The 576716-nt window shown below is 47.5% G+C and overlaps 2 protein-coding genes, 1 long non-coding RNA gene and 1 pseudogene across 3 annotated transcripts; 3 read left to right on the forward strand and 1 right to left on the reverse strand.

Moving 5' to 3' along the window:
- Positions 1 to 31034: 31034 nt before the first annotated feature.
- On the forward strand, positions 31035 to 274858 carry LOC142567777 (uncharacterized). Its single transcript, XM_075677938.1, has 7 exons — positions 31035 to 31124; positions 65284 to 65370; positions 109755 to 109921; positions 127719 to 127972; positions 192047 to 192114; positions 273059 to 273115; positions 274712 to 274858. Exons 2-7 carry the CDS (start codon positions 65356 to 65358, stop codon positions 274856 to 274858), a joined length of 708 nt encoding a protein of 235 aa, XP_075534053.1. The 5' UTR covers positions 31035 to 31124; positions 65284 to 65355.
- Positions 188475 to 190302, reverse strand: LOC142567654 (uncharacterized; annotated as a pseudogene).
- Positions 274859 to 476816: 201958 nt separating the features above from the next.
- On the forward strand, positions 476817 to 482015 carry LOC142567720 (uncharacterized). The gene is made up of 3 exons (XR_012825224.1): positions 476817 to 476884; positions 480955 to 481067; positions 481833 to 482015. It is a non-coding gene; the product is annotated as an uncharacterized LOC142567720 (long non-coding RNA).
- Positions 482016 to 492373: 10358 nt separating this feature from the next.
- LOC142567682 (uncharacterized) lies at positions 492374 to 494546 on the forward strand. The gene has a single exon (XM_075677854.1). It carries the CDS (start codon positions 492556 to 492558, stop codon positions 493267 to 493269), a length of 714 nt encoding a protein of 237 aa, XP_075533969.1. The 5' UTR covers positions 492374 to 492555; the 3' UTR covers positions 493270 to 494546.
- Positions 494547 to 576716: the final 82170 nt, after the last annotated feature.

Genomic DNA, 576716 nt, shown 5'->3' on the forward strand with positions numbered 1-576716 from the left:
GCACGCACTTCTATGGGATCACGGACCATCACGTGCTCTGCTGGCTTTCCTCAATCAAAGATCCTACCGGCAGGCTTGGTCACTGGGCTGTGCGGCTGCAAGAATATTCCGATGCAGTACATAGTGTACAAGTCACGCTATCCAGTGGACCAACTACCCGCCGACCCTGACCACGATGCAGACGCTTGCGTTTTCTCCGTTTCTCAGCTGCTACAGTTTGCCGACGAGCAACGCCGTGATGCCACATTGCGCGTCATCATTGATCGCTTGGAATCTTCGTATTCCAATTTGTCCCTTCACCTGTTTGTTCTCCGGAATGGTGTATTATACGGCCACAATGCACGCCCCAACGGTCCTCCCCTCTGGGGGCACGCCCCAACGGTCGCTCTGGCGACCGATTCAGTTCAGTTCAATTTAGTCTTTATTTTCTGTTGGACAGAGAAGGAGACAGGACTAAAAGCTCGTAAGCTTGACAGGGGTCCTGCCCCCTTTATCAACTTCGCAGTACAGTACACAGGCGGAGATTTTCAATTTTCCAAGCAAACGGTGAAACAAAACAAGAAAACACTTTGTAAGAAGCAGTGCTATGCATTGCAGCACGAACATAGGTATTAGAAAAAGAAATAACCGTCATGGGGAAACGAAAAATATAATAACGGGTATAGCTTTAAACTGAGTGCAATATTACGTAATATTGCTAAGAAAAAAATGGCTGTGGCTTAGCTAAGGTTAAGCCCAGGATGCGAAGCATACTAGCCTTTATTTTAGTTGTTGAACCACTGTTTAGCCTGGTGAACTGCTGTTGCTTGGCTATGTTTGGTTCGGCTAGACGAAGAAACAACTCATGCGTTATTCTGCTTCGCCTTCAAGAGTGGAACGCGACAGCGTTCCCGTCGACCCGCCAAGGGGTGTAAGACAATGGGCTACGGCGCAGCGACTACGCGCCCCGCATTGGACGCGGTGAGCGTCGAGCAACGCAGCGTTCGGCGCGTCAACGAAATGTGCGCCTGAGCAAGCGACGCACGTTTCTAAGGCAACACCGCATTCACTAGAGGCGCTTTTGTACCGCTTTGAAGCATCGTACTCGTGGCTCAGTGGTAGCGTCTCCGTCTCACCCTGGTTCGATTCCCACCCAGCCCATCTTGCAAGAGTTGAGCCAAAGCCACCTTAGAAACAAGCGCAGCTGCTTATATACCGCCGCGAGCGACGGCGCGAGTTGGAGCCCCGTTTCTCCTCTGTCGTGACGTCACGGTGTCACGTGGAATTGAAGGCGACACCGCCGCGCCTGAGGAGCTGGGTTGAGCTCTAGTAATATGCTTCGCATAAAATTGCTTAATAGCATCACTTGAATGCTGCAAGGGGTCAAACAATTCTTTGTTTAATTTATTTAATAATACTGGAAGAGTATAAGAAAGAGACTGCTCGGTATAATATGCCCTAGGCGTCGGCACTAACCAAATTTCTTTATGTCTAGTCTGCAGGATATGCGTGTTTTTCTCAACTTTTGCCTGATAACAAATGTAATGTTCATCACTTTGTGAAGAGCGTTTATAGATAATTCAAAGTATGACTATAATTGTATGAACTATAGATTGGCAGGATGTCATATTTAAAAAAAAATCATGCGTGGGGGAACAATGAGGAAGACCCGCAATGCATCTTACAGCTCTTTTTTGAAAAAAATTGAAGCTTGGAAAATTTGTGCCACCCGTAGTGCCCCAAACGGTACACCAATATTGCAAAAGAGAGAGAACTAGTGAGCTGTATAGCAAAAGCCTAACCTTGACAGGAAGAATACCGCGCAGGCGCAACATGACACCGACAGCTGAAGACACTTCTGATCTGCTATAGTCAACATGATCATACCAAGTCAAATGCTTTGAAAATATAACGCCAGGGATTTTAGCAGAATCTACAATTTCAAAAGTATCAGAGCTTAAGAACACGTTCAACGGCCTAGAAATAATCTTTTCTTTTGGAAACTACAGATTTACTTTTGTCTTTTTAGAATTAGTCTTCAAACAATTTGATTTTGCCCATGTATTTAATGCATTCAGTGTTTTGATTGCTTTCTCTTCAATGTCACATTCTGATCTCCCGCTTATGAACACCGAAGTGTCATCAGCGTAGGATACAATCTTTCCATGAGTTATACATTGCTCAATATCATTTATATGGATTAAAAATAAGAGCGGCCCCAAAATGCTTCCTTGTGGGACTCCTGCACAAATATTTCGTATTGAAGACAACAAATTTTTAATGTCTACACATTGTGTTCTGTTCGACAAATAAGATTTCTTAAGATCGTGAGCTTTTCCTCGGACGCCATAGTTAGCCAGTTTATGTAGTAAAATTCTGTGGTTTGTCAAGTCAAAGCGATGGGAGACCTTGTTATCCAGCCCCGCCCTACCGATTCAGCTCGCGCTGAAGGACAGGGGCCAGGAGCTGCTGGAGACATATGGGTCCCGTAACTAGGGAACCACCCCGTTTGGTGCCTGCGTGCATCACCGATTTATTTCGGGCCCAGTAAATGTTGCTTCATCATCATCAAGTCAAAAGTCTTAGTAAAATCTATATATAGGGCTGCACCTTTTTCGTTATTTTGAAACTTATCTATTACGATTTCTTTTTGAGTCAGTAATGCTGTTTCAGTGGATCGATTCATTTGAAACCCGTGCTGAAGGTCAAGGAGCAGGTTATGTTTTTCAAATAAAGATAGTATCCTACGATGCATTAATTTTTTATACCCTTCGAGAACACCGGCAGTGTGGAAATTGGCTGATAGTTACTAATCAAATTCATGACGCCGCTTTTAAAAACCGGTATCACTCGAGTCATTTGCAGTGCCTTTGAAAATACAGCGGTAGATAATATGAGATTGTAAATGTGAGTAACAGCGGGGCATGCTAGGTGAGGAACATGTTTAATGGGTGCTATTTGGGGACCAGTTGCATCCACTGACTTGCTATTGTTAATACTACTAATGCACGAGAAAACTTCTGTGCAATTCGTGGGCGCAACGAAAAGGGATAATGGAAAGCTGCTTCCCTTCATGGATTCATGTTATTTTGGCTGCACTCTGCCTCAATCTGACATGCCTATAAACTAAAGGAATATTTGAAAGCATCGGCTAAACAGGTCCCATGAATTCGTTTTCCTTCATGCTGAAAGTTTTCGGAAGTATCACGGGTATTTTGTTGCAATAAGCCATTCAGTTTTCGCCAGATTACATCCGATCGCTGTTCTTCAGGGCTCCAAAATACATTTGTGAAATAGGCGTCTCCAGTCATTTTTACTTTTGATGTTACATTGTTTCTGTACTTTTTGAATTGCCGAAGCAACTCCTCATCTTTTGATTGTACAAACTGTGCGTACAATCGGTTCTTATGCTTGATCATTTGTAGAAGGTCGGACGTCATCCAGGGTTTCCGTGCTTTTGATGGCGTGGCTGTCTTTGTTAGTAAAAATGTGCATCATATATAGCCTTCAATGTAGTGATGAAGTTAAGGTAAGCGGTATCACTACTATCTGCCTCGAAAACGTGGTTCCAGGTCTGTTGGCTAATCGCAGAAAGTATTTAAGATTTTTTTCGTTATAAATTGTTTGCCTTTTGTAATTAACATGAACAGCCTTATCAGCTATAATGACGATTCCAAGATGACCACTGATAGCGGTATAAACTACGTTTGCAGTTCCTAAATTACTGTCAACATTTGTAATGAATACATCTAATAAAATTTCACTTTCTAAGGCCACTCGCGTCGGCTTTGCTATTACACTAAAAAAACCATTAGCTGGAGTTAAATACTGGAGTTCTTTTTGGTATTGACTCATAGAAAGCATACTTATGTTAATATCGCCACCTAGAACCATATCTATAGATTGATCAGATGTGTAGCCAAAAATTGTTTCAAGAAATTCAAAGGAATTAATGGCACCAATGGTGCCCTGTAAATAACACAGAAAAGTTTGTTGGAATTTCGTAGAGTGAGCACTTCGTAATCAGCAGTTACGCCACGTGCTACGCCATCACCAGAGCTCTTCCGAGGAGCTGCGCCACAGATGTCGCCGATTTTCTTTTACGCGACGTGATTCTGCAGCATGGCCCTCCACAGTAACTACTCATTGACCGTGGTCGGACATTTCTTTTTAAAGTCAACGCCGACATCCTGCAGTCCTGCTCAACGAATAACAAGCTGACTACGTCTTACAATCCACAGACTAATGGTCTGACGGAGCGTCTGAATTGTACCCTAACAGACATGCTTGAAAACTGTCTCGTCCCATCATACTGATTGGGACCTTGCCCTACGCTCTGTCACTTTTACATATAATTCTTCGCGTCACGACACTTCCGGTTATTCTCTATTGTTTCTGTTGTTCGGCCGAGAACCTACATTGCCACTTGACGCATCCCTTCCATCCGCCGCAACCGAGACCAGCGAGTATGCACTTGACGCCAGCACCAGCGCAGCCCAAGCACGTGAAATTGTCAGCGCTCGCCTCCTGACCTCGCAAGAAAGCAACGGCGTTTGTACGATCGCCCTTTTCGCCTGGACCTCTGGTACCCCTGTGGTCCCCGACTCATCATGTTGGCCTCTCAGAAACACCCCTGTCTCGGTATACACGCTCATATCGAGTGCTGCGTGCTGTGACTCCAGTTACGTACGAAATTGCCCTGGTCAGTACCAGTGACTCACCTGCCCCGAATTCCACTGACGTTGTGCATGTGGCTCGCCTCAAGCCGTATTACCCTCCTGTTATCACCGATATTTAGACGCACCGGGATGGTGCTTCCGCCGCCGGGGATAATGATACATGCATGTTCTGTGTTTCGTGTGGATTAGGCACCCCGATGAAGACGACGACCGCTCTCCGCCTCTCGAGCTGTCGGCTGAACTGGCCAGCGCTGCATTTTCCTTTGTAAATATACTTTGTAAATAGTCTCCAGTTCGTAATCCTTCGTTCGCGTAACAGTATCAAGTCTTATTTATTGGTTCTTCTTGCTTCTGAAGATTTTATTAAAATCATATTGAAAGCGCTTTTCAGCTTTTCACAGTAGTTATCTGCAGCGGCAAGCATTACTGGTACGACACAACGCAATGTCCAGATAGCTATAAACTCACAAACTTATTATTTCCTTGCTTTGTGTGACGTGTTCAAATTGTCATATCGGAGAGTTGTGAAATGAAGCTTCGTTAGCAGAAATACTAAGACGCATGAATTTGACATCTGGTTCTGCGCAATGTGGTACAAATATATTTCTATTTCTGTTAATATATCTAATACGGAGCTCGGTGTTGTGAACGGTAGCGCCGATGTTGGTGCATATTTTGGCGCATTGTGGGGACGGGCACGACAAAAGAGGTGTTAGTATCAGGATTCTTGCTAGGTAGATATGTATTCACTTAGCCTCGGTTTCAATTTTGCGTCTCGACCTGTCAATAAGCGAATAAAAATTTATTATTGCCCCTTTTGAATTAGTGCAAGACTTCATTATTATGTCGTAAGCGTAGTATGAGCCTCTTCCCATAATACACCTGTCAGACCCAGTTATATTATTTTCTACGGGTGATGTTCAGGAAATACATTGGAACTAAAAAAATGGTAGGCGGCCCTAAGTGTTCTTTAGTGGCAGTCGCACATCGGCGTTGGTGTTCTTTAGGTGAAGCGAGCGAACTTCTTTCTCCTGGCACGATATGCCGGCGGGGAGGGAGGAAATGTGAGGATGGATGTTATGAGCGTCCCGTTTGCAACGGGGTGGCATATTTCGCCAGCAAGCTCTTTTTTGTTATACTGCGCAATATCCTACCTAGGTGAAAAAAAGAGAAAGAAACGCATGAATTCGCATAACCAGATCTCCTGACCCCCTTTTGTGAACTTTGTTTTGTACGTCTCCTATTTTTTTGTTGTTTCCCTACTTTTCTTCCACCAATCTTGCAATCGCCTATTACTAATCCGCATTGCCGACTTGTTTACTTTCCCCCTGCTCTCGCTGAACCAATGGCTTCAAGCAGTCCATTGGTGCCTAAATCGACCGCTGGGCAGATATCTTCATATTCTAATAACAGGTGCTCCATCGTTTCCCCAGCTTTACCGCAGCAAGCGCATGCTCGTTCTTCCTTCTTATATCTCGCTTTATAGGTGCGTGTTCTCAGTAATCCTGATCTCGCTTCAAGCAGTAATGGGCTTCCCTTTGAGTTATGGTAAATTGTTTCTTTCCTGATTTAGCTTTTTCCTCTTATGTGGTTACTCATGGCAGGTTTCTTATGTATTGCCGCGACCCATGAGATTATTTCAGCTTCTCTGACTTTCCGTTTGACGTTCTTTGTTACTGTGTTGCTCATCCTACAGGCCGCATACTTCCTGGTAAGCTTCCTAGTTTTTTACCTCCACTGTGAATCAATGTCTTTCCTGCACAGATGCCTCAACGCTCTCCCAGCCCGTTTACTGTCTTCCATATTCCTCAGTCGTTCTTCATAGTCAATTTTACTGTGAGCTTCCCTCACATCAAAACTTGTCCAGCCCATATTAGCCTGCAGAGCTTCATTTGTAGACTTCCCGTGAGCGCCCAATGCGAGGCGTCCCACTGACCTTTGCTTGCTATCGAGCGTTGATTGTACCCCTCATTTCAAGCAAACAACTGCATTTCCAAAAGTCCTGGAACCGTTACACCTTTCGACATTTCTTAGCAGAGGAAACGCAGCGCGCGCCGCCTGGTGGGACTTAGCCCCTGAGAGTTCGGCTCAAGAAGCGCACCTTACGCGCCCTCCTTGGTGCCCACGTCACAGCAGAAAACGAGCGTGCGCGCGCAGCTGTTGCGAGCAAGCGAGCACGTGCACGGGGGGATAGGAGAAGCGAGAGAGGAGGAGGTGACGTGACATCCGCTTTCCTAGGCAGATGTTCAGTCTGTGTTAGGCAAATGTTTGCATTAATTAGCCGGTTAAATATGTCTTCCTTTGGTGTGTGACGTCATTGGTGATTTCTTTACTTCCGCTTTCTGCTTGGGAATTTCCTGGAATTTCGCCAAAATCGTGCTCACGTGGCGCGTCTCTAAAGTCTACGATTCAGTGCTTTGGTATGCGGTAACCAGTGTTTTCTAATTAATTGTAGTTATTCCGCACACTTCTGTAACTGAACTTTCGTTGTGATATTTCTATAATGAAGCGGATGATATTTGTACTGTACTATATTTTTCTGGCTTATATTGAATTTCGTCCCCGCTCGTCTCAGGAGGTGAACCGGAACTGCTGCACAAGATTGTCATTCAAAGCTTGAGTCACTAAAACAAATAACAATAAAGATAGCGTGTGGTACCGCCTTGCAGCGAAATTGGCATATCGCTCGATATGGCGCTGCAAATTATCGCACACGAGTAACAAAAAGTTGGAGGACGTTTAAGCTTCGCCTTTAAGAGTGGAAAGCGATAGCATTCAACGATACCCGACTGCTTGCCACGCTTTCAGGGAACTGGAGCTTATGTAACCGCAAAGTTTACCGTAAACTGTTGCCGCGAACGCTATGCACGAAGGCGGACTATTTGGTAGAAGCGTGGCGTGGGCCGCGATGCGGTGGAAGTGAGCAATAGCTGGATGCATTGCAAGGAACCGGGTGCGCTGCTCCGTGGCGCCGGCGATTTGTACGGAAATGGCGGACGCGGCGGCCGGTCGGCCAGTTGTAGAGACGCTGGGAAAGGTTGAGTTTTCGCGTAACAGAACGATTTTTCTCGTAGAGTCAAATTACACTACTAGAGGTATCATGTTTCCAGGTTGTGTGTAAGTCATAGTTTACGATTTTTCCACGTATTTTCCCCGCAGGGGCGTCTGCGTAAGCAGGCGTTTGGTGTGTTGGGACACCACGTACCCGAGCGCACGAGGGTTGGCCCCTCCCGCGGGTAGCCGTGCGCGGCTTAGCCCTGTCTGGGGAAAGGGGGATCCTGGGGGTTGAGCCGATGCTGGGTGTTTCGACCTTTAAGGCCCCCCGACGGAGGCAATACACCCCTTTGGCCTCTGCTTCCCACAGACGGCACCCCCGGACTGACCCACCTGGGGGAAATCGGCAGTCGCCTTTTCCTGTCCCATTCTTCAATATTTTTCTGTCTATCTCACTATCTATCTTTCCTATCTTCTACTCACTTATTCTTACTTCCGTATTTCACGGCGGCAAGGGTTAACCGTGTGTCATATATTCATCCTTGGGTATATACATTAGGTTATAGTGGCGGTGTATAGCTGGCTTCTGCAGGTTTCTTGGAACCTGCAGCGTCCCCTTGTTGGACTCGGTGGTGGGTGACTACCACCGCTGCCGAATTTTCAAACCATCCAATGGCAGAAGCGTTCCCGCGACTTTTAGATCGGCCTTTGAAAAGAGGTCGCACCGAAGCAACTTTTTTTTGGAAAACTCATTTCCAAAATACCACGTTCCTCACAGTGAAGGCAACACAACCGTAAGAAAACTGTCGCCATTCATAGTTTCGAAATGCCTAGCAAACAATTGGAGCTGGTTGCAAAGCCTCGAAGATGGCCAGCGGAGACCGGCTCCTTGAACTGACCAAAAAAGATCAACTAGCAAAATTCGTCGAACTCACCACTATCGGTGACATCAAAGTGACAATCTCTCCACACCGCTCACTGAACACAAGCAAAGGAGTTATGTCAGAAGAAGACTTCCTGAACCTCAGTGATGAAGAGCTCCACGAAGTATTTCAGGAGCAAAACGTAATTAAGGTGCAGAGAATCACACACGATGCAATGACTAACAGATTCTGCCGAAACATGTGATATTGACATTTGGTAGCAGCACAGTCCCTAGTTCACTCGTCGCAGGATATTTGAAATTCAACGTGAGCCCGTACATACCGAACCCGAGGCGGTGTTTCAAGTGCCAGAGGTTCGGGCATGGATCACAATCATGCAGAAGCAAAGAAACATGTGCGAAATGTAGTGCCAATGACCAGACCATCCTTCTGATAACTGCAATGCTCCCGCGCAATGTGTAAATTCCAAGGGCGATCATCCAGTATACTGAGTTGCCCTTGCTGGAAAAGAGAAAAAGAAATAATTGCAATAACTGTAAAGGAAAAGATTTCATTCCATGAAGCGAGGAAAAGGCTAGCGCACTTACCTCAAGTAAGCTATGCCAGTGTGACGCGGCAGGGGGCAGCGCCACACCGGTGTCAGAAATCTACAGGGTCCACGTCCGGTACCCCTGTACAGACCCCAACCGCCCCCTTGGTGTATGCAGCCAGTGCTGCTCCATCAGAAACGAAGACGGGCCGGCAGACTACACTGTCGCAGGGCCTGACGTTGAACCGTACCCCACGGCCCAAGACGCGCGTCTCGGCGCCTGGCTCGCGATCGTCCAGTGCCTCGGAAAAGGCGATGGAAGTCGATCCTAAAACCCCGGCGTCATTGACGCCAAAAGACCGACGCTCCTTGAAGCGCTTACAGAAGGAGAAACATATTGTAACTCCAGTGAGAAAGGGAAAGGTAACCTGAATGGTTACCGCCCTTTAAAAGGGTAATCCGCTTTTTCAAAACACGTCACCTACAGCTTGTAAGCTCACGCACATAAGTAATTTTTTTTCCAATTCCAATAAGATGGCTTTTATCATTCATTGGAATTGCAGCGGCCTAATCTACAATCTAGGTGACATCAAAGATATTATAAATATGTTATCACCAGTGGCATTCTGCCTCCAAAAAATAAACTTAGGGCCCAAACATACATTTTCTTAAAGGTTTTACTGTCGTAACAAAAGACCGCGAGCATTCCAGTCGTTTATCAGGAGATGTCGCTATTGTCGTCCAAAGCGGCATTCCTGCACGGAACGTTTTATTAAATACTCCGTACGAGGCAGTAGTTGTCGCCGTTTTGTCATTTAAGACTGTCACCATCTGTTCATTGTACGTTCCTACCCATAGCCATTTCAAAACTCAAGATTTGGAAGATTTAATTGACCAGCTGCCGCAGCCTTTTGTTTTAGTTGGAGATTTTAATGCTCACTGCACTCTTTGGGGTAGCGATAAGAATGGCCAAAGAGGACAACTTATCGGAGATTTTATTTTGACTAATAACATCTGTCTTAAATTTAGGTGCGCCAACTCATTTTTCACCAAGTTCACGTACTTTTAGCTGCATTGATATAGCATTCTGCTCTCCCAACATTTTTACCGATTTTAAATGGGATGTACTGGAGACATCATGTGGCAGTGATCATTTACCTGCTATAATCAACCTCACCTCAAGGCTACCCCTTATATCTCACAAACCGCGCCATCGGAAACTACAAATGGCAGACTGGTCTGTTTTCACAGAAATTGCCTGCCTGGAGGAGCTTAGAACGACAGAAAGCTGAGCTAGTTGGTAAGGATTCATTATGCAAAAAAAAGAAGTGAGGCGTGCAGACAGGACACAAGAGTAGAGAAGTGGACAACACGAACGCCGACTATGAACTGAAGGGAGCACTGAGGCGAAAAAGGAAAGTTTTGTGTCTACTTTCGTTTTTCGCCTCAAAGCTCCCTTCAGTTGATAGTCGGCGTTCGTGCTGTCCACTTCTCTACTCTTGTGTCCTGTCTGCACGCCTCACTTCTTTTTTGCATAATGGATGAGCTTACTTTAACAGACTTAAGCATTGACGAAATTAATGAAAAATTTACTTATTGTATCATTTCTGCAGCTGAAAAAGCCATTCTGCAATCTTCTGGCGTTGTTTGGAAAAAGCTTAATCCTTGGTGGTCACATGAATGCACCGTAGCAAAAAAGCAGCAAAATAAGGCCTGGGGAATCTTACGCAGGTACCGAACATATAACAACCTTCTAGATTTTCAACCAGCCAAAGCGAAAGCTCGATATATCCGGAGACAGGCAGAAAAATCTTCCTGGCAAAAATATGTATCTACAATTAATAGCACCGTCGCATCCAAAAGGATGTGGGAACAGGTCAGGAACAAGTCAGGGGGACTACTCATCATACACGATACCCATGCTTACACCTTCAGGCACTCAAACAACACTACAAGAACAAGCGAATATACTTGGGAACATTTTTATAACATCTCTAGCTCGGCTAATTATCCAAACACGTTTTTAATATACAAACTGTCAACAGAAAAGGAGAAGCTACCAACTGCTTGTATGTCAAGGGATGAATACAACGCTTCATTCACGGTACAAGAACCAGGGTGTCTACCAACCGGGAAAACCTGGAAAACCGGTAATTTTCAGGGATTTTGGGTAGTCTGGAAAAACTCAGGGAAAACTCAGGGAATTTGTGCCTCTATAAGGGAAAATTAGCTGCGATTGTATTGAAGGGGTCGAAAGCCACGGTAATGCTGGCTCGAGCAACAGACAGTAATCGTATTGAATTGTCTTTGACGCCCTGTCGTTGGCTGGAGGAGTTGCCAGTGTATAGTCAACGACCGACTTTCCGGATGCCCGATAATTTCGACGGCTTCACGGCACGACCACGTACCCCATAGAGTCAATATATCAGAACGTCTCAAATTTCGGACGCAAGAAACGTTCCCCGTCCGATTTTCTGGACTTTTTGCTGTGACCGCAGGTCCGAAACGGCTTTAATCAAAGCCACCACCGCTGCCGTTTTGATTACCTCGCCGCCTCGAATCGGCGCTCTCGCACGCAGATCCGCTGGCAGCCAGCCACCACTGCGGCAACGCTAGACCTAGCTGCTTCTATGTTCACTATTTACCTTCTTGCCGTTGGGTGCCGTGTTTTTCTTTGAAAGAATTCGCTGCTGTCAGCAATGGCACCGACTCCATCTTTGTGGCCCTCACGATTGGCTTAGAAGCTTGGAAAGCACGGCCGGTTGCATAATGCTGGTTCCCGAAAGTCAGCTTCGCCTTTGTATAGGAATGTTACTTGGTGAAGCATGCTTAAAAGTATTGCAGTGAAGCATAACAAGCGTTAGAAGGGGCTACTGCCACGGGACACAGTATATATTCCTTAATTATACATGCGCGCACCCGGTATCTCTTGTGACAGAACGACAACAGATATGCCTAATACATGTACCTACATGCCTTCAGAGCGTTTTCGAATGTGCCTGTGGCGGCTTGAGCGCTTAAGGGCAGTAAATGACATGCATTTATTTTTTTCCAACTGGCCGATTTTTCGGACGTTTTCGCGACCCCTAGGGAGTTAGAAAAAATCGCAGGTGGATTGTGCAACTGACCAAGAAGATGCTTCAAATGTTCCGTGGGGCGAACGAGTGGCGGGAGGAGGACAAGAACAGTAACGACCTACGCATTGAGGATTGAACGGGAAAGGAAGCGTGCTGCCGCCGTTTTCAAGGCGCTTGAGCTGAAGAAACAGTGTTGGCTGATGCCGAGGTGCAGGTGTCCCTCATCAAAACTAAAATAAACTCTTTAAAGCAGTGAAACACAACACTGAGGCGTCGTGCATGGGCTAAGAGTATGTCAGGACAGTGGAAGTTGACTTACGAACTGTAGAGAGAGCATCTCAATTGTGAAAAAGTTCGGGCCTCCTACCACTGCGCTCGCTATCAGTTGATAGAAATGGCTCATATTCGAAAATATTAGCTTATGTATACATCTCCTTTTCATTCGTATTTGAGAACGTCCGACTCGATTGGCAATTTTTTTCGAAGGCATTTTATTTGCTGCAGATTTTACTAACCTCTCCCTTTTATTCTCTTTTTGAATGACATAAACACTTCTCCTTAGTATTCAAATTGGATTTAATAGTTTTTTTCCTAAATTTTTTATATGTTTACTAGAGAGTGACAGCATCGGGCGATATGGATTCAGCCCATCTTGACAAAAAACATAGTTGTGCATCACTCAGGGAACTTTGCGAAAGCACTCAGGGAAAATCTGGAAAACCCGGGGAATTTAGAAATGTCAACTTGGTAGACACCCTGAATAACTTAACAGGGTCCTCTGTGCTGGCAAAAAACTGCAGTAGGTCCTGACCGGATCGGTTATTCCATACTTGCAAACCTGTCCCAAGCATCCGCAGAGGCTCTCAAATTTTTTAACAATGTATTTGAATCTCGAAGCATGCCATAGAGTTGGAAAAACGCAATAGTTGTGCCTTTTTTAAAAACAGGTAAATGCCCCGCATCCCCAAGCAGCTTTCGACCCATGGCCCGGACAAGCTGTTCGGCTTAATCGTACGAAAGTGTCGTAAATGCGTGATTAACTTTGACGCTTGATACACGGAACTCCATTGATTTTCACCAGTGCAGCTATAAAAAAGGGTGTTCAACGACAGGCCACCTCGTCCGACTTGAACACGAAATACGTGAAGCATTCTTACACAAACAGCACTGCCTCGCAGTGTTCTTCGACCTAGAAAAAGCGCATGACACCACGTGGAGACTTGGAATCTTACGTGACCTCGCCGCGTTAGCAATCCATGGCAAAATGCTAAACCTTCTCGCTGATTTTATGTCCAACAGAACATTCCAAATACGTCTAGGCACTGGGCTCTCGCGCAAAATTATCCAAGAAAACGGCGTGCCGCAAGGTTTCGTTCTTAGCACAACGCTCTGTATAGTAAAAATGAACTCTGTCCACAACGTCATTCCCATCTCTGTTATGCACTCCATATACGTCGATGATGTGGAAATAGCGTGCCGCGCCTCAAACTTACTGACATGTGTAAGGCAGCTCCAGATAACAATAAATAAACTAATGGAGTGGGCTGAGAAAAATGGCTTCTGCTTCTCTACTGAGAAAACCGTTAGAGTGCTTTTTTCGCAAAAACGAGGGTTGTACTTAGACGCGAATGTAAAATTGTATGATGTCGCGCTGCCGGTAAAACAAGAATATAAATTCTTGGGAGTAATCTTTGGCAAAAAACTAAACTTCCTAGCCCACATTAAAACAATAAAGATTAAGGCAAATAAAGCGTTGAATATCCTGAAAGTTTTATCTCATAAGCACTGGGGTTCCAACCGAACGTGTCTTTTACGTATTTACTGGTCTCTTGTTCGTAGCCTTTTAGACTACGGCTCCATTGTTTACGGTTCAGCCAGACAGTACTACATCCATCGACTTGATCCAGTACATAACCTTGGACTGCGACTGGCAAGTGGTGCCTATAGAACCCCACCTATTCAAAGTTTATACGTCGAGTGTAATGAACCCTCATTACAGCAGCGCAGAGCACTACTCACATTCTCTTACATGCTCAGAATTCAGTCATCACCGAAACACATATGCTACAACATCCTCACACAATGCAACTCACGCCTACACTATACAAATAACCCGAACATGATTAAACCGCTTGTCCTGCGATATGAGGAATATGTTCGGGATTATGACATTCCTTGCGAAGTCTTCCAGGTTGCCAGAAAGTCACAGCGTCTGCCCCCGTGGCATGATTTTGTACCGTTATGTGACTGGACATTGACACATTTAAAGAAGAAAGACACCACACGCGAACACATTACACGACAATTTCCTGTTCTTCAGGACAAATATCAAAATCACGGGGAATTCTACACTGATGGCTCAAACTAAAGAACACGTGGTTGTGGGGGTCGTAACGGAAAATGTGGAAACAAGTATTCGATTGCCACAACACGCCTCTGTTTTAACGGCCGAAGTTTTCGCTATATGGGTTGTTGTCAAAAAGATTATGGCTGATAAGCACAAAAATGCAGTCATATACACAGATTCTTTAAGCACTCTACATCTGAAATCTAAGTGCGAACCCCTGATTGGAGACATTTTAAACATAGTGGCTTTTTACAAATACGGAAGGTCAATTCGTTTCTGCTGGGCCCCAAGCGATGTTGGGATACCGGGTAATGAAGCAGCTGATATGCATTGACGGCAGCGCACAAAGACATTGCAAACACAACACTCCCATATAAAGTAGCATCCGTGCAATTAGAAAAGCCTTAACGGTAAAATGGGACCGCGAATGGGACCGTTGTGCCGACAACAAGCTACATCTCACGAAACCTATAGTTGGCGAGTGGAAGTCATGTTATCATCAGGAGCGGTTCATCGAAGTAGTTTTATGCCGACTACGCATTGGGCACACACACCTCACACACAATTACTTACGAAAGAAGATACACCAACATGCGAGAAGTGTCAGCAGCCACTAACAGTTATGCACATATTACTCACATGTACGCAGATTGAAACACACAGACGAACACTTTTGCACAAATTATATCAACTACACATACCTTTACACCCTGCTCTAATTTTAGGTGATGATCCGCTAGTCCCATTATCTGATGTCCGTAAATTTCTAGACGACACTGGATTTTTCCATAAAATATAGAGTATTAACACAGCCTTTTTCTTCATAAACTGGATTTTAAAACACCTCGTGTTTGGCGCAGCATAGCTTTAGCCGCTTTTGCGCGTATAAACCCCCATTTAACTAACTAACTTTTCCACGTATTTTGGCTGGGGCGATTCAATTAGTACGGTTCATTTCTTGCGTCACATGGATGGCCGGGGTTTCTTTTTATCAGCTTGTTTCACAAGCTACTAGGCTATCGCACAATACGCCAAATATGCTTGACCTTATCTTAACGAACTGTCCTGATATGGTCTCTGATTTATCGTATGTGCCAGGTATTAGCGACCATTTAGCGCTCCGTTTCGAAGTAAAATTTTGTCAGTCAATAAACCGGAGAGTCAAAAATTCCCTGCGTAATCACAGCAAAGCCAGCCTAGAAGCTATTAATAACGAACTGTCTACCTTTCTTAACGTTTTCTTAGATGATTTTGAAAGCCGTACTACCGAAATTAACTGGCATATGTTTACGACAAAAGTACGTGAACTAATTGACAGGCACGTACCTATGCACACTATTTCTTCGCACGCAGAAGCACTTTAGTATAACTTGCATTTAAAATGACTTCGTAACAACAAAGGAAAAAAACGGCTCTGCAGCTCAGCCAAGCATTATCGCTCCGAGCAGCGGTCGGATGCATATGTGAACGCGAACTATGCTTATGTCTCCGCACTGAAATGTTGTCGTAATAATTTCCTACAATATACTTTACCAACTATGCTCAGTAATGATCCAAAAAAGTTTTGACGAACTATTTAGCCCGACCGTAACAGCGAAATCAGGTTACTTGACTCTTCTGGTGAAGCAATTCCAGTTTTCAACTGCTCTGTGGTGTTAAATGATGTATTTTGCCTTAATTTTCTTACAACCTCTTCTACAACATTTCTCAACGTGCAGTGCTTTGATTCTTTAACCATGGATCCAGTAATTAATCAACCCCTTGACATCGAAAAAAATTATCGAATCATTGAAAGTGTCCTCAAGCCCAAGAATTCACCTTATCAATGCTAAATTCTTAGAAAGTACCAAAATATATTCTAGTACTATGATATCGAAGATATTTCAACAATCGATTGATGAATCCAGACTACCATCCGACTGGAAAGTCGGAAAGGTGGTTCTAGTTCGTAAATGTGGAAGTAAAAATTCACCCCTAAATTACCGCTCGATTTGACTAACTTGTATTCCGTGTAAAATCCTCGAACATGTCCTTTACACAAACATTGTTATTTCGTTGATGCTAACTCGTTCTTTTCGACGGCCCAACATGGTTTCCGCCGATCTCTCTCCTGCGAAACAAGTTGGCTTTCTTTACACATAAGCTACATACAATTCTTGATCGTCGTTCTATAGCTGACAGTGTGTTCCTAGATTTCGTAAAAGCTTTTGAAAGTTTGCCACAGTTTATTTCTTTTTAAATTAAGAAAATTGAACATTCATAGAAAACTTCTCTCGTGGATCCAATATTTTCTAACTGGACGCTCGCAATTCGTGTCTGCTTACATATTTAATTCCCCCTTGTGGCCAGTTCCTTCTGGCGCGCCCCAAGGTTCAGTGCTCGGCGCTTTCCTGTTCCTCATTTATATTATTGACTTACCGCAATGCTGACCTCATTATTCGCCGACGATTGCGTAGTCTTCCGAGAAATTATTGATCAAAATGACGTTACGATCCTTCAAAACGATATCAACTGTATATCTAACTGGTGTAAAGTCTTGCTGACGGAACTCAACACAACGAAATGTAAGATATTACGTATCTCTCGTACAACTTCTTGCTCCACTTCGTACTTGCTCGAGAATTCTGCTCTCGAATCAGTAACATCCTATTGCTACTTAGGTGTCCACATAACTTCCTCTCTTTCTTGGTCTTTTCACATTAGAAAACTAATTAGCAATGCGAACCGCTCGTTATGTTACCTCCGGCGCAATTTTTCATTTGCCCCTGTTTCTTTAAAACTCCTATTTCACAAATCTTTAGTGCGAAATAAACTCGAATATGCATCTTCCATCTGGGACCCCAGCACTGATATATTAACCTCTGCCCTCGAGATTGTCCAAGATAACTCTGTCCACTTTATTCTAGGAAACTACAGTCGTACTGCCAGTATCACTTCAATGAAAGAGTCTACAACTTGCGTCACTCGCCTGTCGCGGCAAGTTTTCGTGCCTATGTCTGTTCCACAATATATACCAGTCGCGTCCTACACAACGACCTTATTCTTCCTCCATCATACGATTCCCATCGTTTCGATCATGCACAAACGGTGGGAATAATGTCGTGCTTAACGCAAACATGTTATCAATCATTTGTACCACGCACCTCACAGGACTGGAACCACCTTCCGGGATCAGTCACGTCCACTGCCCACTATTCCCAGTTTCATAATGTTTTAAACACAAGTGTATTGCAATGTAACTAACCAAGTATGTAATCATATTTGTTATCGGTCAATTGCTTGCGTTTTTGTTGCTTCCCGCTTTTATCTAATTATTTTACCTAACATTGTATTAAGAAAAACCTGTATCGTGTCGTTTTTTTTCCGTATGTTCCACTCGCCTCTATAGTACCTCTAGCCCTGAGGGTAATAGTAATAAATAAATAAATAAATAAATAAATAAATAAATAAATAAATAAATAAATAAATAAATAAATAAATGAGTGGTTCGAAAATTATTTTACCGAAACTATGTCCGACCTCGGACGCCGGGCGCCGACGCCGGATTTTCTGCGACATACGCTCCTTAATGCTCTCGCGTTAATATCACGTGATAGCACTTAAAGTATTCACATAACCGCTCCTCGAGATTCCGTGAAATCACAGCACTGATATATTAGTTGCTGTTTTGCAGACAGCTTATATATCTGATTGCTTTTTTTCCTTAAAGAAAGAAGAACGAAGACACGACTTGATGGACTCCGTTGCGACAGCCTAATGCCGTGGCGGCGTCTTGTATTATATGAAAGCACGCTACGTGCAAAGCGTTCTGTTTAACAGCACGATGAACTGGGCAACTTGGTGTACGTTGATTATTCTAGCGCCACGTACTGACACACTAACGGGGACCAGATGACCACCCACTGTGAAGAACAGACGATTTGACATGAAAATGAGGGAACATAGCGAAAGAACAACGAAAGCGTTTGTATTTGCCGTTTGCCCAGGAGCAGTCATTTGCAAGTGAGAAATGCACTATGAAGGCGCGCGATGGCAGTCAAACTACTAGGAGCGCGCTGGTTTATCGTACTCATACTACGTTAGCGGCGTATTCCTGAAACATTGCGCGACCGCTTGTCCTGGCGTTCAATAGCTGTCGCAGAAGTCCGTATTCTTCGCGCGGGCTATGCCTTGGCATCTAAGGACCAATTCGCCAAGCAACAAGCTTTGCTAGATGTTTTTCCACACACCTGCATTATTATCACTTACAGCGCGCACAAGGGCGAATAAGAGAGACGATACACGGGCGCTGACTCACGACTAAAAGTTTATTGCATTTACATATACCTGCATGGTGGTGCAGTGAGATGCCACTGAGGTGCTTTCTTGGCATTAAAACTCCCAAAATAGTTCTGTTTAAAAGCCACAACGAATCGCAGGGCGAAGTGTTTTTAACAAGAATTTATGAGGTAAGCTTCTTGGGTGTGTTCGCACATGTTCCTGAAGATTAGGATCTAGGGAAAACACGGGGAAGGTGGGCGATGAAAGTTCAACACGATGAGCAAAACGAGAATAAGTTTAAAGAATGAGCCATCGTTTCGATAAGTAGAGAAGTCGCCTTGGAGAAGACAAGTCCACTTGTCGAAAGGTTGGCTACTGCTTTGACCTTGTTCTCGTTTTGCTCATCGTCTTGAAGATGAGGATGCTGCAGTAAAGAAAAATAAATATAAAGAGGAGATAAAGTCTAACTGGCATTTAGGGTTCTGAGAAACGTAATTAACCACTGCAGTGCAGCGATGCCTTATGCGTCAAACGCGTAGCAATTAGGGGGAGTTGGCGTGTCATAACTTTTTAGGCTTGGAGCGCAGCTCAGAACAAGCACAAAGGAAGGTGGAATGGGTAATGAAAAGGAACGGAGTACAGGGTGAGCGCACTGGTTTCAACTAGTTGCTTATTTCGAGACTCATAAGGCTACTTATACGGTCAGCGAACAATGTCATATAGCTTGTCTTCTCCGTTCCTTTTCACTACCCCTCCCACCTTCCTTTTTGCTCGTTCTGAGCTGCGCTTCAAGCCTAAAAAAGTCGTGCCTTATGCGATTGCCTTATGCGATGCAAAAGTACGGAACTCTAGAATACATTGCTGCCATTGTCGTTTCAATGTGATAACAATTATGCGGACACTACAGGCGAATTTCTACCGTCGTCGTCGGCGTTTGCGTCATGTTCCGTATTAAGTCCAAGTTCGATAAAATCGTCGCCGCGCGCCTTATGCAGTATGTGTGAGTGGAAGCATGCGAGTGTTAGCCGACAATAGTGGCTGAATCACGCGCGCGCAAGGGATGAAACAGGGGAGCTGGCCCGCCGTATTGTTCCATCGCGTGCAAGGCTCCGAGGTGGTGGAGGGAGGTTGACTTGTGGCTGCGTTATACTCCCGCGGCGGCTGCGTATGGCGCGGCCGCGAGGGTCCTATCTTGAAAGCGATCTGCGATGGGGACAAATTGCCCCGAGTTCTGATAGCGTCGTCTGAACTTTGTTCACGCCGCTTAGTTCACGGTGAAGTAGGAGGCAGCACGAAGGACAATTCGCTCGCTGTTGTTGCCGCGCTTCCTCACTCCAGCGTTTCGACAGTGAGTGTGCTCGGTCATCGTGTCAGATATGTTCATGTTTACTTGTGCTTGTGCGAAACCACGCATGCTAATTTAGTCCAGCGAATTTTTACAAGTTTATATGGCCGATAAAACTACTATAGCTACTTCGTAGTAGCGGTCTACTAATTTGCTATCGCAATCGATGATTCGCCTTTTGGCCGAAACTTGTACTTTGTTTATGTTTAGGTGGTCAGCGGCTGCCCTGGAACCGTCGTCGAAGTGGTGGAATCAGTACGGACCGTTAGGTAAGTGCAGTAGAAGTCGGGCGAGAGCGCACTGGCTTTACTGTCATTTGTGTACATATTTGCATTTGAACTCTAATCTACACTGGCTTTTGGGCGATGGCAGAGTGACCTAACTATAATCACTATTTCGGTAGGCGCCACCTTCTGCGATTTTTCGACTTCGATAAATATTAGCGCAGGTGAAGCTTCAAATAAGGGCTCCGTGAACATTGGGCCGGTACGCTATCGCAGTTCTTATTAGGCTTCATGGTTAGTTGAGAATACAATAGAGGGGGGGGGATGCTCTCGGAAAGGATGCTCGTTGGATTGCACAAGTTGTTTATTCGTTTCGACGGTTTCATTATGACTCAACGAAGGCTTTGGCTGGCGTAATCTCAACTTAAGCTAGCGCTTCAGCTACATGATTTGTGCATCAGTGTATCTCGACAGTCCGACGAGAAAGTGCGCTTGGTAAAGCGCGATAGCTTCTTATACCGTAGAAAGCAATTACGGGAGAGATGTTTCAGTGTTGCGAGGATCCTTGTTTGAAGTGCTCTCGCGCTGGTCCTCAAAGCATAGTAACAGAAGAAGAATCTGTTCACTATCTTCTGGGTAAATTATACAACATCGAAAGATCTGACGAAACACGAAAACTGAGACAACTGTACCAAAGGAATGTGGTAATACATATGAGTAAGACCTTTCACAAATGTAGAAGTAGACAATATTTTTGAGCCTTAAACGACATATAGCACAATTACCTGGTGATTTAATAACAAGCTAAGTTCAAGAACTGTATGATGTACATAGACAATCTTTTTGTTAAAATATTAGACAGTTGCATAAAACTAAGTCATTATTCGAAAGTATGGAAGTCTTCACGGAACAATTTGATTCCGAAAAATAACATATAGGTAACCAGGGGTCCGATAACATTAAACTATTCAAATATGTCTTTATTGCAATCTCCTGACGTCAAATTTCCGTAACCTTCGACGTAAGCATCGGGCGGTGACCCGCAGGGTTTTCTGAACAGACCAGTGAAACGCTCTCGTCGTTCATATGAGGTCAATTTTGTTTGTTTTAAAAACGAATAAGATTGCTACATTGAGCGGCTTGTCTTATTCTTATTTGATTCGCTGACAAGAGGCGACGGGCACGGCTTAAGTGGAGAGGGATCCAATGGGGCCGAGCGAGTGCACTGAAAATCGATAACCGGATGAAGAGGGTGTTGGCGGCGTCTAAGATTGGTCCACTTTCCCTTACTTAGCTTGCGGTGGCTGGTCACAAATCGCGGCGGAATGCGACGGAATGCTAAGGATGCCGCTAAAACGGATCCCCAGCAAAAAGAGTTGGCAGAGCGAGGTGGGAAACGTGCCAAAAAGTTCTCGAAAACGTTACACTACTATCCAAATGCTTTATTGTACGCAAATAAACCCCAGCTCTCTGGCAGGTGCGAGTAGCCAGTGCCGGCGGGAGCCATCTTTTATTCCTTTCGGAACGGGGCAGCCTGCGGCTATTCAGTATAAAATTCAGTTTTGTTTGGCATAGGTATGCATCTTTAACGCATGCAAGTCACTTTGACGCGGTGAACTTTCGCGGTTGTGTGACGCCGCGTGACGCAGATGAAGTGGGTGCAGCCCGAAAGCTTTTGACCAATAGCCCAGGTCTAATGGTGAAAAGGCGTCGAATCAGAAATAACTATTTTTATTTTGTTCGGTCCTGTCATGCATAATCGGTGTATACACGCCATATCAGACGGAGAGTTATCGCGTTTTTCGTGACGTCGCGTGACAGACAAGCGAAATGGGGGTGGTCTAAAAAAGGTTTTGACCCATCGCGGAGGGCTCATTGCAGAATTGGAATATAAAAGTTTGGAATAGCTTTGCGTTATAGCGCCCCAGAAGTGTCATATTGTCCCATAGCAATAGATTCATTATTAGTAAATCTTAGAAAAATTTAGTAGTGAAGTACCTGTTCCCACAAGATCTGTATTGCTTGAAACTTGGAACTTCCACAATTATTCTACTGGGTCATATTAAAGAAGTAGTCAATAAGCTAAGACAAGCTGCAGTGCTTAATTTGATTACATATTGTTACGGAACAGTGTTTACAATGACGAAGAGGCGAGCAGTGAGAAGACGACGACGAAGATTGGAGGCTAGCGCGGGCTCTTGCCTCTTGTCCAAAAGCGGCGTATTCCCTTGTAAATATGCTTGTATATAGCTTTTCGTCTGCGCCTTCCTACGTAGCATATCTGGTGCAGGTGGACATTCCCTGTACCTCGTCAGGGAGCTTCGCAGTGGACGGTACGTCGAGCCTTCCTTCATGGTTCCCGGCGATGACAACTGGACTCAGCAGCCTCCGACACCTGCTGCCACTTCGACGACCTACATCCCTCTCCCCGCGCCCCGTGATCCTGGCGTATTCTCGGGCAAAGATGGGGAAGACGTCGAAGACTGGATCAGCCTGTATGAACACGTCAGCCGCAATAACCGGTGGGACGCTACTATCACGCTCGCCAACGTAGTCTTTTTACCTCGGTGGCACACCTCAAGTTTGGTTCCGGAGGCATGAAGATTAGCCCACCAGTTGTGATTCGCTTAAGCAAAAGCTCCGAGACTTGTTCGGCAACCCATACGGTCACCAACTTGCCGCGCAGAAGGCGTTATCCGGCCGCGTGCAGGCGTCAACGGAGCCCTACGTCACGTACATTCAGGACGTCTTGGCTCTGTGCCGCAAAGTTGAAGCACACATCACTGAGTCCGACAAGGTCTCCCACAACCTCAAAGGCATTGTCGATGACATCTTCAACTGGCTCGTTTTCTACAGCGTGGCGACGGTGGATGCAGTTATAAAATGGTAACGCCGCCTGGAGCTCGCTAAAGGACGACGTATTGACCAGCAGTTTGCCCGTCTGCCTAACACCCCAGCGACATCTGCTTGTACCGACCCAACTCGTCCCACCAACACTGGCGATGTTACCCGGATCGTCTGCCGTGAGATCGAGGCCGCCTATCCGTCTGCCTTCGACTCCAGCTCCTCCAACCCACCCGCAGTCACGGTTTCCCTGATCCAGGCAGTTGTCCTCCAGGAACAAGCAAACATGGGTCTTCACACCATCTGCTTGGCCCATCGTCCTGATAACCACCCGGCTTCATCGATTCCGCCCCGTCCCGCATCCTATTACCCACCATGTTTCCGCAACCCATCTGAATGGCGCACTGCTGACAAGCCCATTTGTTTTCACTGCCGTCGAATCGGGCACATTTCTCGGCGCTGTCGCAGTTGCTGGAGTTCCCCGACCCGGTCTACTTAGATTGGCTACTCTCACCCCTCAGGTGGCCCTTCTCGCCCCTATATCGCACGCTCCGATAATGCCGCCACTAATTCTTCTGCGCCGAACCGCCCCTATTCTCGTTCGCCCCAAGGACGGCAATCTCCTCTCCCCAGCCCCGTCGCTCCTTTTCGCCGACTCACTTCGGACGCCGCTCCCAGCCAAAAAACTAGACGATGCAGCGCCTCGAGGTGATGCTGCATTGCTCCCTACGCCGCCAAATCCTCTACTGATGTTGCCCACTCATCTGAACCTTCTTGACGTGCAAGTCGACGGTGTTTCTGCATCTGCTCTTATAGACACTAGGGCTAATTTTTCGGTAATGAGCGCTGACCTTCGCAACCGCCTGAAGAAAATAATCACGCCCGCCACGACGCCTGTTGTCCGTGTCGCCGATGGCGGAACAGCCCCCGTAATTAGTATGTGTGTTAGCCGATCGCACCACTATCGTGCTATTTACAGTCATCGCCCACTGTCCCCACGACATCATCCTCGGCTTACACTTCGTCTCCGCACATTTTGCTCTTATCGATTCTTCCGTCAGTACTCTCCGCCTTGCCCTGCCCGTTCTGGATCCCGCTGAACCACACCCCAGTCACCTCAGTTCCGTAGACTTCGTTCGCTTGCCACCGTTGGCACTTGCTTACGTTAACTTTGTGTCATCCCCACAAGTACCCGACGGTCACTACATCGCGGCACCTATGCAAGCCTTCCTACTTACACACGAGATCACAGTACCTTATACAGTTTTATCTATTACGGCGAAATGCGTCTGCCTGCCAGTGGTCAATTTTCGCTTGACGACACAAGCGCTGCCACGTGGGATGTCTCTGGCCCAGCTTTGCTTATTCGAGGCTCAGTCAGTAGCATCTATTGCAGTATACGACAATTCAGCTGATCCTCCTCTACCATCACAGTCGGCATTTGTACTATCGCCGACTTGCAGAAAATGATTGCGCCCGACATGCCATCAGAGCACGCTCGCGAGCTCTACCGCGTTATGTTTTCCTACCACAATATTTTTTACTTTAACGATCGTCATTTGGCCCAAACTGCAGCTATTAAACATCGCATTAATACCGGCGATGCCCCTCCTATTAATCGTCGCCCGTATCAAGTGTCACCGGTTGAGCGTCAAGTTATCCAGGCAGAAGTTCGCAAAATGCTTGTCAAGAAGATTATTGAACTGTCCTGGAGTCCATGGGCGTCACCTGTTGTACTGGTAAAAAAGAAGGATGGCTTATGGCGCTTCTGCGTGGATTATGGGCACCTTAACAGGGTTACCAAAATGGACGTGCACTCCCTACATCGGGTTGATGACGCCCTTGACTTCCTCCACGGTGCTCGCTATTTCTCGTCTATTGACAATCTACTGGCAGATTGCCGTGGACGATCTCGAACGCGAGAAGACTGTTTTTGTAACACCAGACGGTCTTTATCAATTCAAAGTGATGTCGTTCGGTTTATGTAACGCTCCTGCCACTTTTGAACGCATGATGTACTCCCTTCTTCACGGTTTCAAATGGTCCACGTGCCTGTGCTACTTGGCCGACCTTATAGTATTCTCCCCAACGTTCTCTATGCACCTCGAGCGCCTCTCCGCAGTCCTGGACGTTTTTCGTCGAGCCCGTCTGTAACTTATCGCATCGAAGTGCCGATTCGGCCGTCGCCAGATTACTGTCGTTGGGCATCTCGTTGACGCGAACGGAGTGCAACCGGTCCCAGGCAAGATCCATGCTGTTACGCACTTCCCTGTTCCGAAGTGTGTCAAGGATGTGCGCAGCTTCATAATCATCATCATCAGCCTGGTTACGCCCACTGCAGGGCAAATGCCTCTCCCATACTTCTCCAACAACACCCGTCATGTACTAATTGTGGACATGTCGTCCCTGCAAACTTCTTAATCTCATCCGCCCACCTACCTTTCTGCCGTCTCCTGCTACGCTCCCCTTCTCTTGTAATCCACTCCGCGACCCTTAATGACCATCGGTTGTCTTTCTCATTACATGTCCTGGCATTGCCCCCATTTCCTTTTCTTGATTTCAACTAAGATGTCATTAATTCGCGTTTGTTCCCTCACCCAATCTGCTCTTTTATTATCTCTTAACGTTACACCTATCTATCTTCTTTCCATAGCTCATTGCGTCGTCCTCAATTTAAGTAGAACCCTTTTCGTAAGCCTCCAGGTTCCTGCCCCGTACGTGAGGACTGGTAAGACACAGCTGGTTATACACTTTTCTCTTGAGGGATAATGCTACCTGCTGTTCTTGATCTGAGAATGCCTGCCAAACGCACTCTAGCCCATTCTTATTCTTATTATTTCAGTCTCGTAATCCGGAACCGCAGTCACTACCGGTCCTAAGTAGATATATTCTATTAACACTTCAAGTGCCTCGCTACCTATCGTAAACTGCTGTTCTCTTTCGTGACTGTTAAACATTACTTTAGTTTTCTGCATATTAATTTTTAGACCCACCATTCTGCTTTGTTTCTGCAGGGCAGTGAGCATGTATTGCAGTTGGTCCCCTGAGTTACTAAGCAAGGCAATACCATCAGCGAATCGCAAGTTACTAAGGTATTCTCCATTAACTTTTATCCCCAATTCTTCCCAATCCAGGTCTCTGAATGCCTCTTGTAAACACACTGTGAATAGCAGTGGAGAGATCGTTCTCTCTGCTTGACGTCTTTCTTTATTGGGATTTCGTTGCTTTCCTTATGGAAGACTACGGTGGCTGTGGTGCCGCTATAGAGATCTTTCAGTATTTTTACAAACGGTTCGTCTACACCCTGATTCCGTAATGCCTCCGTGACTGCTGAGGTTTCGACAGAATCAAACGCTTTCTCGTATTCAATGAAAGCTATGTATATAAGGGTTGCTTATATTGCGCACATTTCTTTAGCAGCTGATTGATAGTGTGAATATGGTCTATTGTTGAGTAGCTTTTACGGAATCCTGCCTGGTCCTTTGCTTGACAGAAGTCTAAGGTGTTCCTGATTCTATTTGGTATTACCTTTGTAAATAGTTCGTAGGCAACTGACAGTAAGCTGATCGGTCTATAATTTTTCAAGTCTTTGGCGTCCCCTTTCTTATGCATTAGGATTATGTTAGCATTCTTCCAAGATTCCGGTACGCTCGAGGTCATGAGGCATTGCGTATACAGGGTGTCCAGTTTCTCTAGAACAATCTGCCCACCCTCCTTCAACAAATCTGCTGTTACCTGATCCTCCCCAGCTGCCTTGCCGCTTTCCATATCTCCGAAGGCTTTCTTTACTTCTTCCGGCGTTACCTTTGGGATTTACAATTCCTCTAGACTATTCTCTCTTCTATTATCGTCGTGGGTGCTACTGGTACTGTATCAATCTCTATAGAACTCCTCAGCCACTTAACCTATCTCGTCCACATTAGTAATGATATTGCCGGCTTTGTCTCTTAATGCATACAGCTGAATCTTGCCAATTCCTAGTTTATCCTTCACTGCTTTTAGGCGTCCTCCATTGCTGAGAGCATGTTCAATTCTATCCATATTATACAGCCTTATGTCAGCCGTCTGACGCTTGTTGATTAACTTCGAAAGTTCTGCCAGTTCTATTCTAGCTGTAGGGTTAGAGGCTGTCATACACTAGCGTTTCTTGATCAGATCTTTCGTCTCCTGCGATAGCTTACTGGTATGGCGTCTAACGGAATTACCACCGACGTCTATTGCACACTCCTTAATGATGCTCACAATATTGTCGTTCATTGCTTCAACACTAAGGTCCTCCTCCTGAGTTAAAGGCGAATACCTGTTTTGTAGCTTAATCTGGAATTCCTCTATTTTCCCTCTTACCGCTAACTCATTGATCGGCTTCTTATGTGCCAATTTCCGTTCCCTCCTCAGGTCTAGGCAAATTCGAGTACTTACCGTTCTATGGTCACTGCAGCGCACCTTGCTGAGCACGTCCACATCTTGTATGATGCCAGGGATAGCGGAAAGTATGAAGTCTATTTAATTTCTAGTCTCGCCGTTCGAGCTCCTCCACGGCCACTTCCGTCTATCCCGCTTGCGGAGAAAGGTATTCATTATCCGCATATTATTCTGTTCTGCAAACTCTACTAATAACTCTCCCCTGCTATTCCTAGAGCCTATGCCGTATTCCCCCACTGACTTGTCTGCTGCCTGCTTCTTGCGTACTCTGGCATTGAAGTGGCCCATCAGTATAGTGTATTTTGTTTTGACTTTACCACTCGCCGATTCCACGTCTTCATTGAAGCTTTCTACTTCCTGGTCATCATGACTGGATGTAGGGGCGTAGACCTGTACGACCTTCAATTTGTAAGTCTTATTAAGTTTCACAACAAGAACGGTTTGGGTACGGGCTAATTCGCACTCCATGGTATCAGTCGTCACTTACAGCGCACACATAGACGAGGGACAAAAAAGGACGACGAGGGCAGCACTTCTTCGTCGTCCTTTTTTGTCCCTCTTCTATGTATGCGCTGTAAGTGTCGATTGGTTCACAAGACCTGCCACCCTCTCATTAATGCTGTAGAATGCCTGTATGTTACCAGCTATATCCTTATTGATCAGAAATCCCACTCCTAGTTCTCGTCTCTTCGCTCAGCTCCGGTAGCACAAGATGTGCCCGCTTTTTAGCACTGTATATGCTTCTTTTGTCGTCCTAACCTCAGTGAGCCCTATTATTTCCCATTTACTGCCCGCTAATTCCTCCAATAGCACTGCTGGACTCGCCTCACTAGACAACATTCTAGCGTTAAACGTTGCCAGGTTGAGATTCCAATGGCGGCCTGTCCGCACCCAGGGATTCTTCGCACCCTCTACTGCGTCAAAGGGCTGACCGCCGCCGTGGTCAGTTGCTTCGCAGCTGCTTGGAACTGAGCGCCGGGGTTTGACTGTTTTATTCACATAGGAGATTGTGGCCAACTACTGCACCAGGGTGGCCAATCCTGATCTGGTGAGGCAGTGCATTACCGGTTCTGGTCACTGGGATCAGGCCCCACTCCAGGCCTGTTTTTGCAATTTTATCAACACGCGGACGTTTTTTTTAATCCGGTGGAAAATTGTGCGGCACCGGCATCCTAACCACGGTCTTCTTGCATGCGAGGCGGATTCTCTACACCTACACCACCGCTGAGACAAAATTTCCTTAATACGTGTGAGTGCGTCGTAGAGAACGGAATAAACACAACCGAAAAAAGACTTCGGTTATCATCCTCATTCTCGAAAAAGAAAGATAAACCGGCTAACGCCGCAGTATGACCTCGCATAGTGATGCCTCACAACGTTTACAGATCTATAAACGTTGATGCCCCTAGCTTGAATCGTGCGCTACAGAGAACAAAGATATCTGTAATCCTGCACATAGTACCACTGCTTAGGATGCTCGCACAGTTCGTAAACGATCGCTTGGAGGACAAGTATTGTTCACAGTGTAATTTATACTGTTACTACCAACCAAGAATATTTTACCCATGGGTGGAAACCTCATGCACAGAACTAAATAGACACGCAATATAATCTGCAGCTAACAGTTGGAACGCTTGTCAAAGTGTAACAGCACAGTTCTTGGCTATCGTAGCAAAACGGTACCCACGATGTTGCGATCGTCGCGTATGTTTGATTGCTCCTAAACCGCAGCTTAGAACTACAGGATAATACTGTAATAAAGCCACATTAGTCTATGGAACTTTCAAGAATGCACAATTGATCTCCGAGGCTAATTGTAGGCTGAATCATGCGCGCACGCATCGCGTAAAGTGCTCAATCCGCCTCAACGCCAGCAGAAAGTCCGGCCATACCTCCTTAAACCATTTCAGTACCTCTCACAGAACCGTTTTCCACGTTGAAGACGCCACGCCATACTAAACACGCCGCACGAGCGCGGCAACAAACGCCAGAAAGTACCGCCGAGCGTATACCTGCCATGCAAAACGGAGCGCTCGTCCAAGCCGGCATACTGAGTGCCCCTAGATGGCGCGACTGCGTAGTAATATGGTGACGCCCTTGAGAAAACTGTTTATAAATGGCAAGCGCGAGTAAGAGCGGAAAGGCGACGGGAGACACTCGTTTTCACCCCACCTCGTCGAATTTGCACAATGCCCTCTGGAGCTCCCTGGCCGTTGCCACTTGAGCCGCTTGACAGCTGTAACTATCCGTGACTCCCCTCAGAAGTATTGCAGAAACTGCAGCGCTTCCCTTGAAAGCAATACTTTCAACCTAGGAGGCTAGAGGGGACGCCGCTAGACCTGTAGAGAGGGAGCAGAAGAGGCAGTTCCCACATAACAAAAGGTGGAAAGGTGGCGTGATGACGCAAGGAAACCCCTCTACTATGCAACAGCGGTTGCAGGGAAACAGGATAAGCTTAAGTTAGAGGTATGGTAGAGTACGTTGCTGTTATTTCTTCAAAAATAAACGCCATGCAAATATGTCAAGCGCCCAACTTACGCAGGGCGTGCAGAAGTAGAGCCGCATTAATTAAAGCGCACCGCAGGGTCCAGAAGACACTTCGGAAGCGGTCGACCTTCAAATCAACACTTCTGTGCCCGCCGCGTTAGCTTTGCGACTATAGCATTTCCAGAGGTCGTGGATTCGTTCCCAAACGCGGCAGCCGCATTTCGGCGAGGGGGAAATGGAAAATGCACATGCACTTAGATTTTGGGACATGTTAAAGAACATCACGGTGTCAAAATTAATCCGGAGTCAGCCACTACAGCGTGTCTCATATTCCGATTGTGCTCTTGGAACGTACAGCGCCCCATAATCTAATTTAAGTTTATTACTTCTGCCACGATGCGATGTGCCATGTGAGGAAATGACAACGCTCAATCTTCTCAGAGGTTATAAAATATGGCGCAGAACAACGCCTCAAGCAAACACTTCTCCCTGTGTGTTCTGTGTACTATGCAGACAAACTGCAATGGTGCACTCAAGGTAACGTTTAACATCAACTCACCACTCTCCTCTTAGCCTAAACGTTGAAGGAATTAAGCTTTAGCCGTCAACATCACCGCTAATTATCGTCAAAGTATTCATCACGGAATGCTTCGCTTACATGGATTCCCACAGTACGTGGGATCTGCATATCTTGTTCGTTTTAAGTCAATAATTAAATAAACGCCACTGATTTCTTTTTCAGCTCTCTTGGTTGGGTTTTTGGCCGGATAGTAACACCCCCTTTTCATTTTGATGTTTTTGTGTTATATTTACTCATTTTTCCTCGCATTACACTTAATGGTTCGGGAAGGGGATACTTTATTTTCTTTTATTTCTTTTTCTATTTTTGCTGCACTTTATGAAATGTCAATTGACAGCTTGTAAAGCAGGGATGCCATAACTTGCAGGTATATTGCCGTGGAAACCTGCCTTGAGAATTGGCCGCCACCTTTGGAGGAAGTGGCCTTCTCTCTCCCACTTTTACCTACTGATGAAGCGCTTGAACCCATAGAAGTAAGTGACGTAGACAATGTACTGATTCTTTGATAGTGTTATTTTGGAACTTATCAGTTTGTCAGAAACAAATACTTAGGGTGCAAAAGCCGGACGGCTCAAGATTTTGATTTCTTTAGCATCCTGTCAAAGTGCATAGAAACGTGCTGTGCTCATATCGATGTAAGAATGGCCGACAGTAGAGAACAAGTACAGAAATTCGGCAACATTTCAAAAACGATAAACATATATCCATTCTAAATGTGTTGCAAAAGGCAAGTGTGTAAACAAAGTCACGTGAACAAAAGAAATATCACAAACGACCATCAATATTTAAAAGCTTAGAGTAAATGGGAGTGGCCATTCTAGCCATTTTTAACCTAACTAAATGTTCACCGTAACCGATTGGTGGCATTCGCATTAATGAAAATCTGCCTCTTGGGCTGGCTCGCTGAGTGGATCAATATCTGTCGGTGCTATGAATATATGGCAACGGCGTGAAGAGCCCGTGCACGGTGAGCTCTTGCAGGCACCGTTGCTGTGAGCCCGTGCTTGTCTGGAAACTGCGCGCTGACAATGTCGAAGTCTGTAGAAATATTACGAGAAGTAATAAACTTCAATGTCAACCCGCATAAGTACGAGCACATCTGTGTGCGGCGGGCAGTACAACACGCGGTATTCGGTCATTCCAGCGACTATAGGCGGCGCGACGGTAGGTCAAAATGGCTGCCGAGACGGTGATTAGGCGATTTCGCAAGCGTATGCATCTCGATCAGCACAGCACGTCAGGCCCTCTAGTTTCACTGCAAACTGTACTTTTTCTCTCGCTAAAGACACTCAAAGTGTGTAAATGAAGGCGACGCTACGTTCAACGCTACTCACATCATTTGCTGCGGCATCAAGACCATTAGAGACGATTTTTTCAAAGGGGAGCACCGAAGCGTCGCGGAAATATGAGACGTGGACAGGAAAGACGCTCACTTGCGACTAAGAATATGTTTAGCGACAAACCAACAGGAACGCCATTGCACATGCGCTGTCTCATCGAGAACTGTAAAAAATATTTGCTTTATAGAAAGTTCGTAATTTCGTAACGCTTGACAGAGTTGGGTACCTTAAATGCTTCTACGGCCGCAGTCTTTTGTGGATCTGGTCTGATGCCTTCTTTAGCTACCAGATGTCCTAGCACAAGTGTTTGTTGTTTCCCAAAACGGCATTTTTTTTTTCAATTCAGCACGGGACCCGCTTTCTCCAAGCAGTTCAAGACCAAGTCGAAACGTTTGTTTTTCTCGCTAAACGTTCGCCTGATGATCACAACGTCGTCTAAGTAGCACACGCAAACTTCCCGTCCATGAAACCTTTCGAACGTTGCGGGCGCGTTACACAACCCGAAAGGCATCGCGTTAATTTCAAATGATCCGTCGGGCGTTAGGAATGCTGTCTTTTCTCTGTCGTCCTTGTGTATAGGAATCTGCCAGCAACCTGACCGTAAATCAATTGAGGAAAAGTAAGATGCCGCGAAGAGACAGTTGATGGCGTCTTCAATTTGTGGGAGCGGATATACATCTTTCTTAGTAACGGCGTATAGGCGACGATAATCAACGCAGAACCGCCACGTACCGTCTTCTTTCTTCACCAAATCACGAGGGCTGCCCAAGGACTAGAATGATTCTCGTATGAAGCTTTGCATTGCATTTCTTAGGCCTGATCTCTGATTATCTTGCGTTCTGACGGAGACACACGATAGGGTTCTTGTCGGATTAGCTGGGCGGCTCCTGTGTTGATGAGGTGGCGATTTCTGCACGCAGGCATCGGTGGCGGGTAATCGTGCTGCGCAAAGTCGAATACCGAGGTGTGTTTCGTAAGCAGGGCCATCAACACTCGACGCTCGTGATCACTGAGTGATTTATCGATCATGGATAGTATCTTCGAGCTGCTGGGGCTCGAGTCACTGGTTGCTCCTCCATCGGGTAACTTTGTAAGTACTGCCAGCGATACGGGTGAGTCTTCCTAAAACGTGGCAATCTTTAGGCTTCGAAGTAGCACTGCCCCTTCAGTGGAACAGTTTAGCGCCCACAGACCCGCGCATCCATTGGTGACTGAGACCACGCAGTACGGAACTAACACGTTTTTCTTGAGGCATTTCCGATGTACAGGTTCCACTGCAGCATCGAACGAGATAGGAGTCGGAGATGAACAGGCGACGGCAACACGCATCGCGGATAAGGCGGGCACAACTGTGTCATTATACACGCACAACACACTCTCCGGGCAAGCTGCGCCTTCAAAGAGCACAGGCGAAACACTGGTGTCGACACTGAGTTCTCCCGTCCGGCAGTCAACATTGGCACGACGTAATTGCAAAAAGCCAATCCCTAGAATCACGTCATGCGCGGAGCGAGGAATAACAGTAAGCTCTGCATTAAAAGCTTTCCCACCCAAAGACACATCCACGTTACACACACCAACCGGATATAATGACCCACCATTGACTCCACGGAAACTTGTGCACTGGTCCCAGCGAAACATAACCTGGCGTCCAAGAAGGCCTTTAAGCCCCACACTCATAACCGAGACATTTGCTCCCGTGTCCAATAAAGCCATTGTAGAGACCCAATAAATCAGTACATGAAACTTATTCTTCAGCATGAAAATAGTTGGAGGCAATTGAGTCGGCAGCGCACATTTTCCAGCGACCTCACCCCTATCGGCCGCGCTGGCTAGTTTCCCGGCGGGGGCGACTCGAAACGGCACTGAGGCGATGGTGACGTGAATCGCGGCCGAGGGGATGGTGATCGGGAGGCTCGTAAGGCTGGTGGTGGCGTCAGAGTACGGTCGGAGGCAGGAGAGCGGTAGCGGTTGCGCGTTCTTTCTTCTCCAAACTAAGTGTTCTGGGCGATGCATTGGCCCTCTCGGAAGTGGCTTCCTGAAGTGGAGTCTTCTGGCCACTGAGTGCGCAGTGCACGACCGCTAGACTGCATAGTCGGCGCTGACGGTCCGTAGTTTGATGCTCGCCGTCGGCTACAGTACTTAGCTATATGGCCAGGCATGCCGCAGAAGTAACAAACTGGCAAAGGGCGAACTTCCGAAAGCGGATTGAAGTATTCTGCCGAAGACATCGGTTGATGGTAACGAGCCTCTTCCCTTTGAAAGTCGTAGGTAGCGGCAAGTCTTCGTGGACGAAAGTTGCGTGGGCGTAGATGAAAACGTTGAAGGGGCGAATCATTGCGTGGTGGTTCGGTCGTACCGTAATATGGTTCGTCTCTGGAGCCGTTAAGATCCGCGACGTACGCCGAGTGGTTCCAAGTAGCCGAAGGGGGTTCCCAAGGAGTGTCTCGGAAAACGGAGGAGCTGCAACGTGGCACCGCATAGCGTGCCTGTTCGTCATGCCGCTGGAACTCCTCGCGGACTATCTGGCGGATGGCGGACGAAAGGTCTGTGTGCGGAGGATTTGTGTCAACACGTGCTACAGTCGTTACATTGGCCAGACGTCCAAACTTTCGTGTAATTCGGCGATTCTTCAGCGCCTCGAACATACGGCAGTGCCGTATCAGTTATGATACAGTGTTCAAGTTCTCTTTACCAATGAGGAAATTGTAAACATCTTCCGCTATTCCTTTTACGACGTGCCCCACTTTATCTTCCTCTGTCATTTCCAGGTTGACGGTTCGGCAAAGCTTCAAAATTTCTTTGATATAGGTAGTGCAAGTCTCGCCGGGTACCTGAGCTCTCTGGGCTAGTGTGAATTCCGCACGTTTCCTTTTTGCGTACGAGTCACCGAAACACTTCTTGATCTCTTGAACGAAGCCTTTCCATGTAGTTAGCATATCCGCGTGGTTGTCATACGATACCAACGCCGTGCCGGCCAAGAAGAAAACAACGTTCCTAAGCTGACTGGCAGCGTTGTAGTTATTGCACTGGCTTACCCTTTCGTAATACGTTAGTCACTCATCCACATCGTCCTCTGCCTTCGCTGAGAACGTGCATGGCTCTCGGTAGTGCTGGAACTGGCTCGCCAAGGCACTGCTGGTGCGGGTATTTTGCTCTGTGGCCATGACTGAGCGCGACGGCGAAAGTCCGTCGAGGCGACGGCTTCGGTGTAGTTCTTGCGTTGATGGCTCCGTTGTAGGTCGTGGGAGTTACCCCGCACAGCTCCACCAAATGTTACACATGAGGTGTTTCACGCAGAATAACATGAATCTGGTTGATAGCCGCGTTTCCAACAGTCCCGAAGCAGCTTGGCCAACGTCGTTCTCTTCTTTTTTACACCTGGTTGTCTGCGCGGCAGCCGTGGTGCATGACAGAGCTCCTGACACACACACACACACACACACGCACACATATATATATATATATATATATATATATATATATATATATATATTGTTTGATTGTTGTATTCATATGGGAGGTTGTGGCCAAGTACTGCGCCAGGGTGGCCAATCCTGCTCTGGTGACGGAGTGCTTTACCGGTTCTGGTCACCGGGATCAGGCCGCACTCCAGGCCTGTTTACGCAATTTTGTCGACACGCGAATTTTTTAAAAATCCGGTGGAAAATTGCGCCGCACGGGGATTCGAACCACGGTCCTCTTGCACGCGAGGCGGATGTTCTACCTCTACGCCACCGCTGCACCGCTCACACGGTCCAACGTGTGAGGTGGGTGGGTGGGGCTACCCGCTTGCACCCTCTCTTCTTTAGAATAACCCCACCTATACATACTGCGGCGAGGAAAGCATATTGCGCCTTGAAGAAGTCCACTTGTCGAAACGTTGGCTCCTGCTTTCATCTTGTTCTCATTTTGCTCATCGTCTTGAATTTCGATCCTTCCTTGTGTTTTCCCTAGCTGTAGTGTACCCGATAGCAACAACGGCACGTGCAAGTGGCCTGGCAAACGTGATTCCAAAAACGTTCGGGGAGAGAGTGACAGAGGAGGTGGCACAGAAACTTCAGCCGAATGCGAGGAAAGTAAATTCCTTACCCATCAGATGCACTGACGGAGCACGAGCGTGAATCTGGCCTGCCTCGAGCATTTCCCTTTCGGGTGTGCCTTTGGATCTGCTTTTAATCTCGGTTTTATCGAAAAGGGGCTTACAGCCACAATCCCTGCAGTGAGCAGGAAGGTGCGCGGAGTTGCTCAGGGCCTTTAAAATTCTCTTAGCCTGTCATTTGGACAGCGCCCGCGTCTGCCAATGTAAAGAATCCCACAGTCGACTGGTATCTTATATATTATTTCGGTAGCACAGGAGGCGAGCGGTTTCGTGTGTTTCTTTCCACAGGTCTTCTGTTTGTGCCCGTTTTGCAAAGGCGCACAACCGAGAAAGCTTGAGGGGAGCTGTGAAGTCGAGGTCAACGTCATGTTTCTTCCCGATTCTTTTTAGGTTGCGTGAAATCGCTTTGTCTCTAAAAATATCATTAGTTGCAAGTGAGCATCCTTCCTCTGGACGTTTCTTTGGCAACGCTTCTGCACTCCCCTTTGTAAAAATCATGTCTAAGCATCTAGCCCAACAACTTACTACTCTATTAGGGAAACAGAGGTCAGCGTCGAATCGCTGTGCCTGCATACAAGTGCAATCAAGGGCCTCTCCCTGCAATATCCAATTACACCTGTCCTGCGTCAACCGATTCCATCGAGGGCCGGCGAGTTTCCTAATTTTATCGTACCACCTGATCTTCTGCCGTGGTCGACTGCCCTTGCCTTCTCTTGGCACCCATTCTGTAACGCTAATCGTCCACCGGTTATCTAACCTGCGTGTTACTTGACCTGTCCCACTCCATTTTTTTCTTTCAATGTCAATTAGAATATCGGATATAGCCGTTCGCTCTCTGATCCAAACCGCGCTGTTTCTGGCTCTTCACCTTATGCCTAGCATTCTTCGCAAGTTAAGGACCGCGCAAAGAGCGGTGGAACGACGAGTTCCATCGCTCGTTGCGCGGTCCTTAACTTGTTCTGGAGCTTCTTTGTCAGTCTCCAAGTTTCTGCGCTATATGCCAGCACCGGTAAAATGCACAGATTTTACACCTTACTTTTCATTGATAATGGTACGCTTCCATTCCGGAGCTGGCAATATCTGCGTATGCGCTGTAACCCATTTTTTTCTATGGATTTCCTTCTCATGGTCATATCATGCATAACATAATCATCGTTATAAGTAGTCTTACAGGAGATTGCAGCGGCGATTCACCTTAAGATGCAGTGAATTGCTTTCAGATTATGCAGAGCTGCGAAACTGTTTACAGTCACGTCATGTTAAACAATTCATTCGCTTAAGCTCATATACACCAGTTTAAATAAGAACAAGCTTGAAGAAAATAGCAATATACACAAAAATTCACTCACCAATCTTAAAGGGCCCCTGAAACGGTTCGGACAAATTTTGTAGACGCGTAGGGTACAGCTTAAGTAGAACATTCGCACCACAATTTAAGTGAAGCGTTACGTATTAATGGAGCTACAAGCGATTAGAAGCTACCCTCCTCGCTAGCCATGCTTTTCCTCCTCAACTCGTTCGCCGAGCGAGTGGGGCTAAGCTCCGCCTTCACTGGTTCAGCGTCACGATGCGACGTCACATCGTCCACTTCCGGTTGTTTTGGAGCCCGCCCCCGCCCGCGCGAGACCGCTCCGCTAGCCGCTTGGCCGTCGACCCCAAGCGAGAGCTATCGAAGCAGCGTGCGTTGCGAGCATTCTGTCGTAGCGCCGAACGTGTCTTGTATTCCGGTAACCACAGGCAAGCTGGTCATTTCGGCAAATGACTGTAGGCATAAACTCAAGCTGATGAAGGAACTTTAGCGTAGACATACGTGAGCGGCCTGATCGGTCAGCACGGTCCATACACTTGTTGGTGCAGCGTTTAACCAGCCAAACAAAGCGCTAATATTGCTCTAACCAAGTGTAAAACATTTTAAACATTTATAAAAACAACGTGTTCATGATTACACTCCTGCGAAAAATACACACCAGCAGCAAAGAAGAATACACTTCGTTGCTGCTACTGTGTATGGTTGAGCTCTGTGCCACCAGGTGGCTGCACCATGCAGAGCATTCGCATTTGCCCTTCTGCTCATCTCATGGCTCATCCCGTTACGGCAAAGTCAAGCGGCCAGACTCTGTCCCCTTGCGCTTGCGTTTTCCCTAATACCGGACTCGGGAAACGCTATTGCGTTAGTAATCTTCCGGTGTAAAGTGACGGCCACAAACGCGCAAATCCTGGCGCGGATCGGATAGCGGCAGTCCGATGCGCAGCAGCCAGTTCGCTCGTACGCTGCCTTGCAGAGGGACACGATGTCGCAGCTTGACATATTGCCAGTCGCTACGTTTGCAGTCCACAAGGCAACAAAGTCGAATCATAGTGCTCGCGAAAAGACTGAGACCGGCTCTGACCGCGGAGCTCTCTTCAAAATGGAGTACGTTGTAACACAAGCAGACGACACATGCTGTGTGCCGGAAGTGCTTAAGTGTACTGAAAAATTATTCTTGTGCATTCTCTTTATGTTACTTTCTTTTCATAAAAACAAATTAACTAACATTCCAACTATTACGAAGATCATTTGTTTACCATAAAGTTGGAAAAATTATCGATCACGCGCCCTTGTCAGCCAATCGGATAGCTCGCCCCACTGACGTCGTATGGGTGATTTCGGTCATATGGGTAGGGGCGGCTTAAAATTCCGCCGAGCAGTGCGCTGCGATCGGCAGCGATGTGCATATTTAAAACCTTATAATAAATTACACGCTTTACACGGAGAACTTAGATGTGTCAATTAATGAGCAGAAGGACCTACTCTAACGACTCAATACGTTTGTAGAAAAACGTCAAAAGCGTTTCAGGGTCCCTTTAAGCCAGTGGTAGATATTATCAGTGAATATTGTAAGACAGCATATCTTCAAATATCATTCCTAAATACTAAATAGTGTGCGAAAGGGTGATTGGAGAACAGAAAGCTGTGGTAAGTACTTATAGTTTGCTAACTGGAAACGAAGTAAAAGTTGTCATGAGGGCAGCCGAAATAGACGAGCGTTGTTTTGGACGTACGTATGATGTTTTCTACAAACCAACCAAGAAAGTGGTACATTGCTGATTGGAATTTCCTAGTAGTCTCAATAATGGTAGAATAAGATAATGCAAGTGTCGTGTCATCCTCATATAAAGAGAGTTCAGATTTTATCGGCGGCTTTGAAACGTCGTCAACGTAAATGTCGAATAAAAGAGGACCCCATGTTGATCCCTACAGCACTTAGGAGTTTATCATGATTGGTAGACTAAATCTTTTATAAAGCCCATACCCAGCTACTGAAGTAGTAATGCCTGGGGTTCGGTTGTTTCAAATGTTTTCTAATCAAGAAACAAGGCAAGGATGGCATTATTTTTATCCAGTTCGAGACAGATGAAGTCGTCAGCTTGTTCTGAAAGGTGAGCTGGGCTTAAGCGCTTCCAGAAACCTGATGCTGTAGTTGTCAAGTCAAATTGGTCACAAAATGCGATCAAGTTCAATGGGCTACCTTTTTTGCAACGCAGATAATGGAGCACACAATCGCAATAGATCTTTAATTGCCATAATCTCTTTTCGATGCTTTTTTCATGTAGTGGTTTCTGTACACTTCATTAAGGTTTTCATGAATTCGGCCCGATTTATTGTTTAATTTATAATATGCAGGGTGTTACAACTGTCATGCAGCAATATTTTTAAAGAGAGCAATTGCGTTACTCGAAGAAAACCTAGTGCATATTGCTTCCAGTACAGAGGAATGGCCGCCAGTAATATATTGTTTTCTGAGATTTAAATAGGTAATTGTAGTTACTACCCGCCGTGGTTGCTCAGTGGCTATGGTGTTGGGCTGCTGAGCACGAGGTCGCGGGATCGAATCCCGGTCACGGCGGCCACATTTCGATGGAGGCGAAATGCGAAAACACCCGTGTACTTAGATTTAGGTGCACGTTAAAGATCCCCAGGTGGTCGAAATTTCCTGAGCCCTCCACTACGGCATGCCTCATAATCAGAAAGTGGCTTTGGCACGTAAAACCCCATAATTTTAATTGTAGTTACTATCCAACTCGAGAAGTACTGTTCTAATTATCAAATTGTCAATGGGGCATTTGTAGGCAACCCCAAATGACGCATAAGTGCAGTATTTTCAGCGACGTACTAATAGGCGGGCTTATTTTTTCGGATTGCTGAAGCCAACGAAATATGAGAAATACCGCGTGACTGCGCGTCCAGCCGCGTAATAAAGCAGCCTCCTTATATAAGCTAATTGAAGGCAACTGCTTTCTCTACCTCAAACCAAAAGAGAACGCATCACTTTGATAACTGTACAGAAAGCGCACCAAAAGCAGGTTTCGCGGCACCGCGGTATTGCTTCTTGTCTACGTCGCGATTATCCGTCTGTCAAGGCTGGCTGGTCACAGATAAGAGAAGCCCCTCAAAAACGCGACAGAAGCGCCGTTCTGCCCGCGGACGAAACGCGAAAAGCAATGGGATCGGCGTGGAATCCTTCAATGTACCGGCTCTGCTCGCACAGCAGGGAAAGAGTGCTGGCGCAGCTATAATTCGCGCCATAAACTTGCTTCGCACCAAAGACAAATTAAAATGATGGTTTTATTTTTTATGACAGTGTATGCGTGCTGCAAGAACAGACTCGTGTAAAAAAATAAAATCGAAATAAATAGACCGGCAAGCGACCCACGAGTAGAGAAAAGACTAAACCCATGCGTTCAAGAAAGGAAGCGAACCACTTTCGCATCTGCCAAATTAGGAATCTGGACATCAGCACAAAACAAAAAAAAAGTATCAGATTTCAGTGTGACCCTACTTTCTGTGCATTTGTAAGCGCTGTTTAACACCAGCTACCGCTTAGGGGACACGTCCGAATAGGTCCCCTTCTGCAGTTCCGCAGTACTGAGTCCGCTTTATCACACTTGAGTGGCTTTGACTGATGACCGATGCTGGACTGCTGCTGCAGACATCCGTTATCGTTGCCTTGAGCTCATCTGACGTCGTCGTCCCGATCATGTAAACAGGCTCTATCACATAAACCGAAAGGATTGAGTGGAGACAGGATAGGCGACCTAGCCGGCCAATGCGTTGCGCGTGAAAAGGTGCATCTAACGAGTTTCGTGATCAGCTGCTGCCGTGTGCTGTGTGTGTAAGGCGTGACAGCGAGACGTCGCTGGAGAAACTTCCTTCCAGGAATAACTCCACGTAACGCTGTTCAGTCTTTCTGTGAGCGAAGTTGGGACCAATTATAGCACTGACGTAAATTCCGCACCACACATTCAATGACAAATGCTCCTATCGCCGAGGGCCCTTTACACAATTTGGATTGGACCCACACCAATAGTGCGCATTATGCAAATCTAACGGGGGGTTCTGTAAAAATTGACATCTTTCCTCATGATGTTGCTGAAACTCGATGACTCATCGGCTTTTGTGGGGACCAAATTCGAGAAATCTAGACGATTTTGCAGGTCCGTCTTCCAGGCACTGGTGGAAGTTAAGGTGCTACGGGGAAAAGAGGGAGTTATCTACTCATCACCATCAGCAGCAGCCTGTTTTATGTCCACGGCAGGACGAAGGCGTCTCCCTACGATCTCCAAGTACCCCTGTCCTGCGCCAACCGATTCCAACTAGCGCACGCCAATTTCCTAATTTCATCGCACCACCTAATATTCTGGTGTCCTTGACTGCGTTTCCCTTCTCCTGGTACAGGGTCGGCCACTCTTAGAATGCCGCTCCGGGCTGACGGCGCTCCGCGGGGCGCCTCTGTCGTGCGCCGGAGAAACTATTGCGCAGGTGCAGTGAGAGCCGCAGGCGGGGCTTCGCGCGTCGTCTGCTACAGTGCGCCCTGTATTGCGGTGAAGCAGGCTTCAAATTTGCACTGCCTCCGCAGAACGCCGATCGGAGAAACGTTTCTGAATAAACAAAAGACTGCTGAGAAGCCTATCAGCTGCTTTTTTCCTGTTGCAGCAACCGTAGCAAAGTTTCCTGCGTGCCTGGTAAAGTTGAAACACTCAAATAAGCATACCGGGGAGAAAATGCGCGCCGCGTAATATTCGAAGCTTTATACTACGGCTGCAGCACTACGATCCGCCAATATATTTAATTTTTGGCGTCTTGCTGATTAGCTGGTAGTAAGCGTTAGCAGACGACTACTGTTTTCTGCTGAAATCTCGGCGCAAGGAAAATTAATCGGAGTGGAATAGTAATAGTGGAGGTGGAGCTACATTTTCAGTCTCCTATTTTACCTTCCCACAGATAGAGGTAGACGGCCAGGTAGACTCATCAGCGTTTGAAAACAATCCCTAAGGTTTACCAGGACCTCAGTCCTCAGATTTGCATGGCTTTAAGTAGTTGCTGAGAGGATACTTATTAAGGCGATAGCGTTTAATTGTTCCTACTAGCGTCTGTCCGTTACATTTTAGGTCACGTGACCTTAATATCACGTGACATCACGGTGCAGCGTGTCGTGATGTCACATGATCCGTCTGCCACGCTTGCGTCAGCTGCTCTTCTCATCTGTCACGAAATGTATTCAAGCGCGGCAAATTAAACTCAGTGTAATGAGTCGCAAAGGGCTTTCGCCTTCCGGCAGTTAATAAACATTTAAATGCCTCCAATGAATTTTACAGTTCACCGGTGGCCGTAGCAAAATAAGCCGTACTGTGTTCCCGCTAAGTTCCAAGTATGTGGCTGGCGTATTGAAGCAGGACATCTTGAATCAGGTATGTGGACAATTTAGTCACCCGCCTTTCAATCTGCCTCTATCACTTCCATCAGGGCTTTTGGATGAGCGCTAAAAGCATAATCTTTCCTTCGGTTTACCGTGACACTCCAACTTCCCGGTTGCGAAATTTCTATAACGAAGGTTATCTAAAGACGTAAACCGTCAAGTCACCGAACTTTCTGCCGCCGAGTGCAACTGCTTTCGCGAGTCATTCGGCGATTAAGACTACAAGAACGTTGCCGTATCACCACTGCGGCCCAAAATGCGATTCCCGCCTGTATAGACCGAGAGCGCAGGCGCGTCTGGTCGCTTCAATGTTTTCTGCTTGTGGGCCGCAATAAACCGAAATGTCGAGGGTGCCGGAGGACGAAAGGCGGCTAATTGTGGACTTAAGTCTCAGGTGCTATTCGCAGAAACGAATTGCAGCAGAAACCAATCGTGCAATTCACACAGTGAATAGAATAATTAATGCATACCGGAATGAAGGCAGGCTTCAGGATGCCCCTAGGCAGCCTCGTCACAGAGTGACAACAGATCAAGATAGACAGCTAGTAGCTGCTGTGGTGGATAACCCAAAGACGTCTGTACGACAGCTGCAAGTGGAGCTGGGTTTGAAAAATATTTCTGCCACTACAATCAAGCGCCGCCTTCACGACGCTGGCCTTAAGAGCACAACTGCCGCACAGAAGCCGCTGCTGCGTGCTCAAAACAAGGCGAAACGCCTGCAGGTTGCCCAAGACCAGGCGGATTGGTCGGTTGAGAACTGGAAGAGCGTCGTCTTCTCAGACGAGTCTACTTTTTCTACTAGATGGGACCAAGGAGCTCGAGTCTGGCGCCCGATCAACACGAGGTATGTGGCTTTGTTTCTAAACCTTTCTTACAAATTAATGGGTGGAGACTTTGAAAAACGTTTTAGGAGGATTATTGAGCTTGCAATTTAGCGTTCTGATGAATGTGTATACTTTGCGTAATATAGTTTTCAATTGCGCCGCAGCTCATTTCTTGTAACCGCATCAGGCAAATACTGATCGATGTGTGCGGCTTAGGTGTATATGTATAAAGTTAGTAAAAACAAGCTTGAATTCATAACTTAAAGCTTGAATACAGTTGCGCGCAACCCGTTCCGATTTTGACCACTGTCTTATCAACAAGCGTTGATTGCGGGCAGCGTAAAAATATTTGTGTTGTGCATTGTGCACTGCTTGGAGGGCAATGCTTTTCCGTGCACAAGGTGCTCACGCTAAACTACCGGTCAAAAATGCATATGTGCAGGTTAAAGCGTGTAGGCAGCATTCAGAATTGACATTTGCCAAGTTTCCTAATGACACTTTCAATAAAATAACTGTTTAAATGCACGTCAATTCTCAATGTTTTTTTCATTGTTTCTCAGCCACATGTCAGCGCAGCCGATTGACGCAAAGACGGTGTCGCTAAAAAAGCAGCCAAGCCCTTATTTTTTTCAGTTGCTTGTGGTAATTGTGTTCGCTGGTAGGAATACAAGATCCGTTTGCAGACTGAACAAAATTAATACATAGTATGCCTTCAGAAGCATCCCTTCCTTGGAAATCGCTTCGGATGGCTGGTGTATATATTTCCTTACCAAATGTATGCATATAACAAATTTGTATGCTATAACATGAAACAAGTGCGTTGTAGGAAAAGACAATTACTTCTTCTACGACACTAGAACACAGTGTTTTCTTCATGGCAAGAAAGCAAACAAAAATATGGTACCTGCACTCCATCGTTCTTGCAGGTATATGCCGGAATTCATAAAACGAGTTGCCGCAAGTGGAAGGAGTTCTGTGACTGTATGGGGCGCCGTGACGAAGGATGACCTTGGACCTCTAGTCCGAATACCCGGACGATTCACATCGAAGGGCCACTGCTCTATGCTGGATGACGTGGCTTTGCCATTTCTGTTAGACGGCCCGTTCCCTGACATGGACTTCGTTCTTCAACACGACCACTCCCCAGTGCACACATCCAAGGAGGCTGCCTCGTCTTTGCAGAACCGGGGAATTGCCGTGATGGATTGGCCTCCACAATCACCAGACCTCAACCTCATCGAGAACTTGTGGGGGAACATTAAAGTTGCGTTGTTGGGTCAAAACCTGCATGGTTCGTCGGCAGACCGATTGTGGAGAGCAGTCCAAGGGCATTGGGAAACATTAAGGGCCAATGTTGACATCTGCACGTCGCTCTACAACTCTCTTCCTGGCCGGATGAGAGCTGTCGTAGATGCCGGCGGTGATGTTACGCGCTGCTAGGCCGTGAAGGGTACGATTTAGCGTCGCGCTTCCGTCGAGACGGGTTGCAAGGTTGCGCGCCTCGCTTGACCGTCGGTTCGAGACTGCCTTATTTATGTTGCTCTTTTTTTGCTATTCCTTTTTCTTAGGTAACAAGAGAACTGTATTCGGGAACTTGTTTCTTTTTCATGTTCTGAATAAGCTTCTTATGTTGTTGCTTTTTGCGCATATCTGCGAAGTAAAGCATACTGGTATTTACTTTTGCCTCTTTTTGTTTTTGTAATTGCGCGAGTACCTTGCTACAGTGTTCATATTAGACTCACACAATATCTCCGCAGTTTTTTATGCCTATTCAGCGTCGATATTCAGTCCCCCGAGATCACACAAGATGAGAGCATTCGTTTAACAATGGTGAATATTAGTTGCCCATTCAATAGAATAGACGTTTTAAAATGTTCCGGAAGGGTCGTTGTTGAGTAGAGTCGAAGACTCGTTGCAGAGTAGTCGTAGCTGCAGTACTACACATATCTTCTTCACCGCAGTGAGCATTCTCTGACACAGAAATCTACAGGTCTTTCGTCCTCCGGCACCCTCGGCATTTCGGTTTAGTGCGGCCCACAAGCAGAAAACATCGAAGCGACCAGACGCGCCTGCGCTCTCGGTCTAGACATGCAGGAATCACATTTTGGGCCGCAGTGGTGATACGGCAACGTTCTTGTAGTCGCAATCGCCGAATGACTCGCGAAACCAGTTGCACTCGGCGGCAGAAAGTTGGGTGACTTGACGGTTTACGTCTTTAGATAACCTTCGTCACAGAAATTTCGCAACCGCGAAGTTGGAGTGTCACGGTAAACCGAAGGAAAGGTTATGCTTTTAGCGCTCATCCGAAAGCCCTGATAGAAATGTCAGAGCAAGATTGAAAGGCGGCTCACTTAAGTTGTCCACATACCCGATTCAAGATGTCCTGCTTCAATACGCCAGCCACATACTTGTAACTTAGCGGGAATACAGTGCGGCATATTTTCCTACCGCCACCTGCGAACTGTAAAATTCGTTGGAGGCACATAGATGTTTATTAACTGCGGGAATGCGAAAGCCGTTTGCGACTGATTCCACTGAGTTGAATTTGCCGCGCTTGAATTCCTTTCGTGACAGATGAGAAGAACAGCTGGCGCAAGCGAGGCAGAGGGATCATGTGACGTCACGACGCGCTGCACCGTGATGTCGTGTGATATTAAGGTCACGTGACCAAAATGTAACGGACGGACGCTAGTAGGAACAATTAAACGATATCGCCTTAATAAATATCCTCTCAGCAACTACTTAAAGCCATGCAAAGCTGAGGAGTGAGGTCCTGGTAAACCTTAGGGATTGTTTTCAAACGCTGATGAGTCTACCTGGCCGTCTACCTCTATCTGTGGGAAGGTAAAATAGGAGGCTAAAAATGTAGCTCCACCTCCACTATTACTATTCCGCTCCGAATAATTTTCGTTGCGCCGAGATTTTAGCAGACAACAGCAGTCATCTGCTAACACTTATTACTAGCTAGTCAGCAAGACGCCAAAAATCAAAAATATTGGCGGATCGTAGTGCTGCAGCAGTAGTATAAAGCTTCGAATATTACGCGGCGCGCATTTTCTGCCCGGTATGCTTATTTGTGTGTTTCAACTTCACCGGGCACGCAGGAGACTTTGCTATGGTTGCTTCAACGAGATAAAATCAGCTGATAGGCTTCTCAGCAGTCTTGTGTATTCAGAAACGTTTCTCCGATCGGCGTTCTGCGGAGGCAGTGCAAATTTGAAGCCCGCTTCACCGCAATACAGGGCTCACTGTAACAGACGCCGCGCGAAGCCCCGCCTGCGGCTCTCACGGCACCTGCGCAATAGTTTCTCCGGCGCCCGACAGAGGCGCCCCGCGGAGCGCCGGCAGCCCGGAGCGGCATTCTAAGAATGGACGACCCTGTACCTATTTCTAATGGTTCAATGGTTACCTAACCGGTGCATTACATGACCTGACCAGCTCTATTTCTTTCTCTTGATGTCAATTGTATTAGCGTCTATACCCGTTTGCTCTCTGATCCAAACCGCTGTCTTTCTGTCTCAACGTAATGCATAGTTATGGTTATCTATATCACCAGGCAATGGACAACTCTTCGGTGTATTGGTAGTTGGCCTGCAGAACTGCATTCCCGCGCCAGATGAGAGTGATTACTTCAGCACAATTTCTTGCCGGGCTAGTTGGTGCGAATCCATAATTACTAAAACAACAGACACAAGAGATACTGCAGGACAAGGCGCTGCTCTTAACTGACATTTTTTTGCGTCACTCCTTCATGGAGAGCAGAATCTAGAAGAACATGCGCAGTGAGTACCATGTGCACGAACCACCAACATCCGTTCACCAGAGCGCACTCATGTGACAGAATCTAAAGATCCACATGCAGCGCTGTAAAAAATTAAAGAAGGCACCAATATTCTTAGCTAATTTTTCTTTGATACTAAGTAGAGCTGCTTCTGTAGATTTCTTTTTTGCGCAAGCCGAATTGTTGCTCGACAATCAATGCATGTTCATCAAGAAACTTGGTTAGTCTAGTTTTTGTTATGTGCTCTAAAACCTTTGAGAATAAGGGTAACACCGACATCGGTCGATAATTGTTAAGAATATCGATAGAACCACCTTTGTGCAGGACCGCAACCCTAGCTGTTTTCATATTAACTGGAAAAGTGCCTGTTTATAATGTTTTGTTACAAATATGTTGCAAAGGTGCTGAGAAAAGGTTACCAACGAAAATAATTGGAGTAGCTTTAATGTCATCATTACCGGCAGGAGTATTTTTAGTTTGCTTCTTAAGAAATGTGTTTATCTCTAATTCACTGCAAGGAGACAAATATAGAATTCATAGTTGATTTATTTTTATTTTATTTTACAATACTGCTGCTCTCAGCCGAGAGCCTAGCAGACGTGCACGAACCCTTTCTTTTCCGTACATAAATACACGTGCGAGCTACACAAAGAATAAAAAAGCAACGATATTCAACAAAATACAAAAGATACGGTAGATAAGGTATACAATATAACACTAAACAAAGCAGAATAAGATGAACAACAACCGGTGCACATCATAGAGAAAGCAAAAGCGTGAAATATTTGGAAACAAACACGTGTATACAATTTTTTAAGAACAGTCAGTTTAACATAAAGAGAACAGGGAACACACATTTAGAAGTCATTAATAATCTCTTGTAATGAGCTCCAGGTGAGAAACGAACAGGGATAAAGAGTTTGTCGTTGTTAATGACGAGTTAAGTTCATTCCATTCTCTGATTACCCGAGGAACGCAAGAAGATTATATATATATATATATATATATATATATATATATATATATATATATATATATATATGCATCTAGTTGAGTGCTGGAATATGAATATGCGCCTAAAGATAAAAAGTGGGAATTCAATTTATCTGATAAAGTTCTTTACTGTATTCGACACCAGCAGTAATTAGTGTACCAAGGAGGCAGTTCTGGTTTTGACCATTAAGCAATCGTACTGTGTTCCAAAGTTATTTGGGGTCATCAGAAACCGCCAATAAACCTATTCTGATATTCACATCGAGCTTTCTTGAGATCAGAGTTTAACTTGTTTCGAATTTCCTTATGTTCAATTAGAAGAGATGTATCGTTCAGATTAATAAATTGACGGTACATGATATCACGGGCTTTTATTCTCTGAAATAACTATTTTGTTACCCATTGTTTTCTATATTTTTATGTGCTTTTTTGCATAATGCAAAGGAAAAGCTTCTTCATAGCAACCTTTAACTTTTTCTAGAAAGAAGTTGTACGAAATGCTTGAGTTTTCTTCTACATAAACAGCCGACCAGTTGACACACTCGATCATCGAGTGAAAAGCAGAGACTCATTTGATTAAAACTAAGATAAGGAGCTGGGGAAATGCAAACGGGGGGTACTTAGTTTTTAAACAGGAAAGACGCAGAATACAGGAAAGTGGTCACTCAGATCGACTGAAACAATGCCTAGAATAAGATCCCTTTTATCATGACTAATTACACACAGATCAATCAGAATTTCACTAATCCCCTTATTTTCGTCGACGAACGTATAACATATATACAAGATAATGAATCAGTTATGTCTAAAAATTGTTCAGATTGTGAAGTGTCTGTCAGTAAGTCAATGTTAAAATGGCCAACCAGTACAATAGGTTTCAATAGATTAAGCGCCAAAAATGACAGCACACAAGAAGAAATACAGACAGGACAAGGCGCTTCATGTCTGTATTTCGGAAAGGAGGATGAACGGGTATGTGAAGCGAGGCTTCATGATACGACAATCATGTATAAAAGTAAAGATTCTGTTGTGCGTGAATTGTTGGAGGCCAACGAGATTAAGAAAAGAGGGGACAACTGTGTCAGTACCCAGTCTGAATATATACTCGAATGAAGGCATGTTTTTAGATAAGTGTTATATTTAGATTAAGCGTGATTCCCTTTATCTTCAGTGTTCTCGCACGTGCGCTTACACATATTCAGTGTCCCTCTTTTTTCGTTCTCTCCTTATGGCTATATAATCAGCCACCTGTCATTTCAATAAACAGTTGCAAGTAGCGCCTTGTCCTGTCTGTATTTCTTCTTGTGTGCTGTCATTTTTGGCGCTTAATCTATTGAAAGCTATGCACCAACTAGCCCCACAGCGTGTTTTACTGCAGTACAATAGGAAGCACTGCAGAGGACACATATTCAAGAACGGACGTGATATATTCAGGGAATGCTCTAGCTTCACCAGAAGGTTGGCCATAAATTGAAGCAATGACTGTTCCAGCACCCTTAACTACGATTGATTCATAATGCGCGGTAATACCAGAAAACTCCGACAAGACATCATAGGCAATGTTATCCTTAATATACAATGAAAGTTCCTCCACCTCTACGACCTGATCTATAAACACCCTCAGACCTATGGCCTGATAAGTGTGCATCTTGAAGATTCTGAAACCATGTTTGCGTAAATGCTATGAAGTTAAAATTGTAAGGAAGGGATTCAAGAAAATTCCCGTTTCACGTTGCCTGTTTCTCGAGTTTCTTGTATTGGCTTGGAAAACTGACATGTTATCGCTTTTTATGCGCAGGGTATGTACTAGGGATTTAAAAGAAGAAACATCGCTATACATAGCTTTAGTGAAGCCAGCCATCGAAAGCAGCAATCGTAACAAGGAAAATTATAAGCGGTGCAATCTTGTGGCCGCTCAACGAACCTTATCAACGTCAGCTTCGCAAATGACGTTCACTGTTGGCTGGCCAGATGCCTTGCGTTGAAAAGCTTTCCATCCTTTTGCCATGCGAATTGGTATTGCATTTCCCGAGCCTTTGCGTCTGGCATCTACAGAAGTTTCTTATTCTGCGGTGCCAAATTGTGTCTGAAATGTATCGCCAATTGAGCACCAGTAAGCTCGTTTGTCTTTGCCATCCATTCATCGAGCGTGACACGTGATGTGAAATGAACTAATATTACCGAGGTTTTGCCAGTCTTGGCAGGCACTCTGTGTAAGGCCTCAAAGTCGGTACGGGCCAACTCACGAACGTTAAGTTTATTTGCCAGTTTATTCACCCTAGCGAGCAGATTCTCGTTTTCAACATCTCGCAGTCCCTGAATTTCTAGATTCTGTCTTCTACTGTACTATTAGAGGTTGGTGACCTGTTCTTTTTTGATTCAGTCACTTCCTAACGGTTGTCAGAGGATTCCACCATATCGATGCTTTTCCCAGGGCTTGTGATTTCTGCAGATTGTTTTTCATTTCTGCAAGTACCATGTCGTACTGTTCAAACAGATGCTCAATTAAGTGTTCCATTGTGTCCACCGTTTGCTTAATTGAAAAAAGGGCATCCACCCTACTCTGAATTGCAGCTAACAGTCAATTTTCGATTAATTTCAATAAACACCTTCTCCAGGGCTTTTTCATCCCGCAAGTTACCACTTGCACATTGAATGCTACCGGCAGCTAAGACAAGACATGTTTGGAATTTCCATGTTCTTTTTGACGTGCCATCTTTAGCTTTGAAGGCAGTTTTGCTTATGCCGAGCATGTTCCCAAATGGGCACAGTAGTTACATTCAGAACACGGTTTCGCACAATTATCTGGGAGCAGTTCATCACCGTCCAAACACAACTCCGACTTTCGGTTCACAGCACAAAAGCTACAAACACTTCAGCGCCAAATGCAAAGGAAGTATACGCAGGTGTGGTGGTGGCAGAAGCAACAAAGTATGTCACAAATAGTGAGAAACAAAATTAAACCAACCTGCAAACGCGAAAGCAGAGGATAGCGATCACTGTAGAGCCGTCCCGTCCGTTGCCATCACCCCTGAGCAAATGCGCTTGACGAAGGCTTGCCGTCGTCTTTAATTCAGGGCGGCAGTTACCTGGCTCCTGACGTACAGCTGTAGCTGACACGTGATAGTGGCCGCTATCGGGAAGCTGCAGCCGGCAAGCGGTGAAGACAGTGAAGAGTTCCAACGCCGTAACTGCAAAAGCAGAAGATAGCGATCACTGTAGGGCCATTCAGTCCGTTGCCACGAGCACTGAGCAAATGTTGTGTTGTTGGTGGGATGTGCGGGCTGAATCAAAAGAGGCCAGAACGGGGATTGCTGGCACGGGGCCATATACGCATGCGTAAGCTTGCCGAGCAGTAGAGGGTTATTTCAGGCTCCTAATTTGGTGTTGTCCTGTGTCCAGCAGCGCCTGATGCAAAGACGTAGTCGAGCATTCATGCAAACTTTTACTGTGGGCTTAATCATTGACATAGGGTCAAAAATGATTGGCTGCCTGTCTCCAGTGGATGCGTTTCCAAACGAATATTTTTTCCCTTGCTACTTTTGTGAGTGCACCATATCACCGTTTGTCTTGTCTAAATGGCTGCCGTTACGTCACATGTAGTGTGTATTCGTTTCATTGCTCTTGTAGAGTGCCCGCCTCAGCTGCGCGAGATTGTGGGTTCAATTCCTATTGCCGCCGGACACCCACTGGTTGGACGCAAGCGTAACCGGGCTTGGCCTTCGGCGTTCGTCAGGCGTGATACGTTTGAGAATGGAACCTGTCCTCTTAATTGCACTCAAAACGCTTGTGAGCACGAAAAAGAAAGTGGGTTTGGGCCACCCCAATGGTGGCAATTTCTCATGTGACGTGTAAGGGTTGAGCAGGACGTCGGGATGAAAAACTAGAGGTTTATTTACAGTGAGAGTACAAAAATTAACAGTCATAAAAGTCATTACGGGCCGGCAGCAACTTGGACGCTGCGGCCCGTGGCAAGAAGCTCGAAAGAGATGAATGAAGGAATGCTCTAGGAATGCTTTCGGTCTGTGTCTCTTAAGCCCTTCGGTGTCTCGAAGTGACGTCACGTTCGGCCGATGGGTGAGCCCGCTCAGGTGATGCCATTTTCGGCCAATGGTAGGCGCCCGTGCGATTGTGTCGCACCCAGCGGAGAGGGTCGCTCCTTGGTCCCCAATTGTCCGAGTGCTTACTTCTGTCTGCGGTCTTGCCTTCCGTGTCTGCAACTACCGTGACAAAGGCGGACGGGGGGGATTGCTGCCAGGGCTTCACGGTGCATTACACCCGTCTTGCCTCTTGGACCCACGTTACCTGGAACAGTGCCAGGCTCTCGCTTCACTTTCGGGAAGAGTCAAATAGTGAATAGCTGCAGATGCGGCGTACGAGGTGGGGGCCGCCAACTTGCTTGCACGTGCCACACTCGGGAATGTGGTATACGTGCTTCTGCGCTCCTTAATTAGCTGTGGCGCGATTCGATGTGGTCTGGTGAATTTGAAGGAGGCTCAGGAATAGGTCCCGTATCTAACAGGTGTCCCAAATACACCTAGTTAGGTGGCGATGTCTTCATATTGGAGACAAACACCCCTTTTCAAGCGTTCATTTGCCATAATGGCCGAGCACCAGGCAGGGAGCGCGCTTGTATTTTACAGGTTGGCACTCCTTGACAGCACTTTCCTTCCACAGCCGCAGTGGATGCTCTTCAACAAGGCCGTCGATGGTTAGCCAAGGGGCGCGCAGACACCACGCATGCAATCTCCATTCGGCCCGTTACGACATGTGAACCCGTCAACAGCTGAAAACCAGGCCAGGGAACATCTCTACAATTAGAAACGGATGGTTTCTTGCGGTAAAGGAGTTTAACTCTGTACCTCCCCCATGCGAGGCAGATCGGTACACCACCGCTGTAGTATATGCATCCAGTTTCAATGTTCAGTGACGGCGATCTGGCGACGCTTTAGCATCCAAGAACTCCGAAAGTTGGGCAAGCTGGCACACTTATTCATGGTTGCACTGTTGAAAGGTTGAAAGCAGCATAGAAATGCGGAAAGGAGCACCTGCACTGTCTTGTTCATTTCTTTGTCCCTCAGACTGGACTTGTTTTTGAACTACTTTAAACATTCTAACATCTTTAGCTGTGACAGCATTGTTTTAATTGTTGACCTATTGCGGCACATGGCGTAAACTTTTTGCAGCGTGAAGCACCGAAGTGCGAAAAGAAAGGTTAAAAGAAACCAGCTTGCCCACATCACCATCCGCATTCTATAGCAGCACCTTGCGTTGCGATATAGCAGAGCATTACTAGCATAGGAGTGCCTACTTGCTATAATTGCCATGTTAGAATACTTCACAACACAAAAATTTCTCCTCTCAGAAAAGACTAAGACGAGCGTCTACAGCTCCAACAGTATCTCATATTATTAACGTTATTGTGCACTTATCTTCAAGAAACCTATTGAGCAATTGATAGGATACTAAGTTTTCATTTCGCGTATTGAGAACTTTACTAAATGCATTAGGAACAAGTTTCAGTTTTTTTTAGGCCGCAGCACGATATTCCTCACTAATAAGCGGCAATGAGAATAAAGCATTGTTGCTGATATTCTGTAACGGTGACTTACGCTGTTTCTTGTCGCATACATGAGGAGACAGTTCCTTTTCTATTTGCTTTTTAGTTTCGTACGTTTCACTTCAACTGTAGCACTGTAATGCCTATAAGATTGAGAGAAGACACAATGGAGCATGCTTGGAGTCACAGTTACCTTATTGAGGAGTGCTTAGATTCTGATGGAGACTGTTGCGGCTCTATGTAGCTTTTGGGCCAGGAATCCACGAAGCCCACTGACATCCGGTAGAGGTAATAAAGGAAAAAGGGCTTATTTTCCATCTACACTAGCTCCAGATACGAAATCCCCCTACATCTAGGAGTATATCAAACGTCTGAGTTCACATCAGGGGACGTCAGCACCACCACTGCACCATAGGTGGACGCTTTTAATCCCGTCGTGTTCCGTAGGCGACTGGACATGGGAATCTGATGACTGTATCGCGGCCAGTCACAATCGCCGAATCTGTCGCAATATCCCGCCCATGATATCGCACCTTTCCGCTGAACTCCGGCTCGTGTGTTGCTCACTGGCGCCGCATATCGCGCAAGCGCATAGCTAAGTGGAAATCTGAAGTCGAGGCCCTTATCACCGTAGCATTCGACGTTGGACCTTTTGAACATTAGTTCAAGTTGTCAGGTTCAGGTAGGGCGCCTTTTACTTACCCGTGAACAGGCGGCGTCAACGCTGCATCGACTTCTAAATAGGCGCTGATGCATAGAGGTGTTGCCTCGTGGTAAACGTCGAAAGAATGCTCAACGCCGAATTGAGGCGAAACAAGGTGTATGAAGCTATGCATATACTAAACATACTATAACATACTTGGTACCATGCTAAACAAACAAGACGATACTGAAAAACTGTTCCTTGCCTTGATACCCAGCAATTAACAGCGTGCTTTACATGCATCAATGATGCAGAATGTAACCAACAATTCTACTACGTTGTTGCCTCAAAATGAAGGGACTTCTTTGTGAACTATCCAAAGCTTCGTGAGAGGAAGGAAAAAGCCAACCTCCGCCTACAGGGGCTAGTAAGGTTGCAGCTAAGCCCGTCACGCGCACAATGAAAAGAGTGCAACATATGAATTAGTTAATTTGCTTCGTTAGGGCAAGGGCCGTACAACGCGTAACACAGCGTGCCAATAAACCAAGTACAACAGCCGCATCCCCTGCCGCGATGGGTGCTACAGCTATTACAAATGACATGCCAAACATTTATAACGATACCGACATGGCCATCCTAGCCATGCTGCTCGGCGTAAGTGGCTGAACGTCCTGCTGCAACAGCTCGGAATTCAAAACAATGCCATCACTCTGGAAGATAAATTGGCGTCAGGTCTCTTATCTCCAAACATGCGAACGGGTGAGTATGGTCTCAACAGAAGCACTAGCGCTGTAGCTTCGGGGGCGAACAAAGGAATGCGCACAGATTAAGAAGCAGGAGCCGGTTCGCAAAACAGAATTGGCTGCTTGCTTCGTGTATCGAGGCAAAAATTAGCCACCGAAAAATTATCGTTCAGTGAAGACAGACAGATGGAATATTGTCCGCGTGGGAACGATCGAGCCGGCAGCACAAGATTGCATTTAATACTCGACCAGTTCCCTTGCCTCAGGTGATGCTGGACGCAGTGCCAACGACCTGAAGTACCCCGAGAAAACCAGCATACTTGATTCGCAGTTAGAACAGAAAACGAACTTACTTAATTAGTTCTGCTTTCTTGTTTTTGCTCCAATATATACTCCTTCCAAGTCATCCTTATAGGCGGAGGATGTGCCCCAACCTACCTTGTGCTTAGGATATACTGGTGGGCTAGTTGGTTAATCATGATGGATGGAATATGGCAGACACGGGACAGAGGGACGACAACACAGGGTGGTACTTGCAAGTGAATTTTTATGAAGAACAGCATTGCTCTTAAGGAAGATGGCATGTGTAACTCAACAACCAATAGTAACCAGGATGAAGTCAAAAACTAAAAGAATTTTTAGGATAGCAGAATCTTCTCGGAAGGTTAAAACGACCGCATAAACGTGGAAGTGAGAAAGCTGAAAGTGAGCAACACAAAAATGAAATTAATAACACATAAACGTGAGGCAATACAATAGTAATAAATAACGCATGAAAAATATAACAACCGACGATCAGAAGCCAGAAAGTCGACAAAGCCGCTCATTCGTGAAAAAGACTGTACAAGAAGCCATACATAGAAGAATGCAACAAAGGACTCGCATGGCAAGAAACCCCAGTTCTTTTCGCAAGACAAAAATGAAGGGAGCTAACGCATTCATTCGTTTGTGAACGTAAGATAGCGATTGCCTCTGCAATCTCTCTTTCTAGCAGACCCTTCCTTCTTGCTATAATCTGTGTATTGCTGAACCGAGGAACGCACTTACAACTACGACAGTGAACGGCCAGATTTGAACCCCCAGCCTCATCTATGGAACCAGCCATGCTGTTTTTCAATAAAAATCTGTTGCAATAATAATAATATTTGGGGTTTTACGTGCCAAAACCACTTTCTGATTTTGAGGCACGCCGTAGTGGAGGACTCCGGGAACTTTGACCACCTGGGGTTCTTTAACGTGCACCTAAATCTAAGCACACGGGTGTTTTCGCATTTCGCCCCCATCGAAATGCGGCCGCCGTGGCCGGGATTTGATCCCGCGACCTCGTGCTCAGCAGCCCAACACCATAGCCACTGAGCAACCACGGCGGGTAATCTGTTGCAAGTACCGCCCTGTGTTGTCATGTCCCTCCCTCGTGGGTCTGTAGCGGTCTTATTCACAATATCTCACCAGCTGGCCTTGCTAAAATATGGCAGCGCACTTCGATACGAAGTCGTAACACAGTGGACAAACTGTGTTAGCATGGAGCACCATGGAGCACTTCAGCGAAGAGAACGACACAGATATTGGAACACTCATACAAGCGAATAGCAATCATGGTGCAAGAAAGCCCATACTTGACAAGCCTGCATACTGCACGCACAGAAAAGAAAGGAAAAAGAAAGCCAGTGGAACATGCCATCTGATATTGCTACTTTCAGATCCTTAAAAACGTTTTTATTTATCAATTGAGGCACCGAAGCGAAACTGATGCACTATTCCTTTCGCGTTGAAATCTCAGATGCTTCTTTAATTTTGAGTGTCAGCTTGTTTTTTCCTTGCACACCACTTTCGTTTCTTTCAGTTCCAGCACGCAGCCACAATCTCTACAAGAGAAGGCAAGGTGACCGGTACCTTTTCTAGAGCAGAGGTAGTTGTGCTCTATGAGCCCTGTCTTCAGACATCTACCTGTCTGCCCAACGTACAGGTTATCACACGTCAGCGAAATCGAATGAATAACCCGCTCCGTGCAGGTGACGTACGCTTGCTTGTGCTTGATTGCGCAGACATCCGTCGGTACCTTCTGGGTGTTTACATTTTACAGTATGCGGACAACCGCACAGCCGTTGAGAATGCAACGTTGACAGGAGCCTATCAACGTGATTTACTAAAGTTGTGCGAATAGGTGGCCATGTAGGGAATGAACTTTGGTCTTTGAATGAGTGTGCCATGGTCCGATGTTATTTGGTTGCTCTTGGAACAATTCAGCAGAGCTTCCGCTTCTTAGGCAAGAAGTGTTTTTGTCGCAATTTAAAACACACAAAAAGAAGACACAGAAGACAACACGGGCGGCTTCTGTGTCTTCTTTTTTGTGTTTTTTTAATTTGTGGCAACAAACATGTCTTTAGTAAGCACCAACTAGGCCAACGACCAGTTCTGTAGGCAAAAAGTGCCAAAGGATTCCCAGTGTTCTCAAGGCGCCCTGCCTGTTAGAAGTAGCTACCGGCACATCGGTGTATACAAGGCTTCACAGGCAAGTTATGAAAGCATGAGCATGCTATCACTATTCACTAGCTTCGGGCTCGAATGAAAAGGAAGGACAGGTTTGTTTTGTCTTGGTTCGTAATTCCAACAGACATCGTTCGCATAGCGAAACAGAGGAAGTTTTAAAAATGTATTAAGGTTGTTCCTTGGGACCCCATGTGTCGCAACAAGATCGAGGCAAACACCTATGAATAATCGTAGTACTCTTGGACCCTCTTGGAACATCCGTTCTTCTTTTCTGTAGGGGTAGCGTCGTGCAGGCGGTGTGTGACAAATCGAACAGCTTTCTTTAACTTCAGAAATCAATTCCACATGAAGGAAGATTAGAACAACCTGATCGCCGTTCTTTCTCATACAATCACGAAAAAAAAAACAACAATGAAAAAACTAAACCTTCTTTGAGGTACATATGACCTATAAAAATATTTCCGAATTAATTTGCTGAGCTATCCACAACTGCAACTCTGTTACGGCATGTCATAAATAGTATATTGAATCAGAAGTTCAGTTTCTGATATGTAGAGGAACATTTTCAGCTATTCAGCTCAGCATATCAAAGTTCATATGTAGGCCTTAGGGGGGGGGTAGATAAATGTCTACAATTTCGGTGATCAAGTCCACCATATGATATGGGCCACGTGACAGCAACACAAAAGCATGCAAATAAGCGTTTGACATACTCAATGCCTTAAAAAATGGTCACGAACTTTCTATTTTTGTTGCTTATATTAATAACTATGGAAGCTTGGAAACCATCCTGTCTATCGGCGTGACCCTTGCATCTTTTTATATATTCTTAGAACGACAGAAAGCTGAGCTGGTTGGTACGGATTCATAATGCAAAAAAGGGGTAAGGCGTGCAGACACGGACATAAGAGAAGTGAACAACAAGAGCGCCGACTATCAACTAAAGGCAGCGTTCGTGTTGTCCACTTCTCTTGTGTCCGTGTCTGCACGCCTTACCCTTTTTTCGCATTATGTTTTTATGTATTCACCTGGCAACATAAGTATTTGTTTATATAATTATTATTTCAATCCACTCGAAAGCACTTGGTACTAAATGTAGTTTTTAGAAATGGTTCTAGGCGCGAAAAGTAAGACACGGACAACAGAATAACAGACACGCACAGGCGCACATTCGCAACTATCTTTATTTTCTCTACGCTTCACTTATATTCCGTCTGGCATGCGAACAGGACCATACACAAGTGAGTTCACATGAGATCAAAACAAATGATATCCTACCAGCCAGGAAACTAAACTCATTATCGTGAACAGACAACGATGGACCGCTGATACAGTGGTCACCAAGCTTTCTGATATGCATCGCCTCTTCTAGTTCCCATGCCGCCGTATCCTTACTCTTCCATAGTACGCTTGTGTTTTCCAGCAAAGGTTCTCACGCGCACACTTTGCAGTAATACGACAAATGCGAGCCTGTCCCATTATTGATTGATAGAGCAGGCGATCATTTCCACAACGCCCAGTTTGGCCGGTGTTTACCCTGCAGCAGTCTAAAGGAATCTTATACATGACACCTGCCGAAATATAAAAAAAGACACTTTACCTGGCTCTTTACACATTCGGGCCTTTTTACGGAAGACAGACGCGCACAAATGCGAGAAAGCTTCAGGTGAACCGAAAATACCACCAGTACATCGTACCTAGAAGCAAAATTCTTTAACGAACGAGCAACTCTGCGTATATAGGGACTGGTACCAGGATTGTTCGCATTGTTCGCATTCGTGTGAACAATTGTTAGGCTCCCGCCGAAATTTCTTCAACAAAGCTTCGTTCACCGAAACTAACAAAGCAGGTAAGCCGCCGAGCCATGTCTAGGCACCTGCAAATTAAAGCTTTCCTGAATAAGGTGGTGGAAGACCTAGTTAGAGCCAACTGTAAGCTAAATGGCGATAGCTCGTTTTACCGTTTTCGAATGGGCGGATCGAAACTGCAAGAATTATTCTGTGGACGGGGGCGGTACATCCAATAAAAATGGTGTTCAAGAAGGGTGATATGACGGTCCCGAAATTGAAGCTTTTCAAAAGTAGGAAACTCACAGGTAAACTGGAGCCCTTGTCTAAGCACATTTAAAGTGGCTAATTCGTCCTTAACGAGAAGAAAGGGGGTTAACGGCGGAGCCCGAACCCCCTTCTCGTTCACTACATAACGAAGGTCTCGAATCCGGAAACATTGATGCCTTCAGGTAGCATGTGTGGGTTTATTGAATGGTTGCCAACACCCAAAAAGATCACGTTCTCGTGACGCCGACGGCAGAAAGGATGTTCCACATCCGCCGCCAAGGTTTGTGAGTGGTGGCGTTGGCTAACACTCCTAGGGTTCTACAAGGAAACATAAATGCCCAAGAAATTGGACAGGGAAACGGCGCCGCGGTAGCGGAATTGGCAGAGCATCGCAAGCGAAATGCCAAGGTTGTGGCATCGTTACCGATCTGCGGCAATTTGCGTTTTTGATCCTCTTTCATTTCCATTAATTTATCTTTTTTATTTCATTTCTTAAGCACAAGTAATTACACCTATGTTGTCCTTAGTGTCAGTGTTTGTTGGCTTTCATTTTCGTTTCATTTCATATTTGGGCCCATTTACAAGCAAATGGAGAGGGCCAAGGTAAAAGCTGCTTATTGGCAGCTTGAGTGGTCCCTAGCCCTTATGACGGCTTCTTATGATATGACTAATAAAATTTAGTAAAGCAGTGAATGGGATTAGTTGGTGAACGTTCATGGTTATATTGAGCTTAGTTTTACAGTGACGATATTAAGCGAAGGACAGGACGTAGACGTACGTAGTGCAAACTACCAATTGTTTAATACTGTTAGAGAACGAGCTTATATACAAGGAGATATGGCGCGGAGGGGGGGAAGGATATAAAGATATGACAAGCGGACGACATGTGATCATAGTTCGGGCAACGCATACATCGTTCACTTGCGCCCGTTCGCCCTGGCAAACTCGACCTCAGCTTCGATAAGGGCGATGGACGGAGTGCTTACGCACATCTCTTTTTCTTTAGCTATCGCAAGCGCCTCCCATATTTCTGGCTCCGTTTTTGTTTTTGATGTGCCGATGACTTTGGTGCTTTCTGTCCATCACCCTTATCGAAGCTGAGGTCGAGTTTGCTAGGGCGAACGGGTGCAAGTGAACGATGTATGCGTTGCCCGAACTATGATCATATGTCGTCACCTTGTCATATCTTTTTATATATCCTCCGCGCCATATCTTCTTGTATATAAGCGCCTTCTTTAAGAGTATTTAACGGTTGGTAGTTTGCGCTACGTACGCCCGCGTCCTGTCCTTCACTAATATCCTCACTTTAAAACTAAGCGCAATATAACCATGACTAATAAAAATCGGGTCCCTCGGTTAACGCCCTTTCTTTTCGTTTATTACAGAACGAGGGTCTCGAATCCGGCAACATTGATGCCTTCAGGTAGCATGTGTGGGATTATTGACCGGTTACCTCCTCCGAAAAAGACCACGTTCTCGTGACGCCTGTGGCAGAAAAGATGTTCCACGTGCGCCGCCAAGCTCTGTGAGTGGTGGCGCTGGCTAGCACTCCCAGCGTTCTACAAGGAAACAAATGCCCAAGAAAGTGGATGGCGAAACGGCGCCGCCGTCGCTGAATTGATAGAGCATCGCAAGCGAAATGCGCAGGTTGTGAGATCGTTCCCCACCTGCGGCAAGTGGTTTGTTCATCCACTTTCATTTCCATTAATGTCGCGTTATTCATTTGATTTATTTAGCCGAAAAAAGGTTTCCCCTATGTGGTCGTTGGTGTGAGTGTTAGTTGGCTTCTAATGCTAATACGTCCTTACCATACACTGTAGGCGCGGTCCTGTTGCTTGTTCAAAACAATGAAAAGTCATCTACAAACTTCAAGATATGCATAACCTTGTGCTTTATTAAAGCGGTTTTGATGTGATGGTCAGTGTTTGGAAGAAAAATTTCGCATGCACAGGTGCCACACACGAACCTATACATATATCATACTTTTGCACAAACAGCCCATCTTCTAAGGAAGTGAACGTTGCCCTAAGATGAAACGCCCAGAAACTAAAAAAATTTTCTGCCGGAACTTGAGCACTGCTTTGAAAGGGCACATCCCCATTTTTTTCAATACATGACTGCACAGCCGAAAAAAAGCTACCTGTGAAGTATAGAGTAAGACATCTCGTCAACAGCAATAGAGAAAAAATACCCATCAAAGAGGTTCTCCTCAAAGAACGTATGTACGTATGTATGTCAAAATAACGTTTTACTAAAAACGGGTCGTCTAGTGCAAGACTGTTAAACTGCTAAACTGACTGTTAACTGGGAGTGTTAGCCAGTGCCACCACTCACAAACCTTGGCCGTGGATGTAATGTGTTTAATAACGTCTCAACGCATAGTATCTTGCGGCTTTTATGCAGCACTTCTTGCTGTTCTTATGCAGTGCATATCTGATCACTCCATTTTCTGCTTTTTCTTCTTTTTTTGACACGTTTCGATAAATATGCATATTTCATCGGTTTTTGCCATTATTGGAATCCTTTTATGCATGGATATGTTTTTACCGATTGTATTTTGTGGTCAATTGTGCCATATGCCCTCCTTATCCTATGCCTCCTCGTAGGCGTGTGAGATCTTTTGAAACAAAACAAATAAACATGATCGATAAAACGCTGAAACATTTGGGCCGCACCACGCAAACTAAATGGCATAAGCGAAAGCTCGGGAAGATCAAACGGGGTAGTGATAGGAGGTGTGGGAACATCAGGCAGTTGAACCGTGATCGGGTGATAAACCTTGACGAGGGGTATCTTCGAATGTATGCTAGTCTCTGCTAAAAAGGGAGGCCAGCCCTGAATGTTGGATAGGTGGTAGCGGTCAGGGACACAGACCGCATTCGGACTACGGTAGTCCCCATATGGCTGCCAATCGTTGTTTCCTTTAGGCACCATGTGAAGCGCCAGCAACCACGAGCTTGATTACGTACGAATAATTTTTAGCTGCAAGATATGCTGGAACTCTTTGCGAGCAACACGAAGTTTGTCAGGGCTGAGTCGGTGTGGGCGGCAGTGCAGAGGTTCGCCTGTGGTCAGACTGGTGACAATACAATGCGTCACGGTGTCTTTAGGAGCCTTCTCCATCAGAGGCTGTGCATTGATTTAAGGAAACTCAGTGAGAAGAGCCGTGTACTCGGAGGCAGGCTTTTTAGGAAAGTTTGGTTTAGAGTCATAGCGGCCGTCAGAAAACAATTGACATTCAAACCAGTGATGCTATCAACCATGTGACGGTGCTTCATCTCCACGACCAAGGTCTCAAGGAATGGGCTCCTACAATTGCATAGCGCAAATCTGCTATCCAGAATAGCTATTGAAACCGTCGTTTCAGGCCGGGGTCAATGATGAGAGATTTCTGGGCGTAGGTTACGACGACCAAAGACGGTTGACTGCGCGGACGCGGCGATCAGCCCGAGAGGAATAATGGTGCATCGATCTTAACAAGCAAGCGCAAACCGCTGGTACCGTCGGTGATATATAAAAATTTACTGAGGTACTTAAGCCAACTTACGTGCATCCAATGCGGAAGCATTCCGACTCTTCCTCACGATATTTTTGTATTGGTTATGAGCTCGAATTGGGCAAAGTCACTTTTGAGAATGGGCCACCGAAATTTTTTGGATGGGCGAGGTCAATTTTGGGAGTGGGTGAGGCCGGTTTTGAACGTGGGTCAATTCAATTTTTGTATTGGGCAAAGGCAATTTTCGGCGTGGCCAGCCCATGTTTTGGTGATGGGCCAACTAAATCTTGTGAATGGGCGAAATGGAGTGTGTCGAGTGTGGTTCCACTCAATTTTCAAATTGAGTAGTAAATTTTGGCGATTGACCACCGAAATGTTGGGTGCGGGCTAAGTCAATCTTGAGAGTTTGATACAGAGGTACGCACATGGACAAGTAGCAGCACCAAAACGGCGGTGGTTGTACCACAGGTTCTGCGGTGAAAAACTGCGTGAAACTTGCGGAAGCGACCAAATGCGGAAGGCGGCATGGGAGGATGATAAGTCTACAGAATTGGCGGTTACAGCTGCTAGTGTCTCGAAGCTCCTGGTGCATGTTGATTACTTAAAACGCGAGGCTTTCTACTGTTCCCTGGAACGAATCGACTTCGGACACCGGAGCCCCACGGGCAGCATTCGTGGCTACAGCCGCCATGTCCGTCATGTAGTCGGCCAGCTCGGCATGTTCAGACCGAGAAAGTGTGAGCTCCGACGAGAATCAATCGTACTTTCTCCGGAAGGCGCTGCAAGAACAGCTGACGTAGTACGGCTGTGACGAGGGGATATACCTTGTCGCCGAGCACGTGCAGAAGCTGATGCAGAAACTGGGTCCGACGTTTCTCACTGAGCTCCTCGGTACTCAGTATCTGTGGATATGGCGATGTGCACGGGGTATGAGGCAGCGTAAAACAGATCCTTTAATTATCGTGTGCGGAGTTGCGGTCAGCGGCAGAACAAGGATGTCAGTTAACTCGGTCATGGCCTGTGGTGGCAGCACTTCAAAGAGCAGCTCTTACTTGCTAACTTACAAGGTGATGTGACACATGCGTAAATTGTTATCAGCTTGGCAAAATCAGTTCTGCGGAATCCCGCAAGGGGGAGGAAGCCTCATGAAAGGAAAGATTGCCATCCACCCGAATGTAACACGAAGCTACACAGGAAACCCACGTGGGCTTCTCTAAAATAACGCTTTGCAGTGGAGGAAAACTTATTCCTCTAATGCGAAGCGTTTGTTCAGAGAAACCCGCGTGGGTTTCCTTTGTGGCTTCGTGCTGCATTCGGGTGGATGACAGTTTTTCCCCTTCACGTTCTGAGCTTAAGTGCCGCATAACGGTTGATCGGCCGTTCACGACTGCGGTAGGCTGATGTTAGCTCTAGCTCCTATCACACTTGCGGAAAGTCCAGAAATGGTTTTAGAGATGGTACACTGGGGGTTGCTGGTGTTTGTGGTCCCCCGCGAATCCATTGTAGGTGTTGCTCGAGTCCTAGACACCAATAATAGTGGCCTACTGAGCACAGTTAAAGACTTCGCGACTTTCTTTCTGTGGTTGCGAGAGACGCAACTGCTGATGTAGATGTTGATCCTTGGCAAAACTGGTACCCACACGGCCCACCGTCCATACCTCCTCCTCGTCGTTCTCTGGACAGTCTTCGCACCAGCTCACGTGGTTCGCCAGACGGCGCCAGAGAAGAAAGTCATGCCACAGCATTAAACGTACTTAGCTTCATTTTGGGCGTGGAAGCTGCGCTTCGCTCTGAGAAGTGCTGCGTGATTTTTACGGAACAGAATAGACTGTGATTCGGCTGTTCATGTACTCTCTCTTTGCGCAGGTGGAGATCGCGTATCAAAGCTGCTTCAAGACAAGAGGACGTTTTGACACAAGAGGGCAGGATAAGCTCCGGATGGAGCTTTTTGAGGTGTGTGCATCTTCGCCCATTGAGCCTATTCACTACAATAATTCTATCACGTCCGATACGGCATTACCATGCAGATAAATAAATAGTTAAAACATGATAATGCCAGAAAATTAGCATGTGAGAGCACAGGCGTGGCTGCTTAACTGCAGCGCACTTTATCAAATGACATGAAGTTTCACGTATCACGCAGTTTTCACATTTTTTTTTGTGAATCACAGATATACCCATGCACGCATACTTGCCTTTTCGGCATCGTAGCTGAGCAGCAGTGCCCGCTTATCAAAGGATGTCCTTAGGATGAAAGTGTAGGAATCGCTGAGCAGTTAGAACAAGATTAGGAAGCAAAAGAAAGGTATGTCTCATAGCTTCAAATAGAATCATCAGTTTCTAGCAGGGCGAAATAAAACATATGCGCAAAGAAAGCGACACACGGGGACAAGCGCTAACTTCGAACTATTTGATCTTGTTTATTAGCCAAATTTTTATATACAAAGGAAAAAAAAATTCTGAAAACAAAACAGAAAACAAAACCACGAAATCATCTAGGTTCGCATGCCTGTGCATTGTAGAATGAATAAATATTTTGCTGACAATGCCACAGAAGGTCTACTGACAATTACCTTCCTGTGCCGCGCGCGCGCAGTTCTGAGCGATAGTGCGAGCACATTCGTCCTTGTGTCTACTTACCACGCGGTAACACTCGAACTTCACGATCATGGCAATGGAGAGCCATGAACCCTTCTCTTGAACTTCTTCACATTGTTACAATTTCGCGCATGCGTTCATTCAAGCAGCTATCTGTTTGGCCTACGTTACATGCACTGAAGCAAGGTTTGGGTACGGGCTAGTTGGTATTACATGGTACCAATCGTCACTTACAGCGCATACATAGACGTACTTTTTTGTCCCTCGTCTATGTAGGCGCTGTAAGTGACGATTGATACCATGGTTACATGCACGTCAAGAGGGGTATTCTGTAGATAACCTGACTCACGCAGTCTAACACACGATGCAATGATTTACCTTGCATGGACGTGTTTTTATTCTGACTAGTCGGCTAGTTCCAGCAAGTATGGACAGCTGGGCTAGTTGGTTATGATTAGCATTGTGAAACATCGTTCCAGCGGACAATTGAACACGGACGAGAAGAGAAAGACAACACGAACGCCGGCGTTCGTGTTGTCTTTTTCTTCTCGTCCGTCTACAATTGTGCGCTGGAACGATGTTTCATAATGCTAGTTCCAGCAAATTGTGCGGTGCTGAATATACTACCTGCACGCCTGATCGCTGACCCACTTTCTTCGAGGGATGCTATATACAGTTGCTGCAAGGAATACACGCCTCTTTGTAACGTCTATGGTAGTGCGGATTGGATGCATTGTCACTCGTAGAACGACGACGTTTCCTTTTTCTTTGAGGAGACTCTGGCACCGGTACAAGCAGCGGTTCAGGCTTCCCCGCGGCATGAAGTCGCTTGGCCTTTGCGTTGAAGCTATCCGTTATACTGTGCTGAGATGACTAGTTTAACGCGCTCTGGAATACCGAATCGCGATGCCCCTCTCAAAGACCTTGCTGTGCGCCGACTGGTATGGTGAGGGGTTTCAGTGCTCGGGGTTCGTATTGCCAACACATGTGGCTCCGAACAAGGCACAATCTAAGGTCCAAAAATCCGATCGATTTCCTCTGGGGTAACTCAGCATTTAAAATACGGGGAAGCATGCACTCTTTGAGCATGGACAACGTGTGCTCTATCTTAGACATATGGTTGTTAGATCATTGCGCATTAGCACTAGATAGTGCTGAACGAATCTGAAGACGTTCGTTACACGTGTGCTCTCAGTGCCCGTCGGCAGCATGCTGTCTAGCTTCGCTATAAAGCAATTGCTCCGGTAAGGCGCAATATATGAGCCGAGTGGCACACCTTCCTTATGAATGTAAATGCCGTTCCACTCAACAAAAGTTGACCTCAAAGGAAACGAAAGGAGGTCCAGAAACCCGCTCATACCAATTCCCACCTGATTCTGCTAGTGAATCCCTCATTCCTATATGTGCTTTTCAATGCAAGCGAGCTGTTGTGAGGAATATAGTACAGATCTTTGATGTCAATTGAGAAAGCCGTAAGAACGGTATTTGAATGTTCGTTCAAAAACCCATGACATCAGTCGTGTCCTGGATCACGAAATGATCACTCATTCTTAGAAGCGTCAGCTTATCGTGCAAGAACAATGCAAGTGATTTTTGCCCGGATAATTTTTCAGAAACAATGGCGCGGAATGGTACATCTGTTTTGTGCGTTTTCGCAGAGCAGAACAAGTCCAAACTAAGTATATCACACTTGCCTACTGTACGAGTCTGTGTTTCCAAGCCGAAGTCACTACAGAGTTCCTTGGCCCTTGTGTTGATCTTCTCCTGGAAGGTAGCGGATCGGCAGTGGAAGACTGAGTCGATGGCTTCGCAGCCTCTTGCTGAAAACACGCTGTGGCGTCACGTCGAAGCCATCCTCTTTATCCCAAGTCAGCACACAGAGTTTCTTTTCACTAGCTAGGCGAATACTTTTCTCAATGGCAATTCAGCTGAAGCAGGCTTACCCCTCCGCAGCATATCGACGCCTTCGGACACGCGATCTTCCGTTGTTGTGAGACTGGAGACTTTCCGCAGCAGGTCAGGCGGTAAATCTCGTCTCCGCCAGCGACGTTCGGTCCAAGCCCCTGCGTGTGACGTACGACTTCCGGGAGGTGTACGTCACCGAGTGCGAGGACCACTACCAAGGAGGAACGCCCCGCTGGCCTGTCTGCCAGGAGCTTGTTGAACACGTTTTTATACATACTGTTACGGTGCATTTGGACAGGACCGTGCGCGCAAGAGGGAGACGATAGGAAGTGGTAGGCTCTGTCCTGGATCTGTGGCTTTTGTCCCAGCCTGAGAAATTACCACGAACTTTTGCCCTTGTAAATAGCTTTAAATACATTTGTGCACTAAGCTTCGTCTTCGTAACATTTGTTGAAAGTGCGGGGTAACGACTGAGAACGGAGCCTCGCAGTGGCCGCCGCTTCCCTTCTTCTCCGATGGCGTAGGTGACGGTGCCCAGTTCGGCAACGCCTGCATCGACTGTTGTACTCACGCATCCGCGTCATCCAGGGACCTTTTACGGCACCAATGGCGCCGGCGTCGACGACTGGCTGGAGCTGTATGAGCGGGTGAGCAGCCATAACAAATGGGCTCCCACAGTAATGCTGACAAACGTATTGTTTTACTTGGCGGGAACTGCGCGAGTGTGGTTTAAAAACCAAGAACTCCTTAACTGGAATACATGTAAGCACAAGGTGGAGATGTCTTCAGAAAACCACTGGCTCGGAAGGTCGTCTCCGAGAAAAAGTTGGCATCACGAGTTCGGGCGTCCACCGAAGACTACGTCGCCTATATACAAGACGTGATGGCACTCTGCTGTAATGCCGATGTTGAAATTCCCGAGTCTGAGTGGGGCATGTCTTAAAAGGTATCGTCGACGATGCCTTCAGTTTACTCATCTGTAAGAACTGTACTTCGGTTAATGGCATGGTCACGGAGTGCAAGCGTTTCGAGCAGGCGAAAAGCCGTTGTACTTTCCAATACGGCTGCAACATCGTCTTCTGAACACCGCCAGGACTCTCCTTCGCGGCAGCAGGAGCTTTCACAACAGCTGACGAACATCGTGCGCCTTGAGCTGGAATCATGTGTCATCCATCTGTCAAGGATACACGCGCTTCTATGTTTCTTCTTGTTCAGGTTAATGTGCGCAAAGAACTCGCCAATGCAGGCTTGCAGTCAGTTTGCACCGTGCCCAGTTCCTCGTCAACCGAACGTCCTTCGCTACTGCCTATTCTAAATGAAAGGATCCCCGAGGTTCTCGCAACATGGCCAAGGGGTGAACACCAGATGACCGACCTATTTGCTTCAGTTGTCGCCTCTTTCGTCACGTGGCCCGATATTCTCGCAACCCCTGGCCCTCGATGCCGTTCTCGAAGAGCCCTCGTCCAGACGGCAGTTTTTGCCATATCCAGCTGCAAGCCGAGCCAAACCTGCACGCGACTGACGCTATGACCGCATGGCGCCGTCGATCAGCGTAGCCGAGGAGTAACCAGTCCCGTTCGCCGCGAAGTCGTCGCCCGTCGTCTAGGTCACCCCAGTTACGTCGCCTTCGCGTCATTCCGAACTGGGTGCATACCGTCGGGAAACTAAAAGATGCAGCTCCGGGAGGTGACACTGCAGTATCGACGCCTCCGCCAGAGGCTCTCACCCTGCCGACCAGACGCAATATATTCGGCTTAGAACGATCTATTTGTCCCAGCACTTGTTCATGCTGGAGCGCATATATCGGTGATGAGCAACCGTCTTCGTTGCCGCTTGAAGAAAGTCCTTATACGGGCCGCATCTCGTGCTATCCGGGTCGCTGATGAAGCAATGCCCGTTATTCTTGGCATGTGCACTGCCTCAATAACTGCCGCTGGTTTCAACACTTCCGTTTTAGTTGCTGTTCTGGAACGGTGTCCCCATGACTTCATTTTCGGCCTCGACTTTTTATCACACTATTCAGCACTAATTGACTGTGCTGCTGGCCTTCTACAAATCGAGCTGCCTTATTTACTGCTTTCCTCAAAAATCTGCTGAGCCTCGTTTAAGTTCTCTGGACCTCGCACGATTGCCGCCTCAAGCCTCCATGTATATGCATTTGACATGCTTGCCATCAGTTCCCATGACTACTTCCTGATTCCTAATAAAAATGTTCTCAATCTGCGCACAGTTGCCGTTATTCATACCATAGTGACAATCGTCAATAACCGTGTATTTCTTCGTGTTTTAAATTTGTTTTAAGTACGCAAATTATCCTGAAAGGCATGTCGCTCGGCAACGCTTCTCCCATCGACGGTCCCGCCATCTCTGTATTAGATGTTTCGCAGCCAGCTGCTGTCCGAAAGTCCGATCTCGGCACTTCTTCCAAGATGACTGCTCAAGACCTGCTTTCCAAGCAGGCTGCGAATATCTCTCGCGTCCTAGTCTCTTATCGCCGCGTCTTTGACTTTGAGCATCGCTTTCTGAGAGAGAATTCTGTTGTGACTCATAAGATTGACACGGGTGATGCTAGTCCTATCCGCCAACGACCTTATCGCGTGTCTCACGTAGAACGCCACGTTATCCAAGGTGAAGTAGACAAGATGCTAACCAAAAGTGTAATTGAGCCCTCTTCGTGTCTTGGGCGTCGTCGGTTGTCTTCGCCAAAACGAAGTATGACAGCTGGCGATCTTGTGTCCACTACGGTCAACTGAACCAGCTCATGAAAAAGGATGTGTACCTGCTCCCGCGGATTCTTGATGGTCTCGACTTCTTGCGCGGATCTAAATTCTTCTCTTCAATCGACATCCAATGCGGTTAATGGCAGATTTTCGTTGATGAACTCGACTGTGGGAATACCGCTTTCGTTTCACACCGAATGCCCTTGACCATGTTAAAGCTATGCCTTTCGGACTCTTAATGCTCCAGCAACTTCAGAGTGAATGATGGACTCTCTCCTTTGGGGCTAAAAGTGGTCTACCTGCTTATGTTATCTGGACGATGTCATCGTATTTTCCCCTAAGTTTAACAGCTACCTCAGTCGCTTGGCCTCCTGCAGGGGCATCTGCGTCAGCAGGCGTTTAGTGTGTTGCAACACCACGTACCCGAACACAGGAGAGTTGGACCCTGCCTCGCGTAACCGTGCACGGCTTTGTCGTGTGCGTGGAAAATGGGGCCTTGGATGTTGAGCCGATGCTGAGTGTTAGGGTCTTCAAGGCCCCTCGGTGGAGGGGCCTTTGGCCTCGGCTAAGAGCGGCGAGACTCGCGATCGCTCCAAAAAAGACAAACCTCGCGTTACGGCCTCTGGAAAGGGCCTGTGAGCTCACCTCCGTCGGCTAAAACACGCAGCACAAAACACATTTATCGTAATGGAAGCACAAATTCTGCAGTGGAATGTTAGAGGACTTCATTACCTTGACGATATTAGAGAACTCCTACACATACATAATCCAAAGTTGCTGTGTGTTCAAGAGACACATCTGAAACATACAAACACAAAATTTTTTCGCCATTACACCATCTTCAGAAAAGACCGGGACGAGGATGAGCCTCCGGCGGTGTAGCAATAGTTGCAGACAAGTCTGTAACTTGTCAATGCGTCGCCCTTTACACGCCGGTTGAGGCAGTGCCACTTAGGCAATCCTTTTAATTAAACTTGTCACTGCGTGTTCTGTATACATACCTCTTAACTATTGACACGTGTACTTATCTTTATCGGGCAACCACGTTTCGCCGCCTAACAAATGTAATCGCACAGCGTCGGACACGCCTACATGTATCCGAAGTTTCTGGCAAGTTATCGATGCTTCTATCCGTTGTCTGTTGTCGCCGAACCTTATGTTATCTGATTTCATCACCTGACGCGAATGGTGTAGAACTTTGTGGAAGGCACGCGGGTCCGAACGATTAGTCTGGAACATTCGACGACTGCTCTATAAAAGCCGACAAGCTTGACCCGCTGATCAGATTTTCGACGATCGCCGACTGTGTTCGCCGCTCTCGTTGTGCTTTAAGTGTAGCCTGTTTTGTGGGCACAGGTTCGCCCAATAAAAGCTAGTTTTGGCTTTCACAGTATTGCTACTTTGTTCTTTGACATCACGATCACGTGACATCTGGTGGAGGTGCTTTTCGTCCATGTACCGGACGCCCCCCACAAGCCGTGATCCAAGCCCCGAACGTAAAGAGAGCACCAACGTAGTCACGGACCATCGAGAAAGCCGTCGTCTACAACACCTGCCCCCGGAGCACGGACTTCTATCAGAGAAGACCAAGAAGATTGTGGCCAAGACAACCACAATGGCTGCCCCAGTCTCACCCATCGTACTTCAACAACCCAGAGAGCCCCCTACCTTCCGTGGAGCTACGTCGGAGGGTCCTGAAACCTGGCTTGAATCCTTCGAAAGGATCTCGACCTCCAATAACTGGACCTCTGAGGATAAGCTACGACACGTGTACTTCACCTTGGAAGATGCCGCGAGGACATGGTTCCAGAACCGGGAGTCCACTCTAGCAACATGGGACCTGTTCCGCAGTAACTTCCTGAGGACGTTCACGAGCGTTGTCCGAAAAGAAAGCGCCGAAGTTCTGCGGGAAACCCGAGGCCAACTACCCAATGAGACCATCGCCATCTTCACAGAAGAGATGACCCGCCTTTTCCGGCACGCCGACCCGGAAATGTCCGAAGAGAAAAAAGTGCGTTTCTTGATGCGAGGCGTCAAGCAAGAGCTTTTCGCCGGACTAATCCGAAACCCACCGAAGACGGTAGCTGAGTTCCTGACAGAGGCTACGACGATTGAGAAAACGTTAGAAATACGCACTACGCAATATAACCGCCAAGTGCTCACGCCTCAGTGCGCCATCCAAGCGCTGGGCTCCGTTGATCTCCAAGAGACCATAAGGGCCATTGTGCGCGAAGAACTCCGCAAGGTCTTGCCTTCGTCGCAACCTCAAGTAGCCTCGATCGCTGACATCGTGAAAGATGAGGTTCAGCGATCGCTGGGAGCTCCTGAGGTGCAACCTCAATTACCGCAGCCCCAGGCAGAAGCGATGACCTACGCCGCCGTCGCACCCGTCAAGGTCCCCCTCCGCGACTACGCCAGGGCTCTGTCACGCCGCAGTACCGTCGTCCGCCGCCGCCGCCGCCGCCACCACGACCACCCGTCGCCCAGCGCACCTACGCGAGGAAGACGGATATTTGGCGCGCCCCCGACCACCGCCCGCTCTGCTACCACTGCGGCGAAGCCGGCCACGGGTACCGACGATGCCTATACCGGGAGATGGGACTGCGAGGTTTCGCCGTCAACGCTACGCCCCCGCAGCAAGGCCAACGCCCTCGCGATATCGCCGACTACCTCGCCGCTACTCAGTGAAGCCCTCGACGACTGTCCCGTTCGCCGTCACCAGGCCGCTACCTGTCGCCGCAGCGCCGACCATACACCGGCCCAGCCCGGGGCCGCTCTGCGAGCCCATATCCGGAAAACTAAAAGCAGCAACTGATGGAGGTGCGGTTGCTGTTCGTCGAACTGACGAAGATCCTCCGCCGCCGACGAAGACGACGAAGAGGCCATATCGACGACATAAGGACACGACGCCGTCCCGACGAAGTCAGGAAGCGAAGACTGCACCGAAGAAAGACGACTCGACCACTCGACGTTCCAGCTTCAGTTGAGCACGACGCAGCCGTGATCCGACGCCAAGACCTAACTGCAACGCCAGACAAATAACCACCGACCTCGACGTGCTTCTCGACGGCCACACAGTTACCGCCTTAGTGGACACAGGGGCTGATTACTCCGTCATGAGTGGACACATCGCCGCCCAGTTAAAGAAAGTTAAGACCGCATGGGAAGCCCCTCAAATTCAAACCGCTGGAGGACACCTCATAACGCCGACTGGAATCTGCACGGCAAGAATTACCATTCATGACCGGGCTTACACTGCCACCTTTGTTATCCTGCAGCAGTGTTCACGAGACGTCATTCTCGGCATGGACTTCCTGAACCAACACGGCGCAATCATCAACCTGAAGTCGAACTTAATAACGCTGTCGGAAGATCAAGCGATACCGCCGGAGAGCCCTCGTAGACACCACGCCTTGAGTGTGCTCGAAGATCAAGTGAACATCCCGCCTCGCTCCAGCATTGTTATCTCGGTTGACACCGAAACGCCCGCTGACGTAGAAGGCGTCATCGAAGGCGACCAACGTCGACTGCTCTACCGTGAAATATGCGTCGCAAGAGGGATCGCTCGACTGCACGGAGGAAACACGAAAGTGTTACTGACAAACTTCATCCAGGAGTTCGAGCACATCAACAAGGGCACGACGATCGCATACAACGGGGTAATTCTGGAAACGAGCAATGCGTTTGTCCTCTCGGATTCTGTCGCATCTACCCCGACGACCGTAGTTCCAGAGCCAGATTTCGACATAAATCCAAGTCTCCCCGTGATTAAGCAGCAGCAGCTCAGAAGTCTGCTTCGACGATACAAAGACTGCTTTTCGACGTCATCGAAGATTCGACAAACACCAGTCGCAAAGCATCGCATAATAATCGAAGAGTGTGCTCGACCACTCCGCCAGAGCCCTTACCGAGTTTCGACGCGAGAACGCGAAGCTATAAGACAAGTCAACGAAATGCTGCGCGACGACATCATCCAGCCGTCGAAAAGCCCGTGGGCGTCTCCAGTTGTTGTAGTGAAGAAAAAGGACGGAACCCTACATTTCTGCGTCGATTATCGTCGACTGAACAAATCACGAAGAAAGACGTATACCCCCTCCCACGGATAGGCGACGCATTGGATCGGCTCTGCAATGCTAAATACTTCTCATCGAAGGACCTCAAGCCTGGCTACTGGCAAATAGAAGGCGGCGAAAGGGATCGCGAAAACACCGCCTTCATCACGCCAGATGGCCTCTATGAATTCAAGGTTATGTCATTTGGACTGTGCTCGGCACCTGCAACGTTCCAGCTAGTGATGGACATGGTCTCAGCAGGATTGAAGTGGCAGACCTGTGTTGTTTACTTGGATGACGTCGTCGTCTTCGCCGGAAATTTCGACGATCACCTTAAGCGGCTTGCGACAGTATTAGAGGCCATCAAGTCATCTGGGCTCACTCTGAAGCCGGAAAAGTGTCGCTTCGCTTACCATGAGCTTCTATTCCTAGGCCACGTCATCAGCAAATCTGGGGTATGCCCAGACCCGCAGAAGACAGCTGCCATCGCAAAGTTCCCGCAGCCAATCGAGAAGAAGGCAGTGCGCAGGTTCTTTGGCATGTGTGCCTACTATAGGCGCTTTGTCAAGGACTTTTCACGCATCGCGGAGCCGCTAACACATCTAGCGAAATGTGATGTCTAGTTCTAGTGGGAAACTCCACAGGCCGACGCATTTCAAGAACTCAAACGACGCATGCAGTCGCCGCCGGTGCTTGCACACATCGACGAGGACGCCGATACTGAAATCCACATTGACGCCAGTAGCCTAGGTCTCGGTGCCGTCCTAGTCCAGAGGAAAGACGGACTTAAACGGGTTATATCTTATGCTAGCCGGTCACTGTCAAAAGCGGAAGGCAATTACTCTACGACTGAAAAGGAATGCCTCGCCATCATTTGGACTACATCGAAATTCCGCCCTTACCTCTATGGCAGGCCATTCAAAGTCGTCAGCGACCATCACGCGTTGTGTTCGCTCGCTAACTTAAAGGACCCTTCAGGACGGCTGGCGCGGTGGAGCCTCAGACTGCAAGAATAGGACGGCACCGTAATATACAAGTCCGGCAGAAAACACTCTGACCGCGACTGCCTATCACGCGCCCCCATCGATCCCCCGCCGCAAGACGACGAGGACGACGACGCCTTCCTTGGAATAGTAAGCACGGGCGACTTCACTAAACAGCAGCGAGCAGACCCGGAGCTAAAAGGCGTTGTCAAGTATTTGGAAGGGAACACCGACGTTGTCCCTAGGGCATTTAAGCGCGGGTTGTCTTCGTTCACGCTACAAAACAACCTGCTTGTGAAGAAGAACTTCTCACCAGTCCGCGCCAGCTACCTTCTTGTTGTACCGTCAGCGCTGCGTCCAGAAGTACTGCACGCCTTACACGACGATCCCACCGCTTGGTACCTCGTATTCTCCCGGACGCTGTCGAGGATACAGGAAAGGTATTACTGGCCGCGTCTGAGCGCCCACGTCGCCCGTTACGTCAAGTCATGCCGAGACTGTCAACGACGGAAGACACCACCGACAAGGCCAGCAGGACTACTACAGCCGATCGAACCTCCTCATCGACCATTCGAGCAGATTGGGATGAATTTGTTGGGGCCGTTTCCGACGTCAACATCCTGGAATAAGTGGATCATCGTGGCGACGGACTATCTCACCCGCTTCGCTGAAACTAAAGCTTTATCAAAAGGCAGCGCAGCCGAAGTGGCGAAATTTTTCGTCGAAAACATCCTGCAGCGACATGGCGCCCCACAAATCCTCATCACCGACAGAGGAACGGCTTTTACAGCAGAGCTCACCCAAGCCATTCTGCAATATAGCCAGAGAAGCCACAGGAGGACAACTGCCTACCATCCGCAAACGAATGGTCTCACGGAGCGCCTGAACAAGACCCTCGCCGACATGCTAGCGATGTACGTCGACGTTGAACACAAGACGTGGGACGCGGTCCTGCCGTATGTAACATTCGCCTACAACACGGCGGCGCAAGAAACAACACAGATCACGCCGTTCAAGTTGGTTTACGGCAGGAACCCGACGACGACGCTCGACGCCATGCTGCCGCACGTCACTGACGAGGAGAATCTTGACGTCGCTACCTATCTCCAGCGCGCCGTAGAAGCCAGACAGCTCGCCCGCCTGCGAATCAAGAACTAGCAGAGGACCGACAGCCGACACTACAACCTCCGACGACGCTTCATCGAGTACCAGCCCGGTGCCCGTGTTTGGGTTTGGACCCCTATACGCCGACGAGGACTGAGCAAGAAGCTTTTTCGGACCGTACAAGATTATCCGACGTATTGGCGCACTGGACTATGAGGTCGTGCCAGACGGCATTTCGCTATCACAGCGGCGCCGCTCACGACCTGAATTAGTCCACGTTGTGCGACTCAAGCCGTACTACCAGCGTTAATGAACTTTGGGAGTTCGCGTAACTGACCTTTATACTTTGTTTCTTTTCGTTGTTTTGTTACTTATGTTTAATAAGTGTCCTTTTGTGTTTCGGTCTCATATTTGTAGCATCGGGACGATGCTTTTTAGGGGGGGGCGGGTATTCACACGTGTATTTATCTTTGTCGGGCAACCACGTTTCGCCGCCTAAGATATGTAATCGCACAGTGTCGGACGCGCCTGCATGTATCCGAAGTTTCTGGAAAGTTATCGATGCTTCTATCTGTTGTCTGTTGTCGCCGAACCTTATGTTATCTGATTTCATCACCTGACGCCAATGGTGTAGAACTTTGTGGAAGGCGCGCGGGTCCGAACGATTAGTCTTGAACATCCGACGACTGCTCTATAAAAGCCGACGCACTTGACCCGCTGACCAGATTTTCGACGATCGCCGACTGTGTTCGCCGCTCTTGTTGTGCTTTAAGTGTAGCTTGTTCTGTGGGCACAGGTTCGCCCAATAAAAGCTAGTTTTGCCTTTCACAGTATTGCTACTGTGTTCTTTGACGTCACGACCACGTGACACTATGATCTCAAAAAGCGATTTCTCTAACTTCTTTAGTCAGCTTCTTGACCCCTACATAATCATGGGAGATTTTAACGCCCACAACACGATGTGGGGGAGACTCACGATATCACGCGAGTGATTGAAAATTTTCTTCTCACCTCTAGTCAGTGCCTGTTTATTAGGAAGGAGCCGAAGTATTACAGTTTCCAACTTAACCTGTATTCAGCGATAGACCTCGCAATTGGCTCCCCTTCTCTTCTGTCTCACATAGAATAGAACATCAAAAGCTTTTTCGATGTGACCACTTTATTGTAAATTGAAACCTGATAACTCTGCATGAGAGCCATACGCATATAATTAGCATCGGTGGACTTAGAGCATTTTAAAAAATCAACTTCTCTACCACGAGATTTTATAAATGATTTTACTATAGATGATGCCATTGCATATTTTACCTGTTTTATTATTGATGCAGCCGAAAAGTTTATCCAGCAGACGAATGGTGGTACAATTACAAGACTTGCTCCCTGGTTGAATGAAGTCTGCAGAGAGGCGCAAAAGAAGCAGAATAAGGGTCGTGGCGTATTGGGTTGCTGGCCAAATACAGGAAATCTAATTCAATTAAAAAAAAATCTCATCACAGGGAAGGCGGACACGGCGTCAGGCAAAGAGAAAACGCTGGGTGAGGTTCCTCTCGGGTATAAATTCCCTCACACGTGAGGCAAAAGTGGGCAATGACTTCATCATCATCGTCATCATCATCATCAACCTATTTTATGTCCACTGCAGGACGAAGGCATCTATCTACCTGCCATCTCCAATTAACCCTATCCGGCGCCAACCGATTCCAACTAGCACCCGCGAATTTCCTTATTTCATCGCACCACTTAGTCTTTTGCCGTCCCCTACTGCGCTTCCCTTCTCTTGGTATCCGTTCTGTAACCCTAATGGTCCAACGGTTATCTAACCTGCGCATTACATGACGTGCCCAGGGCCATTTTTTTCTCTTGATGTCAATCAGAATATCGTATATACCTGTTGCTCTCTGATCCAAAGCGCTGTCTTTCTGTCTCTTAACGTTATGCCTAGCAATATTCGTTCCACCGCTCTTTGCGCGGTCCTTAACATGTTCTCAAGCTTGTTAGTGAGTCTCCAAGTCGCTGCCCCATATGTCAGCAGTGGTTAAATGCACTGATTGTACACTTTCCATTACAATGATAATGGTAAGCTTCCAGTCAGGAGCTGACGATGTGTGCCGTATGCTAACAACCCGTTTTTTATTCTTCTGTGAATTTCCGTCTCAAGATCAGGGTTCCCTGTGATTCCATTGACCTGGATAAACGTACTCCCTCACAGACTCTAGAGGCTTAGTGGTGATCTTTAACTCTTGTTTCTTTGCCCGGGCATTCATCATTGTCTTTGTCTTCTGCATATTAATATTCAACCCCACACTTACACTCTCTGTTAGGGTCCTCAATCATTTGTTGTAACTTGTCTGCGGTGCAGCTGAATACAACAATGTCATCGGCAAACCGAAGGTTGCTGAGGCATTCGCCGCCGATCCTTACTCCAAGAAAGGAAGCCGCACTAGTTTAATAGCTTGAATATTCCTACCAGGCACGCAGTGAATAGCATTGGAGAGATTGTGTCTCCCTGTCTGACCCCTTTGTTTATAGGTGTGCTCCTACTTGTATGGAATTAAGGTAGCTGTGGAATCTCTGTAGATATTTTCCAGGATATCTAAGTAAGCGGTCTGTACTGCTTGATTACGAAATCCCTCTGTGACTGCTCGTATCCCTGCTGAATCAAATGCCTTTTGGTAATCTATGAAAGCCATATATAGAGGCTGATTGTACTCTGCGGATTTATCGCTTACCTGATTGATGACGTGGATGTGATACATCGCAGAGTATCCGTTCCTGAAACCTGCCTGTTCCCTTGGTTGACTAGAGTCCAGTGTTGCCCTTTCTGTATTGGAGATTATCTTGATGAATATTTTATACAATATGGGAGTAAAGCTGATGGGTATATAATTTTTCTATCCCTTTAACGGCTCCTTTTTTCTGGATTAGTATAATGTTTGTATTCTTCCCGTTTTTTGGGACCTTTGCATTGGATAGACACTTTGTAGAGAGAGCCGCCAGTCATTCGTGTATTATGTGTTCTCCATCTTTTACAAATTGACTACTATTCCATATTCTCTTGCCGCTCTTCTCCTTTTCATGTCTTGCAAAGCCCTTCTTATCTCATCGCTAGTTATAGGAGGAGTTTTTGTATCCTGTTCGTTACTGTTTCAAATGGGGTAATCCTGAGCCCTCAGGGTGCTGTAGAGGTCAGTATAGAATTCTTCCGTTGTTTTTCTATACGTGCGGGATTGCTAACGATATTACCCTGCTTATCTTTCAGTGCATACATCTTGGAGTGTTCTATGCCAAGTTTCCTTCTCACTGATTTCTGGGTGCGTCCATTACCTAAGGCTTCTTCACTTCACTTTATGACCTTAGAGGCCCCCAGGATTGGGGGTGTTACATAAGGGGTGGGTAGCAATGAAAATAAATTAAACACACAAGGAAAAGATGTTTAGGTACAAATATGCTCGCTGTTAAATATGTTAATTATACAGTTCAAAAACGTGGATGGGCAGGTGATTGCGGCGATGTCGTGTGGAAAGCTGTTCCAATGTGAGGCTGAGCGTGGAAAGAATCATGAGGCAAAAGTCGTAGTGTGCGCACTTCGCAGGGGGACTAGATGGTGATGACCAATGCGGAATGAGATGCGTGCAGGAGGATTGATGTAGGGTGGTCGATGAAATGAGCTGAAAAACCCCTATGGAATAAGTACATAGTGTGATATGATGCCGACAAGCAAGGGTTCTTTGGCCGGATTCTGCTTTTAATGATGATCCATTGGCATTATATGAATAGCATGAATAAATGAATATTTTGGCACCGTTCTGTACTTATTCTAGACAGTTTGTTTGATAGTTTTGGTTAAGGTACCCTGATGGCAGAGGCATATTCCAGGTTAGAGTGTACGAATGAATTGTAGCCAAGTAATTTTAGATTTTGTGGCGCTTGACGTAGATGACGTTTTAAGAATCGAAGGCTTCTGTTAGCATATGATATCACTCTAGCGGCATGCGCGTTCCAGGTTAGATTGTTGGACAAAGTTACGTCTAGGTAATTATAATACTGTACAATGCTATCGTGACGCTCGACATTGTATAAGAGAACACGAGTGGATTGCGGTTTCGATGAAATGACATGAGTTTGCATTTATTGGTGTTTAGTTCCATGAGCCATTCGTTACACTAATTCTGGACGCAATTTAAATAACTTTGGAAGGTTAGTTAATGAGAGGGGTTAGTGACTGTGAGACAGATAACACATTCATGGGCAAGGATACAGACGTTACAGGAGACGTGTTGGGAGGTCGCTAATATATAATAAAAATGCAGGGGACCAAGGACTGACCCTTGCGGGACGCCTCAGGTTGCTGGAAGAGACCTAGAAGCTTGGTTATTAACGTGAACAAATTGTGTACGGTATTCCAGAAATTCTTTTATCATCTGCAGTATGTTATGATGTAAATTTAACCAAGAAAGTTTAGTCGCAAGTACTTTTAGGAACCTTGTCGAAGACTTTCGCGAAATTGAGGAAGATTGCGTCAGTTTGCAGGTTAGAACCAAGGGGCATGTGTAAGTCATGGACAAAATAGCGAATTGTGTTTCGCAAGATAGGTCCTTACGGAATCCGTGTTGAGATGGATGGAAGAAATTAACAACCTAGAAAATTCATTATGCGAGAATAGAGTACATGTTCCATGATCTTGCATGTCACACTTGTTAAACAGATAGGGCGGTAATTAAGGGGTGATTCATTTTTAGCTGATTTGAAGACCCGAACGCCCTTCCCCACCTTCCGATCTCTCGGTAAGCTACCTGTGGAAAGTGATTGCGCCAACAGTAACGATAAATACACTGAAGAAGCAGGCCCAGTGTTTTTTTAGGAGTATGCTGGTGATTTCTTGAGTACCTGCAGAAGATTACATCTTAATATTTTCAATGATTCAGGTGACGCCGTGTGCAGCGAATGTGGCTGGCGGCATGAGCGATTTTGGTTGGCCAGTTGGGAACACCGGTGGCATATCAGTTTCGTTTATGAAGACAGGTCAGAATTCAGTGTTAAAGATATTTGCATATTGAACGTCGTTCACTTCCTCGCCAAGTGTGTTGGTAAGTGCGATGATAAGCGCATGCTCTGGGATTCGAACTTGTCAGAACTTTCCGAGGTTATTGTTTAGGATCTATCGCAGGCGAGTTTGAAAAATGCGCGTTTGGCATTATAAAGGAACTGTAAATATGTTGACTCGGCCTCGTAGTATTTTTTTCATGCGCCTGCGCTCGGATTTCGTTTTTCTGCTCGGAAAAGTCGTTTCTTCATGTTCTCAATTGTTTTCAAGGACTTTTTGAACCATGGTTTATTATGATTGGCACAAAATGTAATGGTGGGAATGAACTTGGTTGTTAGTTCGGTGATTTTGGCTTTAGAAGTAAGCCAGTTGTCCTCAATTGATCGCTCGTGGAAACCTGTTTCGAAGTCCGGAAAAAAGTGATAATCGTTTGTTGATTTTATTGTAATTGCTTTTGTATTAAAGGGACCCTGAAACGCTTTTGACGATTTTCTACAAACGTACTGAGTCGTTAGAGTAGGTCCTTCTGATCATTAATTGACACATCTAAGTGCTCTGCGTAAAGCGTGTAATTTATTATAAGGTTTTAAAAATGCACATCGCTGCCGATCGCGGCGCACTGCTCGGCGGAATTTTAAGCCGCCCCTACCCATATGACCAAAATCACCCGTATGACGTCAGTGGGGCGAGCTATCCGATTGGCTGACCAGGGCGCGTGATCGATAATTTTTCCAACTTTATGGTAAACAAATGATCTTCGTAATAGTTGGAATGTTAGTTAATTTGTCTTTATGATAAGAAAGTAGCATAAAGAGAATGCACAAGAACAATTTTTCAGTACATTAAGCACTTCCGGCACACAGCAAGTGTCGTCTGCTTGTGTTACAACGTACTCCATTTTGACGAGAGCTCTGCGGTCACAGTTGGTCTCAGTCTTTTCGCGAGCACTATGATTCGACTTTGTTGCCTTGTGGACTGCAAACGTAGCGACTGGAAATATGTCAAGCTGCGACATCGTGTCCCTCTGCAAGGCAGGGTACTTGCGAACTGGCTGCTGCGCATCGGACTGCCGCTATCCGATCGGCGCCAGGATTTGCGCGTTTGTGGCCGTCACTTTACACCGGAAGATTACTAACGCAACAGCGTTTCGCGAGTCCCGTTAGGGCAAACGTAAGCGCAAGGGGACAGGGTCTGGCCGCTTGACTGTGCCGTAACGGGATGAGCCGAGATGAGCAGAAGGGCAAATGTGAATGGTCTGCACGGTGCAGCCACCTGGTGGCATAGAGCGCAACCATGCACAGTAGCAGCAACGAAGCGTATTCTTCTTTGCTGCTAGTGCGTATTTTTCGCAGGAGTGTAATCATCGACACGTTGTTTTTATAAATGTTTAAAATGTTTTACACTTGGTTAGAGCAATATTAGCGCTTTGTTTGGCTGGTTAAGCGCTGCGCCAACAAGTGTCTGGACCGTGTAGACCGATCAGGCCGCTCACGTACGTCTCCGCCAAAGTTCCTTCATCAGCTTGAGTTTATGCCTCCAGTGATTTGCCGAAATGACCAGCTTGCCTGTGGTTAACGGAATACCAGACACGTTCGGCGCTACGACAGAATGCTCGCAACGCACGCTGCTTCGATAGCCCTCGCTTGGGGTCGACAGCCAAGCGGCTAGCGGAGAGGTCTCGCGCGGGCGGGGGCGGGCTCCAAAACAACCGGAAGTGGACGATGTGACGTCGCATCGTGACGCAGGACCAGTGAAGGCGGAGCGCAGCCCCGCTCGCTCGGCGAACGAGTTGAGGAGGAAAAGCGTGGATGCGGAGGAGGGTAACTTCTAATCGCTTGTAGCTCCATTAATACGTGACGCTTTACTTAAATTGTGGTGCGAATGTTCTACTTAAGCTGTACCCTACGCGTCTACAAAATTTGTCCGAACCGTTTCAGGGGCCCTTTAAAGGCATATCGTTTTGGAGAACGTTTGGCGCGATTCCGTGATGAAGGTGAAAGTCCCATTTAGAATTTTGTGCCCGCTAACTTTGTGTTGATAAGTAAGATATGATAAACTTTCAAGGTGATTACTTATTATAAGGTCCAAGATGTTTGACGAGTCACGTACGGGGCGTGTAGGTTCTTTTACTAACTGGGTGGGATTGAAATTTAGACAGATGTCAAAGGAGTTAATTACTTCTTTATTGCTTGTTGGTGTTAGGTTCTGCCGGTCAATTGACGCGAAATTAAAATCGCCAAAAAGAAGAATGCGCGCGTTAGGATGTGTAGCAGTAAGTGGATTTAGGCTATATTTAGGTTATAGGAAAAACTTGGATTGCTTTAGGTGGCTGTGTAGCAGCCACCTAGTATTACGGTTTGAAGTGCGGAACGGCAGATTACCCATAGCATTTCATGCTCTGATTCGATCTTAACAGAATAAGGCAATTGCTGGTTAGTGGTAATTAGAACTACCCCTCCTCTGGAGCCCTTGCGGTCCTTGCAGAAAACATTTAATTTATGTATATCGGGAAGAACTTCCGTATGAATGTCGTCATCTGTTAGCCACGTTTCAGTTAGTATAAGTATTTTGCTGGCAGATTATGAAGCAAGATTACATATGTATTCGCGCTTGGGGAGGAAACTGCTTAAGTTAAAATAATAGAAAAAGAAATATTTGGAAGCTTACCACGAGGGCTGCTAAAGGAAAGTTTAGTTACATGCCAATGAACCGTATGCTATGAGATTTCTTTTACTGTACTCGATGACTTGTCGAATGCGTGCCGCTTAGGACCGATGAACAAGAGGCCGTTCTAAAAGGTGTCCGCCGTTCGCGGCTAGTGTCTTTCTTCATCAGTCTTGGCTTTTTCATCCTGTTGTGCTGGTTCGCTCGGTGACGAAGCAATTCATGCTAAGGAAACCCCTGAAACCGAATTTTCAGTGTCAGTGTGCGCTGATGTTGTTCTGCCCGTTGGACCAACGCAAATGGACTATTCCTTTCCAAAGCAACAAAATAGATAACTGCTAATTTTAAAGAGGTGGTGGTACACAAGCCGTAATATTGCTACGGAACAGTATTTGCAAAGGCCAAGAGGCGAACAGTGAGAAGACGACGACGACGATTGGAGGCTAGAGCGGGCTGTCGCCTCTTGGCCAAGTGCAGCGTATTCCTTTGTAATTATACTTTTATATACCTTTTCGTCTGCGTCTTCCTACGTAACATATCTGGTGGAGGTGGGCGTTCCTTATACCTCGTTACGGAGCTTTGCAGTGGACGGTATGTTGAGCCTTCCTTCATGGCTCCCGGTGATGAGAACTCGACTCAGCCGCCTCCGACACCTGCTGCCACTTCGACGACCTACATCCCTCTCCCCGCTGCCCGTGATCCTGGCATATTCTCGGGAAAGATGGGGAAGACGTCGAGGACTGGATCAGCCTGTACGAATACGTCAGCTGCAATAAACAGTGCGACCCTACTATCATGCTCACCAACGTAGTCTTCTACCTCGGCGCCACACCTAGAGTTTGGTTTCGGACGCACGAAGATGAGCTCAGCAGTTGGGTTTCGGTTAAGCAAAAGCTCCCAGAGTTGTTCGGCAACATATACGGTCGCCAACTTGCCGCTATCAAGCCGTGTGCAGAAGTCAACGGGGCCCTACGTCACGTACATTCAGGACGTCTTCACTCTGTGCCGCAAAGTTGACGTTCACATGACTGAGTCCGACAAGGTTGCCCACATCCTCAAAGGCATTGTCGATGACGCCTTGAACTTGCTCGTTCTTAACAACGTGGTGACGGTGGCTGCATCTTTAAGAGTGCCGCCGCCTGGAACTCGCTAAAAGCCGACCTATCGACTAGCAGTGTGCCCGTCTGCCCAACACCCCAGTGACATCTTCCTGTGCCAACGCTTCTTGTCCCAACAACACTGGTGATGTTACCAGGATCGTCCGTCGTGAGATCGAGGTTGCCTTCGACTCCAGCTCCTCCAACGCACCTGCAGTCACGGTTTCCCTGCTCCAGGCAATTATCCGCCAGGAATTCGCAAACGGGGGTCTTCACACCATCTGCTCGGCCCATCGCCCTGATACCCACCCGGCTTATTCGACTCCGCCCCGTCCCGCATCTTATTACCCACCACGTTTCCGCGACCCATCTGAATGGCGCAATGCTGACGACAAGCCCATTTGTTTTCACTGCCGTCGAATCGGGCACACATCTCGGCACGGTCGCAGTCGCAGTCGCTGAACCGGTCTACTTATACTGACTACTCTCGCCCCCCAGGTGGCCCTTCTCGTCCCTATGCTGCCCGCTCCGATAATGCCACCACAGATTCTCCGGCGCCGAACCGCCGCTATTCTCGTTGGCCTTCGCCCCAACGACGACAATGTTGCTCCCCCCAGCCCCGTCGCTCCTATTCGCCGACTCCCTTCGGACGCCACTCCCAGCCGGAAAACTAAACGATGCAGCTCCTCTAGGTGACGCTGCATTGCTCCCTACGCCGCCAACTCCTCTACTGACGTTGCCCACTCATCTGAACTTTCTTGACGTGCAAGTCGACGGTGTTTCTGTATCTGCGATTATACACACTGGGGCGCATTTATCGGTAATGAGCGCTGACCCTCGTTACCGGTTGAAGAAAATAATCACGCCTGCCACGACGCCTGTTGTCCGTGTCGCCGATGGCGTAACAGCCCCCGTAATTGGTATGTGTGCCGCCCGCGTCTCCGTCGCCGATCGCTCCACTATCGTGCTATTCACAGTCATCGCCCACTGTACCCACGACTTCACCCTCGGCTTAGACTTCCTCTCCGCACATTCTGCTTTCATCGATTGTTCCGCCAGTACTCTCCGCCTTGACCTGCCTGTTCCGGATTCCGCTGAACCACATTCCATTCGCCTCAGTTCCATCGACTTTGTTCCCTTGCCACCTTCGGCACCGGCTTACGTTAACTTAGTGTCATCCCCACCAGTGTCCGACGGTCATTACATCGCGGCTCCTATGCAAGACGTCCTACTTACACACGGGATCACAGTACCTCATACCGTTTTATCCATTACGGCAAATTGCGTCTGCCCGCCAGTGGTCAATTTTGGCTTGAAGACACAAATGCTGCCACGCGGGATGTCTCTGGCCCAGCTTTGCTCATTCAAGGAACAATCAGTAGCATCTATTGCAGTAGACGACAATTCAGCCGATCCTCCTCTACCATCGCAGCGGGCAACTTGTACCATCGCCGACTTACACAAAAGCATTGCGCCTGCCATGCCATCTGAGCACGCTCGTGAGCTCTACCGCGTTCTGTTTTCCTACGGTGATATTTCTTACTTTAACGATCTTCCTTTGGCCCAAACTACAGCTGTGAAACATCGCATTAATACCGGCCATGCCCCTCCTATTAATGGCCGCCCGTATCAAGTGTCACCGGTTGAGCGTCAAGGTATCCATGCAGAAGTTCGCAAAATGCTTGTCAAGAAGATTATTGAACTGTCGTGGAGTCCATGGGCGTCACCTGTTGTACTAGCAAAAAAGAAGGATGGCTTATGGCGCTTCTGCGTGGATTATGGGCACCTTAACAGGGTTACCAAAATGGACGTGTACTTCCTACATCGGGTTCCTACTTCCTCCACGGTGCTCGCTACTTATCCTCTATTAACACTCGCTCCGGTTACTGGCAGATTGCCGTTGAATATCTGGACTGCGAGAAGACTGCTTTTGTAATACCCGACGGTCTTTATCAATTTAAAATGATGCCGTTTGGTCTATGTAACGCTCCTGACAGTTTTGAATGTATGATGGACTCCCGTCTTCACGGTCTCAAATGGTCCACGTGCCTGTGCTACTTGGACGACGTTATGGTGTTCTCGCCAACGTTCGCTACGCACCTCGAGCGCCTCTCAGCATTCCTGGATGTTTTTCGTCGAGCCGGTCTGCAACTCAACGCATCGAAGCGCCAGTTGGGCCGTTGCCAGATTACCGTCCTTGAATTTAATTGATTTATGGGATTTCACGTGCCAAAACCACTCTCTCGTTATGAGGCACGCCGTAGTGGAGGACTACGGAAATTTAGACCACCTGGGGTTCTTTAACGTGCACCTAAATCTAAGCACGCGGGTGTTTCCGCATTTTGCCCCCATCAAAATGCTGCCGCCGTGGCCAGGATTCGATCCCGCGACCTTGTGCTCAGCAGCCCACTGAGCAACCACGCCGGGTATTACCGTCCACGGGCATCTCGTCGACGCGAATGGAGTGCAACCGGACCCAGGCAAGATCCATGCTGTTACGCATTTCCCTGTTCCGAAGTGTGTCAAGCATGGGCGCAGCTTCATCGGCCTTTGTTTGTAATTCCGCCGTTTCGTGAAAAATTTCGTGGCCATAGCACGACCACTAATCGAGCTTTTGAAAAAAGACTCCCCTTTCCAGTGGGGCGATAATGCGGCTTCTGCTTTCTCGCATATAATCGACCTTCTCACAACGCCTCCCGTTCTGGCCCATTTCGATCCTTCTGCACCTACCGAAGTCCGTACTGATGCCAGCGTTCACGGAATTGGCGCAGTACTGGCACAATGCCAGCGCCGCAACGACCGTGTTATCGCTTACGCCAACAGGCTCCTCTCATCCTCGGAACGCATCTCTTCCATCACTGAGCGTGAGTGTCTTGCCCTAGTTTGGGCGGTTGCGAAGTTACGCTCATACTTATATTGCCGACCGTTTTCCTTTGTCACAGACCATCCAGCGCTTTGCTGGTTATGCTCACCGAAAGATCCTTCAGGAAGGCTTGGTCGCTGGGCCTTACGCCTCCATCAATATTCGTGTACTGTCACCTACAAATCTGGCTGACGACACAAGGACGTTGCCTGCATCTCGCTACCCGGTAGACGAGCCTGACGACGGCGACAGTAGTACCGCCAATGGCATTTTCTCTGTGGCTGCTTTCGCTTACATCGCCGATGAGCAGTACCGAGACCTATCGCTACGAGCACTCATCCAGCGTCTGCGCTCTACACTTACCGACGCATCCGTTCGCCGATATGTCCTTAAGGGCGGCATTCTGTACCGAAGGATCTACCTCCCTGACGAATCTGATCTTCCTTTTGTCGTGCCAAAACATCTACGAAAGACTGTGCTTTTGCAGATGCATGACGCACCCACTGCAGGAAATCTTCTGAAGAAAGGAGCGGGTAAAAGGCAAAAAACGAACAGATATTTGTCCAGTGAAGCACAAGAAGTACAACAGTTTTACTGACTGTCGTATGGGTTTGGTGTATAAAATTCCCCTTAGCTGTGGCCAGTTCTACGTAGGGCAAACGGGACGGTGTTTCAATCAGAGGCTAATGGAACATAAAAGGCCGTTAACCGGTGGGTCGCCTTCTAATCTTTCGCTACATTGCCGAGATTGTAACTGCACGCCAGAGTTCGATGAATGCGCGATATTGTACAGGCATAAGAGTGAAGATACGCGTCTTATGGTAGAGGCACGGCATATCTTTAATGGTGGAAATGCGTGCGTGAGTCAGCCTTCGATTACTGCACATAAGGAAGAGATTAAGTGTCTTAACAGTTATCTCTCACGTAGACCGGCACGTGTACCCGACTGACACGTGGTGTTACCATTCCTCAGCATGCGCAGATGAGTTTTGTGTCTTCTTCTTTTTTCGCCTCAGTGCTCCCTTCAGTTGATAGTCGGCGTTCGTGTTGTCCACTTCTCTACTTTGTGTCCTGTCTGCACGCCTCACTTCTTTTTTGCATAATGAATCCTTACCAACTAGCTCAGCTTTCTGTCGTTCTAAGCTTCGTTTCTAGTACTGTGAGCCCTTTTCCATGTTCCCCTACTTATCTGCACAATCCTGCTTCGTTAGCTTCCTTAATTGCGATATGTATGCTCCGCGCTAGAACCATGTCGTGGTTTAGTCGTAATCGTGTCGTCCCATTGGAAGTTCAAATGATGTGCGGCTTCCTTCAACCATCAACTGGGCATGCCAGGAGAATTGGAGCTATTCTTTCGGCTGAATCATGGCGCCAAGTTAGGTTCTACGAGGAGTGTCTAAGGGTCCGTTGCGCGGCTCTGGGAGACGGTCGCCATTGGAACCGGCCCTATGCCGAGTGGAATAAGTTAGCCGTGCAACACGCGGACTTCCTCTGGACGATGAAACTTCCGGAGTTTCAACAAAGTAAGAGGAAACACCTTTCTAATAATTCACCGTCTAATAACGTACTGGTTCTTGGAGACGTCATGGTATGTGATAACCATAGAAAAACCCTTGCTTTAGGTCTTAAGCACTGTTTTAAGCTTACCGCGCTGCATAACCAGGTTCGTCCCGGAAGAAGAACGCTCACGCTGTATTTCGGATTGCATTGCTAGCATTAAACAATCAAATGCTCATTGTAAGACTCCTGACCCTGTCCGACCGTTAGTTGATTACCTTGTGGAGCATAAACTTACACCAGTAATATCTGACAAGGAAGGTTATTTTGTAATTATGGCAGATGACATGTTTTCATAAAAAGCGATTACAGCCATAGAAAAGAATTTACAGCCAGTAAAACTCAAGCCTTCGGTAGTTAAGCAACGTGCGGTTGACCTCTTGTCAAGACATAATCTTGATAGGCTTGTCTGTAATGTTAAGAAAGCTAAATCCCTCACCTTATAACTGTTTTTCTCGGCCAAGACCCATAAATAAGATATTCCTTTTCGTGCTATAGTGTCAGAGAAAGGGACGTGCCAGGTTTGTGTCGCCAGTTACCTACAGAACTGCTTAGCTTCACTAGTTTTTTCAGACCACTTTTCCTTACGTAATTCTCAGGCACTAGTTCAGTATTTGAGAGAGGAAAATCCTGGTGGTTGTACAGCTTTTAGTATGGATATCGAAGACCTGTATTATTCCTTCCCGCATGACGGATTACTAAATTCCGTAAATGAGTGCATTGAAGAACAAGTGCAAGAATCGGCTTTTATTGACAGGTGCGGTGTTTCCACGGCAGCTTTTCTAGAAATTCTTTCAATGTACTTGAAGTCGACGGTGATTGGATGGAGAGATGGCGTTTTTGTGCAGAAATCAGGCATTTGTATTGGCTCAAAGGTTGTCCTATTCTTTTCAACATTTACCTGAGTAAGGTTGACAACTGCTTAGAGAAAGCCGTAGGTGATAGCGTTATCAAGATATTTCGGTACGTTGATCATTACCTGATTTTCTGCAATAGGGAAGAATTCGATTCCGCTGCTACCTCAGTAAGTGATCAATTTAAACTTTATGGGGCAGGATTAAAGTTTACAAGCAATTTTCTCAGCGACGCGTAATTCAGTTTCTTGACATTTCCTTGATCTTCGAACAAAACCATGTTTGTTGGCAGTACTGCCCAAGATCTTCGAAGCCGTTGCTAAACTTTCAATCCAAGCATTCTAAATTAGTAAAAAACAGAATTGCCATATCGTGCCTTAAGTCTTCCCTCACCAGATCCTGAATGCACAAAATGAGCGCCAGTTTTAATGCGCAGGTCCGGCGCCTATTAGAAGCAGGTTGCCCTAGTGTAGCGGTGGCCACTGTGGCTGAGCGCCTAAAGAAGTCGGTTTCGAGAGGGACGGACGTGATTACAGAAAGGAGTAGTAGCAAAAAAAGAGTAGTGGCTATTCCGTATATTCATTCAGTGTCGCACAGGCTTAAAAAGTTGCAAGTAGGTATGATGTTAATGTTGCTTTCACTGCACCCAATAAGCTAGGTAAGATATGTGCTGCCGTACAGAATAAGAAGGAGCGGGTAAAAGGTGAAAAACGAACAGATATTTGTCCAGTGAAGCACAATAAGAACAACAGTTTTACTGACTGTCGTATGGGTTTGGTGTATAAAATTCCCCTTAGCTGTGGCCAGTTCTACGTAGGGCAAACGGGACGGTGTATCAATCAGAGGCTAATGGAACATAAAAGGTCGTTAACCGGTGGGTCGCCTTCTAATCTTTCGCTACATTGCCGAGATTGTAACTACACGCCAGAGTTAGATGAATGCGCGATATTGTACAGGCGTAAGAATGAAGATACGCGTCTTATGGTAGAGGCATGGCATATCTTTACTGGTGGAAGTGCGTGCGTGAGGCAGCCGTCGATTACTTTACATAAGGAAGAGATTAAGTGTCTTAACAGTTATCTCTCACGTAGACCGGCACGTGTACCCGACTGACACGTGGTGTTACCATTCCTGAGCATGCGCAGATGAGTTTTGTGTCTTCTTTTTTCGCCTCAGTGCCCCCTTCAGTTGATAGTCGGCGTTCGTGTTGTCCACTTCTCTACTCTTGTGTCCTGTCTGCACGCCTCACTTCTTTTTTGCATAATAAATCGCCCTGTCGTCACGTTGGACTTTCAGAAAAGCTCCTTTTACGTTACACAGGGCCCTACCGCGTGCTGTGCCAGGTGACGCCTGTGACGTTCGAAATTTCTGCTGTGAATTCAACCTCGTCCTCTACTCTGGCATCTAGGGATGTCGTGCACGTCAGTAGGCTTAAGGCCTACTACTCTTTTTACCAGTGTGGCCTTTAGTGGCTCCGGGACGACGCTTATGCCGCCGGGGATAGTGCTACGGAACAGTATTTGCAATACGAAGAGGCGAGCAGTGACATGACGAGGACGACGAACGGAGGCTAGCGCGGGCTGTTGCCTCTAGGCCAAGTGCGGCCTAGTCCCTTGTAAATATACTTGTATATAGCTTTTCGTCTGCGTCTTCCTACGTAACAATGTACTTACATATATGCACTGGAACATAATGACTGTAGTGAAGAGGACTCGCCAAGCTCGAGCTCTAGTTGCTGTTGGTGCCAAGAGCTACGACTGTTGGTTTTCCGCGGATCTCTCTCGCCTGCCGACTGCTACCGAAACGCCCCTTAATATTTGGTGAAGTTGCAGGGTAGCTTTCAATCCGTGTGACCTTAGGATTCGTATTCTGTGTCAGAATTAAGAAGTCGTCTGTATACGCAAACAGATGCTTACCAATATACTAGGTAACGATTGAGTTCCATGCCAAATTGCTATGAAAAATATTTCAAAAACTGGCCTGACTAATGAACCGATGCATATTACCGAATGCCGAACTTCTATCTCGTCTCTCCAAGACACAAAAAATTCACCGCAAATAAAATGACTGTAATCTAGGAAGGCCGGGCAGGCCGTCATTGGAATCTGAACCTGGCAACGTTTAACGCTAGAACGTTATGTAGTGAGGTGTGTCTGGCAGTGCAAATGGAGGAATTAGAGGGCAGTAAATGTGATATAATTGGGCTCAGTGGAGTTACGAGGACGAAAGAAGCATATACAGTGCTAGAAAGTGCGCACGTCCTGTTCTATCGGGGCTTAGCGGAGAGACGAGGACTAGCAGTCGATTCCTGATTATTAAGGATATAGCTGGTAACCTACAGGAATTCTATAGCATTAACGAGACTGTGGCCAGTGGCGTAGCTAGGTCGTCTGGCACCCGGGGCCCATAGGTCTTCTGTCACCCCCCCCCCCCCCCCGGCTGTAGTTGAGGAAGGCGAGGATATCGACAATTTCCGGGTTTCAGCAACCAGTACAGCCGCCTCGGATACCGCGCACGTCCCCCGGGTCCCCCTATTCTTCGCTTTCTTTCCCAGAGATCACCAATGCGGCAGGTATTGGGGCCTCGCTGGCGTAGTATGAGGGATCACGCGGCGTGCTCCTCGTAGGTTTTGCTGTCAGCGCTCACTGAAAAAACCACGCGGGAGCTCTCCCGGACATTTCTGTAAGTACTTTCGAAACGAAAGAAGGTTTTTACTGTCTAAATTATAGTCTTGGGCAAACTGAAAGCACAGAATCGTTTACAGACGCCATCTCTTTACCGAATACGTACAGTGAACGCCACTGTGCGCGGTCGCCGCGATGGAGTCTCCCGAACCGGCTTCTTGCGTGAAAGGGAGGCAAACGCTGAGAGTAAACTATGTGAAATATGTAGTTAGAGTGGGCTGTCTGTATAACCAAATGGGGCATAACAGAATGAAGCCTCAATGCAGTGATCGCACAGCTTCGCAGCGACCGACTGCGCGTCTGCATGCTTGTCCGCGCACTGTTTCGCTTTCGCCGCGTGCGCGTTTTCGCACCGTGCCATGAGCTTTTGGGCCGCAGAATATGAGCATTTCACAGTATGCGAGCAACCATTGTTGCGTGGGCGCTATCAGAGTCGTTCAAAAATAATTTCATTTTAGAGACTTCGACGCCTACGGGGACTGTGAAGTGCCGACGCGACGATTCAATCTTTTTTTCTTCTAAATTCTTGGACGTTTCAATATTATTTCTCGAGTTGCGTCGCACTATATGTTTATCGGTTTTCTCAGCGTGCGATTTCCCGCTGCTTCTTTCTTTGTAATCCAGTGCATTATTTCATAACACAAACATGACCATATGCCAGGCTTTTTTTTAATGTGCTTCTTACCGCTCCCTTTCCACTCCAGTGAACTTGCCAGTATCTATAGCATCGACATGTTCATAGACCAAACCGTCATGACATTAGTCGGGCAGCGGACTCGGGCGAGAGTCTCAGTGGGCGTTTTTCGAACATCGCAGACCCGGCGCCGTAGCAGAAATCTTCCTCGCGTCTGTGATTGCTGCATACCCGAGTTGTAGCCGATGACTGTTTGCCGGTTTTATGTTTCGCGAGCCAAGCTTCACGCAGCTTCTTGTCCTGCGGCTACGTATGAATAAGGCTGACACCGGGCTCCGTTGCGTACGTCCTGCATTGCGGCACCGAGCAGTAGCCTACCATGTTGCGCGCCTGCAAAGGCAGCCACTACGTATTGTAGTGCTTTCAATCGTGTTAAAGGAGACACTCGAACCGGGAAAAGCTCGCCACTAAATGAGGACCGCAGCGTACGAGGGAACTTGAACTCTCATCTCCAGCTCGCTTCGGCGCTCCCGAAGCAGCCGACGCGGCCGCTATGTCCACGTGATCCATCCTAGCACGTCACGCCGACGGTGGCGCCAGCTTTTCCCATGGTGGAGCTCGAGGCCAATACACGCTGTTTTTTCTGCGCCAAATAACACAGGGTGCTGCACTGATAACTTGTGATAAGCGCATGTGCACATCTTCTGTCAGACTGTAAGGCTTGGCAACCAATACAAATGCGGCATCGTGGCAAATACGGCTGACGTCACAAGTTAAAAAGAATTTTTTATAATGTTTTAATTACCAATTTTAGCGGCAACATTGCATTTGCAAAATTGAAGGCCGACATTCATATCTTGCCCAACAACAACTTCACAAAAATCGTCGTGGATACTACTGCCCGCAGTATTTTGGTTGTGGGCAGCCCTAAACGAAAATGAAATTGTGTCTCAGTGACGCTGATCTCCCCACCAAATTAGAAAAACGGAAAACGCCACCTGCCTCGCTGCTGCACGGGCGCCAATGCTATGACGATTACGAGTTCTCTTCATTCTAATCAATAAAGCCTTGTTTTTATTTGCTGCTATACGGTCAAACGTGATTATTCGAGCTGCGGTACCACCAAAAGATTGGGAACAGAATAGAGCACGCTTCGCGTCGATTCTTGGCGTCACCATAAAAAAAAAAAGAAGACCGCGATGAAGCCCGTGCCAGCGAAACCTGTTGGTCTGCACTCGCAATGGAGAGGGTTGAGAGATCAACGTCACTGGTCCACTATTTCATATTTCTTTCGCTACTGCCATACTGGGCGCCGCCCGCCGTGCCAAAGTACCGTAGGTTGTAGCACCCAAAACGATTTTGTTTAAGAAGTTTTTGTTCAGTTAATAATATTACTTTGAGTCCTCAATTCTTGGAATTGAAGTGCTTCCTCTATAAGTACTAATTAAGGAATTATTAAGAATATGGTTATTACCTATCTGCCATATTTTTCACGCTACCGAGTTCCTAGCAATCACAAAGACACGTAACTTCATAGAATATCGGGAAGTATACTTACAAAATTCATGTTTTTTTTTGTAAAATTCTATGCAGCTGACACAGACACTGTACTTGTGACAAGAAGTCACACAATAATAACAGTTTTCTGAAACTTTCGAGGGTAGGAAGGAAAGCGTGAAACATACCGCCATGTTTCGCAGCGGCTTCTCGGAGCGAGCGGGAGAGGGGAAGTAAAAGCGAGCTGAACATCGCAACACCCGCGACTATATGCAGCCTGTCAAGTCATACGCCGCCAAACTGTTCGGCCGCACCTAGTCTGAAGACGATCCAGAGAATCCGATTCGCGACTTTTGACGCCCGCACTTATGCAACGTCGCTCTCAACGAACGCTTCGCCGTAAACGCGAGCGCCGGGTGCGCTGGTTGAACGCCCTCTTTCTGCTGTCTTTGCTCGTCTTCGCTGCGCGTTCTGAAGGGAAGAGGGACTCAAGAGCCTCAACGCCTTACTACGCCTCACTGCATGTTTAGCGACTCCTGCTCCCAGCATCAACACACGGTACGAGCGCACCCCACATGAAACGTTCCGCTAAGGCGAGTAGATTAGCGACCATTTCGCGAAATAAATTTTTTAGCCCGCACATTCGTGCAATTATTTAGTGGGGTGTTTATAGAGCTGCAGCCGACAATTCTGCAGCGCAACGCATCGGGTACATGAGCTCGGGCTTCTGGAGCATTCTTTGCCATTTGCGGCCAGTCAAGCCGGCGGAAAGAGGGGTGTCTTCAGGCGTATGACCCCCCCCCCCCTCCTCTGACCCCTTGCACCCGGGGCCCACGGCCCCCCGGCCCCCCCTGTTGCTACGCCACTGACTGTGGCCGCTCTTGTGAAATTTAATAAGAGGTACAAGTTGAAGGTCGTACAGGTCGTACAGCCTACTTCTTGCCAGGGTTGGCAAGAAGCAGGCTGGAGACATGTGAGTGGGCGAATATGACATAGGCTCTAGGAATAGCCGGGGAGAGTTCTTAGTAGAGTTTGCAGAACAGAATAATTTTCGGATAATGAACACCTTTAACCGCAAGCGGAATAGCCGTAAGTGGACGTGGAGAAGCCCGAATGGCGAGACTACAAACGAAATTGACTTTATACTTGGCGCTAACCCTGGCATCATACAAGATGTGGACGTGCTCGGCAAAGTGCGCTGCAGTGACCATAGGATGGTAAGAACTAGAATTTGCCTAGACTTGAGGAGGGAATGGAAGAAACTCGTACATAAAAAGCCGATCAATGTGTTGGCGGTAAGAGAGAAAATAGAGGAATTCCGGATCAAGCTACAGAACAGGTAATCGACCTTAACTCAGGAAGAGGACCTTAGTGTTGAAGATATGAACGACAATCTTATCGGCATAATTAACGAATGTGCAATAGAAGTCGGTGGTAATTCCGTTAGACAGGACGCCAGTAAGCTATTGCAGGAGACGAAAGATCTGATCAAGAAACGCCAGTGTATGAAAGCCTCTAACCCTACAGCTAGAATAGAACTGGCAGAACTTTCCAAGTTAATCAACAAGCGTAAGACATCTGACATAAAGAAGTATAATGTTGCTACGGAACAGCCGCCACATTGTGGCTGCACTGAGGAGGAGGAAAACGACTTGGGCCCGCTTGATATAGCGTCGCCATTTTGGCCTTTCGTAAGCGTCCCTGTAAATAAAGTGTATATAGGAATGGGCTTCAGCTACACGTAACATTAATTTGGTGGAGGTGGACGTACGCCGTACCCGTCATGGAGCTTCGCAGCGGTCGCAACGGCGACAGTGCAACTTCGGCTCCTGCTGGCGGCACTTCATCTACACAAACGTCTCCGCCTGCAGCCTCGACCTACGTCGCCGTTTCCCCCCCCCCCCCCCTTGATATCCTGGTATTTTCAGTGGAGTCGGCAGTCCTGATGTTGACGACTGGCTCCGCTTATACGAACGTGTCATCACCAGTCAGAGGTTGGATCCGACTATTATGCTTGCGAACGTTCTTTTTTACCTCGACGGAGCTCCACTTGTCCCAGACTCACGAAGAGATCTCGAGCTGGGATCTCTTCAAAGAGAAGCTCCGCGACCTTTTTGGCAATCCGTTCGGCCCTTTCCACACGTGTACAGACGTCGACCGACTCCTACGTGTCGTACATTCTCGACGTCTTGGCCCTTTGTGCCAAGGCTGACCCGACCATGTCTGAGGACGATAAGGCTAATCGCGTCCTCAAAGGCACTGCTGACGACGCCTTCAATTTACTGGTATTTACGAACGTCACCAGCATCGATACGATCCTCAAGGAGTGCCGCCGTCTTGAGCATGCTAAATGCCGCCGGGTATCCCAGCACATCACGCGACTTCCCAACACAGCTGCTACAGCATTCTGTGAGGGCCTTTTCCACCAGCCGCCGCGATGTGACAACTTGACTCGCATCATTCGTCGTGGGGTTGAAGCGGCACAACCGGCGGCCCCTTCATTGCCGTCACCTGATCATTCTCCGGTGAAAATCACCTTGATCCAGGCCGTCGTCCGTCAAGAGTTGTCCAACGTCGGCCTGCACTCCATTCGTTCCGTATGCTCGGAACCTCTCTCTCCACGCACGGCCCCACCGCGCCCTTCTTACTTTTATGGACAGCGCAACCACTCCGAATAGCGAACCGTGGACGACAAGCCGATCTGTTTTAACTGCCGACGCATTGGACATGTCGCTCGCCACTGCCGCAGACGCTGGACTTCTCCGACACGCTAGTCTCCTTATTACCGCCGTCGCCCCTCTAGCGCATCCTTTTCCTTCGCCCCTTCTATGCCCGCTCCATCATCTGACCTTGCGACACCTTTGACACGACCCCGCTACTCCCGCTCGCCTTCTCCCTCCCGTCGTCAATCTCGTTCGCCGCCGTCTCGCCGTACTCCTTCTCCGACCTACTCGCCGCACCCCCGACCGGAAAACTAGACAGCGCAGCTTCTGGAGGTAAAGCTGCAACGACGATATTAGCACGAAATCCTCGCTTCACATTACCCACGAACAAGACTTTTGGACGTTCTCGTCGACAATGTTCCTGTGTGCGCGTTGATTGACACCGGGGCGCATGTGTCCATTATGAATGCTGCTCTTCGCCGTTGGCTCAAAAAAGTTCTGATGCCCGCCCCGAAGCGAGTTGTACAAGTCGCCGACGGAGGGACTGTCGCTATTGTTGGCATGTGCTCTGCCGGACTCACCATTGCTGACACACCTTCGTTCTCTTCACCGTCACCGAGTATTGCCCTCACGAACTCATTCTCGGTCTAGATTTCCTTGCCAATTGTTCGGCCCTCATTGACTGTTCCGGCGGCTCCCTTCGCCTTGACTAGCCTCTTGCCGGCCCAGTGGGCCCGCCTCCCAGCCGTTTGAGCTGCATGGATTTTATTCGCCTACCGCTTCACTCTGGGACACACGTCGACTTGTCCTCACCTGCTGTGCCTGACGGTAATTACGTGGTCGCACCAATTCCGGCAGTTATACTTACACATGGTGTTACCGTGCCGCACACTGTGCTGACAATTACTGGCAACCGCACCTGCCTTACCCTTGTCAATTTCGCGCTATCCACGCAAGTACAACCTCAGGGGATTTCATTGGCTATAATTAGCGCTTTGCAAGATGATGAGATCGAGCCATTCACAGTAGAAGATCGTCACAGCTCAGCCCATACCGTGACGTCATCGCGCGGTACTGACGTCGACATTGAGAAGATGGTTTCCTCTGACATTACACCTTCTCAAGCTGAAGCTCTTTGCCGCGTTCTTGAAGGCTATCGTGACATTTATGCCTTTGACAATCGACCCTTAGGTCAAACGTCCGTCGTGACCCATCGCATAAACACTGGCGATACGAACCCTATTCACCGACGTCCATATCGTGTTTCTGCGTCAGAAGGAGCTGTTATCCATCAGGAAGTCAAAAAGATGCTTGCAAAGGGCATTATCGAGCCTTCTTGTAGTCCCTGGGCTTCTCCCGTCGTACTTGTCAAAAACAAGGACGGAACGTGGCGTTCTTGTGTAGATTATCGCCTCCTGAACAAAATCACAAAAAAGGACGTGTACCCTTTGCCACGTATTTCATTTCATTTCATTTATTTTTCCCTTAAAGGCCCGAAGGCATTACATAAGGGGGGGGAGCAAAATCAAGGTCAAAGAGAAAGAATAAATTGACAAAAGAGAACAATAACAAAAAAAGAGTATGTAACAGTTAAATGTTCTTGTCACGCGTATACAATGCAAAGTAAAATTCACGGGATTGAAACACGAGAAAAAAAGAATATAGATATATATATGAAACACTCAATTATTACACGAGAAAAATACAGTGAAACAGGCAACACACGGGAAACAAGTCAAAATAAAAAATAATCAGCTGTTCAGAGTGCCGAATTGAATATGACAGGAACCTTTTGCCCTCATGAAAAATGGTCATTTAGTTTATCCCATTGATGACGTTCTAGACTGCCTGTACGGTGCCATCTATTTTTCTTCTATGGACTTACGGTCCGGCTACTGGCAGATATCCGTCGACGACATGGACAGAGAGAAGACTGCATTTGATACCCCTGACGGCCATAATCAGTTCGTCAACGTTTATTCGCCCACATTTGACACGCATCTAGACCGTCTTTCAGCGATTCTTGACGTGTTCCGCCGCGACGGTCTCCATCTATACTCGTCAAAATGTCACTTCGCTCGCCGCCAAATCACCGTCCTTGGACACCTCGTGGACGCCAGAGGCGTGAGACCTGATCCGGACAAAATTCGCGCTCTTACGAACTTTCCTGTTCCGAAGTCTACCAAGGACGTTCGCAGTTTCATCGGGCTGTGCTCCTATTTCCGACGCTTTGTGAAGGATTTTGCGACCATCGCACGGCCCCTTACCGACCTCTATAAGAAAGACGCCCCATATTTTTGGGGACCGGACCATGCCGCATCTTTTTCGCAGCTCACTACTCTCCTTACCACGCCTCCAATTCTGGCCCACTTTTACCCGTCTGCCTCAACGGAAGTTCGAACTGAGGCCCGTGGTCACGGCATAGGAGCAGTGTTAGCACAACGCCAGCATGGACATGATCGCGTTATAGCTTATGCCAGCCGACTTCTATCGCCCGCTGAGCGCAATTATTTAATCACACAGCGCGAGTGCCTCGCTCTTGTGTGGGGTGTTGCGAAGTTTCGTCCATACTTGTACGGACGCCCCTTCTGTGTCACCACTGATCACCACGCGCTCTGCTGGCCATCCTCGCTCAAGGACCCCACGGGACGACTCGCTCCCTGGGCGTTACGCCTGCGAGAATATACTTTCTCCGTGCTATATAAGACTGGACGCTTGCACCAGGATGACGATTGTTTGTCCCGCTACCCCGTCGACGAACCAACTGATGCGGATGCCATCGCTCGCGTTTTCTCTGTGTCCCAGTTGCTTGAAATCGGCAACGAGCAACGCCGCGATCCTTCATTGGAGTCAATGACTGGCGTCTCCTCTCTCCGGATGTTTCTCCTTAATGAGGAGACGTTATACCGCCGCAATCTCGATCCACACGGCCTTGACATTCTACTCGTAATTCCATCGCAGCTGCGTTCAACTGTCCTCCAACAACTTCAAGACGCTCCCTTGGATGGACACTTGGGCGTCTCGCGCACATACGGCCGTGTACGATGTCGATTCTTTTAGCCGGGTCTCGCCCGCTCCGTGCGGCGCTAGGTTGCCGCTTGTGAGCCCTCTCAACGCCGGAGGAAGCCCTCCACACCTCCAGCTTGATGTGTCCAGCCGATCGACATACCACCGGAACCCATTTTTCGTGTTGGCCTAGACCTGCTTGGACCGTTTCCTCTCTCGGGCTGCGGAAGTAAATGGGTCGCCTTCGCTACTGATTATGCTACGCGGTACGCAATCACCAGAGCCCTCCAGACAAGTTGCGCTACTGACGTTGCCGACTTTTTGCTCTATGACATCATTTTAGTGCACGGTGCTCCGCGCCAATTACTTACTGACCGTGGCCGCAGCTTTCTGTCGGCAGCCGTCGAGTACATCCTCCGCTCCTGCTCGACAAAGCACAAGTTCAGCACGTCCTACCACCCACAGACCAACGTCCTCACTGAGCGCCTCAACCATCACCGACATGCTTTCGAAGTACGTCGCGACCGACCACCACGACTGGAATGTTCACTTACCAAATGTGACGTTCGCGTATAATTCATCGCGTCACGACACCGCCGCCTATTCACCATTCTATCTTCTATATGGTCGAGAACCCGCGTTGCCTTAAGACACTTTGTTGCCTTCGGCCAAGCGTTCAGCCACTGAATACGCCCGCGACGCGATCGCACACGCCGACCACGCGCGCCACCTCGCCCGCACCCGTGTCAAGTCTTCACAGGAGCATCAGAGACGCCTCTATGATTGCCACCATCGCGACGGCCACTTTACTCCGGATTCTCTGGTGCTTCTCTGGTCACCCATTCGACGTGTGGGCCTTTCCGAAAAGCTGCATTAGCGCTACACTAGTCCATACCGTGTGGTGCGACAAGTGACCGATTACACGTATGAAGTTATCCCCGCCGACCTGTCAGCGTCATCGTCGGCTGCAAGTGACATCGTTCACGTGGCGAGACTGAAGCCATACCACACACCTTTAACCGCGGATGTGCAGATTAAGCACCGGGACGGTGCTTCTACTGCCAGGCGTGATGCTACGTAATAGCAGCCACAGTGTGGCTGCACTGAGGAGGAGGAAGACCACGTGGGCCCGCTTGATATAGCGTCGCCATTTTGGCCTTCCGTTAGCGTCCCTGTAAATAAAGTGAATATAGCATTGGGCTTCAGCTACACATAACAATATGGATAGAATTGAACGTGCTCTCAGGAAGGGAGGAAGCCTAAACGCAGTGAAGTATAAACTAGGAATAGGCACGAATCAGATGTATGCGTTAAGAGACAAAGCCGGCACTATCATTACTTATATGGATGAGATCATTCAAGTGGCTGAGGAGTTATATAGAGATTTATACAGTACCAGTGGCACCCGCGACTATAATGGAAGAGAGAATACTCTAGAGGAATTTCAAATCCCACAAGTAACGCTTGCAGAAGTAAAGAAAGCCTTGGGAGCTATGCAAAGGGGGAACGCAGCTGGGAAGGATGAGGTAACAGCAGATTTGTTGAAGGATGGTGGGCAGATTGTTCTATAAAAACTGGCCCTCCTGTATACGCAATGCCTCATGACTTCGAGCGTACCAGAGTCTTGGAAGAACGCTAACATAATCCTAATGCGTTACTGTCCGCTTACTGTCCGTTGCCTGCGAAGTATTTACTAAAATAATATCAAATAGAATCAGGAACACCTTAGACTTTCGTCAACCAAAGGACCAGGCAGGATTCCGTAAAGGCTACCCAACAAAAGAACATATTCACACTATCAATCAGGTGATAGAGAAATGTTCGGAATATAACGAACCCTTATATATAGCTTTCATTAATTGCCATAAAGCGTCTGATTCAGTCGAAACCTCAGCAGTCAAGGAGGCATTATGGAATCAGGGTGTAGACGAGCCGTATGTAAAAATAATGAATGATCTATAGCGGCACCACAGTCACCGTAGGCCGCCATAAAGAACGCTAGAACAAAATCCCAATAAATAAAGGCGTCAGGCAGAAAGATACGATCTGTCCAACGCTATTCAGAGCGTGTGTACCGGAGGTATTCAGAGACCTGGATTGGGAAGAATTGGGGACAAGAGTTAATGGAGAATACCTTAGTAACTTCCGATTCGCTGATGATATTGCCTTGCTTAGTAACTCAGGGGACCAAGTGCAATGCATGTTCACTGACCTGGAGAGGCTGTGGTGAACACAAATACGCCGCGGATAAGCCGCGGTGCCGCCAGCGCGGAACAGAGCCGACCGCAGTCGACCGTAGCCAGCCGGCCTCCGAGAGAGGGCCGGCGTACAAAGAATAAATATTAGTTGGCGCCGAGACTCCAAGCCCCACGCCTCGTCTCTGCTTTCCTCGCGCGTGCCAATAATTGGTGACCCGGAGCAGCCAAGCGACGCCGACAGCCCCACGGTAGCCGTACTTGATGTCAAGCTACCTCCGTTTTGGACTGGCGACCCGCAACTTTGGTTCGTGCAAGTTGAGTCACAGTTCGCTGCACGCCGCATTACTGCTGACAGCACCAAATACCACCACGTTGTGGGCAGCCTCCCGCCTGCGACGGCCAGCGAGGTGCGGGAGCTACTGCTAACGCCTACCAGACAATAAAAGAGACACTGATTCGCCGTGTCACACCTACAGAGCCGGAGCGTCTCCAACAGCTACTGCGGGAGGCCGAACTTGGCGACCGCCGACCCAGCCAGTTGCTACGCCACATGCAACAACTGGCCGGCGACGCGACAGCAAGCGACGGTCGTTTAGTGCGGGAACTGTTCCTACAAAGGCTTCCCACAAGTGTACGGATAGGCCTCACGGCGTCGGGCGAGACAGACCTTGCCAAGATGGCCGAACTCGCCGACAAACTCATGGCTGTCGCCGTGCCCACAATCGCGTCGGTGCACGCAGACGCCCCGAACGCCAATTTCTTGCAAGAGATGCGAGAGGAAATTTCTCGCCTCGCAGACACCGTCGCAGCGCTGCACTCGAGCGGAAACCAGCGACCACGACAGCGTACCGCATCACAACCACAACAACGTAGGGTGTGCTGGTACCACCGCAAATTCGTCAACGCTGCACGGAACTGTGTGTCGCCCTGTGAAAATTCGGGAAACGCCCCGTGCCAGCACTGAGGGTGACCAGTGCCCCCGCCCCGTCGGATAGTCGCCCATCGGTTTGCTTCCTGACCGATCGCGAAAGAGGTGCTCGTTTCCTAGTCGACAGAGGGGCGGAAGTTAGTGTCGTGCTGGCGTCGCCAGCCGACCGCAAACGACCGTGCACAGCACCATTGCAAGCTGTCAACAATACGACGATACCGACGTACGGGCAACGCTCCCTCTCGCTGGACCTGGGCCTCAAGAGGGCGTTTCGGTGGATTTTCGTCGTGGCTGACGTAAAATTTGCCATCCTGGGAGCGGACTTTTTGCGCAACTTCGGGCTTCTTGTCGATGTCCGCAACCGGCGTTTACAGGACCCCCTGTCACAAGCAGAAGTGCGCGGGAAGCCATCCAGGCACCCACCCCTCAGCCCCACGCTCGTAGCACCGCCTGGCGCTACGCGATTCACTGGCATCCTCGGCGATTTCCCCGAACTGACGCGGCCACCACAGGCCAGCGCGGCCGTCAAACACAATGTATGCCACCACATTGTCACCACAGGCCCACCAGTTTACGTACGCCCACGTCGCCTGTCCCCGCAAAAGCTGCAAGTGGCTCGACAGGAATTCGACCACATGCTCGAGCTCGGCATAATCCGCCTGTCCGCTAGTCCGTGGGCGTCTCCACTGCACATGGTGCCGAAGTCTACACCAGGAGACTGGCGACCCTGCGGCGACTATCGCGCCCTCAATCGAGCAACCGTGCCCGACCGCTATCCGGTACCTCACATTCATGACGTCACGTCCAGCCTACATGGTGCGGCGATTTTCTCCAAGGTCGACCTCGTGCGGGCGTACCATCAGATCCCCGTGGCTCTAGAGGATGTATCGTAGACGGCGATAGCCACGCCCTTCGGCCTGTTCGAGTTTCTACGCATGCCGTTCGGCCTGTGATACTCCGGACAGACATTCCAGCGTTTTATCAACGGCGTTTTGCATGGCCTCGAGTTGTGCCATGCATACCTCGACGACCTACTCATCGCAAGCACTTCACCGGACGAGCATGAGGCGCATCTGCGATCCGTGTTTCAACGCCTGGCTGAGCATGGCATCCTGGTGAACTCGGACAAGTGCGAGCTGGGTGCCGAGGAGCTGGCTTTTCTTGGCCATGTTGTTTCAAGCTCTGGCATTCAACCTCATCCAGACAAGGTTAAAGCTGTGGAGAAGTTTACACGACCCACCACTAAGCGCCAGCTCCGCGAGTTCCTTGGCCTTGTAAATTACTACCGACGTTTCGTACCTCAGTGCGCGGCCGTTCTACACCCTCTCCACCTCCTGCTGTCGACACACGAAGGGGCTTCTAGGGAGCTGCTCTGGACTGACGACGCCGAAGCGGCTTTTCAAGAGATCAAGAGACACTTCGCCGACGCCACACTTCTCGCCTACCCGCAACCGGGAGTCCCACAGTGCGTCATGGTTGACGCCTCGGACGCAGCCGTGGGTGCTGTATTTCAACAACTCAACAAAAGAGTATGGCAACCGATCGCTTTCTTTTCTCTGAAATTGACACCCACCCGAGCAGCATTACAGCACTTTCGGACGCGAGCTGTTGGCCGTCTACGCAGCAATCCGGCACTTTCGTCATTACTTAGAAGGAACGGAATTCTTTGTAATGACTGATCACAAGCCTCTCACCTACGCCTTACGCTCCCTCAAATCTGATGGCGGCACGCACACAGCCCGCGAGCTGCGGTAGATGTCCTACATATCGGAATTCACCACGGACATTCGCTACATAAAAGGAATAGACAACGCTGTCGCCGATGCTCTGTCGCGCAGCCCAGTAAATACCATCGCTCACACGGGAATAGACCTCGCAAAAGTGGCGGCAGCTCAACGCGACGATGACGAACTGCGCCGTTTGCAGGAAACATCGACGTCACTCATCCTACAGTGGTTTCCTTTGCCCGGAGCAGGAGACATGTGTTGCGATACATCTACAAGTAGCCCTCGACCATTCGTGCCTGCTGGCCTCCGTCGGGAGGTATACACTTCGTTACACGAGCTTTCACACCCAGGAATCCGGGCGACCCGGAAGCTGCTCACGGCACGTTTAGTATGGCCTGGCATGAACCGCGATTCCCGACAGTGGACTCGCGAGTGTCTTAGGTGTCAACGGTCCAAGGTTCAGCGTCACACGGTGACACCGTTGGAGACTTTCCCAGGGCCAGATGCTCGATTCGACCACATCCATATGGACATAGTCGGACCATTGACACCTTGCCAGGGCCAAACGTACTTGCTCACTTTGGTCGACCGTCTCACGCGGTGGGCAGAAGCTATCCCGATTCGCGACATTACAGCCGAAACTGTTGCTCGCGCTTTTGTCAACCACTATGTCGTTTTGGTGTACCTTCCTCCATTACAACGGACAGAGGAAGCCAGTTTGAGTCTGCCTTGTTCGCCAGTCTGACGAAACTCATCAGCGCCTCGCACATCAGGACTACGGCCTACCACCTGATGAGCAATGGAATGGTCTAGAGGTTTCACCGGCAGCTGAAAGCAGCACTTATGGCAAGTGAACATGACGCTTGGGTGGAAACATTGCCTATCGTGCTCTTGGGCATACGAACAGCGTGCAAGGCAGATTTCGGCTCCAGCGCTGCGGAACTTGTCTGCGGCACGACGCTACGTCTGCCCGGTGATTTCTTTGCATCTGGCCAACAGCAAGCTCGCATATCCGCCAGCGACTACGCATCTCGCCTCCGTGACATCATGAACAAGCTTCGAGCTCCACCTCCGCGACAACCGACAGAGAGGAGGACACACGTGAGCAACGAGCTTGAGTCATGTAGTCACGTCTTTCTGCGGAACGACGCTGTACGACGACCACTACAAGCACCGTACGATGGACCATTCAAGGTTCTCCGTCGTGGGCGGACGACGTTCACTATCGAAATGCGGGGGCGGCGGGAAGTTGTCTCGTTGCACAGACTTAAACTTGCGTACATGGAAACGCAGTCCATGACACCCACCTCCAACCCGTCGCCTGGAACCCATAAAATAGTGCCTCGTCCCAGGGCAGCGGTTTCAACCAGGGCGGAAAATGCAGCCACGCCTGATACTCGCACCTACCACACGCGCAATGGCAGACGTCTAAATGCGCCAAATCGCCTCAACCTCTAATCACACGAGTGTTTTGACGTGTTGGTTCCGTTCGTGTTCTCACATGGGGGGGGGGGGGGAATGCTGTGGTGAACACAAATATGCCGCGGATAAGCCGCGGTGCTGCCAGCGCGGAACAGAACCGACCGCAGTCGACCGTAGCCACCCGGCCGCCGAGAGAGGGCCGGCGTACAAAGAATAAAGATTAGTTGGCACCGAGACTCCAAGCCCCACGCCTCGTCTCTGCTTTCCTCGCGCGTGCCCATAAGGCAAAGCAGAAGGGTGGGCATAAATATTAATCTGCAGAAAACTAAAGTAATGTTTAACAGTTTCGGAAGAGAACAGCAGGTTACGATAGGTCACGAGGCAATGGATGTGGTAAGTGAACACGTCTACTTAGGATAGGTAGTGACAGCGGATCCGGATCATGAGACTGAAATAATCAGAAGAATAAGAATGGGCTGGTGTGCATTTGGCACGCATTCTCAGATTATGTAAAGCAGGTTGCCATTATCCCTGAAGAGGAAAGTGTACAACTGCTGTGTCTTACCAGTGCTCACGTACGGGCTACAAACTTGGCGGCTTACTAACAGGGTTCTACTTAAATTGAGGACGACGCAACGAGCTATGGAAAGAAGAATGATGGCTGTAACGTTAAGGGATAAGAAAAGAGCAGATTTGGTGAGGGAACCATCGCGAGTTGATGACACCTTAGTTGAAATTAAGAAAAAGAAATGGGGCATGGGCAGGACACGTAAGGAGGAGGGAAGATAACTGATGGTCTTTAAGGGTTACGGACTGGATTCCAAGGGAAGGGAAGCGTAGCAGGGGGTGGCAGAAAGTTAGGTGGGCGGATGAGAATACGTTTGCAGGGACAACAAGGCCACAATTACTACATGACCGGGGCAGTTGGACAAGTATGGGAGAGGCCTTTGCCCTGCAGTGGGCGTAACCAGGGGAGGTATTCTGTAAGAGTCCACCTAGTGGACTGTCCATTTCGGCCGCCGCTGATTGGCTAGGGCCGCTCCTCTCCTTCTCTCTCGTACAGCTGCATCCAATCAGCAGCGGCCGAAATGGACAGTCCACTCGGTGGACTCTCACAGAATACCCCCCAGGCTTATGATGATGATGAATCTAGGAATTCTTTCACATTAACGTGGTTTATTTCGCTAAATTTCGTTTCATAATTTGCCATAGTTAGGCATTGTTTTACACTGGCCTTCGACTTTTAATGCGGAATCAAATAATATGCATCTTTAATGTCGACGCTGAAGCATAAGTATGACGAAGATTACATTCCAATAAATATCCTCCTCGCATTCGAATTCGTGGCGCGAAAGTATCTACAAATGTAAGCCTTTCTAACTTTTGTTGCACGTTCCTTGATGCTACAGTTTAGAACACGCCCAACTTTGCCGGTGCGCTTGAAGACCTTCTGAACATGATTAAAGGTCTTGCCTGTGTGGGGGTTAAGAATTACACGAAATTGTACCTTCCATAAATAAAGATAATTTCAATTATACATGTCGCACTTATTTGCACATAACATTTCATTAAATGGTTCATGAAAGCTTCCACATCGATTGCAACATGCACGTTGAATTGGCAAATTTTTTTTGCTGCTTTATCTTCTGTTATAACGCTGGGGGATTTCTCTCGTCTTGATAGCAAGTTGTAGTGAAAGAGGAAATCGGTGATTAGCTCCTGAGCAGCTCGTTTTTGTGTTTGGATCTCGTGAGGACGTCGCATCATCCAGAGTGTGACATCATCCCCATATTTCCGAAATTCCTATTCTTCAAGGTACTAGTGGCACGTACGAGAAGTTCTCTTTGGCGGATAGGTTCAAGCCTTTTCTGAGTTATCATGGTGAGTTGGGAATGGGAATTTGTGTTGGTAGTTTATAACCAGCAATGTGATGTCTATTACTTAAATGATATTGCGCGACAAAAAAAAAACGACATGGACGTGAGAGAAGACGACACACCAAGCGCTTGGTGTGTCGTGTTCTCTCACGTCCGTGTCGTTTTTTTGTCGCGCATTATCATTTAGGTATTGGATTACCAACTTGCCCGGAATGATCCTCTCATAAAATATGTTGTAGACGAGTTCATTGTGCATGCAGGAGCTGTTGAATGAAGGTCTGGAGCAGCTAGCCTCCGATGTGGCAGGACTTATGGTTGGAACTGAACGGCGCCAGGCGATGGAACTTGCCGAACGCAGAGCGCCACATGGAATTTTGACTGCACATCTAAAGCAGCTTTTGTCCAGTGTCGGCGACAATAGTCCTAGGTGAGTAGGTGGAATGTGTAAATTTTACATTCCGTGGCAGAATGCGCCGATCCCCAGGTAATCCCTTACCTTGCAATGTTGATCTAGACTCTTAACGGTAGTGGCTCATGGAATGGCAGAAAATTGTCAAAGACCTTTCTCGCTTCGACAAGTTAAACGTGCTCGAAATAGACAAAGCTACATTCAGCTCACGTTATGGTGTAAGAAAACACGATTAGAAACAAATGTTTAGATAACTTGAAAAATCAGATTAAATTTCATTGTCACTGTAGAATTAATAGGCTGTGACAACAGGTACTATTGCTGAAAGCTATGCAAGCTGGTTACTGGCAATGAGTAATCTTTATGAAGTCGAGGGCTCGATGGAAGCCTGTCTAGTCGAGATGAAGCACGAAGCAATAAAACGACGGACACCAGTTGGTAGTTTGCGCTACGTACGTCCACGTCCTGTCCTTCACTTAATATCGTCAGTGTAGCACTAGGCGCAATATAATCGTGAGCGTCCACCAATTGCTTTACCGACCCAAAAAAGTATTAAAAAAGGAATAAATCTAAATGACATTTCGGCTTCCCTTGTTCACAACTGTGAAGAAGGCTTCCGAAGGGAAGCTGAAATGTCTTCTTGATTTACTCCTTTTTTTAGTACTCTTGGTCGGTGTCCTTCGTTTTATTGCTTCAATATTCCTTATAGCTCTAAGAAAGACGTAGGCATAAACAGGCGAAATACACGTGATCGCTGGTGTGCGAAATCCCGTATTGAGCCAGTCAGGATGCCCGAATGTCCCTAGCTTTTGCTTTTTCTACTAAGTGACAATCAATAAATGAGATTTACTTTTTATAATGCCTGACAGCTCGGCTGCACATAGTACTATTTTGTGTTCTGTCTCATGGTCCTAAACTGCACATAGTACTCTTTTATGTCCTGCGTCATTGTCCTGAACGTAAGGCGTTTTCGTGTTAATGCGTTAGCGTGCTTTTGGTACTTCGCGCACTTTTCGGGGGCTGTATTTATATATGTTTGTATTTCTGCATTTATGCATACTTGTATTTAACAGTTCTGACGCCTAGCCGGGTAACTGGGCAGTCTGTGGTCGAATGATCAACGCATCGGGCTGCTGTGCTGAGGTAACAGGGTTCGAACAGAACCATAGCACCAATTTGGGCGACTCTGTCTGTGCTAGCCTAGAATTAACCTCTTTATATCCAACTTGGGTCACTGGGGATGTGTCAGTAGGTGTGTGCCTCTCTTAGCGCCTTTGAGGCCAACTTCGCTTGCCAGGTATGTGTCACTGGGAATTTGCCGCTCTACAATGGCGGTCAAGCTCTCTTAAATTTATGTGATGCTGAGCGGAGTGAAACCTGCGTCACGCGAACTTCTCACGGACATCAACACGACAATTTATGATGGTGCGCCACAATTTCACTCTGTAGGTGTCGTTTTCCTTGAACGGCTTGCACGACAACGCGCTAATGAGCTGAGCCGCGAACACAGTTGGTAAATGCCGCTCGTCAATGAAACTGTCGACAACTCAGGTCAGTGAATATGCGCCACTGAGTGTGCGGCAAGCGAGGCAACAATTCTCATTGTTCAGAGGCACATGCGCGCCACGATTATCCTCTGGGAAGCCACGCGCGAACTTCTTCGCAGTGCCACTAGATGGCATAGCGTGTCCAGAAAGAAGCGCGAGAGAGGAGCGCCGTTGCCGGTATGACGCGTTTCTCGGCGGTGGCAAGCACCGACGCGCCATGCATTTCGGAGGCCCCGCACACGCTTCTTAGCGGCGGCGCTACTTGGTTTGTTACACAGGGAGCTTGAATAACGAGATGGGTGTCATCGCTGTTTTTTCGTGCTGCCAGTTCGTTTGTAGACGCACACACTTCACTGTACCTCTATCTCCACTGGTAGCCGTGTTAGCCTTGCGGCTATTGAACATTTCTTGAATGTGGCAACACAGCAAGGCTTAGTGCGCCAAGTTAGTCCTATGGTTGGTTTCGCGCTGTGTTACCTCACCACAGCCGCCCGACGCGCTAACCATCCGACCAAGTGATCCCCACTGATCCACGTAGGCGAGAAAGCCGTTAGATACAAGGGGGGAGGCCACATAGGGATGTATGTATACAGACATACATAGCCTCCGGAAAGTACGCCAAGTATCTTAAGAATGAAGACTTTTTAAGACTTTTTAATTGACTGCAGCAATGCAGTCTACTAAAACCAGCTTTCTCTTCTAATCCAGGTCGGTAAATTTCATTTCTGTCAGTTTAAAAAATCTGATAACCTATGCCTGCTGCTTGTACCATGCTCAAGTGTTCTTTACTTATTTGTGTGTGTTTTCACGTTGTTTAACTATTGCTCATGAGCGGGGATGTAGAATCTAATCCGTATCCCAGTGTTCTTCCCGAAGAGCTGGATAAAGTTGCTAAAGCAATTACCGCGCACATAGACGCAGACCATAAAGAATTAAAACATGTTCTTGATGAGGTGAAGTCAAGTCACGCGATGTTGTAACAAACTGTCTCAGATAGTAACTTAAGATGAGTAGCTTAGAAGCTCGCGTTAATTCTTTGGATAAAACGCTACCAACTGATCTGAAACCAACTATATCTGATGCTCCTCGGGGGTGAATGCCGAACTGTCTTCATGCATCGATGATTTTGAGGATAGATCATGACGGGAAAACCTTTTTTTTTTCGGAATAACTGATGCCGAAGCCGGGAAACTTAGTCGCAGTCTGAAGATAAGGTCCGCTCGTTTATCTCAATTATAGGTATCGAGCTACCGCCTGATGACGACAGACTTGGTTCGTACGCGAGTAAGAAGTGCCGACCTGTAATTGTAAGGCTTTCTACCTTTACGATAAAACAAAGAATTGTTGAAGAGAAGGCCAAATTAAAAGGTATCGCGGTCAGTTTAAGTGAAGATTTTTCTAAAGAAAACGCGCAAGAAACAGCATATGTACGGAAACTCGATTGACCAGCAAAATGCAGTACATTACAAAAAACTATTTATTTAAAAAAATGCTTCTTTACGGTAGTCAGACTGACATCGTATCTGAACTTAACCATGATTTTGCGTCATCGCCCTCTCCTTCAGGTGCGAATAATTTAAACAGTTCTGGAGTCACTTCCTAGCAATCCCAGCCTACTATAATTGTCACAGAATGAAAGCCAGTTTCTGGCTTTTTTTTAAATATTATAAGCGTATTAAATAGACGTGATTAATTATCTTCCTGGACTGACGACTGCTCTGCAGACATCATGGTACTAACTGAAACCTGGTTGTCGAATAAAGTGCACGATACGTAAAGTTTACACTGCAGAAACAATTACAAGTTCTGCAGGTCTGATCGAATAACAAGGACAGGTGGTAGTGATCTCATAGCAATATCGGATAAATTTCACTCTCAAATAATTCGTACTGCTTCGCCACTTGAACGTACTTGTATGCGCATGTGTTCGGCTATCAAGATGATGTTCTGCTTGCTAGCTACCGTCCGCCTCACTGCTCCTTAAACTTTTGCTAGAACTCGCGTGACTGTTTGTACGCAGTATCTGTCCGATAACCAAATTCGCAAAAATTTTAATGGACGATTTTAAGTTTTCAGACATGGAGCTGTGGGAAAGGAACAGCTGTCTGTGGCACGGTGAAAAGCAACATTTTAGAAATTTGTGCAATGATATTAGTTTAAACCAAGTAATCTTTGAACCCACGTGCATCACAGTATTGTAATACACTTGATTTGGTTTTCATAACTAATCATACGGTCATTCCATCGATTGATTACTTACCTGGCCTTGGTGACTGTCGCATTGTACACTTGTGCAGTTCAGCCGCAGCGTCCTCTGCGTGCAAGTTGTAAAAGATTGTCAGAGCTGTTCTTGTATATATATGTGCGGGATTAGAAGTTTTCACTGAAGAACACAAGGAATGCGCTTCAGATCACTCTGTGCAAGAGAAATGGATATTGCTCAAAGATAAGATAAAGTTAGCTTACTAATGTGCGAACTGTTCCCGTGCGAACTGTTCGAGCGGTGCTGTAGAATAAGAGACGGAGAACATTTACTTATGGAAGCATGACAGGACATCCGTTCGCTTCGAGCGCGTCAAGACGACTCATTTATTTTTGACTAGAAGGTACGGGAAAGGCGAGAGAATAGAGAGAAAATAAAATACATTACACTGTGTCAAACAGGCTTTCTTGCACCCCGCACGTGCAAGCAACCCGCTCCAAACCTGAAAGGCACAACCGCACCGCCCGTCGCTGTTCACAGAACGCGCCCGCCAATAATTTTCACGCAGTTTGAGGGGTGTCAAGTGTCCGGCGCTTCTGCCACAGCAACCTTAACAATGCCGTCTTAGGTGGGGGCGTCCTCCTCGCCACATCGTTCGCGGCCCTTCAGCGCGGGGTTGCTTTGGCTCCAGAATGGAGGATATAAAGCTTCCCCCGGATGAGCCAACTAGTATTGAGCTCATTGCTCCGCAATCTCTAAGAGAACAGCAGCTGTATCGGTTCCTTCACCTATGTTCCCCCACTTAATAACAATTTGCTGCACCGCGCCCTGGCTTAATTCTGGTGGTCTTCCCTTTCTTCAGGTCACTAGATGTCGTTGGCCGGCCCATATGTGCCGATCTGAGCTCCAATAAGTACTATTGCCTCCACCGTCTCCCGAAACCATCGGCTATGGCAGTCCGGTACTTCCAGCGTCGTGAAAGATGCATGCCATCGCCAGGAATTTCGTCCGGCAGCAAGTGGGGAGGAAGGGTTCTCAACTTCCTTCCGAGAAGTAAGTGCGCCGGTGACAGTGGTTCTCACTCTTGAGCGTGATTATATATGATAATCAAAGAGCGTCAGTTGATCTCGGCCTCCACCTCATAGAGAACGATGCTGAGTTTTTCGAAACTCAAACTGCTCCGACCGAACAACTTTCACAATGCTACTTTCACAAATCGCACCATCCGCTCCCAGAAGCCGCCCCAGCAAGCTGCCTGTTCAACAATAAACTTCCGTCTGATCTGCTTTACGGCGAAGTATGACTGCAATTGCTCGACGTGCAACAGCATCAACATGGCCTTTAGGTCCCTGGCTGCACGCTTGAATGTGAGCGCGTTGTTCGAATACACCATCCAGCAGATTCCACAGCGTGCCACAAAACGTTTAAAGGCCAACTGGAAGGCTGTAGCCGACAGGTCGCTGACGAGCTCAAGGTGGACGGCACCTCTCACAGCACAGGGGAAAATAGCGATGTAGCATTTTTTGCTGTCGCGTGACTGTTGACAAATCAAGGGCTCTGCGAAATTGATGCCAACAATGTCGAACGGGTTTCCTTTTGTCACTCTGTCAGCTGGAAGTGGGGCTACTGGTTCCGTAGCTGAAGGGCAACTTCGTTTGTGACAGACGAGGCACCGCTTGGAAACTTTCTTTACGGCCTGACGTCTTCTGATAACCCAACACGATTCTCGCAGCTCTACTAGAGTATTGCGTACGTCCGTGTGCAGCATTCTCAAGTGTTGCTTCCGTATGAGCATTGACGCAAGGGGGTGATTGCCAGGGAGAACGATGGGTTGCTTAGTCTCATCTTTGCTATAACTGAATGGGGAGTGTTCACCAACTCGCATGAGGCCATTTTTGTTGAAGTACCGGTTGAAAGGCAAAGCAGGAGAGCTCTTGTGCAGTGGTCTTCGATTCTTCAGGTTTGAAATGTCGTCGTTAAACGAATCTCCTTGAGCTTTAGCCAACCAGTATCTTTCGGCGCCGATTGCTTCTACAACTCGTAATGGGCCGATTGTCTTGCCTTTGTTGTCACTGTTGTCGACAAAGCGGCGGGCCCACGCGTTTACTCGTACGACTTTGCTAAATGAACTATAATTTTCAACATTGAGAATTGCCATGGATGACGATACTATGAGCATCACCGTCACCTTTCGCTCTTCCATCTGGCACTCTGCAACCTTCGAGCTCGGCTCACTTATCGTTGGTCAATGCGTGTCATCCTCCTAAAGCCAACGGTGTCCTCTCCACCACAATTTGCTTTCCCGCAGGGCTGATGGGTGAATGCCGCGGGTGATTATGTCAGCGGGGTTGTCTGAACCTTGACAGTGTTCGCAATCCTTGGGATCTGTTAGCGCTTGTAACTCAGACTCGATTTGCTACGAAGGGCTTCCATCTGGCAGCGTTTCCCTTGATTCAGTACGTATCCGTTGTAGAGTCAGTCCAGAGGATGGTAGCAACGTTCTTTAGATCCGAGGCCTTGGTAACGTAGTGCCGTAGTCGAGCGCCAACAAGGGCTCCCATCAGCTCCGATTGGGGTAGCCAGAGGCGTTTCAAAGGGGCCACTCTTGATTCAGCCATGACCAAGCTTACATTTATTAGTCCGAACGGAGACTTAGTCACGATATATGCGACATCACCATGAGCCTTCGAGCTTGCGTAACAGAAAATATGCACCATTTTCTCCGTATCATCGTTTCTGAAGTCTGCCGTTATCAGTTTTGGAATAGACACTCCTTCTATGCAGCTCCTTACACCATGAGTCCCACTCAGGCTGCAACGTTTCAGGCAAGGGATCAACCCAACTAACCCCCACGACACTTGGAACATTAAATTTACGCATAATGCTGTGGCAGAAATAAATTCAAAAGAGTCGAAAATTCTTGCCGAGACCTGCAGCACAAATCGCTTGTGGGCTTTTGTGGAGAGGAAGTCGATGAGTGAAGTTAGGTTGTATTCAAAGTGGTCAGTCTGAGCATTCCGGCCAACTCCCAATACCTTCGTAGCTGCAGCATATCCAGCATCAGCGTTCCTTCTTTCCACATTGCCATTCTCTAAGAAGTTGACGAGATCGCCGTCGTTCGACATCCACTTGTGTAGCCGCATCCCTGCTTGAGACAATATATCTTTTAATTCCTGGCACGAGACTTTGCCCTTGTGAAGGCTGTCAACTCGAGTTACAAGGTCGTCAACGTCAAGCTTCTTGCGCAGGATACTCGCAGTCTCAGCATACTGTTCCCGCAGGCCTTCAAGATGATGTTGCAATGTTGCAGCCAAGAGAATGGGCTCGACGTGACAACGAACTGCACGCGAGTCATCCGATAGGTTACCAGAGCTGGAACTTATTTCCCTTTATTGGCGTCATAGCGTACCAGAGGAACTGCACAGTGTTCCGGTCGCCCTCTGGCAGGGATATTTGGAGAAAGGCCTTTTCAATATCCGCAGCGATGGCAGTGTTGTAAGTGCGGAAATTGATCAGCAGATCAATGAGCTCTGGGTTTTCATTTGGGCCATTTTCCAAAACTATTCAGTGAGAGGCGATTTTTGGCACTTGATGCATGGAATACTACCGTCAGTTTTGTCGTCTGGCTTTCGTGACGAACTGCTTGATGTGTCATATAGTACACCGCACCTTCAGAGGTGCCGTAATCCTTGCTGGCTGGCTCTGCATAGCCCTTTTCTGTGTAGTCTCTTATGCAGGCGTCGTATTCCCTAATCAACGAATCTTCTTTGAAGAGGCGCGTTGTCTGTGCATTAAGAAGCTTTGCAGCGCACTTGTAGTTGTCAAGTTCGTAAACCATCGAATTCCAAGGGAACGACAACTTATAGCGGCCATTCTCAATGTTGGCGGTTTCCTTATAGTGCTGAAGGACCGCGCCCTGGTGACGAACTGGCTCATGTTCTTTGATACCTATGTGCTCAAGTTCCCAGAAAGACATTATCTGTGCTGATATTTCCTTGTCAAGTTGTTCATTCACTCCTATTCGCATCACGCCAGCAGCCAAGGAGCAGACTCCGGTTGGCTTTCTTGTGCCCGCCTGGCCCTGGACAGTCCATCCGAATACAGCCTCCACTGCCATAAATTTGGAGCTGAGACGCTTAGTGGACCCCGTGACAGTTTCCCCCATAAGGATCAGCGCCTATGAAAAGGTGAATATTTTCACTTTCGCCGCCCTGCGAGGAGTCTGCGACTTGGAAGTGAAATCTTGAAAGTTGAAGTAGAACAGAATTTGATGGAGTAGCCACGATATCTGCACAGATGCAAGGTACTTCCAGTGCTCCCACTCGCACCCCTTTTACGTCGTGCTGGCTTCTGAGTCACAGCTCCACACGACGGATTTTTTTGCTTGTTATAGCTGATTGTTAACCAAAGGCAAATATTTTAAGCTTCTCTTCCTCAAAGACCTTTACCTCAAGTTTTTCGAATAGGTTGCGATAGATGAAGATTCCCTGACTGCCACGATCGAGGAGAAGACTGACAATTGTACATTCATGTGGACCCTCTGTCCAAGCTCGCGCTTTCTGTGGGAGAAACTGCTGCTCTCCAGTGCACATTATCTGCCGTGCCTAATGAGGACTTCGACGCCCTGGTTTGCTCAGTCACTGGTGACGAAGATGTATCCCCTTCATCAGCGTCGCGGTGTCTTCTAAAGTCAGGGTCGCCCATTGTCGTTAAGTGTCTGCCGTTGCAATGCTCACACCTGAGCCACTTAGCTTTACGGCATTCTCTTTCCGCGCACCCCTTTGTTGTGCACCGGAAACACCGATTGTCAGGCTTCAGCACCTCTGTCATCCGCCACAGACATCTTTGCGTTACAGTTGCCGGTCTGATGGCCGTTCGAATTACAAAATAGACATCCTGTGCTGTCCTTGATAGTGGTGCGCAGTGCCGCTGCAGCAGGCATGTTCGCTGCTTTAATGTTGCCGGTGCTCCTTTCCTTTTCGAATTCGGCACACTTGTCTTTCGGCGCTTCGGGCCGCGTCGCAACCTCCTTTCTCAGAAAACGCAGGAGCACGTGCAGCTCGCTTCCCTCGTTCGTAGCCTCGTTTTCTCGTTGGTACACCAGACGAAGGTCGGCAGGCACCCTTTCTGTATTACGGTTAGTAACAAAGTTCCATAAATGCCGACACACGCCTAAAGAAGTGAGGCTGCGTACACCTGTCTCTACGTTTTCGTCGAGGCTGCGTGGTTTAGCGAGATTCCGTTAATCCGGCACTGGCTTGGTCTTCTATAATTACTTCCTTTCTGCCGAGCCTCCCCTTTAATAGCGAGCGAGTAACATCGTAGTTGCCTTCCGACAAGTCAGGTCCTGCTACCGCAGCCGCCGCCTTTCCTGTCAAGTAGCTGTTCAGGTACTTGAGTTTGTCTGCGTTTGAGAGGTTCTGCGCTGATAGTCGACTCAGAGTGACTTCCGAACTATTGCCACTTTCGAAGCTCTCCGTTCAATTTGTTGATTTCGAGCTTTGGCAGCTTTACGGTGGGGCGATCCTGCGAATCGTTTGCGCTAGATTCTCTTTGATCTGAGGAATTTAGTGTGCGAACTGATTAAGCAATTGTGCAGCTAAAGTCACGCAGCATGCTTTGTACCTTTGTTTTCCCCACGCTGATCTTTTCTCTGTACATTTCGGAGCATGCAACTTCCGTTTCAAAAGCTTCATCTTCAACGCCTTTTGCTATCTCCCGATCTAGCTCTTTCAGTGAGTCCTCTTTAACAGAAAGAAGGCTTATCTTTTCTTCTAGCTCACCTATTGATGCGCTGCCGTCCATGGTGGATACTTCGTTGAGCAGCTTGGTTATAGACGTTCGCACCACTGCCCTTCTTCGCCTGATTCTGTCGATATCCATCTTTTGACGTCCCTGCTCCCAAGTGTTGGCACCAAAATGTCGAATACGAGACGGAGAACCTTTAACTTGTAGAAAAATGACAGACGTCCGTTCGCTTCGAGTGCATCACGGATACTCATTTATTTTTGACTAGAAGGTACGGTAAAGGGAAGACAGTAGAGAGGAAGGCAGTCACAAAACACTGTGCTAAACATTCTTGCACCCCGCACGTGCAAGGAACCCGCTCCAAACCTGAAAGGCACCACCGCACCGCCCTTCGCTGTTCGTAGAACGCGCCCGCCAGTAATTTCAACGCAGTTTGAGGGGTGTCAAGTGTCCGGCGCTTCTGCCACAGCGACCTCAGTAGTGCCATTTTAGGTGGGGGAGTCATCATCGCCGCATCGTCGGCGGCATCCAGCGCGGGGGGGCATTGGCTCCACAATGGAGGATATACAACAAGCGGCGTTCCGCTCTCAGTAGTTTACATCACCCCATCTTCGCTTACGTAATAACAAAAGCGATTGCACGGCATTCTATGTGATCTGATACCACGAAGAGATGGGCGGCCTTTTACAGCGTAACGCTAAGTGCAAAGAAGCATATGCAATTGCTAAACATATTTTCCTTGGCGATACACTTCCTTCTCTTTTACAGTCCAACCCTCGTAAGCGTTGGAGCATTGTTAAGGGACCGAAAAATAAAAACAATAAACTTTGTAAAGATATTGTTTCAGCGATTGCAAGTGGCAGGTGCTGTGAAGCCTTGCAGGACGTCTTCATAAACACATTTTCCACAGACAACTATAACGATTTACCTATTCTAGCTGATGCTCGCCTTCCTTGAGTGGAACTTATCATCATTGATCAATTAGTGTTTGTTGTCTTCTAAGTGTATCTGTAGTCTCGAGTTTATCATTTTCTGGTACACCTTGCTTAGACAGAACGTGAGCGAGAAGGGTCTGAGGTTTTCAACGGCGAATTTCTTGCCCGGTTTGGGGATCATGATAATTCGTGCGTGCTTCCACATCGCCGGCACCGTACATTGCTCCCAGTGTTGCTTGAGAAAGGGCGTGAGCGCGGAGACGGACTTGCCCCTGAGGTTTCCAATCATGCAGTTCGTGATGCGGGTCGTGCCCGCCGCTGTGTTAGAGTTGGTGGCTGCGATGGCCGCTCTGATCTCATCTTTTAAGATAGGTTCGTCCATCAGTGGTTTGGGCTGTCCTGTGTAGGGTGTTCTCCATGGTTGTGTGGGAGCAGGATCTTCATAGCACTTGGTTTTGATGGCGTCGATGCGGTCTTGTTGGCTACCTGGGTAGGTGCGCAGTAACCGCTCCAAGGCCTTGTGTTCTTCTCCTTTGATTTTGGTTGGGTTCTGGATGACATTAAGTATGTGCCATGTGGTCGTATCCAGGGTGCCACCGAAGGAGTCGCAGAATCTATAGCAGTTCGCAGAGGCGAGTTGCATAGCATATCATTCTGCAACCACTGGTTTGTGAATAAAACGTAACGCCCTCTGCTGCCTTGCTACCTGCGCATTGCTTTTTTTCGTTGTGAGCCAAACGTCACGCCCTTTCCCGCATGACCCTAATGGCCCACAACTCCTCGCTTGTAAACGAAACATAACACACTCTCCAGCATGTTGTCCAGCGCACCAACACTCGTCGCTTTTAAATCCAACCTTATGGACTCTCCAGCGTACACCTGAGCGTCCCGCAACCGCTGGTTTGGGATCCAAAGCTAAAGTCCTCTTCTGCCTGCCTACCTACCTGCGCATTGCGATTCTTCGCTTGTGAGCCAAACGTCACGCCCTCTTCCGCGTGTTCTTAATGGCCCGCAACTCCTCCCTTGTAAACGTAACATAAGACCCTCTCCAGCATTTTCTCCAGCGCACCGACACTCTTCGCTTTTAAACCGAACCCAATAGGCTCTCCAGCGTGCGCCTGAGCGACCCGCAACCACTCGTTTGTGACCCAAACCTAACGCCCTCTCTGCCTGACTACGTGCGCATTGCCTTTTGTCGCTTATGAGCCAAATGTCACGCCCTCTCCCGCATGACCCTAATGGCCCACAACTCCTCGCTTGTAAACGAAACATAACACCCTCTCCAGCATGTTGTCCAGCGCACCGACACTCGTCGCTTTTAAATCCAACCTTATGGACTCTCCAGCGTACGGCTGAGCGACCCGCAACCGCCGGTTTGCGATCCAAAGCTAAAGCCCTCTACTGCCTGCCTGCCTACCTGCAAATTGCGTTTCTTCGCTTGTGAGACAAACGTCACGCCCTCTTCCGCATGGCCCTAAGGGCCCACAACTCCTCGCTTTTAAACGAAACACAGCATCGTCTCCAGCATGTTCTCCAGCACACCGACACCCTTCGCTTTTAATCCGAACATAATGAGCTCTCCAGCGTGCGCCTGAGCGGCCCGCAACCGCTCGTATGCGATCCAAACCTAACGCCCTCTTTTTCGTGTCCGCTGCCGGAGCGGTGATGCGAGCATAAGTCTAACGCCACTCTGATGTAGCCACGAACCCAAAAGAGCCTCGTGTTTATAAGACAGCCGCTTTCTTCCCCTTTTCAGAATGGCGTCACAGCCTGCGCACAGGAGTCCTTGGTCAGATCAGAGATTACCGATAACATTACATCTTCCCTTTTCTTTTTTTGCAACACATAGAAAAGAAATGAACCACAACACAACCAAACAGTATGATATATACAAATAGGATCAATATGCATCGCGATTTGCAACAGCACCGAGTTGCAGTATGCAGGTCTGAAGTGTAGCCAAATCGCTGTGCCGGCCTTATTTCTCGACCGTAGCGTGTCATATAACCACCGGGTCTGCCGTCCTCATATGAGGCAGCAGCCGGCGTTGAATGAAGCGCAGAAGGGTCTGCCGAGGCCTTGTTTTCTTCGGATTGGACTGCAGCGTCCGGAGTCGCAGGAAATTCATAGGACGGGTCATGCGCGCCGGTTCACTCGCTCTACCGGACCAAGGCGCGTCTGTTTCTCTGTAGTTCAACCCCGTCGTCTGTCCGCACCCGATAAAGCCGAGGCCGCATGGCTGGACTCAACACGTTTGCTGGAATTTTTCTGCCTTTTATGCACACCCGGTTTCCTGGGGCGAGCAGTGGTAGCTGCGTTACCGCATGGCGACGGTCGTAGTCGAGTTCTTGCTTATTCCTAACTGTCTTGTTTATGTATCGGATGCTCCTGAGACCGCTCGTCGTTGACTGTACTAGCTTTTTCGGGTGCACAGGAAGCATAGAACGCAACCGTCGGCTCATGAATAGCTGGGCTGGGCTTGTACCCAACGTACCTGGGGAATTTTTATAGGCTAGGAGGGCCAGGTAAGGGTCTACCGATTTTTCTGACATCCGTTTTATTGTCTGCACTGTACGTTCGGCATCTCCTTTTGACTGCGGGTACCTGGGGCTCGACGTGACGTGATGGAAGCCATAACTTTTCGCAAACAATGCAAATTCTGCAGAAGCGAATTGAGGACGGTTGTCTGTTATGACAAGTTCTGGAATTCTGTGTCTAGCAACTATACTCTTGATTTGCACAATAACCGCCGTTGAGCTCGTGGAAGATAGAAGGGCAAGCTCTGGATAGCGCGAAAAATAGTATGCGACCACAAGGTACGATCTACCGTGCAAATGGAGAAGGTCAGCTCCTGCCATCAGCCAAAACAAGCTGGGGGACTCTGACGGCATCATGGGCTCGGGTTTTCGAACGCGCAGTCTCGCGCACTCTCGACAACTGTTTACCAGAGCTCCTAGCTCGGCGCTGACACCGGGCACCACACAGATTCGCGGACCCTTGCGCGACATTTCACAATGCCCTGGTGACCAACATGCAATGAGCAAAGTATTTCCCTTCTTGAATTCTGAGTCGCCACGAGACGAGAGCCATGCAGAAGCACACCGTCACATAAGTTTTGCGCTCTCCGACCAGTAAGGGCTTAGCCAAATGCTCACTTTAGCGGACGTGGCCAGCCTAGCTTACAATACAACCGAAGTTGTTGGCAGGTTGAGACTTGTTCTTGCGCGAACTTTGTTTTGTTTCAATAGGCTGAAAATTTCAGTTCGCTGGTACAGGCTTGCGCATGGCTCGATACTTCACTGCAATCCAGCTCCCCTATCTCTGCATCCGCTTCCGTGCAAGATGCCCTAGAAAGGGTGTTGGCACCGCCAACGTACATAGGACATCTTACACGTATATAGGAGACTGAAAGGATATCGCATGAGCCTCAACCGGAATCTTTGTATTCTAGGGGGAAGCACATCAAGGGGTAACTGACCGAGTATTTTATTTGCGCGTACCGTTGTTCTGTTGGTGTTAATGAACGAGAGTGATATGCAACCGGCCGCCTTTCCCTATCTGATTGCGCTTGCATGAGCACACAGCCAAGACCGAATGACGACGCGTCGGCGGACAGAATAGTGCGCAGCTTAGGGACGAATTTTGCGACGCATTGCGCCGAGGTGATCAATTCTTTCAGACTCGAATGATTTTTGCTGAGGCAGGCCCCAGTGCCACTCACGGCCTTCCAAGTAAAGACTACGGAGCGGTGCTGACATGTCGGCTAGGTTGTTCACAAACCTTGCCAGATAGCTTATGATGCCCAAGAAACCTGTGGACTTCAGCAACACTTGATGACATAGCCATTTCATTTATGGCTCGAACTTTCTTGGGATCCGGCGTGTTTCCCGACGCATCGACCACGTAGCCTAAATACGCTACTCTGCTGACACAAAAAGAACATTTTGCCCGATTGAGTGTTACCCCCGCTGCAAACAACCTTTTTAGCACTGTTCACGCTTCGTAGCTCCGTAAACTAGAACGTCATCCATCAGGTTCACTACTCCTGCAAGGCCATCCAAGATTTCCTCCATGCGGCTTTGAAAGTATTCCGGGCTCAAGGTGATACCGAACGGCAGTCGCTGGAAGCAGTACCTACGAAACGGGGTGATAAATGTTGTTATCTCTTGACATTCTTTCTGCAATTTAGCCTGGCGAAATCCTCAATTGGCATCTAATTTCGAAAAGCATGTGGCCCCCGCCAATTGCCTAAGTGCGTCGTCTACGGTTGGCAAGACACCGTTCACGTAGGATGCTCTTGTTCAGCTGAGTTCGATCCGCGCAGGTTCGAACTTCCCCACGTGGTTTGACTACTGGCACCATTTCTCTGCACCATGTAATCGGGCCATCTACATTACGAATGACTTTGCTTTTGACCATTTTGGCCAACTCTAGTTGGATGGGGTTGTTTAACGGGATGGGTACCTGCCGCGGCGCGAAAATTGCAAAGGGGACCGCGCCCACTTTCATGCGGATGGTGTATTTGCCTCACATCATGCCCAGTCCGAAGAGCTGCAGGAACATGTGCTCGTACTGTTTATCGTCAACCACATCAATAAATTTGACTACAGCAAGTGCTTCACTGGCTGGGAGCCCTAACAGGACACACTACAGTGACTCTACAATGTACAGTGTTGGTGGCGTTTTTTGCCTTTCCAAACAATATCTGCTGAAAAACAACCATTCACTTCGAGCCGCTGATTTGCAGCGCTTCTCAACACCGCTTGTCACCTGCCTATACGAGGCGGTACGCCGGGGAAATCGGGTAGAACAACAGTGACTTCTGCTCCTGAATCAATTTTTGCACTTACGCGTACACAATTGAAAGACGTAGTAGTTCTGTGGAAACCCGCAAAATGGAGAGAAGAAATGAATAAAGGGAAAACCAGACATACAACTGTTCGTAGCAATTGCTACGAACGGGTGCATGTCAAACACGTCAAACACTTGCATTTGTTTCGTGTTGTCGACAAATTCGACTTCGCCGTGCCATGTGCTAGCCGCCTGGTTAGCTCAGATGGTAGAATGGCTGATCCGCAAAGGCGGTGGTCCCGGGTTCGAATCCCGCACCAGGACGAATTTTTCTTCAACTATGACGCTTTTCTTTTGAGGAACTCGGATGGGTTTCTTTTGTAGCGGTTGCTACGATCGGCTGGATGTCTGATTTTCCCTTTATTCACCATTGAAAGACACTGCCGCATATCTGGCATTTGAGCCGTTGAGTGTCCCAAGAAAGAAGTTTTGTCCGTCGCGTTCAAGCATAGACACGCCCACCTGGTTGTTTTTTTTTTGTTGTTCTCTTGTGACACACCACGGCGAAATGTCCCTTGATTCCACAGGGGTCACACTGGGCTGAACGTGCAGGGCACCTGGCTCCATGGTGGCTCGACTGTCCGCAGAACTGGCACCCTGGCGGTCGCCGCTGTCCCATCCTCCACCCCTGCAGCGACTGCCGTTGCTGTGCTGTGGCGCCAGCCTCCCAATTGCTAGACGGCTTCCTGGTTGCTCGTTGGACCATGTCAAGTTCGTCTGTATTCGCCTTGTTGCTGACGGCCTGGAGTTCCAGTTGCTGTCCAATTGTTCCAGAGCGCTCGCTAGCGTAAGGGTGGCATCCATCTGGAGCGCTTCCGACAGCTGTGCGTCCCCGAGGCCGACCACAAATCTGTCGCGGATCATTCGATCTCGGAATTCTGCAAATTCACAGCGGTCGGCAAGTTCGTGCAGGGCTGTCACAAAGTTGTCCGCCCTTTCCCCGGGTTCTTGCTTCTGGCGATGGAAATCTGCCTTTCATAGACTATATTCTTCGTGGCCACAAAATGGGTGTCAAATATTTCATCACTTTCTCGTAGCGTCGTGACTCCTCTTCGGTAAGGGCGAATGTTCGAAAAATTTTTCTGGCCTGCCTGCTCATGCTGTACAAAAGCGTTCGCACTTGGCATCCTCCGTTCGGTCGTTCAGCCCCGACGCGTAGCAGTAGTCACCGAGTGACATAATCCATTCTGGCCATTCGGAAGTCCGGTCGAACTTCAAGGGTGTCGGTGGCGGGATGGCTGCCGGTGGCGGGGCCGCCGCTGGCGGAGTGGTCATCGCGCAGATCCAACGCCGGGTGAGCTCCGAAGAGGTTACTAGGATGGGGGGCGGGGGTCGTCCTACTTCTGACACCATGTCGTGTCCGCTGCCGTAGCGGTGATGCGAGCAAAAGACTGCTGCCACTCCAATGCAGCCACGAACCCGAAAAGCACCGTGCTTATTAGACAGCCGCTTTTTATCCCTTTTCTTCAATGACGTCACAGCCTGCGCACACGTGTGCTGGGTCAGATCAGAGATAGCCGATAACACTACACTCTTCTGCCCGCCTACCTGCACATTGCCTTTTTTCGCTTGTGAGGCAAAGGTTTTGTCCTTTTGGATAAAAATAATTGTTCCTTCAAGCTTCCTCGGAATTTGAATGACCGTTTGTTTTTCAGTGTAATCTTGGAAATAGGCAATTCTAGGCGGTGGCCTCCATGGCGGCCAGGACCGTAGGTACGGTCTATATACACGTGCATTTAACTTCGGGTTTTCTCTCAAAAACGTCATTAACAAAACTTGCTCTGAAAGTTGCGTCGGTTTCCTCGCTGCCTTCAAAAATTTCATAAACAATAACGTTTGACCTTCGACTGCGATCTTCGTGGTAGACAAGTTTCCACTTTGCAACGTTAGCGTATTCTGAAGGGACACAGACGATGATTGAAGTGCTGTAATTTAGGAGGGTTTTCTCTTGATTCTTTCATAACTGTTCATGTGATAGTAGACGCAAGTCAAGATCATGAATGAGTTGCTCATACTCACTAAACTTCGTTTTCATCTCAGTAACATCAGCGTGGATATCGGCTTGCCCGGTCAGAACATTTTGAAGCATTTCAGCTGTAGTGGGTCCCAGCTTGGTTGCCATGTCACCACATAGCAAAATTGTCAGAACTAGTCAACACTTATAGTCGATACTGAAACAAACATCAGGGAACGGCAAAACAAACAAGAAGAGTCTGCACCCACCTTTTGTCATTTGCGTGCGCACGTCCTTTGCTACGAGGCGGACGATCAGAGAAGGGTCGTTATCTCGAAATGTATATGCAACGAAAGCAGTAAAATTTTGGGGGGTAAGAGAAATATAAAAATGAGAACGCCGAATCTCAAAAACATTACAACAGGAAACGCTGACCTCTATTTATAACCTCATATGCAAAAAAAAAAAAAGATCAGATTGCCGCGTTGAGCCGCTAGACTTAGCGCCTGTGTGTAAGTAGTTACTATATGGCGCTGTGATCTATGCAACTTGTAAGACCCTTTACTACTATGCGCAGGCATGGTGCCCAAATCACAGACCCCACTCTAATTCAAGAAGCGGAGAGCCTACTTCGCCGAACGTGGGATCCAGCCTCTGAGAATGCCCTTGAGCCGTGCTCAGAGACGCAATGGCGTCAGCGTTTGGCGGCTTGCCTGACACCTGTCTTGGTGGAACCAGCACCAGATTCTCCATCGCAGCCAGCTAACGAGTTGCCCGGAGATCTTGTATTGGAATCTACAAGTAATGACGGTACGGAACATCGTGATGTAGGTACGTCCGGCTGTAGAAATAATTCAAACATTAAGCATGCTTTACTATAGGGCAGATACCTTGTTTGTCGTTATGCCAAATAATTTATGTAACATTTATTGTAATGGTGCGATTGTTTGATGTGCGAAAATAATTACGGCACAAATCGCCGACACATATCTCAAAAGAACACACAACAACCTTTGTCAGAGACTACAGCATCGTCCTGATTCTTATGGTACCTTCGGTTGGTCGTCTCGGAGCGCTCTAGAGCACTCAAGCAAGCGGCGTTGTCTTCGGCTGGTTGAAAGAGGGTGCGCGGCTTCTGTTCTGCTGGTTCTTTTCGATCGTTCTCTTCCATCTTCGAGGGCTCTGAGGCGCTCCGATCCCTGTCGTCGGAGCAGTCATCCAGACTGGGAGCGTTTCCAGTCACGTGATCACAACACAGCGTCGCGGCGTCGCCGGCTGATGTTTCTGCGTCGTCTGGTCCCTGCGTTACCTCGTCTGAGCTGGAAAAAAAATCCATTTAAGCGCTGCGTTAATGCCTTCAGCTTTGCTGGCTTAGGCAGAACCAAGCAGCGACAGCTCCGAGAGCGACGACGACTTCAACGGTACTTGTGAGCAGAAATGTGCCCAGCTCTTCAATATGCGTAACAGAACACCGTTAGGCATGTATCTTCCCTCAGTAACCTGAGGAAAGATACGTTTCCTCAGGTTACTGGGTTTCCTAACGTGCTTGAACGTATTTATGGGACATATTTTCCAATCAGATGGCCAAACAACAAACTCAGATCAACATACACAAACATACGTAAGCGCGTTTCAATCACCATGCAAAGCATATGGGACAGCAATGGGAGATTTGAAGACATCTTTACGGGCACCCGCAGCAAGATCCACGATACCAGTGTTCTTAGGCTGTCAGCAGTGAATAAGGATCTGCCAACAATCTGCGGAACCAACCAGTACCACATTCTTGGAGATACTACCTGCCCAATAAGAGAACAGCTTCTTACACCATACAAAGATTTTGGACCAATCACAGATGCGCAGATTGTACATAACCACCGTCGCTCTTTGACGCGCATTGTTATTGGAAATGCATTTGGGCGCTTCAAACAGACGTTCCGCCAAGTACGGTAGATTGAAATCGAAACAGTGGTCAAAATAACACAATTCCACATTGCTTGCTGGACAATCTACGATATTTGCCTGGACGTTGGGGGTATAACCTTAGACGGCATTTTAACCGTTGACGACCTGCAGGAAAGGCAACGACATATCGCTCAGCAATACATTCTCCAAGAGGAAAATTTCAAGGAAGTAACCCAGTCTGCACCGACACAGAGAAAGTCAGGCTTGCGGCACCTGGGGAATTGAAGCGGAGCAACCTGGCACTGCATTTATAAATTTGCTCATTCTGTTATGCTGATTGTGATGTTGATTCGAGGACGGCAGAAGACTAGATACAGCAATGAAATTAGGAAATTCGCGGGTACTAGTTGGTATCGGTTGGCGCTGGACAGTTGTTAATTAGTGATAACAGGTGTTAATTAGTGACAACCTTCGTCCTGTGGTGGACATAAAAGAGGCTGATGACGATGATGAAATAGAGAACGTCTTCAGGCCATCGTGGCTGGTCGAAGTGCGCTTACAGATTCTAGTTGCGCATTTCATCATTGACCTAGGGTCAGTGCTTGTGGCTCGCATATTTGGAAATAATGTTGTGGTTTACTAATGAGTTAATTTGATGACTTGGAAAGCAGAAAATCATTTGATATGGTTACTGCCCCGTTTATGTCGCTTTACTTATTCCCTGTTATTGAAATATCTTGCATGTGAATATCACTTGTCTGTTCTGCATGTGTTATTGAGCAGCTGTTGGTACTTCATAGTAAACGCACATTTCCACAGGTTACTGGGTTTCCCAACGTGCTTGGGTGTATTGATGGGACATATTTTCCTATCAGATGGCCAAATAACAAGCTCAGATCAATATACACAAACATACATGACTACGTTTCAATCGCCATGCAGTGCATATGGGGTAGCAATGGGAGATTTGAAGCCATGTTTACGGGCATCGCCAGCAAGATCCACGATACCAGCGTCTTTAGGTTGTCAACAGTGAATAAGGATCTGCCAACAATATGCGCAACCAACGAGTACCACATTCTTCGAGATCCTGCCTACCCAATCAGGAAATACCTTCTTACACCACACAATGATTTTGGACCCATTAAAAATGCGCAGATTGTACACAACCATAGTCACTCTTCAACGCGCGTTGTTATCAAAAATACATTTGGCCGCCTCAAACAATGGTTCCGCCAAATACGGTACGTTAATTTCCAAGCAGTCGACAAAATTACGCAATTCCTCATTGCTTGCTGAACAATGGAAAATATTTTTCTAGACGTTGGGCATTTATATGTAGACAGCATTTTAGCCGATGACGACGTGCAGGAAAACAAGATGTCGCTCAGCATCACATTCTCCAAGAGGAAGAACTCAAGGAACAAACGAGTCTGTACCGACACACAGTCCGGCCTGCGGCACTTTGGGCAACTGAAGTGCAGCAACCTGGCACAGCGTTTATAAGTTTGCTCATTCTGTTGTGATGGTGTTAGAAAAATGTGTAAGCATTTCTCCTAATTATAAACAAGGCATTACATTGTTGCTTGTGTATTTTTATTGACAAAAGCAGTTGTTAAATTCGGGTTGTGCGAATGAAACTCGTGGCACATTTTCTTTTTGCAATAAAAAAGAAACGACGCTACTCGAGTAAAGAAATCTCCCACTGCATTGGAGTTAGAGTTAATGTAATGTCATGTTGCAAACATTATTTACATTGTGCCTCACTGTCTCAAGAATCATTACATTGTGCTCGTTCTACCTTCCTTGGAGGTCTCCCGCAGTGCATTCGTGTTATCTCCACGTGCTTCGATGATTTCTCGATGTCGCCGTGCACGCGCTTCTTCCCGCTTTCTTTTCCTTTTAGAGCTTCGCGCTGTTCATTCATTTTCTACATCTCACCAAAAATTTCTTATGCTTCATGCGGTCAATACTTGGATGTTGATTTCTTCGGTGCTCAGGTTTAGGTGTAGTACCATGACAATCAAGCCTACCATTTCCAGCTTGATGTGGAGGTGCTGTGTTGATGAAGCGTTGGTTATGTTCACCCGAGTTTGGTAATATTCATTATTCAAGAATTGAGTCCTCTCCAGTGGCATGTGCAGCAGAATATAGCCTCTCGTACATGACTTTCTTGACTCCCCTGAGGATTTCTGGTTCTACGCGATCATATATAGATCGAATCGATGCAAACTGTGTTGCATCGATTCGCGCTTTGCAGCAGCACCTCAGGCACAATGCTCAAGAACCCATTTTGCTTCATTGCGCATGTTTTGACCATCTTGCTGCCCGCACAACCGCTTTATCTCGGTGAGGTGAGTGTCGATTATGGTCGAATGAAAATTACTAGGGACGTACAACCTTTACCACGGATAAAGGACGCATTGGATCGGCTCTGCAACGCTAAATACTTCTCGTCGATGTATCTCAAGTCTGGCTAGTGAGAAATAGAAGTCGACGAGAGAGATCTGAAAGAGACCGCCTGTATCATGCCAGACGGCCTCTACAAATTCTAGCTTATGCCATTGAGACTGTGGTCAGCGCTTGCAACGTTCGAGCGCCTCATGGACACGGTGTTGGGGGGATTGAAGTGGTAGACCTGTATTGTTTACTTGGACGACATTGGTCGTCTTCGCCGGCAATTGCGATGATCATTTTAGGCAACCTTTGACAGTACTAGAGGCCATCAAGTCATCAGGGGTCACTGTCGAGCCGGTAAAGTGCCGCTTCGGTTGAAATTAGCTTTTGTTCCTGGGACACGTCATCAGCAAATCTGGAGTCCGTCCCCATCCGCAGAAGACAGCTGCCATCACAAAGTTGCAACAGCCCATCGACAAGAAGGCAGTGCGTAGATTCCTTGGCACGCGTGCGTATTGCAGCCTCTTTGTCAAGGACTTTAACGCATCGCTAAACCGCTGACACATCTTACTAATTGTGATGTCCAGTTCAAGTGGGAAATGACGCAGGCCCACGCTTTTCAAGAACTCAAACGGCGCATGCAGTCGCATCGGTGACGTCCTAGTCCAGAGGAAAGACGGACTTGAACGGTTGATAGCTTAGGATAGCCGTCGGCAAGCCCCCCAAGGCAATTATTCTACGACATAAAGGGATACCTCTCCATCATTTGGGCTACACCCTAATTCCGCCTTTTAAGTCGTCAGCGACCATCACGCACAGCTAGTGAATATAAAGGACCCTTCAGGATGTCTGGCGCAGTGGAGCCTCAGACTGCAAGGATATGACACCACTGGAATCTACAAGCCTGGACGAAAACACTCTGATACCGATCGCCTATCACGTGACGCCATTGACCCGACGCCTCAAGATGACGAGGATAGCGACGCCTTCCTTGAAATAAGAGGCGTGGAACACTTCGCTGAACAGCAATGAGCAGACCCAGAGTTTAAAAGCCTCGTCGGGTACTTGGAAGGAAACACGGACGCTGTCCCTAGGGCATTTCAACGAGGATTGTCTTCGTTCTCGGATCAATACAACCTACTCATAAAAATCTCATCAGCCCGCTCCAAGCGCCTTCTTGTTGCTTCCTCAGCGCTGCATCAAGGAGTACTGGACGCCCTGCGTGACGATCGGGCTGCAGGACATTTCGAATTCTCTCGGACCCTATCGCGGATACAGCAAAGGTATTACTGGCCGCGCCTGACCGCTGACGTCGCCCGTTACGTCAAGACATGCCGAGAGTGTCAGCGACGGAAGACGCCACCGACAACGCTAGCAGGATTACTAAAGCCGATGGAGCGTCCTTGCCGACCATTTTAGCAGATCGGGATGGATTTGTTGGGAACCTTTCCAACGTCAACATCTCGAAATTAGTGAATCGTTGTGGCGATGGAATACCTCACCCGCTTCGCTGAAACGAAAGCTCTGCTGAAAGGTAGCACTGCCAATGTTGTGAAATTCTTTGTTGAGAACATGCTGCTGCAACATGGCGCCCCATAAGTTCTCATCACAGACAGAGCAACGGCCTTTACAGCGGTGTACACCCAAGCCATTTTGTAATACAGTCAGACAAGCCACTGGAGGACAACTGCCTATGACCCGCAGACAAATTGTCATGCGTAATGCCTGAATAAGACACTTACCAATAATGCAAAAGGATATAAAGTTGGGCGAGTGGGCACGGTAACATGATCTTGGATTGTAGCGCGAATGAAACGGACAGACTAGAAGCGGACAGGACGAGCGCTAAGTCTCCATAAAATTTTTATTGAAACTAACCACATATCTATAGGTGATTTCAAGTAGCGTAGCATATGAACATGACAAGGTCCAAAGACATCAGTTAAACATATCAAGAAGTAGGAAAACCAAAAAGCAAACAACAAAAAGACTACTTGAGATTAACGCAAGTGCTGTGAAGATCGCTACCACTCTTGGCTTGTGCTCTGGGGCAACCATTGCATAAACAATAAATGCAGAAGTACATATTAGCATAATTTTTTAGAAGCCACAGGAGTAGTGGTATATTGACAGGACGTGATGAAAATAAGATGTTCTGACTGAAAACATTTCGAGTTGATCAACACTGACTGACAAGTGACTGAAAAATTTGTGCATGCTCATGTTTAACTTTTGTGTGCGACACAAGCGATAGGAGGGAGACTATAGAACATAAACGCCATGAATTCAACGTTTATTTTAATGGAAAGAATAAGGAAAATATTTACACTGCATGTGCACTTGCACTGTACATACGTACTTCAGAAAGAGGGCTCAAGTTGCTATACAGACGTACAAAACCATGTTAAGCAGTGCTTGCATAAAAAAATAGAATGAAAAAGCACACAGTCAGTGCTGTTCCATGGTATTTAGAAAGTATTCCTGTTTGTCGTGCGATCATAATGAGCTTGGTCTGACACATGTCCCTTTCATTTAGTGGTATTCCTCATTGTTCTTTTGGTCAGTCGGTTGCCATAGGTGAAGAAAACAGATATGACGCGCAGCACCAGTCGTGTCAATGCATTGTGAAGTGGCACAAGTATACTTGTGCAGTGAATTATGGGGGAGTGCATGTGGAGACACCAGCCAGTCAACTCCATGTATATTTGACCATGTAGACAGATGATCAAAGGAATAGACTGCACTACCCCTGACGGGCACTCGACAAATTTGGTCGTATATTTAACTAAGCAAGCCTCTCTCGCCTGGGTGCCTTTCTCAATTCGCTTCTTTAACTGCTATGCACACCTTTCGAGTGAAAAATAAAGTAAGCGGCATATGCACAACAGTCCACAAGTGAATTGAGAAAGGCGAGGAGGCAAGCGAAATTAGCTTTTCTACAGACTCCACCAAATTTGTCTAATGTGTGTGAGAGGCAGCGTACTGTACGCCTTTTTCATGTGGTCAAATGTACATAGTGCAGACTGGTCATAACTAAATGGGCCAAATATGTGCCACACAGAAATCACCATATTTCGCTCGAAAGATAAGTATACTCGTCCAACTTGGCCGTGCATTGCCACTATTGCACCTCAGGCTGGATTAACATCGTTCATCTGTTTTCACCCACGGTGAAAAATTGAGAAGAGAAATCAGTGAGGCATACTAAACAAATAAGACTTGTGAGCCAGCCCCCCATTAGCAATGCAAGAAAAAAAAGGTGTCCTTTCTAGATGACAAGGGATAGAAATTAGTCTGCACATATTTACGTTTCTTAATACGCAAACACCGATTATCGTCAGTTAATGCTTTTATGTCAGAACTTATGTCTTCCCTCTGAAATAAGTTCTGCACAATATAAGCAGACATTCCGTGTTATCGTTTTTGACCCTTCTATGAAAATAAAGAGCAAGTTGTTAGAAGCAGTCATCTTGTATGGTCTCCCTTCCCTCCTTGTGTATATTCTGTCCTAAAAAGTTGCATGAACTGACCGGCAAACTCACAAGGACACTGCAAATTTCACCTAGCGAACACTGCTGGTTCTCACAAAATGCACAAATACGGTGATAGGTGTATGTTGGCATAGTGTAGCAATAGTAAGTGTGAGCTTGTTTTGACATTGCTGCAATACTTCAGCTATCACAACACTACAGTGATTAAAAGACCACAGAAGTGTAAATGCACAATACCAAAAACAAGCAGACGCATCGACAAAAAATTTGACTTCAGCAGTCACAACATAGACTGTTTCCTATAGCTAAAAGACTAGCTAATGTGTAGAGAGTAGATGCACATGTGCACTTTGCTATATATACTTGTCCACCCAACTTAAAACTATAAAAGTGATAAATATAAAGGTGATACAAAGTGATTACAAAAGTGATGATAAAGTGATGATAATCTAGAAAAGTGATAAATGCACGGTACACTAAGCAAATATATAATTTAACTTGTGGCCAAGCGATTGATGCGAGTAGAAATACTCTACATCAGGGCTTGTTAGGCCTAGTTTTATATTGAAAACGATAAATTGTGCATAACAGCTATGAATACAAACAAGCAGCAAGTTGCATAAATATTTAGCCTATTGCCACGTGCTTGGACCACTTGCTCCCCGAAGAACACGAGGACGGGCTGACTCGCGATATCGCGCGTTGGTCTTTTGTCGGTGCTGTGCTGCCCCTTCGACGACTCGTACTTTAACGGCCTATTTTAGATGTCGCCTATCAATTAAACGTGACATTTTTCTGGTGGCGCTGCTGGGTATTCTCAACCCATGTAACAGACCTCTCCTAGCAGCAGGAACGCTAGACCGATACCGGAGCTCACGCCAGCACACCGCACCAGCCGGAGAATGCAAGGCTCGGAGTTTTTGCCCCTCAGTTTGAGAATTTACCTGCGAGGACGAAGACGACGGCAGGTATGGAGGCTACATCCCATACTACCACAACTAACCCTGCGACGGCGGCTCCGGTACGTCCTGGTTTACACGCTGCTAAAACCGCGCGTGCCAAGTCCCTTCCATGGCGACTTTCTTGAAGACGTGAAAGACTAGCTGGCGGGCTTCGAGCGCCTAGCGAAGTTCATTGGATCGGGCGACGAATCGAAGCTTCGAAATGTCTGCTTCAGCATTTAGGACGGAGCTCGCATGTGGTTCCAGAACCGCGATATTGTTCTGACATTATGGCGTGAGTTCTGTCGCAGCCTCTTGGATTCAGAAACCCAATGAGAGTGCGGCTATGTACGTGAAAGACATGGTGCGTCTCTTCAGGCGAGCTGACCCTACTATGTCTGAAGACAAGAAGCTGCGTCACTTGATGCAAGGCAGGAAAGGGCAGCTTTTTGGTGTACTCGTTCGCAACCCGCCCAAAACGGTTGCAGAGTTTCTCATTGACGCCACCACTGTGGACAAGGCCTTGCACTAGAGCTCGTACCAGTACGATCGGCAAGTAAATCTCCTGTCTGCTACCAGTGGACTAGCAGCTCTCACGACAGACTTCGAGTCGCTTCGCGAGATTATTCGATCGATAGTCCGCGACGAGCTGCAACAGCTGCATCAGATGCAGCAACCTTCAGGCAACCCAATAGCTAGCGTTGTGCGTGACGAAGCGCAGCATGCGCTAGGCGTACCACGTTACGAGCCATCATTTCAGGCCGCGCCACCACTTCAGGCGTCCACAATTTTAACTGAACCATGACGCACAACATACGCTGACGTTTTAAGAGGCACGTTCCCATTGCCGGCGACACCTCCTACCGTGAGCGAATACCAGCGTGCGGCTTATGCCGAAGCATTCGGGCACCCTATCCCTGCACCAGCGCCGCTACCTGCCGTCACCCCGTATGCCATGCTTCAGTCAGCGCAGGCGGTTCCTTATTTTGGAGAGGCTCGACGAGCCGTACGTAAATCGGACATTTAGCATATGCCCGACCGACGACGGCTCTGTTACCGCTGTGCTGAGGCGAGTCATGTCTAGCGCGAGTGCGAGTACCGCCGCTTTGGACTCCAGGGGTTTCCTGTTAAGTCATCCCGAGCCCGTTTCGGACAACGAGCACCTGAGATTGAAGATTTTATCGGCCGACAGCGCGCGCCACCGTCATCAAGGCGCCAGTCGAAATCGCCGTAACCACGATCATTATTTTGGAGAGGTAATGTCGCAAGGACGATCTCCGAGCCCTCGCCTGGAAAACTAACGTCAGCGACCTTTCGAGGCGAAGCCACTGACACTCGACGTGTACAAGACCTCCAATCGATGCGACCTCAGACCGACGGAGACATTACGACAGAGTTATCTCAGGCTGGAAATAACTTTTCAGTGAACATGCCTGTGCTGATTGAAATGTTACTGATCTAATAGACACTGGTGCTGACTACTCGATTTTCAGCGGAAAACAAGCAAGCAGTTTAAAGAAAGTTGTTACACCTTGGACAGGGGCGCGCGTACGAACAGCTGGCGGACATGTCGTGAAACCACTTGGTGTGTACACTTCTCGTGTAGAAATTCAAAATTATACATTTCCGATGAGTTCCCTTGTTCTCAGAGAATGTTTCTGTGAATGTATACTTGGAATCGACAATCTTCGTGAGTATGGGGCCATCATCGACCTCTGCCGACGCTGTGTTTCGTTCTCTACAAAGAAAGCGACGTCAAGAGACGCCAGCCGCCACAGAGCCGCTCTTCGATTTTCCGATGACAGCGTCACGATACCCCCGCGTGCTAGTGTAACGATTCCGGTAACATCCGAGGGCACATGTGGAAGCGAAGTACTAGTAGAGTGCAACGTCTTCCTTCTACTTACCCTCGGAATTAGCGTCGCTCGAGGAATCATTGACGTTAGGGATGGCGAAGCTGACTTCCTGATCACTAACTTCACAATGAGCACGACACCTCTTCCGTGGCACTGCCGACGCTTACGTTGAAGCTTTCGAGTACGTCATTGAGTGTTTCGATTGTTAGGGAATCGGCAGCGATGAAGAAAGCGTTACATGTATGGATATTAACGACGAGCTGTCGGACGACAATAAGGAGGCACTGCGAGGACTGTTGTGTGAATTCAAAGACTGCTTCGCTCGAGCGTCTCAAGTCAGTCAGACGACAATCACGCAGCACAGGATAATTACTTACGACGACGCACGTCCTGTTCACCAGCAGCCGTGTCGTGTTTCGGAGCAGGAACGCGCAGCAATTCAACAAGCAGATGATTGACGACCGCGTCATCCAACCTTCGAACTGTCTTTGGTCGCCACCGGTTGTGCTGGTAAAGAAGAAGGACGGCACGCTCCGCTTCTATATTGGTTACAGAAAACTGAACAACGTCACAAGGAAAGACGTCTATTGGTTTCCGCGCATTGATGACTCTCTCGATCTGCTACGGCGAGCCAAGTATTTTTCCTCCCTTGACCCCGCAGGGGCGTCTGCATCAGCAGGCGTTTGGTGTGTTGCGACACCACGTACCCGAGCGCATGAGGTTTGGACCCTCCCGCGTGTAGCCGTGCGCGGCTTAACCGTGTCCGCGGAAAGGGGGATCCTGGGGCTTGAGCCGCTGCTGAGTGTCAGGACCTTTAAGGCCCCTCGGCGGAGGCAACTCACCTCTTTGGCCTCTGCTTCACGTAGACGGCACCCCCGGACTGACCCAGCCGGGGAAAATCGTTAGTTGCCTTTTCCTCTCTCTCTCTCTCTCTCCCTACAACCTTCGTCTTTCTGTTACTTTCCACCTTTCCTGTCTTCTTCTGGCTTCCCCTTCCAATTTTTCCAGGCAGCAAGGGTTAACCTTGTGTGAATAGCCAACCTAGGATATTTCATATTTGGTTATAGTGGTAATGTACACCTCGCGTTTGCAGGCTGTTTCACAGATCCTGCAGCGTACCCTTGTAGGACTCCACGGTGGGTGGCTGGCGTTACTGCCGAAATCTCACATATCTTTATGGATAACTCTATTCCTCCACTCCCTGATCGCCCTATGAAAAGAGGGCGCACCGATGAAGTTTTTCAGTTTTTCGGATGCCAAGTCCACAACTTCCCACGTTTCCATGTAGTGCACTTGGAAAAACCCGGCGAACCGGTGCGCACTATTTCACCGTTCCTTGTATCAAAGACATTGACTGATGTTTTTGGAGCCGGTTATAAAGCGACCAAGATGGCAAGCGGTGATCTCCTCCTGGAGCTCCGCGATAAAAAGCAATACGAGAAACTGCCTAAGCTTGTGTCATTTCGGGATCACCAACTAACAGTAACCCCGCACCGTACTATGAACACCACCCGCGGCGTTGTGTCGGGCGATGACTTGCTGGAGCTCACTGAGGCTGAACTCTTGGAGGGCTTCAGTGAACAGAATGTAATCAATGTCAAAAGAATTAAGATGAGGCGAGATGGCAAAGAAATCCAAACCAAGCACTTGATAAGGACCTTAGGATCAAGTGTCCTGCCCGAGTCAATCGAGGCAGGGTACATCAAGCTCCGTGTTAATCCATATGTACCCGATCCGCTCAGATGTTTCAAATGCCAACGTTTCGGCCACAGTTCGCGGAGCTGCCGAGACCGTCAAACCAGTGCGAAGTGCAGTGCCAAGGAACATACTTCTGAAGCTTGCGAGAACACTCTCCTTTGTGTAAATTGTGAAGTGGAGCACGCCGCATGCTCGCGGTCGTACTCGTCCTTAAAAAAAGGAAATTGTGACGATAAAAGCAAAATAAAATATCAGTTTCAAGGAGGCACGCAGGCGCGTATCCTACCTGCCCCAGAACACATTTGCCGAAGTGGCGCGTCAGGGGGCAGCGCCACAACGGTCTCCGGCGGCTGTACGACTCACACCCAGTGAGGCGGCATTGACGTCATACCCCCATCCCCCCCCCGGCGGCTGCAGCTCGCGATGCTACGCCAGCCCAGCAGAAGGGGCCGCCTACCTCCGGGCAGATGACCGCACAGACCTCGTCCAACGTGCCGAGACCTTCACGCCAAACAAAGCGCTCGGAAGAGCGCGTGTTCAGCGCCTCGCAAGACGCGATCGACACAACTACCAGCAAGACGGCACCACCAGCGCCTAAGTAGCGGCGAAGCACTCTCGATTGCTCCAAAATAGACAAAACTCCCGTTACGGTGCCTGAAAAAGGCCCATGAGCTAATCCTCGTCTCATAGACACAGCACCCAACAAATATAGCATAATGGATACACAAATACTAGAATGGAATGTTAGAGGACTTCTTCATAACCTCGACGACATTACAGAACTCCTACACAAACGAAATCCCAAGCTGCTGTGTGTGTTCAAGAGACACCTCAAACCTACCAATACAAATTTTCTTCGAAACTACACCATCTTCCGCAAAGACCGTGAGGAGGCTAATGCCTTCGGCTGTGTAGCAATAATAGCCGACAACGTGGTTGCTTGCCGACCCGTCGTCCTTAACACGCCGCTTGAGGCAGTGTCAGTTCAGGCCATTCTTTTTAATAAAATAGTAACTGTGTGCTCCACTGATATGCCGCCGAACCAGCGTCTCGAAAAAACAGACTTTTATAACCTCATTCACCAGCATCCCGAGCCTTATGTACTCGTGGGAGATTTTAACGCTCATAACACAATGTGGGCAGACTCGCGATGCGACGCGAGAGGTCGACTCATTGAAAATTTCTTGCTAACCTCCGGTGCGTCTCTTTAACAAGACAGAACCAACGTATTATAATCCACATCATAACTCGTACTCATCAATACACCTGGCGATCGGCTCCGCTTCCATCTTTCCTGATTTAGAATGGTAGGTAATTAAAAACCAATTCGGAAGTGATGACTTCCCAGTAACGCTGAACTTCGTAAACAAACATGACTTTCATCCGAACTTCCCTTGCTGGAAACTGGCCTCAGCTGACAGGGAACGTTTTAAGGAATCCACTGACATATCACGGGATTTTATAGATAATTTTACTATAGATCATGCTGTTTCATACTTCACCGCTTTTATCATTGACGCCGCTGAAAAGTTCATTCCGCAAACAAGGGGCACTTCATCCAAAAGACGGGTCCCGTGGTGGGATGACGATCGTAGAGAGGCGCGGAAGAGACAAAATAAAGTTTGGAGCAAACTACGTAAAACTCCTACAGAGGAAAATTTAATAAAATATAAACAGGCTAAACGACAGGGAAGAAGGACGCGACGTCTGGCAAAGCGGGCAAGCTGCCACAGGTTTCTCTGGTATAAATTCGTATACTCAAGAATGTAAAGTATGGGATGGGCTGAAAAGGCTTAAGGCGCAAGGATTCCGTCCGTTGCCCCTAATAAACGGTGAAGCAAACCGCTCGGAAGACCAAGCTGACGCCCTTGGCGAACACTTCCAGCACGTTTACAGTTGTAGCCATTACTCCAAGACATTTCTAAAACACAAACAAGAATCAGAACGCAAGGCTATCGACCGCAAATGCAGACAGAACGAACCCTTCAACGCGCCTTTTAACATAGCCGAGTTGAGAGCCTCCCTGACTGCATGTCAGAGCTCAGCACCTGGACCGGACAGGATCATGAACGACATGATTAAACACCTCCCCAGTGATACTCAAATTGCTCTGCTAGTACTTTTTAACGCTATATGGGCTGCGGGATACGTCCCTACCGCATGGAAAGAAGCCCTGGTCGTTCCGATTCTTAAACAGGGCAAAGACCCCTCATTAGTAACAAGTTACCGTCCAATTGCACTCACAACTTGTATATGCAAACATTCTGAAAAAAAATTTAAAACCGTCGACTTTTACACTTCCTTGAATTAAATAAATTTCTAGATGCATATCAGTGCGGTTTTAGAGTAGGACGATCTACAACCGACCATCTAGTGCGCATGGAAGCAAACATTCGCGACGCATTCGTGCATAAACAGTCCTTCTTATACGTGTTTCTCGACATAGAAAAGTAGTACGATACAACTTCGCGCTACGGTATCCTGCGTGACCTATCGACGCTGGGCATCCGCGGAACTATGTTAAACATTATAGAAAGCTACCTGCACAACCGTACATTCCGAGTGAAAATAGGTAATGCGCCGTCGCCTGTATTCATACAGGAAACTGGGGTACCCAAGGGAGGCGCAGTGAGCTGCACGCTCTTTGTAGTTAAAATGAACACGCTTCGTAAAACATTACCTCCACCTATTTTTATTCCGTCTACGTAGACGACATTCAAGTAGGTTTCAAATCCTGCAACCAAACAGTCTCTGAAAGGCAAGTACAACAGTCTCCAAGTGAGCAGACGAAAACGGGTTCAAAATGAACGCCAACAAAATTTCTTGCATTCTTTTCACCAGGAAAAAAAGGGGCTTTCTGCAGATCCCACTGTTGAAATATATGGGCATCAAATACCCCTAAACAAGGAACACAAATTCCTAGGTGTTATACTTGATTCCAAGCTCATATTCATCCCACACATAAAATATCTTAGAGCAAAATGTCTTAAAGCAATGAACTTACATGAAATCCTTTCCCACACAACATGGTATAGCGACAGAAAGTGTATATTGAATCTTTACAGGAGCCTTGTTCGATCACGACTCGACTATGGTGCCGTGGTTTATCACTCTGTCGCCCCGAGCGCGCTAAAAAAATGTTAGACCCCGTCCACCACCTGGTTACCGCCTGGCCACTGGGGCCTTTAGAACAAACCCTGTCGAAAGCCTATACGTAGAGTCAGATGAGTGATCACTCCATTTTCAGAGAACAGACATCAGCTTCACCTACTTTCTTAAAATGCGCTTTAATAAGGAACATCCATGTTTCGCGACAGTAAACGACTTGACGTGTGAAACACTTTTCCGTAACAGACCCTCTATGAGACTTCCTTTGTCACTGCGTGTAAGAGAACTTAGTGAAGAAACAGATGTCCCCATACTCGAACATCGCCTAATGGCTCCAGCTAATCTAGTACCGCACTGGGAGTGGCAGGTGATAGAATGTGACGTAACCTTTGTAGAGGTCTCGAAGCACGCTCCTGAGCTTGAAATTGCTGTGCATTTCCGTGAGCTTCAATTGAAGTACTCCTGTTCCGAATTTTACACAGACTTGTCAAAATCACATGCTGACGTATCCTACGCTGCAGTTGGTCCCTCTTTTACTCAATCTGACGTGTTGAACCCCCTAACAAGTATCTTCACTGCAGAAGTCTATGCAGTACTCTGTGCAGTAAAACATATAAAGAAACTGAAACTTGACAAAGCAATCATATTCACAGACTCGTTCAGTCTTGTAAAACACTCACTTCTTCACAAAAGCGTACGGATCCTGTCTTCAGTGAACTTCCTAACACTTATGTAACATCTACTTATCACATAGACGTGTAGTAATATGCTGGGTTCCTGGCCATAGTGGAATCGAGGGAAATGTGCTTGCTGACGAGATGGCCAAATCAATAGCGTCGCAGGGTATTCGTTCTGTTGCAGTCTCTGCCATAGACATGAAGCCTTTCCTCAGAAACAAACTTCGAAGCCACTGACAACGCTTGTGGGACGCAGAAATGAGTAATGAGCTTCACCTAATTGAGCCTAAGTTAGGTTTCTGGCACCCAACAACGAAAACACGAACAGACGTCCTGTTCACTAGACTAAGAATAGGACACACATTCGGCACTCATAACTTTCTCCTGACCGGTAACGAGCCTCCAACCTGTGGTAGATGCGGTGACAGGCTTTCCGTCCTCCACGTCTTCCTGAAGTGCCGGGAAGCCGGAAGAGGCAGGAGGAAAGAATTTCCTTTTGCATGCAGCCATCACGTCCCTCGGCATCCGGCCATGTTTCTTGGGGTAGAACCGTTTTTCAAGACCAAAGCAGTCCTCGCTTTCTTGAAAGATGTTTTGCTACACTTTACAAGCCCATTAATTCCGTAGTGCATCCTCTTTCCATAGGATACGTCTACGATTGTTTTCTTTGTATAGCACATGTCTCTAGGTTCTTGGCTTTCAAGGGCTCTGGTGAGGCAGAAGTGCTCTAGAAAATTTTAGCATCTCACATATTTTGTATATTGTACCATTTTTTCCCAATGCATTTTAGTGTTCATAATACACGTCAATTATCATTGCCATAATTTTATTACGCGTAGATTTTATGCAATTTACTCCAACACTTTTAGGCCCCTTTACAGCCACGTCGTATTAAATTCACAGAAACCGTCAGACCAGGACGAACTCTGTAACAATGGCATGGCGCTCTTTGGACATACCTGGCCCTTGCGCCATTAAACGTCAAAAATCAATCAATTAATCATCCCTTGACTTGGAAACTGGGTACTGGCAAATTGAGGTAGACGAGCGCTACCAGGAGAAAAGAACCTTTGTCACCCCGCATGGACTTGAGGAGTTCCGAGTACTTCCGTTCAGGTTGTGCTCAGCTCCGGAACCTTTTCATCGGATGACGGACACTGTCCTAGCCGACCTAAAATGGCAAACCTGTCTCGTCTACCTGGATGATGTGCTCGTATTTTCAGACGGCTTCTCCGGACATCTTAAGCGCCTGCGGCAAGTGCTCGACACCATCCGAACGGCCAGCCTCACCTTAAAGCCTCATAAATGTCACTTCGGTTATGAAGAAGTGAAGTTCGTTGAGCATGTCTTGAGCGTGGAAGGCATCCGACCCGATCCTGAGAAAACTGCCACTATAGCTTCTTTGCGGACTCCTACCGACAAGAAAAGCGTTCGACGTTTCCAGGGACTCTGCACATACTGCCGGCGCTGTATACGCATTTTTTTATAAGTTTGCCGAACCACTTACTCGTCTCACTATAGACGACACACCGTTCTTCTGGAGCTCTCAACAGGAACCGGCTTTCACTGAGCTTCAACACCGCCTGGCATCGCGCCCTGTTCTTGGGCATTTCGACGAGGAAGGCGAAACAGAAATTCATACTGACGCCGGTAACGTCGGTGTCTGTGCGGTGCTCGTACAGCGGCAGGAAAACGGCGAAATGGTCATATTTTACGCCAGTCGCACCCTATCGTGACCTGAGTCCAGTTACACTACCGCAAAGAAGAGTGTCTTGCCGTCGTATGGACATATGCGAAATTCCGACCTCTGCCTCTATGGCCGCCCATTCCGGGTTTTGACAGATTATCACTCCTCATGCTTGCTAGCAAACCTAACAAACCCTTCTGGACGACTGACGGTAGAGCTTGCGCCTGCAGGAATACAACACTGCCGTTGATTGTTTTTCAATGGATTTTTACTGCTATGCTCTGGAGATATTGAGTCGAACCCAGGACCCCCGACTCGTTCTCAGTCCTTGGCTGAACTACAGTCCTTGCCTGATGCGCCAGGCGAGCAGATGGTCATATTTCATATTCTAAAAGATCTCTAGGCTCGATCCCTGCAAGCAGCAAAAAGCCAATCGGATATGGTCACTGACATTAAAGCCATCAAAGCCAGTAAAAAAAATATAGAAATCAGAATTGGCGCTATCCAAAAAAGAATAGATGTCCTAGAAGATGACACGAACTCACTTGACCAAATTGATCACGAAATAGCCACCATCTAGACCTCAGTACAGTCGTTGTCAATCAATTCCGCTTTTTGCAATCACGGCAGACCGAACTTGAAGATCAACCAAACGCTGCAACCGCATTTTTTGTGGATTAGATGACTACCGGGAATCATGGGCTGAGTCGGAAAAAAAATAAAAGTAGTTTAGGTTGACGCACTTGCAACTCTTCTGGATTCTGCCATTGAACGTGCTCATCGCCTAGGTCAATATTCGCCAGGAAAACAACGTCCATTCATTGTAAAATTTACTAACTTCAAGATAAAATAGATAGTTCTATCTGCCCGAAAAAAGCTAAAAGAGAAAGCCGTTACAGATAACGAAGATTACTCACCTGCTACACATCACGCTCGAAAGAAACAAACCCAGTTTGCCAAAAGGGAATCCGACGGAGACCCGTATCAGCTCCGATATGACAAATTACTAATGAATAAGAAATACTACATGTGTGATACTGAATCTAACTGCTTTAGCGAGCGTACGAAGCAACAGCCGTCAGGTACAATCATCCTACTAATTCTGTTAAACAGTACGCGCAGAAACCGCCCTCAGCTGATAATCCCATCAGTTCGGCTCACAGCAGTCCGTAGGGACGCGCGAGGGGATGTGAAGGTTCTTTCTCGCAGATGTCTGTTCCTTTTTACTAACATCCGCAGCATCATCAGTAAACGTGACTGCCTTAAGAGGAAGCTTTAGCTCGGGTGCTCCTATCTAAATACACGTAAAAGGAGAATTCGTTTTTCTGGGCAACCACTGCACCAAATTTGACGAGATTTCTCGCATTTAAAAGAAAAACTTAAAATCTAGTGACTTTTGGTCTGGAATTTTCGAGTTAGGCCGTCAATTTTTATTAAATATTGGGAAAAATCGAAACTTTTCAAAAATGAAACTATCAAGTTTACAACTCTGTAACTTAACAACGAAAAATTATAATACAATTCTGTGAATTGTATCTAATAGTACATCTAAAACGGACAAATTTGATATGTTACACATGAATATAAAAGACGATGAGCAAAACGTGAACAAGGTGAATGCAGGAGCCAACGTTTCGACAAGTGGACTTGTCTTCTTCATGAAGACAACTCCACTTGTCGAAACGTTGGCTCCTGCATTCACCTTGTTCACGTTTTGCTCATCGTCTTGAATTTCCATCTCCCGCGTTCCCCGTCTTTTCACATGAATATAAAAATATAGTAATAGGGAAATACAACTTTTGCAGAACCCTTGTAACCAACGTAACATATTCACGTAAGATGTAAGATGACCTATTTCATTTGTCCGCTTTGAATGACGTGAAGGATGCCATTTACAGAACCGCGATATCAGTTCTTTATGCAGAGCTATGAATTTGTAAACTTCGTGCTTATATTTTTTTCAAACGGCCAAATATTTGAAAATCTTTTAATGAAAATTGTAGCCCTTAATTGAACTTCCGCTTCCAACAGTGACTAGGATTTAACTTTCTCTTTCAAATGGAACAAATTTCATTGAAATCGGTCCAGGGGTTATCTCAGAAAAATGTTTTTTTCGTTTTACATGCATTTGACTAGGCCACGTTGGTGTTTGGCCCGAGCTAAAGCTTCCTCTTAACTCCGCCATCGACACCTGCAGCCCTGATATAACAGTGCTAACTGAAACCTGGTTGCGTCCTGAAATTCGAGACCACGAACTTTTTCTTATCGCAAATAATTTCTCTATTTAACGTTGCGATCTCATTGGGGGACAAGGAAGAGGCGTACTGCTCGCTATCACGAACAATTTCGCTTCACAGTGCATCCACGTCAACACCCCTTTAGAAACTGTCTGGGCATGCGTCGCCCTAAATCATAAGAAAGTTATTGTTGGGGTTTGTTATTAGCCCCCTAACTATACAGAGAACTTCGTAAATGAAATACACGATGTTGTTAACATCGTTTCATCGCGCTACCCAAACTGCCCATTACTTTTGCTTTGTGATTTCAATATGCCAAACATAACCTGGGCTAACACTGTCCCCACGATACACCCACCTTCCCCGCTAGCTAACGAATTTTTAGAAATGTGCTCAGTTTTTTGTCTCGAACAGCTTGTAACCGAACCGACTAGAACCACAGACTCTGTTGCTGATACCCTTGACCTCGTTCTCGCTTCACAGCCCGATCAGGTGTCCAACATCGCTCACGTTCCAGGAATGAGCGACCACTCTTTACTCTTGTTTTACTTAAATCTTGCACAATCTAAACATGTCAAAAGAACAGTAACCATCCTTAATTACACTAAAGCAGACTTTGACGCCGTTATTAGCGAATTATGTTCATTCCTTGATGTTTTGCTCCTGGACTTCGACAGTCGTGAAGTAGAAACTAACTGGGCAATCTTCGTAGAAAAAGTTACCTAACCAACAAGTACATTCCCATTCGCATCGTAAGTAGCAACCCAGACGCTCCCTGTTATAATGTTCATATAAGACGCTTCTCAATTAAATAGAGTCGATCGTACAGGTCGGCAAAGTTTTCCTCGAGTGCAGTTCGTTGGAGTGCCTACTGATTGGCTTCAAGCGAATATGTATCAGCGCTAAGAAACGCCAGGAATTTTTTTGTCATGTCACACGCTGCCGTCTATGTTAACAAATGATACCAAGAGATTCTGGCGCGTTATTAACCAAAAACAAGACGGCACCATAACTCTTGCAGATATCTCTTGGAATGCCATACCCTGTGATCATATCGCGTCCGTCCTCAATGGAACATTTATCCGAAACATTTCTGTAACCTGCAATGTTTCGCCACCCACTGCACCTTGTTATGATTACCAGACTATGTTTCCAATTACAATTGAACCATGTGGCGTCGAAACCGTGATTAAATCGTTGCGCCTCTCCTGTGCTCCTGGCCATGACCTAATTTCCGTGAAATATTTGCACAGCACTATTGTTTATTAATCTATTTTACTAGCAAAACTTTTTCAACAATCGCTAGACACAGGATACCTGCCCTTTGACTGGAAAGTCGTTAAGGTTATTCCACATTACAAATCAGGTGACAAGCATTCTCCTCTCAATTATCGGTCTATTTCACTAACCAGTATCTCATGCAAAATATTAGAACATATCCTATATTGACAGTTTGCTAACTTTCTTGAGTCACTCATTTTTTACAAGTTCACAGCATGGCTTTCGAAAAACATATTCTTGTGAAACGCAGCTGGCTTCCTTCATATTTATACTTTTTGTGCGCAAACAAACAGGGACGAAGAATAGGGGCAACACAAGGACGAGCGCTCGTCCTTGTGTTGCCCCTATTCTTCGTCCCTGTTTGCGCACAAAAAGTATAAATATGAATATGTTCCAACTAGGCCGACTCGCAGTTATGGCTTCCTTCATACATAAGCTGCACCTAATTCTTGTTAGTCGTTCAATGGCAGATTGCATTTTATTTTACTATTCCAAACCTTTCGATAATGTGTTTCACAAACAGCTACTTCACGAACTACAGCTCATGAACATAGACCCCAACCTTCTTGCTTCAATTGAGTGTTTCCTTAATAACCGTTCGCAATACGTGTCAGCTAATAATCTTAACTCTCACTCAAACCCTGTTCATTCCGGCGTCCCACAAGGCTCCGTCCTCGGGCCTCTTCTTTTTCTAATTTACATCAACGATTTGCCTTCTTTCGTTTCCTCTCTTATCCATTTATTTGCGGATGACTGCGTAATTTTCCGAGAAATAACAAGCAGTGACGATGTAACCGCTCTTCAGTCTGACCTTAATGCTATCTCATGATGGTGTAAAACATGGTTAATGGAATTATCATCAGAAAATGTAAATCTCTCCGCGTATCCAGAACTCGCAACAGTATCGCCACTTATTCCTTAGATCATGTTCGGTTAGAATCGGTAGGCTCGTACGAGTACCTTGGTGTACACATCACTTCCACACTCACTTGGTCTCTACATATCGCATACATAATTAACAATGCTAATCGTATGCTTGGTTACATCCGCCGCAACTTTTCTAAAGCGCCCTCATCCCTCAAACAGCCGTTGTACAAAACGTTATATTTGTCCGAAACTAGAGTACTCCGCATCCAGCAGCAACCCTCATCATCAAAACCTAATACATTCACTAGAAATGGTCCAAAAGAACTCCGTTCGCTTCATTCTTTCCAACTATAACAGGCAGGACCACTTGCATATCTTCATTGAAATCAAGTCTTAATCTACCATCCCTAGCCTCACGTCGCAAAGCGTTTCGCATCTCTCTGTTCCATAAGATGTTTCATCATCCACACTTGCGTAGCGAACTAATCCCTCCCGCACATCACCTATCATCGCGACCATGCCTACAAGGTCGGTGTCCCATTTTGCAGAACTAACGCTTTCTTTCAGTCGTTTATACCTCGTACAGCAGCAGAGTGGAATCACCTTGTCGCACTGACAGCCACCATCAAAGAATACCAGCTTTTCAAGAACGCCTTAGATAATATCGTATTAGCAGACACACCTGTTAACTTTTTATTGCAATACTCATATTCCCTGTATCACTTTTCCCATTGTTTCTTGTTTTTTGTGCCTGTAACCACTCCCCTCTCCAATACCAATGACCCTGAGGGTACATGAAACAAACAAATAAATAAATAAATAAATATGACCTTTGTGTACAAGTCAGGCCACACAAAGGAAGAAGCCGACACATTGTTGCGCGCGCCTGTTGAACCTGCCAATCAACACACTGAAGATGACAGCGCTTTTCTCGGCGCCATAAGTGAGGCAGACGTATCTACACGACAGCGAGCAGATTGTGAATTGCGACCTATCATTTAACGCCTAGAAGGCCTCAACGTACGTCTGCCCAGACAAATTGTTCGCCGATTGTTGTTGTTTTGTTCGGGACAAAGAATCTCATACAAGAATTCTGCTGACAGCAGCAAGACCTATCTTGGTCTTTGGTCCTACGAGCAGAGCTTCGTGACGAAATCCTGTTCGCATGCGACGACGAGCCGCGTCCAGCCACTTGGGTTTCACTCGAACCCTTACTAAGGTACGGAAATCGTACTACTGGCCGAAGCTCGCCAGTTGTGTTAAAGGATACGTCCATGCCTGCCTTGAATGTCAGCGCCGAAAGTCACCTAATGTGAAACTTGCAGGTTTGGTGAATCCTATCGAACCGCCTCGAGGGCGCTTCGATCAAGCCGGCATGGACCTCCTGGGCCCGTTTCCGTTGTCTACTTCCGGAAGCAAGTGGATCATCATCGCCAGAGACTATTTTATCCGCTATGCTGAAACAAAGGCTCTTCCTAAAGGTACAGCTCCTGAGGTTGCACAGTTTTTCGTACAGAACATCGTACTACGTCATGATGCCTCAACCTGTGTCACCGCAGATCGGGGTGGGGGGGGGGGCGCCGTTTACAGCAAGACTGCGTGAAGAACTTTTTCAACTGAATTGCACCACGCACTGAAAGACGACTGCCTATCATCCGCAAGCAAATCGCTTGACGGAAAGACTTAACAAAACGATGACTGACATGCTGTCGATGTACATAGACGTGCAGCATAAGACGTGGGACGAAGTACTACCGTACATCACGTTTGCGTACAATAGCGCTACGCATGAGACCACGCGCTTCACGCCGTTTTCTCTTTACCGTCGTGAAATTCAGACGGTGTTAGAAGCCATGTTACCATGTGACAATTCTGACAGCCTTAATGAAGACACCGAGAATTTTGTGCAGCGTGACGAGGAAGCACGCAAAGTGGCTTGCGTGAACATCAGGAAACAGCAGTGTATTGACGCGCGACACTAAAACCTCCGCCGCCGACAAGCTGACTACCACCCGGGTGGTTAGGTGTTAGTTTGGACCACCATCCGCCGTAAAGACCTGCAGGCAAACCTTAGTCGGTACTTCGGCCCTTACAAAGTGCTTCGGCGAATGAGTGACCTCAACTATGAAGTTCTACCGGATGGCATTCAGCCAGCTCGCCGCCGAAAACCGCGGTCGGAGATTGTGCACGTCGTGCGGTTAAAACCATGTCGCACGCCATAATAGTCATGGTGTTCAGACGATGGCGTTTGTCCTGAGACAAGCCTTTCTGCCCGCCAACGACTTGCTTAGCAGCGAGTCGATGCTCTGCTGGGAGGAGGGTTAATGCCACGCGCTTGCTCCACGCGCTTGCGCCACTTGCTCTCAGAAGAAGACGAGGACGGGCTGACTCACGAGATCACGCCTTGGTCTTTTGTCGGTGCTACACTGCCCCTTCGACGACTCGTGCTTTACCGGCCTCTTTTAGAAGTCGCGTATCACTTAAGCGTGAAAATATGTTGATAAACTTATCCACTATGACATCGAGATCCTACATTTTGGAAGACTGCAACTTCATACTTACCTGACCTAGCCATCCAGTTTACACACTGCACTACGGCAGCTATCCAAGTGTTCCTTGCATTTGTGGCGGCTCTCTCCGTTATGAGGAAACTGTTGTGGGTCACTGCCTCGCCATTACAAAATAAGTTCTTCGTTAATTCATAGCAGTGGTACATTAAAGCTTTCACATTGTGAACACACGCAAGGAGCATTTAAAAATATTGACGAAAACAATGTTTGTACCAGTGAAGGGTTGCAAAAGATGACCCCTACATCACAGTAAAATTTGTAAGACACGCGTAAGGAGCGCATTAAAACAAATGCTTGTTTACATAAGAAGTTTTTTTTTCGCGACTTAGTTTAGGCAACCTAGTCGTGCCATGTTTATATACCTATAAATTGTGTCAACACATCTTGTTTTCAAAAGTAAGCTGTTCTAGTAGCAAGCATTGATTGCTTATATTTTTCTCTATTACCCCCCTCATCAAAGCTTATGCCAACATCGCGGGCGTCACCTTCGTCGACGCAGCTGAATACGAAGATGGACATCGCTTTGCGGTGGTTACCCCAGCAGGCGGCTTGCTCCAACATGCTGCCAACATCGTTACCCAAAATGCCAAGACGGCCGAGGAAGTGGTCATCGCCCTGGCCACTCTTGACCCCGCCTATCTGAGTATACTGGGCGATTCTCGAGCAGTAAACAGCAATACATCGAGGGTCGTATTTCTCAACAATCACTCCGTATCTTACAAGCCACGAATTCATTTGAAAATCAAATCACCCTCGTCTGGATCCCAGCTCAAGCGGGCGATGTCCACCCGCACCTGGCCAACATGCGTGCCGGAGACAGTGCAGGTGCACCCGTAGGGCGCGACGGGCTTACAACATACAATGACCTTGTGAAGTCATTTACCTCGAAAGAAGACCCTTTCCCACATCTCACCGGAAGTTAAAGAGAGGACAGGCAGCCACCATTCGCCTGTTACAAACGAATACAGACCCCACCCTCACGCGCTGTCACATCATATACCCCGACATCTACCCAAGCCACACGTGCAAGATCTGTAAAACTCAATCAGCAACACTCCCCCACATGCTATGGGAGTGCAAACATCAGTACCCAAATCATAACCCCGTGAACCTCGCGTCGAGATGGCACGCCGCCTTGCGCAGCTCCCGTCTCGCCGACCAACACTGGGCTACCCGGCAGGCCTACGAAGTGGCGAAAAGGCAAGAGCTCAACGTCCCATCGTGGCAGGCCAAGGCTCAGCCAACTAAAATGCTGGTTCTCAATAAAAGTCACTCTCTCTAAAACTGCTCGTAAACCGAAAACCTCGTAAGCAGAGATTATTGTGTACAAGCTTGAAGCATTTATAAGCGAGGAAACGTCACTGCAGTAAGAAACCGTGAAGAGGCAGATGAGTGATTATGGAACTTCTGCAGAAAAGCAGAAGCTCACGCACAACCGCACATAAAGAGCACGACTATTTTCGAACGCAAGATTTCTCATTGGAAGAAAACGCTTCTCAAGATTCCCAATTTCGCATTGAAGCAATAAACTCGCATAACTAAATTCTGACAACCGGCGCTCACCAAGCGTTTGCACAGGTTACACTGTTGTGCACACACGAGAAGTACGGACAATACACGTGTAATTAGTACGCACGATTACTTACCTTCAGAATGGTACAACGCGGTGGAAAAGTGCTCTTCAAGTGGCCGGTGCTGCGTCGACGACGGTACTCCCAGCATACCTGTCACTGCATAGTGGACGAGCCGAGGCACGCAAAAAAAGAAACGCATTATTTCTTTGCGACGTCCACCGAACCACAACCAGGCACAATGGGAACGCACTCCACGGCTTGAAAATCTTTGGTCCATTTGTATGGCAGGCCACGCATACGGCGCATTTGCAGCAAGACACAAGGTATCTTCTAGCACTTTTGTGCACGCCACGACGTGACATTTCAATACAGGAAATACAAAAAACATAAACAAACGCATCGTAACAGCGAAGAAGTAACAGCTCGCTCATCCAACCTAACCTAAAGCTGCTTGATAATTTGAAAGTAGCAACACTCCTCCCTGCGGTGTTTTGCTCCTCAATTATCGTCGCGCGCCGGCCACCCGCGCAGCGCACGACATGCACTTTCTCCTTGGCTCCCACGGACGGGCCGCAGTATTCGATGGAGGCGCACGATTTTGGCCAACTTTCGTGCCCCAGTAGTGTAAAAACATTGAGAAATGGTCATAACAGCATCGATAATGCTGAAGGTAACGTTTATGAGCAGGCTGGTTTCTTCTTTGAGCCTTATGAATGGCGCATACTGATGTAGAAGGAGCTTTGAGGCGAGTTCAATACCCCAGTAAATTTTTCTGCCACATAATAGTATGCTTTACTTTGTTGACCTGATCTAGTATTGCTGGTGACACATCTCTTTCTAATTGTTTTCTTGCCTGTGCGCGCATGTGCACCGCAGGTATTGTATTCGGGGTGCTTTCTTATAATAAATTAGTTGCGAGCACATCGACCGTCCATATGTTTGCCTGCTCAATGTGAAAGTAGCTTTTGCGTTGTTGTCTCTAAAGAGGAGAGTTGCGCAGTTTCAATGCGAGCAAGCGTGCGCGACCATGTGAACCATGCGCACTGCCTCTATCTATGAGAAAAACCAAATAGTAATCGTCATCCACTCATGCGCGCATGGCAACCGAATTCAAAGCAAATTCAAGAGCTGCAAAATATTGCAGAAGCTCTACTAAAGTTGCCTAGATATGCGTAAGCATGCCCCCTGAATTTCAGTTAGCCCACCGCCGAATTTCAGTTGGGCTACTTCCAAATTTCAAGTCGACCAATACCCAAATTTAAGGTCGCCCAACCCGAAATTTCACTTTGGCTTATACCTTTATTTAAGTTCGCCAATCCCCAAATTTAAGTCTGCCAATCACCTATATTCAAGTTGACCCGGTTCCGAACTTCTGTTGGCCCACCCCAAATTCTAAGTTCATCTACGCGAAAATTTAAATTGGGCCACATCCAAATTTCGAGTTGGCCCTGCCACAAATTTCCGTTAGCCAACCTCCAAATTTCAAGTTTACCCATCCTAATTTCAAGTTTACTCACGAAGAAATTTCACCTGGCCCACCCCAGTTCTTTCTTTATGGGATTTTCTAAGCCCGACGTATCTCTTGGATATCACCGTTTCATCTATTTATTGAGGGTTTTAAATTGGTCTTTATCGTTTGCGAAGCTACCAATCATATACACCTATGCTATCAGAATGAGTAAGTGTCTTAACTATGCAAATTACGTATTTTGTGCAGATAGAAGACAAAACTTTTTGCGTTATGGGCCGGGAAGAAGGCTTACGCATTGGAAAGGCAATGTAGACTACCTGGTGCTCATCACCAGCAATGCCGCGGCATTTCACGCAGTGTGGCACTTTTTTCACGGCCTCCATTCATTATCTCTAAGTGACAAAAACACCATCGTGTAAGCTGGAAAAAAAAAAGCTCCCCTTCAGGTCGCTTTTTCGATTTTCAGTAAAACGGAACGCATCCTAACAAGCAGAATAATTGCGATCACGAGGTCGTATCTTCCCTCATGACTAAGCGCACTAGCTCAGGTCGACCTCTCTGTCTTTCCTATCAATAAATTCTATTCATTCATTCAGAGTGAAAAGCAGAACCTATAGTGTTGCATTTTCGAATGCATAACAGTTGACGGCATGGTGATGAGTCCGAGCGGAATATTCAGCATTTGAGGACACCCCCATTTTTATGCAACGTACGAATTGCCTCAATAAAACGCTGATGAGCAGGCTGCAAGAACAAAAAGATCAAACATGAGGGGATGCTTTGATACAAGCAACAAAGAAGACTATTCTTTGTCGGAACCAATGAGTTCAAAGAAAACTGCTGGAGTGGAAGCTCCCGTAGCTTATCAGGAATGGCGAAGCCAATGCTTGCCCCTCCTTCACCTGAAGCAGAGCGTTTTCGGGGATGTCCACTTAAACATTAAGTAATTTGGCTCTGTTTTGTATTGCTAGGCTAATTAGAGCATGAAATCCGGTTGTTCCTTACGAAAATAATAATTTCCTCTCAATATTGATGGCGTTGTCCCCTAAAGCTGGCGACCACACCCCTCAAGCTACTTGCATATCTAACTTGCATTAGACCGACGTTAGAATATGGCAGTGTCGTTTGGGATCCGTTTCTATCAGGATTAATAAACCGCAATAAATCCGCAAGGTTCGTTCTTTCCCGGTATTGTCGTACTGACTCTGTTTCTGAAATGCTTCGGCTGCTTCATTTGCATCCACTGACTCAATGACGGAAGTTTGCTAGACTCAAATTCCTTTTTTGTTATCGAAAGGTCACTTCAATAGTGAAACCACACCCTATCTTCTTTCCTGGCAGGCTAGAAACGTCAGGTCAAGGAATCATTGCATGTTCTCAATTCCAAAAGCATATCTGAACATGTACGCTTATTCATTTTTTCCGCGAACGGCTAAGGAATGGAACTGTTTGCCGGCGTCCGTTTTACAGTCGAATAGCACTAAAGGCTTTCAGGAACAGGTTGAAAACCTTTTATGAAATTGAATTTAAGGGTTTTGTGCAACCGTTGTCACACTGTTCTAGAATGCATACTATTGTCTTTGTTTTATGCTGCTTCCGATATCATTGTCACGATGTTACAAACATGTAATTCTCAGCCAAGGTATTGTATTTGTATTTGGTTATTAGTTTTGGTGGTTAATGCATTGTATTTCCAACACTCATTGCTACATGTCCTATTTACGTTTGCAAGGTGTTTATATTTTATACGCTCTGTGCAAACTTGCTTTACCCATCCTGTTAAGGTGAAGACGGCCAACAGTATTTGAAAATAAAATAAAAAAAATAAATAATAATTTATGCCTCACAGGGGCGTCTGTGTCAGCTGGCGTTTGGTGTGTTGCGAGACCACATACCGTAGCACATGAGAGTTGGACCCTGCCGCGTGTAGCCGTGCGCGGCGTAGCCGTGTCTATTGAAAGGGGGCATCCAGGGGGTTGCGCCGATGCCAGGTGTTCGGAGCTTTAAGGCACAACGGTGGAGGCAACACACCTCTTTGGCCTATCATTCACGTGGACGGCAAGTTAAGAATGACTCACCTGGAGGAAACCAGCAGTCGCCTTTTCCTGTCTCTCTTTCCTCAAATCTTCGTCTATCTCTCTCACTTTTTGGCATTTCCTGTCTTCTTCTCTCATATATTTACTTCCTTTCTCCTTGGCGTCAAGGATAAAGCTTGTGTGGCTATCCTAGCTTGGGTACATCACGCTTGATTATAGTGACACGTGTGCTTATCTTTATCGGGCGACCACGTTTCGCCGCTTAACAACTGTAATCGTACAGCGACGGACGCGCCTGCATGTATCCGACGTTTCTGGAAAGTTATCGATGCTTCTACCCGGCTGTCTGTTGTCGCCGAACCTTGTGTTATCTGATTTCATCGCGTAACGCGAATGGTGTAGAACTTTGTGGAAGGCACGCGGGTCCAAACGATTAGTCTGGAACATTCGACGACTGCTCTATAAAAGCCGACGCGCTTGACCCGCTGATCAGATTTCCGACGATCGCCGACTCTGTTCGCCGCTTTCGTTGTGCTATAAGTGTAGCCTGTTTTGTGGGCACAGGTTCGCCCAATCAAATCTAGTTTTGCCTTTCACAGTATTGCTACTGTGTTCTTAACGTCACCACCACGTGACATCTGGTGGAGGTGCTTGTGCGTTCATGTACCAAACGCCCCCGCAAAGCCGCGATCCAAGCCCGAAGCCCGAGGACAGAACCAACATCGCCCAAGACCAGCCTGCTAGCCGCAGACTGCAAGGACTGCCCCCAGAGCACGGACTTCTACCTGAGACGACAAAGAAGATCGTGGTCAAGACAACCCCAATGGCTGCCCCAGCGTCCCCCGTTATCCTACAACAACCTCGGGACCCACCAGCCTTCCATGGAGCAGCAACTGAAGACCCGGAATCATGGCTGGAGACCTACGAACGAATCGCAACATTCAACAACTGGGACTCCGACGAGAAGCTGCGGCATGTCTACTTCGCCTTAGAAGACACCGCCACAACTTGGTTTGAGAACAGGGTATCGACCTTGACAACGTGGGACCTGTTCCGTACCGGCTTCCTACGCACCTTTACAAGCGTCGTGCGCAAGGAAAGGGCTGAAGCTATGCTGGACGCCTGAGTGCAGCTGCCAAACGAGAACGTCGCCATCTTTACGGAAGAAATGAGCCGTTTGTTCCGCCACGCCGACCCGGATATGGCCGAGGAGAAGAAAGTCCGCTTACTGATGCGTGGTGTAAAGGAGGAAGTTTTCGCCGGGATGGTAAGAAGCCCACCGAAGACCGTCGAAGAGTTTCTTCGTGAGGCGACGAACATTGAGAAGACACTCGAGATCCGGAACCGGCAATTCGATCGCCGCACGAACTATACAAACTACGCCGGGGTTCAATCACTGGCCACCGATGACCTACGCGAGACTATCCGAGCTGTCGTGCGGGAGGAGCTACAAAAGCTGTTCCCATCATCACAGCCTCAAGTGGCTTCGATTGTCGACGCCGTGCGTGAGGAGCTCCAACAACAGCTTGGACTAGCCCCTGAAACGCCGCAGCCTGAGCCGCAAGCGGTGACCTACGCCGCCGTCGCGCGCCGTCAAGGTCCCCCTCCGCGACCGCGCCAGGGCCCTGTCACGCCGCAGTTCCGTCGTCCGCCGCCGCCGCAGCCAGCACGACCACCCGTCGTCCAGCGTACCTACGCGAGGAAGCCGGAGATTTGGCGCGCTCCTGACCACCGCCCGCTCTGCTACCGCTGCGGAGAAGCGGGTCACGTGTACCGACGATGTCCATACCGGGAGATGGGACTGCGAGGTTTCGCCGTGAACGCTCCGCGCCCGCAGCAAGGTGAACGCCCCCGGGATATCGCGGACTACCTCGCCGCTACTCAGTGGAGCTCTCGAGGACCGTCGCGTTCGCCATCACCAGGCCGCTACCTGTCGCCGTAGCGCCGACCATACACTGGCCCAGCCCGGGGCCGGTCAGCGAGCCCATATCCGGAAAACTAAAGGCAGCAACCGATGGAGGTGCGGTTGCTGTTCATCGAACTGATGAAGATCCTCCGCCGCCGACGAAGACGCCGAAGAAACCATCTCGACGACATAATAACGACACGCCGCCGTCCCAAGGAAGTCAGGAAGCCAAGACTACACCGACGAAAGACGACTTGACGATGCGACGTACCAGCTTCAGTTCAACACGACGCAGCCGTGATCCGACGCCAAGACCCAACTGCAATGCAAGACAAAGAACCACCGACCTCGACGTGCTTCTAGACGGCCACGCAGTCACCGCCTTAGTCGACACAGGCGCCGATTACTCAGTCGTGAGTGGACACATCGCCGTCCAGTTAAAGAAGGTTAAGACTGCATGGAAAGGCCCTCAAATTCGGACCGCTGGAGGACACCTGATTACGCGGACAGGAATGTGCACGGCAAGAATTACCATTCACGACCGCACTTACCCTGTCACCTTCGTTATCCTCCAACAGTGTTCACGAGACGTCATTCTCGGCATGGACTTCCTCAACCAACACGGCGCAGTCATCCACCTGAAGTCGAAGTCTATAACGCTGTCGGAAGATCATGCGATACCGCCGGAGAGCCCTCGTAGTCACCACGCCTTGAGTGTGCTCGAACATCAAGTGAGCATCCCGCCTCGCTCCAGCATTGTTATTTCGGTCGGCACCGAAACACTCGCTGACGTAGAAGGCGTCATCGAAGGTGACCAACGTCTACTGCTAGACCGTGAAATTTGCGTCGCAAGAGGGATCGCTCGACTGCACGGAGGAAACACGAAAGTGTTGCTGACAAACTTCAGCCAGGAATTCAAGCACATCAACAAGGGCACGACGATCGCATACATCAAGGAAATTCTGGAAAACAGCAATGCGTTTGTCCTCTCGGATTCCGCCGCATCTACCCCGACGACCTTAGTTCCCGAGCCAGACTTCGACATAATTCCAAGTCTCCCCGCGATTAAGCAACAACAGCTCAGAAGTCTACTTCGACGATACAAAGAGTGCATTTCGACGTCATCAAGGATTCGACGAACCCCAGTAGCAAAGCATCACATAATAACCGAAGAGGGCGCTCGACCTCTCCGCCAGAGCCCATACCGAGTTTCGACGCGAGAACGCGAAGCTATAAGGCACCAAGTCGACGAAATGCTGCGCGACGACATCATCCAGCCGTCCAAAAGCCCGTGGGCATCTCCTGTAGTCTTGGTGAAAAAAAAAGGACGGAACCCTGCGTTTCTGCGTGGATAATCTTCGTCTGAACAAGATCACGAAGAAGGACGTATACCCCCTCTCACGGATAGACGACGCACTGGATCGGCTCTGCAACGCTAAATACTTCTCGTCAATGGACCTCAAGTCTGGCTATTGGCAAATAGAAGTCGACGAAAGAGATCGCGAAAAGACGGCCTTCATCACCCCAGACGGCCTCTACGAGTTCAAGGTTATGCCATTCGGACTGTGCTCGGCGCCTGCAACGTTCCAGCTCGTGATGGACACGGTTTTAGCAGGATTGAAGTGGCAGACCTGTCTCGTTTACTTGGATGACGGCGTCGGCTTCGCCGGAAATTTCGACGATCACCTGAGGCGGCTTGCGACAGTACTAGAGGCCATCAACTCATCAGGGCTCACTCTGAAGGCGGAAAAGTTCCGATTCGCTTACGATGAGCTTTTGTTTCTAGGCCACGTCATCAGCAAATCAGGAGTACGCCCCGACCCACAGAAGACAGCTGCCATCGCAAAGTTCCCGCAGCCAACCGACAGGAAGGTAGTGCGCAGATTCCTTGGCATGTGTGCCTACTATGGGCGCTTTGTCAAGGACTTTTCACGCATCGCGGAGCCGCTAACACATCTAACCAAATGTGATGTCGAGTTCAAGTGGGAAACGCCGCAGGCCGAGGCATTTCAAGAACTCAAACGACGCATGCAGTCGCCGCCGGTACTTGCACACTTCGACGAGGACGCCGATACCGAAATCCACACTGACGCCAGTAGCCTAGGCCTCGGTGCCGTCCTAGCTCAGAATAAAGAAGGACTTGAACGGGTGCTATCGTATGCTAGCCGGTCGCTGTCAAAAGCGGAAAGCAATTATTCTACGACTGAAAAGGAATGCCTCGCCATGATTTGGGCTACAGCTAAATTCCGCCCTTACCTCTATGGCAGGCCATTCAAAGTCGTCAGCGACCACCACGCGTTGTGTTGGCTAGCTAACTTAAAGGACCCTTCAGGACGGCTGGCGCGGTGGAGCCTCAGACTACAAGAATATGACGTCACGGTAATATACAAGTCCGGAAGAAAACACTCCGACGCCGACTGCTTATCACGCGCCCCCATCGATCCCCCGCCGCAAGACGACGAGGACGACGACGCCTTCCTTGGGATAATATGCGCGGAAGACTTCACTAAACAGCAACGAGCAGACCCGGAGCTAAAAGGCCTCGTCGAGTATTTGGAAGGGAACGCCGACGTTGTCCCTAGGGCATGTAAGCGTGGGTTTTCTTCGTTCACGCTACAAAACAACCTGCTCGTGAAGAAGAACTTCTCACCAGTCCGCGCCAGCTACCTTCTTGTTGTACCCTCAGCGCTGCGTCCAGAAATACTGCACGCCCTACACGACGATCCAAACGCTGGGCACCCGGGGTACTCCCGGACGCTGTCGAGAATACAGGAAAGGTATTACTGGCCGCGTCTGACCACCGACGTCGCCCGTTACGTCAAGACATGTCGAGACTGTCAACGACGCAAGACACCACCGACAAGGCCAGAAGGATTACTACAGCCGATCGAACCTCCTCGCCGACCATTCCAGCAGATTGGGATGGATTTGTTGGGGCCGTTTCCGATGTCAACATCCGGGAATAAGTGGATCGTCGTGGCGACGGACTATCTCACCCGCTTTGCTGAAACTAAAGGTCTACCAAAAGGCAGCGCAGCCGAAGTGGCGAAATTTTTCGTCGAGAACATCCTGCTGCGACATGGTGCTCCAGAAGTCCTCATCACCGACAGAGGAACGGCTTTTACAGCAGAGCTCACCCAGGCCATTCTGCAGTATAGCCAGACAAGCCACAGGAGGACAACTGCCTACCATCCGCAGACGAATGGTCTCACGGAGCGCCTGAACAAGACCCTCGCCGACATGCTAGCAATGTACGTCGACGTCAAGCACAAGACGTGGGACGCGGTCCTGCCGTATGTAACCTTCGCTTACAACACGGCAGTGCAAGAAACAACATAGATCACGCCGTTCAAGCTGGTTTACGGCAGGATCCCGACAACGACGCTCGACGCCATGCTGCCCCACGTCACTGACGAAGAAAATGTTGACGTCGCTAGCTATCTGCAGCGCGCCGAAGCCCGACAGCTCGCCCGCCTACGGATCAAGAACCAACAGAGGACCGACAGCCGACACTACAACCTCCGACGACGCTTCGTCGAGTACCAGCCCGGCGACCGTGTTTGGGTTTGGACACCGATACGCCGACGAGTTCTGAGTGAGAAACTATTGCGCCGCTATTTCGGACCCTACAAGGTCATTCGACGTATTGGCGCACTGGACTATGAGGTCGTGCCAGACGGAATTTCGCATTCACAGCGGCGCCGCGCACGATCTGAAGTGGTCCACGTGGTGCGTCTGAAACCCTTTTACGGACGCTTACGAACTTCCTTATTTTATTGTTTTCTTTGCTACGGGTGTTTTTCTTTATTACTTTCGTTTGTATGCAGCATCGGGTCGATGCTTTTTAAGAGGGGGTATTGACACGTGTGCTTATCTTTATTGGGCGACCACGTTTCGCCGCTTAACAACTGTAATCGCACAGCGACGGACGCGCCTGCATGTGTCCGACGTTTCTGGAAAGTTATCGATGCTTCTACCCGGCTGTCTGTTGTCGCCGAACCTTGTGTTATCTGATTTCATTGCCTAACGCGAATGGTGTAGAACTTTGTGGAAGGCACGCGGGTCTAAACGATTAGTCTGGAACATTCGACGACTGCTCTATAAAAGCCGACGCACTTGACCCGCTGATCAGATTTCCGACGATCGCCGACTCTGTTCGCCGCTTTCGTTGTGCTATAAGTGTAGCCTGTTTTGTGGGCACAGGTTCGCCCAATAAAATATAGTTTTGCCTTTCACAGTATTGCTACTGTGTTCCTAACGTCACCACCACGTGACAATAGTGACACGTGTACTTATATTTGAAAGAGCGTAGGTTAGGGCGTGTTGGTTCATAACTGAGGTTTTTTAGCGCACGAAAAGAGACGAAGGACAGTGGCAAGACGCGGACACAGCGCTGTGTCCGCGTCTTGCCACTGTGCTTCGTCCCTTTTCGTGCGCTAAAAAACCTCAGTTACTTATATTTATCGGGCTACCACGTTTCGCCGCCTAACAAATCTTATCGCACAGCGCGGGACGCACCTGCATGTATCCGAAGTTTCTGGAAAGTTATCGATGCTTCTATCCACTGTCTGTTGTCGCCGAACCTGGTGTTATCTGATTTCATCGCGTGACTCGAATGGTGTAGAACTTTGTGGAAGGCATGCGGGTCCCAAAGATTAGTCATGGACATTCGATCACTGCTGTATAAATGCCGACGCGCTTGACCCGCTGATCAGATTTTCGACGATCGCCGACCGTGTTCGCCGCTATCGTTGTGGTATAAGTGTAGCCTGTTTTTGTGGGCACAGGTTCGTTCAATAAAAGTTAGCTTTGTCTTTCACAGTATTGCTACTGTGTTCTTCAACGTCACCACCACGTGACATCTGGTGGAGGTGCTTTTCGTTCATGTACGGGACGACCCCGACAAGCCGTGATCCCAGCCCGGACCGCAAAGAGAACACCAACGTAGTCCCGGACCTTCGACGAAGCCGTGGTCTTCAACATTTGCCCGCGGAGCACGGACTTGTACCTGAGAAGACCAAGAAGATTGTGGCCAAGGCAACCGTAATGGCAGCCCAAGCGTCCCCCGTTGTGCTGCAGCAGCCCAGGGAGCCTCCGACGTTCGGCGGTTCAACATTCGAGGACCCGGAAACCTGACTTGAGACGTATGAGAGGGTCGCTGCATTGAACATCTGGAACAGCGACGACAAACTGCGACATGTCTTCTTCGCATTGGAAGACGACGCCAGGACGTGGTTCGAGAACCGAGAAGCCACCTTCACGACGTGGGACCTGTTCCGAAGCGGCTTCCTGCAGACCTTCACAAGCGTCGTACGCCGAGAACGAGCCCAAGCACTACTAGAGACCCGAGTGCTTCTGCCTAATGAAACCACCGCGATCTTTACAGAAGAAATGGGCCGCCTATTCCGCCACGCCGACCCGGAAATGTCCGAGGAGAAGAATGTCCGCTTACTGATGCGTGGTGTAAAGGAGGAACTTTTTGCCGGAATGGTACGAAGCCCACCGAAGACCGTGGAAGAATTTCTTCACGAGGCCACTAGCATCGAGAAGACACTGGAAATGCGGAACCGGCAATTCAACCGCCGCATGAAATCGACAAACTACGCCGGAGTTGCGTCACTGGCCACCGACGACCTGTGCGAGACTATCCGAGCAGTCGTGCGGGAAAAACAACAGAAGCTCTTGCCTTCATCACAGCCTCAAGTGGCTTCGATTGCCGACGCCGTACGTGAGGAACTCCAACAACAACTCGGAGTAGGCCCTGAATCTCCGCAGCCTCAGCTGCAAGCGATGACATACGCCGCTGTAGCCCGCCGTCACGCTCCCCCTCCCCGCCCACGGCAGGGCCCAGCGACGACACAGTTCCGTCGTCCCCAACCACTTCCGCCTCCAGCACGCCAAGCCGTCACCTCACGCGGTGTTCCAAGGAAGACTGACGTTTGGCGCGCCCCCGACCTTAGCTTTGCTGTCACTGCGAAGTCGGGCACATCTACCACCGATGCCCAAACCTGGAGATGGGAATCCGAGGGTTCGCCCTTAACGCGCCGCGACCACATATTGGAGAACGACCTCGCGATATCGCCGACTACCTCGCCGCCACTCAGTGGGACCCTCGACGACTGTCCCGTTCGCCGTCACCAGGCCACTACCTCTCACCGCAGCGCCGACCATACCCCGGCCCAGCCCGGGGCCGCTCTGCGAGCCCATATCCGGAAAATTAGAAGTAGCAACCGATGGAGGTGCGGTTGCTGTTCGTCGAACTGACGAAGATCCTTCGCCGCCCACGAAGACGACGAAGAGACCATCTTGACGACATAATAACGACACGGCGCCACCCCGACGAAGTCAGGAAGCCAAGACAACACCGACGAAAAACGACTTGACGACGCGACGTTCCAACTTCAGTTCAGCACGACGCAGCCGTGATCCGACGCCAAGACCTAACACCAACGTCAGACAAAGAACCACGGACCTCGACATGCTTCTCGACGGCCACGCAGTCACCGCCTTAGTCGACACACGAGCCGATTACTCTGTCATGAGTGGACACATCGCCGCCCAGTTGAAGGAAGTTAAAACTGCATGGGAACGCCATCCAATTCGAACCGCTGGAGGACACCTCATTATGCCGACTGGAATCTGCACGGCAAGAATTACCGTTCATGAACCGACTTAATCTGGCACCTTCGTAATCCTCCAACATTGTTCACGAGACGTCATTCACGGCATGGACTTCCTGAACCAACACGGCGCGATGGTAGACCTGAGGTCAAAATGGATAACGCTGTCGGAAGATCAAGCGATGCCGCCGGTGAGCTCTCGCAGTCACCACGCCTTGAGTGTGCTCGAAGATCAAGTGAGCATCCCGCCGCGATGCAGCATTATTATTTCCGTCGGCACCGAAACAGCCGCTCACATAGAAGGTATCATCGAGGGCGACCAACCGTCAAATTTGCGTCGCAAGAGGGATCCCTCGACTCCACGAAGGGAAAGCGGAATTTATGCTTACCAACTTCAGCCAAGATTTCAAGCACATCAGCAACGGCACGACAATCGCGTACTCCGAGGAAATTGTGGAAACAAGCAATGCCTTTGTCCTCTCGGATTCTTCCGCATCTACCCCGATGAGCATAGTCCCCGAACCAGACTTCGACGTAAATTCAAGCCTTCCCATGAGTAAGCAGCAACAGATCAGAAGTCTTCTCCGACGATTCAAAAACTGCTTTTCGACGTCATCGAGGCTTCGACAAACACCAGTTGCAAAGAATCGCATAATAACCGAAGTGTGCGCTCGACCACTCCGCCAGAACCCTTACCGAGTTTCAACGCGAGAAGGTGAAGCTTTTAAGTAACAAGTCGACGAAATGCTGCGCTACGACATCATCCAGCCGTCGAACAGCCCGTGGCATCTCCTGTAGTCATAGCGAAGAAAAAGGACGGAACACTACATTTCTGCGTCGATTATCGTCGTCTGAACAAGATCACGAAGAAGGACGTATATCCCCTCCCACGAATAGACGACGCATTGGATCGGCTCTGCAATGCCAAATACTTCTCGTCGATGGACCTCAAGTCTGGCTATTGGCAAATAGAAGTCGACGAAAGAGATCGCGAAAAGACAGCCTTCATCACACCTGACGGCCTCTATGTGTTCAAGGTTAGGCCATTCGGACTGTGCTCGGCGCCTGCAACGTTCCAGAGCGTAATGGACATGGTTTTAGCATGATTGAAGTGGCAGACCTGTCTCGCATACTTGGATGACGTCGTCGTCTTTCGCGGAAATTTCTACGATCACCTTAGGCGGATTACAAGAGTACTAGAGGTCATCAGGACTTACTCTAAAGCCGGAAAACTGCCTCTTCGCTTACGAGGAGCTTCTATTTTTAGGCGATGTCATCAGCAAATCTGGAGTCCGCCCAGACTCGCAGAAGACAGCTGCCATCGCAAAGTTCCCGCAGCCCATCGACAAGAAGGCTTTGCGTAGATTCCTTGGCATGTGTGCCTACTACAGGCGCTTTGTCAAGGACTTTTCACGCATCGCGGAGCCGCTAACACATCTAACCAAATGTGATGTCGAGTTCAAGTGGGAAGCGCCGCAGGCCGATGCATTTGAAGAACTCAAACGACGCATGCAATCGCCGCCGGTACTTCCACACTTGGACGAGGACACCGATACCGAAATCCACACTGACGCCAGTAGCCTAGGCCTCGGTGCCGTCCTAGTGCAGAGGAAAGACGGACTTGAACGGGTGATATCTTATGCTAGCCGGTCGCTGTCAAAAGCGGAAGGCAATTATTCTACGACTGAAAAGGAATGCCTCGCCATCATTTGGGCTACAGCAAAATTCCGCCCTTACCTGCATCGGAGGACATTCAAAGTTGTCAGCGACCATCACGCGTTGCGTTGGCTAGCTAACTTAAATGATCCTTCAGGACGCCTGGCGCGGTGGAGCCTCAGATTACAAGAATACGACATCACTGTAACCTACAAGCCCGGACGAAAACACTCAGATGCCGATTGCCTATCACGCGCCCCCGTCGACCCGGCGCCGCAAGATGACGAGGCTGACGACGCCTTCCTTGGAAGAATAAGGGCGGAAGACTTCGCTGAGCAGCAACGAGCAGACCCGGAGCTAAAAGGCCTCGTCGATTATTTGGAAGGGCACACCGACGTGTCCCTAGCACATTTAAGCGTGGATTGTATTAGTTCAGGCTTCAAAACAACCTACTCGTGAAGAAGAACTTCACACCAGTCCGCGCTAACTACCTTCTTGTTGTTCCCTCGGGGCTGCGTCCGGAAGTACTGCACGCCCTACTTGACGATGCGACTGCTGGGCACCTCGGTTTCTCCCGGACGCTATCGGGGATACAAGAACGGTATTACTCGCCGCGCCTAACCGCCGATGTCGCCCGTTACGTCAAGACATGTCGATACTGTCAACAACGCAAGACACCACCGGCAAGGCCAGCGGGATTACTGCAGCCGATCAAGCCTCCTTACCGACCTTTTCAGCAGATCGTAATGGACTTGCTGGGACCGTTTCCGACGTCAACTTCCTGAAATAAGTGGATCGTCGTGGCGACGGACTATCTTACCCGCTTCGCTGAAACTGAAGCTCTATCGAGAGGCAGCGCAGCCGAAGTGGCGCAATTTTTCGTCGAGAACATCCTGCTGCGACATGGTGCTCCAGAAGTCCTCATCACCGACAGAGGAACGTCTTTTACAGCAGAGCTCACCCAAGCCATTCTGCAATACAGCCAGACAAGTCACAGGTGGACAACTGCCTACCACCCGCAGACGAATGGCCTCACGGAGCGCCTGAACGAGACCCTCGCCGACATGCTAGCAATGTACGTCGACGTCGAACACAAGACCTGGGATGCCGTCCTGCCGTACGTAACATTCGCTTACAACACGGCGATGCAAGAAACAACACAGATCACGCCGTTTAAGCTGGTTGACGGCAGGAACCCGACGACTACGCTCGACGCCATGCTGCCGTTCGTCACTGACCAGGAAAATCTTGACGTCGCTGCCTATCTCCAGCACGCCGAAGTAGCCCGACAGCTCGCCCGCCTACGGATCAAGACCCATCAAAGGACCGACAGCCGACACTACAACCTCCGACGACGCTTCGTCGAGTTCCAGCCCGGCGACCGTGTTTGGGTATGGACACCGATACGCCGACGAGGACTGAGTGAGAAACTACTGCGATGCTATTTCGGACCCTACAGGGTCATCCGACGTATTGGCGCACTGGACTATGAGGTCGTGCCAGACGGCATTTCGCATTCACAGCGGCGCCGCGCACGATCTGAAGTGGTGCACGTGGTGCGCCTTAAACCCTTTTAAGGACGCTGACGAACTTCCTTATTTTGTTGTCTTCTTTGCTACGAGTGCTTTTCTTCTTTACTTTCGTTTGTTTGCAGCGTCGGGTCGATGCTTTTTAAGTGGGGGTATGGACACGTGTAGTTAAATTTATCGGGCGACCACATATCGCCGCCTAACAAAGGTTATCGCACAGCGCGGGACGCGCCTGCATGTATCCGAAGTTTCTGAAAAGTTATCGATGCTTCTTTCCGCTGTCTATTGGCGCCGAACCTTGTGTTATCTGATTTCATCGCGTGAATCGAATGGTGTAGAACTTTGTGTAAGGCATGCTGGTTCCAACGATTAGTCTCGAACATTCGATGACTGCTGTATAAAAGCCCACGCGCTTGACCCGCTGATCAGATTTTCGACGATCGCCGACCGTGTTCGCCGCTATCGTTGTGCTTTAAGTGTAGCCTGTTTTTGTGGGCACAGGTTCGCCCAATAAAAGTTAGCTTTGTCTTTCACTGTATTGCTACTGTGTTCTTCAACGTCACCACCACGTGACAATAGTGACGGCGCATGACTAGTGTCGTGCAGACTTGTGTGCAAGCTCTGCCGTGTGCCCTCATTCGGCTGCGTGGTGGGCGGTGGGCGCTGTTGCCGAACGTGCACATTTTTCTTGTGGTAGCGCAAACTTCTGTTGTCGTCTGAAAAAGCTGAATCGGCGTCTGAAAAGATGCCGCACCGCATCACCGTTCCAATTATCTTTTCGGAGCAACGCTCCATAATTTCCCAAGTACTATGTAATCCACAGCGAAAACAACATCCCAGTAAGAAAGCTCTCTCCATTCCTGTTTGCCAACTGCCTGAAAGACCAAGTCGGACCGACATACAAAGTTTCAAAATTCTCTAACGGAGACCTCCTCCTAGAACTAATTGACAACGATCAAGCACAAAACCTCTCGGAACTTACCAGTATTAGCGACGCGAAAGTGACAATTTCAGCCCACACAACACTAAATAGAAGCAGGGGTGTGATATCTCATCAGTACTTTCTTGGCTTCAGCGATGAGAAACTGCTGGATGGTTTCCATAAACAAAACATTAACAAAGTACAAAGGATCATTATTTGCACAAATTGTTAAGAAATCCCGACAAAACATGTTATACTCACCTTTGGAACAAGCGTGATGCCTACCTCGCTGGACGAAGGTTATGTAAAATTATATGTAAGACCATATGTCCCGAACGCTAGACGATGTTTCAAATGTCAAAGGTATGGACGTGCTTCTCGTACATGCCAGGGACAAATAACTTGTGTTAAATGTAGCTCCAACGATCACCAATCTGACATCTGCATTTCTTCCCCACATTATGTTAACTGCAAAGGGGATCACCCAGCTTACTCGCGGTTTCGCCCTTGCTGGAAAAAAGGAAAATGTATTGCACTAACTGTTAAGAAAAGATCTGGTTCTTTGAAGGAAGAAAGCGATTGTCATACCGTTCGTGAAGAAGTTCTGCCGATGTGACGCAGGTAGAAGCAGTGTAACAGAGGCCTCATGAGTCCTCCGAGGCCACGCATAGTGATGCCGCAGTAACCCCTCCCGCCCCCGTTGTGGAACCAACCAGTGCTTCTCCATTCTCTTTCAAGGCCGTGCAGATACCTTTATTTATTTATTTATTTATTTATTTATTTATTTATTTATTTATTTATTTATTTATTTATTTATTTATTTATTACACCTCAAATGTCCCTGCACAGAACATTACATGAGGGGTGGGCACATAGTGGAAAAAAACTACGTGTCAGGTTAAGTAATGACTTGAAAGATAGTCTTTTACAGCAGCTTTGAAACTAGAAATGTCAGTGATGAGGGCGATGTCAGAAGGAAGCGTATTCCATTCATGGGCTGTGTATAGAAAAAAAAAGAACGTTGGTACGGAGTGGAATGGGCGCGTTGTAGATACACAGCAATAGATGCGGGTGGCGGGAAGAACTGTGGGCTGGAATGATGATTTGGTTACCTGTGGGTTCTAAATGAAAGAACCCAAGCAAAGGAGACGACCAGTTTTACGGCGGGAGGTGAGCTAGGGAAGACACAACCTGAATTTTAGGGCTGAAACACTTGTATTTAGGAGTAGTCAGATGGAATGAATCGGGCATCTCGTTTCTGAACCGATTCAATGGTGATAATTATATTAACCTGATGGTTGTCATAAATAGCACAAGCATAATCTAGTTTAATTCGGATTAAGGTTTTATATGCAAGTAGTTTGTGGGAGATGCTGTGGACAAGTTATGGCTTAGATAACATAGTAATCTGTTGCAGGAATTAGTTCACTGATTCACACGATCTGTCCAAGATAAGTCTCTAGATATATACACTTCTAGGTATTTAAATGTTTCACACGGTCGTAAAGTGCAGTTGTTAAGGCAGTAGGGCGGTACAACATAATTACGAAGTCGATGAAAGCGCACGTTTGAACACTTACTGACATTGAGGGACATGCACCATTTGCTGCACAAGCCTGGATTTGTAGGAAGTTTTTCTGAAGAGCGGAGCAGTCTAAAGCATTTGTTGTCTCTTGGTATAAAACGCAGTTGTCCGCGAAAAGGCCTATGTTGGACGATAAGTCAAGTGGAAGGTCGTTAATATATATGAGAAAGAGAGGCCCAAGGACAGAGCTTTGGGGTACACCAGATAGTACAGCAGATTGGATTGAGGAGATCGAGTTAGTGGAAACAAACTGAAGGCGCTCGGTTAGAAATTCACAGGTCCAATTTAAGATGTACGGGTGAAGACTAAGGTGCGAGAGTTTATGCAGGAGAAGAATATGTGACACCTTATCAAAGGCTTTTTCGAATCCCAGAAAGAGAGCGTCAGTGGGGATGTTGCGATCAAGAGGAGAAAGCAAATTGTTGTACGAACTGAGCAAGTTGTGTGTCGCAAGGACGTGCTTTGCGAAATCCGTCCTGATTAGGATGAAAGAAATTGACTGATGGCAGGAAAGTGGCAATGTGGGACTGTAAAACGTGTTCCATCAGTTTCGAGCAAACACTGGTGATGGAATTTGGACGGTAGTTGCTTGGATATGTACGGTCGCCTTTTTAAAGATTGGAATCATTTTACGAGTTTTCCAGTCAGTGGAGACTGATGCCGTTGTGAGACACTCTTGAAATTTTAGCCTTATAAAAAGACTGCTAATGTGCTAAGTGTTTTTTAAAACATTGGAGTTAATGCTATCAGTACCACTCGAGGATGCATTTTTTAAGGAATCGATGATTTTAATAATTCCACTCACATTAGAAGTAATGTTTGCCAAAGAAGGACAAGTCGAAGGTGGCAATATGGGAACAACTCAGGATAGTCAATAATGAAAGCAGAATAGAATGTAGTGTTTAAAGCTTCAGCGACCTCGGTTTCGGTGACTGTGGAATCACAACAGTCACGCAGAAAAACAATGTTGGACTACTGGGGATTAATGCATTGCCAGAAACGCTTTGGGCTATTCTGAAACATAGAGGGCAACCATTCCCGTAGTGCCCTAAAATCAACCGTACACCAAGGCCCGAGAAATGTGCCTCCGCGCCCAACTCTCGCTCCTCCAGCGCCGCAGAGAGAGCGATGGAGGTCGACGAACAAATCCTGGTGTCAAGTCCCAATAACCACGTTAAATAAGAAAGCGGTAGCCTAAAGGTTATCGCTGCTTTTATTAGCCTTCTTTAAAACTATGTTACCTAACATCTTATATCGTATTCATTTGTAGTGACATTTTTTTTTACCTTTCAGTTTCAAAATGACTTATTATAATCTGAAATTGTAGAGGACTCTTACGCTACGTAGGTGACTTCAAAAACATTTTCAGTAACTTCTCTCCTGTGACCTCATACTTAAAGGAAACAAACGTATGCGAAAAACACAAAAACATTTTTTTAAAAGTTCGCTGTCGTACGGCGCGACCGTAGTCAGGCGAACCGGCTTTCCGGTGGTGTAGCCATTGTTCTGCAAAGCCGGAGCGCAGCTGGAGAAACTGCCATTGACAGTCACATAGAATCTGTTGCTGTCACCGCTTAAGCACCCAAAACCATCACCATTGGTCCAATATACATTGCACCGCATTCGCATTTTACTGTAAGAGATCTAGAGCCAATTTTAAACCACCTGCCTGACCATTTGTTTAATTGCGGGTGATTTTAACGCACATTACACGTCATGAGGTAGTAAAACAACCGACACCAGACGCGAAATACTTGAACATTAACAAAATAACATATTGTAATGTTGATTGAAGACGGAGTCTTACAATAATAGATGCTTTCGTTTAATGGCGGGCCAGGAGAAGAACGTGCAACTCACGCGCTTCATCGTCTTTCAGGGCGCCGACCTTCGCGCGTGCCGTCCCGCGGTGCGGGAGCCCCACATGATTGTGTCAATTGCCCCCCCCCCCCCCATGCGAAAAGCGACCGTCTCGGTCGCGTCAAAAAGTTCTTACGGCGACAAGAAATGGAGCTCCTCAGGTGCATCTCGGCGTTCACGTACACGCATAGTAGGGCTTCATGCGCACTACATGAACAACTTCCGTGCGAGGACGACGACGGAGCGAACCGGGGTCAGAACTACAAGGGACGACTTCGTAAGTCACGTCACTGAGGCGGCATGTAACCTTGTAGGGACCAAAATACCGGCGGAGCAACTTTTCCGAGAGTCCTCGGCGACGGATGGGCGTCCAGACCCACACAAAGACGCCGGTATTGTAGTGGACGTCGTGTCGACCCTGGTTGTAGCGGAGGGTGTCGGTATTCTGTTAGCTCCGGATACGATTCCGAGCAACCTGGCGTGCTTCTTCGGCTCTTTGTGCGAATTCTTCCGCGTGTTCGCTGGGCGGGGTATTATCAACCAGAGGTAGCATGGCGTCAAGTATTGACGTGACGTAGCGCCCGTATATAAGTTCGAACGGCGTAGACTGTGTAGTCTCCTGTACAGCAGTGTTATACGCGAAGGTTACATAGGGTAAAACCTCATCCAACGTCTTGTGCTCTACGTCAATATACATGGAGAGCATATCAGCAAGCGTTCTGTTCAGACGTTCGGTTAATCCATTGCTTTGAGGGCGATATGCTGTGCTCTTGCGGTGAGAGCAATGCGTCAGCTGGAGAACGTCCTCCATAAGTTCGGCTGTACATGCTGCACCGTGGTCGGTGATGAAAACAGACGCTCCAACATGTCGTAGGACGACGTGGCGTACAAAGAACTTGGCCACTTCGTACGAGGTTGCTTGCGGAATAGCTTCGGTTTCGGCGTACCCGGTTAAGTAGTCGGTAGCGACGACTATCCATTTCTTGCGCGAAGAGGTCACTGGGAATGGCCCAAGTAGATCCATACCTATTTGTTGGAACGGTGCTTGAGGAGGGTCCACAGGGTGGAGAAAGCCAGCTGGTTTAACGGTTGGTTTCTTGCGGCGCTGACAATCACGGCAAGTCTTGACGTACCGTTGCACAGAAGAAAAAAGCCGGGGCCAGTAATACTTCTGGCGTATCCTTGCTAATGTCTTAGCGAACCCAAGGTGTCCCGCACATGGCTCATCATGGCAGGCTTGCAAAATGTCTTGGTGAAGCGCCGACGGCACGACAAGGAGGTACGTATTTGGACCGCTTCCGCAGTTTTTCCTGTAAAGGACGTTGTTGTGCAAGGGGCACGAAGATAAGCCGCGCATGAGCGACCGAGGTAAGACATCTTCAGCTGCTTGAAGGTGCTCGATCAGCGGCATCAGCTCAGGGTCAGCGCACTGGTGCTCAGCAATCTTTATGGCGTCGATAACGCCGACAAATGGCAAGTTAAGGTCAGGGTCCGAGGACGTCATAGGGAGTGGTGCGCGTGACAAACAGTCGGCGTCGCTGTGCTTCCTTCCAGATCGGTAGACAACTGTAATGTTGTACTCTTGTAAGTTCAGGCTCCAACGGGCTAGTCTGCGTGAAGGATCTTTGAGGTTGGCAAGCCAGCACAGGGCATGGTGATCGCTGACAGCCTTAAAGGGTCTACCGTACAAGTAGGGTCGGAATTTACCAATTGCCCACACAACCGCTAAGCATTCTTTTTCAGTGGTTGAGTAGTTTTTCTCAGCCTTGGTGAGACTGCGGCTTGCATAAGCAATGGGGCGTTCCGCACCAGTTGGCCACTGCACAAGAACTGCGCCGAGACCGGTATTGCTGGCGTCAGTATGAATTTCAGTGTCAGCGTCTTCGTCGAAATGAGCAAGTATTGGGCCGCTTGCAAGCGCTTGCGCAATTCATTGAAGGACAGATGCTGCTCGTTCGACCAAACAAAAGCACATCGTTGCGTGTGAGCAGTGTCAGAGGCTCAGCGATTCTCGAGAATCCATCGACGAAGCGCATATAATATGCGCACAAACCAAAGAAGCGCTGAACAGCCTTCTTGTCTGTGGGTGGTGAAAACTCGGCTATGGCAGTAAACTTGTCGGGGTCTGGTCGGATACCTCTAGGACCAACAACATGGCCAAGAAATTTGAGCTCTTGGAACCCGAAGTAGCATTTTTCAGGCTTGATGGTGAGGCCGGCAGTACGGATCGCCGCGAGGACACTCTCGAGTCGTGCGAGGTGTTCGTCAAACGAGCTCGCGAACGCGACCACGTCGTCCAAGTATACGAGGCAGGTTTGCCATTTGAGTTGAGCAAGCATGGTATCCATGATCCGCTGAAAGGTGGCAGGTGCGGAAGAGAGACCGAAGGGGAGAACATTGAACTCATAAAGCCCGTCAGGTGTCACAAACGCTGTTTTTTCACGATCCTGTTCTTCGAATTCGATTTGCCAATACCATGATTTAAGATCCAAAGAAGAAAAAGAATTGGCATGTTGTAGACGGTCCAATGCGTCGTCGATGCGTGGCAATGGATAAACATCGTGCTTGATGACACGGTTCAACTTTCTATAATCTACACAGAAGCGCAGTGTGTTCTCTTTATTTCTGACTAACTCTACAGGGGCGGCCCACGGAATTGCGGACGGCTGGATCACGTCGTCTGGGAGCATCTCTTTCACCTGATGTTTGATCGCTTCCCTTTCCACTGGAGACACTCTGTAAGGATGCTGATGAACAGGACGTGCGCACTCGTCCTTATAATGCGGTGCTTTGTGATGGACGTCCGCCGTACTTTGTACGACGTTGAAAAACAGTCCACAAATTCATTCACAAGACTCAGTAGACGGTCTTTCTGATGGTCTGGCAGAGCAGCGTTAACGTGAATCCATTCTTTTAGGCTGTGTAACTCATATTGCTGAGACGATGCGATTTCGAATGTGTTAATGTCAGTAATATCAATGATTTCGCGAAGAAATACGATTGTCGTGCCTCGCGGTACAAGCCGATATTCGTTGCTAAAGTTTGTTACCAAAACGACTGAACATTTGTTGCGCAGCTGAAGAAGCCCTCTGGCTATGCAAATGCGACGCTAAAGAAGCAGAAGCATGTTTGTTTCGGCAATTACTTCGGTGTCGTCCTCCATGTCGCATCGGATAAGGGTAATCACGCTGCTCTCGGGTGGTAACGTGCCGTGATCGTCAGCTACTTGAAGCGCGATGTCACAGTCGTTACCATTGGTGTTCGCTATTGCTTGCGTAGTAGCGAAGCTGACTCTAGACTCTTGCAAATCGATGATGGCACCGTGTGCCTGAAGGAAATCCATGCCGAGTATAAGGTCCTTTAAACACTCTTATTGGACCTTTAAAAAGGTCAGATAAGCCTTTTAAACACTGGCGGCAATCTACTGCTCCCCAAGCACAGGAGCTATGAGTTGCCTCGATTTGGCACTGCGCTCACCATCACTATTCACTGATCTCCAATGGAACGTAATAGCTAATTCCTACACTAGTGACCATATGCCCGCATACAAAAACTAAGATCCACGCTTCCTTTCCCAGCTTCCATTAGAAACTTCATGTAGCAAGTTCGCCTCTCTTCACCTGAAAAGCAAGTCCAGATAAAGTGATTTTAGATGACGTAAACGTAGACGAAGTGAGTGAGAGGATTACTGCTTCCATGGTTGCCGTAGCGGAAGAGGCCATTGCCCAATCTACTGGAGTCTTAAGGAAAATAAAAACTAACAGTTTGGTGGATGAACGAGTGTACAAAGCGTGAGGTATCTTTTGAAGGTAACCAGCGCAAGTTAATCTTCTATCGTTCTAAAAAGAGCTGGATGAGAGCGAGGTATGTCCGCAGGCAAGCCAAACAAATTCATGGAAAAGGTATATTTTCATCGATAGCCGGTCAATTTGTCAGTTTTAGTATTTAAATCGCATACTTCCTTCTTCATTGCATCTATGCCAGACACAGATGTAGCCATGACATGGTAAGATTTTCTCCAACATGTCAGCTGTCCTTGGTCCGGGGTTTCCCTGAACGTCACCTGACGTGAAAAGCATCAGCACTACAGTCCTGCAATCAATGACACTATCAATACAGTTATGAGGGCATGGCAATACGAACAAAAATCTATTTTCACTTTGATAACATGTAGCATTGGGGCGGTAACGAACCTGCATAGACACTAGTGCCAGCTTAGGCATGTTTTCTGCAGGCTATGTGCCGTGCCCTCTGAAGTTTTCCTGGATGTGCAGTCCTTTTTCTAGTCGAGCGAGAGGTGACGTCACCGCTGATGATAGCCGGTCCTCCCACACATTGCTCGCAGTGTCCCGATAAGTTCCGTTCATAGGTAACCAGTTTGTGTCGCTCGTAGTTTTCGCTCCTATAATCCACGACAACACCTGCATAGACAGTAACGCCAGCTTAGGCATGTTTTCTGCAGACTATGTGCCGTGCCCCCTGTAACGACCCTCAAGTAAGGGTTAACAATATGACTAAATAAATATTTCATCGATCAACACCTCAACCACATCCCAGAGAATGTGGGACAAGTTGGCAAGTTTAGGCGAGATTATCCTCCCTACACGATCTCCACACTCTCAACTGCAGGCACACGAACAAGTCTAAGGAACAAGCAGAAAAATTAGGCCAGCACTTCTACACCATATCTAGCTCAGCATACTATTCCTTTTCCTTCCTAAAACGCAAACAGTTCGCATAAAAATGAACGCTTCCGACAACGGGAAGTTCAGATAGACCATTTAGTGTCCCCTTATCGCTCCTTGAAATAAACAGAGTAATCTCTTCGGGTAAGAAGACAGCTCCTGGTCCTGACAAAATACATTACACTATGCTGGTCCAACTATCCGAGAAAGCGATGCTTCTTCAGCGCGGCCTGAGAAAGCGAAATGCGTACAGAGTGGAAAAAAGCAGTTATTGTTTCCTTCCCGAAAGCGGCAATGTCACGAAATACTCCCAGCAGCTATAGACCTATAGCACTAACTTGCCTCGCAAAATCATATGAAAGCATAACAAATATAACTTTAATTTACGTTTTCGAAATAGATAACCTACTAGATACTCACCAGTGTGGTTAAAAGAAAGGCTGCTCAACAATTGACTATCTTGTTCGTCTTGAACATAACATACGTGAGGCATTCCTTTACAAACAACACTGCTTAGCAGTCTTTTTCGATCTAGAAAAAGCATAAGACACTACATGGAGGTACGGTATTTTACAAGACTGAGCAACACTAGGAATACGCGGCAGGATGCTCAACTGCTTGGCCAATTTTCAATCAAACCGGACATTTCAAGTCCGTCTGGGTACAACATTGTCTCGTGTCTGTCCAAGAAAATGGCGTCCCACAGTGTTGCATTTTAAGCACTACGCTTTTCGTGGCAAAGATGAAATGCGTAAATTTAATTACACCGTCCCACATCATGCACTCTTTATACGTTTATCATGCACTTTTTTATAATTTGCCTTTACGCAAATTGAGATAAGAGTAAACAGGCTGACACAATGGGCCGATAAAAATGGATTCCGTTTTCTGCACAAAGAGCTGTGGTAGTCGTGTTTCATAATAAAGGGGTTACACCTGGATCCAGCTCTCAAATTTGATCAGAGGCCACTACCAGTTAAGCACGAGCGAAATTCTTTCGCAATAAGTTTTGATAATAAAGTAAATTTCGTCGCCCACAATAACAGCACTAAAACTAAGGCAAACAAAACACTTAACATCCTTAAGGTTCTATCACGTAAGCATTGGGGCGCCCACCGAATATGCCTGTTGTGAATTACCACTCGGCCGTGCGCAGCATTCTTGACTATGGCTGTACAGTTTACAGATCAGCAAAGCAGTCCTTGATTAAAAGTCTTAATCCCACACATAATCACGGAGTACGCTTAGCAACTGGTGCGTATAGAACCTCACCAGTAGAAAGCTTTATGCCTATACTACCGAAGCCTGTTTTGAACACCGAAGAGCCTTCCTCACAATTTCATACGTATTCAAAATCACAGCTCTACCTAACCATATATGCCACACTTTTGTCACACTACCAGCAGAATACACTATATCAACAAACCACATAGCGTGAAACCACTTATCCTTCCATTTGAAGAAATGTGCCGAAGCTAGAATATTTTGAGCGAGACTGTCGCGGTCGCCAAAAAACCGAACAGACTGCGCCCCTGGTACGATCTTTCACATTTTTGTGATTTCGCTCTTACACACCACATGAAGAATGAAACACCGCGGGAACACATAATACAAGATTTCTCAGAGTTGCAAGGAAGATACAATGACTACACCGACTAATACACTGACAGGTCCAAGGCAAATGAACTTGTCGAAAGTGCAGTCGTACCCGAACACGGAAAATCGTCTTAGGATGCCACAGTTTGCTTCGGTTCGTACAGCCGAAGTATACGCCCTGCTTATGGCTTTGGAAAAAATGGTAAGATGCGGTTATCAAAAAGCAGTGGTCTACACAAATTCTCTTAGTTTATTTGATTCCCTCCATAGAAAATCATGGTGCGAACTTGTTCTCGGCGACATCCTGGAAATACTTGGTCAAAGCAAAAATAATAATTAAATAATTCGTCTCTGTTGGCTTCCAAGCCAGGTTGGAATCCCGGGAAAGTGGAACAATATGCAGCAATGACAGCCAATAAATGACTAACAGAAAATTATCTGCCACTTAAGGACTGTGTTTTCGCAGTCCGTGCTGCGATCACCACAAAGTGGCAACAGGATTGGGACTGTCAAGTTGACAAAAACTACCAATAGTAAAGCCCATACTGCAGGAGTGGAAGACATCATGCCACCAGGAATGGAAGTTATCCTGTGTCGCATTCGTGTCGGTCGCACACATCCCACACATGATTTTTATTTTAAAGTGGAAAACAAGTGGTTTGTAATCAATTCCAAGAGACTATAACTATGTATGACATTTTAATAACATGTCTGGCGTTGGAGGAAAAAAGACAAATATTGTTATGAACGTTACACAGCAGTAGCACCACTTCATCGCGCCCTCATCCTAGCTGAAAACGCACTTTTATCTCTAGACGATGTTTTTATGTTAGTAGAAAAAAAAAACAGGTTTCTTAAACAAACTCTGAAGCAAAAATTTTTTGTTGATTGAAGCACTTTCATGAAATCATATGTTCTCATCTAGTCCATGACGCATCATAGCTGTAGTTATTTTGCGCCATAAAACCCCACATACCTATCTACGAGAAGAAAGGGGGCTAACCGAGGCGCCCGATTTATAGATCGAAGACGTGGGATCGTTCCCCACCTGCGGCAACTTGTTTGTTCATCCACTTTCATTGCCATTTATTTATTATTTTCTTTAATTCACTTGGTAAGTAGAGGTAATTTGCCCTATGTCTTCCTTAGTGTCTTTGTTGGCTTCTGATTATACATACCTAACAATACAATATGCCAGGATATTGAGATTTCACTCTAAAACCAGTATACAGATATACACGTAGATAAGTGTAGGGTATAAATTATGCAGATCCCGCGCACTGTGGGAATCGATGTACTCGATGTAGCTTCGCTTTGGACTTGCACGTTTGTACAAAGCTATACGCTTCCGGGGGTCACGGATAAATACAGCTGGCAAAAGGCTAATATGGCGACGACCCGGGAGCTCCTGACGGCATTGTGCACATTCGACGAGGTGCGGTCCAAACGAGTTGTTCGTGTCTCTTTTCTTCTCGGCCACACTCCTTCCATTTATGTACACGCTCTGAACCACCTCCCCGGCGCGGTGTGCCGGATAGCAGCAGCCACAGCATCACCAGTGGGAAAGTCGACGGAAAAGGCAAAGCTTCGCTTTAATGAGCCACGATTAACCAAACAAGTTGACTAACTCGTGAAAAGTGTGCAAAAAGCGCTTCTTTGTCATATTTATCATTAATTTATGGTTTTGTCGGGCCCCTCCTGTGAGGATTCACCTTCAGGACATTTCCATTTCCATTTCACCAGCTTTCCGACCAAGGAGGTTAAACCTCCTTGGTCGGAACAAAATTATTTTGGCTAATGTTGTGCAGCCACTGTTTCTTGTACAAGCCGTCAAGCTTTGCTTGTATATCATAGAAAATGCATAACCATCTCAAGGCGTGTTGCCACAGTTATATATGCTACAACACGGCATAACGCTAGCACAATACCGCAGGGAACACACCGTGCAAGGTTTGTTCAGCCGAGCTCAGGACAAAATGGCACCAACGAAAAAGTAAAACACAATCAAAATGCAAGATCCGCGTGTTTACAACGGCAACAGCAAGGAGACCCACCGGTTTGCAGAAAAAAAAGGGGGCAGAACTGGTTCCCGTGTTGAGGGGACGCGCAAGGGGCGAGGAGGAGGTCGCGCGGTGGCAGAAGAGTTCAAAGAGTGGCGGTACTTTGAAATTATCAAGGAGTTTAATCCAACCGGCACAATACCGCCACCTGCATAATTATCAGGTGGTTATTGTGGCCTGCGTGAAACCGGAAGTATTAACACGTGTACTCAGTTTTCGTGCCGTGTTGCGCTAAACTACGTATAGTTGTTGGCAGACAAGAAGCACCATAGAAGCGTCTATATTTTACGTTATAATTTAGCGTAGAAAGAAATTCCATTACGTATTTTGGATTTTGAATAACTGCTGCCTATGCAGCCAGCAAAAGCATGGCCTTCGAGATAGCTTTGTGCTATCCTTAGGAAGCCGTTGGTGGAGCATGATTGGAACGATTTGTTGGATTTCGGTCAGCTGTATTGAAGTGCGTCCATGACGTTCTGCGCTCCTGCCTGTCCCACGTGCAGGGTCACTTCGTTCTCAATTTCTGTCGTCCACATGAACTGTTGCCTGACACCCGTGTGCTTAGATTTAGGTGCACGTTAAAGAACCCCAGGTGGTCAAAATTTCCGGAGTCCTCCACTACGGCGTACCTCATAATCAGAAAGTGGTTTCGGCACGTAAAACCCCAAATATTATTATTATTATTATTAACTGTTGCCTGAGGAATTGTTGAAACGATGTCGGAGGCACACTTGTGCAGTGGGCGATGTTTTCTTGCGCGTTGTAGCTTTTTCAATGGGAAAGCGTGAAATCTACGAGGGTTCATCGCTCATCTGGCGCAGGTTACGCCGTTGTCCTCCGCATTTGTTTTCATGTCGGTGTGTTGAATGCGCGTGGGTTGCGTTCCTGTCGTCCGTGCCTTCAGTGTTTTTCGTGCGACCCAGAAATATTCCTCAGAAAAATACCTATATCTCGGCAGTGTGCATATGTCCTATGTGGTGTGAGCCAGAAATGTGCAGCGGTGTACGGTATGTTTACAACCAAGTGCTTCAGTGCGTTTCAGCCAATAGACGCGGCCGCTTACACGCAGTTTCCTTTAGTGTTTCCTTATTATCTTTGTGATTTACCTGTATCTGCGATAGAAACCCCAACGCATTTGCAGGACGTTACATTGTGATTGGGAAATCTTGTGTTTGCCTTCTTTAATGGGCGGCTTTTAAAAATATTTTTGCTTGATAATTAAAAAAAAACGTCTGTAATGGGGCTGAAATAATCCGGCTTTTATTCTTTGAAAACTGGTGTGAGCGATTATTTTCCAAAATCATAGCAATCCAGCTCTGGACATCGAGCTATAAGACAAAATGTCTAAACTTGTTACACAGAGTGTCTACCAACCTGGAAAACTGGGAATGTTCAGGGAAAACTAAGAGAATTTGTGCCTCTATCAGGAAAAATTAACTCTAATTCTTTGTCAGGGGTACGGATTTCGGGGTTCGTCAACTTACGGTTAATATCCCGATGCCGAGAGCTGCATCCAACAGCAACAGCTCCTCTTTTATTGCGATAGCAATCAGATGGACACTCCAGACCCATTTTTACCGTCAGCGTCGCTGTGACGTTCCTTATTAGGTCTAAGGACGATAACACCGTCGCTGCGCGTCGTATGCTGTGCTGTATGTGCGTATGAAAGCACGCGAGGGAAGCCCGCGATCGCGGCACAATCTGGCGCGTGCTGAGGGAGAGAGAGCGGGGAGGAGAAAACGCGCCGTCTTCCGTCCTGAGAAAGGCCGTTCCCCAGGCCACATTGGCTGGCCATAATTACCAACGGGCAACGGAAAGCAATATGTCAAGCCAGCACAAATCAAACATTGCCTACCCAAAATTACATTCTTTCGGGGTGCCAGGGCTCACCCCCTCCCAGGTCGCTGCGGCCAGCTCCTTCACAACAGACGTAGGAGAAGCTGCTCAGAACGCCGGATCACAAAATACAAAAAGCCTTCGTTGCCTGGGCCGAAGGGGTCGCTCCTCGTGAAGGGCCATCCTAGGACTCGGGCCTGCCAGATCGTAACTGATTCTCAATAAAGTTGTTATCACCACCCGTCCGGGGATGGGAAGGAGGGGGTGGCGTTGTACTTCGACAGCAACTGCGCATTTGGCGACCGGGCGCAAGGGGCACTGACGATCGCGCATCATGTTTGAAGGAAGGCTGGAGGGAGGGGGCCGACTCCGCGAACAAGCGCGTTTTTTGCACAGTCGCGTGCGTCGTATGTCGAAAGGGACGTGCAGATGGCTGATACTTTTGTGGGCGCTGTGTTCTGGACGCTCTTGAGTGTAAGGAATGGACCAAGCAATGGCCACTTCGTTCGCTGCTACTGCCGCACTTGCTCACACCAGCATTTTGACAGCAAGTGTTCGCGCACATCGAGTGCGATGAGTTCATATTTGCTTGTGCGCGCTGACACCATGCTTGTTATTCAAGGGTGAAACGGCCACCGTCCAAAAACATTAAAACAAAAAAGAAACCAAGACGTTTCGGTTCCCATACCGGGGCCTACCGGGACGTCGGGTCGTAGGAATGAAGGAAAAAGGCTTTATTTACTGGTTTCAAATACGGAAGCCCGCTCCTTGTAGGAGCATATTAAACGCCTGAGTTCACATCAGGACACGTCAGCACACTCTCTTCACAAAAGGTATCCACTTTAAAAGCGTTTTCTTCCCTAGAAGACTAAACTACGGAATTTAATGACTGTATCTCGGCCAGTCGCAATCGTCCAATCAGCCGCAAAATCTCTCCCATGACGTCGCACCGTTCCGCCGGCTCAGCCACCTATGTTGCACCACTTCCCGCGCATACGGCACGGCTTACTGGTAATCTGGTAAACCGAGCTAGGGCACTGTTCCCACGGTTGGTCTCGGCGTTGGGCTTTTCATCATTTAGATCAGCATGTCAGGGTCAGGTTTAGGTAGAGTAGCTTTAGCGGTAGTTACTGCTTCCACGGAGGAGAGCGGTTGTCCTAATGCCGAAGTGAGGTCCTCTGTTTGCGTGTCACAGTCTATGTCGCGCCCTGGCCTCGTCTGCGGGGATGCTAAAGGGCTGTCTCGTGGGAAACGTACGAGGATAGCTCGTTGCCGTTTTGAGACGTAACACTGAGTAATAACACGATAGCAGTACAAGACCTGCAGAAAACAGGCAAGCTTAGAAGCAAAACATTCAGAGCCATTGCACCTTGTTAAGGTGAATTACCTGTGGAGCTGTATATATGGTGATAAATGTATTGATAATAAGTATGCTAATTGAAAATAGAACACGCATACCACAATGAATTTTGTGTTCTCACGATATCTTTTGTTTTATTAAATTGCACAGTCAGTGCCTTTCGCGTTTCTTTAACCTTCTTTTGTTCTTAATATTGAGTCCCCAATCTGACTATCGCATTATGATGGCTATGTTATACGACAAGCGGTATGTGTGGACGTTACAAAGATTCTTGGCCAATGTGACGTCTACACGTCCGATGACGCGTCGTGGGCACACTGATGTTTGTGCAACATTGAACGCGTAACCTTTCCAAGACAAACGCCAAGAACCACTTTCCGTCTGGCCGAGACACGTCTATGTTGAAATCGTCCACAATTACTGTGGGAATGGAGTCGGTAGGAGACGTCTAACCAAACGTGTACACGCTAGGCTAGGCGTTCGTGGCACGATTGTCGTCCGTATTACACGCCGCCCGTAGTCGCCGCCGCGCACATTCCCGCGTCTGTTCGCGACGATGTTCCTCGTAGGGGCGCTGTTCTTCCGCAGTCCTTGCCGCACGCGGACACGGGTGGAAGAGCACTGAGAGAGGTCGACGTGGTTTGCCTGTAGAGCTCGTAACGTCAAACCGCGATTCATTCTATACAGTATCTGTACCGCTTTTACTTTTTAACGCGATAGCGTTAAGGAGCTCGTGTCGCAGAAAAGCCGGTGTCGTCGGCGTCGGTGTCGGCGTCCGCGGCGTTGGCCGTGAGCGATAAATCACGGCAGGCACTTCATAAATAAAAAGCAACTTCCAATATGGGCTGGGTGGGAATCGAACCAGGGTCTCCGGAGTGTGAGACGGAGACGTTACCACTGACCCACGAGTTTTTTTTTTTCTTTATTGCCTTTTCACAACCGCAAACAAAAAGATCAAATACACGACATGTACATATTCTAAAAATACCAGCCACAGCTCGGCCAGTGTAAGGTGTTTAAAAGGGCTTCACAGAAGCCAATTGGTCTAGTACAGGAAGCCATTCCGGGGGTTCACATAGTGCTCTGAACAAGTCGCGTGTGTATATAATGCTCTCAACAAAATAGTGCCTTGCTGAGTGAGCCTGTATATGACAATGCCTGATGTCCATTCTCGTCTTCCATACGCTGTGCATGCAAAGCAGCATTAGCATATCACTCGGCGCTTCCCCTGTTTCTGCACGTGGAAGAAACCGGATTCCAAAAGGGCTTATCGGCAATTCTTTTTTAAGTGTTCTTTGTAGGACGTCCCACAGAAATAGGGCGTCATGGCAGTCAATAAAAATATGCTCAATTGATTCTGGCTTATTACAGATTAAGCAGTTTACCGACCAAGGTACAAAAAGACCTTTGCTTTGTAACCATGGCTTTACAGGGAGAGTGTCGGTATGTAATTGAAAAAAGAACGTTTTAGCAGAGGGTCTCACTGGCATTTTTTTAACGCGCTTGAGCACATCGCGCTCAGGACCTAGCCTGTAGGCAGCTCGGTAAACCGGTAATGGTAAAAATACATCGAGAATATCAGAATACAAACGCTTTTTCGTGACATCACACAAGTATTCATATGAGAACCTTGCCTTGAGCAGGCGTACAGAAGCAACCACTTCACGCAAATAAGGACTGAGCGGTCCAGCTCCGAAAGAAACAGTTGACACGACAAAGTCAGATAGATAATCATGCAATCGTGCTTGGATCACAGTTCTCAAAAACGCATCAGTTTGGTCCCGCACAAAGAAGAATCTGCTTACCAGCTGCTTGAAAAACAGGTGTGAGAGCCCTAGCCCACCATTTTTCACCTTGTGAAACAAATTGCACCGGCTTGTGCGCTCCCATTGCGATCCCCAAATAAAGGTCGCGAACACTCGGTGGATTTTTTGAACCGAAGTTCTTGCCATGGCCATCACTTGCAACACGTAAAACACTTTTGCAATTAAAAACATATTACAAACGGAAGCTCTTGCGAACATTGAAAAATTATGGCCACCCCATTTATCGGTAGCATCTTTGACGCGTTTATTTTCCTCAGACCAATATTCATCAGCATTGAGGTAGTTATTTAGCGGGACACCGAGGTACTTTCCGGGGGAGACGGTCCAATTCATATTACAGTACACCTCGGGTGTGCTCTGCCAGTTGCCATGCCAAAATCCAAGGCATTTCGGCCAACTGATCACGCTTCCAGTTGCTGTGCAGAACGCCTTAGCAACACTGACAACTTCCTGCACGCTTCTAGCATCAGTGCAAAACACGGCTATGTCGTCCGCGTACGCTAAGACCTTAACTTCACTGCTGAAAAAAGTGAAGCCTCGAATACATGGTGTTGCAAACAAACGTAAACAAAACGGCTCCAAGTATATCGCAAAAAGTAGAGGGGACAACGCACATCCTTGTTTCACACTCGACCGCACAGGAATTGACATACTTAATTCTTTGTTGATCACTAATTTGGCTGTGCAATCATGATACACCATTTTAACACCTTCAGTAATTACAGATCCAACATTTACGTGCTCCAGCAATAAAAACAGAACTTCATGTACAACTTTGTCGAACGCTTTATGTAAATCTAGCTGAATCATAGCTACGCGGTCATGCATTGCGTCACAACATTCCAGAATACTTCTTGCTATGTGTATGTTCGTAAAAATTGTTCTACCTTTAATGCCACAGGTTTGATGCGGGCCAACGAGGGACTTAATAACGTTTTGGAGCCTTCTAGCCAACACTTTCATGTATATTTTATAATCTGTATTGGTCAAACTAATGGGACGGTAGGACTCAACTGAAAGTAATTTTGCAGGATCGTCAGTTTTGGGGATCATTACTACGTGCGCTGTCCTGAACGAGAGAGGCGCTTGCTTTTTTTCATAGCATTCAGCGATCACTCGGTGTAAAGCAACTGCCATTTCTGCCTTAAAAAATTTGTATACGGCTGCACCCAGTCCATCTGGCCCAGGTGATTTGCCATTACCCAAGTCATCGATTGCCGCTTCAATTTCGGCCACGCTAATTTCCGATTCCAGTGATTCTCTAACCGTGTCCTCTAATCTTGGCATAAGAGTTAGAAAGTGGGCTGTGAAGTACTCGGGGTCATAAATTCTTCCTCCGAGAAGTTCGGTATAAAATTCAACAAATGCACATTTTATCTCTTCGCTTTCTCGTGTAATTTTGTTGTAATATCGAATTTCATTTATCTCCTTATTTGCAGCATGCTTCTTTTCTTCACTTAGCACACGCTTAGTGGGCGTTTCGCCCAGCCACAACTTTTCAGTGCGCGCCCTTATCATTGCGCCTCGGTACTTATCTTCGTCGATCAACTCGAGTTTGGCTTTCACCTCTGGTATTTCTTTTTTAAACGCTCCAGGCACTTCATGTTCTACCCCTAACATGTACAACAGTTCACTGTGTAACTGTTTCTCTAGTTGCCTTTCCTTGTGACGCAATACGCATGCTCTATCGATGGCAGCAATTTTAATGTCGCATTTAAACTGCTCCCACACTGATATGAAACAATTGGTTTCCGTATGCAGGGCATTTGAAAGATACTCCTTCGCTCTCGTGACAAACAATTCATCTTGCAGCAGTTTTTCATTGAACTTCCACAGGAACCAATTAAACTTGACACTCTTTCGTTTTTCGCCAATCGTAATCGAGACCAAACTATGATCGCTAAAACTGAGATATTGTGTTTCATAAGAGGAACACAGTGGTACAAACTTCGCCGGTACGTATATTCTATCAAGCCTCGCATGGGAATCACCTTGAAAGTGCGTATACCGTGCTTGGCCATCTCGCGTCATTGCATAACCAATGTCCTCAAGCTCTCTCTCAATTACTATCGCGTTCAACAGCTCAGCGCTTCTGTCGCGTACTTTGAGGCTCGTCGTTTTATCTTCAGCTGTACAGACGCAGTTGAAATCCCCAAGAAACACAACATGTCGTTCTGTTTTCAAAAATCCTTCAGCATACTTAAAAAAAATTTCGCGTTCATGAATTTTGTTCGGTGCGTAGATGCACACAGCGCGCCACAGTAGACCAGCAAAAATAAAATCACATGCGACAAGTCTCCCACTATCGCAGGTGGACACTTTTTCTACAACCGATATGCTATTGCGAATAAAAATGACGCAGCCTCCTGACCGTCCAACAGCATGGCACACACATACACTGTATCTAGATCGAAAAACTTGAACCATCTGTTCTGTTTGCTCCTCACTCTCAATTTTTGTTTCTTGTACAGCCAGAAGGTCAACGTCATTCTCTAAAAGCATGCGACTAATCTGACACTGCCGCCTGCGCGAACACATTCCTCGCACATTCAATGTCGCAACGCGTAGGCTAGATTTAAAGTTAGACGCCATCTCATGGGGTTGCTTGGCCAAGCGTCCTACTCACATCGATGCTGTGGGGTTCTTGTGGTCATCGTTGAAGGCTACTGGAACGGGTCCTCCGCTAGGGCGGAGGCGTTTTAGGGGCCACCCTACTGCCAGGCGGCACGTTCGGCTTCGGTTTAAGCATAGACCTCCGCGTAGTCGATGCCTTCGTTGGAGGTTCGCCGGTGCCTGACGCAGTAGTTATTCCTGTATTGCCAGTGTCTTCGTGAGCACGCTTTGCAGCGATGCTTCCGGTCATAAGCATCTCGACGTCCGTTGCTTCCTGGCCGACTTCTTGCGGCAGTGACGATGACGCGCTTGCTGCCTTCACGCCTGCGTCGCATGTTGCAGTCTCTGGCTTCGTTTCCGGGGCTGCAGCCAAGGGCTCACCCCCCAGGTTCGCTTCCTGGACAGCTCCTGGGGAGGGTTCAAGGGGCTTTGCAGGAGTCTTTGCCACGTCGTTGTCCTCCCTGCTAGCTTCTTCGGCATCTGCGGCGTCCATCATGTGTTCGGATACTACGTCCCTTTGGAGTGGGCCTGTAACGCTGGCATAAGAGCGCACACATTGGGAATCATCGTGGCCGAAGCGACGACAGACCCCACATCGTGGAACGCGGCACTCTCGCCGGATGTGTCCGATGCCACGGCATCGGAGGCAGAGCGGCGCTCAGCCAGGAACGAAGACGAGCGCCATATCCTCAGCAACACGCAGTTGGTGTGGTAGGTCGTCCACAGTGAGGCCCACATTTAATTTCAGCGTTACCGAGCGGGTGGTTGATCCTTTGTCAATGCAGCCCTTGACCTTCCACTTGTCTCTGCTAATTTCCGTCACTTTTCCAAACGGCGCCAAAGCCACTCGCACGTCTTCGTCCGGTACGCCATGAAGCAGCCAGTATAGCTTCAGTCGGACACCTCGATCGCGCGGGTCGATGACCATGCAGCGGTGGTCTTTAACGTTGAACGCTTCAGCTTCTAATATCTTCCTCTTGCCTTCCTCGTCCTTAAACGTCACTGCCCACAGGTGATTCATTTGGTATGCCCCGAGGGCAACCACTTCCGGCAGCAACGAAAGACGTGCAAGGCTATCTCGGACATGCTCCACTCGATATGGCCTGGCTTTCACATCGGCATGCAAAAAAACGGTGTTTAAAACAGGAGCACCTGTGGGCAGATGAGGCAGAACAACCTGGTAGTCTTCAGCCGGCTTTTCAGTACACCTGATACCACGGCCCACACGGGCCGCTGAAACCGCCCCTACAAGGGAGCACATGATAGCACGTCCTTCCACTTCGGTAGCCAAGACGCGTCTGACTGACCCACGAGTTCGATGCTTCAAAGCGGTACAAAAGCGCCTCTAGTGAACGCGGTGTTGCCTTAGAAACGAGCTGTTTCTAAGGCTCAGGCGTGCGTCGCTTGCTCAGGCGCACATTTCGTTGTCGCGCCGAACGCTGTGTTGGGCGCGACGCTCGACGCTCACCGCGTCCGATACGGGGCGCGTAGTCGCTGCGCCGTAGCCCATTGTCTTACACCCCTTGGCGGGTCGACGGGAACGCTGTCGCGTTCCACTCTTGAAGGCGAAGCTTAAGCGTCCTCCAATTTTTTACATACGATATCTTTTTTATCACAACGCTTTTTAACACTTCTCGCGATTTAACGCAGCTGGGGCATAGCCAGCGATACACTTTTTCTTTGTTTTAGCTCTGGGGTGTCCGCAATCTTTTTTGCCTACGCACGCAAACCGCCAGAACCAAGCGTATAAGAGCTCCGTTCAAAAAAAAAAAAAAGTCGCAGTTTCGCCCGAAAGGCGAAACGAAAATTGCTCGCGGTAGGAAAGCTTCAGACAGTTATAGGAGGTAAGGATAGTAGTTTTATTGGCCGTATAAACTTGGAAACATTCGCTTACTAATTAAATTAACAGGTATGGTGTCAGCGAGCACACGCAAACATGAACAGAGGTTAAACAGCGCGAATAAAGCATGGACACGAGGAAACAAATACCACAGACAGCGCTTGTCTGTTGTATTTGTTCCCCCGTGTCCTTGTTTTATTCGCGCTGTTTAACTTGAGTTTTATATATGAACCAACTAGCCCGGGGCTTGTCTGTGGTGTTTGTTTCCTCGTGTCCTTGTTTTATTCCCGCTGTTTCAGCTCAGTTCTAAATATGAACAACCAGCCCTCATCAAGATCTTCCTAAAACATGAACACGCTGGATGAGCGCGGACACTTCCTGTCAAAACGCTAGTTTGTGCAAGTGCGGCAGCAGAAGCGAGTAAAGTGACCTTCATGCCGTCGATCGCTTCAACCCAAGAGCGACTAGAACACAGCACGCAGAAAGGTATGAGCCGTCTGCAGATCTCCTTCAAGATCCGGCGCACGGGAGCGTACAAAGGACTAGAAGCCCCCTACCCTGCCCGCCCACTCCCTCGCGGACGGCCTCCCGCTTTCCTCCATGCATGGCGTGCGAGATTTATTCGCGATCCTCAGTTCCCAATGCGCTCGGTCGCGATATGCACAGTTTCTGCCGAAGCAAAACACCGCCCTGCTCCTTGCGTGCCATCCCTCTGCGGCCTTTAGCGCGACGGTCGGCTCTCCGCTTTCTTCGCGCGCGCCAGATTTAGCTCCGACGTCGACTTCTCTCGCGTGCTTTCACTCGCGTGCTTTCACTCGCACATACAGCATACGACGCGCGGCGATGGTATTATGGCCGTTGGACTTACGGAACATAACGGCGACGCCGAGGCCAGAAATGCGCTTGAAATACACTTATAAATGCTATCGCAATAAGATATTGCATGCCTTAGCTCTCGCACGGCTACATTCGTGTCCATGTAGTGCAAGATTTTGTGCCGCGCACATACTGTGAAAGCACTTGCGCCGGTGCAGGTATTTCGGAGGCGAAAGCGAGCTATACTGCTGTAAGGAGGATCGCTATATATGTATCGCATAGAAATTGTTCTTGACTAGATGGCGGTGTATTCGGTGCACTTCGTGGTTGTCATGCTCGTGAAAAACGCGCTGGCGGCTGAAAAAATTCAGTATACATAATTTTTCATCCTGCATACAGGTTCCACCCGAAGGAGACGAAAACGGCGCAGAAGGAGGCGTCGAAGGAGGCGCCATCGCAGGAACACGGTGAGTCATCTTTCATATTGAGGTATCGAATCCGAGGTACGTAACGAAGGGGGCCAGCGCCGTACACAAAAAGGCAGTCAGTTAATTCCACGCGCTGTGGGAACTGGATGGTGCTTTCATTGGCGTTTGCGAACAACGTTGTTCCTCCTTAGCAAGCATTTCAAAGTATATGCCGCACAACTGGGCGTCTTGTCCTTATTCCTCGTATTGATGTTTCTTCCCGCTGTGTAGCCACAATAAATTCATAAAGGAACCACTGGGAACCTCATCGGTCAACATAAATTTGTTGCGCTTGATTACACCTGTGCCATTCACGACGATTATAGAAGGACCATGACTCCAAGAGAATGAAGAAGCAGCGATCATGGAGTGGCGACGACGGCATGACGTTACTGGAAGGACAACAAAATGAAAATAGATGTCACAGAAGCTTGTGTAATCTGATTGCACAGGCGACGCCAATCATTTAAAACTCTCTGAAGCACACGCAGGCACCTCCGAATACTCTGGAACCTTCGATGGCTCTAGTATAAAAGCCGACGCGCTTCACCGGCAGTCCAGATTTTTGGCGATCGCCGATTGTGTTCGCCGCTATTGTTGTGCTTTGAGTGTAGCCTGTTTTTGAGGGCACAGGTTCGCCCAATAAAATGCTAGTTTCGCCCTTCACAGGTTTGCTCCTTTTTTCACCGTCACTACCACATGACACCTGGTGGAGGTGCTTTTCATTCATGTACCGGAGGTCTCCGACAAGGCGTTATCCAAACCCGGACTACAAAGGCCACAGCAACGTCGTCCCGGGCCGTCGAGCAAGCCGCCGGCAGCCGACAGCTGCCGACAGAGCACAGATTTCTACATGAGAAGACCGAATAGATCGTGGCCAAGACAACCCCAATGGCTGCCGCAGCCTACCCCATCGTTCTCCAAAAACCCAGGGGGCCGCCAACCTTCCACGGATCACTTGAACACCCGGAAAACTGGCTGAAAACATACGTAAGGGGCGCTGCTTTCAACAAGTGAAAGTCTGACGACAAACTACGGCATGTGTATTCGCCTTAGAAGACGCCTCCAGGACTTAGTTTGAGAACCTGGAATCGACCCTGACTACGGGGGACTGGTTCCGCAACGGCTTTTTGCATATATTCACAAGCGTCCTGCCCAAAAAGCTTCTGTTCCTGTGCGACGTCATCAACAAATCTGAAGTCCGCCCTCACCTCCAGAAGGCAGTTGCCATGGCAAAGTTCCAGCAGCCCATTGACAAGAAGGCAGTCTGTAGGCACACATCGCCGACTACAAGTGCTTTGCCAAGGACTTTTCACACATCGGTGTGCCGCCGACACATCTAACTAAATGTGATCTCGAGTTCAAGTGGGAAACGCCGCACGCCGACGCATTTCAAGAACTCAAAAGACGCATGGAGTCGACACCGGTACTTGCGCACTTAGACGAGGACGCCTACCAGAAATCCACACTGACGCCAGTAGCCTAGGCATCGGTGCCGTCCTAGTCCATAGGAAACACGGACCTGAATGGGTGATGGCTTACGCTAGCCGGTCGATGTCAAATGCGGAAGGCAAATATTCCGCGTCAGCGATACACTTTTTCTTTATGTTTTAGCTCTGGGGTGTCTGCAATCTTTTTTGCCTATGCACGCAAACCGCCAGAACCGAGCGTATAAGAGCTCCGTTAAAAAAAAACAAAAGAAAAGTCGCAATTTCGCCCGAAAGGCGAAACGAAAATCGCTTGCGGTAGGAAAGCTTTAGACAGCTATAGGAGGTAAGGATTGTAGTTTTATATATGGCAGGCCTTTCAAAGTCGGCAGCAACCATCACGCGTTCCGTTGCCTAGTTAACTTAAAGGACAATTCAGGACGTCTGGCGTGGTTGAGCTTCAGACTTCAATACAATATCACTGTAATCTGCAAGTCCGGATGAAAACACTAACATGCCGACTTCCTGTCGCGCGTTTCCGTGGACCCGCCGCCCCAAAATGACCAAGACAAGGAAGCCTTCTAGATAAACAAGTGCAAACGGGTTTGCCGAGCAGCAGCGAGCTGACGCGGAGCTCAGAAGGCTTGCTGAGCACTTGCAAGGCAAGACCGACTTTATCTCGACGGCATTTAGGCGCGGTTTGTCTTCGTTTCTCTTACGAAACGACGTCTTTGCGGATAACTTTTTGCCAGACCGCGCTCACTACATTCTCGTTGGGCCCGCAGCGCTCCGATCACAAATCCGACATGCCTTGCGGGATGATAAGAAAGCCGGGCACCTTGAATCCGACATGCCTTACGGGATGATAAGAAAGCCGGGCACCTTGGGTTTTCCCGTACGCTCGCAAGAATACAAGAGAAGTACTTTTGGCCGCACCTGACCGCCGACGTAGCCCGTCGAGACAGCCAGCGACGAAAGACGGCAACAACAAGGCCGGCGGTATTACTACAGCCGGTCGAGCCTCCTCGCCGACTGTTTCAGCAGATCGGGATGGATTTGTTGGGACACTTCCCGATGTCAACATCTGCAAACAAGTGGAATAGCGTGGCTGCCAACTACCTTACCCGCTATGCCGAAACGACACCTTTGCCTAAACTTAGCGCTGACAGAGTTGCTAATATCGTCGCCAAGAACTTTGTGCTGCGACATAGTGCGCTAGAAGTTCTCATTACTGACAGAAGAACGGTTTTTACCTCTGAGTTTACTCAAGACATCAAGCAGTATAGCCAGAGAAGTTACAGGAGGACTGCTGCCTACCACCCACAGACGAATGGTCGTACGGAACGACGTAACAAGACGCTCGCCGAGATGCTAGCGAGGTATGTCGACGTCGACGTCGAATAGAAGACGTGGGCTGCCGTGCTCCCGCATGTAACATTTGCTTAGAATACGGCAGTGCAAAAAAAAAAAAACCACAGATGACGGCATTCAACGTGGCTTACGGAGGCAACCCGACGACGACTCCATGGCAGACACGTCACCAAGTAAGGGAATGTCGACGTCGCGGCCTATCTCTAGCGCGCCGAAGAAGCCCGACAGCTCACCCGCCTGCGCATCAAGAACCAGAAGTGAACGGACAGGCGGAACTACGAACTTTGACGACGCCATGTGGAATACCATGCCGGCCACCGTATGTGGGCGTGGACGCCGATATGCCAACGACGGCTTAGTGGAAAGCTTTTATGTCGCTATTTGGGACCCTACAAGATAATATGGCACCTTGGCGCACTCGACTATGAGGTCGTGCCAAACGGCATTTCGCTATGATAGCGGCGCCGCGCACGACCTGAAGTAGTCCATGTGAGACATAATGGTTCTACCAGAGCTGACGACCTCTGGGACTTTGCGTAGCTAAAGTTTTGACTGTCTTCTTTGGACTCTTACTTCGGACTTTCTTTGCTGTTTTGTTACTTCTGTTTAATAGGTGTTCTTTCGTTTTTCGCTATCCTGTTCTTTGTAGCATCGGGACGATGCTTTTTGAAAGGGGGACATTGACACGTGTACTTTTTTTTTCTTTTTCGGTTGGGCGCTTTTCACTCTGTAACAAATGTTATCGCTCAGCACTGGACACGCCCGCATAATTCAGAAGTTTCTCTTATGTTAGCGATGGTTCTGTTCTCACCGGAGCTTGAGTAATCTGAGTGCATGTGCGACGAGAATTGTGCAGAACTTTCGGGAAGACACGGGGGCACCCCCATATACTTGGAACCTTCGATGACTTGAATATAAAAGCCGACGCGCTTGATCGGCATTTCATATTTTCGGTGATCGCCGACTGTGTTCGCCACTATCGTTCTCTTGGAATGTAGCCTGTTTTTGAGGCCACAAATTCGCCCAATAAAACGCTAGTTTCGCCATTCACGGTTTTGCTCATTCTTTCACCGTCACTACCAAGTGAGCATACTATTCTCTACATCGATAAGGAAACATCAAAGCATAGTTGTTATAATATTATTATGATCATCCCATCGAAATGTCTCAATTTCGCGATAAAGCCTTCGTCGTTCCATCACCTTCGTTATTCTTTGTTTCTCCACCAACATGTTTAAATCAGATGCCCTGATGTATTCGTAAGTGCATCGGGATGTCATAAATCGTTCTTCTCTATTAGAATATTTTCGCGTGCTATAGCGTCATGCTGTTTACGATGAAGCTGTTAAGGGATAGTTCTCCCAGGATCATGTCAGATCCCGAAAAAATGGGCAGATCCTGAAGATTGTGCAATGCCGTCGTTACTCACGGCAGGGTTGAGACGTTAAACACTCCCCAAATCCTGAAGATATATCCCGAAGATAGTGCAATGCCGGCGTGACCGGCCTATAAGTTCAACATTAAGGAACCGACGTGCATAGCTTTGCTGGACATTCTTATCCATAGAGTGGAACGACACTCAGTATTTGCTGTTTTAATTTACTCACCCTAATATTTGACAGCTACCTTTATGTTCTAAGCATCGGCTGTTTTCCTTGTTAAACAGCATCCAATAGGTACCGCTTGCAATGAATGTTAGGGCTCTCTGTGAGGACACGATTTTCTCAAAATGGGTTCGTGCATCTGTGAGGACGGGCCGTACCAGATCGAACAGAAAAATCGCTTGTCTTCTTTAGCGCAACAAAGCCTTGCTTTGTCTTGAAACGTATACTCCTCCTGAAAACCTGTCCCTGTAAAATAACGCTCCTATATATATATATATATATATATATATATATATATATATATATATATATATATATATATATATATATATATATATATATATATATTGTAGTGGATCCGATTCCGCCGCCGCCGCCGTGAGCGTCTGCACAACGAGCAGATGTTTATGTTCGCGGCGCCGGCCTCCTCGGCGTGGAAGGCACGTACAATAAAGGTTCAGTTTCACCGCCGCTCGGCTGCTTGCCGGTTGCTCTCAAAGTTCATTCTCTTCTCTCTGCGCGCGTCTGTCTATAGCGGATGCATTTCGCGCCCCTATAGCTTGGTGACCCGGACGTAGCAAGCTCACGCAATAGAAGACGAAATGAACACTACAGTGCTCAGCAACGACGCCCCGGCTCTTCAGCCCCAGTCAACAGTGCCAGGCGACATCCCTGCGCCCAGCGCTGCCGTGGACGCCATTTCCAATGCCCAGCTGCGGCTGCCGCCGTTTTGGCCGAAGAATCCCGCCGTGTGGTTCACGCAAGTAGAAGCCCTCTTCGATCTGCGGCGCATCACATCGCAACCTATGGTGTACCTGCATGTCGTCTCAGCACTTTCCTCCGAGGTAGCTGATGAGTTCGACGACGTCATGAGAGCCCCACATCCGGCCGCACCCTACGACCATTTCAAGGCCATAGTGCTCACACGCAAAACCGTGTTCGAGAGAAGCCGCTTGCAGCAACTCCTCAACGCGGAAGAACTCGGCGATCGCCGACCATGGCAGCTATTACATCGGATGCGACAGCTACTCGGCGACCGTACCCAAGACTCCGAGAGTCCACTATTGCGCGAACTGTTTCTGCAACGCTTGCCTCAGACACTTGTCGTGGTTTTAGCATCTGCGGATGATATGCCTCTTGACAAACTGACAGAACTCGCGGACCGCGTCAACGACCACTCCGGCGCAAGCTCCACGGTGTCACATATATATATATATATATATATATATATATATATATATATATATATATATATATATATATATATATATATACCTCAGCAATCATGGAGGCATTGCGGAATAAGGGTGTAGATGAGCCATATGTAAAAAAAATTGGAGGACGCTTAAGCTTCGCCTTCAGGAGTGGAAAGCGACAGCGTTCCCGTCGACCCGCCAAGAGGTGTAAGACAATGGGGTACGGCGCAGCGACTACGCGCCCCCCATCGGACGCGGTGAGCGTCGAGCAACGCAGCGTTCGGCGGGACAACGAAATGTGCGCCTGAGAAAGCGACGCACGCCTGAGCCTTAGAAACAGCCCGTATCTAAGGCAACACCGCCTTCACTAGAGGCGCTTTTGTACCGCTTTGAAGCATCGAACTCGTGGCTCAGTTGTAACGTCTCCGTCTCACACTCCGGAGACCCTGGTTCGATTCCCACCCAGCCCATCTTGGAAGTTGCTTTTTATTTATGAAGTGCCTGCCGTGATTTATCGCTCACGGCCAACGCCGCGGACGCCGCCGCCGACGACACCGGCTTTTCTGCGACACCAGCTCCTTAACGCTATCGCGTTAATACTGGAAGATATCTATAGCGGCTCCACAGCCACCGTAGTCCTCCATAAAGCAAGCAACAAAATCCCAATAAAGAAAGGCGTCAGGCAGGGGGATACGATATCTCCAATGCTATTCACAGCGTGTTTACAGGAGGTATTCAGAGACCTGGATTGGGAAGAATTGGGGATAAAAGTTAATGGAGAATAGCTTAGTAACTTGCGATTCGCTGATGATATTGCCTTGCTTAGTAACTCAGGAGACCAATTGCAATGCATGCTCACTGACCTGTAGAGGCAAAGCAGAAGAGTGGGTCCAAAAATTAATATGCAGAAAACTAAAGTAATGCTTAACAGTCTCGGGAGAGAACAGCAATTTACAATAGGCAGCGAGGCACTGGAAGTCGTAAGGGAATACATCTACTTAGGGCAGGTAGTGACGGCGGATCCGGATCATGAGACGGAAATAATCAGAAGAATAAGAATGGGCTGGGTTGCGTTTGGCAGGCATTCCCAAATCATGAACAGCAGGTTGCCATTATCCCTCAAGAGAAAAGTATATAATAGCTGTGTCTTACCAGTACTCACCTACGGGGCAGAAACCTGGAGGCTTACGAAAAGGGTTCTACTCAAATTGAGGACGACGCAACGAGCTATGGAAAGAAGAATGATAGGTGTAACGTTAAGGCATAAGAAAAGAGCAGATTGGGTGAGGGAACAAACGCGAGTTAATGACATCTTAGTTGAAATGAAGAAAAAGAAATGGGCATGGGCAGGACATGTAATGAGGAGGGAAGATAACCGATGGTCATTAATGGTTACGGACTGGATCCCAAGGGAAGGGAAGCGTAGCAGGGGACGGCAGAAAGTTAGGTGGGCGGATGAGATTAAGAAGTTTGCAGGGACGGCATGGCCAGAATTAGTACATGACCGGGGTTGTTGGAGAAGTATGGGAGAGGCCTTTGCCCTGCAGTGGGCGTAACCAGGCTGATGATGATGGTGATGAAAGATGAGGATGGCGTCCGCATGAGGCTACACCAGGCACCTTACTGAGACATCGAGCTCTGTGGCCTGAACAAAGCCTCTTTCTCTGCCGGCAGGCGTAGATCACGTGCGTTCCGATCGCCCAAGGTTGCGCAGACATTATTTAGTTTGAATCGAGCGAACTCGAGCGTCTCAACAGACTAGGAAAAGCTTGAGCAGGTGCGAGGCGGGCGCGGCACGCTTAGCGTGGGAAGCTCGCCCGTGTAACTATCCCAAGGAGTGCGGCTCACGACAGCGAAATCTCACTCACGGCCGTTCTCTTTTTCAAAGTAGTCATATTAGGGTTATTATAATTAGACAAAGGTATTTCGCTCTCGTGAGGAGCACTCCTTTGATGGTTACTCGGGCGAGCTTCCCACGCGAAGCGTGCCGCGTGCGCCTCGCACCTGCTTAAGCATTTCCTATTTCTAGAGGCGCTCGAGTTCCCTGTCATCCACGGGCAACCATTTTATCAAGAAAGTATGCTTTCTAGTCACTCGGAATCGACCATCGAGGACAACATCAGTCTCTTTCCACGTAAGTACGAGGCTCTGGACAGGAGCGATGCCGCTTCAATGTAACCTGGGCCTGACGGACCAACCGACTGACCTATGTCTCCGGGCAACATCCAAGGTCGCGAGTTCAAATCCCCTGTTCACTTCCTTTTTTTGCTATCCTTTTTTTCTTTCTTTTAATCTCTTTTCTTCTAGTCTAGCACTATATCAGGGAATTGCATATCTTCGCAACGACCGTCCGCACGGGGACCCTCTTAATAATAATAATAATAATAATAATAATAATAATAATAATAATAATAATAATAATAATAATAATAATAATAATAATAATAAATCTTTTATTGCACATAACGTATACAGGGCAATGAAACGGGCCTGTCAAAGCCTCTAGTGGCTTGAGGGACTTGGCCCGGCAAAGTCGGCAGACGGACGTGCAGTATAACATAAAATATGAGCATAATCTAAACACAATATATCAACACAATACTAACATGAAATCAATATTGACCAACGTGCAAAAAGTTAGGAAAAGTAACATCAACAAGAAATGAAAAATAAAGAGCAAGAAACAGTATTTTAACAATTCGTGCCTGATCATGAACATATTTCAGGCATATAGGAACCGTGTTACAATGAGTGAACCATGATTTTTAGTACTTTTTTTGATGTTGCGGAAAACATTTCCTCTGGTAAGTCATTAAAAATTTGGGGAACATAAACACAGCGCCTGGCTTCCCCATGCCTTGTTGAGGAGCGCGGCACCTTAAAACGAATGGAACTACGCAGGCTTCGGGAGGCTGTATGACGTGTTTTGAAATTGCTGTCCCAGAAATGTTGTACCACTACAGTCTGTAATACTACTACTAATAATAATAACAATTGAAACACTTGTATGTTTTTGTCTCCTCTATTATTTATGGCCACTCATGTGCGGGTCATAGACCACCAGGCTTCTCCAGTTGGGTGCCATCTGTGCGGTTTAACCGAGCTCAGATTGGTGGACCTTGACTGATTGAAGAAGGCACCACTGTAGCTTAAATGAGACGTACAACTCCTGCGGTGGCGAAGAGGTAGGGTATCCGCCTCGCGTGCAAGAGGACCGTGGTTCGAATCCCGGTGCCGCGCAATTTTGCACCGGAATAAAAAAAAGAAAAAATGCCGCGTGTTGATAAAATTGCATAAACAGGCCTGGAGTGTGGCCTGATCCTGGTGACCAGAAACGGTAACACACTCTCTCACCAGAGCAGGATTAGCCACCCTGGTACAGTACTTGGCCACAACCTCCTATATGAATACAACAATCAAACCCCGCACCTCAGTTCCTAGCAGCCGCGAAGCAACTGACCACGGCGGCGGTCAGACCTGTGATGCAGCAGAGGGTGCTAAGAATCCCTGGCTCCGGACAGGGCGCCATTAGATTCTGAACCTGGCAATGTTTAACGTTGGAATGTTATCTAGTGAGGCGAGTCTAGCAGTGTTATTAGAGGGAAGTAAATGGGATATGATAGGGCTTAGTGTGGCTAGGAGGACAAAAGAAGAATATACAGTGCTAAAAAGCGGGCACATCCTGTGCTACCGGGGCTTAGCGGAGAAACGAGAACCAAAAGTCGGATTCCTGATTAATAAGGATATAGCTGGTAACATGCAGGAATTCTGTAGCATTACCGAGAGGGTTGCAGATTTTGTTGTGAAACTTAATAAGAGGTACAACTTGAAGGTCGCACAGGTCTACGCCCCTACATCCAGTCATGCGGACCAGGAAGTCGAAAGCTTTGATGAAGACGTGGAATTGGCGATGCTGAAAGTCAAAATACAATGTACTGATGGGCGACTTCAATGCCAGGGTAGGCAAGAAGCAGGCTGGAGACAAGTCAGTGCGGGAATATGGCATAGGCTCTAGGAATAGCAGGGGAGAGTTATTAGTAGAGTTTGCAGAACAGAATAGTATGCGGATAATGAATACCTTCTTCCGCCAGCGGGTTAGCCAAAAGTGGACGGGGAGGAGCCCGAATGGCCAGACTAGAAATTAAATAAACCTCATACTCTGCCCTAACCCTGGCATCATGAAAGATGTGGACGTGCTCGGCAAGGTGCACTGCAGTGACCATAGGATGGTAAGAACTCGAATTAGCCTAGGCTTTAGGAGGGAACGAAAGAAACTGGTAGATAAGAAGCCAATCAATAAGTTAGCGGTAAGAGGGAAATTAGAGGAATTCCGGATCAAGCTACGGAACAGGTATTCGGCTTTAACTTTAAAAGAGGACCGTAGTTTTCAAGCAATGAACGACAGTCTTATGGTCATCGTTAAGGAGTGTGCAATAGAAGTCGGTGGTAACTCCGTTAGTCAGGATACCAGCAACCTATCGCAGGAGACGATAGATCTGATCCAGACAGGCCAATGTATGAAAGCTTCTATCCCTACAGCTAGAATAAGACTGGCAGAACTTTCTAAGTTAATCAAAAAGCGTAAGACAGCTGACATAAGGAACTATAATATGGATAGAAATGAACATGTTCTCAGGAACGGAGGAAGCCTGAGAGCAGTGAAGAAGAACCTAGGAATAGGCAAGAATCAGATGTATGCGTTAAGAGACAAAGCCGGCAATATCATTACTAATGTGCATGAGATAGTTCAAGTGGCTGAGGAGTTCTATAGAGATTTATACAGCACCAGTGGCACCCACGAAAATAATGGAAGAGAGAATTGTTTAGAGGAATTTGAAATCTCACTAGTAACACCGGAAGAAGTAAACAAAGCCTTGGGAGCTATGCAAAGGGGGAATGCAGCTGGGGAGGATGAGGTAACAGATTTGTTGAAGGATGGTGGGCAGATTGTTCTAGAAAAACTGGCGACCCTGTATATGCAATGCCTCATGACTTCGAGCATTCCGGAATCTTCGAAGAACGCTAACATAATCCTAATCCATAAGAAATGGGACGCCAAGGACTTGACCAATTACACACCGATCACCTTACTCTCCGTTGCCTACAATGTATACTAAGATAATCGCAAATAGAATGAGGAACACCTTAGACTTCTGTCAACCGAAGGACCAGGCAGGATTCCGTAAAGGCTACTCAACAATATACCATATTTGCACTATCAATCAGGTAATGGAGAAATGTACGGAATATAACGAACCGTTATATATAGTTTTCATTGATTACGAGATAGCGTTTCATTCAGTCGAAACGTCAGCAGTCATGGAGCCATTACGGAATCAGGCTGTAGACGAGCCCTACAGCCACCGTAGTCCTCCATAAAAAAGCAATAATATCCCAATAAAGAAAGGAGTCAGGCAGAGAGATACGATCTCTCGAATGCTATTCACAGCGTGTTTACAGGAGGTACAGTAAACTCAGTTGTACGAACGTCGGTTTATCGAATATTTCAGAATAACGAACTTTTTAAAAATCCCCGGCAGTTTTCTCGTAGATTCTATGCAAAAATGTTTCACTTAAACGAATTTCCAACAGTCAATATTTCAGTTTACCGAACTTGCTCAGAGGACCAAGGCTTATTTTTACGATCAGAATCGATGCCTGCCCTCATCAAACCGCCGCTCCAGCGGCAATGTAACGTCGCTGGCACTACAGGGCCCCTGGGGCTAGATGGCGGCGTGGAAAACGAACGGCAACGAGGCAGGGCCTCCGAGATCGCCGACACAAAACGAGCAAGCATGTAATCTCGGTGGCCATGAACCTAGTAAGATCGCTGGCTTACAATGCCGCCAGAACAAAGCGGCGATCTGTCACACCACAAAGCACGTGGTGTGTGTTCTTTTCCGACGGGCTTGTCGTGGCATGGTCGTCGTCTGTTTCGAAAAAGAGGCGAAGAACACAAAGAAGAGACGAAGGAGAGGCAACTGCCGAGCCAGTTTCAAGCCCTATAACTCTAGCTGAGGTTGTAGGGTACGCTGGAATGTTGAGAGACTTTGTGTCTCAACAGCAAGTTGTGCCAGAAGAAGTGTACAAAAACATTGACTCTTTGAAGAGTTTTGTTACTTCCTGTGCTTTAAAAGTGCAAGTGCAGAAGAAGATTACATATTTTTTTTCTAAGTGAGAAAGGCAGCATTATAATTGTTATGAACCTTGTACTTATTAATAAGTACAAATTCCAGTTCACACATTTCTAACACTATGGATGTCATGTGTTTTGCTCCATGAATTGCACTTCAAACTTTTGACTCTGTATGCCATGTCTTATGTTGGTCTAGTGAATATTCAGTTTAGTGAACTTTCAGTTAAGTGAACTATTTCCTTCGGTCCGTTGAAGTTCACTGAAGTGAGAGTTCACTGTATTCAGAGACCTGGATTGGGAAGAATTGGGGATAAGAATTAATGGAGAATACCTTAGTAACTTGCGATTTGCTGTTGATATTGCCTTGCTTAGTAACTCAGGGGACTAAGTGCAATACATGTTCACTGACTTTGAGAGGCAAAGCAGAAGGGTGCGTCTAAGGATTAATCTGCAGAAAACTAATGTTTAACAGTTTCGGAAGAGAACAGCAGTTTACGATAGGTAGCGAGGCACTGGAAGTGGCAAGGGAATACATCTACTTAGGGCGGCTAGTGCCTGCGGATCAGGATCTTGAGACTGAAATAATCAGAAGAATAAGGATGCGCTGTGGTGCGTTTGGCAGGCATTCTCAGATCATGAACAGTAGGTTGCCATTATCCCTCAAGATATCAATGTATAACAGCTGTGTCTTACCAGTACTCACGTACGGGGCAGAAACGTGGAGGCTTACGAAAAGGGTTCTACTTAAATTGAGGACGACGCATCGAGCTATGGAAAGAAGAATGGTGGCTGTAACGTTAAAGGATAAGTAAAGAACAGACTGGGTAAGGGAACAAACGCGGGTTAATGACATGTTAGTTGAAATCAAGAAAAAGAAATGGGGGCATGGGCAGGACATGTAATGAGGAGGGAAGCTAACCGATGGTCATTAAGGGTTACGGACAGGATTCCAAGGAAAGGGAAGCGTAGCTGGGGGCGGCAGAAAGTCAGGTGGGCGGATGAGATTCAGAAGTTTGCAGGGAAGATATGGCTACAATTCTTACATGACCGGGCTAGTTCGAGATGTATGGGAGAGGCCTTTGTGCTGCAGTGGGCGTCACCATGCTGATGATAATATATATATATATATATATATATATATATATATATATATTGTCAGGAGGCGTTATAGCTCAATTGATTGAACGCTGAGATAGCCGAGCACGTAGCGAGAGGACACAAAACTTCGGCAACACAGGCACAAGGCTTCCAACCTCACGTTGTCATCTTTCTCGAAGCAGTGCCTGCTGCTCTTTCTTCTCCAGTACAATTACCTCTCCGGAGCACAGGAGCCGTCTCGGCGACCTTCGGGCAAGATAGCACAGGTGGATCAAAGTATGGCTTGAGCCGCTGAACGTGCACGATTTCGCGCCCTCAGCGGCGCTTATCGGAAGGTGGCTCAAGGGGTTCTACCAAATAGTTCACAGGAGACGTTTGACTGACGACACGGTAGAGACCCTGGTACGTGGAAACAAGCTTGGGTGAAAGTCCAGGGCTGATAGCAGGAACCCACAACCAGACTAGTTAGTCAGGGGCATAGGGTGCCGGAGAGGAGGGAATATCCCGAAGGTGCTTCCGTCCCTACTGTCGCTGCTGATCTTCCGAAGTAAATGTGCGGGCGAGCTTTCGTGACTCTTCCGCGTGTGCAGCAGCTTCGGATAGGGTAGTAGCTTTCGTTGCGTCAGGGCGATACGGAAGGATGGTGTCCATTGTGCTGGAAGGCTCGCGTCCGTAAAGAAGAAAGAACAAGCAAAATCCTTTAGTGGTGTGTGTGGCGGTATTATAAGCGTACGTCATGAAGGGTAGAATTTGGTCCCAATTGGTTTGGTCAGATGCAACGTACATGGCTAACATATAGCGAAGAGTGCAGTTAAAGCGCTCAGTCATGCCTTTAGTTTGCGGGTGGTATGCAGTAGCACGGTGAATTGCGCCGCATTCCTTGAGCAGGGCTTCTATAACATCAGACAGAAAGACGCGACCTCTGTTGCTCAGCAAGTCCGTTGGGTAGAGGCGAAGTTTCCGCGTAACGCTTGAGATGGTCTATCGCCACTATCACCCAGCGGTTGCCATCTGAAGTACTCGGAAGGGGCCCATAAATATCAACTCCGACCCGGTCAAAGGCCCGTCCTGGACAAGGCAATGGTTGCAGTGGAGCACTTAAGGCATGAGGGTTATTCTTGCGGCGTTGGCAAGCGAGGCAGGAGCGGACGAATCGGTACATCCAGCGCCAGTAATGACGAATTCGCAGGCGCGCGTGTGTTTTTAGTGCTCCTGCATGTGTGAATTGCGGATCATCGTGAAACGCTGCACATATGTCCGAACGTAGATGCCGAGGAACCACGAGTAACCATTTGCGCCCGCCCGAGAGGTAGTTACGGCGGTACAGGAGCCCGTCACGTATAGAGAAGTGGTGTGCTTAGCGACGCAATGCACGGTCAGTATAAGGCGCTGATGGGTCGGATGGAAAATCCAGCATAGCAACAAACCACGGATCTTTCTGCTGCTCCGAAAGCATATCCGTGGCGGTGAGGGAGGACTCGCATATTCGTACTTTCTGATAATTGGGCTGACCTGACACTGAGGTGCGAGACAAGGCATCCGCGTCCGAATGTTTACGGTCTGAGCGGTACAGCACTCTAATATCATACTCATGGAGGCGAAGCGCCCGTCGAGCGAGGCGACCTGAAGGATCTTTCAAGGACGACAGGCAGCAGAGTGCTTGGCGGTCCGTGATGACGTCGAACGGGCGCCCGTAGAGGTAAGGATGAAACTTAGTTATGGCCCAAATGATAGTCAGGCATTCTTTTTCTTTAACGGAATAGTTTGCTTCCGCTTTCGTGAGTGCGCGGCTAGCGAAGCCAACAATGTATTCATGGAAGCAAGTCTTTCGTTGTGCAAGAACAGCGCCAATGCCGACGCCACTGGCATCCGTGTGTATTTGTGTCGGTGCGCTGAGGTCAAAATGTCGAAGTGTGCGGCGTGAGGTTAGAAGACGGCGCTGTGTGGGAATGCGGCATCGCAAACTGGCGGCCATGCCAAGAGGTCGTGTTTACCCGCGAGAAGCTGCGTCAAAGGCGCTATTATGGTGGCGAAGTTGTGGATGAAACGACGAAAATCGGAGCATAATCCGATGAAGCTGCGGAGTTCTTTTGTGGTCTTTGGTCGTGGAAATTCGGCAACGGCGTGGAGTTTCGTTGGATCTGGAAGCACACCATCTTTCGAAACAACGTGTCCAAGGATGACCAGCTGCCGGGCGGCGAAGCGACACGTTTTCAAGTTGAGCTAGAGTCCAGCATTGGCAAGGCAAGTCAGCGCGCGTTTGAGTCGGAACAGGTGAGAAGAAAAGTCCGGGGAAAAGATGACAATGTCATCGACATAACAAAGGCATGTCTGCCATTTGAGGCCCCGGTGGATGTTATCCATCATTCTTTCAAAAGTTGCAGGCACATTACAGAGGCCAAAGGGCATCCTGGTAAATTCATGTAAGCCATCAGGCGTAACAAATGCCGTTTTCGGACGGTCTGCATCAGGCACCGGGACTTGCCAAAAACCGGATCGTAAGTTTAAGGAGGAAAGGAATTCAGCGCCTTGGAGGCAGTCGAGTGCGTCGTCGGTACGGGTAAGAGGATAGACATCTTTCCGGGTTATCTTGTTGAGTCGTCGAAAGTCCATACAAAAACGAATTGTCACAACTTTCTTTTTGACCAGCACTAACGGAGAAGCCCAAGGACTGTGTGATGGCTGCATCACGCCGCGTTGGAGCATGTCTCCTACGTGCTCATCGATGACACGGCGCTCCGTCGCGGACACATGGTATTGACGTTGACGTAGCGGCACGTGGTTGCCGGTGTCGATGTGATGAACGACTGTGGAGGTACGGCCTAAACACTGTTTTTGGAGGTCGAAAGAAGTCCGAAATCGGTTAAGGAGGTCGACGATCTGCGTGCGCTGACTCGGAGGGAGGTTGGGATTGATAGACGGAGCAAACTCTTGGTCACATGCAGGCGGAGGCGCAGAGACAGGGAGAGTCATCAGGCACATCGTAAACAGAGCTTGTGTTGAATTCAGCAAAACCGAGGAACTCGCCATGATGTAAGCTTGATGGACACGAAAACGGATTCGAAACGTAAAAGTGCGCTGGAGCCCTGGCGAAAGGGAAGGAGGGCAAATTGAAGCAAGAAGGGATGACGGCGTGCAGCAAGTTGAGATGGCGTGAAAAGAAGTGTGGAATCTTAGAAAGCAGCACAGGAAACGGGTACAAGGGCGGAAGACAAAGGAGGGATATCAGTGGCGGTGGCGACGAACACTCGAGCAGAAGGTGGAGGCAAATCTTCAGAAAGACTGCCGCAAAATGGAGTCAGCGCAAGTTCTGCACGGGCACATTCAATAATAGCGTGATGAGATGAGAGGAAGTCCCATCCTAGAATTATGGCATGAGAGCAGCGGGGAAGATAAACAAATTCAATGTGGTATAAACTCTCTTGTATGGCGACACGGACGGTACAAGTTCCTAAGGGCTCAATTGGCTCAGCGCTTGCAGTGGATAGCGACATGGCAGAAGACGGCGTCGCGACTTTTCGGAGCGTACGGCGAAGCTGGTCGGCAATCACGGACACTGGGGCACCCGTGCCGACAAGCGCGTGAACGGCGATACCTTCGCCAAAATCTTCAATGACGTTCGTAGGGAATAAACGAGGGATTGAGCAGTTCGAAGAGATCGCAGTTCTTGCCTCCGGAGCTGCGCCTTTTAGTTTTCCTCCACAGCTGAAGGGCGGCGGACGATGGGGGACAGGGAACATCGACGAGGAGATGGAGACCGACGAGTGTTGAAGCTTTGGGGAACAGGAGATGAAGGAGCCAAGTGCGGAACTGGTGGTGAATAGCGCGATTTGGAATCAGGAGCATTCCCTCGAAGTCTCGTAGTATCAAGAGGATAGTAACCTCGCCGGCGGCAGAACCACACGCGAAGCAGAACCGGAAGCCACGCGCGAAGCAGATCGGCCGGTTCTCTTGGGTTCGCCAGGAATTATCAACAGGGGGCCTAGGTGACGGTGCACAGTTCGAAGCTGGGCGTAGGGGCTGTGGAGGCGCGCAGAAGCCGCCTCTGGGAAGTAGTTCGCAGCTGCAGAAGGCGAGGCGTAGAAGCCGGTTGTGGGCGTGTGGTGCGCAACTTCAGGCGAAGGTCTTGGCTTGGCGACGACGGCAGCGTACGTGAGCGGAACCGTCGCTGAAGGTGGCTGATTAGCGAGAGGTAGTGCGTCGCTCACTTGTTCATGGATGACGCGTCGTAGTTCGGGGGACAAAGAGGACTCAGACGACTGGATACCACGCAGCAGTGACAGTTGGCGGGCGACTTCGCGAACGAATTGCTTGATTTGGTTGAGGAACAAAGAGTGGGCGGGAGCAGCACTGGAACTGTCAGTTAAAGCCGAAACCGTGTTGTCGGGCACGGCAGCTCGGCGCGTGGTAAGGCATTGTTTACGGAGCTCATCGTAGCTCTGGCACAGTGTAATGACCTCGTCTATCGTTTGAGGATTTTTCTCCAAGAGCATTTGGAAGGCGTCAACCTCTATGCCCTTCATGACATTCTTGATCTTTTCAGAGTCGGGCATTGCGGGATTAATGTGCCGGCAAAGGTCAACTACGTCTTCAATGTAGCTGGTGAAGATTTCACCCCTTTGTTGAGCGCGACCACGCAAGCGTTGTTCTGCGCGAAGTTTGCGCAGAGTAGGGCGACCGAAGACTTCTTTGAAACAATAGGTAAATGCTGTCCAGAAGGAATGGTTTGATTCATGATTCCGGAACTAGAGATTAGCGACTCCAGAAAGATAGAAGATGACGTTAGTCAGTTTAGCTTTGTCATCCCACTTATTATGCGCACTCACGCGATCGTATGACGAGAACCAATCCTCCACGTCATGGTCGTCGTTGCCCCTGAAGACCGGAGGATCTAGTTGGCGTAGAGCACCGGAGCAGACGACAGGCGGTGCCAGGGGAGGATCGGGCTGCGCTCCATCCTGAGGCATGGCAGAAACGGTAGGGAGCGTTCGGCTGCGGAGTTCCAGGTTTGAGAAAGGCCCAGCACGTCCACCAAATGTCGAGAGGCGTTATAGCTCAATTGATGAAACGCTAAGATAGCAGAGCACGTAGCGAGAGGCCACAGAGTTTCGGCAACACAGGCAGAAGGCTTCAAACCACGCGTTGTCGTCGTCTTTCTCGAAGCAGTGCCTGCGCCTCTTCCTTCTCCAGTACAATATATATATATATATATATATATATATATATATATATATATATATATATATATATATATATATATATGTATATATATATATATTCACAGTGAAGTAGACGCGCGTATGAGGCGGTTTATTGACGTTTCGGCCAGGGTGCAGCCTTCATCAGAATACATTGCATGGTGTGATTACAGTTAATATGCATGTGCCTATCAACCAAATGAAGATACCTTGACATGCAAAATGAATAAAATGAGCGAACAAAATGCATCCGAATCGTTCAAAGGATAGCTGATACATGTATAGACCGATGGCGATTGCAAACATATCATCTAAAATACAAAGCATAAAAACGCACCGAAGTGAATTGTAGAAACCCATCGCCACGTGACAACAAACCGTCAGTATGTGCTCAATATCTGCTATGTTATTAAGCAAACGCAGAAACAGAAAAATGGGAATAGCGACGTACTAGTAGAAGAAGGGACAAGTGACGGGCGACAAAGACAGGCAACTCAATTTTCCTACACATTTAATCATACGACAGGCGACGTTATCAAACTTATAGATAAGGAAGGATTCGCGGGTTTCTGTATCATAATTTGAACGAAATGCAGGTTGAAGCAACGTGACTCTCAGTTTATCAAATGAGTGGTCAGGAAAATGCACGTGTCTTGAGATGGGCAGGTTGGGCAACGTGTTAGCTTGCGATTTATGATTGTTAAAGCGGAATCTGAAAGGCCTTTCTGTTTGTCCGATGTACCGTTTTTTGCAGAGCGTACATTCAAGCATGTAAATTACGTTTCTTGTGTCGCAGTCGAAATGGCCTTTGATTTTTAAACAAAAGTTTGAAGACGTACTAGTAACCTGTTGCGATGTGACCATGTAGGGGCATACTTTACATCACGGTTTTTGACAAAGATGGCATCCGATGGCATCACGGCAGTCAGTCTTAGATGATGATGCTAGTATGTCTCGAATATTTCTAGCTTTACGGTATACTGCTTTAGGCGGAGCAGCGAATATGTTTTTTGAGGCGTTCACTTTGCACTAGAATATTGTGGTGTTTCTTTAATACATGCGAAACACTTGACACGCAGTGTGGGTTAGGACAAACACGCAGTGTGGGTTCGGACAAGATTTGTCTGGGGTGAGGGAGTTGGTTTGTTCTTAATGCAAAGAAACGTCCTTCGGTCATGCACGTCTGCACGTTTTATTGCATCGTCAGTTAATTGTGGTGGGTAATTTTTTTTGGCTAAAGCGTTTTTTAGGGTACCGCGATTCTTTTGAAACTGATTGCTCAGAACAAATTCTTTAAAACGTAAAGATTGGCTATAAGGAATGCCAGTCTTGCAATGTTTAACGTGACTGCTATCGAAGTGCAAATATTGACATCTATCTATCGGCTTTTTGTATAGGGCAGTAGATAGTTTAGCCATAACTACGCGAATATATTTATGGGTCAGCTAGAAGATGAATTTTTGCTAACCAGGACGTTAAAACCTTTTTGTTACAAACGTTACATTGACGATGTTTTTTCTGATTTGGCCTCATGGGGAACAGGAACTGCTTTCTTTCATATCTGACTTTAACAATGCCCATCCATCCATATCATTTTCTCACACGTATTCTGCATCTACTATTAACTTCCTTGACGTCAGCGTTTCAGTGCTTAATGATAAACTACCTACTGCCCTATACAAAAAGCCGACAGATAGATGTGCATATTTGCACTTCGATGGCAGTCACGTTAAACATTGCAAGACTAGCATTCCTTATAGCCAAGCCTTATGTTTTAAAGGAATTTCTTCTGAGCAATCAGAGTTTCGAAAGAATTGCGGTATTCGAAAAAAAACGCTTTAGCCAAACAAAATTACCCACCGCAATTAATTGACGATGCAATAAAACGCGCAGACGTGCAGGACCGGAGGACGCTACTTTGCATTAAGAACAAGCCGACTCCCTCACCCCAGATAAATCTTGTCCTAACCCACACTGCGTCAGTCGCAAGTGTTTCGCATTTATTAAAGAAACACCACAATATTCTAATGCAAAGTGAACGCCTCAAAACACATTCTCGGATCCGCCTAAAGCAGTATACCGTAAAGCTAGAAATATTCGAGACATACTAGCATCATCATCTAAGACTGACTGCCGTGATGCCATCGGATGCCATCCTTGTCGAAAACCGCGATGCAAAGTATGCCCCTACATGATCACATCGCAACAGGTTACTAGTACGTCTTCAAAATTTTGTTTAAAAATCAAAGGCGATTTCGACTGCGACACAAAAAAATTACCGACGATTACGTTACTTCCTAATGCGAAATTTGAGCGCAGCAAATAAGCTGTTTCACCTTTTCGATAGATTGAGGCAAAGAAATCGAGCAACACATGTATGCGCTATCACAGAATTTTTTTTTATTTTTCACATGTATTCTTTAACAAAGACTCCACTAGGTAAGCTTCTGCTTCGGCGGCACGCACCTCTGGATTCTGACAGCGACGGCGCTGGGCCTCTGCTCTGGCAGCTCGTTTAGCAGCAGCAGCAGCAGCAGCAGCAGCAGCAGCAGACGGAGGACTTCCATCGGTCGTCTCGCTCATGGCTCAGAAAGAACTGGCAGATAATTTCGCAGTGGCGAACGGCAGCGGCAATTTCGGCTCGGGCGGTGCACATATACAGATCCGCCGCCACCGATCTGGCTCTCTGATTGCCACCGCACAGGGCGAACGGCAGCGGCAATTTCGGCTCGGGCGGTGCACATATACAGATCCGCCGCCACCGATCTGGCTGTCTGATTGCCACCGCACAGGGGTTGCATTGGAGGAGGAGCGAAGAAAGGAATTAAGTTCGAGCCGGCGCTTTGACAACCGGAGACTCGCAGGAAGAGGGGGGAGGGGGGCGGCGTGTACACCCAGCGGCAAACGATGGGGGCAGAAGCGCGCGCAGCAAGCGGACAACACGATAAAGGGAGGAGGGAAGAGATAGCAGCGGCTGACTGATGCCGCTGACGCCGATAGTGAGTCAACCCCAGCTGCGGAGTTGGTTTCAGGGACAACGCCGCCGATGCCGACACAAACAATATGATACCCTCGCTTCCGCAGCGCTAAGAACCAGGTCTAGCCGTGGGAAGGTGGTCACGTATTCGTCGACGTGCCGGGGCCTACGTGAAATAACCGGCGCGTCGGCAACTGAAGAGCACCCTATCCGCCACACAAGAACAGGGGGGGGGGACCCTTTCCTCCTCTTTCTGCATGGCGGCGACGGTGTTCTATGCAGTCACGTTATCTTGACTCTCTAGCGGCGTCAGCGGCATCCAGCGGTATCAGTCGGTCGCTGCTAGCGCTGGGGGGATGAAAGGGGGGCGGAGCTGGTTACGAGGCCGACGACAACGCCGACGACGACGCGAAACCCAGGAACGGACGCCAAAGAGCTGCGCTCTAAAAACGTAATATAGATGCTTGAAGGTACGCTCTGCAAAAAACCGTACATCGGACAAACAGAAGGGCCTTTCAGATTCCGCTTTAACAATCATGAATCCCCCGCTAACACGTTGCCCAACCTGCCCATCTCAAGACACATGCATCTTCCTGACCACTCATTTGATTAACTGAGAGTCACGTTGCTTGAATCTGTATGTCGTTCAAATTATGATAGAAAAGCCCGCGAATCCTTCCTTACCTATAAGTTTCATACCGTCGCTTGTCGTATGAATGAATGTGTAGGAAAATTTAGTTGCCTGTCTTTGTCGCCCGTCATTGTCCCTTCTTCTACTAGTACGTCGCTATTCCCGTTTTTCTGTGTCTGTGTTTGCTTGATGACATAGAAGATATTGAGCACATATTGACGTTTTGTTGTCACGTGGCGATTGGTTTTTACAATTCACTTCGGTGCGTTTTATGCTTTGTATTTTAGATGATATGTTTGCAGTCGCCATCGGTCTATACACGTTTCAGCTATCCTTTGAATGATTCGGATGCATTTTGTTCGCCCATTTTATTAATTTTTCATATAAACGTATCTTCACTTGGTTGATAGGCACATGTATATTAACTGTACTGACACCATGCAATGTATCCTGATGAAGGCCGCACCCCGGCCGAAACGTCAATAAACCGCGTCATACGTGCGTCTACTTCACTGTGAATATTTACCCAGACCCAGGTCTGTTCTTTCTTCTGGTATATATATATATATATATATATATATATATATATATATATATATATATATATATATATATATATATATATATATATATATATATATATACATATATATATATATATATATATTGTAAGGAAGATTTCGAACGGGCGCACAGAGTCAGCAGCATCGGTAGCATCAAGAGCACAGCCGAGGCTCGAGCTCGGAAACTGCTCGGTGCATCCTAGCACCGGCGGTCGCTACGAACCCCACTAAATCTCTTTTATAAGTGGTGGAGCCGAGCGGGGTAACGCTCCATTCTACCATCCTGGAACTCCGTTCTCGGACGCTACCCTCCGCTATGCCGGAATCCGACCAGCAGACTTCCATCGCCACCCGTCCCTTGCGCGGGCACCGTTCGCCAGCGGGAGCCTCCTATCTTCAGCGGAACCGACGACAACGACGTTGAAGAGTGGCTGTCGTCCTACGAACGGGTGAGCGTGCGCAGCAAATGGAATGACTCAGAAAAACTGGCTTACCTATCATTCTACCTCGCCGGCGTGGCCAGTCTCTGGTTCAGAAATCACGAGAGGGATATCCGAACGTGGTCGGCGTTCAAGACGTCGATTACAGAAGTATTTGACCGACACGCCGTCAGGAAACTCCGAGCCGAGCAGCGTTTGCGTACACGCGCACAGGACAGGGGTGAGACGTTGACCAGCTGTATAGAAGACGTTCTACATTTGTGCAGACGCGTGAACGCTGCCATGACGGAAGCGGGAAAGATCAAGCACGTCATAAAGGGAGTCGATGATCACGCGTTCCAGACGCTTCTGGCCAAGGACCGGCGCACTGTTGGCGACGTGATCAGCTTGTGCCAGAACTATGAGGAATTACATAAGAAGCGAGCTCTGACAAGGCGACATCCAACACCGAATGCGGCGTCACTCTGCAGCCTGTCAACCGGCCGAGAACAAGCCTCCCTGAGAACCTAAATCAAGGATTTCGTCCGCGAAGAAGTCGCACGACAGCTATCTCTGGTGTCCGTCACTCAGGAGTCTGCCAGCACTTTGCTGTCTCATCTCCGTAACGTGACCCATGAAAAGGTCGCGGAAGTGCTGCCGGCTGTTCGCCAGCAGTTTGTCGTGACTACACCAGTGACTTATTCTACGGTTGCTGCAATGGCCCCTCGCACTGTGCCCGTGCGTCGCTTCCAGCAGCCTGTGCACCGCCAGTCCCTCCCGTCTCAAGGACCACCACTACCGTCGCTAACCCGTGGCGTACGCCGGACAATCGCCCTATATGGTTGGCATGTAGGTATCCCGATCATGTCGCAAGGTTCAGCCGCCGCCGATCGCAGGCGTTCGATGACGATCGCCGAGCGCCCTATGTGCCGCCTGATTCAAATGCGCCTTACGGACCCTTCGATCCATCACAAGCTCGCTCCCAGACTGATCGCCGTGCTCGCTTCGAACGCCTCCGATCACCCTCCCCACGTCGCCGATCGCTTTCCCCTATGCGTCGACGACCTTTCTCTAACGAAGAGGGAAACTAAACGACGCAGTTCCTGTGGCAAGAACTGCGCAAGTGTCGACATGCCGAAGTCCTCCTCCTTTACCCGCCAATGTCATTGAGGTGTTTATCGAAGATGTCGCTACAGTCGCCCTCGTCCATACCGGTGCTGCTATTCCAGTTAAGAATGCCAGATTTTGCCGTTCGCTTCGTAAAGTGACGACGTCTCTGTCTCGATTGTCGCTTCGAACGGCGAGTGCTCAACCCATTTGCCCTACCGCTGCTTGTACTGCCCGTGTGACTATAGAGGACGTTTTGTACACAATTGAATTCATAGTTATTTCATCGTGCTTCCACGCCGTTATTCTGGGACGGGATTTTCTCTCACGCCACAATGCCATTATCAATTGCGCTCGGGCTGAGATTGAACTTTTCCACCTTGGTGACCTGGCCTCCGTCGATACTGATCGTGCCGCTAAAATTGTCGTGAGCGAAGACACCGGTATTCCCCTGTGCTCTTCAGCATTCGTACCAGTCTTCTGTAGTACCATATCCGACGAGACGGTCTTCTTCATACCCTCTCATCACTTTGTTACCCGAAAAGCGCTTCCTTTGCCCTTTGCAGCTCTTGACCTTGCCGTCGGTGTCAGCACGATGCCTATTTACTATCATCATTCATCGCCGCTATGACTGCTCCGCCGCGAATGCCTTGGTTACGTCGAGTCGGTCGATTCAACACGAATTGTCTCCGTCCTCGACGAAGTGCCTTCTACTGCCGTCCATGGACTGGTGTGTTCAGCCCATTCATCGCCGAAGATCTGACGCATTCGCAGCGATCTCAACTTCTCGCAATACTTGAGCACTTCCGCCGTTCTTTCGATGTTGCGCAAACATCTCAAGGCCGTGCATCGACCGTCGAGCATTACATCGACACTGGCTCTCACTCGCCGCTGCGACAAAGACCATATCGCGTGTCCGCTACGGAACGTCGCGTCATTGCAGACCAGGTCGATGACATGCTCCGTCGAGGCGTCACTCAACCTTCCCAAAGCCCATGGGCTTCTCCGGTGGTCCTCGTCACAAAAAAAGACGTTTCCATCCGCCTCTGTGTTGATGTTCGACGGTTCAACAAGGTCACGCTGAAGGACGTCGATCCATTACCACGCATCGATGATGCTCTGAACTGTTGCAGAGAGCCGAGTTCTTCGCTGGATTTGCGGTAAGGCTACTGGCAGGTTCCGATGGCAGAGGCCGATCGCCCGAAAACTGCCTTTGTTACACCAGACGGCTTGTATGAATTCACCGTCATGCCTTTCGGACTCTGCAACGCACCTGCTACGTTCGAAAGAATAATGGATAATGTTCTGCGTGGCCTCAAATGGAAAGTCTGTCTTTGCTGTCTTGACGACATTTTGGTGTTCGCCCCTGATTTCGCAACGCACTTGCTCACTTCATAGGCCACACTTCCATAGGCGAACGAGCGAGGCTACAGCAGGCGCGGTAACAAGAACTCTCGAAAAATAAGCGTAGAATTTTTAGCCGCTGCTCAGTCGTGCTCTGCCGCCGAAATGCCGATGAAGGGCCGCTCTTCTGCTATCTTTATTTAGTTCTGGTCCCTGACGTATTTCTTCTATAGTGGCCGTCACCTCGTCGTTCCTCAGAAGCAATGCGCCGTCACGTGTGAAAAGCAATAAGACAGGTAATTTCGGCTTCCGTCACACTTCCATAGGCCACCGAGCCATGCTACAGCAGGCGTGGTAACAAGAACTCTCGAAAAGTAAGCGTATAATTTTTAGCTGCTGCTCAGTCGTGCCATGCCGCCGAAATTCCGATGAACGGCCGCTCTTCTAGTATCTTTATTTAAATCTGGTCCCTAACGGTATTTCTTCTATAGTGGCCGTCGTTTCGTCGTTCCTCAGGAGCAATGCGCCGTCACGTGTGAAAAGCAATAAGAAAGATAATTTTGGCTTGCGTCACACTTCCATAGGCCACCGAGCGATGCTACAGCAGGCGCGGTAACAAGAACTCTCGAAAAATAAGCGTACAATTTTTAGCTGCTGCTCAGTCGTGCTCTGCCGCCGAAATGCCGATGAAGGGCCGCTCTTCTGCTATCTTTATTTAGTTCTGGTCCCTGACGTATTTCTTCTATAGTGGCCGTCACTTCGTCGTTCCTCAGAAGCAATGCGCCGTCACGTGTGAAAAGCAATAAGACAGGTAATTTCGGCTTCCACCACACTTCCATAGGCCACCGAGCCATGCTACAGCAGGCGCGGTAACAAGAACTCTCGAAAAGTAAGCGTATAATTTTTAGCTGCTGCTCAGTCGTGCCATGCCGCCGAAATTCCGCTGAACGGCCGCTCTTCTAGTATCTTTATTTGGATCTGGTCCCTAACGGTATTTCTTCTATAGTGGCCGTCTTTTCATCGTTCCTCAGAAGCAATACGCCGTAACGTGTGCAAAGCAATAAGACAGGTAATTTCGGCTTCCGCCACACTTCCATAGGCCACCGAGCCATGCTACAGCAGGCGTGGTAACAAGAACTCTCGAAAAATAAGCGTAGAATTTTTAGCTGCTGCTCAGTCGCGCTCTGCCGCCGAAACGCCGATGAAGCGCCGCTCTTCTGCTATCTTTATTTAGTTCTGGTCCCTGACGTATTTCTTCTATAGTGGCCGTCACTTCGTCGTTCCTCAGGAGCAATGCGCCGTCACGTGTGAAAAGCAATAAGAAAGATAATTTTGGCTTGCGTCACACTTCCATAGGCCACCGAGAGATGCTACAGCAGGCGCGGTAACAAGAACTCTCGAAAAGTCAGCGTATAATTTTTAGCTTTTGCTCAGTCGTGCCATGCCGCCGAAATTCCGATGAACGGCCGCTCTTCTAGTATCTTTATTTAGATCTGGTCCCTAACGGTATTTCTTCTATAGTGGCCGTCGTTTCGTCGTTCCTCAGAAGCAATACGCCGTAACGTGTGCAAAGCAATAAGACAGGTAATTTCGGCTTCCGCCACACTTCCATAGGCCACCGAGCCATGCTACAGCAGGCGTGGTAACAAGAACTCTCGAAAAATAAGCGTAGAATTTTTAGCTGCTGCTCAGTGGCGCTCTGCCGCCGAAATGCCGATGAAGGGCCGCTCTTCTGCTATCTTTATTTAGTTCTGGTCCCTGACGTATTTCTTCTATAGTGGCCGTCACTTCGTTGTTCCTCAGGAGCAATGCGCCGTCACGTGTGAAAAGCAATAAAAAGATAATTTTGGCTTGCGTCACACTTCCATAGGCCACCGAGAGATGCTACAGCAGGCGCGGTAACAAGAACTCTCGAAAAATAAGCGTAGAATTTTTAGCTGCTGCTCAGTCGTGCTCTGCCGCCGAAATGCCGATGAAGGGCCGCTCTTCTGCTATCTTTATTTAGTTCTGGTCCCTGACGTATTTCTTCTATAGTGGCCGTCACTTCGTCGTTCCTCAGAAGCAATGCGCCGTCACGTGTGAAAAGCAATAAGAAAGATAATTTTGGCTTGCGTCACACTTCCATAGGCCACCGAGTGATGCTACAGCAGGCGCGGTAACAAGAACTCTCGAAAAGTAAGCGTATAATTTTTAGCTGCTGCTCAGTCGTGCCATGCCTCCGAAATTCCGATGAACGGCCGCTCTTCTAGTATCTTTATTTAGATCTGGTCCCTAACGGTATTTCTTCTATAGTGGCCGTCTTTTCGTCGTTCCTCAGAAGCAATACGCCGTAACGTGTGCAAAGCAATAAGAAAGATAATTTTGGCTTGCGTCACACTTCCATAGGCCACCGAGCGATGCTACAGCAGGCGCGGTAACAAGAACTCTCGAAAAGTAAGCGTATAATTTTTAGCTTCTGCTCAGTCGTGCCATGCCGCCGAAATTCCGATGAACGGCCGCTCTTCTAGTATCTTTATTTAGATCTGGTCCCTAACGGTATTTCTTCTATAGTGGCCGTCTTTTCGTCGTTCCTCAGAAGCAATACGCCGTAACGTGTGAAAAGCAATAAGAAAGATAATTTTGGCTTGCGTCACACTTCCATAGGCCACCGAACCATGCTACAGCAGGCGCGGTAACAAGAACTCTCGAAAAGTAAGCGTATAATTTTTAGCTGCTGCTCAGTCGTGCCATGCCGCCGAAATTCCGATGAACGGCCGCTCTTCTAGTATCTTTATTTAGATCTGGTCCCTAACGGTATTTCTTCTATAGTGGCCGTCTTTTCGTCGTTCCTCAGAAGCAATACGCCGTAACGTGTGCAAAGCAATAAGACAGGTAATTTCGGCTTCCGTCACACTTCCATAGGCCACCGAGCCATGCCACAGCAGGCGTGGTAACAGGAACTCTCGAAAAGTAAGCGTAGAATTTTAACTGCTGCTCAACCGTGCCATGCTGCCGAAATTCCGATGAACGGCCGCTTTTCTGGTATCTTTATTTAGTTCTGGTCCCTGACGTATTTCTTCTATAGCGGCCGTCGCTTCGTCGTTCCTCAGGAGCAATGCGCCGTCACGTCTGAAAAGCAATAAGACAGGTAATTTTGGCTTCCGTCACACTTCCATAGGCCACCGAGCCATGCTACAGCAGGCGTGGTAACAAGAACTCTCGAAAAGTAAGCGTATAATTTTTAGCTGCTGCTCAGTCGTGCCATGCCGCCGAAATTCCGGTGAACGGCCGCTCTTCTAGTATCTTTATTTAGATCTGGTCCCTAACGGTATTTCTTCTATAGTGGCCGTCGTTTCGTCGTTCCTCAGGAGCAATGCGCCGTCACGTGTGAAAAGCAATAAGAAAGATAATTTTGGCATGCGCCACACTTCCATAGGCCACCGAGCCATGCTACAGCAGGCGTAGTAACAAGAACTCTCGAAAAATAAGCGTAGAATTTTTAGCTGCTGCTCAGTCGTGCTCTGCCGCCGAAATGCCGATGAAGGGCCGCTCTTCTGCTATCTTTATTTAGTTCTGGTCCCTGACGTATTTCTTCTATAGTGGCCGTCACTTCGTCGTTCCCCAGAAGCAATACGCCGTAACGTGTGCAACGCAATAAGACAGGTAATTTCGGCTTCCGTCACACTTCCATAGGCCACCGAGCCATGCTACAGCAGGCGTGGTAACAAGAACTCTCGAAAAGTAAGCGTAGAATTTTAACTGCTGCTCAATCGTGCCATGCTGCCGAAATTCCGATGAACGGCCGCTTTTCTGGTTTCTTTATTTAGTTCTGGTCACTGACGTATTTCTTCTATAGCGGCCGTCGCTTCGTAGTTCCTCAGGAGCAATGCGCCGTCACGTGTGAAAAGCAATAAGACAGGTAATTTTGTCTTCCGTCACGCTTCCATAGGCCATCGAGCGATGCTACAGCAGGCGCAGTAACAAGAACTCTCAGAAAGTAAGCGTTTAATTTTTAGCTGCTGCTCAGTCGTGCTATGCCGCCGAAATTCCCATGAACGGCCGCTCTTCTAGTATCTTTATTTAGATCTGGTCCCTAACGGTATTTCTTCTATAGTGGCCGTCGTTTCGTCGTTCCTCAGGAGCAATGCGCCGTCACGTGTGAAAAGCAATAAGAAAGATAATTTTGGCTTGCGTCACACTTCCATAGGCCACCGAACCATGCTACAGCAGGCGCGATAACAAGAACTCGAAAAATAAGCGTATAATTTTTAGCTGCTGCTCAGTCGTGCCATGCCGCCGAAATTCCGATGAACGGCCGCTCTTCTAGTATCTTTATTTAGATCTGGTCCCTAACGGTATTTCTATAGTGGCCGTCGTTTCGTCGTTCCTCAGGAGCAATGCGCCGTCACGTGTGAAAAGCAATAAGACAGGTAATTTCGGCTTCCGTCACACTTCCATAGGCCACCGAGCCATGCTACAGCAGGCGCGATAACAAGAACCCTCGAAAAGTAAGCGTATAATTTTTAGCTGCTGCTCAGTCGTGCCATGCCGCCGAAATTCCGATGAACGGCCGCTCTTCTAGTATCTTTATTTAGATCTGGTCCCTAACGGTATTTCTTCTATAGTGGCCGTCTTTTCGTCGTTCCTCAGAAGCAATACGCCGTAACGTGTGCAAAGCAATAAGACAGGTAATTTCGGCTTCCGTCACACTTCCATAGGCCACCGAGCCATGCTACAGCAGGCGTGGTAACAAGAACTGTCGAAAAGTAAGCGTATAATTTTTAGCTGCTGCTCAGTCGTGCCATGCCGCCGAAATTCCGATGAATGGCCGCTCTTCTAGTATCTTTATTTAGATCTGGTCCTTAACGGTATTTCTTCTATAGTGGCCGTCTTTTCGTCGTTCCTCAGAAGCAATACGCCGTAACGTGTGCAAAGCAATAAGAAAGATAATTTTGGCTTGCGTCACACTTCCATGGGCCACCGAGCGATGCTACAGCAGGCGCGGTAACAAGAACTCTCGAAAAGTAAGCGTATAATTTTTAGCTGCTGCTCAGTCGTGCCATGCCGCCGAAATTCCGATGAACGGCCGCTCTTCTAGTATCTTTATTTAGATCTGGTCCCTAACGGTATTTCTTCTATAGTGGCCGTCGTTTCGTCGTTCCTCAGAAGCAATACGCCGTAACGTGTGCAAAGCAATAAGACAGGTAATTTCGGCTTCCGCCACACTTCCATAGGCCACCGAGCCATGCTACAGCAGGCGTGGTAACAAGAACTCTCGAAAAATAAGCGTAGAATTTTTAGCTGCTGCTCAGTCGCGCTCAGCCGCCGAAATGCCGATGAAGGGCCGCTCTTCTGCTATCTTTATTTAGTTCTGGTCCCTGACGTATTTCTTCTATAGTGGCCGTCACTTCGTCGTTCCTCAGAAGCAATGCGCCGTCACGTGTGAAAAGCAATAAGACAGGTAATTTCGGCTTCCGTCACACTTCCATAGGCCACCGAACCATGCTACAGCAGGCGCGGTAACAAGAACTCTCGAAAAGTAAGCGTATAATTTTTAGCTGCTGCTCAGTCGTGCCATGCCTCCGAAATTCCGATGAACGGCCGCTCTTCTAGTATCTTTATTTAGATCTGGTCCCTAACGGTATTTCTTCTATAGTGGCCGTCTTTTCGTCGTTCCTCAGAAGCAATACGCCGTAACGTGTGCAAAGCAATAAGAAAGATAATTTTGGCTTGCGTCACACTTCCATAGGCCACCGAGCGATGCTACAGCAGGCGCGGTAAGAACTCTCGAAAAGTAAGCGTATAATTTTTAGCTTCTGCTCAGTCGTGCCATGCCGCCGAAATTCCGATGAACGGCCGCTCTTCTAGTATCCTTATTTAGATCTGGTCCCTAACGGTATTTCTTCTATAGTGGCCGTCTTTTCGTCGTTCCTCAGAAGCAATACGCAGCAACGTGTGAAAAGCAATAAGAAAGATAATTTTGGCTTGCGTCACACTTCCATAGGCCACCGAACCATGGTACAGCAGGCGCGGTAACAAGAACTCTCGAAAAGTAAGCGTATAATTTTTAGCTGCTGCTCAGTCGTGCCATGCCGCCGAAATTCCGATGAACGGCCGCTCTTCTGGTATCTTTATTTAGATCTGGTCCCTAACGGTATTTCTTCTATAGTGGCCGTCTTTTCGTCGTTCCTCAGAAGCAATACGCCGTAACGTGTGCAAAGCAATAAGACAGGTAATTTCGGCTTCCGTCACACTTCCATAGGCCACCGAGCCATGCTACAGCAGGCGTGGTAACAAGAACTCTCGAAAAGTAAGCGTAGAATTTTAACTGCTGCTCAACCGTGCCATGCTGCCGAAATCCCGATGAACGGCCGCTTTTCTGGTATCTTTATTTAGTTCTGGTCCCTGACGTATTTCTTCTATAGCGGCCGTCGCTTCGTCGTTCCTCAGGAGCAATGCGCCGTCACGTCTGAAAAGCAATAAGACAGGTAATTTCGGCTTCCGTCACACTTCCATAGGCCACCGAACCATGCTACAGCAGGCGCGGTAACAAGAACTCTCGAAAAGTAAGCGTATAATTTTTAGCTGCTGTTCAGTCGTGCCATGCCGCCGAAATTCCGATGAACGGCCGCTCTTCTAGTATCTTTATTTAGATCTGGTCCCTAACGGTATTTCTTCTATAGTGGCCGTCGTTTCGTCGTTCCTCAGGAGCAATACGCCGTAACGTGTGCAAAGCAATAAGGCAGGTAATTTCGGCTTCCGTCACACTTCCATAGGCCACCGAGCCATGCTACAGCAGGCGTGGTAACAAGAACTCTCGAAAAGTAAGCGAATAATTTTTAGCTGCTGCTCAGTCGTGCCATGCCGCCGAAATTCCGATGAACGGCCGCTCTTCTAGTATCTTTATTTAGATCTGGTCCCTAACGGTCTTTCTTCTATAGTGGCCGTCTTTTCGTCGTTCCTCAGAAGCAATACGCCGTAACGTGTGCAAAGCAATAAGAAAGATAATTTTGGCTTGCGTCACACTTCCATAGGCCACCGAGCGATGCTACAGCAGGCGCGGTAACAAGAACTCTCGAAAAATAAGCGTATAATTTTTAGCTGCTGCTCAGTCGTGCCATGCCGCCGAAATTCCGATGAACGGCAGCTCTTCTAGTATCTTTGTTTAGATCTGGTCCCTAACGGTATTTCTTCTGTAGTGGCCGTCGTTTCGTCGTTCCTCAGGAGCAATGCGCCGTCACGTGTGAAAAGCAATAAGACAGGTAATTTCGGCTTCCGTCACACTTGCATAGGCCACCGAACCATGCTACAGCAGGCGCGATAACAAGAACTCTCGAAAAGTAAGCGTATAATTTTTAGCTGCTGCTCAGTCGTGCCATGCCGCCGAAATTCCGATGAACGGCCGCTCTTCTAGTATCTTCATTTAGATCTGGTCCCTAACGGTATTTCTTCTATAGTGGCCGTCTTTTCGTCGTTCCTCAGAAGCAATACGCCGTAACGTGTGCAAAGCAATAAGACAGGTAATTTCGGCTTCCGTCACACTTCCATAGGCCACCGAGCCATGCTACAGCAGGCGTGGTAACAAGAACTCTCGAAAAGTAAGCGTATAATTTTTAGCTGCTGCTCAACCGTGCCATGCTGCCGAAATTCCGATGAACGGCCGCTTTTCTGGTATCTTTATTTAGTTCTGGTCCCTGACGTATTTCTTCTATAGCGGCCGTCGCTTCGTCGTTCCTCAGGAGCAATGCGCCGTCACGTCTGAAAAGCAATAAGACAGGTAATTTCGGCTTCCGTCACACTTCCATAGGCCACCGAACCATGCTACAGCAGGCGCGGTAACAAGAACTCTCGAAAAGTAAGCGAATAATTTTTAGCTGCTGCTCAGTCGTGCCATACCGCCGAAATTCCGATGAACGGCCGCTCTTCTAGTATCTTTATTTAGATCTGGTCCCTAACGGTATTTCTTCTATAGTGGCCGTCTTTTCGTCGTTCCTCAGAAGCAATACGCCGTAACGTGTGCAAAGCAATAAGAAAGATAATTTTGGCTTGCGTCACACTTCCATAGGCCACCGAGCGATGCTACAGCAGGCGCGGTAACAAGAACTCTCGAAAAATAAGCGTATAATTTTTAGCTGCTGCTCAGTCGTGCCATGCCGCCGAAATTCCGATGAACGGCCGCTCTTCTAGTATCTTTATTTAGATCTGGTCCCTAACGGTATTTCTTCTATAGTGGCCGTCGTTTCGTCGTTCCTCAGGAACAATGCGCCGTCACGTGTGAAAAGCAATAAGACAGGTAATTTCGGCTTCCGTCACACTTGCATAGGCCACCGAACCATGCTACAGCAGGCGCGATAACAAGAACTCTCGAAAAGTAAGCGTATAATTTTTAGCTGCTGCTCAACCGTGCCATGCTGCCGAAATTCCGATGAACGGCCGCTTTTCTGGTATCTTTATTTAGTTCTGGTCCCTGACGTATTTCTTCTATAGCGGCCGTCGCTTCGTCGTTCCTCAGGAGCAATGCGCCGTCACGTCTGAAAAGCAATAAGACAGGTAATTTCGGCTTCCGTCACACTTCCATAGGCCACCGAACCATGCTACAGCAGGCGCGGTAACAAGAACTCTCGAAAAGTAAGCGTATAATTTTTAGCTGCTGCTCAGTCGTGCCATGCCGCCGAAATTCCGATGAACGGCCGCTCTTCTAGTATCTTTATTTAGATCTGGTCCCTAACGGTATTTCTTCTATAGTGGCCGTCGTTTCGTCGTTCCTCAGGAGCAATGCGCCGTCACGTGTGAAAAGCAATAAGAAAGATAATTTTGGCTTGCGTCACACTTCCATAGGCCACCGAGCGATGCTACAGCAGGCGCGGTAACAAGAACTCTCGAAAAGTTAGCGTATAATTTTTAGCTGCTGCTCAGTCGTGCCATGCCGCCGAAATTCCGATGAACGGCCGCTCTTCTAGTATCTTTATTTAGATCTGGTCCCTAACGGTATTTCTTCTATAGTGGCCGTCTTTGCGTCGTTCCTCAGAAGCAATACGCCGTAACGTGTGCAAAGCAATAAGGCAGGTAATTTCGGCTTCCGTCACACTTCCATAGGCCACCGAGCCATGCTACAGCAGGCGTGGTAACAAGAACTCAAGAAAAGTAAGCGAATAATTTTTAGCTGCTGCTCAGTCGTGCCATGCCGCCGAAATTCCGATGAACGGCCGCTCTTCTAGTATCTTTATTTAGATCTGGTCCCTAACGGTATTTCTTCTATAGTGGCCGTCTTTTCGTCGTTCCTCAGAAGCAATACGCCGTAACGTGTGCAAAGCAATAAGAAAGATAATTTTGGCTTGCGTCACACTTCCATAGGCCACCGAGCGATGCTACAGCAGGCGCGGTAACAAGAACTCTCGAAAAATAAGAGTATAATTTTTAGCTGCTGCTCAGTCGTGCCATGCCGCCGAAATTCCGATGAACGGTGGCTCTTCTAGTATCTTTATTTAGATCTGGTCCCTAACGGTATTTCTTCTATAGTGGCCGTCGTTTCGTCGTTCCTGAGGAGCAATCCGCCGTCACGTGTGAAAAGCAATAAGACAGGTAATTTCGGCTTCCGTCACACTTGCATAGGCCACCGAACCATGCTACAGCAGGCGCGATAACAAGAACTCTCGAAAAGTAAGCGTATAATTTTTAGCTGCTGCTCAGTCGTGCCATACCGCCGAAATTCCGATGAACGGCCGCTCTTCTAGTATCTTTATTTAGATCTGGTCCCTAACGGTATTTCTTCTATAGTGGCCGTCTTTTCGTCGTTCCTCAGAAGCAATACGCCGTAACGTGTGCAAAGCAATAAGAAAGATAATTTTGGCTTGCGTCACACTTCCATAGGCCACCGAGCGATGCTACAGCAGGCGTGGTAACAAGAACTCTCGAAAAGTAAGCGTATAATTTTTAGCTGCTGCTCAGTCGTGCCATGCCGCCGAAATTCCGATGAACGGCCGCTCTTCTGGTATCTTTATTTAGATCTGGTCCCTAACGGTATTTCTTCTATAGTGGCCGTCGTTTCGTCGTTCCTCAGGAGCAATGCGCCGTCACGTGTGAAAAGCAATAAGAAAGATAATTTTGGCTTGCGTCACACTTCCATAGGCCACCGAGCGATGCTACAGCAGGCGCGGTAACAAGAACTCTCGAAAAGTAAGCGTATAATTTTAGCTGCTGCTCAGTCGTGCCATGCCGCCGAAATTCCGATGAACGGCCGCTCTTCTACTATCTTTATTTAGATCTGGTCCCTAACGGTATTTCTTCTATAGTGGCCGACTTTGCGTCGTGCCTCAGAAGCAATACGCCGTAACGTGTGCAAAGCAATAAGGCAGGTAATTTCGGCTTCCGTCACACTTCCATAGGCCACCGAGCCATGCTACAGCAGGCGTGGTAACAAGAACTCTCGAAAAGTAAGCGAATAATTTTTAGCTGCTGCTCAGTCGTGCCATGCCGCCGAAATTCCGATGAACGGCCGCTCTTCTAGTATATTTATTTAGATCTGGTCCCTAACGGTCTTTCTTCTATAGTGGCCGTCTTTTCGTCGTTCCTCAGAAGCAATACGCCGTAACGTGTGCAAAGCAATAAGAAAGATAATTTTGGCTTGCGTCACACTTCCATAGGCCACCGAGCGATGCTACAGCAGGCGCGGTAACAAGAACTCTCGAAAAATAAGCGTATAATTTTTAGCTGCTGCTCAGTCGTGCCATGCCGCCGAAATTCCGATGAACGGCCGCTCTTCTAGTATCTTTGTTTAGATCTGGTCCCTAACGGTATTTCTTCTATAGTGGCCGTCGTTTCGTCGTTCCTCAGGAGCAATGCGCCGTCACGTGTGAAAAGCAATAAGACAGGTAATTTCGGCTTCCGTCACACTTGCATAGGCCACCGAACCATGCTACAGCAGGCGCGATAACAAGAACTCTCGAAAAGTAAGCGTATAATTTTTAGCTGCTGCTCAGTCGTGCCATGCCGCCGAAATTCCGATGAACGGCCGCTCTTCTAGTATCTTCATTTAGATCTGGTCCCTAACGGTATTTCTTCTATAGTGGCCGTCTTTTCGTCGTTCCTCAGAAGCAATACGCCGTAACGTGTGCAAAGCAATAAGACAGGTAATTTCGGCTTCCGTCACACTTCCATAGGCCACCGAGCCATGCTACAGCAGGCGTGGTAACAAGAACTCTCGAAAAGTAAGCGTATAATTTTTAGCTGCTGCTCAACCGTGCCATGCTGCCGAAATTCCGATGAACGGCCGCTTTTCTGGTATCTTTATTTAGTTCTGGTCCCTGACGTATTTCTTCTATAGCGGCCGTCGCTTCGTCGTTCCTCAGGAGCAATGCGCCGTCACGTCTGAAAAGCAATAAGACAGGTAATTTCGGCTTCCGTCACACTTCCATAGGCCACCGAACCATGCTACAGCAGGCGCGGTAACAAGAACTCTCGAAAAGTAAGCGAATAATTTTTAGCTGCTGCTCAGTCGTTCCATACCGCCGAAATTCCGATGAACGGCCGCTCTTCTAGTATCTTTATTTAGATCTGGTCCCTAACGGTATTTCTTCTATAGTGGCCGTCTTTTCGTCGTTCCTCAGAAGCAATACGCCGTAACGTGTGCAAAGCAATAAGAAAGATAATTTTGGCTTGCGTCACACTTCCATAGGCCACCGAGCGATGCTACAGCAGGCGCGGTAACAAGAACTCTCGAAAAGTTAGCGTATAATTTTTAGCTGCTGCTCAGTCGTGCCATGCCGCCGAAATTCCGATGAACGGCCGCTCTTCTAGTATCTTTATTTAGATCTGGTCCCTAACGGTATTTCTTCTATAGTGGCCGTCGTTTCGTCGTTCCTCAGGAACAATGCGCCGTCACGTGTGAAAAGCAATAAGACAGGTAATTTCGGCTTCCGTCACACTTGCATAGGCCACCGAACCATGCTACAGCAGGCGCGATAACAAGAACTCTCGAAAAGTAAGCGTATAATTTTTAGCTGCTGCTCAACCGTGCCATGCTGCCGAAATTCCGATGAACGGCCGCTTTTCTGGTATCTTTATTTAGTTCTGGTCCCTGACGTATTTCTTCTATAGCGGCCGTCGCTTCGTCGTTCCTCAGGAGCAATGCGCCGTCACGTCTGAAAAGCAATAAGACAGGTAATTTCGGCTTCCGTCACACTTCCATAGGCCACCGAACCATGCTACAGCAGGCGCGGTAACAAGAACTCTCGAAAAGTAAGCGTATAATTTTTAGCTGCTGCTCAGTCGTGCCATGCCGCCGAAATTCCGATGAACGGCCGCTCTTCTAGTATCTTTATTTAGATCTGGTCCCTAACGGTATTTCTTCTATAGTGGCCGTCGTTTCGTCGTTCCTCAGGAGCAATGCGCCGTCACGTGTGAAAAGCAATAAGAAAGATAATTTTGGCTTGCGTCACACTTCCATAGGCCACCGAGCGATGCTACAGCAGGCGCGGTAACAAGAACTCTCGAAAAGTTAGCGTATAATTTTTAGCTGCTGCTCAGTCGTGCCATGCCGCCGAAATTCCGATGAACGGCCGCTCTTCTAGTATCTTTATTTAGATCTGGTCCCTAACGGTATTTCTTCTATAGTGGCCGTCTTTGCGTCGTTCCTCAGAAGCAATACGCCGTAACGTGTGCAAAGCAATAAGGCAGGTAATTTCGGCTTCCGTCACACTTCCATAGGCCACCGAGCCATGCTACAGCAGGCGTGGTAACAAGAACTCAAGAAAAGTAAGCGAATAATTTTTAGCTGCTGCTCAGTCGTGCCATGCCGCCGAAATTCCGATGAACGGCCGCTCTTCTAGTATCTTTATTTAGATCTGGTCCCTAACGGTATTTCTTCTATAGTGGCCGTCTTTTCGTCGTTCCTCAGAAGCAATACGCCGTAACGTGTGCAAAGCAATAAGAAAGATGATTTTGGCTTGCGTCACACTTCCATAGGCCACCGAGCGATGCTACAGCAGGCGCGGTAACAAGAACTCTCGAAAAATAAGAGTATAATTTTTAGCTGCTGCTCAGTCGTGCCATGCCGCCGAAATTCCGATGAACGGCCGCTCTTCTAGTATCTTTATTTAGATCTGGTCCCTAACGGTATTTCTTCTATAGTGGCCGTCGTTTCGTCGTTCCTGAGGAGCAATGCGCCGTCACGTGTGAAAAGCAATAAGACAGGTAATTTCGGCTTCCGTCACACTTGCATAGGCCACCGAACCATGCTACAGCAGGCGCGATAACAAGAACTCTCGAAAAGTAAGCGTATAATTTTTAGCTGCTGCTCAGTCGTGCCATGCCGCCGAAATTCCGATGAACGGCCGCTCTTCTAGTATCTTCATTTAGATCTGGTCCCTAACGGTATTTCTTCTATAGTGGCCGTCTTTTCGTCGTTCCTCAGAAGCAATACGCCGTAACGTGTGCAAAGCAATAAGACAGGTAATTTCGGCTTCCGTCACACTTCCATAGACCACCGAGCCATGCTACAGCAGGCGTGGTAACAAGAACTCTCGAAAAGTAAGCGTATAATTTTTAGCTGCTGCTCAGTCGTGCCATGCCGCCGAAATTCCGATGAATGGCCGCTCTTCTAGTATCTTTATTTAGATCTGGTCCCTAACGGTATTTCTTCTATAGTGGCCGTCTTTTCGTCGTTCCTCAGAAGCAATACGCCGTAACGTGTGCAAAGCAATAAGAAAGATAATTTTGGCTTGCGTCACACTTCCATAGGCCACCGAGCGATGCTACAGCAGGCGCGGTAACAAGAACTCTCGAAAAGTAAGCGTATAATTTTTAGCTGCTGCTCAGTCGTGCCATGCCGCCGAAATTCCGATGAACGGCCGCTCTTCTAGTATCTTTATTTAGATCTGGTCCCTAACGGTATTTCTTCTATAGTGGCCGTCGTTTCGTCGTTCCTCAGAAGCAATACGCCGTAACGTGTGCAAAGCAATAAGACAGGTAATTTCGGCTTCCGTCACACTTCCATAGGCCACCGAACCATGCTACAGCATACGCGGTAACAAGAACTCTCAAAAAGTAAGCGTAGAATTTTTAGCTGCTGCTCAATTGTGCCATGCCGCCGAAATTCCGATGAACGGCCGCTCTTCTAGTATCTTTATTTAGATCTGGTCCCTAACGGTATTTCTTCTATAGTGGCCGTCGTTTCGTCGTTCCTCAGAAGCAATACGCCGTAACGTGTGCAAAGCAATAAGACAGGTAATTTCGGCTTCCGCCACACTTCCATAGGCCACCGAGCCATGCTACAGCAGGCGTGGTAACAAGAACTCTCGAAAAATAAGCGTAGAATTTTTAGCTGCTGCTCAGTCGTGCTCTGCCGCCGAAATGCCGATGAAGGGCCGCTCTTCTGCTATCTTTATTTAGTTCTGGTCCCTGACGTATTTCTTCTATAGTGGCCGTCACTTCGTCGTTCCTCAGAAGCAATGCGCCGTCACGTGTGAAAAGCAATAAGACAGGTAATTTCGGCTTCCGTCACACTTCCATAGGCCATCGAGCGATGCTACAGCAGGCGCGGTAACAAGAACTCTCGAAAAGTAAGCGTATAATTTTTAGCTGCTGCTCAGTCGTGCCATGCCGCCGAAATTCCGATGAACGGCCGCTCTTCTAGTATCTTTATTTAGATCTGGTCCCTAACGGTATTTCTTCTATAGTGGCCGTCGTTTCGTCGTTCCTCAGAAGCAATACGCCGTAACGTGTGCAAAGCAATAAGACAGGTAATTTCGGCTTCCGCCACACTTCCATAGGCCACCGAGCCATGCTACAGCAGGCGTGGTAACAAGAACTCTCGAAAAATAAGCGTAGAATTTTTAGCTGCTGCTCAGTCGTGCTCTGCCGCCGAAATGCCGATGAAGGGCCGCTCTTCTGCTGTCTTTATTTAGTTCTGGTCCCTAACGGTATTTCTTCTATAGTGGCCGTCTTTTCGTCGTTCCTCAGAAGCAATACGCCGTAACGTGTGCAAAGCAATAAGAAAGATAATTTTGGCTTGCGTCACACTTCCATAGGCCACCGAGCGATGCTACAGCAGGCGCGGTAACAAGAACTCTCGAAAAATAAGAGTATAATTTTTAGCTGCTGCTCAGTCGTGCCATGCCGCCGAAATTCCGATGAACGGCCGCTCTTCTAGTATCTTTATTTAGATCTGGTCCCTAACGGTATTTCTTCTATAGTGGCCGTCGTTTCGTCGTTCCTGAGGAGCAATGCGCCGTCACGTGTGAAAAGCAATAAGACAGGTAATTTCGGCTTCCGTCACACTTGCATAGGCCACCGAACCATGCTACAGCAGGCGTGGTAACAAGAACTCTCGAAAAGTAAGCGAATAATTTTTAGCTGCTGCTCAGTCGTGCCATGCCGCCGAAATTCCGATGAACGGCCGCTCTTCTAGTATATTTATTTAGATCTGGTCCCTAACGGTCTTTCTTCTATAGTGGCCGTCTTTTCGTCGTTCCTCAGAAGCAATACGCCGTAACGTGTGCAAAGCAATAAGAAAGATAATTTTGGCTTGCGTCACACTTCCATAGGCCACCGAGCGATGCTACAGCAGGCGCGGTAACAAGAACTCTCGAAAAATAAGCGTATAATTTTTAGCTGCTGCTCAGTCGTGCCATGCCGCCGAAATTCCGATGAACGGCCGCTCTTCTAGTATCTTTGTTTAGATCTGGTCCCTAACGGTATTTCTTCTATAGTGGCCGTCGTTTCGTCGTTCCTCAGGAGCAATGCGCCGTCACGTGTGAAAAGCAATAAGACAGGTAATTTCGGCTTCCGTCACACTTGCATAGGCCACCGAACCATGCTACAGCAGGCGCGATAACAAGAACTCTCGAAAAGTAAGCGTATAATTTTTAGCTGCTGCTCAGTCGTGCCATGCCGCCGAAATTCCGATGAACGGCCGCTCTTCTAGTATCTTCATTTAGATCTGGTCCCTAACGGTATTTCTTCTATAGTGGCCGTCTTTTCGTCGTTCCTCAGAAGCAATACGCCGTAACGTGTGCAAAACAATAAGACAGGTAATTTCGGCTTCCGTCACACTTCCATAGGCCACCGAGCCATGCTACAGCAGGCGTGGTAACAAGAACTCTCGAAAAGTAAGCGTATAATTTTTAGCTGCTGCTCAACCGTGCCATGCTGCCGAAATTCCGATGAACGGCCGCTTTTCTGGTATCTTTATTTAGTTCTGGTCCCTGACGTATTTCTTCTATAGCGGCCGTCGCTTCGTCGTTCCTCAGGAGCAATGCGCCGTCACGTCTGAAAAGCAATAAGACAGGTAATTTCGGCTTCCGTCACACTTCCATAGGCCACCGAACCATGCTACAGCAGGCGCGGTAACAAGAACTCTCGAAAAGTAAGCGAATAATTTTTAGCTGCTGCTCAGTCGTTCCATACCGCCGAAATTCCGATGAACGGCCGCTCTTCTAGTATCTTTATTTAGATCTGGTCCCTAACGGTATTTCTTCTATAGTGGCCGTCTTTTCGTCGTTCCTCAGAAGCAATACGCCGTAACGTGTGCAAAGCAATAAGAAAGATAATTTTGGCTTGCGTCACACTTCCATAGGCCACCGAGCGATGCTACAGCAGGCGCGGTAACAAGAACTCTCGAAAAGTTAGCGTATAATTTTTAGCTGCTGCTCAGTCGTGCCATGCCGCCGAAATTCCGATGAACGGCCGCTCTTCTAGTATCTTTATTTAGATCTGGTCCCTAACGGTATTTCTTCTATAGTGGCCGTCGTTTCGTCGTTCCTCAGGAACAATGCGCCGTCACGTGTGAAAAGCAATAAGACAGGTAATTTCGGCTTCCGTCACACTTGCATAGGCCACCGAACCATGCTACAGCAGGCGCGATAACAAGAACTCTCGAAAAGTAAGCGTATAATTTTTAGCTGCTGCTCAACCGTGCCATGCTGCCGAAATTCCGATGAACGGCCGCTTTTCTGGTATCTTTATTTAGTTCTGGTCCCTGACGTATTTCTTCTATAGCGGCCGTCGCTTCGTCGTTCCTCAGGAGCAATGCGCCGTCACGTCTGAAAAGCAATAAGACAGGTAATTTCGGCTTCCGTCACACTTCCATAGGCCACCGAACCATGCTACAGCAGGCGCGGTAACAAGAACTCTCGAAAAGTAAGCGTATAATTTTTAGCTGCTGCTCAGTCGTGCCATGCCGCCGAAATTCCGATGAACGGCCGCTCTTCTAGTATCTTTATTTAGATCTGGTCCCTAACGGTATTTCTTCTATAGTGGCCGTCGTTTCGTCGTTCCTCAGGAGCAATGCGCCGTCACGTGTGAAAAGCAATAAGAAAGATAATTTTGGCTTGCGTCACACTTCCATAGGCCACCGAGCGATGCTACAGCAGGCGCGGTAACAAGAACTCTCGAAAAGTTAGCGTATAATTTTTAGCTGCTGCTCAGTCGTGCCATGCCGCCGAAATTCCGATGAACGGCCGCTCTTCTAGTATCTTTATTTAGATCTGGTCCCTAACGGTATTTCTTCTATAGTGGCCGTCTTTGCGTCGTTCCTCAGAAGCAATACGCCGTAACGTGTGCAAAGCAATAAGGCAGGTAATTTCGGCTTCCGTCACACTTCCATAGGCCACCGAGCCATGCTACAGCAGGCGTGGTAACAAGAACTCAAGAAAAGTAAGCGAATAATTTTTAGCTGCTGCTCAGTCGTGCCATGCCGCCGAAATTCCGATGAACGGCCGCTCTTCTAGTATCTTTATTTAGATCTGGTCCCTAACGGTATTTCTTCTATAGTGGCCGTCTTTTCGTCGTTCCTCAGAAGCAATACGCCGTAACGTGTGCAAAGCAATAAGAAAGATGATTTTGGCTTGCGTCACACTTCCATAGGCCACCGAGCGATGCTACAGCAGGCGCGGTAACAAGAACTCTCGAAAAATAAGAGTATAATATTTAGCTGCTGCTCAGTCGTGCCATGCCGCCGAAATTCCGATGAACGGCCGCTCTTCTAGTATCTTTATTTAGATCTGGTCCCTAACGGTATTTCTTCTATAGTGGCCGTCGTTTCGTCGTTCCTGAGGAGCAATGCGCCGTCACGTGTGAAAAGCAATAAGACAGGTAATTTCGGCTTCCGTCACACTTGCATAGGCCACCGAACCATGCTACAGCAGGCGCGATAACAAGAACTCTCGAAAAGTAAGCGTATAATTTTTAGCTGCTGCTCAGTCGTGCCATGCCGCCGAAATTCCGATGAACGGCCGCTCTTCTAGTATCTTCATTTAGATCTGGTCCCTAACGGTATTTCTTCTATAGTGGCCGTCTTTTCGTCGTTCCTCAGAAGCAATACGCCGTAACGTGTGCAAAGCAATAAGACAGGTAATTTCGGCTTCCGTCACACTTCCATAGACCACCGAGCCATGCTACAGCAGGCGTGGTAACAAGAACTCTCGAAAAGTAAGCGTATAATTTTTAGCTGCTGCTCAGTCGTGCCATGCCGCCGAAATTCCGATGAATGGCCGCTCTTCTAGTATCTTTATTTAGATCTGGTCCCTAACGGTATTTCTTCTATAGTGGCCGTCTTTTCGTCGTTCCTCAGAAGCAATACGCCGTAACGTGTGCAAAGCAATAAGAAAGATAATTTTGGCTTGCGTCACACTTCCATAGGCCACCGAGCGATGCTACAGCAGGCGCGGTAACAAGAACTCTCGAAAAGTAAGCGTATAATTTTTAGCTGCTGCTCAGTCGTGCCATGCCGCCGAAATTCCGATGAACGGCCGCTCTTCTAGTATCTTTATTTAGATCTGGTCCCTAACGGTATTTCTTCTATAGTGGCCGTCGTTTCGTCGTTCCTCAGAAGCAATACGCCGTAACGTGTGCAAAGCAATAAGACAGGTAATTTCGGCTTCCGTCACACTTCCATAGGCCACCGAACCATGCTACAGCATACGCGGTAACAAGAACTCTCAAAAAGTAAGCGTAGAATTTTTAGCTGCTGCTCAATTGTGCCATGCCGCCGAAATTCCGATGAACGGCCGCTCTTCTAGTATCTTTATTTAGATCTGGTCCCTAACGGTATTTCTTCTATAGTGGCCGTCGTTTCGTCGTTCCTCAGAAGCAATACGCCGTAACGTGTGCAAAGCAATAAGACAGGTAATTTCGGCTTCCGCCACACTTCCATAGGCCACCGAGCCATGCTACAGCAGGCGTGGTAACAAGAACTCTCGAAAAATAAGCGTAGAATTTTTAGCTGCTGCTCAGTCGTGCTCTGCCGCCGAAATGCCGATGAAGGGCCGCTCTTCTGCTATCTTTATTTAGTTCTGGTCCCTGACGTATTTCTTCTATAGTGGCCGTCACTTCGTCGTTCCTCAGAAGCAATGCGCCGTCACGTGTGAAAAGCAATAAGACAGGTAATTTCGGCTTCCGTCACACTTCCATAGGCCATCGAGCGATGCTACAGCAGGCGCGGTAACAAGAACTCTCGAAAAGTAAGCGTATAATTTTTAGCTGCTGCTCAGTCGTGCCATGCCGCCGAAATTCCGATGAACGGCCGCTCTTCTAGTATCTTTATTTAGATCTGGTCCCTAACGGTATTTCTTCTATAGTGGCCGTCGTTTCGTCGTTCCTCAGAAGCAATACGCCGTAACGTGTGCAAAGCAATAAGACAGGTAATTTCGGCTTCCGCCACACTTCCATAGGCCACCGAGCCATGCTACAGCAGGCGTGGTAACAAGAACTCTCGAAAAATAAGCGTAGAATTTTTAGCTGCTGCTCAGTCGTGCTCTGCCGCCGAAATGCCGATGAAGGGCCGCTCTTCTGCTGTCTTTATTTAGTTCTGGTCCCTAACGGTATTTCTTCTATAGTGGCCGTCTTTTCGTCGTTCCTCAGAAGCAATACGCCGTAACGTGTGCAAAGCAATAAGAAAGATAATTTTGGCTTGCGTCACACTTCCATAGGCCACCGAGCGATGCTACAGCAGGCGCGGTAACAAGAACTCTCGAAAAATAAGAGTATAATTTTTAGCTGCTGCTCAGTCGTGCCATGCCGCCGAAATTCCGATGAACGGCCGCTCTTCTAGTATCTTTATTTAGATCTGGTCCCTAACGGTATTTCTTCTATAGTGGCCGTCGTTTCGTCGTTCCTGAGGAGCAATGCGCCGTCACGTGTGAAAAGCAATAAGACAGGTAATTTCGGCTTCCGTCACACTTGCATAGGCCACCGAACCATGCTACAGCAGGCGCGATAACAAGAACTCTCGAAAAGTAAGCGTATAATTTTTAGCTGCTGCTCAGTCGTGCCATGCCGCCGAAATTCCGATGAACGGCCGCTCTTCTAGTATCTTCATTTAGATCTGGTCCCTAACGGTATTTCTTCTATAGTGGCCGTCTTTTCGTCGTTCCTCAGAAGCAATACGCCGTAACGTGTGCAAAGCAATAAGACAGGTAATTTCGGCTTCCGTCACACTTCCATAGACCACCGAGCCATGCTACAGCAGGCGTGGTAACAAGAACTCTCGAAAAGTAAGCGTATAATTTTTAGCTGCTGCTCAGTCGTGCCATGCCGCCGAAATTCCGATGAATGGCCGCTCTTCTAGTATCTTTATTTAGATCTGGTCCCTAACGGTATTTCTTCTGTAGTGGCCGTCTTTTCGTCGTTCCTCAGAAGCAATACGCCGTAACGTGTGCAAAGCAATAAGAAAGATAATTTTGGCTTGCGTCACACTTCCATAGGCCACCGAGCGATGCTACAGCAGGCGCGGTAACAAGAACTCTCGAAAAGTAAGCGTATAATTTTTAGCTGCTGCTCAGTCGTGCCATGCCGCCGAAATTCCGATGAACGGCCGCTCTTCTAGTATCTTTATTTAGATCTGGTCCCTAACGGTATTTCTTCTATAGTGGCCGTCGTTTCGTCGTTCCTCAGAAGCAATACGCCGTAACGTGTGCAAAGCAATAAGACAGGTAATTTCGGCTTCCGCCACACTTCCATAGGCCACCGAGCCATGCTACAGCAGGCGTGGTAACAAGAACTCTCGAAAAATAAGCGTAGAATTTTTAGCTGCTGCTCAGTCGTGCTCTGCCGCCGAAATGCCGATGAAGGGCCGCTCTTCTGCTATCTTTATTTAGTTCTGGTCCCTGACGTATTTCTTCTATAGTGGCCGTCACTTCGTCGTTCCTCAGAAGCAATGCGCCGTCACGTGTGAAAAGCAATAAGACAGGTAATTTCGGCTTCCGTCACACTTCCATAGGCCATCGAGCGATGCTACAGCAGGCGCGGTAACAAGAACTCTCGAAAAGTAAGCGTATAATTTTTTGCTGCTGCTCAGTCGTGCCATGCCGCCGAAATTCCGATGAACGGCCGCTCTTCTAGTATCTTTATTTAGATCTGGTTCCTAACGGTATTTCTTCTATAGTGGCCGTCGTTTCGTCGTTCCTCAGGAGCAATGCGCCGTCACGTGTGCAAAGCAATAAGACCGGTAATTTCGGCTTCCGTCACACTTCCATAGGCCACCGAGCCATGCTACAGCAGGCGTGGTAACAAGAACTCTCGAAAAGTAAGCGTAGAATTTTAACTGCTGCTCAACCGTGCCATGCTGCCGAAATTCCGATGAACGGCCGCTTTTCTGGTATCTTTATTTAGTTCTGGTCCCTGACGTATTTCTTCTATAGCGGCCGCCGCTTCGTCGTTCCTCAGGAGCAATGCGCCGTCACGTCTGAAAAGCAATAAGACAGGTAATTTCGGCTTCCGTCACACTTCCATAGGCCACCGAGCCATGCTACAGCAGGCGCGGTAACAAGAACTCTCGAAAAGTAAGCGTATAATTTTTAGCTGCTGCTCAGTCGTGCCATGCCGCCGAAATTCCGATGAACGGCCGCTCTTCTAGTATCTTCATTTAGATCTGGTCCCTAACGGTATTTCTTCTATAGTGGCCGTCTTTTCGTCGTTCCTCAGAAGCAATACGCCGTAACGTGTGCAAAGCAATAAGACAGGTAATTTCGGCTTCCGTCACACTTCCATAGGCCACCGAGCCATGCTACAGCAGGCGTGGTAACAAGAACTCTCGAAAAGTAAGCGTATAATTTTTAGCTGCTGCTCAGTCGTGCCATGCCGCCGAAATTCCGATGAATGGCCGCTCTTCTAGTATCTTTATTTAGATCTGGTCCCTAACGGTATTTCTTCTATAGTGGCCGTCTTTTCGTCGTTCCTCAGAAGCAATACGCCGTAACGTGTGCAAAGCAATAAGAAAGATAATTTTGGCTTGCGTCACACTTCCATAGGCCACCGAGCGATGCTACAGCAGGCGCGGTAACAAGAACTCTCGAAAAGTAAGCGTATAATTTTTAGCTGCTGCTCAGTCGTGCCATGCCGCCGAAATTCCGATGAACGGCCGCTCTTCTAGTATCTTTATTTAGATCTGGTCCCTAACGGTATTTCTTCTATAGTGGCCGTCGTTTCGTCGTTCCTCAGAAGCAATACGCCGTAACGTGTGCAAAGCAATAAGACAGGTAATTTCGGCTTCCGTCACACTTCCATAGGCCACCGAACCATGCTACAGCAGACGCGGTAACAAGAACTCTCAAAAAGTAAGCGTAGAATTTTTAGCTGCTGCTCAATTGTGCCATGCCGCCGAAATTCCGATGAACGGCCGCTCTTCTAGTATCTTTATTTAGATCTGGTCCCTAACGGTATTTCTTCTATAGTGGCCGTCGTTTCGTCGTTCCTCAGAAGCAATACGCCGTAACGTGTGCAAAGCAATAAGACAGGTAATTTCGGCTTCCGCCACACTTCCATAGGCCACCGAGCCATGCTACAGCAGGCGTGGTAACAAGAACTCTCGAAAAATAAGCGTAGAATTTTTAGCTGCTGCTCAGTCGTGCTCTGCCGCCGAAATGCCGATGAAGGGCCGCTCTTCTGCTATCTTTATTTAGTTCTGGTCCCTGACGTATTTCTTCTATAGTGGCCGTCACTTCGTCGTTCCTCAGAAGCAATGCGCCGTCACGTGTGAAAAGCAATAAGACAGGTAATTTCGGCTTCCGTCACACTTCCATAGGCCATCGAGCGATGCTACACCAGGCGCGGTAACAAGAACTCTCGAAAAGTAAGCGTATAATTTTTAGCTGCTGCTCAGTCGTGCCATGCCGCCGAAATTCCGATGAACGGCCGCTCTTCTATTATCTTTATTTAGATCTGGTTCCTAACGGTATTTCTTCTATAGTGGCCGTCGTTTCGTCGTTCCTCAGGAGCAATGCGCCGTCACGTGTGCAAAGCAATAAGACAGGTAATTTCGGCTTCCGTCACACTTCCATAGGCCACCGAGCCATGCTACAGCAGGCGTGGTAACAAGAACTCTCGAAAATCTAGCGTAGAATTTTAACTGCTGCTCAACCGTGCCATGCTGCCGAAATTCCGATGAACGGCCGCTTTTCTGGTATCTTTATTTTGTTCTGGTCCCTGACGTATTTCTTCTATAGCGGCCGCCGCTTCGTCGTTCCTCAGGAGCAATGCGCCGTCACGTGTGAAAAGCAATAAGACAGGCAATTTCGGCTTCCGTCACACTTGCATAGGCCACCGAACCATGCTACAGCAGGCGCGATAACAAGAACTCTCGAAAAGTAAGCGTATAATTTTTAGCTGCTGCTCAGTCGTGCCATGCCGCCGAAATTCCGATGAACGGCCGCTCTTCTAGTATCTTCATTTAGATCTGGTCCCTAACGGTATTTCTTCTATAGTGGCCGTCTTTTCGTCGTTCCTCAGAAGCAATACGCCGTAACGTGTGCAAAGCAATAAGACAGGTAATTTCGGCTTCCGTCACACTTCCATAGGCCACCGAGCCATGCTACAGCAGGCGTGGTAACAAGAACTCTCGAAAAGTAAGCGTATAATTTTTAGCTGCTGCTCAGTCGTGCCATGCCGCCGAAATTCCGATGAATGGCCGCTCTTCTAGTATCTTTATTTAGATCTGGTCCCTAACGGTATTTCTTCTATAGTGGCCGTCTTTTCGTCGTTCCTCAGAAGCAATACGCCGTAACGTGTGCAAAGCAATAAGAAAGATAATTTTGGCTTGCGTCACACTTCCATAGGCCACCGAGCGATGCTACAGCAGGCGCGGTAACAAGAACTCTCGAAAAGTAAGCGTATAATTTTTAGCTGCTGCTCAGTCGTGCCATGCCGCCGAAATTCCGATGAACGGCCGCTCTTCTAGTATCTTTATTTAGATCTGGTCCCTAACGGTATTTCTTCTATAGTGGCCGTCGTTTCGTCGTTCCTCAGAAGCAATACGCCGTAACGTGTGCAAAGCAATAAGAAAGATAATTTTGGCTTGCGTCACACTTCCATAGGCCACCGAGCGATGCTACAGCAGGCGCGGTAACAAGAACTCTCGAAAAATAAGAGTATAATTTTTAGCTGCTGCTCAGTCGTGCCATGCCGCCGAAATTCCGATGAACGGCCGCTCTTCTAGTATCTTTATTTAGATCTGGTCCCTAACGGTATTTCTTCTATAGTGGCCGTCGTTTCGTCGTTCCTGAGGAGCAATGCGCCGTCACGTGTGAAAAGCAATAAGACAGGTAATTTCGGCTTCCGTCACACTTGCATAGGCCACCGAACCATGCTACAGCAGGCGCGATAACAAGAACTCTCGAAAAGTAAGCGTATAATTTTTAGCTGCTGCTCAGTCGTGCCATGCCGCCGAAATTCCGATGAACGGCCGCTCTTCTAGTATCTTCATTTAGATCTGGTCCCTAACGGTATTTCTTCTATAGTGGCCGTCTTTTCGTCGTTCCTCAGAAGCAATACGCCGTAACGTGTGCAAAGCAATAAGACAGGTAATTTCGGCTTCCGTCACACTTCCATAGACCACCGAGCCATGCTACAGCAGGCGTGGTAACAAGAACTCTCGAAAAGTAAGCGTATAATTTTTAGCTGCTGCTCAGTCGTGCCATGCCGCCGAAATTCCGACGAATGGCCGCTCTTCTAGTATCTTTATTTAGATCTGGTCCCTAACGGTATTTCTTCTATAGTGGCCGTCTTTTCGTCGTTCCTCAGAAGCAATACGCCGTAACGTGTGCACAGCAATAAGAAAGATAATTTTGGCTTGCGTCACACTTCCATAGGCCACCGAGCGATGCTACAGCAGGCGCGGTAACAAGAACTCTCGAAAAGTAAGCGTATAATTTTTAGCTGCTGCTCAGTCGTGCCATGCCGCCGAAATTCCGATGAACGGCCGCTCTTCTAGTATCTTTATTTAGATCTGGTCCCTAACGGTATTTCTTCTATAGTGGCCGTCGTTTCGTCGTTCCTCAGAAGCAATACGCCGTAACGTGTGCAAAGCAATAAGACAGGTAATTTCGGCTTCCGTCACACTTCCATAGGCCACCGAACCATGCTACAGCATACGCGGTAACAAGAACTCTCAAAAAGTAAGCGTAGAATTTTTAGCTGCTGCTCAATTGTGCCATGCCGCCGAAATTCCGATAAACGGCCGCTCTTCTAGTATCTTTATTTAGATCTGGTCCCTAACGGTATTTCTTCTATAGTGGCCGTCGTTTCGTCGTTCCTCAGAAGCAATACGCCGTAACGTGTGCAAAGCAATAAGACAGGTAATTTCGGCTTCCGCCACACTTCCATAGGCCACCGAGCCATGCTACAGCAGGCGTGGTAACAAGAACTCTCGAAAAATAAGCGTAGAATTTTTAGCTGCTGCTCAGTCGTGCTCTGCCGCCGAAATGCCGATGAAGGGCCGCTCTTCTGCTATCTTTATTTAGTTCTGGTCCCTGACGTATTTCTTCTATAGTGGCCGTCACTTCGTCGTTCCTCAGAAGCAATGCGCCGTCACGTGTGAAAAGCAATAAGACAGGTAATTTCGGCTTCCGTCACACTTCCATAGGCCATCGAGCGATGCTACAGCAGGCGCGGTAACAAGAACTCTCGAAAAGTAAGCGTATAATTTTTAGCTGCTGCTCAGTCGTGCCATGCCGCCGAAATTCCGATGAACGGCCGCTCTTCTAGTATCTTTATTTAGATCTGGTCCCTAACGGTATTTCTTCTATAGTGGCCGTCGTTTCGTCGTTCCTCAGAAGCAATACGCCGTAACGTGTGCAAAGCAATAAGACAGGTAATTTCGGCTTCCGTCACACTTCCATAGGCCACCGAACCATGCTACAGCAGACGCGGTAACAAGAACTCTCAAAAAGTAAGCGTAGAATTTTTAGCTGCTGCTCAATTGTGCCATGCCGCCGAAATTCCGATGAACGGCCGCTCTTCTAGTATCTTTATTTAGATCTGGTCCCTAACGGTATTTCTTCTATAGTGGCCGTCGTTTCGTCGTTCCTCAGAAGCAATACGCCGTAACGTGTGCAAAGCAATAAGACAGGTAATTTCGGCTTCCGCCACACTTCCATAGGCCACCGAGCCATGCTACAGCAGGCGTGGTAACAAGAACTCTCGAAAAATAAGCGTAGAATTTTTAGCTGCTGCTCAGTCGTGCTCTGCCGCCGAAATGCCGATGAAGGGCCGCTCTTCTGCTGTCTTTATTTAGTTCTGGTCCCTAACGGTATTTCTTCTATAGTGGCCGTCTTTTCGTCGTTCCTCAGAAGCAATACGCCGTAACGTGTGCAAAGCAATAAGAAAGATAATTTTGGCTTGCGTCACACTTCCATAGGCCACCGAGCGATGCTACAGCAGGCGCGGTAACAAGAACTCTCGAAAAATAAGAGTATAATTTTTAGCTGCTGCTCAGTCGTGCCATGCCGCCGAAATTCCGATGAACGGCCGCTCTTCTAGTATCTTTATTTAGATCTGGTCCCTAACGGTATTTCTTCTATAGTGGCCGTCGTTTCGTCGTTCCTGAGGAGCAATGCGCCGTCACGTGTGAAAAGCAATAAGACAGGTAATTTCGGCTTCCGTCACACTTGCATAGGCCACCGAACCATGCTACAGCAGGCGCGATAACAAGAACTCTCGAAAAGTAAGCGTATAATTTTTAGCTGCTGCTCAGTCGTGCCATGCCGCCGAAATTCCGATGAACGGCCGCTCTTCTAGTATCTTCATTTAGATCTGGTCCCTAACGGTATTTCTTCTATAGTGGCCGTCTTTTCGTCGTTCCTCAGAAGCAATACGCCGTAACGTGTGCAAAGCAATAAGACAGGTAATTTCGGCTTCCGTCACACTTCCATAGACCACCGAGCCATGCTACAGCAGGCGTGGTAACAAGAACTCTCGAAAAGTAAGCGTATAATTTTTAGCTGCTGCTCAGTCGTGCCATGCCGCCGAAATTCCGATGAATGGCCGTCTTTTCGTCGTTCCTCAGAAGCAATACGCCGTAACGTGTGCAAAGCAATAAGAAAGATAATTTTGGCTTGCGTCACACTTCCATAGGCCACCGAGCGATGCTACAGCAGGCGCGGTAACAAGAACTCTCGAAAAGTAAGCGTATAATTTTTAGCTGCTGCTCAGTCGTGCCATGCCGCCGAAATTCCGATGAACGGCCGCTCTTCTAGTATCTTTATTTAGATCTGGTCCCTAACGGTATTTCTTCTATAGTGGCCGTCGTTTCGTCGTTCCTCAGAAGCAATACGCCGTAACGTGTGCAAAGCAATAAGACAGGTAATTTCGGCTTCCGTCACACTTCCATAGGCCACCGAACCATGCTACAGCATACGCGGTAACAAGAACTCTCAAAAAGTAAGCGTAGAATTTTTAGCTGCTGCTCAATTGTGCCATGCCGCCGAAATTCCGATGAACGGCCGCTCTTCTAGTATCTTTATTTAGATCTGGTCCCTAACGGTATTTCTTCTATAGTGGCCGTCGTTTCGTCGTTCCTCAGAAGCAATACGCCGTAACGTGTGCAAAGCAATAAGACAGGTAATTTCGGCTTCCGCCACACTTCCATAGGCCACCGAGCCATGCTACAGCAGGCGTGGTAACAAGAACTCTCGAAAAATAAGCGTAGAATTTTTAGCTGCTGCTCAGTCGTGCTCTGCCGCCGAAATGCCGATGAAGGGCCGCTCTTCTGCTATCTTTATTTAGTTCTGGTCCCTGACGTATTTCTTCTATAGTGGCCGTCACTTCGTCGTTCCTCAGAAGCAATGCGCCGTCACGTGTGAAAAGCAATAAGACAGGTAATTTCGGCTTCCGTCACACTTCCATAGGCCATCGAGCGATGCTACAGCAGGCGCGGTAACAAGAACTCTCGAAAAGTAAGCGTATAATTTTTAGCTGCTGCTCAGTCGTGCCATGCCGCCGAAATTCCGATGAACGGCCGCTCTTCTAGTATCTTTATTTAGATCTGGTTCCTAACGGTATTTCTTCTATAGTGGCCGTCGTTTCGTCGTTCCTCAGGAGCAATGCGCCGTCACGTGTGCAAAGCAATAAGACCGGTAATTTCGGCTTCCGTCACACTTCCATAGGCCACCGAGCCATGCTACAGCAGGCGTGGTAACAAGAACTCTCGAAAAGTAAGCGTAGAATTTTAACTGCTGCTCAACCGTGCCATGCTGCCGAAATTCCGATGAACGGCCGCTTTTCTGGTATCTTTATTTAGTTCTGGTCCCTGACGTATTTCTTCTATAGCGGCCGCCGCTTCGTCGTTCCTCAGGAGCAATGCGCCGTCACGTCTGAAAAGCAATAAGACAGGTAATTTCGGCTTCCGTCACACTTCCATAGGCCACCGAACCATGCTACAGCAGGCGCGGTAACAAGAACTCTCGAAAAGTAAGCGTATAATTTTTAGCTGCTGCTCAGTCGTGCCATGCCGCCGAAATTCCGATGAACGGCCGCTCTTCTAGTATCTTCATTTAGATCTGGTCCCTAACGGTATTTCTTCTATAGTGGCCGTCTTTTCGTCGTTCCTCAGAAGCAATACGCCGTAACGTGTGCAAAGCAATAAGACAGGTAATTTCGGCTTCCGTCACACTTCCATAGGCCACCGAGCCATGCTACAGCAGGCGTGGTAACAAGAACTCTCGAAAAGTAAGCGTATAATTTTTAGCTGCTGCTCAGTCGTGCCATGCCGCCGAAATTCCGATGAATGGCCGCTCTTCTAGTATCTTTATTTAGATCTGGTCCCTAACGGTATTTCTTCTATAGTGGCCGTCTTTTCGTCGTTCCTCAGAAGCAATACGCCGTAACGTGTGCAAAGCAATAAGAAAGATAATTTTGGCTTGCGTCACACTTCCATAGGCCACCGAGCGATGCTACAGCAGGCGCGGTAACAAGAACTCTCGAAAAGTAAGCGTATAATTTTTAGCTGCTGCTCAGTCGTGCCATGCCGCCGAAATTCCGATGAACGGCCGCTCTTCTAGTATCTTTATTTAGATCTGGTCCCTAACGGTATTTCTTCTATAGTGGCCGTCGTTTCGTCGTTCCTCAGAAGCAATACGCCGTAACGTGTGCAAAGCAATAAGACAGGTAATTTCGGCTTCCGTCACACTTCCATAGGCCACCGAACCATGCTACAGCAGACGCGGTAACAAGAACTCTCAAAAAGTAAGCGTAGAATTTTTAGCTGCTGCTCAATTGTGCCATGCCGCCGAAATTCCGATGAACGGCCGCTCTTCTAGTATCTTTATTTAGATCTGGTCCCTAACGGTATTTCTTCTATAGTGGCCGTCGTTTCGTCGTTCCTCAGAAGCAATACGCCGTAACGTGTGCAAAGCAATAAGACAGGTAATTTCGGCTTCCGCCACACTTCCATAGGCCACCGAGCCATGCTACAGCAGGCGTGGTAACAAGAACTCTCGAAAAATAAGCGTAGAATTTTTAGCTGCTGCTCAGTCGTGCTCTGCCGCCGAAATGCCGATGAAGGGCCGCTCTTCTGCTATCTTTATTTAGTTCTGGTCCCTGACGTATTTCTTCTATAGTGGCCGTCACTTCGTCGTTCCTCAGAAGCAATGCGCCGTCACGTGTGAAAAGCAATAAGACAGGTAATTTCGGCTTCCGTCACACTTCCATAGGCCATCGAGCGATGCTACACCAGGCGCGGTAACAAGAACTCTCGAAAAGTAAGCGTATAATTTTTAGCTGCTGCTCAGTCGTGCCATGCCGCCGAAATTCCGATGAACGGCCGCTCTTCTAGTATCTTTATTTAGATCTGGTTCCTAACGGTATTTCTTCTATAGTGGCCGTCGTTTCGTCGTTCCTCAGGAGCAATGCGCCGTCACGTGTGCAAAGCAATAAGACAGGTAATTTCGGCTTCCGTCACACTTCCATAGGCCACCGAGCCATGCTACAGCAGGCGTGGTAACAAGAACTCTCGAAAAGTAAGCGTAGAATTTTAACTGCTGCTCAACCGTGCCATGCTGCCGAAATTCCGATGAACGGCCGCTTTTCTGGTATCTTTATTTTGTTCTGGTCCCTGACGTATTTCTTCTATAGCGGCCGCCGCTTCGTCGTTCCTCAGGAGCAATGCGCCGTCACGTGTGAAAAGCAATAAGACAGGCAATTTCGGCTTCCGTCACACTTGCATAGGCCACCGAACCATGCTACAGCAGGCGCGATAACAAGAACTCTCGAAAAGTAAGCGTATAATTTTTAGCTGCTGCTCAGTCGTGCCATGCCGCCGAAATTCCGATGAACGGCCGCTCTTCTAGTATCTTCATTTAGATCTGGTCCCTAACGGTATTTCTTCTATAGTGGCCGTCTTTTCGTCGTTCCTCAGAAGCAATACGCCGTAACGTGTGCAAAGCAATAAGACAGGTAATTTCGGCTTCCGTCACACTTCCATAGGCCACCGAGCCATGCTACAGCAGGCGTGGTAACAAGAACTCTCGAAAAGTAAGCGTATAATTTTTAGCTGCTGCTCAGTCGTGCCATGCCGCCGAAATTCCGATGAATGGCCGCTCTTCTAGTATCTTTATTTAGATCTGGTCCCTAACGGTATTTCTTCTATAGTGGCCGTCTTTTCGTCGTTCCTCAGAAGCAATACGCCGTAACGTGTGCAAAGCAATAAGAAAGATAATTTTGGCTTGCGTCACACTTCCATAGGCCACCGAGCGATGCTACAGCAGGCGCGGTAACAAGAACTCTCGAAAAGTAAGCGTATAATTTTTAGCTGCTGCTCAGTCGTGCCATGCCGCCGAAATTCCGATGAACGGCCGCTCTTCTAGTATCTTTATTTAGATCTGGTCCCTAACGGTATTTCTTCTATAGTGGCCGTCGTTTCGTCGTTCCTCAGAAGCAATACGCCGTAACGTGTGCAAAGCAATAAGACAGGTAATTTCGGCTTCCGTCACACTTCCATAGGCCACCGAACCATGCTACAGCAGACGCGGTAACAAGAACTCTCAAAAAGTAAGCGTAGAATTTTTAGCTGCTGCTCAATTGTGCCATGCCGCCGAAATTCCGATGAACGGCCGCTCTTCTAGTATCTTTATTTAGATCTGGTCCCTAACGGTATTTCTTCTATAGTGGCCGTCGTTTCGTCGTTCCTCAGAAGCAATACGCCGTAACGTGTGCAAAGCAATAAGACAGGTAATTTCGGCTTCCGCCACACTTCCATAGGCCACCGAGGCATGCTACAGCAGGCGTGGTAACAAGAACTCTCGAAAAATAAGCGTAGAATTTTTAGCTGCTGCTCAGTCGTGCTCTGCCGCCGAAATGCCGATGAAGGGCCGCTCTTCTGCTATCTTTATTTAGTTCTGGTCCCTGACGTATTTCTTCTATAGTGGCCGTCACTTCGTCGTTCCTCAGAAGCAATGCGCCGTCACGTGTGAAAAGCAATAAGACAGGTAATTTCGGCTTCCGTCACACTTCCATAGGCCATCGAGCGATGCTACACCAGGCGCGGTAACAAGAACTCTCGAAAATAAGCGTATAATTTTTAGCTGCTGCTCAGTCGTGCCATGCCGCCGAAATTCCGATGAACGGCCGCTCTTCTAGTATCTTTATTTAGATCTGGTTCCTAACGGTATTTCTTCTATAGTGGCCGTCGTTTCGTCGTTCCTCAGGAGCAATGCGCCGTCACGTGTGCAAAGCAATAAGACAGGTAATTTCGGCTTCCGTCACACTTCCATAGGCCACCGAGCCATGCTACAGCAGGCGTGGTAACAAGAACTCTCGAAAAGTAAGCGTAGAATTTTAACTGCTGCTCAACCGTGCCATGCTGCCGAAATTCCGATGAACGGCCGCTTTTCTGGTATCTTTATTTTGTTCTGGTCCCTGACGTATTTCTTCTATAGCGGCCGCCGCTTCGTCGTTCCTCAGGAGCAATGCGCCGTCACGTGTGAAAAGCAATAAGACAGGCAATTTCGGCTTCCGTCACACTTGCATAGGCCACCGAACCATGCTACAGCAGGCGCGATAACAAGAACTCTCGAAAAGTAAGCGTATAATTTTTAGCTGCTGCTCAGTCGTGCCATGCCGCCGAAATTCCGATGAACGGCCGCTCTTCTAGTATCTTCATTTAGATCTGGTCCCTAACGGTATTTCTTCTATAGTGGCCGTCTTTTCGTCGTTCCTCAGAAGCAATACGCCGTAACGTGTGCAAAGCAATAAGACAGGTAATTTCGGCTTCCGTCACACTTCCATAGGCCACCGAGCCATGCTACAGCAGGCGTGGTAACAAGAACTCTCGAAAAGTAAGCGTATAATTTTTAGCTGCTGCTCAGTCGTGCCATGCCGCCGAAATTCCGATGAATGGCCGCTCTTCTAGTATCTTTATTTAGATCTGGTCCCTAACGGTATTTCTTCTATAGTGGCCGTCTTTTCGTCGTTCCTCAGAAGCAATACGCCGTAACGTGTGCAAAGCAATAAGAAAGATAATTTTGGCTTGCGTCACACTTCCATAGGCCACCGAGCGATGCTACAGCAGGCGCGGTAACAAGAACTCTCGAAAAGTAAGCGTATAATTTTTAGCTGCTGCTCCGTCGTGCCATGCCGCCGAAATTCCGATGAACGGCCGCTCTTCTAGTATCTTCATTTAGATCTGGTCCCTAACGGTATTTCTTCTATAGTGGCCGTCTTTTCGTCGTTCCTCAGAAGCAATACGCCGTAACGTGTGCAAAGCAATAAGACAGGTAATTTCGGCTTCCGTCACACTTCCATAGGCCACCGAGCCATGCTACAGCAGGCGTGGTAACAAGAACTCTCGAAAAGTAAGCGTATAATTTTTAGCTGCTGCTCAACCGTGCCATGCTGCCGAAATTCCGATGAACGGCCGCTTTTCTGGTATCTTTATTTAGTTCTGGTCCCTGACGTATTTCTTCTATAGCGGCCGTCGCTTCGTCGTTCCTCAGGAGCAATGCGCCGTCACGTCTGAAAAGCAATAAGACAGGTAATTTCGGCTTCCGTCACACTTCCATAGGCCACCGAACCATGCTACAGCAGGCGCGGTAACAAGAACTCTCGAAAAGTAAGCGAATAATTTTTAGCTGCTGCTCAGTCGTGCCATACCGCCGAAATTCCGATGAACGGCCGCTCTTCTAGTATCTTTAGTTAGATCTGGTCCCTAACGGTATTTCTTCTATAGTGGCCGTCTTTTCGTCGTTCCTCAGAAGCAATACGCCGTAACGTGTGCAAAGCAATAAGAAAGATAATTTTGGCTTGCGTCACACTTCCATAGGCCACCGAGCCATGCTACAGCAGGCGTGGTAACAAGAACTCTCGAAAAATAAGCCTAGAATTTTTAGCTTCTGCTCAGTCGTGCTCTGCCGCCGAAATGCCGATGAAGGGCCGCTCTTCTGCTGTCTTTATTTAGTTCTGGTCCCTGACGTATTTCTTCTATAGTGGCCGTCACTTCGTCGTTCCTCAGAAGCAATGCGCCGTCACGTGTGAAAAGCAATAAGACAGGTAATTTCGGCTTCCGTCACACTTCCATAGGCCATCGAGCGATGCTACAGCAGGCGCGGTAACAAGAACTCTCGAAAAGTAAGCGTATAATTTTTAGCTGCTGCTCAGTCGTGCCATGCCGCCGAAATTCCGATGAACGGCCGCTCTTCTAGTATTTTTTTTTAGATCTGGTCCCTAACGGTATTTCTTCTATAGTGGCCGTCTTTTCGTCGTTCCTCAGAAGCAATACGCCGTAACGTGTGCAAAGCAATAAGACAGGTAATTTCGGCTTCCGTCACACTTCCATAGGCCACTGAGCCATGCTACAGCAGGCGTGGTAACAAGAACTCTCGAAAAGTAAGCGTATAATTTTTAGCTGCTGCTCAGTCGTGCTCTGCCGCCGAAATGCCGATGAAGGGCCGCTCTTCTGCTATCTTTATTTAGTTCTGGTCCCTAACGGTATTTCTTCTATAGTGGCCGTCTTTTCGTCGTTCCTCAGAAGCAATACGCCGTAACGTGTGCAAAGCAATAAGACAGGTAATTTCGGCTTCCGTCACACTTCCATAGGCCACCGAGCCATGCTACAGCAGGCGTGGTAACAAGAACTCTCGAAAAGTAAGCGTATAATTTTTAGCTGCTGCTCAGTCGTGCCATGCCTCCGAAATTCCGATGAACGGCCGCTCTTCTAGTATCTTTATTTAGATCTGGTCCCTAACGGTATTTCTTCTATAGTGGCCGTCTTTTCGTCGTTCCTCAGAAGCAATACGCCGTAACGTGTGCAAAGCAATAAGAAAGATAATTTTGGGTTGCGTCACACTTCCATAGGCCACCGTGCGATGCTACAGCAGGCGCGGTAACAAGAACTCTCGAAAAGTAAGCGTATAATTTTTAGCTTCTGCTCAGTCGTGCCATGCCGCCGAAATTCCGATGAATGGCCGCTCTTCTAGTATCTTTATTTTGATCTGGTCCCTAACGGTATTTCTTCTATAGTGGCCGTCTTTTCGTCGTTCCTCAGAAGCAATACGCCGTAACGTGTGCAAAGCAATAAGACAGGTAATTTCGGCTTCCGTCACACTTCCATAGGCCACCGAGCCATGCTACAGCAGGCGTGGTAACAAGAACTCTCGAAAAGTAAGCGTAGAATTTTAACTGCTGCTCAACCGTGCCATGCTGCCGAAATTCCGATGAACGGCCGCTTTTCTGGTATCTTTATTTAGTTCTGGTCCCTGACGTATTTCTTCTATAGCGGCCGTCGCTTCGTCGTTCCTCAGGAGCAATGCGCCGTCACGTCTGAAAAGGAATAAGACAGGTAATTTCGGCTTCCGTCACACTTCCATAGGCCACCGAACCATGCTACAGCAGGCGCGGTAACAAGAACTCTCGAAAAGTAAGCGAATAATTTTTAGCTGCTGCTCAGTCGTGCCATACCGCCGAAATTCCGATGAACGGCCGCTCTTCTAGTATCTTTATTTAGATCTGGTCCCTAACGGTATTTCTTCTATAGTGGCCGTCTTTTCGTCGTTCCTCAGAAGCAATACGCCGTAACGTGTGCAAAGCAATAAGAAAGATAATTTTGGCTTGCGTCACACTTCCATAGGCCACCGAGCCATGCTACAGCAGGCGTGGTAACAAGAACTCTCGAAAAGTAAGCGTATAATTTTTAGCTGCTGCTCAGTCGTGCCATGCCTCCGAAATTCCGATGAACGGCCGCTCTTCTAGTATCTTTATTTAGATCTGGTCCCTAACGGTATTTCTTCTATAGTGGCCGTCTTTTCGTCGTTCCTCAGAAGCAATACGCCGTAACGTGTGCAAAGCAATAAGAAAGATAATTTTGGGTTGCGTCACACTTCCATAGGCCACCGTGCGATGCTACAGCAGGCGCGGTAACAAGAACTCTCGAAAAGTAAGCGTATAATTTTTAGCTTCTGCTCAGTCGTGCCATGCCGCCGAAATTCCGATGAATGGCCGCTCTTCTAGTATCTTTATTTTGATCTGGTCCCTAACGGTATTTCTTCTATAGTGGCCGTCTTTTCGTCGTTCCTCAGAAGCAATACGCCGTAACGTGTGCAAAGCAATAAGACAGGTAATTTCGGCTTCCGTCACACTTCCATAGGCCACCGAGCCATGCTACAGCAGGCGTGGTAACAAGAACTCTCGAAAAGTAAGCGTAGAATTTTAACTGCTGCTCAACCGTGCCAGGCTGCCGAAATTCCGATGAACGGCCGCTTTTCTGGTATCTTTATTTAGTTCTGGTCCCTGACGTATTTCTTCTATAGCGGCCGTCGCTTCGTCGTTCCTCAGGAGCAATGCGCCGTCACGTGTGAAAAGCAATAAGACAGGTAATTTCGGCTTCCGTCACACTTCCATAGGCCACCGAACCATGCTACAGCAGGCGCGGTAACAAGAACTCTCGAAAAGTAAGCGTATAATTTTTAGCTGCTGCTCAGTCGTGCCATGCCGCCGAAATTCCGATGAACGGCCGCTCTTCCAGTATCTTTATTTAGATCTGGTCCCTAACGGTATTTCTTCTATAGTGGCCGTCGTTTCGTCGTTCCTCAGGAGCAATGCGCCGTCACGTGTGAAAAGCAATAAGAAAGATAATTTTGGCTTGCGTCACACTTCCATAGGCCACCGAGCGATGCTACAGCAGGCGCGGTAACAAGAACTCTCGAAAAGTAAGCGTATAATTTTTAGCTGCTGCTCAGTCGTGCCATGCCGCCGAAATTCCGATGAACGGCCGCTCTTCTAGTATCTTTATTTAGATCTGGTCCCTAACGGTATTTCTTCTATAGTTGCCGTCTTTTCGTCGTTCCTCAGAAGCAATACGCCGTAACGTGTGCAAAGCTATAAGGCAGGTAATTTCGGCTTCCGTCACACTTCCATAGGCCACCGAGCCATGCTACAGCAGGCGCGGTAACAAGAACTCTCGAAAAGTAAGCGTAGAATTTTAACTGCTGCTCAACCGTGCCATGCTGCCGAAATTCCGATGGACGGCCGCTTTTCTGGTATCTTTATTTAGTTCTGGTCCCTGACGTATTTCTTCTATAGCGGCCGTCGCTTCGTCGTTCCTCAGGAGCAATGCGCCGCCACGTGTGAAAAGCAATAAGACAGGTAATTTTGGCTTCCGTCACGCTTCCATAGGCCATCGAGCGATGCTACAGCAGGCGCAGTAACAAGAACTCTCGAAAAGTAAGCGTAGAATTTTTAGCTGCTGCTCTGTCGTGCCATGCCGCCGAAATGCCGATAAACGCCAACTCTTGTATCTTTATTTAGTTCCGGTCCATGGCCTATTGGGGAGTGGCCGTCACTTCATCGTTTCTCAGCGGTGATGCGCTGTCACGTGTAAAAAGCAATAACACAGGAAATTTAAGCTTGCGCCATACTTCCGTAGGCCACCGAGCGATACTACAGCTACGCGCGGTCAGCAGAACTCTGGAAAAGTAAACGTAGAATTTTTAGCTGCTGCTGAGTCGTGCACTGCCGCCAAAATGCTTTGACGAGCGTGTGATTCAGCAAAGTGGGACGATAATGCGGTATGTCGCATATAGTCGAAGCAACGGAACTCTCATGTTGCCCTTATATATGTTAAATATATGTGATTTCAGAAATATGGTGTCTCGCGTCGTAGCTCATACGCAAATTGCATTACCGTCAAGAGTCGCCGTGAGATCAGTTCTGCCGTAATTTTTCTCTTCCAGCGATAATAAACAGCGCTTTCTTAATTTATGTGAATACTTACAGCTAACAGATGCTGAATTTCCTTTGTGCAGAGGGCGTATTAAAATACCTTGTAATCTGTCAGACTGGCTTTCGTTGGCATGGGCAATCTTCATGTGTTCATTGTTTTCTATTCTTGCTTCTTAGAATTCAAAAAGCATTCTTACCCTACTTCAATCATTTTGAAACTATCAGCCACGTTTCAGTGTTATTGGTTGTGGCAGTTCGTTTTTCGCCTCAAGCTAAATTTACTGAAATGGAAATTGCGAGATCACAAGCTGAATGGTTGGCTTGTATAGGAGGCATTATACTTATTTTTATGTGGAGGGCCTTATAGTACCTTAGGTTTGAACAATGTTAAAATGGTGACTTGTTGCCAAATTTGGAAGTAATTTTCTAGAATATAGTACTTGATTTCTTGTAGAGCCGTATTTTAACAAACTGTAGGAACGGGGGAAAACGTCAAAAAATTGTTGTGGCTCACACATAACATTTTTTATAGAAAAACACTCCTTAAACCCTGACCTTTTCTTTTTTCATTTGCATGGCGCCATTGAGCCTTTTTCACTGAGGCAAGAAAACAAATATGCTCACCCATAACGTCACATGGAAGAGCAACGTCAGTACAATATTCTATAATTAGATTTGTCCGGTGTACCTAGTTTCACACTTCACTAAAAAATTATCTAGAAGCAACATTTCCTACGATGAAATGTGCAAGCGCTATCGGCCGTTAAAAAAAATTCTATGCAAAAAATAGTTTGTTGAAACCTCGCTAACCGAATCATCAACTTGTCCGTTTTCTTTTTCGGAAAGAATCGGTGATGGTCAGTTTTTGGCAATTTCTGCAGGCCAGGAAGGACTAGTACGGGGTACGGAGTCATCGCTGGAATTATATCCGCCAAGAATGCAGTGTGAGACTGAGCGCGTCGGAAATTCGTGTGACGTGTGTTAGCAGATTGTTCCTCCACACATCGTGGAACGAGCGCCACTAGGTACAATGCCGCTAATTGAAACACCTTTTACATGAGTGAGCACTGACATCGTTGGATCAGTGTTCCCACTTTAGCCAATGGAAACTGATAAATACTAAAATGGTTGGTTTGGCGACGCACTATCAAGGAGCGGTCGCATTACCAAGCGTTGACGCAAAACATGCGGGCACGGCGCAAGCGTAGGGAGCATAGCTTTCACTATGTGACTTTTTTTTTTGTTCAGGCTTTGCTGGTGTCAACCGACGCAGCAAGTTCACCCGCTTTGGTCACGCCGTGTGCAATCATCGCATCTAAAATCAGCGACGACATGAGCGAAATAAGCACGTGCATCAAGCTCGGCCCAGCATCGCTACGCTCGAACCATGGCTTTGTAGCGCCACCAAGCACAGCTATAAAGGAGAGGCCCTTCATCGACGGCACCATGGGCACGGCGTAAGCGTAGGGAGCAGTGCATTCACTATGCGACTGTTTTTTCTTGTTCGAGCTTTGCTAGTGTCAACCGACGCAGCAAGTTCACCCGCTTTGGTCATGCCGTCTGCAATCATCGCATGTAAAATCAGCGACGACATGAACGAAATAAGCACGTGCATGAAGCTCGGCCCAGAATCGCTACCCTCGACCCATGTCTTTGTAGCGTCACCAAGCAGAGCTATAAAGGAGAGGCCCTTCATCGACGGCACCAGTGGGCACGGCGTAAGCGTAGGGAGCAGTGCGTTCACTATGCGACTCTTTTTTCTTGTTCGAGCCTTGCTAGTGTCAACCGACGCAGCAAGTTCACCCGCTTTGGTCACGCCGTCTGCAATCATCGCATGTAAAATCAGCGACGTCATGAACGAAATAAGCACGTGCATGAAGCTCGGCCCAGAATCGCTACCCTCGACCCATGTCTTTGTAGCGTCACCAAGCAGAGCTATAAAGGAGAGGCCCTTCATCGACGGCACCAGTGGGCACGGCGTAAGCGTAGGGAGCAGTGCATTCACTATGCGACTGTTTTTTCTTGTTCGAGCCTTGCTAGTGTCAACCGACGCAGCAAGTTCACCCGCTTTGGTCACGCCGTCTGCAATCATCGCATCTAAAATCAGCGACGACATGAACGAAATAAGCACGTGCATGAACCTCGGCCCAGAATCGCTACCCTCGACCCATGTCTTTGTAGCGTCACCAAGCAGAGCTACAAAGGGGAGACCCTTCATCGACGGCACCAGTGGGCACGGCGTAAGCGTAGGGAGCAGTGCATTCGCTATGCGACTGTTTTTATTGTTCGAGCCTTGCTAGTGTCAACCGACGCAGCAAGTTCACCCGCTTTGGTCACACCGTCTGCAATCATCGCATCTAAAATCAGCGACGACATGAACGAAATAAGCAGGTGCATCAAGCTCGGCCCAGAATCGCTACCGTCGACCCATGTCTTTCTAGCGTCACCAAGCGCAGCTATAAAGGAGAGGCCCTTCATCGACGGCACCAGTGGGCACGGCGTAAGCGTAGGGAGCAGTGCATTCGCTATGGGGCTGTTTTTTCTTGTTCAAGCCTTGCTAGTGTCAACCGACGGAGCAAGCACACCCGCTTTGGTCACGCCGTCTGCAATCATCGCATCTAAAATCAGTGACGACATGAACGAAATAAGCACGTGCATCAAGCTCGGCCCAGCATCGCTACCCTCGAACCATGTCTTTGTAACGTCACCAAGCACAACTATATAGGAGAGGCCCTTCATCGACGGCACCAGTGGGCACGGCGTAAACGTAGGGAGCAGTGCATTCACTATGGGGCTGTTTTTTCTTGTTCAAGCCTTGCTAGTGTCAACCGACGCAGCAAGTACACCCGCTTCGGTCACGCCGTCGGAAATCATCGCATCTAAAATCAGCGACGACATGAACGAAATAAGCACGTGCATCAAGCTCGGCCCAGTATCGCTACCCTCAAACGATGTCTTTGTAACCTCACCAAGCACAGCTATAAAGGAGAGGCCCTTCATCGACGGCACCAGTGGGCACGGCGTAAGCGTAGGGAGCAGTGCATTCGCTATGGGGCTGTTTTTTCTTGTTCAAGCCTTGCTAGTGTCAACCGACGGAGCAAGTACACCCGCTTTGGTCACGCCGTCTGCAATCATCGCATCTAAAATCAGCGACGACATGAACGAAATAAGCACGTGCATCAAGCTCGGCCCAACATCGCTACCCTCGAACCATGTCTTTGTAGCGCCACCAAGCACAGCTATAAAGGAGAGGCCCTTCATCGACGGCACCAGTGGGCACGGCGTAAGCGTAGGGAGCAGTGCATTCGCTATGGGGCTGTTTTTTCTTGTTCAAGCCTTGCTAGTGTCAACCGACGGAGCAAGTACACCCGCTTTGGTCACGCCGTCTGCAATCATCGCATGTAAAATCAGCGACGACATGAACGAAACAAGCACGTGCATCAAGCTCGGCCCAGCATCGCTACCCTCGAACCATGTCTTTGTAACGTCAGCAAGCACAGCTATAAAGGAAAGGCCTTTCATCGATGGCACCAGTGGGCACGGCGTAAGCGTAGGGAGCAGTGCATTCACTATGGGGCTGTTTTTTCTTGTTCAAGCCTTGCTAGTGTCAACCGACGCAGCAAGTTCACCCGCTTTGGTCACGCCGTCTGCAATCATCGCATGTAAAATCAGCGACGTCATGAACGAAATAAGCACGTGCATGAAGCTCGGCCCAGAATCGCTACCCTCGACCCATGTCTTTGTAGCGTCACCAAGCAGAGCTATAAAGGAGAGGCCCTTCATCGATGGCACCAGTGGGCACGGCGTAAGCGTAGGGAGCAGTGCATTCACTATGCGACTGTTTTTTCTTGTTCGAGCCTTGCTAGTGTCAACCGACGCAGCAAGTTCACCCGCTTTGGTCACGCCGTCTGCAATCATCGCATCTAAAATCAGCGACGACATGAACGAAATAAGCACGTGCATGAACCTCGGCCCAGAATCGCTACCCTCGACCCATGTCTTTGTAGCGTCACCAAGCAGAGCTACAAAGGGGAGACCCTTCATCGACGGCACCAGTGGGCACGGCGTAAGCGTAGGGAGCAGTGCATTCGCTATGCGACTGTTTTTATTGTTCGAGCCTTGCTAGTGTCAACCGACGCAGCAAGTTCACCCGCTTTGGTCACACCGTCTGCAATCATCGCATCTAAAATCAGCGACGACATGAACGAAATAAGCAGGTGCATCAAGCTCGGCCCAGAATCGCTACCCTCGACCCATGTCTTTCTAGCGTCACCAAGCGCAGCTATAAAGGAGAGGCCCTTCATCGACGGCACCAGTGGGCACGGCGTAAGCGTAGGGAGCAGTGCATTCGCTATGGGGCTGTTTTTTCTTGTTCAAGCCTTGCTAGTGTCAACCGACGGAGCAAGCACACCCGCTTTGGTCACGCCGTCTGCAATCATCGCATCTAAAATCAGTGACGACATGAACGAAATAAGCACGTCCATCAAGCTCGGCCCAGCATCGCTACCCTCGAACCATGTCTTTGTAACGTCACCAAGCACAACTATGTAGGAGAGGCCCTTCATCGACGGCACCAGTGGGCACGGCGTAAACGTAGGGAGCAGTGCATTCACTATGGGGCTGTTTTTTCTTGTTCAAGCCTTGCTAGTGTCAACCGACGCAGCAAGTACACCCGCTTCGGTCACGCCGTCGGAAATCATCGCATCTAAAATCAGCGACGACATGAACGAAATAAGCACGTGCATCAAGCTCGGCCCAGTATCGCTACCCTCAAACGATGTCTTTGTAACCTCACCAAGCACAGCTATAAAGGAGAGGCCCTTCATCGATGGCACCAGTGGGCACGGCGTAAGCGTAGGGAGCAGTGCATTCGCTATGGGGCTGTTTTTTCTTGTTCAAGCCTTGCTAGTGTCAACCGACGGAGCAAGTACACCCGCTTTGGTCACGCCGTCTGCAATCATCGCATCTAAAATCAGCGACGACATGAACGAAATAAGCACGTGCATCAAGCTCGGCCCAGCATCGCTACCCTCGAACCATGTCTTTGTAGCGCCACCAAGCACAGCTATAAAGGAGAGGCCCTTCATCGACGGCACCAGTGGGCACGGCGTAAGCGTAGGGAGCAGTGCATTCGCTATGGGGCTGTTTTTTCTTGTTCAAGCCTTGCTAGTGTCAACCGACGGAGCAAGTACACCCGCTTTGGTCACGCCGTCTGCAATCATCGCATCTAAAATCAGCGACGACATGAACGAAATAAGCACGTGCATCAAGCTCGGCCCAGCATCGCTACCCTCGAACCATGTCTTTGTAACGTCACCAAGCACAACTATAAAGGAGAGGCCCTTCATCGACGGCACCAGTGGGCACGGCGTAAGCGTAGGGAGCAGTGCATTCGCTATGGGGCTGTTTTTTCTTGTTCAAGCCTTGCTAGTGTCAACCGACGGAGCAAGTACACCCGCTTTGGTCACGCTGTCTGCAATCATCGCATCTAAAATCAGCGACGACATGAACGAAATAAGCACGTGCATCAAGCTCGGCCCAGCATCGCTACCCTCGAACCATGTCTTTGTAGCGCCACCAAGCACAGCTATAAAGGAGAGGCCCTTCATCGACGGCACCAGTGGGCACGGCGTAAGCGTAGGGAGCAGTGCATTCGCTATGGGGCTGTTTTTTTTTGTTCAAGCCTTGCTAGTGTCAACCGACGGAGCAAGTACACCCGCTTTGGTCACGCCGTCTGCAATCATCGCATGTAAAATCAGCGACGACATGAACGAAATAAGCACGTGCATCAAGCTCGGCCCAGCATCGCTACCCTCGAACCATGTCTTTGTAACGTCACCAAGCACAGCTATAAAGGAAAGGCCTTTCATCGATGGCACCAGTGGGCACGGCGTAAGCGTAGGGAGCAGTGCATTCACTATGGGGCTGTTTTTTCTTGTTCAAGCCTGGCTAGTGTCAACCGACGCAGCAAGTACACCTGCTTTGGTAACGCCGTCTGCAATCATCGCATCTAAAATCAGCGACGACATGAACGAAATAAGCACGTGCGTCAAGCTCGGCCCAGCATCGATACCCTCGACCCATGTCTTTGTAGCGTCACCAAGCACAGCTATAAAGGAGAGGCCCTTCATCGACGGCACCAGTGGGCACGGCGTAAGCGTAGGGAGCAGTGCATTCGCTATGGGGCTGTTTTTTCTTGTTCAAGCCTTGCTAGTGTCAACCGACGGAGAAAGTACACCCGCTTTGGTCACACCGTCTGCAATCATCGCATCTAAAATCAGCGACGACATGAACGAAATAAGCACGTGCATCAAGCTCGGCCCAGCATCGCTACCCTCGAACCATGTCTTTGTAACGTCACCAAGCACAACTATAAAGGAGAGGCCCTTCATCGACGGCACCAGTGGGCACGGCGTAAGCGTAGGGAGCAGTGCATTCGCTATGGGGCTGTTTTTTCTTGTTCAAGCCTTGCTAGTGTCAACCGACGGAGCAAGTACACCCGCTTTGGTCACGCTGTCTGCAATCATCGCATCTAAAATCAGCGACGACATGAACGAAATAAGCACGTGCATCAAGCTCGGCCCAGCATCGCTACCCTCGAACCATGTCTTTGTAGCGCCACCAAGCACAGCTATAAAGGAGAGGCCCTTCATCGACGGCACCAGTGGGCACGGCGTAAGCGTAGGGAGCAGTGCATTCGCTATGGGGCTGTTTTTTTTTGTTCAAGCCTTGCTAGTGTCAACCGACGGAGCAAGTACACCCGCTTTGGTCACGCCGTCTGCAATCATCGCATGTAAAATCAGCGACGACATGAACGAAATAAGCACGTGCATCAAGCTCGGCCCAGCATCGCTACCCTCGAACCATGTCTTTGTAACGTCACCAAGCACAGCTATAAAGGAAAGGCCTTTCATCGATGGCACCAGTGGGCACGGCGTAAGCGTAGGGAGCAGTGCATTCACTATGGGGCTGTTTTTTCTTGTTCAAGCCTGGCTAGTGTCAACCGACGCAGCAAGTACACCTGCTTTGGTAACGCCGTCTGCAATCATCGCATCTAAAATCAGCGACGACATGAACGAAATAAGCACGTGCGTCAAGCTCGGCCCAGCATCGATACCCTCAAACGATGTCTTTGTAACGTCACCAAGCACAGCTATAAAGGAGAGGCCCTTCATCGACGGCACCAGTGGGCACGGCGTAAGCGTAGGGAGCAGTGCATTCACTATGGCGCTGTTTTTTCTTGTTCAAGCCTTGGTAGTGTCAACCGACGCAGCAAGTACACCCGCTTTGGTCACGCCGTCTGCAATCATCGCATCATAGGAAGACTTGGATTGACGTCGAAGTTTATTTCGGGGACTATGCTCATCGGAGGAGCTGCGGCAGAATCCGAGAGGACAAAGGCATTGCTGGTTTCGACAATTTCCTCGATGTACGCGATTGTCGTGGCCTTGTTGACTCTTGGCTGAAGTTGGTTAGCACAACTTCCGCTTTCCCTCCATGGAGTCGACCGATCGCTGTTGCGACGCAAATTTCACGGTCGAGCAGTAGATGTTGGTCGCCCTCGATGACGCCTTCTACGTCAGCGGGTGTTTCGGTGCCGACGGAAATAATAATGCTGGAGCGCGGCCTGATGCTCACTTGATCTTCTGACTTGTCTCTAGCCTGCTTCTTGCCTACCGTGGCATTGAAGTCGGCCATCAGTAGAGTGTATTTTGTTTTCACTTTACCCATTGCCGATTCCACGTCTTCATAGAAGCTCTCGACTTCCTGGTCATCATGACTGGATGTAGGGGCGTAGACCTGTACGACCTTTAATTTGTACCTCTTACTAAGTTTCACAAGACCTGCCACCCTGTCGTTAATGTTATATAAATCCTGTATGTTGCCAGCTATATCCTTATTTATCAGGAATACGACTCCTAGTTCACGTCTCTCCGTTAAGCCCTGGTAGCACAGGACGTGCGCGCTTTTGAGCACTGTATATGCTTCTTTTGTTCTCCTAACTTCACTGAGCCCTATTATATCCCAATTCATCATCATCATCATCAGCCTGGTTACGCCCACTGCAGGGCAAAGACCTCTCCCATACTTCTCCAACAACCCCGGTCATGTACTAATTGTGGCCATGCCGTCCCTGCAAACTTCTTAATCTCATTCGCCCACCTAACTTTCTGCCGCCCCCTGCTACGCTTCCATTCCCTTGGGATCCAGTCCGTGACCCTTAATGACCATCGGTTATCTTCCCTCCTCATTACATGTCCTGCCGCTGCCCATTTCTTTTTCTTGATTTCAACTAAGATGTCATTAACTCGCGTTTGTTCCCTCACCTAATCTGCTCTTTTCTTATCCCTTAACGTTACACCTATCATTCTTCTTTCCATAGCTCGTTGTGTCGTCCTCAATTTGAGTAGAACCCTTTTAGTAAGCCTCCAGGTTTTTGCCCCGTAGGTGAGTACTGGTAAGACACAGCTATTTACTTTCCTCTTGGGGGATAATGGCAACCTGCTGTTCATGATTTGGGAATGCCTGCCAAACGCACCCCAGCCCATTCTTATTCTTCTGATTATTTCCGTCTCATGATCCGGATCCGCCGTCACTACCTGCCCTAAGTAGATTATTCCCTTACGACTTCCAGTGCCTCGCTGCCTACTGTTAATTGCTGTTCTCTCCCGAGACTGTTAAGCATTACTTTAGTTTTCTGCAGATTAATTTTTAGACCCACTCTTCTGCTTTGCCTCTCCAGGTCAGTGAGCATGCATTGCAATTGGTCCCCTGAGTTACTAAGCAAGGCAATATCATCAGCGAATCGCAAGTTACTAAGGTATTCTCCATTAACTTTTATCCCCAATTCTTCCCAATCTAGGTCTCTGAATACCTCCTGTAAACACGCTGTGAATAGCATTGGAGATATCGTATCTCCCTCCCTGACGCCTTTCTTTATTGGGATTTTGTTGCTTGCTTTATGGAGGACTACAGTGGCTGTGGAGCCGCTATTGATGTCTTCCAGTATTTTTACAGATGGCTCATCTACACCCTGATTCCGTAATGCCTCCATGACTGCTGAGGTTTCGACTGAATCAAACGCTTTCTCGTAATCAATGAAAGCTATACATAAGGGTTGGTTATATTCTGCACATTTCTCTATCACTTGATTGGTAGTGTGAATATGGTCTATTGTTGAGTAGCCTTTACGGAATCCTGCCTGGTCCTTTGGTTGACAGAAGTCTAAGGTGTTCCTGATTCTATTTGCAATTACCTTAGTAAATACTTTGTAGGCAACGGACAGTAAGCTGATCGGTCTATAATTTTTAAGTCTTTGGCGTCCCCTTTCTTATGGATTAGGATTATGTTAGCGTTCTTCCAAGATTCCGGTACGCTCGAGGTCATGAGGCATTGCGTATACAGGGTGGCCAGTTTCTCTAGAACAATCTGTCCACCATCCTTCAACGAATCTGCTGTTACCTGATCCTCCCCAGCTGCCTTCCCCCTTTGCATATCTCCTAAGGCTTTCTTTACTTCTTCCGGCGTTACCTTCGGGATTTCGAATTCCTCTATACTATTTTCTCTTCCATTATCGTCGTGGATGCCACTGGTACTGTATAAATCTCTATAGAACTCCTCAGCCACTTGAACTATCTCATCCTTATTAGTAATGATATTGCCGGCTTTGTCTCTTAGCGCATACATCTCATTCTTGCCAATTCCTAGTTTCTTCTTGACTGTTTTTAGGCTTCCTCCGTTCCTGAGAGCATGTTCAATTCTATCCATATTATACTTCCTTATGTCAGCTGTCTTACGCTTGTTGATTAACTTCGAAAGTTCTGCAAGTTCTCTTCTTGCTGTAGGGTTAGATGCTTTCATACATTGACGTTTCTTGATCAGATCTTTCGTCTCCTGCAATAGTTTGCTGGTATCCTGCCTAACGGAGTTACCACCGACTTCCATTGCACACTCCTTAATGATGCCCACAAGATTGTCGTTTATTGCTTCAACACTAAGGTCCTCTTCCTGAGTTAAAGCTGAATACCTGTTCTGTAGCTTGATCTGGAATTCCTCTATTTTCCCTCTTACCGCTAACTCATTGATCGGCTTCTTATGTACCAGTTTCTTCCGTTCCCTCCTCAGGTCTAGGCTAATTCGAGTTCTTACCATCCTGTGGTCACTGCAGCGCACCTTGCCGAGCACGTCCACATCTTGTATGATGCCAGGGTTAGCGCAGAGTATGAAGTCTATTTCATTTCTAGTCTCGGCGTTCGGGCTCCTCCACGTCCACTTTCGGCTATCCCGCTTGCGGAAGAAGGTATTCATTATCCTCATATTATTCTGTTCCGCAAACTCTACTAATAACTCTCCCCTGCTATTCCTAGTGCCTATGCCATATTCACCAACTGCCTTGTCTCCAGCCTGCTTCTTGCCTACCTTGGCATTAAAGTCGCCCATTTAATTCCAATTACTGCCCTCTAAATCCTCCAATAGCGCTTCTCGGCTCGCCTCACTAGATAACGTTCTAGTGTTAAACGTTGCCAGGTTCAGGTTCCAATGGCGGCCTGTCTGGAACCAGGGATTCTTAGCACTCCCTGCTGCGTCAGATGTCTGACCGCCGCCGTGGCCAGTTTCTTCGCAGCTGCACGGGACTGAGCGCCGGAGTTTGATCATAAAATACTTTGGTGTGTGTGCCATAAAAACAAAATGCCTCACGCGCGTAACGCAGAAAGAAGTTTTATTTGAGTGAGGTGAGGAGTGTGAGAGTGTTTACCGCGATCTTGTGCACAGAATCTCTGCTTACCCTATTCCACGCATGTCAGATTACCCCCTGAACTGAATACCTACGCTTCTCACTGGAGAACAGGTGCAGTCTTGTACCAGAAATGCGCAAAAGCATCCCGCCGAGAAAAGCGACACCTAGTTGGTTCCTACAGCTATACCCTCAAGCCATCTGAAGTCAACTACACCATACTGAAAAGGAAGCTCTTGCAGTTCTTAAAGCAATTCAGTACTTGCGTACGTACCAAGAAGGTGCCGAGTTTACGGTGTTCACCGATCACCAGGCCCTCACTCGTCTCTTGAATATGACCCAACCCAAGGGACGTATTGCCAGATGGGTGAACTACTTGCAGCAGTTCGATTTCACCATCCCCACAGACCTGGACCTCTTTTGACTGATGCAGATGTATCGTCTGCACTGATGATTCAGGCCAACAAAGAACAATCGGAAGAAATCAATAAAGTAAAATTGTGGGAAGGCGCTGAACAATTGATTTTTATGGAAGGTGGCTACGAAGTCCCGCCAACGCTGGTTTCTAGGGTGCTTTATTTGTACCTCGATAGCAAAGAATCTGGAGGACAAGACGTATTTTGGCGCACCTACAACAAGCTAGTCAAGGGATTTACGTGCCCTCACATGAAAGAAGACGTCAATCAATATGTTCGTTCATGCTACATTTGTCAAGTCATCAAAGTGAAATATAAGCAGCCTACGGACGCCATAATAGTACCTTGTCAGTCAAACGGGCCTTTTGATGTAATGCACCTGGATTTCGCCGAGCTAAATAAGAAACAACCGAAAAACACAAGCTTTTGTTCCGGCCATAGATGAATGCGCCAGGATGGTCGCGGCACGGGCAGGAAAAGAAGATGCGAATAGTGTCATCGCCCTCCTCGAACGGAATATGTTTAGGACAACCAGCACGATTGTATGTGACAACGGTCCAGCGTTCAAGAGTGAAAAACTAGCAAGATGGGCTCAACACCAGAATATATTAATCAAATTCTGTCCACCATACCATCCCGCGGCGAATGGGCTTGCAGAGCGTGCTATACGAGATGTGAAACAATACATCAGGATGCACGATAGTTTCCCTGGTGGAAGGAACTGCTATTCAGGAGCAGCTGTAAGACATCACAATTGCTCCTTCACCAGTGGTTTGGGATGCAGCCCACAGTTCGCTTCTTCAGGAGAAACCCCTATTCAGGCTGCGACTGCTCGAAAATGTCAAGAGCTTCGAGGAGAGGAAACACAAATCGCAGGAGGAGAGGTACCTTAAACGAATGAAAAAAAAATTTTTTGACAAGAGACATTGCTCATGTATCCCAGACATTCAAATCACCGACCTCCTTCTAGTTAGGAAAGGAGTAAGAGAATTCAGTGCCAAATTTTATGGTCCTTTCTTTGTGACAAAGACAGCCACTCAGAAAGGAATATTGAAGACTGTGTGGCACCTTGACGCACGTGGCTCAGTTGAATGTTCTTCGATTGGAAACGTTTTGATGTATTACCCCAGGAGGGGTTAGCAAAAGAAACCAGGAATGGTGAAGCAGTATGAGCCTTCGAATAGAAGATGAAGAAGCGCAGGAACCTGGGTACAGAAGAAGAGGAGAACCTAGCGCAGTCACATTGAACATATTAAAACAAAGGCAGAATGAGCCGTAGCTATGCTCCGCCAGCTCAGCCACCGATTCTCTGGACTACGCAGGGATACCTTACCGATCTATAAAATGCATGTTCGGCCCACATTAGAATTCCGCTGCGTAATATTTCCCGGTGGCCCCGCCTACAAAATTACACCTCTCATACTTTTAGAAAGAGTAGCTCTACGGTCATGCCGTGGGCTACCTAGATTTGTTGCCAACGCTGTTTTATATCAGGAAGCTCATATACCCACCCTAGATTGCAGATTCCGCATACTTACGGTTGACATTTTTAAAAATTTAGGACTATTCAAAAAGACGTACGCAATATATATTTATCACTGAACCGACTGAGTTTTTTCAAGTATCGTGGTCGAGATTCCACAGTCCTCAGATAACATTCGTACAAGCGCAGTTGCAAAAATTGGATGTCTCCTTACGCCATGTAAACCATTCAAATGATGCCTTAACAGACCTCAAAACTGAGTGCAAGGACATATTTTCAAATCATGCTAAACTATTACCAAGGCGAGATTTAATTGATATCTTACGCAGCCACCTACACAGCTAACCACTGACAATGTAATAGCTACTGACGCTTATGTGTGCAATGAGAAGGCAGGAGTGGGGATCTTATCTGAATCTCTTCAGTGGTCTTACTCCGTTCGCCTTTCCGATATCACACCTATATTTCAGGTAGAATTATTAGCTACTATGTTAGCATTAGGAAAACTCTCCCAAAATGACCCATTAGCTGTTATTGTGACCTAATCGCTATCTTTATGCACAGCACTAAGTGCATCTTTCTCCTGTCGTCTTTCTTGTGTCTGTTGTTTTGCGCTAAACAAAGTATTTATGCATCTTTAAATTCAGCAATTCAAAAAACATTTCGTTCGGTGGTACCACCATACTTACGAAAAGTATGTTTGCTTTGGGTACCGGGACATCATGGGTTGCACTTGAATGAAATGGCTGATTCACTCGCACGTGCACCCCTGAACGGCCCTATCATATCTGTTTCGCCGTCATCAACTTATCTCACCGCGGCTAGATACAGAGATTTCCGCTATATCTCAAAACTCTGCAATATCCATGCTAACACCGTCTTCTGATTTCCACCATCTTGGCTTCCCATGGAATATTAATTGGTGTCCTTCAAATCAATTGGAAGTTTCCTTTACAAAATTGAGATATCGTATACCTCCTCTAAATTTTTGCTTACACAGGTCTGGTCTCGCAATGTCCCCTTTATGTTCTTCTTGCAGTGCATCTGAAACTATCGAACATTACTTTCTCTCGTGCCGCCGCTTTCTAAGACAAAGAAAACTATTAGAATACTCACTTACCAAACTTGGCCTATCGCTAACCTCGCCGAGCATTCTTTCTTTTGGGGCGACTTCACTCGGATCCAGTCACAGGGATGCTTTTCTGGCAGTTTACAATTTTATTAGAGGGACAAAAAGAATACTTTGCTGAATTTCTAAAATTATCCATAATTTCTATTATTTCAATTCTTTACGTTAACCTATTTTATGGAAATTCTTAACAATATTTTAATTACACTTCTAAATTAAAGTTCCATCGTCCCACGCTCCACCATACAAATCTAGTTTCTCTCTACTACTAACCATACGGAAAACGGCCTGCTTCTTCGCCAGTCCCCCATAGTGGGTACGCGGCACTGTTGAGGACACAAGACAAGAATGAAGTGAGAATAAAGGTACACAAGATGGACGCCAGTTCCACTGCAATACTTTCTGTGTATTGTGTCCTTTAACTAGAAATGCTTTAATATTTATTTTTCGTAAATACGGAAGGCACGATTCGCCATCCTTATTGATGCAGAAGTACAATGTACCGACTCTCCAGGCTCGCCGGAAAATTAGTCGTCTTGGGTTTCTTCACAATTGTTTTGCAGGGAAAACTAATTTAATACTTCCCAATGGCATAAAACCTTTAACTACAAGGGCAACTAGACATAGCCATGAGTACCCATTGTCGCCAATTTTCGCTAGAACCGACGCACACAAGTACACTTTTTCCCCGGACATTGTCTATATGGAATTCCTTGCCCCGAACGATTTTTGAATCCGCCGTTTTATGAAGGTACTCGAGTCTCACATTGTACGCTTCGATAGTGTAAGATCGCTACGCTCTTCGTGTTCTCCTGAATTTTGTTGTTGATCTTCGTTACATTGCATGTATCATTTTTAGCCTCTCCTGCTTGGGCCGAATTACAGGAATGCAGTATTGTGTAAATAAATTAATAAGTGGCGGAAGGCCGTTTTCGGATGTTTTCGAGGGTCGGAATGCGAAACGCGGTAATCAGCGATAGGTGGGTCCTACTTCATGTCCGCCGTAATGAAACAGTTCAACCGGCTGCTCTCACTGAAGCAGATGCCAACAGCACCCAATGGCAAATGGTTTGGGGAAAATATTCAAAGCTACCTTAAAAGCAACCTTGGGCCGTATGTGCCACGAAAGCCCGAAATTTAGCGAGCGTTTGTGTGACCTGTCCTTCTCGCTTAGGGCAAGAGAACTGCCCTAAAGTAGTTCTGGGTTCTCGCCCGTTGAACTAAGTACCTTATGGTCGATATGCTGGAGGACCGATGGCAGTTGTGAAGAAGTTGTGGAATAACAGATGTCTGGATCGCAACACTAAAGCGACAGCTATGGGGGTCATAGCGCTGGAAGATGCGTACAAGAGCGAGACAAAAGCTGGTCCTGTTATCTCTCTCTTGTCCGTGTCTTCCAGCGCTATAACCCCCAAAACTGTATCTAACCAACTACCTCAAACAACCATACATCTAAACTAAAGCGACGTACACATATATGACGGAACTCCGACAGTGCCTTGAGAAGACATGCACCATGGAAAAAGGGAACTTGCGAAATACCAATTATTACATAAACGCTATAACGATAAAAAAATAAGAATCGAAACTTTGCACGGGTGACAAAGTGCTCGTGTCAAAGTCCCGGCAGATACATGCATGATCCTGTCCTGAAAGGGGTCATTCAACGTTGTCGACGAAAGCAGTCAGCTGGACTGCACTGTTAACTTTGGGAAAAAAGTAACGCTATTCCACATAAACATACTGTAGAAGAATGAGGAGCGCAGCTCCCCTACTCGCGTTTGGTGGCAGAGGCGGCAGTGTCCTCCGCCGAGAGCAATGTAACAGACTCCGCCTTTGCCGAGGGCGTTGATATCGCTCACGGCCGAGCAGAGTGCACAAGTCATCTAGCGGTTTACGAAAACATGTTCTCTGACCTACCAGGGCAAACCGATGTCATTCACTGCCACCTGAAGCTCAAAACACAGAAGTCACTGAAGTTAGGCAATACCCGTTGCCGCGGCATAAGGAAATACAGGAAAGGCTACGATTTGGTATTATTGAAAGATATGTCTCTCGGTATCCCGCGCCTGCTGTCATCGTGAAAAGAAAAAAGGAGGCACAACAGGATTATGTATTGATTTCTGTCAACTGAATAAAGTGCACAGTAGGCTGCGCTTTATTCCTGTTTCGAATTCACCAACGACTACTGGTAAGTACCGATGGCAAACGAGTCGCATAAACTCACGGCATTTTCTTCTAACTGAGGACTTTACCAGTTTAATTACGTGCCCTTCAGAAATAAGACGGCACCGGAGCTGCTTAAGCGACTAATGCGTGAAGTCGCGAGAAATATACCCGACATGCTCCATTATTTAGACGCCATGATTATTTCTACAACGACACAGAAAGAGCATTCAGAAACCACGCGGCTTGTATTCGAGCGCGTTCGGGAGGCGAAGCTTACTGTAAAATGGAAGAAAAACTAACTGGGATTCCCTGCGCCAAACTGCCTAGGCCACGTTGTTGGCGAAGGAACACGCCAGACCATGAAAGGCACTGCCTACAAGATACCAGCGGCTACAAGACCACAAATCAAAAAGGAAGTGAGAGCGTTTGCGAGCCTGACCGGGTGCTACAGAGATTTCGTGCCAAAGTACGCGGTATTGGCCTAGTCCTAACGCAATTGACAAAGAAAGGCGTACCTAACAACTTCCGGTGGAATGAAGAGCACGGATCGGCCTTTAGGAGATTGAAGGACCTGTTCACGACACAGCCTGTGTTGAGGCCCCAGATTTACGGAAGCAATTTAGCTGCGCACAGACGCGTCGTCACGAGTGTAGGCGCAGTATTGCTTCAAGAACATGAAGGCCGCCTCCATCTAATGTGATTACTCCTGCGAGAGGCAGCCTGCTGTACGATTGAGAGGGAATGTCTCGCCGTAGTATGGCCATTCAGAAGTATCATGTGTTCGTCTACGGACGACCATTTATTTGCAATGTGACCACCAGCCACTAGCTTACATCCAATCAGCTAAGCACCTTCACAAACGTGTATTTCGTTTGAGCTTACGCCTCATGCAATATGGTTTTCACGTGGGCTACATACGACACTCAGAAAATGTGGGCGCGGGGTATGTGAGCCGAGCCACACATCCTATCTAGTGTCACTGTAAATGCTCATGTTGCTATGGATTAATGTGCTTGTGGGTGATTTTTGCGTCCAGATGTCTCCCCTTGTGCCCACTTTGCGACACAACGTGCTAAAAGTAGGGTGGAGTATGTCGATTGGAGACGAGTGTGGTGGTCGGACGGATGAAGTGGGGGCGTTGACGCTCGGAGAGCGCGCGCCTCGGGGACGGCGGGTAGCGATATTGAGGGACGTGGCCCGGTCGCGGCCAAAACGGCTACCAGTCCGCTCGGGCACCCGCCTCGATTACTCGTCCGGATCCCGGGCGGACTCGAGGAGTCGTCGACGACCTCGGGCGACTGACGGTCCGCCCTTGTGCCAATTCCTCCGGTCTCTCCTGAGAGGTGCTGAGGAGGCCAAGTGGCACTATGATTTGCGTGGCCGCCAGCAGTGCAGCTTGCACGTTTGCGCCGGCAGAAGCGGGCAGATCTTTTCGCCAGCAGTCCTGCCGAGCCCCTAGATTACCACAGGGGTAGGCATCCTTCCCCGGTCGCACGACGCGGACAGCTCCACAAGCCTACACACCCGCACCCAGTCTGTATACGGTGAGTGCACCACCGCGAGACTGTGCGTAGGATAGTCGGCTATCCGGGGATAACGTGAACACGCAGGATAGCGAAATATACCGCGTATCCGAGACGGTTAGCATAGGGTAACGCAGCATTCTCTTTATATTCTTAGGTGTCCTAGTTGTTCTCGTTCTGGTTGTTGGTTTAGATGTCATATGTGATGAGGCGTGAAGGAGATAAAGGCAATGTCTCTTCCCCATGCTTGTTTTACTGGATGCTCAGCACCTAAGAATTTTCACAACGAGATTGCATATACCGTTTTTCAATAAACCTCATTATACCAAACTTGGATCATTATGTACGTGCCACAACGCATGTTTCGCTTTTCAATAGCTCTGTTTCACACCAGCTTGGTATACTGGCTATGTAGCTCTGGGTATGTGCCCCTCTTCAATGAACATCATTTACGCCGACTGGTTTCACTAGCTACGTGTAACTGGGTATGGGCCGAGCTTCGTTGAGAAAAAAAATAATTAAAACTTTACCGCTGTCGCGCGGAATCCAACCCAAATCAGAAATATTCAGCAATCTTGCCTGAATATATATGCAGACACGCGCTACGCGGGTACTTTTGTGCTAGATGGCATACCGTGTCTAGGCGGAAGCGGAAGAGAGCATCCCGGGGTGTGTCCGCTCGTTGCTTCAACGTAATCGCAGTAACGTAGACATTCTTCGTCAGATGGGCTCTGCCAGACTTTTTGCCAAACAATTTGAAAACGCCGTTTTTGTACCAATGCTTAAGGTAAACTTTTTTTGAATAAAAAATACTTTTGGAAATGGGCAATAAGTAGGCTGGAAGGTACTAGGAGTGGCTCTTTTCCGGTATACAAAGAAAACTTTTCGAAAACGCTCGTGGTAATTGCCACTTTTGTTTTGTGCATGTACCTAAGGTGGTGCGGTCCTTAGAGAGCAAAAGTGCACATCGAATGCGATAAATGAGAGGGGCCCGCCAGTGTGCTCATTGTCTGCTTCTTGCAGCCTGCAACAGCGGAGGAAACTATGCACGAAGAGCAGGACGAGGAGGATCAGGAGCAGGTGAGTTCTGCTGTTTCCACCAATGTCCCCACATTGGAGCGATTATTTGTGTTCGCCATGCTTTATCTATGTAGCATGACCGCTGCATGAACCTAGTGGTGGGGTTGAAAACTATTTTTTGTCCGGGAAGGGCGGGCTTCACCCGGCCTGGGCGTCTGCCACGAGCGGTTGGGTACTGGCGGCGTCGTTGGCGCAGGAACCTGTGACTAAAAAACTGCACCGAATAGCGCTCACGGCGATTTTTGGAACCATCGTTCAGGACGGCTTTTCAGCACGAAAGCTGGGCCAGCTTGCACCAAATTATGCATAGAAAAAGCTACGTTAACTTCGTGCTACCACACTTATCAATATAAACAAAAACCTACCACACGGCATGATGACAGACGAAGTCAACTAAGTGTTCACGGTAAATATGCCAGTCTGTGATGCTTTTGGTCATATAAGGTTGCTATTTTGGTGCTATTGTTTTATTTCGCCCTGGCTGGCATTCCAGTGAACATCCGCAGTGCGTGCACTGTTGCCTGTACCGCTCGTGGTGCAGTCGGGCATAGGTCCGCAAACTCACTAATCACTCAAGCTAACACCATGCTGAAAGTATGAGTCTCAGTGAGCAAGGCTGAGTGGAATTTTGGTGAGTCGGAGTTACAATGGGCCCACCCGAGTGAAGTTTTGGTAGGTTTTAGCCCGAGTGAGCGCGGCTGAGAAGAAACCCTGATTAGAATTTCGGTGAGTCCGTGTACGAGAGAGCCCTGAACAAAACTCATCACTGGTTTCATTGAGTTTCGCTTTATTTCGGGCCTAAAAATACCAATCTATTCGCGGCGTTAGCGGCCGGCACGTCATGTGGCGCTCAGCCTGAGTCGCGTCACTGCATAAAAAGAATTCAGGATCGATTGGGATACTCCCTAATGCAAAATTTGATCGCTGATCGATACGTGTTCTCATTTCGTGATTTATTTACCGGCTTGTACAATCTGTCTTGTGTGGAACGTTTCAAAGAGAGCGAAATGTGGCGCGACTGCCTCGCTAATTGGGAGATCATGAAAGGCAGCAAGGTATGGGTAGAGCTTCATTGAGAAAAAAAATAATTAAAACTTTACCGCTGTCGCGCGGAATCCAGCCCACATCAGAAATATTGAGCAATCTTGCCTGAATATATATGCAGACACGGGCTACGCGGGAACTTTTGTGCTAGATGACTTACCGTGTCTAGGCGGAAGCGGAAGAGTGCATCCCGGGGTGTGTCCGCTCGTTGCTTCAACGTAATCGCAGTAACGTAGACATTCTTCGTCAGATGGGCTCTGCCAGACTTTTCGCCAAACAATTTGAAAAAGCAGTTTTTGTCCCGAAGCTTAAGGTAAACTTTTTTTGAATAAAAAGTACTTTTTGAAATGTGCAATAAGTATGCTGGAAGGTACTTGGAGTGGCTCTTTTCTAGTATACAAAGAAAACTTCTCGAAAACGCTCGTGGTAATTGCCACTTTTCTTTTGTGCACGTTACCTAAGCTGGTGCGGTCCTTAAATAGCAAAAGTGCACATCGACTGCGATAAATGAGAAGGGCCGGTCAGTGTGCTCATTGTCTACTTCTTGCACAGCCTGCAACAGCGGAGGAAACTATTCACGAAGAGCAGGAGGAGGAGGAGCAGGAGGAGGTGAGTTTGGCTGTTTCGAGCAATGTCCCCACATTGGAGCGATTATTTGTGTTCGCCATGCTTTATCTATGTAGCATGACCACTGCATGAACCTAGTGGTGGGGTTGAAAACTATTTTTTGTCCGGGAAGGTAATAGGGCGGCCTTCACCCGGCCTGGGCGTCTGCCACGAGTGGTTGGGTTCTGGTGGCGTCGTCGGTGCAGGAACCTGTTACTGAAAAATTGCACCGAATAGCGTTCAAAGCGATTATTATAACCATCGTTCAGGACGTCTTTTCGGCACGGAAACTCGGCCAGCTTGCAGCAAATTATGCATAAAGGAAGCCACGTTCACTTGATGCTGCCTCGCTCGTCAATATAAACAAAAACCTAGCGCAGGCCATGATCACAAACGAAGTCAACTAAGTTTCCACGGTAATGATGCAAGCAGCTGATGCTTTGGTCATTGAAGGTTGCTGTTTTGGTGCTATTGTTTTATTTCGCCCTGGCTGGCATTCCGACGAACAGCCGCAGTGCGCTGTTGCCTCTACCGCTCGTGGTGCAGTCCTGCATAGGTCCGCAAACTCACTCATCTCTCAAAATAACACCGAGCTGAAAGTATGAGTCTCAGTGAGCAAGGCTGAGTAGAATTTTGGTGAGTATGAGGTACAATGGGCCCACCCGAGTGAAGTTGTCGTAGGTTTTAGCCCGAGTGAGCGCGGCTGAGAAGAAACCCTGATTAGAATTTCAGTGAGTCCGTGTACGAGAGAGCCCTCAACAAAACTCATCACTCGTTTCATTGAGTTTCGCTTTTTTTCCGGCCTAAATATACCGCTCTATTCGTCGCGTTAGCGGCCGCCACGTCATGTGGCGCTCAGCCTGAGTCGCGTCACTGCATAAAAAGATTCAGGGTCGATCACGATACTCCCTAATGCGAAATTTGGGCGCAGATCGATACGTGTTCTTATTTCGTGATTTATTTACCGGCTTGGACAATCTTTCTTGTGTGGAACGTTTCGAACGGAGCGAAATGTGGCCCGACTGCCTCGCTAATTGGGAGATCATGAAAGGCAGCGCAGCTTTCCTGGCCAGATCGCAGCTCGTAGGCGCCCGCGCCCGTTCCTGCGTTGAACGTCGGCGTCCCTACCTCGGCGAAACCAAACGAATGCGGAACGCAGCGATGGATGGCGGGGAAAGGCGGCGATAGCAAAGAGAGCACGAAGAGTAAAGTGGAGGTAGCCGCTTTGAAGCTCCCCCACATGGCGATCGCCTCCGTGGAAACAAGCAAATTGATATACAAGGTCTGGCCAGTGGAACCTGTGGAGAGGAAGGGAATAAGTTACTCTGAAATTTAGCTTTAAAAATCAGGTGTTATGGTATTCAATGAAAACAGCGAACTGGCAGTGACAATAGAAGGCCAGGAAATAGCTCGCATAAAAGAATCTAAATAGCTTGGTATATGGATAAACGAAGGCGATTGATATATGGAAACACAGGAAAAAATAACAGTGAAGGCGACGAGAAATACGGCCATACTGAAACACAGAGCGCTCTGGGTATACTACAGGTACGGTGTGCTCCGGGGTACGTGGAAAGGTGTAATGGTTCCAGGATTTGCGTTTAGAAGTGCGGTTGCTTGCTTGAAATCAGTGGTACAATCAGGGCTCGATGGCAAGCAAAGGTCAGTGGGATACCTCGCACTGAGAACTCACGGGAAGACTGCAAGTGAAGCTCTGCAGCGTGACGTGGGCTCGAGAAGGTTTGAAATATGGGAAGCTCACAATAAAATTATGAAGAACGACTGAGGAATATGGAAGAAAGTAAATGGGCTGGGAGGGTGTTCAGATATTTGTACAGGTATAACATCGATTCAGAGCGGAGGAAAAGAACGAAGAAGCTTACCAGCAAGCATGCGGCCTGTATGGTGCACAACACAGGAACAAAGCACGTCAAGCGGAAATCCAGAGGCTGATATTAACTCATGGGCGGAGGTAATGGAAAAGAAGCGTACCTTGAGTAACTACTGCCCTTACAAAAAAGGTTGTTCAATTTCCATTGTTGATCAGTTGTACTACCATTGATTCAATGGGAACTCCACAAAATTTGAACACTCGTTGAGCCAGCACAATGGTAGCTCACCAAAATTTTATTGATAACTACACAATAATTCTTTTCATGAAACAAATTAATTTTCCGTTGTGAAATACCAACAACTGGACCAAGCTAAAGAGGCGACATGCAATTTACAGGAAAAAGACACAAAGTATTTTGTTTAGGCTACAACATGAAATGGCGTAATTAAGCTGGCCAGGTCTTGAAGCATTTATTAAAAATTTTGTTGCGCAGGCAGTTGTACGTTCAAGGGCAGAATAAAGGCCACTGCAAAACAATGCACTCTTTCAGTATTGACCCACTGACTCCCCAAATAGACAGTTTCCGAAGTGGTTCAACTTGCTTTAATTAATGTGGATATTGCAATGTGCGCTTTAACTTCAACGGAAGACCTGAAAAAAAATGAAGTGCAGGTGTTGCAGTGAGCATTTTACTACCAAGGACAGAAGAGGCAGGGGCGTAGCCAGGGGGTTAGGCTTATGGGGCTTCAGCGCCCCCTCCCCCGAATTTTTTTTTCGTGCTCTCCATGCACCGCCGATCAAAACAACTCCCGGCGCCGGAAATCATTCTAGATTTTGTCTGGAATGTCTTTTTCACGATTGAAAAGACATTTCACAGCAAACATTGCGAACTCGGGCTGGAGTTCGCGGTAACGCCCTTGCACTGGTTCTCACCTAAGGCAAGAAGCCCCATGCGAGCACAGTTTTAAGAGCGTTTTGATGGCGAACGGGCTCGCTGCGGCATCTCGCGGAGGCCGCGGAATCTACGGAGCGCATGGATGTCAATTGCGTAATTTTATGGGCATAAAGTTCTCATAAACTTTTGATGTGAAAGGTGCATTGGCAATTCCAAAGTTGGTCCTTAGATTTTCAATTGCGGAATTTTATGGGCTTAATGTTGTTTTAAACATTTGACGCCAAAGGTGCGCTGAATTTCCTAAAATCTTACATCGGAACATAAAATGAGACAAGCCAAATCAATACACTCTCAGACAAGTTGACAACGCACGCAGCGAGGTCCAATGAGACGAAACGTGGTGGTGGTTCATTTGTGCCGTCATGTCACACAATAATATGAACATTCTTTTTTTCACCTATGCCAAAGCGTCCATGTCATGACACTAAAGCCAGCCAAGGTAACTACGTTCTTGTTTATCTTTCCTAGTTTCATATTTATTCGCGACGACACATTGATCTTCAATTTTTCTTTGTTCTCACTACCCTACGCGCGGGCTGCCAGAGCCAGTCCGAGCGCATGTGTTTTTCTCGTGTTGCCTGACTACCGCGCAGCGCACTTCGGTACGCATTCGGTTTTCTCTGGCCGCGTGGATGTTCGCCTGGCAGAGCTTTTGACACTTTCTGGCTAGCAGACGAGAAAAAGAAACAATGGTCGCTCGCCGCAATCATTCTGAGGACTCGACGAATTGCACCGCGTTCACTTGAGCGCAACCTCTCCGGAAAGTCTTGTCTCACCGGTGTAGGATACTGAGCAGTATGCGTATGGTTCTCGGTGGATCAAGCGTCTCAAGTTTTCTTCGATATTCCTTCGGTAACCACATTAGGTACCCAAAGTAGGCATTCGATTTGGCGAACATACTCTCCTTTGCGTTTCTTCATTTCGGTGCTCCCGCCCCACAAAAGGAAAAAGAAAGCATTGTTGCGACGCAGCGAATTGTGGCATGGTAAAAGTTAGATTTTATTGCTTCTTTTGCGGAAAGTAATGAGCCACGGGACGTTTCAGTAGCCGGATACTCTTATTATATTATTGCGATAGCAATTATATGGACTATCCAGGCGTATCCTGGCCGTCGCCGTCATGTTTCGTGTAAAGTCCATGGGCGATAACATCGTCAATTGAACATCGTTACCGCGTGCCGCATGCTGTATGCGCGAGTGGAAGCGTAGGGAGAGGGTGCAATGGGTAAGCCGACGATGATGGCTCAGTCTTGTGTGCGCAAAGGAGAAAAGCGGGGAGCAAGCGCGCCGCCTTTCGTCGGGCGCGATACATCTGGGGGAGCGGGTGGAATGGGGGGCGGGATCTAGGATTCTGTGAATCTTGGATTGCGCAACTTGTTTATCTGCCTTCTTTGACGCATCATATGCAGTGACGTTTTCTTAGATACGAAGGTTTATTGGAGACTCATACGTATACTGAAATATATTGTTGCGAGATTTTGTGTATACGTGCAGTTAACTTTGTTTCCAGTGACACTTTTTTGTCCTTTATCACTTAAGCTGTATCTTTGCATTTGTATATTCTATTGTATCTTCGACTTTCTAATATATGAGGGCGAGTCAGATGAAAGTGAGCCTACTCAGCCCGCGCAATAATGGTTCGGGTAATTATCTGACAGGCATGCGCGTAGCATACAGGTGTCTCACATTTAGTAAATTGACACGCATGTGTGTGGATAAATGTCCTTTAATGCTCTCATACACTGGGTTGAACATGGGTGCGTCGCGTAATGGACGCTCCAGAAAATGAGCAGCGTGCTGCCGTGAGGTTTTTGAGAGCTGAAGGTGTTTCGCAAAAAGAAATTAGTCGCAGAATGGCTGCCGTGTATGTGGCACATTGCATTTCATTGGCCACTGTGAAACGCTCGAGCGAGAGAGAGAGAGAAAGCAAGGACAGAAAAGGCACGGAGGTCAACCAGAAGGGCATCCGGTTTGCTACCCTACACTGGGAGTGGGGAAAGGAATAGAAATAGGAAAACGGGAGAAAGTGAGCACTGAGTGTGTGTTGCCGGGACACTATGTACAGGGACACTATAAACGGTCTCCTAAGCCGGTGCAAACTGTTCAAGGAAGAACGTGGAAGTTGCAAAGAGGATCGAAGACCGGGCGAAAGCCACCGTGCAATCACACCCAACACAAATGGAAAAGTTGATGAACTGATTAGGCCATAACGGGGGATAAGCATCGATGAACTGGCAGAGCGTGTGAACATCAGTCACGGTTCGTTTCACGCCATAATTCAGGAACATCTCAGTTATCGGCTCGTGTGTGCGCAATGGATGCCCAAGATTTTGAAATATACGCTAGAAGACGGAGAAGTTCGGCACTGCCTTGGCTCATCTGATCCGGTATCACAACGAGGGTGACGAATTCTTGACTGTAGTTCTCATCGGCGACGAACCATGCTGCCACTACTACGAGCCTGAAACACAATGGCAAAGCTTACAGTGGAAACATTCGAATTCACCACCCCCAAAAGAAAGCAAAGGCCGTCATTTCCGCCGTAAAGGTGTTGTTGACTTTTTTTTCGATCATCAGGGGCCATTACTGATAGAATTTGCTAAATCTTGAGCGACTATCAATTATTTCCGATACTGTAAAATGTCGGATTCGCTGCGTGTCGCAATCAAGAACAAACGACGTGGAAAATTGACGAATCATTTCGTGATTTATTTACCGGCTTGTACAATCTGTCTTCTGCGGAACGTTTTAAAAAGAGCGAAATGTGGCGCGACTGCCTCGCTAATTGGGAGATCATGAAAGCCAGCAAGGTATGGGTCGAGCTTCATTGAGAAAAAAAAATAATTAAAACTTTACAGCTGTCACGCGGAATCTAACCCACATCAGAAATATTGAGCAATCTTGCCTGAATATATATGCTGACACGGGCTACGCGGGTACTTTTGTGCTAGATGGCTTACTGTGTCTAGGCGGAAGCGGGAGAGAGCATCTCGGGGTGTGTCCGCTCGTTGCTTCAACGTAATCGCAGTAACGTAGACATTCTTCGTCAGATGGGCTCTGCCAGACTTTTTGCCAAACAATTTGAAAACGCCGTTTTTGTACCAATGCTTAAGGTAAACTTTTTTTGAATAAAAAATACTTTTGGAAATGGGCAATAAGTAGGCTGGAAGGTACTAGGAGTGGATCTTTTCCGGTATACAAAGAAAACTTTTCGAAAACGCTCGTGGTAATTGCCACTTTTGTTTTGTGCATGTACCTAAGGTGGTGCGGTCCTTAGAGAGCAAAAGTGCACATCGAATGCGATAAATGAGAAGGGCCCGCCAGTGTGCTCATTGTCTACTTCTTGCAGCCTGCAACAGCGGAGGAAACTATGCACGAAGAGCAGGAGGAGGAGGAGCAGGAGGAGGTGAGTTCTGCTGTTTCCAGCAATGTCCCCACATTGGAGCGATTATTTGTGTTCGCCATGCTTTATCTATGTAGCATGACCGCTGCATGAACCTAGTGGTGGGGTTGAAAACTATTTTTTGTCCGGGAAGGGCGGGCTTCACCCGGCCTGGGCGTCTGCCACGAACGGTTGGGTTCTGGCGGCGTCGTCGGTGCAGGAACGTGTGACTAAAAAACTGCACCGAATAGCGCTCACAGCGATTGTTGGAACCATCGTTCAGGACGGCTTTTCAGCACGAAAGCTGGGCCAGCTTGCACCAAATTATGCATAGAAAAAGCTACGTTAACTTAGTGCTACCTGACTTATCAATATAAACAAAAACCTACCACAGGTCATGATGACAGACGAAGTCAACTAAGTGTTCACGGTAAATATGCCAGTCTGTGATGCTTTTGGTCATATAAGGTTGCTATTTTGGTGCTATTGTTTAATTTCGCCCTGGCTGGCATTCCTGTGAACGTCCGCAGTGCATGCACTGTTGCCTGTACCGCTCGTGGTGCAGTCGGGCATAGGTCCGCAAACTCACTCATCACTCAAGCTAACACCATGCTGAAAGTATGAGTCTGAGTGAGCAAGGCTGAGTGCAATTTTGGTGAGTCGGAGTTACAATGGGCCCACCCGAGTGAAGTTTTGGTAGGTTTTAGCCCGAGTGAGCGCGGCTGAGAAGAAACCCTGATTAGAATTTCGGTGAGTCCGTGTACGAGAGAGCCCTCAACAAAACTCATCACTGGTTTCATTGAGTTTCGCTTTATTTCGGGCCTAAAAATACCAATCTATTCGCGGCGTTAGCGGCCGGCACGTCATGTGGCGCTCAGCCTGACTCGCGTCACTGCATAAAAAGAATTCAGGATCGATTGGGATACTCCCTAATGCAAAATTTGATCGCTGATCGATACGTGTTCTCATTTCGTGATTTATTTACCGGCTTGTACAATCTGTCTTGTGCGGAACGTTTCAAAGAGAGCGAAATGTGGCGCGACTGCCTCGCTAATTGATAGATCATGAAAGACAGCAAGGTATGGGTCGAGCTTCATTGAGAAAAAAAATAATTAAAACTTTACCGCTGTCGCGCGGAATCCAGCCCACATCAGAAATATTGAGCAATGTTGCCTGAATATATATGCAGACACGGGCTACGCGGGTACTTTTGTGCTAGATGGCTTACCGTGTCTAGGCGGAAGCGGAAGAGAGCATCCCGGGGTGTGTCCGCTGGTTGCTTCAACGTAATCGCAGTAATTCTTCGTCAGATGGGCTCTGCCAGACTTTTCGCCAAACAATTTGAAAAAGCAGTTTTTGTCCCAAAGCTTAAGGTAAACTTTTTTTGAATAAAAAGTACTTTTGGAAATGTGCAATAAGTATGCTGGAAGGTACTAGGAGTGGCTCTTTTCCGGTATACAAAGAAAACTTCTCGAAAACGCTCGTGGTAATTGCCACTTTTCTTTTGTGCACGTTACCTAAGCTGGTGCGGTCCTTAAATAGCAAAAGTGCACATCGACTGCGATAAATGAGAAGGGCCGGTCAGTGTGCTCGTTGTCTACTTCTTGCACAGCCTGCAACAGCGGAGGAAACTATTCACGAAGAGCAGGAGGAGGAGGAGCAGGAGGAGGTGAGTTCGGCTGTTTCGAGCAATGTCCCCACATTGGAGCGATTATTTGTGTTCGCCATGCTTTATCTATGTAGCATGACCGCTGCATGAACCTAGTGGTGGGGTTGAAAACTATTTTTTGTCCGGGAAGGTAATAGGGCGGCCTTCACCCGGCCTGGGCGTCTGCCACGAGTGGTTGGGTTCTGGTGGCGTCGTCGGTGCAGGAACCTGTTACTGAAAAATTGCACCGAATAGCGCTCACAGCGATTATTATAACCATCGTTCAGGACGTCTTTTCGGCACGTAAACTCGGCCAGCTTGCATCAAATTATGCATAAAGGAAACCACGTTCACTTGATGCTGCCTCGCTCGTCAATATAAACAAAAAACCTAGCGCAGGCCATGATCACAAACGATGTCAACTAAGTTTCCACGGTAATGATGCAAGCAGCTGATGCTTTGGTCATTGAAGGTTGCTGTTTTGGTGCTATTGTTTTATTTCGCCCTGGCTGGCATTCCGACGAACAGCCGCAGTGCGCTGTTGCCTCTACCGCTCGTGGTGCAGCCCTGCATAGGTCCGCAAACTCACTCATCTCTCAAAATAACACCGAGCTGAAAGTATGAGTCTGAGTGAGCAAGGCTGAGTAGATTTTTGGTGAGTATGAGGTACAATGGGCCCACCCGAGTGAAGTTGTCGCAGGTTTTAGCCCGAGTGAGCGCGGCTGAGAAGAAACCCTGATTAGAATTTCAGTGAGTCCGTGTACGAGAGAGCCCTCAACAAAACTCATCACTCGTTTCATTGAGTTTCGCTTTTTTTTCGGCCTAAATATACCGCTCTATTCGTCGCACTAGCGGCCGCCACGTCATGCGGCGCCCAGCCTGAGTCACGTCACTGCATAAAAAGATTCAGGGTCGATCACGATACTCCCTAATGCGAAATTTGAGCGCAGATCGATACGTGTTCTTATTTCGTGATTTATATACCGGCTTGGACAATCTTTCTTGTGTGGAACGTTTCGAACGGAGCGAAATGTGGCCCGACTGCCTCGCTAATTGGGAGATCATGAAAGTCAGCGCGTGCGCGAAGCGTGGGCGCCAGTCACAGTTGCAACAGCCGCCGACAGGCTAGCCATCGACGCCGCAGGGCCCGCCTTTGCGCGGCACTGCGCTACTGCACTTCGCACGTGCTCGCCATACACTCCTCCTCCCCTTTCTTCCTCTCTCTCTCATTCGTCGCTGTGCTTGTTTGCTCTGCCAAGAAGGGTGCCGACGCTCGTCGAAGGAAGGGCTGCCTAACAGCTCCGCTCTCAGAGTTAAGTGCCAACCAAGTGTCGGAGCTAAAGAACACAAAGTCGACGATCCCGCTTTTTAAATGATTCGATAATCTAATATAGAATATATGTGCCTGCTTTGTCTGGTATAGATCGGAGCTCGTAGGCGCCCGTTCCTGCGTTGAACGTCGGCGTCCCTACCTCGGCGAAACCAAACGAATGCGGAACGCAGCGCTGGATGGCGGGGAAAGGCGGCGATAGCAAAGAGAGCACGAAGGGTAAAGTGGAGGTAGCCGCTTTGAAGCTCCCCCACATGGCGATCGCCTCCGTGCAAACAAGCAAATTGATATACAACGTCTGGCCAGTGGAACCTGTGGAGAGGAAGGGAATAAGTTACTCTGAAATTTAGCGTTAAAAATCAGGTGTTATGGTATTCAATGAAAACAGCGAACTGGCAGTGACAATAGAAGGCCAGGAAATAGCTCGCATAAAAGAATCTAAATAGCTTGGTATATGGATAAACGAAGGCGATTGATATATGGAAACACAGGAAAAAATAACAGTGAAGGCGACGAGAAATACGGCCATACTGAAACACAGAGCGCTCTGGGTATACAACAGGTACGGTGTGCTCCGGGGTACGTTGAAAGGTGTAATGGTTTCAGGACTTACGTTTAGAAGTGCGGTTGCTTGCTTGAAATCAGTGGTACAATCAGGGCTCGATGGCAAGCAAATGTCAGTGGGATACCTCGCACTGAGAGCTCACGGGAAGACTGCAAGTGAAGCTCTGCAGCGTGACGTGGGCTGGAGAAGGTTTGAAATATGGGAAGCTCACAATAAAATTATGAAGAACGACTGAGGAATATGGAAGAAAGTAAATGGGCTGGGAGGGTGTTCAGATATTTGTACAGGTATAACATCGATTCAGAGTGGAGGAAAAGAACGAAGAAGCTTACCAGCAAGCATGCGGCCTGTATGGTGCACAACACAGGAACAAAGCACGTCAAGCGGAAATCCAGAGGCTGATATTAACTCATGGGCGGAGGTAATGGGAAAGAAGCGTACCTTGAGTAACTACTGCCCTTACAAAAAAGGTTGTTCAATTTCCATTGTTGATCAGTTGTACTACCATTGATTCAATGGGAACTCCACAAAATTTGAACACTCGTTGAGCCAGCACAATGGTAGCTCACCAAAATTTTTATTGATAACTACACAATAATTCTTTTGATGAAACAAATTAATTTTCCGTTGTGAAATACCAACAACTGGACCAAGCTGAAGAGGCGACATGCAATTTACAGGAAAAAGACACAAAGTATTTTGTTTGGGCTACAACATGAAATGGCGTAATTAAGCTGGCCAGATCTTGAACCATTTATTAAAAATTTTGTTGCGCAGGCAGTTGTACGTTGAAGGGCAGAATAAAGGCCACTGCAAAACAATGCACTCTTTCAGTATTGACCCACTGACTCCCCAAATAGACAGTTTGCGAAGTGGTTTAACTTGCTTTAATTAATGTGGATATTGCAATGTGCGCTTTAACTTCAACGGAAGACCTGAAAAAAAATGGAGTGCAGGTGTTGCAGTCAACATTTTACTACCAAGGACAGAAGAGGCAGGGGCGTAGCCAGGGGGTTAGGCTTATGGGGCTTCAGCGCCCCCTCCCCCGAATTTTTTTTTCGTGCTCTCCATGCACCGCCGATCAAAACAACTCCCGGCGCCGGAAATCATTCTAGATTTTGTCTGGAATGTCTTTTTCACGATTGAAAAGACATTTCACAGCAAACATTGCGAACTCGGGCTGGAGTTCGCGGTAACGCCCTTGCACTGGTTCTCACCTAAGGCAAGAAGCCCCATGCGAGCACAGTTTTAAGAGCGTTTTGATGGCGAACGGGCTCGCTGCGGCATCTCGCGGAGGCCGCGGAATCTACGGAGCGCATGGATGTCAATTGCGTAATTTTATGGGCATAAAGTTCTGATAAACTTTTGATGTGAAATGTGCATTGGCATTTCCAAAGTTGTTCCTTAGATTTTCAATTGCGGAATTTTATGGGCTTAATGTTGTTTTAAACATTTGACGCCAAAGGTGCGCTGAATTTCCTAAAGTCTTACATCGGAACATAAAATGAGACGAGCCAAATCAATACACTCTCAGACAAGTTGACAACGCACGCAGCGAGGTCCAATGAGACGAAGCGTTGTGGTGGTTCATTTGTGCCGTCATGTCACACAATAATATGAACATTTTTTTTTCACCTATGCCAAAGCGTCCATGTCATGACACTAAAGCCAGCCAAGGTAACTACGTTCTTGTTTATCTTTCCTAGTTTCATATTTATTCGCGATGACACATTGATCTTCTTCAATTTTTCTTTGTTCTCGCTACCCTACGCGCGGGCTGCCAGAGCCAGTCCGAGCGCATGCGTTTTTCTCGTGTTGCCTGACTACCGCGCAGCGCACTTCGGTGCGCATTTGGTTTTCTCTGGCCCAGACAGTTTCTGGCTAGCAGACGAGAAAAAGAAACAATGGTCGCTCGCCGCCATCATTCTGAGGACTCGACGAATTGCACCGCGTTCACTTGAGCGCAACCTCTCCGGAAAGTCTTATCTCACCGGTGTAGGATACTGAGCAGTATGCGTATGGTTCTCGGTGGATCAAGCGTCTCAAGTTTTCTTCGATATTCCTTCGGTAACCACATTAGGTACCCAAAGTAGGCATTCGATTTGGCGAACATACTCTCCTTTGCGTTTCTTCATTTCGGTGCTCCCACCCCACAAAAGGAAAAAGAAAGCATTGTTGCGACGCAGCGAATTGTGGCATGGTAAAAGTTAGATTTTATTGCTTCTTTTGCGGAAAGTAATGAGCCACGGGACGTTTCAGTAGCCGGATACTCTTATTATATTATTGCGATAGCAATTATATGGACTATCCAGGCGTATCCTGGCCGTCGCCGTCATGTTTCGTGTAAAGTCCATGGGCGATAACATCGTCAATTGAACATCGTTACCGCGTGCCGCATGCTGTATGCGCGAGTGGAAGCGTAGGGAGAGGGTGCAATGGGTAAGCCGACGATGATGGCTCAGTCTTGTGTGCGCAAAGGAGAAAAGCGGGGAGCAAGCGCGCCGCCTTTCGTCGGGCGCGATACATCTGGGGGAGCGGGTGGAATGGGGGGCGGGATCTAGGATTCTGTGAATCTGGGATTGCGCAACATGTTTATCTGCCTTGTTTGACGCATCATATACAATGACATTTTCTTAGATACGAAGGTTTATTGGAGACTCATACGTATACTGAAATATATTGTTGCGATATTTTGTGTATACGTGCAGTTAACTTTGTTTCCAGTGACACTTTTTTGACCTTTATCACTTAAGCTGTATCTTCGCATTTGTATATTCTATTGTATCTTCGACTTTCTAATATACGAGGGCGAGTCAGATGAAAGTGAGCCTACTCACCCCGCGCAATAATGGTTCGGGTAATTATCTGACAGGCATGCGCGTAGCATACAGGCATCTCTCATTTACGAAATTGACACGCATGTGTGTGGATAAAAGTCCTTTATTGCTCTCATACACTGGGTTGAACATGGGTGCGTCGCGTAATGGACGCTCCAGAAAATGAGCAGCGTGGTGCCGTGAGGTTTTTGAGAGCTGAAGGTGTTTCGCAAAAAGAAATTAGTCGCAGTATGGCTGCCGTGTATGTGGCACATTGCATTTCATTGGCCACTGTGAAACGCTCGAGCGAGAGAGAGAGAGAAAGCAAGGACAGAAAGGGCAGGGAGGTCAACCAGAAGAGCATCCGGTTTGCTACCCTACACTGGGAGTGGGGAAAGGAATAGAAATAGGAAAACGGGAGAAAGTGAGCACTGAGTGCGTGTTGGCGGGACACTATGTACAGGGACACTATAAACGGTCTCCTAAGCCGGTGCAAACTGTTCAAGGAAGAACGTGGAAGTTGCAAAGAGGATCGAAGACCGGGCGAAAGCCACCGTGCAATCACACCCAACACAAATGGAAAAGTTGATGAACTGATTAGACCATAATGGGGGATAAGCATCGATGACCTGGCAGAGCGTGTGAACATCAGTCACGGTTCGTTTCACGCCATAATTCATGAACATCTCGGCTATCGGCTCTTGTGTGCGCAATGGATGCCCAAGATTTTGAACTACCGACAGAAGACGGAGAAGTTCGGCACTGCCTTGGCTCATCTGATCCGGTATCACAACGAGGGGGACGAATTTTTGTCTGTAATTCTGATCGGGGACGAACCATGCTGCCACTAGTACGAGCCTGAAACACAATGGCAAAGCTTACAGTGGAAACATTCGAATCCACCACCCCCAAAAAAAGCAAAGGCCGTCATTCCCGCCGGAAAGGTGTTGTTGACTTTTTTTTTGATCATCAGGGGCCATTACTGATATAATTTGCTAAATCTTGAGCGACTATCAATTATTTCCGATATTGTAAAATGTCGGATTCGCTGCGTGTCGCAATCAAGAACAAACGACGTGGAAAATTGACGAATGGGGTCATCTTGTTCCACGACAATGCCCGTCCCCATATCGCTGATGTATTTTATACAAAACTGGCAACGTTCAAGTGGGAAACGCTGCAACATCCGCCACACAGCCCAGACCTGTCGCCTGGCGACTGCTGCATTTTCGGGCAACTGAATAGACAGCTCAAGGGAACCAGATTAGTGTCGGACGATGTCGTGAAAGAGTCAGTTGCAGACTTTTGAAGCAGCAACCTAAGGATTTTTATGAGACTGGAATCACGCGATTCGTTTGTCAATGGGACCAATGTCTAAATGCTCATGGAGTCTAGTTTTAAATAAAGTATCCCGTTTGTCATATATTCGCATTGGCTCACTTTAATTTGACTCGCCCTCGTATATGTTGCAGAACTCATACTTTTTATACGTTCTCTGTGTTGCGACTATAATTTCGGTGCAATTTTGGTGACAGCTGCTCCTGCGTAATACATTCGAACAAATGACAGCGTCATTGAGATTTCTCACTGACCGTTGCATGTGTACAAGAATGTGAAGAAGGTTCTTGAATGACAAAATTTCATTAACATATTTGTCCTCAACTTGTTCATTTCATGACCTTTACATTTTTCATATTAACGGCGTGCACTGCTTTGCGGGTTTCGAATTGATAGAGTTTTAAAGTTCGTGGGATATTTTCCTTACTTTATAAATAGACAAAAACATGTAAGCATTGTTATCAGGTATTTTGCGCACAATTTTTGGCACACGCGAGTGTAGTAATTGATGAAATAATGCATATTTTACTTGTTTTGACAGTGCGTAGCGTTCAAGAATTCGTTTGCAGGATCTTTGGCAGTGGCAATGCAGTTATTATTCGTGTATTTGGTCCCTCTACAAATTGTTTAAGAGGAAGTTTTTGCCTGAACGAACTCCGACGCGGCCTATTGAGGTACATGTAAAACGCAGAAACGCTTTTCTGAGATAACCCCTGGATCGCTTTTATTGAAATTCATTGCATTTGAGAGAGGAAGGTAAATTCTAGTGTCTGTTGGAAGCATAATTTTGATTTAGGGCCTGAATTTTGTTTTAAATATTTTGAAAAATTCCAAAGTTCGAAAAAAATATAGAAGCATGACGTTTAAAAACTAATAGCACTGCATCAAGAACCGATATAGCGGTTCTGTAAAGGACATGTATTTTAACAGTCAAAGCGGACAAATATGGTATGTCAATTTGTATCTTACGTTAATTGGTTACGTTGTGTATAAGGGTTCTGCAAAAGCCATATTTCCATAATGCTAACTTTATTGGAGATTTATTTGTGGCATATCAATTCTGTCTGCTGTAGATGTACTATAAGATGCAATTCAAAGGATTGTGATACTATGTTTCATTGTTGAGTTACAGAGTTTTAAACATGATAGTGTCATTTTCAGGAAATTTTCGATTTCTTCCTATTTTTAATAAAGAATTGACAACCTAAATGAAAAACTCGAAACCACAAGTCAGTAGAATTTAAGCTTTTTCTTTGAAATGCAAACCTCGTCAAACTATGTACAGTGGTTGCTGAGAGATGTGAATCCTCCTTCTACATGTATTTAGATAGGAGCACCCGAGCTAAGCCCCCCCCTCCCCCCCTTCGTACTAAATTTCTGGCTACGCCGCTGAGAAGAGGTACATCCTACTGTCCAAAGTATACACAGAAAGTGCCTGCGCAATGTACAGCAGGTCCACATGGGGTGAGGCAGAATAGTACACAATAGACAAATGGAATCCATCCTTATTAGTGTGTACAAATCGTGCGCGTTGAAATAATCAAAAACAGCGTGTGCATGTTTACTTCTCTCTGCCCGCGTGTAACTTTGCACTGTAAGCACATACTTACGCTTTCCACAGTCCACAAACCAACCACTGAGCGCGCAGTTTGCTGCTGTAATACCTGTCGTCAGTTACCATGACTGGCGTCAGAAGACGTAGCTTCATGGCTTCCTCAATGCATGCAAAGCACACAGAATGTCGCAGGTAACCGATGTTTAAACTTTTGTTTCGAGCCTATCGGTACGTTGATGCACGGATCCTACTGGTTCTTACGAAAATGTCTATTGGGTGGCATAGCAGGCTACCACACCTATGCACAGCTTGCGGAAAGACGACGTTGCGTAAATTTGCACTGCTACATTACGGCAAAATATGCAACAAAATGTAGTGTAAGCGCATTCACACCACCGATAGGCTGACGTCATGTGACCAATTACAATGCTGATGATCATGAGGATATTTCTCGGTATCAAAAACTTTTGACACAGGGCAGAGATAAATATTCACCTAGCCTTGATTTATACAGGTTCTCCATCTATAAATGGCGACCAAGACGGGACTCGCGGAGAGTCCTGTTCGCCCCAGCAAGCACGACGTGCTCGTCGCCACAGCAAACCATTCGTCGATTGATGCCATCCATTGACCTCTGCTCGCGCCGTCGTTCCCGCGTTAAATAACATTCAGCGCATTAATTAAGCAGCTTAGCTTTGCCACTGCATTCGAACGACTGAACAATCGAGCACTTAGTGAATGAGCCAAACCAGCGGTGAGTCGCGACCATTTGCGGCCGCTCGCTTCGTGACCAACTTGATAGAATTGTGGCCTTCGAGATTGTAACGATGCGTCATCACTGAGCAGATCCCGGAGGCTATGCCTCAACATTGCCCTCGATACCAAAGCATTGTGTCAACGGAGGCAATTGTCATTTGCGCGACGACGTACTTTATTCTATTACCCTTTGTGTATAGCTGACAGCCTTGCAATAAAAATGGAGTTGTTTTTCTCGCACGAAACATCTTCGAGAGTTTTTCACCAAAAATAGCCAAATCTATGAAAGTTAACGAGCAACATTGGTATTATTTTTCTTTCTTGGCGTGTTCTGTCCGTGGAGTTTCTCACTATAACACCTAGAGGGAAATCTGGCGCCACCGTCTATGGGAGTTTCCTAAGAGGCGCAGTGCCGTCATGGGAATGACGGAATATGCATAGTTTCTCACCATATTACCTAGAGGGAAATCTGGCGCTGCTGCGCTGTGGTATGCGTGGGAATGCCGGTATATTGTGACTTCGGATTGGCATTGTTCTCGGAAAGCCAGGCAAGCACAGTTCCGTCTACCACAATCATAAGGTTTCTAGTAAAACAGCATGTTAGAAGCTGTTTTATATTTGTGATTACATGAAAACATGGTCTGTTTAACTATGATAACCTATTGCATGTACAATTATATGAAACGTAAGAAGTATCAGCAGGCTGCTAAAGTTGGAGGACAGACGACAGGATTCGTGCTCGCTTTGGAACAGTTCGTCGTCTGTTCTTGCTTTTCTTCACTTGGTTATTCATTGTAGGTGAGTAAACGTCTCTGGAAGGTGTAATATGCGCGAATGGAAACATTTTCTGAAGATTTTCTTTTAAGAACGCGTAATTTGTGTAGCCATATCTACGTTTTTAGACGAAGCCTCTTACAACACCAGCCAACACAAGCCTCACAGACACATATACCGTCATTCCCACGTCGGCACGGCGCTCCTTCGGAAACTCCCGTAGTCGGCGGCGCCATATTTCCCTCTAGGTGTTATAGTGAGAAACTATATGGGTATATGTGTCTGCGAGGCTTGCGTTGGCTGGTGTTGTAAGAGGCTTCGTCTGAAACGTAGATATGGTTACACAAATAACGCGTTCTTGAACTAAAATCCGAAAGTACTTTATGACGTACGCGATCGAGACGGTCGCTTTTCGCATGGTGTGGTGGTGGGGGGGAATCTACACAATGATGTGGGGCTCGCGCACAGCGGCACGGCGTGCGCAAAGGTGGGTACACGAAGCACGATGAAGCACGCGAGCTGCACGTTCTTCGCCTGGCGCTCGATTAAAAAGAAGCGTCTATTTTGTAAGACTCCGTCTTCAATCTACGTTGCGATATATTTATTTTATTTATTTATTTAAAACACCTTACAGGCCCTAGGGGGGCATTGTGTAAGGGGGGTACAAAATCAAGGGGGAAAAGAAAGAGTAAACAGCCTTCTAAGGTGTAATACAAAAGATACGCCTCAATGCAGGGCTCATCAACATTACTACCAAAAACATGTAAAGGGAACAACTGAAGTAATGAAAGGCCACAAAGGTACACTTAAGGAAATAACACGAGTAACACTCAACGTAAGGTACTAATACTATAAAGTAAAATACACGAAGAATGAACCATATCAGGGAGTACAATTCTTGAAGGGATGTTTATGGAAACAGACGCAAAAAGCTATAATATATACAGGGCATACAAGTGAACACGTGACGCAGCATAAAATAGCAATTCATAGGAGCGAGATAGCAATGCATCAATAAAAAATCACAAGAAGTTCAAAGCACATTGCCAAGTGTACGAAACAAGATAAAGTGATTTGTAAGTGCTATTATGAAAAATGCTCGTGTAGGAGATGACGAAATTTTTCTTGATCTGACTCGGAATTAATGTGATCAGGCAGATTGTTCCACAAGTGAATGGCCGTAGGGAGTGCGGAAAAGTTAAAGGCACGTGTCGTACCGTACATGCGCGCAAAACTGAAGTGGTTATTTAATCGGCGAGACGTGTTCGAGGCGATCTGGATATGTAGTGTGGATTGTGTGGCATTGTAAACATATTTGTGAAACAAGGATAACAGAGCGATATTACGGCGAAGAACTAAAGGCTGTATGGAATGATCGAGTTTCATTTGCGTTACGCCGGAGTGATGGCTATAATTACGTGTAATGAACGGGCAGCTCTGTTTTGGACTGATTCAAACATGTCCATTAAGCATGTAGGATGCGGGGACCAAATGGATGATGCATACTCGAGCTGTGGACGAACAAATGTCTGATAAACCAATTTGCGAATGTTGGAAGGTGAATTACCCAGATTACGACGTAGGTAACCTAATATCCTTGAAGCTTTTGCGCAGACGGCTGCAATGTGGTCTGTCCAGGAGAGGTTTTCGGTTAGGTGAACACCCAAATACTTATACGATACTGTATGTAACAATTCTGTATTATTGACGTTGTATAAAAAATGTGAGTTGTCGCGCTTACGACTAAAAGAAATTACCTGACATTTTGATACATTTAAAGCCATTAACCAGGTGTTACACCAAGAATGAATTAGGCTAAGATCATCTTGAAGGACCAGGTGGTCGTCAGTACTGTTAATTGATCTGTAAATAATGCATTCGTCAGCGAAAATACGTAAGCGAGAAGAAACATTAAGTGGCAAAACATTTATATAAATTAGGAAGAGTAAAGGGCCCAAAACGCTGCCCTGAGGCACACCAGAAGTAACGTAAGTAGGAGACGAAGCGATATTGTTAACTACTGTGAACTGTTGACGATTCGAAAGAAAATTACGAAGCCATGTTAGAGTGAAGGAGTCAATTCGAAGTGCAGTTAATTTTGCAATAAGGCGACAATGAGCTACACGATCAAATGCTTTGGAAAAGTCAAGGAAAATGCAGTCGGTCTGCTGGTTATTGTTCATGTTAAGGTGCAGGTCAGTCGTGAATTCGAGTAACTGTGTCTCACATGATAATCCTTTCCTGAAACCATGTTGATGGCGATAAAAGAGATTATTGGAGTCTAGGTGATTATAAATATGAGAAGCAATTATATGTTCGAGCATCTTGCAGCAAATGCAGGTCAATGAAATTGGACGGTAATTTTCCGGGGAGTTTTTATTTCCAGTTTTAAATATGGGTATAATTTTGGCCATTTTCCAGTCATTGGGCAGCTGTCCCGATGACAAAGACTGCTTGAATATATGGTGCAGAATGTTACTGGATATAGAAATGGTATTTTTTAATATGTTGGAACTAATATTATCAATACGAGATGAAGTAGATAACTTCAAATTATTAATAAGACATGCAATTCCCTCCACTGAGATTTCAATACTTTCCATGAATTGCCAGTCATAATCAGCAACATCAGGTACATTGGTATGATCCTCGCGGCTGAAAATCGATGAAAAAAACGTATTAAATGCAGCGGGGCATTCATTGTCAGAGGAGTATTTGTATCGCTATGTGGGGCTATCCGGTTTGAGTCACGGTCAGGTGATATAACTCGCCAAAACTTTTTCGGATTCGAATGTAAGAGAGAAGGTAAATCTGTGGAGAAATATTTATCTTTAGCTGCAGCTAAGGCGGAGCAGTACGTTTTTAGACAAATCCTGTACCTTTCCCACAAAGGAGCATTATTGACTCGTTTAGCGGTATTGTACAGACGTTTCTTTTTATTCCTGAGGTTATGTAGGGGCATTAGTAAACCAAGGATTTGTTTTGTCATTTGTTATCGAGATCAGCGGGATAAATTTGTTAATTAGAGCAGACATTTTATTCTTGAAACATACCCAGTTATCTTCCACCGAGCGATTATAAAAAGAAGGAAGTAGCGTGCGGTTGAAAAATACGTCAAGTTCATCGTTTATTTTAGAGTAGTTTGCTTTGTTATAATCACGTATCATTTTCTTTGAGATCCCTGAAAAGGGTAGTGGAACACTCATTATTACCTGAAGTAGATCTTGATCACTAAAGCCGTTTAGAAGAATTACGGATTCAATCGTTTCAGGAGTGTTGGTGAGTATAAGGTCTAGAATGTTAGTACCACGGGTAGGTTTGTTAACGACCTGGAATAGGTTAAGATCTAAAGTTAAGAATATCCGCTGATGTTCGACAGGATGATGATAGATTACGCCAATTTATGAGGAGAAAGTTAAAATCACCGAATACGTAAACAGAATGCGCTGGACAGAGCTGGAGGGCCGTGGTTATGCTATTGCGTAGTTCTGTAACGAAAGAAGTGCTGTAGTCAGGTGGACGGTAACAGGCACCTACCAGTAGTTTGGTCGTATTTATGATTACTTCAACCCACACAATTTCAAGAGATGAGTTCCAGTCGATAATAAGGGAAGATAATGATTTTTAACACCGAGAAGAACGCCACCGCCTCTCTTGCTAGTTCGATCTTTGCGGTAAATATTATAAGAATGGTTATCAGGAAGAATTTCGTCGTCTGTAATGTCAGGATTTAGCCAAGTTTCGGTAAGAACAAGAATATTAGATTCGTTATCGTCAAGCAGAGAGCAAACTAATTCGCGCTTGGGCGTGATGCTTCGTATTTTTGCGTAAGATAGTGTCAACAAAGACCCAGTGATAGGTAGCTTTGACTGTGGAAGAGCCCGTGGGCAAGTGCTTATGTCTAGCTATCTTTGCGACAAGACAACGGTATCAGTGACTTTGTCGTACGTGTAAGTCTGGTTATTTATAAGCAGCCGATCTACTGACAGCTTAAAAGACACATTTTGAGGTTTCGCGAAGTCAAGCAGCTTCCTTCTAGCTTGTCGCGTAGCTGGCGAGAAATCTTCACCGATTGAATATTCTAAGCCTTTTAATTTGTGTGCAGATGACAAGATGCGTTGCTTGTCTTTAAAAAAAGTTAGTTTAGCTATTATAGGTCTGTTCTTTCCTTCTTGGTATTTCCCAAGCCTATGTACGCGTTCAAATTGCGAACTGATATATATATACGCTATAAGTGTATATGTTCATGATCTTTATCCTCCAGCTGACCTGTGCATATTTGTTATCTAGTGGACTGGGACCGGTCACTAGACCTTTTAGACTATCGTTGCGAGCGGCTGCATCACCGATGAGTAAATTCGAGCCCTGACCTTGGCCTCGTCCAAGCCGGGCTGCGCATGCCACCGGTGGCAAGTGCTATTCTTTTCCTAGCACCTCCTACCTACTGTGATCACCAGGCTATCGGTTGTACATGTATTTTCTGATGTTCTTGAAAATGCAGTTTCAGAGAACAATATTATAGTGAAATAAACCATCTTTATTGACTGCGTGACGCGAAGAGATGCAGATTACCAATGCACTTCTAGGGAAATCGGAGGGTACATAGATATGCATATATATATGAGAGGTATCCATGTAAGAGAAAAATTATCATATATTCAGATGCACTGATGGAAAAAGTGAAAACTCCCGACCGGAATAAGCGTGTTTCTTTTAAAAGCTGCACCAGCCCCAGGTTGACAAATCGACTTTCGCAGAAACGGAATCAAGGCAATTATTGGACGTTAATATGAGCAACAGTGTTAAGGAAAATATACTGGATGTGTACTCAGACTGAATCATCGAGACCGGGAAGCCTTTACCAATGTAATCTCCGTGCCTTGTCTGGCGGTCTCTTTGAACGCGCCAACAGGTGATATGAAGTAGACACATATTGACACGTGTTCTTATATTTAACGGGCGACCACGTTTCGCCGCCTAACAATTGTTATCGCACAGCGCGGGACGCGTCTGCATGTATCCAAAGTTTCAGGAAAGTTATCGATGCTTCTATCCGCTGTCTGCTGTCGCCGAACCTTGTGTTATCTGATTTCATCGTGTGACTCGAATGTTGTAGAACTTTGTGGAAGGCATGCGGGTCCCAACGATTAGTCTGGAACATTCGATGACAGCTGTATAAAAGCCGACGCACTTGACCTGCTGATCAGATTTTCGACGATCGCCGACCGTGTTCGCCGCTATCGTTGTGCTATAAGTGTAGCCTGTTTTTGTGGGCACAAGTTCGCCCAATAAAAGTTAGTTTTGTCTTTCACAGTATTTGCTACTGTGTTCTTCAACGTCAGCACCACGTGACATATGGTGGAGGTGCTTTTCGTTCATGTACCGGACACCCCCGACAAGCCGTGATCCAAGCCCGGACCGCAATAAGAACACCAACGTAGTCCCGGAGCATCGAGCAAGCCGCCGTCTTCAGCAGCTGCCCCCGCAGCACGGCCTTCTACCTGAAAAGACCAAGAAGATTGTGGACGTCGCGTTCGCCATCACAGGCCGCTACCTCTCGCCGCAGCGCCGACCATACACTGGCCCAGCCCGGGGACGGTCAGCGAGCCCATATCCGGAAAACCAAAAGCAGCAACCCATGGAGGTGTGGTTGCTGTTCGTCGAACTGACGAAGATCCTCCTCCGCCGCCGACGAAGACGACAAAAAACCATCTCGACGACCTAATGACGACACGCAGCCGTCCAGACCAAGTCAGGAAGCCAAGAATACACCGACGAAAGACGGCTTGACGACGCGACGTTCCAGCTTCAGTTCAATACGACGCAGCCGTGATCCGACGTCAAGACCCAACTGCAATGCCAGACAAAGAACCACCGACCTCGACGTACTTCTCGACGGCCACGCAGTCACTGCCTTACTCGACACAGGGGCCGATTACTCCGTAATGAGTGGACACATCGCCGCCCCGTTGAAGCAGGTTAAGACTGCATGGGAGGGCCCCGATATTCGGACCGCTGCAGGACACCTCATTACGCCGACTGGAATCTGCACGGCAAGAATAACCGTTCATGACCGGACTTACCCTGCCACCTTCGTTATCCTCCAACAGTATTCACGAGACGTCATTCTCGGCATGGACTTCCTCAACCATCACGGCGCAATCATAGACCTGAAGTCAAAATCGATAACGCTGTCGGAAGATCAACCGATACCGCCGGAGAGCTTTCGCAGTCACCACGCCTTGAGTGTTCTCGAAGTTCAAGTGAGCATCCCGCCTCGCTCGAGCATTATTGTTTCGGTCGGCACCAAAACACCCACTGACGTAGAACGCGTCATCGAAGGCGACCAAGGTCTACTGCTAGACCGTGAAATTTGCGTCGCAAGAGTGATCGCTTGACTGCATGGAGGGAGAACTGAAGTGTTGCTGACAAACCTCAGCCAAGAGTTCAAGCACATCAACAAGGGCACGACGATCGCGAACATCGAGGAAATTCTGGAAACCAGTAATGCGTTTGTCCTCTCAGGTTCCGCCGCATCTACCCGGACGGCGATGGTTCCCGAACTAGACTACGACATTAATCCAAGTCTCCCCGTGATTAAGGAACAGCAGCTCAGAAGTCTGCTCCGACGATACAAAGGCTGCTTTTCGACGTCATCGAGGATTCGAGAAACACCAGTCGCCAAGCATCGCATAATCACCGAGGAGTGCGCTCGACCACTCAGCCAGAGCTCTTACCGAGTTTCGCCGCGAGAACGCGAAGCTATAAGAGAACACGTCGACGAAATGCTGCGCAACGACATCATCCAGCCGTCGACAAGCCCGTGGGCATCTCCTGTTGTCCTGGTAAAGAAAAAGGACGGAACCTTACGCTTCTGCGTCGATTATCGTCGACTGAACAAGATCACGAACAACGACGTGTACCCCCTTCCACGGTTAGACGACGTATTGGATCGGCTCTGCAACACTAAATACTTCTCGTCGAAGGACCTGAAGTCTGGCTACTGGCAAATAGAAGTCGACGAAACAGATCGCGAAAAGACTGCCTTCATCACCCCAGACGGCCTCTACGAGTTCAAGGTTATCCCCTTCGGACTGGGCTCGGCGGCTTCAACGTTCGAGCGCGTCATGGACACGGTGTTAGCAGGATAGAAGTGGCAGACCTGTCTCGTTTATTTGGACGACGTCGTCGTCTTCGCTGGAAATTTCGACGATCACCTCAGGCGGCTTGCGACAGTACTAGAGGCCATCAAGTCGTCAGGGCTTACTCTGAAGCCGGAAAAATGCCGCTTGGCTTACGATGAGCTTCTGTTCCTAGGCCACGTAATCAGCAAATCTGGTGTCCGTCCAGACCCGCAAAAGGCAGCTGCCATCGTACAGTTCCCGCAACCCATCAACAAGAAAGCAGTGCGTAGATTCCTTGGCATGTGTGCCTACTACAGGCGCTTTGTCAAGAACGTTTCGCGCATCGCCGAGCCTTTGACACGTCTAACTAAATATGATGTTGACTTGAAGTGGGAAACACCGTAGGCCGACGCATTTGCGGAACTCAAACGACGCATGCAGTCGCCGCCGGTACTTGCGCACTTCGACGAGTACGCCGATACAGAAATCCATACTGACGCCAGTAGCCTAGGCCTCGGTGCCGTTATAGCCCAGAGAAGAAACGGAGTCGAACAGGTGATAGCTTACGCTAGCCGGTCGCTGTCAAAACCGCAAGGCAACTATTCTACGACCGAAAAGGAATGCCTCGCCATCGTTTGAGCTACAGCTAAATTTCGCCCTTATCTTTATGGCGGGCCATTCAAAGTAGTCAGTGACCATCACGCGTTGTGTTGGCTAGCGATCCTTCGGGACAACTTGATCCTTCGGGACAACTTGCGCGATGGAGCCTCAGACTACAAGAATGCGACATCACTGAAACCTACAAGTCCGGACGAAAACACTCCGATGCCGATTGCCTATCACGCCCACCCATTGACCCGCCGCCGCAAGATGACGAGAATGACGACGCCTTCCTTGGAATTATTAGCGCGGAAGAATTCGCTGAACAGCAACGGGCAGACCCGGAGCTAAAAGGCCTCGTCGAATATTTGGAAGGGCACACCGGCGTTGTCCCCAGAGCATTTAAGCGCGGATTATCTTCCTTCACGCTTCAAAACAATCTACTCGTGAAGAACTTCTCACCAGTCCGCGCCAATTACCCTCTTGTTGTCCCGTCAGGACTTCGTCCAGATGTATTGCATGCCCTACATGACGATCCGACCGCTGGACATTTGGGCTTTTCCCGGACACTATCGTGGATACAAGAAAAGTATTATTAGTGGCGCCTGAACGCCTGCGTCGCCCGTTATGTCAGAACATGCCGAGACTGTCAGCGACGCAAGACACCGCCGACAAGGCCAGCCGGATTACTACAGCGAATCGAGCCTCCTTGCCGACCATTCCAGCAAATTGGGATGGACTTGCTGGGACCCTTTCCGACGTCAATAACCGGAAATAAGTGGATCGTCCTGGCGACGGACTACCTCACCCGCTTCGCTGAAACAAAAGCACTGCCGAAAGGTAGCGCAGCCGAAGTGGCGAAATTCTTTGTCGAAAACATCCTGCTGCGATATGGCGCCCCAGAAGTCCTCATTACCGACAGAGGAACGGCCTTTACAGCGGAGCTCACCCAAACCATTCTGAAATACAGTCAGACAAGGCACAGGAGGACAACGACCTACCACCCGCAGACGAATGGTCTTACGGAGCGGCTGAATAAGACCCTCGCCGACATGCTAGCGATGTACGTCGACGTCGAACACGAGACCTGGGATGCCGTCCTGCCGTACGTAACATTCGCTTGCAACTCGGCGGTGCAAGAAACAACACAGATCACGACGTTCAAGCTGGTTTACGGCAGGAACCCGACGACGACGCTCGACGCCATGCTGCCGCACGTCACTGACGAGGAAAACTTTGACGTCGCTACCTACCTCCAACGCGCCGAAGAAGCCCGACAGCTCGCCCGCCTGCGGATCAAGAACCAGCAAAGGACCGACAGCCGACACAACAACCTCCCACGGCGCTTCCTCGAGTACCAGCCCGGCGACCGTGTTTGGCTGTGGACCCCGATACGCCGACGAGGACTCAGTGAAAAACTACTGCGACGATATTTGGGACCCTACAAGGTCATCGGACATATTGGCGCACTGGACTATGAGGTCGTGCCAGACGGCATTTCGCATTCACAGCGACGCCGCGCACTATCTGAAGTGGTCCACGTGGTGCGTGTTAAACCCTTTTACGGACGCTGGCGAACTTCCTTATTTTGTTGTTTTCTTTGCTAGGAGTGCTTTTCTTTTATTACTTTCGTTTGTTTGCAGCATCGGGACGATGCTTTTTAAGAGGGGGATATTGACACGTGTACTTATATTTAACGGGCAACCACGTTTCGCCGCCTAAGAAATGTTATCGCACAGCGCAGGACGCGCCTGCATGTTAAACAAGTTTCTGGAATGTTATTGATGGTTCCGTCCACTGTCTTTCACCGCAACTTGTGTAATCTGATTGCATATATGCGCGACACGAATAGTGTAGAGCTTTGTGGAAAACACGCTGGTCCCAGTGGTTAATCTTGAATATTCGAGGACTGCTCTATAAAAGCCGACGCGCTTGACCCGCTGATCAGATTTTCGCCGACCGTGTTCGCCGCTATCGTTGTGCTATAAGTGTAGCCTGTTTTTGTGGGCACAGGTTCGCCCAATAAAAGTTTGTCTTGTCTTTCACAGTATTTGCTACTGTGTCCTTCAACGTCACCACCACGTGACAATATAGTCTAATGGAACAGTATTTGCTATTCAGATCGTATTCGACTGCAGAATTCACTGTTAAAATTATCGGATAGGTGTTTCCGTTAGAATACCAAGCATAACAGCACTTCTCTAGTCTAGAAGGTGAGGGGCCAATGCAAGTGGGGACTCTTATTCTGAATCAATGTGCTGCTAGAGAGTCGCGGTTGTTGCGCGGAGGCGCACCAATTTCTGAGAGAATTAACGTACGGGTGCCACTCCGTTCAGCTGAACAAGTTCGCAGCTGTCATTCGGTGTAACCTCCCCCCCCCCCACCCCCTTTGTTGGGGCAGCCTGTAAATCTACTAGCTTGAATCAGGCAAGGAAAACACTTTTTGACAGCATCACCACGTCTGTAGTGCATCAAAACTGGTTGCCCGATGTGGTACCGCACTTACCTTCTCCAAAGAACACAGAAGATCTACAATATCTCTACGTGTTTGTAAGTCGGCGGCAAGCGCTCGGCACACGCTTACGCTTGTCTTTGGTGCAGCACTTGCTGGGAGCATCTGTGCGAGTTGTGGGCGGCGCGGAACGTGCTTCAACCATCTTGGAGGCCCTCGCCTAGTTTCTGTCGTCAGGAGCTAATCACTGGCTGGAAGATGGCGCACTAGTCAGGACGCCTGCGCATCTGCATCGTCCAGGAGGATAAAGTCTCGCCCGCGCAGCAGCTTCTTCGCAGTCGGCGGCAAGCGCTCGGCACACGCTTACGCTTGTCTTTGGTGCAGCACTTGCTGGGAGCATCTGTGAGAGTTGTGGGCGGTGCGGAACGTGCTTCAACCATCTTGGAGGCCCTCGCCTAGTTTCTGTCGTCAGGAGCTAATCACTGGCTGCAAGATGGCGCACTAGTCAGGACGCCTGCGCATCTGCATCGTCCAGGAGAATAAAGTCTCGCCTGCGCAGCAGCTTCTTCGCAGTCGGCGGCAAGCGCTCGGCACACGCTTACGCTTGTCTTTGGTGCAGGTGAGGCGTAGTATTCAGTCTTTGTTTTTCACAATAGTTTCATGCTTGCCGCCGACTGCTGCCTTTCTGATTTGTGTGGTGACAATGGAACCGAACTGTGGTTTATGTAGGAAAGTGCTGCCGGCTGAGGGCAAATTCCTAACCTGCGTAGAGTGTCAACAGGGTTCTCACTTTGGAAAAAAGATGTGCTGGCGTCGCTGAGAGTGTCATGTCGGGCAAGTGAGCAGATAAGCGAAACAGTTGGCGATGCCGTGCTTGTCTAGCGGACAACCAGGCATCTACAGAAGATGAATTAGTGCCTGTTTCGGCACCAGTATCTGAATAAGCAGCTAAGATAGAAGCCTTACTTCCGCTGAAAGACGCCATCAGCTCCCTTGTCCTAAAAGTAGACGAGTTTCTCGCTCTGAGAACTACGGCGAATGCACTTCACAAATCGGTGCAGAACGTCGAATCTTCCATTGCTTTCCTGTCGGAGGGGTATGAAGAGGTGCGCGCCTCGGACGCAAAGCGCCAGGTCACCACTGAAAAATTGGAGACAGAAATAGAAACACTGCGCTCTGTTGCCTCTAAACAGTCAGAGGAAATTGGACAACTGCGAAAGGAGGCCAATGAGGTGGAGCAGTACAGGAGGTTGCCGAATTTGGAAATTCACGGTTTACCGCAGAAACCTAGGGAAGTACTTTTTTCACTAATTGGTGACTTGGCACAAAAGCTGGAAGTGCCTTTTGATGATTCTGATGCGGCAGCCATCCATCGAATGCCAGCGAAGCGTGAACGGGCACCTGTCGTGCTGGTTAGGTTCGGGAGTAGAATTTTGAAAGAGAAATGAAATGAGTTCACGTGCGAACTTACGGTCCCTAGTAGAAAGCAAAGATATCCCTCCCTTGTTTTTCGGCGACAATCTAACGGGCTTTAACATAGTTGTTTTGGGCTGAGCGGCAAAAGGGAAAAGAAATGGAGTACAAATTTGTGGGGTCAAGAAACGGAAAAATTTTTGTCAGGAGATCAGAAGGCACACCTCTAATACGTATGAATTGTTTTGCCGACCTTGACAGGCTTGTTCGGCAATGAACACTGTCTTTCACGAATGCAATGATTTAGCTGCCTTCAGCAGCTTATCGCTTCAAGGGGACAGAGCTTTCCGGCTGTACACATGAACATTCGTAGCATTCGTCGTCACTGGAACGAGTTTCTTGTTCTTTTCCATAACACTGACCACAAACTAGATGTAATCGTCCTAACGGAAATCAACATCCATGCCGATTAGGTTCCCCTATTTCCGCTTCAGCAATATTCCAGCTATTCTTTCACACGACAGATAGGGAGAGGAGGTGGCATCATAGCGTTTGTGCATGAAAGGTTAAAAGTTTTATCGTTCGTCACAAAATTCATCTCTGCCGAGTGTGTTGCGCTAAAGGTTTTAGTGCCTGATGCCGATATCAGCTTAGTTTCTATTTACAGGCCTCTCTGAGAAAATGCGAATTTATTTTTAACAGCATTAAATGATCTTCTTCACTCGTTATCACCAAATAGTCTACTTTGTCTGGTTGGGGACATTAATATTGACACACTATCGCCATCACGGCCAGTGGTTTGCGAGTTCCTTAACATTCTGTCAAAATGGGGAGTCAGTCCAACCATATGTGCCTACACGCGAGAGGAATACATTGGAAGCAAAATGGTGTCATCTTGGCTTGACCATGTGAATGTAAAAGCCCCATTGGCTAGCACTGTTTCAGCGGTAGTAAACTGTAAACTGGCCGATCATTATATTGTAGGCTGTCTTCTTGCGTTTCAAGTTCCCTTTAGATCCCGCCCTTACCTTCACCGCCTAAACATCCTCGATATCGCTAAATTTGAGTCTTGTGGCCAATTATGACTGGACCAAATTTTTACGTAATGTCACGACGTCCACTGCTTATACGCGTTTTGTTGATGCAATCCGCTCTTTGAAAGTTACCGCCCAGAAAACAATCGCCGTGAAAAAAATGCAACCCCAAACTCCCATGGCTAACGTGCGATATAGTGACGGCTATTAAAGAAAAAGATGCCATTTGGTCACGTTGTAAGCGTTGCCCAAAAAATACACACCTTAGAGATCTGTACAGATCGCTCCGGAACAGGCTAAGCGCCAGGATTCGGTCGGCAAGGCGTCAGTATTACACCAAGACCTTTTATGAAAGCAAACACTCCCCCAAAAAGACATGGTCGGCTATTAATGAAGTATTCGGGCGAAACACCAATCAACCTTTAGAAGATGTATTCGCAAAACATTTCAGCAACCTTACGTCAGCCGTTCAAGAATTTAATTACTCTTTTTCTATAGTATCTTCACATCTTCAGCCTTTGACTCCAGATGCGTCTAGCGCTGTTCATAATACTGTAAGATCGGCATTCTTGCCACCGGTTACTGCAGGAGACTTGCACAGCATCTTATTTAGCTTTAGACCTAAGAAACCACCTGGTATAGACGGTATCTCCATACATGATATTCAACGTAATGTTTCTGTGCTTGAATCCGTCCTTCTCTTCATTATTAATGGGTATATGGATCATTGCGTTATTCCCGACGATTTAAAAGTGGCTGTGGTTAAGCCGCTCTATAAGAGTGGTTCTCATAGCAAAGTAGAGACCTACAGACCCATTTCCATTCTGCCTGCAATCAGTCAAATAATTGAAAAACACGTGCTCGTAACGATGACCAATTTCCCGAATAAAAATAATGTTCTGTCACAAGCACAGTTTGCTTTCATCCAGGGAAAGAGCACTATTTCACTACTAGAAGAATTTACCGACGCTATCTATTCAGCTTTTGATAATAATGAATTCGTATTTGCTCTTTTTTTAGATTCAAGTAAGGCTTTCGATTCCGTTATTCACACATTACTACTTGATAAGCTAGAAAGAATTGGCTTCAGGGGCCCATTTACAAAGTTATTGTCTCGTTATTTTAGCAATCGCTCTCAGGTGGTGTGCATAGGTGACTATTCCAGTACAAAAATAATGTTAAAATCAGGTGTTCCCCAGGGGTCTGTTTTGTCTCCACTTTTATTTTACCTATACATCAATGATTTGCCTCAATTTATATCAAAATGCCGCATATTCCAGTACGCCGACGACACTGTGCTTCTATCAACTCATGCATCATTTAATACATGCGTTTATAACCTTCAAGCAGATGCCACGTCTGTAATGGATTGGTGTACAAGTAACGGAATTGGAATTAGTAGACAAAAGACAAAACCAGTTTGCTTTCATAATCCTCATAAAAAAATTGATCGTCCTGTGCCATTTTTTGTTCACGACTCTAATTGTATAAACTGCAAATGCATGCCATTAGAGTTCGCAATTAATGTAAAATATTTAGGCATCATGTTTGATTCTTATATGACATGGAACACTCATTTTACAGCTATTAGTAAAAAGTTACGTTCAGTATCCTGTCTTCTGTATAACTCTAGATACCTGTTCCCGTTTTATGTCCGGAAAATCATTGTTCACGCACTTGTGTGCAGCTATCTTAGATACGGAATTACCATATTTTATCACTGTTCATTTACATGGCGCGCAAAATTGAATTCTATTCGGAAATCTGTTCTTCGCACCGTTGCACACAATCAGACCGTTCCTCCTAATAATAATCCATTTTCCTTTTTGCAGTTACCCTCATTTGAAACTTTATTTTTTCAAACTGTGGTGATAAAACATTTTTGGAACACTGATTTTCTTTTTCCGTTGATTCCTGCCAGACCACTGAGACACGATAATACGTTCACTACCCCGCGGTGTTATACCCGTTTTGGTCGTTATACCAAAAAATATTATGTTTCTAACGTTTTTAATTCTTTGCCCACTGAAGTGTACTCTATCTCATCAAAACGGACACTCAAACTGTACCTCAAAACTAATTATTCTTCTGCTTAGTTGTCATTTATTAGAACCCGTCCTATAGTTTCGATTAGTTTCGTTTGGTCTAGATTGGTGTGTATCCTTGTCTATTTCACTTTGTATCTTTTCTAGCTTGCGTTTGCTCGTAGCTAACGTTTTGTTTGTGGTACTTTGCTTTTGTATTGTAGCCTCCTTTTTCGTTGTAGTTTGCTTTTTGTTGTAAATTGCTTCAGTTTATAGCTTGCTGATCTTGCTTTACTTTTTTTTTTTGAGTACTTGTCGCTGACTGCTGAGTACAGCCCGACAAGCCTGCATGGCTTGGGCTGACCGGTGTTTTGAATGTGCACTATTTTCATGAAATAAAGGATATTATTATTATTATTATTATTATTATTATTATTATTATTATTATTATTATTATTATTATTATTATTATTATTATTATTATTATTATAATAGTGCGCCGGAAATCTGAAAGCAGCCGTTTATAACACAGTCGTTGCTTAGTTGAGCGGACGTAGAGTTGGGAACGGCGTTAAATGTAATTATGAAATATACGGTAAGCGCAACATGTCTTTCTCGGAAATCTAACTGTAGAATAATTTATTTTGTTTACGCCCCTGAGGAAAGCCGAAGTACGCAGCTACTGCTTTTCCTGTATATTTCTTAATTAAAAAAAACTTATGGGATTTTAAGTCTGGCGATATGATTATGAAGCACCCTGTTCAGTTCTCGTCAGCTGGGATTCTTTAATGTGCAGCTAAAGAGAACTAAATGAGTGTTTTTCGATTTCGTTCCCATTCAATTCCGCGACCTGGTTTGAACCCGTGAGCTCGAATTTAGCAGCGCAACGCTATGTCCATTATGTTGCCACAACTAGGCTACCCCGCCGCCCTTATTTTTTTTTTTTCGTTCTTGCCAAGCATCGACTAGTAAAAAAAATTTCACGCGGCTTACGGGCCAAAAGTTTGCGTGTAAAATGGCTACCTAAAACTGTTCTCGGCGTCTGTGGTCGGACCGCAATAAAAGAACCCGTACTAGTTACTCTGCATTGTGTTACGCGAGGAACACAGAAACATGAATGGGGTGTTGCACTGGAGCCTTTTTTTCTTTTTGTATAATACTTCCCGCAAATCTTAGTGCAGAGCGCCGGATGGGCCAGATACGCTTTAGTTCTTTGAGGTAGCAAGTAGGAAGATAACATTTGTGTTGCTGTCGGCGTTTTGCAAGACCTACTGATGGAAAGCTATATGCGCAAAAATACACAGGAAATATACATTCTGCTTGAAGATCAAGAAAAATATTTCGTCCCTAAACGGAACCGTACAATAACATGGATGAAAATCGACACTGCGGCCTCAATGCACGCGCAATCTGCGAGCGGCGTTAAAAAAGGACGAAATAAAGAAGAAAAAGAAAGGCACCATTACTAAGGCATAAATACATGTCATGTCCTATGATAAACACTGTTCCAGCGAATACAAGCGCACGAAGTAGTACGAACGTCTCCCCCGAGAAGTATCGCCAGCAGTTTTCAACTGCGCGACCTTGATACGGCGCAAGCCACTTGGATCGCAACGCTGCGACAGTATTTTTCGTCGTCGCGCGCCTCACTGCAAAGAATGCGTCGCCCCAGCCGCTTGTCCCCCTGAACCATATTGCAGTACACTGTAGTTTGGCATTTGTTTTTGTTGCCATTTTCCTTTTTTTTTCGTGATCTCCGTGCGCGCGCTGTGTGTGCAGTGAGCTTTAAGCATGTGTCTGCGTTGTCATCTGCTGTTGCTCGACAACAGACGTTTTTGCCAAGAGTGTAGGACATGAAAAGCACAGTTCATCTAAACCCGTCCGTCCATTGGCCGACGCGGAATTGTGCTACCCACTGGGCTGCGTGGAAGCATGCATGAAGCGAGGAGCGCCGGCTGACCCGACGGTAAGCACGTTTTCCGTACTGTGTGTGTAACTGATCGGCAAGCTTCTCGACTGGTGTTGTAGAAGTCGCGGGACGCTTTTATCGTGGCTGGGTCCACGTCTGACAGATTTTCTTGTGACTACGGCGCTCGTGCCGAGTCAGTAACAACCACTTGTTCTCTGAGCTGAATGTATGATTCACGCATGGTGCATGGCGCCGGTGTCGAAGCATATTGTGCCGGGCCGATGCGGGGTGCATGTGTCGCATGCTGCATGCGCATTCGGGTGATCCAGCGTGAAGGTGGGGGCATGTCGTCTGTTCAAACTGTGTATTTAGCAGTCTGGCCTATTCGTCGGTACTGCAAGCTAGGCAAGTTTATTGCGATCGAACCACTTAAGAACTGAAATGCATGAAACCACTTAAAACAACACACCTGTTCCTCTGTTCTCATGCTCGTTCCTACCAGTTGCGGTCGCTTCGTGGCTACACCGTTTCACTGCTGTGCTTGAAGCCGCGGGTTCAACTCCGGCCGCGGCAAAACTCCACGCAGAAAGGTGCCTTATCATAAGGATGTCATAATATCATCATGATCATGAGGCTGCTTACGCCCACTGCAGGGCAAAGGCCTCTCCCATTCTTCTCCAACAACCCCGGTCATGTACTAATTGTGGCTATGCCGTCCCTACAAACTTCTTAATCTCATCCGCCCACCTAACTTTCTGCCGCCCCCTGCTACGCTTCCCTTCCCTTGGGATCCAGTTCGTAACCCTTAATGACCATCGGTTATCTTCCCTCCTCATTACATGTCCTGCCCATGCCCATTTCTTTTTCTTGATTTCAACTAAGATGTCATTAACTCGCGTTTGTTCCCTCACCCAATCTGCTCTTTTCTTATCCCTTAACGTTACACCTATCATTCTTCTTTCCATAGCTCGTTGTGTCGTCCTCAATTTGAGTAGAACCCTTTTAGTAAGCCTCCAGGTTTCTGCCCTGTAGGTGAGTACTGGTAAGACACAGCTATTATATACTTTTCTCTTGAGGGATAATGGCAACCTGCTGTTCATGATTTGGGAATGCCTGCCAAACGCACCCCAGCCCATTCTTATTCTTCTGATTATTTCCGTCTCATGATCCGGATCCGCCGTCACTACCTGCCCTAAGTAGATGTATTCCCTTACGACTTCCAGTGCCTCGCTGCCTATTGTAAATTGCTGTTCTCTCCCGAGACTGTTAAGCATTACTTTAGTTTTCTGCAGATTAATTTTTAGACCCACTCTTCTGCTTTGCCTCTCCAGGCCAGTGAGCATGCATTGCAATTGGTCCCCTGAGTTACTAAGCAAGGCAATATCATCAGCGAATCGCAAGTTACTAAGGTATTCTCCATTAACTTTTATCCCCAATTCTCCCCAATCCAAGTCTCTGAATACCTCCTGTAAACACGCTGTGAATAGCATTGGAGATATCGTATCTCCTTGCCTGACGCCTTTCTTTATTGGGATTTTGTTGCTTGCTTTATGGAGGACTACGGTGGCTGTGGAGCCGTTATAGATATCTTCCAGTATTTTTACATATGGCTCATCTACACCCTGATTCCGTAATGCCTCCATGACTGCTGAGGTTTCGACTGAATCAAACGCTTTCTCGTAATCAATGAAAGCTATATATAAGGGTTGGTTATATTCTGCACATTTCTCTATCACTTGATTGATAGTGTGAATATGGTCTATTGTTGAGTAGCCTTTACGGAATCCTGCCTGGTCCTTTGGTTGACAGATGTCTAAGGTGTTCCTGATTCTATTTGCAATTACCTTAGTAAATACTTTGTAGGCAACGGACAGTAAGCTGATCGGTCTATAATTTTTCAAGTCTTTGGCGTCCCCTTTCTTATGGATTAGGATTATGTTAGCGTTCTTCCAAGATTCCGGTACGCTCGAGGTCATGAGGCATTGCGTATACAGGGTGGCCAGTTTCTCTAGAACAATCTGTCCACCATCCTTCAAGAAATCTGCTGTTACCTGATCCTCCCCAGCTGCCTTCCCCCTTTGCATATCTCCTAAGGCTTTCTTTACTTCTTCCGGCGTTACCTTCGGGATTTCGAATTCCTCTAGACTATTCTCTCTTCCATTATTGTCGTGGATGCCACTGGTACTGTATAAATCTCTATAGAACTCCTCAGCCACTTGAACTATCTCATCCATATTAGTAATGATATTGCCGGCTTTGTCTCTTAACGCATACATGTGATTCTTGCCAATTCCTAGTTTCTTCCTCACAGTTTTTAGGCTTCCTCCGTTCCTGAGAGCATGTTCAATTCTACCCATATTATACTTCCTTATGTCAGCTGTCTTAGGCTTGTTGATTAACTTCGAAATTTCTGCAAGTTCTATTCTAGCTGTAGGGTTAGATGCTTTCATACATTGGCGTTTCTTGATCAGATCTTTCGTCTCCTGCGATAGTTTGCTGGTATCCTGCCTAACGGAGTTACCACCGACTTCCATTGCACACTCCTTAATGATGCCCACAAGATTGTCGTTTATTGCTTCAACACTAAGGTCCTCTTCCTGAGTTAAAGCTGAATACCTGTTCTGTAGCTTGATCTGGAATTCCTCTATTTTCCCTCTTACCGCTAACTCATTGATCGGCTTCTTATGTACCAGTTTCTTCCGTTCCCTCCTCAGGTCTAGGCTAATTCGAGTTCTTACCATCCTGTGGTCACTGCAGCGCACCTTGCCGAGCACGTCCACATCTTGTATGATGCCAGGGTTAGCGCAGAGTATGAAGTCTATTTCATTTCTAGTCTCGCCGTTCGGGCTCCTCCACGTCCACTTTCGGTTATCCCGCTTGCGAAAGAAGGTATTCATTATCCTCATATTATTCTGTTCCGCAAACTCCACTAATAACTCTCCCCTGCTATTCCTAGTGCCTATGCAATATTCATCCACTGCCTTGTCTCCAGCCTGCTTCTTGCCTACCTTGGCATTAAAGTCTCCCATTAGTATAGTGTATTTAGTTTTCACTCTGCCCATCGCCGATTCCACGTCTTCATAGAAGCTTTCGACTTCCTGGTCATCATGACTGGATGTAGGGGCGTAGACCTGTACAATCTTCATTTTGTACCTCTTATTAAGTTTCACAACAAGACCTGCCACCCTCTCGTTAATGCTATAGAATTCCTGTATGTTACCAGCTATATTCTTGTTAACCAGGAATCCGACTCCTAGTTCTCTTCTCTCCGCTAAGCCCCGGTAGCACAGGACGTGCCCGCTATTTAGCACTGTATATGCTTCTTTTGGCCTCCTAACTTCACTGAGCCCTATTATTTCCCATTTACTGCCCTCTCATTCCTCCAATAGCACTGCTAGACTCTCCTCACTAGATAACGTTCTAGCGTTAAACGTTGCCAGGTTCATATTCCAATGGCGGCCTGTCCGGAGCCAGTGATTCTTAGCACCCTCTGCTGCGTCGCAGGTCTGACCGCCGCCGTGGTCAGTTGATTCGCAGCTGCTGGGGACTGAGGGCCGGGGTTTGATTGTTGTGTTCATAGGAGGTTGTGGCCAAGTACTGCACCAGGGTGGCCAATCCTGCTCTGGTGAGGGAGTGCGTTACCTGTTCTGGTCACCGGGATCAGGCCACACTCCAGCACTGTTTGTGCAATTTTATCAACATGCGGGTTTTTTTTTTAATCCGGTGGAAAATTGCCGGCACCGGGATTCGAACCACGGACCTCTTGCACGCGAGGCGGGTGTTCTACCTCTACGCCACCGCTGCACTGCCACTATATCAGGCACTATCTTTTCAAGTATGGGTGACGTGTAAAAAATGCTCGTGCTTGGATATATGTGTTCGGAAAGATCGGGGTCGTGGTCAAATTCAATTCAGAGTCATACTTTACGGCGTGCCTTGTAATGAGATCGCGGTTTTGGCTAGAAAAACCAGACTTTCAATGTTTAACTTGATGCTAGGCCCTGTTTTAAGTATCACTGTTGCAGCAGGCCCCATGGCACAGCCGTTTATATGAACATCGAATTTGCGGACCCTCTTTTTGTTAGCAAGATCTTGTATCGTCATAACATCTTTATGCGGAAATGTGGCCGTTATCTCCTCATGTCTAATAATCGCTGATCGTCCAGTAAAAGTGACTTAATGATCACTCGCGAATCCAAAGCCTCCGTATTGTTGTAAAGTAGAAAGAAAAAGCTCAAAGCGCATGTGACCGACGCCAACAATATTGGTCCCAAGCCTGTGTATCTTTTTTATGTTGCAAAATTATTTTTACGACATTATTTGTGTACTCTGGAAATTTGAAAGGACAAGATTTTACACAGAAAGGTGGCTTATCACAGAACGAAACGTGTTAATGTGTTGTCATATAGATATATTCCTTCGCATAAAATAAACAAAACAAAAGAATTGTGAAAGCGTGCGAGCCTCTTATTGGGAGAAAAGGTGCAAGCTTTGCACCAAATCGTGGTTATTTTTCCAATCGGAGGGCTGACCAAACCTGCTACTTTTTACTCCACGCAGAAAGGTGCCTTATCATAAGGATGTCATAATATGAGGCACTATCTTTTCAAGTATTCTTCTAAATGTTCTGCGAAAAACTGTTCTTAAAAGGATTTGGTTCTTGTTACTTCAATATACCTAAAATATATGCAGGAAACAATAAAAATATTCACCTGATTTATTCATTGACACAAAAACATTGCTAACGCAGTAGCTGGTAGCAAGAGACACTTGGTTACATAAGCAACTAGCGCCTATGTACATTTTTTATCCTTGATGGCATTTCATTGTGTAGCTGGCATGTAATACAGCATTTATAAAAATCTTTAAATAGTGGCATGCACAGCATCTATAGAAGAGGGCAGAGCACTTTGTGTCTGATGCTGGTGCAAACTTGCATTACACATCAACAGCAGGAAACATTTCTAAACCAACTGGTTATTGCTTTCTGTCAGTATAAAAAGCATATTTAAGGCCCTTCCCTCTATGTGCGAATCTACATGGTCGCACGAACCAGTGAGCATGCCCTGCCACATAAAATGCTCCTGTGTTTGCTCTGTAATATTTGTGCGTGTGTAGGTGTTGAGGCCCTCCAGCCCGTTTATGTAAAAAACTCCATGACTCAGGACAAAAACCACACTGCAGCAATATTCAATACTGTGGAATCTTGAAAAAAAAAAGAGCTAAAATGTGTTGATCGAGCGATTTTTCCCTTCCTTTTGCTTCTTGAAAAAAACACCGAAGGCAATTTCTTTGTTTCAATTATGTGAATATACGTGCCTATTCACAAATTCAAAGCTATGCGTGCAGCATTTGTGAAGATCTGCAACTCTTTTTAGAAGGCTTCTCGGCTTCACTCAGCTCTCACATATTGCTATCACAAAGTGTCGTGCACCCGCCTCATGTTAAATGCCACGCTTACCAAATCAAGAATCAATGACTGATGCAGAAAAAGAACAGCAATGTCGCAAAGTTCATTATTAAGTGTGAGTTATTTCGCTGCATAAAGAATTAACAGATGGTGCTTTTCCGCAGAAATGGTCGAAGTACTTATATACTTTTATTCAGTGGCTGTATTGCTTGCTCTATATACAGAAGCTGGCAAGAGGGCGAAGAGGCTACGAAAAATCAACAACCCTGAGAGCAAGCCAGAAGAGCCAGTAATCGCTTGCACTATGGTACGCCTATTGTGTGCGGCCAGTTGCTCTCCCTTCTCTTTTGGCATTATAGTGCATTTGAAGTGATTTAGTGAGCAAAGCAAGGCTGAATCAGTGTTTCCAAATTGCTGGCCCGTGGAACCGCTTGAGACGGTGAAAGGGGTCTGTGTGGATCACTTAGAGATTTGCCGTTGATCATTTGGGATATGTGACTATGGCTAAAATTGATATACGGGTGGCATGGTGGCAGGTGGCAAGCCGTCACAGCAAAGTTGCCGGCACTATATTCAATTTCGCAATCATTAGCAATGGTCGTGTACGATGTCACGCTCACTGATAACAGCTTGTCTATCTGTGGGCAACCACCCTGCAACTACCAAGTCCACCTCTATGCAATTTATATTGATCTTTCACTGGCTTTTTTATTCACACACCCGCTGCAGTGTCATTAACTGCAAGTAACTGTCAAATGAATGCCTCTGCAATGCAAACCATGCAACGATTCTGCGAGACACTTCTTTTACTTCTGCTGTCTTTTATGGCTAGTCTGTTGGATGATAAATTATTCATCTTTATGCTATATGTGAGCAAAAGTGAGCTGCTAAAGCGCCGCTTAATGTAATGTGTGCAGGTTGGTATTATCGCTGGGAAACTGATAAGAACATACTCGATCCGTTGAGCCGGGCCTGCGACAGTAGCAGTGGCCGTGGAAAATTAGCCAGGGCACTTTTGTTCCACGCCTTTACTGGTAGTGAGCTACGCAGCAAGTCGCTCTTTGGGGGCAAGAACTGTCTTCGGTGCGAAACGGTTCAAGGGGAGGCCCTCGACGCCGTACGTGGGGAGAGTGTGATAGGTGTGTACACTGTGGTATTACACTCGTTTTGTCTTAAACAACTATATCTGAACATACGTATAAGTTGAAGAAAGCCTATATTGCTTACACCAACTGTACTGTTGGCAACTAGCTATAATATAATAATAATATAAGTATATATAATAATAATAAGTATAATAAGTGTTCTTAATAACTAGTATAGAACAACAAATAGTTCACTTCTTTATTATTAACATTATGGTCACGATGTTATGCACAATTTTTAGAGGCCTGATAAAACAAATGATAGGTTGAGGTATGGATTTATCATAGCCGGCCGGATAACACACATATAGTCCGAGGTGTACGTATGTACTAGCTGGTTCTGGTGGCACGTTTTAAAACATGCTCAGCGACTTGCAATGTGCTATCTATTTTGCACCTTTGTTTCTTTAACATGAAAAGCCTGCAAAAATTTTCAGGACTTCTTGGATTAACGTAGCACTTATCGCTATTAGAAAGTGTAAAATATATGCGACTCATGTTGCATGAAAGGCTCACTCTAGCAGGATCTTAGTGACTGCACAGAGATGAAGAGTCCCATTGGTGTGACAGTCACGTTGAGCATGGAGCTGATTTACTTCAATCGCGGCATCCCTGACCAGCACTGCTGTGAAGTGTAAGCGGCAGGCTGCACATACTATGAAGATGCTGAATGTTTTCTCTTAAAGCAATTAAAGAGCGCCAGAAAGCAGTGCGTTGCAGATGCAATGTTTTCAAATGTTGCTTGCAAGCCTTGCGTGCCCATAGTGACCACCAGATAATTTAAAAGGTGATGGTATTTGTAATAATCGTTTACTCATGGAGAACACGAAAATATTACAGGATGTTTAGGTGGATACTACGAGCATAAAGATAGTTTAATGTACATAGAAGCTCATTTAGTTGTATACTTTCTGTCTAGCAGCAAGTACAACGCTCTCCCCATTTACGATCACTCACTATACTGTTCATATCATGAGAAGCCAACAAACACTGACACCAAGGACAACATAGGGAAAATTACTTGTGCGGAATAAATGAAATAAAGAAACGATAAATTAGTGGAAATTAAAGTGGATGAAAAAAACTTGCCGCAGGTGGGAGCCGAACCCACAACCTTCGCATTTCGCATGCGATGCTCTACCAATTGATCTACCGCGGCGGCGTTAGTGGAGCATCGCACGCGAAATGCGAAGGTTGTGGGTTCGGCTCCCACCTGCGGCAAGTTGTTTTTTTCATCCACTTTAATTTCCTATAATTTATCGTTTCTTTATTTCATTTATTCCGCACAAGTAATTTTCCCTATGTTGTCCTTGGTGTCAGTGTTTGTTGGCTTCTCATGATACGACTAATAAAACTCGGGCCCCTCGGTTAACCCCCTTTCGTATCGTTTATCACTATACTGTTGTTATAGCTCCTTTTAAAGAACATCAGTATTACATGGATTACGCACGAAAGCTTCTATAGATATTTATTGCTTATTATTATAGAATAAATAGGCATTATTCTCCGCTAATTTAATTTTCTACAGCTACACATCGTTTCTTTTAATTTTTCAGGATACACCTGCTCTTTCTGGGAGCCAGTGTTCCGAACATCAAGAACAGCCTGTCGTCGCTTCTTTCGCGATAAATAAATTGAGTATTACAATGCTTTTTCATATACCTTCTTGTTTGTTACTATTGGCTGCACTTCATATTCATCCTCAGTAAGCATGATCTTACATGAATAATAATAATATTTGGGTTTTTACGTGCCAAAACCACTTTCTGATTATGAGGCACGCCGTAGTGGAGGACTCCGGAAATTTTGACCACCTGGGGTTCTTTAACGTGCACCTAAATCTAAGCACACGGGTGTTTTCGCATTTCGCCGCCATCGAAATGCGGCCGCCGTGGCCGGGATTCGATCCCGCGACCTCGTGCTCAGCAGCCCAACACCATAGCCACTGAGCAACCACGGCGGGTTGATCTTACATGAAGCCATTACATTGAGGACTAAATGCAATGGCAACTTTATAAAGATTCAGCGCAATGCAATGACAACCCAATGGGAAAACAGTACAATAAAAATGCAATGAAAATCCCAACACACTACGCAATGAAAATACAATGAAGAATACATCGAAAAACAACGTAATCATACTTCATTGGATATACAATGGATTCAGGGTAGTCACTTTTCGATGATGTTCTACAAATCCTCCATAAAATACGAATGGAATTTCTACGATCTTTCTGTGGTACACTGAAATATCGATGGAAAGTCCATAGATTTTAAGAATTATAAGGGTTACGAGGGGCAAAACGAAATAAGGAAAGAAAGAATTCATCATAACTGAAAGGGAAGCTCATCACTTATCGAAGCGACATCAGGATGCCTTAGGACAAGCACCTATAAAGCGAGATATAAAGAAGAGGAAACGTGCTTGCTGGGGTAAAGCTAGGCAAACTATGGAGCATGTTGTAGTATAGATGTGACGATATCCGCTCAGCATGCGATTTATGAATCATTGGCTTTCTGAGGCCCTTGGGTTTCGCGAGAGCAATATGAAAATAAACATGTCCTCATTAGAGATTACTTACAGACGATTGAAAGATTGGTGGAGGGAAAGTAGGGAAGGGACAAACAACAGAGGCGTGCAAAACAAACTTCTCAATAGGGGTTCAGAAAGTAGAAATTCATCGTGGTTTTTTTCTGCTTTTTCTTCTTTTTTTAACATAGGTAGGACATTGGGCAATAGAATAACAGCTTCGTGGCGCAACCAACCCCCCGTTCCAAAGGGGACGGTCATAACATACATACATCCATCCATCGCGGCGGCGACGGCCGAGCGGGGGAAAAACAGCCAGAAAGTTCACTTTCGCGCATAGCGTTCGGCGTTTCCAGATAAAGTTAACACTCGCATGAGCTGCAGTTGCCGGGAAGAGGCAACTGTGTGGCCAGCCTATATTTAGCATTGCGCGTCACGGCTCTGCCAGTCAGTGCGGTGGTGGGTGTAATGCATAAATATATTGCGAAATGCAAATACGTATAGAGCTGCGCTCAAATTTCGCATTAAGGAGTACTGTAATCGTTGGTGAATTCTACAGGAACGCTGTTTATCTCTATAGTTCTGTGCATTTTTTGTTCTGCGTGGCCAAACTTTGGGCCACGCATTGGGAAACATTGGGCCGATCCCAAAGATCGGCAGCTCTGGCCATTTGGCTCATTGTCTACTTCTTACAGTCTCCAACAGCGGTGGAAACAATGCACGTGGAGCAGGAGGAGGAGGAGCAGGAGGCGGTGAGTTCTACTCTTTCTAGAAATGTCCGTACGTTCGAGTGATTATTTTTGTTAGCCGTGCTTTATCAATGTAGCATGAACGCTGCGTGAACCTGTGACTGAAAAATTGCATCGAATCGCGCTGACAGCAATTTTTCGAGCCATCGTTGTTCAGGAAGTCTTTTCAGCATAAAAGTTTGGCGAGCTTGCAGCAATGGATGCCCTAAGGAAAGCTACGTTCCCCTAATACTGTCTCCCACATTAAAATGAACAAAAACCTAGTGCATGCCATGATCACACATGAAGTCAGGGCAGTGGCCAAGGTAAATATACTACTACGGGGGTGTTCGCCTAGGAGCACTAGTTCTAGGTTTGTACCGGTTGGCTGAAACAGGTCGATGCTATAGCGGAACGGGGAAGAAAGCGCTTCCCATCATCGTCGTCTTCTCTTTCACCGTCATCATAAAGAACCAGAAATTTCACCTTCGCGCATAGCGTTCGCCGCAAGCGTTTTCAATTGAATATAACAGTTGCATAAGCTGCAGTTGCATAACGCCCACATGTGTAACCATAAGATGCTTGCGCTTTCTCCTGCTTGGACCATGGCGCACGCATTTTTTTCGATAGCGTGATTTTACCTTTACGAATCGCTTTGTGTCAGTTTGTAGTGTGGCATTTTCAACGTGCCAGGTAGCGGCCAGGCAATACGGATATGCCACGTCGGCGACGCCTGAATCGCGAGAAAGTTGGTGTTGTGTAGTCGGGCACAACTTTAGAAGAAAGGGGCGTTTACTCCTCCAAGGCGGATGCACACGAATATCCACCGGTGGGCGCGCACTCTGGACTGATGTCATGAGCCGGATGGCCGGTGACCTCGCCGACGGAGAACATGACCGCCCGCGCTTCGAACAGGGCCAAGTCGCGTCAGATGTGTGTCAGCCCCTTGTCAGAGTGAATTCCCAAACTGTTTGTAATGGTCTATCATGCCGAAAATATTACTGCGAGCTTACGATGCAGAAATTGTGCCGTGTCGTGATCGCAGTCGTGATCCGGCGAACAAGCATAGCAGCGAGAATCGCTTACGCTGCGCTACGCTTTGCCTGAAAACAGTATCCCTCGGCGACACACCGCTACGAACATGCGTACTGGGGGTTTCTTCCATGCTGTTTTGTTTCGCTCCCGTGTGAAGTTATGACGAGGAAAGTTTGCAAAAGTCTGGTGCCTACTGTTAGCGGCGCGTGTGTTCGTGTACTGTATCGCAGCGTTTTCCGTCGGACGGGGTGAAGGGATAGTGCGAAATCATTCTCAGGAGAAATGAGAAAAGCGTGCGCGCACGAAACAAACCGACGGGTGTCTCAGCACAAAATATTTGCAAAAGCAGTCTCCAACGCAAAGATTTGTTGCCGTCAATTTAACCTCAACGATCGTTGTGAGCAGTGAGATAGCCGAGCGTCTAGCGGCGGTGTTCGAGCGTTGTGTAGCGCTGTCCATTGATTGCTGTCCACTAGTGATTACTGCGCGCGCAAGCTGCAGATTGCATGCTGTGACACAGTCACGCGTGAGATGTGCTGCCAGCGCTCAACAAGCTTTCCCACAACACAGCGGCGAGCTGCTTTTCGATGCTCGTGATATGCTGCGATTGAAACTTCGTAAACAGTGCTAGGAGAATCGTAAAAAAAAGAAAAAGAAACTTACGAGAAAGTAGGCACAGCAGCTCGGGAACCCGCTCCTAATACCTCTGCCCGCGTCTGTTTGTAAATGTGTTTGCGTATGTTTTCTTGCATTTGTGAATTTTTTTACCTCCCCAATTTCTTTATATTGGCGATTTTCGCAAATTTCGCGTTTATGTGTGAATATGTGCCTGCTTCCATGCTTGTTTGCGCTTACTCTTATTTCTGCTCTTTTCTTCTATATTACCATTTATTGTTGCAAGTTTTCTTTCTGCAAAGTCTTTTTACACAATCTCATTAACTCGTCTCTTTCAAAGCGCCAACTCCTGTAAACAGCAGGGCTGGCCTTTTCCATCTAATTAAAGCCTTCCTCACTGGTCTACCTCGTGTTCTCAATGTACCTACTCGATGTGTTTTCTGTCCTTGCATCTTGTGTTGTTGCCGCAATGTGTCTAACCAGCTTGCACAAAACAAATTTGGTCACCTATGAAACGGAAAGGTTTACAGAGACATTTTCGTAAAAGTGTCACGTGGGTTGCAGAGTAACTTTGCCTCTTACCCCTGTTCATGTTTATGCATCAGTGCATGCGGCAGCTCGCCGGAAGTGCACATGATGGATGGATGGAAACAACTTTATTCTGAATCCGGCAAATTTGATGACCCGGGCTCAGGTCTCCCATGAGGGGACTTCGAGGCCTTGCCTCGTCGCCGCCTCTCGAGCTTGCTGGACAGCCCACTCTTGTGTCTTGAGGTTGGAGCTGCGCAGAGCGGCGGCCCACTTCGACGCAAGAGCCTCCGGAGCTACTGCCATTGCAGCTGATGTTACCCGACACTCCCACAACATGTGTGACAGCGTCGCTCTAGTGTCCTGACATAATTTGCAAAGAGAATTCGGGTATTGCGCGGGGAAAATGTGCTGCAATCGCACTGGACTGGGGAATGTTTGTGTTTTCAATTGTCGCCAGATGACTGCCTGGCGACGTTTCAGCATGGGTTGCGGTGGGGGCAGCAACCGCCTGCCTAGCTGGTAGTGCTTGGTGATGTCCTTGTACCTGACCAGGCGTTCTCGCGTGCTTTGAGCCAGCAGTTCCGAACTCGAAGAGGCGGTCCCCGATTCTGTGCGGCGGGTCAGTTCTCGCGCAGAGCGGTGTGCTACCTCGTTCAAGTTAATGAGGCCCTCATCGGTGGGGGTGGCGACGTGCGCTGGAAACCATATGATGGCGGTGTTATCGAAGTGCTGTCGACCAGCTTTCCTTAGAATCTGGAGAGCTTCGGAGGAAATGCGCCCCCGCGCGTAGTTGCGAACTGCGGATTGTGAGTCGCTAAACACTACCTCGCAGAGGGGGTCGGTAACCGCAAGCGCAATCGCTACCTCTTCTGCTCTTTCGGGGAATTCCGTTGCGACACTACACGCGTGCGTAAACCTGGAGCTAACGTCTACGACTACCGCCGTGAACCGGTGTTCTCGTGCGTATTCCGCGGCGTCTACAAAGCGCATAGTCCTCTTTCCACCCAAGGAGCGCAGCAGTGCCTTGGCACGGGCCTGGCGTCGGGCCCGATTAAATTCGGGGTGCATGTTTCGAGGTATAGGGGCGACAATCAGCGTGTCGCTGAGGTCAGGTGGAATGACCTGTTTCTGACCGTGTTGGACGTGGTAGTTGAAGCCGAGTTTCCGCAGGATGTACCGGCCCGTGGCTGTCAGAGACATGCGTTCGAGTTGAGAGGTTCTTTGCGCATCCACGATTTCCTCAAGCGTGTTGTATACTCCCAGCTGTAGCAGACGAGCAGTGCTTGTGGACTCCGGTAGGCCAAGGGCGATCTTGTAGGTCTTGCGTATAAGGGTGTTGATTTTCTCCCTTTCAGTGACATTCCAGTTGTGGAAGGCAGCCACATAAGTGATGTGACTGATTGCGAAAGAGTGTATGAGGCGCATGACACTGTCCTCCTTCATGCCCGTGTGCTTGTTTGTAATGCGTTTGATCAGGCGGGTAGCCGCTGTAACCTTGCCTTCGATTTTGCGAATAGCTTCTATGTTTGACCCGTTGGCTGTTATATGCATGCCTAGGATGCGTATCTTCGGGACTCGGGGAATGCAGGAGCCGTCTTGCGTATAGAGGATTATGTCGTCACATTGGCGCGATTCGGCTGTAGGCTTGGGCCGGCGGCGCGAGCGGTAGACGAGCAGCTCCGATTTCAGTGGAGATAGTCGGAGACCTGTGTCTTGGAGGTAGGTGTCGACTGCAGAGACCGGTGCTTGTGAGGTGCATTCTATCTGACCGTCACTGCCCGTGTTGACCCACAGGGTGATGTCATCTGCGTACAAGGCGTGATGGAGGCCATCGATCTCGTCGAGGTAGGCCGGGAGACCCAGCATCACGAGGTTGAAAAGGAGCGGGGATATGACCGATCCTTGAGGAGTGCCGGTGCTTCCTAGTGTATGTTCGTCGGATGTCATGCTGCCGACCGCGAGGGTGACTGTGCGGCGCGACAGGAAGTCTCTGACGTAGTTGTAGCTTCGCGCACCCAAGTTGAGCTTGTTTATGCGGCTCAGGATTGCTGCATGTGCTACATTGTCAAATGCCTTTTCCAAATCTAGGCCGAGGATGGCCCGGTTGCCACTAGTTGGGTCATTGATAATCTGGTGGTAGAGCTGGAGCATGACGTCTTGAGTGGAGAGGTGTGACCGGAAGCCCACCATAGTGGGTGGGTAGGCTCACCCACTATGAAAGGGTGCACATGAAAGGGTGCCTTATTGTGAAACCGCACCTTGCTATGTCGTTCCCTTTTTCACGCTTCCAGTCTTAGTAAACAGACGGTTTCGCTACCAGTCACATGTGCTTGTACAAATTTTCAACACGAATAACATAGTGCATTGGAGTGTCATTCCCTGTTGAGCGCTTTTATTGTCACGAAGACATCTTCTATTGTATGAAGCCCAGCAAAGCAGTGCATTGAGAGCTTTTCAACTTGCACAATTTGTTACTTCACCAATGTCAATGTCTGAATCCGGCCATCGCTATGCCGACAGCTTGTGAATAAAAAGAATTGCTTCAATAAAACACATTCAACTTTACTCAGCACTTTTTTTAGTACGAACAATACTAGCACAGCTACTCAGGGTGAATAATTATGCTTGCATGCGTGGTACTTGCCTAGTCAGATAAAGAAGTTGAACAGTGATGTAGTGTCGTTTACCGGAAATACGGGCGGGAAGAAACGGAGTGAAAAGGACAGAGCGTCTGGTCTGTCCACTTAGTTTCTTCCCGCCCGTATTTCCCCTCAACGACATTATATCATGCACCAACTGGCCCAACAGTCTACGCTTCTAAATTAAACAATGTCTACGGCATGACTGCGATTTGAAGTGCAGACTGCTAACGGTACCTTTCGAGTTTTGCCCTCGACTACTGCTAATAATAGCTACCACAACGAGTATTTTATGCCTCACTAAGCTAATGATGTTTGATAATTGTTGTCTTATTCGCATTACTTGCCTGAGCCAGATAACCAAAATAAACAGTGCAACCACATAATGATGCTTTGGCATTCAAGCTGACGACAGCGGCTGTAAATTTTGCGCTGACTACCGCTGTTTCAGCTGTAATGGAAACGCATGACTGCGCTTCGAAGTGCAGGCTACTAACGGTGCCTTATAAGTGTGCCCTCGATTACTGCTATTAACAGCTACCCGAATGAGTATTTTTCGCCTCACTAAGCTAATGATGTTTGACAATTGTTCTCTTATTCGCATTACTTGCCTGAGCCAGAAAACCAAAATAAAAAGTTCAACCACATAATGATGCTTTGGCATGCAAACTGACGACAGTGGCTGTAAATTTTGCGCTGACTACCGCTGTTTCAGCTATAATGGAAACGCATGACTGCGCTTCGAAGTGCAGGCTACTAACGGTGCCTTATAGGTGTGCCCTCGACTACTGCTATTAACAGCTACCCGAATGAGTATTTTTCGCCTCACTAAGCTAATGATGTTTGACAATTGTTCTCTTATTCGCATTACTTGCCTGAGCCAAATAACCAAAATAAACAGTGCAACCACGTAATGATGCTTTGGCATGCAAACTGACGACAGTGGCTGTAAATTTTGCGCTGACTACCGCTGTTTCAGCTATAATGGAAACGCATGACTGCGCTTCGAAGTGCAGGCTACTAACGGTGCCTTATAAGTGTGCCCTCGACTACTGCTATTAACAGCTACCCGAATGAGTATTTTTCGCCTCACTAAGCTAATGATGTTTGACAATTGTTCTCTTATTCGCATTACTTGCCTGAGCCAGATAACCAAAATAAACAGTGCAACCACATAATGAAGCTTTGGCATGCAAACTGACGACAGTGGCTGTAAATTTTGCGCTGACTACCGCTGTTTCAGCTATAATGGAAACGCATGACTGCGCTTTGAAGTGCAGGCTACTAACAGTGCCTTATAAGTGTGGCCTCGACTACTGCTATTAACAGCTACCCGAATGAGTATTTTTCGCCTCGCTAAGCTAATGATATTTGACAATTGTTCTCTTATTCGCATTACTTGCCTGAGCCAGATAACCAAAATAAACAGTGCAACCACGTGATGATGCTTTGACATGCAAACTGACGACAGCGGCTGTAAATTTTGCGCTGACTACCGCTGTTTCAGCTATAATGGAAACGCATGACTGCGCTTCGAAGTGCAGGCTACTTAGTGCCTTATAAGTGTGCCCTAGACTACTGCTATTAACAGCTACCCGAATGAGTATCTTTCGCCTCACTAAGCTAATGATGTTTGACAATTGTTCTCTTAATCGCATTACTTGCCTGAGCCAGATAACCAAAATAAACAGTGCAACCACATAATGATGCTTTGGCATGCAAACTGACGACAGTGGCTGTAAATTTTCCGCTGACTACCGCTGTTTCAGCTATAATGGAAACGCATGACTGCGCTTCGATGTGCAGGCTACTAACGGTGCCTGATAAGTGTGGCCTCGACTACTGATATTAAGAGCTACCCGAATGAGTATTTTTCGCCTCACTAAGCTAATGATGTTTGACAATTGTTCTCTTATTCGCATTACTTGCCTGAGCCAGATAACCAAAATAAACAGTGCAACCACATAATGATGCTTTGGCATGCAAACTGACGACAGTGGCTGTAAATTTTGCGCTGACTACCGCTGTTTCAGCTATAATGGAAACGCATGACTGCGCTTCGAAGTGCAGGCTACTAACGGTGCCTTATAACTGTGGCCTCGACTACTGATATTAAGAGCTACCCGAATGAGTATTTTTCGCCTCACTAAGCTAATGATGTTTCACAATTGTTCTCTTATTCGCATTACTCGCCTGAGCCAGATAACCAAAATAAACAGTGTAACCACATAATGATGCTTTGGCATGCAAGCTGACGACTGCGGCTGTAAATTTTGCGCTGACTACCGCTGTTTCAGCTATAATGGAAACGCATGACTGCGCTTCGAAGTGCAGGCTACTAACGGTGCCTTATAAGTGTGCCCTCGACTACTGCTATTAACAGCTACCCGAATGAGTATTTTTCGCCTCACTAAGCTAATGATGTTTGACAATTGTTCTCTTATTCGCATTACTTGCCTGAGCCAAATAACCAAAATAAACAGTGCAACCACATAATGATGCTTTGGCATGCAAACTGACGACAGTGGCTGTAAATTTTGCGCTGACTACCGCTGTTTCAGCTATAATGGAAACGCATGACTGCGCTTCGAAGTGCAGGCTACTAACGGTGCCTTATAAGTGTGCCCTCGACTACTGCTATTAACAGCTACCCGAATGAGTATTTTTCGCCTCACTAAGCTAATGATGTTTGACAATTGTTCTCTTATTCGCATTACTTGCCTGAGCCAGATAACCAAAATAAACAGTGCAACCACATAATGATGCTTTGGCATGCAAACTGACGACAATGGCTGTAAATTTTGCGCTGACTACCGCTGTTTCAGCTATAATGGAAACGCATGACGGCGCTTCGAAGTGCAGGCTACTAACGGTGCCTTATAAGTGTGCCCTCGACTACTGCTATTAACAGCTACCCGAATGAGTATTTTTCGCCTCACTAAGCTAATGATGTTTGACAATTGTTCTCTTATTCGCATTACTTGCCTGAGCCAGATAACCAAAATAAACAGTGCAACAACATAATGATGGTTTGACATGCAAACTGACGACAGTGGCTGTAAATTTTGCGCTGACTACCGCTGTTTCAGCTATAATGGAAACGCATGACTGCGCTTCGAAGTGCAGGCTACTAACGGTGCCTTATAAGTGTGCCCTCGACTACTGATATTAAGAGCTACCCGAATGAGTATCTTTCGCCTCACTAAGCTAATGATGTTTGACAATTGTTCTCTTATTCGCATTACTTGCCTGAGCCAGATAACCAAAATAAACAGTGCAACCACATAATGAAGCTTTGGCATGCAAACTGACGACAGTGGCTGTAAATTTTGCGCTGACTACCGCTGTTTCAGCTATAATGGAAACGCATGACTGCGCTTCGAAGTGCAGGCTACTAACGGTGCCTTATAAGTGTGGCCTCGACTACTGATATTAAGAGCTGCCCGAATGAGTATTTTACGCCTCACTAAGCTAATGATGTTTGACAATTGTTCTCTTATTCGCATTAATTGCCTGAGCCAGATAACCAAAATAAACAGTGCAACCACATAATGATGCTTTGGCATGCAAACTGACGACAGTGGCTGTAAATTTTGCGCTGACTACCGCTGTTTCAGCTATAATGGAAACGCATGACTGCGCTTCGAAGTGCAGGCTACTAACGGTGCCTTATAAGTGTGCCCTCGACTGCTGATATTAAGAGCTACCCGAATGAGTATTTTTCGCCTCACTAAGCTAATGATGTTTGACAATTGTTCTCTTATTCGCATTACTTGCCTGAGCCAGATAACCAAAATAAACAGTGCAACCACATAATGAAGCTTTGGCATGCAAACTGACGACAGTGGCTGTAAATTTTGCGCTGACTACCGCTGTTTCAGCTATAATGGAAACGCATGACTGCGCTTCGAAGTGCAGGCTACTAACGGTGCCTTATAAGTGTGGCCTCGACTACTGCTATTAACAGCTACCCGAATGAGTATTTTTCGCCTCACTAAGCTAATGATGTTTGACAATTGTTCTCTTATTCGCATTACTTGCCTGAGCCAGATAACCAAAATAAACAGTGCAACCACATAATGAAGCTTTGGCATGCAAACTGACGACAGTGGCTGTAAATTTTGCGCTGACTACCGCTGTTTCAGCTATAATGGAAACGCATGACTGCGCTTCGAAGTGCAGGCTACTAACGGTGCCATATAAGTGTGGCCTCGACTACTGATATTAAGAGCTGCCCGAATGAGTATTTTTCGCCTCACTAAGCTAATGATGTTTGACAATTGTTCTCTTATTCGCATTACTTGCCTGAGCCAGATAACCAAAATAAAGAGTGCAACCACATAATGAAGCTTTGGCATGCAAACTGACGACAGTGGCTGTAAATTTTGCGCTGATTACCGCTGTTTCAGCTATAATGGAAACGCATGACTGCGCTTCGAAGTGCAGGCTACTAACGGTGCCTTATAAGTGTGGCCTCGACTACTGATATTAAGAGCTACCCGAATGAGTATTTTTCGCCTCACTAAGCTAATGATGTTTGACAATTGTTCTCTTATTCGCATTGCTTGCCTGAGCCAGATAACCAAAATAAACAGTGCAACCACATAATGATGCTTTGGCATGCAAACTGACGACAGTGGCTGTAAATTTTGCGCTGACTACCGCTGTTTCAGCTATAATGGAAACGCATGACTGCGCTTCGAAGTGCAGGCTACTAACGGTGCCTTATAAGTGTGCCCTCGACTACTGCTATTAACAGCTACCCGAATGAGTATTTTTCGCCTCACTAAGCTAATGATGTTTGACAATTGTTCTCTTATTCGCATTACTTGCCTGAGCCAGATAACCAAAATAAACAGTGCAACAACATAATGATGGTTTGACATGCAAACTGACGACAGTGGCTGTAAATTTTGCGCTGACTACCGCTGTTTCAGCTATAATGGAAACGCATGACTGCGCTTCGAAGTGCAGGCTACTAACGGTGCCTTATAAGTGTGCCCTCGACTACTGATATTAAGAGCTACCCGAATGAGTATCTTTCGCCTCACTAAGCTAATGATGTTTGACAATTGTTCTCTTATTCGCATTACTTGCCTGAGCCAGATAACCAAAATAAACAGTGCAACCACATAATGAAGCTTTGGCATGCAAACTGACGACAGTGGCTGTAAATTTTGCGCTGACTACCGCCGTTTCAGCTATAATGGAAACGCATGACTGCGCTTCGAAGTGCAGGCTACTAACGGTGCCTTATAAGTGTGGCCTCGACTACTGATATTAAGAGCTGCCCGAATGAGTATTTTACGCCTCACTAAGCTAATGATGTTTGACAATTGTTCTCTTATTCGCATTAATTGCCTGAGCCAGATAACCAAAATAAACAGTGCAACCACATAATGATGCTTTGGCATACAAACTGACGACAGTGGCTGTAAATTTTGCGCTGACTACCGCTGTTTCAGCTATAATGGAAACGCATGACTGCGCTTCGAAGTGCAGGCTACTAACGGTGCCTTATAATTGTGCCCTCGACTGCTGATATTAAGAGCTACCCGAATGAGTATTTTTCGCCTCACTAAGCTAATGATGTTTGACAATTGTTCTCTTATTCGCATTACTTGCCTGAGCCAGATAACCAAAATAAACAGTGCAACCACATAATGAAGCTTTGGCATGCAAACTGACGACAGTGGCTGTAAATTTTGCGCTGACTACCGCTGTTTCAGCTATAATGGAAACGCATGACTGCGCTTCGAAGTGCGGGCTACTAACGGTGCCTTATAAGTGTGGCCTCGACTACTGCTATTAACAGCTACCCGAATGAGTATTTTTCGCCTCACTAAGCTAATGATGTTTGACAATTGTTCTCTTATACGCATTACTTGCCTGAGCCAGATAACCAAAATAAAGAGTGCAACCACATAATGAAGCTTTGGCATGCAAACTGACGACAGTGGCTGTAAATTTTGCGCTGACTACCGCTGTTTCAGCTATAATGGAAACGCATGACTGCGCTTCGAAGTGCAGGCTACTAACGGTGCCTTATAAGTGTGGCCTCGACTACTGATATTAAGAGCTGCCCGAATGAGTATTTTTCGCCTCACTAAGCTAATGATGTTTCACAATTGTGCTCTTATTCGCATTACTCGCCTGAGCCAGATAACCAAAATAAACAGTGTAACCACATAATGATGCTTTGGCATGCAAGCTGACGACAGCGGCTGTAAATTTTGCGCTGACTACCGCTGTTTCAGCTATAATGGAAACGCATGACTGCGCTTCGAAGTGCAGGCTACTCACGGTGCCTTATAAGTGTGTCCTCGACTACTGCTATTAACAGCTACCCGAATGAGTATTTTTCACCTCACTAAGCTAATGATGTTTGACAATTGTTCTCTTATTCGCATTACTTGCCTGAGCCAGATAACCAAAATAAAAAGTGCAACCACATAATGATGCTTTGGCATGCAAACTGACGACAGTGGCTGTAAATTTTGCGCTGACTACCGCTGTTTCAGCTATAATGGAAACGCATGACTGCGCTTCGAAGTGCAGGCTACTAACGGTGCCTTATAAGTGTGCCCTCGACTACTGCTATTAACAGCTATCCGAATGAGTAATTTTCGCCTCACTAAGCTAATGATGTTTGACATTTGTTCTCTTATTCGCATTACTTGCCTGAGCCAGATAACCAAAAAAAACAGTGCAACCACATAATGATGCTATGGCATGCAAACTGACGACAGCGGCTCTAAATTTTGCGCTGACTACCGCTGTTTCAGCTATAATGGAAACGCATGACTGCGCTTCGAAGTGCAGGCTACTAACGGTGCCTTATAAGTGTGGCCTCGACTACTGATATTAAGAGCTGCCCGAATGAGTATTTTTCGCCTCACTAAGCTAATGATGTTTGACAATTGTTCTCTTATTCGCATTACTTGCCTGAGCCAGATAACAAAAATAAACAGTGCAACCACATAATGATGCTTTGGCATGCAAACTGGCGACAGTGACTGTAAATTTTGCGCTGACTACCGCTGTTTCAGCTATAATGGAAACGCATGACTGCGCTTCGAAGTGCAGGCTACTAACGGTGCCTTATAAGTGTGGCCTCGACTACTGATATTAAGAGCTACCCGAATGAGTATTTTTCGCCTCACTAAGCTAATGATGTTTGACAATTGTTCTCTTATTCGCATTGCTTGCCTGAGCCAGATAACCAAAATAAACTGTGCAACCACATAATGATGCTTTGGCATGCAAACTGACGACGGTGGCTGTAAATTTTGCGCTGACTACCGCTGTTTCAGCTATAATGGAAACGCATGACTGCGCTTCGAAGTGCAGGCTACTAAGGGTGCCTTATAAGTGTGCCCTCGACTACTGCTATTAACAGCTACCCGAATGAGTATTTTTCGCCTCACTAAGCTAATGATGTTTGACAATTGTTCTCTTATTCGCATTACTTGCCTGAGCCAGATAACCAAAATAAACAGTGCAACAACATAATGATGGTTTGACATGCAAACTGACGACAGTGGCTGTAAATTTTGCGCTGACTACCGCTGTTTCAGCTATAATGGAAACGCATGACTGCGCTTCGAAGTGCAGGCTACTAACGGTGCCTTATAAGTGTGCCCTCGACTACTGATATTAAGAGCTACCCGAATGAGTATCTTTCGCCTCACTAAGCTAATGTTGTTTGACAATTGTTCTCTTATTCGCATTACTTGCCTGAGCCAGATAACCAAAATAAACAGTGCAACCACATAATGAAGCTTTGGCATGCAAACTGACGACAGTGGCTGTAAATTTTGCGCTGACTACCGCTGTTTCAGCTATAATGGAAACGCATGACTGCGCTTCGAAGTGCAGGCTACTAACGGTGCCTTATAAGTGTGGCCTCGACTACTGATATTAAGAGCTGCCCGAATGAGTATTTTACGCCTCACTAAGCTAATGATGTTTGACAATTGTTCTCTTATTCGCATTAATTGCCTGAGCCAGATAACCAAAATAAACAGTGCAACCACATAATGATGCTTTGGCATGCAAACTGACGACAGTGGCTGTAAATTTTGCGCTGACTACCGCTGTTTCAGCTATAATGGAAACGCATGACTGCGCTTCGAAGTGCAGGCTACTAACGGTGCCTTATAAGTGTGCCTTCGACTGCTGATATTAAGAGCTACCCGAATGAGTATTTTTCGCCTCACTAAGCTAATGATGTTTGACAATTGTTCTCTTATTCGCATTACTTGCCTGAGCCAGATAACCAAAATAAACAGTGCAACCACATAATGAAGCTTTGGCATGCAAACTGACGACAGTGGCTGTAAATTTTGCGCTGACTACCGCTGTTTCAGCTATAATGGAAACGCATGACTGCGCTTCGAAGTGCAGGCTACTAACGGTGCCTTATAAGTGTGGCCTCGACTACTGCTATTAACAGCTACCCGAATGAGTATTTTTCGCCTCACTAAGCTAATGATGTTTGACAATTGGTCTCTTATTCGCATTACTTGCCTGAGCCAGATAACCAAAATAAAGAGTGCAACCACATAATGAAGCTTTGGCATGCAAACTGACGACAGTGGCTGTAAATTTTGCGCTGACTACCGCTGTTTCAGCTATAATGGAAACGCATGACTGCGCTTCGAAGTGCAGGCTACTAACGGTGCCTTATAAGTGTGGCCTCGACTACTGATATTAAGAGCTGCCCGAATGAGTATTTTTCGCCTCACTAAGCTAATGATGTTTGACAATTGTTCTCTTATTCGCATTACTTGCCTGAGCCAGATAACCAAAATAAAAAGTGCAACCACATAATGATGCTTTGGCATGCAAACTGACGACAGTGGCTGTAAATTTTGCGCTGACTACCGCTGTTTCAGCTATAATGGAAACGCATGACTGCGCTTCGAAGGGCAGGCTACTAACGGTGCCTTATAAGTGTGCCCTCGACTACTGCTATTAACAGCTATCCGAATGAGTATTTTTCGCCTCACTAAGCTAATGATGTTTGACATTTGTTCTCTTATTCGCATTACTTGCCTGAGCCAGATAACCAAAATAAACAGTGCAACCACATAATGATGCTTTGGCATGCAAACTGACGACAGCGGCTGTAAATTTTGCGCTGACTACCGCTGTTTCAGCTATAATGGAAACGCATGACTGCGCTTCGAAGTGCAGGCTACTAACGGTGCCTTATAAGTGTGGCCTCGACTACTGATGTTAAGAGCTGCCCGAATGAGTATTTTTCGCCTCACTAAGCTAATGATGTTTGACAATTGTTCTCTTATTCGCATTACTTGCCTGAGCCAGATAACAAAAATAAACAGTGCAACCACATAATGATGCTTTGGCATGCAAACTGGCGACAGTGACTGTAAATTTTGCGCTGACTACCGCTGTTTCAGCTATAATGGAAACGCATGACTGCGCTTCGAAGTGCAGGCTACTAACGGTGCCTTATAAGCGTGGCCTCGACTACTGATATTAAGAGCTACCCGAATGAGTATTTTTCGCCTCACTAAGCTAATGATGTTTGACAATTGTTCTCTTATTCGCATTGCTTGCCTGAGCCAGATAACCAAAATAAACTGTGCAACCACATAATGATGCTTTGGCATGCAAACTGACGACGGTGGCTGTAAATATTGCGCTGACTACCGCTGTTTCAGCTATAATGGAAACGCATGACTGCGCTTCGAAGTGCAGGCTACTAAGGGTGCCTTATAAGTGTGCCCTCGACTACTGCTATTAACAGCTACCCGAATGAGTATTTTTCGCCTCACTAAGCTAATGATGTTTGACAATTGTTCTCTTATTCGCATTACTTGCCTGAGCCAGATAACCAAAATAAACAGTGCAACAACATAATGATGGTTTGACATGCAAACTGACGACAGTGGCTGTAAATTTTGCGCTGACTACCGCTGTTTCAGCTATAATGGAAACGCATGACTGCGCTTCGAAGTGCAGGCTACTAACGGTGCCTTATAAGTGTGCCCTCGACTACTGATATTAAGAGCTACCCGAATGAGTATCTTTCGCCTCACTAAGCTAATGTTGTTTGACAATTGTTCTCTTATTCGCATTACTTGCCTGAGCCAGATAACCAAAATAAACAGTGCAACCACATAATGAAGCTTTGGCATGCAAACTGACGACAGTGGCTGTAAATTTTGCGCTGACTACCGCTGTTTCAGCTATAATGGAAACGCATGACTGCGCTTCGAAGTGCAGGCTACTAACGGTGCCTTATAAGTGTGGCCTCGACTACTGATATTAAGAGCTGCCCGAATGAGTATTTTACGCCTCACTAAGCTAATGATGTTTGACAATTGTTCTCTTATTCGCATTAATTGCCTGAGCCAGATAACCAAAATAAACAGTGCAACCACATAATGATGCTTTGGCATGCAAACTGACGACAGTGGCTGTAAATTTTGCGCTGACTACCGCTGTTTCAGCTATAATGGAAACGCATGACTGCGCTTCGAAGTGCAGGCTACTAACGGTGCCTTATAAGTGTGCCTTCGACTGCTGATATTAAGAGCTACCCGAATGAGTATTTTTCGCCTCACTAAGCTAATGATGTTTGACAATTGTTCTCTTATTCGCATTACTTGCCTGAGCCAGATAACCAAAATAAACAGTGCAACCACATAATGAAGCTTTGGCATGCAAACTGACGACAGTGGCTGTAAATTTTGCGCTGACTACCGCTGTTTCAGCTATAATGGAAACGCATGACTGCGCTTCGAAGTGCAGGCTACTAACGGTGCCTTATAAGTGTGGCCTCGACTACTGCTATTAACAGCTACCCGAATGAGTATTTTTCGCCTCACTAAGCTAATGATGTTTGACAATTGGTCTCTTATTCGCATTACTTGCCTGAGCCAGATAACCAAAATAAAGAGTGCAACCACATAATGAAGCTTTGGCATGCAAACTGACGACAGTGGCTGTAAATTTTGCGCTGACTACCGCTGTTTCAGCTATAATGGAAACGCATGACTGCGCTTCGAAGTGCAGGCTACTAACGGTGCCTTATAAGTGTGGCCTCGACTACTGATATTAAGAGCTGCCCGAATGAGTATTTTTCGCCTCACTAAGCTAATGATGTTTGACAATTGTTCTCTTATTCGCATTACTTGCCTGAGCCAGATAACCAAAATAAAAAGTGCAACCACATAATGATGCTTTGGCATGCAAACTGACGACAGTGGCTGTAAATTTTGCGCTGACTACCGCTGTTTCAGCTATAATGGAAACGCATGACTGCGCTTCGAAGGGCAGGCTACTAACGGTGCCTTATAAGTGTGCCCTCGACTACTGCTATTAACAGCTATCCGAATGAGTATTTTTCGCCTCACTAAGCTAATGATGTTTGACATTTGTTCTCTTATTCGCATTACTTGCCTGAGCCAGATAACCAAAATAAACAGTGCAACCACATAATGATGCTTTGGCATGCAAACTGACGACAGCGGCTGTAAATTTTGCGCTGACTACCGCTGTTTCAGCTATAATGGAAACGCATGACTGCGCTTCGAACTGCAGGCTGCTTACGGTGCCTTATAAGTGTGCCCTCGACTACTGCTATTAACAGCTACCCGAATGAGTATTTTTCGCCTCACTAAGCTAATGATGTTTGACAATTGTTCTCTTATTCGCATTACTTGCCTGAGCCAGATAACCAAAATAAACAGTGCAACCACATAATGATGCTTTGGCATGCAAACTGGCGACAGTGGCTGTAAATTTTGCGCTGACTACCGCTGTTTCAGCTATAATGGAAACGCATGACTGCGCTTCGAAGTGCAGGCTACTAACGGTGCCTCATAAGTGTGGCCTCGACTACTGATATTAAGAGCTACCCGAATGAGTATTTTTCGCCTCACTAAGCTCATGATGTTTGACAATTGTTCTCTTATTCGCATTGCTTGCCTGAGCCAGATAACCAAAATAAACAGTGCAACCACATAATGATGCTTTGGCATGCAAACTGACGACAGTGGCTGTAAATTTTGCGCTGACTACCGCTGTTTGAGCTATAATGGAAACGCATGACTGCGCTTCTAAGTGCAGGCTACTAACGGTGCCTTATAAGTGTGCCCTCGACTACTGCTATTAACAGCTACCCGAATGAGTATTTTTCGCCTCACTAAGCTAATGATGTTTGACAATTGTTCTCTTATTCGCATTACTTGCCTGAGCCAGATAACCAAAATAAACAGTGCAACCACATAATGAAGCTTTGGCATGCAAACTGACGACAGTGGCTGTAAATTTTGCGCTGACTACCGCTGTTTCAGCTATAATGGAAACGCATGACTGCGCTTCGAAGTGCAGGCTACTAACGGTGCCTTATAAGTGTGGCCTCGACTACTGATATTAAGAGCTGCCCGAATGAGTATTTTACGCCTCACTAAGCTAATGATGTTTGACAATTGTTCTCTTATTCGCATTAATTGCCTGAGCCAGATAACCAAAATAAACAGTGCAACCACATAATGATGCTTTGGCATGCAAACTGACGACAGTGGCTGTAAATTTTGCGCTGACTACCGCTGTTTCAGCTATAATGGAAACGCATGACTGCGCTTCGAAGTGCAGGCTACTAACGGTGCCTTATAAGTGTGCCCTCGACTGCTGATATTAAGAGCTACCCGAATGAGTATTTTTCGCCTCACTAAGCTAATGATGTTTGACAATTGTTCTCTTATTCGCATTACTTGCCTGAGCCAGATAACCAAAATAAACAGTGCAACCACATAATGAAGCTTTGGCATGCAAACTGACGACAGTGGCTGTAAATTTTGCGCTGACTACCGCTGTTTCAGCTATAATGGAAACGCATGACTGCGCTTCGAAGTGCAGGCTACTAACGGTGCCTTATAAGTGTGGCCTCGACTACTGCTATTAACAGCTACCCGAATGAGTATTTTTCGCCTCACTAAGCTAATGATGTTTGACAATTGTTCTCTTATTCGCATTACTTGCCTGAGCCAGATAACCAAAATAAACAGTGCAACCACATAATGAAGCTTTGGCATGCAAACTGACGACAGTGGCTGTAAATTTTGCGCTGACTACCGCTGTTTCAGCTATAATGGAAACGCATGACTGCGCTTCGAAGTGCAGGCTACTAACGGTGCCATATAAGTGTGGCCTCGACTACTGATATTAAGAGCTGCCCGAATGAGTATTTTTCGCCTCACTAAGCTAATGATGTTTGACAATTGTTCTCTTATTCGCATTACTTGCCTGAGCCAGATAACCAAAATAAAGAGTGCAACCACATAATGAAGCTTTGGCATGCAAACTGACGACAGTGGCTGTAAATTTTGCGCTGACTACCGCTGTTTCAGCTATAATGGAAACGCATGACTGCGCTTCGAAGTGCAGGCTACTAACGGTGCCTTATAAGTGTGGCCTCGACTACTGATATTAAGAGCTACCCGAATGAGTATTTTTCGCCTCACTAAACTAATGATGTTTGACAATTGTTCTCTTATTCGCATTGCTTGCCTGAGCCAAATAACCAAAATAAACAGTGCAACCACGTAATGATGCTTTGGCATGCAAACTGACGACAGTGGCTGTAAATTTTGCGCTGACTACCGCTGTTTCAGCTATAATGGAAACGCATGACTGCGCTTCGAAGTGCAGGCTACTAACGGTGCCTTATAAGTGTGCCCTCGACTACTGCTATTAACAGCTACCCGAATGAGTATTTTTCGCCTCACTAAGCTAATGATGTTTGACAATTGTTCTCTTATTCGCATTACTTGCCTGAGCCAGATAACCAAAATAAACAGTGCAACCACATAATGAAGCTTTGGCATGCAAACTGACGACAGTGGCTGTAAATTTTGCGCTGACTACCGCTGTTTCAGCTATAATGGAAACGCATGACTGCGCTTTGAAGTGCAGGCTACTAACAGTGCCTTATAAGTGTGGCCTCGACTACTGCTATTAACAGCTACCCGAATGAGTATTTTTCGCCTCGCTAGGCTAATGATATTTGACAATTGTTCTCTTATTCGCATTACTTGCCTGAGCCAGATAACCAAAATAAACAGTGCAACCACGTGATGATGCTTTGACATGCAAACTGACGACAGCGGCTGTAAATTTTGCGCTGACTACCGCTGTTTCAGCTATAATGGAAACGCATGACTGCGCTTCGAAGTGCAGGCTACTTAGTGCCTTATAAGTGTGCCCTAGACTACTGCTATTAACAGCTACCCGAATGAGTATCTTTCGCCTCACTAAGCTAATGATGTTTGACAATTGTTCTCTTAATCGCATTACTTGCCTGAGCCAGATAACCAAAATAAACAGTGCAACCACATAATGATGCTTTGGCATGCAAACTGACGACAGTGGCTGTAAATTTTCCGCTGACTACCGCTGTTTCAGCTATAATGGAAACGCATGACTGCGCTTCGATGTGCAGGCTACTAACGGTGCCTGATAAGTGTGGCCTCGACTACTGATATTAAGAGCTACCCGAATGAGTATTTTTCGCCTCACTAAGCTAATGATGTTTGACAATTGTTCTCTTATTCGCATTACTTGCCTGAGCCAGATAACCAAAATAAACAGTGCAACCACATAATGATGCTTTGGCATGCAAACTGACGACAGTGGCTGTAAATTTTGCGCTGACTACCGCTGTTTCAGCTATAATGGAAACGCATGACTGCGCTTCGAAGTGCAGGCTACTAACGGTGCCTTATAACTGTGGCCTCGACTACTGATATTAAGAGCTACCCGAATGAGTATTTTTCGCCTCACTAAGCTAATGATGTTTCACAATTGTTCTCTTATTCGCATTACTCGCCTGAGCCAGATAACCAAAATAAACAGTGTAACCACATAATGATGCTTTGGCATGCAAGCTGACGACTGCGGCTGTAAATTTTGCGCTGACTACCGCTGTTTCAGCTATAATGGAAACGCATGACTGCGCTTCGAAGTGCAGGCTACTAACGGTGCCTTATAAGTGTGCCCTCGACTACTGCTATTAACAGCTACCCGAATGAGTATTTTTCGCCTCACTAAGCTAATGATGTTTGACAATTGTTCTCTTATTCGCATTACTTGCCTGAGCCAAATAACCAAAATAAACAGTGCAACCACATAATGATGCTTTGGCATGCAAACTGACGACAGTGGCTGTAAATTTTGCGCTGACTACCGCTGTTTCAGCTATAATGGAAACGCATGACTGCGCTTCGAAGTGCAGGCTACTAACGGTGCCTTATAAGTGTGCCCTCGACTACTGCTATTAACAGCTACCCGAATGAGTATTTTTCGCCTCACTAAGCTAATGATGTTTGACAATTGTTCTCTTATTCGCATTACTTGCCTGAGCCAGATAACCAAAATAAACAGTGCAACCACATAATGATGCTTTGGCATGCAAACTGACGACAATGGCTGTAAATTTTGCGCTGACTACCGCTGTTTCAGCTATAATGGAAACGCATGACTGCGCTTCGAAGTGCAGGCTACTAACGGTGCCTTATAAGTGTGCCCTCGACTACTGCTATTAACAGCTACCCGAATGAGTATTTTTCGCCTCACTAAGCTAATGATGTTTGACAATTGTTCTCTTATTCGCATTACTTGCCTGAGCCAGATAACCAAAATAAACAGTGCAACAACATAATGATGGTTTGACATGCAAACTGACGACAGTGGCTGTAAATTTTGCGCTGACTACCGCTGTTTCAGCTATAATGGAAACGCATGACTGCGCTTCGAAGTGCAGGCTACTAACGGTGCCTTATAAGTGTGCCCTCGACTACTGATATTAAGAGCTACCCGAATGAGTATCTTTCGCCTCACTAAGCTAATGATGTTTGACAATTGTTCTCTTATTCGCATTACTTGCCTGAGCCAGATAACCAAAATAAACAGTGCAACCACATAATGAAGCTTTGGCATGCAAACTGACGACAGTGGCTGTAAATTTTGCGCTGACTACCGCTGTTTCAGCTATAATGGAAACGCATGACTGCGCTTCGAAGTGCAGGCTACTAACGGTGCCTTATAAGTGTGGCCTCGACTACTGATATTAAGAGCTGCCCGAATGAGTATTTTACGCCTCACTAAGCTAATGATGTTTGACAATTGTTCTCTTATTCGCATTAATTGCCTGAGCCAGATAACCAAAATAAACAGTGCAACCACATAATGATGCTTTGGCATGCAAACTGACGACAGTGGCTGTAAATTTTGCGCTGACTACCGCTGTTTCAGCTATAATGGAAACGCATGACTGCGCTTCGAAGTGCAGGCTACTAACGGTGCCTTATAAGTGTGCCCTCGACTGCTGATATTAAGAGCTACCCGAATGAGTATTTTTCGCCTCACTAAGCTAATGATGTTTGACAATTGTTCTCTTATTCGCATTACTTGCCTGAGCCAGATAACCAAAATAAACAGTGCAACCACATAATGAAGCTTTGGCATGCAAACTGACGACAGTGGCTGTAAATTTTGCGCTGACTACCGCTGTTTCAGCTATAATGGAAACGCATGACTGCGCTTCGAAGTGCAGGCTACTAACGGTGCCTTATAAGTGTGGCCTCGACTACTGCTATTAACAGCTACCCGAATGAGTATTTTTCGCCTCACTAAGCTAATGATGTTTGACAATTGTTCTCTTATTCGCATTACTTGCCTGAGCCAGATAACCAAAATAAACAGTGCAACCACATAATGAAGCTTTGGCATGCAAACTGACGACAGTGGCTGTAAATTTTGCGCTGACTACCGCTGTTTCAGCTATAATGGAAACGCATGACTGCGCTTCGAAGTGCAGGCTACTAACGGTGCCATATAAGTGTGGCCTCGACTACTGATATTAAGAGCTGCCCGAATGAGTATTTTTCGCCTCACTAAGCTAATGATGTTTGACAATTGTTCTCTTATTCGCATTACTTGCCTGAGCCAGATAACCAAAATAAAGAGTGCAACCACATAATGAAGCTTTGGCATGCAAACTGACGACAGTGGCTGTAAATTTTGCGCTGACTACCGCTGTTTCAGCTATAATGGAAACGCATGACTGCGCTTCGAAGTGCAGGCTACTAACGGTGCCTTATAAGTGTGGCCTCGACTACTGATATTAAGAGCTACCCGAATGAGTATTTTTCGCCTCACTAAGCTAATGATGTTTGACAATTGTTCTCTTATTCGCATTGCTTGCCTGAGCCAGATAACCAAAATAAACAGTGCAACCACATAATGATGCTTTGGCATGCAAACTGACGACAGTGGCTGTAAATTTTGCGCTGACTACCGCTGTTTCAGCTATAATGGAAACGCATGACTGCGCTTCGAAGTGCAGGCTACTAACGGTGCCTTATAAGTGTGCCCTCGACTACTGCTATTAACAGCTACCCGAATGAGTATTTTTCGCCTCACTAAGCTAATGATGTTTGACAATTGTTCTCTTATTCGCATTACTTGCCTGAGCCAGATAACCAAAATAAACAGTGCAACAACATAATGATGGTTTGACATGCAAACTGACGACAGTGGCTGTAAATTTTGCGCTGACTACCGCTGTTTCAGCTATAATGGAAACGCATGACTGCGCTTCGAAGTGCAGGCTACTAACGGTGCCTTATAAGTGTGCCCTCGACTACTGATATTAAGAGCTACCCGAATGAGTATCTTTCGCCTCACTAAGCTAATGATGTTTGACAATTGTTCTCTTATTCGCATTACTTGCCTGAGCCAGATAACCAAAATAAACAGTGCAACCACATAATGAAGCTTTGGCATGCAAACTGACGACAGTGGCTGTAAATTTTGCGCTGACTACCGCCGTTTCAGCTATAATGGAAACGCATGACTGCGCTTCGAAGTGCAGGCTACTAACGGTGCCTTATAAGTGTGGCCTCGACTACTGATATTAAGAGCTGCCCGAATGAGTATTTTACGCCTCACTAAGCTAATGATGTTTGACAATTGTTCTCTTATTCGCATTAATTGCCTGAGCCAGATAACCAAAATAAACAGTGCAACCACATAATGATGCTTTGGCATACAAACTGACGACAGTGGCTGTAAATTTTGCGCTGACTACCGCTGTTTCAGCTATAATGGAAACGCATGACTGCGCTTCGAAGTGCAGGCTACTAACGGTGCCTTATAATTGTGCCCTCGACTGCTGATATTAAGAGCTACCCGAATGAGTATTTTTCGCCTCACTAAGCTAATGATGTTTGACAATTGTTCTCTTATTCGCATTACTTGCCTGAGCCAGATAACCAAAATAAACAGTGCAACCACATAATGAAGCTTTGGCATGCAAACTGACGACAGTGGCTGTAAATTTTGCGCTGACTACCGCTGTTTCAGCTATAATGGAAACGCATGACTGCGCTTCGAAGTGCGGGCTACTAACGGTGCCTTATAAGTGTGGCCTCGACTACTGCTATTAACAGCTACCCGAATGAGTATTTTTCGCCTCACTAAGCTAATGATGTTTGACAATTGTTCTCTTATACGCATTACTTGCCTGAGCCAGATAACCAAAATAAAGAGTGCAACCACATAATGAAGCTTTGGCATGCAAACTGACGACAGTGGCTGTAAATTTTGCGCTGACTACCGCTGTTTCAGCTATAATGGAAACGCATGACTGCGCTTCGAAGTGCAGGCTACTAACGGTGCCTTATAAGTGTGGCCTCGACTACTGATATTAAGAGCTGCCCGAATGAGTATTTTTCGCCTCACTAAGCTAATGATGTTTCACAATTGTGCTCTTATTCGCATTACTCGCCTGAGCCAGATAACCAAAATAAACAGTGTAACCACATAATGATGCTTTGGCATGCAAGCTGACGACAGCGGCTGTAAATTTTGCGCTGACTACCGCTGTTTCAGCTATAATGGAAACGCATGACTGCGCTTCGAAGTGCAGGCTACTCACGGTGCCTTATAAGTGTGTCCTCGACTACTGCTATTAACAGCTACCCGAATGAGTATTTTTCACCTCACTAAGCTAATGATGTTTGACAATTGTTCTCTTATTCGCATTACTTGCCTGAGCCAGATAACCAAAATAAAAAGTGCAACCACATAATGATGCTTTGGCATGCAAACTGACGACAGTGGCTGTAAATTTTGCGCTGACTACCGCTGTTTCAGCTATAATGGAAACGCATGACTGCGCTTCGAAGTGCAGGCTACTAACGGTGCCTTATAAGTGTGCCCTCGACTACTGCTATTAACAGCTATCCGAATGAGTAATTTTCGCCTCACTAAGCTAATGATGTTTGACATTTGTTCTCTTATTCGCATTACTTGCCTGAGCCAGATAACCAAAAAAAACAGTGCAACCACATAATGATGCTATGGCATGCAAACTGACGACAGCGGCTCTAAATTTTGCGCTGACTACCGCTGTTTCAGCTATAATGGAAACGCATGACTGCGCTTCGAAGTGCAGGCTACTAACGGTGCCTTATAAGTGTGGCCTCGACTACTGATATTAAGAGCTGCCCGAATGAGTATTTTTCGCCTCACTAAGCTAATGATGTTTGACAATTGTTCTCTTATTCGCATTACTTGCCTGAGCCAGATAACAAAAATAAACAGTGCAACCACATAATGATGCTTTGGCATGCAAACTGGCGACAGTGACTGTAAATTTTGCGCTGACTACCGCTGTTTCAGCTATAATGGAAACGCATGACTGCGCTTCGAAGTGCAGGCTACTAACGGTGCCTTATAAGTGTGGCCTCGACTACTGATATTAAGAGCTACCCGAATGAGTATTTTTCGCCTCACTAAGCTAATGATGTTTGACAATTGTTCTCTTATTCGCATTGCTTGCCTGAGCCAGATAACCAAAATAAACTGTGCAACCACATAATGATGCTTTGGCATGCAAACTGACGACGGTGGCTGTAAATTTTGCGCTGACTACCGCTGTTTCAGCTATAATGGAAACGCATGACTGCGCTTCGAAGTGCAGGCTACTAAGGGTGCCTTATAAGTGTGCCCTCGACTACTGCTATTAACAGCTACCCGAATGAGTATTTTTCGCCTCACTAAGCTAATGATGTTTGACAATTGTTCTCTTATTCGCATTACTTGCCTGAGCCAGATAACCAAAATAAACAGTGCAACAACATAATGATGGTTTGACATGCAAACTGACGACAGTGGCTGTAAATTTTGCGCTGACTACCGCTGTTTCAGCTATAATGGAAACGCATGACTGCGCTTCGAAGTGCAGGCTACTAACGGTGCCTTATAAGTGTGCCCTCGACTACTGATATTAAGAGCTACCCGAATGAGTATCTTTCGCCTCACTAAGCTAATGTTGTTTGACAATTGTTCTCTTATTCGCATTACTTGCCTGAGCCAGATAACCAAAATAAACAGTGCAACCACATAATGAAGCTTTGGCATGCAAACTGACGACAGTGGCTGTAAATTTTGCGCTGACTACCGCTGTTTCAGCTATAATGGAAACGCATGACTGCGCTTCGAAGTGCAGGCTACTAACGGTGCCTTATAAGTGTGGCCTCGACTACTGATATTAAGAGCTGCCCGAATGAGTATTTTACGCCTCACTAAGCTAATGATGTTTGACAATTGTTCTCTTATTCGCATTTTTTGCCTGAGCCAGATAACCAAAATAAACAGTGCAACCACATAATGATGCTTTGGCATGCAAACTGACGACAGTGGCTGTAAATTTTGCGCTGACTACCGCTGTTTCAGCTATAATGGAAACGCATGACTGCGCTTCGAAGTGCAGGCTACTAACGGTGCCTTATAAGTGTGCCTTCGACTGCTGATATTAAGAGCTACCCGAATGAGTATTTTTCGCCTCACTAAGCTAATGATGTTTGACAATTGTTCTCTTATTCGCATTACTTGCCTGAGCCAGATAACCAAAATAAACAGTGCAACCACATAATGAAGCTTTGGCATGCAAACTGACGACAGTGGCTGTAAATTTTGCGCTGACTACCGCTGTTTCAGCTATAATGGAAACGCATGACTGCGCTTCGAAGTGCAGGCTACTAACGGTGCCTTATAAGTGTGGCCTCGACTACTGCTATTAACAGCTACCCGAATGAGTATTTTTCGCCTCACTAAGCTAATGATGTTTGACAATTGGTCTCTTATTCGCATTACTTGCCTGAGCCAGATAACCAAAATAAAGAGTGCAACCACATAATGAAGCTTTGGCATGCAAACTGACGACAGTGGCTGTAAATTTTGCGCTGACTACCGCTGTTTCAGCTATAATGGAAACGCATGACTGCGCTTCGAAGTGCAGGCTACTAACGGTGCCTTATAAGTGTGGCCTCGACTACTGATATTAAGAGCTGCCCGAATGAGTATTTTTCGCCTCACTAAGCTAATGATGTTTGACAATTGTTCTCTTATTCGCATTACTTGCCTGAGCCAGATAACCAAAATAAAAAGTGCAACCACATAATGATGCTTTGGCATGCAAACTGACGACAGTGGCTGTAAATTTTGCGCTGACTACCGCTGTTTCAGCTATAATGGAAACGCATGACTGCGCTTCGAAGGGCAGGCTACTAACGGTGCCTTATAAGTGTGCCCTCGACTACTGCTATTAACAGCTATCCGAATGAGTATTTTTCGCCTCACTAAGCTAATGATGTTTGACATTTGTTCTCTTATTCGCATTACTTGCCTGAGCCAGATAACCAAAATAAACAGTGCAACCACATAATGATGCTTTGGCATGCAAACTGACGACAGCGGCTGTAAATTTTGCGCTGACTACCGCTGTTTCAGCTATAATGGAAACGCATGACTGCGCTTCGAACTGCAGGCTGCTTACGGTGCCTTATAAGTGTGCCCTCGACTACTGCTATTAACAGCTACCCGAATGAGTATTTTTCGCCTCACTAAGCTAATGATGTTTGACAATTGTTCTCTTATTCGCATTACTTGCCTGAGCCAGATAACCAAAATAAACAGTGCAACCACATAATGATGCTTTGGCATGCAAACTGGCGACAGTGGCTGTAAATTTTGCGCTGACTACCGCTGTTTCAGCTATAATGGAAACGCATGACTGCGCTTCGAAGTGCAGGCTACTAACGGTGCCTCATAAGTGTGGCCTCGACTACTGATATTAAGAGCTACCCGAATGAGTATTTTTCGCCTCACTAAGCTCATGATGTTTGACAATTGTTCTCTTATTCGCATTGCTTGCCTGAGCCAGATAACCAAAATAAACAGTGCAACCACATAATGATGCTTTGGCATGCAAACTGACGACAGTGGCTGTAAATTTTGCGCTGACTACCGCTGTTTGAGCTATAATGGAAACGCATGACTGCGCTTCTAAGTGCAGGCTACTAACGGTGCCTTATAAGTGTGCCCTCGACTACTGCTATTAACAGCTACCCGAATGAGTATTTTTCGCCTCACTAAGCTAATGATGTTTGACAATTGTTCTCTTATTCGCATTACTTGCCTGAGCCAGATAACCAAAATAAACAGTGCAACCACATAATGAAGCTTTGGCATGCAAACTGACGACAGTGGCTGTAAATTTTGCGCTGACTACCGCTGTTTCAGCTATAATGGAAACGCATGACTGCGCTTCGAAGTGCAGGCTACTAACGGTGCCTTATAAGTGTGGCCTCGACTACTGATATTAAGAGCTGCCCGAATGAGTATTTTACGCCTCACTAAGCTAATGATGTTTGACAATTGTTCTCTTATTCGCATTAATTGCCTGAGCCAGATAACCAAAATAAACAGTGCAACCACATAATGATGCTTTGGCATGCAAACTGACGACAGTGGCTGTAAATTTTGCGCTGACTACCGCTGTTTCAGCTATAATGGAAACGCATGACTGCGCTTCGAAGTGCAGGCTACTAACGGTGCCTTATAAGTGTGGCCTCGACTACTGCTATTAACAGCTACCCGAATGAGTATTTTTCGCCTCACTAAGCTAATGATGTTTGACAATTGTTCTCTTATTCGCATTACTTGCCTGAGCCAGATAACCAAAATAAACAGTGCAACCACATAATGAAGCTTTGGCATGCAAACTGACGACAGTGGCTGTAAATTTTGCGCTGACTACCGCTGTTTCAGCTATAATGGAAACGCATGACTGCGCTTCGAAGTGCAGGCTACTAACGGTGCCATATAAGTGTGGCCTCGACTACTGATATTAAGAGCTGCCCGAATGAGTATTTTTCGCCTCACTAAGCTAATGATGTTTGACAATTGTTCTCTTATTCGCATTACTTGCCTGAGCCAGATAACCAAAATAAAGAGTGCAACCACATAATGAAGCTTTGGCATGCAAACTGACGACAGTGGCTGTAAATTTTGCGCTGACTACCGCTGTTTCAGCTATAATGGAAACGCATGACTGCGCTTCGAAGTGCAGGCTACTAACGGTGCCTTATAAGTGTGGCCTCGACTACTGATATTAAGAGCTACCCGAATGAGTATTTTTCGCCTCACTAAGCTAATGATGTTTGACAATTGTTCTCTTATTCGCATTGCTTGCCTGAGCCAGATAACCAAAATAAACAGTGCAACCACATAATGATGCTTTGGCATGCAAACTGACGACAGTGGCTGTAAATTTTGCGCTGACTACCGCTGTTTCAGCTATAATGGAAACGCATGACTGCGCTTCGAAGTGCAGGCTACTAACGGTGCCTTATAAGTGTGCCCTCGACTACTGCTATTAACAGCTACCCGAATGAGTATTTTTCGCCTCACTAAGCTAATGATGTTTGACAATTGTTCTCTTATTCGCATTACTTGCCTGAGCCAGATAACCAAAATAAACAGTGCAACAACATAATGATGGTTTGACATGCAAACTGACGACAGTGGCTGTAAATTTTGCGCTGACTACCGCTGTTTCAGCTATAATGGAAACGCATGACTGCGCTTCGAAGTGCAGGCTACTAACGGTGCCTTATAAGTGTGCCCTCGACTACTGATATTAAGAGCTACCCGAATGAGTATCTTTCGCCTCACTAAGCTAATGATGTTTGACAATTGTTCTCTTATTCGCATTACTTGCCTGAGCCAGATAACCAAAATAAACAGTGCAACCACATAATGAAGCTTTGGCATGCAAACTGACGACAGTGGCTGTAAATTTTGCGCTGACTACCGCTGTTTCAGCTATAATGGAAACGCATGACTGCGCTTCGAAGTGCGGGCTACTAACGGTGCCTTATAAGTGTGGCCTCGACTACTGCTATTAACAGCTACCCGAATGAGTATTTTTCGCCTCACTAAGCTAATGATGTTTGACAATTGTTCTCTTATACGCATTACTTGCCTGAGCCAGATAACCAAAATAAAGAGTGCAACCACATAATGAAGCTTTGGCATGCAAACTGACGACAGTGGCTGTAAATTTTGCGCTGACTACCGCTGTTTCAGCTATAATGGAAACGCATGACTGCGCTTCGAAGTGCAGGCTACTAACGGTGCCTTATAAGTGTGGCCTCGACTACTGATATTAAGAGCTGCCCGAATGAGTATTTTTCGCCTCACTAAGCTAATGATGTTTCACAATTGTTCTCTTATTCGCATTACTCGCCTGAGCCAGATAACCAAAATAAACAGTGTAACCACATAATGATGCTTTGGCATGCAAGCTGACGACAGCGGCTGTAAATTTTGCGCTGACTACCGCTGTTTCAGCTATAATGGAAACGCATGACTGCGCTTCGAAGTGCAGGCTACTAACGGTGCCTTATAAGTGTGTCCTCGACTACTGCTATTAACAGCTACCCGAATGAGTATTTTTCACCTCACTAAGCTAATGATGTTTGACAATTGTTCTCTTATTCGCATTACTTGCCTGAGCCAGATAACCAAAATAAAAAGTGCAACCACATAATGATGCTTTGGCATGCAAACTGACGACAGTGGCTGTAAATTTTGCGCTGACTACCGCTGTTTCAGCTATAATGGAAACGCATGACTGCGCTTCGAAGTGCAGGCTACTAACGGTGCCTTATAAGTGTGCCCTCGACTACTGCTATTAACAGCTATCCGAATGAGTATTTTTCGCCTCACTAAGCTAATGATGTTTGACATTTGTTCTCTTATTCGCATTACTTGCCTGAGCCAGATAACCAAAAAAAACAGTGCAACCACATAATGATGCTTTGGCATGCAAACTGACGACAGCGGCTGTAAATTTTGCGCTGACTACCGCTGTTTCAGCTATAATGGAAACGCATGACTGCGCTTCGAAGTGCAGGCTACTAACGGTGCCTTATAAGTGTGGCCTCGACTACTGATATTAAGAGCTGCCCGAATGAGTATTTTTCGCCTCACTAAGCTAATGATGTTTGACAATTGTTCTCTTATTCGCATTACTTGCCTGAGCCAGATAACAAAAATAAACAGTGCAACCACATAATGATGCTTTGGCATGCAAACTGGCGACAGTGACTGTAAATTTTGCGCTGACTACCGCTGTTTCAGCTATAATGGAAACGCATGACTGCGCTTCGAAGTGCAGGCTACTAACGGTGCCTTATAAGTGTGGCCTCGACTACTGATATTAAGAGCTACCCGAATGAGTATTTTTCGCCTCACTAAGCTAATGATGTTTGACAATTGTTCTCTTATTCGCATTGCTTGCCTGAGCCAGATAACCAAAATAAACTGTGCAACCACATAATGATGCTTTGGCATGCAAACTGACGACGGTGGCTGTAAATTTTGCGCTGACTACCGCTGTTTCAGCTATAATGGAAACGCATGACTGCGCTTCGAAGTGCAGGCTACTAACGGTGCCTTATAAGTGTGCCCTCGACTACTGCTATTAACAGCTACCCGAATGAGTATTTTTCGCCTCACTAAGCTAATGATGTTTGACAATTGTTCTCTTATTCGCATTACTTGCCTGAGCCAGATAACCAAAATAAACAGTGCAACAACATAATGATGGTTTGACATGCAAACTGACGACAGTGGCTGTAAATTTTGCGCTGACTACCGCTGTTTCAGCTATAATGGAAACGCATGACTGCGCTTCGAAGTGCAGGCTACTAACGGTGCCTTATAAGTGTGCCCTCGACTACTGATATTAAGAGCTACCCGAATGAGTATCTTTCGCCTCACTAAGCTAATGATGTTTGACAATTGTTCTCTTATTCGCATTACTTGCCTGAGCCAGATAACCAAAATAAACAGTGCAACCACATAATGAAGCTTTGGCATGCAAACTGACGACAGTGGCTGTAAATTTTGCGCTGACTACCGCTGTTTCAGCTATAATGGAAACGCATGACTGCGCTTCGAAGTGCAGGCTACTAACGGTGCCTTATAAGTGTGGCCTCGACTACTGATATTAAGAGCTGCCCGAATGAGTATTTTACGCCTCACTAAGCTAATGATGTTTGACAATTGTTCTCTTATTCGCAATAATTGCCTGAGCCAGATAACCAAAATAAACAGTGCAACCACATAATGATGCTTTGGCATGCAAACTGACGACAGTGGCTGTAAATTTTGCGCTGACTACCGCTGTTTCAGCTATAATGGAAACGCATGACTGCGCTTCGAAGTGCAGGCTACTAACGGTGCCTTATAAGTGTGCCCTCGACTGCTGATATTAAGAGCTACCCGAATGAGTATTTTTCGCCTCACTAAGCTAATGATGTTTGACAATTGTTCTCTTATTCGCATTACTTGCCTGAGCCAGATAACCAAAATAAACAGTGCAACCACATAATGAAGCTTTGGCATGCAAACTGACGACAGTGGCTGTAAATTTTGCGCTGACTACCGCTGTTTCAGCTATAATGGAAACGCATGACTGCGCTTCGAAGTGCAGGCTACTAACGGTGCCTTATAAGTGTGGCCTCGACTACTGCTATTAACAGCTACCCGAATGAGTATTTTTCGCCTCACTAAGCTAATGATGTTTGACAATTGTTCTCTTATACGCATTACTTGCCTGAGCCAGATAACCAAAATAAAGAGTGCAACCACATAATGAAGCTTTGGCATGCAAACTGACGACAGTGGCTGTAAATTTTGCGCTGACTACCGCTGTTTCAGCTATAATGGAAACGCATGACTGCGCTTCGAAGTGCAGGCTACTAACGGTGCCTTATAAGTGTGGCCTCGACTACTGATATTAAGAGCTGCCCGAATGAGTATTTTTCGCCTCACTAAGCTAATGATGTTTCACAATTGTTCTCTTATTCGCATTACTCGCCTGAGCCAGATAACCAAAATAAACAGTGTAACCACATAATCATGCTTTGGCATGCAAGCTGACGACAGCGGCTGTAAATTTTGCGCTGACTACCGCTGTTTCAGCTATAATGGAAACGCATGACTGCGCTTCGAAGTGCAGGCTACTAACGGTGCCTTATAAGTGTGTCCTCGACTACTGCTATTAACAGCTACCCGAATGAGTATTTTTCACCTCACTAAGCTAATGATGTTTGACAATTGTTCTCTTATTCGCATTACTTGCCTGAGCCAGATAACCAAAATAAAAAGTGCAACCACATAATGATGCTTTGGCATGCAAACTGACGACAGTGGCTGTAAATTTTGCGCTGACTACCGCTGTTTCAGCTATAATGGAAACGCATGATTGTGCTTCGAAGTGCAGGCTACTAACGGTGCCTTATAAGTGTGCCCTCGACTACTGCTATTAACAGCTATCCGAATGAGTATTTTTCGCCTCACTAAGCTAATGATGTTTGACATTTGTTCTCTTATTCGCATTACTTGCCTGAGCCAGATAACCAAAAAAAACAGTGCAACCACATAATGATGCTTTGGCATGCAAACTGACGACAGCGGCTGTAAATTTTGCGCTGACTACCGCTGTTTCAGCTATAATGGAAACGCATGACTGCGCTTCGAAGTGCAGGCTACTAACGGTGCCTTATAAGTGTGGCCTCGACTACTGATATTAAGAGCTGCCCGAATGAGTATTTTTCGCCTCACTAAGCTAATGATGTTTGACAATTGTTCTCTTATTCGCATTACTTGCCTGAGCCAGATAACAAAAATAAACAGTGCAACCACATAATGATGCTTTGGCATGCAAACTGGCGACAGTGACTGTAAATTTTGCGCTGACTACCGCTGTTTCAGCTATAATGGAAACGCATGACTGCGCTTCGAAGTGCAGGCTACTAACGGTGCCTTATAAGTGTGGCCTCGACTACTGATATTAAGAGCTACCCGAATGAGTATTTTTCGCCTCACTAAGCTAATGATGTTTGACAATTGTTCTCTTATTCGCATTGCTTGCCTGAGCCAGATAACCAAAATAAACTGTGCAACCACATAATGACGCTTTGGCATGCAAACTGACGACGGTGGCTGTAAATTTTGCGCTGACTACCGCTGTTTCAGCTATAATGGAAACGCATGACTGCGCTTCGAAGTGCAGGCTACTAAGGGTGCCTTATAAGTGTGCCCTCGACTACTGCTATTAACAGCTACCCGAATGAGTATTTTTCGCCTCACTAAGCTAATGATGTTTGACAATTGTTCTCTTATTCGCATTACTTGCCTGAGCCAGATAACCAAAATAAACAGTGCAACAACATAATGATGGTTTGACATGCAAACTGACGACAGTGGCTGTAAATTTTGCGCTGACTACCGCTGTTTCAGCTATAATGGAAACGCATGACTGCGCTTCGAAGTGCAGGCTACTAACGGTGCCTTATAAGTGTGCCCTCGACTACTGATATTAAGAGCTACCCGAATGAGTATCTTTCGCCTCACTAAGCTAATGATGTTTGACAATTGTTCTCTTATTCGCATTACTTGCCTGAGCCAGATAACCAAAATAAACAGTGCAACCACATAATGAAGCTTTGGCATGCAAACTGACGACAGTGGCTGTAAATTTTGCGCTGACTACCGCTGTTTCAGCTATAATGGAAACGCATGACTGCGCTTCGAAGTGCAGGCTACTAACGGTGCCTTATAAGTGTGGCCTCGACTACTGATATTAAGAGCTGCCCGAATGAGTATTTTACGCCTCACTAAGCTAATGATGTTTGACAATTGTTCTCTTATTCGCATTAATTGCCTGAGCCAGATAACCAAAATAAACAGTGCAACCACATAATGATGCTTTGGCATGCAAACTGACGACAGTGGCTGTAAATTTTGCGCTGACTACCGCTGTTTCAGCTATAATGGAAACGCATGACTGCGCTTCGAAGTGCAGGCTACTAACGGTGCCTTATAAGTGTGCCTTCGACTGCTGATATTAAGAGCTACCCGAATGAGTATTTTTCGCCTCACTAAGCTAATGATGTTTGACAATTGTTCTCTTATTCGCATTACTTGCCTGAGCCAGATAACCAAAATAAACAGTGCAACCACATAATGAAGCTTTGGCATGCAAACTGACGACAGTGGCTGTAAATTTTGCGCTGACTACCGCTGTTTCAGCTATAATGGAAACGCATGACTGCGCTTCGAAGTGCAGGCTACTAACGGTGCCTTATAAGTGTGGCCTCGACTACTGCTATTAACAGCTACCCGAATGAGTATTTTTCGCCTCACTAAGCTAATGATGTTTGACAATTGGTCTCTTATTCGCATTACTTGCCTGAGCCAGATAACCAAAATAAAGAGTGCAACCACATAATGAAGCTTTGGCATGCAAACTGACGACAGTGGCTGTAAATTTTGCGCTGACTACCGCTGTTTCAGCTATAATGGAAACGCATGACTGCGCTTCGAAGTGCAGGCTACTAACGGTGCCTTATAAGTGTGGCCTCGACTACTGATATTAAGAGCTGCCCGAATGAGTATTTTTCGCCTCACTAAGCTAATGATGTTTGACAATTGTTCTCTTATTCGCATTACTTGCCTGAGCCAGATAACCAAAATAAAAAGTGCAACCACATAATGATGCTTTGGCATGCAAACTGACGACAGTGGCTGTAAATTTTGCGCTGACTACCGCTGTTTCAGCTATAATGGAAACGCATGACTGCGCTTCGAAGGGCAGGCTACTAACGGTGCCTTATAAGTGTGCCCTCGACTACTGCTATTAACAGCTATCCGAATGAGTATTTTTCGCCTCACTAAGCTAATGATGTTTGACATTTGTTCTCTTATTCGCATTACTTGCCTGAGCCAGATAACCAAAATAAACAGTGCAACCACATAATGATGCTTTGGCATGCAAACTGACGACAGCGGCTGTAAATTTTGCGCTGACTACCGCTGTTTCAGCTATAATGGAAACGCATGACTGCGCTTCGAACTGCAGGCTGCTTACGGTGCCTTATAAGTGTGCCCTCGACTACTGCTATTAACAGCTACCCGAATGAGTATTTTTCGCCTCACTAAGCTAATGATGTTTGACAATTGTTCTCTTATTCGCATTACTTGCCTGAGCCAGATAACCAAAATAAACAGTGCAACCACATAATGATGCTTTGGCATGCAAACTGGCGACAGTGGCTGTAAATTTTGCGCTGACTACCGCTGTTTCAGCTATAATGGAAACGCATGACTGCGCTTCGAAGTGCAGGCTACTAACGGTGCCTCATAAGTGTGGCCTCGACTACTGATATTAAGAGCTACCCGAATGAGTATTTTTCGCCTCACTAAGCTCATGATGTTTGACAATTGTTCTCTTATTCGCATTGCTTGCCTGAGCCAGATAACCAAAATAAACAGTGCAACCACATAATGATGCTTTGGCATGCAAACTGACGACAGTGGCTGTAAATTTTGCGCTGACTACCGCTGTTTGAGCTATAATGGAAACGCATGACTGCGCTTCTAAGTGCAGGCTACTAACGGTGCCTTATAAGTGTGCCCTCGACTACTGCTATTAACAGCTACCCGAATGAGTATTTTTCGCCTCACTAAGCTAATGATGTTTGACAATTGTTCTCTTATTCGCATTACTTGCCTGAGCCAGATAACCAAAATAAACAGTGCAACCACATAATGAAGCTTTGGCATGCAAACTGACGACAGTGGCTGTAAATTTTGCGCTGACTACCGCTGTTTCAGCTATAATGGAAACGCATGACTGCGCTTCGAAGTGCAGGCTACTAACGGTGCCTTATAAGTGTGGCCTCGACTACTGATATTAAGAGCTGCCCGAATGAGTATTTTACGCCTCACTAAGCTAATGATGTTTGACAATTGTTCTCTTATTCGCATTAATTGCCTGAGCCAGATAACCAAAATAAACAGTGCAACCACTTAATGATGCTTTGGCATGCAAACTGACGACAGTGGCTGTAAATTTTGCGCTGACTACCGCTGTTTCAGCTATAATGGAAACGCATGACTGCGCTTCGAAGTGCAGGCTACTAACGGTGCCTTATAAGTGTGCCCTCGACTGCTGATATTAAGAGCTACCCGAATGAGTATTTTTCGCCTCACTAAGCTAATGATGTTTCACAATTGTTCTCTTATTCGCATTACTTGCCTGAGCCAGATAACCAAAATAAACAGTGCAACAACATAATGATGGTTTGACATGCAAACTGACGACAGTGGCTGTAAATTTTGCGCTGACTACCGCTGTTTCAGCTATAATGGAAACGCATGACTGCGCTTCGAAGTGCAGGCTACTAACGGTGCCTTATAAGTGTGCCCTCGACTACTGATATTAAGAGCTACCCGAATGAGTATCTTTCGCCTCACTAAGCTAATGATGTTTGACAATTGTTCTCTTATTCGCATTACTTGCCTGAGTACGTAACCAAAATAAAGAATGCGACCACATGAATTTTATTTTGCATTCAAACTGCTAACAGTGGCTGTCAATTAGGCGTTGGTTACTGTTGTTTCACCTAAAATAGCTCGCACGATTGCGCTTTGAAATGGAGACTGCTAATGGAGTCTTTCAAGCGTACCCCAACTACTGTTATTTTATCACAGGGCGCATCATGCTCGATGGTGGCTGCTCAATAGAGTATTTTCGGCCTTCTCACATTGGCATTATTCATCTCAACCGGATGGAAAGAACAGCAGGGGCAGCACAACTACCTGGAAGCAAGCCGCCTAACAGGCTCATGTCGCTCTGTTTGCATTGCTCTTATTTGCTCAAGTGGCTTATTGAAATTAACAATGACATTGCGGTGGAGTAAAGCGAGCCGACGGTGTGTTTTTGTCATTGCTAGGCTGCATGTATTCGCCTTTAGGGGCATGTAAACCTTGACGGTGGCTCCGACATGACTACTGTTGTTTTCCTTTGGACATGCAGGCTGCCAACATTAGCAGTCAATTTCGCCGTGGCTGCTGCTACTAAGGGCCCGTCAACTAGAGTATGGCTTCCCTGGAGAGCCATTTTGGGCCTGACTAATTATTCTCTTATTCGCATTATTTGCGCTTCCTTCCCGCTTTCCTCCCTTGTGCGCGCGAGATTGAACCGCCCTCGTTGGCTCACCGTCGCACGCTTGTGCTCTCGCACGGTACACTGCGCGCGGGGACCATCTTATCGCCCGTGCACTTCACGCGGAACATGGCGGCGACAACGGCGATAGAAGTGCGCGTGGAGTGCCCATACAATCGCAATTATGTATTAATGACACCAGTACGAATGCGTGCAACCCGCGTTCACGAATCTAAACGTCACTCCATTTTTTTTGCGCCAGGAGGTTTGTAATGCGACGTAATTTAATAGTTGTGTCATTGCTATGATTATTTCGAAAAAATATCTTAAGATTTCAAGTACTCCTGTTCCGCATAATACACCCGCAAACTACTTAAATGCGCCAAATCATTTTCCAGCTTAGTATTACAAGTTATTTCTAATATTTTTATTAATAATAATATTATTTCATATTATTATTATATTGTTTGTTGTTCCATCAACTTTACCGAACCGCCATGCTTATTTATGTCTTGCGAGGTAAATGGGAAGCTCCATAATTGAGGTGAACACTGTTAGCTCTTACACTGCAGGGCCGTCCCGCCGATGTCACGGCGGGTTGTATTCGGTTTGTCTTTCAGTAGAACTGCGCGCCGGTGTTTGGCAGCGGATGCTTCAATTATATCCTCACCTTGTAGTGGATGGGACGAACACAGTAACAACTGTGAATCACGAAACTAACGTTCTTTATCGTGCGAGCCTGTGCCCACAAAAGCAAGTTACACACGAATTGCAACGATAGTCGCATGCGCAGAAGGCGATCGCCTAAATCTGATCTGCGGGTCAAGCTCGTCGGCACTGAGGCATGACTCGCCGAACGTTCCCGCATAATCGCTGGTGCCAGCGGAATTTTCAGAAAGTATTACACAATTCGTGTCACGCATACAAACTGATTACACACACTTCGGCAACAATCCGCTAGAATTAACGACAACCTTCAAGTTCCAAATCATGCAGCTACGTTTTGCCCTGAGTGATAACTCTAGGTTGTCTAGCAGGCCTCGGAAAAAAGGATAAGTACGTGCGCCAATATCAGTAATTTCAAACTTCATTTATGCAATGCTGTGGTTACGCCCTCGGAAGTAGCGAAATATCTTCAACGGAGATTTTTCACTTGATGTTCTTTATTTATTCATAGCGCAGCCTATCGTAGTCGTGGGCCAAAGTACCATATTAACATGAACAAAGTAAATACTATGCAAACACAGTTACAACAAGATTAGTACGGGTGACTATCAAAGTTCGTTTACTGACAAGGAAGGAACCATGTCAGACAACGAATTGAACTTGAACAAAGAAAAATGAGGCATGCGCTATTTTATGTATTTCCATACGAACAGTTTGAACTCACTGAGCACGTGCTGGTTGGCGAGTAGGTTATACATGTTTACAACGAAGGCGCCATATAAAACAATGGACGAAGGAAGACTACACAGGACAACCACGCAGGCGCACTCACAACTGAGTGTTTTATTTCTTTACACGAATAAATATCTGCTCGAAGAGTCAAAACTCTTGGCACAACCGAGAAAAATGGCTTTATGAGCGCAAGCACGGCAGAAGGCCTTCGGGTAAATCTGTGGTCCAGCATACTCAGTCTCTTGGATTATGTGACATCCGAATTTGGCTTCTTGTACCCGATGACTTTCAAGATTGAGTTAAGACACTCAGGAACAATTACTCGGCGTGCTGAGGCAAATGTCAGGGAGCAATTGAGCATCCCACGTACAGTTTTGATATCTATCAACGCACTGAAACTTACGAATCTGGTAGCTAGGGTCTCCCGACAGCGGAACTGTTCACCTCTTGCTGCTCAGTAGCTTGCTTAGTATTGGCGACGTTAATGAGCAAGCGATGTACCGGAAAGCATACGTCGATGATGTTGGAAAATCGCAAGCCGCACATGAGGTGAGCGCCTGTGACATCGAGAACCGCCGAGCTTCTACAGGAAAAAGTGACTCTAGCCTGATATTCTATATAACAAGCTATGCAGCAAGGAGGTTCCTGTAAAGAACCAAGTGCTCCTATTGCTCAGGGGTATTACTGAATTCAACAGAATCAGCTTGATCCTCCCGCGTCGTCGCTTACGCTGCACATGAGTAGGCCAGGGCTGTTGTTCCATTCTGAAGCAGTAAAGCATCGCTAGAAGATCCCGTCATGCTGGTTCAGTTTAAATGAGCTACGAAGCAATAACATCGCCGACTTTGCGTCCTTTCTGCAGAGGAATCCTTCTCATTTCATCGACTTTGAGCGACACAACAAAGTACTCACAAACGATGTTGCGATGTTCTGTTCAATTACACGCCGTTACTTTCCTGTCAAGGCCAAGAACATGACGTACGAAAGCAACAGGGAGAACAGGAAGCACCCGAAATACATTCATGAATCTAGCTCAATACGTATTGCTTTATTTTATTGCTACCGAACAGTGAACCACATGCACTTCCCAACACAATTCTTCTCGCGACAATTTAAATACCGTAACTGAGGGAGCAATAAAACACTATAGCTGAATTTCTCGAAATTCAAACTATAACTCGCTAAATATCGCGTAAACACGCGTTCATATACCATACAACACCACTGCAGTACTTTATTACGCATGGAAAAAAATTGGAGGACGCTTAAGCTTCGCCTTCAAGAGTGGAACGCAACAGCGTTATCGCACCCCGTTCGCACAGCCCACTCTTTCGCTCGGCATGCTCTTGAGTCACACAAAGACGTAACGTGCGCCTGAGCAAGCGGAACGAACCAAAGAACTAGGTGTCTCGGAGGGAGAAACGATCTACGCGAGCCAAACGTCGTGATCGGCACGGACGGCCGGGCCGCGACGCGCCATGAAGGCGGGCGCGATGATGGGGCTAACGCCTAGATGGGATCGTCCTCTATATTGCTTGAGAGCACCACGCAGACGCATGACTCCTCCCCGGCAGCACGGCAGACATCGCAGGGGACGCTTTCCCACCAGACGCGCTACGGCGCAGCGATCACGTCAGAGGCGTCCCGCATCAGACGCTGCACCTAGGAATCGCGGTGGGCGCGGAAAGAGGAGCAGCGTCGAGAGGGCGAGTGGCGCGCCACCTAGTCCGGGCCGCGCGTAAATTGCGAGGAGGGGGTCTTCTGTGTTTGCCGCAAGAGGGCTCTGCGTGCGCGCCAAGCGCAGAAGAAATGTAGCGGGAACGTACGTCGATACGCGGTTAACTGCGACTTCTGTAATTTACATGCGCATAATTACCGATATAAACCGTAGTATAACTTACTACGCCACGTATCTAAGGCAACACCGCATTAACTAGAGGCGCTTTTGTCCCGCTTTGAAGCATCGAACTCGTGGCTGAGTTATTCTGCTTCTGGACGCCGTGCAGTACGAAGCAGAATGGAGGGCTCCTCAAGAGCTGCAAAAGCGGCCGACGTTGGCCGTGGTACCCCGTGTTCTACGTTGCCCAAGGATTACCGTGTCATTTTGCCTCCGTTACCAACAGGTGAAGGAAAAAGGCGCGCAGTTGTATTGCACTGCAACGTCACTGGACGCCCTTATAGAATCGACGACTTTCGGAAGCCCTTAAAGGATGCTGGAGTAATTCAGCAAGTAGGGGGAATGGGTGCATATCAAATGTCGCACGTGTGGCTGCTGAACATGCAGACAAGGCAAAGCAGACGCTGCTAGACGCCTGACCCTTACTGGTGAAGAACCGGCCATGCCTCGTCATTGATGCAGCGCGGCAAGAACTCAGGATTAAGCTACACTGGGTCGCGTTCGACGTCACCTCCGAGACAATACGACGAGCCTTCCGAGAGTATGGCGAGATAAAGGAAATTGTCAGTGATCGGTGGAAGGCCGAGGATTTTGAGGGCGCCGAGTCACCGACTCGTCTAGTGCGTCTTTTGGTGCGCGAAGGTGTCACACCAGACCGTATCCCACATCAGATGCGTCTTCGTAGCGGCACTGCGCTAGTGGTTGTGCCTGGACATGCCCCGTTATGCCTTCGTTGTCACAATACTGGACACATACGACGTGAATGCCGAGTGCCCTGGTGCGCTGCTTGCGGAGCGTTCGGGCACGAGCAGGCTAATTGTACTCGCTCGTACGCCAGAGTTGCAAGCGTAGGCGGTGAAGTAGACCGGAGCGAGATGCTCATGGACGAAGAGGAAGCGGAGAGCGCGGCTCGGGTGGTGGCGTCTATCAGCGACGCGGCCGCAGTGGCGGCGCCCACCGGCTATACAGGTTCGCAAGCGAACAGGGCTGCAGACGCTCGGGCGGGAGACGCCACTATGGAAGACGCTTCGACAGGAAAGTAGGAAGAAGGTTCCGCAGAACGCCCTGCTGAAACCAACGTTTTAGGAAAGCAGCTGCCACTAATGGTATCTTCGACTGGTCGCCTCCAACCCCCGAAGTAGACTCAAGCAGATCCGGCGTTCCTCGAGCTCAGAGGTAGAAGACAAGCGCACAAGCCAAACGTGCGACTCGCTCTCGGAGGAGGAAATGGCAGATGCGAAACCGCGTGACTACTGGTGTCAACGTCCGCTGTTTCGCCTATCCAAAGCTCCGGCGTTGCCGGGAGATCCGGCGGACGCGTTGGTGGGACGAGCGTTCGCCGAGGCGCCAGCATGCAGTGGCATAGGTTGCCAAGGTGACGGTGGGCAGTCGCCAACAGCAGCGACGCGGCACTGTGATGACGTTTCAACTTCGACGACTGCTCCGACGACAGTGCTCGGAGCGCCTCAGAGCGCTCCAAGATGGAGGAGAGCAATTGAGAAGAACCTGCCCAACGCACGGCGCGTGTCCTCTTTCGACCAGCCGAAGACAACGCCGCTCGCGAGAGCGCTCCATAGCGCTCAGAAACGACCAGCCGAAGATGGCATAAGTGTGTCCGGGAGTGGTGGGAAAACAGCTGAACTCAAGACAAGTAAGCGAGGCCGTTGCGACGCTCGAAGACAGTGATTCGACGGATGAGGCTGCAATGGACGCCGAGGCAACACCTACGAAGCGCCGACTCAACAAAGCAAGCACGGGTTCTCAAAACACGCGGCTACGAGCAACGGAGAGGCGTGGGACCGAGCCTGGATCCAAAAAGCCTCGTGTGGCCATCAGCCAGAGTCCTTCCATTCTTTTTTTCTTGTCACGAAACTGCCGCCTCAGTTTCATATAGAGCCAGCGCCCGCCGCTAGAGGCGCAACCGTGCATGAGAGTGCATGCGAACGCCACTACCGCTGTGGTTGTGTGTGGGGCAGCCACGATATTCTAGCTTCCTCAACTTCCTCAACCGTCGCTTTAGTTTCACGTAACTATTTTTAACATTGAATATGTTTAAATTACTGCCTGAGCGCGTCTTCTGCCATGATATGAGCGCCCGGGACGAAAAAAAAGCCGCTCATAACATGGAGCTTGCGGCGGTCTCAGACTAGTAAAAATTTTGAATATATGAGATTTTAAGAGCCAGAACCGCGATACTATAATGAGGCACGCCGTAGTGGGGAACTCAGGATTTATTTTGACCACCTGGGATCCTTTGAAATGCACCTAAATTTAAAGAAAACGTAAATGAATGTCTGAATGAGATTTTGGTAGGATGTAAGAGTTGAGGAGGACGTCGGGATGAAAAACTGGAGGTTTATTTACATTATTTACAGTGAGACGACCAAGAAATAAACACTCATAGAGTCATTACGGGCCGGCAGCAACTCGGACGCTGCGGCCCGTGGCGAAAAGCTCGAAAGAGATGAATCACGGAATGCTTAATGATCTCTCGCTGCTCCCGGTCTCTGGCTTTTAAGCCCTTCGGTGTCTCGAAGTCACGTCACGTTCGGCCAATCGGCGAGCCCGCTCAGGTGACGCCAATTTCGGCCAATGGTAAGAGTCCGTGCGATTGTGTCACACCCGACGGAGAGGGTCGCTCCTTGGGCCCCAATTGTCCGAGGACTTACTTCTCTCTGCGATATTGCCTTCCCTGCTTGCAATGCACCGTCACAATAGGCGGATGGGGGCGATGCTGCCAGGGTTTCACGGTGCATTACAGCCGTCTTGCTTCGGGACCCACTTCACATGAAATAGTGCCAGGCTCTCGCTTCACTTTCGGGAAGAGTCGAGCAGTGAATAGCTCCACCTGCGGCAAACGAGGTGGGGGACGCCAACTCCTTTGCACGTGCCGCGCCTCGGGAATGTGGTATACGTGCTTATGCGCTCCTTAATTAGCTGTGGCGCGATTCGATGTGGTCGGGTGAACTCGAAGGAGGCTCAGGAAAAGGTCCCGTATCTAACAAGGATTAATGCAAGACAAACTTCGCTACTAAATGTCTTTAAATGCACGTAAAGGTCTGCAAAGCGAAGCAATTTCTGAATGAGATTTAGGTAGGATTAATGCAAGACAAACTTCGCTACTAAATGTATTTAAAAAGCGCATAAATTTAAATAAACGGGTGTTTTGCATTTCGCCCCCGTCGAAATGCGCCCGCTGTACATGGCCGGGCGGTCTCGGTCCAGATTTCTTCATCATCGCCATTCGCCTCAACACTTCGGTGGGCTCGGCTTTTATGCGAAGCATATTACTAGAGCTCAACCCAGCTCCTCAGGCGCGGCGGTGTCGCCTTCAATGAGCTTTGACCCCATGCCATACCACGTGACACCGTGACGTCACGACAGAGGAGAAACGGGGCTCCTACTCGCGCCGTCGCTCGCGGCGTCCCGGCGGTATATAAGCAGATGCGCTTGTTTCTAGGTGGCTTTGGCTCAACTCATGGAAGATGGGCTGGGTGGGAATCGAACCAGGGTCACCGGAGTGTGAGACGGAGACTCTACCACTGAGCCACGAGTACGATGCTCCAAAGCGGTACAAAAGCGCCTCTAGTGAATGCGGTGTTGCCTTAGAAACGAGCTGTTTCTAAGGCTCAGGCGTGCGTCGCTTGCTCAGGCGCACATTTCGTTGCCGCGCCGAACGCTGCGTTGCTCGACGCTCACCGCGTCCAATGCGGGGCGCGTAGTCGCTGCTCCGTAGCCCATTGTCTTACACCCCTTGGCGGGTCGACGGGAACGCTGTCGCGTTCCACTCTTGAAGGCGAAGCAGAGTAACGCATGAGTTGTTTCTTCGTCTAGCCGAACCAAATATAGCCAAGCAACAGCAGTTCACCAGGCTAAACAGTGGTTCAACAACTAAAACAAAGGCTAGTATGCTTCGCATCCTGGGCTTAACCGTAGCTAAGCCACAGCCATTTTTTAAATGTTGACACGTGTACTTAGCTTTATCGAGCGACCACGTTTCGCCGCCTAACTAATGTCATCGCACAGCGTAGTACGCGCCTGCATGTAAAAGAAATTTCTGGAATGGTATTGATGGTTCCGTCCACTGTTTTTCACCGCAACTTGTGTAATCTGATTGCATATATGCGCGACGCGAATAGTGTAGAACTTTGTGGGAAACACGCGGGTCCCAGTGGTTAATCTGGAACATTCGACGACCGCTCTATAAAAGCCGACGCGCTTGACCCGCTAATCAGATTTTCGACGATCGCCGACCGTGTTCGCCGCTATCGTGGTGCTATAAGTTTAGCCTGTTTTTGTGGGCAGAGGTTCGCCCAATAAAAGTTAGTTTTGTCTTTCACAGTATTGCTACTGTGTTCTTCAACGTCACCACCACGTGACATCTGGTGGAGGTGCTTGTGCGTTCATGTGCCGAACGCCCCCGCAAAGCCGCGATCCAAGCCCGAAGCCCGAGGACAAAACCAACATCGCCCAAGACCAGTGCGCTAGCCGCTGACTGCAAGGACTGCCCCCAGAGCTCGGACTTCTATCAGAGATGAGCAGGAAGATTGCCACGAAGTCCACCCCTAAGGCAGCTCCAGCGTCCCCCGTCGTGCTGCAGCAGCCCAGGGAGCCCCCGACGTTCCGCGGTTCAACATTCGAAGACCCGGAAACCTGGCTCCAGACGTATGAGAGGGTCGCTGCATTTAACAGCTGGAACAGCGACGACAAACTGCGACATGTCATCTTCGCATTGGAAGACGCTGCCAGGACGTGGTTCGAAAACAGAGAAGCCACCTTAACGTCCTGGGACCTTTTCCGAAGCGGCTTCCTGCAGACCTTCACAAGCGTCCTACGCCGAGAACGAGCCAAAGCACTACTAGAAACCCGAGTGCAGTTGCCTAATGAGACCACCGCGATTTTTGCAGAAGAAATGAGCCGCCTAATCCGCCACGCCGACCCGGAAATGTCCGAAGAAAAGAAAGTCCGGCTACTGATGCGTGGCGTAAAGGAGGAACTTTTCGCCGGTAGGGTACGAAGCCCACCGAAGACCGTCGACGAGTTTCTTCGCGAGGCCACTAGCATCGAGAAGACACTGGAAATGCGGAACCGGCAATTCAACCTCCGCACGAATTCGACAAGCTACGCCGGAGTTCAGTCACTCGCCACCGACGACCTGCGCGAGACTATCCGAGCGGTCGTGCGGGAGGAGCTACAGAGGCTGTTCCCGTCATCACAGCCTCAAGTGGGCGCTATTGCCGACGTCGTACGTCAGGAGCTCCAAGAACAACTCGGTGTAGCCCCTGAATCGCCTCAGCCGCAAGCGTTGACATACGCCGCTGTAGCCCGCCGTCACGTTCCCCTCCGCGCCCACGGTAGGGCCCAGTGACGACACCAGTTCCGTCGTGCACCACCACCCCCTCCGCCAGCACGCCACCCGTCACCCCATGCGGCATTCCAAGGAAGACCGACGTTTGGCGCTGCCCCGACCACCGTACGCTTTGCTATTACTGTGGAGAAGCCGGGCACATCTACCGCCGATGCCCATACCGGGAGATGGGACTCCGACGGTTCGCCGTTAACGCGCCGCAACCACAGATTCGCGAACGACCTCGCGATATCGCCGTCTACCTCGTCTCCCCTCAGTGGAGCCCTCGACGACCGTCCCGTTCGCCGTCACCAGGCCGCTACCTGTCGCTGCAGCGCCGACCATACACTGGCCCAGCACAGGGCCGCTCTGCGAGCCCATATCCGGAAAACTAAAAGCAGCAACCGATGGAGGTGCGGTTGCTGTTCGTCGAACTGACGAAGATCCTCCGCCGCCGACGAAGACGACGAAGAGACCATCTAGACGGCACAATAACGACACGCCGCCGTCGCGACGAAATCAGGAACCAACGACTATACCGACGAAAGTCGACTTGACGACGCGACGTTCCAACTTCAGTCCAACACGATGCAGCCGTGATCCGACGCCAAGACCTAACTGCAACGCCAGACAAAGAACCACCGACCTCGAGGTGCTTCTGGACGGCCACGCATTGGCCGCCTCAGTGGACACAGGGGCTGATTACTCCGGAATGAGTGGACACATCGTCGCCCAGTTGAAGAAAGTTCAGACCGCATGGGAAGGCCCTCAAATTCGGACCGCTGGAGGACACCTCATCACGCCGACTGGAATCTGCATGGCAAGAATAACCGTTCAGGACCGGACTTACCCTGCCACCTTCGTTATCCTCCAACATTGTTCACGAGACGTCATTCTCGGTATGCACTTTCTGGACCAACACGGCGCAATCATCGACCTGAAGTCGAAGTCGATAACGCTGTCGGAAGATAAAGCGATGCCGCCGGAGAGCCCTCGTAGTCACCACGCCTTGAGTGTGCTTGAAGATCAAGTGAGCATCCCGCCTCGCTCCGGCATTTTTATTTCGGTCGTCACTGAAACACCTGCTGACGTAGAAGGCGTCATCGAAGGCGACCAACGTTTACAGCTTGACCGTGAAATTTGCGCCGCAAGAGTGATCGCTCGACTGCATGGAGCGAAAACTGAAGTGTTGCTGACAAACTTCAGCCGGGAGTTCAAGCACATCAACAAGGGCACGACGATCGCGTACATCGAGGAAATTCTGGAAACTAGTAACGCGTTTGTCCTCTCGGATTCTGCGCCATCTAAACCGTCGACCATAGTCGCCGAACCAGACTTTGACGTAAATCCAAGTCTGCCCATGAGCAAGCAGCAACAGCTCAGAAGTCTTCTCCGTCAATACAAAGACTGCTTTTCGACGTCGTCGAGGATTCCACAGACACCAGTTGCAAAGCATCGAATCATAACCGAAGAGTGCGCTCGACCACTCCGCCAGAGCCCTTACCGAGTTTCTACGCGAGAACGCGAAGCTATTAGGCAACAAGTCGACGAAATGCTGCGCGGCGACATTATCCAGCAGTCGAAAAGCCCATGGGCATCTCCTGTTGTCCTGGTGAAGAAAAGGACGGAACCCTAAGTTTCTGTGTCGATTATCGTCAACTGAACAAGATCACGAAGAAGCACGTATACCCCCTTCCGCGGATAGACGACGCATTGGATCGGCTCTGCAACGCTAAAAACTTCTCGTCGATGGACCTGAAGTCTCGCTACTGGCAAATAGAAGTCGACGAGAGAGATCGCGAAAAGACCGCCGTCATCACACCAAATGGGCTCTACGAGTTCAAGGTCATGCCATTCGGACTGTGCTCGGCGCCTGCGATGCTTGAGCGCGTCATGGACACGGGGTTAGCAGGATTGAAGTGGCAGACGTGTCTTGTTTACTTGGATGACGTCGCTGTCTTCGCTGAAAATTTCGACGACCACCTTAGGCGGCTTGCGACAGTATTAGAGGCCATCAAGTCATCAGGGCTCACTCTGAAGCCAGAAAAGTGCCACTTCGCTTACAATGAGCTTATGTTCCTAGGCCACGTCATCAGCAAGTCTGGAGTCCGCCCCGACCCGCAGAAGACAGCTGCCATTGCAAAGTTCCCGCAGCCCATCGACAAGAAGGCATTGCGTAGATTTCTTGGCATGTGTGCCTACTACAGGCGATTTGTCAAGGACTTTTCACGCATCGCTGAGCCGCTGACAAAGCTAACTAAATGTGACGTCGAGTTCAAGTGGGAAACGCCGCAGGCAGACGCATTTCAAGAACGCAAACGACGCGTGCAGTGACCGCCCGTACTTGCGCACTTTGACGAGCACGCCTATATCGAAATGCACACTGACGCCAGTAGCCTAGGCCTCGGTGGCGTCCTAGTCCAGCGAAAAAATGGTCATGAACACGTGATAGCTGACGCTAGCCGGTCGTTGTCAAATGCGGAAGGCAATTATTCTAAAACCGAAAAGGAATGCCTCGCCATCGTTTGGGCGACAGCGAAATTTCGCCCTTACCGCTATGGCAGGCCATTCAAAGTGGTCAGCGCTCATCACGCGTTGTGTTGGCTAGCTAACTTAAAAGACCCTTCAGGACGGCTGGCACGGTGGATGCTCAGACTACAAGGATACGACATCACTGTAACCTACAAGGCCGGACGAAAATACTGAGATGCCGATTGCCTATCACGCGCCCCCATTGACCCGCCGCCGCAAGATGACGAGGATGACGACGCCTTCCTTGGAATAATAAGCGCGGAAGACTTCGCCGAACAACAACGAGGGTATCGGGAGCTAAAAATCCTAGTCGAGTATTTCGAAGGGCACACCGACATTGTCCCTAGAGCATTTAAGCGTGGATTATCTTCGTTCACGCTTCAAAACAACCTACTCGTGAAGAATTCATAAGAAGCCAACAAACACTGACACTAAGGACAACATAGGGGAAATTACTTGTGCTTATTAAATGAAATAAAAAAGGATAAATTAATAGAAATTAAAGCGGATGAAAAAACAACTTGCCGCAGGTGGGAACAGAACCCACAGCCTTCGCATTTCGCGTGCGATGCTCTACCAATTGAGCTACCACGGCGCTGTTTCCCCATCCACTTTCTTGAGTATTTATGTGTACTAGTAGAACGCTGGGAGTGTTAGCCAACGCCACCACTCACAGACCTTGGCGGCGGACGTGGAACGCCCTTTTTGCCGCAGGCGTCACGAGAACGTGATCTTTTTGGGTGAAGGCAACTGGTCAATAAACCCACACGTGCTACCTGAAGGCTGAAGGGTTAGGTTCCCACCTGCGGCAAGTTGTTTCTTCATCCATTTTAATTTCCATTAATTTATCGTTTCTTTATTTCATTTATGAAGCACAAGTAATTTCCGCAATGTTGTCCTTGGTGACAGTGTTTGTAGGCTTCTTATGGTATGACTAATAAAAATCGGGACCCTCGGTTAACCTCCTCTCTTCTCGTTTATTACATAACGCGGGTCTGGAATCCGGCAACATTGATGCCTTCAGGTAGCATGTGTGGGTTTATTGACCAGTTGCCTTCACCCAAAAAGATCACGTTCTCTTGATGCCTGGGGCAAAAAGGGCGTTCCACGTCCGCCGCCAAGGTTTGTGAGTGGTGGCGCTGGCTAACACTCCCAGGGTTCTACTAGTACACATAAATACCCAAGAAAGTGGATGGGGAAACAGCGCCGCAGTAGCTCAATTGGTAGAGCATCGCACGGGAAATGCGAAGGTTGTGGGCTCCGTTCCCACCTGCGGCAAATTGTTTTTTCATCCACTTTAATTTCCATTAATTTATCCTTTCTTTATTTCATTTATTAAGGACAAGTGATTTCCCTTATGTTGTCCTTGGTGTCAGTGTTTGTTGGCTTCTTATGATATGACTAATAAAAATCGGTGCCCTCGGTTAACCCCCTCTCTTCTCGTTTACTTCTCGTGAAGAAGAACTTCTCACCAGTCCGCGCCAACTACCTCCTTGTTGTTCCGTCGGCGCTGCGTCCAGAAGTACTGCACGCCCTACATGACGATCTGACCGCTGGGCACCTCGGTTTCTCCCGGACGGTATCGAGGATACAAGAAAGGTATTACTGGCCACACCTAACCGCCGATGTCGCCCGTTACGTCAAGACATGCCGAGACTGTCAGCGACGCAAGACACCACCGACAAGGCCAGCGGGATTACTACAGCCGATCAAGCCTCCTTACCGACTTTTGAGCAGATCGAGATGGACTTGTTAGGACCGTTTCCGACATCAACTTCCGGAAATAAGTGGATCGTCTTGGCGACGGACTATCTCACCCGCTTCGCTGAAACTAAAGCTCTACCGAAGGGCAGCGCAGCTCAAGTGGCGAAATTTTTCGTCGAGAACATCCTGCTGCGACATGGTGTTCCAGAAGTCCTCATCACGGACAGAGGAACGGCTTTTACAGCAGCGCTCACGCAGGCCATTCTGCAGTACAGCCAGACAAGTCACAGGAGGACAACTGTCTACCATCCGCAGACGAATGGTCTCACGGAGCGCCTGAACAAGACCCTCGCCGGCATGCTAGCAATGTACGTCGACGTCGAGCACAAGACGTGGGATGCAGTCCTGCCGTACGTAACATTCGCCTACAACACGGCGGTGCAAGAAACAGCACAGATCACGACGTTCAAGCTGGTTTACGGCAGGAAACCGATGACGACGCTCGACGCCATGCTGCTGCACGTCACCGACGAGGAAAATCTTGACGTCGCTACTTATCTCCAGCGCGCCGAAGATGCCCGACAGCTCGCCCGCCTGCGTATCAAAAACCAGCAAAGGACCGACAGCCGACACTACACCCTCCGACGACGCTTCGTCGAGTACCAACCCGGCAACCGTGTTTGGGTATGGGCCCCGATACGCCGATGAGGACTCAGTGAGAAACTCCGACGCTATTTCGTACCCTACAAGGTCATCCGACGTATTGGCACTCTGGACTATGAGGTGGTGCCAGACGGCATTTAGCATTCACAGCGGCGCCGCGCACGATCTGAAGTGGTCCACGTGGTGCGCCTTAAACCCTTTTACGGACGCTCACGAACTTCCTTATTTTTGTCGTTTTCTTTGCTACGAGTGCTCTTGTTTATTACTTTCGTTTGTTTGCAGCATCGGGTCGATGCTTTTTAAGAGGGGGGTAATGACACGTGTACTTAGCTTTATCGGGCGACCAGGTTTCGCCGCCTAACAAATGTTATCGCACAGCGCAGGACGCGCCTGCATGTAAAAGAAGTTTCTGGAATGTTATTGATGGTTCCGTCCACTGTCTTTCACCGCAACTTGTGTAATCTGATTGCATATATGCGCGACGCGAATAGTGTAGAGCTTTGTGGAAAACAGGCTGGTCCCAGTGGTTACTCTTGAATATTCGAGGACTGCTCTATAAAAGCCGACGCGCTTGACCCGCTGATCAGATTTTCGACGATCGCCGATCGTGTTCGCCGCTATCGTGGTGCTATAAGTGTACCCTCTTTTTGTGGGACAAGTTCGCCCAATAAAAGTTAGTTTTGTCTTTCACAGTATTGCTACTGTGTTCTTCAACGTCACCACCACGTGAAAATATTTGCCGGAAATTAAACACCGCGCATTCGCAACAAAGCGCCAGTGGTCCCACTTATCACCAGATGCCAACATATGGGCTGTTGTAACCCCGCTTACCCGTGAGGAAGCGCCAACTCTCCGTTGCGCATAGCGCCTGATTGTTCGCCGAGCACAGCTGTTCACTTTCTGTTAAACTGTGGCAGAGAAGGACTCTGCCTGTGGGCAGTATCTTTTAAGGAGATCAAAAGAATGAAATTGTTATTGCAAAGGGCTGCTGCCGTAGAATACTTAATGACAAAGAAAAGGAAATTGAGCTGCTCCGTGCCCTTGAGATTTCTCTGCAAAGCGATGCCATTTCTGAATGAGATTTAGGTAGGATTAATACAAGAGAAACTTCGCTACTAAATGTCTTCCGTGCGGCTTTTAGCAACGGATTAAGGCGAACGTGAAGTGTTAGGACCTGCACAGTTGAAACTAGCTGTATTGTAATTAAGCAACTGCCTTAGCGAGCAGTCGTTTAGAAGCGTCAGTAAGCCCAGCACTTATTCACGCTGCTCGTGGTTCGGTCACACAAACAACGAGACTAGGTATTTTGGTTCTTAACGCGCAACTATTTACAATATGTTCAAAACTTTATAAACGATTAAGAAAAGAAATAGAACGTGTTGGTGCAAAAACAACATACAAGCACAATCATTTCTTTATCATATAAAATAAGCGGAGCGAAATACAGACAGCTCAGAGGCGTCCGGTCACGAATGGTCAACCATTCACAATGCAAGAAGTTTGTTAAAAGTATGACACTGATATAATAAGCATAAAGAAATAACATCAAACGTGAGATATATGCATTGGGGGGCAGGAAACAAACACCAGCAAACGAATCGCAATATATACAGAATGCATTTTCGATTGTTTCTGTAAACAAGAAAGTGTAAAGCATAACCATTTCATAACACATGGCAGAACAACTCTCTAAACGAACACAAGTAGCCGCATCACAAATACAGCAATATTTTTTTAATGGCTTGTTAGAGATACCACCATCCTACTTCTTCAGCTGTTACTTGCAACATGTGTTCGGCATCGTTGTCCCACCCCGCCACTTCAACTAAGCAGCCCAGCACTAGAAAAATTGGAGGACGCTTAAGCTTCGCCTTCAAGAGTGGAACGCGACAGCGTTCCCGTCGACCCGCCAAGGGGTATTGGGCTACGGCGCAGCGACTACGCGCCCCGCATCGGACGCGGTGAGCGTCGAGCAACGCAGCGTTCGGCGCGACAACGAAATGAGCGCCTGAGCAAGCGACGCACGCCTGAGCCTTAGAAACAGCTCGTTTCTAAGGCGACACCGCGTTCACTAGAGGCGCTTTTGTACAGCTTTGAAGCATCGAACTCGTGGCTCAGTGAGTCTCCGTCTCACACTCCAGAGACCCTGGTTCGATTCCCACCCAGCCCATCTTGGAAGTTGCTTTTTATTTATGAAGTGCCTGCCGTGATTTATCGCTCACGGCCAACGCCGCGGACACCGACACCGATGCCGACGACACCGGCTTTTCTGCGACACGAGCTCCTTAACGCTATCGCGTTAAAATAGCGCAGCACATGTACTACATAACGCAGCCGATCACTCAGCTCGCCTCGCACTGCGCACGCGTTTCGGTACGCGAACGATGTCCTCTGTGGCACAGTGGCGCCGCGTCGCGGCACCTTTGGGCAGCATGTGAACCTCTCCCATTGCGTGACGGCGGAGTTTCGTTACGAGAAAAACATGGAAGCACTCTGCATCAGCGGTCGGCGTCGCTTACACGAGGCGGCGGAAAGTCGACGCCCTGAGCGTCGACTGGACTGCGTGATGCTACAAGGCAAGGTCTGTGAGGGGAGCGCCGTAGGCTCGGTCTGATGTCACTCGCCAATATGGAGTCCTTAGAGAGGTCGATAAATATTGCACCACTTAACGTCCGCGGGCTTAGTGCAAAGCGGCGGCAAAACCAACTTTACCGCCTCGTAACGGAGCACGATGATGATATTGTAGGCATTCACCAAAGTAGAGAGAGAGGATCAGACAGCGTATGGTGCGTCCTTTCGCGAGACGCTATGACGTTTGTGCTGCGCATGCGTTGGGGGTGTCTTCGGGGTGCATTTTGTTAATTCGGCAGAGCCTTGGTGCTGTACTGCAGTCGGTGACTCCTGTGAGTCAGCCCGTTTCATTGTATCTGACTTTTCCGTTAACAGAAAATTGGCGAATAATTTGTGTTTATGCACCAAGTCAGGCTCAAGAGCAAAAGCTTTTTTTTTTTTGAAGAAATTGAGACGTACTTGAAATGCGAGTGTAGACTAATCCTGGCGGGAGATTTCAATTGTGTCTGTGCGGAATGTGACAAAACCAGTGGGAAACACAATGATGCAAGCACTGCTGTTTTGAAAGATTTGATTGCAGAATTTGATCTAGAAGACGTGGGTGAATGCCCTTGCGGCGGAAAAGCGGTCACCTTTACCTACTTTCAGGGTGCGAGCCCTGTTAGACTTGACAGAGTGTACGTGTCGGCTGAACTGATTCAGTCGTGTCGAGATTATCGAGTCACACCTGTTGCGTTTAGTTATGATTGTTTGGGCTCTTTCCGCGTTGGAAAAGAAGAAACAAATAACAAAGGAATTTCCTGGTATATCTGGAAATTTAATGCAAACTTGCTGAAAGACGACGAGTTTTGTAAGCAGTTTCTCAAGGCTATAGATAAAACAACAACTGAAAACTTAGATAGTTGGGGACATAAATGGGAAGTTTGTAAGCAAACAATTAAATTGAACGCACTTGAAAAGGCCAGTGTTTTAAGTCGCGCGAAAAAAGAATTCGAGTCCCGTCATAGATGGAATCTGAAGGAATATTTTGGAGCGGAAAGTATACAACCCGGTTATTTCTTAGAAGACATAAAAAGCATAAAGCAAAACGTTGAGCTGATAGACCAAGAGCGATACAATGGAGCACTGATTCGAGCCAGAACTGAGAACTGGTGCACAGGAGAAATGCCAAGGAAACGTGCCTTGTGAGTCGAAAAGAAATATTGTCACGTGGTCGTGACGTCAACGAACACAGTAGCGATACTTCGAAAGGCAAAAACTAGCTTTTATTGGGCGAACCTGTGCCCACAAAACAGGCTACACTTAAAGTACAAGGAGAGCGGCGAACACAGTCGGCGATCGTCGTAAATCTGATCAGCGGGTCAAGCGCGTCGGCTTTTATAGAGCAGTCGTCGAATGTACCAGACTAATTGTTCGGACCCGCGTGCCTTCCACAAAGTTCTACACCATTCGCATTACGCGATGAAATCAGATAACACAAGGTTCGGCGACAGCAGACAGCCGGGTCGAAGCATCGATAACTTTCCAGAAACGTCGGATACATCCAGGCACGTCCCTAGCGTTGCGATTAGAGTTGTTAAGCGGCGAAACGTGGTCGCCCGATAAAGATAAGTACACGTGTCAGTACTCCCCTCTTAAAAAGCATCGACCCGATGCTGCAAACAAACGAAGGTAATAAACAAAAGCACTCGTAGCAAAGAAAATAACAAAAATGGCGAAGTTCGTCAGCGTCCGTAAAAGGGTTTAAGGCGCACCACGTGGACCACTTCAGATCGTGCGCGGCGCCGCTGGGCATGCGAAATGCCGTCTGGCAAGACCTCATAGTCCAGAGCGCCAATACGTCGGATGACCTTGTAGGGTCCGAAATAGCGTCGGAGTAGTTTCTCACTGAGTCCTCGTCGGCGCATCGGGGTCCACACCCAAACACGGTCGCCAGGTTGGTACTCGACGAAGCGTCGTCGGAGGTTGTAGTGTCTGCTATCGGTCCTCTGCTGGCTCTTGATTCGCAGGTGGGCGAGCTGTCGGGCTTCTTCGGCGCGCTGGAGATAGCTAGCGACGTCAACATTCTCTTCGTCAGTTACGTGCGGCAGCATGGCGTCAAGCGTCGTCGTCGGGTTCCTGCCGTAAACCAGCTTAAACGGCGTGATCTGTGTTGTTTCTTGCACCGCCGTGTTGTACGCAAAGGTTACGTACGGCAGGACAGCGTCCCACGTCTTGTGTTCGACGTCGACGTACATTGCTAGCATGTCGGCGAGGGTCTTGTTCAGGCGCTCCATGAGACCATTCGTCTGCGGATGCTAGGCAGTTGTCCTCCTGTGGCTTGTCTGGCTGTACTGCAGAATGGCATGGGTGAGCTCTGCTGTAAAAGCCGTTCCTCTGTCGGTGATGAGGACTTCTGGGGCACCATGTCGCAGCAGGATGTTCTCCACGAAAAATTTCGCCACTTCGGCTGCGCTGCCTTTTGGTAGAGCTTTAGTTTCAGCAAAACGCGTGAGATAGTCCGTCGCCACGATGATCCGCTTATTCCCGGATGTTGATATCGGAAACGGCCCCAACAAATCCATCCCAATCTGCTGAAATGGTCGGCGAGGGGGTTCGATCGGCTGTAGCAATCCTGCTGTCCTTGTCGGTGGTGTGTTGCGTCGTTGACACTCTCGGCATGTCTTGACGTAACGGGCGACGTCGGCGGTCAGACGCGGCCAGTAATGCCTTTTAAGTAATATTCTCGACAGCGTCCGGGAGAATCCGAAGTGCCCAGCGGTTGGATCGTCGTGTAGGGCGTGCAGTATTTCTGGACGCAGCGCTGACGGTACAACAAGAAGGTAGCTGGCGCGGACTGGTGAGAAGTTCTTCTTCACGAGCAGGTTGTTTTGTAGCGTGAACGAAGACAACGCGCGCTTAAATGCCCTAGGGACAACGTCGGTGTTCCCTTCCAAATAGTCGACGAGGCCTTTTAGCTCCGGGTCGGCTCGTTGCTGTTTAGTGAAGTCTTCCGCGTTTATTATCCCAAGGAAGGCGTCGTCGTCCTCGTCGTCTTGCGGCGGGGGATCGATGGGGGCGCGCGATAAGCAGTCGGCGTCGGAGTGTTTTCTTCCGGACTTGTATATTACCGTGACGTCATATTCTTGGAGTCTGAGGCTCCATCGCGCCAGCCGTCCTGAAGGGTCCTTTAAGTTAGCTAGCCAACACAATGCGTGATAGTCACTGACGACTTTGAATGGCCTGCCATAGAGGTAAGGGCGGAATTTAGCTGTGGCCCAAATGATGGCGAGGCATTCCTTTTCAGTCGTAGAATAGTTGCTTTCCGCTTTTGACAGCGACTGGCTAGCATACGATATCACCCTTTCAAGTCCCTCTTTCCTCTGGACTAGGACGGCACCGAGGCCTAGGCTACTGGCGTCAGTGTGGATTTCGGTATCGGCGTCCTCGTCGAAGTGCATGTACCGGCGGCGACTGCATGCGTCGTTTAAGTTCTTTGGCCGGCGGCGTTTCCCACTTGAACGCGACGTCAGATTTGGTTAGATGTGTTAGCGGCTCCGCGATGCCTGAAAAGTCCTTGACAAAGCGCCTATAGTAGGCACACATGCCAAGGAATCTGCGCACTGCCTTTTTGTCGGTTGGCTGCGGGAACTTTGCGATGGCAGCTGTCTTCTGTGGGTCGGGGCGTACTCCTGATTTGCTGATCACGTGGTCTAGGAACAAAAGCTCACCGTAACCGAAACGGCACTTTTCCGGCTTCAGAGTGAGCCCTGATGACTTGATGGCTTCTAACACTGTCGCAAGCCGCCTAAGGTGCTCGTCGGAATTTCCGGCGGACACAACGACGTCATCCAGGTAAACAAGGCACGTCTGCCACTTCAGTCCGGCTAACGCCGTGTCCATGACGCGCTGAAACGTTGCAGGCGCCGAGCAAAGTCCGAATGGCATGACCTTGAACTCGTAGAGGCCGTCTGGCGTGATGAAGGCAGTCTTTTCGCTATCTCTCTCGTCGACCTCTATTTGCCAGTAGCCAGACTTGAGGTCCATCGACGAGAAGTATTTAGCGTTGCAGAGCCGATCCAATGCGTCGTCTATCCGTGGAAGGGGGTACACATCCTTCTTCGTGATCTTGTTCAGTCGACGATAATCGACGCAGAAGCGTAGGGTTCCGTCCTTTTTCTTTACCAGGACTACAGCAGAGGCCCACGGGCTTTTCGACGGCTGGATGATGTCGTCGCGCAGCATTTCGTCGACTTGTTGCCTGATAGCTTCACGTTCTCGCGTCGAAACTCGGTAAGGGCTCTGGCGGAGTGGTCGAGTGCTCTCTTCGGTTATTATGCGATGCTTTGCAACTGGTGTTTGTCGAATCCTCGATGACGTCGAAAAGCAGTCTTTGTATCGTCGGAGAAGACTTCTGATCTGTTGCTGCTTACTCATAGGAAGACTTGGATTCACGTCGAAGTCTGGTTCGGGGACAATTCTCATCGGGGTAGATACGGCTGAATCCGAGAGGACAAAGGCATTGCTGGTTTCCACAATTTCCTCGATGTATGCGATTGTCGTGCCCTTACCCTTACAACTTGCCCTTACCCTTACAAGAGTTCAAGCACGTCGGTTGACGTGCTTGAACTCTTGGCTGAAGTTGGTTAGCATAACTTCCACTTGCCCTCCGTGGAGTCGAGCGATCCCTCTTGCGACGCAAATTTCACGGTCGAGCAGTAGATGTTGGTCGCCCTCGATGACGCCTTCTACGTCAGCGGGTGTTTCAGTGCCGACGGAAATAATAATGCTCGAGCGCGGCGGGATGCTCACTTGATCTTCAAGCACACTCAAGGCGTGGCGACTACGACAGCTCTCCGGCGGTATCGCTTGATCTTGTGACAGCGTTATCGATTTCGACTTCAGGTCGATGATTGCGCCATGTTGATTCAGGAAGTCCATGCCGAGAATGACGTCCCGTGAACACTGTTGGAGGACAACGAAGGTGGCAGGGTAAGTCCGGTCATGAACGGTAATTCTTACCGTGCAGATTCCATTCGGCGTAATGAGGTGTCCTCCAGCGGTCCGAATTTGGGGGCCCTCCCATGCAGTTTTAACCTTCTTCAACTGGGCGGCGATGTGTCCACTCATTACGGAGTAATCGGCCCCTGTGTCGACTAAGGCAGTGACTGCGTGGCCGTCGAGAAGTACGTCGAGGTCGGTGGTTCTTTGTCTGGCGTTGCAGTTGGGTCCTGGCGTCGGATCACGGCTGCGTCGCGTTGAACTGAAGCTGGAACGTCGCGTCGTCAAGTCGTCTTTCATCGGTGTAGTCTTGGCTTCCTGATTTCGTAGGGACGGCGGCGTGTCGTTATGTCGTCGAGGTAGTTTCTTCGGTGTCTTCGTCGGCGGCGGAGGATCTTCGTCAGTTCGACTAACAGCAACCGCACCTCCATCGGTTGCTGCTTTTAGTTTTTCGGATATGGGCTCGCTGACCGGCCTCGGGCTGGGCCAGTGTATGGTCGGCGCTGTGGCGACAGGTAGCGGCCTGGTGATGGCGAACGCGACGGTCGTCGAGAGCTCCACTGAGAAGCACCGAGGTAATCGGCGATATCGCGGGGCGTTCACCTTGCTGCGGGCGCGGAGCGTTCACGGCGAAACCTCGCAGTCCCATCTCCCAGTATGGACATCGTCGGTAAACGTGACCCGCTTCTCCCCAGTGGTAGCAGAGCGGGCGGTGGTCAGGAGCGCGCCAAATGTCCGTCTTCCTCGCGTAGGTGCGCTGGGCGACGGGTGGTCGTGCTGGCGGCGGACGACGGAACTGCGGCGTCACAGGGCCCTGGCGCGCTCGCGGAGGGGGACCTGGAGGGCGTGCGACGGCGGCGTAGGTCATCGCTTGCGGCTCAGGCTGGGGCGATTCAGGGGCTACTCCAAGTTGTTGTTGGAGGTCCTCACGCACGGCGTCGGCAATCGAAGCCAATTGAGGCTGTGATGGTGGCAACAGCTTTTGTAGCTCCCCCCGCACGACCGCTCGGATAGTCTCGCGCAGGTCGTCGGTGGCCAGTGATTGAACTCCGGCGTAGTTTGTCGAGTTCGTGCGGCGGTCGAATTGCCGGTTTCGCATCTCGAGTGTCTTCTCGATGCTGGTGGCTTCGCGAAGAAACTCGTCGACGGTCTTCGGTGGGCTTCGTACCAGTCTTGCAAAAAGTTCTTCCTTCACACCACGCATCAGCAGGCGGACTTTCTTCTCCTCGGGCATTTCAGGGTCGGCGTGGCGGAAGAGACGGCTCATTTCTTCCGTGTAGATCGTGGTCGTCTCATTAGGTAGCTGCACCCGGGTTTCTAATAGCGCTTGGGCTCGTTCTCGGCGTACGACGCTTGCGAATGTCTGCAGGAAGCCGCTTCGGAAAAGTTCCCAGGTCGTTAAGGTGGCTTCTCGGTTCTCGAACCACGTCCTGGCTGCGTCTTCCAAAGCGAAGAAGACATATCGCAGTTTGTCGTCGCTGTTCCAATTGTTAAAGGTAGCGACTCTCTCGTACGTCTCAAGCCAGGTTTCCGGGTCCTCGAATGTTGAACCGCGGAACGTGGGGGGCTCCCTGGGCTGCTGCAGCACGACGGGGGATGCTGGGGCTGCCACTGGGGTGAACTTGGTGGCAATCTTCCTGCTCGTCTCAGGTAGAAGTCCGTGCTCTGGGGGCAGTCCTTGCAGTCGGCGGCTAGCACGCTGGTCTTGGACGACGTTGGTTTTGTTCTCGGGCTTCGGGCTTGGATCGCGGCTTTGCCGGGGCGTTCGGTACATGAACGCACAAGCACCTCCACCAGATGTCACGTGGTCGTGACCTCAAAGAACACAGTAGCAATACTGCGAAAGGCAAAAACTAGCTTTTATTGGGCGAACCTGTGCCCACAAAACAGGCTACACTTAAAGCACAACGAGAGCGGCGAACACAGTCGGCGATCGTCGTAAATCTGATCAGCGGGTCAAGCGCGTCGGCTTTTATAGAGCAGTCGTCGAATGTTCCAGACGAATCGTTCGGACCCGCGTGCCTTCCACAAAGTTCTACACCATTCGCGTTACGCGATGAAATCAGATAACACAAGGTTCGGCGACAGCAGACAGCCGGGTAGAAGCATCGATAAGTTTCCAGAAACGTCGGATACATGCAGGTGCGTCCCTCGCTTTGCGATTACAGTTGTTAAGCGGCGAAACGTGGTCGCCCGATAAAGATAAGTACACGTGTCAATATGCTTCCCAAAATGGAATAACAGAAATAGAGCATGACGGGTCACTGTCTACCAACAAAGAAACAATGGCAAGTTCTTTTTTGGAATATTACAAAGTATTGTTTTCTGGTAGCCAAGTTGACACTGATAGATTTAAAAAAGAGTTCATGTCATTGATGCCAACATAAGATTATGAAACTAAGGAAACAATAGAAGTGCCCATAACAATGGAGGAAGTTAAGAATGCGATTGACCATTTAAATAATGGCAAATCACCTGGATCGGATGGCTTAGGCGCTGCATTGTACAAGGCGTTTAAGGCTGTTATCGCGCTTGTTTTGACTGAAGTATATAACGAGGCTTACGCGAACAAACATCTACTGCCGTCCTTTTTGTCAGCACACATGGTCCTAATACTAAAAACTGAAGACCCAATCAAATTACGTACTGTCACATCGTATGGACTGATTAACCTGACAAATATATACTATGAAATATTAATGAAGGTATTGGCTAACAGGTTGCAGACAGTAATGAATGATATAGTCGGTGCACATCAAACGTGCGGAATAAAAGGAAGGACAATTATAACAATCAATCCTTGAATGCTGTGACGGAATGCAACTCAATGTCGCTATGCTGCAAGTTGACCTTGAGAAGGCATTCGACCGCGTGCCGCACGATCTGCTTGTATCAATACTTGAATATGTGAATGTAGGCAATGTGATCAGCGAAGATGTGCGGATGGCTTACGCCGGATGTACGACGAGATTGATAATAAACATCAGTAGGGGAATACATACCAGTACCGCGCTCAGTCAGACAAGGGTGCCCGTTATCACCGCTTCTTTTTTGCATATATATTGAGCCCTTTTGTCTAAGCGTAATTAGGAACAACGCGATACGAGGATTTCAATTACATCAAGCCGAGGTAAGCCTTGTTGCTTACGCTGATGACATTGCAGTTTTCTGTGTTGATCATGAAAGTATAATGCACACTGTCAATGCTGTTAAAAGTTTCTGTCAAGCAAGTGGTAGTGCAGTAAACTAGGACAAGTGCGTTGGGTTTTGGCATGGGGAATGGGACGTCGCACCAAGGATGTTTTTGAACATTAAATGGCAAGAAACACCGACAAAATACTTAGGAGTGCCCCTGCAGTACTACTCTGACAACGAGCCTTATTGGAAAAAACAAACAGAGATGTTACGTGAAAATGCACAAAAGTGGAAAGGATGGGATGAGTCGATTTTCGCACGGGCCACGACGTGCAGCCTTTTTCTCCTAAGCAAGCTATGGTATGTAATGCATTGCAGCAGGTTAAATGTACCAAAAATGCACAGAGTGTTTGCAGTCTTTATCTGGAACTCTCTATGGAAAAAAACGAGCTGAACAAATCTGTTTAAAAGAGGGAGTGATGGTGGGCTTGGTTTAGTGCATCTGTATGAGACAACTCCTCAGTCGATTTGTTCTTCTCAGAGGTGTAGATGATACTTTTCTCAGAACTATGATTCAACTGAGGCTGGGTAAAGTGCTACCGGAGTGTGTTGTGTCTTCGGTGTGTCAGCAAGGACCAGTACGGGGATATCTAAAAGAAGTGGTGTCATCTTTCCCCTTCTTATCGGTGCGTTTTTCTTTGCAATATGTGACTAATGTGTCACGTAAGAAACTGTACAAGGAACTTGTGGGTGTGTTATTTCGTGTGCCATGGTACCGCAATTTATATTGTGAAGGCAAAGGAAATGATGTTTTGAAACGCGTTAAAAAATGCTAGTTGCGCCAGGGGTTAAAACCTTTTTTTTTTAATATGCACACAGGAACCTCACCCGTTAAAACATGGTTAGAAGTTAAAGGTTTATTTGTTCCGTGGGGTACTCATTCTTTGTTATTCAAAAAACCAGAGACAATTGAGCATGTGTTTTTAGATGGCTGCGGTGGAGTGTTCTTCTGGGACATCTTACAGAGAACCTTGAAAAAAGAGTTGCCATTAAGTCCGCATGGAATCCGTTATCTCACTGTCGAAAACGGCGATGGTGTGCCTTTCCATCTGGTTATGCTCCTGGGCCTGCACAGTGTATGGCGAACTCGGACTGCTGTACACTATGCGGACATCGACGCTAGACTAGTTCGCGATATTTTTGCGAATCGGTGTCCCATTTTGTCGAAGTGCAGAAGGCGCAGTCGTATGTACCAGAGTAGGTTCCAAGATTAGAAATGTTGTTACAGATGCCGAAATACTGATGACTTGTAGTCAGCAAACAGCTGACGGTTCTCGGTACTATGATCTTGTTCACATGTTCTTCTGGTCTCCTAAACTCTGTGTCAAGCGAGGCAATAAAGAAAAAAAAACTCGTGGCTGAGTGGTAGCCTCTCCGTCTCACACTCCGGGGACCTTGGTTCGATTCCCACCCAGCCAATCTTGCAAGTTGTTTTTATTTATGAATTGCCTTCCGCCATTCTTCTTCACGGCCGACACCGATGACACCGGCTTTTTTGCGACATGAGCTCCTTAACGTTATCGCGTTAAAAATGCATCTACGTCTTTAATGCAATGGGCTGCAGCGCCGCGTTTATACTAAAAATGTGACCAAGGGTGGTTGCTTGGGCTAGTTGGTAATTCATGGTAAAAATGACGTACAGTTCGAAGGACAAGGACTGTGATGAGGAAAACTGCGCTGAATTCCCACAATATTTTGTCCGTTGCCACATTCTTATATATACAAAAGGGGGCAAACTAGAAACGACTTCATCATTTCGTCTTTTCGGACAACCGTAACAAGTTCCCCATTGTCTACACTGCTCAGAACAACGTTATAACGCGTACATGAAAGCTAAAATGAGAGGCACCGACACCATAAAACACGCTTCTCGTCTAAACAGCACAGCCGACGTGGCCCGCATCTAAACCATTATACTGATCGCAGCGCCGCTTTGCGTCATGATGTGAACAAGTTTTCAACTACGCTCACGCCTATCCTAGTAGTAACCGCAACAGCTACATTGGCACACAATGCCCATTTACACCGTCGCCGTGGTGTTCCGTATAAACTCCAAGTGCGATAAAGCGGCCGCTCGCCGTGTGTTGTTGGTGCGAGTGAAAGCGTGCATAGATGGACCGAGAAGGGTGTCTTAAATTACGGAACAGCGCCAAAAGACGAGAACACAGAATGGGCATATACCAACCATACTTAGGGATGCGTCGGGTTGTTGCGCGCCTCTTCTGCGTCCTCGTCTTCCGCGCTGTTCCTTAGTTTAAGAGCTTCACCTAATTTCTTCACTCGTTCACTTCATTACATAAGAAAAGTAGTCGCTAGAACTCGCGCGTGCAAGGAAGAAAGGCGAGCAGGAAACGTCAACTGCGCCCAAGGCAGCAGGGGGCGTTCTACTCCAGCAGCGCCTGTATATGCCCGGCTGGGCGCAACAACGCAGTATCTGTCTTGTAAGCGATCTGTGGTCGGTGTTAGCAACGAAAATTTGGAGTGGCGCCCTCTCGCGAGTGACGTCACGGCCTGGACGCCGCTAGCTGCGTCTCGCTCGGCTGTCGCGCTCTCTCGTTCCCTTCGTGTATGCCTGGGGTATGGGTGGCTGGAGCCGTGCTTATTCAAGGGTATGTCGGCTTCTTTCTCCTCCCATGCCTGAACCGCAGTTTCTTCTTCAAAAGCGCGTGAGTCGAGAAAAATTGCGCCTTGGATATCGCAAGCTACGTAGCGTTGAAAGGGTCTACTGGTTGTACAATGCATATATGCGGTATGTCTGTCCATAAATTTTGCGTAAAAATGATGTCAGCAAATTTAACACGCGAGGTTGTGTATGATGCTTCGCTAAACACTTAACACTCCCTTAGCATTTAGCTATGAGAGACATTGCATTTTACATGGAAGAAAAATCTTGGTAATTTGCGTCAAAATGTTCTCTGTTTTAGAAAGACACTGCCCAGCGAAGCTAGCATCATGATTCTTATTACTCTGGTTAGTCGTTCTAGTCAAGTATGGCCATTTATTATAGCGTAAAAAAATGAGTTAGGCAAGCATTAATGCGCGCCTATCGCTTTTTTTTACGCATTAATAAGTGGCTATACATTACTATTTCTTATTAAAAGTTTGCTGCTACTTTCACAAACCCTCTCTCAAACAGGCTTCCAAAAAACAAATTGTTCGTGGCTGCTAACACGACGGCGCATCATGTAGAGTATTTACATGGTTCTTCACAAATACCATAGTAGCAATCACTTCAGAGAAAAGTTTCGTGGTTAAGATCGAGAGCCAATCAATTGCAAGCGATGATGAAAGGTTTCATGGTGGCCCTCAGTAGCCCTTCCCGACAGTATGGCACACACCTCACGCAACGGTAGTACCCGACTGTCGGTATGGCGAGGCACCCATTGTTCGCGAAATCCATCAGTTCACTACAACTTCGAATTAAAACCATAAAGCATTTACAGCGCCAATTGGAATGCCTAAAGTATTCTCGAGGTACTACAGCGCAGCTTAAACTGCCTAGAAAAGGAATATTCAAGTACCTTCCGCCTTACCATGTCTCGGTCCTGCGTTGTTTAATTATACAAAGGGAGAACTATTGGCTTCGTTCGTACATGAAAGAAAACCTCGCAAACCTTCATAAAGAAAACACCACAAGCCTTACATATTTGACTTGATTTTTCACCCTACACCGGGGAATTATGATATTTTTGACATGTCCCATAACACGTATGATTGACGCTTCGACTTCTTTCAGGCTGCAACCATACAGTCCAGAAGGCATATATCGCTAAGTAAGCTGGGCCGAGCAGACTGTCAGTTCGCCAAACAGATTCGTCATATATATTCTTCAAGCAACAAGCACCAGTAAATTTCACAAGTGGTCGAGTTGAACGTGTAGCACGGAAAAGGGAATATATATTAGTACACTCCTTTCCGTACAGACTGGGATACATAGCGCAAGATATGACACAGGGACAAGCAGAACACAGGACGAGCGCTCGTCCTGTGTTCCGCTTGTCCCTGTGTCATTTTTGCGCTATGTATCCCAGTCTGTATGTATTACACCAACACGCCCAAACGTCTTCCCTGCTAAAGCACTCCTTTTCGTTTTCAGCAAATAGGTTTAAGCGTTCATTAAGTTTACTTCAAATTACCACCACTGAAATTGAACACGTGAAGAACCGCCTAATTTTGACAAGCAGATAAAGAAGCAAGTGGTGCTTTTAGAATCTAAACTGCAGTGTTAATTAAGTCCTTGTGTTACTGCCGAGCGTTTCTTTGAAGAAATTCAAAAATTTGATATTATACCATGAACCACTCGTGAGGAAACCTGTTTTAGCGGAATAAAATCAAAATAACTGTTGTAGAACTCGTATGTAGACAGCGTTTGTGACATACTTGTTGCACCGCAGCAGGTATGTTATCATAACTGGATTCTTATATGCTACGTTGTTGCGGTTGTCGATCCGTGCATGAAAAACCCGCAATGGGCTAGTCTGCGCTTCTTCGGCTGGCACTGTAGCGTTGCGTTTGAGAGCTGCGCTGTTGTCTAAGAAATGAGCTCTTTAAATAAATTTTCGCGAATGACGACGTCGTAAAAATATATTTGAGAGGACCACCATTATTGTACAAGCAGAGAGAACGAGGGTGAACAAACGAAAACACCGCAGAAAGCACCCGGACACCGCCCGAACGGTAGCAGACGACAGGCGCGAGTCCGTGCCCTGACGTCACGCGAGCGGCGCTCGCAGGGCCCCTGTACCTTCTCGGGGCTAATATAGTCTAGGTGGGCCGAGGGCTGATGCATCCGTGTGCGCTGTGTTGTGGCCGCTTAGTTCGCATTGAACTGTGAGTTAGTACGAAGGGCAATGCGCTCGCTGCAGCTGCCACTCCTCCTCAAGCCAGCGTTTTCAGAGCGAATGACTGTGGTGATCGAGTAAAACTTGTTCATGTTTTCCTCTGCGCGCGTGATACCATAATTGTTAATCTTTAAGTAAGCAAACGTTGACACCTTTCTACGGCCGATAAAAGTACTATCGTTACTTTGTATAGCTCTCTAATTATTTGCTATCGCAACCGGTGCTTCACCTTTCCTGCGAAACTGCAACTTTTTTTGTGAACATTGCCGTACTTTCGTGACCACGGCTGCTGGCTTTGTAGATGCTGCTGCTGCTTCTCTACCGAATAGGTCTCACGTAGGGCAGCGCTACAACAATTACTGCTTTTATAGGCGTGTAGCCTTCTGGCTTTTTTTCTTGAGAAGTACTCATTAATAAATTAAATGATGCCTAACTCTCTTCATTCTAACATGTAAACGTGATCAAGAGTACAATTACTTTATTAAAACCTACTTTTCACGCCTCCTTTCCTAAACATTAGGGCAGAATTGCGCGTGTTCTATTTTAGCAGTGCCAACTACCTCATTGATGGGATCGCCTTGCCTTCATGATGATGATTTGGATACTATAGCAGATAGCCACAAATCAGGTGGTACAATTAAACCAAATAAATTACAAACAGTGCAATATGAGTTCTAACACATTGCCTGTTTTCACAGAGTTGTCACACTGCGTAAGACAGGTGTGCGCGAGCATCAGCACGCTCGCCAGTTTTTTATGGCGCCAAAGACGCAGGAATCGGCAATGTTATAAAATTGCATCGCGCGCTTCGCGAAATCTTCGCTTCAATTTCATTCCTACCCGCCGTGGTTGCTCAGTGGCTATGGTGTAGGGCTGCTGAGCACGAGGTCACGGGATCGAATCCCGGTCACGGCGGCCGTATTTCGATGGGGGCGAAATGTGAAAACATCCGTGTACTTCGATTTAAGTGCACGTTAAATAACCCCAAGTGGTCGAAATTTCCGAATTCCTCCACTACGGCGTGCCTCCTAATTAGAAAGTGGTTTTGGCACGTAAAACCCCATAATTTAATTTTCAACTTCATTCCCAAATGATCGCGAAATCTGCATAATATGAATTATTGCTATTGTCACCAAAATACGTTTTGGGTAAAGGCACGGCAAGCTACTACTGCTCGTCACAGCGCAGACGGCTATGAGGAATGTCATGGGAAATTGTGAAACCTTGCGTGTTTTTGCAGGTCCGGCCGGCCACGTGCGAGCACTGCTTGCAGGAGCCCTGTATAGTGCAGCAACGCCGGCTGAAACTTCCGAAAATAGCCTCAAGCCCTGGCGAGGGGAACAGTCAGAAGCGGCGGCGTCTCTATAACAGTGCATGGCGCGTCCTGAAGAGTATTGGCTTCTGGGAGCAGCCACAGTACCGGCGCCGCAAAGTCGCAGCTCCGGGGCCCGAACCACTCGGTCAAATGGCGCTCCATTCCCGGAGGGAGGTGATGCCCGAGTGCATTGTGAAGCGCATCCGGGAGCTGCGGCCTAACAAGCCCAATGAGCCATATATGGGTCACCGCTGGAGATGAGGTACGACTTCGTTACAAAATTTCCATTGCCTGAGGCTTTTATGTAACAAATGACACCTAATTATAATCCGTAACATTCTATAGAGGCTAGTACTCCAACAAAATATGTCACGCGAAAAAGCGTAATGCCTTGTATCTGCAGAAAGATGTGTAATTCGCGAAGACAGGCTATACTAGTGTAAATGTAGACGACTGGTAGCTTTATAAGCCCCAAGGCACAAATGAAGCAAAAATAAAATTGATCAGACATATCTTTGTCAGCAAAGTCGGGCCGCTAATGCAATAAGTGTGACACTTTACCCCATATATGGTATGGTGAAACTGTAAAGAAGTCCTGCAGATCGTGAGTCTTCACGAAGCGGGCCGCTCCCACGTGGGAACCGGAAGGCCGAGCGTTTCGGCCGCATCGTGTGCCTGCTGGACAGCCCAGAGTTGGTCAGCCAGAAGAGGGCTGCGGAGAACCGCCTCCCATCTGGCTGAGCTGTTAGCGATGATAGAGCGTGACCGGGCACACCGTCAGAGCATATGGTCTAACGTGGTTATATCTCCACAATCGTGGCAGGTAGTGTTGGTGTAAGTATCCGGATAGATTTTATGTAAGAGCGACGGATTCGGATAGGTATTCGTTTGTAGTAGACGGAGCGTTAATGCCTGAGCTCTATTGAAGCGCGGATGAAGAACAAAGTAAGTTCTACGGCTCAGATAGCGTTTAGTGATCTCGTTGTAGGTGGAGGCCGTGTCCTTGTTTTGGGGGAGTCGGCTTCCCATTGGTCGAGGGTAGAGCGGTGGGCAAGTTCACGCGCAGCCCCGTGAGCCGACTCGTTGAGGGTGGGAGGGGCACCCTTTATCTGACCCTGATGTGCGGGAAGCCAATAAATGAAGTGGTGCGTGATTGCCTTGCCCCCAATAAGTCTGAGGGCCTGTTTGGAAACGGTGACTTTTTCAATTGCTATGACTGCAGATCTTGAATCACTATAGATGACATCCCGTGAGCTATCCAGCAGGGCTAGTGCAGTAGCCATTTGTTCAGCTATTTCGGAGTTCCTCGTCCGAAACGAGGCAGCATTGGTGATTCCTTGCCGACCATCAACAGTGACGATGGTGAACGCCCGACGTCCCTTAGAAGAAGCGGCATCCACAAAGCTGACCTGGCTCTGATCACTGTGTATTTGCCTCAATAGGTTGGCCGCCCTTGCCCTCCTTCTTCCGCGATTATGATCGGGGTGCATGTTCCTAGATATTGGTGCGACCGTAATGTTCTCACGAATCGACGGAGGAACGTCAGAGAACTCCTCCGCTACTCTATCGGGGTGATATCCTAATTTTGGGGTGGTCGAACCTACACTTGGGCATGGGCCAACGTGAAATTTTGGTGCGCCAACTCAAATTCGTGGTTGGGTAAACTTGAAATTTGGAGGTGGGCCAACTGAAATTTGGGGTGAGCAAACTTGAAATTTAAGGATGGGTCAACTTGAAAGTAAGGGGACGCCGGCCTGGGTCGCCATGCTGCCATCATCGTGATGATTGCTCAATTTTTTATATTCTGATTGGCGTTTAAGCCCGTTATACCCTCATGGTGATGCGCGCCTCCCCCCTCCCCTTTTTTTCTGTTGTTTTTTGCTCTGGGGGAAACAATAAAGCCAAGTCAAGCCATCATCATCTGGGCCTGGCTCATGCAGCCGTGCCACGTGCAGCCAACCTGGAGCCGGAGCACGAGGAACGGCGACCAGGAAGCAGCGCAGTTGGCCTAGCGCTTCGGGCAGTAAAGGCTGTCCTTTGCATGGCTCTTGCACGCTGTATCGTCTCTGAGAGTCTCAGCTGACCACTGGTTCTGAAGCCACGGCCCACATTCGGCGCCCAACGTGGGGTCAGCTGGTGGTTTTGAGAAGATAGGTGTGTGTGTGTGTGAAGTGATTTTTGGAAAGGAAACGGAAGAGATGAGTGCAGCGCCGTAACTGTCTCTCACAGGAGGACACCTCAACAGCACTGCACGGGGAAGGGGGAATGGGAAGAAAAGGATGAAGGAGAGAAAGACTGGACGAACGTGGGAAGGGGGAAAAAAAAGAATGTGAGTGCGGGGCTCACAGCCGCGCTCTCAAGTGCGTCGCATTGCAGTAGTCTAGCAGTGCCGAGAGAGCATGCTTCACGATGGACGAGTGGGCTGCAGGGAATAGCAGCGCGGTCGCCGTATCGTAAGTCAGACCCAGTCGCCGATAGACTGTACACAAGTCCGTGCGCTCCACATCGAAGGCAGGGCAGCGAAGTAGCAAGTGGTCGAGCGTCTCCGTATCGGCGCAGTTGCTGCACGCGGGGTCGCCAATTCCCTGCAGCCTGTGCGTTCTAGCAGCCGTCCTGTAGCAGCCGACGCGCAGGCGAAGCAGGAAAGAGCGGTCCGCCCGGGAGAAGCCCACGCGGGGGAGGAGCCGAAGTGACGCACCCGCGGCGACGCGCTGGTCCGGGTGCTGCGCGCGGAGAGTTCGCAGAATGGTTGCTTTGGCCACGTCGAAGCCGCTGACCGAGGTAGCGAGGGGGAAGCGCAGGGAGTGAGCCTGCTTTGCGAGAGCGTCCGCGGCTTCGTTCCCTTGCAGGCCGATGTGCGCTGGAACCCATTGCAACGCCAAATCGCAGCCCTGGCTGACGAGATGGCGGAGCTTTGAGCCGACGCGCTGCACCAATGGAGGTCCAAGGTAATCCTTCGCCAGCATACACAGTGCCGCGCGCGAGTCCGAAAGGATCGCGGCAGAAACAACACTGCGCTGTTGAAGCAGGAGATCAGCCGCTAGGTCGATCGCAGCAAGCTCGGCCACCGTCGACGACCACACAGCACGAAGGCGGCACTGCCGTGTAGCGCAAATATCCGGCGCCGTGCACGCTGCAGCACCAGAACCATCACTCGCCACGGAGCCGTCGGTGTAAACGAGCAGCCGGCCCCCCAGGCGCTCGTGTAGCAGTGCGGCCGTTTCCTGCTGCATAGCACAAACAGCTGTTTGACGCTTGGACTTGACGCCTGGCACCGTGGTGTTTACATCGAGTAGCGCGGAGGCGTGCGGCGATACCGGCAGTGGTAGGAGTTGCGGCGTCGACGCGACGAGTGCGCTGAACTCGGTGGCACGCTGGCCCATGCCCGAGCCCTCGAGGGTGTGGAGGCGACAAACGAGGCGTTGTCCCTGTGGCGAACGTTGAAGGCGCTCGATGTGGTTCATCGCTTGCATCCGTGCGCGAAGTGAGGGCGGCCAGTCTCCCGCTTCGGCGAGAGTTGCTCCTACTTGCGAGTTGCGAGGAAGCCCGTAAAGTTGGCGAATTACGGTGCGGTGCTCCATGTCGATGGCGTTCCAGTTGGTGGCTCTGGCGTTCGTGAGGGGAAGCGCATAAAGTGCTCGCGTTGTTGCGACAGAGTTGTAAACTCGAAGCGCAAGTTGCGGTGTACAGCCACGACCACGGGCGAGCAGGGAGCGTGCGGCGCCAGCCACCTTCTTAGAATTCTTGCAGAGCTGGGAGACGGCGGCGTTAAAGTTGACCCGGCAGTCGATGTCAAGTCCGAGATAGCGCACTTTTCTCTGCCACGGGAGGGGGCTTCCGCGCAGCGTGAGACAAGGCATTTCGAAGCGCGCACGAGCACGGGGGTGTACCAACAACGCCTCAGTTTTTGACGCCGAGAGCTGGAGCCCTATGCTGGCGAGATATTCATCGACGGCATTGATCGCCGACTGCAGGGATTCTCGCACTTGGAAGCCGAGGGACGTAGGCCCGCACGCGAACAGTGCAATGTCATCGGCGTAGATCGCCACGTGGACTTCGTGGGCTGTCATCTTGGGGATGTAGTCAGGTAGTCTTGCCAGGGCCAAGTTAAAAAGAAATGGGCTGATCACGCTGCCCTGGGGAACCCCGGAGGTCACGCTGCGAGGGGCACTGAGCGTGTCACCAACTCGCACTCTGAGCGTGCGGTCACTGAGGAAGGCCGCGATGTAGTCAAAGAGGCGGCCGGTGACACGTAGCTCACGGAGGGCTTGAATGATGGTGGTGTGAGGGAGACCATCAAATGCGCGTTGCACATCGAGCAGCACGAGATATCCGGCTTCTTGGCGACTTGCTGCGTGCTCGAGCGTAGCTACGACGTCCGCGAGCGAGTCAGCTGCTGAGCGCAGTCGCCGGAAACCACTCTGTTCAGGGGCGAAAGCGTCGAGGGCGGAGGCAATCCACTCAAGGCGGCGCAAAGCCATGGCCTCCAGAGTTTTGCCGGCTACCGAAGTAAGCGACACTGGGCGATAGGAGCTGACGCTCGTGGCAGCTTTGCCGCGCTTGAGAATAGGGACGACGATCGCCTCTTTCCAGTCAGCAGGAATAATGCCACTGCGCCAGACGGCATTGAAGGCCTCGAGTAGGGAAGGGAGCTGCGCTGCGTCGACGTTCCTGAGGACCTGATGAGTTAGTCCGTCGGCACCAGGCGCTGAGCGTCGTTTACGCGTGTTCAAAACAATGCGCAACTCACTAAGGGTAAACTCGGCCGAGCAAAGCACCTCAACGTGCTCCAAGATTGCCCTCGTAGGAAAGTAGCGCAGGGGAGCGAGGAGTTCAGCCTTGTTGTGCGGCGGTAGTTCGCAGGATGCACTGACGGAAGGTTCCGCCGGGCGCCGAGGGACGGAAGAGCACCGTACCGACGACCGCAGGGTCAACCGGAAGTGCAGCAGTCGCCAGGGCCCGTGCACGGCGCCGGTCCCTCTTTGACTGCACCAGCGTGAAGTCGGACGTGGTGGACTCGCGGGCGGATGGTGTCACTCTCTGTGCTGCGGCTGTAGGCACACTGGGGGTGACCAGGGTAGCGGGCGGGCGCCGCGAGTCGTCCGTTGCCCCGGGAGACGAACAGGAAACATGGGCAGGCTCCTTCCTCTTTTTCTGCTTCCTCTGCCCCTTTGGCTTCGGCCGCGAAGCAGGCTGGCATGGTGCGTCCTTCAGGAACCGCGCCGCGGGGTGATCAGGGCCCTGATGTGACGAAACAGTGGGTGTTGCGTCCGTCAGCTCCATCTCGTCGGCAGCGCTTTCGTTTGTAGATGGTTCGCTAGCAGACGCTGCAGGGGACGCGCCGCCATCAGGAGCAGACGGCGCGTCGAGGATGGTTCCGGGCGCGCCCCTGCTCTGAGGGGGCGCGGAGGCGTCGGCTGTAGACTCGGCGGGATGTCGAGAGGTGGTGCGCGCCCTTCTTGAAGGGCCTCCGTCTTGGGCGGCAGGCGGAGAGGAGGTGGCGGCTGTTTCGCCCGAGTGTGGGGAAATGGCGCTGCCGTGGTCCGGTTGCTGCACGTGGCAGCTGGCTGCCGTGTGCTGCTCCGGGCTGGGGGGAGAGCTCGACGGCTGCTTACGTCGCCCGGTTGGCTCCTCGTCCTCGCTCTCCGTCTCGCGGGCGCGTTTCCGGGAGCTGGACATATCCATGTCCTCGTCGTCGGAGGGGGGGAGCGGGACCGAAGCATGGGGCTCTTGTACTGGGTGGCCGTCCTGGAGAGGCTTCGAAGCGGTAGCAGGCAGGGGGGGATCCACAGGGAGATCGAGGGTGGCGGCCCGTTGACTGAGCCACTGGCCCAGCATGCGAGTGGCACGAAGTTCCAGGTCCTCCCTTGCCCGGAGTTCTTCGAGGGATGCAGGGCCGAGTGTCACCAGGCTCAAACTGGCATGGCGACGGTGGCGAACGCGTGGTGGGCGCTCTCCGGGCGAAGCGAAAACCATCTTGGCCCGAGACTTCAGAGCGACACGCAGCCTATCATATCCTCCGCGAAACGACCCTCGGGCGTTGGATGCGTCGGCTTCGGCTCACAGTGCACGTGAGACGCTTGTTGCTCGTGCGGCATCGAGCGCTGTCGGACTCCTTTCACGTGCCGTGTGCCTGCTGCACGTGCGACAGGTGTTCTCCCCGGCGGACCGCCGTGGTCTCGAGGGGCGTTAGGCGTAGCAAGGCGCGGGGCGGTCGGCGAAGATGAAGCTTGATATCTTGACCAAAACGCACTCACATGTAATGTAGGTGGTATCCGCCGGTTCCTTGAATCTTGCCGATTCTAACGGTGCAAAATGAAAGGGGTGAGTGGCCTTTCTGTAGAGATGAGCGCAGGACGCAGGAGCCCATGTGAGGCACGTCAGTACTCCCTGAGAAGATAGGCATCAGGGCTTCTCGTTTGTTAGCTGGGGTTCTGATCATATTGAGGGTAATGGTTGCAGTGGTAATGGTTGCAGATTGAATTTCCACATCTTGTGCGGCGTTATTTGTGTGGGCATAACTTTTGCGTCTTGCTTGTCTAGTTTTTTCCACGGAGACGCGTTCTTCGAATCTCAAGGCAATCTCGGAAGCCGATGAACACCAACCGGGAGTCACGACTTTGGCGGGAGCTGGAGCCGGTGAAGCCGGTGAGCGACAGGGCGCGATGGCCTCGTCGCCTTTGGGCCATATGGCTACGTTGTGCCAGACTTTAACGTCTCGGCTCGCGGACATCGCCGCCGCCACATACACGGGTCACGAGCGCGCGCAGCCCACCGCACTGACGAAGCTGACGGTGGACATTCCAAAATTGAGTGACAGCTACGCTGGAGAATCGGGCGCTGATTTTCTGGATCATTTGGCCCTGTACAGGACGGTTTCGAGTGTCTCGGAGCTTGACTTGCTCGAAAGAGCCCTGCCTGTTGCTCTTCGAGGTACCGCAGCACAATGTCTGCGCCGGCAGCTTCTGTTCCTGTCCTGGGGCCAATTCGTGATGGCGTTCTAAGCGGAGTTCCTGCCGGGTGACTGGGACTACCTTATCCGACGCCAGGTGGATGCCCGAAAGCAATACCGGGATGAGTGTCTGCGAGAATATGTTCGGGCCACGCACAAACTCATTCGACCTGCTTATCCCCGCGCCACCGAGTCCACTAAGGTCGTACATGTTTCGCAAAGGGGCCACGTTCGTTTTAGGCCATATCTCTTTCGCCATTTATATTCCTCCTATGAGGAATTGCGGGCTTCGCTCGGCAAATCACGGAGACGCTCCTATGGGAGCAACATTATGCTCCGCCACCATCTGCCGACGTTGACCTAGAGTCAGGCTGTGCCTTTAGCGAGACAAATACTGGGACAATACCGTCGCACTGTCCCCAGGCGCGAACATTCGTGGCGCGCCCGGATGGAGAACTCGGTTCTCTTGGGCCCATTAGCTGAAACTCTCCGCGATGGCGGGAGCCCTGCACGACCAGGTATGGCCGCGACGACTTCCGTCCGACACCACTCCTGTCCACTCCCTCAGACCAACAACGAAATCTTCTGAAAACCAGAGGTCCCTCTCCTTCCGCTTATATGCTGAATGCACCGAGAGGATACAGGGAAGATGGATACCAGGCTGACATAGTTGTAGTCAGCATGGATACTACTGGCATGAGTGCCCAATAACCCCTTCGACTCAGCGTGTTTCCACCCAGGGAAACGGCTACGGCCCGCGGTGGTAACGAGATCGCCAACACTGCCATAGGCCCAAATTGTCAAGGGTGAGTAAACTGACCTGTTTGTTTGCCGCATAGAGCGCACTAGCTCTGCTAGCTCTTGGCCTGTTCCATATAAAGGTACCTGTAGATGACATTTTGACACTGGAGATGACATTTTTTCACTTATGCCAGACGCGTAAAGTGCAACTCGCAACAAGGTAATACGCGCTTGAGAGCTGCTAACGGAGAATTAATAACAGCACGAGATGCGGTGCGTCTCAAGCTCTGTCATGAGCAAGACATGTCGACAGTGTTCATTCTTTGCCCGGGGTAGGAAGTACCTATGGTACTGCGCCGGGACATCGTCACCCTTGAAAGCATAGTGCTGGACTTTGTAAACAGCGGCTTTCTAGTTATTTGTACTGGTGATTTCTGTCTGTTTGCCCCAGCTTCTCTCTCTGTGCAAAGCGCTCGTAACTCGGCCACACTCGCCGTGGTTGCTCAGCGGCTATGGTGTTGGGCTACTGAGCACGAGGTCGCGGTATGAAATTCCGGCGACGGCAGTCGCATTTATATGGGGCGAAATGCGAAAGCACCCGTGTACTTGGATTAAGGTCACGTTAAAAAACTACGGGTGGTCGAAATTTCCGTAGTCCTCAACTACAGCGCGCCTCACAATCCCCTGCAGGGGCGTCTGCGTCAGCAGGCGTTTGGTGTGTTGCGACACCACGCACCCGAGCACACGTGGGTTGGACCCTCCCGCGGCTAACCGTGCGCGGCTTAGCCGTGTCCGGGGAAAGGCGGATCCTGGGGGTTGAGCCGAGGCAGGGTGTTTGGACCTTTAAGGCCCCCCCGGTGGAGGCAACACACCTCTTTGGCCCCTGCTTCACGTAGACGGCACCTCCAGAGTGACCCGCCTGGAGGAAATCGGCAGTCGCCTTTTCCTGTCCCTCTATTCAATCTTCTGCTTTCCCTCTCGTTGTCTCTTCTTTCCTGTCTTCTTCTCACTTCCCAATTTCAAGGCGGCAATGGTTAACCTGGTGTATGTATCCAACCTTGGGTATTTTATATTAGGTTATAGTAGCTACGTACAGCTGGCGTCTGCGTTTCCTCCCGGACTCTTGGCGTCCCCTTGTTGGGCTAAGACGTAATTCGCCCCACTTTCCGATCGTCCTCTTTCAAAAAGAGGGCGCACCGAAGAAACCTTTCAGCTATTCAGCCAGCGCAAAGAAACTTTCCCCCGCTTTCATGTAATACACAGTCAAGATGCCGAAAAGACAGTCAGAACTATCTCACCTTTCATCGTAACTAAATGCCTTACCGACACACTAGGGGCTGGCTACAAATTGACAAAAACGAGCAGTGGCGACCTTCTTCTTGAGGTCCGCGACACTCAACAGCATGGAAGACTCTCAAATCTCCTAGCATTCCGTAATGTGGCAATCACCGTTACCCCCCACTGAACACGTGCGAAGGAGTCATCTCTGGTGAAGATCTATTGAGCCTAAGCGAGGAAGAGCACCTGGAGGGCTGGAAAGAACACAATGTTATTCAAGTGCAAAGAATAAAGATCAAGCGATACAACTAAGATATCCCAACTAAACATCTCATCCTCACCTTCGCGTCCAGCGTTCTACCAGAAACCTTAGAAACAGGATGTACCAAACTTCGAGTCCTGCTTTACATCCGAAACCCCGAAGATGCTTCAGGTGTCAGAGATATGGCCATGGTTCGCAAAGCTGCCGTGGCCGACTTACCTGTGCAAAGTGTGGCGAACACGAACACGAATCCAACAACTGTAATGGCACACTCCACTGTCCCAACTGTGACGGTGGACACGCAGCATACCCTCGAACCTGCCCAACATGGAAAAAAGAAAAAGACATAATCACAATGAAAATCAAAGTAAACACCTCATTTCAAAAAGCGCGGAAACGTGTTTCATTTTTCAATACCTCAGGGTATGCTGGTGAGGCGCGCAAGGGGGCAACGTCGCAGCAGACTCCGGCTCCGGCCCAGCCCACAACGAGTGTGGTTGCGGCCTTGCCACCAGCCCCCCTGGCGTCAGCCGCCAGCGCTGCTGCGCCGTCCCTGAAGGAGGGCCCATCGACCTCTAGGTTGGTGGCCTCCAAGGCCCTGCTTTTCGAGGCAAGGTCTACGCTGAAAACCCCCCGCTCGTGTGAGTGGAAGTCCAGCGGCTCCCAAGAGTCCATGGACACAACCCCGGGCCAGAAAGCGCATCTAGCGCCTTGGGAGCGGCGCGGGTCTCGCGACCGCTCCAAAAACGACAAAACCCGTGCTATAATCACGGGGCCTGAAAAGGCTCCGTATGTCGTTTCGCTAACTTGACTCCTCTTGACACACAGCATAAGAACACGAACAATATGGCTACACAAATAATACACTGGAACGTTAGAGTTCTTATCCACAACCTCGATGACATTAAAGAGCTCTTACTGAAACATAAACCAAAAGTGCTATGTGTTCAGGAGACGCATCTTAAATGTACACAAACAAACTTTCTTTGTCAGTACGCCATCTACCGTAATGACCGCAACGAGGCGAATACCTCGTCTGGCGGTGTAGCAATAGTTGTGGACAAGTTAGTAGCTTGTCACCATGTCGCCCTTCTGACGCCCCTTGAGGCAGTGTCAATTCGAGCAATTCTTATTAATAAATTGATCACGGTATGTTGCTGATACATACCGCCTAATTATCACCTCGGAAAAAGCGATTTATATAACCTAATTGATCAGCTGCCGGACCCCTAAATACTCGTAGGCGATTTTAATGCTCACAAAACCATGTGGGGAGACTCGCGATGTGACGCGAGAGGCCGTTTTATTGAAAATTTTCTTATGAACTCCGGTGCGTACCTCTTGAACAGAAGGAGCCGACGTATTATAATATCCATCATAATTCATATTCATCAATAGACCTGTCGATTAGCTCTGCAGCAATTTGCCCGGACTTGCAATGGCATGTATTCAAAAATACCTATGGAAGTGACCACTTCCCCTAATGTTAAATTCAATAGGTCACCACGAATGCCCCCCACTAACCCCCCGGTGGAAACTAGCCTCTGCCGAATGGAATAATTTTAAAGAATCAACTTATTTATCACAAGATTTTATCACTGATTTTAACACAGACGAAGCAGTAGCATATTTTACTAGTTTTATACTCGAGGCAGCTAAAAAGATTACTCCGAAAGCACAAGGTCTCTCTTGTAAAAGACGGGTGCCCTGGTGGAATGACCAGTGCAAACTGGCGCGAAAGAAACAAAACAAAGCGTGGGGTTTGCTGCGTTGCTCCCCGACTGCAGAAAACCTCATTGAATTTAAACTGGCCAAATCGCAAGGAAGGCGCACGCAGAGACAGGCAAGGAGGGCTAGCTGGGAGAGGTTTCTGTCGGGCATCACACCCTACACTCAAGAGTCTAAAGTTTGGAATGGTGTACGAAAGCTAAAGGAGCAGCACATCCACCCATTGCCCTTAGTTGACCCCCAAGGAACTACCTTGGAAGACCAGGCCAACGCTTTGGGCGAACACTTCGTGTATGTATCATGTTCCACAGACTACACAAGATCATTCCTGACGTATAAACAAATAGCTGAACTTAAGACACTTGATCGTAAATGCCGTCCGGATGAACCATGTAACCGTCCTTTTAATATTGCCGAGCTTAAAGCGGCATTGCGCACATGTAGAAGCTCTGCACCGGGAGCTGATAGAATCATCTATGACATGATTAAGAACTTACACGAAGACACAAAAAAGACACCTCTGGCACTTTTCAACTCCATCTGGGCTGCCGGGTACCTTCCCTCCTCATGGAAGGAATCTATTGTTGTTCCCGTCTTGAAGCTGCGTAATGACCCTTCCTTGGCGGCAAGTTATCGTCCGATAGCGCTTACAAGTTGTCTTTGTAAGGTATTCGAAAAAATGATTAATCGTAGACTAATACATTTCCTTGAACTGAACAATATGCTTGATTCCTATCAGCGTGGCTTCAGATAAGGGCGGTCCACAACTGATCATCTTGTACGCATTGAAGCAAATATCCGCGATGCATTTGTACATAAACAGTTCTTCTTATCGATATTCCTCGATATGGAGAAGACGTACGACACTACGTGGCGATACGGGATCTTGCGAGACTTGTCGTGGATGCGCATTCGTGGAAATATGCTAAACATACTAGACAACTATCTGTCCAAACGTACCTTCCGCGTGAAAATCGGCAATGTATTGTCACGATCTTTTATACAATAAACTGGTGTACCTCAAGGAGGTGTGCTTAGGTGCACGCTCTTTTTCGTGAAGATGAGTACGCTTCGGGCTTCATTACCGCCTGTCATTTATTATTCTGTTTACGTAGATGACATACAAATAAGTTTCAAATCCTGCAACCTTGCAGTGTATGAGAGGCAAGTACAACAGGGCTTGAACAAAGTATCTAAATGGGTAGACGAAAACGGATTTAAAGTGAACCCTTACAAAAGTTCTTGTGTGCTTTTCACAAGAAAGAGAGGACTCATTGCAGATTCCAATATGGAAATGTATGGCCAGCAAATCCCTGTGAACAAAGAGCACAAGTTCATAGGCATTATACTTGACTTTAAACTAACATTTATTCCACACATAAAGTATCTCAAAGTGAAATGCTTCAAAACAATGAACTTACTTAAAATTTTATCCCATACAACATGGGGCAGTGACAGGAAATGTTTCATGAATCTCCACAAGAGCCTAATCCGATCACGATTGGACTATGGTGCCGTGATCTATCATTCTGCCGCCCCGAGCGCGTTAAAGATGCTAGATCCGGTTCACCATCTAGGAATCCGACTTGCTACGGGCGCTTTCAGAACAAGTCCCATTGAAAGTCTATATGTAGAATCAAATGAGTGTCCACTCCATCTGCAGGGAACATACATCAACCAAACATATTTTCTAAAAGTTCGCTCTAGTCCTCAACATCCGTGTTTTCATACCGTTAACGATACAACAGAGGCTACTCTCTTTCGCAATCGTCCCTCTGTAAGACCGCCCTTTTCACTGCGTGTGAGAGAGCTTAGCGCTGAAATCGATGTCCCACTCCTCAGACATTGCCTAATCCCTCCAGCTAAGCTGCTACCTCCTTGGGAGTGGCAGATGATACAATGCAATATATCTTTCATGGAAGTTACAAAGCACGCTCGAGAGATTGAAATCCAAATGTATTTCCTGGAACTCCAGCATAAGCATTCCTGCACGGAATTCTACACAGACGCATCAAAGTCGCGCGACTGGGTGTCCTATGCAGCCATCGGTCCATCTTTCTCAGGATCCGTTTTACTGCATCCGGAAACTAATATCTTCACGGCTGAGGCCTACGCAATATTGTCATCCGTGAAGCATATAAGGAAATCAAAACACAAAAAATTAGTTATATATACGGACTCCCTAAGTGTTGTGAAATGTTTGATATGGTTCTGTAAGCACAAAAATCCTGTAATAATTGAACTCTATTCCGTCTTATGTAAAGCATGTGTATCTAACCAGCATGTGATTATATGCTGGGTACCTCGCCATAGGGGCATCCAGGATAACGTTATAGCGGACCAGATGGTCACATCAATTGCATCGCACACTGTTAATTCTACCGCTGCAGTTCCTGTCACAAACCTGAAGCCTTTCTTAAGAAGGAACTTGCAAAACTACTGGCAACGCTTGTGGGACCTGGAAACAAAGAATAAGCTGCATGTAATAAAGCCACAATTAGGTTTCTGGCTTCCTGTAACAAAATTACGCCGGACAGATGTCCCATTCTGTCGTCTAAGAATACGACGCACACACATTTGGCACGCATAACTTTTTACTCACTGGAAATGAGCCTCCAACTTGTGGTAGATGCGGGGTGAGGTTGACCGTCCTCCACGTCCTCCTGGAGTGTCGGCAAGCCTAATATGAAAGAAACACTTTCCCTTAGCATACCGGCAGAACATCCCCCTTATCCGCTTATGTTACTCGGCGCAGAACCGCTCTTTGGTACCAACGCAGTCCTAGGTTTCCTGAAAGATGCTGTGTTACATGTAACTACCCCATACGTTCGTAGCGCCTCCTATCTCCAGAGGAAAACGCTGTGATAATTGTTTCGTATAGCACATGCCTCTCAGCCCTTGGGTTCAAGGGCTCTGGCGAGGCGGTAGTGCTCTTGGACAATTTTAGCATCTCGCATATTTTGTATTTTGCATCATTTCTCCCAATGCATTTTAGTGCTCATAGTACACGTCATTAATCATTGCCATAATTTTATAACGCGTACATCTTATGCCATGTGCAGCAACGTCTTTGAGGCCCCTTTACAGCCACGTCACACTAGCTTCACAGATCCCATTATTCCACTACAAACTCATTAACACTAGATTGGCGCTCCTTGGCCATACCTGGCCTTTGCGCCATTAAACATCAAAAATTCATTCATTCATTCATTCATTCGTGCCTCACAATCAGAAAGTGGTTATGACACGTGAAACCCCTTAATTCAACACGGCGACGTTCCTCTTTAACTCTGCTCTGAGGCCTAAGACGCCATGCCTCAAGTCGTAACTGTGGAAGGTATGGACGTAACCCAGGAACATCTCAACGGTGCGGGGTGGATCACCGCCCTCAGCAACCGTAAAAAGCAGGAGACGAAGAGGCCGTCATTACGAGATGGTCAACGTGGTACCGTGAACAAGCCGGCTGGCTACCGCACTGCCAAGGGACCGACTAAAAGTCTGTTGTCGCAAGTAACAGTGGCTTCGCGACTTACGAAGCTCCCGAAAGAACAGATCAAGGTTATCGTGCGCCCAAAGGGAGGCCTCGACGTATCAAAAGCCGACGTAGTACTGCTCGCTCAAGCCCTGGCCATGGCGGCGGCCCTGCCTGAGCATCAAACGAAGGAATACACCGTGTGCCCAAACAAGGTAAAGAATATTTTAATCATCGCCACTCCGCACGCCTCTAACGCGAGGGCATATGCGAGACTTAATAAAATCCATACTAAGTACGGTGCTTACGAAGTCTCAGCCTACGTCGCCGCCCCCGAAGATACGTGCAAAGGCGTAATAAGGCACATCGACCCCTGTCACGATGAAGACACGCTTAGAAACATGATTGGGAACGAAAGAAATCCCACGGCACTAGAAGCCAGACGGATCAAGAACTCGCATGTAGTCGTGATTTTATTCAGAGGCATGCCTGTGCCCAACCACGTGATCTGCGGCACGGCCTTGTTGCCATGTTCTTTATACCGACGCCAAGTCGACGTTTCCCATGCTTGCGGCCACGCAGGCCACCGTGCCGACGTTTGCATCGGCAGCGAGGAAGAGAGAGAGAAGTAAATGTCGCGGTTGCGGAAAAGCAAAAGCGGACGACGAAGAAGAACATCAATGCACCCCCAAGTGCGAGGCGTGCGGTGGGCCCCACGTCACCGGGGACCTAACGTGCAAAAAGCGCTATCAAATCCCATACATCGTACGACGCCGAAGACGCCCACATAGAGCAAGCAAGGCACAACTGGAGGAAGAATATGACGTCACCGACGCAATTGGCGACATCTCGTTGGCTGCACCAGCTGCGCGGAGCGGTTCCATCCTAGGTCATCATCATCATCATCAGCCTGGTTACGCCTACTGCAGGACAAAGGCCTCTCCGATATTTCTCCAACTGCCCCGGTCATGTACTTATTGTGGCCATGTTGTCCGTGCAAACTTTTAAATCTCATCCGCCCACCTAACTTTCTGCCGCCCTCTGCTACGTTTCCCTTCCCTTGGAATCCAGTCCGTAACCCTTAATGACCATCGGTTATCTTCCCTTCTCATTACATGTCCTGCCCATGCCCCCCCGCCATTTCTTTTTCTTGATTTCAACTAAGGTATCATCAACTCGCGTTTGTTCCCTCACCCGATCTGCCCTTTTCTTATTCCTTAACGTTACACCTATCATTCTGCTTTCCATAGCTCGTTCCGTCGTTCTTTATTTCAGTAGAACCCTTTTCGTAAGCCTTCAGGTTTCTGCCGCGTACGTGAGTACTAGTAAGACACAGCTGTGTTATATACTTTTCTCTTGAGGGATAATGGCAACCTGCTGTTCATGATCTGAGAATGCCTGCCAAACGCACCCCAGCCCATTCTTATTCTTCTGATTATTTCAGTCTCATGATCGGGATCCGCAGTCACTACCTGTCCTAAGTACATGTATTCGCTTACCACTTCCAGTGCCTCGCTACCTATCGTAAACTGCTGTTCGCTTCCGAGACTGTTAAACATTACTTTAGTTTTCTGCAGATTAATTTTTAGACCCACCTTTCGGCTTTGTCTCTCCAAGTCAGTGAGCATGCATTGCAGTTCGTCCCCTGAGTTATCAAGCAAGGCAATATCATCAGCGAATCGCAAGTTACTAAGGTATTCTCCATTAACTCTTATCCCCAATTCTTCCCAATCCAGGTCTCTGCATACCTCGTGTAAACACGCTATAAATAGCATTGGAGAGATCGTATCTCCCTGCCTGACGACTTTCTTTATTGGGATTTTGTTGCTTTCTTTATGGAGGGCTACAGTGGCTGTGGACCCGCTATAGATATCTTTCAGTGTTTTTACATACGGCTCGCCTACACCCTGATTCCGCAATGCCTCCATGACTGCTGAGGTTCCCTAGGTACCCGATCTCTATCCGGAGGGCGCTCACGCTCAAGAAGGAGAGAATCCAAACCGAGGCAAGGAGAACGCTCCTCCAGATCGAGATCCCGGTCTCGCTCCCAGTCCGTCAAGCGGTCCACATGGGCCGACAAGGTCAAGGGAGCGACAAGCTCCTCCGGAACCTGGACGACAAGGCCGTCGAAATCCTAAGGGCAGCGATAAACGAGGTGTGGAGCTCGGGGCAGGTCCCGTCGGAATGGCGCACCGCCAAGGTGGTGATCATCACCAAACCGGGGAAACCTCCGCACATAAATAACCTGCGTCCCATCTTTCTAACATCGTGCATTTGCAAAATGGCAGAACATGCAGTACACAATCGAATCGTCGAACACCTAGAAAACCACGAACTATTTAGGCACTATCTAAGAGGTTTTAAAAAGGGATCTTCACACAGGACGCAATGCTCTTCCTGAAAAGATCTATTCAATAACGAGACGTGGGACGTACGAGGTATCATTGCACTCGACCTCGCTAAGGCCCTTGATAAGGTGGCTCAGGAACGCATCTTGAACGAAATTTCCCATTTCAACCTAGGGAAGAATTTCTTTAATTTCACTCTCTCGTTCCTATCGAAAAGGAAAGCGTTCCTTCGACTGGACACGATCTCGGGCGGCCCTTACGAACTGGGCAACTGCGGAACCCCTCAGGGCTCGATCCTATTCTCGCTACTATTTAATATGGCCATGCATAAACTCTCCGAAAGGCTGGCCGCACTCCCAAAAATAGGCCGCGCAATCTATGCAGGCGATACCACAAACTGGTCCCCGGGGGGATCTCTGGCCGATCTAGAGCAATCTCTCCAGGCGGTCATAGATGTAACGGAAGAATTTCTTACATGCACGGGTTTCAAGCTGTCACCGACCAAATCCAAACTCCTCCTCTACAGACAGTCGAGGCAGGGCGTTATGAACCTCGAGCCTCTGGAAACGCTGCCAGTTGAAATCACAACACGAGAAGGGCACCCCATTGCGAGTGTGAACTCCATCAAAACTTCAGGACTTTTAATCATAGCCAAAGGCTGTAATGCAGAAGCTCTAAACAAGCTGGGTGTGCAGGCGAAAAATATACTGACTCATAACTAGAATCGCAGGCAAAAGGGGGGGGGGGTCTCAAGGAGGACAACCTACTCAGGGTCTTCCAAGATTTCTTCATCAGTCACATTACTTACATGGGACCGTACCTCAAATGGAGCGAAATTGAAAACAAACTCGACACGCTCATCAGGTCCGGCGTCATAAGAATACTCGGTATTCCACAATCCCCTAGCACAGTAAAACTACTTGAACTCGGAATTCACAATATCACAGACAAATTAATTGAAGCACAGTTTATTGCACAGATCTCCAGGCTTTCGTCAACTAAGCCGGGAATCAAATTTCTTGATGAAGCTGGTGAACTCCCTATACAGGCACCGCTCGACAGACACCCCCTGTCTAAATCAGCCTATGAAGCTATAAAGGTTGGGCCAGTACCGAGGAACATCCACCCAATATATAACCAAGGTCGCAGAAGAGCGCGGGCCAGAACCATCCTTGGACGAATCGTTCTTTACGGGGAAGATCCATTCTTCGTCGATGCCTCTAAATATGGCAGCGAAGACAGGTTTGCAATCACGGTCGTTGACGCGCGCGGAACACTTATCAGCGCCGCATCAATTTACGCTAAACACGCGATCGAGACGGAGGAAACCGCGATAGCATTGGCTCTTCAAACAGCAAAAGGCCCGGCGACCGTTTTCTCCCACTCGCACACGGCGGTCAGGGCTTTCTCGTCCGCTCTAGTTTGTAAACACGCAGCCGACATCGTCAACAGATCCTTTCGAACTGCTACTCGAGAAGACACTGGGGGTCATACATACCATAGCGTGGTTCCCGGCGCACGTGAACGATGTAATTAACCAAGCTGGTTGCAACCCTAACGAGCAGGCCAACTGCCTGGCGCGTCAGTTCACGAACCGCGCCCGAGCTAACGGTCCGGCTCTCCCGCAGGATTGCCCCTTCAAAGATAATCTTACGGCCTTTCACGAAATTACGTCACATTACAGACACAGCTGGAGGAAATTCCCTGCCGCCAGCCCGAAACTGAACAGGGCTCAGGCTGTTACTTTCAGGCTTTTACAGACGAGATCCTAGCTCACCCCGAGAGCTCTTAGTTGGATAGACCCGAACATCACGCAATCGTGCTCCAAATGAGGTCACACGTGCTGCTCCTTTGACCACATGCTCTGGCTGTCGCCGTACAACGTAGGCTCCAACTTTCCTAACAAGTCCAAGTGGCACGCCTTGCTGAAGAGCTCGGATTTCACAAACCAACTACAGGCCTTCCAGAGGGCCGTCGACGTCGCGGAGAGTCACCACCTCCCTGCCCCGTCGTCGGCGGAGCCACTAACTTGATCGGGGAGCCTTCGGTTCCCCCCAATCGAGTTCCTCAGCACACTCTAATGAAGTTCTTGTCACTGTCGAGAAATGCTCTTTCGAGGATGCGCAGAAACCACAGTTCGTGCGCACGCTGGAGCCATCGCAGCAGCCATGCTCACGGAAAAGCCCGGCTTCACTCCTGTACTCGTGGATGTTTCCCTGCAGGAAATGATTGACACCGGTATGGTGAGACCGTCCTAGAGCCTTAGGGATTCTCCTATCGTTCAAGCGCCTAAAGAAGATAGTACAGCTCGGTTGTGCGTAGGCTATCGATGCTTAAATGATTTCACTGTTCGCGATGCTTATCCCTTTCCCTCAATTGAGACAATTCTACGAAGTCTGGGTAGTGCAAGGGTGTTCACTCGATTGCTCTCGGCGATTTCTGCAAATTGAAATCAAACCCGCTGACATCCCCAAAACAGCATTCACTCGCTGTAAAGGTCTCTTAGAATTTGTCCCCATGCCATTTGGCTTGAAGAACTCGTTAGTTCTTTCCAACGCCTAATAGATATCGATCTCAATAAAGTGCTGTAAAATTCGCGAAGGAATATATGGATGGTGTTTTCATCTTTCTCGCAATCTTGAAGAACACTTAAACACCTTCGTATCGTTCTTCAGAAAATGCAGAGAGCGAGACTTACCGTGAACCCAAGGGTCCAGTTAACGTGCTGAAGAGTACATCTGCTCGGCTTTATTTTGGATGTCGGCTGCATCATAATGAGACGAAGCTTCGCGCCCTTGCAGATTACCCTTGGCGGTACGACGTCAAAAGCATACAGCGTTTTCTGGGAATGTTTCCTTTCTACGGTTCTGTCATACCGTGCTGCGCAGAGCTCACGGTTCCGCTTAATCAACTAGTCCGCAAAGGCGCAAAATGGAGTTGGGGTGAATCTCAGCACAACGAATTTAGAGCATTGCTCAGAGGCATTGCTGAACCCACAGCTCTAAAACCCCCCGAAAATACCTGAGCCGACAAAATTTAGAAGTGGGCCAACTTACATTTGAAGGTGGGCATACCTATGTTCGGGGGTGGGCAAATGATATTTAGGAAACAAAAGCAAACGCTAAATTAACAGCAAAGCCAAACAATGCTTACGCATTTGAAGACGTTTTTCAGAATTTCTCTAATTTGTACTTGTTATGAATAACATTTTTTGTCGTTGAGTGGTTATTTTATTTATTTGAATTCTTTGACTCTCGATGTATTCCGATTAGTTTTGTTAGTAACCAATATGTGTAACCAATTACTTTATTGAAGAGACAAGCAGTAGGATGTAACGTAGCTTGGAGCATGTTAGTTTGGCAGAAACCATAGCTGAACGCCCCCGGTCCTCCGACCAGGCAACCTCGCTGATGCGTTTGGTCATGTAGAAAAAACGGCGTTTTTTGTTTGCTTCATCAATATAGCGCGCCTTCAGAAGTTGGCCTACGTTGTGCACCCATACTGCTATGGCTGCACAGCTATGACCGCTTCGGGCGTTGAAGCATTCGGAAACCGAGACGATTTTTCGTTGGCCGTACGGGAGCGCGTACTCTGGACCGCAGCAACAATGATGCACCGTTTCTGAATAACTCAGGCGTTCGCATGGAATGGTACCTAGATAGGGCACCAAAACACTTACAAAAAAAGAAACGAAGAGAAGCGCTATAGCACTTGTCTTCGTCTTCATCACTTGTGTCCGTGTTTTGCCGCGATATCCAGATACCATTCTATGAAGATTCACCTCATTCTTGCGCGCAAGCTGTTCGTGCCTTATAACACCGCCCTCTCTTCCAGCCAGATTACTGAGCGAGTTTTCCTTGTCTGTGTTGATGTGTTACAAGAGAACGTCACAGAATTACTACGAAAATGTTGAAAAATCCGTTGTTGGCATAAATAACGTCTTCGTGATGGGCTGCAGATAACGACTGCTATGTTCGAGACATCTCATTCTATAGTGCAGTATCTTTTATTCAGTTACCCTAAAGGCCCGTTGGGGCCATTAAGTAGGAAGAAAATGATAACGAAACTGAGATACATTCTAACTTATTGAAAGTAACTACGTGACGGCAAAAAAAAAAGAGAGGCAGAGAAAGCGCAATGCAAGACAATGAATCTAGTACATGCTACAGCTAACATAAAACTGTTAGCAAATACGCAATGGTGGAAACATCGCAATATAGATTCCTATACACACATAGTGAATGTAAAACAACGGATCGAGAATTACAGTGACCAAATAACCTATAACAGGGCCTGCAGTTTCCAAGCACTCGGCACTAAGTGCACTGAACTGAAAAGGGATCTCCGATTTAAAACTATAGGAAAGAAAAATAAAACAGTAAGACGACAAGGGAACTGCATATCATATTGACCGTAAATAAAGACGGGGACAGCGGGAGTGCACGCTGTCCCCGCCTTTATTTTCGGTCAATATGATATGCAGTAAACACCAACTAAGCCAAACTGTAATGTAATGTAATGTAACGTGTAATGCGTATAATATTAGCGAGGAAAGTGACATAAAACTTAAAAGTAATTATTTGAATTTGTAAAATGTTTAAGTACATTAGCATGGTAGTAAATTGTCGGTGTAGTAAACTATATTGTGCTAGAGCGATACCGAGGAAGAGGAGGGCGAACTGTGCGTGTCCTTGGACTGGCTCGGCGTCGGTGTGGCAATCCTTTTCATCGATTCATCTTCCAATAAACGCAACCTATCATAACGTTCCTTTTTTATTTTGAGGCATGTAAATTATTAAATTAATGCCTCTGCCTGCACCATATAAGTATAACAGGCAAATACCAATTGAGAAATAAGAGAATTCAGATTGGCGAAATAAATATTAGAGATAAGAAAAAGGAAAAGAAGAAAAATATCAAAAATAAATGTAGTATCACCATCAGCCAGACCACCCCCCGGGGGCAACCTTGACCAGTGGCTTGCGGGATTTATTGGAATATTTAAAAATATGAGATGCTAACATGAAATTTGTTCTCTTGATCTCCTCATTTTAATCTGTAATCTTGTGATTCTTCTTTCCCGGGTGAAGTCTTCTTGCTCGGCTTTGGCTATTGTAGAGGATTATGAAGAATAATGTAGTCTTATTGGTAGGGCCCCGTCATCCCTGGTTAGTTGGACAGTGTTGGGTGTTAGAAATGATCAGTAGGTAGAGTGGCAGGTGTGGAGTGGCTTTATTTGATATATTGATTTATGTACAGTTGTACGTTTGTGATTTTACATTTTCTAGTGTATTAATGGTTTAATGTGTGTCATAATAATGGTTAGCTAGAGATTATGTGGAGTGAAGGATTAGGCTTGAAAATTTGGCTTTTGTTAATTTCAACTGGTATGGATTATGTTTCTATACGTGTAACATTTTGACTTTTTATTTATGTATTATACCTGCGACAAATGGTGTTATTCATACGCTTGCTTGTTGCATGTGGTGAGGTAGGAATGTTAGCATTCTTATTTGATGGTTGCAGACCTGTCGGTCGTCAGCTGGCAGCAAAAAAAGAACTTGCGTGCCGCGCTCAGACGTCCACAGAATCCTATGTCATGTACATACAAGATGTGCTAGCCCTCTGTCGCAAGGCTGATGACAACATGACCGAGGCAGGCAAGATTGGTCACATACTGAAAGGTATTGCAGACGATGCATTCTATCTCCTGATGTGTAAGGATTGTGCCACGGTCGATGCAATTGTAAAGGAGTGCCGGCGCTTCGAACAAGCGAAGGGCCGCCGCGTCGCTCAAACTTGCGACTGATTTCCCAATACCGCCGCGACATCTTCTTGCGAAGACCCGCCGCGGTTCGCTCAGCCCACAGGACAGGAAGATATCACGCGCATCGTTCGCCGTGAGCTTGAGGCCATGGCTCCGGCTCCAGTTCGTCCCGACTCTCGGGAAAGCGTGCCCGCTATCTCCCTTATACAAGCGGTCGTTCGGGAGGAAATAGCAAGTTTGGGCATTCCATCTCTCTGCTCGGTCCGCCATACAAACGCATACCAGATTTCTCCGGCCGCTCGCTCCCAGACGCGAAGCTTTCCGCCACCCCGTCGAAACCCAGCTGACTGGCGCACAGCGGATGATAAACCCATCTGCTTTAATTGTTCCGGTATTGGACACATCGCCCGTCATTGCCGCAACCACTGGTCGTCGCCTCCTCGGTGGTCGTCTCCGAGTCGCTACCGCCAAGTGCCAGACAATCGCACTTTCTCGCCCTATACGCCGACTAGGAACATCAACGCCGACAGTGCTCCACCAAGATCTAGCCGCTCCCCGTCTCCGCAAGGTCGTAGGTCCCGTTCGCCTCTCGTTCACCGCTCTTCGTCCCCTTCTGCAACCGGTCGCTTCGCTTCGGGAAACTAGGCGGTGCAGCTCCCGGAGGTGAAGTTGCAACTACGACCCGGCCCACAAATCCTCTGTTGACCCTGCCTACATGTGGAAACCTACTGGACATCGAAGTTTATGCCGTTCCTGTTAGATCTCTCGTTGACACAGGATCGCAGCTTTCAGTTATGAGCGCTGCTCTCCGCCGATGGCTCAAGAAGGTTCTGACAGCCGCCGTACTGGGCACTCTGCGAGTCGCCGATGGGAGTACGTCACCTGTCCGTGGAATGTGCACAGCACGTGTGACCATTGAGGGCCATTATACCGTTGTTCTATTTATCGTCCTTGAACACTGTCCGCACGACCTAATTCTCGGCTTCGACTTCCTTTCGAAACACTCTGCCCAAATTGACTGCTCCGCAGGTGTTGTACAGTTGGATCTGACGCTTCCTGCCGACACAACAACTTGTGCTTCACACCGCTTATGTTCTGCTGAGTTTGCAAGGCTGTCTCCACAAGCGGCTATAAATGCCCTCCTGATGCCCTGTCCTCCCGTACCTGATGGCGAGTACGTCGTGTCGCCGCTTACTGACGTGGTTTTGGCGCGCAATATTGCCCTGCCGAGCACCTTAGTCCGGATCCGCGAAAACTGCACTCGCATGCCCATCCTCAATTTTGGATTTTCGTCGCATGTGCCGCCACACGATATCGCCATAGCGCATATCACTCCTTTGGAAGAATTTGAGGTTTCTTCTTTGACTTCTGAATCCTTCCTCAGTACCAACGGACCATTGTCACCCACTCCTCCGTATTCGACGCCTACGGACGATGTTTCTAAGATGATCGCCCCTGACCTTCATTCCGGGCAAACAGCAGCTCTTCGTCACCTCCTGTCATCTTATCGGGACATCTTTGAATTGGACAACCGTCCACTTGGCCTGACATCTGTTGTCACGCATCGCATCAACACCGTTGACGTCAGCCCCATTCATAGGCAGCCATATCGTGTCTCCACAACAGAAAGGGCCATCATACAAAAAGAGGTAGACAGGATGATGGACAAGGACATCATTGAACCTTCAAGTAGCCCGTGGGCATCACCAGTCGTCTTAGTAAAGAAGAAAGACAACTCGTGGCGCTTCTGCGTTGACTACCGTGACCTCAACAGGATAACAAAGAAGGATGCTTATCCCCTGCCTCGCATTGATGACGCTCTTGACTGCTTTCACGGATCCCGATCCTTTTCATCATTTGACCTTCGCTCCGGTTATTGGCAGATTAGCGTCGATGAGATGGACCGCGACAAAACCGCCTTTGTCACACCGGACGGTCTCTACCAATTTAAAGTCATGCCCTTTGGATTATGCAATGCCCCAGCTACATTCGAGTGCATGATTGACTCTCTCTTGCGCGCCTTGAAGTGGTCTACATGCCTCTGTTACCTCGACGATGGGATTGTGTTTTTGCCGAACTTAGAGAGCCACCTGCGGCGCCTCACAACCAAACTCTCCGTGTTTCGCAGGGCTGGCCTTCAGCTAAACTCCTCCAAGTGCCATTTCGGTCACCGTGAAATTAACATGCTAGGCCATCTCGTAAACGCCGCCGGAATCCAACCTGATCCACAGAAAGTTTACGCCATGCGAAATTTTCCTGTACCTTGTTCCACAAACGATGTCCTGCGATTTGCGAAAAATTTTGCCGACATAGCTCACCCTCTCACTGACCTTCCTATGAAAGATGTCTCTTTCTCTCGGGGACCACTGCAGGAGAAAGCGTTCTCTACCTTCATTGAGCGGCTTACAACTTCCCCAATTCCGTCGCACTCTGACCCTTCTGCGCCCACTGAAGTACGAACTGACGCGAGTGGTCATGGCGTCGGCGCTGTCCTCGCTCAGCGTCAACAGGGCCAAGACCGTGTCATCGCTTACGCTAGCCGCCTTCTTTCCATGCCCGAGCGAAATTACTCCATTACTGAGAGAGAATGTCTCGCGCTCGTATGGGCGGTCGCGAAATTTCCCTTTTCGGTCGGAGCTTCTGCGTCGTAACCGATCATCACGCCCTCTGCTGGCTCTCCTCTTTGAAGGACCCAACTAGACGACTTGCACGTTGGGCCTTGCGTCTACAAGAATACACATCTTCTATTAAGTGTAAATCAGGGCGCCTGCATAAAGACGCTGACTGCTTCTCCCGCAATCCCGTGGATCAACCGGACGATACCGATGCAGACTCGGACATCATTGATCTATCCCTCTCCGGCTTCATCCATATTGGCGACGAGCAGCGCAAAGATCCTGTCCTTCGAACACTTATGGAACGCCTAAGCTCCTCGCCCAATGACCCGTACCTACGGATGTTCACCTTGCGCGATGGAACTTTATACCGTCGTAGCGTTCGTCCTGACGGCCCGGAGCTCCTCCTAGTCGTTCCCAAGCACCTTCGACTAGTCGTGCTCCAGCAACTTCACGACGCTCCTACTGCTGGACATCTGGGCATCACTCGTACATACGACCGCCTGCGGCGACGCTTCTTCTGGCCCGGCATTTATCGCTCCCTGCGCCGTTATGTCGCTTCGTGCGACCTGTGTCAGCGCCGGAAGACGCCTGGCACGCTTCCCGCTGGTTTGCTGCAACCAATTGATATCCCTACAGAGCCCTTCTTCTGGGTGGGCCTAGACCTCCTTGGCCCCTTTCCAATTTCCATCAAAGGAAACAAATGGATTGCTGTAGCAACCGATTGTGCCACGAGGTATGCCATCGCACGAGCGCTACCAACCAGCTGCGCTACAGATGTCGCCGACTTCTTACTATACAACGTCATCCTGCACCACGGCGCCCTCACCAGTTGCTGACGGATGGCGGCCGCTACTTTTTATTGAAAGTCGTCGATGATCTGCTCCGATCCTGTTCTACAGAACACCAGATTGCTACCGCCTACCACCCTCAAAGAAACGGCCTCACCGAGTGACTCAACCGCGCACTAACTGAAATGCTCGCCATGTACGTTTCGGACGATCACCGCGACTGGGACGTCGCTTTACCATACATCACTTTCGCATACAACTCGTCCCGTCACGATACTGCCGGATTTTCATCATTTTACCTGTTGTATGGCCGCCACCCCACCTTGCCCTTTGATACTTGCTACCTTCCGCAGTACAATCACACAGCACTGGTTACGCTCGCGATGCTATTGACTTAGCCGCCCAGGCCCGAGAAGTCGCTCGTTATCGCCTCACATTCTCGCAAGCTTCTCAAAAGCGACGCTACGACCTTCGGCACCGAGACTCCCATTTTTCACCTGGTTCCCTTGTCCTCTGGACGCCTTCACGTCACGTAGGCTTGTCGGAAAAACTACTTTGCCGTTATTCTGGTCCGTACCAGATCTTACGCCAACTGTGCGACGTGACATACGAGATCGCCCTAGTCGGTCAGCCTTCAGTGCCTCCCAACGTCTGCAGCGATGTTGTTCACGTCACCAGGCTGAAGCCCTATGACCCCCCCCCCCATTAAAGATGCTCTATAACTTGCACTGGGACGGATCTACTCCGCCGGGAGGGTGATGTTACGGTGAAGGGAAGGAAGAAGTTTCATTGGACGAGAGGAATACGAAGTCTGGCAGTTGCCTGCACGCCATTAACCTCAGTTGTAAATATACATTAGTTTAGACTCGTGGGTCTGCTTTCTTCCTGCAACAATATATCTGCTTGTATTGGTTCCTTATTGTATTTGAACGATTTAAGTTTAGCTGCTAGAATTGGCCATAGCTCTGCAGATGGTGCTACGTCTTCCTTTCTGAAATTTTGTTCATCTGGTGTAAATATCTTCTGATCATTTTTAAAAGAGTAAAGTTCATTCTTTCTTTCAATAATTAAATAAGTTGGTGCTATCTGAGTCATGGTATTGAGTGTGTTTGATATTTGAAGGTATCGTGTGCATGTTTTAATTAATGGTTGTCATTGAATGCTTCTTAGTTTCCTTAATATGTGACTTTTATTTGAATGCTATACTGGTGAGCCACATACTATTGCTCTCTCAATCCCTCTAATGTTTATTTATCTTAGTTGTTTGGGTGACATACCCCTGCTATTCCTAGAGAATTCAGATAGCCCGACAGTGATTGTTTGTATCTTCTCTTATTTTTCTGACGTGACTTTGAAAGGTTATATTGTTGTCAAAGGTGGCCCTTACAATTTTAATTTCTTTTGTTCTTCTTACGTTCGAGTTGTGCAATCTTTAAGCAGAGGGTCGACTTTGATATCCTTTCCAATTACTAGTAATTCATCTTTTTCTTGAGAAAATCTTACATAATTTCTTTCTCTTTAATTGCATATATCTTTAAGCGCTTGATTACCTTTTGCCTGGAGTTGACTTCGGTTGTGAGCTGTTAATATTGATACGTGTACTTGTTTATCTTTATCGAGTGACCACGCTTCACAGCCTAAGAAATCTTATCGCAGAGCGCGCACATATATCGGAGTTTCTCGAATATTCTCGATGGTTCCATCCGCTGTCTGTTCTTACCGAAACTTCTGTAATCTTAGTTCATGTATGCGCGACGCGAATGGTGTAGAACTTTCTGGAAGGCAGGCGGCAACCAGCGATTACTCTGCAACCTTCCATGACTGATGTTTATTATAAAAGCCGACGCGCTTGACCCGCTGATCAGATTTTCGACGATCGCCGACTGTGTTCATCGCTGTCGGCATTCTTTGAGTGTAGCCTGTCTTTGAGGGCACAAGCTCGCCCAAGAAAACGCTGGTTTCGTCATTACCAATTTTGCCGCTTTCTTCACCGTCACTACCACGTGACAATGTTAGCGTTATATCGTCTACGAATGCTTCTGTTTGAACCCCAGGTGGTACTTGAGTGTTTAGTATTTGTGAGACTATTACGTTTCAGAAGATTGTGCCCAAAGGGGAGCCTTGTGGCGTTCCTTGATATACTTTGAATTCTAAATTGTGGGATCGTAATTCATATGTTATACTTCTGCTTAGTAGGTGTGTAATAATATCAATTGTGTTATTTCACCCTGACAACAGTGCTTGCCAGGATCGCGAAAATCAAAGTCCATTTACTCAACAATCAGACACACTCCTAGCTCACGCTCAATGATTATCAATGACATTGGAAACCACCACGAAAACACCAATTTTTGGGGCGTCAAGGTAATACATCCAGTACAGGCTCTGGAACCTTTTAATTCGATGCAGCCCACAACACCAGTAAATCCTGCGCCCCAGTTAACTACAGCACAAAAACACACGCCTGAAATTTTCAACATCAGCTCGCTCGCACGTTCCAGCAAAACTTGAACCCAAGAAGCATCTACGCAGATAGTGGACGCCGAACCAACACAACCCGTACAACACCCTTTCATACGGAAGCGCACAACCACCTGCGAAGCCTTCACGGAAACAGCTACATACACTAAGCAGACCTATACACAGAGAGATACACAGACATACATCGGTGGAGACCTTGACAATAAAATTAAGCTTAAAAAGACACCACCTTAAGATGTCTGGCCCCGGAGGTCTGCCCGAACCAAACAGAAATGACTACCATGCACTACGGATAGCACACGCAGCAACAGATCTCGCTTTTTTTTCTAATCCAGCAACTCGCTCCTGAACAAGCAAATTACAGATTTCACCTAAAAACTTACACTAGCTGCATTAAACAAACGAAAATCCTAAAAGGCCTCCCAATTAAGGTGAGATGTGCCCTCGCTTCTTTGCCCTCCAGGCTATCATTGAAGTGGACTGCTGTCCTAGAAAATGCATCACTCTCTTTGATTGGTATTTTGGAAGAAGAATGCAAGGAACAAGTTACGATAATTAGTCATCGATTCGCTAGCATAAATTGATCTTAACCGGAAAGAAGAGAACTTGAACAATTCTTCAAAACTAGGAAGGAAAAATGATTACATCAATACCAACGCAAATATATTACAGCTGCAGATCCACTCAAGAAAACTACAGTAGCTCCTACAGCACATAACGCCACTGATAGTCCTACAAGCGAGCATCCAGTGCACTGCAGCAACGTAGTAGACATATCCCACAGTCGACCCCCCAAGGAAGTGGATCTGAAACATGGTCGAACGTTTTGGCCCGCGAAGAACGCAGTAAACGAATACGAACTCCACAAAGATATACTAGAGTTTTCAAGATGCACGCACATCAAGGAGATCCTTTTCGATTGGCCAGAAATAGGTAAACAAGATAGAGATTCTCTTAGACCACCTAGCACGTGGACACCGGAAACCAAATAGTGCCCAGACCTGGATTTATACATCAAGCTGGTCTCAAAGGAAATTCCAGAGTCAGCGCGGCATTGCCGGAAGCCTAAATCCTTGTCCCCCTCTCAGCACCAAATCTTTAAAGAACTCGCGGAATACTGCAGACAAAGGAGGCAGTATTGTAATCTGGTCTATAGAAAAGTACAAGATTGTGGCCTCCAAACAACTGTGCAAGCACACCGATTACAGAAAATGTGACTCTGACCCAACTTCAGACTACAGCAAACTGTGAAACACACAATAGCGGAGCATCCGTTCAGGGAAGTAGTCACACAATCGGAATATCGCTTAATGATGCCCAAGAACAAGAAGCAGGGCGCTTTTGTCTTCCCAAAATACATAAAGTACCGGTAGAAGAATTATTTGCAGCAGAAATACCAGGTCGGCATACTGTGTCTAATAACAAGACACCTGCTGAGTCACTATCTAAATTCTTAAATCGCCATCTGTCAAACATACCCACCACTCTCCCCTCTTTTGTTCAAGACACGCCACACTTGCACACTTAATAAGTGCTCGTGTGTCCCCCTTCACTGGTTCCTTGTCAATTGTGCGCGCAAAAATATTTTACTATAATAATACGAGAACACGGCAAAAGCGCGGTAACCGACTGAATTAGCCATTTCAACCGTTTTCAGCCGAGTATTAAATTTACTGCCAGGTCAACTTCCTCGATACGACGGTTTACATAGAAAACGGAAAAGTGAGAGCGACACATTACTGAAAGCTTACGGATGGCCAGCAATAATTACACTCGAACATCATCACCCGGATACTGGAAGCAAGGAATTTTCGTCAGACCAGCGACACGTACAAGAAGAATCTGCAGCGAAGACCACACTTATATCTGCCACCTAAATGACCTTAAAACAACGCTAGCGGAAAGAAACTATCCACAAGTTGCTCTCGATAGAGCTTATGATGTCGCGTCAAGATTAGAGAGATAGTCGGAATTAGCTAAGAAACAGCCTACACCAGAATCTGACATGCAGCCAGCCTTTATAACAAAATATGCTAACGCACTCCCAAGCATGAACATCCTGCGAAAATACCACCCAATATTATCAAGCAACGAGCGTCTGAGAAAAGCGTTCCCGGATGTATCAAGGGTTACCATCGCGGCAACAGAAATATTAAAGACATGTTAGTGCACGAAAAAGTCAGCCGACATCGTTCCGCCGCAGTAAGAGCATGTTGTCGCCCCAGGTACAAAACCTGCAGGCACCTTATAAGTGAGATTCAAATTAAAAGCGCCGCAAATTGTTATACGCACGAAGCCAAATCTAGCTTCACTTGTATAAGTTCGGATGTAATTTATATGATTGAATATTCCTTCTGTAAGAAACAATATATCGGTGAGACAATGGATTTCGGATAATCAATATCGTATAATCAATGAACGTCAGATTAAACCAACATCGCGCGGACACAGCTAAAAAGCTTCCCGAAACCGTCGGCGGGCATTTCGACCAACCAGGTCATAAATTTGATGAACTTCTACTCTATATCTTTCAGTTAAATATCCGTTGTGACCGCGAGCGAAAATGCAGAGAATCATACCTTATGCATAAGTTCGACATTGCAACCCATAGGCATAAGCGTTTCAAAGGGAGCTTTAGAAACTATTCGCTATGTTAAATTTCAAGTTATAGGCAACAACACTTTGTTTGGTTTAGTTTGGCGCAGGGTAGCAAACCGGAGGTTTTAACGCTGGTTAACCTCCGTGCCTTTCTCTCATTTGCATCTATTTCTCTTTCTCTCTCTCTCGGTTTCTGAGCGTTATTTTTCTTCTTATTCTTTCAGTTCATCCCTTCCATTTATTTATTTATTGCATTTCAGTATTTCTTATTTCATTTTCTTTTTCAGGAGCAGCGGTTTCTGCCGCTCCTTCTATCATCTCTTTCAGAGACGCGACACGATCACCAGCATATCACCCACGACCACCAGCAAAACAGGTCATAGAGAGTTTTAGTTTAAAAGACGCAAACGGCTTGCGTCCCCTAAACTAAATCTCTCTAATAGAGGGCTGCTGTGCACGCCGACTGACATGCGGGCGTTGACACGTGATTGACAGACAGTTGTGTCCGTGGGCTTGTGCAGAGCACTCCTTTATTTCAATTCGGCACCCTCGCCGCTAACACACCTTCGCTCGTTGCCGCACGCATCCGCCTTACCCGCTCTCCCCTTTAGAAGAACCCCACGTATATATATTGTCGCGAGGAACGCATATGTGGTGGTGGTGGTAAACTTTATTGATGAAAACTAGTACATTTGTCGAGACGTTCGCCCCTGATTTCACCTTGTTCTCCTTCTGCTCCCCTATTATGTTTTAAGAGGAAACGAACCGCCACTTAAGACGGGACGTGACGAAGGAGTGGACAGGACGTCCTGTCTGAAGTCGCGGTTCTTTTCCTGTTTAAACATGTCGGACCAACTGGCTCAATGTTCCACCCTCTTGAACTCAATTGTGTTATTTGGCATTTTAAGATATTTTAGGTCTTTTAAGATTATGTTTCTATGCTCCCGAAAGTGTTTTTTATGTCTTTAGAGATTATGGCTGCTCTTGATTTGTCTCGATTTGCTTTTGCGATTGTGTTTTAATTTTGTTAAGTCCGCATACGGCTGATGTGTCATCTTTCCATCCATATTGGTTACTTGGAACGAGTTTATTGGAGTGTAGATGGTGATACATTCTGATATAGTAATGTTTATATAGTTTGCGGAATATAGGATTGATCGTTATTGGTCTAAACTTGTTTGTATCCATTTGTTCTTTATTGTTCTGCTTGAGAATTAAAATGACTTGATTTTCCCCATGCCTTTGGAAAGTGGTTTAGTTTAAATTCAGTGTTCAATATAAAATGAAATGTTCGCTTGTGTTCGCTATGCAGTGTTAGGAGAAAAGTTGTAGTCATATTGTCTGGTCCTGGTGCTGTTAATCTTTTTTAGATTTCGGATAATATTACTTATCTCCTGTTCACTAAGATGTATATCGTAATTTTGTCGTGTACTTATGAGTTGCTAACGCTTATATTATCAGCTTCAAGTTTTAAATTTCAGGTTACTTGAAGTTTTAATTTTATTTGCTGCAGTTTTGTACGCTAAGTTGAAAGGATTCTAATTTCTGCACAGCATTCTTTCCAAGACCTCTCTTTGTTTTCAGTGATATACTGCTGATATAATGTAAATGCCTCGTAATAATATGTTCTGTATATTTCTCGTTGGAATTGGTATCTTGTTTTCTAGTACCTGCGTCGGTGGGCCCTAAGTTTTTTCCCCTCTATTTCCAGTTGCAGAGTCCACCATGGTTTCTTCACTTCACTTTATTACCTTAGAAACTCTATTGGATGGGTACTACATAAGCGGTGGTCAATAAAACAAAATTTCAGAAACAGGTGCTTATATTCGGCAATGGGTTGCAATACCCTCGATAAAGGCAGATGACCTTGTGATGGCTGCGATGACGTGTGGTAGGTCGGTTCTCGAATAAAAGAAATGATGCTTGAAACGTGGTGGACTGGACACGTGCGCGCGCAACTTGAAGCGGGTGACCGGTGCGATATGCACGAAGGGGATACGATGTATGGTGGATGAATAAGGGAGCTGTAACCAAATAGGCGTAAGAGAGAGAGGGTGGCAACCTGTTGACGGAACGAGTGTTTCCAAACCAGATTCCACTTTCAACGATGAAATGCTGATATCATGAATATGATCGATGAGTAAATTTGGTAGCACGATTTTGTAGGGACTGTAGTGCATTTATGAAATTAGTTTGATGCGGGTTCCAGATGGGAGATGCATGCTCAAGTTTGGATCTTACAAATTATTGGTAGGCTACCGATTTCACTTCTGAAGTATGACGTAGATGTCTCGTAAGAAATCCCAGAGATTCATTAGCAACTGAAATGATGTTAGTAGTGTGCAAGCACCAGAACAAATGACAAGCTAGAGTGACACCGAGATATTTGAACGATTGGACCAATTCTAGCGGAACATTATCGACGGTATAGGCAAATCGGAGGGGGTTCCGGCAGCGAGTGAAAGACACAAGTTTGCATTTGTTAGGATTTAGGTTCATTAGCCAGCGCTTGCGCCATTACTGTACGTTATTAGGGTCGTTCTGAATAGATGTGTGGTCATGTGTGTTGGTAACTGTGCGGTAGATTATACAGTCATCTGCAAACATACGAATGTTGCATGATACATACGATGGTAGATCGTTAATATTGTTGCATCTGCGTCGCAAGCCCCAAGGGTAGCGTTGGCCTGGCGGCCAGGGGCACAGCTGGAAGCATCCGAAGGTCCTGGCAAAGGATGAGTCGACTGCTAACAGAACAACTTGCTTATTATAGCATCGCAAAAGAGCGGCCGGTCAGGTCGACCGAAGTAGAAAGACGGGATAGCACGTTACTCGACTGAAGAATTCGAAGCCTCTCTCTTGGCGTCCGGGGGCAGCTGCTTTTACACTCTCAGTGTCGAGGGCAAGAAGGAACGCCTCGATAGAGGCGCACGTGACGGCGTCGCCCGGACACGTTGTGACAAGAAGTGACTCATCCGCCGGGCCGGCGCCGGTCAGAGCTCCTCGCGTCACAGTTGGGGAGCTCCTCTCCCCGGCTGCCGCGCTTTGACAAGCGTGGGCACCGACATGCACACACACACACGCACACACACGAAGACACGTGGCATTGAAACATGCCTGGACGCGCTTGGAGGAGGCGTTGGGACAGCGCTGAACTGGCCAAAATGTCCGCCGCTGTGAGCGAAGCCCCGGCGTCCGTTGCACCCGCGCCGGCTATACCGCACGTCGGAGGCGAAATGTAACAGACCGCCCCGCCGGGAGAAGGAGATCCCGATGGTCAGGGGACTGCATCTGCTGTCCGGAGGGATGTCGCTCGATGATGCTCATAACCGAAGTCGGTCGTCCCTCGGCGTTTCTTGAGCGCAGCGCACAGAGAAGGCCTCGTTCTCACGTTCAGGTTCACACAGGACACTGCAAAGTGACTTCGGGAGAGATGCCATTTGTTTTCTCGTTCCCAGCAAGCGTTATTACTACGCCGAAACTCAACCGCTCAGTCAGCAAGCTCGACACAACCCTCACTATGCCATGCCAGGCTCTTTCCCCTTTTATACTACTGTCTAGTTCCCTACAGTAGTCTAGCAGCACTCAGAACGCGTCCACAAATTGGAAAATTGCACTAGAAAGCACGTCATGGCTTTGAAACACTAAAAAAACAGTATGTTAAAAATCCTGCCTCAGGAAGAAAAAGATCAGTAACAAATAACTTTCAGGCTGAAACCTACGTTAGGGGCCTCGACTTAAGCCATCGGCGTTACCGTTGAGACTCCCCTTTTTGTAACGCACCTCAAAGGAGTATTGTTGCAAAGCGAGGCTCCAGCGCAGGAGGCGACCATTTTTGGAAGAGATGGTCTGCAGCCATTGGAGAGGGCAGTGATCCGTCTCTATGATATACCTCGAGCCGGCTAGGTAGCATGACAATTTCTGAATGGCCCACACGAGACACGCACACTCTTTCTCGGTGGCGCTGTACGCCTACTCACGACTCGTCAGCTTATGACTAGCATACAGGACGGGGTGTTCCACTTCTCCATTTTCCCGTTGGCACAGTACATCGCCCATGCCTCGCTCACTAGCATCGCACTGAACAACGAACCCTTTTCTGTAGTCTGGCGATCGTAGCACAGGCTGGCTTGTTTGGGCGCTCTTTAGGGCGCTAAAAGCTCTTTCCCTTGTCTCGTCCCAAACGACTGTTTGGGGCTCTGTCTTTCTTAGAGCATCATTTAGGGGAGCCGCGATATCAGAGTACCTGGGGATGTACCTCTGATAGTAGCCGGCGACACCTAAGAGCGACCGAATATCGGTCTTCGTGCGCGGTTGCGGGAAGTCTCGCACAGCGGCCACCTTTATTTCAGAGGGGCGGCGACGACCCCGTCCAATCACGGGACCGAGGTAGACAACCTCGGCATGTGCTAACTGGCACTTGGGAGCCTTGACTGTCCAGCCCACTTCGCGCAGGCGGGTTAACACTGCCCGCAAGTGTGCCATATGCTCAGACCAGGATGCGGAGAATATCGCTACGTCGTCTAAATACGGTAAAGCGAATCCTTCCTGTCCCCGCAACACTTTGTCCATGAGGCTTGAAAAGCAGTATGGCGCGTTCTTCAAACCGAAACTCAAAACTTTAGGACGGAATGTTCCCATTGGTGAAAGGAACGCCGCATACCTACTAGCCTCTTCTGTAAGTGGAACCTGCCAATAACCCCTGACAAGATCTAGGGTGGAAATAAACTGAGCGCTACTAACTTTCTCAAGGCGCTCCTGGATGTTACGGATCGGATAAATTTCATCCTTAGTGATATGGAATTAAGCCTCAAGAACGCCGAGCTGTAGCATTTTATTTACCTCAGCCTCCATAATATCGCGCTGGCGGGGTGACACCCGGTACGCCTGGGATCGTACTGGCTCTGGAGACGTAAGTTCTATTTCATGAGTAAGGACAGAAGTCCTACCAGGCCTCTCAGAGAACTGACCTTGAAACTCTTGTAAGAGCTGGTGTAGTTCGGTTTTCTGCTCAGGCGACAGCGTTGCTTTACTGATTAAGTCACTAATGACTTGATCGGTGTCTTGCCTGTTCGTCACAGAGCCTAGTCCCGGAAGCTCGACCGGAAGCTCTTCGGGAACGTTTACCATCCTACACAACACTGTTTCCCGTTGTCTATAGGGTTTGAGCAGATTACAGTGGTAAACTTGCTGTGCTTTCCGTTTTCCTGGCAGACTCACCACGTAGTTAACGTCCGACAGTTTTTGAACAACCCGTGCTGGGCCCTCCCTCTGCACGTCGAGTTTGTTTTTTAGCGATCTGCGCAATATTATTACCTCATCGCCCACCTCAAAACGACGGGCCCTGGCTGTCCGATCATAATAAACCTTGGCCCTCTGCTGGGCCTTTGCCATTGCTTCACCTGACAACTCCTGTGCCCTTCTTAAGCGTTCGAGGAGCCTAAGCACGTACTCCACCACGACTGCGTCCTCGCCCCTGCCTTCCCACGAGTCTCGAAGCATGCGAAGCGGAGACCGCAGCGAGCGACCGTGCTCAGCTGGCGAAAACCCCGTAGCCGCATGCGGCGCGGTCCTTAATGTAAACATCACCCCAGGCAGACACAGCTCCCAGTCAGTTTGTTGTTCAAAACACAATGCTCTCAACACGCGCTTCATGACGGAGTGGAGCTTCTCAACGGAATTCGACTGTGGGTGGTACACTGAGCTGTGTAACAGCTTTACCCCACACCTTCCGACAAAGGCTGTCGTCAAAGCGCTAGTGAACACTGTGCCCTGATCTGACTGGATTTCCGCAGGAAAACCAACTCGCGCAAATATGGACACTAGTGCATTGACTATCTCAACTGAGCTGAGTTCTTTAAGTGGCACTGCTTCAGGGAACTTCGTCGCTGGGAAGATCACAGTCAAAATGTGTCTGTACCCCGTGGTTGTTACCGGCAGAGGTCCCACTGTATCAATAACGAGCCGTCTAAAAGGCCCCGTAATGATAGGTACCAACTTCAACGGCGCCCTCGATTTGTCCCCTGGTTTGCTCACCCGCTGACAGGTGTCACATTTCCTCACAAAGTGTTCTGCGTCACGAAAACAACCTGGCCAATAGTACTCTTGCAAGAGACGGTCCTTAGTTTTCTTAACTCCTAGGTGTCCGGACCACGAACCCCCGTGTGACAAGCGCAACAGATCCTGACGATAGCATTGAGGCAGGATCAGCTGATCGAACTCCACTCCTCGGCGGTCTAGATACTTCCGGTACAGGACTCCACCTCTTTCCACAAAACGCGCAGTTTTCCTGGCGATACCTTCTTTGACATTGCAGCGTATGTTTTCTAGGCTACCATCCTTCTTTTGCTCGGCTATCAAAGCCGACCGGCTGACTTTTAGCAACCTATCCAGTCCGTCTGACGTAGGCGCGATGAGCAAATCAGTAGATAGCTCTTCTAACTTTCCCGTGTCGGGCGTTTCCTCTCCAGTATCTGGTGCCTTCAACGCTACAGGCACAATTTTATTCAGTTCGGACGTGCTCTGAATATCAGCTTGCTGCGCCTCCGTCCCTTTCTCATTGTTCGACAACGTCGGCCCCGCAGCTACCGCCTTTGCAGCGAGCTCCCGAACTCTCGATCTGGTTTAAGGCCTGAACGCTAGCCTCACCAAACAAAAGCCCCTTCTCGTGCAGGAGGTGATCGGACCTGTTCGAAAATAGGTACGGGTACTGGGGGGGGGCAGCATAGATGACACTGCGGCCTCCGTCTCAAGTGCTCCGAAAGGTCCTTCAATGAGCACTTTCGCTACGGGCAGACACACGCTATGAGCTTCCGCGGCTTGCTTGATCCATGCGCACTCGCCCGTGAACATACCGGCTTCTACGTAAGAGGGGTGAACTACATCCATTGTAGCTGCGGAATCACGAAGCGCTCGGCACTCTTTCCCGTTCTCGAGGAGGTCTCGCATGTAAGGCTCAAGAAGCTTCATGTTCTCGTCATTGCTGCATAATGACAAAAACACGACTTTTGTTTTTGTTTCTGGACGCTGCGCCGAAAGGTGACCCGGCTTCTGGCACGTATAACACACGCGCGCTTGCCTCGTCTCGAACCGCTTTCTGCATTCGGCTTCGGCTGCCGCCGTCTCCTTACGTTCGGTCGGACTGATTTCACTCGCATCCGCACTACGTGTGTCCCCCCTTACTCTCATGAACATGAACTTCGGCCTCTCAAACTTGGAGCCAAATTCACCCTTTTGACCGTCCTTAGCTCCGCGAGCCCGACGCGTCACAAACTCCTCGGCTTGCTCGGCGGCTTCAGCCACCGTACTAACGTCTGGCCTATCCAAGGCCCAGTTCCGCACGTTCTCAGATATCCGACTATAAAACTGTTCCAGCCCGAAACACTGCAGAACTTTCTCGTGGTCACCAAACGCTTTCTCTTCTTTGAGCCACTCCTGCATGTTTGACATAAGCCTGTAGGCAAACTCTGTATATGACTCACTTCTGCCTTTTTCATTTTCCCGAAACTTCCGATGGAACGCCTCCGCTGACAGCCTGTGCTTTTTTAGCAGACTCGATTTCACTTGGTCGAAATACTCTGCCTCCTCTCCCTTCAAGCGAGCGACTAGGTCGGCCGCCTCGCCAGGTAACAAAGTGAGCAAGCGCTGTGGCCACGTTTCCCGAGAGAACCCCTGCTTCTCGCACGTTCGCTCAAAGTTAACCAGGAACAAACCAGTGTCCTCTCCAAGCTTAAACGGCCGCATCAGGTCAGTCATTTTGAGCGATACTCGTTCGCCTGCACCGTGTGCCTGACTTCCATTACGAGCGCGTTCCATCTCTACCTCGAGACGCTTCATTTCCAAAGCGTGTTGACGGTCGCGCTCCTTTTTTCTTTCTCTCTTTGCTCTTTACGTTCGCGCTCGTTTTTCTCTTTTTGCTCTTTACGTTCGCGCTCCTGTCTTTTTGCCGTCTCCCTCTCCTCAATGGTCTCAAGGCATTACGACAGCTCGTGATCCTCAGCTTATAACTCAAGAATAGCCTTAGCAGTTCTGGTTTTCTGAGTTTGTCTGAGACATCCCGACCCAACTCTCTTGCAAGCTCCAGCAATTTCGGTTTGCGCAACGACTTCTAATCCATGGCTGCTCTGAATGCTGCTTTCTCTACTGCCTACTATTGTCTTGCCGTAAACTAACCCGGCAGCAACGACAACCACAATTACCAGCTCTGTTTCTGACACTAACAAAAGCCTGGCAAAACTCAGAAGAAGAAAGTCCCGCACTCACCAAACCTCGCAGCCAAGAATTCAGCGCAGTCGTTCATCTGCAGGCAACCAGTCATTACACAGGGCTCGTTGCACTGCTCCCGGATGGTCGTTGTGCTGCTCAGCATACAGTCGACCGCATATCTTCGTTGCTGGCCTCCGTTGTCGCGATCTCACCGCTGGCAGCCAGTTGTTGCATCTGGGGCGCAAGCCCCAAGGGTAGCGTTGGCCTGGCGGCCTGGGCACAGCTGGAAGCGTCCGAAGGTCCTGGAAAAGGATGGGTCGACTGCTAACAGAACAACTTGTTTATTATTTGCATCGTAAAAGAGCGGCCGGTCAGGTCGACCGAAGTGGAGAGACGGGAGAGCACGTTACTCGACGGAATAATTCGAAGCCTCTTTCTTGGCGCCCGGGGGCAGCTGCTTTTATACTCTCGGAGTCGAGGGCAAGAAGGAACGCCTCGATAGAGGTGCACGTGACGGCGGCGCCCGGACACGTTGTGACAAGAAGTGACGCATCCGCCGGGCCGGCGCCGGACAGGCCTCCTCGGTTCACAGTTGGGGAGCTCCTCTCTCCGGCTGCCGCGCTTTGACAAGCGTGGGCACTAACATGCACACACACACACGCACACACACGAAGACACGTGGCATTGAAACATGCCTGGACGCGCTTGGAGGAGGCGTTGGGACAGCGCTGAACTGGCCAAAATGTCTGCCGCTGTGAACGAAGCCCCGGCGTCCGTTGCATCCGCGACGGCTATACCGCACGTCGGAGGCGAAACGTAACAATATATATTAAGAAAAGTGGCCCTAAGGCGCATCCCTGCGGGACGCCTGATGTTGCGGGGAGTCTGCTAGAATAATGGTCAATAATGAAGACAAACTGAGAGCGGTTATTCCAGAACGCTTTAATTCACTTTATCACGTCGGGGTGTAAATTTAACTGAGCCAATTTTAGTAGCATACCTTTATGAGGAACCGTGTCAAATTATTTAGCGAAATCCTGGAATATTGCATCAGTCTGAAGGTTACTGTGAAGGTTAACATGCAAGTCGTGAAGAAAAATTGCCAGCTGCCTTTCTCAAGAATACCCTTTTCATATCCATGTTAACTAATGCGAAAAAAGCAGATTGAATGGAAAAATTTTATGATATGCAAGGATCAGTTATAGGCCCTCTTCTTACTTTATATTAATTATTTGCCCAATGACGTTTGTTCTAATATTTACCGTTTCGCAGATGACTGTGCTATCCGTGAAATCTCAGACAAATCTGATAACAAATTCCTACAACACGATTTAAACGCTATCTCTAACTGGTGTGACGTATGGTTAAAGCAACCTAATGTAACTAAATGTGAATGTATGCGTGTAACTCGCAGCAAAATTTCTCCGCCGAACTAATACCTTAATGATACTCCCGTAGAGGTCATACCCTGCTATAAATACCTAGGCGTCCACATAACCTCGTCACTTTCCTGGTCCTTGCACATTGACAACGTAATTAACAATACTAATCGCATGCTAGGTTATCTTCGCCGAAATTTTTCTACTCCTGCTACATCATTAAAATTAATCCTATACAAAACGCTTATTTGCAGCAAAATGGAGTAGGCCTCATTCATCTGGGATCCGCACCTCGAAACCCTTATTTAATCACTTGAACTAATCCAAAACAATGCCACACGTTTCATTCATAGCAATTGCAGCCGCACATCAAGCGTAACTGCCACGAAAAACTCTTTGCTGCTTGCTCCTCTCTCAGCCCGGCGTAAGTGCTTTCGCCTTGCTTTATTTCATAAACTATATTTCCACAATTCTTATCTGCGCGATAATCTAATATCATCTCCTACCTACATTTCCTCTCACATTGCCATAGCCATAAGGTTGGAATCATTCAGTGCCGCGCCAGAACCTGTAACGAATCATTTATTCCTAGGACATCTCAGGAATGGAACCACCTTCCCGGCGCAGTTGTCGCAATCAAGGACAACTCATAGTTTCGTTAGGCTTTATCAGACATGATCACTCTAGGATACAATTAACTAATCCGATTTGCTGTAATAACTAACAATTTCTTGCTGCTTTGTTTATTTACGTGTGTATTTTTTACCCACTCCCTTGCTTCATACTTCGGTATTGAGGGTACATAAAAATAAAATAAACAAATATGACATTGCTCCATGTATTGCAGGGGCCACTAGTTAACGATATCGGACGATAATTTATTGGGGTGTCGCTTTTCCTGATTTGAAGACTAACGACCTCGCCCACGTTCCAGTCAGATGGCAAGATGCCTGAGGAGAGTGACTGCAAAAACAAGAAAGTTAGGTACGTGGCAGACACGTGTTTTATATCTTTTTAAAGTTTGGAGTTAATACCATCCACAACTGCTGACGATGAAAGCTTGATTTTGCCAGTGACCGAGGTGACACTGTCTGCCGAGGACATAATTTCTGACATACGCTCAATTAGTAGATGTCGGTAGGTCTGGAGTTGAAGTCTCATTAGTAAATACAGAGAAAAAGGCTGCGGTAAAAATGTCAGCGCACTCTCGGCCGCGGACGAATTCGCCATGTGCATTTAACACGCTGATCATTCGCGCCTGCTGAGGGTTTAATATTGGCCAAAATCCACGAAGGCTGTGCGTAAGCATTTTAGCTAGTTCATCGTGGAAGAACGTGAATTTAGCATTCCGTAAGGTTCTCAGATTGTCTCAGATTGTTCTCAGATATTGAGTCGTCTTCGACGACAAAATATTTCCCCAGGCAGGTGGGTATTTAGTTTGGCTGGGTGGAAGAGTCGTTTATTTTTGTTTTCGAGTCGCTTAAGTGTTTTCGTGAGCCATGGCTTGTTTCGGTTTACGCCGAACGTTATTCTGCGTATGAACTTATCAACGAGGCATCCTAGTTTGTCCTCAAATATGGTGGAGTTTTCTTTAGTGTAGCACGCAGAGCATAAGCTGTCCAACGTAGCAAGGAAAGCGCTCAGATCATTATTATTAGTGTTATAATTACCTTCATTGTACATGCAGATTATTTTCCTGACTAAATGGTGCCTTACGGTTTGAAACAACAAGGTGTCTACCAACCTGGAAGAATTCTCAGGGAATTTGAATAGTGTGGAAATACTCAGAGAATTTGTGCTTCTATTAGGGAAAATTAGCTGTACTTTATTGAAAGGGAACGAAAGTCATGCTAATGCATGCCGCAGTAGCAGAGGAATCGCAATTAATCGTCCTTGACGCCGTGCCAATGGCACGAATTATTGCCAGAGTAGTTAACGACCGATTTTCCAGACGCCCGATCTTTAGGACATGCCGGATAATTCGCACGGCTTTGAGGCACCGCCACGTACTACATATAGTCAATGTATGTTACCCAGACTGCAGGTCTGAAATGGCATTAACCAAAGCCACTACCTCCGCCATTTTGATTATCTCGCTGCCTCTAACCGGCACTCGCACGCAGATACACTGGCAGCCGTAGCCACCACTGCGGCAACGTTAGGCCTAGTTGCTTCTACGTTCGCTATTAGGCTTTTTGCCGTGTGGTGCCGATTTTTTCTTTGGACGAAATAGCCGCTGTCAGGAATGGCACTCACTCCTCCTTTGTAATGGTCGCGATTGGCTTCGAAGCTCGCAGAGAACAGCGCGTTGCGTAATGCCAGCCTCCGCAAGTTAGTTTTGCCTCGGAAAAGCAGTGTTGCGCGGCGAAGCATAATAAGCGTGCGAAGGGGCAATTGTCACGGGACACAGTATGTATTCTTTAATTATACACGTGTGCACACCTGTCTCCTGTCACATTACGAGCACCGATATGTCTTATAAATGTATTGGCAGGTATTAAGAGCTTTTTCGCACGTTCCTGTGGCAATTCTAGCCCTTAAGGGAAGGTGAAGACATGCATTAAGTTTTTTCGGATTGTCCGATTTTTAGGATGTTTTTGCTGCCCCCAGGGATTCCGAAAAATTGGACGTTGACTGTATAACTGACCGAGAGGATGCTTCAAATGATCCGTGGGCTGAACGCGTGGCAGAAGGATCATGGGAACAGAAAGGATCGACGCACTGAAGATTTGATGGGAAAGGAATCGTGCCGCCGCATCTTTGAAGGAGCTTGAGCTCAAAAAACAAAGTGTTGGCGACGCCGAGATACAGGCGTCCCTCATCGAAACCAAAGCAAACCCTTTAAAGGAGTGAAACCCAACACTGAGATGTTGTGTACGGCCAGAGAGTATGTCAGGACAGTTGAGGTTGACTTCCCAGCTGCTGAGAGAGAATCTTAGTTGTGACATAATGCAGGCATGATACCGATGAGCTTGCTATCAGTTGATAGAAATAGCTCATATTCAAAGATATTTACTGATCTATGCATCTCTTTTTCATTCATATTTCTGAAATAATGGGCGCAGGGACAGGCATGAACGTACGTTTATTGAGTTAGTCGTTTAAGTAGTCAACTCTGGCGTGACGTCATGTCACTCAGGCATTGACGCATGCGCTCGTGGCGTGCGTGGATTGCTGAAACCACATCAATTCCTTCCCCTTAGGAGGAGCTCTAGAAACGGTCTAGCGCCTTGCGACGCCGCTTTGATCGGCGAATTCGAACTACCAGGGGTCCAGAATTGGCAGTACCCGTGTCGTGCTCTTCCGGGACTCCAGTGTTGGCAGCTCCCGTTTCGTCCTCTTCGCTAGCCGAGGAATTGGGGCGGGTAACCGAAAAGCCCGCCAGAGGGTCCGCATCTTCGTTTGGTGGGGCGAACCCTCCGTTTTTTTTCAGGGCCTTCCTCGTCCAATGATGTTAATTGCTGAGCCTCCGCGCGGTGTCGTAGCTGATCTTCATCACTTCTATTGGCCGCTGTGTCATAGTGCGGGCTACACACTGCGCAAGCGTGAAGTTCTCTTTCTAACTAGCTATGTCCCCTTTCCATTCCCTCTCTCTCCTAGATTACTATATAACCACCCTACTGTTGACAATAAACGCTGGTTTTTACCTGTCTCGTTCCCAGGCGTGTACGTACAGGTGCCCCCAGAATAATTCGGAACCTCGGACACGCAGCTGCTCGTCGGCGGAGCGCGCCGGCGGATAAATACAGGCAAGGTCTGCGCATGCGCAGTCTCCCTAGCGAGCAAGTTTCGCTCCCTAGTGTTTCTAGATTGGCGTTGTCTTGCTCCAAAAAGGTAGCGCTAGGTGCCCTTTAGCATTGTGCAGGGGGGGCTGGGCGAATGAATGTCTGTAGCGCAGCATGCACTATAATCTATAAATAAAGGCTTGTGGACGCCGTGCAGCGTATTCTCGCCATGGTCTGCATCCCGTGTGGGAGATAATAGCAATGCTTTGCGTGATTACGTGCTAGTGAGGCGGCTTGGCTACAACGACCTCGCTGCCCTATTTTTTCAACCCTGTTAGCATGGCCTGCGAAGTATCAGTTCTTAATAAATTATCTCCCGCTCCGTGGTACTAATGGTTTCGTAAAACGAGGACAATTTCCACTTATACATGACCCCTCTTAAATGGTGTGTCTGGGATAGTGGCAATAAAAGAGTTTACAAAATGAAATAACGCGGCACGTTCCTCAAGGCCAGTTTCATGCACAGGAGGCCACCTCATTCCTTTTCCTCGTGGGAAGCCGCTCTTCGGGCCACTTGCTCGCATGACCAGCTCTCGCTGGTGGACCGTGCTTGCCTAGAGATGTCCGCCAGGGGGCTCCCGGACGTCTAGGGGCCCAACCACATTTAAATAGATCCAGTAAAGTTTTATCCATCCATCCATCCATTCGAAGGGCACTTTAATGAACTCTTCACGACTCCAGTCATTTATTGGCGCACCACATTACGTGGTTTGCATATATTGTGCGCCAATCAATCACGGAAACTGGATCATTGGAAGCGAGTAGTCCTACGTATTGATCGCGTGTCGGCGTTTGTTGGTGTAGATATTCATTTTCATACTCATTTTCTTTTGCTCAGAGGGGATATACAATGGTAATCAAGGGTAGGCTGTGTGAGCTGAATGAAAAAAATATAGTAAGGAGAATATAGTAAATATAAATAACAGGAAGAACACTGGGTTCATTTTTTCCACAGAAAACAAGAAGAATCGAAACGTAACTTTGTTTCGTCTAAAGCGCTTGTCATGTTCTGCTATCAACATCTCGCGATGTCCACGCGAAGCGCAGCTTGTAGGCAGCGTGGAATTGACTCGCAGAACGCATCTACGAAGTCCCTCCTCTCACCAAAGCCCTTCCACTCGCGCGTTATGGCGAGCCAGAGCTCGTCGGCACTTGCCCCTCCAAGATTCAGCTTGGATAAACTTTCCTTCATCGTGCCCCACACTTTCATAACATTGAAGTCTGCACCTTTTGGAGGCAAGTAAAGAACGCGAACACCACATTTTTAAGAAGTTTTTCCACAGCTCTGGCCATGTGCACCGGCTCAGGTCTTGTTGGAACAAGTAGCAGCCATCTTTAAATGGCCCGTCAAGAGCGTATGGCAAAAGGTGGAAGTCCTGAATTTCGCTGTAAACTTCAACTGTGAACAATGGGGACAGCCGGATTATCGGACCGAGGCCCTCTTTGCTAATTGCTCCCCAAACGTTGAGGGCAGAGTGGCCGCTGTTGTAGATCTCGGAAACATACTCAGGCTCATATCTACACGAAAAGGAGGCAATGGATAATGGTCTTTTCAGATGAAAGACCTCTTGCGCGTCCGAAGAATTTGTGCTTAAAAGGTCAGAATGAAAAGGAAAATACCTGCAGTTGTATGGTCTCCATACCCGGCGCTCTTAATCCCATCTAGATGAAATGTCGATTCATCTGAGAATATGACTTCCTTCCATTCTTCACAGTCGTCCAGCGCTCATATGCCCTGCCAAACTCAAGGCGCCGGCGTTTTTGGCACTCCGTAATGTGTGGCTTTTATGCCGCGACAAATCCACGAAGATTAGCCTCTCGCATGGGCCTTCTAATTGTTTCCTCACTGGCTTGTAGGTTGAGGGCTGTCTTGATCTGGCGGGTGCTCTAAAAAGGATCGGCAACGGCTGCAGCCACAATCAGAAGGTCGGACTCTTGCAACATGCATCGGTGTCGTCCCGATCGTGCTGCATCTTTGAGTCGGCCATCTTCATCCCTGTATGCTTGGATTATTCGGTTGACCGCACTTATAGACTTTCCTGTGAGGCGGCATATCTCACGTTGAGGTATATCTTGTGAACTGAGCTTAATTATATTTCTCCGCACATTCATCGGCACTTTTTTCGGCATGTTGCCTCGATTGTAATAGGGCGGAATTCGCGTAACTGTCATTGTTTAAATATGTTCGTATCTCTTTATCAATCGAGCCGCCGATATCATCACGGTTGCATCAGACGCAAACGCCGCCCTTTGCCAGCGCTAGTCACTGTCACCTACCATAAATATTTTGAGCAAATGATAAACACGGCCCGCATGAAAAGTGAAAAACAAAGGCGCCCAAGCACCCGACCATGCAGACACGAGCGCTTATGCTCCAACGCGCGTGCATGCGCAGACACAGCTTGTCACGGACACCATCGGCCCAGCCCCCTTGACAAAACGTTAAGGGGCACCTAGGGCTACCGTTTTGGAGCAACGCAACCCAAACTAGATGCACTAGGGAGCCAACCCTGCTCGCTAGGGAGACCGCGCACGCGCAGACCATGGTACTACTTTTTCCACGGGCGCGCTCCGTCGGCGAGCGGCCGCGTGTGTTGCGTTCCGAATTATTCTGAGAGCGCCTGTACGTTCCGTTCCTGCCGTGGCCTAACGGCCCGGCTACGGTATAGTGGCGACAAGTCAAAACGGCACCCACGCCGTCAAGGCAGATACAGACACTCCGGACCTGAAGACAGCCGTACCAGCGATTTCCATGGCTTTCCAGATGCTTCCGAGCTTCGACGAAAGCACAGATAAATGGAAGCCGTACTTGATCAAAGTGGAGGCGTATTTCGGAGCAAATGACATCGTTGAGCGAAGTAAGAAGAGATGACTTGTGGCTGCACTGAGCACGCAGACTATTCAAATCCTTCCCGAAAGGGTGGCTCCACGCGCGCCAAGCTCTGAGTTATGACGAAGTTATCAAAGCCTTGAATGAATACTGTGACCCTAAACGGAAGGAACTACAAATTCTTTAGTCGTTGCCAACTGGAAGGAGAATCTATTCAGGCTTTCCTCGTAGAAATCCGCCGCATCGGAGCCAACTGCAACTTCGGCAGTTGCCTTGACAGGATTATCCGAGAGAGGATTGTCTGTGGTGTACGCTCAAGTGCAGTACGGAAACAACTCTTGGCAAAGAAAGAGCTAACGCTAGAAGAAGCTGAAGCGACAGCAATAGCTGCTGAAGCCGCGGAAAACGATGCGCTAAAAATTTCGTCAGAAGTAACACCACTATTGAAAGTGCAAGCGCGACGCCGGCCAAAAACGAGAGAAAGCGCCGAAAGTGCAGCGTGTCGGTAATGCGGTAGATGTGGAAGCTTGAAACTTGACGATAACAGTTGCAGCTGAACCAAAGTGCCCTGTTATCACTGTAGTCAACGTGGACATCTCGCAAAAATCTGTCCCACTCGCCGCGATAAGCAACTTGGGGCTGCTGCACCTGCGCCTCATGGCCAAAAACATTAACAGTCTAAGAAACCACATCGGAAGATTGCTATGAAAGTGCTCATATATGGTCTTTGCTGTAGACGCAATCGAAGTGTCTCGAGCCGCCAATTCGCCGCACATTCAATTAGGGCGGCGTAGAACTGGCAATGGAAGTAGACACCGGATCACCAGTATGCGTTATAGCGCGACAAGTTTTCGATAAGCATTGGATACACTGGCCCAATTTGAAGCCTTCACATCTGAAACTTTTGTGCTACGCTGGAAGGCTAACTGTGTTAGGCCAGCTTCAGCTAGCTGTTGTGCACCAAGGTATGTCAGTTGAATGCCCTCTCATAGTACTAGACTGCACCGGACAAGCCTGTGCGGTCGAGACCTGTTAACCCTGCTAGATAGGGCTGGAGTTCCAGTACTGCAAGTCAGTAAAAGAGAAGTGCCGGTGACGGGAGAAGCCATCAAGCACATCAACGCCTTCCGCAGTAACTACGAAGATGTCTTCTCGGAGGAATTGGGCCTGATAAAGGGAGCCCCAGCCAGCTTGCTGCTCAAGGACGGTGCGGAAAGCAAGTTTTGCAGGGCGAGACCGCTTCCGTACGCGCTCCGCGAAAAGGTGGCGAAAGAGTTGGATCGGCGAGTGTCGCTAGCCATAATATCGCCCATGAGATATTGGGACTGGGCGACCCCCATAGTACCAGTGCTTAAAAAAGATGGCACAGTCCAGATTTGCGGGGATTTTAAGGCCACCTTGAATCATGCTTGTGCACTTGAGCAGTATCCCCTTTCGGTGATTGAAGACATGTTCGCGTCTTTAAGTGCTGGTGAAGTTTTTAGCACACTCGACTTGAAAGATGCCTACAACCAGGTGCCACTAGACGAAGCTTCACGCAAGCTGTGCGTCATTGCTACGCACCAAGGCCTATTCTGTTACAACAGGCTGCCATTCGGCATTTCCTCTGCTCCTTCTATATTTCAAAGGAAGATGGATACCATTCTAGCGGGCCTCCCTGGAGTTCAGGTATACTTAGATGATGTGCTTGTGTCTGAAAAAGCGGCAGACAACGGAAGTCGGCTGAAAACAGTGTTGCAGTAGTTTCGAGAGCACAGCGTAAAGCTGCGATACGACAAATGCAAGTTCAGCCAGCTATCGGTTACTTATATGGGACATCGTATCGATCGTATCGGTCTTCAACCGACGGAAAAGAATGTGGAAGCTATCATGAAAGCACTGAGCCCTCGTAACGTGAGCGAGCTGCGTTGCTAACATCTTATTCAACGTTTTTGCCGAACATGTCAAGCGTGTGGTCCCCATTGTATCAGTTAATAGAAAAGAATGCGCGATGGCCGTGGAACCATCCCCAGGAAAATGCGTTCGCCAAGGCCAAACAGTGTCACAAGGATGCCGAAGTGCTTGCCCATTTTGACCCGTTAAGGGAGCTGAAACGAGTGCGACGCTTCCCCACACGGCATTGGCGCAGTACTGTTTCACACAGTAGGCAGCGTCCACAGACCAATCGGATTCCGTTCAAAGACTCTCACGAAAGCCGAACGAAATTACTCACAGCTGGGGCGTGAGGCGCTTTCACTCGTTTTGGGGGTCATGAGATTCCGAGACTATCTGGGCCGTGAATTCACCTTGGTTACAGGCCACCAGCCTCTCCTCAGGCCCGACCTAAGGCCCGACCGCCCAACACCATTTATGGCTGCAGCCCGCATTCAGCGTTGGGCCCTCTATCTTGGAGGGCAGTACACTCCCGGAAGGCAACTCTGAACTCGGACGCCCTCAGCAGGCTTCCGCTGCAATCACCCGGTCCAAGTATGGAGCCGCAAGAGTGCGTTTCTTCTTTGGAAATCATGGAGGAAGGCACAGTCACGACACTAGAGCTGAAGGAACTTACAGCCGTCGACTCGACAGTAGATCGCGTCAAGCATTACGGGCTACATGGTTAGCCTAGAAGCTTGAAAGGCCTTGAGCCGTGCCTGGCGGTATTTTTTGACCGTCGAATGGAGTTGTCCCTGACACATAGGTTATTTTTTGGGGCCATCGAGTGGTTATGCCTACCGCTCTTCTCAAACAATTGCTACAGCTGCTGCATGAAACCCCACCAAGGGCCTACGCCGATGAAGTCGATTGCGCGATCGTTGTTTTAGTGGCCAGGCATAGACCGAGAGATTGAGGAAATGTCGGCTCAGTACAAGAATTGCATCGAAAGTATTCCCATGCCGCCAGCCGCTCCACCAGCAAGCTGGCCACAAACGTTTGAGAAGTGGTCGCGCGTCCATGTGGATTTTGCCGGACCGAAAGAAGGCAAGATGGTGCTCGTGCTAATCGATTCGCACACCAAGTGGATAGAAGCGCTTCCTCTGAAGCAAGCTGCCACGACAGCTACAATCCACTGTATGCGGGACATATTCAGCAGATTTGGCTTGCCCAGAACGATAGTTTCCGATAACGGAACACAATTCACTAGTCGTGAATTTGAAACATTTGTCGAGAACAACAACATGTCGCACGTTAGGACCGCCCCCTTCCGCCCGCAATATAATGGGGCTGGCGAAAGAGCTGTTCGAACTGTCAAAGATGGTCGTCGGAAGTTGAAGAAAGGAAAATTGAAGCACGAAAACTAATGCGGCTACTCCTCAACTACAGAAGGACGCCCCAGAAGAGCGGGAAGTCGCCATCAGAGATGCTTCTTGGATACCAGATTGTATCGCGCCTGGATACGTGTTTCCCGAAGTGTAGTGGAGACGCACCGTTTGATAACCAGGAATGGCTGTCCCAAATACAGAGCCGTGTGCACGTTTGCAACAAGGGGCAGGAAGCAAATAGATACCAGTACATGTGACATCTACATCTGGGACCCGAATAGTGACAGTAGACACACCTGGAGCAATTGTCCGGCGCCACGTAAACCAGGTACGCCGTCGGCCTGCAGAAACACAGTCACCCGACACTGCGGAGGACGCGCGCCCGGACGGCGCTACGTTCAGGCCGGAGGAATCGTCGCCACAGCTCCATACGAGACTGGAAGCATCTGCTTTGCCGCCTGCAGTTGGGAATCATTATGCTGACGGCGCCTTCCCGGCACTTCCGTCACCCGGAGCAGTAGGGCCAATGAACACGCTCAAGTCCTACGACGCTCCACGAGGACGAGGAGACCAGTTGACCGATTTTAGGAGGAAGAAGTGTTGTATCGGCCGCTGTGTCATAGTGCGGGCTACACACTGCGCGCGCAAGCATGAAGTTTTCTTTCTAACTTGCTATGTCCCCTTTCCTTTCCCTCTCTCCTGGATTACTATATAACCACCCTACTATTGACAATAAACGCTGGTTTTTACCTGTCTCGTTCCCAGGCGTGTACGTACGTTCCGTTCCTGCCATGGCCTCACGGCCGCGGCTATGTTACAATGACGCTCACATAGTTCCCCATCCTCCGTCTTGACCGTGCTCAGGCGGGCGCCCCTGGTACTCTGTATCACTCCGGGTCTCCAGCTGGCACCTACCCTATAGTCCTTGCACCAGACCGGTTGTCCGGCGAGTGTCTGCGCAGTAGTGCTCCTGCAACAGAAAAAGGTCGCGACACCACATTATCCAACAAAGTGCGTGGTTCGAAAACAAGAAGCCCGGTGTCTTTCCGTTTTGGAGTGGGGTGCGCCGATAACGCAGTAGCCATCGGGCCAGGCGCCTTTCAAGAGTACCGTGCACGTTTTTGCGCAGGACGTCTTTAACAGTGCCTACTGCCCTTTCTGCCAGCCCGTTGGATTGCGGATGATATGGAGGATGTCGTAGGTGTACTGTGCGATTGTCTTCCATGAATTGGCGGAAATGTCTACTTGTAAACTGGGCCCCGTTGTCGGAGACAACTGTTCGTGGCAACCCAAATCTGCTGAAAATGCCGCGCAACCCTTCAAGAGTGTTATGCGCGCTGGTTACTTTAAGCGGAACAACCTCGATCCATTTGGTATGCGAATCCACTACAATCATCAACAGTCGCCCTTTGACTGGTCCTGCGAAATCAACGTGGATTCTAGACCATCGCTCAAATGTGTCCGGCCACGGAACCGGCTCTTGCGCGCGTTGCATACTGCAGTTTTGCTGGCACACTGCACATGCGTGTGCGATATTCTGGATGTTCTTGTCAAGTCCGGGATACCAGAAAAGTGCCCGTGCCAGATTTTTCATCGCCGACATGCCTTGATGGGTATCGTGCAGCAGCTGCAGCATTGACTTCCGAGCTGTGGCGGGTATCGCGGCCCGATGGCCCCAATAAGCAATACCATGGCTGCATGTTAGCTCGTCTTTCTTATTGGAACATAGGTCGTAATGCTCCTTGTGTTGCCAGCAATTTCCTTGGCTAGCTTTCCTGAACATAACGCATAACCTCCATGAGCGTTCCATCACGTGCCGTCATTTCGGACAAATCGTGCGATGACACCACCCCTGTGTTCAGATGGTCTATTAGCAGCACGTACTCCCGTTCATCTTTCAACATTGACTTCACTCTCTTGCCATCATATTGCGCTTGCACGGGACGACGGCTCAATGCGTCGGCCACAATTATGTCCTTTCCCGGTTTGTACTCAATGGAATACTTGTAACCACCGAGTACAAGTGCCCAACGCTGTATCCTTGCTGCTGCCAAGGGTGATATTGGTTTATCGGGACTAAAAAGACACATCAGCTGCTTGTGATCTGTGACCAATGTAAATTGGTTTCCCAGCAAATATTTGCGAATCTTCGTCACGCCGAATACCAACGCTAAGGCTTCGCGCTCAATCTGAGCATAATTTTGCTCGGCTGAAGAGAGGGTGCGAGATGGAAACCCGATTGCTTGGTTTACGCCGTCGACTTCCTGGTACGAGACGGCCCCGATACCGCATGAGGATGCGTCCGTTTCCAAGATGAGTGGTTTAGTTGGGTCATAGTGGGTTAAAATCTGCGCCTCCTTTATCAATCGCTTCACTGCCTCATATGCATTTTCTTGCTTAGCTTCCCATTTCCAAGGCCTGTTCTTCTTAATAACTTATATAACGGCGCAAGCACTGTAGCCAAGTTCCCCAAGAATGCGTTGTAATACGTAACGAGACCTAGTAGCGCGCGAAGTTCCGTTACACACGTAGGTTGGGGCATTCTTTAGAGCGCGTCGATGTTTTCCGTCTTGGGACCGCCTTTTCCGATGTCTTGGGACCGCCGATGTTCCGCCTTTTGCGCTAATGCGGTGACCAAGGAATTCCACCTCCGACTGACGGAATCTGAATTTGAACGGGTGAAGTTGAACACAGGCTTCCCTGAACCACTGGAACACCTTGCGCAACGTGTCAGAATTTCCTCTTTTCTCGGCGACCACCACATCGTCTGAGTACACACCCGGTAGACCTTGCTACAGTGCTTCCATTCGCTTCTGAAAAACCGCCGGGGCTGGCGCCACCCCAAACTGTAGCCGGTTGAAGCTATACAACCGTTTTGGCGTGTTTACCCCCAGCAGCTTCTTTGTCGCGTCATCTATTAGTAGCTGGTTGTATGCATCCTTCAAATCTATTGTACTGAATACTTCCCTTCCGCTGAGCTTCGCAAATATGTCCCTTATCTTTGGCAGCGGATATTGCTCCGTGTGGCATGCTGTGTTGACTGTCGTTCTAAAATTGCCACACAAGCGGATGGAGCCGTCCTTGACGACGGGAATTCGTAGCGCCGCCCACTCGGCGCTAGCGACCTGCGTCAGTATGCGCGTATCAGCCAACATTTCGATTTCTGCATTTACTGGCTCTTGCAGCGCGTACAGTATAGAACGGGTCTTACAGAATCGCGGTACGGTTCCTTCGCGTAACTGTAGGCGAACCGGAGACACCTTGATTAATCCTAGCCCTGGCGAAAACAGATCGCCATATTCCGCCCTTAGCGTAGCAGCAACGGCAGTTTGGTCAGCAGCTGGCGGCTTACCGTCCTTGACGTCCACTTTGAGCACTGGGCCTCTAGCGAGCTGGAATGCTTGAATTATGTCCCGCCGACACAGATTTGGGCTTGAACAGCCGAGCACCACTAGCGTCGCGTTGGCGGTTTTGCCAGGTGACAGGAACTTTCAGCTGTTCTTTCACCGGTAGTCAGCCTAGGAAGCAACTCAGTTGAAACGACGAATTGTCGAGCCTGGGCCAGCGGTGGTGATGCTGAGCATAAGTTGGCCATGTCACTATTGACACTGGTCACCCTGTGTCCACTTGCGTCTTCACAGGCACCCCTTTCCACTTTAACGTTCGCCATATCGGCCGAACCAGTCCTGTCGACGACTCACTGAGGTGTAACAGGAACTGTCCTCGCTGTGCGAGGAAGGTTCCTCACAGTGAGCAACGTTTTCTTGGCGTGGCTAGGAATTGCACATTGAAGCCAGGTGTCCCCTCTTCCGACAAGAGAAACACTCAACGTTGCGGAACCTGCATTTGGCGGTCTTGTGGGTGTCGCTTCCGCAGCAAAGGCAGCCGGTCTGTACTTCATTGTTCGATTTTGGCATCCTGTGTGGCTGTGGTCTTCTGGAGAACTTCTGCCGCTCTTGCTTCGTTCGCACTGCGTGGACGCCCTCTCCGAACGATCCATCTCCCATCTGTTGTACGTTGCGTGCCGCCATCTCAGCGGCTGGCGCCACATCCTCTGCTTCCGGCAGCGTGAGCGTGTGCCTTGCTAGCAGATTACCACGCACTCCAGCATCCCGTAGACCGCAGACAAGCCTGTCGCGCAGCATTATCTTTAGCGCCTGGCTGAAATTGCACCTATTAGCCATTTTCCGTAGCTCGACAATGAAGTCGCTTATGAACTCGTCAGCCTGCTGATTCCTTGTGAAAAATTAATAAGACTCCGCTATCTCGTTGCCTTTCGGTGCAAAGTACTCGGCCAGTTTTTGAACTGCTGCTTCGTACGTCAGATCCTGAATCTTGCCAGGCACACAACGGCCTGCCAGGAGATCTACCGTCTTGGTACTGAGGGCGGCATCAATTAAGGCCCGACGCTTCTTCGGATCGACAATCTCGCGGGCTTCGCAAAAAGCTTCTAAGCGCACCTGATATGCGTCCCACTTGAGGTCCCCTTCGTCAAAAATAGGCGGCCCGGCTTGCGTCGCCATGACCGATTAACCACCCCTGGCCGTGGGGGTTAATCCTCGTCGCCACTGAAATAATGGGTGCAGGAACAGGAATGAACTTACGTTTATTGAACTAGTCGTTTAAGTAGTCAACTCAGGCGTGACGTCATGTCACTCAGGCATTGACGCATGCGCTCGTGGCGTGCGTGAATTGCTGACATCACAACAATATGGTCGACTCGATTTGGAATGGGTTTTATCATTTTTTTTCCTCTGTGCATTTTACTAACACTTTCCTTCTGTTTTCTTTTTAAATAAGATAGATATTACTCCTTACTACTCAAACTGCATTAAGTCATGTTTTTGTTTCAACATGCTTACGAGAGAGTGACAGCATCGGGCAACATGGTGTGAACCTGTCTTGACATAAAACGAAGTTCTGGATAATTTAGCGAATTTTGCGAAGGTGCTCAGGGAAAACCTGTAAAACTCAGGGAATTTGGAAATTTGAACTTGGTAGACACCATGACCAAGATTGTGGCGTTAATTACTTCGTGGTCACTGACTTCGGGTAGATATGTATTGATAATAAGCTTTCGGGGATACTGGTTAAGATGAGATCTAAGATGCTAAAAGTCCTATGTGTAACGCGCGCGGGTTCAGATACAAGATGAGTTAAATTGAAATTAGGGCAGAAATTCACTAAATCGTTGGTGGGCTCACTACCCGTGGTTAAGGGGACGTCCTCGCTCCAGTCTATTTGGGGAAAATCAAAATCGTGAAAGAAGGAAGATTTCTGCCTGTGGGTGTTGACTGCTAAGCTCTCTTCAATTCTTATTCAGTTTAAGTGTGAAATCTTGAATATTATTCTGAGGCCTGTAGCAAACACCTCGAACAATAGTATGGGGGGAAGCATGACTGATTAGCCATAATACTTCGAGATAAGAAGTGATCTGTTAACGAATCACGATAACTGGGGATGCACAGGAATTAGTACGCAGCCTCTTCTCCGGATATTCTTGCGATCTTTTCGATAAATATGAAATTTCGGTAAGTCGGGTAGCACTTCTGTATCTGTTGTATCTTTCGTTAACCACGTTTCGGTTATCACCATTAGATTATCGTACAAGGTTAGAAAAAACGTCGCGTTTTGGAAGAAAAGGGCGTGCGTTCGTAAATATTACAGACAATCATACGTTATATTTCGGCTTGGACAGCGCAAGAGACATTTTTACGGCGGGGCAATTGCTTTATTGTCTCTTTGATAGTCTGCGATTGGTCGTCGTTGACGTAGCGCTTATGTCCCATGTGTAGCGTTTTAAGTCGCAAGAAAAAAGGTGATGATTTACTTTTAGCGAAAGTAGCCAGATTCCTGCGAGCGTTTTGTACGGAACGCGAGAAATATTCACGAACGCTCAAGTTGGTTCCTTTAAACTTGCGGCCGTTACCAAGAACCAGTTTTTTTTTATAGAAGGTAAATTTTACAATGATAGGACGATGGCGGTTGGTACCTGTGCGATGACCGAGACGATGAGCCGCGCTCAGTTTCTTTCGACTCGATACGAATATTCAAATGGGCATGGCAGTGCTCGGTGTTAAGTTGCTCAGTGTAGGCAAACGTCTCCGATCCATCTGATTCAGGGAGGCCATAAAAGATAAGGTTATTTCGCCGTGACTAGTTCTTGGTGTTATCGATACGCGCTTCAAGACTGTGTACCACGGTGGGCACTTGAGCGCTACCTGTTTTTAGGTATTCCAAGTCGGAGCACAGGGACGCAATATTTTGATAATACCCCTATAGTTCAGTCATGCGTCTGTCCGGATGAGCAATAGCTTTATCCGTAGATGATAAATGAACATTTATGTCTTGAATTTGACCTGTTAATTGCGATTGACCAACCGACAAGTTCTGCAATTCAGTTAGTAAAGGATCGGAGTTCGCGCCTGGATTGTTCTCGACATCGTCCGACATCATCAACCAAGCACGAATTACTTGAGAAAACTCAAAAGCGACAAGAAGGCAACCGTGCGGGCTCGGCAGCTGAAGCAGGAAATAATTGCGAGACTTATTAGAAAATAGACCGTAAGCCTGACGAACCTGTATGGCAAGAGTGATAGAATTAATAATAATAATATTTGGGGTTTTACGTGCCAAAACCACATTCTGATTATGAGGCACGCCGTAGTGGAGGACTCCGGAAATTTCGACCACCTGGGGTTCTTTAACGTGCACCTAAATCTAAGCACACGGGTGTTTTCGCATTTCGCTCCATCGAATTGCGGCCGCCGTGGCCGGGATTCGATCCCGCAACCTCGTGCTCAGCAGCCCAACACCATAGCCACTGAGCAACCACGGCGGGTAATAGAATTAGCGGCCTGCGTCTGTGCAGAGGAACCGATACTGCCTGCTCTTTTAAGCAGGAGACGCACGGTACGATTCGGCGTACGATCCGACGTGCGGCTCTGCATGCCTCCGGCATGCGGCATACGACGATTAGCGGAAGACGATGCTTGCATCCGAACGATCGAGCGGCTCTTAAGCTCCACCCAGATCCAGCTCCCCAACTTGTGCGCTTGGTTGACTTCATTATTCACGTCGAGAAACACAATATAAACCACTCTGAACAATACTGCTTCGCTTTAAGCGAGCACTATCAATAAAATTAGGCCCCTGTGAGTGACGGAACACTTCACGACGGCGCGTTGTCTACGGACGGCTCCGGTTACAGCGAGCTATAGGGCCGGAAGGCCTAGCTACGTATGTCACTTGGTATGTCTAGGACTTCCTATTGTTCTAAGTGTGGAAGTACTGACTGTGAAACTGCTGCTATATCAATCCCACTCCGTGCATTTTTAGTGTAAAATATAGGAGAACTGTTGTTAATAATTATGTTGGGATTGTTTCCATCTAAAAATTCTAATAGTTCGATGCCATTTTCCTCAATTATTTCTCGACTCGATATTGTCTTCTGAGCATTAAAATCTCCGGTGACAATAATGTTTTCAGTCAAGTTTATATGTATATAACTTTCTATTATTCTAATTGTATTTCCTAATTGCTCTTTTGGACGGATATAACAGTTCAAATAGTTGCGATTGCTTTTCCGATTTCATTTTCGTTATAATAATGTTTTAGCTATTTGATGGAGGAAGACTTCGATACCTTTATTATGAATGATAGGGGCGGTTTGTGGTGACTTATTTGATGCGAAGATTACATCCTTTAGAGGAAATACGATTATTTTATTATTTAGTGCGTAAAGTTCTTGTATAAGGGTATGTCCTGTTTGAGATCAAGGAAGTTGTTGGTGAGTGTTTTTGTAGCTTTGAATGACCTTACTAGGTTAATTTTTATTAGGTTTAAATGTTTCACTTCCAATGTATTTCTGCGACATTTGCCGTGTAGTATTTGCCATGGGAATGAGAGTAGCCAAAAGGCATACGAAATTGTATTTACAAAATATAGACAGAGGGAGACGGCTGCAGGCTAAATGGCAGAACAAGAAGACGAGTGCTACTCTAATCATCGTCTTCACCGTCATTTTGGCGCATTCTTCCACGCTCGGCAGGATGCGAGCTTCAGTGCGCAGGTATAGCGCGTAGCATAGAACCCCGCCGGCGAGAGCGCCGTCTCGGCACTTACGGAGGAGTAGGATCGTGTCTGGCAACATAAGGTTTAAGTCAGGAGACGTGCACGATATCAGTGGCGGACGCGGCAGATGTTCGACTGTCCGATGGAGTGATCTCGTACGTGACGACAGTGATCTGGCGTAGGACCTTGTAAGGCCCGGAGTAGCGGGAAAGAAGCTTTGACGACAAGCCAACATGGCGGCAAGGTGCCTAGAGGGGGACTAAAGAGCGCCGAAAGTAATTACCGACTCTGTGATGGCGTTCGCAGCGGGCCCTCTGGCACAGTGGGAGTCATAAAACGATCCCTTGCAATCTGGCAAGCCGTGGTGGCCCGAGAAGCAGCATCGAGGGCGTAGTCTGTAACAGGGTGCACAGGTGATGGTAAAATAGTCTCGAAGGGCAATGTAGGATGGCGACCAAACAATAGGTAGAAGGGGGAAAGCCAGCAGTGTCATTGCGTGACGAGTTGTAGGCAAATGCCACAGAATTTCGGCCAAGAATTTGGAGCTGCTCGTAGTTCTCGATCCACTGCTCCGCTTACCACATCCGAGTAGCTCACGCGTTTGGGTGAGTACGAGCGTGAGCCTCATCGGGAAGGTGATTGGAGTATAGATCTAGATTCACTTCGTTTGGGGGTGCTGCCATCACTGCCACTCAAGATGGAGGTTGAGCTTCTTAATTGTGGGAATTTTTCGGCGCCTGAGCTCCAGCGACTGTCTCTCACTTTGAGCCTGTCGACGTGCTGCTGTCGTATGTTGAATGGCGGCGGCTTGGGCTTCAGTATTTTCTTGCAATCTTTGCTTGCGATTTCGTGCCCATGTCCACATAAGTTGCATGCGGGTTTGCAGTCGTGGTCGGGTAGTGGATCTATTTTGCCAAATTTGGAGCAGAAAGCTTGCAATGGTCTTGGGCATGCAGACTTCCTAGCTGCCGTGTTGCCACAGGTCCTACAGTATTGCACTGACTTGCGGTAGGGCCGGCATCGAAAGTCGAGACTCTGGAAGCGGACGTAATAAGGAACGTGCGGTTCATGAAAAAAGATCACGGCCGCGGACGATTGCCCGAGCATACGAGCGTGGAGGATGGTGTACCTCACTGGTGCGCGAAAACTTGCCTTGAGTTCTTCACTCACGCCAGGCAAGAGTCCGCTTATTACCCCTCTGGCTACGTCGTCCGGGGTTCTCGTGTCCCCTTTTACAGTGAAGAAAGTGCCGCCAAGTTGTAATCGGCTGATATTTTTGAGTTTCTTCGCGTCGTCCCAGTCGGCCGTGCTTGAAATAATCAGGTTCTAGATTCTCCGCACATGAACACACACTTTTTTCCCGAAGTCTTGCTGCGAGAAACCGCTGGCTCTTCCGATGGCGCGCATAATGGCGACATTGTTCCACTTTGCTAGCTCGAGGCCTGCTTGTGGGCGGAATGCGACCGTGTAGTCGTCGACTGGTAGAGGACCATTAGGGGCTTTCGCTGATGCGGTGGTGGTGGTTTTCCATTCGTTTGTTCCTTGGCTGGGTTACTTTTTGTGTCATTTGATTCTCTGTGTCCTTGCCTTTTCTGCCCCTCGTAATCCAGATGCTCTCGCGTTCAATAGTTCTTCCGCTGCTTGCGTCATAATTCCAGGCAATTGCTGTGTTATTTCAGTCGCGTACATCTGCATTGTGTTTGTATCTTCCAGCTGTTCTCTTGGTATGTTGATTACCTCTACCGCTGCTTTGCTCATCTGGAGAGCTCTTAGTCGCTGCGTCGGCAGGCGCCCGTGCTACGCTCGCAGATAAGATCGAGCGGCGCGAGCACGCGCCACAGGGTTGCAGCAGCTCGTTCGGCGTTGGGCTCAGCGAGGTGGCTGTGTGGCCAGTCCAGAAATCAGTAAATAGGACACTCACTTGATGGTGGGCCGAGTTTCATTTTCAGTTTAACGTTGTCCGTGCTCTTAGCCAAGTAATGGACTCAAAATGGAGGTGCCGTTTAAACCACGCTTAGGCATACTTAAAGCCAATAATGTATTTAAAACGTATAATATGAGAGAAATAACTATGGGAGAGTAAAGTCTGACGACTGAAGAACAAAATGGCCAAATTTAATTCTTGAAGTTTATTTTCGGAGATTACTTTACATACTATGCACAAACTCAGAATGTGACGGTGCTTATTCTTGTATTCGATCGCGAAGTCAATACGCTTCAAATACAAACTATTGGTTCGTTTAGATTTTCTGACTCTTTCTGGATGCACCTGGATAGATCGAAACGTATTATTGATGAAGTTATGGGTCATTTGAGTAGGTTTGGGGTACCTTTATTTTCTGTTTACATCAGGCTGGGTGTGGGGTAAAACTAAATCGCGAATAGCATTTGAGAGTAATGGGCTAGCGAGGTGATATTGTTACGTTGGAAGACGCAGGCGAAAAGCTATATACAAGTATATTTACAAGGGAATACGCCGCCCTTGGCCAAGAGGCAACAGCCCGCGCTAGCCTCCAAACGTCGTCGTCGTCTTCTCACTGCTCGCCTCTTCGTCATCGGAAATACTGTTCCGTAGCACTACCCCCGGCGGCAAAAGCGCCGTCCCGTAGCCAATAAAGGTCGGACTCGGAAGCAGTGTAGTAGGCCTTGAGCCTACTCACGTGCACGACATCACTAGATGCCAGAGTAGAGGACGAGGTTGAACTCACAGGAGCAATTTCGTACGTCACAGGCGTCACCTGGCGCAGCACGTGGTAGGCCCCTGTGTATCGCGAAAGGAGCTTTTCTACAAGTCCGACGTGACGAGTGGGTGACCACAGGAGCACGAGCGCTCCAGCCAAAAACTACGTCACGGTGGCGGGCGTTGTACTGACGCTGCTGAGTGGTTTGCGAGAGCGTCAGTCGGCGCACGGGCAAGCTGGCGTGCATGGTCGACGGGGGCGATGGCGTCGCGGGCATACTCGCTTGTTGAGATCGCAGCAGGAGGAAGTGCCGTGTCAAGGGGCAAGGTCGGTTCGCGACCGTACAGCATATATAATGGAGAAAATCCGGCGGTGTCGTGCCGGGAAGAATTTTTGGCATATGTGACGTAAGGAAGGGCAATGTGCCAGTCGTGGTGGTCCTTGGAAACGTACTTACACAGCATATCGGTAAGAGTACGGTTTAACCGCTCTGTCAGGCCATTGGTTTGACGATGGTATGACGTAGTCAGCTTGCGTTGAGTGGAGCAGGACCGCACATTGTCGGCGATAACTTTCGAGAGGAAGTTACGACCACGGTCAGTAAGCAGCGGTCGCGGGTCGCCATGAAGTAAGATAATGTCACGCAAGAGAAAGTCCGCGGCGTCAGTGGCGCAACTGGTAGGGAGAGCCCGCGTGATAGCGTATCGGGTGGCGTAATCAGTTGCGACGGCTACTCATTTGTTCCCAGATGATGACATGAGAAAGGGACAGAGAAAGTCTAATCCAACACTAAAGAACGGTCCCACAGGGACGGTAATCGGCTGGAAATGACCGGCAGGTAGCACCTGCGGTGTTTTTCGACGCTGGCAGGGATCACAGGCAGCAACACGGCGACGTAGGGAGCGAGAGAGACCAGCCCAATAGAAGCGGCGGCGGACGCGGTCGTACGTGCGGGTTGCCCCAAGATGTCCTGCAGTGGGTGCGTCATGCATCTCAAAGAACACAGTCTGTCGTAGATGTTTTGGCACGACAAGAAGAAGATCAGAGCCGTCAGGGAGGAAGTTCCTTCGGTACAGAATGCCGCCCTGGAGGACATATCGGCGAACGGATGCGTCGGTAGGTGTAGAGCGCAGACGCTGGATGAATGATCGCAGCGGGTTTATTAAATTTCCTAAAGAATGAAGCCATCTGTGCCGGCATCCCTGCATGCATAAGTACTGTTATTCACACACAGTTTCTGTCCATTTGTGAGATAAATTCACATAATGGATCCATGTTGGTGATAGTAGCATCAAGTTGGTTCCATTCTGCTATTGCAAGCGGGAAGAAAGAGTACTTCAACGTGTAATTTTTACATACGTATTATTTCAATGTGTGCGCTTGCTCGTTACGTGTAGGTCGAGCCTCGGAGAATGAAACGTATTTGGAGGTATTTATCGTATAGTTATTTTTTACTAATTGAAACAAGAATTGTAAGCGAGCATGTTTCGCTCTTTTGGATAGTGTTCGCAAACTGGACTGGGTTAAAAGATTTATTGGCGAGTCTGTACGTTTATATTTGTTTTGGATGAACCTCACAGCTTTCCTTTGTATTGATTCTGGTTTACTTTTGTTAGTCACTGTATGCGGAAACCATACCGTGTTAGCGTACTGGAGAACAGGCCTTACAAATTATGTGTAGGCTAGCAGATTCGTTGTCTTGGTTGCGCGCGCCAGGCTTCTATTTAAGAAAAATAGTTCGCGCAGTGCCTTTGAGATTATGTTACTGATATGTTTGTCCCATTTGAGCTCCCAGGTTAGTGTAACGCCTAGATATTTGTGTTGTTCAACTTTGTTAAGTGGAGTGCCGTTAATTGCGTATACAAAGATTGATGATACCGTTTTCCTGGTTACAGTCATGATCGTGGATTTGGTATGTTTATTTGCAAGTGCCATTTAGAGCACCACATAGATATGTCAGCTAGAGAATCATTTAATTTCATATGATCATTGCAATGATTAATTTCTCTGTATATGACGCAGTCGTCCGCGAATAGTTTTATATTGCAATTGATGTTAGCTGCGATATTGTTACGGCGAAGTTGCGAGTATAGAAAGCGTATATCTACAATATATATTCAGGATGAGTCAGAGTAGTTGAAATGGCTGACCACCAACAACACGCAGCAGCCAGCGTCTGGGATCGTCTTCCTCTCTCTTCTATTATCCTTCCGTAACAGGACTCCCGGGTGGCGAAGTGACGTCTCGGCGCATGGTAGGCGAAGAATTGCGAGCGAAGTATGCCTTCAGCGGCGAAATGTGCACGACGTCAACAGGCGCCTGAATTGATGCATCAAAGTGTAGCGGCAAAATCTCGTAATTTACGTCGTTAACTTGGCATAGGACTTCATTAGGCCCTGTGTAGCGAGAGGGAAGCTTCTGGGAGAGGCCAACCCGGCGATATCGTGACCAGAGGAGCATCCAAACACCTGACGCGAACTTAACATCGCGTTCGCAGCGGTCTTAACGCTCTTTCTGTACATGCTGCAAGGCTAATAAACAAGATCGGGCGCCTTGACGTGCCATGTGAGCGCAATCGATGACTTCACGAGGGTACTCAGTTGCAACACGTGGCACAGAAGAGAGGATGGTGTCAAACGGCAATGTTCGGTCGCGACCATACAATGGTTAAAAGGGTGAATATCCTGCGGTGTCATGTCGGCACGAGTTATACGGGAACTTCACGTGAACAAGCCTGGCGTCCCAGTCGCGGTGATCATTGGAGACGTATAATGACAGCACCTCTTTGACTGTTCGGTTGAGACGCTCCGTAAGACCGTTCGTTTGTTGGTGGTACACGGTAAATCTTCAATGGTTCAATTTTCATGTGGATTCATACCTGCCTTTCCGATGTGCTTCGTGCGGCTGCGCACATCTGTTGGGGGACACGCGAGTTTAAGGAGCCTGGAGCCATTGGCCCTAGTGGTGCTCGAAGCCTATCACATTCAGAAATAATGCGGTGGCTGTACCAGCGTTCCACCCATTTCTCTTTATAAGAATGAGTGTGATTTGTTACATACTGTAGTAAGACGGTATGTAACAAATCATAGACCTAACATAGACATGCATCATACAAGATGCGGACATGCTCAGCAAGGTGCGCTGCAGTGAACATAGGATGGTAAGAACTCGAATTAGCCTAGACCTGAGGAGGGAACGGAAGAAACTGGTACATAGGAAGCCGATCAATGAGTTAGCGGTAAGACGGAAAATAGAGGAATTCCAGATCAAGCTACAGAACAGGTATTCGGCTTTAACTCTGGAAGAGGACCTTAGTGTTGAAACAATAAGCGACAATCTTATGGGCATCATTAAGGAGTGTGCAAAGGAAGTCGGTGGTATTTCCGTTAGGCAGGACGAACGATCTGACCAAGAAACGCCAATGTATGAAAGCATCTAACGCTACAGCTAGAATAGAACTGGCAGAACTTTCGAAGGTAATCAACCAACGTAAGACAGCTGACATAAGGAAGTATAATATGGATAGAATTGAACATGCTCTCAGGAACGGAGGAAGCCTAAAAGCAGTGAAGAAACTAGGAATTGGCAAAAATCAGATGTATGCGTTAAGAGTCCAAAGCCGGCAATATCATTACTAATATGGATGAGATAGTTCAAGTGGCTGAGGAGTTCTATAGAAATTCATACAGTACCAGTGGCACCCACGACGATAATGGAAGAGAAAATAGTCTAGAGGAATTTGAAATCCCACAGGTAACGCCGGAAGAAGTAAAGAAAGCCTTGGGTGATATGCAAAGGCGGAAGGCAGCTGGGGAGGATCAGGTAACAGCAGATTTGTTGAAGGATGGTGGGCAGATTGTTCTAGAGAAACTGGCCACGCTGTATACGCAATGCCTCATGACCTCGAGCGTACCGGAATCTTGGAAGAACGCTAACATAATCCTAATCCAAAAGAAAGGGGACGCCAAAGACTTGAAAAATTATAGACCGGTCAGCTTGCTGTCAGTTGCCTATAAACTATTTACTAAGGTAATCACAAATAGAATCAGGAACACCTTAGACTGTCAAGCAAAGGACCAGGCAGGATTTCATAAAGGCTAGTCAACAATTGACCATATTCACACTATCAATAAGGTGATAGGGAAATGTGCGGAATATAACCAACCCTTATATATAGCTTTCATTGATTACGAGAAAGCGTTTAATTCTGTCGAAACCTCAGTAGTCATGGAAGCATTAAGGAATTAGGGTGTAGACGAGCCGTATGTAAAAATACTGAAAGATATCTATAGCGGCTCCATAGCCACCGTAGTCCTCCATAAAGAAAGCAACAAAATCTCAATAAATAAAGGCGTCAGGCAGGGAGATACGATTTCTCCAATGCTATTCACAGCGTGTTCACAGGAGGTATTCAGAGACCTGGAATGGGAAGAATTGGGGATAAATGTTAATGAGGATAAGATACCTTAGTAACTTGCGATTCGCTGATGATATTGCCTTTCTTAGTAACTTAGGGAACCAACTGCAATGCATGCTCATTGACCTGGAGAGGCAAAGCAGAAGAGTGCGTCTAAAAATTAATCTGCAGAAAACTACAGTAATGTTTAACAGTCTCGGAAGAGAAGAGCAATTTACAATAGGTAGGTAAGGGAATACATCTACTTAGGGCAGTTTGTGAAGACGGATCCGGATCATGAGACGGAAATAATCAGAAGAGTAAGAATGGGCTGGCATGTGTTTGGTAGGCATTCTCAGATCATGAACAGCAGGTTGCCATTATCCCTCAAGGGAAAAGTGTCTAATAGCTGCGTCTTACCAGTACTCATGTACGGGGCAGAAACCTGGAGGCTTACGAAAAGGGTTCTACTCAAATTGAGGACGACGCAACGAGCTATGGAAAGACGAATGATGGGTGTAACGCTAAGGGATAAGAAAAGAGCAGATTGGGTGAGGGAAGAAACGCTAGTTAAGTACATCTTAGTTGAAATCACGAAAAAGACATGGGCATGGGCAGGCTATGTAATAAGGAGGGAAGATAACCGATGGTCATTAAGGGTTACGGACTGGATTCCAAGGGAAGGGAAGCGTAGCAGGGGCGGCAGAAAGTTAGGTGCGCGGATGAGATTAAGAAGTTTGCAGGGACGACATGGGCACAATTAGTACATGACCGGGGTTGTTGGAGAAGTATGGGAGACGCCTTTGCCCTGTAGTGGGTGTAACCAGGCTAATGATGATGATGATGTAGTAACAACACGTCTACTCTTGCTGAGTATTGGTTGTGTCCCAATGGTTGGCAAGGATATATGTTTGGGGGTTGTGGTTGAAATCACGTTAATTAAATGTCTGGTGTTCTTTCTATCGTCTCCTTTTTGTTGCGTATGTTATTTTACATCGCGCCACGTAACCTTTATTAGCTATGCCCTAACTCACGCAACATCGTCCTCGTGAAACATTGCTTGTGAAATGAATGAATTTTCCATGTCAACAGACTTTCGCGGGCTTTTCCTGGGTTTTCAGTGTTCTTATGTCTGTCTACGATGCAGACAAACGCAAGTGGTGCGCAGGATACTATTTCACGCCACATGCCAGCTGTCATATGCCGTCAACACCACCGCGAACTATCGTCAATGAACACAGACGGCACAGAAAGATTCGCTTACATCAATTCCTATATTGCTTGGATTTTGCATATTTTTGCTTTTGTGTAAAGCACTGTTAGTGTCGCCGATTATACAAGTGCGCAATGGAGCGTCACATCAAGCCTTATACCCGTGTCGCATTGGCGTTTGGAAGGCTTTCCGACCGGTAGCCCCTTGACACAAAGGTGAAGTTTGAGCCGCTGCACGAGTAGTTTCGAAGGCCGCCGTGTCAATAATATATCTATTTCAAGGAGCACCCTGCAACTCCATCAAAACCCCGGTGGCATATGAGCAACAGAAGGTGATAAAGCGTGAACGTGTTCAGAGTATGCTCGTGTAGTATGCTCAGCATCGTTCACAGTATGCTCGCACTCACGATTAGAAAAAAAGAAAGCTAACCAAAATGCTCTAAAAATAGCATATGTGAGTGTTGTGGACTTTTCATAAAGCATTTTTGCCACAATCCTATCGTGTCTTCAAGTGGATTTAATATTAGTTAGCCTTTCGTGACATGAAAACGAACATAAAGATCTACAGCGCCGTAAAATTATTGCCCTGCGCGACTCAACGGCCTTTCAAAACTGCCGTGTAGCAGCACCGCAACTCCTTTTCTTTCTTCCTTTTCTTTCTTTCTTTCTTTCTTTCTTTCTTTCTTGATACTGTCAGCCCTTTTTTTAGGGCCATTCCAGGAGTGGAGGCAAAAAATGATACAAACAATGTCAACACATGTGATTCATGCAGGGCGTACAATAAATCTGAATACAACGTACAAAAAAGAAATTGCGGTGCATGTACATTGTAATAAAGCAAGCAGAAAAACGAATCAACATCCCTTGAGGCACGTAAAATAAGAAAAACATAGACAATAACAAAATCATAAAGACAGATGATTCACAAAGTCATATTGATTACCGCACCGCGCTCTCCGAATAAATAACGGCATCCAAATTACTCAGAAAGTTATTAAAAGAGGCAGACTGAACTACGACATCGGGAAGCTATTGCACTCTTAAAGAAGCTATATATAAATGTGTCATTACGGGTTACAGGAGGGGGAATATACATGCTGTGGCGATGTCTAGAAGATTCATTAGTGGAAATTTCAAAATAGTTCGTCCATTAATTTTTATTTCTTTATGGATAATAAGGAACAGGAACTTCAGCCTACCATAGTTAGTCCTTAATTCTAAATTGGAAAGATTTGCAAGCTGACATAGATTTGAAGCGGAGTCATGTCGACCATGTTTGTTGAAGATGAATCGAGAAGCTAACCTCTGAATCCTTTCCAGTTTCTTACGCTTTTTCTCTGTGTAAGGATCCCAGACAATTTTCGCGTACTTAATGATTGGTCTGACTAGTGTTCTATAGGCCAAGTTTTTAACTTCAGAGGTTGCTCTGTGTAAATTTCGCCATAGGCCGCAAAGCGCATTTTTCGCCTTCTTACTTCCTGTACATGTCCATTCCAGCTTAAGTCACTTCTAAATAATAATCCGAAATATTTGTGTTCCTCTACCTTTTTCAGCTTGCTGCCATGTATACTACTATAAGGAACTTGCAGGAACTTGCAGGATCTTCCTTTTTCTTGTAACAGATATTCTTAATGATTTAGTTTGATTTATAACCATTTGCCAGTCAGAAAACCATTTCATAATGTTTTCAATGTTGCATTGCAATTTAATTTGGTCACTGGAAGATTCTATATTATAAACAACACAGTCGTCAGCGAATAGTCTTATGGGAACAGAAATGAGTCGATAGAGTTGTGGCGCTTCAAAGGCACTCGACTGGAACGCCTTCCAAGCGTGCCCGTGTAACACCGGTATTGCTCGTAGCCTCTCTCGTACTCTTACTGCTCGTGCTCATATGCTGTCATCGCCAGGGGCCAGGTTGAAGGGGGTAGGGGATATCACCGAGCCGAGCCTTGCAAGGTACCCTGTCGTTCAGTTCGACTGGCTCCGACTGCACCGAGCCGACTAGTAGCGGGGCCTGCCTTCGCCTCAGGAAGTCATGGATGTAGTCATGGTGACGTTGACCTAGTCCGAGTGTTGAGTTTTGTTGTAGAAGGAAGGAGTGCCGTATCTTATCAAAGGCGTTGTTTAGGTCTAGGCCTAGAATGTACTTGACGTTTCTTATTGTGCTGTCTAGCATCTTGCTTTTCACGAGTTTCATAGCCTTTTGCGTCGCCAGCCCCTGACGAAAACCAATGATGTTGTGATGATATATATCGTTGTCTTCCAGGTAAGGCTTCATATGGTTAAGCACCGCACGCTCCCTGGTAAGCGAGATTGGACGCAGATTGGCCTTGCTATGAGGTTGGCCGGGTTGCGGTACTAAGACCGTTTTGGCCATCTTCCATTCTACGGGAGCTTCGCCTGAACGCCACGTCCCATTAACTATCGCATTCAGCTGTTCCGCGCCGCCCTCGTCCAGATTGTGGAGGGCCTTGTTGGTGATGTTATCCAGCCCCGGTGCGGATCGGCAGTTGAGACCTCTGAGCGCTTGTATTGTCTTTTCCGTGGTGAAGTCGGCATCAAGCACCGCGTTAGGTTAGCCCGAGTATTGGGAGGTCGTGTCCTCGGGAGCTTCCGTACTTGGCCGTCAGTCTTGGTATCAGCTCGTCCGGTGTTTAAGTCTTGCGGGCTTCGTATAGCAGCTTGTCCGGAGGAATTTTTGTACAACTCGACTAGGCGCCACATTTTTTAGGTATGAGCCATTAAAGCGAGCCACTTAGGCTTTCGCTTAAAAAAGTAATTCCTTGCACGCTTACTTATGAGCGGAATGAAACGTCGCAGTAAAATCATGTTTTGTTATCCTTTGCACAGGAGATCACTTGCTGCGTTGGGCCTTGTTTCACCAGAAGATACTGCACAATGATGACTGCAACACATCTTGCTTCGCACTGACCGGAAGACATTCTAAATAACAATTTTTTCTCCGTACATTCCGTAATACATTTTTTTTATTCTGAACCATTAAAAATGAAGAATATGCTTCATTTACTATTCATGTATTTATTTATTTCAAAGCAAATAAAGCTAACAATCTGCTTCATTTCTTGCGTGCACTGCTCCTTTTCGTTATTTGGTTTTGTTTAGTCATCTTTAGTGTGTTCATGTTTTCGTGAAAAAAGGCACCATGTTTTGAGGGTACTTTGTGTCACATGATGACCACGGCAATAGAGTAGTCCTTTCGTTGTTCTGCACTTATTCTTACACCTTACTATATTTAACATCTTTATTGTTTTTTTTTTCTTTTTGCGTATGAGAAAAAACATTGCCTAAGGTGATGACAGGCCTTATTACACCGTAATAACTCCAATAAGCCCATGCCAACCAACTAACATAGAAATAAGTAGTCATAGCTTATAACTTTTCCATTTCAGCAGGTATATTTTCTTGCGGTAATTATTACAGCCCCAAGGCTTCCACGCTTTGACGCGCATGATTATACCTCGTAAAAAAACTATATACAACAGACTTCCCAGATCGTGTAGGAAGAGATGAAGGTAATTGCGGTAACCCTATCGGAAAATCCAGCATGGTGGGTACTGGAAATAATAGTGGGTATAATGGCAATTATATGGGGCATGATAGAAATTAAGGTGAAAATAGTGGGCAGTGCTGGGAAGCTGTGTCCACCATGGTGGGCTATGCTGAGAAGCAGCGAACAGTATGGTGGGCGTAGTGTAAATGATGGTGGTTAACGTTCTACTATGCTGGGAGACCGTGCCCACCATTGTAGGCATGCTGGGACGGAATGGGCAGTAGATTGGTATACTGTGCAGGATGGTGGGTTGCACTGTGTTATGCTGGGAAATAGCAGGAGCCAGATAGTGGGTGGGAAAACAATGGTGGGTGTAGTTTAAGTAGTGGTGGCTGTGATGGGTGACAGTGTGTAGCAGCAAGCAACATACTGGGCATGAAATGTAACAGTATATACTGGGAAAACGCAACTAATTTTTCATACACGGAGTTTAGGCACAATTAACTGAAAACCCCACAGTAGCATTTTTATATGCCGGAATATGAAGCTGAATTTCATTCAGTTGTGAATAAATCAGGAAGCCATACAATTTGAATATTATGCATTATTATGTTACGACTAAAATTGTTTTTCATTTTTTGATGAGTGTAAATAAAACTGAACTACATAGGCCTAATTTTTATGTAGAATAATGTTCCGGCTTTTTGGCATTCAGCAGTATTACGCGGTACATATTGTTACGAAGAGTTGCGAAGAAATGGTTTTATTTACAGGAGATGGACGATGATAGTGGCGTGATCGCGGCGCAGCCCGGCCTCTCAAACTCCTCGTTCTCTTCGTCTTCTCTCTTCTTGTCCGCGCCTTTCGTATCGGTTACATTTCCCCGCAAGCAGACGAAGCCCGTTGAGCGAGTCAGGATGGACAAGCAGGGTAAAAAGGCTTCAGGTGAGCAATATGAGTCAGCTGAGTTCTGGTTGATCGCCGACCATTGCACAGGAGGCGAGCTATGACGTAAGTGAGTTCGCTCAGGCGGTCCACAACTACAAATGGGCCTGAATATGGTGACAAGAACTTTTGGCACAATCCACGCTTGCGTTGCGTTGTTTAAAGAAGGACCAAGTCACCTTTTTCCGACGATACTTGTACGTGACGGTCGTCGTATCGCTCTTTCGAACGACTTTGCAAGGTCAGAGTACGAAGACGAGTTATTCGACGGGCTTCTTCGGCGAGACACAAAGTCTTCGATACAGAATCGTCACTGTGCAGCACGAAGGGTAAGAAAGTGTCCAGAGGACTTCGCGGTAACCTTGCATACAGGAGATGAAATGGGCTATACTTCGTGTTTCGTGTTTCGCCGTGTTGCATGCGTAAGTGATGTATGGAAATTGCTTAAATGATATTGCGCGACATAAAAACGACACGGACGTGAAAGAAGACGACACACCAAGCGCAAACTTTCAACTAAGTTTATTGTGCCACTGCGTCATTTTATACATGGCAGGCAACGTAGATCGCGCATGCGCTTACAAGGAAATGAAGTGCGAAGTCATGTAACATGGTTACGTGTCATGTGACGCCGCGTCCAAGTAACGCAATTCTTTTTCTGTGAGACCCAGAGACGGGAAGCTAACACACGCATCACCCAATTTCGCGATCATCTGCGCTTCAGATATCTCACGGATGAGCTGCGTTCTGCCACGGGAAACAATCGTGCATTGATCCTCAAGAGGCTTGCACCCATGATCGCGACAGTGGATCGCCAAGAAACCACCTGAGCCGTTTTTTTACATTGTTGCTGTGTTCGCGGAGCCGATCATTGAGGCAACGCCCAGTTTGTCCGATATATTTCTTCCCACATGAAAGCGGGAGGTTGTACACCACCCGGTGGACACACTCGACAAACTTTTTTCGGTGATGCTTTCTGCACTTATCGGAAGGGACTGCATTTGGATCAGTCAGCCTGCAAAGCTTGCCGAGCTTGTCGGGAGCAGGAAAAACAACTCTTACGTTCGCCCTTTGGGCTATCTTTTTCAAGTTGTGGGATATCCCGTGCAGGTATGGTATGACACTTACTTTAGGGCGTATGCCAGGAGGGGCATCGGCAACTGACTTCTGCGTGCTGGATCGAGTTTCTCTTAAGATGCGTTCCGGGACAAACACTAGCACCACCCTAGGATATCCAGCCAGGGATAGCCAGCCAGGGTGGTGCTACTGTCTGTCGCGGAACGCATCTTAAGAGAAACGCGATCCAGCACGCAGAAGTCAGTTGCCGATGCCCCTCCTGGCATACGCCCTAAAGTAAGTGTCATACCATACATGCACGGGATATCCCACAACTTGAAAAAGATTGCCCAAAAGGCGAACGTAAGAGTTGTTTTTTTCTGCTCCCGACAAGCTCGGCAAGCTTTGCAGGCTGACTGATCCAAATGCAGTCCCTTCCGATAAGTGCAGAAAGCATCTCCGAAAAAAGTTTGTCGAGTGTGTCCACCGGGTGGTGTACAACCTCCCGCTTTCATGTGGGAAGAAATATATCGGACAAACTGGGCGTTGCCTCAATGATCGGCTCCGCGAACACAGCAACAATGTAAAAAACGGCTCAGGTGGTTTCTTGGCGATCCACTGTCGCGATCATGGGTGCAAGCCTCTTGAGGATCAATGCACGATTGTTTCCCGTGGCAGAACGCAGCTCATCCGTGAGATATCTGAAGCGCAGATGATCGCGAAATTGGGTAATGCGTGTGTTAGCTTCCCGTCTCTGGCTCTGACAGAAAAAGAATTGCGTTACTTGGACGCGGCGTCACATGAAACGTAACCATGTTACATGACTTCGCACTTCATTTCCTTGTAAGCGCATGCGCGATCTACGTTGCCTGCCATGTATAAAATGACGCAGTGGCACAATAAACTTAGTTGAAAGTTTGCGCTTGGTGTGTCGTCTTCTTTCACGTCCGTGTCGTTTTTATGTCGCGCAATATCATTTAAGCAATGGATTACCAACTTGCCCGGAATGCTGCTCTCATGATGTATGGAAGCACGTCGTCCCAGTTCTTATGATTGGAGGAGACGTACATGGCAAGCATGTTGGTCAGCGTTCTGTTCGTCCTTTCAACGAGGCCATTGGTCTGTGGATGATACGACGTGGAATGACGGAACTGTGAAATGCACAAACGAAGTAACTCTTCAATGACACCAGCAGTGAACTGGCGACCCCGGTCGCTGATGATGACACGTGGTGGGCCATGACGACCAACCACGGAACACAGCAGAAAGACCACCACGCAAGCAGCGGTGGAAGACGATATGGCTGCAGTTTCTGCGTACGGTGTAAGATGGTCTATGCAGACAATTATCCAACGGTTCTTGTTAGATAACGGGAATCGACCCAAAAGGTCAATGTCTACTTGCTGGAACGGCGTACTGCACTGTAAAAAATTTCCGTCATTATACGGAGGATTTCCGTCATTATACGGAGAACTGCAGGTAAAAATACGGAAACTATGTCATATTTCAAAAATACGACAAAATCTGCCGTTAATATACGGAAAGTGCTCTCCGTTTTAAGCTTTACGGACATATTCACTGTAATTATATAACGGCTATACACTTTTTTGGACGAAACAGACAGAGTTCCGTATTTTTGTTGTGCGAACAAAATTATTATTGTGAAAAAATTCAAGCTGTCTGAATGAGCGCTCGTACTCATAAAGTTTCAGCTAACAATATTTTATTGAACACGCGAACTGTACGCATTATGAAGGTGCGTACAAAATGTGAGACCTAGCCTTCTGCCAAATGCTGCAATAACAGATCGTATAAATATATATACGCATCTTCTATTGGGGTCGCAGTTTGCCGCGCATATGGGCCTTGTAACGCTGATCATATGCGCAAATATATGCGTGTTCTCGCAATGTTCTCAAATTAAGCGCTTTGTAGGTAATAACACAGCATATATGTTTAACTGAATGAAGAGCCGTGGATATACGTAAACAAGCTTGCAGCATTCAGGTGCTGGTGCACTCGGAATGACATTGGTGCTCTATACGCCGAAAATTGTGCACACTCTAAATCAGTACCGAAACGCAGGGAGTGGTATAATGACCGTAACTGCGTTTACATTTTGCAACAAATGGTCTCGAAGGGGACTGGCGGCCTATAGATCCAAGTACAACGGTCAGATGAAATTTTCGAATGTGGCAAGCAATTAACCCAAGTGTCAAAGGACATTGCTGAACTGCGATGTAGTTGGTGTAACTCATTCCCATAATATTTACAAAATATCTCGTCACTGACAATAACTGCCCATTCATTGAGACAAATCCATTACCCATAATCTTCACTGTTCATGTGTTATTCTTGCGATAAGATGTAATCGCAAACATTTGGCGCTTCATCTTGAAACAAGACCGATTAGCGCGCTCGTTCTTGTACGGTAGAATAAAGAACGCGAAAATGCACCAACATGTGTGTAAACTACTGGAAGGTGACTGAAGATGAAGGACCCATTACTGTTCTAGTACTGTGTGTACCGTCAAAAAGAAGAAAAAAATAATACGGAAAGAAAGCATGCCCATTGCCGAGATGTAACGATTCAAACTTTATTTCTTTTTGACCTAGAATGCAACACCATTAGTTCCATGTGCTTTATATATGGGTAATGTTATGACACAACTCATTATTTACCCGTTCATTACATGCACCAAGCAGCCCAAATTATCACTATGCTAGAGCTTATGGACGCATCGCAGTGCATTGCTTTGCACTTTATTGCAGCACAGGGGTTTGCTATCCCCAGTAGCGAATGCTTTGGTTGACCTCCCTGCCTTTCTGCTTCTTGCATTCTCTCTCCCTTTGTATAAAACGCACTAACTTGTGGGAGAGAAAGCGTCCTCCTCTTTTAGAATTCAATTAATTGTCAAGCAATTATATTGCAGTTCCAGTAGCTAGAGCTCAAATGCGAAAACGAAACCGATTCTGTTCTGTTCTCCGCGCTCACAGAGTGCGGCACCAGGGGTCAGCGCGCGCTGAGCGTCCGTTAGGAGCGGCAGACGGAGCTGCACATGTGTAGTCAGCCGGAATTTTCCGTGTCGTGTTCTAAAAGTTGTTAATTTGCCGTAAATATCTTTTGATTTGTACTCAAGAGCGGAGCAAGACCCCAAGGAAGAGAGATTGACGCATCGGGAGCGAAGAATAGAAACGATGGATGGTTACGCTGCTTGGGTCTCGGCAGGTTCGAATTGGCCAAGTTCCGAATTTGTCGCTGTGTGGTGTACGCTTGTGCGCTCGTCATTTGCCGTCATCGCGCGGGGATATTTGCGCTGGATGTCTTTCACTTCGTGTACAAAACTCTGCACGCTGCGGCATCGAAGAAGTTATCCTGTGTTTGGGTGCACGTATGCGCTTTGACACGGATAGCCTGCTTGCTCTCAACGGGTGTTCAACAGTCTACGCGCGCTCGTAACTTGCTCATGAGGTAAGCCCATTTTAATCTTATTTGCTTTGCATAACGTAGGTGTTAAAATGATGTGTGGTAAGCCGGTGTCGCGAACAGAAATATTGTTTCAAAAGACCACTATGCAACGTCTTAGGGCAAAAATGACGCAGAATGGGGAAAGGGATCACTGTCTTTTCAGATCGATTGCAGTCGTAGCGCGATCGGCTCGATCGCAATGTCCGTGAGGTACTTCTAAGCTTTTGCTCACTCGCGTTAAAAGCGTAGAATAAAACTGCGTTCAGTTGCGCACTTGTATTAACGCTTGTATTGGCTTGAGAGCATACTGTATCCGATACAAGAACTTCTATTAAAATACGGAAATAAACGTTCGAGGCAATAGCAGTCGCTCATTACCTATGATGGTTACTTTCTTGCTTATGTGCACGTTTTAATTGTGACCAAACAAAAAGTTCTTTGCTCTGGCTGCTCTGCTGTGTTTCCTTGGTGCAAGTTTTTGCGGTGCAGCAAGACGTGTTGCTTCGAATGATGTCTGGGCAGTCAAAGCATTCGTGTCAGTAAGCAAGCAGTAAACGGGGTATCAGTGCGAAAAAAATTGGACATACAAGAGTTGCGAATGGTATCATCATAGACGCTTTTATTTTACGAATAATGCAGTTGTATTACTAAGGCGGAGAGTGGATATGCATGAAAGTCAGATTGTATTGATACTCAGCAAAAACAACGTAACTTATCATTACTAATCAATCCTTTTCTTTTACTGAAAGGCAAGTTGCTGTTGTGCTGGAGCTGAGAAGAGGTCTGCTGCCTGCAATGGGTCCATCTCTCTCAAGTTATCGCAGTACTACTGTAGCTCTCAAAGTGAGTGGATTTTTTTTCTCTTAGCTATTTGCCACCTCAATCATGACCATCTACTTAGCTGTGTATGTGATCACTGTTAGTGACATTGGAGTGCTTGTGGACAAGCACTCCTTTATGATTGCAACGCATATGACATAGTGCAGCTGTGGCAGTATGCGAAGGTGCTAATCTATAAGCCAAATTAGGTTCTTTGAGGTAATATGTTAATATATTGATAACATTGGATTGTGGTATAGCAGGCAAAAATGCTAAACAAGGAGTAGTAATTTTAATTTGCACTTGGTAAGATGTGCAAGCAATTCAGGCTGTTATACATGAAATGGGACATTTGTAGATGTCTTCTACAATGCTGCAGTCCTGAATAGCTTCAGAGTTGAGTGTTACCACTATAATTTCTCTGTAAAGCATGCAGCACAGTTTAGCATTGGGGGAGGCTGGCATCAACTGGTGTCTACTTACTGTGAAGTTCAAATGAGGTGTTACTCTTAGGATGAATATATATAATTTATGGTTTAATTCTAATGTTGTATGAGGCAGACATAGTTTACCCACTTGGTTAAACAATAGAGATGTAATATCTATGTATACAAGTATTACCCATTCATTTATGCCATTTGGACAATGGCAGAAATGCATGGGTAATACTTGTGTACATAGACATTACATAACTATTGTTTAACAAAGTGGTGCCCCTGCATGCTAAATTTTACAGGGCTATTATTAAGTAATGTCAACGTTTGTTGTAACATTAAGGCACCTTTTGTATTATTACAGATTACCACCATAGTGTACCATCATGGTGTGATATGCACACTAAATGTATTTGACTTTGCCATAAAACCCTGCACAGTGGTGCATCAAATAATTTTATTAAGTAGTTTCTGGCATCAGAATGCACTTCACGTTATATTCTTGTTTGCAACAAGACTATAATGCAGGTTTCTCTCCTTATATTTTGTGGCACTTCAAACTGCGGCGAGCTAAACCACTGGGCAGCAATACTGTAATCGCCACTGCGTGTGGAGCTGTCTTCAAACACACAAAAGGAATACATAATAGCTTTTTTAGCGCAAAACAACGGACACAAGAAAGACGACCAGAACAAGGCGCTATTCTGAACTTACATCACTTTATTGCGTCCCTCCTTTGTAGACAGCAGAATCTAGAAGAACATGCGCTGTGAACACCATGTGCAGGAACCACCAACATCTTATCACAAGAGCACACTCATACGACAGAATCCAAAAAACCATATTGAGCACTGTACAAGGTTAAAGAAAGCATACTAATGCACTGTGACCCCAATGAATGTATGAAGAAAGCTTCCGATAACTCTCTGGCGGTGGTATCACGGCTCTTTTTCAAAATCGTAGTATCATGAAACATTGCGAACATAAGCGATCCATACCAACAGGCACAGGTTCCCATTTGGCTAAACATTGTAAAATATGGAAGTGCAAAGCCATGTTTCGTGATACTACGATTTTGAAAAAGTGCTGTGATACCACCGCCCGAGAGTTATCGGAAGCTTTCTTCATGCAGTCATTGGGGTCGCAGTGCATTAGTGTGCCTTCTTTAACCTTGAAGACCCCTCGCCTTCGCTCAGGGGGTCCGCGAGCCGCGACCAGCACGACAAAGGACCAAAGGCGCAAGGAACAAAAACCGCTTTAATTTACGATAGAATGTAACACTCAAACAATTACCGCAGCCTCGCGGCCAATAGCAGAAAAGAACAAGGCAAAGAAGCAAGCAGCAAAGAAGCAAAGCAGCAAATGGCAGCAAAAGCAAAGAAGCAAGCAGCAAAAACAGCGAGGCAACAAAATATACCAGCCAAAGAGAGCGACGAAAGAACGGCCGTTACAAGCCATCAACCAACACAATCTTTCGGTCGATAACAGAATGCATAAAGCGCAGAAAGCAAGCAACCACCGAACCAGGCGCGCAGACACAGTTCCAAAAGTGAACAACAAGAGCGCCCTTTCCGCGGACACAAAACGCTTTCCCCCCTGCTCTGCAGCACGCTCGGAAAGAAACCTAGACGGACTACGCCCCACCAGCGCCTACCCAGGCCCGCGCCCCGGAAAAAAGCCCTGAGTGCAGTCTGTGCAGTCTTCGCTGCCTTCTTATCCGGCAGCTCCCTTCCCGGCAGTCCCCGCGCGTGTTCTTACGATAACGCGATCGGTGCGCATGCTCCATGCGACGAGTGCCGTTGTGGCGCGCGTTTCAAAGGCTTCCCCCGTGCGCGCTACAGAGAGGGCCCAAGGGCCCGACAACCTTGGGCACTGCTCAATATCGTTTTTTGGATCCCGTCACATCAGTGCGCTCTTGTTATCTGTTTTTGGAGGTTCCTGCACGTGGTGCTCACTGCGCATGTTCTTCTAGATTCTACTATCTATAAAGGAGTGACGTAATAAAGTGATGTCAGTTGAGAGTAGCGCCTTGTGCTGGGGGGGCGTCGTCTTTCTTGTGTCCATTGTATTGCGCTTAACAAAGTGTTTATGGATTCACACCAACTAGCCCGCCAGCACATTGTGTTGCGGGCACTTCTGAGGTACTGTCTGTCCAATAACCTTGGTGGCATGGAAGTGCTGTCCACTTCTATGTGTTGCTTTCTGTTTCATTGTGGCATCACATCACATTATAATCATAATGTGTATGTACTTTTTCCAAGAGACCCATATTCCTACCCTTGTGTTATATTTGCTGTCGCATTATTTATGTGCAAATGACCAGTGCTCCAAGCACCATTTTATCGCAAAGTGACCTACTGGCACCTAAACAGTTCTGTATATCAGGAAACCAAAGTCGAACTGCCGAACAGTACCAAGCAGCAGCCTTAGTGCAGTGTCAAGTAGTCAGAGTTTATTGGTCATGCAGAGGTGCACAGCATACCTCTTTATTACTTGCTGAACAATTAAGCTCTGTGAAAACTGAGTATTTATGTAGCTTCAACCACGTGCTGTTGGCCATTGCTCCTGCCCTCAGCAAATGTGGAAGATTATCACGGCATTTCTTTTTCTAACTCTTTTTCGTTATTACAGTGGAATTACTGCATGCGTAAGTAGGAAATGGATCACATAGGTAATCAAAAGCCAACAATGTATAAACTTGGAACATTGATTGTACAGTTTGATGACCCAGAATAAGTAGAACTACACCATAAATGATTGACAATTAACTTTTACTTGACACAGGGCTAGGGCATACAGTAAGCATACTGTATGCTCATACGGTGTCACATGAATTTAAATTTTAGTGTAGCTTTACAGTGTACGCTTCTATTCTTGCATTCTGTCAGAGGGATGGTAATGTTTCGCGTGTCTAGCAACTAGACTGTCTATATACAGCAGTAAAAATGTGCGAACTGTATTTTTTAATCATTTGATAGAATGTGTAGAACAATAAAGCCATACAATCAACGCACAGTGGTGTGACTTTCTCTGCACATGTTGCAGGTTCAAAGAAGTATGGTGGAAGCTGTTGCCAAGGTTCCGACCAGAAAAGACAGCCAGTATAAAAGGGTCCACACCACTGATCTCTACTACAGGGGATGGACAGCACATGAGCACCCTCGACTGAAGCCAACCTTGTCCCGGAAGTTGGTGCTTCTCAACTTTGCAGCAGCACTTCGTTTGCACGGGTGTGTGGCATTTCTTCCCCTAACATGCCTGCCTGATGTGCCATAAACTACCCAAGCAATGTTTCGAGGTGTCCAGAATTTTTCCATTGCAGTGTCTACAGTGTCGCTAACATAAGTGGCGTGCAATGGAAACACTGGTAAATGAGAAAAAACTTGATCTAAGAGAACACTGTCGTATACGCGCTCAGATTGTCATAAAAGCGCTTACCAGACATGTAGAGACCTCCTAAAATGTGAAAAACCACAATGGAAAGTTTTTCGGCAGCAATATCTGATCGCACGCACTAGTTAGTCCACCATATTCCCTGCCTCCAGGACAAGCGCCTGCATGACACCGCATTTCCACTGGCTTCACCTGCATCCGGTGCGGTGTGCTGCATCCAGAAAAACATATTAGAAATCAGTGGTGCACAGTGTTTTCTGTCCCCTTTCACGACGCCTTCTGAACACATGGTAAACTGTTTCCAAAGCAGAAAAACAGGGGGAAAGGGCTCTGAACACATTGCATTTTAATGTGGCTGGTACTGGGTAACGCAAGTATTGTGGCATAGTAGATTTGCGCCAGGAAACCTGGGCACCCAAAAAGGCTGCTTTTTACTTGCACATGGCCAACGTATTGTGAGCATGTTGAAGTTCGTTTTTATTCTCAGCGCTTATTTAGCTAGTGGAGACAGCTTTCACAACTGGAGAAGAAGCCTTGGAAGCATGAAACACTTCATGGAACCAGCTTCAATATATCATGCGTCTGCATCACATAATTTCATGGCTGCATGAGTGAACCCTCTGGTTAACATGTAAGAGTGTTCATGATGTTTGCCATGCATTATCCACTTTATTTACAGGTCAACCCTATATTGAGATTTAAGCTGATCTTGCGTTTAGAAAAATTATGGCCGAGAGCCAGGTTTTGAGAATATAGATTGAGCTCGACAGATTAAATGCCAAAACAAGTCGTTGAGGATTTCAGATCAAGAATCTTCAAAGGCCAGTTCATTTAGTGGTGTTAACATTCTGCTCAAAGTTGTTGATTGATACGTTCATATGGTGCCCAAGCATTGCGGTAACAACTTCACTTGGAGTACATAGCAAGGGTGTATTCGACGTAAGCTACTGGCGTTTTTCTCTGTTTTCAAAAACTGGTTTCTTGTTTAGTTTAGATTTTCAAATTTTGCAGTGTTGATTAGGTGTTGGGTCCTCTTTCCTTTTCCTGCAGCTTCTTAGTTAAACATTTGAGTAGTGAACACAACTTGACCTTTTGCTTGATTTTCTAGATTACACGCCCTCGATGCAAAACAATTTCACTTCAAAACTGCTTGTACCGTACTGAAAGAATAACTTGAAGCAGCCATAGCCACCAAAACAAGCAAGAGATGATTATGAAAATTGTAATATTGTTCTTGATCTACAGGGTGTCTTAACTATCGTGCACCAAGATTTAGAAATATGTAAATGCGATGTAACTAGACAAAATGAAGGTAATGTTGTTTGCCATCGCTTGGACATACTCTGATTATTTTTTGGATTCTGCCTAATTACATAATTATTAATTAGTTAATAAATATCTCAAATATTTAAATTAAATGTGTCAATGAAAAGTTGTAGAGCAATATGAAAGCCTCCTGATACACTTTTTTGTTACTGTTACTCATTGTGTGCTACATAAAAGTGTTTTTCCAAGGAATAAGCCTGCGAATACACATAAGGTGTCTTGAGGGGCCAGTCGCGTCAGTTTCGTGGCGCAAAGCCACGAATACAACTTAAATGGGTTCTTTTAAGAAAAAGACTTCGCTCAGAAAATTTTCCTTCTTTATGCAGCCTGTGGAGACAAGGCTTCTTTGACATGGCCATGGCCCTCAAGGAAGATGCCGAGGCCACAGGCAGTTCCTTCAGTGACCGTGAAAAGGTCCCCTGGGGCACAAGTCTAATTTGGCACCCCTACGTATCTCCTGCAGCTTTTCTGTCTACATAGCTAACCAGGTGGGTCAATGATGGCAAAGGGACAAAAGAATCAACAGCTTCAAACGTAGAACTTGCTCAAGCTCAATACATTTATAGTGTGAAGTTTTTCCCTCATCATTTATCAAAAAACGGGTAATAAGTATATGATAAGGTCTTCATACGGACACCTCTTTCCCTGAGAGAATTAGCAGTAAAAAAAAGCAGCTGATGAAGTCTTGTATATTAGCTAGGATGATGTGGCATAGATAGGATAATGATTATGAATGTTTCTCGTGAAGGTAGTGGTAGTAGAGTGAATAATCAGAGTTTATATATAGATTAAAAGACAGTTCGTTCCAGTGCCAGAATTTTAAATCATCCCAAATAATTCTTGCGTTTGATAGTCTATGCACATTGAGTGACAGTGCTTCTTGATGCTTGCTTCTTGCTGACATCATTCTTATGCTGCATAATTCACCTGTTTAAATTCCCTATTTCTCCCGTTCAAACAACTTTACATTCATCATAAGAAACCTCGTAGATGAGTTCCTGAAACTGGCTGATGAGATTAGGGGGCGGCGTGCACCCCAGGCATAGATATGCATTCAAGAGCCTCATATCTTGCAAATGTTATAAATACTCCTGCTAAACAAGTTCTTGGTGTCATACAAGGTTATTTGCGAACAGGAATTTGCCTAAATTTAGAAAACAGTCAATCTAAGACATATCAAGCGATATCGCTGACAATACATATACATTCCAACTGAACTAAATACAAATAAATATAGCACCAAATGCAGAATCATTCGCATGGTGCCATTTTCTCAGTGGAATAAAATCTGTCCTGCGTTGTAAATATGCAATCCTTTATAATCCAGACTACTAAATAACTCATGAGGGTTGTGACGTAAAATATGCATGTATTTATTCCTCGCTTTTTTTACTTTAAGACCCGATAATGCTTAAACAGCAGTGAAAGAACTGAGATCACAGTCCTTAATACTTTATATTGCTCCAGAAATCCGTTTCTCTGCCGATCGCAGCATTTGACACTAACCATTTTTTGACAGAAAATGGGAGACAGAAGGCACATAACACTTAGGGTGGTGCTATTCACTTGGATTGTTTGGGAACAAAACCCATAATGTACATGTTATGGCCCTACGTGTCATTACCTTTGAACAACAAAAAGGTAGGGGGTTTGCGTTTTGCAAAACTGCATGGAGGTTTTTACTGTGTGCAATTAAAATTAGAAACATTCACAGCTGATACTAAATGCATTCTCCACAGCTTTAGGTTATACAGGTGCACTACTTTACACAGAACACACTCTTTTACCTCGTCACTGCCCACACTCTTAGGCAAAGTTACACCCTTTGGAGTTCCCCTTCTGCCACACAACGATAATCGTCATCTGCCTTGATGCGTTTCTTTAACGCTGCGAGCCCTGTACTTTCCAGTAACGAACGGCATGCGCGTTATCAGCACGATAGCATTCCCGACAGGAAGGTAGCCGGCGTGGCGTTTTCAAGAAAGGAAATGCATCAAGGCAGATAACGATTATTGTTGTGTGTGCAGAAGGGACACTCCAAAGGGTGTAACTGCCTAAGAGTGCAGGTAGTGATTCAGATTCTTCAAAGGTGTTTCATTGTATGGGATGGCACATCGCTCTTCACTTATTTGCAGAATATTGCATTCCAATTGTGTCATATGAGATAAATCCATTAGAGAGCTTTAAGTTGCCCTAAATTTATTACATCTGCGTACTGGTAAACTGGCAGCAGCTTGCAGTGCTTGTAGAAAAACAATTATAACTGCCATATTATATGTAACTGCTAGTGCACAGGCATCGGCAGCAGCGATGGTTAGGGTACACTTGTTTCTTCTATTCTGGGGTATGCATCCTCCACCAGAAAATAGTTTTTTCGTCTTCCTCTTCTACCACATTGGAATGTGAAATGAGGTGTAATTTGTAGGGTATACTCTTGCATAAACTTCATGAGCATTTATTCTTGTGTGTGCCGCAGATCATTGTTGCTACGACTGTAAAAGCAGGGTGCCTGTTTACAGCACCCGTACGGAACAATCTGCGAATCTTTAACGAACAGTAAGGATAATGAATAATCGAATAATTTCTTCTAATTTTCAACAAATTTAGCACTCTTTGCTTTCCACTGTGGTGTTTTTCAAGCTCTAATGTTGGCGCAAGGTTTGACTGCAGGATGTCATTTTGTGTGAAAGAGTGCACTTGTGCGCATAACACCTCATCGTCAGCATTCTGCTGCACAGAATGTCATTAGCTTTCGTATGCATTGGTCACTATCGGCTGCTCCTTAGTTGGAATGTAGCATTTATGTAAAGCACAGTTGATGTTCTAACAAAAAGCATTATGCCCTCTTATGCCCTAATTCTCCTACTTGATGCCTAGTGTTATAATAGCATGGTTGACACCATGAGAGTCAGTGTGGTGTAAAATTGTGTCTGGTGGGGTGGGGGGTGTACATTAACTTAAGCAACTTTTCCAGACTACTTGAATCAATATTGTGGAATGCTGGTTTTTTTTCAATCACTGTTACCAAGTTTCACTTTGGTTGCGGCAACAAGTACAATGTGGTTCGCTAGCACTCCTGCCAACACATATAATGTGCAGGCATCTGTGTTGAAAAAAGACCAGCTAATGGTTTGGCATGAGCTAAGGTCCATTTAGACAATTAAATTTTGAGCTTACACCGGTGGAAATAACCGGTGAATGAGGGCACACCCAGGAGAACTGACCATAATATTTTCTTTCATTATAATATTGCGGAAGCTTTGAACTGCATTTGGACTGACTTGTTTAAGAAATGACCCATTTCCTTGTTCAAGTAAGACAAAGGTTCCACAGGAAGACAGAAACTTGAAGCCGTCAACAGCAGCATGAATATAAAGAGCGCTCGACGTTTTGCAATCTTGCACCTGGTTATCATATTGTCCATCCCAATTTTTTTTCCACAGGCTGTTCTTTACTGTTTTATGGTCATACCCAGTTTAATTTTAATGTCCCTATTTTTTAATATTTGGTTAATATATCTTTTCTTCATCAGCTTTCAACAAAATATATATTCATAATGTACCTTCATTTACCATTTACAGTGATCTTAACCAGATGCATTTTGATACAAAATTTATTATCCTTAATTCTTCGTTTTTCTTTTCCAAAAGTGCAAAGTGTTTATCTTGATACATATTTTGTCTTCTGGGAAGATTAGGTCTACTGGATTAATGACTGCTTACATGTGTACATCGTTTTCTGTTTTGGTCACCCCTACTTTTAGCAAGTACTGACAGCAGTGTTCATACCCGCTCCATCACAATCACCATGTTAAGCACACCCTTCCTTCCTTTATTTTAACACTTTGGCTTCTCTTGACCTATTATATGCACCAGTTTCTTCTCCTCCAATGAGGCTAGGGGCCAGTGAGCTATGCACAACCCTATTGAAAAATTTGTATGAGAAATTGAACGAGATGTATGCATGTCGTACAGATTTGACGAGAAATTGAACGATATGTATGCATGTCGCACAGATTTGACGAGAAATGAACGATATGAAATGCGTATTCAACGAACTCTCATAGAAAACGAGCGAGATCTGTATGATGGGCTACGCAGACTTTTACGAAGTGCACGAGATTTATGCGATGTGCGATAAGAATGCGTAGAGCTTGTATGACATGTGTGCGATGAGTTGCGTAGACCTGATGAGATTATGTATGACGTGTGTGAGGTGGCGTGTGATGTGTATGCACTGTAGTCGTATGAGCAACTTGATCTTTGAGGATGACTATGAATTGCATACAAAGTGTGTGTACTCAAGTCGTAGTGCATACAAAAGCTCATTAATGACAGTGAGATTTATGATGAGTTGTTTGTAGTACATGCAAGAGCGTGATCAATGTGCTGTATGATCACATTGAACCATTGTGACACATATATACCAGCATAAACTACAGAGCAAATAAGATGTTCAGAGTTCAACTTCTGGAATTTCATGCAACGAACACATATACTTCCCCATCAAAGCTGGTGTCGGTACTTTTGATGCAATGATTTTCACTTGGGGACATATTCTCGGATGAACACTTATGGCTATACTACTGCCTTTGCATGACGCATTCCTCGACCAGCCAATAGGCACTGGATAGCACCATGATATTGTCGAAAGCTATCATCAGAGAATGAATCCTTTGTTCAGAGTAGATCTGCCTAAGATTTTATTGCAATATAGGAGTCAGGTACCATCAGTTTCATAATAAAATACTATATGTTTGTTTGTGCACGCAATAAAATAATATGGCAATGTGATTATAGCACATTGGAAACACTTCAAACAAGGACGAGTTGGCAAAGTTTATTGCAGGAAGTTTGATCAGTGACAAATTATGCATGCACTTTGTCACATCCTAATAATATTGCTTTGCATCAGAGATATCAGTCAGAGGTAGTAATGGGCGAACTTGAACCTGCATATTTTCCAAATAGCCAAGTGCATCAACCACAATACTGTCAAATACAAATCTGCTAAGAGCATGTTAGTGCCTGTTTATGTCAAATTGCAGAAGGTAGGCATGGGATTGGTCATGCATGCCCACATATAAAAATAAAATGCACAACCACAAAACAGTGTAATAGGTTGGTGAATAGATAGCCAAAATAGCACTCAAAATCCATGGCACTTTGTCACAAATAAATAAAAAATATGGTAATAACAATAACAATCCCTAAATATGTCATGTGATCAATTGTGGTCATGATCACAGTTACTGCTGTGAAAAATTATTTGCACTAAGTGTTTCACAACTTGCTAAGAGAGCTTGACCTAGTAAAAAAACCTCATATGTGCACAGCAGTGGCAAAAAACGAGATGAGCGTCGCAACTTGGTGACCATTATCTGCCTACATACTACACAAAACTGAATTTGAATTTAAAGGAGAAATGACAAAGCAGTTCGTGTGCCAATGATGGTTAAGCGCACTGCAATGCCTTGCCATGTGTTGAAAGCTGACCTCCAAGCAACCAAAATGTAAGTGACCCTACACTGAAGCAGGGTCATTAAATGACGAACGTGTATCACATCCTGCCGTTCGCGGACGCAGTCACCAAATGAAAAACACCTTTGCAAATCGCAATAACGACGAATGTCACGCGCGCGCACACAGACAGAATGCGAGCAGTTTCCGAAAGCACTCACGAAAGACTGTACGGACGTTCCAACGCATTCGACGCATATCAGAAGCGCGCGCGTGCGCACACACGCACGCACGCACGCACGCACGCACGCACGCACACACACACACACACACACACACACACACACACACACACACACACACACACACGCACACACACGCACACGCACACACACGCACAAAAGGCGAGCAGTTTCCGAAAGCACTCGCCAAAGACGGTACGGATGTTTTTACAAGAAAGCAAATCCCGCCGGCGTGGCACCATTTTCCGAAGCACAAACAACACCACTCATTAACAGTACACATCCGTAGAACGGCGCACAACAAGTCTGAACAAAGTGTACACCACTCGACGCCAAATCTGTCGTCGATTACGCCGCTGAGAAACACGAACACCTTCTAACATTCACAAACCAAACCACGATGTGCTGCGAACTTCAAACAGATTTTACGGCCCTGTCCGGTTGATAGGGCTGCTCCACAGGCTGTCCTCGCTGTTGAAAGCAATGTCAGCAAAGTTGTTGAAAAAGGTCGCCTAAAACACGCAAGAACATTGAAATAATACGCCTGTACTACCCACGCTACCCATGCGATCACGGTTACCGGAACCACAGACGGCGAAGTAAACAAAAGACGTCATTTCCCCTCTTTTCGGAACGAGACCTATAATTACTTTCTCAGTCGCACGACTCTTCCTTTCGAGCAAGGCACGTCTTATTGCGGGGACTGTGAGGGCGCTGCGGTCGAGCTCTGCACCGAGTGAGCGGTGCTGCTCTGCTGACATGTGCACGTTAGTTGCGGGTGTTTGCGCTTCTTGTGCTGTAGCCGATTTTATTTTCTCACTGCGTGTGCCTTGTTACTGTCCTCGTGCACGTGGCTGGCGTTCGAGGTCTTTTGCGTCCGGTCCAAGTTTTGCGCTCACGGAGACGCCAGTACCGGCGAAGTGTGGGTCACCGAGCGTTAACACTGCGTGCGCACTTTGGTTTGTAGACCCACTTTTTTTTCATCTCATTCCTTTCTTCGGACCTGCACCCCTAGGTATGGTGTCTGTAAAATATTATACTTCAGCTTAAACAACAACAGAAAGAAATAACGGCTGCTTTATTCAGCGAGCACCATGTAAATGCCGAGTGCCGCGACAAACACCCATAATCGTGCCAGGCTATAGCAGACGACGCTCGGACGCTTGGCGCGGTGGTCGATGGCAGCGCTGCGGTGGCGGGAACGGCAGCGGGCTAAATGGTGCGCATAGGCTAGGAGTTTGGGCACTTAAAGAGAATCTATAAACGTTATTGCGGCGGACCGGGCGGTCGATGTGGTACTGATCGTTTGATCATATTTACGCGGTGCTTAGAGAACATGTGCTCCTTTTTTGTGTGAATTAGCGATCACTAAGCCCTGGGTCCTGTGCAATGCTATTAGCTCGCTGTATGTTTCTTGCGGTGCGCCGTTGTTGGTTATCGTAGTGCGGTCCACACGCGCTTTCTTTGTGCCCGGCTCATGAGAAGCTGGTGTACTCTCGCCGCTCCCGCCTCGGCTCACAGTGCACGGAAGAATGTGTTGATAGTTATGCTATCGCGTGCTGTAGTTCACCGCAATTCAACACTACGCTGGACGGACTGTTGGTGCAGTCGATGCGGCGTGAACGGACACGAAGGAGCACTCGCCTCAGAAGGTAAGTCCGGCGCCTAGCGCATTCTTATGGTTCATGTACAGTATGGTCCCTGTCATGCGCAGCAGAAGATTAGTACAGCTACAAAAACAGTAACAGTGATTCCCTAATGTTCGTTCGATATCGTAGTGCACATTTAGCAAAACGTTTCACGAAAATTACCCCGAGATTGATGTTGTTGAGAGCTTCATCTATTGTTTATTTTCTTTTTGTTATGAAGTATGCTAGCGCCGGGGCATCGCTTGGTCTGAACGGGCACAAAAATTCAAGCAGGGAATGTCACTGCTTCTGTGCGTAATTTCTCAGCAAGAAATCGTATAGACAATTCCAGAAGTACGTTGATGTGTTGTGCAAATGATCTGACTCGTGAGAAGATTTTAGTTTGTATGCAAACTTTGATGCTTATAGATTGTCGCCAAGGCAACCTGTATTTCTTGTGTCTAGTGTTCTGCTTGTTTTCGTGCCTTTGACACGTTGAATAACTGCCTGTGATGTAAGAATGAAATATTTAATTTGTCTAAGCGGATGCAGCTTCTTGTAGCTGGCTGTACGAGAGCTTTCCACAATTTGACGCGGTGTTGTTAAATCACAAGTTTGCAGATTCAGCAGTGATTACAATAAGCTGAAAATTTATTGTTTAGGGATGTCACAATTTCCAGAGACGGAGGCATCTCTGCACCACAAAGGAGACTGCGGCACTATGCAGCCTGAACAGCACGACAAAGCATCTGATCTGCCTGCTTTGACAGGGTACGTACAAAACAGTCACAGCCATTTATGTGTTCTAGGTTCTGTTCGTGTATTTGGTACCTGCCAACTTTCCCGATTAGTTTCTGCTTTTCCAAGTGTGCTGTTTGTGTACAGCGTGTCAAGGTAAATAATGGTTAATAATGTACGCATAAAAAAATGTGGGCGCTGAGAGAAAGCTTTAGGAAAGTGCGTGCTGTCTTTCCAACACAGGATTTCTGTCTAGAATTTTTGCAAAATATGAAGTGCCGAGGCTGGCAGGTTTGGCAAACAATGTTCAACACTTTTGCTTTAGATTTTAATGTAGCCAGTTCATTATCTGTTCCTAGTATAGCATAGCGTCAAGCTTGAAGCTGATCTCTGATGTCACGTCAGTTGCAGGATATAATAATGTGGTATCACAAACTGCTTATTACGCATGTCAGTCAACATGGTGCAGTGGTCACAGGTGCGAGTATAGCCGAAAGCTGGGCATTCTTTGCCCGTCTGCACATGATGTGGGATAGAGCTTGAACTATGCTATAGTGGCGCCATCTCCCTCACCTTCTCTTCCTCATTATTCTGTTAACTTGCACTAAAATGCACAACTTCTAGAGGCTTAATTATGGTGTTGTCTGCTGAACTTGGCTGATGTGAATTTCAGTAGTCTGGGGTACCCTCAAAGCCATGCTGTACTTCGCATGCATTTTAATATGGCCAATTTGAAATATGTGATTGGCTGTGGCATTCTCAGAGAAAAAAGGCCTCTTGTGAATAATGCATACATGCATTATTCGCATTTTCTAATACTCTTTCAAGAAGCAGCCTGTAGGCTGCTCCCCGAAGAAGTGGCCACCTTTGCTTACTCTACGTGGCAGTCTGGTCCAGTTTACTTAACCTGTCTGCCATCTATGCACGAGGAGGACAGAAGCGAAAAAAAGGGACCTTCGATTAATGTTTTTGCACAGATGGCTCATACATTGCACTTTTCTTATCTTGCAGGCTTTGTTAACTCAAAGCTTTCTATGGGCGAATATCAGCATTTCATTCCTATTTATACCTAATAAGAATTACTTTGTTCATAGTGTCACTTTTTATATTATACTGTTGTGAGAATAAGCTCACTTGTTTTAATGCAGATGTGACGGGGCCTGCAGAAAGAGTGTAAGCAGACTACTGTGTTGCTGATCAGTGCTGGTGCTGATCACTACGTCTGAGTTGGCCTCACAACGTCCAGGCACCACTGTGCTTTGCTTCTTTGACAAGGTAATATGATATAGACAACTTGCACCTCAGTATCAGTTTTGAGAAATGTGCTAAGACACAAGAGTTGGCCTTGGTGATAAATACACTCGTGTTCTTTTTTTAAAGCGTTCTTCTTGCAGTGTTCCTCATGTACATGTTTTCAGAAGATGCCTAAATGCAAACCGCCATGGAACTTGTTTATGCCTTAAAGTAGCACTCTTTCACCAAAAAAAGCCTTATTTAATGCACAATTCATAACAAAGGTGAGGAAGTGACAGGACATAAGTCTAACAACCATCCAGTTTTACTGCTTGCGCAGCACTATAAAGCGAGAGGTGAAAGGGCAAGAACAGATAAATCGAAAATGCATGTTGCTCACACAACTGCGAAAAGGACACATGGCATGGCTACTATGACGCTTGTTTTACAATGATAAATAAGCAGTCTTGCTGTCTGATAGTCCACTGGAGGTGGAGCCAACTTGCAGATTCCCTGTCACACATATAAGGAAATCTTAACGAATTTCGCCAGCACTATGGTCCTTATACATTGCCACAGTTGCACAGTTTTCAAACAAAATAGTGCAAGTGAGCTTTGCACTACCAAGTGACCACAAAATGACCTGAGCATTCAGTTAACATGGTTGCAAATCCAGTCATTTATACATTGGCCTGTTTTGCCGACGTAGTGTCTACTGCACAACAGTGGTATTTAAAGGGCCCCTGAAACAGTTCGGACAAATTTCGTAGACGCGTAGGGTACAGCTTAAGTGGAACATTCGCACCACAATTTAAGTGAAGCGTTACGTATCAATGGAGCTACAAGCGATTAGAAGCTACCCTCCTCCCTAGCCATGCTTTTCCTCCTCAATTCGCTCGCCGAGCGAGTGGGGCTAAGCTCCGCCTTCACTGGCTCAGCGTCACGATGCGACGTCACATCGTCCACTTCCGGTTGTTTTGGAGCCCGCGCGAGACCGCTCCGCTAGCCGCTTGGCTGTCGACCCCAAGCGAGAGCTATCGAAGCAGCGTGCGTTGCGAGCATTCTGTCGTAGCGCCGAACGTGTCTTGTATTCCGGTAACTACAGGCAAGCTGGTCATTTCGGCAAATGACTGCAGGCATAAACTCAAGCTGATGAAGGAGCTTAAGCGTAGACGTACGTGAGCGGCCTGATCGGTCTGCACGGTCCATACACTTGTTGGTGCAGCGCTTAACCAGCTAAACAAAGCGCTAATATTGCTCTAACCAAGTGTAAAACATTTTAAACATTTATAAAAACAATGCGTTCATGATTACACTCCTGCGAAAAATACACACCAGCAGCAAAGAAGAATACACTTCGTTGCTGCTACTGTGTATGGTTGAGCTCTGTGCCACCAGGTGGCTGCACCGTGCAGAGCATTCGCATTTGCCCTTCTGCTCATCTCATGGCTCATCCCGTTACGGCAAAGTCAAGCGGCCAGACTCTGTCCCCTTGCGCTTGTGTTTTCCCTAATACCGGACTCGGGAAACACTATTGCGTTAGTAATCTTCCGGTGTAAAGTGACGGCCACAAACGCGCAAATCCTGGCGCCGATCGGATAGCGGCAGTCCGATGCGCAGCAGCCAGTTCGCTCGTACGCTGCCTTGCAGAGGGACACGATGTCACAGCTTGACATATTGCCAGTCACTACGTTTGCAGTCCACAAGGCAACAAAGTCGAATCATGGTGCTCGCGAAAAGACTGTGACCGACTCTGACTGCAGAGCTCTCTTCAAAATGGAGTACGTTGTAACACAAGCAGACGACACATGCTGTGTGCCGGAAGTGCTTAAGTGTACTGAAAAATTATTCTTTTGCATTCTCTTTATGTTACTTTCTTTTCATAAAAACAAATTAACTAACATTCCAACTATTACGAAGATCATTTGTTTACCATAAAGTTGGAAAAATTATCGATCACGCGCCCTCGTCAGCCAATCGGATAGTTCGCCCCACTGACGTCGTATGGGTGATTTCGGTCATATGGGTAGGGGCGGCTTAAAATTCCGCCGAGCAGTGCGCTGCGATCGGCAGTGATGTGCATATTTAAAACCTTATAATAAATTACACGCTTTACGCGCCGCACTTAGATGTGTTAATTAATGATCAGAAGGACCTACTTTAACGACTCAATACGTTTGTAGAAAATCGTCAAAAGCGTTTCAGGGTCCCTTTAATATCCATCAACACCCCTGTGCTCTACGTGCTCTTTCTTGCATCCTTTTTTTCACAGGTAGTGGAAGATTACTTGATTCCAGAACAATTTGGTTTGTTCTACACATGATAGTGAACTTGCCAGTCTTATATTAAACACGGAATTGGGTAGAAAGATGTGGTATTTCTTATGGTGCCCTGGTGCGTTCAGCTTGTGCAGATGTTTCAAGCTTGTATTGACAAAAATTGGGATGAAGCCATAGGAGGAGAGATGTAAAAGTGTAACAAAAGCCTCCTGATAGATATGCTGAGTTGTGCTGCTGTGGACACTTATTGGTTATCCCTACTGGGTAACGCTGTTAGAGTTATGGATGCTTTGACACTGTAGGGCCTACAAGATGGCTAGCATTACAGAACACATTAAAACGACTAGGGATGCATGTCGTGCTATGCTATCATAATTGGCCCACAAAGTGACCGCCTTTGCTTACACTATGTGGTAATCTGGCCCAGTTTACTTAACCCAACTGCCATCTATGCATGAGCAGGAGAAGGGACTAAAAAATGAAGGGAGCTTCGATTAATGTTCTTGTACAGATGGCCCATACATTGCATTTTTCTTATCTTGCAGGCTTTGTTACTTAAATCTTTCTATGGGCGAATATCAGCATTTCATTCTTATTTATACCTAATAAGTATTGCTTTGTTCAGTGCCACTTTTTATATTTACCGTATTTACTCACATAATGATCGCATAACGTAATGATCGCAGCCCTGAATTTTGTCGTCGAAATTCGATTTTTTTAATTTCCTGTGTTGATCACACTCCGAACTTGCCGCAGCGATCTGTCATGTGCCAAGTCTAGCTATTAATGATAGCGCTTACCATCTGTCGGATGCTACGCGAATATCAGCATTTCATTCTTATTTATACCTAATAAGTATTGCTTTGTTCAGTGCCACTTTTTATATTTACCGTATTTACTCACATAATGATCGCATAACGTAATGATCGCAGCCCTGAATTTTGTCGTCGAAATTCGATTTTTTAAATTTCCTGTGTTGATCACACTCCGAACTTGCCGCAGCGATCTGTCATGTGCCAAGTCTAGCTATTAATGATAGCGCTTACCATCTGTCGGATGCTACGCGAACAACTCTTCAAGACAAACCAAGCAGTCCGCACGCACCAAACATTCTTAAGCAGATGCCCGATTTCATTCCTTTCATCAATTTCCACACGTCCATGACAAAAAAGCTACAACCAAAATTGCCTTCATTATGTGTAGGCTTTGTAATGGTTGTGGTCAAGAACAACAAAAAAGGTACCTTTCGATTCTTCTCATCTGCGCTCGTGGGCACGCAACAAATCTTGTATCACTTGTAACACAGCTAAGGTATTCGCCCACCCTTAACGGAAACGTGCTGTATTAGGATAGTAGTGAAGACAGATGCCGCAGTTTCTGCAGCATGCCCGCGGTGTCTTTCTACGTCACTGGCAGCTAAGCGCGCCCATCTGTTTCTGCCCCCTCCTAGTGGACATGGCTACGTTATTGCCACAAACTTACTGATATTAATGATATTATTCATTACGGATACGGAAGAAACTTTCAATGCATGTAATGTACTTGCGAGAAAAAAAATCGCGTTCGGCGCATTTGGTGTGTTCAGCTTGCTGCGCCGGCCGCCATTTTTGTTTTGGTGTCCCGCACTACACTCAGTGGCAGCCACCTATTTGTTGACCTGTTGCCATCCCGCAGCAAACGCGGGATAAAAAAAATTCTTTTTGCAGGAAATTTAACCGGCGTAATGATCTGAATAACATCTGAATTTTCGATCATTTTTTTACAAAAAAGTGCGATCATTATGCGGGTAAATACAGTACTCTTGTGACACCAAGCTCACTTGTTTTAATGCAGGTGTGGCTGGGCCTGCAGAAAAGCTGTAAGCAGACTGCAGTGTTGCTGATCAGTGCTGATCTCCACGTCCGAGTTGGTCCCACAACATCCAGGCACCATGGTGCTTTCACAAGGTAATATGATATGGACACCTTGCACCTCAGTATCAGTTTTGAGTTTGACTTTTGATAAATATTTAAGAAGACACAAGGGTTGGCCTTGGTGATAAATACACTCGTGTTCTTTTTTTAAAGTGCTCTTTCTGCAGTGTTCCTCATGTACATGTTTTCAGAGGATGCTTACACTCCTTAAATGCAAACTGCCATGCAGATGGTTTAGGCCTTAAACTAGAACTCTTTCACAAAAACTATCATTTAGTTTCTATAGTAGTATTAAAGGTGAATTAATCTTTCCTATAAACAATTCTGCAGTGGCATCCATGCAGTGTTTTCCGTCTGCATATTCCGCAATGCGGTAGCAAAGAGCTGTGCTATCTGTGTATTTACTTGCATGAGCTTGTTATACTTGTTCATTTAATGTAAAATACTTGTGGAAAAGTATTAGACTATTTCTGTGGTCTTGTATTGCAATTCTGCAGCCATTTATATTGTTTGTAAAACACGAACATTTAACAGAGACAGGAACAAGACAATGCGAGGACGAGCACTTGCTTTCAACTGCTGTGGTTAATGTTGAAATATCACTTTACATAGGGAGAAAACTCATAAGCCTCCGTGTTCTCTTTTTCCTGTTTCTCTGAGATTTTCACGCTTTATACACAATATCATGCAAGAACCAGCCCATTCAGTTATGCAGTGGAGCCACCTATTGTGCATGTTAGCTCCAATGGCTTGTTAGAATCTAACAGGGCCGGCTGCTTTGTTTACATTTTTTTGCAGAGGCATACGAGCACTTTGTGTCAAAAACGCCGAGCACTGTGGATACAGAGGCAAGGAGGCTGAAGGACCTGAAAAAGCACCTGGCCACCATGCTTCGGGATGCAAAATAAAGATGGTTTGTGTTAATTGTGTGCCCTAAAAAGTGTCCTCTTTGTCTCCGAGGTGGCATATCGGCCGACTCATGTGATAGAAATTAACTCGCTGTAATGTTGGCAGTAGATGTTACTGTGTGGAACTTCACCAAAAATATTGCATGAACAAAAGAACTCATTCAACACAAATGAGAACACCTGTAGAATGCAGCTAAACAAGAATAGTGTCATTTTCCATAGCTGAACGAGAACATTGTCATGTAGCATACACAAACGAGAACGATATCGTTGAGCATAGACGTGCGAGAACTATCTCGTCAAGCAAAGCTATGCGAGAATAATCTCGTTTAATGTACCCATACGAGAACGATCTCGTTCAGTGACGATGTCCTCTCGTACACATGTGACATACGACATCGTTGAGTCTACGGAGCAATAATAGCGTAGAGAAGTTCTCGTACAATTCTCATACAAATTTTTTCAATAGGGAATCCAAACAACACAGCCAAGGAAAACATTTGCTACCCTAATGACAAGCACCTATGTCGAAATGTTGGCTACAAGAACATCCCTTGTTCCAACAATGTTGCTCTACTCACATGTTTTTCTAACACAGAAGTTACTGCTTTGTGGTGTTCTGTGATTATACTTTTTTGCCGCTTTCTTTAGGGTGGATATTCACGAATACTATTTGTTTCTCCTAACAGCAACAAGTTGTCCTTGCAAGTGTTTGGGGTCAAAAACAACTTTCACCAGGAAGAAGTGCAAGACTAGTGATTGAAGAAAAAAAGTTGCTTCTTTGATCTAAGAACTTGACTGAAGTGTTGCACCTTTTTGTATATATGCTATGCAGTGCATTCATATCACAAAGTGCAGTGTTTTATCTCTGCAGCCATGTCAGTGTGTTGGCAAGACAATTTTCTCAATGGTGACCTGCTGCTATGGCTATGAGCTGCCTTCATGACATTTACATTAAAGGAGATGTACTATTGTAGACAAAAGTACCCTAGAAGTGCGAGCATTGACCAAATTGCATTTCTGTTCTAGACCGCTGAAAACAGTGGGTCACGTATGCACATTCCGAACGCAGATGGTAGTACGGCTGATTCCAGCAAATGTTGCACCATAAAATTCGGTCGACTTTCGCACGTCCTGGGCAATTTTGTCCCCGATGGCACATTCTTCGAACAATGGATATGCTCTGCAAGATGAAATACGGGAAGCACCTGTACTTTAACGGATATAGTATAGATTTAGCATACGGAGTCTATCGTTTTCTGAATACGGCAAGCACCTGTGTTTTAACGGTCATAGTACAAATTCAGCGTACAGTGTGTTCTGTTTTCTGAATATGTGAAGCACCGTACTTAAACGGTTATAGTACAGATTCAGAATACATAGTCTTCCGTTTTCTAGATACAGAAGCACTCGTATCTTGTATTACGGTTTATCTTATACAGTTGTGCGTTCTACGGAAATGACCCTTCTTAATTTACGGAAGAGTGTTCGGTCACAAATTACCAGCAAATTTTCTGTAATGTAAGGCAAACTTTTTTACAGTGTGGGAGGTGTCAATGGCCGAAGGGGACCCGGGACGGCGGTGGTCGGTCGCTTGTGACGTTGGCACGTTTCACAAGTAGCGACATAGCGCTTGGTTGTTTCGTACATCTTGGGCTAGTAAAAGCGCTCCTGCATGCGGTGCATCGTTCGTACGAAGCCCAAATGGCCGGATGTCACATCGTCATGCTTGGCGCGTAGAACGTCCTAGCGGAGGCTCTCGGGGACAACAAGCAGAAAACGCGCTCCATGCCCGGAGTAATTAGTTTTGTAGAGCAATTTATCACGGGCAGTAAAGCGACCGCTCCCTTTAGAAGTACTGGCGGCGACAAAAAGCGAATCGAGGGTAACATCATTCCGTTGTTCTCGCTGAAAGTCTGCCGCGTCAGGTAACGTAGAAGTAACGGCAGCGAGACAGTCGTCAAAATTCTCAGCATCGCAGTTGGTAGTCGCAAGAGGAGTCCGAGAGAGGCAGTCTGCGTCAGCATGAAGACGGCCACTCTTGTACGATACCACAAAGTCGTATTCCTGGAGCCGCAGTGCCCAACGTGCGAGGCGACCAGAGGAATCACGCAAACCGACCAGCCAGCATAAAAAATGATGGTCAATGATAATTTTGAATGGTCTACGGCAAAGATAACACCTAAACTTTTGTATGGCGAAAACGGCTGCCAGGCATTCCTGTTCCGTAACTGTATAATTGCATTCAGATTTGCGCAGGCAATGGCTGGCATATGCGACAACATGTTCTGCGCCACTGTGACGTTGTACAAGCACCGCTCCTATCCCGATTCCACTAGCATCAGTGTGAACTTATGTCGGGCAAGATGGATCGAAGTGACGCAAGAAGGGTGCTGACGTTAGTATAAACTTCAGTTGAGAGAATGATGCGTCACACTCTGGTGTCCAATTGAAGGATGCATTTTGTCGCAAAGTACTTGTCAACGGATAAACGATGTCGGCAAACCGGGGAACAAAACGACCAAAATACGAACATATGCCAATGAATGAGCGGAGTTCTCGTGCCGACTGCGGTGGCTTGAAGGAGCTCACCGCTTCAATCTTACGAGGATCGGGTATGACGCCATCCTTGTCGACTAAGTGTCCCAGGACCAGTGTTTGACGTTCGCCGAACCGACACTTTTTTGAGTTTAGAACCAGTCAAGCTTTCTCAATGCATTTGAGAACGAGGCTGAGGCGTTCGTTATGTTCTTCAAGCGTGCGGCCAATGCTTACAACATCATCCAGGTAACACACGCATATCTCCCACTTTAGACCACGTAGTACTGTGTCCATGAATCTTAAAGGTGGCAGGAGCTTTGCAAAGGCCAAAAGGCATAACATTAAATTCGAATAGGACATCTGGAGTCACCAAAGCTGTCTTTTCCTTGTCGGCAGGGTCCATAGGTATGTGCCAGCACCCCGATCGCAAATCAAGTCTTGAGAAGAAGCAGCGTATAATCAATGAATGACGTCATTGATTCGCGGTAGTGGATAGACATCCCTCTTCGTCACTGCGTTTAGATGTCTTTAACCACGCAGAATGTCCAGGAGCCATCTTTTTTTGGGATGAGGATTACTGGGGCTGCCCATGGACTAGACGACTCTTGAACGACACCTTTGTCCATCATCTCCTTGACTTGCTCGGCAATAATTTTGCGCTCGGACGATGACACTCGGTAGGGCTTCTGGCGGATGAGGTGTGCTGAGCCGGTATCCTGTGACGAGCGCGGGACGACGGTAAATGATGGGGTGCACCTACATGCGTGAAGTCGAATGTAGCCTCATGCCTGGCAAGGACCTGTACCAGTGCTTGCCGTACCGATGTACCGAGCACCTTGCTGATCATGCGAAGCATTAGCTCTTCAAAATGGCAATTATCGCAGGGAAAGCAAGCTGTAGAGACGTCCGTAGTTAGTGCCGCTATTGAGCTAAATGCGGCTTCATCGAAGAGAGCGATTTTCATAGCGCGAGGAAGGACAACCGGCGTAGCGGAACAGTTCAGCGCCCACAATGTGGCGACTCCTTTCGTCATGCACACGACAGAGCAGGGCACAAGTCCATCTTTTTAAGCACAGTTTATGCGGAGAGGCCTAACAACAAGGTCAACACAATCAGCATCAACAGTAGTTGCAGAAACACGAACGGGCGTCAGGCACCACGATAGTGCAATCACTTCATCAAGAACACTGAGTGTGTCTGTGTCCCTGTCTTCACCACCCGAGCTTCGTTCAGATTGTGCTGGTATAAATGACTTGTTCAATGATATTTCGCCACAACCACAGTCCACGGAAGCGCCGCACTGTTTACGAAAATCGATACCAAGATTAACATAGTGCGAAAAACGAGAAAGAACAAGGAATTCCGATGCAAGCACTTTCCCAGCGAACAAAACACTCACCGCACAAACACCAAGGGGATGAAGCCACTCGCCGCCTACTCCACGAAAGGTAATACCGACTTTCCAAGAAAACATAACTTTGTGGACTAGATGGTTTTTGAAAGCGAGGCGCATCACAGACACAGTCGCCCCAGTATCAACTAACGCCATGGTCGGTATTCCGTCAATCGTGACATTCACTTTGTTTTTTAACATCACAACAGGCAGAGGTATTTCTTGCAAAGACTGTCCGGTGACCACACCTCCACTGCCCGCGGATGCTAGTTTCCCGGCGGCAGTGAGGAAGAACGGCGCCGAGGGGACGGAGAGTGACGGAGACGGTTATTTGGCTGCGTGAAACTCCGATCAGATGCTGGCGAATCGCTGTGTCTGGTCTCCTGTGAGAAGTGGTCCATTCGAAGCAAACCGGTCGTCCGCAAGTCATATGAAGTACTGGTTCTGGGTGGCGAGAACATCGGTGGTGTCCTACGTGATTGACGGCCTTGGCGACAATACCCAACTATATGGCCTGTAGAACCACAGTTGTAGCACACGGGAGGGTCGTGGTTCACAGCGTCTTCCTTGAAACGAATGGTAGGCGGCTACGGGCGGCCAGAAAGTTCGTTGTCATGTGGATAAAGTGTCTCTGCTGCTTGCTGTAATCCATTATATCGTTCATTAGTCACGCCGTTGTAGTAGGGTCGGTGCTGTTCTTGTCGCGGCTTGACAGAAGTCACAGGGCCTCGGGGATAAAAACGCGGCTGCTCTCGTCGTGGCCGAGCGTCATAAGTAGGGCCTCTTTCGTAGAGTCGCGGCTGCTGTCGGGGCGCTAGTTCATAATCCTCAGTGCCCGTTGCGGCAGGATACGGGAAGAAGGATGCGACGTTTCGCTCGAAATCTGGTGGTAGGCGGAAGCTATGAGTGCCTGGATATGTCACTTGCGCGTGCAGGCTGAGCTCTTCCCGAAATATTTGTCGGATCGTTGATGGAAGATCAAGGGGCTGGTTGCTGCCCACGCTTGCAACTGTCGTCACATTGGCTAACCTGCCAAACTTCGGCGTGATGCGCCTCGTCTTTAGTTTGCTCGAAAGTGCGACAGGTGGTGGTAACAACTTTATTGAGACTCTGCTCAGCTATGACCTGGCAGGCCCGAGTCTTAGAATGGCCCCTCACGAGGAGCGACCCTTTCGGCCCAGGCAACGAGGGCTTTTTGTACTTTTTCATCCGACGTACTGAGCAGCTCTTCCCACGTCTGTTGTGAGGGAGCTGGCAGGAGTGACCTGGGAGGGGGTAAGCCCTCGCACCCCCAAAGAATGTGATTTTGGGTAGCCAATGTTTGATTTGTGCAATTTGGCATATTGGGTTCCATTGCCCGTTGGTAATTATGGCTAGCCAATGTGGGTTGGGGAACGATTTAGTTTGGATTCGACGCAGGATCGAGGCTTGCGCTCGCGTGAGGCTTGCGTTTGGAGGCGGGTAAATTCGCCTTTTTTGCTTGTAATAGTTTGTTATTTCCTGGTATGTCGTCGGTGCCTCATCCATGGGATCCGAGTCTGAGGGGCACATCTCCCGGTTGATTAGACCTCGGGCTACCCAGTGCGCCTCCTCATTCCCTTGATTCCCCGAATGGGCAGGGACCCATACGAGTTCAACAGGGTTTTCATTATTGAAGTCCCGTAGGACTCGCGTTGCACAGACGCCTATGCTGCCTCTCGAAAAGTTGACTATTGCCCTTTTGGAGTCGCTTATGATAGTTTGCACGGAGGGATTCATGATGGCCAAAGCAATGGCAGTCTCTTCCGCTTCCACGGTGGACGCTGTTTTTATGGTCGCGGCGTTGAGGATACTTCCCTCTCCGGTCACGACGCTCACTACGTAAGTTTGGTTATTTTGCTTTGCTGCATCGACATAAGCGGTGTGCTGGTTGCTTTGGTACCTCTCCTGAAGGCCCTTGGCTCTGGCAGACCGCCTCTTGTCGTGTCTCCCAGAGAGCATGTTCTTGGGTAATGGCTTTATTACCAAACGGCTTTTGACCACACCGAGTAATGGTGTTCTTCCTGCTGAATTAATAACGGGATTCAGCCCGAGTTTACTTAGAATAACTCTGCCAGTTGCGGTGCGGGAGAGTCGTTCACGTTGGGCTGTTTTATGGGCCTCCACGAGTTCGTCTAGGGTATTGTATATACCTAGCTCAAGTAATCGTTCAGTGTTCGCATACCTCGGGAGACCAAGGGCAGCTTTATGAGCTGTGCGAATGACGCTGTTAACCTTTTCCTTGTCAGAAAGGCGTAGGTGGTAGTAAGGGAAGGAATACACGACGCGACTGATCAGGAAAGCCTGCGTCAAATGGCAGATATCAGCCTCCTTCATACCGCGGTGTCGTGTGGCTACTCGTCTGATTAGGCCACATATTTGGCGGGCTGTCGTCCGTAATCGGACAATCGCCTCAGAATTATGGGTGTTATGTTGAATTAACATGCCCAGGACTCTTATAGTCAGTACGGGCGGAACTCGGCCGTCTTCCATACTGACTCGTATAGGGAAGGTGGCGTCCCTTTCGGTGGCATGTTTGGTTGATTTATCACGGATGACGAGAAGCTCCGATTTTGTCGGCGAGCACGCTAGACCATTCTGTCGCACAAAATTTTGTACGGTATCCGCGGCCGCTTGTAATGCTTCCGTGATTTCTCCATCGGAACAGCTATTTGTCCAGATGGTGATATCATCGGCATAGATGGAGTGTTTGATATGCGGGATCCTTTCCAGTAATGGAGGCAGGTTTCGCATGGTCACATTGAAAAGGAAGGGGGAGAGGACCGCACCCTGAGGGGTGCCCCTTGTACCTAATTGAAATTGTCCGCTTTTAATGTCCCCAAAATGTATTTCTGCAGTGCGATCCTTGAGAAAGCTTGTAATATAGCTAGAAGTGCGCTTCCCGACATTCATTTGGGCTAGGTTTGTGAGTATTGAAGCATGTGACACATTGTCGAACGCTTTACTCACGTCCAGCCCTAGAATTGTACGGGTGGCTCTTATAGGGCATGGATGTAGGATATCGTGCTGTATTTGCCACATAATGTCTTGAGTGGACAGATTTGAGTGCCGAATGATTTCAGCGACGGAAGCCAGGATGTCTTTTGCGATGAGGAAATTGTATACATCCCCGGCAATTCCTTTTAGGATGTGCCCGACTTTGTCTTCCTCGGACATTCCAGAGTCCACCATCCTACACAGTTTTATTACTCCCTCAATGTAGGTCGTGCAGGTTTCGCCTGGCACTTGCGCACGTGGCTGTAGCGTCTGTTCTACCCTTTTCTTTTTCGTCGCGGAGTCGCCGAATCGCTCTTTGGTTTCCGAAACAAATCTTCCCAATGTTGTGAATGTTTCTTCGTGATTGTCGAACCACAACAACGCAGTATCCGTTAGAAAGAACACGACGTTCGAAAGCTGAGAAGCGCTGTTTCACTTGTTGGCGGCACTCACCCGGTGATAATGGATGAGCCATTCCTCGACGTCTTCGTCCGATCTTCCGGCAAAAGGACGCGCATCTCCCAGTTGCAGAACAGAACTTGTCGGCGCAGCAGTTGGAATGGGCCGTTCGTCTGCGTCGTGGGACATATTCAGCTCCGGTGGATTTTCTGGGAGTCCAGCAAGGCGACAGCGCCGTCGAAAAACTTGTGATTCAACCTCCGTCTTCGGGTGTCGATTACCCTGCACCTTTCACCACCACAGTTACGAAGAGTTGCGAAGAAATGGTTATATTTACATCAGATGGAGGATGATCGTAGCGTGATCGTGGCGCAGCCCGGCCTCTCAAACTCCTCGTTCTCTGCGTCTTCTCTCCTCTCTTCTTGTCCGCACTTTTCGTGTCCGTTGCAATATGTTAAAATGTACATGCCAACCTTTTTTTCTAACTCTCTACAAGCACACTTCGACCCCACAACATCTTCCTCGACTTCATCAAGTGGGGTCCGCACCAACTCGGCTATAGTCACAGCGCTTAAGTAATGCTGTTCAATGTAGCGTGCTGAAGAGCAACGCAGCTGCACGCGAGGAGACCAAGGAGATGCTAAAAGTGTCCCAATTATTCACAAAATAAATGACGAGTAGTGTTCTGTAGGAGGACTGTTTTAGGCTTGTAGCGCAGCTCAGAAAGAGCAAAGAAAGGAAGGAGGTAGGGGTAATCAAAGGGAACGGAAAATAGAGTGAGCGCTAACTTCCAACTGATGGTTTATTTCGTGACACAAGACTACTTATACACTCGGTAAGCCATGTGATATCAAAAGATTACAAAGAACCAAGCAACAAAACCGATACTAACCAAGTGGCAGCATATTCAGACAGCCTGTGGCTGCAGTGAATTGAAGCAATGAATTGGCGTATGAAATGAATTGGCGTATAAGTGAAGCAATGAATTGGCGTATCTCCGACTGCAGCCACAGGCTATCTGAATATGTTGCCACTTCGTTACTATCGGTTTTGTTGCTTGGTTCTTTGTAATCTTTTGATGTCATATGGTTTGCCGAGTGTATGAGTAGCCTTGCGTCACGAAATAAACCATCAGTTGGAAGTTAGCGCTCACTCTGTTTTCCGTTCCCTTTGATTACCCCTACCTCCTTCCTTTTTTGCTCTTTCTGAGCTGCGCTACAAGCCTAAAACAGTCATGACATACCAACTCGCCCGAACTGCCACGCTTTTGTATGAGGACTACTGTTACACGAGGGTGCATTGCCTTCTTATTAAAACTAAACTGTGCTAGACTATACGTAGGTATTAAAGATACCAACAACCAAGTTTTGTCGTACTCATTTTTGAAAATGCATTAGTAGTTTAGGTTTTACTGGTAAAGGCTCATCAATACGGCAGAGGTTGTCACATATAAGAGGGAAGATGAAATAAAATGGTATACGATCGAAGAAAGGTTTCAAGAAGACGACGACGATGGCGTTAAGAATGACGTGGATTAACCGAAAACGAAAGAAGATAAAGAAGAAGTTTCCAGTGAGGTGACAAGAGATGATTGGTGGAGAAGTATCCGGTGAGATGGAGAGCGACGATTGGTGGAGAAGAGAAGAAGAGGAAGAGAAGGATTACGTGGACTAACAAGAAGGCTATAAAAGGGCGAGGAAGGTCGAGACACAGGGGGAGAAGAAGGCAGCGGAGACTCGGCGGGTGAGGGACGGTTCGACCGGACGAGAGCGACGCCGGCTAGTGCTCCGGTGAGCTCGCGTTCTACGGCTTTGCACCGCAGACTTCCTGCCGTTCCTGAGCCCGTTCCGGGGAGTCCACGGAGGACGCCACCACCTGCTACGGCCAGGGGTGTCTCTGCTGCTGTTGCCACCCTTCCGGGTGGTGCCCCAACGCCAACATCATCCGCCACACCTCCACGGGCGCTTGGACCGGGAGCGTGTACGACGCCACCAACGACGCCTCCAGCGACGCCAGTCCTCGAACGTCGAACGCCACTCCGACGCCGGCTACGGGACCCACACCACGCCACATACGCACCGAACCAGACGTGAGCACGAACGCCAACCACTCTCAATAGAACGCTAGTGGCAGTGTTACCGGTTCGTGTGTACTGATAGTTTTTGTACCGTGTGTGTTAGTTTTGTTAGGTTTGTGTGCTGCTGTTCTTGTCGCGTGGGTTGTATTAAATGTGCATCTGTGTGGGTACCCCTGTCGCCTAGTCCATTCTTTCGGCCAGAGTGTTCTCCGGAGGAGATCCGTGACAAAGACAAGTGGCGAGCCTGCCAGGATTCATTTCCTTGTGTCTTTTTTCTTTGTCTCAGATCTTTCCGAACTCTCGACGGCAGAAAGTATGGATTTGGTAAAAACGCTAGAACTTGCGCTCAAGCAAGGGCTAAGCAAGGAAGAGGTGATGCATCTCTGGGACGAGAAGAAAGAAGAGGCAAAAAGGCAGAGAGAGCAAAGGGCGCAAGCACGCGCAGATGCTCGCGAGGCAGAAGAGCGAGAAGCTAGAAGTGCTCGCGAGGCAGATGAGCGAGAGGCTAGAAGAGCTCGCGAGGCAGAAGAGCAGGAGAAAAGAAGGATAGAACGTGAGAAGGAGCTTCTTTTGTGGAAACAGGCGCATATCGCAGAAGGCTATCAGGGGATCACGGACGATTATCAGCGTCCCTTGGCGGGTACCAAATCTCCTAGACTGGCCAGTGTTTGTACAAGAAAGTTGATGGCTCCTTTTGATGACAAAAGGGATGATTTGGACGCGTATCTGCAACCAGTCGAGCTGATAGCTCTGGGGCAAGACCAAGCTACATGTGTTGTCAACTCTCTGGCAGAACCTGTCACACCACCTCAAGTTCCACAGCTGAAAGAAGAGCAAACGCCGCTGAGAAATGAGGTGTTGAACGGAACACCCAAGTCAAAAGCAGCAATCCCGGTGGTGGTTGGGCAAATAGGGGACCGTCGTGTATTGGAGCTCAGAGACAGCGGAGCCAACACAGTTTTGGTTAGCAGAAGCCCGGTGAAGGACGAGGGGCTTACAGGGGAAACGTCGACCCTCACTCTCGCAGATAGCACAGTAGGTTACCTTTCTAAAGCCAGAATTCTAGTGTCCACGCCATATTATGCAGGACAGGTACTGGCTAAATGCGTAGAGCAACCCATCTACGACCTCATCTTGGGAAACATTACGGGTGCAAGAAGTATCGAGGACCCCGATCCCGAGTGGAGGATGCTCGACGTTGAAGAAAAACCAAAAGAGGAAAAGTCCATGAGAACTCAGGCGAGTGATGGGGTAGTCACTTTCTCGTCGGCAGTGGAGACAAGAGCTCAAGCGACAGGCAGAGCAATGCAGCGTTTGGGAAGAAAGAAAGAGGGTAAGGAGAAGAAGTCCAAAGACAAGAAGCGCCCGAGCAAAGACAAGTCAAAAGACAAGAAGAACAAGAGCAAAGACAAGTCCAAAGACAAGAAGAGTAAGAGCAAAGAGAAGAAAAGCAAAGGCAAGGATGGTAAAGAGAAGAAGAAAAAGAAGCGTTTCTATACTTGGCTAAGTAGCAAAAGCAGCAAGAGCAGCAAGAGCACCAAAGAGAAAGGGGAAGGCAAGCGCAAGTCCAAGAAGGCCAAGAAAGGCTCCTCTAAGAAACGCAGCTCGAGATCCAGAAGCAAGGAGAAGGCTGGCAAAGCTAAGTCCAGCAAGCAGAAGGTGGGCAAAGGAAGCAAGGAGAAGGCGGACAAAGGCAGTAAGGAGAAGGCGAGCAAGAAGCAGACCTTCAAGGAGAAGCATAGCAAGAAAAAGAGCAGTAAGGAGAAACACAGCAAGGATAAGAAATGTAAAGAAAAGCAACAAAGCAAGGAGAAACACAACAACGAGGACGAGCACGGAAGCAAAGAAAAGCATGGCAAGGACAAGCAGAGCAAGGAGCCCAGTAACTCCAGCTTGGCCTAACAACAATACTAATTTCAGGTGGAATGTATTAAAGGCAGAGATAACGTTGCAGCGGACATCATCAGTAGAGCCAACTGAGCAGCTCTAGGTATCTCTGGGAGGTATCTTGTTGTTGCTGCTGTGCTATGTATCTCAGGGATGTATCGTGTTGTTGGTGTTTTTGTGGTTGTTACGTGATTATACAAAGGAGTGTGTTGTGGACATTAACATGTTTATTAAGGACACCGTGTGGACAATTGCATTGTTTTGAAATCGCAGTTAAGCTGTGGACATTAACATGTTTAGAACACCGTATGGACAACGGTAGTGATGTGTTAGTGGTGTGCTTTTGGTGTGTGCTGGTCGTCGGCGTTGTGCTGTGTGGTGTGCTGGGGCCAGAATCGCCACAGAAGAGTCGGCTGGCTGGATGGCCTGAAGAGGAGGACGACTTGAGCAGTTTTTCAGGGAAAAACTCTTGAGAGAGGGGGCCCTTGTCACATATAAGAGGGAAGATGAAATAAAATGGTAGACGATCGAAGAAAGGTTTCAAGAAGACGACGAGGATGGCGTTAAGAATGACGTGGATTAACCGAAAACGAAAGAAGATAAAGAAGAAGTTTCCAGTGAGGTGACAAGAGATGATTGGTGGAGAAGTATCCGGTGAGATGGAGAGCGACGATTGGTGGAGAAGAGAAGAAGACGAAGAGAAGGATTACGTGGACTAACAAGAAGGCTATAAAAGGGCGAGGAAGGTCGAGACACAGGGGGAGAAGAAGGCAGCGGAGACTCGGCGGGTGAGGGACGGTTCGACCGGACGAGAGCGACGCCGGCTAGTGCTCCGGTGAGCTCGCGTTCTACGGCTTTGCACCGCAGACTTCCTGCCGTTCCTGAGCCCGTTCCGGGGAGTCCACGGAGGACGCCACCACCTGCTACGGCCAGGGGTGTCTCTGCTGCTGTTGCCACCCTTCCGGGTGGTGCCCCAACGCCAACATCATCCGCCACACCTCCACGGGCGCTTGGACCGGGAGCGTGTACGACGCCACCAACGACGCCTCCAGCGACGCCAGTCCTCGAACGTCGAACGCCACTCCGACGCCGGCTACGGGACCCACACCACGCCACATACGCACCGAACCAGACGTGAGCACGAACGCCAACCACTCTCAATAGAACGCTAGTGGCAGTGTTACCGGTTCGTGTGTACTGATAGTTTTTGTACCGTGTGTGTTAGTTTTGTTAGGTTTGTGTGCTGCTGTTCTTGTCGCGTGGGTTGTATTAAATGTGCATCTGTGTGGGTACCCCTGTCGCCTAGTCCATTCTTTCGGCCAGAGTGTTCTCCGGAGGAGATCCGTGACAGAGGTGACACGTACATTGAACATTATTAAGCGGAATTTTTCAATGTGCAATCGCAACAATGTTTGTTTCCTATACTGGAAACAATAAGCAAGCGCGATGGCAATTTACACCAGAATATATAAGAAGCTCACTAGTGCGACCGTAGCCATAAGAAATAATATTGTCAAAAATAATTTATCAAGGCACTGTTTATGCGGTTAATGGTCCTTGAACTATTGAACTATTTCTGCAATAATAACATTGATTTCTCTTGATGGTTTGCTGTGCATACGCTTTGGTCATATACAAGTCAAGCCACGTACTCTCTAACAAAAAGCTACATCTTCAAAGACGAAATAATGCTTTTACTACTGTTTCACTACTGCTTTGACAAATGACGCGATGTTCAGCACGTTGTTATTCAGAAACATATATCTTGAAAAGTTATGTGACTGGAGTAAAGAATTTTAGCCTGACCAAGCTATCAGAACTTACATTTATACGAAACTACAAAATAGCGTAATGCGCATCTCCATGCAAGGAGGGATGCCAGTTTTACCATTGCATTCGCTGCCACACAGGCGGCACAGCTTCTAAGCATGAAGTTCTTTTATATCAGTCATCATCATCTTCAGCCTGGTTACGCCCACTGCAGGGCAAAAACCTCTCCCATACTTTTCCAACTACCCCGGTCATGTACTAATTGTGCCAATGCTGTCCCTGCAAACTTCTTAATCTTATCCGCCCACCTAATTTCTGCCGCCCTCAGCTACGCTTCCCTTCCTTTGGAATCCAGTCCGTAAGCCTTAATGACCATCGGTTATCTTCCCTCATCATTAGATGTCCTGCCCATGCCCCCCCCCCCTATTTCTTTTTCTTGATTTCAACTAAGACATCATTAACTCGCGTTTGTTGCCTCATCCAATCTGATCTTTCTTATCCCTTAACGTTACACCTATCATTCTTCTTTCCATAGCTCGTTGCGTCGTCCTCAATTTAAGTAGAACCCTTTTGGTAAGCCTCCAGGTTTCTGCCCCGTACGTGAGTACTGGTAAGACACAGCTGTTTTACACTTTTCCTTGAGGGATAATGCCAACCTGCTGTTCATGATCTGAGAATGCCTGCCAAACGCACCCCAGCCCATTCTTATTCTTCTGATTACTTCAGTCTCATGATCCGGATCCCCAGTCACTACCTGTCCTAAGTACATGTATTCCTTGACCACTTCCAGTGCCTCGCTACCTATCGTAAACTGCTGTTCACTTCCGAGAGTGGTAAACATTACTTTAGTTTTCTGCAGATGAATGTTTAGACCCACCCTTCGGCTTTGCCTCTCCAGGTCACTGAGCATGCATTGCAGTTGGTCACCTGAGTTACTGAGCAAGGCAATATCATCAGCGAATCGCAAGTTACTAAGGTATTCTCCATTAACTCTTATCCCCAATTCTTCCCAATACAGGTCTCTGAATACCTCCTGTAAACACGCTGTGAATTAGAGAGATCGTATCTCCCTGCCTGACGCCTTTCTTTATTGCGATTTTTTGCTTTCTTTATGGAGGAGTACGGTGGCTGTGCAGCCGCTATAGATATCTTTCAGTATTTTTATATACGGCTCGTCTAAACCCTGATTCCGCAATGCTTCCATGACTGCTGAGGTTTCGACTGAATCAAACGCTTTCTCGTAATCAATGAAAGCTATATATAAGGGTTGGTTATATTCTGCACATTTCTCTATCACTTGATTGATAGTGTGAATATGGTCTATTGTTGAGTAGCCTTTACGGAATCCTGCCTGGTCCTTTGGTTGACAGAAGTCTAAGGTGTTCCTGATTCTATTTGCAATTACCTTAGTAAATACTTTGTAGGCAACGGACAGTAAGCTGATCGGTCTATAATTTTTCAAGTCTTTGGCGTCCCCTTCCTTATGGATTAGGATTATGTTAGCGTTCTTCCAAGATTCCGGTACGCTCGAGGTCATGAGGCATTGCGTATACAGGGTGGCCAGTTTCTCTAGAACAATCTGTCCACCATCCTTCAACAAATCTGCTGTTTCCTGATCCTCCCCAGCTGCCTTCCCCCTTTGCATAGCTCCCAAGGCTTTCTTTACTTCTTCCGGCGTTACTTGTGCCGTGTGCAGTATTCGTATGCGTTGTGCGGTATTCCATACAGTATGCATGGAATAAAGCACAAACCCCTAAAAAGACAATGAATATCATTTAAAATAATATGCCGACTTTAGAAGTCACGTGGTAGGTATCCAACCCTAGCACTGTTTCATTGTAAAGTGTCAGGAAATCCCATTTCACACTACTTTTCCTGGCAATCTAAACTTGGCAATTCGTATATGAGCCACAAAGAATGTGTTGGATTCGATCACTATCAGTCATCGTCTTTTCATTTCCACCCAAATCTCCCTTTAGTTTCTTTGCAGTTTCATTTATTTACCGCATCTTTTGTGAGAAAGTGCAGTAAATAAAACATTTCAAAATAGAGAGCGCAGCGCAATACGACATGGACCAAGATGAGTAAGACGCATGCACAGCGCAATAACACTGTGTATATCTCTTCTTAATCTTGCTCCCTCTCATATTGCACTACCCCATGTCTCTTATGAATAGAAACCTAGTAACCCTGCAACGTGCCCTAGCAAATAAAACAGTCCACCTATTTTAGAGCAGAATTGTACGCTTCAAGAACAATGACTTGAGGCTATGATATCCCTGTCTATGCTACGTATTATGGTCAATACATGTCTTTCAGTTAACACCAACTAGGCCAAGAATAAGTTCTTCGGAAAGTTTGATCTCGTCAACATCGTTCGCAGTAAAGGTTTCATACCCTCAAAATACATATAACAGGCAAAACACTATCGTTTCAGTTGAGGCAAACAAAGATTATTCCAAAAGATGAGGTATTTTTGACCTTAATGCTAAAATGCAATGATAAAAATATTGTGGCGAAACAGGCTCACTAATCATGTGCTTTGCAGCGGGCGAACTGAATAACATCTAAGACTACCTTAGGTGCATTTAAAGGTGCTCATTCACCTTTCATGTTTATTCACTGAGAGTGCCAATATATTGTTACTGTTCAGAATTGGCAAAATATCTTAATGAGAAAATTATACGTGCATGTTTAAGAAGTTAATAGCAGAATATAAATTACTACAACACTGCGCCTGTAAATTTTTCATGCATTGTCAAGAGACACGAAAGAACCCGAGCAGATTTGTTTTCTCACAGTGCACAGTAAGCAACCAAGTAGTACTCGCAAACAATTGGTCACAATGACAGGCTTGTCATGTTTCCTATGCGCTGAAATGCTTTTAAGTTGAACCTTTGCAAGAACTGTAGGTTCAACTTACCATTCAGAGCTCAATACCTTGACCAGCCGCTAGACCCAACCTGTGGCACTTGCGTTACGGATGAGCCAACCCCAGCCCACACTTCGCTATCGAAATGCCTTTCTCTCTCCTTGCTGCAAAATACCTTCCTTGCTGGACTACAGAGCTCAATTCTTACGCTAAATGACTATTCTTCCTATAAATGCCCCTATCCACCAGAACGCTATATAAGACAGCTTGATCTTGATACAGCTTGATACCTGTTGAGAGAAACAATTCACGTATTATGGGCACTTCACCACAAGTTCCATAGGGGTTGCCTTTCATTATTTATTAATAAACATCTTTCTCTCCCTTTCTCCCTCCCACAAAATGTGCACTGTGCAGATGAGAGACTAAGAAAACTGGATTAGGCTGCCACCCTGCAAAAAGTTCTCATGGAATTCCATTTTATGAGCTCCTGTCAGTGCACACTGCAGTAAAATACCATAATATGAATGCCTAAAATTTTAAGCATGTTCATTGTTATTGGCACGTACACTGCATTGCAGCAGCATATAACAGGCCTGTCACATGAAAACTGTTACCCTGTAGTGCAGCTGTTTAAGGTGGCACAGCAGCACCAAGCAACATAAATTCATCACAAATGAACTACTGTAGCCCACTACGTCTAGGAGAACGAAGTCAAGGCCATCTATTCAGGCCATGTTCTCATGCTTACCGACTTTAGCATGAATGTCTGATACTTTGAACTGGCACCATCCTCTACCGACAGAACCTATAGCAGTTAAATGCAATTGTTTGTTATTCATATACTTCTGAAACTTGCACCAGCAGTACACGACATGGAACCGAAAAAGAGGCATTGATGGTACCCATTGCAGTGAAATATATTCAGAAATCCAGCACTTCAGACTTTACTAAAAATGAGCCAACAATGTCCTATGCTAATAGCACAAACTTCTGTAAGCTCGAAATTCATAAGCACAAATCAACTTCATATACCAGCATTCAAAGAGGCTGCAACGTAATGACTGCACTGAAAAACAAGATTTAGGAGCGCACATAGCACTAAACTGCGAGAGTAAAAAACACATTTTTGGTTTCCATGCAGGCTTCCTGAGAACACCTAGCATATGAAGCAAAATTACATTAAATTGTGGCATTTTAAGTGCCAAAACCACGATCTGATTATGAGGCAGTCCATAGTGGGGGACACCTAAAATTTGGACCACCTCGGTTTCTTTAATGCACTCCTGAATCTAATAAGTACACGGGTGTTTTCGTACTTTACCCCGATCAAAGTGCGGTCACCATAGCCTGTATTCGATCCCGCGACCTCGCGCTTAGATGCCCAACACCACAGACACTAAGTAACCATGGCATGTAGCAGATGAAGCGGAATAAAAGCATATATGACTATACTACCAGGTACTTCATAATACCACTTAGTGAATCATATGGAAATTACAGGACCAAGGAAACAAGCATGCTTGAAAAGTGCTATCTCAAAATTTTTTTCGAATTTCAAACGATACTTTTATACAAGTTGGAAAGAAAATCATGGAATGAAGTCAATGGGCAATATTGGCTATTACAGTATTGCTACTTACATACAATACCCTTCTCAATGCTTTTTGCGCTTTTAATCTTAAAACATTATTGCATCTAGTACTTCCTTGACAGTCGAGCACGAATCTCAAATACCGCAACAGGAAAAAACAGGCACACAACAACACAAACTATCTACAGTGCTTGGCAAATGAAATGCAGAGATGAAACCATGAACAAAATTTAGCAAAACTACATTTGTTAAACTAGATGAAATAAAGCTGCCTCCTGTTTACAAAAGAATTATTTTTTTGTTGCGCATAATAATCAGATTGTCGTAACTGTCGGCATATTGTTTATGTCCACTGCAGGATGAAGGTCTCTGTAAATTATCTCCAATTACCCGTCTTGCACTAGCTGATTTCAACTTCAACCTGCAAATTTCCTAATTTCACTACCCCACCTCATTTTCTGCCATTTTCGACTGCACTTCACTTCCCTTAGCACCCCCATTCTGTAGTTCTAATGGTCGACTGTTTATCTGCCGTACACATTAAATGGCCTGCCAAGCTCCATTTCTTTCTCTTAATGTCTTTTAGAATATCGGCGATGCCTGTTTACTCTCTGACCCAAACCGCTCTCTTCCCCACATTTACAGTTACACCTCATATTTCATTTCATTTTGATTTCATTATATTGCCTTAAAAACTTCTCAATAGGGGTATTAAATAAGGGGTGGGCAATATTAGTACATAATTTGCATAATACATAACTGAACACGCGAACAACTACAAAAAACTACATCAGCTAAAGTGTTACATACGTCAGCGCAAATACATAAACCTAAATAATACAAACTAACATTACACGAGCATATAAGTCTGTTAACACAAGTCATTTTCATTGTGAAAAGTGCGCAGTGACAGTCTCCATGAACGTGCAAGGGCAAATGATGGCGGCGATTTGGTGGGGCAAGTTGTCCCAATCTGTAGCGGCATGGCAAAAAAATGAGGCGGAAAATGTAACAGTGCGCATGCGAGAGCGCCCAACTTGAAGAGTGTGCCGTGTATGATGAGATGTTTGGGCTGCGGGGAGGATATAGAGTGGTTCATTAAGCGAGCTGTGATAAAACTTATGAAAAAGTGAAAGGGTTCCAGTGCGCCGGCGCGTACAAAGGGGAAGTAAATTAAATTCTTTCTTTAAGTAACGTATGCTCACGAAATATGAATAATTAGAATGAATGAACCTTGCGGCGCGGTTTTGAACGGCTGCGAGTGCATTGATGAGATATGTTTGGTGTGGATTCCATATGGCGGATGCATATTCCAGTTTCGTTCGAACTATTGACTGGTAGGCCAGTAGTTTAACAGGTTTGGGGCACGTTTTAGATGACGCTTGAGAAAACCCAGCGATTTGTTAGCAGATGAAATGATGTTACTGACGTGTGTTCGCCAGGATAAGTCGTTAGATATAGTAATACCTAGGTACTTGTAAGACTGTGCAGCCCACACGGGAATGTTATTAATTGTATATTGGTAAGGAAATGGTCGCGCCGACGAGAAAATACGATCAAGTTGCATTTCTTAGGATTAAGTTCCATTAACCACCGGTCGCACCATTGCTGTAAACAGTTAATGTCCTCCTGAAATAAGTCTTGGTTGGATGTGCTAGTAATTGTTGGATAAATGACGCAGTCGTCTGCGAACAAACGAACGTTGCAAGACACGTGCAGGGGTAAGTCATTGATGTATATTAAGAAGAGTAGGGGTTCAAGAACAGAGCCTTGCGGTACACCGGAAGTCACTGGTAGGTGGTTAGATGCGTGGTTGTTCACCTCCTTCATTGGTAAGTGTTACACTGTGCCTTCCTTGAACTGTAACGAACTGAGATCGGTTTGTGAAGAACGCTTCAATCCATCGCAACATGTCGGGGTGAAGGTTCGCAAGAGAAAGCTTTAGTAGTAGACGTTGGTGTGGTACCTTGTCGAGCGCTCTTGCAAAATCTAGAAATATCGCGTCTGTTTGGAGGTTTGAATCTAAATTGGTGTGAATATCATGCAGTAAAATGGCCAGTTGTGTTTCCGAGGAAAAGCCTTTGCGGAACCCATGCTGTGAAGAATGAAAGTATATGTTCGAGTCAAGAAATTTCATAATTTCTGTGTACAGGGCGTGTTCCATGAGCTTACAGAGCACACTCCTTAATGAAATGGGGCGATAATTAAGCGGGAAATTCCTGTCACCTGCTTTGTGCATGGGAATAATCCTCCCCACCTTCCATTCATGGGGTATTTCACCAGTTGAAAGTGAGTGCGAGAATAGCAAACACAGGAACACCGCGATGGCGTGTTTAGTATTCTTCAACAGTTTCGAATTAATGTTATCCACGCCGGCTGACGATGTGAGTTTAAGATTGTCAAATAACGATGAGATACCATCTGGTGAAAATGTAATGGTTGGCATAACGCTTTTTTCATTAGTACGCGAAGAAAAAGGGGACGCGGTAGGCTCTTCTGTAAATGAAGAGGCAAAAGCTGCATTAAAAAGGTTCGCGCACTCTACATCGTCGACCGTTTCACCTCCTTCATTTGTAAGTGTTACACTGTGCCTTTCTTGAGGGTTTATCGCCTGCCAGAATTTTTTGTGTTATTGATTCAATGTTTCCGAAGGTCATCACCAAAGAATGCATCTTTCGCCTTGCGAATCGTGGTCAGTCGCGTAGTATTTTCCCCATGCACACGTGTTCATGCGGCATTTTGCGGCACGATACATGCTTTTGTTTTTGTTTTGTACTCTTTTTAACGAATTGTTAAACCATGTTTTTTGCTCATGTGTTCGAAAGGTGATTTTGGGTGTGAACTGGTTCGCTAAATTGTTTATTTTTTGTTTGAATAGCAGCCAAGTTTCGAGAATGCGGCAGATATGAAACGTATCTTGGAAGGAAGGTAGAAAATTCTGTAAATGTTTATATATTGCATCATAATTACCTTTGTCGTATAAGTGTGTAGGTAATCTAATAAGTTTGCAGTATCTTGGGTGACGCGCGTTGGCTTTAATATGAGTTGTGCCAGATTAAAGTTGAGGCAAAGGTCGAGGAAATCTCGTTTCGTTTTGGCTTACTAGGGAGGGTACTGTGTTGTGCCACTCAATGTCTGGTAAGTTAAAGGCTCCAAAAATAAGGCCGGCATTAGGATAGCGAGAGCAAACCACATTTAGTGCATTGTTTAGATTACGAGCGAAGTCGGCGCTATTGCGACGGGGCCTGTAACATCACCTAAAATTATAGACTGTGGGGCGGCGTGGCGTAGAATAAAAATTATTTCTAATTCTGATGTGATGCTAATAGCAGAGCACGATAACTGTTGACTAATGGCAATAAGCGCACCTCTTCCTCTAGTCCCGGCACGATCTTTTCGAAAGACGCTGAAGTTTGGCAAATAAGCCATCACTTCCGAGTCCTAGATTTCATTACAAAGCCACGTTTCCGTGAGTACAGGAACGTTGCTGTTGGACGACAGCACAAGGTTAGACACGTGTTCTCGTTTTGGAATGAAGCTCCGTATTTTAGTGTAAGTTATTAAAAGGGAAACATGCGCTATAGCTTTCGTTCGAGGGGGAGGGCTAGTCTTTTGATGATGTGATGACTGCTATATTTCTTTCACTGTCTGCGATCCGTCCTCGAACACGTAGGGCTTAGAACCAATGAAAATAGCTTTAAACCGCAAAGAAAATGGCACAGATTTGGCTTTCGCAACGGAAACAAGGTGCCTGCGGGCGTGCCTAACTGTTGGGGAAAAATCCTCACCCATGCTGAGATCAGTGCCCTTAAGTTTGCGCCCATTTGAGAGCACCATTTCTGTTTTCTTATAATGATTAAACCTAATAATTAGTGGGCGCAGGCGATTAGCAGAATAGCGACCAACACTCGCTCGCTCTATATCTTGAAGTTCAAGTGGCACGTTCAGGTGGTCTGAGCATAGGACGCAAAATTTTCTCCTCAGACGCGGCAGGCGTTTCTGATGCAGCTGTGTCAGGAAGGCCGTAAAACACAAGATTGTTTCGCCTTGAGCGATTCTCTGCATCGTCAACGCGGGCATTCAGAGCGTGAACGAGCTTTGCTGCTTGCTCGGTATCCGTCCGTATGCTCTGTATCTCGATTTGCATTGTTAGCATTTTCTGATAATGACCCTCTAGATCCGCTAACCTCTTGCTTAAGCCGGCGAGTGCAGCACTTGTAGCGTGCATTGATTTTAAGGCCCTGCATGTCGGCTATTAGTGTGGTTTGGCCAGCGGACAGTTTTTCAGTTCCGCAAGCACAGCATCAGGATCAGGGCTCATTTCAATATCCCCTGACTAACAAAATAGATCTCACAAACAATATCAAAGCAGCACTGCGGGTTCGGAAGCTGCACCAAAAAGTAATTACTAGTTCTCTTAGTATAAAAGTAGCCTGGTTCGCAAACCTGCATGATGGATAGAAGTGGGTTACTGGTGTGTGTTGTGGCACAGCCACCGACCCCACAGAGCGCGGATGATGGCCGGGGGTTCTTTATAGCTGGCTGTGCAATTGTTGTCGATGACAGCAGGGCTCTCCGTAATTGCTGAAGTATCCAGTTTCGAGGCTGTGGCGCATTTTGAAAGGCGGAATGACTGTCGACACGTATGCACCAACTAGTCACATCAATCCTGGTGCGCAGATATGGCGGTTCCCTCCCGACGATCGCTGACACCACCATCGCAGGCAGCAGCACGCGTGTGACAGCAGAAAGGAAAAACTGCTTGATGGATAGAAGTCGGTTACTGGTGCGTGTTGTGGTACAGCCACCAAGCCCACAGAGCGCCGATGATGGCCGTGGTTCCTTTATAGCACTTTATAATATGTATAGATCAAATAAACCATATCAAAGTGTGACCTATCACCAGCAGTACAACATCTTGATAACAATTTTTCTTTCTTATGCTTTCACATTATATAGAATACAACGAACATTTACAGAGAATACCTGATCAGCATTCTCACCTTTATTATTCTCCTGTCTGCTGCTGTATTTCATAATTAGGTCAATGTTTTTGGTCAATTTTTTCTATGTTGCCCTCTCAGCAACCAGCCTTCCCTCAGGGCCCTAATGCTTAAAGGTTTGTGCATATTGTATTGCCACCTCTTAGGCAGACCACAGTCCTTCTTGCCACCAAAGCTAGTTGTCAGTATCTCTTTGCCAATATAAGAGCTGTCATATTCATATTTAGGTGCAAAAAGGGCAGAGAGAACAAAGTAAACATGGCTACCAATGTCAAGTGTGTTTGTTGCTTCATGTCCATTTCACACTGAGGTTTCAATGTGAATCAAGATCAGCTAGTCCAGCTTTCAGGTCTTAAGAAGCAGCTATCATTTTTTAATACCTGGCCAAGCCATCAATGCCGATGGTTGACATCACTGACAGCTTTGCTAGACTGTCGATGACTTTCTAAATTGTAATTCAACTAAATCTATAAACCGGTACGTCCATTTCGTCAACACATTTCTTCGGAATTCTGGTCTTGTTATTCAGGATTTGTTCGGTCCTGTACGACATTGCTGATTTTACGTGATATAATCTTTTTACTGGTCTTTTACTTTCTTACAGAGAAATCGTGGAATTTTCTAGATGTTTTCATTCTACCTGCACCATGTTGGCTACTTCTTTACACAGCTGCCTTTTTCCAGCACAACTTTTCAGGCTACTTGAGCGGAGGCCTAGACTGGGCTTTCAATATATCTAATGCGTCATAGCAACATTTTCTGATAAAGTGCAAGAAATGCTGAAGCTATTGGCATGAATTAAAATCCCGTGTTATCACTATGTGTACACTGTTCAGTACAATGAACTACCAGCTCAGAGGCACTATCCAACACTTGCGTTAGCGTTCGTGTCACCTACCTCTTAAAGTATGCTGCATTTACGAGACCCAAAACGAATGAGAATTACCCGCCGTGGTTGCTCAGTGGCTATGGTGTTGGGCTGCTGAGCACGAGGTCGCGGGATCGAATCCCGGCCACGGCGGCCGCATTTCGATGGGGGCGAAATGCGAAAACACCCGTGTGCTTAGATTTAGGTGCACGTTAAAGAACCCCAGGTGGTCAAAATTTCCGGAGTCCTCCACTACGGCGTGCCTCATAATCAGAAAGTGGTTTTGGCACGTAAAACCCCAAATATTCATTCATACGAATGAGAATTGCTTTTTATTGGCACATTTACTGAAGCATTGCCGCATTTTATTCACCCGCAAAGAACTTTCCCCGAGACACAGTACACTCCTGCGAGTGCCCTCAGTGCATCATTCGTTTTCCTCTTTTTCTCCACTATATTCTATAGAGGCTTTCTCTTAACCTACTCCTTGCCAAGGACAAGTTTCACTTTCATTTGTCAGAGACAAATTCACAAAAACTAATCTTATTTTTGGGCATTGTTGGCCGGAACACGCAAAAATGTGGTTCTCCTGGATTTTTAGAACGACAGCACAGAGCTGCAAGATAGAGTGAAGACCTGCATATTTTTCATTGCTGGAATTGTGTTTTTGGGTCTTTGTTTTGTTCAACTAAACAATTAGACCAGGCAAGCTGTAGTATGTCATGTTCGGAGATTTATCCAAGTAGTGCTGATCATCGCGAGTAATAGCTTGAACCTTTGGCAACCTCCCTTCCAAGGATGCCGCTCGACAGAGATGCATTGCAGCCTGTGCCTCAGCAATCGCCATTCCTCAACGCCAGCTACAACATGGAGAACGAGAAAAGCACCGGTTGGCTTCCATAAAAAAATAAGAAGATTCGTGTAGGTTTTTGTGGCCATGCACGATAAACTCAAAAACTGGGAAAAATTGACAGTGATTGGCAATAGAATATAGGAAACGCACTGCCAATGTTTCAAAAATGAAAGCTGGTAAGAATAAATGAGTCATTAAATATATCAAGAATTTGCGGCTTTACAGAAAAATAAAAATGACCAAAAAGCTACGCGCTTGCTTTAGCCTTGGACATTAGTTGCAGGGGGCAAGATCCGAGGAGCAGGTACGTTGTGCGTTTTTCATGCCACATTTGAACACTGAACGCACAGATAACGTGTCCACCACAGCAAAACTGATGCACTCAACAGAGGCTTATAAGAAAGCAATGCATTGAGCAGACATAACCTTGCACAAGGTCACTGCTTGCCTATGGAGACGACAGTATAGCGTTTGTACATATTGACGTGCGTCGGTGTCAACACCCCTCTCCCACCTGAGTGGAAAATTCTCGTCCCTTTACGGGCCTTTTCTCATCATGCATTCAACCCAAATTAAATCGCTTTCAATTTTGATTGGCAAGTCACAAATGAATGTTTTTCCTTCATTCGTGAAATCGATATACATACAGATGTCAGCCACCTCCTCTGGAAAAAAACATATATAAATTTCTGTCCGGTGACAAGAAGCATTCCTTAATGTGTGGAGACACTGCAGTTGCATCGGCAATAATCAGTGGCCTACAGAAGAGAGCACAAATGTCTGCCTCTTTCACAAAGAGTATCTTTGCGATGCATTTGTAGGAGCCCCTGTTTGTGCTGATGAACCTTATGTCAGACTTTGATGCCCTTTGGTAGGCAGTGCTGTGAAATACTTGTTTCTTCATAATGAGACGCTCATACTCCACTGCGCTTGTTATGAATATCCCACGAAAATGGGGAAGTTCGTCCTGTTCATTAGCATTAAGAGGCTGTAACCTTTCCCCTTCCCAACAAAGTCAAATTGCAAACGTAAAATGCCTCTTTTAAGGGTGCGTACCCGATGAACTCGTTGCAAAGCTCTCTTTATCGAATAGATAGCCGGAAACTTTCTATCAGCTCATTCAGCTTGGGAAACAGTTTTGTGAGATGTACTGAAGTCAGCATGGCCGGAGTTCCTGCAGCGTTGAGGCGTACGGGGCACCCAGCTGATGCGTGCGCGTGTTTGAGCCTAATGTCAGCTTCGGAGATCAGTTCTTAATTTTTGGAATTTCCTTTCACTAATGTGATCTTACTGCGGTATTCTCGCTGTAATTCTAAGCTATGGTTCAGCAGCAATGAGTAGTTCCGAAGTGGATGACAATCTCAAAAGCATGGGTACTCTTCTGTTGCGTAATAAGTAGTGCTGTTGGATTTGACAGGCGTTCAAATTGTTATCTGCAGATAGATTTCACGGCTGTACGGCTCTTTTGTTCAACGAGGTTACCGCCCACGAACATGCTAGTTCTGGTTAGTAACAACAGCATACTGCACAATATGAATGACACTTTTCAAGTGGTCAAGTGATCATCTGCGGACTGCACGATTTTCCGAAGCAGTGGTAGATGCTGGGTTATAGATCACTTTGTTCTATAGAACACATGGTCCAAGCATGCGGCATGACCATGCGAGGTTTTAGTGCACCGCTAGCACATATTTTTTTCTCGCGATATGAGAACGAGAACTGATTGTTCTTTTGGTTTTGTTCGTCCCATCCTAGCAATAGCTGTCTTACAGAAATTCTGTTCTCACTAATAGTTGCCAGATTCATGTTGTTCGATCGCCTTCGGGTATTAATGTTTTACAAGGCAAAAACGCAATGCCGAAGCACAGAGCTTATATGTGCTATGAAGGTTTACCAACTGCGAAGCTCGTTGTATTGAAAAAAAGCCATCGACCTCAGACAGGAGGCTAGCATATACACCTCAGTGATTTCAAGTCTACTATACTTGAAATCGACGGAGTTAATTAATCTGGGCTCTTGCACTACAGCCTGCCGCATAATCCGATTGTGGTTTTGGCGCGTACAGCCCCATAATCCAATTGACATTTAATGCTTCTGCCACGATGCGATGCGCCATGTGTGTTATGTATACTACCAGACAAACAGCAGTGGTGTAGGCAAGGTAATGTTTAACATCAAATCAACACTCTCGTGTTGGGCTAAAGGTTAAAGTAATTAAGCAATCACTCTAAATGACCGCTAATTATCGTCAAAGAAAACAGCACAGAAAGCTTCGCTTACATTCATTCCCAAAGTGCGTGGGATCTGCACAACTGTATGCACGTGTACCTAAGCACATAGGCACAATATAAAACTGCAGTGCTTCAGAATTCAACGCACTATTACTAATAGCACGGTCAAATGACAGTTTACTGCTCTGTCAATGTCGCGGGCATCCAATTCTTCCTGAAGAAGGATGTGGATGCCTTTCGATAGCCGAGACAGGTGCTTCCAAGATTTGGGATGCAGAAAACCAGCAAGGCAAGGGAGTGGACAAAACAATACCCATTGCCTCCAATCTGATGCCTTCCAGTGGCTACGATCTTTGAACATGCGCGGCAGCCTGGTCACGCATTGTCGGGGCTTTATGGCAAGCAGCCGCGACTCTATCCTCGCAGCAACTGAAGGCACACCTGCAAACAGCAATAATGTAGTTTTAGTCATATATGAAGAAATAAATATCAAAGCAGAGAATGTCGCCACAATAACAAGGAAGTACATTGCCATCTTCATGCTTACAGCAACATTTCCAGATGTGACTCTAAACATCAAGCTTACCGTGAAGGTCAATTGCGACCTGTTCTTTTTAATATTGCATGTGCATTTGTTACTCTAATGCATGGCTGCATAACTAGCATTCACGTCATCTGAATGCATTTCATAAGCTATGCAGCCACGCAGTGTGCTTAAGTAAAAAGCGATCGTGTGGCAGTTGACAGCACCTGAAGTCACGGCATTTACATGAATATGACAGTGGTGCATTGCCATGCATTTGAAACACGTCTCACACATGCAAATGGTGGTAGGAATGCGGTTCTGACATAGAAAGACAAAGTGCGAAAGCTAGTGAAAATCCAACTAGCCCTATGTCAAATTCTGTTGTAAGAGGTGGTAATGCAAAAGTAATTGAATGCAGCACTGACAATACTCTGTATTGTGAATGGTAGCTGTGGCGTTGAAGACAAGCTGTGACGTTGAAGACTTGGCTAGTTGGCATTCAAATAATTTTGTTGCAAGAACATATGGTGCAATACCAAAAAAATGCACTAAAGGTCTGACAGGTTTTGGAATGTACACTGAAATGCTCTTGTTCTTGTCATAAACAACATTAACAAGGGCATGCAAGACAAGGAAAAGCATCGCACAATGTGCACAGATATATATTTTTCCTTTGTAAGGGCAGAGAACAAAATAAATACACAAGTGCCAAACACGTCTCTTGTTTTTTGTACACTTTGTATGCCTGCCAAGGAATATTTGTACAAATAAAACGACACGTGACTTGCAAATAGCTCTTTGCTATTACATGTACCAGTGAATTATTTTGCCAATTTAAATATGTTGATATCCAAAAAGAGGTCATCACATGTGTTAAATCGTTTGTGAAAGTTACTAGAAAATCTAATATTTTGGGCTGCCAGTTAGCCAAAACCTCAAGGTCTCTTTGGTTTTATTCTTAAACTAAGGCAATCTGCAGATTCCTCCCCTACCCCCTACGTCCTTACAAATTTCACGCAAATATGAAACCTGAAAACGAAAGTCCCTGCCTATAGTCAATAAGCAACTAGCTTTACTTAGCCATTCCTTCTAAAGAGTGACGACTAGTCATTCGATGCAACGATTCTTGTCGATAAAAATGCAGGTGGAACTACATCTAAGACAAAAAATTCTACATTGAAATTGGTGCAGCAAGCTGCCACTTAATTTTCTGCATTTGTCAACTGCACTTTCGTTGACAGCCATTCCGTAATTCCAATGAACCACCGCTTAATCTGTTTACATTCTTTGGTAAATTCCCGTCTTGTGATCAGGGTTTCCTGTCAGTAATTGACCTAGGTAAACATACTCCTATAAACATGCTCCTAAACGTACACTCACCAGCAAAAGTTTACGAAGCGCTGGATCTGGAAAAAAGCTGGATATCTTCGCAGCCTCGCAACACAGCCAATTTTATGTTCAGGTCTACAGTTAGCGGGTGCATGGCCTTCAGAGGGCCAGGCCTAACTCAACGTCCGCTAAGCAGGATCAACTTTGGCCCAAACTTCATGTGCACAGGTTGAGAGGACTGAGGCTTGTGCATTTCGAGTTTGAATGCATATTTCAAGTGATCTGGAACACGATTATAATTATATATACAAGCAAAGGAGCTGTGGACATCGCGCTGTCGGTTCCGTCGCCATTCGCTTGGGGTTCAGTTTAGCCGATCATGGTAATTATATAAGAATTTTGTCGCTGCCATCGACAAGTGCAGTCACGCTACGAGAACTCGCACCTGTCGGTTGCGTCGTTGTTGGCCTATATTGATAAAATGGTGTCAACGACACACTCTACTGAACTGTTGGCCAATTGTTGGCGTCGCAGCGCCTTGTCAATATCTTAGCGGCCCAATTTTGCCGTGCCTTAAACGAGTACGTGAAGGCAGGCACCCGCTGCCACCACCTGCAAGAGAGGGCCGAGGTTGCAAGAAGGCTTCGTCAGGAACCTGGGATTTTTGAAGCGTCTCCCAAGTGTAAGACAGGGGTTTATCAATAAATTTGCTAGCCATCAATGCAGGGTGGTAACTACACGTTTCACGGTGCAATCCAGAGGAAGCCCTGGCTGTTATTTCTCAGTTGAGTTACAGTCTTACACTACACACATTTTTGACACTGCACTGACGCATAGCTACATACCAGTGAAGTTCCAACGCATTACACAGCACGAGTATTCGCTGCAGTGTGCATCTGTGCGCGTCCTTTCTTTTTTGGGGAACAGTTCCCTGACACCAGGCCGCGCAGCTGCAGACACATGCCTTTCAAATGTTTTGCGATTAATCCGCTAGGGCAGGGCGCATGCACCTTCGCACCATGAAAACGGTGGATTGTTTGAAGACTTTTAAATCAATTTAAAAAACCGTCTCCGTGTCCTTAGGTACAGTGGAAGATATATTCTGCACTTTGCCACAGAAAAGCACCTCCTAAAATCAGTTTTTTATCCCTTTACATGCTTGAACAGTACTTCTTTATTATTACATACAGGAGGATGTGCTGGTGTCTGTGATAACTGGGACCTGAAGCTGTGTTTATAGTAAGCAGCGACCGTTGTTGTAGCCAGCCTTTTGTTTTGTATACTGGACACACAGCATTTTTGATTACTTCTATTCGGCCGTCCTATATAGACAGTCATGCTACACTCCAAGCTATGCACCTTAATATCCAAATGACACGTAAATGATCAAGCAAAGCTGAAATGAAGTGCGTTTAACTTTAAGTTGCCACATTACCAACATAGAAGCTCTGGATGCTGTTCATAGAAGTCGAGATCGCCTCAATCAGTTGTTTAGTGCCACCTTGAAGTACACAGTGGATGTACTCAACACTTTGACCGTTCACGAGATCAAAACCTCTAAAGAAAGTTTGCTTTGTGTGAGTCAAACCAGTTCATAGCATTGTTAGATCACAGCAGCATACTGTGCAAAAAGAACATAAAAATGAAATCTCAGAATATGGCCCGCAGGTATTGCATTCATCGAAATAACCAACTGCTAGCAGAAATACAAGCACCTACTTGTTAAAATGTTGAAAGTTGGCGAGGTTGATTTCGATTCAATGGGAAGCAGCTGCAACTTTTTAAAACATTGAAATTTCAGTAAGGTTATCCAATTCACTGCGAATTGACACCACAAGAGATAAAGTAAGAAAGAAAAGTACTGTTTTCCCCTCCGTCTTGTGTGATCTTCAGCAGCAAAGCTTTTCATTTCGCTATAAAATTTAACGATCAGAAATATTCTAAAATTAAGAGCACTGCATAGCGCTCATGCCACTGAGGTGCTGGCAAGTTGAACTGCAATTTTATTTTTCCAGTATACACTAGAAACCAACACCTGACTAAAAGCAGCCATAAGCAGCTTGACTGGTCCTACAAGGCAATGTTCAGGACAGCGCAAGGACACTTCGTATTCCTTGAAGGGCACATAATCTAGAATACTAACAAAATAATGCAACTGAAAACATACTAAACAATGACAAAAAGAAATGTAATAAGGAAAATATCAGCACTGTCATAGAACATACCAGTGAGAAGCTAAATAATATGCATTTGGCGGGAGATTGCCATCTTTCCGATTAAGCGTGTGTACGGTTGTTTCGATAGTCAGGTAATCCAATTACTATCGTTTCGTCCAGTTATTTTCTTGGGCGAAGACTGAAGCTTGGCTGCAGTTGAAGTCGTGTTGCTTCGATTGCGGGTCTTCAGCGAGTGCACTGGAAGGTACTTTTTTTCTTTTTCACATCGTTCTTGTGCTCCTTTAAGCACTGCTAAACTTGCCAATTTCACCAAATTAGACATATATGCAGTCTGCGCACAGTATCTTATATATAACAACCCCATTTTGGTCGGCGTTCTGTTTTTATTTATATTTTAAAGGTTAACGTACTTCTTAGTGCATTTTATGGCAAAGAATGGAATTGTACTACTTGACCAGGTGACGCAGCAGGTGGCGCTTATGCAAAGACTATCAATGAATAAAAATAATCCCATCAATTAATGTTTGGCACTGTTGCTCTTACTTTTTACCATTCTCCTCCCCACGCCTCCAGCTGCTTGCCTCTTTTGTCGTCACGTGATATTGTGCGGCTTTCGTTTCATCACTTTTTTGATCATAAGTGTCTAACCTACAGAAGACTCTCTGCCGCTACATCTGTTTCAGTAGCATAAATACTTAAAGGATAACTGACACAAAATTTGTGTGTCGTAGCCACCGACTTCGTAATCAGTGTGTGTGGCACAATTGCTTAAACGTTCAATTAACGAATAACATTGTTACGCGAAGGATGAGTCAATAAGACGAGCAACTATTTACGGGTGATATTTACAACAGCTGTTGCAGCGCTCTGAGCTTAGATCTGAAGCGCGAGCCCAGTTCGTTCTTCCTCCTCTTTTCTCGAGTGCTGGCACCCACGCGCCTCGTTTAAACAATCAAATAATGCACGCGTGTAGCATAATCCCCTTGGCGGCAGAAGCGACGTCTCGGAGCGTCTAAATGTTGTCACTGGGAGGGTGATACGTCTTCACTCGTCTTACGTGCATGGTATTACTGAACTGGGGAAGCAGATGGGGCGTCAGGAGCAATCTGGTAGGCGACGGCCCGGTAAAAAATTCCAACAAGCTACCAGTCTGTTGGCTATGCAGAAATCAGGCATATCGGCTTGTCGGTTTTATGGCCTGTTGGCTTATCGGCCTGTTGGCGTATCGGCCTTTTGGTGTATCGGTTTGTATGCTTATCGGCCTGTTGGAGCTCATGGCCTAAGCCTATTAGGCCTGCACATACACAGCCTTGTGTTATTTGGCAGAAAATAAGACTTTCTCTGGGTCCCCGAAATTACCTTTATTTACAGAAAGTACCACAGTCGGCAAAAAGCTTGCGTCATAAATAATCACTTCCGTCACACGTCACCTGGCTTCTCTGCAAGGTGCTTTCGAACATTCATCATCCTTCTTTTCTGGTACTCGTCGGGCACATGGCTGTCCATGTATATACATCCAAGAGAGCTGGAAGTAAAAAGCAAAGAGCAAATTCAAAAACATGTTTATAAACGCAGTTGGAATGTATATGTATACTGTGAAGTGTTCCATAAATATGCATAATTAAGGCTCGAGTGACATAACACGTGTTTGTGCTCTTTTAAACAATGTGAGTGCAAAGTGAATTTAGGTGGCATGTTGGCAAAGAATGCAATGCACCTGTGAATACAACCAGCCTTATCGGGGTTGAAAGAGGCAAGCAGGCTTTCGGCACTATTTGTTTGGGGCACCCAACCACTCCTGAGAGGCACAGATGTGACGGTCCACATGGACACGCTGTCTCACATACGAGTATGAGCCATTCAGCGAGATAGATATAATAAATTTTATTGTCCAACGGATAAGGTTATCTACCCACCCCCGACACGCAGGTCAGGGGGCCAGTGCCGCGCCTCAGATGCAGGCTGGGAGGTCTTAGGTCCCAGCAGCCTCTTCAGCCAGTTGGACGAGCCGGAGCTGGAGCACAGAGTCCGAGCTGCGCAGCAGGGTCTCCCAGGTGTCTCTACTACCTATTTTGTGCGTTCCCCCGGGAGAGTACGGACATTTCCATATTATTTGGTCGAGGGTCTCTCTTGCCCCACAAAGATTACATCTATCGCTCCTGGCCTCGGGGAACATGTGGTTCGCCTTGACCGGGTGCGGATACGTATAAGTTTGTAGTCGTCTCCACGCTGTTATGTCGGCTGGCGCTCATCTTGATAAGAGTACTCTGCGAAGTACGCATGCGCCACTAAGTGTTAAGAGCAGAATGCTGCTTGCTAGCGGCCATCTTTTCTAGCCCGAGCCTTAACCCACAAGAATTGGTTAATAAACGTCGTTCACCCGGAACTTGTATGATCCTTCCGGCACGCCTGGCGCAAAACCTAACACGTGGCAACGAAGATAGGATTTTGAAGAGTTGTGCAGCGTCAAGGAAGGCAAGTGTTCTTGGCATTCAGCCTCTGTTCAGTTTTGACGATTGAAGAGTGATTCTTTTTTTTTTCTTCGCTGACTGATATCATGAACGAAGAAGCCAGTGCAGGTTCGACGCACTTCGCTGCTCAACTGGGCCAGATGGAACCATTTGACGTTTCCACAAATGACTGGGCGTCGTAGGAAGAACGGCTGACGTCGTTTCTTATCGTCAACCGCGTTCCCGAAGGTGACAGAGTACATGCATTCCTGAGCATCATAGGCCCCAGTACTTACAGTCTTCTCAAATCGCTGGTTGCCCCGGAGCTGCCTTCAGCCAAGAGTTTCGAGATACTAAAGAAGACGCTGGGGGACTATCTGTCGCCGAAACCGTCGGTCATTGGCGAGCGAGCAAAGTTCCACAGGAGGCAGCAACTCGAAGGCGACTCCATTTCTGATTACGTTGCCGAGCTACGGAATCTAGCACGAACATGTGATTTTGGAAGTAGGTTAGATGAATCCCTCCGGGATCGCTTCGTCTGCGGCTTGTTAAGCGAGGATATACAGCGAGTGCTGTTCCCTGAGGATAGCGAGCTTACGTTTCAGAGAGCGGTAGAGCGCGCTGTGGCTATGGAGGCGGCAACGAAAAGCACTGCGGAAGTCCGTACAGGTTTGTCTGCAGTCAACACCACGCATAAGGTACAGGCGACTTCGAGTGTCCGGTCGCAGGCATGTTTTCGCTGCGGGTTGCCGATACATTCCGGCAAAGCGTGTCCCCACTTAAATTACAAATGCTCTAAGTGCAACAAATGGGGGCACCTGCAACGAGTTTGCCGTAGCGCTTCCGGCACGTCGCGTGGGAAACGCCCCATCAAGGACACTGTAAAAACGTTATCGGTGGTATCGCGCTCTGAAGTGGTAGCTGTAAAGGGCCTATCTGCTCCCAGTATTGAGCCTATCATGGTACCGATGAAAGTAAATGATGTGACAGTCCCTATGGACATAGATACAGGTTCCGCCGTCACAATCATGCCTTTCAAACAATACCGCCAATTTTTTTCATCAGCCAGGCTCAACCCGACAGACGTCAAGCTCCGCACCTATACAGGAGCCCTGGCGATCCCGAAAGGCGTGCTACAAGTCAAGGCGCAGCACGGTGACAACACGGCGAGCCTTCCTCTATACGTCGTCGACCACGAGGGGCCGCCATTACTGGGCCGGGAATGGCTTCAGGCAATTAGGTTGGAGTGGAGCAAAATCTGGAACGTCCACCACCTGCCAAGGTCACAGCTGCCTTTTTCTTGTCGTTTAGAGGAAAGGCTTTGATCGCAAAGTACGACTCATTTAAATATGAGTTAGGCATTATTACAGAAGAAAGGGCCGAGTTGTATTTCAAGCCTAATCAGGCACCGAAGTTTCTCAAAGCAAGAAACGTGCCGTTCTCTGCAAAAGGCGGTTGAGGTTGAACTTTCCAAGGTAGAAAAATGGGCATCATAACAGCCGTTGCCACATCAGATTACGCCCGTTACCAACGTCTTTTTTGGTAACGGTACCCGTTACCAAGAAAGACGGGGCATACGCCTCTGTGGCGATTATAAGGTGACAGTGAATCCGTGCCTTGACGGCCCACGTTATCCGTTGCCGAAGGTCGATGTCTTGTTCGCGGCTCTGTATTGAGGCACACATCTTTCAAAGATCGACCGGAACCGTGCTTATCAGCAAGTGGTCATGTCTGATACCTCAAAGCAACACCTAACCTTGAACACGCACAAGGGATTGTTTGTCGTCAACCGATTACCTTTTGGAATCGCTTCCGCGCCTGGGATCTTCCAAAAGATAATGGACACGATGTTGAAGGACCTCAATGGTGTTTGCTGCTTAGATGCTATTTTAGTAACTGGGAAAACATTAGAAGACCACTTAGCTAATCTCGAAGCGCTGCTGGAGCGTCTTCAAAGCCGAGGTGTCAGGGTAAAGGAAAAGAAGTGCTCGTTTTTGCAAAGCGAACTTCACTACCTTGGCCACAAAATGAGCGCTGCAGGCATTTCCCCATTGTCACATAAAGTTGACGCACTTCTTCAGGCACTAGAACCGAAATCAAAGAAGCAGCTTCAGTCTTTGTTAGGCGTTGTCAACTATTACAGCAAGTTCGTGCCCCAGTTAGCAACAACAGCTCAACCATTTTTCAGACTTCTTCAAAAAGAGGTGGTGTGGTACTCGGACGAGCATGCTTGAAAAACGTTCAACCAAGTAAAAGCGCTATTGGCACAACCACCTAAGCTCGCACACTACGACCCTGAAAGACAATTTACGCTGTCATGCGACGCGTCGCAGTATGGTGTAGGAGCAGTCCTATTTCATGTCTACGATGACGGAAGCGCACGGCCCATTGCTTACTCTTCAAGAACGCTATCTGAAGCGGGAAAGGAAATACAGTCAAATGGAGAAAGAAGCGTTAGCCATCATTTTCGGTGTAAAGAAGTTCCACTTCTATGTTTATGGGCGCTCATTCACCTTGGTCACAGATCATAAGCCTCTTAGAACAATATTGGACCCGACAACCTAGATTCGCACCAGCGCTGCTGCTCGTTTGCAACGCTGGGCCGTTACGTTGGCAGCCTACTCGTACAATCTTATCTTCAAGAAATCGAGCGAGAACGCGGAAGCCGATTTCTGCTCGCGTCTGCCGCTGCCAGATCTTGAAGCGGAAACCAAAGAAACTGAAGAAACATTTTATTCGTTGCGCTTGGACTCGTTGCCTCTTTCTAGTCAAGATATCGCGGCTGCTGCAAGTAAAGACCGAATTCTTTGTCAAGTCAAGGACTTCACAAATGAGGGATGACCCACGTCGATCAAGGATGAACAGTTGAAGCCTTTTTTTTGCAGATGCAACGAACTGACGGTGCATCAGGGATGCGTCATGCTGGGCGCAAGAGTAGTCGTGCCTGCAAAGGTGCAAGGGTTCGTTCCGGACGGACTCCATGACGGCCATCCCGTGATCGTGCGCAGTAAAGAACTAGCACGCAGCCACGTGTGGTGGCCAACTCTTGAGGCGGACCTGGAACTTCGTATCAGAAGCTGCGCTAGTTGTCAAGAGCAACGTAACGCTCCAATCAACGCACCTCTTCACACGTGGTCATGGCCTACTTCACCGTGGTAGCGTGTTCACGTAGACTTTGTGGGACCTTTTCAGAATACCATGCTTTTAGTGGTGCTCGATGCACATTCTAAATGGCCAGAGGCTTTCGAAATGAGATCGACAACTACAGAAAGCACGATTCGTTGTTTGGCCGAGCTCTTCGCACGTTTTGTTTTCTCTAAAACAATTGTTTCCGATAATGGACCTCAGTTTGTTTCTCAGGAGCTCAAGCACTTCAGGCAATAGGAGCGCGGCACGTCCTCACGGCTCCCTATCGCCCCAGCTCCAATGGGTTGACAGAGCGTTTCATCCAGACCTTAAAAAATGCGATGCGCAAAGACGGCACAGGAGGAACTCTGCAGGTAAAGCTGCATAAATTTTTGCTGTTGTATCGCAACACGCCACATGCGACGACTCGTGAATAACCAGCGGCATTGCTCCTAGGACGACGCTTACGCAGTCGGCTGGAGGCCGTAAAGCCTTCCGTGGGGGAAAGAGTAGCACAAAGACAGTGCACTCAGGCACTAAGTCGTCCGTGTCGCGAACGTCACTTCTTGGTAGGCGACAGCGTGTTAGCACGTAATTATTCGGGAAAAACCAAAGTGGGCTCCCGCTGTGATTGTTGCTCAAACAGGACCTGTCTCTTTCCAAGTACGTGTAACCACCCCGAGGGGCACCTTCACTTGGCGTCGTCACCAGGATTAGCTGCTACAGAGGCCTGCAGAGGACGTTACCCCTAGGCATGGAACAGCTGGCGAAGTTACGACCAGCGAGTTTCTGGTTTATCCTGACACTGCCGGCGCACCAGTTCCTTCCAGTCCACAACTGCCCATGGTAACTCCGGTTGCGCAGCAGGCAACACCAGCACCCGCCAACGCAAAATGCTACCCCATGCGAAATCGTGGCCCGCCAGATAGATTCTAAGCTGGACTCTGAATGACTGTGCGCTCCATTAAAAGGGGAGGTGGTGCTGTGTCGGCTGGCGCTCATCTTGATAAGAGCACTCCGCGAAGTGCCCATGCGCCACTAAGTGTTAAAAGCAGAGTGCCCCTTGCTAGCGGACCTCTCTTCTTGCCCGAGCCTCAACCCACTTGTCCTGCAACAGACTGCTTGTCTGTTGCTTAATTTTGGATCTGGCGGGGATACCAGTCTACGACGCAATCTATAATGTTGCGTGATCTCCTCATATTTTAGCATGCGCTCTCCGCTCCCTCGGTCATCGAGGGGCCCCGTAGCGGCTCGGCGGTAGAGATCTCGAGCCAGCTGGTGGGCCGCCTCGTTGCCGGGTACGGCTTCGTGCGCCAAAGCCCAAATTATTTGAATTTTTCTATCTAACTTTCTCGGGCCTAGGATTCTGGCCGCTAAGGGCGAGATTTCTCTTGCTAAAATTTTATATGGCAGTTTTGCTGTCACTGATCACAAATTTCGCGTCCGTTCCAGCGCAAGCTAATGCGATCGCAATTTCCTCGGCAACTTCCATGTTGCGCCCGCGCAGAGTGACAGCGGTGACGGGAATACCCCGACCGCAGACGGCCGTTGCCACCGTAAAACTGCCGCTACCTCCTGCCGCGTCTACATAGGCCACCTCATGTTCCGAAATATAACCGAATTTTATTTATAATGCTTCGGCTCGTTTATGTCTCCTGTCTTTGCTATGTTCCGGGTGCATGTTTTTGGCGGGGGGGGGGGGTGGATAATCAGGTTTTCTCTCACTTCCCTATCTACTTCCAGCTTTTGGAAGGGGCCTCTGTCCGGCTTTATTCCAACTTTGGCCAATATGGCTCTTCCTGTCCTCCTGGCGCTGTCTCTCAAGTTGAGAGGTTCGCACAGCATCCGCCAGTTCTGCCCATGTGTTGTGCACTCCTAGAGCCATCAGGCTCTCTGTTGATGTACACATGAGCAGTCCCAGCGCTCCTTTTACGCATTTTCTCATTAGATAATCAATCTTTTCTCTTTCCACCGCTTTCAAATCGAGATATGGCGTTGCATAGCCCACCCGGCTGAATATGTACGCCTGTATTAGTTTCATTCAATCTTTCTCCTTTAGCCCTCGGCCTTTGCTGGTCACCCGCCTAATTAGGCTCAGGGTCTATATTGCGTAATTCTGCAGCCTCTTGACGGTCTCGCCATTGTGTCCGTGTGACTGGAGAATCAGGCCCAAGATTCTAATTTGCTCGACTATTGGTACCTCCTTATCCGCCACTTTAATTTTGATCTCCGACGGTGCTTTGCACCTTAAGTGTTTCGGATTGTATATAAACAATTCTGATTTCTGCGGCGAGCATGCTAGGCCTCTCTCGGCCGCGTAATCGACTATGATGTCGGTGGCGGCCTGGAGCAGGCTTTCGACGGCTGAATCACTTCCGCGGTTGAGCCAGAGGGTGGTATCATCCGCATATATACTAAATTTTAATCCCTCGAGCTTTGCCAATTGCTCTGGGAGTTCTCTCATAGCCACGTTGAAGAGTAGGGGAGACAGCACTGATCCCTGGGGCGTACCCTTACTCCCAAGCCCAATTGTGGGGGATTCCAGCGTTCGGAACCTCATGCAGGCAGTTCTTCCCTTCAGGAAGTCCCTGATGTATCGATATGTCCTGGTACCTACATTTACCTTGTTCAGCCTTTCCAGGGCCGCCTCATGCTTTACGTTGTCAAAAGCCTTCGTGAGGTCCAGTCCCAGAATTGCATTTGCATCTTTAGAACTCGAGCCTATTATATCATGTTTGATTTGGAGCATGACGTCCTGCGCACACTAGTGAGGTCGGAACTCGACCGTCTCATGTGGCCACAGATCGCCCTGCTCCATGAAGCCCATCAGTCTGGTCTGGACGACGTGCTCCATCAATTTCCCCACGCATGAAGTTAAGGAAATTGGCCGTAAGTTTTCCAATCGCGGAGGCTTCCCGGGTTTCGGTATTAAAATAATGCTTGCCGTCTTCCACTGTTGTGGGAGCTCTCCTTTATCCCAACATTCCTGCATGTACTTCATTAGATAACTAATGGAATCATCGTCTGAGCTCTTGAGCATTTTGTTCGTTACCCCGTCAGGGCCCGGAGCCGACTTCGTTCTGAGTCTTACAATCTCTGCCCTCACTTCCGCTTCTGTGATGGGGGCGTCCAACGCCTCGTTAGGCGCTCCATCATAGCCGGGTAGTGGAGTTGGCGATGGTTACCCCACGAACGTCTCAGTTAATTTCTTCATGAAATAACCATGGTTCCCTACGAACGCGTGCCTAGCTTTTGCCAATCTTATACCGGATTGAGTTTTCGAGCTTGCGGGGTCCAACAAGTGCCGGAGGATGTTCCACGTCTTGGAGAGGTTCATGCTCCCCTCCATTTCGTCACACTCGTTGGCCCAATTTTGTTCGCATAATGTAAAAGTATAATCTTCGATTTCCTTATTATGCGGAGCAATCCTTCTTCTGAGGTTGCGGTTCCATTTCTGATTTTTGAGACGACGCTCCATGCTTTGCTTAGCTTCCCACATATGCAGAAAACGGCTGTCCGCTATCTCCAGGGCGTTATCCCCTTCGAGTGTTTTTCTCGTCTTTCTAACGTCCGATTTGAGTGCAGTCGTCCATTCCTCGATGTTTCTGATGGGCCACAGTTCCTGCTCTCTCCTGATGTCTCTAAACTTATCCCATTCAACGACGCCCGGCGCGCGAGCCCTGCGCGTTTGAAGGTCCTCTTTCAGTATGGAAACAATTATGTAGTGCTCGCTGCCAAAATTTTGATCTGAATTATGCCATTTGAGATCTATAATGTTTTTCGAGAATGTCAGATCTGGAGATGTATCGTTACTAACGCTATTGCCCACCCTCGTTGGACTCTCAGGGTCTGTGTGCAGAGTGAGCCCTATGTCATGCGTATCTTCCCACAGCTGTCTGCCTTTCGGGCTTTAGTGCGGGTACCCCCATTCCTGGTGATGTGCATTAAAGTCCCCCACTATCAACAGTGGCTGGTTGCTTGAAATTTTCAGGGCCTTGCGAAGCAGAGCCCTGAACCTCACCTTCCTTCGCCTGGGTGAGCTGTATAAATTTAGAAGGAATAAACTAGAGTCCTACTGTTTTCCGGTTAGAATTTCGACAAACACGTTCTCGATCTCTCTCGACTCTAGATCGTGTTCAATGGCCGCGATATTTCTTTTCACGAGCGCTGTGAACGAGGATTTCTCCCCCCTGCCACTATGAAATGCCTGATAGCCTTACAGTTTTGTGGGTCCTCCAGTTTCCTGGAGGGCAATCGCCAAAGGAGTCTCATCTAATAGCGGAAGGTACTGTTGCAGAATCGACCGCTTGCGCCGGGAGCCGCGACAGTTCCATTGCCAGATTTGATTTTCATTTGCGCGTCTGGCCATTTTGCAGTTGCGTGACGATCTGCTCCATATTCTGTTGCCACCCGTTCATGGCGACCGTCTCATTCCTTAGCCTTTGGCATTGCTCGGCCTGTTTCTGAACTGCCCCGAAGACAGCTTGAATTTCGATGTTGATATGGTTCATAAATTCATTCATCTTGGCCTCTAACCTTTCCAAATTTTCGACCCTTTTCTCTATAGCCTGAATAGGGTCGGCGCCTTGAATTTTGCGTTTCGTTGGTGGCGGGAGCGACGCCTCTGTGACCATCTTATCCTCTCCTTGCGGCTGTTGACGTAGCGCTGTGGGGGGGGGGGGGCGTCATCTGTCTAGTGGGTTGTTGCGGAGGAGGGGTTGCCTGCCTCTGTGATTTCCTTAAGTTTTGGATTTCGGACCGTTGCGAATCGACTATCCCCGTTAATTCTTCGACCATTTTCTCTAATTTCTCAATTTCCTCGTCCCTTTTTTCCCTCTGATTACTTTCCTGGGACACCTTGCCCGCAAAATTCACACCCTTACGCTCCTTGCTCCTTCCTCGTCTCCATGGGTTGGCAGGGTCCCTTGAGATCGAGCGCCCCCTGGACTGGCCCCTGGCACGGGAACCGGAGCGTCCTCTGTGCGGCGGCGATGGTCTGCCCTGATTTGCTTCCAGTTTTGGGAAAAAGTCCTCGCGGAACTTGAAGTCCCCTTTGGGTTCGCGTTGTCGACTCTGATGTCCCTCACCAGTCGTCGTTGCTTGTTTCATCTTCTCTCATTGTCGCTTCTTAACTTCGTAGGGAGTGCGGAAGAGTTCTCGGCACTTGGGGTCTCCTAGGGCGTGGCATTTGCCGGCTGGCAATTCAGCTCACACCTGTGGTCACTTGACGGATTCTCGAGGCCGCAGCCACAGCGAGAACACACAATTAGCAGCCACCGCCGGCAAGAGAGGCGCAGGCAGGTTCACTAAGAAAGATTCACTTTAAAGAATGATGTGGATCTCGTACACGTTTGTGGGAATCGATGTAGCTGTTCTTTTGTGTTAAATAGCAACACATTCTTCCTTATTTTTTAGGTGGTTACAATCAGCCATCAAGCAGCTTTAAATGTTGCTGACTACTCTTAATGCCTACATTGGAGCACGAAGAATGGCAGACAATGACTCTTGCGAAGTAACCCACGGTCATTGAAGTGTTTGAGAGAAGCCTATCTCTGTTCATGTTTCCAGAGAATGCAGAATTTATGCATGCATATATCTGTAGCCATGCCATGACATGGACAAAATACCGATTGGCCACGTAGCATGCAAGTGCATGTGCATGCAACAACGTATTGACAAGCTTTTTCGCTACTTCTGGAATATAACTTCCTGGCAAATGCATTATTTGAGATTCGTGATTATTGGGACTATCAGGCATCGGCCACCGTGAATCTCGACCCTACGCTCAGCAGGAGAAACGATTGAAACTGCGCCAAGCACTGTGGTTTTACTTTACTTCCTTTCATTGATAAAGGACAGCCAACATAGCCAACCTTACACATGCAAGAGGCTTCGTGCTCCGATACTTCAGCATACTGAATTCCAATGATTTATGAACATTGAAACGTTCAAAAATCGGAATAAGTGAACTGCGCAGTGGTCGGCCACCTCAGTTGAAACAGTAGTTCAATGAATTGAAAGATTTCAGTGCATGTCACAGTATAAGATCTAAATGCGCAATGTTGCAAACATTTTTGTGAGGCCACCTTTTCGGCGGGTTAAAGAGGGCCTCAGCTCCATCTGCCCCTTGGCCCGGCACTTATTTGACAGTGTTCCTGTCACGTTGCGGCTCCTCAGTTGATCGGCCGTCCAATAGACAGTGGTTGCCATGCGGCAAAACCGGGAATCCATTCAGGCCTGAAACAATGTGCCCCAGCCTCTTTTTAGAGCCGTCGGGTGCTCCCAGTATATATCTGTAATATAATGAATTGCATTAGGCATTATATTTCAATACGCCATAATAAACACCATCTACAATATCCTGAAACAGCATGAGCTGCATATGCCTGTGTTGGTGGTCATTACATCTGAGAGTTCTGGCAATTCACCCGCCTGCATTTTCTTAAATGAGAGCCCACCACAGAAATAGCACAAACAATGAATTGTTATACAAAATTTTCTGCATGACTGTAAGGCCAAGTGAAAAAAAATTAGACTGCAACAAGCCTAGCTTAAAGCAGCATAGCCAGGCAAAATCTGACGTTCGAAATACAAGCGAAGGAAAGCTAACAATAATATATGGTTGATCGCGTTTCATGGGAATTGGTGGAACACGAAAGTGAAACATGTCGTCACAGAAGCTGTTGCATGCTATTTGTACATAAGGAATTAAGTTGCAAGCAGTCTTCAACGGCACCCTACCAGTGCACAGAAATCCTCGACAATTGCCACAAGCGAACGTAGTGGAACGCCTCGTGACCGGGAAACATCCACTAAGGACACTGCATTGCACGCGGTGGAGCACTGTGCACATCCGCCATGAACCACAGGCCTTCGCGAGCTGTACCAGGGAAAACGAACGTGTATTTTGTATATCGCCTCGCGACCTCGCGGTCCGCTGCAGCGTCCTGTTGGCAGTTGGCGTCCTGCTGCCGAGTTGCTTCAGCGAAGGTAAGAGCATTTTGGTCTGGCTCTGCAGTGCCTTGGGCGGCCACTTGTGACGCGCTCAGCTTCAGGAGTGCGAGGGGCAGAGTTCGCAGCATGCACCGCAAACGTGTAAAGGAGTTCTGCTTCAGACTGGCGTGTCTCTTGCCGGATCAAAGCGAGATTCACCCATTGACGTTGTTGCTTTTATGCGCCGGTTAACAAGAGTTTTCTTAGTTGGTGCCATCACAAGCGAAGCAGCAGGCAGCATGTAAGCACTGATGATCCATGTTAAAATTGCACTCCGTTGGTGGCAAGACGTCACATGTTAATCCGACCCGAAAGATAAACAATGTGCGGAAAGTGTTTCAGAAACGAAAGTGTTTTATGCCGGGGTACACCATCAGCTTTCCTGTAACTCATGTGGCGTCGGCGTGAACACGTTAAATATGATCTGTGGTGACGGGGATGGCCTGGCCATGTAGGAGCGGGGAAGCGAAGTAATGCACCACGACGATCACGAGCACCGACAGTTAGCGTTTCGGTAATCTCAGAGCAGCGGAGGCTTCAACACCGTGTTGCCTCACGTAGAAGGGTTGAAATCAGGGCCAGTTGATACATAGTTGAAGGAAAAAACCAGTCACAAAACACAAAGGACAAGAAGAGAGGTTCACACCACAACGACTGCACTATCAACTGAGTTTTATTAGAAACGGCGTAGTCCCAGCAAGGTCAGCAGAGCATGCACTACAATAGCATCACCAATCAGAGCATGAAAAGTCATGTTATTCCGTCTATCGTGACCGATCTAAAAAGGAAAATTCATTTTCAAGTAAGCGCACTGATGTTGTACTAATGCACCCTTCGCCAAATAAATTGATGTAGTACGCTTCCAGGATTTCTCGCTCTCTTTATTTGCTGTTATTGGCAAACGTGATCATGCGAGCTGCGGTACCGCCACAAGATTGGAAACAGAATAGAGCACGCTCCGCGTCGATTCCTGGTGTCACCATGAAAATAACTAGAAGGCCACCATAATCGCCATGCCAGAGAGAAAATGAGACGATAGAGAGATCGATGTTGCTGGTGCACTATTTCATATTTCTTTCGGTACTGCCATATTAGGCCACCCACAGTGCTAAAGTACTGCATGCTCTAGCACCCAAGATGATCTTGTTTAGAGAAGTTTTTGTTGAGTTCATGATGTCAATCTGGGCCCTCAGTTCCCAAATTGGATTGTTTCCTCTATAATTGCTAATTAAGCAGTTATTTAATATATCTTTAATTATTATCCACCATATATTGCACAATACTGAGTTCCTAGTGGTGACAAAGACACACAACCTGATAGAACACCCGCCGTGGTTGTTCAGTGGCTATGGTGTTGGGCTGCTGAGCACGAGGTCGCGGGATCAAATCCCGGCCACGGCGGCCGCATTTCGATGGGGGCGAAATGCGAAAACACCCGTGTGCTTAGATTTAGGTGCACGTTAAAGAACCCCAGGTGGTCAAAATTTCCGGAGTCCTCCACTACGGCGTGCCTCATAATCAGAAAGTGGTTTTGGCACGTAAAACCCCAAATATTATTATTAACCTGATAGAACACCGGGAAATATCATCAAGAAATTCACCTTATTGTAAAAAAACAGGACACTGTATTTGTGACATGAAGTCACACAACAACAGAAGGAGGAGGTAGAGGAAGAAAAAAAGAAGCAAGGAAAGGTAGGAAGGAAGGTCAGCCAGATGGGCGTCCAGTTTACGACCTAGACACGCAAAAGTTTTTAAAGGAAAGAAAAGGAGGAGGAGGGAAGAAGGTACTATCAGTTTGAACACGTGCCATGTCCATAACTTCGCGCCTATAATCAGTCACTGAGGCCAGTCGATTTCATGAAACTTAGCAATGCCCACATCGCTTTGTGAGCCTGCGACGCGTGGTGCCATGGTCCAAGAGCCTTAGTCTCTGAAAATGGTCTTCTATCTAATCGGCTTAACCCCATCTGAAGAATGTCGCATTCGATCACGTAGAGAACAAAAACGCAACAAGTGCTTGATCATCTCTTCACATTTGCACAAGTAATAAATTGGTGTGTCGGCCATTCCAATTAGCAATGAGTAGGCTTTCGTAACAGCCACCCCTATCGAGAGGCGGCACAGTAAAATTGCATCACGGCGGAAGAAGTTCGATGGAATCTGGAGCCTCAATGTACGATCCAGCCAGTGGAGACGGCAGTTGGAGATAATCGGGGTGTTCCACAAAGTTTCAGTCTTGGTTTGAGCAAGTAAACGACCCCTCACAGTGCCTGTCCTTGATAAGCGTATAGGAAGTGTCACGGTTTTTTTTTATAGCCTAACCAGACGGTACCATAAGCAAGGTCACTTCTGACGATGCCACATTGCCCCAGAAGCCATTGGAAGATGTAATGTCCGTTTATGAGGGCTTGATGGAGAATCTCTCTGGTCTAAGACACCTGTTGCTCATGGGTCTTGCGTCGTAAGGCTGACTGCAGAATCGGAAGAGCTGCCTTGGAGTCACAGAAAACTACCCACTTTCAATTTTTGGCTTGTGCGATGTAATTAACAGCGGCATGTAGTGCGGCATGTTCGGTTGTCATAGAGGTCATTATATGGAACAGTTTAAACGTAATTGTGACTTGTACGGCCAGGATGATAGCGGTGCCTGTGGAGCTTGTAGTGGCTTAGACACATCAATCAGCGTAAATCTGCGTTCTTTGTTCGTATGTCTCGTTCAGTAATGACAGTCTGAACTGACGTAGAGCCACTGTTCATTGACGGGTCTTCTTCATAATTCCCGAATCGTGATGCGTACTTGTGGCTGTGGTACGCACCAGAAGGGCAACAGTGGCCTTGCTTCTTGGGAAAGCCCGACGGAAGGTAGCCTTGTTGTGTCGCAAAAAGTTTGGAAACTATGGCTTTAGGTCCATGTACTGGTAAAGCAGCAATATAGTGAGAGGGTAATGTGTGCTTTAACGTTGTCAGTAGTTATATATGTTGGAAATTGGAACCAAATAGTCTCTAGTAAGTATGAGTGTTGCACGAGTCGAGGCAGATTCTGGTAGTCCAAGACATGTCCGTAGAGCCTGATCTTGCAAACTTTTGAGGGTACGAATGTTTGTTTTACATGTGTTCGTCAAAGCCAGGCAAGCGGTACAGTAAAGAACCCATAAACAGTGCTCTGCAAAGCTGCAGCATGGAACATACGGACGCGCCCCGGGTTTTTCCACACAGGAACCTCATTATATGTACAATCAAAATTACTGCCCGCTTCAGGTAGATGCAGTGGGGGCTCCATGAAAGGTCCCGGTCAATTATTACACATAAGAAGCAATGATACTTCTGGGAAATGATACCCTGGCCATTGAGGGAAAGAAGTTATGGTGCCATGGGTATGCACGTAAACGTGATTAATGCACATTTTTCGATGGGCACACCAGACCTTGTTTGCAGAGATACGAACAAGTTCGGGTGGCTACCCGCTGAATTCTTGTGCGCACTTGAAGATGAGTCACCGCAGAAAGCCGAAGACAAATATCATCAGCATACATTGGTGAATTGTCTTGGGAAATATTTCAGCAAGGCCAACCATAGTTAGGTCAAAGAGCATAGGGCTCAATACCCCGCCCTGTGGGATGCCACCGTGATAACAAAATGACAAAGAGATGCTTAGCTATTGCTAGGAGACAGTGTTCTTATTCAATATCGCGAAACTGGTACAAAACTGATACAAACGATACAAAACTCATCGATGGAACACAGTATACATATTGACGATACACGAACCATGGTGGGACATGAGCACATCGGAGGAGCGCCCAGGACATGGACCGCTCCGGTACCATTTACGCCCGCTCAAGCCGGCATATACGACAGGCATATGTGACACCCCCCCGCCACCTGGCACCCAAGGCCCAAGGCTCCCTGGCCAGGGCCGTTACTACGCCATAGCAACTTGGTATTTTATTAATTGCATAAGCCTTGTCAGTGCACTTAGACATTATATATTTGCCTAGTATGTTGAAACAAAGGTGATTTTCGATGAACAGTGCATCCTTTGCACTGCACCAACACTCTTGAGCCTTATAGCATGCAGTTTAAAACCAATAATATAACGTTAAGTTAAAGCGGCGTTACTACGCGGCTGCAACTTGGTATTTTATTAATTGCATAAGCCTTGTCAGTGCACCTAGACATTATATTGTCATTGGTGGTGACGTTCAAGAACACAGTAGCAATACTGTGAAAGACAAAACTAAATTTTTTAGGGCGAACCTGTGCCCACAAAACAGGCTCCACTTATAGCACAATGATAGCGGCGAACACGGTCAGCGATCGTCGAAAGTCTGATCAGCGGGTCAAGCGCGTCGGCTTTTATAGATCAGTCGTCGAATGTTCCAGATTAACCGTTCGGACCCGCGTGTCTTCCACAAAGTTCTACGCTATTCGCGTCGCGCATATATGCAATCAGATTACACAAGTTGGTGTAAAAGACAGTGGACCGAACCATCGATAACATTCCAGAAACTTCTTTTACATGGAGGTGCGTCCTGCGCTGTACGATAACATATGTTAGGCAGCGAAACATGGTAGCCCGATAAAGATAAGTACACGCGTCATTACCCCCCTCTTAAACAGCATCGACCCGATGCTGCAAACAAACGAAAGTAATAAAGAAAAAGCATTGGTAGCAACGAAAACAACAAAATGAGAAGTTCGTCAACGTCCGTAAAAGGGTTTTAAGGCGCACCACGTGGACTACTTCAGATCGTGCGCGGCGCCGCTGTAAATGCGAAATGCCGTCTGGCACGACCTCATAGTCCAGTGCGCCAATACGTCGGATAACCTTGTAGGGTCCGAAATAGCGTCGCAGTAGCTTCTGATTCAGTCTTCGTCGGCGTATCGGGGTCCATACCCAAACAGGGTCGCCGGGCTGGTACGCGACGAAGCGTCGTCGGAGGTTGCAGCGTCGGCTGTCGGTCCTCTGTTGGTTCCTGATCCGCAGGCGGGCGAGCTGTCGGGCTTCTTCGGCGCGCTGGAGATTTGTAGCGACGTCAAGATTCTCCTCGTCAGTGACGTGCGGCAGCATGGCGTCTAGCGTCGTCGTCGGGTTCCTGACGTATACTAGCTTGAACGGAGTGATCTGTGTTGTTTCTTGCACCGCCGTGTTCTAAGCGAAGGTTACGTACGGCAGGACAGCATCCCAGGTCTAGTGTTCGACGTCGACGTACATTGCTAGCATGTCGGCGAGTGTTTTATTCAGGCGTTCCGTAAGACCATTCGTCTGTGGGTGGTAGGCAGTTGTCCTCCTGTGCCTTGTCTGACTGTACTGAAGAATGACTTGGGTGAGCTCCGCTGTAAAGGCCGTTCCTCTGTCGGTGATGAGGACTTCTGGGGCGCCCGGTCGCAGCAGAATGCTTTCGACGAAAAATTTTGCCACTTCGGCTGCGCTGCCTTTCGGCAGGGCTTTAGTATCAGCGAAGCGGGTAAAGTAGTCCGTCGGCACGAGGATCCACCTATTTCCGGACGTTGACGTCGGGAACGGTCCCAACAAGTCCATCCCGATCTGCTGTAATGGTCTGCAAGGAGGCTTGATCGGCTGTAGTCATCCGGCTGGGGTTGTGGGTGGTGTCTTGCGTCGCTGACAGTCTCGGCATGTCTTGACGTAACGGGCAACGTCGGCGGTTAGGCGTGGCCAGTAAAACCTTTCTTGTATCTTCGATAGCGTCCGGGAGATGCCAAGGGTGCCCGGCGGTTGGATCATCATGTAGGGCGCGTAGTGCTTCTGGACGCAGCGCCGACGGAACAACAAGAAGGCAATTGGCGCGGACTGGTGAGAAGTTCTTCTTCACGAGTAGATTCTTTTGAAGCGTGAAGGAAGGTAATCCGCGCTTAAATGCTCTGGGGACAACGTCGGTGTGCCCTTCCAAATATTCCACGCGGCCTTTTAGCTCCGGGTCTGCCCGTTGCTGTTCTGCGAAGTCTTCCGCGCTTATAATTCCAAGGAAGGCGTCGTCATTCTCGTCATCTTGCGGCGGCGGGTCAATGGGTGCGCGTGATAGGCAATCGGCATCGGAGTGCTTTCGTCCGGACTTGTAGGTTACAGTGATGTCGTATTCTTGTAGTCTGAGGCTCCGCCACGCCAGTCGTCCTGAAGGATCCTTTATATTCTCTAGCCAACACAACGCGTGATGGCCGCTGACCACTTTGCATGGCCTGCCATTAAGATAAGGGCGAAATTTAGCTGTAGGCCAAACGATGGCGAGGCATTCCTTTTCGGTCGTGGAATAGTTGCCTTTCCGCTTTTGACGGCGACCGGCTAGCGTAAGCTATCACCTGTTCGACTCCGTTTCTTCTCTGGACTAGAACGGCACCGAGGCCTAGGCTACTGGCGTCAGTATGGATTTCTGTATCGGCGTACTCCTCGAAGTGCGCAAGCACCGGCGGCGACTGCATTTGTCGTTTGAGTTGTTCAAATGCGTCGGCCTGCGGCGTTTCCCACTTAAACTCAACATCACAATTAATCGACGTGTCAACGGCTCAGCGATGTGTGAAAAGTCCTTGACAATACGCCTGTAGTAGGCACACATATAAAGGAATCTACGCGCTGCCTTCTTGTCGATGGGTTGCGGGAACTGTGCGATGGCAGCTGTCTTTTGCGGCTCTAGACGGGCACCAGATTTGCTGATCGCGTCGCCTAGTAACAGAAGCTCTTCGGAAGCGAAGCAGCATTTATCCGGCTTCAGAGTAAGCCCTGATGAATTGATGGCCTCTAGTACTGTCGCAAGCCGCCTGAGGTGATCGTCGAAATTTCCGGCGAAGACCACGACGTCATCAAAGTAAACGAGACAGGTGTGCCACTTCAATCCTGCAAAAACCGTGTCCATCACGCGCTGTAACGTTGCAGGCGCCGAGCACAGTCGGAATGGCATAACCTTGAACTCGTAGAGGCCGTCTGGGGTGATGAAGGCAGTCTTTGCGCGATCTCTTTCGTCGAGTTGCATTTGCCAATAGCCCGACTTGAGGTACATCGACGAGAAGTATTTAGCATTACAGAGCCGATCCAATGCGTCGTCTATTCGTGGGAAGGGGTATACGTCCTTCTTCGTGATCTTGTTCAGACGACGATAATCGACGCAGAAACGTAGGGTTCCGTACTTTTTCTTCAATACTAAAGGAGGTGCCCACGGGCTTTTTGACGGCTAGATGATGTCGTCGCGCAGCATTTCGTCGACTTTGTGACTTATAGCCTCACTTTCTCGCGTAGAAACTTGATAAGGGCTCTGGCGGAGTGGTCGAGCACACTCCTCGGTTATTATGCGATGCTTTGCGACTGGCGTTTGTCGAATCCTTGATGACGTCGAAAAGCACTCTTTGGAATGTCGAAGTAAGCTTCTCAGCTTACTTCGACAATCCAAGTCTCCCCATGATTGCTGAGAAGCAATCATGGGGAGACTTGGATTTATGTCGAAGTCTCGTTCGTGAACTACGGTCGTCGGGGTAGATGCGGCAGAATCCGAGAGGACAAACGCATTGCACGTTCCCAGAATTTCCTCGATGTATGCGATCATCGTGCCCTTGTTGGTGTGCTTGAACTCGTGGCGGAAGTTTGTCAGCAACACTTTCGTGTTTCCTCCGTGCAGTCGAGTGATTCCTCTAGCGACGCAAATTTCACAGTCGAGCAGTAGATGTTGGTCGCCTTCGATGACGCCTTCTACGTTAGCGGGTATTTCGGTGCCGACCGAAATAATGCTCGAGCGAGGCGGGATGCTCACTTGATATTCAGAACACTCAAGACGTGGTCACTACGAGAGCTCTCCGGCGGTATCGCTTGATCTTCCGACAGCGTTATCGATTTTGAATTCAGGTCTATGATTGCGCCGTGTTGGTTCAGGAAGTCCAAGCCGAGAACGACGTCTCGTGAACACTGTTGGAGGATAACGAAGGTGGCAGGGTAAGTCCAGTCATTAACGGTTATTCTTGACGTGCAGATTCCAGTCGGTGTAATGAGGTGTCCTTCAGCCAGTGGCGTAGCAACAGGGGGGGGGGGGGCGGGGGGCTGTGGGCCCGGGTGCAAGGGGCCAGAGGAGGGGGGGGTGTCATACGCCTGAATACACCCCTCTTTCCGCCGGCTTGACAGGGCACAAATGGCAAAGAATGCTCCAGTATCCAGTAGCCCGAGCTCATGTACCCGATGCGTTGCGCCGCAGAATTGTTGGCTGCAGCTCTAGCAACACCCCACGAAATAATTGCACGAATGTTCGGGCTAAAAAATTTAATTCGCAAAATGGTCGCTAAACTACTCGCCTTAGCGGAATGTTTCATGTGCGGTGCGCTCGTGCCGTGCGTTCATGCTGGGAGTAGGAGTCGCTAAGCATATAGTGAGGCGTTCTAAGGCGTTGAGGCTCTCGGGTCCCGCTTCCGTTCAGAACGCGCAGCGAAGACTAACAAAGACAGCAGAAAGAGGGCGTTCAACCAGCGCGCCCGGCGCTCGCGTTTACGTCGAAGCGTTCGTTGAGAGCGACGTTGCATAAGTGCGGCCGTCAAAAGTCGCGAATGGGATTCTCTGGATCGTCTTCAGACTCGGTGCGGCCGAAGAGTTTGGCAGCGTGTGACTCGACAGGCTGTATGCGCCGCGATGTTCAGCTCGCTTTTACTTCCCCTCTCCCGCTCGTTCCGAGAAGCCACTGCGAAACCTGCCATTATGTTTCACGCTTTCCTTCTTACCCTCGAAAGTTTCAGAAAACTGTTGTTGTTGTATGATTTCATGTCACAAGTACAGTGTCTGTGCCATGTGTGACCACATCGACGGGTGCAGAACTCGCGGCGCTCCGTGCTGCACTTCATTTCATTAAGCAGAAGCCACCGCAACAATGGACAGTCTTTAGTGACTACATGGCAGCCCTTCAGTGCATACGAAGCCCAATGCGCCACGGACCCAATGAACAACTGGCCTCAGAAATTCGGCACATATATCATCAAAGCCATGACAAGGGACACAACATAATCTTTCAGTGGCTTCCAGGACATTGTAACATCAGTGGGAATGACCACGCCGACGAAGCCGCCCGATGTGCACATGAAAGTGGTCAACGAGTCTTCATTCCGTTTTCGCGAACAGACGCTGTGGCTGAGCTGCGTTTGATGTCCCGTGAGTGTACCTTGCCCCTGTGGGACTCGAATGTTTTCACCATGTGTCGGTTGCGTTCGTTGTCTCCGGACATACGGATGCACCTCTCGCCTGGATTACCACGACGTGAACAGACCATGCTCTACCGTCTGTGGCTAGGCGTTGCCTTTACAAACTCATATGCTTTCCTCATAGGAATGGCCAACAGCCCCACGTGCGACGCATGTAACATCGACGAGAAGCTAGCACACATTATCTGAGTCTGCCCGCGGTACAGCGCTGAGAGACAAGTGATGTGCAGAGTACTGGACCAGTTGGACAATCGTCCACTTTCAGAACTGAAAGCTTTAGGCCAATGCTCCGAAAGAACATCCGCGTTGAAGGCCTTACTCGCGCTATTAGGGTTCTTGCGGTCCACGGGGCTTCACGACAGACTAAAGAATGCCGCCCCCTACCGCTCTGTAGTGTACGCGCTTTGTTCGTGCTTGTCTCCCTTTCTTTCTATCTCCCCTTTCCACTCTGTTTCTCTTTTTATCCCCCTTAACCCTTCCCCCTGCGCATGGTAGCCAACCGGAACTACCTCTGGTTAATCTCCCTGCCTTTCTCTGCATTATTTTCTCTCTCTCTCTCAGCTGCACAGAATTTTACAAAAATAAATGATAATTTTGTAAGGATTTTCCCGATATCATATGAAGTTATGTGTCTTTGTCATTACTAGTAACCCGGTAGCGTGAAAAATATGGCAGATAAGTAATGACCATAACCTTAATAATGCCTTAATTAGTACTTATAGAGGAAGCGCTTCAATTTCTAGAATTGAGGACTCAAAGCCATATTATTAACTCAACAAAAACATCTCAAACAAAATCGTTTTGGGTGCTACAACCTACAGTACTTTAGCACTGCTGGCGGCGCCCAGTATGGCAGTAGCGAAAGAAATATGAAATAGTGGACCAGTGACGTTGATTCCTCAACCCTCTCCATTGCGAGTGCACACCAACAGGTTTCACTGGCACGGGCTTCATCGCGGTCTTCTATTTTTTTGTGGTGACGCCAAGAATCGACGCGAAGCGTGTTCTATTCTGTTCCCAATCTTTTGGTGGTACCGCAGCTCGGATAATCACGTTTGTCCGTATAGCAGCAAATAAAACAAGGCTTTATTGCTCAGAATGAAGAGAACTAGCAATTGTCATAGCATTGGCGCGCGTGCAGCAGGGAGGCAGGTGGCGTTTTCCGTTTTTCTAATATGGAGGGGAGATCAGCGTCACTGAGACACAATTTAATTTTCGTTTTCGTTCAGGGCTGCCCACAGCCAAAATACTGCGGGCCATAGTACCTACAACGATTTTTGTGAAGTTGTTGTTGGTCAAGATATGAATGTCAGCCTTCAATTTTGCAAATGCAATGCTGCCGCTAAAATTGGTAATTAATACATTATAAAAATGTTTTTTTTTTACTTGTGATGTGAGCCGTATTTTCCATGATGCCGCATTTGTATTACAGTCTGACAGAAGATGTGCACATGCCCTTATCACAAGTTATCAGTGCAGCACCCTGTGTTATTTGGCGCAGAAAAAACAGCGTGTATTGGCCTCGAGCTCCACCTAAGGAAAGCTGGCGCCACCGTCGGCATGACATGCTATTAGGGATCACGTAGACATAGCGGCCGCGTCGGCTGCTTCGGGAGCGCCGAGGCGAGTTGGAAACGACAGTTTAAGTTCCCTCGTACGCTGCGGTCCTCATTAAGTGGCGAGATTTTCCCGCTTCGAGTGTCTCCTTTACAACGATTGAAAGTACTAGAATAGGTAGTGGCTGCCTTTGAAGGCGCGCCACATGGTAGGCTACTGCTCAGTGCCGCAGTGCCGGACGTACGCGACGGAGCCTGGTGTCAGCCTTATTCATACGTAGCCGCAGTACAAGAAGCTGCGTGAAGTTTGGGTCGCGACACATAAAACCGGCAAACAGTCATCGGCTACAACTCGGGTATGCAGCAAGCATAGACGCGAGGAAGATTTCTGCTACGGCGCCGGGTCTGCGATGTTCGAAAAACGCGCACTGAGACGCTCGCCCGAATCCGCTACCCGAATAATGTCATGACGGTTTGGTCTATGAACTTGTCGATGCTATAGATACTGGCAAGTTCAATGGAGTGAAAAGGGAGCGGTAAGAAGCACATTAAAAAAAAAGCATGGCATATGGTCATGTTTGTGTTATGAAATAATGCACTGGATTACGAAAAAAGAAGCAGCGGGAAATCGCACTCTGAGAACACCGATAAACATATAATGCGACGCAACTCGCGAAGTAATATTGAAACGTCCAAGAATTTAGTAGAAAAAATATTGAATCGTCGTGACGGCACATCACAGTCCCCGTAGGCGTCGAAGTCTCTGCAAAGAAATTATTTTTGAACAGCTTTGATAGCGCCCACGCAACAATGGTTGCTTGTATACTGTCAAATGCTCATATTCTGCGACCTAAAGCTCATGGCACGGTACGAAAACGCGCCCGCGGCGAAAGCGAAACAGTGCACGGACAAGCATGCAGACGCGCAGTCGGTCGCTGCGGAGCAGTGCGATCGCTGCATTGAGGCTTCGTTCTATTACGCTCCATTTAGTTATACAAACACTATAAGAACATATTTCGCATAGTTTGCTCTCAGCGTTTGCCTACCTTTCACGCAAGAAGCCGGTGCGGGAGACTCCATCGCGGCGACCGCGCCCAGTGGCGTTCACTGTACGTATTCGGTAAAGAAATAGCGTCTGTAAACGATTCTGTGCTTTTAGTTTGCCCAATGTTGTTATTTAGGCACTAAAAACCTTCTCTAGTTTCTAAAATACTTACAGAAATGTCCGGGAGATCTCCCGCGTGGTGTTTTCAGTGCGCGCTGACAGCAAAACCTATTAGGAGCGCGCCGCGTGATCCCTCATACTACGCCAGCGAGGCGCTTCCGATAGATGGCGACTCCGCAACTCCTCGCCGCCAAATACCTGCTGCATTCGCGATCTCTGGGAAAGAAAGCGAAGGAGAGGGGGACCCGGAGGACGTGCGCGGTATACAAGGCGGCTGTACCGGTGCTGAAATCCGCAAATTGTCGATATCCTCGCCTCCCTCGACTGCACCCGGGGGGGGGGGGGGGGGGGGGTGACAGAAGACCTATGGGCCCCGGGTGCCAGACGACCTAGCTACGCCACTGCCTTCAGCGGTTCCAATTTGAGGGCCTTCCCATGCAGTTTTAACTTTCTTCAATTGGGCGGCGATGTGTCCTCTCATAACGGAGTAATCGGCCCCTGTGTCCGTTAAGACGGTAACTGCGTGGCCGTCGAGAAGCACGTCGAGGTCGGTGGTTCTTTGTCTGGCGTTGCAGTTAGGTCTTGGCGTCGCATCACGGCTGCGTCGTGTTGAACTGAAGCTGGAACCTCGCGTCGTCGGGTCGTCTTTCGTCGTCGTATTCTTTGCTTCCAGACTTCGTCGGGACGGTGGCATGTCGTTATGTCGTCGAGGTAGTTTCTTCGGTGCCTTCGTCGGCGGGTGAGGATCTTCGTCAGTTCGACGAACAGCAACCGCACCTCCATCAGTTGATGCTTTTAGTTTTCAGGATATGGGCTCGCTGACCGGCCCCGGGCTGGGCCAGTGTATGGTGGGCGCTTCGGCGACAGGTACCGGCCTGGTGATGGCGAACGCGATGGTCGTCGAGAGCTCCACTGAGTTGCGGCGAGGTAGTCGGCGATATCGCGAGGGCGTTCACCTTGCTGCGGGCGCAGAGCGTTGACGGCGAAACCTCGCAGTCCCATCTCCCGGTATGGGCATCATCGGTAGACGTGACCCGCTTCTCCGCAGTGGTAGCAGAGCGGGCGGTGGTCAGGAGCGCGCGAAACGTCTGTATTCCTCGGGTAGGTGTGCTGGGCGAAGGCTGGACGTGCTGGCGGCGGCGGTGGTCGACGGAATTGCGGCGCGGTCGTGGAGGGGGACCTTGACGGCGGGCGACGGCGGCGTAGCTCATCGCTTGCGGCTGAGGCTGTGGCGGTTCAGGGGCTACTCCGAGTTGTTGTTGAAGCTGGTCGCGTACGGCGTCGGCAATCGAAGCCACTTGAGGCTGTGATGATGGGAACAGCTTCTGTAGCTCCTCCCGCACGACTGCTCGTATAGTCTCGTGTAGGTCGTCGGTGGCCAGTGACTGAACGCCGGCGTAGTATGCCGAGTTCGTGCGGCGGCCGAATTGCCGGTTTTGCATCTCGAGTGTCTTCTCGATGCTGGTGGCCTCGCGAAGAAACTCGTCGACGGTCTTCGGTGGGCTTCGTACCATTCCGGCAAAAAGTTCCTCCTTCACACCACGCATGAGTAGACGGTCTTTCTTTTCCTCGGACATTTCGGGGTCTGCGTTGCGGAATAGGCGTCTCATTTCTTCTGTAAAAATCGCGGTGCTCTGATTTGGTTGTTGGACCGGGGTTTCTAATAGCGCTTGGGCTCGTTCTCGGCGTACGACGCTTGCGAATGTCTGCAGGAAGCCGCTCCGGAACAGCTCTCCCAGGTCGTTAAGGTGGCTTCTCGGTTCTCGAATCACGTCCTGGCAGCGTCTTCCAATGTGAAAAAGACATGTCTCAGTTTGTCGTCGCTGTTCCAGTTGTTAAAAGCAGCGACCCTCTCGTATGTCTCAAGCCAGCTTTCCGGGTCCTCGAACGTTGAACCGCAGAACGTCGTAGGCTCCCTGGGCTGCTGCAGCACGATGGCGGACGCTGGGGCTGCCATTGTGGTTGCTTTGGTCACAATGTTGTTGGTCTCCTCCGATAGAAGTCCGTGCTCCGGGGGCAGTTGTTGAAGACGGCGGCTCTCTCGATTGTCCGCGACTACGTTGGTGGCCTTTGCGAGCCGGGCTTGGATCACGGCTTGTCGGGGGCGTCCGTTACATGAACGAAAAGCACCTCCACCAGATGTCACGTCGTGGTGACTTTAAGAACACAGTAGCAATACTGTGAAAGATAAAACTAACTGTTATTGGGCGAACCTGTGCCCACAAAAACAGGCTACATTTATAGCACAACGATAGTGGGGAACACGGTCGGCGATCGTCGAAAATCTGATCAGCGGGTCAAGCGCGTCGGCTTTTATAGATCTGTCGTCGAATGTTCCAGATTAATCACTCGGAATACTTTGTTAAGCGCAAAAAGACAGACACAAGAAAGACGACAGGACAAGGCGCCTTGTCCTGTCGTCTTTCTTGTGCCTGTCTTTTTGCGCTTAACAAAGTATTCATGGATTCGCACCAACTAGCCCGCCAACGCATTGTGCTAATCACTCGGACCTGCGTGTCTTCCACAAAGTTCTACACTATTCGCGTCACGCATACATGCAATCAGATTATACAAGTTGCGGTAGAAGACAGTGGACGGAACCATCGATAACATTCCAGAAGCTTCTTTTACATGCAGGTGCGTCCTGCGCTGTGCGATAACATTTCTTAGGGGGCGAAACGTGGTAGCCCGATAAAGATATGTACACGCGTCTATATATTTGCCTAGTATGTTGAAAGAAAGGTGGCTTTCGACGAACAGTGCATTCATTGCACTGCACCAACACTCTTGAGCCTTTTAGCATGCAGTTTAAAACCAATAATATAACGTTAAATAGATGCATATGCAAACTACCAGGTTGCGTACACATTATAGATATGCATCAATTGTACAATCAACACTTACCTATACAATCTCACTGTTTCTTCAGCCTATGTAATACATGCTGGTTCTATTTGTACACTGCTCAAATGCATGTCAAAAGAACAGTATACTTTCACTGGAACAGCAGGTTTGGTTCAGATATGTTCAGTAATGGATGCTGCATACTCTTCATAAATCGAACTCCCACACAATCTCGAGGTGGCCAATTCAGCATTTACGATCATCTGTACTAACCCTGTCCGAGATAATAATTACCAAGCACAATGTCTTATATATCTAGAAAGCAAGGAAATGCTTTAAATCCACGCTAAAGTACACAGATAAATTAATTTTAAGATTTGCACCTAATTTTATGTGAAATAATGTGACTACTGAAATATGTGTCATTAGCTCCAATTTCACATATAGTCAGCCAGCAGCCAGCTATTATGTGAGAAGGAGTACACCGTTTAGTCTCGTAATCAGCCTTTACCTACTAAACTGTTTTATTGATGTTATTTAGTGCTCATGCAGTCTTTAGCTTGCCTCATGTTTACGTGTTACTTTTTTGTGATGTGTAGCAACCATGCAACCCATTCGTCTGCTGCAGCAACACGGCGTTTCCAGGCCAACTCCATAACACCCACCTTGAACCCGCATACTCAAGAAAATAATCTCAGTTTGCAGATATTGTTACGGTGAAGGGAACGAACAAGTTGAATTGGACTAGACGAAGACGAAATCTGGCAGTTGCCTGAACGCCATATACGCCAGTTGTAAATACATGTTATTTTACACTCGTTGGCCTGCTTTCTTCCTGTAACATTTTGGTGGAAGGTGCGGGGTACAATCGTGGAACTTCGCAGCGCACGTCAACTACCTGCCGCCGCAATGGTAAATCAACCGACACCAGCGACAACGCCTCAGCAGCCCGTGCCAACGGTCTTCCTCACTCATCCGTGGGACCCAGGGACATTTTGTGGCACGGACAACGCTGACGTCGAGGACTGGCTTACGATCTACGAACGAGTGTGCGACAACAACAGGTGGGATCCAACAATGATGCTAGCAAACGTGATATTTTACCTAAGAGGAACTGCGAAGCAGTGGTATGACACACACGAAGCTAACCTAACGAGCTGGGATGTCTGCAAACAAAAAATGCGAGACCTGTTTGGCAGACCTGTCGGTCATCAGCTGCGGCAAAAAAAAAAAAAAAACTTGCGTGTCGAGCTCAAACGTCCACTGAATCCTATGGCGTCTACATACAGGATGTGCTGGCCCTCTGTCGCAAGGCTGATAAAAACATGACCGAGGCAGACAAGATTGGTCACATATTGAAAGGTATTGCAGACGATGCCTTCAATCTCCTAGTGTGCAAGGATTGTGCCACTGTGGATGCAATTATAAAGGAGTGCCGGCGCTTCGAACAAGCGAAGGGCCGCCGCGTCGCTCAAACTTTCGACCGATTGCCCAATACCGCCGCGACATCTTTCGAAGACCCGCCGCGCTTCGTCCAGCCCACAGGACCGGAAGAAATCACGCGCATCGTTAACGCGCCGTGAGCTTGAGGCCATGGCTCCGGCTCCACTTCGCTCTGACTGTCGGGAAAGCGTGCCCGCTATCTCCATTATACAAGCGGTCGTTCGGGAGGAAATAGCAAGTTTGGGCATTCCATCTCTACGCTCGGTCCGCCATAAAAACAGCTACCAGATTTCTCCGGCCGCTCCTCCCAGACGCTAAGCTTTCCGCCCCCTCGCCGCAACCCAGCTGACTAGCGCACAGGGGATGATAAACCTATCTGTTTTAATTGTTTCGGTATTGGACAAATCGCCCGTCATTGCCGCAACCATTGGTTGTCGCCTCCTCGGTGGTCGTCTCCGAGTCACTACCACCAAGTACCAGACAATCGTACTTTCTCGCCCTATAGGCCGGCTAGGAACATCAACGCCCACTATGCTCCACCAAAATCTAGCCGCTCCCCGTCTCTGCAAGGTCGTAGGTCCCGTTCGCCTCTCATTCACCGCTCTTCGTCCCCTTCTGCAACCTGTCGCTTCGCTTCGGGAAAGTAGGCGGCGCAGCTCCTGGAGCTGAAGCTGCAACTCCGACCCGGCCCACAAATCCTCTGTTGACCCTGCCTACATGTGGAAACCTACTGGGCATTGAAGTTTATGCCGTTCCTGTTAGATCTCTCGTTGACACAGGAGCGCAGCTTTCAGTTATGAGCACTGCTCTCCGCCGAAGGCTCAAAAAGGTTCTGACACCCGCGTACCGTGCACTGTGCGAGTCGCCGATGGGAGTACTTCACCTGTCCTTGGAATGTGCACAGCACGTGTGACCATTGGGGGCCATTATACCGTTGTTCTATTTATCGTCCTTGAACACTGTCCACACGACCTAATTCTCGGCCTCGACTTCCTTTCGAAACACTCTGCCCAAATTGACTGCCCCGCAGGTGTTGTACAGTTGGATCTGCCGCTTCCTGCCGAAGCAACAACTTGTGCTGCACACCGCTTATGTTCTGCTGAGTTTGCAAGGCTGTCTCCACAAGCGGCTACAAATGTCCTCCTGACGCCCTGTCCTCCGTACCTGATGGCGAGTACGTCGTGTCGCCGCTTACTGACGTGGTTTTGTCGCGCAATATTGCCCTACCGAGCACCTTAATCCGGATCCGCGATAACTGCACTCGCGTGCCCATCCTCAATTTTGGATTTTCGTCGCATGTGCTGCCCCACGGTATCGCCATAGCGCATATCACTCCTTTGGAATAATTTGAGATTTCTTCTTTGACCTCTGAATCCTTCGTCACTACCAACGGACCTTTGCCACCCACTCCTCCGTACTCGACGCCTGCGGGCGATGTTTCTAATATGATCGCCCCCTGACCTTCCTTCCGAACAAACAACAGCTCTTCGTCACCTCCTGTCATCTTACCGGGACATCTTTGATTTGGACGACCGTCCACTTGGCCAGACATCTGTTGTCACGCATCGCATCAACACCGGTGACGCCAGCCCCATTCATAGGCGGCCATATCGTGTCTCCGCAACAGAAAAGGCCATCATACAGAAAGAAGTAGACAGGATGCTGGACAAGGACATCATTGAACCTTCCAGTAGCCCGTGGGCATCACCGGTTGTCTTAGTAAAGAAAAAAGACAACTCGTGGCGCTTCTGCGTTGACTACCGTCACCTCAACAGGATAACAAAGAAGGATGTTTATCCCCTGCCGCGCATTGATGATGCTCTTGACTTCCTTGACAGATCCCAATACTTTTCATCAATTGACCTCCGCTCCGGCTATTGGCAGATTAGCGTCGATGAGATGGACCGCGACAAAACCGACTTCGTCACACCAGACGGTCTGTACCAATTTAAAGTCATGCCGTTTGGATTATGGAATGCGCCAGCTACATTCGAGCGCATGATGGACTCACTTGCCCGGCTTGAAGTGGTCTACATGCCTTTGTTACCTCGACGATGTGATTGTGTTTTCGCCGAACTTAGACAGCCACCTGCGGCGCCTCATAACCATACTATCCGTGTTTCGCAGGGCTGGCCTTCAGCTAAACTCCTCCAAGTGCCACTTCGGTCGCCGTGAAATCAACATGCTCGGCCATCTCGTAAACGCCGCCGGAATCCAACCTGATCCATAGAAAGTTCAGGCCGTGCGAAATTTTCCTGTACCTTGTTCAACAAACGATGTCCGTAGTTTTCTGGGCTTATGCTCTTATTTCCGGCGATTTGTAAAAAATTTTTTCGACATCGCTCACCCTCTCACTGACCTTCTTAACAAAGACGGCTCTTTCTCTTGGGGAGCACTGCAGGAGAAAGCCTTTCCACCCTGATTGAGCGGCTTATAACTTCCCCAATTCTGTCACACTTTGACCCTTCTGCGCCCACTGAAGTACGAGCTAGCGCAAGTGGTCTTGGCATCGGCGCTGTCCTCGCTCAGCGTCAACAGGGCTAAGACCGTGTCATCGCTTACGCTAGCCGCCTTCTTTCCACGCCCGAGCAAAATTACTCCATTACTGAGAGAGAATGTCTCACGCTTTTATGGGCGGTCGCGAACTTCCGGCCGTACCTTTTCGGTTGGACCTTCTGCGTCGTAACCGATCACCACGCCCTCTGCTGGCTCTCCTCTTTGAAGGACCCAACTGGACGACTTGCACGTTGGGCATTGCGTCTACAGGAATATACATCTATTATGTATAAGTCAGGGCGCCTGCATAAAGACGCTGACTACCTGTCCAGCAATCCCGTAGATCAAGCGGACGACACCGATGCAGACTATCCATCTCCTGCTTCCTCCATATTGGCGACGAGCAGCGCAAAGATGCTGTTATTCGAACACTTATGGAACGCCTAAGCTCCTCGCCCAATGACGCGTCCCTCCGGATGTTCACCTTGCGCGATGGAACTTTATACCGTCGTAGCGTTCGTCCTGACGGCCCGGAGCTCCTCCTAGTCGTTCCCAAGCACCTTCGACTAGCCGCGCTCCAGCAACTTCACCACGCTCCTACTGCTGGACATCTGGGCATCACTCGTACATACGACCGCCTGCAGCGACGCTTCTTCTGGCTTGGCATTTATCGCTGCCTGCGCCGTTATGTCGCTTCTTGCGACCTGTGTCAGCGCCGGAAGACGCCTGCTATGCCTCCCGCTGGTTTGCTTGAACCAATTGATATCACCACAGAGCCCTTCTTTCGTTTGGGCCTAGACCTGCTTGACCCCTTTCCAATTTCAATCAAAGGCAACAAATGGATTGCTGTAGCCACCGATTATGCCACGAGATATGCCATCGCACGAGCGCTACCAACCAGCTGCGCTACAGATGTCGCCGACTTCTTACTGTACGACGTCGTCCTGCACCAAGGCGCCCCTCGCCAGTTGCTGACGGATCGCGGCCGCTACTTTTTATCAAAGGCCGTCGATGACCTGCTCCGCTCCTGCTCTACAGAACACCAGATTCCTAACACGTACCACCCTCAAACGAACGGCCTCGCCGAGTGACTCAAGCGCATGCTAACTGAAATGCTGTCCATGTACGTTTTGGACGATCACCGTGACTGGGACGTCGCTTTACCATACATCACTTTCGCATACAACTCGTCCCGTCACGACACTGCCGGATTTTGACCATTTTACTTTTTGTATGGCCCCGACCCCACCTTGCCCTTTGACACGTTGCTACCTTCCGCAGTACAATCACCCAGCACTGGCTACGCTCGCGATGGTATTGACTTAGCCGCCCAGGCCCGAGATGTCGCCCATCATCGCCTCGAAGTCTCGCAAGCTTCTCAAAAGCGACGCTACGACCTTCGGCACCCAGACTACCATTTTTCACCTGGTTCCCTTGTCCTTCTCTGGACGCCTTCACGTCGCGTCGGCTTGTCGGAAAAACTACTTTCCCGGTATTCTGGTCCGTACCAGATCTTACGCCAACTGTCCGACGTGACATACGAGATCGCCCCAGTCGGTCAGCCTTCAGTGCATCGCCACGTCACCAGCGATGTTGTTCACGTCGCCAGGGTTAAGCCCTATGTCCCCCCATTAAGTGAGCCTCTATAACTTGCACCGGGACGGAGCTACTCCACCGGGAGGGTGATGTTACGGTGAAGGGAACGAAGAAGTTGAATTGGACTAGACGAAGACGAAGTCTGGCAGTTGCCTGAACGCCATATACGCCAGTTGTATATATACGTTGTTTTACACTTGTGGGTCTACTTTCTTCCTGTAACAATATTTATACCTCATGCATCCTACACGTAGTAAACACTCTCGGAAAGACTGGCCATTGGCTTCATGATCGACTACAAGAATTACGCAATCAAATGTGTGCATGGAGGCATATTGTCATCACATTGCAGCATGTGTGCCTGCATTTGGCAAAGGAATGCACTATTCAGAGCAAACAGGGTGATCTCCTAAAGCGAGGATTCACAAAACCAAAAGATATCACGCCCACGAGATGCCCCTCTCAGCACAGTCTCAATTGCTATATTAGAAGAATTATTATTTCTTAGGCATCAGCGCGATAGTTTGCTTGGGAATCTCTCTATTACATTTTACTAAATAAATTTATGTTAGTGCTGCGTCTCATCACTTCTGCCTGTTTACCTCAGTGCTTTTCACGCTGTACAGTAACTTATGCCTTATCACTAGGCATCTCAATATATACCTCGTGGTAGAAATAAAAAAAATTAAATTCGGGGGTTTTAAGTGCCAAAACGACTTTCTGATTATGGGGCACGCCGTAGTGGAGGACTCGGGAAATTTCGACTACCTGTGGTTCTTTAACGTGCACATAATTATAAGTACACGTGTGTTTTCGCATTTCGCCCCCATCGAAATGCGATCGCCCTGGCCTGGATTCGATTCCGCGACCTCATGCTCAATATCCTAACACCATAGACACTGAGCAACCATGGCGGGTTTGATGTAGAAAGACTACCCAGCAGTGTTACTAACAAGTTAAGATCTTTGTAGTATACAGCTGCTTTGCATAATGCACTACAAAAAAGCAGCATTAAAGCAGCACACTCTTTTCAGCTTTGTTTTTCTAGCAGCTAGTAACGAACATTCAAGCAGCAGACTATGGAACCATGGAGCATGGCTAAATTCTGCAACTGTCTATAGTCTTAGAGATCTTACTGAGCAACAGAAAAATAAAGAAAATAATAATTTATACCTTCCCACTCAAATTGTTTACATTGCTCTTTAGAGTGCCACTCTACAGCTAAGATGGCACACTCTTCAAGATGCTCAGCTACCAGGTAACTGAAGAATTGCCATCTTCTAGCTGCACATTTCAATCGTTATGCCATGCCTGAAAACGAAACCACATCTTCAAAACTAGGCCAACAGTGTCGTAGAGCTCACTATGCAAAATCAGTTTTACTTGAGTTTTCAGCTTTAAGTTTTATTTATTTATTTATTTATTTATTTATTTATTTATTTATTAGTAAAAATACAGATAATTGCATGTGCGTAGTATACATAAGGAGGTCCCATAGTCAAAGACTGTATCGGGACCTCCTGCTAAAGACACTCATGATGTTATACAATGTATAAAGCAACAGTAGTACAGATGAGAGCGAAGAGTAATATCAAAACATGTTTATATCATACGAGTAATAAGAACACTTGTTAACAGCAAGACGGTATAAAAAAAACGGAATAAAATTAAAAAATAAAAAAAAAACTCAAAAACAAGACGAAAAAAAAAAACAAGGAGAGTTTCAGTAAGTATTTATTATGAATGATTTTAGTTCTCTTTTAAATTGGTATAATTTTTTTGCATTTTTGATGATAGGTGGTAGAGTATTCCAAAGCGATATTGCGGAAAATTCCGCAGTCTGTTTACCATAGTTAGTTCGTACTTTAGGTAGAAGAAAATTATTATTGAGTGCAAATCTAGTGTGACTATGAGCTATTAGGTCACAAGGTGAGAAGCAGATTGATGGTAGTTCCTTAGTCATATATTTGTAGAATAAAATTCCTAGATTATATTTGGTGAGTTCTGAAATGGTTAGGATGTTGTTTTCATGTAAAAGGAATTTTCCATTAGCAAAGCGTGAACACCTTGTGATTATTCTTATGGATTGGTTCTGGATTACCTGGAGAGATGCCAAATGAGTGTTATAAGTGTTACCCCAGCATAGTATGCCGTAGTTAATATGAGAGTGAATGAATGAGTGGTATAGCGAGATTAATGTGTTATGTGTGAAGAAGGGACGAGTTTTAATTAGAACGCCAATACCGTATGCTATTTTCTTTTTGATGTGAGAAATGTGATCTTTATATTTCAAGCTACAGTCAAGGGAAATACCAAGAAAAGATGAGCATGGACAGGGAGAGATGGAGTGTGAGCCGAAAGTTAAAGGGGAGAATGCCGAATGTTGTTGATGTGAGGAAAATACAACAAATTTAGTCTTGGTGGCATTAATAGATAACAGGTTGGCATTACACCAACTTAAAACATTTTGTAGATCAGTGTTTAGCTTGTTAATAAGAAGTGACATGTGTTTATCAGAGGAAAATATGGTAGTATCGTCAGCGTACAGAATGCACTTAGTAGACGTCAAACAGTTAGGTAGGTCATTGATATAAATCAAAAACAGTAGTGGTCCTAAGATGGATCCTTGAGGGACGCCAATGTTAGTGGTTTGTTCTCTGGAGTAGACGTTAGACACAGACACTATTTGAACCCTGTTTGATAAGTAACTTTTGAATAACGAGAGCGCAGGACCACGAACGCCAATAGCCTCAAGCTTAGCAAAAAGAATAAGATGGTTTAAGCAGTCGAATGCTTTTGTTAGATCAATGAAAACTGAACCTGCGAATAGACCATCGTCAATTATTTTTTTTAATTGGTCAGTTAGATGTATGAGTGCCAAATCTGTGGAGTATCCATTACGAAAGCCAAATTGGCATGAAGAGAGAATATTAAATTTAGTGAGATATTTGGTTAGACGCAATGCGATTAATTTCTCTAGAACTTTGCCGAAAAAAGGTAAAATACAAATGGGGCGGTAGTTATGTATTAATGTACTGTCACCTTCTTTTATAACTGGAATGACTTTACCGCGCTTAAGCTCGTTAGGAAACACACCAGTCTTGAATATCAAATTAGTAATATGAGACAAGATATCAGAAATTAGGTGGGCAATCATTTTAATGGTAGCAGGTAGAACTTCATTTATTCCAGCACTGGTGGGTTTTAGGTGACATATAACGTTATATATTTCTTCTGGCGTTGTGGGGAAAATAAAAAATGTGTGAGGGAGACGATTAAGTTGAGTTACTTGTGAAGGAGAGGGTGTGTCATTATCAAAAAAATAGGAGCTGAAGGCGTTGGCTATTTGGTTAGGGGAGTTATACTCTGAGTTATTGTATATAATTTTTGATAGCTGTTCTGGTTTAGAATTCCTGTTTAGAAAAGAGTTGATGATGTTCCATTTCAATTTGCTGTTATTGCCGGCTTGTAAGATTTTTTGTTCAAGATATAATCGTTTTGCCGCTTTTAACTGGTTGTTTATAGAGTTACGTAACCTTTTATATCGGGCAATTAATTTGGTATTAAAAGGCTGGTCTTTAGTTTTTTTGTACAGGTTGTCGCGTTTACGCAAAGCTGCTAATAATGACACATGTTGACAGTACAGTAAACTCATTATAATTCAAATTGATATTTCGTACTCTCAGTTCGTTCAAACAAATCTATAATTTTTGGTTCGCCCACTATGTGGTGAAAGTATTCAAAGCCATATAATTCAAGCTGCACCATTCGGTTGAAGCTGTTCAATCATACTTCTTGCTTGTCCATGCCAGAAGTATGACCTGCTTTAGTCACTTCTTGCGGAAGATTTGCGTTCATATGAAAATGGAGCCAACTGCATGTCGACACTTTTCAAGGCGGTAAAAACCACAAGCAGAAAAGCTATCCTTGTTCGAATAGAAAAAACTTTATTTTGAAGTCGCTAGCTGCAAGAGAGCAGTCATGAATTTGCAATTTATTTTCAATATATGAATAAATGGATATTTTATTAGAGTACAAGCTGATGTGTTGCCCCAAGATATATTCATACCTGCATCTGATAATTCAAACAAAATTTTGGGGACCCCTCGAGTTTGAATTATAGCAAGTCTACTGTATATGTAATCAGTTGTAAGCAACGAACACGGCGCCGTCACTACCAGTCCTGGTTTTTCTCAGAAACCGAGGTGCCTGGAAGACATTGAGGAAACAGACCCGCCAGCGGCGGGCTGCATACCTGCAGCCCCACTGCCACCTCCGGTTCGAACCCCTTCGCTGACCGCAGGCATCTCCCCTCTGCCTCGAGCACCGCATCTTACGACCCCGGCAGTATACTGTAGCTTACGTCGTACAGAGAGTAAAATTGCGTTTTAAAGAGAAAGGTTGTGTGTATATTTGCTCTCCCAAGTTCTCCACGCACCCTTTTGCGGGGAAGCCACTTGGGGCGAATGTACGCCTGTGCTTTCCTTTGCCTCGCATGTGTCTGGTCCGCAGGGGCGCATTCACGGGCCGCTGTCGACCAGACCTAATTTTTTAACGAAGTACGCGGTTAGCTAGCCGAGTCCGCGGTCGAGAACTGTTTTACGCTCAGAAGTGGGATAAGCCCAACAAGCACGTCAAGATGAGCCAGGATGACGAACATCCGTACAACACACCTCTTGTTGCACAATCATGCGCTGCTTAACAGGTGAGGAGCGCCACCACGCTTCAACGGGACAGCGGGCAACGAAATGACCACGGCACACCAGACCAACTCCAAGAAAAGGTCGCTCAACTTTCATGACTGCAGGAGGAGATTCGGGAGCTCGGCGGCGTACTTCTGCGCCCTTAACACCGTCATTCTAGCCGGATCCAGGCCCGAGCAACGGCTTCTTGGGAAAGCTCACCGAGGCCTTCTCTGCAATGGCCCACACGATGGAGAGGATGAATGCGCCATCGACTGCGACAACTGTTCATGAGAAACCGGACCTTCCTACCGCAATCCCAAACTTCACTGGAGACAGCGTCGAAACCAGTGCCGAAGATTGGCTGGAAACCCTCGCGCGCGTTTCCGACGTAGCGAAATGGTTTGAACATCAACGACTAACTGCTGTTCACTTCAACCTGCAGGACCTAGATGAGGATTGGCTGATTTCGTCGGCAACAGGGTGTTATTCATGGCAAGAGTGTGTAGCTGCATTTAAAGCAGGTTTTGTGACTGAGGAAAAGCCTTCTGGACTTATGGAGGAGAACGCCCGAACGAGTTCAGAGTCGTGATGACCATGTGACAACGTACTTCTGAGAAAAGGAAAAAAAATGTGCGCCAGCGTGAAGCTAACTCTGCCGGATACAATTGTCAAGATTATCAGATGTCGTTGGTCGACTGAGATGAGTTTCGCATTACGAGACAGAAGCTAACAGAGTGTGGACAGGTTACGTCAAGCTATCAGAACCCATGAAAACCTAATAGAAAGCCGCAAAAGACAATTTACACCTGCACAACAGTTGAACAGCCGAAGACGATGGAGTATTGGCCATCAGCCGTGTCCTGCGTCAACATACGTAGACGATGCAGTACTCAGCAGTACCGTGCAAGAAGGAGGGCGCCGCGGGGATGGTGTACGTTGCTACAACTGCCAACAAACGGGCCACCTGTCGAGTGAGTATCCTGAGCCCACGGCGCTCACTATATTGCACGAAATGTAACCGTGATGGGCACAGCGCAAAATTGTCTGCATCAGGACTGCTCAGGTAATGAGACTAACACTGTGCGCACCACATCTTCAAAAAGGGTGCACAAAAGCATTTATATTGACGGCGAACGGATGATTGCCCTTCTCGATACGGGCTCCAATGTGAGCTTGATAAAGCTGACGCGTGCCATGCAGCTGAACAGGGAGCTTATGGTGCCCCCTGGAACGGCCATACGCGGAGTCGGTGGAAAGGAACCATCCCTCGGCGAACTAGATTTAAAGGTGCACGTCGATGATGTTGGACTTCCTGCTGTCCACTTCTACATAGCCAGCGACGACGCCTTTGTTGGACTGGACGTCATCATTTGCACTGACGTGATCGACTTGCCCGATCTGCTCTTGGTCTGAACTGGTGGATGTACCAATGTGCTGAACCAAAGACAAACACAAGGCCCGACAGGTATTGTCGCAGAATCGCAAAGACCGAGAGAAGCACTGAGGCTTCCCCGCGGACGGTTCTCTCTGTAGCAGGAACGTCTTCCGTTGATTCACCCGTTCTTTTCAGCGTTCTGGTTGCGAACTACGGCAATGTCAAGTTGCACGTCAAGCAAGGACAAATACTGAAGCGTCCACCCGCTCCTTGGAACATGTCAGAGCATGTTTTACGGACCGTCAATGAGTAGGCTCATGCTCTGCAACTGATAATCCGAGACGATAATTATGTAAGCTGGATCATCTATGACGGGGAGAAAACACAGCCCTGCATGTTGCTTAACAATCATAATAATTGCTGCGCACTGCGAATCGAAGAACTGGGGTGCACTGGCATGGCCGAGAAGAAAATCGTCGAGCTCCCTCGAAGCAAGCCGATGTCCCAGCCACCATACCGTAGCTTGCACAATCAGAGGGGGCATGGAGAGAGATTGCTGATGAGTTGATGCCATATAAGATAATCTGTAATATTACTTCCACGTACAGCAACCCCGTTATCACGCAGAAGAAAGGATGGCACATACAAGACGGTGATCGACTACCGCCGCCTCCATAACCACAGTAGTTAAGCACACAGGACAGTCCACGAAGACGCAACCTGAACACAGAACCCGCACATTGTTACAGAAGTGCTGCCTGCAGTCACATACATCTCGAACCTACGAATATCAAAGAGATCGACGTGGCCAGACTGTCACAAACGCCCATGCAAGCCAGATGAAACAATAAAAATTGGCATCGGGCAGCAAGTGCGGAGGCGAGTCAGACTGATGAGACTCTCTCGGGACGAGATTGCGCAGGATGATCGAGTGTAAACGAGTAACATGGCACCATCACTACCCTGCCCTATTTTTCTTAGAAACTGAGGTGCCTCAAATACATTGAGGAGACAGTCCCGAAAGAGGCGGGCTGCTTGCCTGCAGCCACGCCGCCACCTCCGGTTCGACCCCCTTCGCTGACCGCAGGCATCTCTCCTCCGCCTCGAGCCCTGCGTCTCACGATCCCAGCGGTGTATAGTAGCCTGTGTCATACACAGAGTAAAATTGCGTTTCAAAGATAAAGGTTGTGTCTCTATTTGCTCCCCCAATTTCGCAAGGTGCCGTTTTTGCGTGGGAGTTGCTTGGGGTGAGTGTACGCCTGTGCCTTACTTTGCATCGCGTGTTTGTATTCCACAGTGGCACATTCGCGGGCCGCTGTCGACCAGAGCTAGTTTTCTAACCGAGTGTGCGGCTAGCTAGCCGAGTCCGTGGCCGAGAACGTTTACACCGTTGTCAACCCGTTGACGCAGAGATGGACTGCCAAATGTAAACTCTTCAAGTATTTCAGCACGCTTGCTTACCCAAGAGAAATTCCCAAGGGTGTTCTATAGGGCTTGCCGAAGGACATATCAGTGGCGTAGTGGTTTACATATCTTACTCTGCTCGAGGTCCTCTGATCAAGTCTAGCAAGTGGAAACTTTCCTATGTAATCAATTATATTATTAATAATGCAGTAAATCTTATATAAAATACAAAGCAACGATAATGTGTAAATCGAAGAAGAGAATGTTTATACAAATCCACATAAGCAATCATTCCCACGCTAGCTAAAGTGCCTTCCTTGCAACTGATGTGTGCACTAACACTACACTCCTGTCAATTATAGTCTACGGTCACAACACTCGTTATGCACGAGCGCGGACATGCTGATGCAGCATGGTCATACCGCCTCAGCAAGAAACTGTACTAGAGTTCCAACATTCGTGACTTATTCAACAAACTGTGTCATGAAGAGGTGCATCGGTGAGCGAGTCCATGAGAACCATAGTACTGAGATGAGCACATTTTGCCACCGCATCAAAACTTCTGGCTCATTTATCATTACTTGAACTGGCCAAATAGTACTCTTGCTGGAATCAAACACAGGTGCCCCATCACTGTTGAAGGTGAATATGATGTCACTCCATGCCATGTTTACCTGCTTTCATACACTACGGTAGAAACTTCCATCGCTGATGCCAGAAAAAGTGCCTGGCACTAGAGGCCCTGATGACAGCTTCCGTAAGTTAGTGTGGAGAGGTCTGCCAATTTCTTTTAAGAGTTCAAGCAACTGCTGTGTCAAGTTAAACATCAAAAAGAAACGCCCAGAACTCTAACCCTTCAAGCCTCTTTTCTCCACCACAGAACTCAGGTGACATTGGGCTTGTTTTCGGCATTGCAAGTTAGTCCGAGGTATTTATGGGAGGCTTGGCAATATAAGTGCACCCTCAACACTTCTTTCTTGCTCTTCCACAGGTTTCTCAGGGAGTAGGTAGTGCATGGCACAACTTTCTCCCCAAACAGGGCATTTATCAAAGTTAGAATTCCTCGAACTTGTGCCCATTTCAGTCCTGCAGTAACAATGTATGTAAGCACAAGCAGGAAAGCTTGTGCTTTTGTTATTTACTGATAAGGTAGAGTTTCCTGTCCGAGTTTTCAAAATACTTAACCAAATCTTCTCCTGCAGCTTCACTCCCACTTCCTTCGGCATTATGCATCTGTGCACTTCCTTCGTCAATGCTGCCCATTTCATCTGTTTCTTGAACAGGATCACAATCACAGCTCAACGCAAAAGCAAAATTTAGTTCACTGCCCTTAAAGCTTGTTGCACCTGCATTACAAAGACCATCTGTTTCACTTGTAGCTTGGCTAGTTTCCTCTTCTTACACAGAACTGGCATTAGAACTAGTATTCGCACCAGCACATATTCCTGCAAGGCTGGAGCTGTTTTGCATTGCATCATCACTGTGCTCTTCAGTACAAATTCCACAAGTGGTATCTATGGTAGAGCTGTGCAGGATGGCTGGCGTGTTCTGAAGCAACGTGGAGCAAGTGAAAAATGGGATATTAGCACACTGACATCATTCGGAACTCAAGTATTCTATCTGGAAATGCTGCTTGCAATGAAGCTTTGAAGAATGTTGACACACACTAACTAAATTGTGCAAGGTAAATCTTATGCACAGTAGCATGAATAACATGCGAAGGCGGCTGCGTCCGATTTTTTTAGTTCCCTTTTATACTCGATTCCGGAAACGGGCAGTTATAAGCTGCGTGTTCAAAGGTATATCATAAGTCTTCAGCTCCAGGATGTCCCGTGGTTAAGGGTGAATACTTTCTGCACCTTCGGCGTACCGGCTCAGCGCGTGCCGGCAATGTTAAACAAAATAAATTCTGGAGTTTTACGTGCAAAACCTAAGATCTGATTATGAGGGACGCCACAGTGGGGGAGTAAGGTTCACTTAAACTTAGGTAGACGATCATTTCTGCGTTCCGCTTACATCGAAATGCGGCCGCCGTGGCTGGGATCCAACCTCGAGCTCAGCACCGCTGCGGGTGCTGGTGCCGCGCTCTTGCATGCTTCACAGGCCAATAAACGCGCTTTAAATAATCGATGGAAGCAGTGGCACAGCACGGAAAATGTTACATGGGCCGCACGTAATTTTTCCTATAGTCATGCCGGCTGTAAAGACGACGCTTGGTGTGGCGTTTTCGTAGCATATCGCGTAGCTATTGCTGCTTGTTATCCGCCCTTAATGTGGTGTTTGTACTCCAATGAATTCTATTAAAGTTGAAGCTTCCGATGCACACATACGTGCCTCAGTAGTAGCGGCGGCACGTGTCGTTGTTTTTGACGCGCACTTCCGAGTTTGCCACCCGCCGTGGTTGCTCAGTGGCTATGGTGTTGGGCTGCTGAGCACGAGGTGGCGGGATCGAATCCCGGCCACGGCGGCCGCATTTCGATGGGGGCGAAATGCGAAAACACCCGTGTGCTTAGATTTAGGTGCACGTTAAAGAACCCCAGGTGGTCGAAATTTCCGGAGTCCTCCACTACGGCGTGCCTCATAATCAGAAAGTGGTTTTGGCACGTAAAACCCCAAATATTATTATTATTATTCCGAGTTTGCCTTGGGACTTGGCTGCTCCATCCAGGCTGCTCGGTTCAGGCTGCAGATACTGCCGAATTCATTTCCGCATTATTTGCGACGCTTCATACACTACTATATTTTAGTCTAGCGGCCGAACGTGCGTCAGTCACGCTGCGCGATGGGTCATTTCTCGCTTGGCGCGCAGATAGATGTCATTGTTTCCTAGGTTTCCTCCGTCGAGCAAGGATAGGTGGATGAATGCCATCAGCGTCCCCTTTGGAACGGGGTAATGGGTTGCGGTCACCAAGCTTTTGTACCAAACTGTCTGATTTCCTATTCAGAACTTCGTTTTTGTGCACCGCCGTTGCTTGTCTCTTGCCTAATTTTCTTCCACCAATCTTTAAATCGCCTTTTACTAATCTCTATTGCGGACATGTTTACTTTCTTTTTGTTCTCACTAACCCAAGCGCTTCAAGAGGAGGAAGGAAAGAACAGGCAAGCGCTCTCGTATGGAGCAGATAAACGAAAGCCTTCAAAGAAATGTGGGCTTTATTCTTGATGCATATATGTTTGCTACAAACAGCATTTATATGCTCGTTGCACTGAAAACATTTTACCGGTATTCTACAAAAAAAAATGGCATAATATCCTCGATGATGCGTGAATATGGATACAAAATATCACTAATACTTTCTGCGTTATCTGTGCACGCTACACATCGGCAAACTTTCTTGTACATCCTGATATGGCTCATGTCCTGTTGGTTATCTTAACTCGCTCTATCGTAATTTTGGATTCCACGCGCGCACGTGTGCCAATTAAGTATTGACTACGTTAGGAAATCATATGGAGTATTAAAAAAACGTCACATGACAATTTTGTTCGCAACTGTAGTTTATAACGGAAGCCATAGGCACAAGCTTCCTTTTAATCGTTTCTTTAAATACGTATCCATACACTTCAATCGCACAGAAGCAAAATTCTCGCAATAAACGCCATGTTCCTTGCATGACCGCGCTAGCTTCAAGCTTTTGCGCTAAGGTGCTAAACGTCAGACTCTGGATTATCTAGTTTAGTGCATGCTGACGAATTTACGGCCGGGATACAAGCCACGAGTAAAAGAAGTGGCGCCGTTTAATGCCACCTGCATCCCTCGTTTCATGAGGATATGCTGGCAGACTAGTTGCATGGAGGAAAGGAAAAACGTTTTATGACAACGTAGGACAGACATGCAAGCACGAACAAAAAGTTAAAAATGGCCAGAAAGAAGGAAAGGATAAGACAATTAAGCGCCCGCGTCCGTCTTACACTTTTCGTTCCTCATGCCTGTGTTTCCGTTCCTCATGCCTGTGGCTGCCGTTCAGTGATATGAATCACTACCAACTCGCTTGAATTTATTTCAGTGGTGAAAAGCTTTTCTCTTATCCTGTTTAGTGGATGGGGAGTGGGGGTCGTGGTTGATACCGCCAAGGTCGCACAAAACACACTGTATAAGTAGCAGTGCTTTGTAATGTGTTCCATTTATTGAGGCTAGCCAAGCATTCTCTTACTGCAACACTCTGCCTGTGCGGCCCCTCCTATGCGGAAAACTAGATCCAGTCGATAAATGTCAAAAAATAAACTTGTATATGGCTTGCAGTGATGTATGATTACTGCTTTTAAAATACTGAGATATTTGGTGTTTTAAGTTTCGTTTGTACAGACCAACGACCACTAGGAGCGCGATTGTAATGGATCGATTTTGATTGCTTGCCTGAAGTCGTATCCATAGCTCCACGCTGTGTTTGTCTATGGTGGCTTTGCACGATGTGCACCGTGTGTATTTGTGTTTTGTTTGCATTGTCCTCCTCTGCACGAACTTCTATAAACCACATTTGTCACGATATTGTAGTGTGCTAAATTCCCCGACAAAACGCTGGTGCGTGCAGTACGAGGTCGATTTAACAACTGAGGTTTATCAACCCGGTGCCACAACAGACTTTATTCTGGCAAGCGTTGCCGATTTTGACGGCGCCAAATCTTACGAAGCATGGTGGACCGGCGACGACAGTGACTCCGGTGGATACTCTAATGCTAAGGTACTCCACATGGCAGATAAGCTGTTACACAAACTACTGTGTTGGTGTATAGTGATATTGGGTTGACCAAAAGGCTAAATAAATGAAAACATTGGGCCCAATTTGAGTTTTCAAGGGGACCCAATTGCTCGCAATTGGAGATCACTGCCGGTGTAAGTTCGTACAATTGGACGTCATGGGGGTTTAAAATGTCAATTGGACCGATTTGAAGTCACTGGATGAGCAATCCCTTGAAACAACAAAATTTGATAATCATAACCGCGTAATTTTAGTGTGAGCTTTCAAATTTGGAGAGCAGCGTTTGGCCTTTTCGGAAGCGAAAAATCTTCCTTGGAACTTTATCCTCTTCTTTCAATTATTGGCATCACTTGGCCACGCAAATTTTGCTTACATAGATAGCATCTCACAAAGTGAACCAGTGAATGGTGAATATGCCATCGAAGAGAATTGCCATTGTGTGCTCATGCATGACTACGCTTCTCGAATTGCAAGTGTACTTGCAGCATGTCAAAGTTAACACCCATAGAGGGCTTTTTTTTTCTTTCATATTGGTCCCAACAAGTCCAGTGCGGGATCAATTGATCGATCCAATAAATGCAGTTGCGTTAAAAAAACTACACAACTAGGCCAATTTCAAAACATAATAATTATTTATTTTTTATGAGTAAAAATGGCACAAATGTCCTGCATCGGCTGAAAGAGTGCGAATGTTGATGCGCTGCTCTGCGACGAACTGTTGTGATTAACAGAAATTGGTTTAAAATCTTCGCATTCCCACTGAAGTGAGACAAAAAACAAAAAGAAAGCAATAGCTTAGTTCAGGTTGACACCTCGTATAGCTTGGTGGACATTTATTTAAAATTGGTGTGGCATTACACGATTCTGTCTTACATACATGCGCAATGCTAGTTATGTTAATGTCCTCTTAGGCAGTTCTAGCAGGTAAGAATTGAATCGCCTGCAAATCTTGCCATTGTATATAATTCGAATGCTTGTCAATAGTTGAATGTCAGGCCAAAGAAGAAAGGTTAAAACCTAACTGCAAGCTTTACTGTAATGTTACCTTTGTGTTGCAAGATACCGAAAATAGAAAAAGCTGTAATCTAAACTGTCAGTGTTGTGTACACATTATGCAATATTATTTCATTTCTATGCTCAAACGTGACTGCTTTCTGGTGCCGTGCAGAAACATCGGAGGAAATGGAACTGTTCCTAATCAAAAGACCTAGAAAAACTTCTATAAGGAGTTCTATAAGGAGAAAATGAAGAAGAGGACAAGTGGGACGGTATGGTTACCCAACACTTCTTTTTTGGCACTTATGTATAGACTACACGGGGACACATACTGCTTGGTCTGTTCGATGTATAGTGTTCGATGTATAGTAACTGCTGCCACTGTGGTGTCTGTGCATTGAACACCTCTGACCAACATGACGTGCCAACTTTCATTGCACATGTAATGCAATGTGCAATTTGCTGTACAGAAAAGCACGGTTGAGAGAAAGAAATGTAGAATCTAAGCTAGAATAACTCCTCGTTTGAGCATAGCCCTTTTGTTTGCTTATAGTTTACGAGTGCCTGAGTGAAATATTGGCGGCCTGCGTCAATTTATTTTATTTTGCACTTGCCGCTCCAATGTTCTGGCAACAGTATGAATGTTAGCTTTGAATGATTATTATTATCTTCAAATTGAAAAGCGCAATGTGATGTTAGAAATTAGTCAAAAAAACAAAAAGGCATTTTACGTGCTTTCAGCCTTGGTAAAAGTATGTGAGCTCCAATTACAAAATGACAAAGCGTTTAAGGCCTGTTAAAGGGACTGACAACCAATTTTCATGCTACATTTTCTTTAGTGCAACTGAAAGCTTACTGATCAGTGCCTAGTCAAGAAAAGCGCGGGGAAGGTGGGAGATGGAAATTCAAGAGGATGAGCAAAACGAGAACAAGGTAAAAGCGGGTGCCAGCATTTCGACAAGTAAACTTGTCTTTTTCTAGGTAGCGTATGCTTTCCTCGGCACAATATATATAGGTAGGGTTCTTCTAAAGGGGAGATCCCTGACGGTGTAGCGCCGAAAATAAAGGGATGCTGTTCAATGTTACTGAGGGAATGTGCGGCAGCGCCATGTGTCAGCCGACCGTGTGTTTTACTGTGGTAGGGGCCTCGAAGACATGGCAGAGGGGAGGATCAACTGCTCCGATGGAGGTCAGTGAGCTATTGTCTCTCTGAAAGAGAGAGTAAGAGAAGTTTCTCTTATTTTCTCTTTGTGAGAAACGGTGGCTCACTGACCTGCAGCGGAGCAGGTAATCCGTGCCTTCCTTGTCGTCACAAGCCATTTCTTTCCTTTCTACATTCTATAACGAAGTACTCAGGGCCCCGAAATTATTGTGTAGAGTTCTGAGTGCTATACTCACGGACAACTTTCTGTGGCAATGAAGGGAAAGCTACGGAGGCAAATACGCACAAGTGAGAGCACTTCTGAAAAGAGTCCCGTCTTTTCAGCCACATTAGTTTAGGCTGGGGAAGAGAAAACATAAACACATTATTAGCAACAGGTAAATAAGATAAACCAGACCACTGAATGTAAATGTTTACTTATGTTTCGGGTTTTCCCTTTCGCGTCTGGCCACACGTGAAACAGTCGCACGTGAAGCTGCGTTGATTCAGCATCTGTTCCGAGCAACCAGAAACACTGTAAAAATCAAACGCTGGTGGACTGTTTGGCAATGAAACACATGGGCAGCTGCCTCGCGCCCGTAGCGTTCCTCTCATTGCCACAGAAAGTTGCTCGCGAGTGTACGATCTACAACATGGTCAGAATTGGAATTTGCTTCATTGTGACTTTGACAGCGATAAAGCAATTTATTTGTCATGTTGCTTGCAAAGTACTACATTTAATGTCTATTTGCTTTATATCATGTTGAAGGTCGTAGAAATGCTGTTGGCACATTATCACTGCAAGCCCTGCACTCTCGCAGCAGAGCGTATTCTCACACAAACTCTGAGAATAACCCATAGCTTGCGGGTGAGGAAGTACTCTATGCGCATAAGTGGTTTAAAATTTGCTAGCCTATTCAAATTAATTTAACTGTTATAACTGTATCAGTGCTAGCATACTTCATCCACACTGGAATAACTTGTTTTTTGTATGTTTTTCAGGAACCACTGCAGCTGTTCCTTTAGCTGGCACTGTGGAGGAGCGTGTGTAACAGCAGCTTGATAAGAAATGTTCTATATGCCACTGCTTGCATTGTTTTTTTTATAGATCAATTTTGTCAATTGCTTTTAGAAAGTTTCCATCTGGAGCTGCTTGCATGGAAATAATTACCGGAGTTTAAATTTATTGCGTTATAATAAGATAAAACTTCAGTAAAACTTCTGTAGGGATGAGTTGGTACATGTCGAATAAAACGGAATGGCGAGAACCAGGACGACCACAAAATTAGAGGGACACACACAGAAGCACTGCTAACACTACTTTTAATGACTGCCACAACACACATATACAGGGGGTACCACATAACTTGAGCCAAGAAGTTAAAAATCAAAGGTGCGTCGGACGCGAATTGACCTAAAGGCTTACTATACGCAATAGCCTAAAGTAACTCAGACACTTTCCTTTCCCCATTAATCACAAATTAATTAAATTTAATTACCCAACTTCTTCATTATTGGCTGAGGACCCCAAGTATGATACGCAGATTTGTAGAGCACCTACACAAAACAACGATCGAGTTGTTTCCTTTTCGATACGGCACACGTAGTCCTTTTTTCTGAGTTGGAAAGAAAGCCCCCCGAAATATGAAAAAAGCCACGTGACGGAGCACTGTTGGTCCCGGAGAAGTTCTTGTTTGTGCCGCATACTTTTTTGCCGACTGTGGTACTTTCTGTAAATAAAAATAATTTCAGGTATCCAGGGAAAGACCTATTTGCTGCCAAATAACACAAGGCTGTGTATGTGCAGGTCTAATAGCTTATCGGCCTGTTGGAGCTCATGGCTTAGGCCATGAGCTCCAACAGGCCGATAAGCATACAGGCCGATACGCCAACAGGCCGATACACCATCAGGCCGATAAGCCCAAAGGCCATCAAACCGACAAGCCGATATGCCAGGTTTGCGCATAGCCAACAGACTGGTAGCCTGTTGAAATTTTTGACTGTGTACATTATTACCGTCTAGGTTTATCAGTTGCAGCACATGGGCCTACTCATTGGCGGTCCATAAAACTTGCTCTGGCATGTTGCTCGGAGTGGGTGGACGCATGAGTATTTGTCCAAGCTTCATGTGCAACTTGTCATTGCTGTAGCTCGCAACCAGGACACTGAAAATAGCAGGTGCATCAAAAGAAGGCGTTAGCGATACAGTCAGAACCGTACACGGGGAAGCCTGAATACATTCGTGGCACTTGACTTCTCTCGGTCTTTCCAATTCTGCGACAATACGTGTCAGGCCTTCTGCTTGCCTTTGGTTCACCACATGCGCACATCCACCAGTGCGGACCAGGATCACATTGGGCAAGTCGATGACATCAGTGCCAATGGTGACGTCCGGTCCAACAAAGGTGTCGCTGACTATGTAGAATTGGACAGCAGGAAGTTCAACACCATCGACGCGCACCTTTAAATTTATTTCGCAGAGGGATGGTTGCTTTCCGCCGACTCCGTGTATGGCCGCTCCGGGAGGCGCCATAAGTTCGTTGTTCAGCTGCACGGCACCTGTCTGCTATATCAAGCTCACCTTGGAGCCTGTATCGAGAAGGGCGATCATCCGTTCGCCCTCAATACAAATGCTTTTGTACACCCTTTTTGAAGACGTGGTGCATACAGTGTTAGTCACCTTAGCTGAGCAGCCCTGATGCGGACACAATTTTGCGCTGTGCCCATCACAGTTACATTTCGTCCAATACATTGGGCGTCGGGGCTCAAGACACTGACTCGACAGCTGGCCCGTTTGCTGGCAGTAGTCCCAACGCACACTCCCATCCGCGCGGCGCCCTCCTTGCACGGTGCTGTGCAGTACTGCGTCGTCTTTGTATGTTGACGCAGGACACGGCTGATCCCCACTACTCCATCGGCTTCGGCTGTTGAACTGTTGTGCCGATGAAAATTTTCTTTTGCGGCTTTCTATGAAGTGCTCGTGGATTCTGATAGCTTGAAGTAACTCATCCACACTCTGTTAGCTTCTGTCTTGTAATGCCAGTCACGAAACCTGCTTTAAATACAGGTACACACTCTTGCCATGAATAACACCCTGTTGCCGACGAAATCAGCCAATCCACATCTAGGTCCTGCAGCTTGAAGTGAACAGCAGTTAGTCGTTGATGTTCAAACCATTTCGCTACGTCGGAAACGCGCGCGAGGGTTTCCAGCCAATCTTCGGCACTGGTTTCGACGCTTTCTCCAGTGAAGTTTGGGATTGCGGTAGGAAGGTCCGGTTTCTCATAAACAGTTTTCGCAGTCGATGGCGCATTCATCCTCTCCATCGTGTGGGCCATTGCAGAGAAGGCCTCGGTGAGCTTTCCCAAGAAGCCGTTTCCCGGGCCTGGATCCGCCTAGAATGACGGTGTTAAGGGCGCAGAAGTAGAGCCGCCGAGCTCCCGAATCTCCTCCTGCAGTCATGAAAGTTGAGCGACCTTTTCTTGGAGTTGGTCTGGTGTGCCGTGGTCATTTCGTTGCCCGCTGTCCCGTTGAAGCGTGGTGGCGCTCGTCACCTGTTAAGCAGCGCATGATTGTGCAACAAGAGGTGTGTTGTACGGATGTTCGTCATCCTGGCTCATCTTGACGTGCTTGTTGGGCTTATCCCACTTCTGAGCGTAAAACAGTTCTCGACCGCGGACTCGGCTAGCTAACCGCGTACTTCGTTAAAAAATTAGGTCTGGTCGACACCGGCCCGTGAATGCGCCCCTGCGGACCAGACAGATGCGAGGCAAAGGAAAGCACAGGCGTACATTCGCCCCAAGCGGCTTCCCCGCAAAATGGTGCGTGGAGAACTTGGGAGAGCAAATATACACACAACCTTTCTCTTTAAAACGCAATTTTACTCTCTGTACGACGTAAGCTACAGTATACTGCCGGGGTCGTAAGATGCGGTGCTCGAGGCAGAGGGGAGATGCCTGCGGTCAGCGAAGGGGTTCGAACCGGAGGTGGCAGTGAGGCTGCAGGTATGCAGCCCGCCGCTGGCGGGTCTGTTTCCTCAATGTCTTCCAGGCACCTCGGTTTCTGAGAAAAACCAGGCCTGGTAGTGACGGCGCCGTGTTCGTTGCTTACAACTGATTACATATACAGTAGACTTGCTATAATTCAAACTCGAGGGGTCCCCAAAATTTTGTTTGAATTATCAGATGCAGGTATGAATATATCTTGGGGCAACACATCAGCTTGTACTCTAATAAAATATCCATTTATTCATATATTGAAAATAAATTGCAATTCATGATTGCTCTCTTGCAGCTAGCGACTTCAAAATAAAGTTTTTTCTATTCGAACAAGGATAGCTTTTCTGCTTGTGGTTTTTACCGCCTTGAAATGTGTCGACCGGTAAAGGCTCCATTTTCATATGAACGCAAATGTTCAGCTAGAAGTGCCTAAGCAGGTCATACTTTTGGTATGGACAAGCAAAAAGTAATAATGAACAGATTTAACTTAATGGTGCAGTTTGAAATAATTGGCTAAATGCATTGACAACATAGTGCCCAACCAAAAATTAGATTTGTTTGGATGAACGAAGAGTATGAAATATCAATTTAAACGATAATGAATTTACTGTAGCCAACAGGTGTCATATGCGCGGCTGTAGTTTCGTCTCGATATCAGCTGGCTCTGTTTCGTCACCCTAACGGTCACACGGTCTGCTTGCTTACGTGTTTGCGTTGTCTGATGACGGCAGTCCACTGCTTGCATAGTTGCTTGCAACAGTAGGCCGGCTTGTAAAACCTAATTGGAGGACCACTAAGAACAGAGAGCAAAACATAAAAGCACATGGCAGTGCAGGCAACCGTGTGACTAGGGCCGGACCGTGTCTCTTTCGCAACGGCTACCTAAAACCAGTGCTGCGCGGCAGGTTTGTGGATTTATGGCGTCAATAGAAAAATAATCGGGCCTGCCACTTGGCTGTGTGATGTGTGCAGTATATATCTATATATGTATATATATATATATATATATATATATATATATATATATATATATATATATATGCATGTCATGATTAGTGGCCACTGAGTGTAAGCATTGATGTTTTCACCAATTGTTCTATATTGCATTATCTCTAGCGCATATTGAAAGAGATACCTGTGCGTGATAACAAACGATGACCATGGCAAGTGCGAAATGCTTGGTTTTTCAGCAGTTTTGATTCGCTTACTTTTTTAGACACTACTGCTGCCTAGAACTTGACAGCGGCGTTATGACAAAAAACCTTGTGAAATCGCTTTTTCATAAACAAATGCATGTATATGCATTGCTTTGGGATAATGGTGGAAGGAGAGAACAGGAGAGGCCTCAATGTTTCTCTGTGCTTAAGTTAGTGTGTGGTGGAAGCCAAGTGCTAATTTAGGCTTCCCTGCTTTTATTTAGAAGGAAATAGCAGTAGCTACGGGAGCTAGCCATACTCTCTGACATCGCCTTGGTGCAGTGAAATGTGTAGGGCAGCAGCGGCTCCATACTCTCAGACATCACCTTGGTGCAGTAGAATGTGTAGGGCAGCAGCGGTTAGCTCCGATATCAGAAAAGGCGGGTAGAGAGGAAGAGCTGCTGTAAATGTTAAAGGTGCCGGTCCGAGAATTAGCTGAGACTTGCACCGGCCTTTTATCTTTTTAAATTGAAGCTTTCTTTGACTCTTTCTTTGACTTTTCCACTGCTGCTGCTGCTGTAGCTCCTGGTGTCTGGTGACGTACCGCATCGGGGGGTGGTTCACAGCATGTATATACATCGAAGAAGCGTGGCAGAGAAGAAAGAACCGATGCAGTCGCGAAACGAGCCTTGCGACTCTTCACTTGCGGTTCCCATACAAGGAAATGAGGGTTAGGGAAAAGGTGACGTGAGAGCGCATGGAAACGCTGCTGTACACATGGCAGTGCTTGCAGGCAAATGGAAGAAGTTCACGTTCAATGTACGGTACGGTAGGTTTCTGATATTTCTTAAAAGTAAGCACCATGCAAATTTGCCAAGCGGACAACTTTCTCGGGGTGTGCTGAAGCGGAGCCGCATTAAAACACACCTTTAGGGCCAAGGCGACACTACGGAAGTAGTTACACGTCAAATGAACACTTCAGTGCCCGCTGCAGTAGCTTTGCGTCTGTGGCAGTGCTTGGGGTCAGGGGTTTCATCCTGATCGCGGCAGCTGCATTTCGACGGCGGTGAAATAAAATATGCTTGTGCACTTAAATTTAGGGACACGTTAAAGAAAGAAAACGATGGCAAAATTCATCCAGAGTCCAACACTACGGCGTGCCACATAATCCAATTGCAATTATGACATGTACAGCACCATAATTTAATTAAAATTGAACAGTTGTCCCATGATCCAATGTGCCAAGTGAGGCAATGAATATGCTCAACTCTCTCTCTCTCTCTCTCTGTCAGAGCTCATGAAGTACGGCGCAAAACACGATTTCCTGCAAACGCCGCCGCCTATGTGTTTTGTGCACTTCGCAGAAAAATACCAGCGGTGCATGCAAGGTAATGTTTAACATCAACTCGCCTTCAACATCCCTACTAATTATCGTCGATCAAAGTAAAATGCACAGAAAGCTTCGCTTACATCGACTCCCACATTGCATTGTATCTGCATTATCTTTATTCCTTTATGGATAAAGTTGAAAACTCAAGTAAAACTGATTTTGCATAATGAACTCTGCGAGACGGTTGGTGTAGTTTTGAACATTTGGTTTGGTTTTCAGGCATTGCATAGCGATTGAAATCTACAGCCTAGAAGATGGCGATTCTTCAGTTACCTGGTAGCAGAGCAGCTTGAAGAGTGTTCCAACTTAGCAGTAAAATTGCACTCTAAAGATAAATGTAAACAATTTGAGCAGCAAGGTAGAATTATCTTCTCGATTTTTCTAGTGCTCAGTAAGATCTCTAAGGCAGTGTGAAACTTTAGCCATGCTTCATGGTTCCATGGTCTGTTTCTTAAATGTTCGTTACTAGCTGAGAGAAAAACAAAGCTGAGAATTCGCTGCTTTAATGTTCTATTTTTTTTTGTAGTGCATGATGCAAAGCAGCCGCATACTACAAAGATCCGAAGTTGTTAGGAACACTGCTGGGTAGTCTTTCTACCACGAGGTATGTATTGACATGCCTAGTGATAAGGCATAAGTTACTGCACACCATGAAAAACACTGAGCTGAAAAGGCAGAAGTAATGAGACATAGCACTAAAATAAATTTATTTGATAAAATATACTAGAGAGATTCCCTATGCAAACTATCACGCTGATGCCTATGAAATAATAATTCTTCTAATAAAGCAATTGACGCTGTGCTGACAGGGTCATCTCGTGGACGTGATATCTTTTTGATATCGTGAATCCTCGCATTAGGAGATCCCCCTGTTTGCTCTGAGTAGTGCATTTCTTTACAAAATGGAGGCAAACGCATACTGCAATGTGATGACAATCTGCTTCCATGCACACATTTTATTGCGTAGTTCTTTTAATAGATCATGAAGACAATGGCTATTTTTTCTGACAATGTTTACTACGTGTAAGGTGCATGAGGTATAAATATCTGCAAGCTCAGGTTATTTTCTTCAGTATGCGGGTTCAAGATGGGTGTTATGGAGTTGGCCTGGGAACGCCCTATTGCTGTAGTATACGAATGGGTTGCATGGTTGCTCCGCATCACAAAAGGTAACACGAAAACATGAGACAAGCTAAAGATTGCATGAGCACTGAATAACATCAATAAAAGAGTCCAGTAGGTAAAGGCTGATTAAGAGACTAAAGGGTGTACTCCTTTCACACAAAAGGTGCCTGCTGGCTGACTGTGTGAAATTGGAGTTAATGACACATATATCAGTAGTCACATTATTTCACATACAATTAGGTGGAAATCTTAAAATTTATTTATCTGTGTAGTTTAGCGTAGATGTTAAGTATTTTCTTGCTTCATAGATTTATAGAACATTGTGTTTGATAATTGTTATCTCGGGCAGGGTTAGTACATATTCTCGCAAATATTAAATTGGCCATCTCTCGATTGTGTGGGAGTTTGATTTATAAAGAATATACAGCAGCCATTACTGAACATATCTAAACCAAATCTGCTGTTCCAGTGAAAGTATATGTTCTTTTCACATGCATTTCAACAGTGTAAAGAGAATCAGCATGTATTTAGGGTGAAGGAACAGTGGGTTTGTATATGTAAATGGTGGTTGTATAATAGATGCACATCTGTTATGTGTATACAACCTGATAGTTTGCATATACAGATATTTAACGTTATATTATTGGTTTTAAACTGCATGCTATAAGGCTCAAGAGTGTTGGTGCAGTGCAAAGGATGCACTGTTCATCGAAAATCACCTTTGTTTCAACATACTAGGCAAATATATAATGTCTAAGTGCACTGACAAGGCTTATGCAATTACTAAAATACCAAGTTGCTATGGCGTAGTAACGGCCCTGGCCAGGGAGCCTTGGGCCTTGGGTGCCAGGTGGAGGGGGGTGTCACATATGCCTGTCATAAAATCCGGCTTGACTTGGCGTAAATTGTAACGGAACGGTTCACGTGCTTGGCGCTCCTGCGATGCGCTCATGTCCCACCATGCTTTGTGTATCGTCAACACGTATAGACTGTTCCATTTATCAGTTTGGTATCGTTTGTATTAGCTTTGTATCTGTCTCGCGGTATTGAATAAGAACACTGTCTTCTAATCATAGCCAACCATCTCTTTGTCATTCTGTTGTTGTCACGGTGACATTCCACAGGGTAGGGCATTGAGCCCTATTCTCTTTACCTAAACTATCGTTGGCCTTGCTGAAAGACAATTCACCCATGTATGCTGATATTTATCCTTAGCCTTCTGCGATCACACGTCTTCAAGAGCGCGCAAGAATTCAGCGGGTAGCCACCCGAACTTGTTCGTATCTCTGAAAACAACGCGTTAGTGTGTCCATCGAAAAATGTGCATTGATTGCGTTTACGCGCAAACCCATGGCACCGTACCCTGTTTACCTCAATGGTCAGGGTATCAAAGCCAGGAAGTATCACCACTTCTTAGGTGTGATTATTGACCGGGACCTTTCATGGATCCGCCACTGCATCTACCTGAAGCTGAGAGTAATTTTGATTGTACATATAATGAAGTTCCTGTGTGGAAATACCTGGGACACGTCGGTATGTTCCATGCTGCAGCTTTGCAGAGCACTGTTTCTGGGCTCGTTACTGTACAGCTCGCATGGTTTTGGGGAACACATGTAAAACAAACATTCGTACCCTCAAAAGTTTGCAAGGCCAGGCTCTACGGACATGTCTTGGACTATCACAACTTGCCTCGACTTGTGCAACTCTCATGCTTACAAGAGACTTCTTGGTTCCAACATAGATAACTGAAAACCTCTTAGCACACATTATCCAGTCACTATATTGCTGCTTTACCGGTTCAAGTACTCAAGCCACATTTTCCAAACTTGTTGTGACACATCAAGGCTACTTTCCGTCGGGCTTTACCCAGCAGCAAGGCCACTGTTGCCCCTCTGGTGCCTATGACAGCCACAAATACGCCTCAAGATTCCAGGAATTAAGAAGAAGACCCGTCAATCAACAGTGGCTCTACGTCAGTTCAGACTATCATTACTGAACGAGGCATATGAACAACGAACGCAGATTTACACTGATTTATTTGTCTCAGACACCAGCTCCACAGGCACTGCTATCATCCTGGCCTTACAAGTCACAATTACGTTTAAAGTGTCCCATATTGTCGCGTGGTCGTGACGCCAAAGAACACAGTCGCAATACTTTGAAAGGCAAAACTAGGTTTTTATTGGGCGAACCTGTGCCCACAAAACAGGCTACACTTAAAGCACAACGAGAGCGGCGAACACAGTCGGCGATCGTCGAAAATCTGATAAGCGGGTCCAGCGCGTCGGCTTTTATAGAGAAGTCATCGAATGTTCCAGACTAATCGTTGGGATCCGCGTGCTTTCCACAAATTTCTACGCCATTCGCGTCACGCGATGAAATCAGATAGCTCAAGGCTCGGCGAGAACAGACAGCGGATTGAAGTATCGATAACTTTCCAGAAACTTCAGATACATGCAGGCGCGTCCCGCGCGGTGCGATAAGATTTGTTAGGCGGCGAAACGTGGTCGCCCGATAAATATAAGTGCCCGTGTCAACACCCCCCTCTTAAAGAAAAGCATCGACCCGATGCTGCAAATATAAGAGAGCGAAACACAAAAGGACACTTATTAAATATAAGTAACAAAACAACGAAAAGAAAAAAGTCCAAAGGTCAGTTGCGCGAAGCCCCAAAGTTCATCAACGCTGGTAGTACGGCTTGAGTCGCACAACGTGGACAAGTTCAGGTGATGAGCGGCGCCGCTGTGACAGCGAAATGCCGTCTGGCACGACCTCATAGTCGAGCGCGCCAATACGTCGGATGATCTTGTACGGTCCGAAATAACGACGCAAAAGCTTCTCGCTCAGTCCTCGTCGGCGTATAGGGGTTCAAACCCAAACCCGGTCGCCGGGCTGGTACTCGACGAAGCGTCGTCGGAGGTTTTAGTGCCGGCTGTCGGTCCACTGTTGGTTCTTGATCCGTAGGCGGGCGAGCTGTCGGGCTTCTTCGGCGCGCTGGAGAAAAGTCGCTACGTCAAGATTCTCCTCGTCAGTGCCGTGCGGCAGCATGGCGTCGAGCGTCGTCGACGGGTTCCTGCCGTAAACCAACTTGAACGGCGTGATCTGTGTTGTTTCTTGCACCGCCGTGTTGTAGGCGAATGTTACATACGGCAGGACCGCGTCCCACGTCGTGTGTTCAACGTCGACGTACATCGCTAGCATGTCGGCGAGGGTCTTGATCAGGCGCTCCGTGAGACCATTCGTGTGTGGTTGGTAGGCAGTGGTCCTCCTGTTCCTTGTCTGGCTGTGTTGCAAAATGGCTTGGGTGAGCTCTGCTGTAAAAGCCGTTCCTCTGCCGGTGATGAGGACTTGTGGGGCACCATTTCGCAGCAGGATGTTCTCGACGAAAAATTTCGCCACTTCGGCTGCGCTGCCTTTTGCTAGAGCTTTAGTTTCAGCGAAGCGGGTGAGATAGTCCGTCGCCACGACGATCCACTTATTCCCGGATGTTGACGTCGAAAACGTCCCCAACAAATCCATCCCAATCTGTTGGAATGGTCGACGAGGAGGTTCGATCGGTTGTATTAATCCTGCTGGCCTTGTCGGTGGTGTCTTGCGTCGTTGACAGTCTCGGCATGTCTTGAGGTAACGGGCGACGTCGGCGGTCAGACGCGGCCAGTAATACCTTTCCTGTATCCTCGACAGCGTCAGGGAGAATCCGAGGTGCCAACCAGTGGGATCGTCGTGCAAGGCGTGCAGTACTTCTGGACGCAGCGCTGACGGTACAACAAGAAGGTAGCTGCCGCGGACTGGTGAGAAGTTCTTCTTCACAAGCAGGTTGTTTTGTAGCGTGAATGAAGAGAACCCGCGCTTAAATGCCCTAGGGACAACGTCAGTGTTCCCTTCCAAATACTCGACGAGGCCTTTTAGCTCCGGGTCTGCTCGCTGCTGTTTAGTGAAGTCTTCCGTGCTTATTATTCCAAGGAAGGCGTCGTCGTCCTCGTCGTCTTGCGGCGGGGGATCGATGGGGGCGCGTGATAACCAGTCGGCGTCAGAGTGTTTTCTTCCGGGCTTGTATATTACGGCGACGTCATATTCTTGCAGTCTGAGGCTCCACCGCGCCAGCCGTCCTGAAGGGTCCTTTAAGTTAGCTAGCCAACACAACGCGTGATAGTCACTGACGACTTTGAATGGCCTGCCATAGAGGTAAGGGCGAAATTTTGTTGTAGCCCAAATGATGGCGAGGCATTCCTTTTCAGTCGTAGAGTAATTGCCTTCGCTTTTGACAGCGACCGGCTAGCATAAGATATAACCAGTTCAAGTCCGTCTTTCCTCTGCACTAGGACGGCACCGAGGCCTTGGCTACTGGCGTCAGTGTGGATTTCAGTATCGGCGTCCTCGTCGAAGTGTGCAAGTACCGCCGGCGACTGCTTGCGTCGTTTTAGTTCTTGAAATGCGTCGGCCTGCGGCGTTTCCCACTTGAACTCGACATCACATTTCGTTAGATGTGTTAGCGGCTCCGCGATGCGTGAAAAGTCCTTGACAAAGCGCCCATAGTAGGCACAGATGCCAAGGAACCTGCGCACTGCCTTCTTGTCGATTGGCTGCGGGAACTTTGCGATGGCAGCTGTCTTCTGCGGGTCTGGGCATACCCCAGATTTGCTGATGACGTGGCCTAGGAATAGAAGCTCATCGTAAGCGAAGCGACACTTTTCCGGCTTCAGATTCAGCCCAGATGACTTGATGGCCTCTAATACTGTCGCAAGCCGCTTAAGGTGATCGTCAATATTTCCGGCGAAGACGACGACGTCATCCAGGTAAACAAGACGGGTCTGCCACTTCAATCCTGCTAAAACCATGTCCATCACGCGCTGGAACGTTGCAGGCGCCGCGCACAGTCCAAATGGCATAACCTTGAACTCATAGAGGCCGTCTGGCGTGATGAAGGCGGTCTTTTCGCGATCCCTTTCGTCGACTTCTATTTGCCAGTAGCCAGACTTGAGGTCCATCGATGAGAAGTGTTTACCATTGCACAGCCCATCCAATGCGTCGTCTATCCGTGGGAGGGGGTATACGTCTTCGTGATTTTCTTCAGTCGACGATAATTGACGCAGAAACGTAGGGTTCCGTGCTTTTTCTTCATTAAAACGACTGGAGACGACCACGGGCTTTTCGACGACTGGATGATGTCGTCGCGCAGCATTTCGTCGACTTGTTGCCTAATAGCTTCACGTTCTCGCGTCGAAACTCGGCAAGGGCTCTGGCGGAGTGGTCGAGCGCACTCTTCGATTATTATGCGATGCTTTGCGACTGGTGTTTGTCGAATCTTCGATGACGTCGAAAAGCAGTCTTTGTATCGTCGAAGCAGACTTCTGAACTGTTGCTGCTTAATCACGGGGAGACTTGGATTTATGTCGAAGTCTGGCTCGGGAACTACAGTCGTCGGGGTAGATGCGACAGAATCCGAGAGGACTTGCTCGTTTCCAGAATTTCCTCGATGTATGCGATCGTCGTGCCCTTGTTGATGTGCTTGAACACCTGGCTGAAGTTTATCAGTAACACTTTCGTGTTTCCTCCGTGCAGTCAAGCGATTCCTCTTGCGACGCATATTTCACGGTCGAGCAGCAGACGTTGGTCGCCTTCGATGACGCCTTCTACGTCAGCGGGCGTTTCGGTCCCAACCGAGATAACAATGCTGGAGCGAGGCGGGATGCTCACTTGATCTTCGAGCACACTCAAGGCGTGGTTACTACGAGGGCTCTCCGGCGGTATCGCTTGATCTTCCGACAGCGTTATTGACTTCGACTTCAGGTTGATGATTGCGCCATGTTGGTTCAGGAAGTCCATGCCGAGAATGACGTCTCGTGAACACTGTTTCAGGATAACGAAGGTGGCACGATAAGTCCGGTCATGAATGCTCATTCTTGCCGTGCAGATTCCTGTCGGCGTTATGAGGTGTCCTCCAGCGGTGCGAATTTGAGGGCCTTCCCATGCGGTCTTAACTATCTTCAACTGGGCGGCGATGTGTCCACTCATGACGGAGTAATCAGCCCCTGTGTCCACTAAGGCGGTAACTGTATGGCCGTCGAGAAGCACGTCGAGGTCGGTGGTGCTTTGTCTGGCGTTGCAGTTAGGTCTTGGCGTCGGATCACGGCTGCGTCGTGCTGAACTGAAGCTGGAACGTCGAGTGGCCAAGTCGTCTTTCGTCGGTGCAGTCTTGGCTTCCTGACTTCGCCGGGACGGCGTCGTGTCCTTATGTCGTCGAGATGGTCTCTTCGTCGTCTTCGTCGGCGGCGGAGGATCTTCGTCAGTTCGACGAACAGCAACCGCACCTCCATCGGTTGCTGCTTTTAGTTTTCCGGATATGGGCTCGCAGAGCGGCCCCGGGCTGGGCCGGTGTATGGTCAGCGCTGCGGCGACAGGTAGCGGCCTGGTGACGGCGAACGGGACGGTCGTCGAGGGCTCCACTGAGTGGCGGCCAGGTAGTCGGCGATATCGCGAGGGCGTTCAGCTTGCTGCGGGCGCGGAGCGTTGACGGCGAAACCTCGCAGTCCCATCTCCCGGTATGGGCATCGTCGGTAGGTGTGGCCGGCTTCGCCGCAGTGGTAGCAAAGCGGGCGGTGGTCGGGGGCGCGCCAAATGTCCGTCTTCCTCGCGTAGGTGCGCTGGGCGACGGGTGTTCGTGCTGGCGGCGGCGGCGGCGGAGGACGGACCTGCGGCGTGACAGGGCCATGGCGCGGTCGCGGATTGGGACCTTGACGGCGTGCGACGGCGGCGTAGGTCATCGCTTCTGGCTGGGGCTGCGGTAGTTGAGGTTGCACCTCAGGAGCTCCCAGCGATCGCTGAACCTCATCTTTCACGATGTCAGCGATCGAGGCTACTTGAGGTTGCGACGAAGACAAGACCTTGCGGAGTTCTTCGCGCACAATGACCCTTATGGTCTCTTGGAGATCAACGGAGCCCAGCGCTTGGATGGCGCACTGAGGCGGGAGCGCTTGGCGGTTGTATTGCCTAGTGCGCATTTCTAACGTTTTCTCAATCGTCGTAGCCTCTGTCAGGAACTCAGCTACGGTCTTCGGTGGGTTTCGGATCAGTCCGGCGAAAAGTTCTTGCTTGACGCCTCGCATCAAGAAACGCACTTTTTTCTCTTCGGACATTTCCGGGTCGGCGTGCCGGAAAAGACGGGTCATCTCTTCTGTGAAGATGGCGATGGTCTCATTTGGTAGCGGGCCTCGGGTTTCCAGCAGAACTTCGGCCCTTTCTTTCCGGGCAACGCTCGTGTACGTCCTCAGGTAGTTACTGCGGAACAGGTCCCATGTTGCTAGGGTGGACTCCCGGTTCTCGAACCAAATCCTCGCGGCATCTTCCAAGGAGAAGTGCACGTGTCGTAGCTTATCCTCAGAGGTCCAGTTATTGAAGGTCGAGATCCTTTCGAAGGTTTCGAGCCAGGTTTCAGGATCCTCCGACGTAGCTCCACGGAAGTTAGGGGGCTCTCTGGGTTGTTGAAGTACGATGGGTGAGACTGGGGCAGCCATTGTGTTTGTCATGACCAGAATCTTCTTGGTCTTCTCAGGTAGAAGTCCGTGCTCTGGAGGCAGGTGTTGTAGACGACGGCTTGCTCGATGGTCCGTGACTATGTTGGTGCTCTCTTTACGGTCCGGGCTTGGATCACGGCTTGCCGGGCGCGTCCGGTACATGGACGAAAAGCACCTCCACCAGATTTCACGTGGTCGTGACGTCAAAGAACACAGTATCAATACTGTGAAAGGCAAAACTAGGTTTTTATTGGGCGAACCTGTGCCCACAAAAGAGGCTACACTTAAAGCACAACGAGAGCGGCGAACACAGTCGGCGATCGTCGAAAATCTGATCAGCGTGTCCAGCGCGTCAGCTTTTATACAGTAGTCATCGAATGTTCCAGACTAATCGTCGGGATCCGCGTGCTTTCCACAAAGTTCTACATCATTCGCGTCACGCAATGAAATCAGATAGCTCAAGGTTCGGCGACAACAGACAGCGGATAGAAGCATCGATAACTTTCCAGAAACATCGGCTACATGCAGGCGCGTCCCGCGCTGTGCGATAAGATTTGTTAGGCGGCGAAACGTGGTCGCCCGATAAATATAAGTGCCCGTGTTGATATAATGACCTCTAGGGCTACACAACTTGCCGCACTACATGCCACTGTTAATTACATCGCACAAGCCAAACCTTGAACGGGAGTCGTTTTCTGTGACTCCAAGGCAGCTCTTTGGATTCTGCAGTCAGCCTTACGACGCAAGACCCATGAGCAACAGTTGTCTTAGACCAGATAGATTCTCCATCAAGACCTCATAACCGAACATGACATCTTCCAATGGCTTCTGGGGCAATGTGGTATCGTCGGAAATGACCTTGCTTATGATACCGTCTGGTTAGTCCATAAAAAAAACGTGACACTTCCTATACGCTTATCAGGTACAGGCACTGTGACGGGTCGTTTACTTGCTCAAACCAAGACTGAAACTTTGTGGAACACCCCGATTATCTCCAACTGCCGTCTCCACTGGCTGGATCATACATTGAGGCTCCAGATTCCATCGAACTTCTTCCGCCGTGATGCAATTTTACTGTGCCGCCTCTCGATAGGGGTGGCTTTTACGAAAGCCTACTCATTGCTTATTGGAATGACCGACACACCAATTTATTACTTGTGCAAATGTGAAGAGATGATCAAGCACGTGTTGCGTTTTTGTAATCTCTGTGTGATCGAATGCGACATTCTTCAGGTGGGGTTAAACCGATTAGATAGAAGACCATTTTCAGAGACTAAGGCTCTTGGATCATGGCACCACGCGTCGCAGGCTCACAAAGCGATGTGGGCACTGCCAAGTTTCGTGAAATCGACTGGCCTCAGTGACTGATTACAGGCGCGAAGTTATGGACATAGCACGTATTCACACTGACAGTACCCTCTTCCCTCCTTCTCCTTTTCTTCCCTGAAAAACCTTTTCCTGTCTAGGATAGTAAACTGGACGTGCGTCTGGTTGACCTTCCTTCCCACCTTTCTTTTCTTTTTTTACTTCCTGTACCTCCTCCTCCTGTTGTTGTTGTGTGACTTCATGTCACAAATACAGTGTCCTGTTTTTTTTTTACAGAAAGGTGAATATTGTGATGATATGTCCCGGTGTTCTATCAGGTGATTTATTTATTTTATTTATATTGCACCCTCAAGACCGAAGTATTGCAGAGGGGAGTGGGCAAAAACATAAACAAGTAAATAACAAAGCAGCAAGAAATGGATAGTAATTTCAGCAGAATTGATTAGTTAATTGTATCCGGGAGTGATGATGTCTGATAAGGCCGAACGAAACTTTGAGTTGTCCTTGATTGCGACAACTGCGCCGGGAAGGTGGTTCCATTCCTGAGATGTCCTAGGAATAAATGATTCGTTAAAATTTCTGGTGCGGCATTGA

Source organism: Dermacentor variabilis, unplaced genomic scaffold (genome assembly GCF_050947875.1).
Source record: "Dermacentor variabilis isolate Ectoservices unplaced genomic scaffold, ASM5094787v1 scaffold_14, whole genome shotgun sequence".
NCBI classification, from domain to species: domain Eukaryota; kingdom Metazoa; phylum Arthropoda; class Arachnida; order Ixodida; family Ixodidae; genus Dermacentor; species Dermacentor variabilis.

Coding starts and splice junctions, on each gene's coding strand:
- LOC142567682 (XM_075677854.1), top strand. CDS start 492,556: ATGCTCGACGTTGAAGAAAAACCAAAAGAGGAAAAGTCCATGAGAACT.
- LOC142567777 (XM_075677938.1), top strand. Junction 109,922..127,718: donor GTCGGCGACAATAGTCCTAG/GTGAGTAGGTGG, acceptor TACTATGCGCAG/GCATGGTGCCCAAATCACAG. Junction 127,973..192,046: donor TACGGAACATCGTGATGTAG/GTACGTCCGGCT, acceptor TCCTGCATACAG/GTTCCACCCGAAGGAGACGA.